The sequence below is a fragment of the Ovis canadensis genome, chromosome 18, assembly GCF_042477335.2.
Source record: "Ovis canadensis isolate MfBH-ARS-UI-01 breed Bighorn chromosome 18, ARS-UI_OviCan_v2, whole genome shotgun sequence".
Lineage (NCBI taxonomy): Eukaryota > Metazoa > Chordata > Mammalia > Artiodactyla > Bovidae > Ovis > Ovis canadensis.
The window spans coordinates 41,531,283-42,036,101 of NC_091262.1; the positions used below are offsets into that span (position 1 = coordinate 41,531,283).

General features: G+C 45.5%; 3 protein-coding genes and 1 pseudogene across 4 annotated transcripts; 1 reads left to right on the forward strand and 3 right to left on the reverse strand.

Moving 5' to 3' along the window:
* The first annotated feature begins 80,764 nt into the window (after positions 1–80,764).
* On the forward strand, positions 80,765–210,569 carry APBA2 (amyloid beta precursor protein binding family A member 2). 2 transcript variants are annotated; one of them, XM_069559296.1, is made up of 13 exons: positions 80,765–81,018; positions 151,236–151,289; positions 167,906–168,892; positions 182,755–182,835; positions 184,263–184,299; positions 190,992–191,137; positions 193,781–193,867; positions 199,066–199,251; positions 203,072–203,251; positions 204,054–204,266; positions 205,531–205,650; positions 206,792–206,932; positions 209,468–210,569. In XM_069559296.1, exons 3-13 carry the CDS (start codon positions 167,933–167,935, stop codon positions 209,537–209,539), a joined length of 2,223 nt encoding a protein of 740 aa, XP_069415397.1. In that variant the 5' UTR covers positions 80,765–81,018; positions 151,236–151,289; positions 167,906–167,932; the 3' UTR covers positions 209,540–210,569. The 2 variants fall into 2 exon arrangements, with proteins under 2 accessions (XP_069415397.1, XP_069415398.1); XM_069559297.1 differs by lacking the exon at positions 80,765–81,018 and adding an exon at positions 110,631–110,734.
* A 3,795-nt stretch (positions 210,570–214,364) lies between these two features.
* Positions 214,365–458,120, reverse strand: ENTREP2 (endosomal transmembrane epsin interactor 2). The gene is made up of 11 exons (XM_069560063.1): positions 457,902–458,120; positions 335,063–335,119; positions 268,632–268,742; positions 246,745–246,879; positions 236,019–236,126; positions 229,181–229,341; positions 228,377–228,512; positions 221,689–221,764; positions 217,332–217,550; positions 215,745–215,819; positions 214,365–214,684 (listed from the first exon to the last, which is right to left on the reverse strand). Exons 1-11 carry the CDS (start codon positions 458,118–458,120, stop codon positions 214,365–214,367), a joined length of 1,617 nt encoding a protein of 538 aa, XP_069416164.1.
* Positions 274,245–276,455, reverse strand: NSMCE3 (NSE3 homolog, SMC5-SMC6 complex component). Its single transcript, XM_069559967.1, has one exon. It carries the CDS (start codon positions 276,127–276,129, stop codon positions 275,272–275,274), a length of 858 nt encoding a protein of 285 aa, XP_069416068.1. The 5' UTR covers positions 276,130–276,455; the 3' UTR covers positions 274,245–275,271.
* Positions 367,525–367,622, reverse strand: LOC138424067 (U6 spliceosomal RNA; annotated as a pseudogene).
* Positions 458,121–504,819: the final 46,699 nt, after the last annotated feature.

Here is a 504,819-nt window from a genome sequence, read left to right on the forward strand (position 1 = left end):
AGATGCTCAGCATCCCTAATGGCTGCAGGAATGCCAATCAAAACGACAATGGGAAATCAGATCCCACCAATCACAATGGCCATTGTCAAAATTTGACAAACTATAAATACGGGAGACAGCATGGACGGAAAAGAATCCCCTAAGCTGTAGGTGGAAATATACACTGACTACAACCAGTATATGGACAGTCTGAATGTTCACAAAAAAGCTATTAAGAGGGCTAAGGTGGCAAAAGTGATGCTATCAAGAAGGGTGTGTGTGTGATGCTTTAGGAGGAAAAAGCAGTGAGACACAAGCCCTTCAGTGGTCGTTAAGGCACATTTCTCTGTTTTTCACAGCACAGGAAGCTGACTTCCCGAAGCCTCTGCTTGCCCCAAGAACCAGAGGAGGGCATCAAAAAGTGCTGCCGCCTTGTGGACATTTCCTGTAACTACAACTGATCGCCCGTGCTTACTGGCACCTCTAATTCACAAGCGCTGGGCTGCTGCTCTTGACGGCTGCCCTCAGGAAATGTCCTGTGGCGGGTACTGTAAGATTAAGACCCAAACACAAAACAACTTTCAGGAAGCCAGCTGCCACAGGTCTATTTTCCTCACACCCTTAAAGGGTAAAAAAAACCCAACAAACCCCATACCTCCACCTAGGACAGGATGCTCAGCATCCCTAATCATTACAGGAGGAAAGCCGATCAAACTGACAAAGGGAAGTCAAATCCCGCCAGTCAGAATGGCCATCCTCAAGTGTACAAACAATAAATGCAGGAGTGAGTGTGGAGTAAGGAGAAAACTACACTGTCAGTGGGAACGTACACTGGCAACAACCACAATAAAGGACAATGTTGGCTGCCTGAATAAAAGCTGTCAAGACACTAAGCCTAGGACCTGACATTATCACAGCTGTGCTTATATAGAAAATTCTACTTTCATATATGAAATATACAACTATTTTCAGCTATGATATATAGAAAATTCTATTTTCATAAATGAAATTTTCACCTATCTTTTCATTTATGAAATATATAAAATTTTGTTTTGCATATGAAATATGCACCTATATTTTCACCTATGATATAGGAAATTCTCTATTCACATATGAAATATGGACCTATATGTCTGTGAAATATAGAAAATTCTTTTCATATATTAAATATACATATATTTTACTATGCAAAATGTGAAAAATGCTTTCATATATGGAAAATGCATCTATATTTTCATCTATGAAATACAAAAAATTCTATTTCTATGTATGACATACACCCATATTTTCATATGAGAAATATGGAAAATTCTATGTTCATATATGAAACATGTACCCATAGTGTCATATATGAAGTATAAAAAATCTTATTTTCATATAAAATATGCACCCAAAGCTTCATATATGAAATATCAAAATTCTATTTTCATATATGAAATATGTACCCATGTTTTCATACATGACATGAAGTTCTATTTCTGTCCTTGAAATATGCACTGATGACTTATACATGAAATACAGAAAATTCTATTTTCATAAATGTTTTCATATATAAAATTTTGAAAATTCCATTTTCACCCATGAAATACGCACCCATATTTTTATACATGAAAAGTCATGCATACTTTGGTATAAGAAATACAGAAAATTCTATTTTCATACATGAAATATGTACATGTTTTTCATATATGAAATATAGAAAATTGAATTTTCATTCATTAAATTTTCACCTATGTGTTCATATAGGATATATTGTTGTTTAGTTGCTTAGTCATGTCTGACCCTTTGCAACCCTATGGACTGGGTTTCCCTGTACTTCCCCATCTCTTGGAGCTTGCTCAAACTCGTGTCCATTAAGTTGGTGATGCCATCCAACCATCTCATTCTCTATATGAATAGTAGATGCCATCCAACCCCTAGTCTCACCCTCAGATATGAAATATTCGCCTGACTTGGGCTTCCATCCCATTCCCAGAGCCTCAGCAGGTTGTCTTCATGGCTGGACTGTGGTGATGTTGAATCGACCAGGCTGGTAGGTTTTCATTAAGGCCCCTCAAAAATCTGTACTTTCTGGTTTGATATGGCAGGGACCACAGCCCCTAGGGCACACAATCGATGGTATCCTGACACTTTGGCCTCAGTGACCTTGGAGAAGTCACCTAGCTTCCACATCTTCTGGTGCTAGGGTCCCCAGGTCAAGCCTTCTTCCTGAGAGTGCAGCCTCCTAGGCATCTCATCAGGGTGCTGTGGTCAGGTTGGGATTAGTCTGCAGGAAAGGGGTGAAGCTTTAGGGGGAAGAAGTATTGAGACTAAGTTTGGATGTTTGTTCAGGCACATTCCACTCTAATTCACAGCCTAGGAAGCCAACTACTTCCAACTACTGCCGCCTTGTGGACATTTTCTGTAGCTACAACTTGACCACCTGCGCTTACCATTACCTCGGATTCACCAGACCTTGGGGGCTGTTAATGACAGCTGCTTTCAGGAAAGGTCCTGGGGTGAGTATTGCAGAAAAATTACAAACCCGACTGACTTTCAAAAAGTCAACTACAAAAATAGAAAAAAACTTACTGCCATGCCGGGGTCCAGCCCCGGTGGATCCAGGGAATTCGAAGGGTGGACGGCATTGGCGTGGAAAGACTTGTTTATTGATTGATATAAGATTAGATTAAGAAACTATAGTGTAGTAGGAAGATTAAGTGGAGGAAGAGGGCTGAATAGCTTGGTTTACGCGGAAGACCAATAAAATTCCAGACAAGGAATTTGCACCATCTACGTTGGGCCACCGGCGCCCACTTGAATATCTAAGGGTGCCTCGCCTTAAGCTCCCTTTTGCGCAGGTCTTAACAGCCAGGGCAAGTAAGTAGACCTGGCGAGCCTCCGCGCCCCAGGTGGAGATTCAGCCTGAAATTAAAGTAAAGAGCAGAGAGAGGGAAAGGGAGAGAAGAAGAGAGAGAGAGAAAGACACGGGGGGAGCCAGATTCCCAAGAAACCAGGCTGAGAGACTAGTTCGAGAAACTGGTCCCATCCTTTATTGTTCAGAAGGCCTTTTATACTTTTGATAAAATATGGAGATCAATGGGTAACACAAAATTACGTAGCGTTCGCAACCCAGATTCTTTCCGTATATCATTTTGTATACAAAAGATCTCAGGTGATTTACATTATCTTCTGGCCAAGAGGCTTGTTAACACTTTTTGGCTCTCTTCCTTAATGAATGTTATTTTTGTTTCCCCTGAAGTGTTTTTCTTTAATCTACGTCTCCTTAAAGCATTAAAGTTACATCTCTATAGAACAAAGGCGCAGTGAGTTATAACAAAGAAGGTACTTAACTCAAAGATCTAATGTTGCTAATACCAGGTCTACTACTTGTTTTTCTATATACCAACTATATCTAAAAATAAAGGATATGAAAATTTAGCAGCGAGCATTGACTCAACAAATGAAACTTTTAATCAGTCCTATTCTAAAGATTTTGACACCTTGGAAGCTCCTACATTCCTAGGATGTTTTAAGCTTCCTGTGCGTCCTGTGGTCAGGAGGCCTCAAACAATCACATGCGCAGCTGTACGAGTCCTGCAGGCAGGCTAGAAAGCCATCAGAGGGGTTTTTGGATTGAAACACTCTTTCAAATGCAGAAGACTAAAGCCCTGAATTGACTTTTTCCAGAAAATGTCAGAAGAGTGGAAAAGCAGAGCACAAAACCCGGCAGATTTTTGTTGGGGTACATGCTTAGGAATTTCCAGAGGGGTCCCTGAAGTCTGAGCACGCCTTGCGTATGTCAGCTTCCTTCCTCATGACCTTGTCACGGGCAGGATTCCTCACACTGGCTCCCGGCACTGCCACAAGACAAGATGCTGAGCATCCCTAATTATTACAGGAAAAATGACAACCAAAATGACAATGAGAAACCAAACCTCACCAGATTGGCCACCCTCACAAGTCTGCAAACAATAAATGTGAGCTAAGGCTACCATCTGACATTCCCACACCTGGGCCTGTGTCCCAAGAAAACCATCTTTCAAGAAGCCATGTGCTCCCCAATGTCCACTTCAGCACTAGTTAAAGCAGCTGAACACAGACCCAGCAAAATGTCCACCTTCAGATTAAAGTTTAAAAAGAATGATGTGGTATATACCGGAAATGAACTATCACTCAGCCATGAAGAACTACTACAGAAATCATGAAATTATGCCACTGGTAGCCACAGGGATAGATCTTGGAGGATCATACACTAAGTGAAGTCAGCCAGACAAAGGAAGACTATGATGTCCCTTCTAGGCAAAATAAAAAGAGATACAAAGGAATTCAACATAAAAAGAGACTCTGAGAATTCAACACAAAGAATTCCAATAAATAAACAAGTAAATAAAACCAAAGGGCCAGGGATGAATTAGGAAGTCAGAATTAACATAAACACAGAAATGTGTATCTGTAGTAGATAACCCACATGGATTATCCCCTTCCACAAAAATCTATATCTTCCTTCCACAGACATCTGTATCTCTACCATATCCACAGAACTCTGTATATGTAACAGATACTCCACAAGGACATGGTATTCAGCACAGGGAACTTGGCTCCACCTTCTGCAATAACTTCTACAGCAGATGAATCCAAAAAGAATGCACATGCTTTACATACATGTCATAGCTCAATCAGGTGGCTGGATACTGACAACAGGCCCAGCACTGCACACAGTGACTATACTCCAGCATACCACAGGCATGAAATTTAAAAAAAGAATAAAAAATAAAAGCCTTGTCTAGTTTATTCCTGCCGACTTCCTGACCCTGGCTGCTATCCCATTGCTGCAGCCTGAGCAGGCTTTGGTCCAAAGGCTGCACTGGGGTGGGGTTGAAACCACCAGACAGGGTGCCCTTAATTGAGCCCCCTCTTACACTTACACCTTCTAGTTTGCTCTGACAGGGACCATAGTCCCTAGTGCACCCAAAGGATGTTGTGACCGTCTGGCCTCAAGGACCTTGGAAATGCCATCTAGATTTCAGTTCTCCTGGTGCTGGGGTTCACAGCTTAAGCCTCCTTCTTGAGACTGCAGCCTCCTAGCACCTCAGCAGGGATGTCCCTGGCTGGGATGAGTCTGGAGAAAAGGGTTGAAGTTTTAGGGGAAACAAGTAGTGAGACACAAGCCCTTGGGAGTTTGCTCAGGCACATTCCACTCCAGTTCACAGCCTAGGAAGCCAACTTTTTCTTAGATTCTAGTTGTCCCAAGAACCAGAGTTGGGAATGAAAATCTGTTGCCACTGTGTGGACATTTTCTGTAACTACAACTTGACCACCTGTGCTTACCCGCCAGGCTACTCTGAACATGGGATTTCCCAGACAAGAATACTGGAGTGGGTTGCCATTCCTTTCTTCAGGGAATCTTCCCAACTCAGGGACTGAACCCAGGTCTTCTACATTGCAGGCAGATTCTTTACCATCTGAGTCACCAGGGAAGCCTGAACTGTGCTTACTGATACCTCCAATTCACAAAACCTTGGGGGCTATCAGTGACAGTTGCCCTCAGGAAAGGTCCTAGGGAGAATATTCCAGAAATAAATTAGAAGCACAACCCATTATCAAAAAGTTAAGTCCAATAGGTATAGTTTCCTCACAATAATAAAGAGGAAAAACAACAAAAAACCATACCTTCACAGGACAAGATGCTCAGCATCCCTAATTATTACAGGTGGAATGCCAATCAAAATGACAATGAGAAATCAAATCCCATCAGTCAGAATGATCACTCTAACAAAAAATGAATATTATGTATTAATATAACTGAACCAAGTTCCTGTACACCTGAAACAAACACATACAAATCACTAGTACAGCTCAGCATAAACAACAATAAAAAAATCTCAATAAAAAATTGCCAAAAGATCTAAATGCACATTTCTCCAGAGAGGTCATAGAGATGGCCATAAAGCACATAAAAAGTTGCTCAGCATCAATAGTTCTTAGAGAAAGACAACTCAAATGTTCAACAAGGTGTCACCCAACACTGATCAGAATGGCCATATTCAAAAACCTACAGCAATAAATTCTGCAGAGGATGTGAAAAGAAGGAAACTCTCATACACTGTTGGTAGGAATATAATATGGTACATCCACTAGGGAATACATTATGGAAGGTCTTAAAAAATTAAACATAGAAGTACCAAGCAATGCAGCAATTTCATATCTAGGATTAGATGCAGAGAAAACCAAAATTTAAAAACACAGTTGCACCCCAAAGACCATGACAGCATTAGGTACAATAGCCAAGACAAGGAAGCAACTTAGGTATACTAGGACAGATGAAAGGATACAGGAAATGGGGCACATATACCCAGAGCAGTACTACTCAGACATATATGAGGATGAAACATGCAGTTACAGGGGAGAAACCAGAGATGATCACACTAAGCGAAGTGAGTGAGACAGGGGAAGAGAGACATCATAGAATATCCCTTCTGGCGGAGTCTAAAAATGGATACAAATGAACTTCATTACAAAAGTGAAACAGATTCACAGACTTAGGAAAGAAAGTTATGGTTGCCAAAGGGAAAGGAGGGGCAGGGAGTAATTAGCTGGTTCAGATCAATATATACACCTTAAAGCAGGTACTGCTGCTGTTGTTTAGTCACTCAGCTGTGTCCACCTCTTTTGTGACCCCATGGTCTGCAGCCCATCAGGCCACTCTGTCCATGGGATTTCCCAGAATACTGGAGTGGGTTGCCGTTTCCTTCCCCAGGGGATCTTCCCGACCCAGGGACTGAACCAACGTCTCTTGCAAGTCTCCTGCGTTGCAGGCGCATTCTTTACCACTGAGCCAGCAGGAAGCCATAAAACAGGTGCTGAAGGGCTCTTAATAGTCACACGTCAGACAGGGCTGTAGATGGAACCTCTCAAGAAATGTCCTGGGGTAAGCTAGGAGAAAAGAATTCCAGACAGGGCCAAGTTTCAAGAAGTCAGTTTCAAGAGGTAAACTGTACTCATAAGGTAGAAAATAATAAAAGCACATGGAAAGATACTCCACATCAGTAATTATTAAGTCAATGCCAATCAAACTACAATGAGGTATCACCTCACACTGGTCACAATGTCCATCATTGAAAAGGTCTACAAAGAATAAATACTGCAGAGGATGTGCAGAAAAGGGAAGCCTCCTACAGTCTCTGTGGGAATGTAAACAGTGAAGCCACTCCGGAAAACAGCCCGGAGGTTCCCTGAAAAACTAAACAGAGAGGTATCATATGATCCTGCAGTCCCTTCCCAGGCTTAGATCTGGAGAAATTCATTTGAAATGACACGTGCACTCCAGTTTTCAAGGTAGCACCATTCACAACAGCCAAGACATAGAATCCACCAAAATGTCCAGTGACAGAAAAATGAAGACTACGTGGTACAGCTATAAACTGGAATACTACTCAGTCAAAAAACAGAAAAAATAAAGATTTTGGCAGCAGCATAGATGTACCAAGAAATTATCATACTAAGTAAGGTAAGTCAGGCAAAAAGACAAATATCCTAAGACATCACGGACAGGTGAGATCTATAAATTCACACCAATGAACTAATGAACAAAGCAGAAACAGACTCATAGACTGAGAAAATTATGATTATCAAAACTAAGAAGGAAGGGATAAATTACGAGTTTGGTGTGAAAATATACACACTAATATATATCAAGTTGATAATGAAAAAGGACCTATAGAATAGAACAGGGAACTCTACTGAAAAAAATGGTAATATCCTATGAGGACAAACTGATAAAAGGATAGATATATGTCTAACATATGCACCTAAGACAAACAAACACTGGAAATCAACTCTGCTCCAATATAAAATAAATTACAAATTGAATTACTTGAACTCTATCTAGGGGACACCAGACAGCGGTGTCTGTGATAAGCTATGTGCTATGCTATGATATCGATATGACACCACCAAAGGTTTTCACTCAGCAGAACACAGAGCAGCAACCCGCCCAAAGATGCCTGACCTCATGTGAATGCCAAGGTTAAAGAGCAGAAAACGGAGCACAGATTAATCAGGGCAACACCCTCAACTCAGACATTGAGAATCTCAGAGGAGACAGGACACACTGCAGGTAAAAAGTGGTTATGTGGTCTCTGTGGACACAGGATCCTGACCCACATGGAAGGGGTGAGACCCACACAATCCCCAGACCCTGCACCTGGGCCCACGACCCTTGGTTAGGACACTGTGTCTCTGCTGGTCGGGTCCCAAAGGTGGAAACCAATGGGCTCCTGTAACTGCTGGGATGGTAGAAATAAGTGTAGGCTTGGTCTCCTCTCCCCACACTTGTCCCAGAGAAGTCCTCCTTTTTTTTTTTTTTTTTACCACCCCCCCCCCCAACCTTTGGTTCTGCTGTGATGTTAACTGTTAAGCCCATTATAGCTGTCATGATAATGTTGAACACACTACCTTGGTTCTGGCAGGCTCAGTCCTTTCTTGTTCCACTGAGGTGCTGAGAAAACACGCCAGACGCAGGGCTGGGAGACGAGGGGCAGGTCTGCTCTCTGAGGAGAGAGTTGACTGGAAGGAGATCACGGCAGCAACCTCACCTGCTGCCCATTGACTTTTTGCCTGATCCCTGTGCCCTGCAATCAATTCATCAGGTGAACCAGCTTCCCTACTCAACCTGAATGTGCTGGAACATTGGAATGATTAGCAGGTGGCCCACCTGAGGGGTCTCCAGGAGCCCCAGGGAGATGAACCTGGCAGGGGACAGACTAGGAGCCTGACCGCAGTACTGACCCCCAGGAGGGCCAGGGAAGCCCACTCAGAGGAGAGCACGGTTCCCAGAGAAGCCCACCACAGCCCCCGAGCCCAGACACCTGAGCGCTGACTCTCAGACACAGGCACGGAGTTTCCCAGACAGAGGCCAGGCCAGGCCTGCACCCAGGTCCCCATGTCCCAATGCAGAGTACAAAGTCAGGGCTAAATGTCCTCACTGCAGAAAGCACACGGTCTCGTCTAAACATAATCAGTGTAGACCCGACTTGGAGAGGTCTAAACCTACCATGTAGACAGAACTTGGTCAGGTTCAGATGAGTTTAGGGCTGGTCTCCCAGGAGGCACAGGTCACACACATGCAGGGTCTCTCATTGTTGGACGGGGGGGGGGGGGGGGGGGGGGGGCGGGGGGGGGGCGGGGCTCACCCTTGTGTGGGAGCCAGGATGTACATTTCTTGAAGAAGAAATCATCACTGGGCTCCACACTTCACCCACACCAGGAAACTGAAAGGATCTGCCTCATTAAACATTTCAACAGTCAAAACAACGTTACCAATTTCTCTGGCCACATGATGGTCAGGATGCAGGGGAGATGAGTGCAGCCCAGTGTCCTGTAAAGATAGACAGGAATAGGCCTGGTTCCTGCATCCCAAGTTTCCAGCAGGAGGTGATCAAACTGGAAACCTTCTGGAAAAGTTTAGTCTTTATCAGAATTAAAATATATTGTTGTAATTGCAAGCATACTAATTATTTGAAAACCTAAAATATTCTTAAAAGTTTGGCACCTCGATTTTGGAGTTTCCATTTGTTTCTTTGGTTCAGAATTTCTAGGTAGAAGCAAGCCATTGTTTCAAATTACTTTCTTCTAATTCTGTTATCTATTGCTAGATGAATGAAAGGTCACACTTGAAAAAAAAAAATTCCTGCAAACAATTAGTGACTCAAAGAGCACATCAGCTACTGGTACTTTTTCTTCTAACAGTTTCATTTTTCTCTATGAAGAAAACAGAAAAAATAGGCCCGTGATCATGAATAAAACAGAAAAAATGGGCCCCATGGTTTTTTGCTTCCCTGTTCAAACTGAACTAGAATGAAATTGATATTTTTCTCACCAAGTGACAGTTTTTGAGGTCTTAAATGTCATACCAGGGAAACAGGACATGGAGAAAAGGGAGGGCTCCTATGCTGCTGGAGGGAAATCACATCTGAAAAGTAAAACTAAAATTCAAATTGGATTTAATTATGACAGTATGTGGTTATATGGAGCATGAACCAAGAGTCTAAAAATAGTAGACAATATGTGAAAACAAATTTCATATCTCAGCCATGAGAGTAGGGTTTCTTGTCAGATCTGCAGCTGCTATGCACAAATTCTTTTAGAATACTGCATGTGTCTTTTCAAATTATTGCTTTGTCTGGATGTATGGCTAGAAGTGGGATTGCTGGATCACGTGCTAACTCTTTTTAGTTTTTTGAGGAACCGCCATACTGTTCTCTACAGTGACTGCACCAATTTACATTCCCAGCAACAGAGTAGGAGGGTTCCCTTTTCTCCACACCCTCTGCAACACTTGTTATTTGGAGATTTTTAAATAATGGCCTTTCTGACCAGTTTGAGGTAGTATCTCATTGAAGTTTTGATATGCATTTCTCTAACAATTAACAATGAGGAGCATTATAGGATGATTATTTTCAGATGTATAAAGTAAATTAGGCTTAACATCTCAACTTCACAATTTTTTCACAGATAAGTGTTACAACCTCACCAGAGCCAGGACAGGCTCAGAGAGGCGCACTAGGCCAACAATAATCCCTGAGTCATGCTTCTGGGGCTTCCGGGGATGGTAACTCTGGCCAATAAGAGAGATGGTAACTCTGGCCAATCAGAGAGATGATGACTGGCCAATCAGTAAATACCAGGAAAGCCCTGCAGCCAATCAACCCTTGCCAACTCCCTGTCTTTGTTCTAAACTTATAAATACTGCTGTAAATCTGGGCTCGGGGCTCTCATCAAGACTCCACTGCGCTGGATGAGACGGGAGCCCTGGCTCGAGCTGGCAATAAAACCCCTTTATGCTTTTGCATTGCTGTGGACGTCTTATTCTCTCAGTTTTGGGGACTCGGACTCTGGGCATAACAATAAGGATTTATTAAATATTTAGTTATTTCCTTTCATCTAACTATAGGGACATAAATATCATGTTACTCAAGGCGATGCGCTCTGTTTTGCATCTTTGAGCAGTTTTAAAGATATGCACTGCTCCCTTCAAAGGGAAGGCTTGTGGTGGGACCAAGGTCCACTACCCAATAAATGCTGTTCCTTGAGCCAATACAGTCATCGCCAAGGGGGCACATGGTGAGACCACCATGTCAATGGATACTTCCCACATCTCAGGCCTCAGTGTGACCATTCCATTTGAAGTTTAACAGTTTGCCCTGGTGATACAGCTCGACCTCTTTCTATATGACTAGGTGAATTGTTAATGACTTTTTATGATTCTACTGGGGCTTCCTAGGTGGCAAAAGTGGTAAAGAACTGCCTGCCAATGCAGGAGACATAAAGGTGCTGGTTCAATCCCTAGGTCAGGAAGATCCCCTGGAGGAGGGCATGATAACCCACTCCAGTATTCTTGCCTGTGAATCCCATGGACAGAGGAGACTGGTGGGCTATGGTCCATAGGGTCGCAAAAAGTCAGACACAACTGAAGTGACTTAGCATCCTCTCATGCATACCCTCAGAAATGGTCCTGCGGTAGATATTGCAGAAATAAATTTCAAACACAATCGACTGTCAGGAAGAAAATTGGAAAAGGTACATTTTCCTCACATCCTTTAAGAAAAAAAAAAAAAAAAGGACAATATGCTCATCATCCCTAATTCTTACAGGAGAAATACCAATCAAAATGACAACAAGAAATCAAATCCTACCTATCAGAATGGCATCCTCCAAGCCTGCAACAGTGGGAGAGAGTCAGGTAGTGATGGAATCTACCCTACACAGTGGGAATGGAAATTACCAGCAGCCCTAGAAGTATAGAGTCCACATGCTAGAAAAAGATCTTAAAAAAAAACACAAAAAACTAAGCGTAAATTCTGACATACCCACACCTGGGCTTATATCTGAAAAACCATCATTCAAAAAACCATCATGCAATATTCACTGAAGCTCTATTTACAATAACAAAACACAGACCCAGGAAATTGCCCACTGACAGATTAAAGCTTAAAGAAGATGCAGTACATGGATACAATGGACTATTACTCAGCCCTGAAAAACTGCCACTGAAATTAGGAAACTATGCCCCTGGTTGCCACAGGGATGGATGATGAAGAAGGTCTAACAATAACCAAGTCAGCCAGTCAAGGGAAGACAATAGTACACTATCTCTCTTCTATGCAAGATGATAAAAGAGACACAAAGCAACTCACAACACAAAAGGAGACTCAGAATTCACACACAGTGTTCCTCCACAAAAAAGTGAAGGGCCAGGGATGAATTAGAAATTCGTGACTAACATATACACAGCTATATTTATCTGTAATAGATAATCCACAGGGAGTATCTCCTGCCTTCATTCCTTTCTTCCATACATACAAAGAAATCTGTATCTCTAACATATACACAGAAATCTGTATCTGTAATAGAAAATCCACAAGGATTACCTCCTTCCTTCCTCATATACACATAAATCAGTATCTTCAATAGATAATCCACAAGGAATATCTTCTTCCTTGCTTCTCCCTCCCACATAAACACAAAATCTGCATCTCTAACATATACAAAGAAATCTATATCTGTTAATAGACAGTTTGCAAGGATTATCTCCTTCCTTCATTCCATCCACATTTACACAGAAATCTGTATATCTAACAGATACTCCACAAATACCTGATGTTCAGCACAGGGAAATTTGCTTGAAATTCTGCAATAACATCTAGGGTAAAACAACCCAAAAAAAGAACAGATATGCTTTATATAATCATACGTCATAACAGAATCAGGTGGTTGTATACTGACGACAAGCAAAAAATGACAAATCAACTATATTCCCATATAGCATTGGCATTAGATTAAAGAAAAGGAAAGAAAGTCAAAGCCTAGTTAATTTCCTCCCATCTGCCGGACTTGGGCTGCTATCCCATCCCTGGAGTCTGAGCCGCCTTCGAACCCATGACTGCCCTGTAGTGGGGTCAAACAGCTGAGCAGGGTGTCCTTAATTGAGTACTGTCTGGTTTGCTCCGGCTGGGACCAGAGTCCCTAGTTCAACCAAAGGATGGCTGCCTGACCATCTGGCCTCAAACCCTGGAAAAGTGACCTAGATTCCAAGTCTCTTGGTGCTGGGGATCCCAATTCAAGCCTCCTTCCTGAGAGTGCAGCCTCCTAGGCACCTCACCAGGTGCCCTGGCCGAGGATTGGATGGGTCTGGAAGGGAGGTGTGCAGCTTTAGGGGGAAGTAGTAGTGAGACACAAGGCCTTGGGGGTTTGCTCAGGCATATTCCACTCTAATTCACAGCACAGGAAGCTGACTTTCCTTAAGGATTAGACTGCCCAAGGAACCAGAATGGGGCATGAAAAAGTGCTGTCGCCTTGTGGACATCTCCTATAACTACAAATTGAGCACTGGTGCTTACTAGCACCTCCAGTTTACAAGGCTTGTGGGGCTGTTAATGACAGCTGTCCACTAGAAAGGTCCTGGGGCGGGGTATTGAAGAAATAAATTCCAAACACAACTGACTTTCAAGAAGCCAACTGTAACAGGTAAATTTTCCTCACACCCTTTAATGAAAAGAAAAAACAAAAACAACAAATGGCCACAGGACAAGAAGCTCTACATCCCTAAATATTACAGAAGGAATGCCAATCAAAATGACAAGAAGAAATCACATCCTACCCGTCAGAACGGCCATCCTCACAAGTCTACAAATGTTACATGTGGGAGAGAGACGGGAGAAGAGGGAACTCCCTTAAATGGTCGGTAGGAATGAACATTGACAACAGCCATAGAAAGGACAGCCTCTGTAGGCCAGAAAATAAAATTTCAAGAGTGCAGCCATGGCATACCCATACCTGGGCCTATATCCTGAGAAAGTGAAGTCGCTCAGTTGTGACCGACTCTTAGTGACCCCATGGACTGCAGCCTACCAGGCTCCTCCGTCCATGGGATTTTCCAGGCAAGAGTACTGAGAAAACCATCATTCAAAATTTCACATGTACCCCAGTGCTCACTGCAGCACTACTTACTATAGTCAAGATACAGAACCAGCAAGACGTCTTTTGAAAGGTTAAAGGTTAGAGAAGATGTGGAACATATATACAATGGGCTCTTATTCAGCCATGAAAAATGGCTGCTGAAATTATTAAATTATGCAGCTATCATAATTTGGATGACTATAGGCTAAGTGAAGTCAACCAGACAGAGAAAGAAAATACCATATAATGCCACTTTTAGGAAAAATAAGAAAAAGAGATACAAAGGAACATATATACAACACAGTAAGTGACTCAGAATTCAAGCACAATCAGAAGGTTCCAAGGAAAAGTGACAGTAAAATAATGAATTAGGAGGCCAGTGCTTCAAAACATATACACAGAAATCTGTATCTGTAATAGCTAATCCAGAAGGATTACCTCTTTCCTTCCTTCCAAATATACACAGAAATTTGTATCTCTAACATATACAGAGGAATCTCTATCTGTAATAGATAATTCAAAATAATTACCTTCTTTCCACATATGCACAGTAACCTTTGTCTCTAACATATCCAGAGAAATCAATATCTGTATTAGGTAATCCACAAGAATTATCTCCTGCCTGCCTTCCATCCTTCCTTCCATGCACATGTACACAAAAAATACTTATCTCTAACATATACATAAAAATCTGTTGCTGAATAGATAATCCACAAGGATTATCTCCTTCATTCCTTGCACATGAACAAAAAAAGCTTTAATTTAATGTTCCACAAGCACCTGATGTTCAGCAGACCTTAATCGACCTTGTTCAATAACCTCTATGGTGAAGGGATTTTTAAAAAATACAGATATCCTGTATATATACATCATAACTGAATCAGTCCATTGTACACTTAGGACAAACACAAAACTGCAAATCGAATATACTTCAGCATAGCATCAGCATGAGTTTAAAGGAAAGAAAAGTAATGCCTGGTTTATCCCTTTGACCACCGTGACTTGGGCTGCTATCCCATCACTGGAATCTGAGTAGGCTTGAGTCCCAGGGCTGGACTGGGGTGGGGTCAAGACAGCCTGGCAGAGTGCCCTTCGTAGAGACTCCTCTTAAACCTATACTGTCTGGTTTGAACTGACTGGGACCAGAATCCCTAGTGCACCCCAAAGATGGTGGCCCAACCCTCTGGCCTTGAGGACCAGGGTAAAGTCACCAAGTACCCAGGGCCCTGGTGCTGGGTCCCCAGCTGAAGCCTCCTTCCTGAGAGAGCAGCCTCCTAGGCACCCACTAGGAAGCCGTTCCCCAGGTACTGATGAGTCTGGAGAGGAGGGGTGAAGCTTTAGCAGGAAGTAGTAGTGAGATCCAGGCCCTTGAGTGTTTGCCCAGGCACATTCCACTCTAATTCACCCAACAGGAAACGTACTTACTTTCCCTAAGGCTCTGGTTGCAGATGGAACGAGTTGGGCATGAAGAAGTACTGCCGCCTTGTGGACATTTTCTATAACTACAACTTGACCGCAGGTGCTTACTGGCATCTCCAATTCACGAGGCGGAACGGGCTGTTAACGATAGCTGCCGTCAGAAAACGTCCTACGGCAGGTATTGCAGACATAAATTCCAAACACAACCGACTTTCAAGAAGCCAATTTCAAGCGTCAATTTTCCTCACACTCTTTAAGGAAAAAAGAAAGAAAAACTACTGAATGATCATGGGACAAGATGTTCAGCATACTATTTATTACAGAAGGAATACCAATCAAAATGACAACAAGAAATCAAATTGCATCTGAGAGAATGGTTATCCTGAATATATGCAAACAGTAAATGAGGGAAAGAGCTGGGAGATGATGGAATCCTCCTACATGCTCCATAGGAATGGACATTGGCAACAGCCCCTAGAAAGGACAGCCTCCACAGGCAACAATGAAAAATTTCAAAAGAACTAAGCCTAGGATTTCAATACCCACACCTGGGCCTGTGTTATGAAAAACCATCATTCAAATGACACTTGCACCCCAACGTTCACTTCAGTGCTACTTCCAACAGGCAAGTCACAGACCAAAGAAACATTCCACTGAAAGACTAAATCTTAAAGAAATATGGTACATATATACAATGGACTATTACTCAGACTTGAAAAACTGCCATGAAATTATGCCAATGGTTCCCACAAGGAGAAACCTTGGAGGATCATAAATTAAGCTAAGTCAGCAACGGAGAAAGAAAATAGCAGATGATGTCCCTTCTAGGCAAAATTTTAAAAAGAGAGATACATAGGAAGTAATTTACAACATAAAAAGAGACTCTGAGATTCAAATACAAAGAATTAAAAAAAAAAAAAACCAAAACGAAAGGTCCAGGGATGAATTAAGAGGTCAGTACTAATGTATACACAGAAATCTGTAGTTGTAACAGATAACCTGGAAAGATTATCTCCTTCCTTCTCCCCTTTCACATCAGTTCAATTGCTCAGTCATGTCTGACTCTTTGCGACTCCATGGACTGCAGCACGCCATGCCTTCCTGTCGATCATCAACTCCTGGAGCTTGCTTAAACTCATGTCCATTGAGTTGGTGATGCCATCCAACCATCTCATCTTCTGTCATCCCCTTCTCCTCCCGCCTTCAATCTTTCCCAGCATCAGGATCTTTAATAGTCAGTTCTTTGCATCAGGTGGTCAAATTATTGGAGCTTCAGCTTCAGCATCAGTCCTTCCAATGAACATTCAGGATTGATTTCCTTTAGGATTGACTGGTTGGATCTCCTTGCAGTCCAAGGGACTCTCAAGAGTCTTCTCCAACACCACAGTTCAAAAGCATCAATTCTTTGGTGCTCAGCTTTCTTTATGGTCCAACTGTCACATCCATATATGACTCCTGGAAAAACCATAGCTTTGACTAGATGGACCTTTGTCAGCAAAGTATTGTCTCTGCTTTTTAATATGCTGCCCAGGTTTGTTATAGTTTTTCTTCCAAGGAGCAACAGTCTTTTAATTTCATGGGTGTAGTCACCATCTGTAGTGATTTTGGGGCCTAAGAAAATAAGTCTGTCACTGTTTCCATTGTTTCCCCACTTATTTGCCATGAAGTGATGGGACTAGATGCCACGATCTTTGTTTTTTTGAATGTTGAGTTTTAGCCAGCTTTTTCACTCTCCTTCCACATAGGCACTAAATTTTGTATCCTTAACATACCCACACAAATGTGTATGTGTATGGGTTTTGTACAAGGTTTATCTCTTGACTTCTTTCCTTCCTACCATACACGTATATGCAGAAACACTTATCTCTAACACATATATCTAAATCTGTATATGTAATAGATAAACCAACAATAGTATCTCCTTCCTTTGTTACTTACAATGTACAAAAAAATCTGTATCTCTAATAGATATTCCAGAGGAAACTGATGTTCAACACAGAGAACTTTACTCAACCTTGTTCAATAACCTCTATGGCAAGAGTAAAAAAAAAAGTGGAAATACACTGTATGTATATGTCATAACTAAATCAGTCCATCATACACTGAGGACAAGCACAAAAGGGCAAATCAGCTATACTTCAAAATAGCATCAGCATGAGAGTAAAGAAAAGAAACAAAAAGTAAAGCCTAGTTGACTCCCTCTAACTTCTCTAATTTGGGACAGTATCTGATCCCAGGAACCTGGGTGGTGTTGAGTCCCATGGCTAGACTGGGCCCTTCATTGAGATGTCTCTTAAAACTGTTTTACCTGGTTTGCCTTGGCTAGAACCAGAATCCTACTGCACCCCAACAATGGTGCCTGACCTTCTGGCCCCAAGGATACAGGGTAAAGTCAGCAAGTATCCAGGGCACCTGGTGCTCAGGTCCCCAGCTGAAGCCTCCTTCCTGAGAGGGCAGCCTTTCAGGTCCCTCAGTAGGGAGCAGTGGGATGAGTCTGGAGGGGAAGGATGGAGTTTGGGGGTAAGGAATAGTGAGACTTAAGCCTTTGGGTGTTTGCTCAGGCACAGTCCACTCTAATTCACCCAAAAGGAAGGCGACTTTCTTCAAGGCTCTGGTTGCATGGAATCACAGTTGAGCCTGAAGAAGTGCTGCCCCCTTGTGGACAATTCCTGTAACTATATGTTGACCAGGCTTGCTTCCTGAAAGTGAAAGTCACTCAGTCCTGTCTGACTCTTTCGAACTCCTTCCGCTATAAAGTTCATGGAATTCTCCAGGGCCAAATACGGGAGTGGGTGTCCTTTCCCTTCTCCAGGGGATCATCCAAACCCAGGGATCGAACCCAGGTCTTCCGCATTGCAGACAGACGCTTGCTTCCTAGCACCTCCAGTTCGTATGACTGTGTGACTCTTAATGACGGATGCCCTTAAGAGGGCATCAAAAGACCTGCGGCCAGTATTGTAGAAAAATTCCAAACACAACCGACTGTCAGGAAACCAATTGGAACAGATAAAATTTTCCTCACACCATTTAAGGAAAAACAAAAAATAAAAGACCCCAAATGTCCCAGGACAAGATACCATCCCTAATGATTACCATAGGAATCCTAATCAAAATCACAAGTAATCAAATACCATCTGACAGAATGGCCACCTTGACTGTATGCAAATAGTAAATGGGGGAGAGAGCTGGGAGATGATGGAAACCCCTACATGCTCCATGGAATGGACATTGGCAACAGCCCCTAGAAAGGACAGCCTCCACAGGCAACCAAGAAAAATTTCAAGAGAGCTAAGTCTAAGATATTAAGACCGACACCTGAGCCTGTATTACAAAAATCCGTCATTCAAAAATCCATCCATCAAATGACACACACCCCCCAACATTCACTGCAGTGCTACTTCTAATAGCCAAGACACAGACCAAAGAAACGTTCCACTGAAAGATTAAATCTTAAAGAAATATGGTATACATATACATTAGGCTTTTACTTAGACATGAAAAACCGCCATGAAATTATGAAATTATGCCATTGGTCCAGACAAGGATGGCTGTTAGAGGATCATATATTTAGTGTAGCCAGCAACATAGAAAAAAACAAAACATAGCAGATGGTGTCCCTTCTCCAAAAAATAATTAAAAAAAGACATAAAGGGGAAGTAATTTACCATACAACAAGAGACACTAAGATTCAACACAAAGCTTTCAGAAAAAAAAAATAGGAAAGGGCCAGGTGTGAATTAGGAGGTCGGTACTAATATATACACAGAAATCAGTATCTGTAATACATAATACACAAGAGTTATCTTCTTCCTTCTTTCCTTCCACATAAGCACTAAAATCTACCTCTAACATACCCACAGAAATCTTCACTAGGTAATTCATAAAGATTATCTCCTGCCTTCCTCCTACCTTTTCTTTTTGCTTTCCTTCCATGCACATATACAAATAAATCTTTATCTCTAACATACAGATAGAAATCTGTAGCTGTAATAGATAATCGAAAAGGACTATCTCCTTTTTTTTGCACATGTGCAAAAAATCTGTATCTCTAATAGATACTCCACAAGGATCTGATGTTCAGCACTGAGAAATTTACTCCACCTTGTTCAATAACCTCTATGACAAAACATTTTTTTAAAAGTACAAATATGCTGTATGCAGTCCATTGGCCGCAAAGAGTCAGACACGACTGAGCAACTGAGCACAGCACGTGCATAACTGAATCAGTCCATTGCACAAAACTGCAAATCAACTATACTTCAACAGGCCATCAGCTAGAGATTAAAGGAAAGAAAAGTAAGACTTAGTATATTCCCTCCAACCTCCCTAACTTGGGATGCTCTCTCATCCCTGGAACCTCAGTAGGCTTGAGTCCCAGGGCTGGACTAGGGTAGGCACCCTGCCGACACAGCCGCACAGGGTGCCCTGCGTTGAGACTCCTTTTAAACCTGTACTGTCGGGTTTTCTTTGGCTGGACCCAGAATCCCTAGTGTGCCTCAACTATGGTGGCCTGACCCTTGGCCTCGAGGACCAGGGTAAAGTCACCAAGTATCCAGGGATCTGGTGCTGGGACCCAGCTGAAGCCTCCTTCCTGAGAGTGCAGCCTCCTAGGCACCTCAGCAGGGAGCAGTGCCCCAGGTAGGCATGAGTCTGGAGGGGAGGGGTAAAGCTTTAGGGGAAAGAAGTAGTAAGACTTAAGCCCTTGGGTGTTTGTTAGGGTATTTTCCACTCGAAGTCACAGCCCAGGAAGCCAACTACTTCTAAGGTTGGTTCCACCAGAGTTGGGTATGAAGAAGTGCTGCTGCCTTGTGGTCATTTCCTATAACTGCAACTTGACCACGGGCACTTACTGGTATCTCCACTCCAATTCACAAGGTCTTCATTTAAGTTCAGTTCAGATCAGTTGCTCAGTCGTGTCCGACTCTGCGACCCCATGAATCGCAGCATGCCAGGCCTCCCTGGCCATCACCATCTCCTGGAGTTCACTCAGACTCACGTCCATCGAGTCCGTGATGCCATCCAGCCATCTCATCCTGTCGTCCCCTTCTCCTCCTGCCCCCAATCCCTCCCAGCATCAGAGTCTTTTCCAGTGAGTCAACTCTTTGCATGAGGTGGCCAAAGTACTGGAGTTTCAGCTTCAACATTAGTCCTTCCAAAGAACACCCAGGGCTGATCTCCTTCAGAATGGACTGGTTGGATCTCCTTGCAGTCCAAGGGACTCTCAAGAGTCTTCTCCAACACCACAGTTCAAAAGCATCAATTCTTCGGCCCTCAGCCTTCTTCACAGTCCAACTCTCACATCCATACATGACTACTGGAAAGACCATAGCCTTGACTAGACGGACCTTAGTCGGCAAAGTAATGCCTCTGCTTTTGAATATGCTATCTAGGTTGGTCATAACTTTTCTTCCAAGGAGCAAGCGTCTTTTAATTTCATGGATGCTGTCACCATCTGCAGTGATTTTGGAGCCCCCCCAAATTAAGTCTGACACTGTTTCCACTGTCTCCCCATCTATTTCCCATGAAGTGATGGAACCGGATGCCATGATCTTAGTTTTCTGAATGTTGAGCTTTAAGCCAACTTTTTCACTCTCCTCTTTCACTTTCATCAAGAGGCTTTTTAGTTCCTCTTCCCTTTCTGCCATAAGGGTGGTGTCATCTGCATATCTGAGGTTATTGATAGGTCTTGGGGCGCCATTAATGACAGCTGCCATCAGGAAAAGGTCCTGTGGCCAGTATTGCACAAATAAATTCCATACTCAACTTTCAAGAAACCAACTGCAACAGGTAAATTTTCCTCACACAATTTAAGCCAAAAGAAAAGAAAAAAAACCCCACAAACAGCCACAGGACAAGATGCTCAGCATTTCTAATTATAACAGGAGGAATTCCAATCAAAATGACAACAAGAAATCAAATCCCATCTGAAAACAATTAATGGGAGAGAGAGCTGGGAGATGACAGAACCCCCCTAAACACTATGTGGGAAGGGACATTGGTAACAGGCCCTAGAAAGGACAGCCTCAACAGGCAGAAACAAAAAATTTCAAGAGAGCTAAATCTAAGATTTTAATACCCACACCTGGGCCTATATTATGAAAAACACCATTCAAAATGACACGTGCATCCCAATGTTCACTGCAGTGCTACTTCCAATACTCAAGATATAGACCCAAGAAGTTCATTGACAAGTGAAATCTTAAAGAAATGTGGTACATATATACAATGGGCTATTACTCAGACATGAAAAGACACCACTAAAATTACAAATTTATACCAATTTTTCCCACAAGGAGGGACCTTGGAGGATCATACACTAAGTGAAGTCAGCAACAGCAAAGAAAATAGCAGATGATGTCCCTCCTAAGCAAAATAAAAGAAAGAGATACAGGGGAAGTAATTTACAACACAAAAAGAGACTCTGAGATTCAAACACAAACGTACACCTGATTTAGATAATTCCCAAGGATTATCTCCTGCCTTCCTTCTTTCTTCCTTCCATGCACATATTCACACATATTTTTCTCCAATATACATAGAAATCTGTAGCTGTAATAGATATTCCACAATGATCTGATATTCAGCACCAAGAACTCTACTCGACCTTGTTCAATAAACTATATCAAAAGATAAAAAAGTAAAAATATGCTGTATATATATTTCATAACATAATCAGTTGGCTGGACACTGAGAAGCACAAAACTGCAAGTTGACTAAACTTCAACAGAACATCGGCATGAGATTAAAGGGAAAGAAAAGCAATGGCTATTTTACTCCCTGACTTGGGCTGCCCTCCTATTCTGGGAGCCTGACCAGGCTGGGGTCCAGGCAGCTGGGTTATGACAAAGAAAATATTAAGAGAGATGGGTGACCCTATGATTTTCGCCCCACTAGGTACAACCACCAAGACAGGAAAGCAAGCTAATTATAGAAGCACATGAATGGAAACAAAGAATGCGGCACATGCACACAATGCAGTGTTTCCAACCATGAATAAGTATAGCTGATTCATGAATAATGCCAAGTCCAGCTTCAGGAAAGAAAGTAGAGAGAATCATCCCAAGTGAAGCAAGGGAGACAAGGACAGACAAGTATCCTATGGTATCATTCTAGGTATAAACTGAAGATGGATACAAATGAGCTTACTCCCTGAGACACGGCCTCACAGACTGAGAAAGGAAACTTTCGGTCACCAAGATATAAAGATGGGGGGCATGGAGAAATGAGCTACTTCAGACTAATATATACACACTACTATTTGGCTCAGACGGTAAAGCGTCTGTCTACAATGTGGGAGACCTGCGTTCGATCCCTGGGTTGGGAAGATCCGCTGGAGAAGGAAATGGCAATCCACTCCAGTGCTATTGCCTGGAAAATCCCATGGACAGAGGAGCCCGATAGGTTACAGTCCATGGGGTCGCAGAGAGTCGGACACAACTGAGCGACTTCACTTTCACTTTCACTATTGATAAAGTAAGTGACTAGGACCCACTGTGTAACACAAGGAAACTTACTGCATGCTCTGTCATAACCTAGAAAGAAAAAAACCACAATAAATCATTTATACATCTACATAAAAGTGAAACAAGCTGTGATCAAAGGAAAGGGAAAAAACAAACCACCCACAAAATTGTAATTAGCTGTATGACAGTGGTTTAGTGGTGATTTAGTCACTAAGTCCCGTCTGACTCTTGTGACCCCATGGACTGTAACCAGACAACCTCCTTTGTCTGTGGGACTTTCCAGGCAAGAATACTGGAGTGGGTTGCCATTTCCTTCTTGAGAGGATCTTCCCAACTGAGGAATCGAACCTGGGTCTCCTGCATTGCAGACAGATTCTTTACCAACTGAGCTATGAGGGTCACACTTAATATATAAAATTCCTGCAAACAATTAGTGACTCAAAGAGTACATGAGCTGCAGGTACTTTTTCTAACAGTGTCATTTTTCTCCATGAAGAAAACAGAAAACATAGGCCCCCTGATAGTTTGCTTTTCTGTTCAAACTAAGCTAAAATGAAACTGATATTCATATCAGCAGGTAAGAGTTTTGGAGGTCTGAAATGTCATACCAGGGAAACAGGACCTGGAGAAAAGGGAGTGCACTCCTACGCTGCTGGAGGGAAACCACATCTGAAAATTAAAGCTAAAATTCAAATTGGGCTTTATGACACTAAGGGGTTACATGGAGTATGAACCAAAAATCTAAATATAGTAGACAATATGTGAAAACAAATTTCATCTCTCAGGTGTGAGAGTAAGGCTTCTTGTCAGATCTGGAGCTGGTATGCACACATTCTTTAGAATACTGCACACATCTTTTTGAACTACAGCTTTGTCTGGATGTATGGCTAGAAGTGAGATTGCTGGATCACGTGCTAACTCTATTTTTAGTGTTTTGAGGAACTGCCGTACTGTTCTCTAGAGTGACTGCACCAATTTACATTCCCACCAACAGTGTCAGAGGGTTCCCTTTTTTCCACACCCTCTGCAACTCTTGTTATTTGAAGATTTTTTTAATGACAGCCATCCTACCAGTGTGAGGTAGTACCTCATTGAAGTTTTGATTTGTAGTTCTCAAATAATTAACAATGAGGAGCATTATAGGATAAATTCTTTACTTTTCAGATGTGTAAAATAAATTAAGTTTAACATGTCAGCTTGACAATTTTTTCACAGAAAAGGATTTATTACATATTTAGTTATTTCCTTTCTTCTTAGTCTAACTATAGGGACATGAGTTACCATGTTACTCAAGGCGATGAGCTCAGTTATGCATCTTTAAGCAGTTTTAAAGATGTACGTTTTGTAATGGTGTTTTACATTGATTTAAACTTCAAATATTTGTATCAGTGATATGTAGACTCTTTTTTCTATTAAAAATGGGTACATTTTTAATTGAAGAATAGTTGTTTCATATTGCTGTGTTAGTTCCAGGCGTATACCAAAGGGATTCAGTTAAAGTATATAGTATATAATATACATTATGTTTATTATATATAAACATATATAATACATGTATATAAAAACATACCCACATACATGCTTTCAGGTTATTAGGTGATTCCAAATATTGAATATAGCTCCCTGTGCTATACAGGCGGGACTTATCTATTTTATATATAGTAGTATCTATCTATCTGTTAATACCAAATTCCTAATTAATCCCCCATCTCTTTCCCCTTTGGAAATGTTGTTTTCTCTGTCTGAAACTGTTTCATCAAGAAATTCATGTGCATCATAGTTTAGAGTCCACACATAAGTGATATCCTATGATATTTGTGTTTCTGTGTTTTCACTTAATGTGTTAATCTCTACATCCAATCATGTTGCTGAAACGGCATTATTTCATTTTTATGACTGAGTAGTATTCCATTATATATTCTATGATATGTGGATTCTTGATTCAGGCCCTACAGATGTTACACACAGACCTGTTATCATGAATATCCTCTCATGGTGAGGGCTAAACCACGATTCCCCAGAAGAAACCTATCTGTGGTCTGGGCCTCCTGGAAGAAATCGTCTGGCATGGAGCCCTCCTTGATCATCTTAACAGAACATCACACTGCCCCTCCCACCTGCCAAGAGGGACCGCTTCAAACTGGTCACTTCCCAGATGCTTCAATATGACAATCTCTTCACTTCGCAGTTCTCAGATTCCTAATAATGCAAGACAGGAGCACCTTGGGTTGAGAATAGAAGGCTTTGGGGCTAACAGCTTCACAAGTGACTTCCTCTCCAATGAGAATTTAACATTGACAAGATGAAGTACAGCATGACTTTTTTTTAAATTGCTCATTTAAAAAGAAAACCCTTGGTAATGTGATCTTAGGACCTATTAGACCACATGATATTGCTACCAAAACAATACTGCTCTGAAATAGCTACAAATAGTGATAAGAAAGGCTAAAGTTAAAACAACCTTTGCCAACTAGAGGCATCTTGGAAACACTTGGTGACACAAACTGTGTGTGGTGCCCTTGGCTTGGTAAGGTTTAATGCTGGTTAGATTAGTTGGTTTGACTTGACTAATGAGTTCTTGGAAAGCAAAAATTACAAGAGTGAAGCTACTTTATGTGATTTTTAAAAATTCTCATCCAAATTAGTTTCTTGATGGAATCTTCTATTTTTAAAAATTTCCCATTTTTATTTTGCTTATTTTTTATTCTTTTTGATTATTTTAGTGTTTGTGTAGATAGCCATCAACAGTTTTTTAAGTTGAAGTATAGTTTATTTACAATACTATGTTAGTTTGGAGTATACAACATAGTGATTCACAGTTTTTATGGATTATGCTCCATTTAAAGGTATTACAAATAAAGACTATATTTCCTTGTGCTGTATAATATATCCTTATAGCATATTGATTTTATACAAAGTAGTTTCTATCTGTTAATCCCCTACCTATCTTGCCCCTCCCACCACCTATCCCCACTGGTAAACACTAATTCTCTATATCTGTGAGTCTGTTTCCATTTCATAGATAAGTTCATTGGTGTTATACTTTAGATTTCACGTATAAGTGATATCATATGGTATTTCTCTTTGTCTTTCTGACTTATATCACTTAGGAAAATCTCTAGGATTACATTGCTGAAAATGCCATTATTTTAATCTTTTTTATGACTGATTAGTGTTCAGCATATATTTCATATATGAAAACCTAGGTATGTATTTCATATATGAAAATATACATATATATTTGCAGAATGCACTCATTTGCTATTCTTTAACCAAAAGAATGACAATTTTACTGTAACTTATAATGATACTAATTTATAGAACTTGGGCTTGGTAAAATGTGAGTTTTGCTGGGACTTTGAGGGCTATAGTTCTAAAACTTCAGTGCTTCAGAATTACCTGGAGGGCTTATTAACTAAAATTATCCGATGGCAGTTCCAGAGCTTCTGATTTAGTAGATTTGCAAATACCAGTCCATGGACCATGATGAAAATCATTGTACCTTTTGAGTAATGCTTTTAGAGACTTAAGATAATCCTTCTAATTAAGTACACAGGCTTACATCTTTATACATACAAAAGTCTTAATTTGAAACTAGAACGATTGCTAAATGACTTCTATTTATAGGGCACTGTAAACTTAAATCAATGTGTAGGCATCAGAAATAATGAAAATAAAATGTTTTGTCAGAGAACATTGACAGAAGCATCTTAAGTAAAAATAAGAAAATTATCCTGTATTTAGATTAACTGCCTTGACTTCACTGATAAGTTCTTTGTAAAGCATAAAAGAATAAAACTACTTAATGTGACTTTTAAAAATCTCAAAATCAGTTTCTTGATGGAATTTATTTTTAAAACTCTCCAATTTTCATTTGCTATTTAGCTCAGTAGTATTCAATATATATTTCATATATGGAACTAGAGGTATATATTTCATATACGGCAATATAAGTATATATGTATTGTGAAAATATCAGTATATATCCCTTATATGACAATATAGGTACGTATCTCATATATAAAGAGGTATATATGTCATATATAAAATACAGGTATATATTTTTAAATCATAAAATTAAAAACTTTCATAAAGTGAAAAACTTTCAAGAATTAAAAACTTTCAAAGCATTAAAGCCTTTGATTGTATGGATCACAACAAACTGTGGAAAATTCTTTGAAAGAGATGGGAATATCAAAGCACCTTACCTGCCTCCTGAGAAACCTGTATGCAGGTCAAGAAGCAACAGTTAGAATCAGACATGCAACAATGGACTGGTTCAAAATTGGGAAATGAGTACGTCAAGGCTGTTTATTGTCACCCTGCTTATTTAACTTTTATGCCGAGTACATTATGCAAAATGCCAGGAGAAATATCAATAACCTCAGATATGAAGATGACACCACCCTATGGCAGAAAGCAAAAAGGAATTAAAGAGCCTCTTGATGAAGGTGAAAGAGGAGAGTGAAAAAAATCAACATTCAAAAAACGAAGATCTTGGTATCTGGTTCCATCACTTCATGGCAAACAGAAGGGGAAACAATGGAAACAGTAACAGATTTTATTTCCTTGGGCACCAAAATCACTGCGGATGGTGACTGCAACCATGAAATTAAAAGTCGCTTGCTCCTTGGAAGAAAAACAATGACAAACCTAGACAGTGTATTAAAAAGTAGACATTACTTTACCTACAAAGGTCTGTATAGTCAAAGCTATGGTTTTTCCAGTAATCATGTATGGATATGAGAACTAGACAATAAAAAAGGCTGAGCACTGAAGAATTGATGCCTTCGACCTGTGGTGCTGGAGAAGACTCTTGAGAGTCCCTTGGACTGCAAGGAGATCCAACCAGTCCATCCTAAAGGAGATCAACCCTGAATACTCATTGGAAGGACTGTTACCGAAGCTCTAATACGTTGGTCACCTGATGCAGAGAGACAACTCATTGGAAAAGACCCTGATGCTGAGAAAGATTGAAGGCAGGAGGAGAAGGGAAGGACAGAGGATGAGATGGTTGGTGGCAAACTCCAGGAGATGGTGAAGGACAGGGAAGTCTGGCATGCTGCAGTCCATGGGATCGCAAAGGGTCAGATACGGCTGAACGACTGAACAACAGCAACAACAAAACAGGAGAATCACAAATATAGACATGAACGGACACCTGTGGGGATTTGTTTGTGGGAACTGCCAGACTGGGGTAGAGGTTGAGAGATAAAAACACTATGAATAACGTAAGTAAACGAATAGGATATAGTATGCAGCAGATGAAAATAAAGCCACGATTTTGTAATATCCTTAAGTGGAGTGTATTCCATTAAAATACTGAATCGCTATGTTCAGTAAACTTAGTAATATTAATCAACTGTACTTCAATTTGAAAAGAAATAATAGCTACAGACACAGAAAACAATCAAGAAGAAACATCAGTAAAATTGAAATGGGAAAGTTTTAAAAATAAAGATCCTGTCTAGAAATTAATCTGGAGATTATTAAAAATGTTCATGGTTCATCCACTAGCAAAAAACAATATGGAGGTTCCTTAAAACTAAAAATAGAATTGTGTTCAGAAACAGCAGTCACATGCCTGGGCATACAGTCAGGGAGAAGCTACATTTTCAAAGACAAGGGTACCCATGCCATCCCGGCCGGACTGGTTTCCATAGCAAAGACACTGCTGCAACCTAAGTGTGGAAGGACACAGAAATTAACAAAGAAAATGGGATACACACACACAATGCTATATTACTCAGCCATAAAAAGCAGTGAAACAATGGGGTCTTCAGGCACAGGGAAGAAGGTGGAGATGATCATAGCAACTGAAGTAAGAGAGACAGTGAGCAACAAATATAATATGATATCACTTCTAGGCAGAATCTAACAATGGAAACATGTGAGCTCCTTGAGCAAAGATATACAGTTCACAGACTTAGAAAAAAAAGAAGTTATTGTTAGCAGAGAAGAAACATATTGGACCCATAGAAAAGAGCTACTTGAACTAACATATGCGCACTACTATTTAGAAAATAAATCACAAGGACCCACAAAAGGAATGATACTCCCCTCTCTGTAATAATCTATCCAGGAAAAGAACACAAAATACAACAAATATACATCTATATACGAGTGAATCAAGTTGCTGTGAATTAAAAAAAAGACACCCACCATGCTGTAATTAACCCATATATCAAGTTTAAATAACTGGATAAACACAAAAAATAGAGAAACATATGCTGACTCTATTCCCCTCATCCCATAGTTACCTTGGCTGGTTTCACATCTCTGGAGACTGGGCAGGCTTGGTGGCCCACGGCTGGATTGTTGTGGGGCTCAGGGTCCTGGGAGGATGTGGCGGGCAATGTGACCCCACAATGTTCCTAGAGTCCCTTTGCCCTCTGCACGAGTCCCCAAATTTAGACACAGGCAAAATGGATTAAGAGATTTGAATTAATGTAGACAAACATATGTATCAAACAGATGATTGAAAATGACCTACTGAATAGTAGAGGAAGTTTACTCAACACACTGTAATCACCTAGATGGGAGCAAGAACTTGAAAGAGAATAGGTAGATGCCTAAACACTAATGAATCAATTTCCTGTACACCTGAAACATATAAATTTAGAAATCATCTCTTTTCTAAAATAACATAACATGGAAATTACATGGAAATAAAATGTGTAGGGCTGAATATAGCTGCCATCTCGAGGCCATTTTCCATACAACTCGAAAAGCTGTGCTGGGCATTGAGTACTCTCAAAGTCAGAGGGTCTGAAGGTAAAAAACAGCTGATCTCCATAAATGTCCTAGGGGTGGTCATCAGAAAAAATTTAAAACAGGTCTAAGTTCGAAGAAGCCAATCTGGAGAGATGAGTTGAACTCTTCCTTGAAAACAAATCACATGAAAAGAGGTCAACATAGCTAAATATTAGCAAAGCAAATTGAAACCCCAGAAAGGTTATCACCTCACAGAAGGCAGAATGGCTATCGTCAGAAACTCGACAGACAATAACTGCTGATGAAGATGTAGGGAAAAGGCAATACGGAGAATTCCGTATTTCATGCACTCCACTCAACTTGCTATTGTACAAAGTCCAAACACACAATAGAGATACCCCATAGATACGAAATACCTGAATTAAGCACCTGTACGCTGACAACAACCACAATATTGTAACTTGGCTATGCTGTGATGTAATATTGGCAAGATGTTAAAGGAAAGGAAAGCAGGGCCTCCTCTATTATAAATGACCTCCCTGACTTGGGATGCTATCCCATCCCTGGAGGCTGAGCAAGCTTGGGTCCCACTTTGGACTGGGGAGGGGTGGATACAGCCTAGCACGGTGACCTTTGTTGAATCATTTTTAAAGAACTACTGTCTGTTATGTTCTGGCTGGGACCAGAGTCCCACATGGCATGAAGGCCTCCGGGAATTAGAAGACAAGATTCAGCTAGCCTTGACCTCTCCTGGTGCTGGGGTTCCCAGCTCAAGCCTCTTTACTGAGAGGGCAGCCTTCTAGGCACCTAAGTGCCCTCAGCACTGTGCTCTGGACCTGGAAAACATTAGTCTGGACATTAGCTTGTGTGAGGCTTTAGGGGGAAAAAGTAGTGACTCTCAAGCCCTTTCCTTCTTGCTCAGGCACATTCCACTCTATTTCACAGCCCAGGAAGCCAAAGGACCCTAAGGATCTGGTTGCCCCAGGAACCAATGCTGGGCAGGCGAAAGTACTGCCGCCTTGTGGACATATTCTGTAACTACAACTTGATCATGGGCACACACAGGCACCTCAATTCACAAGGATTGTGGTTCTCTTAATGATACCTGCCCTCAGGAAATGCCATGGAGCAGGTGTTGGAGAAATATATTCCCAAACCAGCCAACTGTCAGGAAGCCAACTGCCAAAGGTAAATTGTCCTCACACCCTTTAAAGAAAAAACAAACACAAAACAAAATCAAACTTCCACCACAGGACAAGATGCTCAGCATCCCTAATGGCTGCAGGAATGCCAATCAAAACGACAATGAGAAATCAGATCCAACCACTCACAAAGGCCACTGTCAAAATTTGACAAACTAGAACTATGGGAGACAGCATGGAAGGAAAAGAATCCCCTAAGCTGTAGGTGGAAATATACACTGACTACAGCCAGTATGTGGAGAGTCTCTGTTCACAAAAAAGCTATCAAGAGGGCTAAGGTGGAAAAAGTGATGCTATAAGATGGATGTGTGTGTGATGCTTTAAGAGGAAAAAGCAGTGAGACACAAACCCTTCAGTGGTTGCTCAGGCACATTCCACTCTGTTTTACCGGCAGAGAAGCCGACTTTCCCGAAGCCTCTGCTTGCCCCAAGAACCAGAGGTGGGCATCAAAAGTGCTGCCGCCTTGTGGATATTTTCTGTAACTACAACTGACCACCAGCGCGTACTGGCACCTCTAGTTCATAAGGGCTGGGGGACTGTTCTTGATGGCTGCACTCAGGAAATGTCTTGTATTGGGTACTGCAAGATAAATTCCAAACACAAACGACTTTCAGGAAGCCAGCTGCCACAGGTCTATTTTCCTCACACCCATAAAAGGTATAAAAACCCAACAAACCCCATACCTCCACCTAGGACAGGATGATCAGCATCCCTAATCATTACAGGAGGAATGCCAAAGAAAATGACAGAGAAAAATCAAATCCCACCAGTCAGATGGCCATACTCACGTTTACAAACAATAAATTCAGGAGTGAGTTGGGAGTAAAGGGAAACCTCCCACACTGTTGATGGGAAGGTACACTGACAACAACCACAATAAAGGACAATGTCGGCATGCCTGAATAAAAGCTATCAAGACACTAAGCCTAGGATTTGACATTACCACATTTGGGCTTATACTATCCTATACAAAATATAGAAAATTCTACTTTCATGCATGAAATTTGCACCTATCTTTTCATTTATGAAGTACAGAAAAATTCTCTTTCACATTGAAATATGCACTTATATTTATATCTGTGAAATATAGAAAATTCTCTATTCATATATGAAATATGCACTTATATTTTCATCTGTGAAATACAGAAAATATTTTCATATATGAAATATGCATTTATATTTTCATCTATGAAATTAAAAAATTCTATTTCTATGTATGACATGCACCCATATTTTCATATGAGAAATATGGGAAATTCTATGTTCATATATGAAATATGCACCACAGTGTCATATATGAAACATAAAAACTTCTATTTTCATATGAAATATGCACCCATAGCTTCATGTATGAAATATAAAAAATTCTATTTTCATATGAAATATGTACCCATAGCTTCATATATGAACTATCAAAAATATTGTTTTCATCTATGAACTATGCACCCATGTTTACATATATGAAACAATAAAAATTCAATCTTCATCCATGAAATACTCACCGTATTTTCATACATGACATTAAGAAAGTTCTATTTTCATCCTTGAAATATGCACCCATGATTTACATATGAAGTATAGAAAATCCTATTTTCATCTTTGAAATACTCACCCATGTTTTTATATATGAAACATGGAAAATTCCATTTTTACCCATAACTATGCACCCATGTTTTCATAAAAAAAACATAGAAGAGTATAATTTCATTTGTAATATATGTACCCATTTCTTCATATATGAAATATCAAAAATTCTACTTTTTATCCATGAAATGTGCACTCATCTTTTGATACATGAAAATTCATGCATGTATATTTTCATATAATAAAAAATTATATTTTTACATTAAGTATGCACATATATTTTCATATTTGAAATATAGAAACTTGTATTTTCATTCATTAAATTTGCACTCATGTGTTCATATAGGATATACAGAAAATTCTATTTTCATATGTGAAATATTCACCTGACTTGGGCTTCCATCCCATTCCTGGAGCCTCAGCAGGTTGTCTTCATGGCTGGACTGTGGTGGGGTCAAATCGACCAGGCTGGTTGCTCTTCATTAAGGTCCCTCTGAAATCTGTACTTACCGTTTGATGTGGCAGGGACCACAGTCCCTAGGGCACACAATTGATGGTGTCCTGACACTTTGGCCTCAATGACCTTGGAAAAGTCACCTAGCTTTCACGTCTCCTGGTGCTGGGGTCCCCAGGTTAGTCTCTTTCCTGAGAGTGCTGTCTCCTATGCAGCTCCTCAGGGTGCTGTGGTCCAGGCTGGGATTAGTCTGCAGGAAAGGAGTGAAGCTTGAGGGGGAAGAAGTATTGAGACTAAGCCCTTGTTCAGGCACAGTTCAGTTCAGTCGCTCAGTCATCTCCGACTCTTTGCAACCCCATGAACTGCAGCACACCAGCCTCCCTGTCCATCACCAGCTCCCAGAGTTTACCCAAACTCATGTCCATTGAGTCGGTGATGCCATCCAACCATCTCATCCTCTGTTGTCCCCTTCTTCTCCACCCTCAATCTTTCCCACCATCAGGGTCTTTTCAGATGAGTCAACTCTTTGCATCAGGTGACCAAAGTATTGTAGTTTCAGCTTCAACATCAGTCCTTCCAATGAACACCCAGGACTGATCTCCTTTAGGATGGACTGGTTGGATCTCCTTGCAGTCCAAGGGACTCTCAAGAGTCTTCTCCAGTGTCACAGTTCAAAAGCGTTAATTCTTTGGTGCTCAGCTTTCTTTATAGTCCAACTCTCACATCCATACATGACTAGTGGAAAAACCATAGCCTTGACTAGATGGACCTTTGTTGACAAAGTACTGTCTCTGCTTTTGAATATGCTGTCTAGGTTGGTCATAACTTTCCTTCCAAGGAGTAAGTGTCTTTTAATTTCATGGCTGCAATCACCATCTGCGGTGATTTTGGAGCCCCCCAAAATAAAGTCAGCTACTGTATCCCCATCTAGTTGCCATGAAGTGATGGGACCAGATGCCATGATCTTCGTTTTCTGAATGTTGAGCTTTAAGCCAACTTTTTCACTCTTTCACTTTCATCAAGAGGCTCTTTAGTTCTTCTTCACTTTCTGCCATAAGGGTGGTGTCATGTGCATATCTGAGGTTATTGACATTTCTCCCGGCAATCTTGATTCCAGCTTGTGCTTCTTCCAGCCCATCGTTTCTCATGATGTATTCTGCATATAAGTTAAATAAGCAGGATGGCAATATACAGCCTTGACGTACTCCTTTTCCTATTTGGAACCAGTCTGTTGGTCCATGTTCAGGCACATTCCACTCTAATTCACAGCCTAGCAAGCCCAAACTTAGGCTCTGGTTGTCTGAGTTGGGTGTGGGAAAGTGCTGCCGCCTTTTGGACACTTTCTGTAACTGCAATTTGGCCACCTGTGCTTACTGTCCCCATTAACAGACCTCGGGGGCTGTTAATGACAGCTGCCTCAGGAAGTCTTCCTGGTGGCTCAGATGGTAAAGAATCTGCCTGCAATGTAGGAGACCTGGGTTCAATCCCTGGGTCAGGAAGATCCCCTGGAGAAGGGAATGGCAACCCACTCCAGTATTCTTGCCTCGGGAATTCTATGGACAGAGGAGCCTGGCAGGCTACAGTCCATGGGGTCACAAAGCGTCAGACACAACTGAGCAAATGGCACACCACATGCCTTCACGAAAGGTCCTGGGGCAGAAAAAAATTACAAATCCAACTAACTTAAAAAAAAATCAACTACAAGAGGTAAATTTTCTTCACAACCATGAAGGAGAAAAAAAAAAAAAAACTTACTGCCACAGGACAAGATGCTGAGCATCCTTAATTATAGCAGGAGGAATGCCAACCAAAATGACAAGAAACCAAATCTCACCAGATTGGCCATCCTCAAAAGTCTACAAACAATAAATGCGAGCTAAGCCTACCATCTGACATTCCCATACATTTACCTATATCCCAAGAAAACCATCTTTCAAGAAGTCATATGCACCCCAACACTCACTTCAGCACTAGTTAAAATATCCTGAACACAGACCCAGCAAAATGTTCACCTTCAGATTAAAGCTTAAAAAGAATGATGAAAATGAACTATTACTCAACCACGAAAAACTACTACTGAAATCATGAAATTATGCCACTGGTAGCCACAGGGATATATCTTGGAGGATCAAACACTAAGTGAAGTCAGACAGACAGAGGATGACTATAGCAAGTGATATCCCTTCTAGGCAAAAGAAAAAAAGAGATACAAAGGAATTCAATTACAACTTAAAAAACCCAAAGGGCCAAAGATGAATTAGGAAGTCAGGACTAACATATACATAGAAATGTATATCTGTAATAGATAATCCACAAGGATTGTCTCCTTCCCTTTTTTCCTTCCACAGAAATCCATATCTCTACCATATCCACAGAAATCTGTATCTGTAATAGATACTCCACAAGGACCTGATATTCAGCACAGAGAACTTACTCTACCTTCTGCAATAACTTTTACAGCAGATGAATCTGAAAAAGAATACATATGCTTTACATACATTACTCATTCAGGTAGCTGGATACTGACAACAGGCTCAACATTGCACACCAGCTATGCTCTAGCATGCCATAGGCATGAAATTCAGGAAAAGAATGGAAAAAGGAAAACCTTGCCTAGCTTATTCCTGTCAACTTTTCTGGTCCTGGCTGCTATCCCATTGCTGCAGCCTGAGCAGGCTTTGGTCCAAGACTGGACTGGGGTGGGGTTGAAACCACCAGACAGGGTGCCCTTAATTGAACCCCCTCTTAAACTTGTACCTTCTGGTTTGCTCTGACAGGGACCATAGTCCTTAGCGCACCCAAACGATGTGACGACCGTCTGGCCTCAAGGACCTTGGAAATGCCACCTAGCTTTCAGTTTTCCTGGGGCTGGGGTTCACAGCTTAAGCCTCCTTCTTGAGACTGCAGCCTCCTAGCACCTCAGCAGGGTGCTGGGGCCCTGGTTGGGATGACTCTGAGGAAAGGGGTGAAGCTTTAGGGGGAACAAGTAGTGAGACACAGGCCCTTGGGAGTTTGCTCAGGCACATTCCACTCCAGTTCACAGCCTAGGAAGCCAACTCTTCCTTAGGTTCTGGTTGCCCCAAGGACCGGAGTTGGGAATGAAAACTGCTGCCACCATGTGGACATTTTCTGTAACTATAACGTGACCACCTGCGTTTACCCACTAGTCTACTCTGAACGTGGGATTCTCCAGGCAAGAATGGTGGAGTAGGTTGTTATTCCCTTCTCCAGGGGACCTTCCCAGCCCAGGGATTGAACCTGGGTCTCCTGCATTGCAGGCGGATTCTTTACCACCTGAGCCACCAGGGAAGCCAGACCTGTGCTTACTGGCACCTCCAATTCACAAGACCTCAGGAGCTGTTAATGACAGTTACCCTCAGGAAAGGTCCTAGGGAGAATATTCCAGAAATAAATTACAAACATCATCCACTATCAAAATGTCAACTGCAACAGGTATATTTTCCACACAACCATGAAGGAGAAAAAAAAAGTAAAAAAACATACATTCACAAGATGCTCAGCATCCCGAATTATTACAGGAGGAATGCCAATCAAAACAACAACAAGAAATCAAATCCCTCAGACCACCCTCAGAAGTCCACAAATAATAAATGGGGGAAGAGGGCCAGGAGGAGAGGGAACCTCCTTACACCACTGGTGGGAAGGAACATTGGCAATAGTCACTAGAAAGGGACAGTCATCACATGCCAAAAACAGAACACTTTCAAGAGAACTATGCCTAGGATCTGACATTCCCACACCTGGGCCTGGTATCCTGATAAAACCACCATTCAAAATGACACACACACCCCAGTGTTCACTGCAGTGCTACTTAAAACAGCCGAGACACACAACCATCAAAATGTGCACTGACAGATTAAAGCTTAAAGAAGATGTGGTACATATAAGCACATGGAACTTCACTCAACCTTCTGCAGTAAATTCCATGGAAAAAGAGTCCAAAGAAGAACAGACATCCTCTATGTATGTCAATACTGAATCAAGTGCTTTACACTGACAGTAAGCACAAAACTACAAACTGACTATACTCCAACACAGGATCAGCATGAGGAAAAGAAAAAAAGCAATGCCTACTTTATTCCTGCAACCTCCCTCTCTTGGGCTGCTATCCCATCCCTGGAGCCTGAGCAGGCTGTGTCTCAAGTCTGGACTGGGATAGCATTGAGAAAGCTAGGTGGAAACAGCCAAAATTTTAAGAGATGGGTAACCCTGCGATTTTGGCCCCACTCCCTACAACAGCTAAGACAGGGAATCAAGTTAATTGTAGAAGAACAGATGAATGGATACAGATAATGGGGTACATATACATAATACAATATTTCTCAATAATAAAGAAGTAGGAAATAATGCCATGTTCAGCCATGGGAAGGCAGGCAGGGAGAGACGAGTATCCTATGATATTGCTCCTAGGTGGAATCTAAAGATGCATAAAAATTAATTTCTTGCCCGGAGACACTGCCTCATAGACTTAGAAATTTCCAGTCACAAAGATATAAAAATGTGGGGCATGGAGAAATGAGTAACTTCAGACTAATATATGCCCAATACTGTTTATAAAATAAATGACCAGGACCCATTGTATAACACAAGTAAACTTATTCTGCACTCTAATAACCTATATGGGAAAATATATACACATTTATGTATTAATAGAAATGAAACAAGTTGTGGTAGAAGGGAAAAAAACACCCACGCGATAGTAATTCACTTACATACTCCTGTTCAGATGATGGAAAAAACAGAAAAAAAACAAAAAAGAAATGCTGACTCTAATCAGAGACACCGATGTAAAGAACAGACTTTGGGACTTAGTGGGAGAAGGCAAGTGTGGGATGATTGGAGAGAGAATAGCCTTGAAACATGTACATTAGCACATGTAAAACAGACCACCAGCACAAGTTCGATGCATGAAGGCGGGCACCCAAAGTTGGTACTCGGGGACAACTCAGATTCACGTTGATGTACGGCAAAAACCATCACAATATTGTAAAGTACTTATTCTCCAACTAAAATTAATTAATTAAAAAAAATTTTTAAGAAAAAAAAAAAACCTTTAAGTAGGAAAGGGTCAAAAATTTTTTTTAAAAAGTTGGTGTCACATCTCTGGAGCCTGATTGGCTTGGGTCCCAAGGCTGGAGTGTCCTGGTGCTGAGAGAGCTGGGAGCATGTAGCAGGCCGTGTGCCTCCACAATGAATCTGGAGTGACCTGTCATCCTCCAGATGCAGGCGGGATAATTTAATGAATTGGAATTAACATATACACATTAATATACATCAAATAGACGATCATCAAGTACCTACGAAATAGCATAGGGAAGTTTATTGAACACACTCTAGTCACCTATATGAAAAAAGAACCCAAACAAGAATATATTATGTATTAATATAACTGAACCAAGTTCCTGTACATCTGAAACAAATACATACAAATCACAAGTACAGCCCAGCATAAACAACAACAACAAAAAACTCAATTAAAAATGCCCAAAGATCAAAATGCACATTTCTCTAGAGAGGTCATAGAGATGGCCATAAAGCACATAAAAAGATGCTCAGCATCACGAGTTCTTAGAGAAAAACAAGTCAAATGTACAATGAGGTGTCACTTAACACTGATCAGAATGGCCATATCAAAAACCTACAGCAATAAATTCTGCAGAGGGCGTGAAGAGAAGGAAACCCTCCTACCCTGTTGGTAGGAATAGAAAATGGTACACCCACTAGGGAATATATTATGGAGGGTCTTAAAAAACTAAATATAGAAGTACCAAGCGATGCAACAATTTCATACCTAGGCTTAGATATGGAGAAAACCAAAATTTAAAAACACATCTGCACCGCAAAGATCATGGCTGCACTAGGTACAATAGCCAGGACAAGGAAGCAACTTAAGTATACTGGGACAGATGGATGGATACAGGAAATGGGGTACATATACCCAGTGCAGTATTACTCAGACATGTATAAGGATGAAACATGCTGTTTGCATTACAGGGAAGAAACCAGAGATGATCATACTAAGTGAAGTGAGACAGGGAAAAAGAGACATCATAGAATATCCCTTCTGGTGGAGTCTAAAAATGGATACAAATGAACTTCATTACAAAAGGGAAGCAGATTCACAGATTTAGGAAAGAAAGTTATGGTTGCCAAAATGGAAAGGTGGGGGTTGCAGGGAGTAATTAGCTGGTTCGGATCAATATATACACCTTAAAACAGGTGCTGCTGTTGTTGTTTAGTCACTCAGCTGTGTCCAACTCTTTGTGACCCCATGGTCTGTAGCCCATCAGGCTACTCTGTCCACGGGATTTCCCAGGCAAGAATCCTGGGGTGGGTTGCCACTTCCTGCTCCAGGGGGTCTTCCTGACCCAGGGACTGAACCCGTGTCTCCTGCATTGCAGGTGCATATTTTACCACTGAGCCATCTGGGAAGCCATAAGCAGGTGCTGAAGGGCCCTTGATAGTCACACGTCAGACAGGCTGGAAATGACACCTCTCAGGAAATGTCCTGGGGAAAGTTAGAAAAGAATTCCAAACAGGGCCAAGTTTCAAGAGGTAAATTGTACTCGTAAGGCATAAAATAATAAAAGCACATGGAAAGATACTCCACATCAGCAATTATTAAATCAATGCCAATCAAACTACAGTGAGGTATCACCTCACACTGGTCACAATGGCCATCATCGAAAAGGTCTACAAAGAATAAATGCTGCAGAGGCTGTGCAGAGAAGGGAAGCCTCCTACAGTCTTGGTGAGAATGTAAATGGCAAAGCCACTCTGGAAAACAGCATGGAGGTTCCCGGAAACACTAAACAGAGAGGTATATCATATGATCCTGCTGTCCCTTTCCGGGCTTAGATCTGGAGAAGTTCATCATTTGAAATGACATGTGCACCCCAGTTTTCTGGGTAGCACCATTCACAACAGCCAAGACATGGAACCCACCAAAATGTCCAGGGGCAGAAAAATGAAGACTACGTGGTACATCTACAAACGGGAACACTACTCAGTCAAAAAACAGAAAAAGCAATGATATTGGCAGCAGCACAGATGTACCAAGAAATGGTCATCCTAAGTAAGGTAAGTCAGGGAGAAAGGCTACTACCCTAAGATATCACAGACAGGTGGGATCTTTAAATTCATACCAATAAACTAATGAACAAAACAGAAACAGACTCATAGTCTGAGAAAACCAAATTACGATTATCAAAACAAGGTTAGAGGGAGGGATAAATTAAGAGTTTGGAATGAAAGTATACACACCGATATATAACAAGTTGATAATGAAAAAGGACCTATGGAATAGAACAGGCAACTCGACTGAAAAAGACGGTAATATCTTATGAGGGAAAGAACAGTAAAAGGACAGATATGTGTCTATGTATAACTGAACGAAGTTCAGCTAGTCAGTTCAGTCGCTCAGTCGTGTCCGACTCTTTGCGACCCCATGAATCGCAGCGCGCCAGGCCTCCCTGTCCATCACCAACTCCCGGAGTTCACTCAGACTCGCGTCCATCGAGTCAGTGATGCCATCCAGCCATCTCATCCTCGGTCGTCCCCTTCTCCTCCTGCCCCCAATCCCTCCCAGCATCAGAGTCTTTTCCAAAGAGTCAACTCTTCGCAGGAGGAGTTTCAGCTTTAGCATCATTCCTTCTGTACCTAAAACAAACAAAACACTGGAAATCAACTAGGCTGCAATATAAAATAATTAAATTACAAATTAAATTACCTGAGCTTGGTCCAGGGGACACCAGACAATGGTGACCCCTATGATTAGGTACGGGCTATGCTGATATTAATATGACACCACCAAAGGTTTTCACTCAGCAGAACACAGAGCAGCAACCCGCCTGACCTCATGTGAATGCGACAAGATGAAGAGAAGGAAAAGGACCACAGGTTAATCAGGGAAACACCCTCAATTCAGTGTTGGGAATCTCTGAGGGGACAGGACACACTGCAGGTAAAGAGCAGATATGTGGTCTCTGTGTACACAGGATCCTGACCCATGTGGATGGGGTGAGACCCACACAATCCCCAAAGCCTGCACCTGGGGACACACTTCCACAGTCTCCAAGGTGACACCACCTCCCCAGACCCTGCATCTGGGGTCGCACGACCCTTGGTGAGGACACCAGGTCTCTGCTGGGACCCTAAGGTGGAAACGAGTGGGTTCCTGTAAACTCCTAGGATGGTAGAAAGAAGTGTGGGGTCAATCTCCTCTCCCGATGTTTTTCCCAGAGAAGTCCTCATCTCCTCCCTTTGGTTCTGTGTGATATTAACTGTTTTTACAGCTGTCATGATAATGTTGAACACACTACCTTGGTTCTGGCAGGCTCGGTCCTTTCTTGTCCCACTGAGGCATTGAGAAAACACACCAGAGGGCTGGGAGACGAGGGCCAGGTCTGCTCTCTGCTCAGGAGGGACGGTCGACTAGAAGGAAATCATAGCAGCAACCTCACCTGCTGCCCATTGGCTTTTTGCTGATCCATGTGCCCTGCAATCAATTTACCAGGTGAACCTGCCTCCCTACTCAACCTGAATGTGCTGAAAAATTGGAGTAATTACCAGGTGGCCACCTGAGGAAGCCTCAGGAGCCCCACGGAGGGTGAACCTCGCAGGGGTTAAGAGGCAAACAGGCACAGGCCTTTATAAAGTGAATATCATAAAGTATTATTGCCCGCACACAAGTGAAGCTCTCATGTATTCTTCCCTTTTTATTAGCTTTGTGTGTGTGTGGTCTCCCCATACACATGATCCTGACCCATGCAGATGGGGTGAGACTCACATGGTCCCCAGACCCCCCACCTGGGGTCACATGTCCCCTCAGTCAGGACAAGGAAACCATGGCTGTGGTCAGAGGGCCCCCAATATGTAAACAAGCCAGATCTCTGAGACCCCCTAGGATCCTAGAAAGAAGTGTAGTGACTGTCTCCTCTCCCCACAATTTTCCCTGAGCAGTCAGGCCCCTCCTGTTTGTACTTCCATTCTGTGTCATATTTTTAGCTGGTTTGAAAGCTCGTGCTAGAGGTGAACACTCTACTTTGGTTCTGGCAGGCTGTCTTTCTTGTCCCGCTGAGGTGCTGAGAAAACAGGAGGCTGAAAGACGAGGGGCAGCTCTGTTCTCTTCGGAGGAGAGAGTCGACTGGAAGAGATCACAACAGCAACCTCACCTGCTGCCCGTTGACTTTTTGGCCAATCCTTGTGCCCTGGAACCAATTCACCAGGTGAACCTGCCTCCCTACTCAACCTTGAATGTGCTGGAAAATTGGAATGATTATCAGATAGCCCACCTGAGGGGTCTCCAGGAGCCCCGGGGAGGTGAACATGGCCGGGGAGAGACTAGGAGCCCGACCGCAGCACTGACCCCCGGGAGGGCCAAGCCACTCAGAGGAGAGCACGGTTCCCAGAGAAGCCCACCCAGCCCCAGAGCCCAGACACCTGAGCACTGACGCTCAGACGCAGGCATGGAGTTTCCCAGACAGAGGCCAGGCCAGGCCTCCACCCAGGTCCCCAGTGCAGAGAGTACAGTCAGGTCTAAATGTCCTCACTGCAGAAACACATGGTCTTGTCTAAACATAATCAGTGTAGACAGGACTTGAAAAGTGAAATGAAAACGTTATCATGTCTGACACTTGTGACCCCATGGACTGTAGCCTGCCAGGCTCTCCTGTCCATTGGTAGTGGGTAACCATTCACTTCTCCAGGTGATCTTCCCAACTCAGGGGTCGAACCTGGGTCTCCTGCATTGCAGGCAGATTCTTTTCCATCTGAGCCACAGGGAAGCACTAGACAGGAATTGGAGAGGTCTCAGTCTACCACGTAGACAGAACTTGGTCAGGTTTAAACTAGCTTAAAGCTGCTCTCCTAGGAGGCACAGGCCACACATATGCAGGGTCTCTCATCGTTGGACTGAGGGCTCACCTTCATGTGGGAACTAGGATGTACATTTCTTAAAGAAATCATCACTGGGCTCCACACTTCACCCACATCAGGAATTGAAAGAACTTTTGTCCTTAAACGTTTCAACAGGCAAAACAAAACTGTTAACCAATTTCTATGGCCCTGTGATGGTCCGGATCCTGGGGAGAGCCCAGATATTCTTAGAGTGCAGCCCAGTGTGCTGTAAAGACAGACAGGAAGTTGCCTGATTCCAGAAACCCAGGCTTCCAGCAGGAGGCCACGACACTAGAAGCTTTCTGGAAAAGAGTATTTATTAGAGTAAAAATATACTCTTGAAAAAACAATACTAGTTATTATTTGCAAACCTAAAATATTCTTAAAAGTTTGGCACCCTGATCTTTGCAGTTCACATTAATTCCTTTGTGTTCAGATTTTCTGAGTAGAAGCAAGCCATCGTTTCAAATTAGTTTCTTCTGTTATTGGTTATTATATGAATGAAAGATCACACTTGAAAACAAATATAAGAAAATTCCTGCAAGAAATGAGTGACTCAAAGAGCCTGCAAGCTGCATGTACTTTGTCTTCTCACAGATTCCTTTCTCTCCATGAAGAAAATGGAAAAAACTGGCCCCCTCATTTTTTTGCTCTTCTGTTCAAACTGAGCTAAAATGAAATTGATAATCATATCAACAAGTAAGTTTCTGAGTTTTGAGATGTCATACCAGGGTAACAGGGGCTGGAGAAAATGGAACATTCCTATGCTGCTGGTAGGCAAACCATATCCTTAAAATAAAGCTTTGTTTCTAATTGTATTTAATTACCACAGTATATGGTTACATGGATTATGACCCAAGAGTCTAAATATAGCAGACAATATGTGAAGATAAATTTGATATCCCATATGTTAGAGTAGAAGCTACTTGTTTTTCCAGCAGTCATATATGGATGTGAGAGTTGGACCAAAAAGAAGGTTGAGCAGTGAAGAATTGATGCTTTTGAAATGTGGTGCTAGAGAAGACTCTTGAGAGTCCTTTGGACTGCAAGGAGATCAAACCAGTCAATATTAAAGGAAATCAAGAGAGGGTGGGATGATTTGGGAGAATGGGAATTCTAACATGTATACTATCATGTAAGAATTGAATCGCCAGTCCATGTCTGACGTAGGGTGCAGCATGCTTGGGGCTGGTGCATGGGGATGACCCAGAGAGATGTTGTGGGGAGGGAGGAGGGAGGGGGGTCATGTTTGGGAACGCATGTAAGAATTAAAGATTTTAAAATTAAAAAAATAAATAAATAAATAAACATCTAGAAAAAAAAAATAAAGGAAATCAACCCTGTATATTCATTGGAAGGGCTGATGCTGAAAATAAGCGCCAATATTTTGACCACCTGATGCGAAGAGCCTGCTCAGTGGAAAAGACCCTGATGCTGGGAAAGATTGAGGGCAAGAGGAGAAGGGGACAACAAAGGATTAGATGGTTGGATGGCATCACCAACTCAAAGGACATGAGTTTGAGCAAATTCTGGGAGATGGTGAAGGAAAGGGAAGCCTGGCGTGCTGCAGTCCATGAGTTCGCAAAGTTATACATGACTGAACGACTGAAGAAACATTTGTCATAGCTTGTCTTTCAAGGAGCAAGTGTCTTTGAATTCTAATGCTGCAGTCATCATCTGCAGTGATTATGGAGCCCAAGAAAATAAAGTCTGTTACTGTTTCCACTTTTTCCCCGTCTATTTGCCATGAAGTTATGGGACCAGATGCCATGATTTTAGTTTTTTGAATGTTAAGTTTTAAGCCACCTTTTTCACTCTCCTCTTTTACCCTCATCAGGAAGCTCTTTAGTTCTTCTTCACTTTCTGTCATTAGAGTGGTATCAACTGCACATCTGAGGTTGTTGATATTTCTCCTGACAATCTTGATTCCAGCTTGTGAGTCATTCAGTCCAGCATTTTGCATAATGTACTCTGCATATAAGTTAAATAAGCAGGGTGACAATATACAGCCTTGACGTACTCCTTTCCCAATTTGGAACCAGTCCATTGTTCCATGTCCAGTTCTAACTGTTGCTTTTGACTTGCATACAGGCTTCTCAGGAGACAGGTAAGGTTGTCTGTTATTCTCAACTATTTAAGAATTTTTCACAATTTGTTTTGATCCACACAGTCGAAGGCTTCAGTGCTGTCAGTGAAGCAGAGGGAGATGTTCTTCTGGAATTCCCTTGTTTTCTCTATGATCCAACGAATGTTGGCAGTCTCTGGTTCCTCTGCCTTTTCTAAATCCAGCTTGTACATCTGGAAGTTCTTGGTTCATGTACTGTTGAAGCCTAGTTTGATGGATTTTGAGCATTACTTTGCTAGTGTGGGAGATGAGTGCAATTGTGTGGTAGTCTGAACTTTCTTTGGCATTGCCTTTCTTTGGGATTGGAATGAAAACTGACCCTTTCCACTCCTGTGGCCACTGCTGAGTTTTCCAAATTTGATGGTATATTGAGTGCAACTTTAACAGCATCATCTTTTAGGATCTGAAGTAGCTCAGCTAGAATTCTATCCCTTCCACTAGCTTTGTTCATAGTCATCCTTCCTAAGACCCACTTGACTTCACATTCCAAGATGTCTGGCTCTAGGTGAGTGACAAGAACATCGTGGTTATCCAAGTCGTTAAGATCTTTTTTGTATTATAGTTCTTTTGTGTTTCCTTGCCACCTCTTCTTAATATTTTCTGCTTCTGTTAGGTCCTTGACATTTCTTTCCTTATTGTGCCCGTCTTTGCATGAAATGTTCCCTTGGTATCTCCAATTTTCTTAAAGAGATCTCTAGTCTTTCCCATTCTATTGTTTTCCTCTAATTCTTTGCACTGATCACTGAGGAAGGGTTTCTTATCTCTCCTTGCTATTCTCTGGAACTCTGCATTCAGTTAAGTGTATCTTACCCTTTCTCCTTTGCCTTTTGTGTCTCTTCTTTTCTCAGCTATTTGTAAGGCCTCCTCAGACAATCATGTTGACTTGTTGCATTTCTTTTTCCTTGGGAATGGTTTTGATCACTGCCTCTTGTACAGCGTTAGGAACTTCCATGCATAGTTCTTCAGGCACTCTGTCTATCAGCTCCAATTCCTTGCATCTATTTGTCACTTCCACTATATAATCACAAGGGCTTTGATTTAGGTCATACCTGAATGACCTAGTGGTTTTCCCTACTTTCTTCAATTTAAGTCTGAATTTGGCAATAAGGAGCTCATGGTCTTGTTTTTGCTGACTGTATAGAGCTTCTCCATCTTTGGCTGCAAAGAATATAATCAATCTGATTTTGGTATTGACCACCTGATGATGTCCATGTGTAGAGCTGTCTCTTGTGTTGTTGGAAGAAGATGTTTGCTATGACCAGTGTGGTTTCTTAACAAAACTCCGTTAGCCTTTGCCCTGCTTCATTTTGTACTCCAAGGCTAAACTTGCCTGTTACTCCAGATATTTTTTGACTTCTGATTTTTTCATTCCAATGCCCTATGATGAAAAGGACATCTTTTCTCTGGTGTTAGTTCTAGAAAGTCTTGTAGGTCTTCATAGAACCATCCAGCTTCAGCTTTTTTGGCATCAGTGGTTGGAGCATAGACTTGGATTACTGTGATGTTGAATGGTTGGCCTTGAAAATGAAGTGAGATCATTCTGTCATTTTTCACAGAATGTCAAATGTAATTTTTGACCCTTTAAAAAGAATCACATGAAAAGATGTCAACATTGTTAAATATTAGAAATGCAAATCGAAACCACAGCAAGTAATCACCTCACACCAGTCAGAGTGGCCATTCTCAGAAACTCTACAAACAATAACTGCCGGTGAAGGTGTGGAGAAAAGGGAATGTTCCTCCCCTTGGGAATATAAACTGGTAATAGCGGATGTGTGGAGGATGGTGTGGTGGTTATTGAGGCAAAGAAAATGAGGTTAGAATACTCCCTAACACTATACACAAAATAAACTCCAAAGAATATAAAGATCTAAATGTAAGGATGGATACTATTAAGGGTTAAGGAAAACATAGGCGGGATACACATAGACATAAATCACAGTGAGGTCTTTATGGACACATCTCTTAGATGAATGAAAAATAAATCAAAAGTAAGAAAAGGGGAACTAATTAACCATAAAACATTTGTATAGCAAAGGAAACCCTAAATGAAAGACAAATGCAACCTGAAGAAATGTTTGCAAAGGAAGATACTCACAAGGAATTCATCTCTGAAACATACAGACAGCTCATACAGCTCGATATCAGACACAAACAACCCAAGACACAAATGGGCCAAACACAAAAATAGGTGTTTCTTGGAGGAAGTCATACAGACTGGGATTAGGCACCTGAGGACATTCTCAGCATCACTAATTCTTACACAAACACAAAGCAAATCCAACAAGGTATTACCTCACACAGGTCATAATGGCCATCTCAAAATATGTCCAAAAATAAATGCTAGAGATGGTGTGGAGAGAAGCGAATTATCCTGCACTGTGGTTGGAAATGTCCAATGGAGATCCACTAGGGAGAACAGTATGGAGGTTCTTAAAAAACAAAATAGAGAAGTACCTTCAGACCCAGCAATCCCACGCCTGGGTATACATCCAGGGAAAACCAACATTTTAAAAGAGACGGGTACACCTGCCATCTGTAGCCCACTAGACTCCTCTGTTCCTGGCAGGAATACTGGAGTGGGTTGCCATGCCCTCCTCCAGGGGATCTTTCCAACCCAGGTCTCCTGCATTGCAGGTAGATTTTTACTGTCTGAGCCACCAGGGAAGCCCCAATTCCGCTATACGCTACAGTGAAAATTGGAGGATAAAAACAAAAAAAGAAAAGAAAAAACAAAAATTGACTCTGTTCCCCTCATCCCATGGTTACCTTGGCTGGTTTCACATCTCTGGGACTGGGCAGGTGTGGCTCCCAAGGCTGGATTGTGGTGGGGCTCAGGGTCCTGGGAGGATTTGGCAGGCTGGGAGCCCCATGATGTTCCTGGAGTGCCTCTTGCCCTCTGCATGAGCCCCTAATCTCCAGATAAAGGTGGGAAAATTAAGAGTTTTGAATTAAGATATACACATTGATACATATCCAATAGTTTATTAAAAAAATACCTATTGAATACCCCAGGGAAGTTAACTGAACAGACTGTAATAACCTAGATGTGAAAAAGAACCAGAAAGAGAATAGATAAATATCTACATATAACTGGATTAAGTTCCTTTACTCCTGAAACAAACACCACATTGGAAATCACCTCTGTTGCAATATTAAATGATAAGAAAATTACAGGACAGGAAAAAAAAAAAAGTTGGACGTGAAGCAATGCTGCCACCTTTTGACCATTGTCAGTAACAACAACTTGAAAAACTGGGCTGATGGTTAATTAATATTCACCAACCAGATCCTTGTTTTTCAGTCGCTCAGTGGTGTCCCACTGTTTGCAACCCCATGGACTGCAGCATGCCAGGCATCCCTGTCTTTCACTATCTCCTAGAATTTTCCAAAACTCATGTTCATTGAGTAAGTGATGCCATCCAACCATCTCATCCTCTATCACCCCCTTCTCATCCTGCCCTTAATCTTTCTCAACATCAGGGTCTTTTCCAATGATAAGCTCCTTGCACCAGGTGGACAAAGTACTGGAGTTTCAGCTTCCACATCAGTCCTTCCAATGAATATTCAGGCTTAATTTCCTTAAGGACTGACTGGTTTGATCTCCTTGCTGTCGAAGGGACTCTCAAGAGTCTTCTCCAGCACTACAACTGGAAAGCATCAGTTCTTCAGTGCTCAGCATTCTTTATGATCCAACTCTTGCATCCATACATAACAACTGAGAAAACCATAGATCTGTTATTTGGACCTTTGTCGTGAGTAAAAACCGACTAACTTCAAGAAATGTCCTCGTGATGGTCATCAAAAAATAATTCAAAACAGGGCAGGCATACAAGAAGCCCATCACAACAGGTAAGTTTAACTCACACCCTTTAAAATAAATCTCACGAAAAAACATCAACATGGCTAAATCTCAGAGAAATGCAAATCAAAACCACAGCCAGATATCACCTCACAGCAGTCAGAAAGGCCGTTTCTAGAAACTTGACAAACTGTAGCAACTGGTGAAGGTGCGGAGAAAAGGAGCATTCCTCCACTGATGCTGGGAATATAAATTGGTAACAGACCCTGGGAAGGATAGTGTGATGGATACTGACACAAAGAAAATGAGAATGAAGTTAGAAACTCCCTAACATCAAACACAAAAGAAACACAAGATCTAAATGTCAGGATGGATTCTTTGACGGTCTTGAGGAAACACAGGGAGGACACATGGTAACATGAATTGCAGGAAGGTCTTTTTTGGGTATACCTCTGATAGCTCAGCTGGTAAAGAATCTACCTGCAGTGCAACAGACCCTGGCTGGATTAGTGGGTCAGGAAGATCCACTGGAGAAGAGATAGGCTACCCACTCCAGTATTCTTGGGCTTCCCTTGTGGCTCAGCTGGTAAAGAATCCACCTGCAATGCGGGAGACCTGGGTTCAATTCCTGGGTTGGGAAGATCCCCTCGAGAAGGGAACGGCTACCCACTCCAGTATTCTGGCCTGGAGAATTCCATAGACTGTATAGTCCATGGGGTTGCAAAGAGTCAGACACGACTGAGAGACTTTAACTTTCACCTAGATGAATGAAAAATAAACAAAAAATAAAGAAAACAGTGCCTAATTAACACTAAAAGCATTTGCACAACAAAGGAAACCCAAAATGAAAGACAATCGCAACCTGGAATGGGAAGAAATATTTGCAAATGAAGATACACACAAGAAATTCATCTCTAAAACTTACAAAGAGCCCCATACAGCTCAGTATCAAAAACACAACAACCGAAGACACAAATGGGCCAAACACAGAAATCGGTGTTTCTTGGAGGAAGACATACAGATTGTGATTAGGCACATGAGAACATGCTCAGCATCACTCATTCTTACACAAACACAAAGCAAATCCAGCAAGGTATCACCTCACACAGGTCAGGATGGCCATCTCAAAACACCTACAAAAATATACGTCTCCTGCATTGGCGGACAGGGTCTTTACCAGTAGTACCACCTGGGAAGCCCTATTCCAATATAAAATAACAATGAAAGTACAGGAAAAGGTTAAAAAAAGAAGAAAAAAGGAAGTGGGGTGCGAAGAAATACTGTTGCCTTATGGCCATATTAGCAACTAGAACTATAAAAATTGTGTTGACTGGTACTTAATATTCGCAAGGTCCGGGAGGGGGAGGAGGGTGTAAGTAAACAACTGCCTTCCAGGAGTCTCCTAGGGTTGGTCATTGAAAAGAATTCATAACTGGGTAGACCTTCAAGAAGCCGATTTTAACAGGTATGCTTAACTCACATCTTAAAAAATAAATCATATGAAAAGATGTCACCATCGCTAAATATTCAGTTCAGTTCAGTTCAGTCACTCAGTCGTGTCCAACTCTTGGCAACCTCATGAACCGTAGCACGCCAGGCCTCCCTGTCCATTACCAACTCCTGGAGTTCACTCAAACTCATGTCCATCGAGTCAGTGATGCCATCCAGCCATCTCATCCTCTGTCGTCCCCTTCTCCACCTGTCCCCCAATCCCTCCCAGCATCAGAGTCTTTTCCAATGAGTCAATTCTTCACATGAGGTGGCCAAAGTATTGGAGTTTCAGCTTCAGCATCAGTCCTTCCAATGAACACCCAGGACTGATCTCCTTTAGGATGGACTGGTTGGATCTCCTTGCAGTTCAAGGAACTTTCAAGAGTCTTCTCCAATGCCACAGTTCAAAAGCATCAGTTCTTCGGTGCTCAGCCTTCTTCACAGTCCAACTCTCACATCCATACATGACCACTGGAAAAACCATAGCCTTGATTAGATGGACCTTTGTTGACAAAGTAATGTCTCTGCTTTTGAATATGTTATCTAGGTTGGTCACAACTTTCCTTCCAAGGAGTAACCATCTCTTAATTTCATGGCTGCAATCACCATCTGCAGTGATTTTGGAGCCCCCCCCCCAAAAAAGTCTGACACTGATTCCACTGTTTCCCCATCTATTTCCCATGAAGTGATGGGACCAGATGCCATGATCTTAGTTTTCTGAATGTTGAGCTTTAAGCCAACTTTTTCACTCTCCTCTTTCACTTTCATCAAGAGGCTTTTAGTTCCTCTTCACTAGGGAAATGCATTCAATCCTGCAACGAGGTATCACCCCAAATCGGTCAGAATGGACATTATCAAGCACTCTACAAAGGTTAAATCCACTAAATGCTGTGGAGAAAAGGGAACCCTCCTCCTCTGATGCTAAAAATGAAAATAGGTGAGCGCCAATATGGAGGATATCCTGCTGGTTCCTTGAACAATGAAAATGAGATTGAAATTAGAACATTCCTCAAGCCATAAACAGAAATAAACTTCAAATAAGATAAAGATCTAAGTGTAAGGATGGAGACTATGAAATTCTTGAGGAAATTATAGGCAGGGCATGCTGTGACTTCAATTCCACCAAGTGCTTTTGGGATCCACCTCTCAGAATAATGAAAAATAAACCAAAAAGTAAGAAAATGAGGCCAAGTTAATCTTAAAAGCATTTGCACAGCAAAGGAAACCCTAAACAAAAGAGAAAGACAACCCTCAGAATAGGAAAATATATTTGTAATTGAAGATATCCACAAGGAATTAGTGTCCAAAACATAGAAATAGCCCTGTAGCTTAATATCAAAAAGACACACAACCCAACAAATCAATGGGCCAAAGATCAAAATGGTTATTTCTTACAGAAAGGCATACAGATTGCTATTAATTCAGTTCAGTTCAGTCACTCAGTTGTGTCCAACTCTTTGCGATTCCATGAATCGCAGCACGCCAGGCCTTCCTGTCCATCATCAACTCCCGGAGTTCACTCAGACTCATGTCCATCAAGTCCGTGGTGCCATCCAGCCATCTCATCTCGGTCGTCCCCTTCTCCTCCTGCCCCCAATCCCTCCCAGCATCAGAGTCTTTTCCAATGAGTCAACTCTTAGCATGAGGTGGCCAAACTACTGGAGTTTCAGCTTTAGCATCATTCCTCCCAAAGAAATGCCAGGGCTGATCTCCTTCAGAATGGACTGGTTGGATCTCCTTGCAGTCCAAGGGACTCTCAAGAGTCTTCTCCAACACCACAGTTCAAACGCATCAATTCTTTGGTGCTCAGCCTTCTTCACAGGCCAACTCTCACATCCATACATGACCACAGGAAAACCATAGCCTTGAGTAGACGGACCTTAGTCGGCAAAGTAATGCCTCTGCTTTTGAATATACTATATAAGTTCGTCATAATTTTTCTTCCAAGGAGTAAGCGTCTTTTAATTTCATGGCTGCAATCACCATCTCCAGTGATTTTGGAGCCCCCAAAAATTAAGTCTGACACTGTTTCCACTGTCTCCCCATCTATTTCCCATGAAGTGATGGGACCGGATGCCATGATCTTCGTTTTCTGAATGTTGAGCTTTAAGCCAACTTTTTCACTCTCCTCTTTCACTTTCATCAAGAGGCTTTTTAGTTCCTCTTCACTTTCTGCCATAAGGGTGGTGTCATCTGCATACCTGAGGTGACTGATATTTCTCCTGGCAATCTTGATTCCAGCTTGTGTTTCTTCCAGTCCAGCGTTTCTCATGATGTACTTTGCATATAAGTTAAATAGGCAGGGTGACAATATACAGCCTTGATGCACTCCTTTTCCTATTTGGAACCAGTCTGTTGTTCCATGTCCAGTTCTAACTGTTGCTTCCTGACCTGCATACAGATTTCTCAAGAGGCAGGTCAGGTGGTCTGGTATTCCCATCTCTCTCAGAATTTTCCACAGTTTATTGTGATCCACACAGTCAAAGGTTTTGACATAGTCAATAAAGCAGAAGTAGATGTTTTTCTGGAACTCTCTTGCTTTTTCCAAGATCCAGCGGATGTTGGCAATTTGATCTCTGGTTCCTCTGCCTTTTCTAAAACCAGCTTGAACATCAGGGAGTTCACGGTTCACTTACTGCTGAAGCCTGGCTTGGAGAATTTTGAGCACTACTTTACTAGCATGTGAGATGAGTGCATTGTGCGGTAGTTTGAGCATTCTTTGGCATTGTCTTTCTTTGGAATTGGAATGAAAACTGACCTTTTCCAGTCCTGTGGCCACTGCTGAGTTTTCCAAATTTGCCGGTATTTTGAGTGTAGCACTTTCACAGCATCATCTTTCAGGATTTGAAACAGCTCAACTAGAATTCCATCACCTCCACTAGCTTTGTTCATAGTGATGCTTTCTAAGGCCCACTTGACTTCACTCTCCAAGATGTCTGGCTCTAGATGAGTGATCACACCATCATGATTATCTGGGTCGTGAAGATCTTTTTTGTACTGTTCTTCCGTGTATTCTTGCCACCTCTTCTTAATATCTTCTGCTTCTGTTAGGTCCATACCATTTCTGTCCTTTATTGAGCCCATCTTTGCATGAAATGTTCCCTTGGTATCTCTAATTTTCTTGAAGAGATCTCTAGTCTTTCCCATTCTGTTGTTTTCCTCTATTTCTTTGCCTTGATCGCTGAAGAAGGCTTTCTTATCTCTCCTTGCTATGCTCTGGAACTCTGCATTCAGATGCTTATATCTTTCCTTTTCTCCTTTGCTTTTCACTTCTCTTCTTTTCATAGCTATTTGTAAGGCCTCCCCAGACAGCTATTTTGCTTTTTTGCATTTCTTTTCCATGGGGATGGTCTTGATCCCTGTCTCCTGTACAATGTCACGAACCTCATTCCATAGTTCATCAGGCACTCTATCTATCAGATCGAGGCCCTTAAATCTATTTCTCACTTCCACTGTATAATCATAAGGGATTTGATTTAGGTCATACCTGAATGGTCTAGCGGTTTTCTCTACCTTCTTCAATTTAAGTCTGAATTTGGTAATAAGGAGTTCATTATTTTGTCTTGTTTTTGTTGCCTGTATAGAGCTTCTCCATCTTTGGCTGCATAGAATATAATCAATTTGATTTCGGTGTTGACCATCTGGTGATGTCCATGTGTAGAGTCTTCTCTTGTGTTGTTGGAAGAGGGTGTTTGCTATGACCAGTGCATTATCTTGGCAAAACTCTATTAGTCTTTGCCCTGCTTCATTCCGCATTCCAAGGCCAAATTTGCCTGTTACTCCAGGTGATTCTTGACTTCCTACTTTTGCATTCCAGTCCCCTAGAATGAAAAGGATATCTTTTTTGGGTGTTAGTTCTAAAAGGTCTTATAGGTCTTCATAAAACCGTTCAACTTCAGCTTCTTCAGCGTTACTGGTTGGGGCATAGACTTGGATAACTGTGATATTGAATGGTTTGCCTTGGAGACGAACAGAGATCATTCGGTCATTTTTGAGACTGCATCCAAGTACTGCATTTCGGACTCTTTTGTTGACCATGATGGCTACTCCGTTTCTTCTGAGGGATTCCTGCCCACAGTAGTAGATATAATGGTCATCTGAGTTAAATTCACCCATTCCGGTCCATTTTAGTTTGCTGATTCCTAGAATGTCGACGTTCACCCTTGCCATCTCTTGTTTGACCACTTCCAATTTGCCTTGGTTCATGGATCTGACATTCCAGGTTCCTATGCAATATTGCTCTTTACAACATCGGATCTTGCTTCTATCACCAGTCACATCCACAACGGGGTATTGTTTTTGCTTTGGCTCCATCCCTTCATTCTTTCTGGAATTATTTCTCCACTGGTCTCCAGTAGCATATTGGGCATCTAATGACCTGGGGAGTTCCTGCTTGAGTATTCTCAAGTATTCTTGCTTGAGAACCCCATGAACAGATTGCTATTAGGGATATAAAAAGATGCTCAGCATCACTAATTATTACAGACAGGCCTATCAGAAGTCCAGTGAGTAACATCTTACACCAGTGAGATTTGCCATCTCTAAACATCTCCAAAAGTAAGTTTGGAGAAGGTGTGAAGAGAGGGGACCCTTTCTACACTGTTGTTGGGAGTGTGAAATGGTACATGCAATAGGGAAAACACTATGGAGGTTCTTAATAAATATAAACATAAAATCACCTGAGGACATAGCAATCCTATCCCTGGGCATCGATCCAGAGAAAGTCAAAATTTTTAAAGACAGCGGTTTCCTTGTGATCATGGCCACACTAGGTACCATAGCAAAGACATGAAGCAACCTAGGTGTAGAAGGACGGATGAATAGGTAAGGAAGAGAGGGTAGATAGACACAAAGCAACATCATTTAGCCATGAAGAAGCAGAGCGCAATGCTATGTCTAGCCTTAGAGAAGAAAGAGATGACCATATCAAGTGAAGTGAGGGACACAGGGAGACATATTAGTATATGATATTACTTCTAGCTGAAATCTAAAAATGGATATAAATGAACTTCTTTACCAAAGAGAATCAGTCTCACAAACTATGGTCCCCAGAAAAGAAAGGTGTGGGTGAGGGGAAAAGAGCTGTTTCAGTCTAACATAGGGAGGCTAATATTATAAAAAGAAGCCACCAGAAACCACTGTGTAATACAGGAATCCTATTCAACACTCTGTAATATCCTGCACCAGAGGAGAACAAGGGAAAGAACGTATGTACATCTATGTGTAAGTGAATCTAGTTGCTGTAGATCCAAAATGGAAGAAAAAAAAAAAACAACCCCACAACCTTGTCATTCAACTATATACTCCAATTCAAATTAGGGAATAAAAACACAAAAAAGAAAAGAAAGAAAGAATGCTGACTCTTGCCATCAGGCTACAGTAACCTGGCCTGGTGTCACATCCCTGGAGGCTGAGCAAGCTTTGTTCTCAAGACTGGAGGGTCTCGGGGCAGAAAGAGGTGGGAGCATGTGGCAGGAAATGTGCTTCCTACGATGGGCCTGGAGGGCCTCTTGCTATCTGCATGAGCACCCAATCTCCAGATCCAGACGGGCCCACCTGCAGAGAAACCACACATACTTCACCCCCAAAATGGTGGAGCCTCTGGGCTGGAAAAGCTTTGCACGGTCCCCTGGGCACCATATGTCCCGTAGGCTGGATTTCCCAACTCCAGCCTCTGTCCTTAGGGCTGCCCCACTGACAGACGATAGCACCCTCTGAAGAGAGGTGTTTCAAAAATTGGAATATGCCCTGGAGATAAAGGGTAAGGGGGAGGAGAAAGGAGACACAAGCCTTGGGTGTTTGGCACAATCTCCTTAGTTGACGATCCAGGAGCAGAGTTTTCCATAAGACTCATTGGCTGAGCCCCAGAGTTGTGCAGGAAGTAATGCTGTTTCTCAGGACTACTTTCCAGAACAACTTTAAAACAGGTGCTGTCGGGCTCTGAATATTCACAAGGCCCGGAGGTCTGTAAATGTCACCTGCCCTATATCGGAAGACATGGGAAAGGAATTCAAACAGGGCCATCTTTCAAGAAGACAATTTCAAGAGGCAAACTGTACTCACTCACGCTACACAAGGTCAAAAAGTGCCGGGAAAGGGTCTCTGCTCACTAACAACTAAGCCCAGGCAAATCAAAACTACCATGAGAAGTCCCCTCACACAGGTCAGAATGGCCACCATCTAAACATCGACAGAGAATCCGACTGGCAGAGCACGGAGGCAAAAGGGAGCACTCCTGCACTCTTGGTGTGGATGTAAACGGGGGTAGAAACTATCAAAGCCACAAGGAGGTTCCTTATAAACTAGACATCCAGAAACCGTGAGGTCCGACAATCCCACGCCTGGGCTTAGACCCAGAGAAGGTCAGAATTCACAATGACCTGCGCACCCTTCTTTTCAGGGCAGCGCGGTTGACAATGGCCAAGAACTAGAATTGCTGCTGGCCAAAATCTTGGCTTTCTCTGCTGGGTGAAGCCAGATAAAAAATATGGAGACAGAGTTTGGAGGAAATAGAAAGTGGCTTTGTTTCTCAGTTGGCAAAGAGGGGAACACAGTAGGCTCAAGCTTCAAGAACTGTGCCCCCCATGAGGAGTTTAGGGGCTCATGTAAGAAGAGGGCTCGCAGTCAGTGATGAGGAACAAAGGTGACAGGATCTTGATTTCTTCCTCTTGCATTGTTTCAAAGACAGTCATAAACTGGTATCAATTGAGTCTGGCAGTTCGGTGGCCTTCTTTCTGATGTGCAACTACAAGGGGAAGGGTGTTGCAAGAGTAAACACCAGATAGGGGATGTATTTAGCATAGAGTCAAAGGAAAATAGGTGCAGAGTGTGGCTCCTGCAGAGTTCAGTTCAGTTCAGTTCAGTTCTGTCGCTCAGTCGTGTCCGACTCTTTGCGACCCCATGAATTGCAGCACCCCAGGCCTCCCTGTCCATCACCAACTCCCGGAGTTCACTCAGACTCGCGTCCATCGAGTCAGTGATGCCATCCAGCCATCTCATCCTCGGTCGTCCCCTTCTCCTCCTGCCCCCAATCCCTCCCAGCATCAAAGTCTTTTCCAATGAGTCAACTCTTAGCATGAGGTGGCCAAAGTACTGGAGTTTTAGCTTTAGCATCATTCCTTCCAAAGAAATCCCAGGGTTGATCTCCTTCAGAATGGACTTGTTGGATCTCCTTGCAGTCCAAGGGACTCTCAAGAGTCTTCTCCAACACCACAGTTCAAAAGTCAGGGGGCAGAAAAGCAAACTTAGTTACAGACATGCAGAGTTAGGAGCACTAAAGTAAAAAAAACTAGAAACTTTCAGGCCTGCTCACTGTTTCTTCATCTTTGTTCTTAAGAAATAAAAACCTCATTCCTCCTTTTTTCCTTTTCACTGCAACAAATTCAACCAAGATATCCACTGACAGAAAAACGAGGACCGAGTGTTGTACCTCTGCACTGGAACACTACTCAGCCGGGAATCAGAACAGAATAAAGCCATTGACAGCAGCGCGGATGGACAGAGTGATTACCATACTCAGTAAAGAAAGTCAGAGAGAGAGACAAATATCACAGGGTATCACTGACAGTTGTATTCTTGAAATGAATGCAAATGTAGGATATTACGTGATACAAACAGACTCACAAACTTAGAAAACAAATTTATGATTATGAAAAAAATCTTAGAATTGAGGGATAAATTAAGATTTTGCTAATAACGTATGCTCATTAAATATACCAAACAATATATATATCATTAATATAGTTGTTTGATATAATCAACAAATCCATTAAATAGTACAGGGCAGTCTATGGCACACATTTTAATCATTTATATGAGAAAGAGAACCCCCCAAAGAACTGATAAACGTCTGTGTCTAAGTGAATCAAGTGCCCATACAGCTGAAACAAACACAATATCAGAAATCAATTCTACTCCAAAGTAAATAACAATGTCCAGAAAAAGGAAAAGATGAAAGTGGAACATGAAGAAATGCTGCCCCCTTGTGCTGTCTTTTGTAACAGCAACTATAAAAGCGGCACTGATTGGCACTTCATATTCCCAAGGACCTGGGGCTGGAAGTAAACAACTACCCTCCCAAAGTCCCCCAGGGGTGGTCACCAAAAAAGAATTCAAAACTGGGCAGATGTTCAGGGAGCTGATTTCAGCAGGTGCCTTTAACTCACATCCTTTAAGAAAAGTCACATGATGTCACCATCGCTAAATATTAGAGGAATGCAAATCACAACCGCAAGAAGGAATCACCTCACACCAGTCAGAGCGGCCATTGTTAAACCCTCCACAAATGTTAAATGCTGCAGACGCTGTGGAGGAAGGGGAACCCCCCTCCTCTGCTGCTGGAAATACAAATTGGTGACAGCCACTCTGGAGGTCAGTGTGCTGGTCATTTCCGACGTGCCCAGCTCTAAGCAGCAGTGAGCGGTAGCTGGAAGCAGGGTCTTAGCTTCCCAGACCGGGAGTCCTAACCACTGGACCACAGGAGCCAGCAGTCAGGGCTAAGCTCCCTTGTCTTGCCTGCCTGGTCGAGGATGAATTCAGGTGGGGAGGCAGAAGGTAAAGAGTAAAGTAAAAAGTTTATTGAAAAGAAAAGTACACGCGGAAAGGTGCACAGGCGAGCTCAGAGAGTCGTGCCTTTGGAAGTTTATATCCTTTATAAGAGGCCAGTTATTCAGGTCTTTGTCTTCCCTCAGGCCAATCATCTTGCTTTGTAAACCTCCCTCCCCCCGGTTGATTTGTCTCAGGACCCTCCCCTGGGGTGCACACGTAAACCTTAGCCAAGATAGATATTGAAGTGGGAGGCTTCTGGGAGGAGCAAGACTGTTTATGGCCTGGAATCATCCTCTGACTTTTGACTCCAAGGAGCCTTTCTGCGCATGTGTAGTGTTCTCCCTAATCCTTCACTCAGACAGGGTTTTGCCTCTCTTTGTCCTTGCCAAGATTATTCCCTGGAGGTGTTTACAGGAGACAAAGACTGGCTACTTACTCTGCTTCTATTGTTACTTCAATTTCTGAGAGCAAACAGGGGGCTGGTTGTAAATTCCTCAACTGGAACCCACCTAAGTTGCCTCAGGAAATGCAGAGCGGAGGCTGGCTGATTGTGAATTTCCGACCTGGAGCCCATCTATCTCCTACCTCACTGCTTCCTTGAACAGTGAAAATGAGAGTGAAATTAGAATATTCCCGAATGCCATACACAAGAATAAACTCCAAATAAGATAAAGACCCCATCTTAGTATGGCTCAGTGGTAAAGAACCCACCTGTCAATGCCACAGACTTGGGTTTGGATCCCTGGGTTGGGAAGATTCCCTGGAGAACGGAATGGCAACCCACTCCAGTATTCTTGCCTGGGAAATCCCATGGACAGAGGTGCCTGGTGGGCTGCAGTCCATGGGGTCACAAAGGAGTCAGACACGACTTAGCAACAGATTTTCAAGATAAAGATCTGAATGTAAGGTCGGATACTATGAAATTCTTGAGGAAAATATAGGCGGGAGAAGCTTTGCCATTCATCGCAGCAAGTTCTTTTAGGATCCACCTCTTAGAACAGTGAAAAATAAAAATAAGAAATCAGCCCCCAAAGTGTGGCCCCCTCACTCCTTGTCACCAGCCCAGCTATCCTCCTAAGGGGCAGAGAAGATGGTGCCAGGTGCAGCTGCAGGCACTCTTGCTGCCTGGATGGAGTGGTGGTGGTGGTTTGGTTGCTAAATTATGTCCGACTCTTGTGACTCCATGGACTGTAGCCTGCCTGGCTCCTCTATCCATGGGATTTCTCAGGCAAGAATACCGGAGTGGGTTGCCATTCCCTTCTCCAGGGGATCTTCCTGACCCAGGGATCAAACCTGTGTCTCCTGCATTGCAGGTAGATTCATTTACCAATTGAGCCACCAGGGAAGCAAGCCCTGCTGCTTGGAGGGGGGTGTTTATAAAGACCTCAACCCAGGCATTGCTGGGAAGGGATGGCCGGCTTATCCAGGTCAGCCAATCTTCCTTCACCCATCAGTGGCTCATAGTTGCAGAAAATGGGCCTTGTTGTGCCAGCCAGGTGCAAGGAACAGAAGTGTGGTCCTGAGGGTCAGGACGGACATGGGGCTGCAGCTCTGGCTTGATTTCTAATAATTTTTTCTGACCCATGAGTGGGAGAGAATTTCAAGAAGACCTCCTAAGGAGACGAACCCAGGAGTCAGGTGGGTGGAGACAGGGGCCCAGTGCCTGGGTGCAGTGGAAGCCTCTGGGAGACCTAACGGAGGAAGGGTGCGTAGAGTGAAGCCCAGGGTCGCTGACCTGTCCAGGAGTGTGAGTTGTCCAGATCCTGCTCTGAGGTGCTCAGGTCCAACTCTGACAAGGAAGAGGGCTGGGGGTGCACTGCAATGACGGCTCTGTGCATGGTTTCTGTGTGCTGAGTCCTGCCCAGACAGGCCCCCTGCCCTGGGAGGGGTATGTGAATGGGCTACCTCTCTTTGCAACTGGCACAGAGTTGCTTAGGATGCAGATTAAAATCAGCTGAGGGTAGAGGTCGGGAGCAGGGTCGGGGTCCCTTGGGTGTGGACATGCAGAAGTCCAACCTTGCTATGCTCCCCGCATGACATGAGGTGTTGATGCAAGGAATACAGCTGCATTCTGAGGGCCAGCTGACCAAGAAGATGGCCGATTAATGTCTCCAAATAACCATCTTGTCAGGGCCTGGATGCCAGGTTCTTTTATGAATTAGAGATGGAGGAGGTGAGGAAACAAACCAAAAAGGCTGTTAATCTTGCAAATATCTTGTAGAACAAGGGCAAGCCTTAGGCAAGGGATGTGTTAATTTCTTCCTTCATGCTATCCACCGGTGGACAGGGTTCTGCACAAAGGCACTTTAGTTTAACAGTCAGGTAGAGGGGCAGGATTCTCTGAGGCAGACCATTATGTGTGATTTTAGTAACAAAAGTAACAGAGAGCAAGTCTGAGACACAGTTCCAACATGGAGTCAGAAATGGCTTACTCCTGAACATTCTAAGGTGCAGGGTTTATTGAGATCCTCCCATTGCCCTTTCCCTCCCCTAGTACCTGGTGCCACTTACCCACCTCCTGTCTCTGGGTTTGCCTGTTTTGGATGTTTCTTTTAAATGGAATCATATAGTTTGTGGTTTTTCTGGGCTGGATGTTGGTGTCCCTCTAAAATTCCCATGTTGAAACCTAACCCCCAAGGTGATGATGTGAGGAGGGGGGGCCTTGAGGAGGTGATGAGGTCATGAGAGTAAAGACTTCATGAATGGATTAATACTCTTATGAAAGAGACCCCCAAGGAGCCCCCTCAGCCCTTCCTTCTTGTGAGGACACAGTGAAGACCCCGCCCCCCACCAAGAACAGAGCTTCACCAGAACCTGACCATCCTTACACCTTCATCTCAGATGTCTGGCCTCTAGATTTGTAGGAAATGCCTATCTGTTGCTGAAGCCCCCAGCCTTCTGTTTTGCTATGGCAGCCCAAGCATACTAAGACAATGCGCCCTTTTGCATCTGCTTCTCTTGCTGAGCATCATGTGTTTAAGGTGCATCCACACTGTAGCCTGTGTCAGAGCTTCACTCCTTTTCATGGCTGAGTCATATTCCACTGTGTGGATGGACTGCATTGTGTGTATCAGTTCTCTGATCGCTTGTTGATGGTCTCTTGGGTGGTTTCCTCGTTTCTGCTGCTGGAAATTGCACTGCTGTAAACATGTGTGCACAAGTGTTTGGGTTTACACATAAGAGTGGAATTGCTGGGTCATGTGCTAACTCCAAGTTTGACATTTTGAGGATCTGCCAGAATGTTTTCCAAATGGCAGTACCATTTCTCATTCCCACCAGTGCTGTTTGAAGGTTCAAACTTCCCTAATTATTGTCTGACTAATACAGACACAAATCTGTACCTGTAATCAGTAATCCACAGGGATTATCGGCTTCCTTTCTTCTGCATACACACAGAAATCTCTGTCTCTGACCCCTACACAGATATGTGTATCTCTAAGAGATACTCCACAGTTTATTGTGCTCCACACAGTCAAAGGCTTTGGCATAGTCAATAAAGCAGAAGTAGATGTTTTTCTGGAACTCTCTTGCTTTTTCCATGATCCAGCGGATGTTGGCAATTTGATCTCTGGTTCCTCTGCCTTTTCTAAAACCAGCTTGAACATCAGGGAGTTCACGGTTCACGTATTGCTGAAGCCTGGCTTGGAGAATTTTGAGCATTACTTTACTAGAATGTGAAAGTGAAAGTGAAGTCGCTCAGTCATGTCCGACTCTTTGCGACCCCATGGGGTGTAGCCTACCAGGCTCCTCTGTTCGTGGGATTCTCCAGGCAAGAGCACTGGAGTGGATTGCCATTTCCTTCTCCAGGAGATCTTCCCAACCCAGGGATCAAACCCAGGTCTCCTGCATTGTAGGCAGACGCTTTACCATCTGAGCCACTTGTGCAGTAGTTAGAGTATTCTTTGGCATTGCCCTTCTTTGGAATTGGAATGAAAACTGACCTTTTCCAGTCCTGTGGCCAGTGCTGAGTTTTCCAAATTTGTTGGCATATTGAGTGCAGCACTTTCACAGCATCATCTTTCAGGATTTCAAATAGCTCAACTGGAATTCCATCACCTCCACTAGCTTTGTTCGTAGTGATGCTTTCTAAGGCCCACTTGACTTCACATCCAGGATGTCTGGCTCTAGATGAGTGATCACACCATCGTGATTATTCGGGTGGTGAAGATCTTTTTTGTACAGTTCTGTGTATTCTTGCCACCTCTTCTTAATATCTTCTGCTTCTGTTAGGTCCAGACCATTTCTGTCCTTTATCGAGCCCATCTCTGCATGAAATGTTCCCTTGGTATCTCTAATTTTCTTGAAGAGATCTCTAGTCTTTCCCATTCTGTTGTTTTCCTCTATTTCTTTGCATTGATCGCTGAAGAAGGCTTTCTTATCTCTCCTTGCTATGCTCTGGAACTCTGCATTCGATGCTTATATCTTTCCTTTTCTCCTTTGCTTTTCACTTCTCTTCTTTTCACAGCTATTTGTAAGGCCTCCCCAGACAGCCATTTTGCTTTTTTGCATTTCTTTTCCATGGAGATGATCTTGATCCCTGTCTCCTGTACAATGTCACCAACCTCCATCCATAGCTCATCAGGCACCCTATCTATCAGATCTAGGCCCTTAAATCTATTTCTCACTTCCACTGTATAATCATAAGGGATTTGATTTAGGTCACACATGAATGATCTAGCGGTTTTCCCTACTTTCTTCAATTTGAGTCTGCCAAAGACTGTTTTATTGACTATGCCAAAGCCTTTGACTGTGTGGATCACAATAAACTGTGGAAAATTCTGAAAGCGACCCCCTAACCTGCCTCTTGAGAAATCTGTATGCAGGTCAGGAAGCAACAGTTAGAACTGTACATGGAACAATAGACTGGTTCCAAATAGGAAAAGGAATACGTCAAGGCTGTATATTGTCACCCTGCTTATTTAACTTCTATGCAGAGTACATCATGAGAAACGCTGGACTGGAAGAAACACAAGCTGGAATCAAGATTGCCAGGAGAAATATCAATAACCTCAGATATGCAGATGACACCACCCTTATGGCAGAAAGTGAAGAGGAACTAAAAAGCCTCTTGATGAAAGTGAAAGAGGAGAGTGAGAAAGTTGGCTTAAAGCTTAACATTCAGAAAATGAAGATCATGGCATCCGGTCCCATCACTTCATGGCAAATAGATGGGGAAACAGTGGAAACAGTGTCAGACTTTATTTTTTTGGGCTCCAAAATCACTGCAGATGGTGACTGCAGCCATGAAATTAAAAGACGCTTACTCTTTGGAAGAAAAGTTATGATCAACCTAGATAGCATATTCAAAAGCAGAGACATTACTTTGCCGACTAAGGTCCGTCTAGTCAAGGCTATGGTTTATCCTGTGGTCATGTATGGATGTGAGATTTGGACTGTGAAGAAGGCTGAGCGCCAGAGAATTGATGCTTTTGAACTGTGGTGTTGGAGAAGACTCTTGAGAGTCCCCTGGACTGCAAGGAGATCCAACCAGTCCATTCTGAAGGAGATTAGCCCTGGGATTTCTTTGGGAGGAATGATGCTAAAGCTGAAACTCCAGTACTTTGGCCACCTCATGCGAAGAGTTGACTCATTGGAAAAGACTCTGATGCTGGGAAGGATTAGGGGCAGGAGGAGAAGGGGACGACAGAGGATGAGATGGCTGGATGGCATCACTGACTCGATGGACGTGAATCTGAGTGAACTCCGGGAGTTGGTGATGGACAGGGAGGCCTGGCGTGGTGCGATTCATGGGGTCGCAAAGAGTCGGACACGACTGAGCGACTGAACTGAAGAGATACTCCACAAGGATTATCTCTGTCCTTCCTCCTATACACAGAAACTGCATGTGTGATAGATAATCCACAAGGACTTAATGCTCAGCACCTTGCTCGACCTTCTGCAATAAGCTCTGTGGCAAAAGAATCCAAAAAGAGCAAATACACTCTCCATCGGAGAAGGCAATGGCAACCCACTCCAATACTCTTGCCTGGAACATCCCATGGACGGAGGAGCCTGGTAGGCTGCAGTCCATGGGGTTGCGAAGAGTCGGACACGACTGAGTGACTTCACTTTCACTTTTCACTTTCATGCATTGGAAAAGGAAATGGCAACCCACTCCTGTGTTCTTGCCTGGAGATTCCCAGGGACGCGGGAGCCTGGTGGGCTGCTGTCTATGGGGTTGCACAGAGTTGGACACAACTGAAGCGACTTAGCAGCAGCAGCAGCACACTCTCCATACATACGTCCTCCCTGAACCAGGTGGCTGTACACTAACAACAATCACAACATTGTAAATCAATTATACTGCAAGGTAGTATCAACAAGATGGTAAAGAAAAGGAAAGAAAAGCAGTGCTTACTCTGTTATCTCTGACCTCCCTGACTTGGGATGCTATCTCATCCTGGGAGGCTGAGCAGGCTTGGGTCCTACTGCTGGACTGGGGCAGGGTCCACACAGCTTGGCACAGTACCCTTCAGTGTACCATTTTTAAAAGCCTACTGCATGCTGTGTTCTGGCTGAGACCAGAGTGCCAAGTGGGATCAAAGGCTGGAGGACCTTGGGGGCAATAAACACCTAGCCTCGATGTCTCTTGGTGCTAGGGTTCCCAACTCAAGCCTCCTTCCTGAGAGTGCTGCCTCCTAGGCACCTCAGCACCATCAGCAGGCTGTTGTGGCCCGGATGGGACAGTGTGAATGGAGGGCTGTGAAGCTTTAAGGGGGAGAAGTACTGAGCCACCAGCCCTTAGGTGTTTGGTCAGGAACAGTCCACTCCAGTTCACATCCCAGGAAGGCAACTTTCTCTAGGCTCTCGTTACCAGAGGGTCCAGAGGCGGGTGTGAAAAATGGCTGCCCTCTTGCGAACATTTCCTCTAACTTCAACTTGACCATTGGTGCTTACTGGCACCTCCAATTTAGAAAGCCTGGTGGGCTATTCGTTACAGCTGCCCTCAAGAAATGTCCTGGGGCAGATATTGCTAAAATAAATTCCAAACACAACCAACTTTCTAGAAGCCACTTAGGACAGGTAAATTTTCCTTATACAATTTGAGGAAAAAAAGAAAACAACAACAACAACAACAAAACCGTATTTCCACCACAGAAGAAGACAGCATCTATAATTACTTCGGGAATAACAATCAAAATAACAACTCAAATGAGAACTCAAATCCCACCAGTCAGAAGGTAGAAAAATGTCCTCTATGCAGAGTACATCATGTGAAAAAGCCAGCCTGGATGAAGCATAAGATGGAATCAAGATTGCTGTGAGAAATGTTAGCAACCTCAGATACGCAGAAGACAGCACCCTAACGGAAGAAAGCAAGGAGGAATTAAGCCTTTTGATGAAGGTGAAGGAGTGTGAAAAAGCTGGCTTAAAACTCAACATCCAAAAAAACAAGGATCATGGCATCCGGTCCCATCACTTAATGGCAAATAGAGGGAGAAAAATGGAAACAGTGACAGATTCTATTTTGTGGAGGCTCCAAAATCACCGTAGATGGTGGCTATAGCCATGAAATTAAAAGACGTCTGCTGCTTGGAAGAAAAGCTATGGCAAACCTAGACAGCATATTAAAAAGTAGAGACATTACTTGGCCAACAAAGGTCCGTATAGTCAAAGCTATGGTTTTTCCAGTAGCCCTGTACGGATGTAAGAGTTGAACCTGGCTTGTTGTAGTCCATGCGGTCACAAAGAGTCAGACGTGACTGAGGGACTGAACGACCAAGGGAATCCCTCTTGGCTCATTAACTTTAAGTAGTGTAGTAATGTCAAATCTTACTTTAATCACATAAATATCCATTCTATTTATCCCATTTCAAATAACCATCCAAAGATTTTTAAAAATTTATACATTTGAGGCAAATATATTGTTTTATTTTTTTTTAAGAAAACTCACCTCATGGAAATAACAGCTAGATTTTCCTTCTAGATTTTTTTCTGCTGATATTCTTAATTGTTATTAGCATCTGTAAGAGACACTGAGGGGAAGATCACAATGAGGCTTCCCACATCAGTTTTTCTTGTTCTCAGGTTAACTTAACCGGTTTGATAGGTACGGAAAGAAAAAAAAGTTGTTTACAAGGAGAAGGCTCTAGATTTAATAATTTGTTAGTTTCTCTAATTTTAGAAGGATCCATCACTTGGCTGCTAATAAATTACAAAAGGACATCTTATAGGCCTAACTCGAACACACAATAGAACAATTTAGGTAGATCAGATAGAATATTTACATCTCAAAAACACAGAGAAATGTAAATTTCCCCCTTGGAGATCTTTGTTTACAGTTACCAAGCCAGATTTTTTTTTTCTCATCACCATAATTAATTACATTAGTTCAGTTCAGTTGCTCAGTTGTGTCCAACTCTTTGCGACCCCATGGACTGCAGGACGCCAGGCTTCCCTGTCCATCACCAACGCCCAGAGCCTACTCAAACTCATATCCATCACATCGGTAATTAATTGCATAGGCAACAAAATAGAGCTCTCTGGAAAAAAAATATATATATATTTTACATGTGATCATCTTTAACTTCCAATTAAGTAGATACTTGTCATAATTATAGGTTGACCAGTCACCTATTTTCCCTAGGGGACTCTGAGATGGAACTTCAGAGGAAGTACTTCCCATTCTAGCTTGAGCACTTAGTGTCAGAAGTCTGGGTGCACAAACCAAAGTCAACAAACCAAATCAAACCATGCTATTGGGAGTCACCAAAAACAAAGCAAATGGCAACGAGATGCACAGAAATCCAAAAACCAAATGGCAAGACCGCCCCAGAAGTGACTTTCAAGTACCATCAAGCCTGGGATGCTTCTCCAAAGCGGTGCCTTACAAACTGGGCCCACCCCTTCCATAGGGGAGAAACCCCCAAACTGGAGCTGCATCAGTTCCCCAAATGGAAAACTTGAGGCCTCAAAAGGGGGACTTACCAGAATGCAGGCAGGTATCAAGATGATGTACCAGACGCCGTCTTCCTGATCCTTCAGTATTTAGTGTTTCTCAGAGTGGAAGTTCGGAGAAGGCAATGGCAACCCACTCCAGTATTCCTGCCTGGAAAATCCCATGGACAGAGGAGCCTGGTAGCCTGCAGTCCATGGGGTCGCTAAGAGTCGGACATGACTGAAGTGACTTAGCAGTAGCAGTAGCAGTAAAGTGGAAGTTCAGCCTGGTGCGGATAAGAGAGGAAAAAGGTGTCCTCCAGGTGAAAAAGATTTTTGGCAGCTGCATAGGGTAACCTCTGTCTCATTCTCTGTCACAGCCCAGAGTACCAAAGTTGAGTCAGCGGTTGGGTCTGATGCGGCACAGCCTTAGAGAAATCCCCCAACCTTCTGCTCTCCCAAAGGAGGCTGGCATGGGGAGAGATCCTGAGCTTTCCATCAAGCCAAGGGTCCCTGCAGGGCCGGCTGCCCATGATCAGATCCCGGATGAGCCCCCCAAATTGCTACTGGTCAAGATCTTGCCCTTCTCTGCCCACCAAAGCCGAATAAAAAATATGAGGAAATAGAAAGGTGGCTTTTATTCTCAGTCGGCCGAGAGGGGAACACAGAAGGTTCATGTCTCAAGAATTGTGCCCACCCTCCATGAGGAGTGTAGGGGTTTATATAAGGCAAGTGGTGGCAGTCAGGAGTCCATGATGAGGAACAAATGTGATAGGATCTTGATTTCTTCCTCTTGCATTGTTTCAAAGACCATCAGAGACTAGCGTCAGTGACCCAGTGATTGAGTCTGGCCAGTAATTGAATTTGTCTAAGATTTTGTAGCAGAAGGTATGGTTAAAGTGAGTAAAAAATGAGACCACCAAACCCAGTCCTGATCAAAACTTAGTCTCAGGCTACAAATGACAGCTTTTTGTCTTACAGTTTGAAAACACTCAGTTCAGTCTCTCAGTCGTGTCCAACTCTTTGTGACCCCATGGACTGCAGCACGCCTGGCTTCCCTGTCCATCACCAACTCCCGGAGCTTCCTCAAACTCATGTCCATCAAGTTGTTGATGCCATCCAACCATCTCATCCTCTGTTGTCCCCTTCTCCTTCCGCCTTCAATCTTTCCCAGCATCAGGGTCTTTCCCAGCGAGTCAGTTCTTTGCATCAGGTAGCCAAAGTTTTGGAGCTTCAATTTCAGCATCAGTCCTTCCAAAGAATATTCAGGACTGATTTCCTTTAGAAAAGACTGGTTGGATCTCTTTGTAGTCCAAGGGACTCTCAAGAGTCATCTCCAACACCACAGTTCAAAAGCATCAATTCTTCGGTGCTCAGTTTTCTTTATAGTTAGATTTCCATAAATTTGCACTTTATGTGAATGAAATTATACAGGATGTACCATTTTGGATCTGGCTTAATTTGGTCATAAATATGTTTGTGGAGCTCATCTCCCATAAATTGCAGGTGTTATCAGGTGAAGCTATAACTTGTTTAATTTCTTTATCGTATTTTATTGTATAAATATATTAAAATTTATTTATCTGTGCTACTTCTGATGGACATGTAGGTTGCTGTCAGATATCTATTATAAATAGTACTACCATGAACATCCTTACACATGTTTTTGGTTTTGAGTTACATGGTGAATCTTCAGCTTTAGTGGGTATTGCCAAAAGGTTTCCAAAAATCGCTGCACAAGTTTATACTCCTACCCACAGTGTATGAGAGCTCCTTCAGATTCAAATTCTGGCAAATATCTTTTACATTGTAGCTATTCAAGAATAAATATGTTATTGTAGTCCTAGCATATATCTTGTTTACTTTTAGTATAATTGGAAAAATATTCTTTCATATTTTTTAACATTTGCATATCTTTTTAGTGATATGTAGTAATAGGTGGATTAACACATTCATATTTACTGATTATAGTTATGTTAGAACTTTCTTCTGATACCTTTTTTTGTGTTTTCTATTCCACTTTGTCTTTTTCTTTTTAAACTTTCTTTTCCTGCCCATAGCAAAACATTTCATGCTTTGGGGGTGCTATTCAGCATCTTCTTAACACCTTTTCTGAGTGCCTAAGTTTGGAGGAACTTCTCATCTTTTGAGCTCATGTCTCCCCAAGGGAGAAATCAGAAACACACATTTTCGGCCTCTCTTGCATCCAGGGCACATGCATGTGATCAGTCAGACTCCATAAGATTTTTCAAGGGAGGGAGCTCGAAAAGTAAGTGTCCTGGAACCCCTTACGGCTGCAGTACTGGTAGACATCCAGCTTGCACGACAGAGAGCTGGCGGGCCTGTAACTAGTAGAGCTGAGATTCCAGCAAGTGGTCAAGCTGCTGTCTTAACAATAGACTTTTTTTTGTCTGTTGAACCCACTAAGTAGTAAGACTTCAGAGGCCAGGAATCAAACCTGGCTGCAGACAGCAGTGGGGATGGCAGTGTTGGAGCGGTGTCCAGGCCTCATGGGGGCAGGAGAACTCTGTCTCAGGATGGCACCACCTTGAGGGTCTTCTCTCGTACATACTTGCTCAGCTCTCCACTCCCCCTAGCTGGCGTCTGCTGAGGGGCCTGTGATTCCTGGATCGCTGGTTAACCTCTCAGCTCAGTTTCTCCTAGGCCCAGGTCCCCTAGCTGGGTGCACTGTCTGCCTCCCCTAGACCTGCTCCCTCAGGGAGCTTTGTGGAGCCCTTCAGCCTAGGAAGCCCCTCACCTGTCCTTTCACTGCTGCACATCGAGGCCTGGGGACCCCCTCAGCCGGCAGGTCTCAAGCTTCTGTGTGCATCAGAATCACCTGATGGTGATGTGGATGGACATGGAGATCGTCATATTGAGTGAGGTAAGTCAGACAGAGAAGGGTAAAGAGAGAAGGAGAAATATCCAGTGACAGCCTTATACACAGAAAAGATACAAATGAATTATTTACAAAACAGAAAGAGACTCAAAGACTTAGAGAAGGAACTGTGGTTACCGAGGGGGAAGGAAGGAAGGAAGAGGGAGTTTGGGATGGACATGTACATACCACTATGTTTAAAATGGATAACCGACAAGGACCTACTGTACAGCACAGGCAACTCTGCTCAATGTTCTGTTGCAGCCTGGATGGGAGGGGAGTTTGGGGGGGACAATGGATATGTGTTTATGTATGGCTGAACCCCTTTACTGTGCACAACATTGTTAATTGGCTAAATTGCAATATAAAATTAAAAGTTTTTTTAAAAAAGGGATCACCTGTAGAATGTTAAAATATAGGCTTCTTGGCTCTGTCTCTAGAAACCTCTGCAGGTCTGGGTGAGGCCCAGAGAGTTTCCACTTCTAAACAGGTCAGGCTGGTGGGAGACCGCAATTTGAGAGTCATGGCCCCAGACAGAGAACAGGGGCTGTGCTCCCCTTTCTCTCCTGCCCCAGACCTTGCTTTTGAAATATCAAAGCCAGGAATGTGGCTGACTTCTCTGACTTTGCTGGCTTGGGGACAATTCAGCTAGGAGTCACTGCTGGAGAGCTGGGAGAAGGGTGGGGTCACCGGGTGAAGGCAAATTGTCTATTTCGTTGGTATCTTAAAGTGCTGGTCTTTTTCTCTCCAAGGAGCTATGTACATAGACAACTTCAAAAGTCACTCGTTTTTCTCTTTCTTAGGGCTTCCCAGGTGGTGCTAGTGGTAAAGAATCATAGTTGTTCCTTCCTCTCTGTGCCAGGCTCTGAGAACGGATTGAGACCACAGCCACCTGGAGAACATTTAAAAGACACACCCGGGATCAGACGGCCCCCCCAGAAGCAGAAAGTTGAAGCTCTTCCGATGCCCCTCCTCCATTGGCTTGACAGACGGAAGAAAGCCAGTCTCCGGGAGCCCTGTCCACCCTCATTCCCTGCAGCCGCGTCTAGGGAACACGTGTTCAGGCCTGAACACGCGACCCCAGCTGCCTGGTGGCCCACGTGATCCCTCAACACGCCGTAGACGCGCAGAGAAGGAAGTAACATTTCATAGATGGGCTGACAGAGCTCTCTGCATATGAGATTTACTACCGTGGTATTTTAAATATGTGAAATCCAAGATACATGTTATAATGTAAAACTCCAGCAAGGTGTGGGAGGAAGGCACAGCGTAGAGTAAGCGCAAGAAGTTAATGGTCTCTTAGCAACGGTGAAAACCACTTTTGCGCTTTCCGCACAAACCTGGTCTTCCTTCAGTATCGCTGTCCTGGCCAAGGGCAGCATCTTCCTCAAATTGTGGGAGCCTGAGCCTGAAGACAAATCCTGGCACCGCCTCCTACCCCACCCCCTCTCCCAGCGGGCTCCCCAGTGCGCGTGCGTGCGCTTGCGGCCCTTACAAAGGCCCCTTTATTGAGTCTTTTAAACAGCTCTGGACCATCTGCTATGCTCCGTCTGTGCTTCTCGCCTGGGCTCTGGTCTCTGATCTCCATTCTACACTTGGCAGCCAGAGGATGTGTTTGTTCATTTACTTTTATTATTATTATTTTACAACCACACCTGTAATTGTGTCAACAGCCATTGAACACATCAAAAGAGTTGCAAGCACATGCATCAACTCCAGGCCTCAGATCGTCCTGGAAGACAAACACATTTGATAACACTTGGTGACAGCTCCGGGAGAAGCAGGTGCTCTCCTCTGTTGCTGATGGCCGTGAGTTAGGAAGTGTCTGTGTAACCATTGTCATGGTGATTTGACAATGTTTATCAAAGTTGTACATTTGCATATTTTGGGACCAATTTTTAGAGATGTATCCTAGAGGGCCAAGTGTTAGATGATAATTATTTGTTGCACCATTGTCAGCAAGAGCAAAGGATTGGAAATAACCTAAAGGCTTATCAATAGGGGACAAGTCCTTAAATGCAGAGTACATAATGAGAAACGCTGTGCTGAGAGAAGCACAAGTGGGAATCAAGATTGCCGGGAGAAGTATCAATAACCTCAGATATGCAGATGACACCACCCTTTTGGCAGAAAGTGAAGAGGAGCTAAAAAGCCTCTTGATGAAAGTGAAAGAGGAGAGTGAAAAAGTTGGCTTAAAGCTCAACATTCAGAAAACGAAGATCATGACATCTGGTCCCATCACTTCATGGGAAATAGATGGGGAAACAGTGGAAACAGTGTCAGACTTTACTTTTTGGGGCTCCAAAATCACTGCAGATGGTGACTGCAGCCATGAAATTAAAAGACGCTTACTCCTTGGAAGGAAAGTTATGACCAACCTAGATAGCATATTCAAAAACAGAGACGTTACTTTGCCAACAAAGGTCCGTCTAGTCAAGGCTATGGTTTTTCCAGTAGTCATGTATGGTTGTGAGAGTTGGACTGTGAAGAAAGCTGAGCACCGAAGAATTGATGCTTTTGAACTGTGGTGTTGGAGAAGACTCTTGAGAGTCCCTTGGACTGCAAGGAGATCCAACCAGTCCATCCTAAAGGAGATCAGTCCTGGGTGTTCATTGGAAGGACTGATGCTGAAGCTGAAACTCCAATACTTTGGCCACCTCATGAGAAGAGTTGACTCATTGGAAAAGACCCTCATGCTGGGAGGGATTGGGGGGCAGGAGGAGAAGGAGACGACAGAGGATGAGATGGGTAGATGGCATCACGGACTCGATGGACATAAATTTGGGTGAACTCCGGGAGTTGATAATGGACAGGGAGGCCTGGTGTGCTGCGATTCATGGGGTTGCAAAGAGTCAGACACGACTGAGCGAAGATGGATAAGGGTATATTCATATCATGACGTTGTACATAACCATGAAAAACAGGAAATTCTCTCTGTACAGACACAGAATTTTTTTTTTTAATAAGGAAAATGATTACGTGACAAAAACAAGTTGCAGAACAGTGTTGTGGATCTGTGTGCAATTGTTTGTATGAGCCTCATGGTCTCTCTGGAATTGTATCCGTCCCCCAAACTGAACTCTGAGCCCTTGGTGAGGGACTGGGTGTCTGTGAGGAGGGGCTCTCCCCTCTATCCCCTGTTTTGAAACTATAGTTTTAAATCATGTTACAGTGTTACTCACCCAAAAAATAACTGCATAAAAATTTATAAAGTACATTATGTCAGCACCTGCAACACACCTGGCATATAGTAGCTCCTTATTCTTTATTGAGTAAATTAAACATGCCAGCCCCCTAAAATGTACGCTCTGAATTAGTTACCTGTTGCTTGGTCAAGTCACCCCAAAATTTGGTGACTTCAAATAACAAATGTTTATCCCCTCCCCCGAGTTTCTGTGGATCAGAAGTCTGCAGATGGCTTAGCTGTGGGCCCCTGTCGTGGCCTCTTTTGAGGCTGTCACTGAACTCTCAGGGCTGCAGTTCCCCAAAGGCTTGGCTGGGGCTGGGGTGCCTGCTGCGGTCTCATGAATGTGGACTTGGTTCCTCATTGCTCAGGCCACTTCATAGACAGCTGTTGAGGTGAGAGAGAGAACAAGAGAGGACATCTAGGGTGGAAGCCACGGTCTTTGTGCTCCAGTCTTGGAGCTGAAACCCATCATGGCTGCTGAGTTCCATTCATCAGAAGCAAGTCAGCTAGTCCAGTCCACGCTCAGAGGGATACGACCACAGCAGGTGTGAGTCTTAGGAGGTATGTGTGCTCTAGGCTGAGAGGCTACCTGCATGCGCCCTGATGGCTTCACCTTGCTTCATCCTAAATAGAGTTTCCGACAAGGCCTCATAGGGCTGGCCTGAAGCCTGAACACCCCCTCCTGGCCACCACCCTCCAATCTCCTCTGCACAGGCCTTTCTTTTTTAAATACCTTTTTTTAAAAAATGTTCACGTATAGTTGATTTACAATGTTGTATTAGCTTCAAGGGTACAGCAAAGTGATTTAGTTAAATGTGTCTATTCTTTTTCATATTCTTTTCCTATTTAGGTTATTACAGCATATTGAGCGGAGTTCCCTGTGTTATACTGTATGTCCTTGTTGATGATCTATTTTATTTTTAAACATTTCATTTTGGAATAATTGTATTTATTTCTGTATTATTTTAATCCCTCTATTTATTGGGTGTATGAAAATTTTATTTTTTTACTTTATTTAAAATTTTTACTTATTTTCTATTTTAAGGGGGGATCTTTGGTCCCCAACTAGGGGACTCACACTTTCTGCATTGGAACCAAGGAGTCTTAAGCACTGGAACACCAGGTAAGTCCCTGATTATCTATTTTAAATATAGTAGTACCTATATCAATCCCTGACTCCCAATCTATTTCTCCCCCTCACCTTTCCCCTTTGGTAACCATAAGTTTTCTATATCTGTGAGTCTGTTTCTATTTTGTAAGTTCATTTGTGTCATATTTTGGATTTCACATATAAGTGCTACCATATGATATTTGTCTTTCTGTTTCTGATTTACTTCATTTAGTGTGACAATCTCCAGGTCTATCCATGTTGCTGCAAATGGTATTATTTCACCCATTTTTTATGGCTGAGTAATATTCCACTATATACATGTACCACATCTTCTGAAACTGTGATGAAAAGACTCCCAACAAACAAAAGTCCAGGATGAGCTGGCTTCACAGGAGAATTCTATCAAACATTTAGAGAAGAGATAACACCTATCCTTCTGAAACTATTCCCCAAAAATGCAGAGGAATGAACACTTCTAAGCTCATTCTATGAGGTCACCATCACCCTGATACATAAACCAGACAAAGACACCACAAAAAAAGAAAATTCCAGGCCAATATCACTGATGAACATAGATGTAAAAATCCTTAACAAAGTACTAGTAAACTGGCTCGAGCAATACATGGAAAGGATCACCATGATGAAGTGGGATTTATCCCAGGGATGCAAGGATTTTTCAATATCCACAAATCAATCAGTGTGATAGATCACATCACCAACTGAAGATTAAAAACTATATGATCATCTCGATAAATGCAGGTAAAGCTTTTGACAAAATCCAATGTCCATTTATGATAAAGGCTCTGCACAAGCCTTTCTTAAGTTCCCCAAACACACAGGGCTCCTGCCAGTTCCGAAGCCTCCGCACATGCTATACCCACCTGAAACACTGGCTGGAATGTAAGGGAAGCCCATGTAAGGGGAAATCGACAGCCTAGCATGGGTAGGAGGACTGTTAGCACCTCCAGGCTAGTCAAGGGATGACTGCTGGAATCCAGTGAGACCTGCAGCTCTCAGCGGCAGGGAGCTGGGAGGCCGAGGCTGTGGGCTTCATTGGAAGGACATGGCCATTCTTAGCATTGTGTGGGGAAGGGCCCAGAAAGATCCACCAGCACTGCCCTCCTCATCCCTCCAGGCTCCCTCCCGTTGGGCAAATGAACTGGGATCCAGGGAGCCCGCAGACACGGTCCACAGACACCAGCCTCCTGGGCCCAGAGCCCAGTGGGAGAGGCTGGAGGGTGGGTCGAGGGGCGAACGGGGACATGGGGCTCATCCCACACTGCCCACAGTCTCCTCCTCCTATCCTTTGTTGGCCACCAGCTTAGTGCAAGATCATGTCAACTCTGTCACAGTCTCACTTGGAACTGAAAATGTTAACCGGCTTTGCTCCTGTGAGAATTGGGGAAAACTGGGGAGAGAGTGTGTGAATGAGAAGCACAGCAGATGCCAGCAGGGTGTTATTTGCCTCCGTGTGGACGCACATCTGCAGTATTTCTCAACCACATCTGGGGGAGCAGCTGCAACTGGAGTTGCCACCAGATTAAGTTTATGACAATCCGCTGTCACTTCCCAAGATTCAAACGTCACCTGCACAGGCCCAAGAGGCAAGGCAAAAGGAGCTGGCAAAGCTGTGCCCCCCACCTCCCTCCAGGCTGTGACGGGGGCCACGGGCTCCGCAGCTCCCCCTGGATGGAGCATCCCTTCTTGATTACCTCCTGGGAGAGAGGGTCAGTTCCCTTAGCTTTTCCTCTGATGACAGTTCTCGTCCCTCGTGTCAGGGGAGCCCATCTGGGGACTATGCAAGGGGCCCTGCGAGTCCGTGCCACTGGGAGAAACCACAGCGTGGGTCTGCAGGCCTGTTAGACCCACCTCGGTCGGATTCAGCCCCAGACTTCCCTCTCCTGATGACCACGAGCCCCCACTTTGATTCTAGGGCCCAGGGATATTTTGCTTCTTAAGGGTTTTTAAAACATTTCCTAGGAAAGAACGTCACTTCAGAGACAAAGTCCAGCCATCTTCAAAGGTCTCGGGATTTCCTTTTTTCCAGAGCATACGTGACCTTCCATGGCCCCTCTGGGGAGGAGTCAAAGGAAGATTTACAGCATGTATTTCCAGCAATGCTGCAGGACCCATCTTCAGGATACCCGGCCTCCCCTTTTATCAAGGGCCTCTGAGTCTGGAAACTAACTTCAGTCTGTTAATGTGACTGCTGCTCGTTTCCTTCTTTGGGGTCCATTAGCCACCACCAGAGGTCAGGTGGATCAAAGCATTCTGGCTACACCCATCTTCCTGCTCATCACAACACAGGCACCTCCTTGTCTTTGGCAGTGAAACACGCCACTTGGTTTTTGCCACCGCAGAATCCCACCATCACCAAGGACACCAGGGGCATCTCAACAGTGACCTCTCCCAGTGGCAGACCCAGTCCGCAGAGAATGTGCACAGGGTCTTTAAGCAAGAGAGGCTGCTGGTCTTCCGAGACCCAGACCAGCTGGCCGTTCCCATCAGCCAGAAACAGAACCCGTTCCAGACAGACTCAAGGGTCAAGGTTCTTAATGCCCCTGGCCTCTACTCAGATGGTGAATCCCAGACCTCAGGGTCCTGCTCCTTTCCAAAGCATCTCCACATAGGACACTTACAAAGCCTTTGAATTCAAATGACATTGTAATTCTGCCATATTCACAAAGCCCGCATTTGACTTTTGACAAGGTTATCTCTATGGCTACAGCAAATAAAAGATTCTCTGGGGGGTCTGATAAAAATTCTCTGGTTTTCTGTAAGCTCCAAGCTTTAACCTGGAGTATGTAGTTTTTCTTTCTGCCGGGTCTCTGGTGTAGTAAGAACTGGCCACCCACCCTACAATCCTTGACGTCACCCTTACTGACCTTAAGGGCTGAAGTCACCTGCCCCTCCCTCCCCACCTCACCCCCTGCCCTTCCCTGAGTTCTGGCTTTAGTAAGGACTTTGTCCAAAGCAATTGCAGGTGGCAGTTTGACCAGCTGTAATCCCTGGCATGGCCTGAATTGTTGTTGTTGTTCAGTCATTAAGTCATGTTCGACACTTTATGACCCCAAGGACTGTAGTCCTCCAGGCTCCTCTGTCCATGGGATTTCCAAGGCAACAATACTGCTGTAGGTTGCCATGCTCACCTCCAGGGGTGAGCCCTGACCCAGGGATTGAACCCACGTCTCCTGCATTGGCAGGCAAATTCTTCCCTTGCTTAGCCACCGGGCAAGCCCTGTGGCCTGGATTATTGGCAGCTTGTTTCCCATCATTAAGAATTCAGCATGGGACTTCCCTGGTGGTTAGAACTTTGCCTTCCAGCGCAGGAGTTGTGGGTTTGATCCCTGGTTGGGGAGCTAAGATCCCACATGCTTGTGGCCAAAAAATAAAAACATAAAACAGAACCAATATTGTAATGAATTCAATAAAGACTTTAAAAATGGTCCACAACAGAAAAATCTTTAAAAGGCGGGGGGTGGGGGGGGAAGTAAAAAAGAGCTCAGCACTGCTTCCCGGGCCCAGGACATGATCGCACTTACCCCAGAATCTATCTAAGAGGGTCTGTTTCCAGGGACCATGATTGGTACCTGTGCTGTGTGAATCAGGGTCCAGGCGGGGAAACAATCCACACTGGCTGTTTTTGAACAGAGATTTAAACACAGAATAGTTTCAGCAGGATTGGAGGACTCAGTGAGCCAAACTAGCTGACAATTAAATCATATCTGCGGCTGTGGCCAAGCTCTGGGTGAGGGCGCTGGTGTTAGTTAGCATGTCTCACCCGCTCAGTCCAGTCTCATCCCACCCTCCCAGGCTGCTCCCCCAGTGACCCTGACAGTGCAGGCTGCCCCTCTGTCTGCCCCATAGGGGCCTTTATTGCCTATGAACCAGGGGCGGGGCTCCAGCCAGTCTGCTGTTGTGCAGCCCAGGGCCCAGGTCAGCGTCTGCCACTGGAATTTTTTCTTTTTACTTGGAAAAAGAAAAATTGGAATATAGTTGCTTTACAATGTTGCATTATTTTCTGTTGTATAGCAAAGTGGATCAGCCGTATGTATACCTATATCCCCTCTCTCTTGGACATCCCTCCCTTCCCACCCCTCTAGGTCAGCACAGAGCACCCAGCTGAGATCCCTGTGCTATACAGCAGCTTCCCATTAGCTATCTAATTTACACATGGTAATGTATTTATGTCGGAGAAGGCAATGGCACCCCACTCCAGTACTCTTGCCTGGAAAATCCCATGGATGAGGAGCCTGGTGAGCTGCAGTCCATGGGGTCGCTAAGGGTTGGGCACGACTGAGCGACTTCACTTTCACTTTTCACTTTCATGCATTGGAGAAGGAAATGGCAACCCACTCCAGTGTTCTTGCCTGGAGAATCCCAGGGACGGGGGAGCCTGGTGGGCTGCCATCTATGGAGTTGCACAGAGCTGAACACGACTGAAGTGACTTAGCAGCAATGTATTTATGTCAGACCCACTCTCTCATTTTGTCCCACTCTCTCCTTCCCCTGCTGTGTCCACAGGTCCAATCTCTGTGTCTGTGTCTCTATTGCTGTCCTACAGATAGGTTCATCAGTACCGTTTTCCTAGATTCCACATATATGCATTAATATAGGATGTTTGTTTTCTTCTTTTTGACTTTAGGTCCATCACATATACAAATGACCCTATTTTGTTCCTTTGAGTAATATTCCATTGTGTATGTATACCACATCTTTTTATCCATTCCTCTGTTGTTGGCCATTTATGTTGTCTTCCTATCCTGGCTACTGCAAATAGTGCTGCAATGAACACTGGGGTGCATTGAATTACAGTTTTCTCAGTGTCTGGCACAGGGATTTTTTTAAAAAAAGATAAATAATTAATGATGAAATCAGTTCTCACAACCACTTTCTGAAGAAGCAAGGATCTGGTTTGTCAGTTGAGACATCTCAGCCTCACCTGAACCACGTGGATGGAGCTGGGGTTAGGTGGGAGATTTCTAGAGGACGCCAAGCAGACAAAAGCCATCACTGGAGAACATCAACATCGTACAGCACCTGCTGTTGAAACGGTGACCATCATGATCTGGCGCGTTTTACACCCTGGGTTCAGAGGGGTGCATATGCCACTAAGTCTTGTGACTATCCCTGAAGGCAAGTCATGGTATTTCCCCGTTTAACAGTGGAGGAAACTGAGTTATGCAGAGGAGAGACACCAGCTCAGGTCAGAGGCCCCGGCTGAGTGCTGGCTTGGCTGGGATTCTCAGCCAAGATGCACACCGCTCCTCGGAACAGGCGTTTCTAGACGTCTGTTAGACAGAACAATAACCCCCGAGATGCCCACATCCTAACCTCTGGACACTGAATATCCACCTTACAGGAAAAACAGGCTTCGTAGATGTGAGGAAGGGCCTCCAGCTGGGCAGATTTTCCTAGATTCTAAGGGTGGGCAGAATCGAGTCACTTGAGTTCTTTTTAATTTTATTGGAGTCTAGTGTATAGATTTGGGTCCTTCTCCGTTTAGGACGATAAGGAGGGAAAGGGCTGGGGCAAGGCCTTGGGGGAGGGGCGGCCAGTGGTCAGGCCAGGGCAGCACAGGATATTGGGAACGGGGTGATGGGATGGTTCACAGGGGCCTGGCACACAGCCAGTGATCTGTGGCTGGGTGGCGCTGGGGGCCTGCCCTCCAGAGGGGTCTCTCAGAGGCCGCGATCTCCCCGCGACTTCTGCGCAGGGCCGAACAGGGCGCGGTGGGCAGGACCTTCCATCACATGCGCTCGGGAGCCCGCCAGGGGGCAGCGTGGCGCCCGGGGCAGGTGCGGGCGCAGGGGCACCTCGCTGTCACCTGTTCCACCCGCCGGAGGACCAGACCCCGGCGTCTCCTCATCCTGCAGGTGCCGGGAACGCTGGGGAATCTGTGCTCTCCAGGGACCCGAGGCCAGCCCCGCAGGACCTGGGCCCCAGGTGCGCCCGCCGCAAGTCCGCCCAGAGTCGGGGCGAGGGCTCCGGGAGGGGGCTGGGCGCGCACGCATCTTTGTCCTCCTGGTCTTCCCGCCGCGCGCTCTCGCCCGGCGAGGGGCGCTGGCGAGGCCAAGGCGGGGCGGGGCGCGGGCGTCCAGCCGCAGGCCGGTGCGGGGTGCGCCCGCGGGCCCCGCTGCGTGGGCCGGGCAGGAGCGGCCCTGCGTGCCGTACGCCGCGTTCGGGGCGCGCCCGCCGCTATCCAGCTTCCCGGGCTCGGCAGCATCTCGGTGCGCGGCTCACAAAGAGCTGCGGCGGCGGCCCCGCGCTCGGCCTTGGGGACACAGCGGCGGCGGCTGTGCACTCGCACGGCCCTGAGCTCGGGCCAGGTAAACCGGGGTCCGGGCTACCCGACCCTTCCCCAGAGCGGCCGCAGCCTGGGGGCGCCGGGGCGGGCGCGGGGGGCGCGATCGGGCGGCGCTGCGGACGGGGGGCGCCGCGGGGATCAGGGGTACAGCCGGGCGGGCGCGGCGGGGCCGAGCTGGTGGCTCGCGCATCCCGGGCGGGGGCGCGGCGGCGAGGGGCGACTAGGCGCAGACCAGGGACGCAGACCCGCGGCGGCTGCCCCCTCGGGTCCCGCCGGGCTGGCGGGGCCGCTGGAGTGTTCCGCGGCCCCTCTCGGCACTGGTACTGAGTCCCTGTGAGGGGCGGCAACTCTCGAGTTTGGGGTCTTTCCTGGGTTCCCTGTCACCTGGGAAGCCGAGCCCCGGTTTTCTAGCCCTCCACCCTTTTCCTTTATAACGAGGCCCAGCGGGAGAAACTCCTCAGTTAAAAATTCCACAGTCGGGTTCCCCTGGGCTGCCGGCGCTGGGCTGGGGGCACGGCGCGAACCTGCCCGGTCGTCCCAGCCCCTTTCCCCTCGGCCTGGCTGCTACTGATGGTCTATGCGAAGGGCGAGGCCCCCGCCCCCAAGCCGGGCTGTGCCCCGGGCGGGCCGGGCAGCGGGCCTCGGTCTATCAAGGCCGCGGGGCTGGGGACTTGGGGGTCGAAATTGCCCTGGACCCGGTGCCGAGGGAGAGTCATGAGGGGCCCACCCTTCCCGAGACTCGCTAAGCATGGAGGCTGAGATTGTACCTGCTTGTCTCAACTTAGTATTTACTTGCAGAAGGAAGACTTAATTTTTTGACATATGTTTGGATCCAGCCTGATAGGGGCCAACCTCAAATTTGGTGGTTAAGCCAACTCATAAATGGCCGTGGGGACGGTCAACCCCAAAGTGGGGAATCTCCTTTGTGCCCTTCATCCCGTGGGCTGAGCTGTCCCTGACCTCTTCAGCCTCTGTCCCCTTTCTGAAAATACCAACCCCCCCCTCACCCCCCACATGCTCTCCTTCTTTCTCTTTGAGAAAAATAGTGGTTTTGGGAATAATGACCTGCAGGCTTCCAGGGTGGGAACCACACAGCTTTTCCTGGGGTGCACATTTAGTTTGCTCTGCCGGGTACCCACAGCCTGGTGGATGGCTCCTTTTTCAAGCCTCTGGGTCCTTCTGGTGAGGGGAGGTGAGGGGGAGGGTCTTGCCTTCTCTTGGGGGGCTTCCATTCTTCAGGGGACACTGAGGGTCCTCCAGCCAGGATGCCCTTCCCTGTGCCCTCACTGCTGGGGGGCTGTCCATCCTGCCTCCATCTGCACTCAGGAAAGGGGGTTGGTGGCTCCTGAGCAGCAAATGACCCTGGCATGGAGCCTGCTGGCACTCAGGATGCTGTCCAGGGTGTTAGTAAGCACGTTGGAGCTTGCTGACGAGTCAGCTTGCTGAGTGGGCCGCCTCCTGGGTGGGCCCCATGGCACTGGCAGAGAGACCCTGGGATGGGTCTCCAGAGCTGCACTAGGTCTGGGTGGTGGCCCTAGTGACAGGCGCCCTGAGAGTCTGCGGTGGGGCCCGGCTCTCCAGACCTCTGCTCATTGGCTGGGGAGCATGGTTGGGCCCCTCCCCCATTGTCTGCCTTCCCATCTCCAGGGTACTGGGCTTCTCTGCCTGGGAGAAGTGTGGGCCGGACCAGATGGGGTGTGTGTGTGTGTGTGTGTGCGCACGCGTGCGTGTGCCTGCGTGTGTGAGTATGAGAGGTGGGATGGGCACTGGCAGGCGGTCAGTTTCTTAATCTTTGGCCTCTTGTTTGTGTTAGTTGCCCCGGGCTGGACTTGTGGTTTGTTAACTTGGCTCTGCCTTGGTACTTCTAACCCTTAAAAAAAAAAATTAGTTTCACAGGGATAATTGGTGGGGATGGATTGTGAAATGGAGGTGCATAAATAATCCAATTTGCCAACTGAGCTAAGAAATGTGGGATAAAAAAAAGATAATTTTAAAAGACACCAGTCGCCCCCCTGGAGCTAAGAGGGAGTGCCAAAACACCTTAATGTTTCCTAGACACAACTGAGGAACTCAGGGAAAGCTCATGTGATGGGAGGCTTGCCTTGGGCTGGGCTTTGTTTGACTTGGGCAGCCCTGAGGCCTGTGGAGGGACAGGAGCCCCAGGGCACAAGCACAACCCCCCCAGGCCTCAGCTCCACCTGGGCACTCTTCCCCATCCTAAGCCCTGAGCATCTGATCCAGGGACTCAGCAGGTCAGGGCCTCTGGTCACACTGGGGTCTGAAGTCTTGGAGAGACGTTTATGTCGGGGATGTTTGGAGGACTGGGTGCAGATGGCCACAGAGGGAGGCCCTGAGCTGGCATGGAGGGCTTCCTTCCAGAACAAGTGGCAGAAAGCAGCATTCTGCCTCGAGAGAGTGGCAGAGAGCTGGGTTTCCTGAGCCCTGACCTGGCTGGGATGGGGAGTGACGTGGACACTGACGGTTGTGTGGCTCCATCCTGTTGGTCATGTCTGAAATGATTGTTCACCAAGTGGGGCCCAGGTGCCCAGTTGGTGGTTGGTAGTTGGCTGTGTGCCCACATGGGGATTCTCTGGCCCCTTTTGAGGCCCCACTCACCACCTGGGTTGGCTCCAGCTGGTGGCTCAGAGCAGCCTGCAGGCACAGGCTGACTCGGCTGTCATGGGTGCCTCTTCTCTGCCTCTCCTGTAGGCAGTCCTCCACTCTCCCAGTCCTCTCGGATGCACAAGGGAGCCAGGGAGGACAGCGATCTTGTTGTCATGCATCCAGGCTGTCTCGATGGGCCTGAGATTCACGAGTCTTCTTGGGAACCCCCTGACCCCATTTCGGCAGGTGCTGTTGCTGCCTGACTTGTGATTTCTGTGCTAGCTACAGGGTGTCCTGTGCTGGGCTGGGCTGATGTCCCTCACTCAAGCCTGCAGTGGCTCCCCAGCGCCCTCTCCACACCCTCAGCCTGATTTTTATTTCTGCAGGTTCCCTTCCTCGCTCCCAGCCATACCATCAGGCAGGCTCATTGCCCAGGCTTGCTTTGTGTCATCCCCACCCCATCCCTACCTGCCACCTTGGCCCGTGTCCGTCCTTCATCATCCCAGATGAATATGGAGTTTTCCCTTCTTCTCTGCCAGTTGCCAAGTTTGCTGAGCTCCTGCCTGCCTCAGGGCCTTTGCACTTGCTTTCCATCTCCCTGGCATGTGCCTCCTGCATATGTCCACCTGGCTTGCTCTCTCACTCACTTCTCTGTCTGTATTTCAGCTTCCTACATAAATTAGCATCATTTCTGCCTTTCATGTTAACCCTCACTTCTCTGTCTGTATTTCAGCTTCCTACATAAATTAGCATCATTTCTGCCTTTCATGTTAACCCTCACTTCTCTGTCTGTATTTCAGCTTCCTACATAAATTAGCATCATTTCTGCCTTTCATGTTAACCCTGCTTTGTGTTTCTTCTTAGGACCTAACACAATTTATGATTTTTATACTTTTATTCTGTCTCTTACCACTGCAACATACAGGCTGTGTTGACTTCTGTGTCCCTGGAACAAGAATAGTGCTTGGCACCTGGTTGACCCTTAGCCCAACTTGTTAAATGGATGAACGAATGAATGAAACCCCAGGAGCATCGTGCTTCCTTCCAGTACAAGCCTGGTGCCCTGCTGCTCGCTTCCCACACCTACAAGAGACCCCACACCTAAAAACAGCTGCATTCACAGCTGGTCCCTCCCAGACCTCCAGCAGAACCTTGCCTACACTGGATCTGCAGGAGAGAGTGATGGAGATGTGGCGGGGTGGGGGGGGCAGGCCAGATGTCACGTGGCTGGAAGGCCATCCAGCCCCAGTAGTGGGCGTTCTGATCCTTCACGGAAACTCCTTTGGGATTCTTGGTTGTTTGGCTGGTCGGCTCTCAGGCTGTGCCTGCGCTCACCTCGGTGGGTCATGGACATGCTGGGAACAAGACCCCCTGTGGCTTAGGTTCCCTACCTTCTTCATCTGGAAGTTTCTAAACTGGTCTTTCCCCTTATGTCGGACTTCGTGTCTTCAGGCTCCCGGCCTCTCCGCCTGTCCTTGTGTGCCAGCCTGCCCCTCCTGAAGCCTCCCCACCCTGCCTGATTCTCCCTACCTGTGTTTTGGCCCCACTGGAGGGGGCCACTGGTTTTTTAAGGGGGAAAACTGTCACTGATCTCTGGGGCCTTGGGTGAGCCACCAGCCCTGGGCGCCTTTCTCAGCCTCCGTCATAGGTGCCTGATAGAGCTTGCCGGGATGGTTTTGATCCCAGAAGTCCAGCACTGAACTGAGATGAGAGGTTGGTGCTCAGCCAGAGCTTCATGGATGCCGGTGGCTACAGTGCTGTGGCTTCTTTTGTTTTACTGGGAGTTTGAAGGGTCAGCTTTGCTGGCTTTACATGCAGCCTAGTGGGAGACTGTCATGCTTCCTACACTCTCAGGTGCTGTTCTGATGTAAGGGGCTGCATCTGTGGTTTTGTGCATGAAGGATCAAAATTAAAGAGAAAAAATACAGCTTGAGATGTCGGCATCTCCTGACCGCACAGATATTTGCATCTTGTGGGTTTTCTGAAAACGGAAGCATGCTGGCATTCAAAGGTGGTTTCGGATGGAGAAACTGACTGGAATGAAATACACATCACTGGGCACTTTTTATTTTTTTTTTTTAAAGATTGTTTTGTTGTGGAGATATTTTTTAAAGTCTTTATTGAATTTGTTACAATATTGCTTCTGTTGTTTATGCTCTGGTTTTTTGGCTGTGAGGCATGTGGAATCCTAGTTCTCTGACCAGAAATTGAGCCTGCACCCCCTGCTTTGGAAGGTGAAGTCTTAATCAAGGGACCTCCAGGGTAGTCCCTCATCAGGCACTTCTGTGTGTTGCCTTCTCTTTCCTTGTATGTGCTGTTTAAATAGTTCCTTGCCAAGCATGAGAGGCACGTCTTCACTTGGCAACAAGGTGACCTAGGACCAGGCAGTGGTGACTTGCTTGAGGCTGCTACTGTTTCGGGCATTGCTGAGATTGGTTGGTGAGCCTTCAGAGCCCATGATGCCCCTCCCCGACAATCCCCTATCATCTGCATCCTCCCTATCTCCCCCCTCAACATCTCACTGGGGCCCAGTTTGCATCAGATTTGTTTTTAAACTGGGTGGGCATGACTAGCACTTGTGACCACGTATGTGATAGGTGTATACGTGTGCTCAGTCGCTCAGTTATGTCTCACTCTTTGCCACCCCATGGACTGTAACCCACCAGGCTCGTCTTATCCGTGGGATTCTCCAGGCAAGAATACTGGAGTAGGTTGCCATTCCCTTCTCCAGGGAATCTTCCTGAACCAGGGATCGAACTTGTGTCTCCTGACTTGACAGGCGCATTTACTGCTGAGCCACCAGGGAAGCCTACGTGACAGATACAGTTCAGGAGCTCATTTTCAGCCTGTGCTTAGATAATCTGGTGGTGGTGAACCGTGGACCTTGAGCTCTGGCTGGTGGTTGGAGAGTTATGGACACATTACTGGTAACCCAGGGGCCTTCATGGGGACAGCAAGAGGGCCTGGGAGCTTGCCGCCCAGCACAACTGTCGTTGCTGGGTTTGTAAGGTGTTTTCCTCTTTGCATTCAGAGGTACCATGGGTTCTTTGCACTTCCTGCCCCTGGACTAAACTCAGCTAAAAGACACTCAGCTGTGAAATACTTAGGCACTTGTTCTCAACAAATTCTGATTAGTCAACAGTCAGGGAGTAGGAGACGACTAGTGGCATTTAGAATTTTCAGTTGGGAGATAGATATGTATCTATGTGTGAGTTGTTGTCCAGTTGCTCACTTGTGTCTGAGTTTGTTCATAACCCTATATATGATAGTATTTTAAAAAATATGTGTTTATTTATTTCTCCATGATTTGGTTTTACATTCATGGAATTCATTCTCCAGCAAGGCAGCTCTAAACATGAATTTCTCTGAGCTGTCATGTGTATCGCTAATTTTCATTTTTAAAATGTAGTTTAAAATGAGTAACCAACAAGGACCTCCTATATAGCACAAGGAACTCTGCTCGGTGTTATGCAGCAGCCTGGATGGGAAGGGAGTTTGGCGGAGAGTGGATATATATATATGTATGGCTGAGTCCCTTTGCTGTCCACCTGAAAGTATCACAACATAGTTAACTGCTATACCCCAATATAAAATAAGAAGTTTAAAGTTTGAAAAAGAAATGTTGTGTAGTTTTCCCCTGTTGGTCTGTCAAAGTCTTGGAAAAATCCATTGTTTGGAAACTAGGAGACCTGTTTGCTGAGCGGGTGCCTGTGTTTAGTGATGATGGATTTCTCACCCCACCTCCCCAGCCAGGCAGCAGGCGTGTAAGTTGCTCCAGTGAAACTCGGTTTGTTTCTGGGTCTTCCCGTGTGATGACGGGCCGTGTGCTCTGACATCTGTGTGTGTCACCCAGAGCCTATGACAGCTGTCAGGGGTGGGGAATCGGGAGGTCCAGGAAGCCTCCAGCAGCTACTGGCCAGCGACCTCTTCCTGAGAGGGGCACATCAAGGCCTGCTTTTTCCTCCTTGTCAGCTGGCCACTGAGGCAAGGATGGAGCGAGACCAGATGTGTGTGTGTGTGAGCATCTGTTACAGTAGAGTGCCCGCTCAGTGCCAGTCGCCGGGTGTACTCTGTGTGTGTGTGTGTCCCAGCTCACCTGCCAGGCCTAGACACCAGGTGCTACCTTGGGTCTCTAGCTGGACCCCTCTGGTTGCAGTGAGCCCTGGCGGCTGACCACTGGAGAGCGGGTCCTGGTGCTGCCCGCCTGGTCTGACCGCTTGAGTCCCTGAGGCAGGTCTGACCTCAGCCCTGCCTGGACGTGCCTTTCTCTGTGTCCGTGTGCAGCAAAGATTCTGCCCCTGCCCTTTCCCTGCCCTTTGAGGGGCGAACAGGAGGGAGCTGGCGTGTGGCAGGGTGGACATGCCATCAGCTCTCTGCTCTTGGAGGGACGTCCCTGAGCTGAAACTCTTCAGAGCAGGAGCCCCTCCAGACCAAGAACTCTTGATTGTGTGTCTCCTTTGGGCTTTTGCAGGTTTCAGCTTTTCAATTAATTGCATTTCCTCAAGGAATGGTTTTCTTCTTGATCACAGGCTGGTCTGTGCTTAATCAGCAGTGAGAACAGTGCTGCCTCAGTGGCTGTGACACCCACCCCCCCACCCCTCCAGAGGCAGAGACATCTCTTGCTGTGTCCACTTCATGAGGGAGCTGCCCTGGGGGTGGTCCCTGGATATGGCAGCATTCTCTCCACTCTAGCTTTGGGAACACTTCCTTAACTCTGCGTGTGTTGCTCCTTTCATCCATTAGGAGATCACTTGTCTGATAATGAAAAAAGGGGTGCCAGGCACTTAAATGGCAGCCCCTAGCATTGCCCTCCCAGCCCTCTCATCTGTGAGGTCTCTGCAGTGCTAGTGCAGGGACAGGTTCTCTTCTCTTTAGTTACCCTGGAGCCCTTTTGCCAGGGGCTCCATCCAACCATCCATCCACCCATACAACCATCCATTCATCCACCCATCCATCCATCCATCCATCCACCCATCCACCCATCCATCCATCCAACAGGTATTTCTTGAGTGCTTGCTCTGTTCCATTATTTGGATCCCTGTCTCGAGCTGGGTGTAGTCAGGAGAGGAGTGAAGGGGAGCTGCTGGAGGGTGTGGGGGGATCAGATGCCGAGTGTGACTCTGGCCCCAGAGTGCCCCCAGAGTAGCCCAGGCTGGAAGGTGTGAGCACCCAGCATGGGGCGGGGGGGGGACTTGGATTAGGTACCCCATCCTGAAAGAGTGGGTGGATTCGCCCATCTAGAGCTCAGGCCAGAAGGGCCAGTCTGGAGAGGGTACACAGTATGGGGGTGGGGGCTGAGTGTTTGGTGTTGGGATAATGTGGTTTGGGCAGGTCAGAGCAGGAGATGGTGGGTCTTGACTGTCTGGGTCTTGAGTAGCCTTGGACATGTGGGGGCATCTCACTGTAGTTGGGGGCAGAACAGGTGGGGAGACACGTACTCTGCCCCGTGATGTATCTGGGAGGTGTTTCCATCACTCAGCTTCGGGACCCAGTGGACCGCGGGAGGGGTGGTTAAGAATGAGGAGTGGGGGTGTGCTGAGAGCTGGGGCGGGTTGGGGAGGCTTGGGGAGTGGGAAAGGACAGAGCTCCTTGCATGACGTGGGCAGAGGCTGCCGTGTCCACATCCCGGCCTTGCTAGCTCAGATGTTTAATTTTACCCTTTAGAGATTTATAGACTTTCTAGATCAAATTGCCACTGTTCCTCTATAAGGACGACAAAATCCCTGGCAAACCATAAGTCATGTTATTAATTTGCTCACATGGAGTTAAACTCCATGGCCCTGCTAACTTATTTGGAAGGACAGGGATGGATGGCTGGGAGGCCTCTGTCCAGTTGTTGGCAAGTGTGAAAGTCTAGAGGGACCCAGGCTGAGGTAACAGGGCTGTCCTGCCCAGCAGGCGCTGTCCTCATCCCATTGCCAAGGCTCCTGGGGACTTTCTGGCATCTGTAGGGAGGGGGACCGAGTCCTAACCAGCTGTGCAGCAAGGGCAGGAGGAAGGAGGGGGGAGCCAGGCTGCAGGTCAGGAAGCTGGGCTCCAGGGGCCTTTGCAGGCTGGTGAGCTTTTGTAGGGGTGTCCTGAAGGGCTTTTCTCTGGGCCCCCGAAACCCTGGGCACTCACAACTCCTGTCTTCTCTTCCTCTTTTGAGCTCTGATGTGCTGTTCATCCTCTGGGTAATGAAGGGTCAGAAGAAAGTCTCAGGGCTTCCCTGGTGGCTCAGTGGTAAAGAATTCACCTGCCAATGCAGGAGACATGGGTTTGATCCCTGGTCTGGGAAGATCCCACATGCTGTGGAGCGACTAAGTACATGTGCTGCAACTACTGAGCCTGTGCTCCACGACAAGAGAAGCCACCACAATGAGAAGTCTGTGCACCACAGCTGGAGAGCAGCCCCCACTCACCATGACTAGAGAAGAGCCTGCACAGCAATGAAGACCCAGTGCAGCCAAAAGTAAATAAAGAGAACACGTCTTAAAGCTGCTCCCCTTTTTAGTCAGCTTGCTGTTTGCCCTGGCACAGGTAGGGGTAGGTATCATTTCCTCTCCAAGGCTCCTGGCTCTGGGGGGACCCGGCTGAGATGCTGGCGAATACCTCTTGCATGGCTTACTGCCCTGTGCCACCGGTGGAAAGTGCCTGCTAGTTGCAGGGCAGTTGTTGTAGGAATCAAGATTGTTGGGAGAAAGATACATTTGTTGGGGGAGGGGTGCTCTCTGTGTACTGGCCTTTCTGCCTTCAAGGCCCATGTGGCTGCTATAGGTGGTGGTTACTGCTGCAACAGGAGCAGGTCTCGCGCTAGCTCTCCTGGTGGTTTTCATCAAATACCGAGAGTATGTTTATGTTTGTGTTGACTGTTGTCTCAAACCAGCTTTCTTCCTTTACAGTGATTAAGAGAAGTCAGACTTAGGTGTATTTATGTGTGTGTGTGTGTGTGTATTTGTGTGCTCAGTCAGTCAGTCGTGTCTGACTCTTCGTGACCCCCCATGGATTGTAGCCTGCAGGCTCCTCTGTCCATGGGTTGCCATTTCCTCTTCCAGGGGATTTTCCCAGTCCAAGGATTGAACCCACATCTCCTGTGTCTCCTGCATTGGCAGGTGGACTCTTTACTACTGAGTCCCCTGGGAAGTCCCTGGTGTATTTAACATCCAGTATTTCATGGCAGAAAGCCAGAGGTCACGCTGGTGGCATGGCTGCCTCTCCAAGGTTCCCACGTGTGGTACCCATAGCCATCAACGGGCCATCACTGTGCAGACCTGGTCAGCAGCTGCTGCTGATTGATGCAGAAGAATCCATAAACACATGCATTTGTATAAATATAGTGTTTAATGTCCCAGGTAATGAGCACTTCCTTGAAACGACATTAGCTCTTGTTTCAAGGAAGTGAGTGGAGGGATAGGACATTAATCTGGGACTGAATTTTGTCTCGCTCATCCCGGTTACTGACAGTGGTCTTCAGGCTCTTGTGTGTTTTCCTTCTGGAAACTGTCCAGGCTGATAGGGGCCTGGAGGCTGTGGTGGGTGTTCACTGTCCAGAATTCATGGCCGCTCGTCGCTCGCACCCACCTGGACCTCACGTCTCATGGCCTGACACCAAAAACACTTTTCTTCTCCACACACGTATTTAGTGGAAAATGTTCTAACAGATTACTCATTTTAAAAGAATGCACTATCCAAGAAAAAGGAAACAACTGAAGAGAAAAAGGACCCAGAGACATTTCACCCCTTGAAAAGGCCCAATAACCGCATGGAAATGTCCTCAACTCCATTAGTCATCAAGGAGGGAAATGTATATAAATTGTAACTGTGTTTGGATTCTCTGTAGAACCAGAATCAAGTGTGTGTGTGTGTGTGTGTGTGTGCACGTGTGTGTGTATTGTTCGTTGTTGTTCAGTCACTGAGTTGTGTCCGACTCTGCGATCTCCAGGATTCCCTGTCCTTCACTTTCTCTTGGACTTTGTTCAGACTTATGTCCACTGAGTTGGTAATGTCATCCAACCATATCATCCTCTGTCTCCCCCTTCTCATCCTGCCCTCAGTCTTTCCCAACATCAGTCATGAGGTCTCCTGAGTCAGAGTCAACTTTTCAAATCAGATGGCCAAAGGATTGGAGCTTCAGCTTCAGTCCTTCCAATGAATGTTCAGGGTTGATTTCCTTTAGGATTGACTGGTTTGATCTCCTTGTTGTCCAAGGGACTCTCAAGAATCTTCTCCAGCACCAGAGTTTGAAAGCATCAATTCTTTGGTGCTCAGCTTTCTTTATGGTACAAGTCTCACATCTGTACATGACTACTGCAAAAACCATAGCTTGACTGTATGAACCTCGGGGCTTCCCTTGTGACTCAGGAAGTAAAGAATCTGCCTGTAATGTAGAAGACCCAGGTTCAATCCCTGAGTCGGGAAGATCCCCTGGAGAAGGGAATGGCAACCCACTCCAGTGTCCTTGCCTGGAAATTTCCGTGGACAGAGGATCCTGGCAGTTTATAGTCCACGGGGTCATAAAGAGTCAGATATGACTAATAGGCTAACACCTTCACTTCACTTTCAAACTGCCAGTACACATAGTGTGTATTATATATTTGTGTTTTTTTTTTTTGGCTGTGCCACACTCTGCTTGTGGAATCTTAGCTCCCTGACCTGGGATAGAACCCAGGGCCCTGTCAGTGAGAATGCCAAGTCCTAACCACTAGACGGCCAGGGAATTCCCCACAAGGGTCCTTCTAAGAGAGAGGCAGAGGAGAGTGGAAGCAGAGGAGAAGGCAGGGATGATGGAGGCAGAGACTGTCAAGGCTTGTGACCACATGTCAAGGGTTGTCAGCAGAGGTGATCACCCCTGGAGTCTCCAGGAGGTGAGCAGCCCTGCTGATGCCTTGACCTCCGCCACTGAACCTGCTTCTAGACTCCCAGTCTCCTGAACTTGAGTTGCTTAAAGCCCTGTATCTGGGGCCCATTTGTTCCAGGGGCCACAGGAGGCTAACAGAGCCATCAGGATGCGTGCACCAGAGCGTCCAAGGCAGGTAGTTGTCACCCCAAGCTGCAGACAATCCAAGGTCCCCCAGCAGCTGCTCTCCTTGCACTGAGGCTTGTCACACACGAAACCATCCTGCAGATCTGCACATGTGCAGTAGCCTGGAGGAGTCCTGCCACATAACGCTGAGCCAAAACCCCAGACATGAGAGTCCTTAGTTCCTCCAGTGTGGCTCCACTGATAGGAAGGACAGCGGGCTGCTTATCCATGTGGGGTGGGATATCGGGGTGCCCTTTGGGAGATGGTGATTAGAAGGGTACCAAGAGGGCAGAGGGCATCTAGGGGATGCTGACAATGTCCCATTTCTTTTTTTCTTTGTTTTTTTTTTTTTTGAAAATTTTATTGAAGTAGAGTTGATTGATAATGTGTTAATTTCTTCTGTACAGCAGAATGACTCAATTATATAATTCTTTTCCATATTCTTTTCCCATTATGGTTTATTGCAGGATTTTTTTTATTTATGATCATATGAAGAGAACATAGAAATCTTTTTAAAACTTTTTATTTTGTATTGGGGTATAGCCAGTTGACAATGTTGTGATAGTTTCAGGTGGACAGTGAAGGGACTCAGCCATACATAAACATGTATCCATTCTCCCCCAATCTCCCCTCCCATCCAGGCTGCCACATAACATTGAGCAGAGTTCTCTGTGCTGTACAGTAGGTCCTTGTTGGTTATCTAGTTTAAATAAAGCAGTTACCACAGGATATCAAATATATTTCCATGTGCGATACAGTAGGACCTTGTTTATCCATCCTCTGTATACTAGTTTGTATCTGCAAATTCCAGTCTCCCAGTCCTTCCCTCCATCACCCCTCCCTCTTGGCAACCACAAGTGTGTTCTCCATGTCTGTGAGTCTGTTCCTGTTTTGTAGGTAGATTCACCTGTGCCATATTTTAGATTCCACATGTAAGTGATATCTTATGGTATTTGTCTTCCTCTTTCTGACTTCACTTAGTATGATCATCTGTATTGCTGCAAAAACAGTGTCTCATTTCTTGTTCTGCGTGTGGTTTGCATGAGTGGGTTCAAATTTATGATAAGGACCTTTTCAGTACCTATATTAAACTTCAATGAAAAGTGGGAAAAAAAAAGAGCAGTATAGCATTTTGGAATCTTCAAGGATAACTTTCAATTGACTGACTGACTCATGGCTTCTTTTCCTGCTGGAACAATAATATCAAAATCAAGATTATATTTAATTTAATGTGAGATGATTAAATGAGGCCAATCCAACAAGTGCTTATTAATATGCAGATACACACTGTGTTTTCAAAATAAAATCAGAGTCCATAAACCCAAGTAGGATGCTGAGATCTCCGCTCAAGTAATTGATATGGATTCGTTCTCTCCATGAAAGTTTTCCTTATGCACAAAGAAGGAGCTGAGCCCTTAAGGAAAACCAGACACAAACAGCCTGAACATTTGAGGGTCACGTGCTCTGTGGTGAGTGGAAAACCAGAGAGTTTTAGGAAGAGACCAGGGTGTGTGTGTGTGTGTGTGTGTGTGTGTGTGTGTACAACTCCTTTGGGTCAGCAGGGTATGTGTATGTGTGTGTACACCTCCTTTGAGTCAGTGGGGTGTGTGTGTACAACTCCTTTGGGTCAGTGGGGTGTGTGTGTGTGTGTGTGTGTATAGCTCTTTGGGTCAGCAGGGTGTGTGTGTATGTGTGTGTACACCTCCTTTGGGTCAGTGGGGTGTGTGTGTATGTGTGTACACCTCCTTTGAGTCAGTGTGTGTGTGTGTGTATGTGTGTGTACACCTCCTTTGAGTCAGTGGGGTGTGTGTGTATAACTTCTTTGGGTCAATGGTGTGTGTGTGTGTGTGTGTGTGTATACAGCTCTTTGGGTCAGTGGGGTGTGTGTATATGTGTGTGTACACCTCCTTTGGGTCAGTGGGGGGTGTGTGTGTGTGTGTACAGCTCTTTGGGTCAGCAGGGTGTGTGTGTATGTGTGTATACACCTCCTTTGAGTCAGTGGGGTGTGTGTACAACTCCTTTGCGTCAGTGGTGTGTGTGTGTATGTGTGTGTACACCTCCTTTGAGTCAGTGGGGTGTGTGTATACAGCTCTTTGGGTCAGTGGGGTGTGTGTATATGTGTGTGTACACCTCCTTTGAGTCAGTGGGGTGTGTGTGTACAACTCCTTTGGGTCAGTGGTGTGTGTGTGTGTGTGTGTACAGCTCTTTGGGTCAGCAGGGTGTGTGTGTATGTGTGTATACACCTCCTTTGAGTCAGTGGGGTGTGTGTGTACAACTCCTTTGGGTCAGTGGGGTGTGTGTGTATATGTGTGTACACCTCCTTTGGGTCAGTGGGGTGTGTGTGTATGTGTGTGTACACCTCCTTTGAGTCAGCGGGGTGTGTGTGTACAGCTTCTTTGGGTCAGCCCAGAAGTTTTAGTTGGGTGTTCTGTGGCCCTCTGCCTGGCGCTTTCCAGGCCACCCTGCCCAAGATCCTAGAGGTCTTGCTGTCTATGCCCACAACTCTCCCCGGCCCCTCACACCCCTCCAGCTGTGCTGGGAGACTGTCCATCAGCTGCCCATGCAGTGACCACTTGGCTTCATGGGCTATATCCTGCGTGTGGTCATCACATCTGCTCCGTGTGGTCTCTGCTCATGCTCTGTCTGAAATAGATGAGACCCACAGCACAGTGGTCTCTTCCAAGGTGGTCCATGGAGATGCAAAGGGGGCGGGGTGGCACCATGTGGCCTCAGCAGTTCTGCAAGTGCTCCTGGCTCCACCCTGATGGACTCTCATCTCTGACCTGCTGCTGGGATACCATGCTGGCTTCTCCTGTGTGGTCCGAGGATCAGGACCGGGGTCTGAGGGGTGTGTTTGTCCAGGCAGAGGCTGGGGTCCGGACATGGTTGCATCGGTGCTGCCCTCACCCTCTGGGCCCGTTGGGAGCTGTCCTGGCACAGCAGGCTCTGCAGCTGAGGTCAGCCTCTCGCTGGTCTCATGGCAGGTGTTTGTGATACAGACAGCACCTTTAATGTTGGGGCTGGGGGAGGGATTCTTCCATGAGCTTGGCACGTGCCTTCCTCTCGGCTGTTCTTCCACCTGCTGCGATGGGAGTTTGTCCATCAGGCACTGACCAGCCCCTCACTTGGACACTGGGCTTGTTTAGAGTGTTTTCTGCCCTGAAGGATGCTGGGATAAATACCCCGTAGCTCTGCTCTTCTGTCAGATCTCCTGATTCTTTATGATATGTTTCCAGAGATGGAATGGCTGAGTTGAAGGTGAAGACTGCAGACTGACCTCTAGAAAGGCTGGGATGCCCACAGACAGTGTGTGTGGGGGGCCTGCTTTCCTTCCCTCCCCCTTTCCTGTCCTATCCCCGCCACCCCTGCCCTCGCACTGCTCCTTCCCATCCGTGCTCCCTCCTGTGATGCTGCACCATCGAGCAGCATCCAGCAAATACCGTTCCAGCTTCCTGTCTGGGGCCTCCCAGCTCACAGGCTCCCTGGGGACCCTTGTCCAGGGTTTGCTTGTGGGTTTTGAGAGGAAACCAAGAACCAATGGGGGAGCCTGTGGAGAGCCTCAGAGGCTTCCCCAGGACATACAGGCCGATACTGAGGTGTGACGATGTTCTTCCAGAGAGAAATCCCTTCCCTGGGAGCTCCTCACCCCAGGCAGGGGCTGCTGGGGGTGCTGACCCCATAGGCAGGGACCGGAACCCCGGGCTTACAAGCCGTTTGTTGTTGTTCAGTCTCTAAGTCCTGTCTGACTCTTTATGACCGCATGGACTGCAGCATGCCAGGCTTCTCTGTCCTTTACTATCTCCTAGTAGTAGTGTTAGTTGCTCAGTCGTGTCTGACTCTTTGCAACCCCACGGACTGTAGCCCACACAGCTCCTCTGTCCATGGGATTCTTCAGGCAAGAATACTGGAGTGGATTGCCATTGCCTTCTCCAACCCAGGGATTGCACCCAGGTCTCCTGTGTTGCAAGCAGATTCTTTACCATTTGAGCTACAGGGAAGACCTCACTATCTCCTGGAGTTTGCTCAAATGCATTTCCATTGAGCTGATGATGCCATCCAACCATCTCATCCTCTGTCGACCTCTTTTCCTCCTGCCCTCAATCTTTCTCAGCATCAGGGTCTTTTCCAGTGAGTCGACTCTTTGCATCAGGTGGACAAAGGATCGAAGACTCTCAAGAGTCTTCTCCAACACCATGGTTCAAAAGCATTGATTTTTTGGTGTTCAGCCTGCTTTAATGGTCCAACTCTCACATCCGTACATAACTGCTGGAAAAACCATAACTTTGACTATACAGACCTTTGTCGGTAAAGTGATATCTCTACTTTTTAAAGACGCTGTCTAGAATTGTCACAGCTTTCCTTTCAAGGGGCAAGCATCTTAATTTCATGGCTGGAGTCACCGTCCTCTGTGATTTTGGAGCATAAGAAAATAAAATCTGTAACTGTTTCCACTTTTCTCCCTTCTATTTGCCGTGAAGTGATGGGACTGGATGCTGTAATTAGTTTTATAAATGTTAAGTTTTAAGCCAGCTTTTCACTCTCCTCTTTCACCCTCATCAAGAGACTCTTTAGTTCCTCTTCATTTTCTGCCATTTGAGTGGTATCATCTACATATCTGAGGTTGTTGATATCTTTCCCAGAAATTTTGATTCCAGCTTGGGATTCATCCAGCCTGGCATTTCTCATGATATAGTCTGCATATTAAGTTAAATAAGCACAGTGACAATATACAGCTTTGATGTACTCCTTTCCCAATTTTGAACTAGCCTGTTGTTCCATGTCCACAAGTCATTATTTATGTTTAAAATATCTTATTTTGGGGACTTCCCTGATGGTACAGTGGTTAAGACTCCACACTTCCAGTGCAGGAGGTGTGAGTTTGATCCATAGACTGGGAACTAAGCTCCCAAATGCTGCAAGATGTGGCCAAAAATTTAAAAAGGAAAATCTTATTTTTCTGTTGGTTTGGCGAATTGGATTGATGCCATACCCTCTTCCTGAACGACCCGGGACCGCCTCAGTGCATGGGTCAGGGTGGTCACTACTGCGAGATGCTTGGCTGATGTTCTGTCCCCACGGACGCTGTTGGCTGCCCTGAGAATCCAAGGAGAAGCTGCTGCCCAATTCTGAGGCCCCATGGGGATCTTTGTCCTCCTTTCTCAGAGGCAGCAGATTCGTGGATTCGCTCTGTTGAGCTGGAAGGAAGAATTTTAAAATTTCCTCTGGTTGAAGAACCCAAAATGAAACAATCTACATCAGTTCCCCCAAATTGGACTTTTAGGCAAGGGCTTGGAAAATGTACTGTTTCCTGTGCATGAAAGCAAAGTCTGTGGGAATCTCCTGGTAATGAATTTTAAAGTGCTTGTCTACTCAGCCTCATTCTCAAATCCTGAGAGTCTTAAAAGACAGAAAGAAGTTGCCTGATGGAGGTCCAGTCTGAATGGGGGAGGCTGATGAGGCCTTCTGCTCTCTGCTGTGATTCTCTTCCTCCAGGTCTGTGGCACTGTGTGTAAACAAGCGTGAGCATCTCTGTCATCTCTGTCATTATTTTTTAAAAATAATTATTTTCTCCATTATTTATTTGTTTTCATTTATTTTATATATTTGGCTGTGCCGGGTCTTAGTTGCGGAGTGTGGAATCTTTAGTTATGGCATGTTGAATCTAGCTCCCTGACTAGGGATTGAACCTGGGGCCCCCTGCATTGGGAGCTCAGAGGCTTAGCCACTGGACCACCAGAGAAATCCCCACTGCTAAGATTCTGACATTCAGGAATGGTTTTGAACCTTCTTTGGGTAAATGCTGTTTTCTGAGTTGCAGTTTCTGTGTATTATTTCTGTCTATTATTTTATAATTAAAATATAGAGATACAGCATCTCTGGTTTCTTTAGAGCCTGCTGGAGCTGTGAGTATTTGGATTTTTGCTGCCCCATCTTCCAGGAACCTGCTCCCCACTGCGGTCCCTGACACCCCGTTTCTGGCCTTGTTCAGGATCACTTCCTCCGCTCACAGGAGGGTGTGCAGTGGGAGGAATTGGCAGGGCTTTCTGTGGTGTCTTCAGAGCCGTAGGAGGCAGAACCAGGCCAGCCGTGTCATATTTTCGTGGGGGAGCAACTAGCAAGAAGACCCACTATTTCCCTGGGGTATCAGCAGTTCTGGTTGGAGGGATAGCAAGGGGTAGGAACGGGATAGCTGCTGTGGACAGAAAGTGGCCCCTAGTATGTGGTAATGGATGACAAGTCAAGGCCTTGGGTGGGAGATAAGTATGAGTGAGGTCTGACACCAGGGGGCTGGTGGGCTCTGTTATTTGAGAACAGTGTGTTTCCCTAATTAATGGGATAGGAGTTCTGTTTTGTTGGGATCCTTCCAATTTAGGATGGGTTCTGGAATTTGTATTCTAACTGTTATTACTATTATTTTTGGCGGCACCACTCGGCTTACAGGATCTTAGTTCCCTGACCAGGGATCCATCCCATGACCCCTGCGGTGAAAGTGCAGAGCCCTAACCACTGGACCACCAGGGAAGTCCCTGGAACTTGTATTCTGAGTGATGAAAAGGGGCAGGCTGCTTTTCATGATGGCGGGGTTAGCTTTGTCAGATCCCCCCCGCTCCGACCTGGAGAGGTGGGGTTCTTAAAGTGTGGTAACTCAGTCACGCCAGTCAATCTTAAAGGAAATCAACCCTGAATATTCATTGGAAGGACTCATGCTGAAGCTCCAGTATTTTGGTCACCTGATGCCAAGAGCCGACTCATTGGAAAAGTCCCTGATGCTGGGAAAGACTGAGGGCAGATGGAGAGGAGGTGTCAGAGGATGAGATGGCTGGATGGCATCACTGATGCAGTGGACATGAACTTGGGTGAAATCCGGGAGATGGTGAGGGACAGGGAGGCCTGGTGTGCTGCAGCCCATGAGGTTGCAAAGAGTTGGACACGACTGGGCGACTGAACAACAACAACTCAGCTAGTGCAATACTGTTAAGGACTTACTTATATTGTTGTGTGTCACTTGGAAGTTTGAAATCTAAGGTGACTTTAGGATTCTCTGTGTGGGTTGGGGGCAGGTCTTTGTGTGGGTGGGTGTAAAACCTTCTTGTGTGCACTTCATTTCCTGGGAATCAGTGAGGAGCAGCTCTTTGATTTTCAATTTTAAGCCATTATCTTCCAACCATCAGCCTTATCTGGAGCAGAATGGGCTGCAATTACAGTGCTCCTAATGGGATGGGTTTTATTTCCAATGATTGGACTGTGACAGCATTCCACTACATTCATATGGCTGCTCACAATTGCCCACTTTTCTTTCTTAACGGAAAATGTGTCGCTGAAGCCTGCTTCATGGTCCTGGCCCCATGGTGTATCCTGGCTCAGGTCTGAAGCCACCTGCGTGCTCCGAGGGAAAGGCCTACCATGGCCCAGGCAAGGAGGGTGAAGGAGGGGCCTGGGTTGGGCTTGGGACCTGTGCAGCTTCTATTTTGCTGCATTTTGTCCAGAAACATTTTGTGTGCAGGGCCGAGTTGTTTTGATTTGGCCAGGCAGAACGGTATTTCACGGGCTGCTGTGATGGCCAGAGATGCTGGTGGGGATGCGGAGGCAGGCGGCAGCCAAGTGGGATGGAGGCACAGGTCCCAGAGAAGCTGGCAGGGCCTGGCCATTCCCTGTAACCAAACTGTTTGCTTACATTGACATTGGAGCATAGGGATCCCACGGTCAACTGTTGATCCCATGATCAATAGTCACTGTCTCTCCTCATAGCTGGCTAGTGAAATGTTCCAGGGTTAAAGCGTATATGAGCTGCTTAACTCAGGAGAGCCTGGTGGCCCTTTCAGCCATAAAATCTGCCTTTCCTGAGGAGCAGATGCTGGAGACGGTGGGTTTTCTCTTTGAACCAATCCTGATGGAGCCTCAGAAGTGTCAGAAAGATAATCTTGTCTTGACTCATACAGACAGGAACCCTTTCATTTCCAAGTCTGTTAAAAAGTCTTAATGTTGTTTTAAAAAATCCACTTTACTACTGGTAAAAATATCCTCCTGTGCATTCATAAATTATGCCTCTGGGGACTTCCCCGGTGGTCCAGTGGCTAAGATTCTGCACTGCTAATGCTGGGCCCAGGTTTGATCCCTGGTCAGGGAACTAGATCACTCATGCTGTAACTCAAGATCCTTCATGCCACAGCTAAGAGCCAGAGCAATCAAATAAATAAGTAAATACAAATAAATATGAAAAATAAATATATTACACCTCTGGCCTCTCTCAGGTGCCCCGTGAGTGCAGGACTGTGTTCCTGAATGAGGCTGGAGCTGCTGGATTTTCTGGAACCCCCTGCATGGTGCTTCCTAGGGGATTCTTATAGTTCTTCCTGATTTTGACAAGAAATTTGGCTCCTCACCATTCAGAGCTCTGCTTCCCACCTCATCCTCCTGGAATGACTCTGGCTCCTTGTTCATTGACAGTGATGCTTCTTGACTCAGCTTCTCTGTATACCGGTGCTGAATTGAGTCTTGGAGACAGTTTTGGGTGAAGTAGAAAAGGAGAGCTTTATTGCTTTGCCAGGGGACACAGCAGGCTCATGGTGTCAAAACCATGTGTCCCAACTTGGAGAGGAGAGTGAGAAGTTTTATAGTAAGAGGGTGTGATCGGCTCCTGAACATTCTTCTGATGGGCTGGTGGTAAGGTAAGCAGGAATCAGCATCATCGGCCTTCAGGTCCCAACTGTTCTGGAGTCTACATGCTTTTGTGGGCAGTGTACCATCATTAACTGTTAACTTCTCCCACCTGGAGGGATTTCAGTGTCTGCAGAACAGCTCAAAGATATTGTTGTGTGTATCTGTTGATGGGGAACCTGGACCTTGCTCCAAGGCTGCACTACTGTTTCTCTTGACTGTTTGTTTCTTCCTGGTCTTGCATCCCCTTCCTTCCTTGACTAACTGCTGCTTGAATATGCCTCTTGGAAGTCAGTGAAGGTCATGGAGGCTGAATGAAGGCTGTTTCCTATAATCAAGGAAATGGGGGACACAGAAAGGCTTTGTGCCCAGAGGCCCCACAGGGCCCTGCTCAGTATCAATTCCACCAAAGTTATTGTTTAGACAGAGGCTTCTTTTTGGGTTACCCCAAGCCTGGGGCTTCTCCATGGGCAGAAGAAGCATCCTGTGAGAATCAGCTGATGAGATGGCTGATGGGCCCCTTTCTGTCTTCTGACATGAAAGGTATCTATTGTTTTAGTTTTTTTATATTGTGATAAAATATACATAACATAGAAGTTCCACTTCATTTTTATGTGTACAGTTTAGTGACATAAGTACATTCACTTTGTTTTATAGCCATCACCACCATCTACCTTACAAAACTGCTCCCATCTTTCCAAACTAAAACCCCGTCCCCATAAACACCAGCTCCCTATTTCCCCCACCCCCAGCCCTTGGAATCCAAGGTTCTACATCCTGTCTCTGCGAGTTTGACTGCTCTAGAGACCTTTTATAAGCAGAATCCTACAGGGTTTGTTTTTTTTTATTTTAATTCAAGTATAGTTGATTTACAATATTGTGTTAGTTTCAGGTGTACAGCACAGTGATTCACCGTTATACATGTATATAATCCATCATTTTCAGATTTTTCCCCCTTATAGGTTATTACAGAATGTTGAGTCATTGCAGCCTTGGGGACCTTTGTTTCTTCCAGTGGGCTCCTTTGTTGCCGCGCACAGACTCTAGCTGTGGTGTGCAGGCTCAGTAGTTATGGCACACGGGCTTCTCATCGTGGTGGCTTCTCTTGTTGTGGTGCACGGGCTTAGCTGCCCTGCAGCACATGGGATCTTAGTTCCCTGAGCAGGAATTGGACTCACATACCACGCATTGCAAGGTGGATTCTTAACCACTGGACCACCAGTTAAGTCCTCACCCAAAGAATTAAAGTCAGAAATAAGGAAAAAGATTGGGCAGTGGTGTGAGGAAGTTGGGGTCAGGGAATGTGGCCCCTGCAGTAGTGTATTACTCAGTCTGAATGAAAGACTTGTCTCATTTCTTCAGGGCTTGGCAACAGCCAGTGACTGACCGATCTATGTAGTTACTTGATAGGTGGGGTTGGAGGTGTCTGTCCTCACATGAGCAGGGCAGGGGTGGCAGCTGCAGAGGAAGGTGTCCAACAACACCTGGCAGGAAATGAGAAGAGCTCAGGGACTGACGGGTTAACAGTGTCTGGCACAGTAATTCCTGCTGAAACCTTAATGGTAGGCAGTAAATTAAAGTACCGCCTTGGCCTATGTGAGTTGCATCTTAACAGCAGCCGTCAGTGTCTTTTGTGTCAAAAGGAAGGGGGTTGGGGGGTAGTGTTTTTTGTCCAAAGAGCTGCTTGTGAAGGAACTTTCCATCCGGGACACCTGGACTGCATTCCATTCTTCGACAGCACACCACTCACGTTGGTTGGGAAAGAGAGTTACCAGTCTTTTTTCCCCTTCAGGTCTGGCTTTGAGAAATACATATATTATTTTCTTTTTTAGTTGCAGTGTAGTTGGCTGACAGTGTGTTAGTTTCAGGTGTTTAGTACAGCGACTCAGCTATGTGCTTGTGTGCTCAGTCACTTCAGTTGTGTCTGACTCTCTGTGACCCCCATGGACTCTAGCCCGCCAGGCTCCTCTGTCCATGGAATTCTCCAGGCAAGAATACTGGAGATTCTTCTTCCAGTATTCCCTTCTCCAGGAGATCTTCCTAACCCAGGGACTGAACCCAGATCTCCTGCATTGCAGGCGAATTCTTTACCACTGAACCACCAGGGAAGCTCTTGATGTCTTGATGGCTCATTTCTCTTTAGTGCTGAATAATATTCCACTGCCTTGGGTGGACCTCAGTTTCTTTATCCACTCACCTACCGAAGTATCTTGTTTACTTTCACATTTGGCAGTTATGAATAAAACTGCTGTAAACCACCATGAGCAGGTTTCTGTGTGAACATAAATCTTCAACTTTTGGGAAGCAGAATATCAAAGAGTAAGACTGGCTAGATCTGTGGTAAGAGTAGTGAGTTTATCCTTTTAAGAAACTGCCAAATTCTCTTCCCAAGTGGCTGTACCATTTGTGCATCCCCACCAGCAGTGAATGAGAGTTCCTGTCGCTCTGCACCCTCAACAGCACTTGGTGTTGTCAGTGTCTGCATTTGGCCATTCTGTCAGATATGTAGTAGTATCTCGTTGCTGGCTTTTTATTGTTGATGGCAGTGGTAAAAGATATTTATTCATTCAACAACAGCTTTTGTCTCCTTTTAAAATCGTTTTATTTATTCATTTATTTTTGGCCATGCTGGGTCTTTGTTGCTGTGTGGGCTTTCTCTAGTTGTGGCGAGTGGGGGCTCCTCTCTAGTTGTGATGCTTCTCCCTGTGGTGGCTTCTCTTGTGGGGCTTGGGCTCTAGAGCACACGCAGTTCAGTAGCTGTGGCATGTGGGCTCAACAGTTGCGATCCTCTGGTTCTAGCGTGCAAGCTCAGTAGTTGTGGTGCACGGGCTTAGTTGCTGTGTGACACGTGGGATCTTCCCAGACAAGGGGTCAAACCCGTGTCTCCTGCATTGGCACACACATTCTTTTTTTGCTTTTTTTAAAAAAATGTTTATTTATTTGACTGTGTCGGGGTCTTAGCTGCGGCACACAGGATCTTTGTTGTGTCACTCGTGCGTCTCTCCAGTTCTGGTGTGCAGGATCTATAGTTGGGGCGTGCAGGCTTAGTTGCCTTGTGGCATGTGGGTTCTCTGACCACGGATTGAACCCATGTCCCCTGCATTGGAAGGTGGATTCTTAACCAGCGGACCACCAGGGAAGTCCCTCCATTATGGTTTATCAGGATACTGAATATAGTTCCCTGTGCTACACAGTAGGACCTTGTTGTTTATCCATCCTATAGATAAAAGTTTGCATCTGCTAATCCCAAGCTCTCAATTCATTCCTTCTCCACTGCTTCCCCTTGGCACCCACAAGTCTGTTCTCTGTGTCTTCTCACTGCTGTTTTAATTTGCATTGCCCAAATTAAAAGCATCTTTACATATGGTTATCGGCTGTTTCCTTCTTTGGTGAGGTGTCTTCACATTTTTGATTCATTTTATACTTGAGTTGTTTATTTTTTTATTGTTGACTTTTAAGTGTTCTTTGTATATTTTGCATAATAAATCCCTTATCAGAGGTGTCTTTTGCAAATATTTTCCTCTCAGTCCTTGCCTTGTTTTTCATTCTCTTAACAGTGTCTTTCATAGAGCATAAACTTTACCTTTTAATGAAGTCAAGCTTATTAATTCCTTCTTTCATAGATCATGCCTTTGGTATTATATCTGAAACAGTCATTGCTAAACACAGGTTCATCTAGAGTTTTCTACTGCATTGTCTTTCAGGAGTTTTTATAGCTTTGGTTTTTGACTTTTAGATTTGGATCCATTGATTTTTGTGAAGGATCTGAAGTCTGTGTCTGGGTTCATTTTTCTGCACGTGGCTGTCTGTTGAAAAAACTACATCTTTTCTCCATCATATTGCCTTTGTTCCTATGTCAAAGATAAGTAGATTATTATTAAGTGGGGGCAATTTCTGGGCTCCCTGCTGTAGTCTATTGATCTATCTGTCTATTCTTTCACCAGCACCACACTGTTTTGATTATTGTAGCTTCACAGTAACTCTGGAAACCAGGTAGCATGAGTCTTCCAACTTTATTTTTCTGTCTTGTGTTTTCCCACCGTTATCCTCTCATAGACCTTGTCCCAGCACATCACAATGATTTGTTTTCTTTTTTTAAAAAAATTATTTATTTGGCTGTGCCAGGTCTTAGCTGCAGCATGCAGGATCTTTTTAGCGTAGCGTGTGAACTCTTAGTTGCAGTAAGTGGGATCTAGTTCCCTGACCAGGTATCGAACCTGGGTCCCCTGCATTGCAAGTGTGAAGTCTTAACCACTGGACCACCACAGAAGTCACTGATTTATTTACATAAATGTCAAAACCATGGCTGGTTTCCGAAACATTATCTTTGGAGATTCTGCATATAGCAATGAAACAATGTTTTTCTTTTCATTTTTATAGAACTGCATGTATTTGAAATTTTAGTTTCATATTCCTTCTATCTATTATACACTAATAATAGTGTATATGCTTGAAATAGTTTGCATTCTATTGAATGGGTTTGATAGGAAATGATTTCAAATTCAGATATTTAGAGTTTCAAGGATCATACATGTTGATTTTTAGGGACTGTCTCAAGTTTCATATATGAATAACTTGTATTTTCTGGTTTTTCAGTGAGAAACATTGATTTTTTTAAATAGGACTGTAAAAAATGTGATTTTAATTTTGACTTCAAGGACTTCCCTGGAGGTCCACTGGTTAAGACTTTGCCTTCCAATGCAGGGGATATGAGTTTGATCCTTGGTTGGGGAGCTAAGATCCCACATGCCATGTGGTGCGGCCAAAAAAAAAAAATTATGACTTCATATAAAGACCTTTAGATGCAGAAGACCCTCTGTGCCTGGGTTCTGAATCCTGAGCTGGGAGTTCAGTGCACTGAGGCCTGACTGAGCCAGGGAGGAGCCTGTGAGCTGCATAGTTTGGGTTCTGTTGGCTGCATTCCTGCTCTGTCCAGGGAGACCAGACACCAGAGAAGGACAGTACCAATTAGGTCCTGTTGGGAAGAAAGAACACAGCCACCAGTGCTGGACTGCTTTGTCTCCCCTGAACAAAGAAGATAGCGCGTTGCTGACATCTGCAGCTCACGTGGGGCCATGTGGCAGTGGCTTGCCCATCAGCCTGCTTGACAGAGATAAGATGCCCAGACCCACGGCTGCTCTGCAGGATCAGGGAAGGAGTTGAATTCATTAACAGTCTGGGGGCTAGTGATATTCCCTTGTTCCGTATGGAGCCGGGTATGGATTCTTTCTCTTTCTTCAGTTTAATAGAGCTTTAAACATCAGAATACATCCTGCTTAAGCCATTCAGAAATGTTTCCCACTTAAAAAAACAAAAGATGGCTGCCATGATGGTCCCCTTGCCCACTCCACACCGTCACAGCTTGGTGGGCAGTCTGCTTGCAGCCCTGAGCCCATCTGGACATGAGTCTGCTTCTCATTGGAGCTGACTCATTGTGAAAAAACTCTGATACTGGGAAGATTGAAGGCAAGAGGAGAAGGGGATGGCAGAGGGTGAGATGGTTGGGTGGCATCATCAATTCAATGGACATGAATTTGAACAAATTCTGGGAGATAGTGGAGGGCAGGGAAGCCTGGCGTGCTGCAATCCATGGGGTCGCAACTGAGCGACTGAACAACAACTGCTTCTCATGTGAAAGGGAGCTGTCAGCGGTGCGCATGGGAGACTCCTGGCAGTTCCCGTGCTGGAAAGATAGAATCAGCGCTCCCTTGTTGTTGCCATTCCAAGGAAGATAATGAGCATGCATGTTTTCTGCAAGCTGCTGAAGACAGGCCTTGCTAGAGTATTTTGGAGTCGTGGGATGCTGGGATCATACTGTTTTAAAAGAGATTTCAAGAGTGTCGTCTTTGGGAATCCTCTGCAGCTATGCAGTGATTTTCCCCTCAGTCCTACTTATATCGCTCTATCCATTAAAATTTTTCATTGCTTATCTCTTTCCTCTCCTCATGCATTTGCCTGAGCTATCTCTAATTCTGTTAAATGGACTCGACATTAAATTATTTAATATATTTTTTATTGCCATTTGGAAGACCCGGAAGTATTTCCAGTGTTCATATTCAGATCACGGAGACACCACTTTGCATCCTTTTGTCACATGTAAGAGCCAGGCTATTTCCCGGAAGGGCCAGAGAAGAGGCTTGCTATTTCTGAGAATATCCCCAGATTAGGAAGCATGGGTTATGCACGGATCTGTCCTTTGCTCTTTGAAGTCTGAAGGGAGAAGCTGTGGCCTCAGGGACACACGGGTTTGGAAACAGGGAGGGGGCGGGCCAGGCTCCCGGCTTCATTCACAACTCACATCGGACCCTAGACCGCCCAGCATCAGAGGTGAAGCTGCGTAAGAATCCTGAGTTCCAGCTGACGGCTAGTGACCCAGGCGAGTGGGGGTGAGGAGGCTGGGTAGCTGGGTGGGTGGGGTACTCCTGTCTGGCACCCTCTGGAAGCTGTTTCTCTTTACTCTTCCGATTTCTGGGGACTGGGGGGCAGCTTCACTTCATCTGGGCACCCTCATATGGTTACAGGGCAGTGCTCCCAGTTTGCAGGGATGTCAGAGGATGGGCCTTTGGTCCCAGTGTCTCTGGATCTTTATCCATTGTTCTCTGGGCTTTTTGCTCAGAGGTACCTTAAGTGTCTTGTGTGTGCATTTACTTTTAAAATGTATGTTAGGTGTTTTGTAAGATTTCAAAGGCATGTAACATCCATCCACGTATCCATTAACCCATCATTCAGCAAGTGCTTCTGAAACACCTACCACACGCCACGCTCCACAGTGACCGAGCCACCATCTGCCATGTATCACGGAGCTAGTGTTCTGGTACCCAGCACATCAGCACTGTTGGGGGCAGGACTGCTGAGTTTTGTCCCGTATAAATTGGATGCTTCACATTGCAGTTTGCTGTGTTATGGGCCAGGACTGAAGGCAGGACCTTCCAGACATAGAGGTGGGCTCCGCTCACCTGCTCAGAGGCCAAGCTTAAATCCCATGGGTCCACCCCTCCTGGGACAGCATCCCTGCCCTTTGTGGGGAACGCTGAAGGGTGGGCAGGGCAGTAGGATGATGGGCCTGGTGCATGAGGGCTGCAGGTGCTTGGATCTAGAGCAGTAGAGGATGCTGCCTATCTCTGGTCCCTGCATGGCTGCCCTTTGTTTCTGTTCCCAGACTCTGTGCCGTGTGTGTTCTTATCCCTGCTGCCCAGGGGTGACCTTCCTTCCCGAGGAATCTTGAGTGCCTGTGTGCTCCTCCCCCATCCCCCTGGGAAGCCCTGCTTTCTTCCCTCCTTCCTGGCCGCCCTTCCCCAAGGTCGGTTTTCTTGGTGCCAGCACCTCCCAGCTAGATATGAAACTCTCAAACGCACAGACTGTGGGTTTCATCTGAATGCTGCTGGATGAAAAATGCGTCTTGGTAAAAGACCCAATGAGGAAGCATGTGTATAATAGAGTAAAAGCGATGCCCACGTGGCCTTGTCTCTTGTGTGCATGCCAGTGCCCGTAGAGGACGTGCTGGCGAGCATTGGTGGAAGCCCTTTTGGGCTGTTCTGTTTGCCTTTGTGTCTATACCCGGACTTGCAGATGTGTATACATTGTCTAGCTGGCTTGCTGCGTCTGTAACTGGGATCCACACACGCAGACACATGCATACACACACAGAAACACACACACAGCACATACTTTTTAGTTAACTTGTCATTTTCACTCATTTCTAGGCTTTTAAGATTTCTCTGGGTAGGTGCATATTGGCTACCTCTTTAAAAAAAAAAAATCTCAGAGTACTCCAGCTTATGGGCCCTGCTCTAATTTATTTAACCATTCTCCTATTTATGGGCATTTAGGTTGCTTCCAGTTTTTAAAAAGATTGCTGCAGGGAAAATCCCTATACTCACATATTTCATATATATGTGAGTCCTCCTGGAAATGCAGTTGTTGGGTAAAAGGATATGCATATTTAAATTTTGATAGAGAAGGCAGAATTGCTTTTTTGAAAGACTTTACTAGGACTCCTTCTAAAGTAATAATTTTTTTTAAAGTCAGAACCAATGAAGAAATAATTCACCACCAATAACTAAATAAAGAGAGAGTGGTTCTCCCTCAGGCCATGAACTGGGAAAACCACAGTCTGGGAGCAGTCAAAAGTGAAAGAGTTGGTCCTTCAGTCATGTCCGACTCTTTGCAACCTTCTGAGCTGTACCCCACCTGAGTCTTCTGTCCTTGGGATTCTCCAGGCAAGAATACTGGAGTGGGTTGCCATTCCCTTCTCCAGGGGATCTTCTTGACCGAGGGATCGAACCTGGGTCTCCTTCATTGTAGGCATACTCTGCCGTCTGAGTCACTAGGGAAGCCTGGGAGAGGCAAAACCAGGCAAAGGTTGACGTGGTTTCTAAGGTTTCCTGTGCTGTCTCCCCGCCTCCCCCAAAGCAGTCTTGGGGAAAGATGAGATGAACAACCAAAAGCCTGAGAATTTGCTAAAGCTCCCCATTTTGGAGAGAGAGAGAGAGAGAGCCCTTGTGGGTATGGAAGGATGCTCCTGGAGCCCAGTGGCTGTCATCAAAGTCAGGAGAAACATGCCCTGGGATTGCTGCCCATTGTCTATTTGCACTGCAGTCTGGGAAAATCTCTTAGCTCCATCTTCTAGTTTACCCATTGGCTTCTCAGTTATATCCATATTTCCATTCAGCCTTCTGAATATCAACCAGCATATTTTTAAAAATTAGGAGGCATAATTATTTCAGCAATTTTAGCTTTACGGAAAAATTGAGCAGAAAGTTTCCAGATGGCCTGTAATCCCTACCCCCCTCATCTCCCCTGTTATTAACATCTTAACGTTAGTATGGTGCGTTAGTTACCACTGATGAGCTGATATTGATGCACTATTATTATTATTAACTGAATTAGAGTTAGGTTCACTTTCTGCATTGTATATTCTATGGGTCTTGACCAAAGCATAATGACATAGACTACCAACCTTTTATTTTACTGGTTCATTGGTTGTGTCCAAGTCTGGTTAGCTTCTTCCTGTTTTAAGGAGTACCCTTTGGAAGGCTTCCTTGGTGGCTCAGTGGTAAAGAATCCACTTGCAATGCAGGTGACATAGGTTTGATTCTTGGGTTGGAAAGATTCCCTGGAGAAGGAAATGGCAATCCACTCCAGTATTCTTACCTGGGAAATCCCATGGACAGAGAAGCCCGGCGGGCTACAGCCCCTGGGGTTGAAAAGAGTTGGACACAACTGAGCAACTAAACAACAACGACAATAGGGAGCTTTATTGAGTGTGTGATCATGATCGGCACCCACGTTGGAGAACTTCCTTCTGTTTACACCCAAGCAGTCTGTGTGTGTGCTCAGCTGTTTGATGCCCATGTGCTCTTCCATTTCAGTCTCCAGAGGATCCATCATCTCTGCATCTCGTGGGGGGAGCCCACAGAGAGGCCAGGACTGACCTGCGGATGGCCCAGGGTCCGGGGGTGCCTGTAGCTTCTCGGTGAGTAGGACCAGTAGGGTCACCACGCTGCCTGCCAGGTCCCACGTGCCAGTGCCCCTGAGTGTCTGTGCTCAAGTGCCTGTTGAGGGCAGGGGGGACAGCCAGGTGCCTCCTCCCTGCCATCTTTCTGCAGCAAAAGCTCTAGGACAGCGGCACTTGATTCTCACTGTTTTCTGTTTTGATGTATTGATGAGAAAGACGAGTTCTGGGCGTTCCCAGAGAACAAGCCACACAGAGCAGACATGCATGTCCTGTCACCTTTTCTCTCTCCTTTCAGACCCACCCAGTCCTCTTCTGCCGGTGGGGTGTCTGAGTGGCACTATTGCCTCCTTACTGTTAGGGTGGTGATGGGCCAGGTTGTGATATTAGGGGAATGCTGGCCTCAGAGAACGAGTTAAGACACGTTCTTCCTCTTCTGATTTCTGAAATAGATTGTAGAGAATTGTATCATCCCTTCCTTAAACATTTGGTACAGTTCAGCAGAGAAACCATCTGGGCCTGCCGATTTTTTTTAAGAAGGTTATTAATTATTTATTAAATTTAAAAAATGCATATGGCTGTTCTGTTTGTCTGTTTCTCTTCTTGTGAGTTTTGCCAGTACATGTCTTTTAAGGGATCAGTCTATTTTATCCAGATTATCAAATTTTGGGGCACAGAGTTCTTTGTAGTACTCTTTTATGTAATCAAATCATCCATTTAATGTTATATTGTTATCCTTTTCTATGAGATCGGTGTTGATGACTCTTCTTCCTTTTTTGGTACTGGTAGTTTGTATCTTGTATTCCTTAGTTAGCCTGGTCAATACAGTGGCACAGTGGTAAAAACCCCACCTGTCAATGCAGGAGACGTCAGAGATATGGATTCGATCCTTGGGTCAGGGAGATCTCCTGGAGTAGAAAATGACAATCCACTCCAGTATTCTTGCCTAGAAAATTACATGGACAGAGGAGACTGGCAGACTACAGTCTGCAAAGAGGGGCTGCAAAGAATCAGACACGACTGAAAGACTGAGCAACTGGTCAATAAAATAGATTTTCTTTCTTTTCTTCTTGTTTTCAACTTAATTGATTTATGCTCTAATTTTTATGATATTTCCTTTGCTTGTTTTAGGCATCATTTTCCCTTCATTTTGTTTCCTGAGGTAGAAGCCTAGGTTATTGATTTTCTACTTTCTTCTTTTCTGATGTGTACATTTAATGCTATATATTTCTGATAAGCACTGCTTTTGTTACACTATGGAAATTTTGACAAGTGGTATTTTTATTTTCATTTAGTTAAAAAAAACTAAAAAAAAAATTATTCTGGTATTTCCTCATTGACCCATGTGTTGTTTAGAATGATGTTGTTTAATTTCCAGATATTTGGGGATTTCACCCATCTTCCTTTATCGAATTTTAGTTTAATTCCTTTCTGATGGGCAGTGCTGTCCAGGGGAACCATCCTTGTTGATTTTCTGCCTACTTGTTCTATTAGTTACTGATGGAGGATGTGGATGTCTCCAATTATAATAATGGATTTGCCCATCTCTCTCCCCAGTTCTATCAGTTTTGCCTCATATATTTTGATGCTCTGTTAGGTGCATAGCCATTTATGATTTTGATCTCTTGTTGGAGAACTGAATTGAATATGCATCTCATTGTAATGCCTCCTTTTTATCCCTGATGTTTTCCCTTGTTCTGAAGTCTGCTTTGTCTGAAACGAGTATTGATACTCTTAGTTTTCTTTCAACTATAATTAGCATGGTATATCTTTTTCCATCTCTTTACTTTCAACCAATCAGAGTCTTTATATTTAACGTGGGTTTCTTATAGACAGCATCCAGCTGGGTCTTGTGTTTTTATTCACTCTGACAAACTCTTGTTTTCTATTTATTCTAACTATTTATTTATGCTGCGATGGGTCTTTGTTGCTGCGTTCGAGCTTTCTCTAGTTGCAGTGTGCAGGCTTCTCGTTGCAGTGGCTTATCTTGTTGCAGAGCACGGGCTAGAGGGTGCTTGGGCTTCAGTAGTTGCAGTATACAGGCTCAGTGGTTGTGGCGGATGGGCTTAGTTGCTCCATGGGATGTGGAATTTTAGTTTCCAGACCAGGAACTTAGTTCCCATGTCCCCTGCATTGGCATGCAGATTCTTAACCACTGGACCACTAGGGAAGTTCCTAAAACGGGTATTGATGTATTGATTTTCTCTTTGTCTGTGGTTTGCTACAGTTTGAGTATGATATACCTAGGTGTAGTTTTTGTTGTTGTTTTTAAACTTTTTCGTATTAAAGTATAGTTGATTTACAATGTTGTGTTAATTTCTACTGTACAGCAAAGTGAAATCAGTTATATGTGTATCCTTTTTTATATTCTTTTCCATTATGGTTTATCACAGATTATTGAATATAGATCTCTGTGCTACACAGTATGACCTTATTGTTTACCTATCCTATATATAATAGTTTGCATCTGTTAATCACTTGTTGTTTTTCTTTTAAAAGTATTTATTCTGCTTGGTGTTCTTTGAGATTCTCGAATCTGTGGTTTGGTATCTGTTGTTAATTTTAGAGAAATTGTCAGCCATTATTACCTCAAATATGTTTTCTTCCTCATTATCTCATTTATTTCCTTTGGGTCTTCCAGTTACATGTATGTTATATTTTTAATATTGTCCCGTGGTCCTTGGATGCTCTATTCTGTCTCTGCTTTACCCCTGGACTGACCTTTTTTGCAAAATTTCAATTTGGGAAGTTTCTATTGGCCTGTCTTCCAGCTCTCTGATTTTCCCCTCAGCTGTATTAAGTCTGCTGATGAGCCCATCAAAGACATTCTTCCTTTCTATTACCAGTTTTCAAAAAATTTCTAGCATCTCCTTTGGATTCTTTCTTAGACTCTCCATAGCTCTGCTCACATTACCATCTGTTCTTGCATGCTGTCTTCTCCCATCAGAGCCTGTAACATATGAATCATAGTTACTTTAAATTTCTAGTCTATTCATTCCAAAATCTGTATCATATCTGAGTCTGGTTAGGATGCTTGCTTTATCTCTTTAGAGTATGGGTTTAAAAAAAATTTTTTTTGCCTTTGACATGCTTTCTAATTTGTTGTTGAAAGTCAGATATGTTATAATGGAAAGTAGGAACTGAGGTAAAAGGACTTTCTTGTGTGAGTTTGTGTAAATCTCATTAGGAACTGGGGCTTCCCCGATGGCTCAGTGAGTAAAGAATCTGCCTGCAGTGCAGTAGATCCAAGAGACGCAGGTTCAGTCCCTGGGTCGGGAAGATCCCATGGAGTAGGAAATGGTAACCCATTCCAGTATTCTTGATGGGAAATCCCATGGATAGAGGAGCTTGGTGGACTACAGTCCAAAGGATCGCAAAGAGTCGGACACGACTTAGTGACTGAGTATGCAGTAGGAGCTGGGCTGTGTGTCATATCTCCTGAAGTTGTAGGTGACAGAGGCCTAGGCTTGGCCTCCCCTCTGGACACTGAGCTTCTCTCAGCCCTGAGTCTCAGAGAGAGTCTGGTCTTGGAGTTCTTTCAGCTGGAACCCACTGTTATCAGTGGGAGCCTGTTGGTGTGGTGAGAAGGTGTGGGGGAGGGGGAATGTCACCCCAACACTGGGTTCACCTCTCGGTGGGTTTAAGCCGATAGACACCCAAGCCAAAGATCGAGAGAAGGAAGAATTTATTATTACCTGCAGCAAGTGAGGAGAACACCGGAGATCTTTCCCAAAGCAGCATCTCCATAAAACGGGAAGTTTTAAGCTAAGGGTATATGCATATCCATGAAGGGGCTTGAGCAGAGGGGAATTCAGCATAGAATTGGGGCAAAAAATCAACAGAGTCCAAGCTTTAGTTAACTGAAGTCACGAGGGTCCATATCCTCATTTCATCCCCCATCTGGGTGGGGGGCAACTTAATTGCTGCAGAACTCAAAGGTGTAATAGTATGTGTATTCCCTGAGGAACCAGGACCCTGCCCCAAGGCTGTGCTACTGGTTCTTTTTTTTTTTAATATCTGCTTTCTTCTTCTTTTAAAAAATATATTTATTTGGCTGTGTTGGTCTTAGTTGCAGCACAGGGATCTTCAGTCTTTGCTGTGTCATGCGGGATCTTTTAGTCAGGGCATGAAAACTCTTATTGTGGCCTGTGGGATCTTAGTTCCCTGACCAGGGATTGAACCTGGGCCCTCTCCTTTGGGAGCACAGAGTCTTAGCCATTGGGCCACCAGAGAAGTCCCTGCACTATTGTTTCTTGACTGCTTCTCCCTTGTCTCCTCTTCCCCTCCCATCCCTAATTAGCAACTGCTTGAACCTGTCCATTGGAACCCAGGGAAGGTCATGGGGCCTGAATGAAGCTTATTTCCTATAATCAAGAAATAGGGGACAGAGCAAGGCTTCCGTGCCCAGAAGCCCCACAGGATCCAGTTTGGTTTCAGCAGGTTCTGAATGAATAAACCAAAGGTGATCAAGAGGCCAAGCCACCTGGCCACAGTGATGGCTAGTTTGTAGGATTTCTCTCATGTGTTGTGGTCTTGGTGAATTTGAAGCACAGATGAGGGAACCCATGTCCGGGAGGCTCTGAAAGTCCTCAGTGGATGGAGAAAATGGCCCAGCACTGCCATGAGGAACACAAGGTGATAATGGTGCTTGTCAGGGTCTTGGGGTTGCAGCCTTACTGGGCAGCAGGGCAGGCCCAGCCGCACAGTGACAGCTTTCCTGCAGTCACTTCTAAGTCGCTAGCCGTTTTGCCCTCTTACTGTGGATGAACCTTCTTTCTCACCCCTTTCCTTAAGTCCCTAGTACTGTGTTTTGGGGATCACAATAGTGGGCCTTCCACGCAGCAAGAAAAACAGAGTCACCCTGTCCTCCATGTCTTGTCAACAAGGCCCCCCACCCCCAGTATCAAGTCTCATGAACAGATTTTTAAACCATTGCCATCTGTTCTGCTCTTAATTGCAAGTGTAAAAAAATATTATTTTCCTAATTGCATCAGGGGAAGGGAAAAAATATGTATTCCAAAAGACCAGAATTCTTGTTCAAGGCAGCCTGGCTCCACCACCCACTCGCTAAAGATGATGTTGCTTCTTTGCTCAAATGGAAGCATTTATCTCGGTTGATTACTTACAGGTAATATTGGCCCACTTGTATTCTGTAGAACAAGGAATTAGGAGGAGGGGGAAGTGCTACGGTGGTCCCAAAGACCCTGTCCCCCACCTCTCTGAGGGCCCAGCCTCCAGCCCCACCAGCGCAGGTGGAAAAGGGCTCTCAGGGTATGTCTTCAGGACAATGCGGTGCTTTCAGGTGCCCACATCCTTTGTGAGAGAGGGGAGAGGCCCTCTGTGCTCTTTCCAGACATTCCTGGGGTGGGGGCGCGTGTAGGACCACTCTCAGATCATAAACCCCTCTGCGATGGGTTGTCCTCTCACCACCCGCCCGATCCTGGGCACAGAGCCTGGGCTCACATGGGACCCACCCAGAGCCCCAGGGTTTGGAAGGGCTCCTAGTGAATATGACACCCACACCTGCCAGCACCACCTCTGCACCCTGTGGGCAGGGGATGCTCCAGGACCTTGCCGGACCATCCCTCCAGCCCTTCCCCCCACCCTGATGCCAGCAGCTCAGGCTGTGGCATGGTGACCACATGGCCTTGGCTTCCTGGGTCCTGGCAGTGCCAGATTCAGTAAGGAGGGGTGGATTCGGTTCATGCTGCATTCAGAGAGGCTCTACCTGCAGCCCCTTCCAGAGCCAGACTAGGGAGTGGGGAGGGGGCATGGACCAGACATGAAAGCTGCCCTGGACCCCTCTCTACCAGGCTCTGCCCACCCCCAGAGGCCTGTCTCCAGACAACATCTGTGCATTTTAATATGACTTCCCAAAATATTACCCTGCAATTATTTCCAGAGGCTTAAATGGGATCCCCAAATACATACAATTAAGACTAAAATTGTAATTTTAAATTAGTGCTAATTTGAAGAAACACAAAGCTTTCTCATCTCCAAGCCAAACCTCCCAAGTAACTCTTAGGCACCACCAGACCCCAGAAATGACCACTCTGGCCGCTCACAGAGGCCTCAAGGAAGAAAGCAGTGTTTATTCCCCCATGCAGGCTGAGTTGGAAGGAGGAAGACGTAGTTCTCCAACTCCGTATTGCTTTGAACTTTTATGTTGGGTGTATGTGTGTGTGTGTGTGTGTGTGTGTGTGTGTGTGTGTGTGTTAGTCATTCAGTTGTATCTGACTCTGTGACTCCATGGACTGTAACCCACCAGGTTCCTCTGTCCGTGGAATTCTCCAGGCAAGAATACTGGAATGGGTTGCCATTCTCTTCTCCAGGGGATCTTCCCAACCCAGAGATCGAACCTGTGTCTCCTGCATTGCAGGCAGATTCTTTGCTGTCTGAGCCACCAGGGAAACCCTTTATGTTGGTTGATGTTTCCTTACACCAAGGTCTCCTTAAGGAAAGCAGAGCTCTGTGTGGTGGCCTAGACTCCTGGGGCCTCTGTCATCTGACTTGCCTTGTGGCCCTACTGCCCTCCTAGCCTGCCTTCCTTCATCTGTGGACTCTGGCAGGTATGGTGTAGATGGTGCCCAGCCCTGCTGGTTGTAGGCTCTATAATGTCTCGCTTGCACAGTCAGGTTGGGAACCTGCAGCCTGGGGTGCAGGCAGGTAGCTTTGAAATCGTCCCTGAGGGATTCTAGGGCCAGCAAAATGTAGGGCCACCTTGTGACCCTCTCTGGGCATAGGCAGAGGCCTTCCTGGGGGTCATTACCAGAGGGGGCTGAAGGTCAAGGCTGCAGAGTATTGAACGTGGAGCTGGAGTGGAGATGTGGGGGAGTTAGCAGTCCTCACAGCCTCTGTCCACCTCAGGTAGATTCCCATGTGGACAGGCCCCCACAGGAGACCCTGATGGTCTTTGCTGAGGGTGGGAGCCTGCCAGGTATTGCTTGTTCAGGTCCCCCCACTTATCCAAGAGAAGAGAGTCGTTTCTGTTTAGCTTAGTTTGATACCATGTTAGATCATATGCTTTTTAAAAAAATGTAATAGCTTTTAAAATTTTAATTGAAGGATAGTTGATTTACAATGTTGGGTTAGTTACTGCTGTACAGCAAAGTGACTCAATTCTACATATATGTATTCTTTTTTTATTACATTCTTTTCCTTTACGGTTTGTCATAGGATTTTAAAAAATTTTATTTAATATTGGAGTAGAGTTATTGACACTGTTGTGTTAGTTTCAGATGTATAGCACAGTGATTCAGTTCTACATATACATGTATCTATTCTTTTTCAAATGTTTTTCCCATCTAGGCCACCACATAACGTTGAGCAGAGTTCCCTGTGTTGTACAATAGGTCCTGTTGTTCATCCATTTTAAATTAAGCCATGTGTGCATGTCAGTCCCAAACTCTCAATCTATCCCTCCACCCCCACCTTCTGCACGGTGACCATAAGTTCATTCTCTAAGTCTTTGAGTCTGCTTCTGTTTTGTAAGTAAGTTCCCTGTGTAATCTTAAAGCTTCATTAGTTCACGCAGAGCACGGCTCTGTTAACCCCACGTGATGCAGGAGCCTCTGTTCCCAGACCAGGATCTGCTGTGCATGGAATGCATTCAGGTCAATTTGGAAGTCTTGATATTGGCCTGCTGTCTGTTTATCTGATTGCCTATAGGGAAATGAAGGGAAGTGCTTTCCTCCTGGGAGGTGTTTCAGTCTAGTTGGAAATAGAGAACTTGGTTTTGCAGAGATCCCGGCATCTCTGGCAGCCATCCTCGTGGGTCTGCTGGAGCCTCCCCATGTATGACGGGGATGCAGTGTCCTGACCAGGCCCCTCCAGGTTTGCCATGTGGCTGTCTTTCTGCCAAACCCCCCTGCACAATCTTTTCTTGAGGAAGATGCTTCAGGTAGAAGCCATGGTCTTTGGGCACCAGGCAGCTGGTCTTCTGTTACCTTCCACGTCGGCTCTGTGCTGGGGGCTGGGGGCTAGGGTTCCCCTCCCTCGGGACACAAAACCATTGGCAGGAGAAGGATCCCGTGTCTTAGAGAGCAGAGCACCCCAGCTGGTCCTAGGACTGTGTCAACATGGTGGGTGATGGCTCAGCGCACAGGCCACCCCGTCCCTGGGGTCCCAGGCGGCTCCCAGCACAAGGTAATCACACCCACGGGTCAGCACATGCCAGGCACCCAATGCCTTCTGAGTTCCTCTCCACAGCTCAGCGCCCAGGGACGAGAGCCAGGGTATGGAGAGGGGGCGGGAGTGGCCAGTGTTCACAGAGCCCTTGGGCTGGTGGGTGGATGCCGAGGGGAGTGAAAGAGAAGCAGAGAGGGACCTGGGTGGGGGCAGGTTGGGGATCAGGTGATGATGAGTCAGGGCAGGTAGCAGTGAGGGTGGGGAGCTGGTGGCAGAGCTAGGATGGGGGGACCAGAGATGGAGACAGATCCTGACTTGTCAGGCTACTGACTCTGGTGACCCCTGGGAGCTTCCACCTCCCTGAACCTCCGTCTCCCCTCCTTCCTATCTGTAAAATGGGCCTGATGGCAGTGTGCCTCTGACAGGGATGTTTATGCAGAAAGAGGAAGCAGTTGATCAACGGCCAAGTGCTGTTCAGGTCCTCCTGGCTGTGCCTGCAGGAGAGCAGGCTCTGGTGTGCATAGGACACACCTGCGTGTGCCGGGCACTGGACTCAAGGCCATATGAGCCTGTACCCAGTGTTCCCGGCCAAGGAGACAGCTGGGTCCTGCCTGGAGGGGTTTCACAAGGGGTATGGTTGGTGTGGGAGACCTGGCTGGGATCTGTCTGGTATATTCTGTCTCCTTCCCCAACTGCGTGGGCTGGGGTCTAAGGCTGCGTCCAGATGGTCAAGCTCAGGTGCACTGGCCTCTGCAGGATGGCATCCCCTCCAGGCAACTCTGCCATGGCTGGGTTCACATGTCACACAGTGGGTTTGCTGCCTGGCTCTGCCCACTGCTGGCTGGCTGGATGAAGTGTGGGGGCCCCAGGAGGGCTGCTCCCCAGAAGGCATTGCACTAGGTCTGGAGCTACATCGTCCTGGGTCCTGCACATAAATCTCAGTAAAACTGAGCCACTTGTCCTGAAACCACAGAGGATAGCGAGTTATTACTGCTAAGATTTTTAAATTTTATTGATGTATTTTTTGATTTACAGTGTTGTCTTAATTTCTCTGTACAGCAAAGTGACTCAGTTATATTAATACAAATACATTATTTTCATGTTGTTTTCCATTATGGTTTATCACAGGATATTGAATGTAGTTCCCTATGCTGTATAGTAGGACCTTGCTGTTTATCCATCCTATATATGATAGTGTGCATCTGCTAACCCCAAATTCCCACACCATCCCTTCCCTACCTCCTCGTCTGTTTTCTGTTTTGTAGATAAGTTCAGTTCAGTTCAGTTGCTCAGTTGTGTCCAACTCTTTGCGACATCATGAACCGCAGCACGCCAGGACTCACCAGCTCCCGGAATCCACCCAAACCCATGTCCATCGAGTTGATGATGCCATCCAACCATCTCATCCTCTGTCATCCCCTTCTCCTCCTGCCCTCAATCTTTCCCAACATCAGGGTCTTTTCCAATGAGTCAGCTCTTCACATCAGGTGGCCAAAGTATTGGAGTTTCTGCTTCAACATAAGTCCTTCCAATGAACACCCAGGACTGATCTCCTTCAGGATGGAATGGTTGGATCTCCTTGCAGTCCAAGGGACTCTCAAGAGTCTTCTCCAGTTTCACAGTTCAAAAGCATCAGTTCTTTGGTGCTCAGCTTTCTTTATAATCCAACTCTCACATCCACACATGACCACTGGAAAAACCATAGCCTTGACTAGACGGACCTTTGTAGACAAAGTTAATGTCTCTGCTTTTTAATATGCTATCTAGGTTGGTCATAACTTTCCTTCCAAGGAGTAAGTGTCTTTTAATTTCATGGCTGGAGTCACCATCTGCAGTGATTTTGGAGCCCCCAAAAAATAAAGTCTGACACTGTTTCTACTGTTTCCCCATCTATTTGCCATGAAGTGATGGGACCAGATGCCATGATCTTCGTTTTCTGAATGTTGAGCTTTAAGTCAACTTTTTCACTCTCCTCTTTCACTTTCATCAAGAGGCTCTTTAGTTCTTCTTCACTTTCTGCCATAAGGGTGGTGTCATCTGTATGTCTGAGGTTATTGATATTTCTCCTGGCAATCTTGATTCCAGCTTGTGCTTCTTGCAGCTCAGCATTTCTCATGATGTACTCTGCATATAAGGTAAATCAGCAGGGTGACAATATACAGCCTTAACATACTCCTTTTCCCATTTGGAACCAATCTGTTGTTTCATGTCCAGTTCTAACTGTTACTTCCTGACCTGCATATAGGTTTCTCAAGAGGCAGGTCAGGTGGTCTGATATTCCCATTTCTTTCAGAATTTTCCACAGTTTCTTGTGCTCCACACAGTCAAAGGCTTTGGCATAGTCAATAAAGCAGAAATAGATGTTTTTCTGGAACTCTCTTGCTTTTTCGATGATCCAGTGGATGTTGGCAATTTGATCTCGGATTCCTCTGCCTTTTCTAAACCCAGCTTGAACATTTGGAAGTTCATTTGCATTATATTTTAGATTCCATATGCAAGTGATGTCATGTGGCATTTGTCTTTCTCTGTCTAACTCATTTCACGTAGCATGATAATCTCTAGGCCCCTTGTGTTGCCACAAAGGGCATTATTTCATTCTTTTTAATGGCTGAGTAATGTTCCATTGTGCATGTGTACCACATCTTCTTTATCTGTTTCTCTCTCAGTGGACATCTAGGTTGCTTTCATATCCTGGCTGTTGCGAATAGTGCTGCTGTGAACAGTGGGGTGCATGGATCCTTTTGAAGAATGGTTTTCTCTGGACATATGCCCAGGAGTGGGACTGCTAAGTTATACAGCCATGGAGTTAGTTGTGATTAGAAGAAACCAGAACCTCCCTTAGGATCCACCAGTTTAGAGATTTCTAAACTTTCTTAGATCATAGCACCCTTGATGTTGCCTTAATTTCACAGGGTCTAGCTCTGCATATTAAATAGTTAGGGCTGAATGATGTATTTATGTCCTAAAATCTTTGAAGTTGATTGAAAAGTGACACTGAAACAAGTTTAATTCACCGTCACCCACAGTTGCTCACTAGCGAACAAGAGTCTGTTAGAAGTGTTTATGTGCCATCTGGATTTCTTGGTCAGTGTTGACTTTTGTGTGGGACTTGATTATTGAAAAAAATTTTCAATGCTTTTTATTTATTTTTCTCTCTTTCCTTTTTAATTTTTAAATTATGAAAGTATGATAACACATTTACAGGAGACTTGGAAAATACAGAGCAAAGTTACATATAGTTTTACTATATATTACAATTATCTTTTAAGTAGATAAATTAAGATTTTTTAGCTTGGGTTTCAGTATCAAACTCTCAATAATTAGTAGAATGAATATACAGAGAAGTAGAAGGATATAATAGACCTGAAAAGCACTATGAACCTATTCAGCATAATTTTTTTGCACTTTGTCTTATGTCCCTGGATATGTTCCAGTGTCTCCTAGTTTATAGCTTGTGGGAACTTGAATAGAATTTGTATCCTACTGTTGTGAGAAAATTGTATAAATCGGTTCTATTCAGTGCTTTTTAAAAAACTATGGTAAAATAAACACAACATAAAATTGTCCTTTTGCACCATTTTTAAGTGTTCAGTTCTGTGACATTAAGTACATTCACGTTGTTTGCAGCCATCACCATCATACATGTTCAGAACTCTTTTCATCTTGTGAAACTGAGACTCTCTTCCCATTAAACATTAGCTCCTCTAACCAGCTGTGTTGCCCAGAGAGGCCTGGAAATGGCCTCACCAACAGCAGGAAGATACCCAGCCCTCTGATGGTGGTCTTGAAATTCAGTTTTCTACTAAAAGAAACTAGGACTCCTTGGACAAACGCAGATTCTGGGTCAAGAATAGAAACTGTACAAGTTGTACCAGGAACATTTTGTCAGAGCAGAGGAACCTTCAGACCCACTGGGATGGTATTAAAAGGACCTGGGATTTGAAGAGACCAAAGATGGGACAGTTTGAACATCAGTAAGAGGAAAGACTGCAGCGGATTGAAGTGCATTTAAGATGTTTAAATCTGGAGTTCTTTGTTTAAAAAAACCGACGTATCATTGATTACAATGTTGGTTAGTTTCAGGTGTACAGCACAGTGATTCAGTTCTGCATGTACATGTATCTATTCTTTTTCAGATTGTTTTCCATTATAGGTTATTACAGAATATTGAGTACAGTTTCCTGTGCTGTACAGGAAGTCCTTGCTGATTATCCATTTTATATATAGTGGTGTCTAAATAGTAATCCCAAACTCCTAATTTATCCCTCTTCCCTTTCCCCTTTAGTAACCATAAGCTTGTTTTCTATGTCTTTGAGTCTGTTTCTGTTTTGTAAATAAGTTTGAATCATTTGTTAGATTTCACATGTAAGTGATATCAAATGGTATTTTTCTTTCTCTGTCTGATCTCTCTTAGTGTGATCATCTCGAGGTCCACTCATGTTGTTCCAAGTCTCATTTATTCATTCCTTTTATGGCCAAGTAATATTCTATTGTGTATAAGTACCACATCTTCATATTCTAATCCTCTGTTGATGAGCACTTACATTGCTTCCATGTCCCGGTTTTTGTAACTGGCAGTGCAGTAAACACTGAGGTGCATGTATCTTTTCTAATTAGAGTTTTCTGTGATTTCTGAATGATACTAAGAAAAACCAAAACAACCTAATTGCTCACCTTGGGAGAATGATTTTTTTGAACTTTGTTAAATAACAGAAAAGACAATTGTTTGTCTTGCTTTCCTGTATGAGCTACAGCAGGGCAGCCCAGTGGCAGGTGAGGGAGTTTCAGAGGGGTGTGTGTTCAGAAGGGGTCCAGCATGTGGCTGCATGAACGGACACCCTGGGTGGTGGTACTGATGCCAGGTGACATAGCAGAAAGTGGCATTTGGAGCTCCTGCCTCTTGAGGAAGGGCACCACGTTGCCAGGGAAGTCGTTTGCCTCCAAATTCTAACGTGAATCCAATTTCTCACCACCAATCTGCTGGAGTGCAGAGGACAGAGGACGATGTTCTCCTCAGCTGTAGGGACAGTCATCAAAATCTCAGTCAGGGGAAATGCTCTCCAACAAATGATTCAGTGTCTGTAGTGAATAATTTGCAAGGGTACAAAGAAGCTTTCTTGGTGGCTCAGACAATAAAGAATCTACCTGCAATGCTGGAGACCTGGGTTCGATCTCTGGCTTGGGAAGATCCCCTGGAGAAGAGAATGGCATCCCATTCCAGTATTCTTGCCTGGTGAATCCCATGGACAGAGGAGCCTGGTGGGCTACAGTCCATGGAGTCACAAAGAGTTGAACATGATCGAGTGACTAATACACACAAAAGAGCAGTAGAAGCCAATGGATTGAAGGCGACGTACTCAGTGTTGAGGGCTGGGTGCTCAGTGGAAAATGGTTAAGGAGAAGTGAGGCGGTGATGACCACACAGTCGAGGTGTTCAGGGTGCACACAGTGGGTGCTTGGTCTCTGAGCTATGTGGCGGCCTCAGGGGTGGCTGGCACAGTCTGTCTTCTTACCAAGCTGGAGTTACCAGGGTGTTTAATAGTCATGTATTAGGCTAAATTATTTGTCTTATGCTTTGTTGTTTTGTATGAAGGTTATTTTGATAGTGAAAAATTAAAGAAACTGTAGAAGTCATGAGAGTGAGCAGCCAGCCTGGTCCTATGGGTGTAAGCTTCTCCCCTTCCTGCGACAGTAGTGGCTGTCTCTCATATTGTCTTAGAACTTTTATTGTAAATTTATCCATAAATAGACTTGTGTCTTTGGCTCTGTGCTTTCTAAAGGGTGTATTGGAGTTTGGTTTTGTGTGTGTGTGTGTGTGTGTATTCTGTTTTCTTTCTTGGAAGGAACTGGGTTAGGTCAGGTCCTCTGAGAAGCAGACCTAAGGCAGGATTTAATATGTGTGGACCTTGTTGAGGGAGCAGCCTGCAAGGAAGCTGGGAAGGGAGAGTGTCAGACGGGAGGGAAGGGGGTGGGAGGAGGCCTCAGGTGCAGCCTGAGGAAGTCAGAGGGCGAGATGGTTGGATGGCATCACCAACTCAATGGAAATGAGTTTGAGCAAACTCTGGGAGATGGTGAAGGACAGGGAAGCCTGGCGTGCTACAGTCCACGGGGTTGCAAAGAATCTAACCCAGCTGAGTGACTGAACAACAATAACAACAACAAGAAAGGCCGAGCTGCCTGGAGGTGCCCACGCAGGGCCCTTGTCTCCCAGAGAGGGTGGGGTCTACATCAGAGTCCCTGCTGTTCTCAGCCCCCTGGATATGCTGTGGATTCTCAACTTGAGCATGAGTCCCTGAAACACTGGTTTGGGTGGGTGGGTAGACTTTTTCTCATGGTCAGGTTTTCCAGGAACTCCCCCTGGGCCATGGTGTAGGTGGCTGTGTTGGGATCCTGGGTGTGTGGCCCCTGGCACATCGGATGGCTGAGTGGGCCTGGGTTGGCTCAGCCTAGCACAGGGATGCTGAAGGACCCACCCAGAACACTGGTGGTGGGGGGAGGGGGATGGGGCACTCAGACCCATCACACAGAGCTGCTGCTGGAGCATCTGCACCGTTCTCAGCTCTCAAATTTGTAAATATTGTGATTCATACAGAATGATAGTGCAGAGCTAATGGAATCAAAATGTATACATCCTCTGCTCCCTCACACTTCTCCTCAAGTTTGGGGACGTTTCAGTTCCAAAGGAGATGGACCTCGAGAGTGTCAAGTCCTCCTGACAACTGGCCTTCCCATGTGGCCAGGTGGACACTCAGTGGCTGGAACACCTCTCATGCCCTGGCTCCATTCTGGTTCAGGTGCCCCTCAGTCTCCTTTGTGGCTGGTCCCAGTGTCTTACAGGGACCACGTGTCCTGTGAATTCTCCAGATGAGACCTTTGGGGCGGCACCATCAGTCCCGTCTGATGGGTTAGGAGTCTAGGTTCAGAGCGAAGCTTTGGAGGCCACAGCTGGAAGGTGACCATCCAGCACTGCAAACAGCCCACTGCATCCTGACCCAGGAGCATCCATCTGGTGGGGAACTGGGCATACAGGTGAGGCCCCCTCCATCCCAGTCAGGAGCTTTTCCGGGGATCTCATCTGCTGCCCAACCTCCCTCACCTCCTCCTTGGGTGTGGCTGCACCCCTCACTCCATCCACCCATCTCTCTTGCTTCCCACTCCAAACCCGAAGGCCTTGCTTGGCAAGCCCATGGGCTCTTTGTGGATCCGCTGGCCTCCTCTGCCTGCCTCACTCACCCGGTTGGTGGGGGGGGGTGGTGCTGTGGTGAATGATGGGAGCCTGTTTGGGGCACCAGACTTTCTCTTCCCTGCCTCAGTGCACTGGCAGCTTTTGGGAGGTTCTGCCTGCTGCTCTTCAGGAACGATCCACATGGCACTGTTAGCAGGAAACATCTGCTGAAATGCACGGCAGCTCCCCAGGGAGTGATGAGTGGGCACCCAATTTGTGTGTTTGCCCTGCTGGGGATTTGACTGCCCATCCATCCTCAAGGGCATGGCCTGATGTGTGTGCAGAGGCAAAGAGGACTGGGCTGTTCCTGAAGGGCTGTGCTGTTTCCTTAGAGCATCAGGGAGTGGTCATCATGCCCCCTCCTCTCTCTCTCCTGCACCAGACCTAGGTCTCTGGAACTGCCCCCCAGCCTCAAGAGGAGCCAGCTGCTCTGAGCCTGAGCTCTGCAGGCTTCTCTACTTCTTCCAACCAGTTCCACCTCCATGGCCGGGCAGCAAGGTGTCCGATAGCCTGGCCCTACCATCCAGGATGGAAAGACTTGGCCTCACAGGCGACTTGGGACCAGACCTCCTGGCTCCATAGCGTCATAAAATTTGCCTTAAAATCCGAGCTGTTTTTGCCTTAGAAACTTGCCTCCAGAGATTAGAAAGCTTGGTTGTAGATATTGCTGCGAGCTAATGATGGATTTATTATTCAGCACTGGGATTAGGTGCTAGGCCATTTATGGGTTTTTCCTCTGAATTGCCCATGTTTGAATTGGTGGCTTTTGAAGCTAATACTTCTGCTCCAAGGTTTGCTGTTGGGCAACTTGTTTACAAATAGAGCAGCTTTTCAAGGAACATCCTCAGATTTAAAGAATAATTAGTATAATGAGTTGCATAGCCAAATGAGGTGCCTGGGAGTACAGTTCTCTGGATGGGTGCATGGAAATCTGGGTTTCTACACTCTGGGGAGAAGTGATAGCATGGTGATTTCCATATATAGTGTTGTCCTGTGTTCGGAGGTGTTTGAGTATTGAATCTACTTCACAACAGTTCAAACCACAACTGTGGTTTGAACGCAGCAGGAGCCTGAGGCTTGCAGAGGTTCAGAGATTTACCCGGAGACCCTACTCATCACACAGGCCACCCCCATGTGCTGTTATGTCCTTGTTGCATGCATGCTAAGTCACTTCGTTCATGTCTGACTCTTTGCGACTCCGTAGACTGTAACCCGCCAGGCTTCTCTGTCCAAGGGATTCTCCAGGCAAGAATACTGGAGTGGGTTGCCTTGCCCTCCTCCAGGGGATCTTCTTGAACTCAGGGATCAAACTGCGTCTCTTACATCTCCTGCATTGGCAGGTGGGTTCTTTACCACTAGCATCACCTGGGAAGCCCTCTTATGTCCTTAGTTTTTACCTAATGTCCTTTTTCTGTCTCAGGATCCCACGCAGGACACTGCATTGCATTTAGTCATCTTGTCTCCTTAACCTCCTCTGGGCTGGGACAGTTTCTGACTCTCCTTGTTTCTGATGACCTTGATAGTTTTGAGGAGGACTGGCTTGGTATTTTGTAGAATTTCCCCTAATCTGATGTTTTACTTAGGGTTAGACTGGATTTGGGGTTTTGGGGAGAAAGATCACAGAGGTGAAGAGCCATTCTCAACCTATGGCAGAGGTATAGCTGTCACCATGATGGATCGCTGTTGACCTTGGCCTTGATCACTGGCTGATGTAGTCTTTGTCTGGTTTCTCTTCTGTAAGGTTGTCTTTTCCATACTCTGCTCTGGAAAGCCGTCAGATGAACAGTCCACATTAAGAAATGGACAGTCATGTTCAACCTCCTTGACGGGAGAATATCTACATAAATTATGTAGAACTTTTCTGTATCAGAGACTTGTCTATTTTTCCTCACTGATTTATTTATTCAAATTTTATTTGTATCAGTATGAACTCATGAATGTTTATTTTATACTTTGGTTTATAATGCAGTCTACATTATTTATTTTGCTGCCTAAATTGTTGAGCTTTGATCCTTGGAAGCTCTTTCAGTTGGCTCCTGTGTTTCTTTGACATGCCCCCAGCCTTCAGTATTTTGAGTATTTCCTTGCTTTCTGTTACAACAAGATGCTCTAGGCGCAACTTAGATTTTCCCTGCCAAGCCCTGGAATCTACTGTTTCTCCAAGAATTCCTGGTTCCTTTTATTAGAGAATGGTATTTAGAGACCAAGGTCTGTGTGCTGAGAGTGCTTATTGTGATTGAGGTGGCACTGCTTCTAGATAGACCCTCAGGAGATGGACTCAAGAAGCAGAGTGTATATTAACTGTGTACAACTATGTATCTTCCCATTGATTAAAACAATTTTTTTTTAATATGGACCTTTTTTTAAGTCTTTATTGAATTTGTTACAATATTGCTTCTGTTTTATGTTTTGGTGTTTTGGTCACGAGGCTTATGGGATCAAACCTGCAACCCCCTGCATTGGAAGGCAAAGTCTTAGTCACTGGACCCCCAGGGAAATCCCCATCTCCTTAGTTTTTTAATGTGACCCCATCTGATAGCCAAGCCCTGGATCCAGCCCCCTGATCAAAGGAAAAATTGGACCCTTGACTGTGTAGAGCAGGATGCAACAGAAGACTTAAAAGAGTGAAAGAATATTTTCAAGGTATACAGAAAATACATAGAACATCAACAAGAGGAAAATCTGGGTAATTACCGCCCAGTTTAAGAAATAAGATCTACAAATATGATTCAAGCTGCCATAAATGGGCTTCCCAATCATACTGGTAAAACCTGTCAGAGTAAACTTATTGATTAGTATTTGGGGGCATGTGTTAGTATTTTTACTCTGTTTTGCATGGTGTCTAACTATAAAATTATATTTTATGGTATTCCTAAAACTTGAATTTTCATTAGCTGAGAACTTCTGTATCTATTTATAGAAAATACAAAAGTAAAAGTAAAAGCAAAAGTAACTGCTTGTGGTGTTCAGAGAGAGAAACTGAGAACTTGCAGCAATGATATGATTTGTTTTCCAACTTTAAGCAGCTAATAAAAGCGGGATGGACTGGGTCTTCGGGGTTAGCAGACATAAGCTTTTAAGTAGAGAATGGATAATAAAATGGATATTAAATGGATAATAAAACAATAAGCTCCTACTGTACAGCACAGAGAATTGTATTCAATATCCTATGATAAACCTTGGTGGAAAAGTATATTGAAAAAGAATGTATCTGTTAGTCACTCAATCATGTCAAACTCTATGTGACCCCATGGACTGAAGCCCACCAGGCTCCTCTTTCTATGGAACTCTCCAGGCAAGACTACTGGAGTGGGTTGCCATTTCCTTCTCCAGGGGATCTTCCCAACCCAGGGACTGAACCCAGATCTCCTGAATTGAAGGCATAGTCTTTACTATCTGAGCTACTAGGAAAGCCCTATCTGTATAACCAAATCACTTTGCCATGCAGCAGAAATTAACACAACGTTGGAAATCAATTTTTTAAAGTGAGGACTCAATTTTTATTGTCAGAGCCGAAGTTTGTGGTCTTTTTCTAATGCAGATGTTGAGGTTCATTGGGAAAGGGGAGATGAACTAGTCTTCTTGGTCTCTGCATGACCCCATACCCTCCCTTGGCCTGGATGACTTGACCTCTTCATCAGCCTGGAATCCCAGACCTCATTCAGGTTTTGCAGGCTCTGGAATTTCTGAAGAAAGGAGGACTCACGTAGTTCACATTACTTCCCGCCAGCATCACATCACTCCCTGCCAGCATCTGTGCCTGCATCCTTCACACTCCTCCTGAGACTGGAAATAACGTATCCGGCTATGAGCCACCCCCTCCCTGTTTTGGTGCCAGATGCCATCCCTGGAACTCCCCCTGCCCCCCAGCTCTGCTTCCTGCTCTCCACTGGATCCTCTTCTGCACGTGCACACACACTGCTTTATCACCCATTTGAGAAAAGAGGCATATCTCCTGCTCCCACTTCTTCCTGCTTCTGTCCTATTTTCCTGCTTTGTTTTCCTGGAGAATTCTGAGAGTCATCTCCACTGGCTTTTCCCAGTTCCTCCCCTCCCTTTCTCTCTGAAACCTGCCCCAGTCGACGTTCCCAGCTCTGCTGATGCCTCTACAAACTCTGATGAAACTGCCCATCACAGTCACTAAGGACCTCCTAGTCCTCTCCCTTGACTTGTCGCACATTTGTCCTCTCTCTCCCCTGGGAACTGCTTCTTCTCTTGGCTCCCAGAGCACCATCTGCCCAGGATTTTCTTCCCACTTGACTCAGTCCCTCTGCTGACCTCTGAGTGCTGGAGGGTCCTGACATCCACCTGTGGACCTCTCCTCTGCTTGATCCATATTTACACCCTACTGACCTCACCCAGTCTTGTGGTGCTAAACCCATCATATGCTGAAAATTCCAAACTCATGTCTTTCTTCTGACTTTTCTCTTGAACAGTAGGCTTGTCTGTCATCTCCCTGTGAGGTCCAGTGAACCCCGCACAACAGGTGCCAACTTGTTCCCCAATGTCCCACCCAACCTCCATCTCTCATCACAGTAAATGGCAGCTCCATCCTTCCAGGTGCCTGGACCATAACCTTGAAGTCAGCCTTGTCTCCTGTCTTCCTCTCAAATCCTACATCTAATCTGTTCTGGAATCCCCTCCCTGGTCACCGCCCACACTGCCCCGTCATCTCCTCATTGGATTGGCTTCCCACATCCATGCTTCCCCTTCCACCTTGACCTACACCTTTCCACCCAAGTCTATGTCCATATGGTAGCTGGGTTACTGCTATTTAAAAAAAAGTTTGATTGAAGTATAGTTGATATACAATGCTGTATTGGTTTCAAGTGTATAGCAAAGTGATTCAGTTACACATATACACATATTCATTCTTTTTTAAGATTCTTTTCCCATATTTATCACAGAATATCAAGGATAGTTTCCTGTGTTATACAGTAGGTCCTTGTTTGTTATCTATTTTATGCATAGTAGTGTGTATATATTGGTCCCAAACTTCTAATTTATCCCTTGCTGCCACCTTTCCCCTTTGGTAACTCTAAGTTTGTTTTCTATGTCTGTGAGTCTGTTTCTGTTTTGCAAATAAGTTCACTTGCATCATTTTTAAAAAACTAGATTCCACATATGAGTGATATCATATAATATCTGTCTCTCTCTGCCTTACTTCACTTAGTATGATAATCTCTGTCTCCATCCTTTTATTTTTTGAAAAATGTTACTGGAGTATAGTTGATTTACAATGATTGCTTTAAAACTTAATTTAGATCATGTCACTTCATTTCAGAACCCTCCAGTGCCCTGCCCCCCTTGCCTTGGTCTTATTGAGTAAAGCCAGATGCCCCTCCCCACCTGTTTCTTACCTGACGTTACTTCCTAAAACTCTTTCCTGTGGAACATACCTGGCAACATCATCACCTGCTTTACAGGTTGATCCACACATACACTGTCCATAATGCTGTTGCAGATGGCCCGCTTAGAACTGATTTGAGTCCTGCCTCCACCAGGAGCATAATCAGGCAACTTTCTGCCACATCTGCCCACCGTGTCCTCAGGACCCCAGGACCTTGCCAAGTCTAGATCGCTTGACCTCTCTGGGTTTGTACCAGGAAAGGGTCTCATTCTGGCTTCAGGGTGGTATGCTGAGCTTGGTTTTCTCCAGACAGATGGGCCCCAGGCACAGCCACCCACCACCAACCCCTGTCACCAATGGTTGACATGGGTCCTAGACCTTCCCCATGCTGTCCTTCTCTGTGAATGTTTGTTGCATTGACCAGAACATAGACTTGTAGGTCTTCCTCAGACCTTTTAATTTTATTATTTTTTAAAAATATTACAAATGTTTAAAATTTATTTATTTTTGGTTGCTGTGGGTCTTTGTTGCTGTACACAGGCTTTCTCTAGTTGCAGTGAGTGGGGACTACTGCCTAGTTGGAGTGTGTGGGCTTCTCATTGTGGTGACTTCTCTTGTTGCAGAACAGGGGCTCTAGGGCGCTCAGGCTTCAGTAGTGGCGGCTCGCAGGCTCAGTTGGTGCACAGCATGGGGGATCTTAATGGGCCAGGGATCAAATCCATGTCCCCTGCATTGACAGGTGGATTCTAAACCCTTGGACCACCAGGGAAGTCCAGAAATTTGATTTTAAGTCACAGTTAAAAAGACATTTTATATATCTATATATCTATTATAAATCTCAAACAGAAGTTACAGGAAACAATTTTTACTTTCATTTGAGGTGGTGCATTCTGTATAGTATTTTTGTTGTTGTTTTTCAGTCTCTCAGTCGTGTCTGACTCTTTGCAACCCCACGGACTGCAGCACACCAGGCTTCCCTGTCCTTCACTGTCTCTCAGAGTTTACTCATAGTCGTGTCCACTGAATCAGCGATGCCATCCAACCATCTCATCCTCTGTTGCTCCCTTCTCCTCCTGCCCTCAGTCTTTCCAAGCATCAGGGTCTTTTCCAGTGAGTCAGTTCTTCACATCAGGTAGCCAAAGTACTGGAGCTTCAGCTTCAGCATCAGTCCTTCCAGTGAATATTCAGGGTAGATTTGCTTTAGGATTGACTGGGTTGATCTCCTTGCTGTCCAAGGGATTCTTGAGTCTTCTCCAGCACTGCAATTTGAAAGCATCAATTCTTCGGCACTCAGCCTGCTTTATAGTATTCTACTTTGTTTTTAAAATTCTGGTTGTTGCCCAATCAGGGTCTGCCTGTGAGTCCCCAGCAATGGGTAAGCCACAGCTCTCTGCAACATTCATGACATCTTACAGGTGAGAAGCCTGGGCCATAGATGGTTACAGGTCTAGCCAAGGTTGCATCAGTTAACTTGCCAAAGGGCCAAGATAAGCACTCGGTCCTCTGATTCCCATCCTGTGGCTTTTTTTTTAAAGCTCTCATAATTAATTTTAATGATTGTACCATTGCGGCTTATTTAAATTACCCCAGGAGGAACATCACCTCTATTAGAGAAATTTTATTCTGGCTGCCCACCTGCTCTATTCACGGAAATGCATCTTTTGTGGGATTTCTTCTGGGTAATTAAGAAGGGCTGAGAAGCCAGTTTTACAGTCACTGATTTAACTGTAGATAACAATGAAGTTAAATAAAGAAGCTGGTTCTATTTGCAGGGGCCTATGAATGATCTGAATTAGAAGAGGTATTCACCAAAGCACCCCCAGGTACCTGGGGAAGGGTGCTTGTCCTTGAGTGACTCTGGGCCAGCTCCCATGTGGTGCCCCAAGGGTGGGGCCCTGGTGGGCATGGGTCACATTCCTGTTTCTCTTGGCGTTCTTGGGACAGAACTTTGCGAGTGCTGGTTCGGTTTGTTGGTGACTTGCGTGTCGACAAGACCCAGGGCTTCTGTGCACATCAGGATTGGAAATGTAACACAGTCAGTCTCCCAACAGTGCTGGGCAAGTGGGTGATTTCTCCGAGCCTTGGATCATTCTGTGCCCCTGGGCTCCTGGTTTTGGGTCCAAGGCGTTAGGCACGAGATAGGTCTATGTAAATGGAGGAAAATGGAAGTATTGTACCTCAAAACTCTACATAGATTACTTATTATAATGGTAAGTTAACAACAAATAAAGTAAAAGTTTATTAAGCATCTGAGTGTTTATTCAGTGTATTGTTACAACAACATTTTTTGTGAAAGTGTTAGTTTCTCAGTGATGTCTGACTCTTTGCAACTCCATGGACTGTATAGTCCACCAGGCTCCTCTGTCCATGAAATTCTCCAGGTGGGAATACTGAAGTGGGTAGCCATTTCCTTCTCCAGGGGATCTTCCTGACCCAGGGATTGAACCCAAGTCTCCTGCATTGTATGCAGATTCCTTAGCATCTGAGCCACCAGGGAAGTCCACATTTATTTGTGGTGTTTGTGATTTGGTTTATGTGTGTAAAAATTGTAAATAGAAGGGTTTACATTTCATCTGAATTCTGCTGATGTTGTACTTTTAAAAAGGTGGGTTATTTGAGTGTTTATGGCATCTGACTTATAGGAAAAAAAAACCGACAAAAAAATACAACAACAAAAAAAATGCAGCATGGCAGAGTCAAGCCAAACCTGTCACATGGATAGGAGTTGGGGAGTCAGGGCACCTCTAGAGCGAGCCTGGCTGGAGAGGACCAAGATGCAAACACCATTCTTACAAGATAAAGATGTGAGGGGGAGGAGGAGTCACATTGAGAAGTGATTCATTTGCTTATGGCTGGATTCAGCCAGCATTCCTTTAAATACCAAATCCCCATGTACGTTTAAAAATACCCAGCTGGCTCAGAAACATTGTGCTGAGTGAAAGATGCCAGATACAAAAGGACACATATTGTACAGTTCCATTTATATGATTCTTCCAGAAAAGGCCTAATTATAGGGAGAGAGAGCAGATTCGTGGCTGCCCAGGGTTGGGGATGGAAGTGGGGATTGGCTGGGAGGGCAGTGTTGCTTGGGGGTGATGGAGATGTTCTAAGACTGCATTGTGGCACTGGCTGAGCATCTGAATGCATTCACTGAAAATCCTCACTGCTTATAATGGGTGAATTGTGTGGTATGTAAATTATACCTCCATGAAGCTGTAGAAAAACATGCATTTCAGCACCGTGGAAATTTATGGGGGTCTTCTCAGAGGAAGTAGGCTCTGAGCTGGATGTGAAGGATGGAGTGCCTTTGGTTAAGGAAGGACCACCTTGGAGGGACCACCTTGGAGGGGCTTCCACCCTGGAGGGGATTCCAGCTGGAGGGAATTCCAACTGGAGGAGCCCTGTCCTAGGGGAGGGGCGGGTGGGTGGCTGAGATGGAAGGAAGGAGATTGTTGCAGGTGAGAACATAAGGACACTGAAGGAATACTCACTAATTCTCAACCATGGTTGCCTATTCCTGCCTCTTGGAAAAGATTTCTAAAACACAGATGCCTGTGACCCATTCCTGAAGACTTGAATAGAATTAGTCTTGGGTAGATCTCAGACATAAGTTTTTATTTTATTCTTTAATGTATTTTTATTGTGGTAAAAGTCACATAATATAAAACATACTATTTTAACCATATTTAGCTGTACAGCTCAGTGGCACTAAGTACATTCATGTTGCTATGCAACTCTCACCATCGTCCATCTCCTGAATTTTCCACCTTTCTGTACTAAAACTCTATGCTCATTAAACACTAACTCCCCCTTCTCCCCACCACCTGTTCCCCTCTGCCCCTGACATCTATCACTGTATTTTCTGACTCTATGAATTTGACTATTCTAGGTATCTCATATAAGTGGAATCAAACAGTATTCATCTGTACCTACTATATATTGGAATGTCTTTTAAAGGTTGACTTAATAAGTGTCCGGCTACCCAGGTGGCTCAGTGGTAAAGAATCTACCTGCCAAGCCGGAGATGCGGGTAATGCAGGTTTGATCCCTGGGTTGGGAAAATCTCCTGGAGAAGGAAATGGCAACCCACTCCAGTATTCTTGCCTGGAGAATCCCATGGGCAGAGGAGCCTAGTGGGCTACAGTCCATGGGGTCACAAAAGAATCAGACACGACTGAGCTACCAAACAACAACAACAATGTATGTCCTGCAAACAGATGGTACCTTCTTTTTTTCTTCCCCCTGTGCTATACAGCAGGCTCTCATTGGCTATTTTACATAAAGGTCAATCCCAATCTCCCAATTTATTCCACCCTTTTCTATCCAAGTTCACTGCCGAGTGGGACATGACGTTTACCAAAGCATAAGGAAATGCTGGTCACTTGAGAGGATGTGGCCGCCAAGAGACCCAAGAACTGACCTGGGCAACCACCCGGCTCCATACCCCTCCCCACCGTTCCCACCTGGGAGCTGTTTCAAGGACGCAGCCTTGAGATGGTGGTTTCTGTTGAGACCATCTGGTCCATCCCCTGGAGAAGGGATAGGCTACCCACTCCAGTATTCTTGGGCTTCCCTGGTGGCTCAGATGGTAAAGATTCTCCCTGCAATGCGGGAGACCTGGGTTCAATCCCTAGGTTGGAAAGACCCCCTGGAGAAGGGAAAGGCTACCCACTCCAGTATTCTGGCCCAGAGAATTCCATGGATTGTATAGTCCGTGGGCTCACAAAGAGTCAGACACGACTGAGCGACTTTCTTTCCCCTAGATGTTAATTTTTAAAAAGTTTTAAAAAATGAAATGATATTCTGATTGTCATTTCTTTTTTCCACTTATCAACTGGAATCCTTCTGTGGACGCTTTCTGCGTCTCCTGTAGGGTTTCTGAGGGAAACATTTCACAGAGAAAAGGCAGGCAAACACGTCCTTATTTTACTTCACTTACCTCATCAGTTTCAGAGATGAATGTATTTCCCATGATCCTCCAGTATAATTTTAAAAATTTAAACCCTCATTGTGAACTCAGGGGCTTGAACATACTTGATAGATTTCAAACTGTTGTAGTCATAATCCTCGTTGAAGTTCAAATGGTCCTCCCTTTGACCAGTGGGAGTGTCTTCAGCTTGGACCTGGAGACCTCTGTACATACCCACCTTGGGATTCCCACCCCCTCATGCCTCTTTCCTGAGACTCATTTCTTCCATCTCCTGGCTGACATGACAATGATTAGTTCATAACCTTGGGAGCTCCCGAGGTGTAAGAGGAACCAGCCTCCCCTCGTACAGAGGAAGTGCAGGGACAGACCAAGAAAGAGGCAAACACTCCAGGTGTGCAGGAGGCAGGTTTAACAACATGGGAATTGTCACAGGAGGCTTGTCCTAGGCGGCTGAAAATCAGTAGATCTCCACACTTGCCCACCCAAACCTTCAAGTTTGTATGGGGGCCCTCGAGGAGTTCACTCAGGGGTACGGACCAGATGGTCTCAACAGAAACCACCATCTCAAGGCTGCGTCCTTGAAACAGCTCCCAGGTGGAAACAGGGGAGAGGTACGGAGCTGGGCGGTTGCCCCAGGTCAGTTCTTGCGTCTCTTGGCGGCCACATCTTCTCATTGTCCTCCTCTAGCATTTACTTATGCTTTAGTAAACGTTGCGTCCCACAGGGTAGTGAACTTGGATAATTGCCATTTTCACAGTCATCCTCGATATAGACTAAGGTACACGTATGTCTGGAGAGTAAGTTCATCACTGTTCAGGGAAGTTCAGAATCATTCAAGCTGCTCTCATGAACAGGCTCCTTCTGTGGGACTATATATCCCTGCATTTAAATGGTAGATTTGGAGACTTCCCTGCTGGTCTACTGGCTAAGACTCCATGTTCCCAATGCAGGGGGCCCGGGTTCAATCACTGGTCAGGGAACTAGATCCCACATGCCACAACTAAGACCCAGCCTGCCAAATAAATAAATAGTAGATTTAGAAGTAAACAGTGAGGAAAATTCCTACCGGAAGGGTAGCATTAGTGATTGGTTAGGATTCTAGAGGGTGGCTATTAGCATGGATATTTTACCTGAAATGGTGTCAGGGAACTGGCCAGCTTAGCTCCAGAGGCTCATTCCAACAGTTGCTATGGGGCTTGGTCAGTTCTGGAGATTTTTGTCCTGTGACCTTGGTGAAAGTGGAAGTGTTAGTTGCTCAGTTGTGTCTGACTCTTTGCAACCCCATGGACTGTAGCCTGCCAGGCTCCTCTGTCCATGGGGTTCTCTAGGCAGGGGATCTTCCTGACCCAGGGATCAAACCCAGTCTCCTGCACTGCAGGTAGGTTCTTTACCATCTGAGCCACCAGGGAAGCCCTTGATACAGGGCTTCACAGAATGTCCATGAAGCGGAGACCACATGGGGCAGGAGGCATGGAGAGAAATGTGCTGTTTCCAGAGGCCAGGCAGCCACTCTCCACCCCAGACATACCATGGAGACGTGTGAAATATGCCCTCAGCATACCAGACTCTGTAACTTTCTGCGGCCCAAGCACTGTAGCCCATCAGGCTCCTCTGTCCACAGGATTCTCCAGGCAAGAATACTGGAGTGGGTTGCCATTTTCTCCTCCAGGGAATCTTCCCAACCCAGGGATGGAACATGCATCTCTTTCTTCTCCTGCGTTGCAGGCAGATTCTTTACCACTAGTGCCACCTGGGAAGTCCTTGTTCCCAGAATATGTGAAACGGTTATGAAAGTTGACGTGGATTCCTCTACAAAGAGAGCCTCCATAGGTTTCATAACATGGAATGATACAAACAACATTTGTCACCACAATGAGGTGAAACTCACTGTTAACATACGACAGAGAACACAAAGCCCCTTCAGCCTGGGAAATTAGAGCATTAAAGTCTATTCAGTACCTTCCTGGGTGAAAGGAAATACATAAAACCAAATTGCATAATTTCTAGAATGTGATGATAATGAAAATAAATACATCATCTAGGGGATGTTGATACAGCTTGTAGTTATGGCCTTGAAATAAAAAATAAATTAATGAATGAATTCAACATCCAACTCAAAATGTTGGATGAGATAACCCAGTAAACTGGCTGAGAGCAGACTGAAGAAATGAAATCAGAGGCAGAAATGTGTGAATTAGAACAGAGAAAAGTAACAGAACTGATAAATATATGAATCCCGTGACTTCGGTAGCCCAGTGGTTAAGATTTTGCCTTCGAGTGCAGAGGATGTGAGTTCAGTCCCTGGTTAGGGAACTAATATTCTACATGCTTTGGGGCCAAAAAAAAAACCCAAAACATAAAACAAGGCAACATTGTAATAAATTCAATAAAGACTTTAAAAATGGTCCACATTAAAAAACTTATTAAAAAACATATGAATCCCGATTCTTAGGAGAAAAATCAGGTGGGCAAACCACTATCTAACCTAATTAAGAGGGAGAGAGAGAGAGAATCCAAAGACACAAAATGAAACATGACAATGGGGAAATAACCAACAAAACAGAGCCTGTTAGAAAAATCATTAGAAGCCCCTTTTATATTGCTGTGCAAATAAATGTGCACCTGGATTTAAAAAGGGGTACTTTCCTAGGAAAATGTAATTACCCAAACTGACCCCAGTGGATAAATAAAGTGTAAACAAACCAGTTTCCATGGAAACAAATAGAAAAATCTCCAAACCTCTATAGCTTCACAGGAGAATCCCATCAAATCTTTAAAGAATGTGTACTCTCAATGCTACTTAAATTACTGTGGAGCATAGAAAAAGATAGAAACATCAAGATTATTCAATAAAAGAAACCTATGTGCCAATCTCACTGAGGAAGAGTGATGGAAAGTTCCTAAATAAAATGTTAGTAAGGAGAACCTTTTAAAAATGGTCCAGTGGTCGAGACTCCATGTCTCCATTGCAGGGGTTGCAGGTTCAATCCCTGGTCGAGGAACTAAGATCTCCGAAAAGTAAAATGAAACAAAAAGCCATCTTGGGACAGCCGATAGCTGAACTGGTTTCTCGTTTATCTTCACGCTGTTGCCACATCCACAGCACTTCTGATACCAGATGTGGGCAGTGTCGCCACACCGAACCACCCTATGCTACTCTAGCTGGGTATCCTACAATTTAACTCTGTTCTGGCACCATCTACCTGAGGGCGTCAGATCCCACGGGGTGAGGGCTCAGTCCTACAAGACTGCTGCTACTCCACTTTAGACACCAGCTCCAAGTCCAGGTTGTCGCTTGTGCTTCTGACTGATGGGCTATAAATAAATGTGAGGTTCCCATGATCCCCTTCTTGAGTTTAATTAATTTACTAGAACCGCTCACAGAACTCAGGGGAATACTTCCTTATGTTTATCAGTGTGTTAGAGGATATGATGCAGGATGCAGATGAGTAGCCTGAGGAAGGGAGGCATAGGGTGAGGTATGAGGGGTCCTGAGTGCAGGAGCTTCCTTCATTGTAGAGGCAGTACATCACCCTCCTGGTACATGGATGCTCTTTGAACCCCACATGTTTGAGATTTTTATGGAGTCTTCCTCATGGAGTATTTTTCTGAAAAGGTCTTGCTTTTTTAAAATATTAGATTGATTCCTTGGTGTTTATTTTTGGCTACCATCCAGGGGGTGTCTCTTTGAAAATAACCCTTTGTGATAGCTGAGTTTGTGTCTTAATCTCTTGCTGGGTTGTTTGTAGAATCTTTTGGATTTTCTCTGTGGACAGCGTGTCCCCTGCAAATAATGTCAGTTGGACCTTGTTGATTCCAACTATCATCCTTTGATTTCTTTTTGTTTTCTGATTTCTTTGCCGAGGGGTGACAGGACAGCTTCAGTGCAGAAGCGGCCATGCTCTGAGTCCTTGTCCTGTTCCTTCCTGGGGGGTATCCTGTGGTCTCTCAGACAGTAGGATGTTGACTGCACGCTTGCAGTAGATGCCCACTGTCTGTTAAGCATCCCTCTTTGATCCGTTCACAAGTCCCCCTCCCTTTAGTTATGATCCCTGTTGAATTTTATGAAGTGATTCTTCCACATCAACTGAGATGATCTGTTCATGTGCTGACAAACGATTGCATTAATAGCTATTCTATCATGACACCAACTTGACATCCCTGGGATATACCCATACTTCATCGTGATGTGTTTGCTTAGAAACTGCTGGGTACATTTAGTTAATGTGTTATTTAGGGTTTCTGCATCTGTTTAGAGGTGAGTTTGGCTATTGTTTACCATTCTTTCTTTGGCTTTAGTTGTTGTTTAGTCGCTAAGTTGTGTCTAACTGTTTGCAACCCCATGGACTGTAGCCCACCAGGCTCCTCTATCCGTGGGATTTCCCAGGTGAGAATACTGCAGTGGGTTGCCATTTCCTTCTCCAGGGGATTGTCCCAACTGAGGGATCGAACCCATGTCGATCCCTGCATTGGTAGGTGGGTTCTTTACCACTGAGCCACCTGGGAAGCCCAGCATTTCTATTAGCATACCCCACCTCCGGGGCTGGATGAACTGCTGGTGGGTGGGGGGCTGCTGTCCAGCTTCATGCTGCCTCCTGCCCTGGCTCTCTAGGACCTACCATAGCTGACCTTCAGGTGACCATGGCAAGCAATTCTGGGGACACCACGTCCTTTGGGTTCATGTCCCAGGGAGGCTCTGACTGGCTGGGAGACCCTGACTGGTTGAGGTCAGGCATCCTGGTCCCCAGTGGCCAAGTGTGGCTGTCTGGGCTCTGCCCTGCAAGGTGGGGACAGAGCATCACCAAGGGCGGGGCTTCTGCCTCACTTGCACCACCTCTGGTGGTGTTGGAGAGCCCCGATGTTGCACATGGTCCCCCTCACTATTTGCATTTCTCATCCTGTGCTTTTCCTCCTCTTGTCCTCAGGGGCCAGCTAGAGAGCGTGAGTGATGAGAGCAAACACAAATGATCCAAATTCTCAGGGGTCATTTTCCTGACACGTCAGGGTCAAAAGGAGAACGCTAAAAGCATAGCTTAACCTCTTCTGTCACCTCAACCGACAGTTTTCTCGAAAGAGGAAAGCAAGCTCGGGATATATGAGGCATTACTGTTGCTTCCACTGTCGCTTTATGACAGGAAAAGTGGTTGTTTCAATTTAAATGGATTTGGACATAGTTCTTTGAATGAGCAAATTGAGGAAGAGAGCATGTGTGAGATTTTGAATTTAAGCCCTTAGATATTAGGATTAAAATAAATGGTGTTGGGATTTCTGTGGTGGTCCAGTGGTTAAGACTCCGAGTTCCCAATTGAGGGGGCCCCAGGTTCAATCTCTGATCAGGGAACTAGATCCCACACACTGCAGCTAGGACCCGGTGCAACCAAATTAATTGATGAGTTAAATAATAAAAATAAAATAAGCGGTCTCAAGTCGTTCTATGGTGGTCCTTCAGGGACAGAATGGGTCTGCTGGACATGACTGGTCTGGCTGCATAACTGGACTAGTTGACTTTGACCAGCTCAACCATGTCTAAAAAGTGAAGTGTCCTTCTATCTAGCACCTACAGGGGAGAGAGAGTGTGTTGATGACCAGGTCCTGGCAGCCCTGTCCTTATCCAAAAGGCATGGGGAGAGCGGGTGAGGGAGTGGGCCACCCTAGTGCTGCCGACATCCCTGACCTTTCCTTCCCACTGGGGTAATCTCTCAGGCTCAGCCTCATGCTCTCTTAGCTAAAAACATCTCCCTATTTTAATATGTTAATAGAGCACATCCTTAGCCCCTTTCTCCCCTGCCCATGACTTCCTGTGACTCTCCGTCCCTTCTAGGGGGCTTTTGTAATTTCATTATGTCCCCAGAGTGGGCTTCTCTAGTGGCTCAGATGGTAAAGAATCTGCCTACAATGTAGGAGACCCAGGTTCGATCCCTGGGTTGGGAAGATTCCCTGGAGAAGGGAAAGGCTACCCACTCCAGTATTCTGGCCTGGGGAATCCCATGGGCAGAAGAGCCTGGTGGACTACAGTCCATGCGATCACAAAGAGTTGGAGATAAGCAACTAACACTTATGTCGCCAGAAGAGACCCCTTTCCTTAGTCACCTAAAAGGAAGAAGGGTGTGGCTGTTATGGTTTCCTGTCTTTTATGATTCATCATTTGCAGTTATTAACCAGCATTGACTTAATTCAAGTCTTTGGTATTAAATTTTTATTATAAAGCATTCAGCATACAAAAAGAGAATAATGTGATGAACACCTGTATATCCACAACCTACTTAAGATGGAAAACACTGCTGTATCAATTATCTATTTCCATGCCAACATGTAGTGGTATAAAACAATAAACATTTATTATCTTCACTATGTATAAAATAGTTACCTGATGAGAACCTACTGTATAGCTCAGGGAACTCTACTCAGTGCTCTATGGTGACCTAAATGGGAAGGAAATCCAAAAAAGAGGGGATGACCTAGAGGGGTGGGATGAGGGGGTGGGAGGGAAGCTATAGAGGAAGGGGATATATGTATACATGTAGCTGATTCATGTTGTTGTATGGCAGAAACCAACACAACATTGTAGAGCCATTATCCTCCAATTAAAAATAAATTTAAAACAAGCAAAAGAGGGGATATATGTATACATGTAGCTGATTCACTTTGCCATACAGTAGAAGCTACCACAACGTTGTAAAGCAACTATACTCCAATAAAAATTAATTTAAAGAAAGAAGGAACTCAGGTCCTGCACACGCCCTGTTCATTATCAGCAACTCTGCCCTTGAAACATTGCTATAAAACTCCTCACCAGATCCTCCCTTGGTTGGGATACACAGTTTTGAGGGCATGAACCTGCTGTGTCCCCTTTTGCCTGGCAAAGCAGTAAAGTGATTCTTTTCTACATCAACTCCCTTGTCCCCCCACCAATTTACTATCTTTTACATAGAGTTTGTGTGTCAGGGATCTGGGAGCAGTTCAGACCCCAGGCTCAGGTCTCTGGGCCCAGGGTCAAGATCAAGATGTGGGCTGGGGCTGCAGTCCTTGGAGGATCCATGTAGCTGTTGGCAGGAGCCTCAGTTCCTTGCCGTGTGGCCCTGTCTGTGGTGCTGCGTGGATGACCTCATAGCTTAAGATGGAAAGTATTAATGGTGACCAGTTTTCCTCTGAGTGAGTGATGTAAGAATAGTGCATACCTTTCAGGACCTGCTCACTAGAGATGGCCCAGGGGAGGTGAAGTGGGATCCACCTTTTGAGGGGATTGTGCAAGAACTTGTGGAATGTTTGAATCCACCACAGTGAGCTGTGCAACTAGAGCCCCTCCCTGCTGGCACCCTCTTGTCCCCACATAGAGGTAACTGCTGTGAGAGTTAGATGTTTACACTCACTGCGTTTGTCAGCGCAGCCATGCCTGTGAGTTTTCCCATCTTGCAGTATGATGTAACTGATATCAAAGTGTGTGTTTTTTTCTGTAGCTTGCCTTTTCTGCTGCATCTTAGGTGTGTGAGATTCACCCCTGGGAAAACGTGTAGCTGTCGTTTCAGACCTTCTCGATGGTGCATGGGGTTTCATTGTAGGAACGTGATGTAACCTGTCTGTTCTCCATTGGTGGATGTTCAGGTGCTTCCCAGGTTCTTGCTGTTACAGACAAGGCTGTTAGGAATACCCAGTGTGTCTCTACATGACCATGAGCCAGATTTGCCTAGAATATTTAGCGAGGCTGGTAATTGTTGCAGGAGACAGTACACGAGTCTTCCTGTTTTCTGAAAGCAGCAAAATTTGTTTTCTGAAGAGTGTCTCCTGTTGAGCAGTCCGGCCAGTTTTGCGTGTGTGTGTGTGTGCGTGTCCTGCTTGTCCTATTCCTTGATGACACTTACTATTGTCAGATGTTTAAAATTTTTGTCAGTCTGGTAGGGAAAGGGTCTTAGTTTACATTTCTCTGCCTGCCAGTGAGGTTGACCATCTTTTCATATATTTATATGAAATTTTATATATCTATATGTTTAATGTATTTTTATTCTGTGAATTAGATTCATGTCACTTACTCATTTCCTAAATTCTTTTAAAAATATTTGTTTGTGTTGGGTCTTAGTTGCAGTGCACGTGCTCTTCACTGTGGCACTCAGGCCACTCTCTAGTTGTGGCATGTGGGCTCTAGAGCACGTGGGCTCAGTAGTTGAAGCTTACAGGCTTAGCTGCCCTGTGGCATGTGGGATCTTAGTTCCCCGACCAGGGATCAAACCTGGGACTGCTGCATTGGAAGGCAGATTCTTAACCATTGGACCACCAAGCAAGTTGCCATTTTTGAATTCTTACTGATTTCTTAATGATCCTTCTTTGGGCTTATGTATTATAAATGTCTTCTCCTTTTCTTCCTTGCTGACATAATGTGGGAGCTAAGAGTATGGACGTGGGCGCTAAGTGCCGGTGTTAAACCCCAGCCCCAGCACTTCCTGTGTGACTTCAATCATTTTTATGAGCCTCAGTTTCCCCACCTGTAAAATGGGGCTGATGATCATGTTCACTACCTTGCAGTGGTGCTGGGAGGATTAAAAGGTCCCCACCTGTGAAGCATGAGTGCCTGTCCTGGTGAGCACAGGATGGATGGAATAACCCTGCTGCGCCAGGCCCCGTGGACCGTGTGGACATCCCAGCATCTTGCCCGGAGCCCTCGAGAGTGCTGTGTCCTCCTCTGATATGATTGCAGGCAGTGCTTGTCTCTGGCTCCTGGCGCCTGGATGACCCCCCACCCCCACCCACCCAGCATCCTTGAGCTGCCTGAATAGAAAATGAAATCCCAGCATCCCTCCAGGGGACTGCTGTCAGGGGATTGGAAGGCATCAAGTGCCTTGCAGCAAAAACAGAAGCCTCTTGCTTAGGAAGGAATAGTAGTGAGGAGAGCCAGGTTGACACAGGCTGGGAGGGCTCGTTCTAATCCCCTGCTCCCACCCTACGCCAGCCAGGGTCTGTGCAGACCTGGTGGACTGCTTTCTGCCTTGGCACTGAGTTCTGGTCTTTTATATCTTAGTGTCCAATTGTCCTTTTCTTCCCCAAAGCCAGGCAAGGAGTCCATGACATAGGACTGGTTTAATATCAAGCATCACTAGGGAAACGTGTCAGGATTACAAAGTTGTGAACACCCCTATCACGAAGAGCAGGGGGAGTTTTGCTTCAGTCCTCGGTCGCCATCTACTGCTTGAGGTCAACTTTATGGAAGATGAGGGTGCTGTTGGGTCAGGACATGTTGATTCAACCCCAGTGTTAACCGCTTAGCTTGAGACTGTATGAAGAGCTCCCAGGTTTATTTAGTAGAACCCCGAGGGAGGATTTTACATAAAGCAAACATAGAGAAAGAGATACTGAACATCAGAGCCAGGTTGGGTTTGCAGCAGATTTCTGGAGTTTGACACAAATAGAACCACCACACATCTTTGCTGCCAACTCTGCCTTCAGGGTGGTCTCTCAGGCCCCAGGAGGGGAAACAAAGAGCCCCCTTGGGAGAACAGTCCCTTCTCAGTAAACTCATCACATAGAAAGTCTCCGTGTTGGAATCTGGAGCAGGAAGTGAGGAATCTGGGGACAGAATGTTAGCATCCTTGATGCCTGCCACCTCCAGGCTTTGAAAACTAAACTTTCAAGAGTGGAGGGTGTGACTATTTTAATGGTATTGATTTGTGTGTTATCCTTAATTCAGTATTTTAAGAGGGTGTTTAGAAGCCACCTTCTCAAATAAAACAATTGCTTTTCAAACTTGGAGACCATTGAAGTTGGATTTCAAAGCCAGTCTCTTCCCCAGACATTTGTAAAAATGAGAATCTTAAGGTTTGAACTTTGATTCTAAAGACACAACTTCTTACCCAGAAGGAGCAAAATAATACCTGTGGGTGTTTCTATCAATAAATAGAATTATTAGAATTATTATTTGAAGACTTACCCTTGCATCTCTTTAGAGGACAATTTAAGATTTTTACTTGTGAACATCCCATTGGTGCCCATCCATGGAGCATCTCAACTTTACCATCACTCTGTCCCAGCCCTGAGTCCTCTTTGTATAATGACCCGGGCTGTGTCCCCTGCGTCCATCTGGCTTAGAGGACCTGGAGCCCCTCTCTGAGGTCGTCCCCTATTTCCCCACAGTCACTAGTCTGTGGCTGGTTCTTGGGACCCCAGTTCTTTCCCTGCCCTGTTATGAGACTGCTGTCCTCGACTGACACTGCCCCCAGGAAGCAGCAGATCCCCAGGCCCCAACCGAGCCCCACTTCCCAATTCCATCCTGTGGTTCCAGTCACACCCAAGGGGACACAGGCCATCTCACTGCTTACCCCAGGGCAGCTTAGCTGAGTTGCAGAGCCAGGTCCCAGAGGCCACCTTGAGCCATGGCTTACCTGCCAGATGCTAACCTTTGCCAGCTGACTGTCTGCTCTTTGAGGAAGCCGAGTATAAGCAAGTCCCGTGTCCACATGGGCTGGCCTGAGACAGCAATGCAAGTGTGAACCTCCATTCCAGGCTTTCCCTCATGCAAAGGTCCTGCTAGTCTTACAAACACCTGAGTTTAAGGGCTGCTGCAGTCATCAGCCTGGGACCACAGGAGTCACACCTGAGCTGACTGTGGTGTACTGTCTCTGATATACCTGATCGTGGCCATGGTGCTCTGCACACACCCCTCCCAACCCCCCGCCCAGGGTTTCCACTCAGTGTGGCTGGAGTCCTTCGTCAGCAAGTGATTTCTGGAGCCTGGGTTATTACTGCCCATCACATCCCACCTATTCTTCCCCACAGCATCCCAGGTCTCCCTCCACCTGGGTGCCCAGGCCCTAGCCGCTTACAAAGCCCAGTGTTGCCAGTTTAACTCAAGGAAATTCATTCAGCCATAGCTCACGGGTCAGCTGGAGAAAGAAATTTGATTCTGGGCAGTGGGTCGGTGGTTCTGCTGTGCTGATGTTTCCAGGCAGACTTCCCATTTCTGCTGTGGACAGGTGACTTCCGTCTCCTGCTCCTTGTCCCCAAGTGCGTCTCAGGACAGCTCCCAGGTCTGGGAGTCTGTGAAGCTGTGGAATTTGCGTTAACTTTGCGAGAAAAAGCTTATGAAAGTTGGTTCTGACCCTTCTCCCACCAGCACTGCCCTTTCTTGGGTTCCCAGGGCAGCCTCTCCTGCTGTGGTGGGGAGGCTCCTGTGGGCAGGCCTGTCTAGGGCCATGGCCATTTTCCAGATCCCCTTTCCCAACAGCCTGGGCCACCACCAGGCCTCCAGGATCTTTCTGGACCCGGACTCTCCCACTGATTCCCCTGCTGTATTATCAAAAGCAGCTGATCACTTCATCAGCAAATCTGTGAACCATCGAGTCTCAGGAATATTTAGAATTCGTTTATTCCCAAGTGTCTGGAAACGTGACATTTCATATGCCTTGTTTGTGTCCAATTTATTACCAGAAGTGTGCACGTGGAATCACGAGGACCCTCTGAGGGCAGTGAGGTGGCATCTGTGAGAAAATTAATTACTTCTCAAACCAGATACCAATGGCTGCAGCCCCAGTATTCACGGGAGGATCAAATCTCATGGTGTTTGAAGTCAGGCGGCTGAAGGGCTTTGGTTGGCAGTGTTGTCTATGCCTGAATTCTGCTGTGAGCTTAGAGCTGGTGGGTAGAGGGCCTGCCTTTCCTTTTGCACTGGTTCCGAGGGCGGGGGGCCCAGCCCCAGAGGATCCAGTCATCAAGATGTGGACAGGAAGTGTCTCCACAGAGTCTCCTGGTCTCCTGGGACTTCCTGTCTCCAGTCTCACCAGGGAAGCTGGGCTCAGGATGACCTAAAAACCCACCAGCCTGTGCCTTAACTGACCATGTAGACAGTGAGTGGCTGCGTGTTTTAATCTGTGTCCTGAGTTCCCAGCCTGGAGGTTGATGGCATGAGAGGATGAGGGGGTTATTCCAGGATTGGCTGTAAGTTACCAAAAGAGCAGATTCTGGTATTTCTGTCCAATCACACATGACCCAAAGGGACAGAGCAGGTGGCCCACGCTGGCTGCATCTCGAGGGGATGAGTAGAGACCTGGGACATGTGTTTGGTACAAGGAGGAGTGGCCGGCTCATACATACATGGCTGAGGAGAGCCTGAATGTTCCAAACCTCTGGGTTCATTCTGGCTACTGTGCCTGGCCAGGTGATGGGTGAACTAAGAGCAAACCAGGGAGGTGACAGTGGATGCCTGAGGCCTTCCTGGATGCCCCCACCCACGACTTTGCTGGACTTGTCTTTGAGATGAGCCGTCTATCGGGAGACGCAGGTCATGAAAATAACACAGCTCTGTTATAGCCGGCACAAGCCAGGGGCCCCCAGAGGGTGGGAAGAGGGCACTGCCACAGGGGAAAGAAAATTCGTATTTTCTTTAGAGAAGATGAGAAGTGGCACTGGGTCCAGGCTGTAGGTGACCTTGCTGCTAAGTTACAATGCTGCTGGGAAAATGAGAGAAGACAAACACGAAAGGAATGCTAATGAATAGCAGTGGCCAGGAGCCCAGAGCCCTGACACCCCACCATCCACAAGGGGTGCTCGCGTGAGGCCTATAAATAGACAGTTAAAACCGGATGCTAAATTGAGCTAAGATGTGGGCCTGCTTCCTTACGTAAGGAGCCGGGTGCCACTGGCTGTCCTTCCAAAGTGCTTTGACGGTTGGGTGTCTTTGTAGGGAACATTGGGGAGCAGGTGGGGTGCTCAGACTACAGGTGGATGACACTGCTCTTTTGAGGACTCACAGGTGGGAGGCAGGGGTGCAGTGGAGGGAGAGCTGGGCTCTGGGATCCCCCAGGCACTTCTGGGCCTGGAGGGATGGGAGATGCTGGATTTCTGGGTGAGGGGCCCTTCCACAGCCAGTGGTGTCAGGGATGGTGGTGGCTGGAGGAGGGAAGGGAGGGAGGGATGGGTGCAGGGGACTCCAGCCTATGCTGGAGGCTTCTTGACCCTTCTTTGCCCTCCTTGGTCACAACTGCCCAGAGCTGGGGTGGGGGATGCCCAGGGAGGACCGCGACCTTTCTGAGTGACCTGCTTGAGGTCACAGAGCAAACCTGGAACACACCAAGGAATTGAGGCCCCTCTCTTGACTCCCAGGGAGGATTCTTGCTGCTGGCCATAATATATAGTGATTTTTTTTTTCTGGCTGTACCATGCATCACATGGGATCTTAGTTCTCTGGCCAGGGATTGAACACAGGGCCCCTGTGTTGGGAGAGTGTAGTCTTAACCGCTGGACCACCAGGGAAGTCCCTGGACATGACCTTTAGTACGAGCACTAACCACCAAGTCACTTCCTCCTGGAGGGGTTGGATGGTGGGGTTGGCAGAAGGAAGAGCAAGCTGTTGAGGCTGCCGTGGCCCCAGGTGGTGTTCTCCAAGTTTTGTGGGGTTTCACCTTCATCCCTCCTGTAAGGTGGTTCCCACTGCCCCTATTTTACACATGATGGAGCTGAGGCTGACACTATGAAGGAACTTGAGAGGCAGCAGAAGCACTTGCCCTTGGAAAGAAACAGACGAGGGAGGCAAACATCCTTGCTTCCCAGGGGGTGCTAGTGGTAAAGAACCCGCCTGCCAATGCAGAAGATGTAAGGGACACAGGTTCGATCCCTGGGTCAGGTTGATTCCCTGGAGGAGGGCATGGCAACCCACTCCAGTATTCTTGCCTGAAGAGTTCCATGGATGGAGGAGCCTGGCTGGCTACAGTTCATGGGATTGCAAAGAGTCAGACATGACTGAAGCGATTTAGCATGGATGCATGCACAGAGTGGAGGCTAGCAGCTTATGGTCATGTGACTTGATCACCGTGTGGCTTGGTCACATTGTGGATCTTGGTCACAGCTGGAGCATCTGCAACCATCTCAGGGCTGGCCCATCATTTTCTTTTACATCTAGACCAAGGCATCTGCACTGGACCAATTTTGGGTGACCCCCAGAATCCCCAGTTAGCCATTGGCCAGACCTCCTGTTTTCCCCAAAGGACACCATCCCCTGACTGCAGACCTGGGGCCAGGGTGAAGGTAGACTCCCTGACCAGCACAGCTGTTCACGAGATGCTACCAGGAGGTGGGGTGCCGGGGAGGAAGCCGCCATTGCCATGGTTTTGGAAGGAACAAAGAAATTCCTTTATTACTTACTCTGTCTTCAGCCAAATGAGAGGGAGAAAAGGCATTTGGATGTGACATTTCAGACCAGGAAACCCGTCCTCTTGCCCCACCCCCAGCTCCCCATCCACGGTCATCTCCTGCCCCACATGAACGCCCATCCAACCCATGGCCTGGCGGTCCTGACGACTTTGACTCTTTGGCTTTCTTCTCCAGCTCGCACTTGCGAAGTGCCCTCTGTTAAAGGAGACCATGAAGCCTAAAGTCCTCTTTCCTGTTCTTTTCCTGAAACTATGCTGCCTAGGAGGAAGGGTGGGCTGGGAAGCGGGCAGGGGAGAGGAGAGGTGGCCTGCCTTCTCTCTCATTCCTTTAATCTCCTTTCATCCCCCTCCAGCCCCCACTTGCACACCCACCTCTTCTGACAGTGTCCCAGAATACTGCTTCTGCCAACTAGTGGGGTCAAGCTTTGTTGTGGGAAAATACATATTCATGAGGGCTTTGAGGAGCTTCATTGAAATGCTGACAGCCTCTCCAGCCAGAGCGATACATAAGCCATCGCTTTATTTGTCCAACACGATGTTAAGGCAATGATCATGTGATGAATGGCCAAAGAAACATTTTAATTATTTGTTTCAGGGTGATTTCTGATCATCTCATTAGAATTAGAATCAGTTCACTTTCCCAGGTATTCAAAGCCTCTCACTCATTTAAATTTCTATACCCAAAGGAGCTCTCTGTAGGGGCACCCATGTCATTTCTGAAACCAAAGTAATTTCCTCTTTTTTCTTCTGTTTTATTCCAGAAAGATTGCATCACCAGGAGGGTTTTCAGGACCTTACCAAACCGCTTGTTTTTGGTAAGAATTGAGAGGTTACCTTGCATTGTGTGTGTGGGGTTTGGCTTCTGACCTGTGTGAAACCGAATCGTTTTACTGGAGGGTTGCTGCAGGTGGAGCTGTACAGCTGTCCGGTTCTTCACTTCCTGGGTAGCTAGGTCTGTGTGTGAAGTATGAAAGTGTTAGTCCCTCAGCTGTGTCTGACTCTTTGTGACCCCATGGATTGTAGTCCACCAGGCTCCTCTGTCCTTCACCATCTCCCAGAGTTTGCTCAAATTTATGTCCACTGAGTCCATGATGCCATCCAACCATCTCATCCTCTGTCACCCCCTTCTCCTCCTGCCTTCTATCTTTCCCAGCATCAGGGTCTTTTGCAATGAGTTGGCTCTTCAAATCAGGTGGCCGATGTATTGGAGCTTCAGCATCAGTCCTTCCAATGAATATTTAGGACAAATTTCCTGTAGGATTGACTGGTTTGATCTCCTTGCTGTCCAAGGGACTCTCAAGAGTCTTCTCCAGCATCACAGTCCGAAAGCATCAGTTCTTCGATGCTCAGCCTTCTGAGCTCCGAAGAACTGAAGAAAATAAAAGACCTAGTGGAATATTATTGTATCTTGAAATATCATTAGAGTATCAATGATAAGACAATTGACAAGAAGCTGAGCTCCCTTAGTGATTGCATTCCCCCACCTGCAGTGTGCAGGACAGTCATTTAAGTGAATACACTGATTAGTGTTCTTTACAGAAAAGTATCTTTCTTCTTCAAGAGAAAAGTACAACAAGATGGATATTTTTAACTGATAGTTACACCAGAATGAATCTCTGGGAGGAGATCTGCAGAGAGAAGAGACTTGGGTGTATTTACTTTTCAACTGCAAGGGAAACATCCTGTCTGTAACTTTAGAATACAACTTCTCAGAGCATGCCTGCTGTCTTTTCACAGATATCTTTGTGAATGTGCTTCCACTCAAATAGAAGTTGGGGGCTGTGTTCTATTTTTTTTCCCCTGGAGAATTACATTCTGGGCCTCACTATTCCTATGACACTTATACAACAGGCCCTTGCGGTAGGAAAAGGTAAGACAGACGTGTGCACAGGTCCATCAGAAAAGACCATTAATATTAGCAACGTCTTTAAGAGAATTGGCACTAAAGGTTTTTTTAATTTTTCTTTACTTATTTGTTTTATTTTTGGCTGCACCGGGTCTTGGTTGTTGAGGGGACTTTCTCTAGTCGAGGCAAGTAGGGGCTACTTTCGCGTTGTGGTGTGAGGGCTTCTCATTGTGGTGGCTGCTCGTTGCAGAGCATAAGCTCTAGGCTTTTGGGCTTCAGTAGTTGCAGTTCCCAGGCTCTAGAGCACAGGCTCAAGAGTAGTGGTGCACGAGCTTAGTTGCTCTGAGGCATGTGGGATCTTCCCAGGCCAGGGATCAAACCAGTGTCTCCTGCATTGGCAGGCAAATTCTTAACCACTGGCCCACCAGGGAAGTCCTAAGCCACACTGAAGCCTGCCTTGTGCTTTACTGCCTGACCGCTGGTCTCTCTGTGGGCTTGTTCAACACAGAGAGTAACCCTTGGTCTGACCCTTCGCAATGTCCACCCCAATTCCTCGTGGATCATAGATGGTCAAGAAGTCTGTGATTGCATGTAGCTCTGGTTTCTGACACTTTTAGAAGCTCATTGTCCTCATCTGTTCAGTGAGGACTCATAACTCGGGGGCGTAGTCCTGAGAAAGAACCACATGACAAATGGTGAGGGCATAACCCATGAAAGCTCCCCTTGCTGCCACTTCCTTCTCAGAGGAGGCAGAGAGCAGCCGCTACGATTGCTTCCCCGCCTTGGTGTGTGTGTTCTCAAGCACTTGACACGCCTGCTCTGACACCAACTTTTCTTTTTTTTAAGTTGCATGTTAGGAGAGAAAAAAATTCATCAACACCTTTTTCTTTAAAGATGGAAAATGTTTCAAGAAAATAGCACTCTGAGCCGCTACTCAGAGCCCAGCATAATTTATGTGATTAAATGATAGGAAGTTAGCCATTTCTCTATGTAAGTTTTATTAATGATGTTCAGATGTAGCTAATTATATGCACTTCTAATTAATTACATGAGTGTTTGCACTGGCCTTCTTTAACTGTGTTCAGTGGAGTCCCAGGAGATGGTCCCCAAAATAGTGGCCTATGTTCAGATCTGACTGGGGACACACTGTGTGTACCATACCCCCACCCCCACCCCGCCCCTGCCCCGGGTCCCAGAGAGCCATATTAAAAGCCTTGACTAGTCTTGCAAGAAAGCAACTCATTAAATTCTGCCTAATGCATCATTTTCCAAACTTATTTATACCACTTGCACTCCTAGATCCACCAGAAAATGCTATTTAAAGTCAGAACAATTCTAACACCCTAGCTTGGGCTCAGACTGCTTGATAACTTATATATTGTTTGGTTTTTGTTTTAATTTCCTTTTAAGTTTTTTTATTTTATATTTTTAAAATTTTGTTTATGGTGGGTCTTAATTGCAGTAAACAGGCTTTCTCTATTTGCAGGCTTCTGTTTTTGTGGTGTACAGGCTCTGGAGCACACGGGCTCTCTAATTGTGTCACAAGGGCTTAGATGCCCCGTGGCATGTGGGATCTTAGTTCCCTGACCAGGGATCGAACCCTTGTCCCCTGCACAGGAAGGAGGACTCTTAACCACTAGATCACCAGGGAAGTCCCCAGGGTGTGTATGTTTATGGAGCCAAGCCTTCAGTCTCTCCAAACAACACTGCTGGGGTCTTCCCGTGGGGCAGGTTGTCCTCCAAAGAGCTGTGTTTTCATATAGTTGTGGTTGCCACAGACTCACCTGAGACCATCATGTATGGTCCTTCAGTTGTGTACACATGTGCAGGGAAATGTGGGGATGGCATGCCAGCCCTTCAGGGGGGCTGTCAAGATGAAGAGTAGTTCTTGGATGTGCCTCCCCCCTCCTGCCTGGGCCCCTCTGTGGCAGAGACCCTCACTTCCAGGGAAGGCCATGTCATTGACCATGTCCTGGCCTCAGGGTTCAGAGCTGGGACTCAGCTCCCAGGGAGGTCCTCCTGGGAGAGGCAAAGGGAGCCCCTGCACTCTGGTGATCAGCTGCTGGGGGATGTGTCTGGTGCTCTGGTGGCCACGTACCTTTGTGTTAGGGAGGTGAAGAGGGGACCCCGGGGGAGGTGACCAGTCAGTGTAGCTGGTTGTGCAGGAGGAAGTGCCTCTTGGCTGCTCATCTTGAAGGGTGAGAGCACATTCCTGGGACAGAGAGGGAGGGAGGTGGGGCAGAACCTGGCCTGACAAGGACGGAGAAGCAGGAAGGTGAGATAGCAGGGCAGACCGCCCTATTTAGATGGACATGGAACCTGGCAGGGTTTCACCAGGGGCCAACGCTTGGGATGAGTGTGGAAGACAGGAGCCAGGGTGAACTGGCCCTACAGACGCCTCTTGTGGCCCCGGGGGGAGACGATGTGGCCGAAAGAAAGGCTGTGGGGTGGAGGAAGGGCCCGAGGGGAACCTCTTGGGGAGGAGTATGCGGAGGGTTCTGGGGAAAGAGTGGTCAGTGAGGGCAGGAGGTGGGACCTCGAGGGAAAGCAGGTCACCTTGGAGGTGGGAAAGGATTGTTGGATTCCAGCTTCAGGAAGGATGGGGGAGTTTTTGACACGTGGATGGAAGCAGAGAGTCAGGCCACGAGTGGGGGTAGACTCAGTGTGAGCCTGAGGGGACCAGCCAGAAAGTGCAAGGAAACCAGGGGGAAAGAGGGGGCTCGGGACTCTCTGGCTGTGGCTTGGTGATGGCTGCCCAGAGACCGAGAAGGATTATAAAAGACACAGTGAATGTAGGCTTTTTCTTCTGCATGGAAACTGCCCAAGAAGCCCGGGAGAGGAGAGTGTGAACAGTGGGAACAAGATATTCTTCAGTGAGGATGGAAGATTATGTTCAGTGTGGTCCAGGGATGAAGTGGTGGGTGTAAGGACGCAGCGAGGAGGGTGGAGGGATAAGGGACTGGTGAGGAGAGAATCCAGGGGTTTCTAGGTGTGATCTTGTCTCTCTCTGGGAAGTAGAGCCAAGCCCAAGACATCAGAAAGGAATACCTGAGATGCAAATACATCCAGCACCTGCGTTCCTCTTTTGAATGAATGTCTCCAGGCGTGGCCAGGGCACTTTGGGACAGTGCTGTGACTCACCTTGGGTTGCTTGTGAGAGTCGTCCCCAGAGATGACCGCCAGTATTATTTTCAGCCATGAAGATGCCTGCGTATCTGTGCGACCTCCCCAAGTCCTGGCTGAGGAAGAGCGACGCTCTTTGGGAAGTGTGTCTGTTTTTTGTTTGTCGATACCCAGTCTTGCCAGCCCCACTTCGGGTCCTGCAGCCAAGCAGAGGCATCGCGTGGTGGGAGCGCTGCGAAGCTTGCCAGCCTGAGACCTGTCCCTTGCCAAAGAAAATTAACTCTTGCCTGGGAGACCGGGAGGTTGCACTTTAGAAAAATCTATCAGCTATGCAGACTGGTTAGCTTAGGGATAAATCCTGATTTCCTCTCCTTCTCTCAAGCTTCTGTGAGGGTTGAGGGGGTGGTTGTAGATTGGGCTGGAGTTTGCAGCATTCCAGCTGTGCCCATGTTAACTGCAAGGAGTCTGTTGGGCTCTGGAAGCCCCCATGGCCTCTGCTCCTCTGTGAGATCCTATGCGGGCACAGAGCAGCCTGGGAGCAGCCCCCTTGCTTGTGATTCCCCTTCTCTCTGCTGCTTCTTCCAACCCCCTCCCCTCGGCTGGTCCAGAAGCAGCCAGTGCACTCCTCTCCTGGGCATAGCTCTGTGCCAGGCAGACATAGAAGTAGGCTTAATCAGAGTTTCTTCAGTTCTGTAAGTGGAGGTCTTGATTCCTGCTTTCCAGAGAGGAAGATGGCTCATGGACATGAGGTCTTAGACACTCGGGCTGAGCTGGCTCTGCCGGGAATGGCGTCATGAGGGGAGCCAGCAGCAGGCCTCCTGGGTGGGTTCCGAGGCACCCACCACCTGCAGCTATGGTTCCCCAAGATCACAGTTAGTGCTCCTAGGAGGGAGGGGGCCCAGAGAGATCCTGGGGCCCAGCCCTGCTCTGATGGAAAGTTGCTTTGCCCCCTGAAGCATTTTTGTTTTCTCATCCTGTAAAGGACTTGGGACAGGGCAGGGGGGAAGCTTAATGGGTACAGGGTTCATTTGTACAAGATGAAGGGAGCTCGGGGGATGCATGGGGTGGTGGTTGCACAATGGTGTGAATGCACTCGATGGCACTGTGCCCTTGACAGTGGTCTGGATGGTAAGGTTTATGTTGTGTTTATTTAACCACAGTTTAGAAAACAAAAGCGAGAAAGAACACAGCATGTAGCTAGTAAACGCTCACTCACTGAACAGGCCCGGTCGTGGAGACATTGGCGCGTATAGATTCTCCCCACAATTCATGCTCTGAGTTTCCGCCCCCACCTCTCTGGGACTTGGTTTTCAGCCTCTTGCTCATCCCCCGCAATGTCATTGTCACTGTCTCTGTCCTTCTTCCAGTCTGGCCCAGCTGCTGTCTAGGGTAGTTTTACCAGGATGGAGCGTGTGTGTGTGTGTATGTGTATATAGGTGTGTGTGCAACTGTTTTTAGTTCACACCTTTTTTTTTTAAATTTTATTTACTTTTTAATGGAAGGATAATTGCTTTACAGCATTTTGTTGTTTTCTGTCAAATATCAACATGAATCAGCCATAGGTGTACATATGTCCCCTCTCTCTTGAACCTCCCTCCTATCTCCCTCCCCACCCCATCCTTCTAGGTTGAGACAGAGCCACTGTTTGAGTTCTCTGAGTTCACACCTTCTTGATATGTGTGTGGTGTCAGTGTTCAGTTATGTGATTGATTTTTGAATATTAAACATTGCATTCTGGACTAAATGCAACTGAATTGTGACTTATAATTTTTGTATATAAACTGATTTGACAGTTTTTTTATTGTTTCTTTGTAAACTGTTTCAAAGTGACTTGCCTTTCATTTTGTATTCATATAACATCAAGTTCAGATTTGGGGATCAAGGTCATGGTGGCCATTTAAAGTGAGTTGGGAAGTGTATATTCTTTTATGTTCCCTGAAAGATTTTGGGTAATACTGGTATTTTGTTGTTGTTTGTTTTTGTGACTGTTGGAAGAATTCAATTGGGAATCCACTGGGATCTGAAGTTATTTGATAAGAGGAAAGAGGATTTTAAATTGCAGATTCAATTTCTTTAGTAAATACTGGACCATTTGGATTTTTGTTTCTTCTAGTGTCAGATTTGCTAAGTTTTGTTTCAGTAACTTGTTCATTTCCTAAAAATTGTCACAACTATTAGTGTTAAGTTGTTCATAATATCCATTATTATATTTTAACGGTATCCACCTTTCTTTCCTGATACTGTAATTTGTGTACTTTCCCTCTGTCTCACCTTTTCTCTCTTACCTTTAGTAAATACTGGACCATTTGGATTTTTGTTTCTTTTAGTGTCAGATTTGCTAAGTTTTGTTTCAGTAACTTGTTCGTTTCCTAAAAATTGTCGCAACTAATAGTGTTAAGTTTAAGGCCACACCCCGGAGGCCATGATGGGCGGCCCCTCCTCTCCTTCCCGCCGGCGGGGGAGGTCCCTAAAGGAAGGAACCTCCCAGATCCCAGGGAGGAATGACAACAACTTCCCCAGCTAAAGCTGCCCCACCCCAGCCACATAGAAGGATCTGTCAGCCTGCGACGCCTTGGCCTGGCGACCTATTGGAACCCTTCCATCTAGCCTGACCATCCCTCGCAACAAACGTATAAAAACCACCCCCAACACGGTCTGGGCGTGGACTTCCTCTACCTGCCTCCTTTGGGTCCGGGAACCCCGCTCGGGAGTGCTTCCCCATTAAAGCCTGTTAGATACTCTTTTGGAGAATGCAATGGCACTCCAGTACTCTTGCCTGGAAAATCCCATGGATGGAGGAGCCTGGTGGGCTGCAGTTCATGGGGTCGCTAAGAGTCGGGCACGACTGAGCGACTTCACTTTCACTTTTCACTTTCATGCATTGGAGAAGGAAATGGCAACCCACTCCAGTATTCTTGCCTGGAGAATCCCAGGGACGGGGGAGCCTGGTGGGCTGCCGTCTGTGGGGTCGCACAGAGTTGGATACGACTGAGGCGACTTAGCAGCAGCAGCAGCAGCAGCAGCAGCAGCAGACACTCTTTTGGTGTCCTGGTCGTCTTTACCTACATTTGGCGCCCAACGTGGGGCTCGAACCCACGACCCTGGGATTAAGAGTCCCATGCTGTACCGACGCCAAATGTTAGGTAAAGATGACCAGGACACCAAAAGAGTGTCTAACAGGCTTTAATGGCGAAGCACTCCCGGGCGGGGTTCCCGGACCGAACGAGGCAGGTCGAGGACCTCCGCGCCCAGACCGTGTTGGGGGTGGTTTTTATATGTTTGTTGCGAGGGATGGTCAGGCTAGATGGACGGGGGGTTAGGATAGGTCGCCAGGCCAAGGCGTCGCGGGCTGACAGGTCCTTCTATGTGGCTGGGGTGGGGCGGCTTTAGCTGGCGAAGTGTGCTGTCATTGGCCCCCGGGATCTGGGAGGTTACTTCCGTTAAGTACCTCCCCCGCCGGCGGGAGGGAGAGGAGGGGCGGCCCATCATGGCCCCTGGGTCTGGCCTTACATTAAGTTGTTCATAATATCCATTATTATATTTTATAAGTATCTACCTTTTCTTTCCTGATACTGTAATTTGTGTACTTTCCCTCTCTCTCACCTTTTATCAGTCTTGCTAAGGCTTTATATATTTAATCTCCCCACTCAAAAGTCATCATGTGGGCTTGGTTGATTTTTCTCTGTGGCACATTTATTTTCTATTTTATTTTTTACCTGCCCTACATTCATTTTCTTCCTTTACCTTTATTTGAGGTTTAATTTGTTGGTCTTTTCAAAGTGCCTGTGTGCTCAGTTGCTCAGTTGCATCCGACTCTTTGTGGCCCATGAACTATAGCCCACCAGGCTTCCCTGTCCATAGGATTTTCCAGGCAGGAATATTGAAGTGGGTTGCCATTTCGTTCTCCAGGGGAATCTTCCTGACCTGGGGATCGAACTCGTGTCTCTTGCATCTCCTTCACTGGCAGGAAGATTCTTTACCACTGCACCACCTGGGAAGCCTAGTAAATGGATACCCAGATTATTTATTTTTTCAGTGTTTTTTGTTTTCTAATAAAGGAATTTAAGATTATACATTCCCTTATAGGCCTCCTTTAACAGTAATCTATTTTTTTTTAATTGTGGTAAAACACAAAACATTAAAATTTACCATCTTAAAAAAATTTTAAGTGTACAGTTCAATAAGGTAAACTATATTCACATTGTTGGAAAACTTTATCTCCAGGACTTTTTCTTCCTGCAGATCTGAAACACTGTACCTGTTAAAAAATAACTCCCCCTTTTCCCTCTTACTCCCAGTCACTGGCAACCACTGTTCTACTTTGTGTTTCTATGAATATGACTATTTTAGAAACCTCCTATGAGTGGAATCATACAGTAAGTGTCCTTTTGTGATTGATTTATTTCATTTAGCCTGATGTCCTCAAGATTGATCCATATTGTAGCTTGGATCAGAATTTCCTTCCTTTTTAAAGGCTGAATAATATTCCATTGTGAGGATATGCCACATTTTCTTTGTCCATTCATCCATCAATGGACAGGTGTTCTTTCCACCTTTTGAATACTGTGGATAGTCCAGCTATGAATATGAGTGTGTAACTATTTTTTGACATGTGGTATTTTCATTATTAACCAGTACAAAATGTTTTTAAGGTTTGTGTTTATGTTCTTTTTAGTTAGTTGCTCATTCATGCCCGACTCTTTGTAACCCTGTGAACTGTAGCCCACCAGGCTTCTCTGTCCAGAGGATTCTGCAGGCAAGAATACTGGAGTGGGTAGCCATTCCCTGTGTTCTGTCTATTATGTTCTGTTCTGTTTATAGGTTATTTTGAAGTGGTTCATCCCCAAATATCTGCATATTTTCTAGTTATATTTTTATTTATTTCTGGTGTAATTACACTGTAATCAGAAACATATTCTTTGTGATTTCAACATTTTGAAATTTGTTTAGACTCATTTTAGTCTTGTCTACCATGTGATTAATTTTGACATAATTTTCTATGTGCATTTGTATGTATTTCCTCATTATAGTAAGTTTTATTTGTTAATGAGGACATTTTTGGCAACAATGTGGGTGTTCTTTGGAAGGACTGATACTAAAGCTGAAACTCCAATACTTTGGCCACCTCATGCGAAGAGTTGACTCATTGGAAAAGACTCTGATGCTGGGAGGGATTGGGGGCAGGAGGAGAAGGGGACAACAGAGGATGAGATGGCTGGATGGCATCACCAACTCGATGCACATGAGTTTGGGTGAACTCCAGGAGTTGGTGATGGCCAGGGAGGCCTGGCGTGCTGGAGTTCATGGGGTTGCAAAGAGTCAGACATGACTGAGCAACTGAACTGAACTGATGGTGTTCAAATCTAATTCTACTCTGAATTTTGTTTGCTTATTTTAAACCATTTACTGAAAGAAGTATATTAAAAAGTATCCCATAGTGATTTCAGATTTGTCTTTTTGAGTTTGGTTTTTTCCTCCCTTTATAAAATTTGAGAGCATATAACTTAGTATGCATACAGTTAAATTTTAAACTTACAATTTATTCCTAGCAGGTTGCCCTTTTTTATCAAGATTTTTAAGTTTTTTCCTTTAATAATGCCTGTTTTCTTACTGTGAATATTAATGCAACCACACCAACTTTCATTTTTAGGTAAAAATTTTAAATTTAGAATAGTTTTGTATTTACAGAGAAGTAGAAAAGATAGTAGAGAGAGTTCCCATATATCCTATTCTGACTTTTCCCTGTTGTTAACATCTTACATTCACATGGTGCATTTGTAGCAAGTAAAGAAACAGTATCAATACATAATTATTAGCCACAGTTTATAGTTCATTAAGTTTTTCTTAATTTTTATCTACTGTCCTTTTTCTGTTCTATTATTCTATTTAAGATACCAAATTAAATTTAATCTTCATGTCTCTTTAGGTACTTTTTAAAAAACTTTTTATTTTGTACTGGAGTATAGCTAATTAACAATGTTGTGATGGTTTCAGGTGGATAGTGAAGACACTTAGCTATACATGTGCGTGTATCCATTCTCCCCAGATTACCCTCCCATCCAGGCTGCCACATAACATTGAGCAGAGTTCCCTGTGCTCTACAGTATGTCCTTGTTGATTATCTAGTTTTTATTTTATTTTTTTGAACTTTTAATTTTGTATTGGAGTATAGCCAATTAGCAATATTGTGATAGTTTCAGGTGGACAGTGAAGAAACTCAGTCATACATATACATGTATCCACTCTCCCCCAAACTTCCCTCCCATCCAGGCTTCCATATAACACTGAGCAGAGTTCCCTGTGCTATTCAGTAGGTCCTTGTTGGTTATCCATTATAAGTATAGCAGTGTGCTTTTAGATTGTGGTAGCTTCTTAGGCTTTCCTTGTTTATGATGACTTTGACAATTTTTAGAAGTACTCGTCAGGTATTTTAGACTATCCTTCTGCTCAGATTTGTCTGATACTCTCCTTCTGGTTAGTCAGGGCTTATAAACTTTGGGTCAGGAGACTGCATAGGGAGCAGTGCTGTTCTATTAAATCAGGGTACAACTGACCGCTGTTAATATTAACCTTGATCACCTGGGAGTTATGCCTCATCTCCAGGAGGGGGCAGTGTCTGCACAAAATATATGGAGGAATTCTGCCCAGGGGTTTTCAGCTTTTCTCTGGTTTATTGTTTACATTGTGTGAACTCAAGGATATTTATTTTATACTTTGGATTATGCAGTACTGTTTTATTTATTGTTCAGATTGTTTCAACTTTCACCCTTGTCTAATATAAAATGTCAGAGTCTTGTTTCCTTTCTCTCTAGGAATTTGGCACCTCAAGTTCTTTTCCCCTAATGAATTTTTTGGGGGGGTATAGTTGCTTGACAGCATTGCATTAGTTTCTGCTGTACAGCAAAGTGAATCAGCTGTATGGATGCATATATCCCTTCTCTTTTGGATTTCCTTCCCACTCAGGTCACCACAGAGCATGGAGTAGGACTTCTCTGGTGGCTCAGATGGCAGAAAGTTTGCCCGCAGTGTAGAAGACCTGAGTTTGATCCCTGAGTTGGAAAGAGTCCCTGGAGAGGGGAATGGCTACCCACTGAGGTATTCTTGCCTGGAGAATCCCAGTGAACAGAAGAGCCTGGCAGGCTACAGGCCATGGGGTTTCAAAGAGTTGGACATGACTGAGCGACTTTCACTTTCTTTTCTGCTTGGCCTTGTTGCCTGGCAACCACCATTTTCTGCTAGTTTTCAACCATTTATGGGTGCACAGCTGCCTTGGAGAGAAAAGCCACACAGGATGCTGAGATAATTTCAGTGTTTTTTCATGCTTGTCGGGATCTTAGCCCCTCAAGTCCTAGCTGCTTTGGCAGTTCTCTGATGCTTCCATAGAAATTGAAAAAAAAAAAGAAACATTAAAAGTTACTAGTTGTTACTGGTGGGGGGATTAGACTGGTACAAGCTGCTACACCATCATCAGAAGTAGACTTTCTCAGGCACAACATTTTTATTCTCCCCACTGTGTCATGGGTGATGATATCTTGAAATATGCTTTGTAGCCATACATCAGATATCCCAAGTAATGCACATTTTATTTATCTATTTAAATTTTTTCAAGAGGTTTATTTATTTGATGTGGACCACTTTTAAAGTCTTTATTGAATTTGTTACAATATTGCTTCTATTTTTATGTTTTGGGGTTTGTTTTTTTTTTTGGCCATAAGGCATGTGGGATCTTAGCTCCCCTACCAGGGATTGAACCTGTACCCTCTGCATTGGAAGATGAACTATTAACCTCTGGACTGCCAAGGAAGTCCCTGTAATGCATATTTTATATGTCATAAATCATTCTTTGCTTTTCCTTCATTCTTATCCTTGTCACAAGGGCTATAAAAGGATTGTCTTCCACCTCCTCTTCAAGGCAAGGGAAAAAATAATGATCTTGAAAATAGCCTTTATTATAAGCTTGTGATGAAAGGAACAGATGGGAGAACTGTGTGAAATGGGCTTTTCAGTCTTGGGGATAGAGGGCCAGTGCAATTATTGGTGCAAGATTTTGGTTTTTCCTTAAAGAAATGAAACCTCTCTGCCTCGTTAAGAGTGGGCTTGCAGAAGAGCACTGCTTCAGGGCTGAGCTTTGTGATTCATGTGAGCATGTCTGGCTGTGAAAGCACAGCTTTAACTGGATCGAGCAGGATACGTAAGATCTTCCAGGCGTGGTATAGCTAAACCTCGTCTCTGCCACCCTACACTTGATGTCTTCCAGGTTTCTGTCAACTGCAGTTCTGAAGAGCTGCAGTCTTCGTTATTATCATCCCTGGTTGAATCAGATCATTGGAAAATCCCCACAGATGGATGCTTATCCACGAATCGATGACTTCTCAGTCTGATCACTCAGTTGGCCACTAATCCATCTCGTATTGGATATCCGACTCATCAGCATACTTCAGTTTGAGCCACAGGAAAGTTAGGAAAGACTTGTCATGTGTCTTGTTGAAATTCAGGTGTATTCTCTCTCTTTAGGGTCTCCCTTGCCCACCATCGTACATGCCTACTCAGAGAGGAAACATGGTGAGTTTCACAAACTCATTGTCAGCTCATAATGGCCATGTTAAGAAAATTCTTATTGGAGTATAGTTGCTTTACAATGTTGTGTTGGGACAACTTCACTTTCAGAGACCAGCCATCTGTCTTTTTAGACTCTTCATCCCAAAGGGAGCCCTGTGCTACCCAAGACAAAATCTGCCTTCCCATTGGAAGTACCTACAGTCCTGTTCTGTACTCTGTGCTCCATCTCCAGATCCAGAGCCCCGAGGTCAGGGACCCTGGCTTGGCAGCCCGCTCCACCCTGCAGTGGGCCTCGCAAAGAGATTAGACAGCACCCACAGAGAGATGCCTGACCATAACACAGGCAGTGGGCACTCTGCAGCTGCTGTGACGAGGTGGGTGATGAGGAGGTCTGACCTACCAGTTCCTGGAGGGAGCATTTTCCATCTTTATCCAAGCCATCCTGCTCAGATCTGGCCTTGAAATCCACATTGCTCTTTCCTGTTCAGGAAGGAGACTGAACTGAGGGGGCCATCAGGGGGCCTCAAGGCAGCTACGATGAATTGTGTTTAGTCTCTCAGATCTGAAACCTGCAAGCCTGTTTTCCCAAGAAGTTCTGGAACTTTTATTCTTGATTCCAAAGATATGATGGCTGGAGGGTGGGCAGGTGGCTGGCTTCTTGTCCAATGTGGTGGTCCACGTTTGATCTCAGACCAACAGCATCAGCCCAATTCTGACACCTGTTAGAATCACAGATGTGGATAATGGACGAGTGGACACAATGAGGGAAGATGAGGGTGGGGTGAATTGAGAGATTGGGATCGACATATATATATCACCATGTGTAAAATGGATTGCTAGTGGGAAGTTGCTTTATAGCGCAGGGAGCTCAGCTGGGTGCTCTGTGATGGCAGAGTGGTGGGATCGGGGGTGGAGAGAGGTCCAAGAGGGAGGAGATATATGTATACATATAGCTGATTCCCTGGTGGCTCAGACAGGTAAGAATCCACCTGCATTGCAGAAGACCTGGGTTGGGAAGATCCCCATATTCTTGTCTGGGAAATCCCATGGACAGAGGAGCCTTGGGGGCTACAGTCCATGGGTTCACATGGTGTAGGACACAACTGAGCAACTAACACTTTCACAGCTGATTCACATTGTACAACAGAAAAGAATACAACATTGTAAAGCAACTATACTTCAATAGAAAAAGTAAAATCAGATAATTACTCAGAAAAATGAGAAAAAATAAACAACTGGTCAAAAAAAAAAAAAAAAGAGAGAGAAGAAAAGCACACCCTCAGCCCCACCCAAACGTCCTGAATCAGAAGCTCCAAGGGTGTAGCCCAGAGTTCTGAGCTCTAGGCTCTGAAGTGTGGGGACTGACTGGTGAAGGACCTGCCAGATGCCAGTCAGAGATGCCACAAGGGGACAAAAGGGCCAGGGCCTTGGGACTGACTGTGGACAACTGGGCCCTAAGCAGGTCCCTGCCCCAGACCCAAGACAGCTCTGGGATCTCTGTCCTCAGCTGGAGGCCAAGACCAGAGTCTGCTGGTGACAGCACCCTAACCCACCCCAAAATTGGCGCCGGCCACACCCTCTGGGGCAGGTGAGAACCCAGGAGGCTAGAGAAGTGCCCGGGGATCCTTGCCAGAGGCTGCCTTGTCCCTTATCCCTCACTCAGTCTGCACAGGGGGACCCCGCTCCCTACTTCTCCATCAGCTGCCAGCCACACATCAGTGACTGCCAGCTGATAGCCTGGGCATCCTTTTGAATTTTTGTCTTGAGAAGTCAAGGGCAGGGCCCTCATTTGTTAAGTACCTGCAGTGTATCCCCTCCTCAGACTTTTCTAGGGTTAGAGGTTTCTAGGAGATGGGGAGGTGGGGGCGAATGGGAGGGTGTGTGTGTGTGTGTGTGTGTGTGCACGCGCACACACATGTTTGAATGCGTGTGTGCACACAGCCAGGTCTCCTACCAGGAGAATCATCGTGTATGCTGTTATCAACAGTGGGGAGGACACAGCTGAGCCCAGGTGTAGTGGGGAGCTGACCGTCAGCAGGGGCTGGCCCTTCCCCAGCCAAGGACGAGGAAGCCTGTGTGTGGGGAATTCAGGGGTACAGAAACCCAGGTGTGCTCCAGAGGGGGTCTGCCACAGGTGACTCCTGCATCTTCTCTTTTGTAATCCCTCCTCTGCCCCCGCCACCCCATTAAATACCCCAGAGTTCCCTGCTTCCCCCAGAGGAAATGTTTGTAAGGAAGTTACATGTAAGTAGAGTTAAATCATTTAAAATAAGCCAGGAGAGGCTGGCTATTCAAAGAAATCCCCAGAGAGATCTTTTATTCAGAAGATAATCATTTGACAGAGTGATGGAGCATCCTGCCCTTTGTCTCAGGAGTTTCGTCTCAGCTTTTGGAATTTCCTTTTACACACTTCCAGTTGCCATCACTGGAGGATGTGCCCACCACCCCCACCCCCCGACCTGCAGAAAGTCATAGAATGTTCTGGGTTGGGGGCAGGGCTGGCAGACAGCCTGGGGAGAATTGCGGGAAGGATGGTTGATGGTGTGAATGATCACCTGGGTGGTGCCTCCATTGGGTTTGTTGAGACTCTGGGGCGGGGGGCTTTCAAGGTCTTTAGGTGTTCCTGTGTCCCACAACACAGGTAAATGCCACTTTAGTGAAAATGAAAGTTGCTCAATCGCATCTGACTCTTTTCGACCCTGCGTACTATAGCATGCCAGGCTCTCTGTCCATGGGATTTCCCAGGCAAGAATACTGGAGTGGGCTGCCATGCCCTCCTCCAGGGGATCTTCCCGACTCAAGGATTGAACCCATGTCTCCTGCATTGGCAGGTGGGTTATTTACCACTAACGCCACCTGGGAAGCCCCAGAAATATCATACTTAAAAATGAATAAAGGAGGGACGTGAACAACACTGTCTCATCACTCAAATCAAACCTCTGCTGGGATTTAAATGGATTTCTTCAAAGTTTGTTCTGTTTATTGGGTGGTGAATAAATTACAGCAGCATATTTTATGCAATAAACTCTTTGTAAATATTTTAATTGCTGCATAATTGTCTTACAAATGTGCTGTGCTTAGTCGCTCAGTCCTGTCCAACTCTTTGCGACCCCATGGACTATAACCTGCCAGGCTCCTCTATCTGTGGGATTCTCCAGGCAAGAATACTAGAGTGGGTTGCCATTTACTTCTCCAAAAAATGATGTAAATGAATTTGTTTACAAAACAGAAACAGACTCACAGACATGGAAAATTAACTGTGGTTACCAAAGGGGAAAGGGTTGGGAGAGGAATAAATTGGGAGTTTGGAATTAACACATTCACACTACTATATATAATCTAGATAATCAACAAAGACCTACTGAATAGCATGAAGTGAAGTTGCTCAGTCGTGTCCGACTCTTTGCAACCCCATGGACTGTAACCTACCAGGCTCCTCTGTCCATGGGATTTTCCAGGCAAGAATACTGGAGTGGGTTGCCATTTCCTTCTCCAACTGTATAGCACAGGGAACTATATTCAATACCTTGTGATAACCTATGATGGAAAAGGATCTGAAAAATATATATATATGTTTATACATGTATAACTGATTCACTTATCTGTACATGGGAAACTAACACAACATCGTAAATCAACTATACTCCAATTATATAAAACAGAGAAGTCATGAGTGAGTGGCGAGTTGGGGGGAAGCAGCAGGTGTCCTGGGGAGTTGCCAGGGTCCCCTTTTTCTCCTCCGGCCCTGGTGCCCTCATGTCTCTTTGGCAGGGCTTGCAATGGTCCTGACACCGGAGTCAGCTGAGGTGGGCTGTCCTGTCATCTGAGTGGACACGAGTCACATCTCCTGGGCGCGCTCCTCGGGCCAGGTTCTGACTCTCCTGTCGTCCTTCCTCCCTGCAGTGGCTGCCGCCTGGTGACGATGGCCATATGAGCCCCACCATGGCCCACCGGAAGCGTCAGAGTGTGGCGAGCAGCCTGCTGGACCACAGGGCGAGGCCGGGCCCGGAGCCCGAGAGTGAGGATGCAGAGCTGGCCCTGGAGGAGTATGTGCCCACCGACCTGGAGCTGGCGGCCCTGCGGCCCGAGAGCCCAGCGCCTGCTGAGCAGGGTGGCCCCGACCAGAGCCCTGACGGGGACTCCAGCTCTGACTATGTGAACAACACCTCGGAGGAGGAGGACTATGACGAGGGGCTGCCTGAAGAGGAGGAGGGCATCACCTACTACATCCGCTACTGCCCTGAGGATGACAGCTACCTGCAGGGCACGGACTGTGACGGGCAGGGCTACCTGGCTCACGACACGCGCCACCTGGAGACAGATGAGTGCCAGGAGGCGGTGGAGGAGTGGACGGAGCCCACGGGCCCACACGCACATGGCCACAGTGACCCGGGCAGCCCTGGCTACCGGGACAGCCACCTCTCTGTCCCCGAGGATGAGGCCTCAGTCCTGGACTCCGGGGACCAGGAAGAGGACGTCCACTACTGTCCCGGCGAGGAGGCCTACCAGGACTACTACCCTGCTGAGGCCAATGGGAATGCAGGCAGCAAATCGCCCTACGGCCCGAGGCGCAGGGACGGGGACCCAGAGGACCAGGAGGAGGACATCGACCAGATCGTGGCCGAGATCAAGATGAGCCTGAGCATGAGCAGCATCACCAGTGGCGGCGAGGCCAGCCCTGAGCGTGAACCGCGGGGGCCTGAGCCAGGGCCCGGGGACTCCCCCGAGGCCTGCCCACCGGCTGAGGCCAGCCGGGGCCCCAGCAGACACGAGGGCAGGCCCAAGTCGCTGAACCTCCCTCCTGAGGCCAAGCACCCCGCCGACCCTCAGAGGAGCTTCAAGACCAAGACCAGGACCCCGGAGGAGAGGCCCAAGTGGCCCCAAGAGGAGGTAAGACTCTGGCTGGCCCTGGGGAAGCGGAGGGAGGGGCTGAGAGCAAAGGTGTCCATGCTGCCCACAGGTCAGAGTGTGAGCCAGCTCTCTACGTGTTCAGTTATGCGTGGACTTCCCAGCCACTCCTGTTCACCCATCAGATGCCGTAGTAATTGCCAAGGAAATCTTGTTGAGGGTGATTGGCAACCTGGGCTCCCAGCAGACCCCCAGACCCCCAGCAGAGCTTGGGTCCTTCCCCTGCTTGCTCTGGATCTGCTTGTGTGGGTGTGGTCCCTGAGACTGTTGCCCCTCCCTGAGTGGTTTTGGTCAGTCACAGGGATCTGGTACTGCTGGCAAGTGCAGACAGCTGTGGCCAATGGTTGGGACAGCCCAGCGGCAAGGGGCAGCAACCTGAGTGCATTTCACAGGGGCAGTTGAATCTAATGACACTTCTCTGAAAGCCTGGGGACCTTGGTGTAATTGGAAATTTGCTGTAAATAACCATTTTGCAAATAATTATTTGAAGGTTTGACAGAGACGTGGAGAAGAAATGCATGCTAATGAGGCCAGTGGATTTAAGCGTAACTATATTTTCTTTTAATTATAGCAAAGTAAAGTGTAAATTGTAATAAACACTTTTGAAAAGCTGCCTTTCAAAAAAACCTTGTGTATATAAAAAGAAGATGTGATTATTAGATGCATATAAAGGAACATCTATTTGGCTAATTCTGTGGACAAATGAAAATGAATTGCTTTCATATATTTTTTATTGGGATATAGTTGCTGATGCTGGGAAGGATTGAGAGCAGGAGGAGAAAGGGACAACAGAGGAAGAGATGGTTGGATGGCATCACCGACTCAATGGACATGGGTTTGGGTGGACTTTGGGAGTTGGTGATGGACAGGTGGTTCATGGGGTCGCAAAGAGTCAGACACGACTGAGTGACTGAACTGAACTGAACTGATAGTTGCTTTACATTGTTGTGTTAGTTTCAGCTGTACAGCAAAGTGAATCAGCTTATATCAGGGCATATATGCATATATCCCCTCCGTCTTGAGCCTCCTCCTACCCCCATCCCACCCCCTAGGTCATCACAGAGCACTGAGCTGAGCTCCCTGCGCTATACAGCAGCTTCCCACCAGCTATCCATTTTACATATGATAGTGTATATATGTCAGTTCCAGTCTCCCAGTTCATCCCACATTCTCCTTTACGCCGTGTCCACAAGTCTGTTCTCTGTGTCGGCATCTCTACTCCTGCCATGCAAATAGGTTCATCTGTACCATATTTCTCGATTCCGCATATATGTGTATATATACAGTAATTGTTTTTCTCTTTCTGACTTACTTCACTCTGTATGCCTCTCTCTCGGTTCATCCACATCTCTATCTACAAATGACCAAATTTCATTCCTTTTTCAGTTCGGTTCAGTTCAGTCGCTCAGTCGTGTCTGACTCTTTGCGACCCCATAAACCACAGCACACCAGGCCGCCCTGTCCATCACCAACTCCCGGAGTCCATCTCCAACTCCCAGAGTCCACCGCCAACTCCTGGAGTCCACCTAAACCCATGTCCATTGAGTCAGTGATGCCATCCAACCATCTCATCCTCTGTTGTCCCCTTCTCCTCCTGCCCTCAATCTTTCCCAGCATCAGGATCTTTTCCAATGAGTCGGCTCTTGGCATCAGGTGGCCAAAGGATTGGAGTTTCAGCTTCGACATCAGTCCTTCCAATGAACACCCAGGACTGATCTCCTTTAGGATGGACTGGTTGGATCTCCTTGCAGTCCAAGGGACTCTCAAGAGTCTTCTCGAACACCGCAGTTCAAAAGCATCAATTCTTCAGCGCTCAGCTTTCTTTATAGTCCAACTCTCACATCCATACATGACCACTGGAAAAACCATAGCCTTGACTAGACGGACCTTTGCAACCAAAAATGGAGAAGGTCTATACAGTCAGCAAAAACAAGACTGGGAGATGACTGTGGCTCAGATCATAAACTCCTTATTATAGCTAATAAGGAGTTCCTTATTATGACTTTTTATGGCTGAGTAATATTCCGTTTTTTGGCTTTTTTATTCCAGTTTTTCCTTTTTTATGGCTGAATAATACTCCATTGCATATATATGCTTTCATATTTTTAATGCCTTCATCAGTATTTTTTCCCCAGAAGAGTTCATGCATTTGAGGAATATATAAAGTGTGAGCTTGTGTTTGGGTAAAATGTCCTGTTGACTCACTGTTAAGTTTCTAGAACTTCCCTTTGATGCCTTTTGATTTTTTTTTAAAGATTGATAAGCATAAATTGACTTCATTTTTGGAGTGTTCCTGTCATTCAAGGCAGTTGTGTATGCACTGGGGGCTTTGGGCTGTAAAGAAACTGTTGTTGCATTAGTAGATGTGGGGAAGCACCCCCTCATGAGGGAGGTGGCTCTGGAATTTCTGAACTGGCATTCCTTCAGAGCCTACTCTCCCACTAAGGCCACTCCTGATCTCCTGGGCTGGCTGCATCTGCAAATCCTCCCATGTGGAGCAAGAAAATTACCCTTGCCATGTGCTAGGCCCTGGGGTGCAGAGATGAAAGTGACTTGAGCTTGCATGGAGAACCTCATTCTAGAGGGAGAGACTCTCTGTCCATCTGGGTGTGACTGGGAGCCTAGAGGAGTCCCCCCCCTGGCCCATGAGTCCCAGGTAGGCTTCCTGGGGACAGGCTCCCTTGTGGGTGATAAGTGGGGTGGCCCTGGGACTTAGAGGGGGACTTTGGGAAATTAGCTGACCAGGAAGGGCTGAACCTGGAGGTCATGGGTATCCTCAGCATACAGCAGGGTTGGGGATTGTGATGAGGCCAGGAGGACAAGTGGAAGTGAAGGACCTGGCTTGAGGATGGTGATGTGAGAGGGACAGAGCTGGGCTATCAGGGGCCTGGGAACCTCAAGGGGGCTAAGGGGCAGGATGTTGGGAAGGCCCTGAGCATCTCAGGTGGATGGCCAGGGCAGAGGCTCCTGTGTAAGGGACAGAGGGGATGGGTTTGGCAGCATCTATAAGAGCAGGAGCCAAGGAAGAGGGCGCCTGCCATGTGTGGAGCTGGAATTGCACTGCTTTGGCTCGAATGGCATGGATGTGCCAGCAGTGTGTGTCCAGGGCAGATTTCAGCAACAGAGAACTGTGTGGGGGACTGTGGCAGGGTGCTCTCCTCACCCTCCGCCCCGCATCTTCCATCCCTGATCACCATCAGCATCCCCTACAAGTTCCAGGAACTTGAGACACATCCCAGAGGATCCGTTATTCTCATGACATTCCCCAGGAAGTGCAGGGCTCCATAGGAGAATATATTGCAACAGCTTCTGTTCAGGGAGAAAGACCACATTGCCGAGCATGAGATTTGGAGATGGAACAGCATGGCAGAGGCAGTCACAGGGTTTGTACCCCAAAGCACTCAGATCGTGGTCAGTGCTAATCAGTGACTAAAAAAGACACGGCCCTGTGGTGATAGGAAGCTAACCAAGAATAGCTCCCAGCCCTGCATTAGCGCATGCCATGAACAACTCAGGAGAACTCGGCACAGCTCAGAAAGGCTGAGTAAGGGGTGTGGCATAGGAGGGCGCCCCAGGACCGAGAGTGGACTTCTGACCCTGCCAGGACCACCGTCAGCCTTCACAGGAGAAAAGCTGGTCTCTCCACCTGAGAGCAAGCCCAGGCCCAGACTGCTGGAGTGCACGGATGCCTGGATCTGGGCTTGTCGGTTCCCTCTGGTTGGTTCCAGCAGCAAACAGACGGTCCTCTTCAGGAATGGTGACTGAGCTGGCCATGCGCTGTCCTTGGTACTGACACAAGTGTTGGGTCTGCCCCTCTGCTGGCCACTTGCCCTGTGCTGGGTGCAGCCAGGCTGGATAGGTCAGAGAGCCTGAGCTAGAGTTTGGACGAGGGTCTGTGGCTCAGGACAGTGCTGGGGGGCGGGCACCACATCAGCTTGGAGGGAGGTTGCTGATGGGGGCATTGCCTGTTTACCCTCCTTGGTCAGTCCTCTTCTTCATCAGCCCGAACACTTGCAGATGGCCTCAGATTCTGCCTCCGTTGCCCATTTTGACCGCTGGTGCAGCCCTGCCCCACCCCGACCCCTCCCTCTTAGTCTTTGGGTCTCAAGCTTCCCCTCAAAGCAGCCCCGGGTGCCGGCTAGGAGACCCATGTCCTTGACCTTGACTCCTGGAGCCTCTGGATCTCTGACTGTGGATGGTTATGCTCTGCTGAAGACTCACCCATCCCAGGGTCTTCCTTAGATGGGCTCAGACCCAGACTACTACCTGAGCCAGGTCTCTGGGTGCATCTGGGGAACTCTGGCCACTGAGGCTGCTTCTTCCTTCTCTGCGTGTCAGCTCAGTCGTGTCCAACTGTATGACCCCATGGACTGTAACCACCCTTGCCCCCAGGCTCCTCTGTCTGTGGAATTCTCCGGGCAAGAATACTGGAGTGAGTTGCCATTTCCTCCTCCAGGGGATCTTCCCAACCCAGATCTTCTCGAACCTGGATCTCCCACATTGCAGGCAGATTCTTTACCATCTGAGCCACCAGGCAAGCCATTGAAAATAGATGCTCTTCCTTGCTGTGATCTGTTTATTCCCTCTGCATTCATTCATTCGTTTGTTCATTCATGGGGACCCATGAATATAGAACATAGCATGCTGGTCACTTTTAGAAATGTGAATGTTAATTTCAAGAAATGAGGGGGTAATGTAGTCATTCACTGGTCCTCAAAACCTACTCCAGACAGAAGAGTGGTGGTGGGTTAGAGTTTTTCTTGTTACATGGAATTTGCAAATTTGCAACGGGAGATGTCATGAAGTGGACTTGCTACCCGAAGTTTTTCTTGCCCAATATCTTATTTAATCTACAACCCCCTTTCTAAATGCCAGGAAAAAATGAAACAGGGAATTAAGCCAAAGGATTCTAAGTCATCTAAAATATGGGCTGCTTGGCACAAATTCAGAGATCTCAGCTTGGTCATTCTTTTCAGTATTTGTGGGAAGATTGATTTCTCTTCTGAGCCACAGTTACAGTTACCTAAGAAAGACTTTTGCATACAATACAATGAAATATTATTCATCCCTAAAAAGAAAGGAAATACTACAACAGGGATGAACCTTGAGGCCACTGTGCTGATTGAAAATAGCCTCACAAAAAGCCAAATCCTGTATGATTCCACGCAAGTGAAGTACCTAGACTAGTTAAACCCACAGAGGTGGAGGCAGACTGGGGGTTGGTGGGATTTGTGGGGGATGGGGTTAGTGTTTAATGGAGACAGAGCTTCCATTGGAGATGATGAAAAGTTCTGGGGCTGGATGGTGGTGATGATTGTACATCGGTGTGCATGCACCTAATGCCACTTAATTGTCCACCTAAAATTGGTTAAAATGATACATTTTATTTTATGTATATCGAACAAGAAAAGGCTCTAGTCCCATTCACCAGCCCAAGCCAACTTGAATCATCTGAAACCAAGTTGAGCCAATCTGAGCCCCTGTAACGCATATCATACAAACAAAACATTCTTTGTCTATCCGAAGGACTGGTGGAACCACAGGAAAGATAGCTGGCCACACTCATGTGGGCCTGTGGACACTGGGTGGATCTGCACATCTCTGGAAGGTTTCAAGATATTCAGGATTAAGATGAGCCATGAGTAGACAACCGCATCCTGAGTAAGAAGGGGGCACCTTCCCTTCTCTCCTTCTGCGGTCCTGTCCAGTAACAGATGTGATCCCACCTTGGCAGGGGTGGAAGGGCATAGGAGGGGTGGACCCCAGATTATTATTCCTGCTGGGCTTTCACATAGATCATGCAGACCACTGGGTTACATGAAATGATTGAGGTCATACCTTGTTAGTATCGTTAAAAGAAAAATATGTTATCAAATTTACTATGAAAACACTCTCTCCTCATCCTCAACTTTAAGAAAACCAGATGTTCTGTACAGCACATTCGTAACAGTAGATTTAATAGAAGTTTACTAGATCATTGGGATCGCCTGGTTAAACTTGCTTTTCAAATTAGGAATCATAGGATTTAGTATTGGTAGCTGTAGGCAGTTCCACTGAGTTGTTTATTATTTAGGACTAGTAGTATCATTTGGAGAAGGAAATGGCAACTTACTCCAGTATTTCTTATCTGGAAAATTCCGTAGACAGAGGAGCCGGGCGGGCTACAACCATGGGGTTGCAAAGAGTTGGACACGACTGAACACACACATGCCAATAGTATTATTTAGGACTTATTTATTGATTTATTTTTGGCTGTGCTGGGTCTTCACTGCGGCTCAGGCTTTTCTGTAGTCGTGGTGAGTGGGGGGCTACTCTCTAGTTATCATGGGCTTCTCACTGTCGTGGCTTCTCTTGTTGCAGAGCATGGGCTCTAGAGCACAGGCTCAGTAGTGGTGGTGCACGGGCTTAGCTGCCCCATGGCCTGCTCCATGGCATGTGGGATCTTCCTGGACCAGGGATCAAACTCACATCTCCTACACTGGCAGGCCACCAGGGAAGTCCAGGACTAAAAGTACTGATTGGAACAGAGAATTTCTTCCCGTGTCCAGAGAACAGAGAGCTGGTTTGGGCAGTTAGGCTAGGAATGGCAGGCTCTATGGACAAGCTAAATGTGGGAAGTGTCTTGGAGCTGGAATTTGAACATTGACTTAGCATCCTCATCTGGTTTCCTTCTGACCTGGGTGCCTTGGTTTCATCCACTTGTCTGATGCCACATTCACTTCCCCAGAATGTGTGAGGGGCTCTATGCTGAAAGGGGAGTGGTTGGGGGAGCAGGGAGGGTCTCCGGGCTCACGAGAGCCCCCGGCCTGAACCTGCTGTTATACCAAAAGATTGCTCTTCACCCTGGAGGGTCATTAAACTGCTGTCCTTAAGCTGTCATTAAACTGCTCACACAGGGCTCCTTACCTTACAGTTACTGGCAGGGAAGGGTGTGTTTGTAGCAAACTTATGAAACCGGTGGGAGAAGCAGCCTGCTGGCCCCCAGGAGTCATGGGGCTTTTCTCCTTTGAGAACTGAGCTAAATCACACGTGATGCTCCCTGGTCCCGTGACTGCCTGGAGTGTTGGGGTGCCTCCTTCCCCAGGAAGGAATCTGGAATCCACTGTGACATCCAGGGCGGGGGGCAGGTGTCTGGGAAGGAGAAGTGTCTGTGGTCCTGTCACTGTATGTGGGCTGCCTGCCTCCTCCCCTTGGCCCTTGTGTCCCTGGTGAGGGCTAGTCCTGCACCAGCTGGCCCTGACCGCCATGCAGGAATCGAGTGCTGAGCTGAAAGGGGTGTCAAAGGAGGAGGCAGTGTGTTTTTGATCATTTGAGGGCTCTGTTTACTCCTTCTTTCCCTGTTACTTTAAAAGTATTGCTATAGACACATAACATGAAATTTACCAATTTGACCATTTTAGAGAGTACAATTCAGGGACATCGACTGCAGTGTTGTACAACCACCAAGACTCAGTTCTAGACCATTTTCCTCAACCCTAAAGGAGACCACGCTTATTATTTTTTAAATTTTCATTTGTATTTATTGACTGTACTGAGTCTTAGTTGGGGCATTTGGGATCTATTTCCCTGACCAGGGATCAAACCCAGGCCCTCTGCATTGGGAGTGAAGAGTCTTAGCCACTGGACCAAGCAGTCAGTCCCCAATCTCCCCTCCCTGTAGCCCCTGGTAATGACAAATCTGCTCTCTTTCTGTGTTAGCAGACCCCTGAGATACTGTGGTTTGATGCCAGACCACTGCAGTTAAGTGAATATCTCAATAAAGTGAGTCACACATTTTTTGATGTCTTGCTGCATCCAAAAGTTATATTCACACTATACTGTCATCTATTAGGTGTGCAATAGTGTTTAAAAAACAATGTATATACCTTAATTTAAGAGTACTTTAGGATTTAACTGGTGGTCCAGTGGATAAGAATCCTCATGTGAATGCAGGCTTGATCCCTGGTCCAGGAAGGTCCCACATGTCTCACTACTGAGATGGCACTCTAGAGCCCCTGCTCTGAAACAAGAGAAACCATTGCTGTGAGAAGCCCGAATACCTCAACCAGAGAGCAGCCCCCGCTTGCTGCAACTAGAGACAAACCCGCATAGCAACGAAGACCCAGCATAGCCAAAATTAATAAATAGATAAAATTTAAAAATTATTATAAAGGAGTACTTTATTGCTAAAAAATACTAAGCATCATCTGAGCCTTCTGGGGTTGTCATCTTTTTTGCAGGCAGAAGGCCTGGCCTCAGCGTGGATGGCTGGTGACTGGTCGGCCTGGTGGTTGCTGAAGACTGGGGTGGCCGTGGCAATTTCTTAAAATAAGATGACAGTGAAATTTACCTCAATTGGTGGACTGTTCCTTTCACAAACAATTTCCTGTATCGTGCAATGCAGTTTGAGAGCATTTTTACCCACAGTAGAATTTCTTTCAAAATTGGAGTCAATCCAACCCAATTTTGGAACTCTGCCACTGCTTCATCAACTAAGTTTATGTAATATTCTAAATCCTTTGTTGTCATTTCAACAATCTTCACAGCGTCTCCACCAGGATTAGATTCCTTCCCAAGAAACCACTTTCTTTGTTCATCCATAAGAAGCACCATGTATTTAAATTGTATCATGAGATTGCGGTAATTTCAGTAACACCTTCAGGCTCCACGTCTCGTTCTCTTACTGTTGCCACCACATCTGTAGTTACTTCTTCCACTCAGGTCTGAATCCTTCAAAGTCATCCGTGAGGGTCAGAATCAACTTCTAAATTCCTGTCATCGTTGATGTTCTGACCTCTTCCTGTGAATCATGAATGTTCTTGATAGCATCTAGAATGGTGAATCCTTTACAGAATGTTTCAATCTACTTTGCCCAGACCAATCAGAGGAATCACTATGGCAGCCTCACAAAGTGTATTTTTGAAATAGTAATGAGGATGGAGACACAGAGGCCAGTTTAGGAAAACATGGTTCTACTCAGAAAGTCTTGTCCCCAGGGTACCCTCCACCCCTTCCTGAGGGGCCCTGTGAATGGAGAGTGAATGATGGAATGAGGCACCAGAGGGGCCCAGTGTTGGTGGTGGAGGAAGTTTTATCAGACAAGTCACAGAGAGTAAGGCCAGGCCCCCAGTGGCTTCCCCAGTGGATCTTGTCATGATTCTTTTAAGCCAGAGATTTGGCTTCCTTGGTGGCTCAGATGGTAAAGAATCCTTCTGCAGTGTGGGAGACCTGGGTTTGATCCCTGGGTCAGGAAGATCCCCTGGAGGAGAGCATGGCAACCCACTCCAGTATTCTTGCCTGGAGGATCCCATGGACAGAGGAGCCTGGTGGGCTACAGTCCTTGGGGTGGCACAGAGTTGGACACGACTGAAGTGACTAAGCAGTAGCAGTGGTGGCTTTGAGAAAATGTGATCATCCCTGGAAGGATGAGTGAGATAAGAGTGAAACTTTATCCAAGTGCTTCTCCTCCTCCAGGTGAAGATCATGGAGTGGCCTGAATGCTGAGAGGAACAGAACCAGATTGTTATTTTTCTGAGTCACCATTTGTCAGGGGACGGATTGAAGGGCCTCTGAGAGAAGATGAGGAGGGCACTGATGAGACCGTCAGTGATCAGACCATCAGCGGCCCTGTGGGCGATGCCCCCAGCTTGGCTCCACAGGAGCATCTGCAGTGTCACCGTCCCAGCTGCACCCACCCCCGCCCCCTCCACTTCCCTGAGCAGGACGGAGGAGGGCACATCTTGGATGGAATGACTGATGAGTCAGTTGACCGATGCCTTTGAAAACAAGAAAGGATTCCTGGAGAAAGCTCTCCCTTCACTGAGTGCAGCACTGGGGTTTCTCTGACGCTGAGTCCTGTCTGGGGAGAGATGGGACAGTCCAGTGGGAAGCGGTGGCTTCCTTGGCCTTGTGTCGATGCTTTCTGTCCCTGATTGAGCTCCCCTCCGTGTCTCTCATCTCCGTGTCATCCAGGCCACGTTTGGAAACACTTGGCTTTTGTTCCAGATGACTCGAGAGTGTGTGGGCGTGTGCTTGTTTGCCGTTATTCCATCCGAAGCCACGTGGATTATTTCACTGGATTTTCAGTTTAATCCAGCAGGCACAATCAGAATTGACACGTTTAAAAAGCTCTAGCTTTAGTTTCACCAACTGGAGCCAGGATGTCTTTTGTCTGCATGCGTGTGTGCTCAGTCATGTCCGACTCTTTGCAACCCTGTGGACTGGAGCCCACCAGGCTCCTCTGTCCATGGGGTTGTCCAGGCAAGAATACTGGAGTGGGTTGCCATTTCCTTCTCCAGGGGATCTTCCCCACCTAGGGATAGAACTCTCGTCTCCTACGTCTCCTGCACTGGCAGGCGGATTCTTTACCACTGAGCCACCCGGGAAGCCTGGGTATATTTATTCATTTATTTAAATGAGTGGCTTCTTCCTACAGACATGTCATCTCTGCCCTGAACAGCTGGCCATGTGCTGGCGTTTGTGTGCCCAGCCTGTGCCACCAGATAGTGCTCTGCTCTCAGGGTCCATGAAGGACAGGTTTGGGGGTCCCTGCTGCCTTCACATGCTTCCGTTCACCTGCCCCTCCTCACCAGCGATGGCTGGTAGGGGTTCCCGTGGGTGGCAGCAAGAATGCCCACTGGAGTTACTTAATGAGGGATATGGCCCAGCTGTCCATGTTGGCTGTGAAAGTCAGAGATAACCCTGGCTGGCATTTTGTTTTGAGGTACACCTGGCTGCTCTACCATGGGGAGGGCACAAAGGGTGGAATAGCATCTTCCTCTAAGATACCAGGACCCCATGTCCACGTGGGCCTCTGACCATGCTCATTTCGGATGCTGTGTCACCTGCTGCCAAGCCCCCCACCCCTGCCATGAGATGATGACGGGAGCACCAGATGGGTTTTCCCAAGGAGAAGCAGTAGAAGTCACCCCCTGCCTCTCTGGAAACAACTCTGGCTGGTTTTCATGAGATGCGGTTGCCATGGTGATGAGAGGTCCAAGAGATTTAGAGGAAATGTTCCAGAGGGAAAGGTCCAGGCTGCAGAAGCTTTGGGGAAAAGCTGCCCTTTGATGTGGACCTGAGGCCTTGTGTCGCCCGTGGTCACTGCGTGCTGTGGTCTCATGCTTAGGTGCTTGGGTGGGGGTGGGATGGTGTGAGGCACTGACGTCCGGCCAGCCTGGGTCCCTTGGCCAAGCCCAAACTGCGTCCCCCAGAAGGGGGACCTCTTCCATTTCTCAGATGCACCCAACACAAGGCAGGAGGCAGTCCTGGAGGTACTGTTTCCCCACCATGTATCTGGCACCTCGATAAGAGTCTTATCCCACATGATGGTCCTCTTCCTGCCAGAAAAATTAGGTTCTAGACCAAGCTGTAACATTCGTGGAAGGAGTGTTATCTTTTAGTCCTTTCAGGCTGCTCAATCAGAGTATCATAAACCAGGGGACTTAGAAACAACATGCACTTATTACTCTCAGATCTGGAGGCTGAGGCTATAAGTCCAAGATGAAGATGCAGGCACACTATGTGTCTGCTGAAAACCCACTTTCCTAAACAGCTGTCTTCCTTTAAAATAAAAAAAAAGATAGTTATTCATAAATAAATGTAAGTATAATGTATGTGTATGTTCATAGTATAAATTTATTTGTAAATAAAGCTTATTACTGTCTTGTCAGTATTCAGAGAAGGCAATGGCAACCCACTCCAGTATTCTTGCCTAGAGAAGCCCTTGGACAGAGGAGCCTAGTGGGCTGCTGTCCCTGGGGTCGCACAGAGTCAGACACGACTGAAGCGACCTAGCATGCGTGCATGCACTGTCTTGTCATGATATTGCTACCGCTTGATACTTTGTTTATTTTTGGCTGCGCTGGGTCTTTGTTGCTTCAGGCTTTTCTCTAGTTGTGGGGAGCAGAGGCTACTCTCTAACTGCAGTGTGTGGGATTCTCATCGTAGTGACTTTTCTTGTGGAGCGTGGGCCCTGGAGCACAGGCTAAGTAGCTGTGGTGCACGGGCCTTAGTTACTCCACGGCATGTGGGATCTTGCCGGACCAGGAATTGAACTCATGTCCCCTGCATTGGTAGGCAGATTCTTTACTGCCGAGCCACCAGGGAAGTGATGCTTGATAATTTATTTCAGGAAAGTTCTGGAACTTGACTTGTGACGCTGGCTCACCAGAGCATGCTTTGGGGTTTGGACAGCAGTTTCAGTTCTTGGTTCTGGGGAGATTTTCTGGATGCTACAGGGCACTAAGGGCTTCCAAAGGTAGTGCTAGTGGTAAAGAACCCACCTGCCAATGCAGGAGGTGCAGATTCAGTCCCTGGATCGGGAAGATGCCCTGGAGGAGGAAATGGCTGCCCACTCCAATGCTCTTGCCTGGAGAATCCCATGGACAGAGAAGCCTGGTGGGCTACAGTCCATGGGGTCACAAAGAGTCCGACACCACTGAAGCGACTTAGCACACATGTAAACACAGGATGTTAAATAGAGAAAATAGACCTCAACTTTAAATTTTGTTCATTAAACTAAGTGGAGTTTTGGATGGGTGTCTTCTTTAAGAGAAGACTTATGACATGTCTTTGGGGCATTTTTTCCCCTTTAGCAGTAGATTATTTTGCTCTAACTAAAGAATTTGGATTTTAGAATTTGCATTGAACTAAGAATTAAGGTTTTTTAAGAAACATAATTTTAAACTTTGGACACTTGCTAGGAATATAAAATGGTTTAGCTGCTGTGGAAAACAATATGGTAGTTCCTCCAAAGATTAGAAGTAAAATCGCTGTATGATCCTGTAGTCCTACTGCTGGTACCTAATCTGTCACATCTAATGCTCAGGCTCAGTTGTGTCCAACTCTTTGCAGCCCCACGGACTGTAGCCCTCCAGGCTCCTCTGTCCATGGGATTCTCCAGGCAAGAATACTGGAGTGGGTTGCCACTTCCTTCTCCAGGGGGGTCTTCCCAACCCAGGGATTGAACCTGCGTCTCTGCATCTCCTACGTCTCCTACATTGACAGGCAGAGTCTTTCCCACTAGCACCACCTGGGAAGCCCCTCTGGGTGTGTGTATATACATACATATGCATAAAGAACTGAAGGCAGGGGCTCTAACAGCTAACTGTACACCCATGTTTGTAGCCGCATTATTCACAATAAGCCAGAAGATGGGATCTATCCAGGTGTCTGTGGACAGATGAACGCATGAACAAAATGTGGTCTTTATAAAAGGTGGGATATTATTCAGCTTTTAAAAGGAAGGGCATTCTGACACCTGCTTCAGCAGGAATGAACCTTGAGGACATGATGCTCAGTGAAGCAAACCAGTCATGGAAAATACAAATCTTGTATGAGTCCGCTTACATGAGTTCCTTTGGGTACATTCATAGAGATAACTGGTGGGTTCCAGGGGCTGGGGGAGGCAGGAATAGGAAGTTAGTGTTTGATGGGGACAGAGCTTCAGTTTTTTCAGATGATGAGAGTTCTGGAGATGGATGGCGATGTTGCCCATTTAGGTGAAATTACTTAGTTGCTGCTGAACTGGGGCACTTAGAGGTGGTTACAGTCACAAATTTTCTGTCATATGCACTTTGCCACAGTTGGAAAGAATAATAAACAATCAAATTAGAAACTATGAGTCACATAACTTTTGAGATGTCTGAAAGTCTACATGTTATTGACAGAAAAGTTAAATCATATCTGTGTGCACCCACACATACTTATGTACACATATATTTTACAAAATTGTATCATATCTCCAGTTTTGTATCTTGGTTTCTTTTAAAATTTTATTTATTTTAAAGTACTTTAAAAGTCATTTTAAAATTTTTTCTAACGTGTGAAGACCTCATCTGTGTCTTTAACTTCCCGGTTTCCAGGTTTGCAATGGTTTGGAGCAGCCAAGAAAGCAACAGCGCTCTGATCTCAATGGACCAGTTGACAATAACAACATCCCGGAGGTGAGAGTTCTGACCAGGGGCCTTGACATGGGAGCTGCCTGCCCTGTCCCCATGGGCTCACCACCCCATGTGGGTGGGACAGGGCTCTCGTCCCACCCAGTGCCTAGGAGAAGGGGGTCCTGACAAGCAAAGCCAGGTGGCCCTGCAGGAGGAGGCGGCCCCAGGGGAGGAAGGGAAGTCCCTTTTCTATTGACTCAGGCCCCCACCGCCATGCGCTCCTGTGTTGCTTCTGGTACACGGGGCTCATTGGTGCTCCCCAATTTGATAGAGGCTCAGTCCACCCCACTGACCATCACGTTCTAAAGCATGATTACTGAAGGGTAGTAGCACCATGGATATCTGGGGCCAGATCCTTCTTTGTTGTTGGGGGGATGTCCCTGGCACCACAGGGTGTTTAGATGCATCCCCGGCCTCTCCCAGCTAGGTGCTGGTAGTAACCTTCCTCCTCAGGTTGTGAGAACCAGAAATGTCTACAGTAATTCCCATAAGCGCTGTTCTAAACTAACTGTGTGGATTTTAAAAACAATCCTGTGTAAACTCCCACTGCCCTGATGGGGAGGTTGTTAGAATGAGGCCTCAAGCAAGTTGTTTCCCTTATCTGGAAAGCACGGTTTGGATGAGGTTTTATAACTTGGATGAAATGACTGTGGTCACTCATGCAGTGGTGTCTGATCTCCTTCATCTTGCTTTTATTCAAACAAATTTTTATGTATGTATTTATTTATGGCTGCTCCGCCCAGCATGTGGGATCTTAACTCCCCGACCAAGAATCAACCTGCGCCCCCTGCAACGGAAGTTGTTATTGTTCAGTCACTAAGTCATGTCCAACTCTTTGCGACCCTGTGGACTGCAGCACACCAGGCTTCCCTGTCCTTTACTATCCCAGAGTTTGCTCAAACTCATGTCCACTGGGTCACTGATGCCAGTGGGGAGTCCTAACCTGGATCTCCAGGGAAGTCCCTCTTTCATCTTGCTTTTAAAGATGTGCCTGTGGGGACTTCCCTTCAGTGGTAAAGACTCTGACCTTTCACTGCAGAGGGCACAAGTTTGATCCCTGACCAGGGAACTAAGATCCCACATGCTGTATGGTGTGGCCAAAAGATAGACAAAAGTGTCTGGGAATTCTCATGCCTACCAGTTGGAGAACCACTAGGTGTTTTCCTTTTAGCAGTGATGTGCTAGTCTGGGGGTAGCTAGGTCTCAGCTGATGGCCTTTTGTACCCCAGGTTTTCCCATGAGAATTGTTAACAGGCACCCCACTCAAACATCATAGAGCTCGAAAGACACTGCTTTGCTATAAGGAGCTGATTTCTTGGGGAGACTTGTCACTCATGGGATCAAACTTGTTACATTATGGTGTCAGCTTAGATTTTATGGGCCAACTGCTTACAACTGTTGTATGTGTGTGTTTTCATATTTCCTAACAGACAAAGAAGGTGGCATCATTTCCCAGTTTTGTGGCTGGTAAGTGACTGAATTTTCTCTCTGAGGGGGCGGTTGCATTTTTATGTCAATGCGAATGGGACTTGGACTTCTGGTTTTCTCCTACAAAGATTGTGCATAAAGCGCCCCTTCCAGGGGAGCAGTTCTGTAATAAGGCAAGGTGTGAGGGCCCATGTCATCTGTGGGAGTTCCAGTTGGTTAGGAAACAGTAGAACATCTCAGGCTTCCCAGGTGGCGATAGTGGTAGAGAACCCACCTGTCAACGCAGGAGATGTAAGAGACATGGGTTCGATCCCTGGGTTGGGAAGATCCTCTGGCGGAGGGCATGGCAACCTGCTCCAGTGTTCCTGCCTAGAACATCTCCCAGACCGAAGAGTCTGGTGGGCTAGGGTCCATAGGGTCGCAAAGAGTCGAACACGACTGAGCAACTTAGTACTCACACACATAGAACATCCCATTTAATTACACCTTCAGTAATGGCCTCACACATGACACTGATGATTAAATTAATCAATTGAAATGTGTCTTTATAAGCAGCTAATTGTGATCTAACACTTCTGATTAGGGTGGATATAATTGCATCCAAATTCAGGCTGATTTTTTTTTTTTCTTAAAGACTCTGCATTTCCTTCTCCTCTCCTGTCTCTTTTGAGGAGGTTACGATTGCATTTTAATATTCAATGAAAACCCCCAGCTGATCTGTTCTGTGTCAGTTTTGATGTGGGGAACATACCTGCTTGGTTCTTATCTGAAGGGCATCAGGGAACCCCTAGCAACAACCTTTAGGATACCCTCTGACCAACCACATGAAGAACCTCTTAAAAATAGGATCTTTCTCTTTGCCTGGAGGCCTATTCCTGCTCTTGCTAGAGGGTTACAATAAATGGTGTCAAATTTATTAATTCTTTCAATAAACTTAATTTATTTTTATGAATGTTTATGGAAGCAAGGTTAATTGATCGTCAGAAATAAATAACGTAAACCTTTGGTATCCTGGTTTTCTTTTAAGTAAAGAACTAAAAAACCTGGGAAACTGAAGTCCTCAAATTCCTTACCTGAGGGGTCCTCACAGTGGTAATGAAGCCATTTGGGTGTTTTCATACAGTGGGCATTTCAGATCTGAGCCTTGACTTGCTCTTAAAATAAGTAATTGGGGTGAATCTTTCCAGATAAGACTGCTAAGCCGAAGGCAGCTCTCACCTCCTCCCCATTAGCCTGTGACAGGGCAGTGCTCCCGAGCCCAGAGAAGGCCTGGGTGGACACGGGGGCCCCGCTGGTCCAGGGTGCTGTTGGCCCAAGGATGGGAGTCAGGAGGGAGCAGAGCATCCTAGACAGGGCTTAGGAAGATGAAAAGACTTGTCCGTGTTAGAAACAGACAAAACCATGTTAGATCTTGTCTCCAGGACTCTGTTTGGACAGTGTGAATGGGGCTTGGACATGTTTTAAAACTGGGGCATTTATTTACTACTAGAGGTTTGTTAAGCTTTTTCTGAATAGTGCTTGGACCATGCCAAGTGTTATAAGAATGCAAAATTATTTCTACCCCAGAAATCCCTGTGTGCTTTCCCCCTTTCTATCTGTATGGCCCAGACCCCTAATCCCTATCTGTGCTGGAGACCACTGTCAAATTTCTTATGAATCCTGCCAGAAATTTTCTGGGTGTATGTGCTAAGTCGCTTCAAATATGTCTGACTCTTTGCGACCCCATGAACTATAGCCTGCCAGATTCTTCTGTCCATGGGATTCTCCAGGCAAGAATACTGGAGTGGGTTGCTATGCCCTCTTCCAGAGAATCTACTCGACCCAGGGATTGAACCCACATCTCTTATATCTCCTGCGTCGGCAGGCGGGTTCTTTGCTACTAGCATCACTGGGGAAGCCCATGTAAGTCTATGTATAGAACTTTACAAAATATTTTATTGAAGTGTAGTTGATTTTAGACCTTTTCCTTAAATTAGATGTTGCACTGGCCACCTGGATCTGCACTTCCTCCCTCACTTCTTGGTAGATTTCATTTCTTGGCAGAGACAGCAATTGTAGCTCCACCTGCTTGTTCAGGTGGCAACACAGGATGTCAGTGATGTGGCTGTATGATGGGATATTAATCAGCACCCCTGGATTGATGGATTGATGGTTACTTAATTTGGGATTTATGGTCGGCACAGCAATGAGCAGCCTTTTGGGTGTGTCCTGATGATCAAGTGTGTGTTACTTTAGATAGAGGACTTCTGGACAGAGCATGCCTGCAGCTTTACTTGGCACTTCCTCAGCACTTTACATGCACTTCTCCAGGACTCCTGAGTTTCTTTTGGGGGCCTCTGGGCTCCTGCCACTAAATTTCCTCAGCAGCCCCGCTACCCTCTCCCAGGGCTCTCTCCTCAGTGGAGTAATAGCAGCTCCATCCATCCAGCCTTGTCTATAGCCGGCTTTCCAGTCTTCCTCCTCCAGGACCCTTCCAGGTCTTGCTGATTGAACCTCCTGGATGAATCAGTCTGTTGCTGTCCATTTGTCCTATCCCACACCACCATCACCACCACCACCACCACCACCACCACAATCACCATCTTCACTCTACCAGCACCATCACCACTATGATCATCACCATCATTATCATCACTTCCTTGCTAGGACTCCTGCAGTTACCTCCCAGCTCTTCTCCCTCCTTCCGCTCTGCTGTTTGCCTATCTGCTGCCTTAGTTACTCTGCAAAGGTTTCCTGACGGATACCCTGCAGTGACAGTCCTGAGTGTGGCCTCAGAGTTCTCACATCTGGCTGGTACTTGCTTTACAACCTCCACTTGTCCTAGCCATTGGCCCACCCCCTGCTCCAACAATTTGCACATCTCTGTGCCACCTCAGGGCGTTTGCACCTGCTCTTGCCTCAACCTGAGGAGCTCTCTCCTTTCCCTCTGTGGCTTGTTGAGGAGAGGGGCTTAGAAATGCTTTGTGCCTGGATCAGTGACAGTGATCTTGGGCAAAATATTTGACTCCACGTAGACTGTCCTTCTTTGTAAAACTAGAACACTGAAATCTACTTCACAGGTTTGATGGGGGCTTATTGGAGCAAGGGATCTAGTGTGTTGGGCTGGGGGCTACACTTGGCGGCTTTTTGTGCTCACACTCCCTTTCCCATCTGAGGCTGTGCTCTGGCCTCCCCAGCCACCCCCTCCACGACCTCCGGGGGCAGCAGGCACAGCTGAATGAGCCAACTTGGGGCCATTCCCCTGGAAGCCTTGTCCACCCCCCTCCCTTTAGGATAATCCCTCTAAGGTAGCATGGCCGGGGCTCCAAGATATGGCTCTGGGCACCTCCGACCCCTTCCCTGTTCAGAGAAGCCACTGGGGCCTCTGGTTCCCCAGCGGGTGTTTCACACGAAGGCTCCCTCCAGCAGGGAGCACATGGGCACCTGTTCTCATATCCAGGCTGAGCAGCAGCATTCTGATACACGCATGTACGTCTGTGTCATGCAAAGGGAGTTAGCAGGAGAAATTCTTTCTGGGGACGCAGATTCTGTCTGGTGCTGTATTGTTCTGTCTCCCTCTAGTGGGCTCAGCTCAGCTTTGTGTTTGTTCAGTAGTTGAACAAAATAAGGACTATACTCAAAATAAGGACTATACTCAAAATAAGTTTATACTCAAACACGCGGGGCCAGCTGCTTCAGTCTTAGAATGAAGCTGGTTAATCCTTGCTCCTGCGTTTGGTGATTGGAGTTGAGAGCTGTGTCTGTGAAGATGAAATAACCCTCCTCCTACTGGCCACTCCTTGGTGCTTCCTAATGTGTATGGGGCTGGGTGGGTGTCTGAATGGCGGGCTGGTGTGGGAGGTACTGTCGTGTGTAGTGTTTCCTATTTGAAGAAAGAGCAAGGCAGGAGTGACATGACCCCCCCTCCTTGGAAGGGGAGTGTCTGCTGGACTTGTAACAAAGCCCACAGTCCTTCACTGGCCTTTTCCCAGGGAGCAGGTGTCCATGGGTGTGGGTGGTGGACCCCGCAGCCTGGAATCGGGTGCCTTCACATCAGAAGTCTGTGCCCCTGATGGGCCCCAGATCTGATGGGCACCCAGATGGGGCCAGCCTTTAGTAAGGCTACTCTGGGGTGTGGGGTGAGATAGAAAATGTCTGGGAGCTGACCACCCTGGGAACTGGCAAGTGGAGCATTAAAGACAGAGACTTCAGGTCTATCTCCATCCCCAGGGATGGCGGGGCACGGAGTATCATGTGATCCTCCACCCACCCCACACTTGCTGAGGACCAGACCCTGAGCACTGTCTGGGGGTGTTGGGCAAGCACGACCCCAGGGCTCCTGAGACCACCTGGACTTTCCCTGAGAACAGAGTGACGCCATCTACCGGTCAGCAAGGGCTTCCCTGATAGCTCAGTCGGTAAAGAATCTGCCCGCAATGCAGGAGACCTGGGTTCAATCCCTGGGTTGGGAAAATCCCCTGGAGAAGGGAATGGCTACCCACTCCAGTATTCTGGCCTAGAGAATTCCATGGACTGTATAGTCCATGGGGTCACAAAGAGTCGGACACGACTGAGAGACTTTCACTTCACTCACTGATAAGATGGACCCTGGGGACCATGCTCGCTGGGGCACAGGAGGCATGAGGTGGTAAAAACGGAAGTGCCCCTGTCAGGAGCACTGAGGATCGGGGCAGAGGCTACTATTAATGCCTGAGCTGGATGCCCTGTTCCCTCTGTTGGAAGTGACTTCTGCCTCTGCCTGGGTCATGACAAGCCTGATGTGCCTGAGTGTGGACCAGGCACCCCAGTGCCTTCCCCCTCCCATTACTCCTCCCCTGGAGCCCCCAGCCCTGCCTAGCTGGAAGAAGGTTGTTCATCTGCAGAGCAAGGACCATGGTGCCTGATGGATGGACAAGGAGGGGTCCTCTCCCAGTGCCTTTCCCTCCCATCACCCCTCCCTCTCCCATCACCCCTCCCCCATTTCCCTATCCCTCTGCCATCACACCCTTCCACCACCCCTCCCCCTCCCATCACCCCTCCCCTGGAACCCCCAGCCCTGCCCAGCTGGGAGAAGGTTGTTCAACTTCAGAGCAGAGCCCAAGGCACCTGAGATGGAACAAGCAGCCTGATTTGACCCCCGGTTGTGGAGCCGCTCTCAGAGGATCTGGTTGAGGCTTCCACACAGGCAATCAGAGCTTCCTGGAGGAAGCCATGGGGGCCCCTAGGTGCATCCTCTGGGGGCTGTTGAGGGGAGGATGTCAGGGTCAGTGGGAGAAAGAGGGTCCCTGGTGTGTCATGATTCCAGGGCCCCCAGTTCTATGCCATCAGGATGGAAACTACCCTGGGGCATTCCTGAGTCAGGACCTAATAACACTGCATGTGTGCATGCTAAGTTGCTTCAGTCATGTCCAACTCTTTGCGACCCATGGACTGTAGCCCACCAGGCTCTTCTGTCCATGGGATGCTCCAGGCAAGAATATTGGAACGGGTTGCCATGCCCTCCTCTAGGGGATCTTCCCCACCCAGGGATTGAACCCACATGTCTGGCACCTCCTGGATTGGCAAGGAGGTTCTTTACCTCTAGTGCCACCCAGAAAACCCCGTATTAACATTAGGTTCCTCTTAGACTTCAGAACCCTCACCTTGTTCTGAAGTGCATCGTAGAATTAGCCTTATTGCAGGAGCTGCTGCTCTGTTGTGAAGAGACAGTTGTTCCTTTTTCATCCGTGGTTTCCCAGTGTGTGTGTCTGCTGGATGAGCCTAGATATGGGTCTTCAGGCCAGTGGGCACTCACTGTGACCAGTCTGGGAGCTTTGATCTCAAGCCCATGGAGCTGGTTTGTTGGAGTGAGAGTGAAGCTTACAGCTTTCCTCCAGGCATCCCAGACACACATGCAGGCTCTTCTCCTGAGGTTTAAAGAGAGCAACCGTTGCAGAGAGTAAGTGTGGAGACCTGCCCTGAGTCCAATGTCGGCCTGAGGTCGGGTCAGTGAAGTGGCGCCTTCGTCTCAGGTGACAACCTGCTCAGTGCCCCCCAACTCAGTCCACAGATCCCGGGTATCTGGGGTGGAGACACTGGCAGAAGCTGGAACCCCTCTAGGAGTGGCCTGTCCAGGATGCAAGCCATAGCTTCCTGTGGCTGTTGACATGTCAGTTAATTAGGATTGCATATAGATTTTAAAATTCAGTTCTTCTGTCACACTAGCCAACATGTTCAAGTTCTGAAAAGCCAGGTGAGGCCACCGGTTCCCACATTAAACAGCTCAGAGATGGAATATTCCAGATCTTACTGTTGACAGCTCTGGTCTTGAGGCAGCCGGTGGAACAGAGACCATGTCACCCAGCCTGGACTGGGGCACGTGGAGCAGGAGGAGCCAAACTGGCTTGTGAGGGGCTGCAGGCCTGCAGGAGCCCCAGGGCACACAACTGGAGTCTGGTGGGCATTTCCATCACTGAAACCTGGTGGGCTGTCTGGAGTCCCAGGGCTCGGGGCTGATCAGGAGATGTTTGGGAAAGGGCGCCCTGGGGTTGTAGCGCACCACTATCCCCTTGGAGGCCTGAGTGTCTGAGGTACAGCTGCCTGGCCTGGCGTTGTCCTCCTGGGGCGTGCAGGGTTTCCTGGCTGGGGTGCAGTTACTTGCTCTGTGCACTGTGGGGTCATGGGGGCAGGACTCTTACCCCAGCCTGAAGGCCCCTGGCCCTGCTGCCTTGCCCCTGTGTGCTCTCAGAAGTTGACAGCTGTCCCCCCCTCAGTTCCAGGGCCCTGTGAGCCAGAAGACCTCATCGACGGGATCATCTTTGCAGCCAACTACCTGGGCTCCACGCAGCTGCTTTCGGAGCGGAACCCATCCAAAAACATTAGAATGATGCAGGCACAGGAGGCTGTCAGCCGGGTCAAGGTATGGGAGGCCCAGGACAGCTGGGTTCCCTACAGGGAGCACTGGAGGGGGTGGGCGACACGGCCCTCTATCCAGCTGTGACCCGCCCTCCAGCCCTGGGTGCAAGAGTGGGAGCGTCTGAGGTGCCTGGCGGGGCCGAGGGAGATGGGGGTTGGGGGCGCAGAGGCTCCTTAACGAGGACCTGCCACTGGGCCCCCTGGACATGCAATTTGTAAAATGTGACTGTTCTGAAGTGTTCCAGTCACGTGTGTGTGTATAGCCTCTAGTTCCTTTTTGACAGTCTGTGTATCTATAGTGCCAGAGTCCTTGCAGAAAGGAGAACAAACAAACAAAATTATATGTTTTATTTAAATTTATGACCTCAAGAAAAGCTCTGATGTACCTGCAGCTCCGGGTGGATGTCGACTCGATCACCTGGGTTTGAAGTGTGGGTGTGGCCAGGCTCGGGGGCAGGAGGGCAGGACCTCGTCAACAAAGATAACAGGGTCAGGAGAGAGGAGGGGTGCCCCTCTGGGCAGTCGAGGGTCTGTGGACGTCTGTGCCCTTGCAGCCCAGCCTCCATTCTGGTCATGCTCTTCAGCTGAGGGAAAGGGGCTCCAGACATGAGCCCCCTGTGCTGCTCAGGAGGGGACAGAGCAACCCAGCTCACTTTGCGCCCACCTGTTTTTCTTTCTCTTTCATGCTGCTCAGAGGATGCAAAAGGCTGCCAAAATCAAGAAGAAAGCGGTGTGTAGGATGTGGGGTTTGCGTGTGTGTCTATGGCTTGTCCTGTGCACTGGGAGGGGGCAGGGAGGGCCCTAGGAGCAGAAATGATGTAGCAAACCCATTTTCTATTCTCTTGGTAGGTCAGTGCTAGACTTCTGAGTGAAAAACCACCCACTCACAGAAGCGTTTAATTGTTGTCCTTTTTCATTTCCTTTTTTGAGTCTCCGTGAGCTAGAGCACGGTCACTGCCATGTGTGATGTGGCTGGTTTGTGTAGACATTGTAAAGTGTGGCTCTGATGTGACCGTGTGATGCGTTCAGTGCCTAGGCCCCCTGTACAGAGTTAATTAAATCGCCCTGATATTTAAAGACTCATTAAGTTTAATTTACTGAATCGGGATGAAGAGAAGTGCTGTCTGCCCAGGGGACCCTTTCTCTATGGAGAAAATTTCTGGAGCGTGGGCAGGCTTTTAAAAATCTCGGGTCGACCTTCAGTTCTTTGTTCAGCAGTCTGGTCGGTAATGCTGGGTGTGTTCTAACCATCCTCCCACTTCAGGAAGCGTCCCATGCTTGGTGTACAAGGGGCTGGCTGGGCCCTGGCTCTGCTTGGGCATCAGGAGAGTCAGTCCCCTGTGCCCACCTGGACACCACATTCTGGTGGCATGGCCAAAGACCCTGCCAGGGGCTCCCTCCTGCTGCAGTGAGACATTGTCCCTCCGGCCCCATGATGCCTGCTGTCTGCCCAGTGGTCCCTCTTTGGGTTCCTTCAGCTGCAGGAAAGGCAGGACCTCACACACCCGCCTCTGCTCCAGCCGCCTTTGTGCTGGGTACCCCCCAGGCATAGCAGAGAAGGCCTGGCCTTGAAGACCTGCAGTGCGATGTGCTTTCCCCGAGGAGATGCCTGCCCATCCTGGGCAGCTGGAGTAGGATGGTCAGTGTGGACCCCAGCCTTCTCTTTGGGTCCAGAGAACCCAGAGGGGTTGGGCATAGGCACAGCAGAACTCAGCTGCCAGCCAAGGCCAGCGATGACCTCCACAAAGGATTGTTCTTTCTCTCGGCCAGGAAGATGCTCAGGGTCATTGCCAAGGGCCCCTTCACCGGTCTGCCTGCAGCTGGCCAGGCCAACAACAATGGGAAGGTCCCCGTGAGGAAGCAGGGTCCCCAGCAGAGAATCCCCACCCCAGGGGCTTGCCAGTGTAATCGCCATGCACAGGAGTAATTAAGAATCCCCTGTGACTGGCTGTCTTGGTTCGGGCCAGTCCTTGAGCATGCACTAAGCTTCTAGAACATTCCTTTACACATCACTAGTGGCCATACAGTGGGCATACCCAGGAGAGGACGGGCATTTGTGGGGTGGCTTCTCCAGTGTCCTGTGAGGGCAGCACCCATTCTGGTAGAGATCTTGCCCTCTTAGGGTTTTTGGAAGATGGCGGGGGAAGGGCGGGGGAGTTGACACAGTCATTGACATGACTGTGCCTTTAAACCAGAAGAAAATGCAGATATGCATTTCCACCAGTGTGAAAAATCCGTCCCCCTGCCTTTCCTGGCGATACTTGTAATCCCAAATCCAAGAAATGTAGCTCTAGTACCAGACTTGGTGTTTCTGCTGTGTTCCAGAGGTTGGGCAGGCAGGCTCGCTTCTCCTGGAGTGGGGGGCTGCGCTCTGGATGCTGCGGCACAAGCCACCCCCCCCCCCCAGCATCCGGTCCCCTCCTGTTCAGCCTCCTGGAAGCAGTCCCCCTGCCGTCCTGTGCAAACCGCCCCAAGAGCTCACTTAGCGGAGATGGGCTCGGAAGCCCGCGTTTAGACTCCCATGGCTGCTTCTGCCGACGAGCTTCTCCCTCTAGGGGCGCTCAGGGTCCTGCATGAGATTGTCAGGCCTTTGTCTGAGTTAGTTTTTTTTCTAAGGTTTGTAACAGTCTCCACCATCCTTTCTTAGAATTCTGAGGGAGATGCCCAGACACTGACGGAAGTGGATCTCTTCATCTCCACCCAGAGGATCAAGGTGTTAAATGCGGACACACAGGTGAGCCTGGGGAGATGGGGGGGCTTTAATATCGTGCTCAGGAACTCCCAGGAGAGCCAGGTAGAGCTGCAGACCCCCTCTGCGGGGCTGAGACCATGTCCTTGGGACAGTCTCCCGGCCCCTGCCATGGAATATAGAGTGAGCTCTGTGGGGTGGGCAGCAGCCTTGGGCTGGGCGGGTGAGGCTGGTGATCAGGTGTAGCAGCACCGGGCATGAAATAGAGACATGATGAAGGGGAACCGGGGGTAGGGGGAGCAGGAGTCCTGTGCTCACCCTTGGGGTTCCCAACGGCCCTCTCAAGGCCTCTGTGCACCAGGCTGGGAGATGGAGCTGGAGGGTGGAGACCCAGGCCACCCTTGGTCCCCAGCGTGGCGGTCCTCCAGTGGGGAGGGTCCTGAGATCTCTTGCCTGTGAACCATGTGCCCAGCTTGTGTCTGACTCAATTCTGCTAGTCTTCCTGTGCCTGGGTCTTTGCATGAGCCTGCTATTGTGGGAACAGGAAAGCCAGATGGAGGGGGCCGGGAGCTGGGGGAGCTGGGCCACGGGTGGATGAGCTTTGCAGAGCCTAAGGGAGTGAGGGAGGGAGAGTGGCAGCTGTGGACAGACGTGGAGGGCCCGGCTTACTCTGGAGACAAGCGGGAGAGGCCAGATGCCGGGGTGACGGCCCCCTGCTTCTTGCCCTTGGCAAGTGGTCCGGGTGGTGACACCAGGTGTGTGAGCAGCCATTTCCCCAGCTCCCTGTGGCCAATGGTGTCAGATCCAGTGACGACCTTGTTGGACTCGGTTACAATGTCGGAAATGCAAACTAGTGATTTTCTCACTCTGTTCTGAATTTTGTTATCTAATGTGCTCTGTGTATAACAGCTTCCTTTTCCTTTTCCCCTCTTTTCTTTTCTTCCTTCTCACTGTGGACTTCTGAACTTTCCTTAAACTTGTGTTATAACCACCCTCCCCCATGGGCTCCCCTGGTGCCTCTGATGATAAAGAATCTGCCTGCAGTGTGGGAGACCCACCTTCTATCCCTGGGTTGGGAAGATCCCATGGAGAAGGAAATGGCAACTCTCTCCCGTATTCTTGTCTGGATAATCCCATGGACAGAGGAGCCTGGCGGGCTATAGTCCATGGGGTTCGCAAAGTGTCGGACATGACTTAGTGTCTAACACTTTCACCTCACATAACCCTACCGTTGTTGTTCTCTTGGATGCTTGCCTGGGCCATCCTGGATCCCTGCCCTCGGTCTCGGATGGCATTCCTGAGACACTGAGATGTTCTTAGGCCTCCTTGCACTCCCACTTCAGGCCTGGAACCGGATGCTCTCCGAGGAACCTTGGTTCATGTCCCTGGGGAGTGACATACAGAAACGAGACCTGGGTGCTGGCTGTGCCTGTTGATGCTGAGAGGCTATTGATCCTGGGCCCTGAAAATGAACCGAGCTGGACAGTATTCTTTTTAAAAGCCAGGGGTTTATACACGTGCCTTGTATTGGAGCCCAGCTCCATAGGGTCCTGCTCACTGGCCCCTGATTCCACACACAGCCTCAGTCCACAGTGTGGATCACAGCTCCCGACACCCTCAGTGTGCTGCCTCCCTTGCTGTCTCCTAGTGTGGACCATGTCCTTGCTGGGAAGCTGAGAAGGGCATAGGATGGCTCGTACACAGCAGATGAGCTGGTTTAACTTCTCAAGGCCCAGTGGGTGGGACAACCTGGTGGATGTCTGGGGACAGAAACGGCAGCAGCATGTGTGTCTTGGAGCAAGAGTGACACTGTGATGTGGCTCCTGCCACGGCCTTCCCTTGCTGATCGATCGTAGAGGCCCTTCCTCCTCATGGGTCTGTCCCCGGGTGGCCAGAACTAGGCCTTGTCCCTCTGACCTTTGAGTCCAAGTTCCCCCATGGGGCCTTCCACCTGGCGAGAACTCAATTCAAAAGCATCAATTCTTTGACGCTCAGTCTTCTTTAGTGTCCAGCTCTCACGTCTGTACATGACTACTGGAAAAATCATACCTTTGACTAGATGGACCTTTATCAGCAAAGTGATATCTCTGGTTTTTAATACACTGTCTAGGTTTGTCATGGGCTTCCCAGGTGGCCCTAGTAGTAAAGAATCTGCCTGCCAATGCAGAAGACATAAGGGACTCGGGTTCGATTTCTGGGCCAGAAAGATCCCTTGAAGGAGGGCATGGTAACCCACTCCAGTGTTCTTGCCTGGAGAAACCCATGAACTTAGGGGCCTGGCAGGCTACAGTCCACGGGGTCTCAGAGTCAGACAACTGTAGAGACTTAGCAGCAGCTAGATTTGTCATAGCTTTCCTCCCAAGGAGCAAGTGTCTTATTGTGGTGCTGGAGAAGACTCTTGAGAGTCCGTTCTTTGGACTGCAAGGAGATCAAACCAGTCAACACTAAAGGTAATCAACCCTGAATATTCATTGGAAGGACTGAAGCTGAAGCTCCAATCCTTTGGCCACCTGGTAAGAGCCACCTCATTGGAAAAGCTCCTGATGCTGGGAAAGATTGAGGGCAGGAGGAGAAGGGGACAACAGAGGATGAGATGTTTAGATAGCATCACTGACTCGATGGACATGAGTTTGAGCAAACTTTGGGAGATTGTGAAGGACAGAGGAGCCTGGCATGCTGCAGTCCATGGGGTTCCAGAGTCAGACATGACTTAGCAACTAAACAACAACAGGGAGCTACCTGAGCGGGTCAGGTGTAGGACACTTCACCGCTTTGGACTTTGTTTCCTGATGTTTCGTGGGCAAATGTTCTGGGCTAGCTCCTCCTTCTGGCCCCATCCCTCATGCACCCACCTGTCAGGGTCCTCACCACCACCACAGGGTCCATAAGTTGATAAGAGGCCTCCCAGGATTCGGCGTATGGTTGCACTCAAGCCTGAAATTCACTGAGCACCAGGGCACAGAGCAGAGTCAGCAAAGAGGAGGATGCCTGGGGCTGAGCCTGGGGAAACGCTGAGTCCTTCTCAGTGGGGTCACTCAGGATGAGCTGAACATTTTGGCCACAAGCTCTGACCGCACAAGTCAAGTGTGGGTTGTCGGGAAGCTAGAGAGCGTCAGCTCCCAGGGTCCTCTGTGGGGGCTGGTCACATGGCCATCTGTCCTGCCTGCCACCCACCAAAGTCTCAGACTCTGGACAGCAGTGGGGTTCAGGCTGGAGCTCACTGGACCAGATGCCTCAGGCGTGCTGAGCCTCTCTTACCACATTGGGTGGGGTACCCTCCTGAAGTCCAGGTTTCCAGATGAGCTGAGGGCCACCTGTGGGCAGGCCTTTCTGCAGATGGTGTCAGTCCATCTTTGCACCACATCCTCTCGCTGATGCTCCTGCAGGGGACTGCAGCCCCGGGGACTGGGAATTGGGCCCATCCCTGAGAACTTGAGGGCTGGACACGTTTCCAAGCATCTCGGAGCCCCACTGACTCTCAGAGGAGAGCTTGGTGTGGGGCCCTAGGGAGGACAGATGGGGAGGCTCAGAACTCCCTTTCCTCCCTCCTCTCTTCCCTCCTGCTGGGTCTTTGGTGTCTGAACGGGGTTCTGGGACGGGTCATCAGCTCCCGAGAGTGGACTGGTCAGAAGTCGCCATTTCCTTTGCCTGCTTGCTCAAGGTCAGGCCTTCATCCACATGGCTCCCCATCCTGGTGGCCACAGCATCATGGCCCTGCTCTATACAGCCACTGCCAGACCCCCATTGGCCAGGCCCAGCCCCTGGGTAAGGGGCAGGCCCATGCCGTGGTTTTGAGTGTCTGTCTTTGCTGGATGTTTGTCCCACTGTGCTCTTCCCGAGGCCCCATTTTCTCCGTGTCAGTCCTCGAGTTCTCTTCTAGTGTTCTGGCCACATCACAGCCACGGTGGGCCTCCTGGCATCTGCTCCTCCCATGGGCGAGGGGCTCTGTCCAGAGGGCATTGGAGCTTTGTCCCTTCTGTCCTCCAGCTCACCCCACACTGTTCTCTGCCCACACACTCTGCAGAGGGCTGACTGGGACACCTGTGGTCACACTCCTGCCCCAGGGACCGGGCAGGAGCCTCTAGAGGTGGCTGTTGACATGCACTCAGAGTTGTGGGGGGAGCACATTTCTGACACCTGGGGGTTGATTCAGATGTTTCTGAAAGTGGCCAGAAATCGAGATATGGCGAGAACCACCCCCACCTGTCCCGTTGCAGCGTCCCTTCCTGGAAGGGGGCTCCTATGGTTTTAACCTACTCCCTACAGCCTTAACCAGAAATTATAGTGGCGCCAGGGAGGCAGGAATGCCAAGTGCCTTCTATGAGGAAGTCAGAGGCCATGGAGGCTACAGAAGGACCCTGTTTTCTTCTATGGAAAGAGGACAAAGGCATAAAAGACCAGCTGGTTAGATTCTCAGGGCTTCTGTGTGCAGCCTTGCTGGGACATGGAGATTCCTGCCAGGCAGCAAAGGCCATCAAGAGTGATGCACCCTCCAGGGCCCTGAGGAGAGTTGAAGGGCTGCAGAGACCTGTCCAGCAGTGTCAGGCGGGCTGCCTTGGGGTCCCCGCCTGGCCTGGGCTGCTCAGCTCCATGGGAGAGACTGCCCCTGGACAACACTGGCTCCGAAGCCTTCCTCCCCAGCTCAGCAGGAAGTCTAGGCTGGGCACCCACCTCTCAAGGAGGGGACCCTTCAACAGACAGACAGAGACAGCTTCTGGTTAGGTGGGGACAGGCCTCAGCTGCTGCTCTTCCCCCGAACAGGACCCCCACCCACATCTTGCCCCCATGAGCATCATTTTGGAAGCTGTGAGGCTAAGGTGAAGGCAGATCACCTTGACTGTAAAGAATCACCACCCTAAAGTGCTCTGTCCATGGGCTGTCCACTGGTGTCTGGTGGGGGGGGCAGGGTTGTTTCTGATTGCCTTACAGTGCCCAGGACACCCCATAATACAGGATGGTCCAGCCCCAAATGTCAGGGATGCCACTGGTGTCTAGTGGGGTGGGCAGGGATGTTGCTGAAGACCCGACAAGGCCCAGGACACCCCAAAATATAGGATGGTCCAGCCCCAAATGTCAGGAGTGTGGAGGCTGAGAACCCCCAACTTGGGTGTTTCTAGGTCTCGATCCCTGTAACCCGGGCCCTCCTTCCTTCTCTTGGCAGGAGACCATGATGGGACCCCCGACCTCGGGTGTTTCTAGGGCTCATTCCCCATAATGCAAACCCTCTCCCCTTCTCCCGGCAGGAGACCATGATGGACCACGCCCTGCGCACCATCTCCTACATCGCAGACATTGGGAACATCGTGGTGCTGATGGCCAGACGCCGCATGCCGCGCTCTGCCTCCCAGGACTGTATCGAGACCACCCCTGGGGCCCAGGAGGGGAAGAAGCAGTATAAGATGATCTGCCATGTGTTCGAGTCCGAGGACGTGAGTAAACGTGCAGGTGTGATGTTCCCTCCCAGCGGCCTGGGCCCCACAGGCTCCGAAGTGTCCCAGGAAACCTTGTATCTGGTGCGGATCCTGTGCACCATCACGACACTCCCAGCAGAAGCAGTGATTTTTGTAACACTCTTGGAATTTGCAGAGACCATGGACACAGCTCTGTTTTGCTTTGTGAAATGAGTTGCTGAGGAGTTTGTAAGCAGAACCCTAGTTAAATAGGCTGAGGAGCTTTCTGACTAGGTCCTTTAGCAAAATCTTGTTCTTCCCAAATACAGTAGCCCCAACTCACTTTTCTGTTGAGGATCACACTTCTGCATGGGGAGGGTTGCTAATGGGAAGGCATCTCTGCTTTTGCTCACAGCTGTTTCAGGCCATAAGAAGCTGGAAAATCCAGTGGGACCCTTGCACAACATGGGCTTGAACATGAGGTCTCATTTAACCATGGGCCTTTGTAGCTGTAGATGCTGCAGCGTTGTACGAGCTGTTTTGGTTGAACCCTTGGATCCCAAACTGTGGACACAGGGAAATTGTGGGTATAGAGGGCTGATTATAAATTGTTTTTCAGTTGCTCAGTCACGTCTGACTCTTTGTGACCCCGTGGACTGCAGCACACCAGGCTTCCCTGTCCTCCACTATCTTGTGGAGTTTGCTCAAACTCATGTTTACTGAGTCGATAATGCCATCCAACCATTGCATTCTGTCATCCCCTTCTCCTCCTGCCTTCAATCTTTACCAGCATCAGGGTCTTTCCCAATTAGTCAGCTCTTTGCCTCAGGTGGCCAAAGTATTGGAGCTTCAGCTTCAGTCCTTCCAATGAATATTAAAGGTTGATTTCCTGTAGGATTGACTGGTTGGGTACAGAGAGCTGACTAGAAGTTAGACATGGATTTTTTTTTAGACTGTTCAGAGGGTCAGTGCCTGTAACCCTTGTTTTGTTCAGGGGTCAACTCTAATTCTGATGTTTAAAATACTACAGAGTCACTACAGACCATGACCCCGCTGACTCCTGGGCTGGGCGGGATGAGAGTGTCTTTCTGAGCCTACAAGAGAGAGAGAGGGACAGAGAAAGGGAGCAGGAGAGCAGGAGGTGAGAGTGGTCTCTTGGGCGCCCTGGGCAGATCTGACTCAGGACCACCCCAGAGGCAGTGCTGAGCTGTTCTTGTGCCTGTTGCCAGGGTATGATTTTAATAAATTTTGAGAAGGGGAATTCTCAGTCACCAAGGGACTTGAGGGTGTGTCTAGAACCTGGAGCAGTGGAGTAGGGTCCTGGTGTTTTCAGGTTTGAGCAGGGTGGGTTGGGGCAGTGATGTTTCTGCTCAGTAGATGAAGTCAAGTGTGAGTGCTTTGAAGCAATGATGTTGATAGGAGAGGAAGTTTACATACAGATGTACTAGCACACACTTGTGTTCCTTTCACCTTACACAGATGTCTGTGGACTCCTGAATGGGCATGTTTGTGTGGCTCATGGCTTGAGGCATCTCAGAGACTCGGCATGGGGGGTTGTGATGGGTCCTGGAGAAGGGCCATGGTTGATGGGGGGTGAGGCAGGACGCAGGTGAGTGGGGTGAACAGCCTGCCTGTGCTGGGAGCAGGAAGTGTCTGAGCTGCCTGCCATGTCCTGGTGCTGCTGCGGTCTTGGTTTCTCACTGGGAGAGGAGGCTGAGAAGGGCAGGAGGGTGTGGGGCTCCAAGTGGCTCTTGAATGTGTGTGGGAAAGATGGACTGGGAGGGGCATGAGAGGATAGAGCAGCCCCTTGGAGAGTCGGGCCCTGACGATGGCCCCACCAGGTGGGCTGCCAGGGTGAGTGAAGTATCCAAGGGTCCCGTGCAAGCAGAAGGGGGAAATGGAACATGGCTGCTAGGACTCTGGCAGCCCCCTCAGAGTCTCTGTTTCCCTTCTGTTAAGTGGAAACCAGCACAGATGGGCCGCAGAGGTGAGAGTGCTGGGGGCAGGGCAGCTTCCCTCCACCTTCACCCACCTGCCAGAGGCCCCTCTGAGTGCCAGCCTCCATTGCCCCCCGGGGAGGCCCACAACACCTGCCCACCTTCTGGGCTCACGGCCCTGGCTGTGACCTGGGGGACGGGACAAGGGAGGGCCCTTAGGACTCAGGGGGAGGGCTGCCAGGACGAGCGCAGACAGGGGATGGGAGACTGAAGCCAGCAGCTGGTGGGAAGATGCTGAGGTTCTCGGAGTGAGCCCCACGGATCCCGGGCGTGTACCACCTCATTCCCCAGAAGCTCCCCAGGTGGTGGGGGCCGTCCAGGTAAAGCTCAAAGGGCAGGCTCAGGGCAGTGGGCGAGGGGAGCACAAAATGATGCTCAACCCCTTCCTAGTCAGGGGACCCCAGTCAGAGGCCTGGGGGGTGGTCGGTGTCAGCAAACCTGAGACCCCAGCAGATCAGGGCACGTCTGGGTCTCCAGGGCACCCTCCCCCTCCTCCCAGGGACCATCCTCCTCCTGGAGGCCAGGATCCTCTGCTTGGCCTGAGGCTCTGCACGCACCTGGGCCAGTGGCGCCACCTGGTGGCTCCAAGGCTCCACACCTGAGCACACTCTGTCCTCCCTCTGAGCAGAGCGGCCAAACTGCCAGGACGCTGCTCTAAGGGTGAGCGGGGCTGGGTCCTGTTGAGTGGACTTGGGCTTCCCTCCTGCAGACCATTCAGGGCCCAGTTTGGAAAGACCGTGCGGTCTAGCATCAGAGGGCTCCGAGCTCTGGCTCTGTTACCTGGCCCAGCCCGGGTTTTCACAGACTTATTTGTTTACAGCCTGAGAATTGTGCAGCATGTAGAGCAAGAATGGGACTTGGGCCAGACCCTCAATTCCACGTGTTTTGGGTCATGTTGACCTGAGGTTTTGCCGAGGGTCGCACTGCTCTCCCTTGGCTACCCAGCTCTTTGGGTCTTTACTCTCGCCTCTCAAGGCCCTTCATCTGCACACCAGCAGGTGGCGTGTCAGCCCGTGCAGTGCTGCTCAGTGTCCAGACCTCTGCAGGGTGAGGGGTCCCACTCAGTCCGTAGAAATGGTCCCGTCGATGTAGAAAGAAGTGTGGGGACTTCCCTGGTGGCTCAGTGGTTAAGACTCCTCGCTTCCACTGCAAGGGGCATGGGTTTGATCCCTGAGCGGGGAATTAAGATCCTACATGCTGTGTGACATGGCCAAAATATATATATATATATATATATATACACACATATATGTGTGTGTGTGTGTATATATATATATATATATATATATATATATTAGAAAAAGAGAAGTAGAAAGAAGTGAGTTGCTCTGTGCCTTGCCCTGTGCCCTGTCCCCAAGGGCCCAGGCTTCTCATTGGCCTCACTTTGGCACATCCACACCCCCACGAGACTGACTGGCACACACCCTGCCCCCACTCCTGCCCTGATGGACTGGGTCCTGCTGCTGTGGAGAAATAAATACTGGGTGGATGACTGACAGCCTCTGTGATGCTCGCTGACAGGACGCACCTCCAGGCTGCATTTGGAATAAGATGAGTGGAAAGAAAATACAACACAGTCACCAGGGAAAGCAACAGAATTATGGTCATTAGCAAATAATTCATAATCTCCTCAGACTTTTTGGACATAGGCTTTGTCTTAGGATGTCTGAGGTTTAGGGCAGCTTGGGTAGGGGCAGGCAGGGTGCCGGGCAGCACAAGGGCTCCCCCCATGGAGACCCAGGCCACGTTTTTCTACAGCTCCTTGGAGCCCAGCCAGGGTCCCCCTCCCAACCCCATCCAGGCCTGTGTGCCTGCCTGTCTCCAGTGGCCGACCCTCTTCTGTCCCCTCCCCTCTCCTGCAGGCCCAGCTCATCGCCCAGTCCATCGGCCAAGCCTTCAGCGTGGCCTACCAGGAGTTCCTGCGGGCCAACGGCATCAACCCCGAGGACCTGAGCCAGAAGGAGTACAGTGACATCATCAACACCCAGGAGATGTACAACGACGACCTCATCCACTTCTCCAATTCGGAGAACTGCAAGGAGGTGGGTGACCGGGGACAGGAAGGGGCTCTTGGGCAGGGGCCCAGGGCGAGCCTTCCTGGTGTGTGGCCAGTGTCCCTATGGCTCCCGCCTTTGCAGCGAGTACTTGTGTGTGAAGAGTGTGGTGCTGTTAGAGCAGAGGAGCTGCCGATAGTCCGTCTTAATGACTCTGAACTTGTGCCCTTTACTGCTGCTCTTAGCCAGGGGCTCAGCCCCTGGTGTTGTTTCTGGAAGGCATGTGGGAGTGGGCTAGGAAGCCTCCCGTAGTGGGGCTTTGGCAGGCTCCCATGGGCTTGCTCAGGGCTCTCTAGAAAGTTCTCCTGAGACAGAGGAGCGAATCCCGGGGTGGCCTGTACCCTGCCTGCTTGTGAATGGGTGAACAATCCTGGCTTGTTGCTGAGTGAATGAGTGCTTGACAGGCAGCTCTCTGAGAGTGATCCGAGAGGCGGAGAGAAAATGAAGGATTTTCCTAGATGAGTTTGGAGGCCTGGCAGGGTTTGCATCTGGATTCTGAGAATGTGCCCCTAGCCTCTGTGGGTCTGGGAAGGTGAGGAGAGCTTGGACACTGGAGCCAAGCTTGGGGCTGGGGGTGGTCTGTGCTCTGGGTTCACAGGATGGTGGGATAGGCCCTGAGAGGGCTTGGGAGCTGGAGCTGGGAGAGGCCAGGGGGATGGCTGGTGGGCCAGGATTTGTGGCCTTGGTTTGGAGGGCCCGGGTGGGGCTGGTCCTTCTGTGGGTGCTGGGCGGAGGCCTACCCTAGCCCCGTCTCAGGCAGGGCCCTCTTACTCTGCCGATTCCCTTGCAGCTGCAGCTGGAGAAGCACAAGGGTGAAATCCTGGGCGTGGTGGTGGTGGAATCGGGCTGGGGCTCCATCCTGCCCACTGTGATCCTGGCCAACATGATGAATGGAGGCCCGGCCGCCCGCTCGGGGAAGCTGAGCATCGGTGATCAGATCATGTCCATCAACGGCACCAGCCTGGTGGGGCTGCCACTCGCCACCTGCCAGGGCATCATCAAGGTGGGCACGGGGCCCCTCACTTTACCCTTGATGCTTTGTAATCCCCACTGACCCTCAGGGAGGCTGAGCCCAGAGAGACCCACCCAGCGACTTTGAACCCAAAACTGCACCACGTCCCTGACAAATCAAAGAGGGACTTGCCCCCCACCCCCACAGTGGGGATCTTGAGGGAGGTGCTGTCCACTCTCACTTAGTTGGCTCCTGAACCACAGTGATCCCAGGAAAGGCCTGAGGACCTGTAGCTGGACTAGGCTGTCCTGGTTTGCCTGGGACTTTTCACTGACAGTCACACCTCCTGGGCACCTGAGGAGGTGGGTCCCCAGCCTGGATCTGAGCTGGAGTGTTGCTCTCCCCATCTGACAGGAGGACCTGCAGGTGTCTCATCAAATGATACACTGTGGTCTCAGGGCTGGAGGATGGATCCCCACCCCACTGTCACTCACAGATGAAGTTCTGTGAGCTGGCTTCTGGACCTGGGGACCCAGTGGGTATCATGTAGCTAGAGAGAGAGACATATAAGAGGCCTCCAGCAGAGGTGCTGAGGCTGGGCTGGCCAGGAAGCTCCTGGGCAACTTTCTCACCTGGGCTGTGATGCAAGCTTGTGTGTATGTGTGTATACATGTGTGTGCATGCATGTGCATGGGGGAGGAGCTCCCTGCAGCCATGCTCAGGCCAGGCCCTGCCCCCTCCCTCCACTGAGTCCCAGGACTGTGGCTGCAGCTTTCACTGCTCCCTGGGGCCTGACGTGGCCCTTGGCTTGAACTGGCCTGTCTCGGTGCAGACACGAGCCTCCCACTGGCAGATTTCCTTGCCCTGCCCCCAGCACGAGGGTCCTTCTCTGGAGGACACTTTGTTTTCTGGATGGGGCCCTCATTGTCTTTGCAAAAAGGAAATTTCCTGCATGCAGCCTAGTGAGGGCCCGTCTCGTGACCCCTGAGGGTGACCAGGTACCAGCTTCTTGGCTGTGCACAGGGATGCTCAGAGCCTGGCCTCTGGCCCTGGGGGCAGCTTATACTTGCCCAGGTCAAAGGGCACACCAGAGCACAGGGAGCCCCGACACACACTGCCGCCTGGGATGGCTGGCACCCCTGCATTGGGTCAGGGTGAGGCCTGCATCCACACACAAGGGGACCTGGGTGCCCAAAGGGACCTGCCTCTGTCCCTCTGTGCCTAGGGCTCTGCCTTGCAGCCAGCTCACCCCCAGCCCGGGTCCCAGAGCTTGTCTTTGTACCAGCATCTCAGACCCTCGTGTTCCTGCTCACAGGGTCTGAAGAACCAGACGCAGGTGAAGCTCAACATCGTCAGCTGCCCGCCAGTCACCACTGTCCTCATCAAGCGGCCAGACCTCAAATACCAGCTGGGTTTCAGTGTTCAGAACGGCATCGTGAGTCCGCTCGGCCCTCGGCAGCCTCCGCCATGCCCGTGGATGGCTGGTGCAGGGGGCGGGGGCAGCTGTCTGCTTGCCCCCAGACCCTCTGCCCCAGAACAGCTCCTGTCTGATGGAGCAGGTCCCGGCCAGCAGCCAGGCCAGGCAGGGTGGGTGGGCCAGCGTGTGGGTGGAATGGGTCCCTCCAGCCCCCTGGGGCACCCCATCCCGGTGGTGGTGTTCTCTGTAGACCCCTGCTTTGGAGTGGAGGCCAGAGCCCTCCTTCCTCTGCATTTGGGACCTGCACGCAGCCAATGGCAGCGTCAGAGTCAGGTGTGCGAAAGACACCTGCTCATTCCTGTGTTTATTCATTCACTCGCCCATTCAGAGCTTCGCTTGCAGTTCTGGCACTGTGCCAGCCGTGACCCCAGGCACTGGAGGCAGGACAGGCGGGCCTCCAGGAGTAGATGATGCTGGTTGAATGAATGTTGGTCTGGCTGAAACTGCCTGTTCCTCAGCCAGGACTCTTCCCTCCAGAGTCCCACCTTCTCTTTGATCTGTACCAGTTCTGTTTCCTGGGTGGTTCCTTCTGCACAGGTCCCAGTAGTCTGGGACTTCACCACAGAGGACAGAAGAGAGGAGGCTGGTCATTTCCACATTGCTTAGGCCAGCCCAGGAGGAGGTTGTGGGGTGCATGGTGTCATGTGAGGGGGATGTGTATGTCCCTTCCCTCCGGGAACACAACAGGAGAGCGTCCCAGAAACAGTACTGCCAAGGAGACAGTTTCCCCCGTCACTACCTGGTGCAGGAGTGTGGGGAGGTACATTTGTTGGCCGGGGTAGCAGTGACTGTCTTCACTGGAAAGAGCAGAGTGGATGCTGGAGAATCTTCCAGAACGGGCTTTACTTGTGTACCACTGCGATCCAGGAGCAGAGGCCCCAGGATGGAGAGGCAGTTCTCCCACAGCCATTTCCAAGCACATTCTAAATCATTATCTCTCAGTTTGTGAGTCAGCAGAGCATTTGTAGGAGCATCTGTCCTGAGGGCTTCATCCTTCCGGTGGTTAATTCTCCTCACCTTTGGGGGCAGGAGGAGGCTGGCAGGCTGGGCAGGGACACTTAACTGACGGGACACCCCAACCCCACCCCGTGTCACTTAGATCTGCAGCCTCATGCGTGGGGGCATCGCGGAGCGGGGCGGTGTCCGCGTCGGCCACCGCATCATCGAGATCAATGGGCAGAGCGTGGTGGCCACCGCACACGAGAAGATTGTTCAGGCGCTGTCCAACTCGGTGGGAGAGGTGAGAGGTCACTGCCTGAAGCCAGACCTGGGCTCTTGGGACCCAAAGGTCTCTAGGACCTGACATCAAATTCCCAAGGGCATGTAGGTACACTGGGACCTCCGAGAGCCCCTCAGGGGCCAGTCAGCTGAGCTGGGCTGTATCTCCTGGGGGAGCCCATGGCAGGCGGGGTTCAGCGTCCTCTTCTTGCTCTGGTTAACTGTGTGGTAAACAGGATGGGTGGGCACTGGGTGGAAACTTGAAGGCTGGCCCTGCTGCACTGCCCCCTCCTACTCTGCTGGCTCCAGCCCTCCCTGCGTTTTTCTGCTGCTCTCTGGCATAGGCACGAGGCTGGTGTGAGGATGGGCACTGGGTGGGGGGTTCAAGGGGGAGCTCAGGAGGGAGCAGGGTGCCTCGAGGGAGATGTAGGTGCTGGGGGAGTGCCAGCCCAGTGTTGGCACAGAGGCCTCCCCAGTATGGGGCGGGGTATATGGCTGTGTGTAGCAGGCAGTCAGGGTGAAGAGGTGAGGGTCTCCCTGAGAGAAGCCTGGGTGATCACAGTACAGAAGGAGCAGACGAGACAGAGCAGAGAGGTGGGTGGCACGGGGACGGGTCTGAAGGCAGGTGCTGGGCAGGGAGTTTGGGTTTGATTCTGAGGGTGGTGGGGATCCCAGGGGCCATGTGCGGAGGGAGGGCTCTGGGGCAGTGTGGGAGCATGGCTTCCTTTTCACAGCCTGGGGGTAAGTGGGTGGGTGGGGTGCTCTATCCTGGAGGGGTCTTCAGATTGCATCAGTCAGGACACATTTCCTGGGGTCACGGGGACCTACTCAGGTTTTGTGAAAGTCCCAGGGCTGGGGGGAGGGGGCTTCCCTGGTAGCTGGTAAACAATCTAAACAATCAGACCAGGGTCTTCACGTGCCATGCAGGAGACCCCGGTTTGATTCCTGGGTCAGGAAGATCCCCTGGAGAAGGGATAGGCTACCCACTCCAGTATTCTTCAGGCTTCCTTGGTGGCTCAGACAGTAAAGAATCAGCCTGCAGTGCAGAAGACGAGGGTTCAATCTCTGGGTCAGGAAGATCCCCTGGAGGAGAGCATGGCAACCCACTCCAGTATTCTTGCCTGGAGAATCCAATGGACAGAGGAGCCTGATGGGCTACAATCCATGAGGTTGTGAAGAGTCGAACATGACTGAGGGACTAGGCACACAAGGCTTGGGGTGGGGGGTAGTTACCCTTCCCAAGTAGGGGCATATGCTGAATCTTAGGAAGGAGGGGCCAGGTAGGCATTGCTGGCTGCCTTTTACAAATGGCTTCGGAGAAAGTAGAATCCAATTTTCCTAAGTAGATGCTTGGGGGCGGCCATCAGCCTTACGCTTCTCAGGGAATCAGTAGTGTGGGAGAGTGGGGGGTGGGGAGCAGGTGTGGGGGTAGGCAGCTGGAGAAATGCTTCTGCCTCTCCAGACCCAAGGTGATGGTTATCAGGGATGCTGGAACGCAGGCTGGGGTGGGAAGCCCTTCAGCCTGGGTGGACCTCGCGCTGGACTAGCTGGCTCTTGGAGTGACAGCGTCTGTCTGCGTTTCCCATCATTGCTGAACATGTTTGGGAAATGAGCTGCTGATCAGCTAGAGCTGGTGTTCTGCTGGGCCTTGAGGGTGGGTTTCTGATTGAGGAAATACAGAGAATGAACCTTCTGATGGGAAAAATCCTCACAGGCTGACAAAGGAGGGAACAGCTAATTGGATCACACAGATCTTAGTGCTGGGGGTGCCGGTGGGAGTCTGTGGTCAGAAAACCTATCAGCCAGGTTGGCCTGTCAGGGTCACTCAGACGAGGCCTGAGAGCTGCTTGCCAAACCTGGGGGTGGACTGCACCCCTGGCCCCTCTCCTGGAGATTGGCCAGCCCGGCCTCTAGAGCCACAGCCACCCACAGGGGCCTGAGTACAGCCGGGTCCAGGCTGGCTTGGGGAGCAGGATGCTCAGAGGAAGCACAAGCAGAGCCCAGGGCCTTGATGAGAGGTGGGGTATGTATCCCGCACGGTGGGCCTCCCTGGGCAGTCATCTGTGTGTTGCAGGTAGCCCAGCCTCCTTGGTGCCAGCGACTGAGGCCAGGTTCCGCCCCCAGCACACGTGCTGTGTGTGTGAGCCTCTGGTTCTCCTGCTGAGGCAAAACTCACCCCTTGCCATTTCTAAGAAGGTCTGGGCACCCGGGCCTGCCCTTCCCGTGGGCAAAGTCCAGCTTTTCACCCAGCCGGTGTCAGGTGGAGGTGAAGGGAAGACCAGCCCTTGACCTCATGGAAAACCCTCTAAAGGCCCGGATGGGAGCTCAGATCACCATCTGCAGGGGCAGTAAATGCTTTCTGAGTCACCATCCGGGGTGGTGACCTCGGGCAGGTCATTCTTCCTTTCCTTGGATGCTGGCAATTTACACAGGACGTGCTCAGGGTGCTTGGGCACCACTGGCCTTGTGGTGCTTGTTTTTGGGGTGCGTGGAGGGGAGAGAGAGGTGGAGGCAGGGAGGGCCGGGTCAGCCCCTGACCTCTCTCTCTCATTGGCAGATCCACATGAAGACCATGCCTGCTGCCATGTTCAGACTGCTCACAGGCCAGGAGACCCCGCTGTACATCTAGGCTGCCTGCCTGCACCCTGATGAGCAGGAGCCAGACCCAGGACCTGACCCCTGACCCCACAGCGCACCCGAGGACACCAGCTCTGCTGAAGGGCATGCCCTCACCACCCACTTTTATTTTTTGGACTAAAAGGGGTATGTCTGAATTCAAGGAGGATCCCAGGAAGCAGTCTCTATAGAACAGTCCAGTGTTTAGCCACATCCCGAGTTTTCTCACCGCGATGGGCGAGGGCTTGTCTGTACTTCGTGTGGTGCGGAGCCAGTGTGCAGGGCGGACGTGGGGACCTCTGGCCATGGCTGTGCAGGGAGCCCCGGTGGGGAGAGCGAGCTCAGGGTGGGGGGCAGCAGCCATGCCCCCACCCTCTGCAGGGGCTCAGGCTCCTGCAGGGAGGGTGCCCAACAGCCAAGCATGGGCGGCCAGCTCTCAGGATGTGACCGGTCACTGAAGCTGGGTGATCGTGTTTGTGAGAAAGGAGACGTCTCTGAGTTACATGAAGGGTGATGTCCACAACCTCAAGACTCCACACTTAGACAATATCACCGTTTTGACTCTTATCTGACAACAAGCCACTCTTCAGACAGTACCACACCTGCTGTCCATGCTCACCTGTCCACTGGTCCCTGGACGCCCCTGGGCAGCCTCCTGCCACTGTGGGCCAGCTGCCTTGTCACAGTCTCTGCATACACGCATCCACACGTGTGCTCTCGCCTTGGACACCAGACCCACACCGGACACCTGTGGTCCCTGGGGCCCCACGTCTGGTCTCTTCGCTGTTAGCAGCAGCGTTCCTTGCGTGTAGATCAAGTGCAGCGTAGTCTAGCCCCGCCTGCAGAGCTCAGTGATCACCGATGTTGTTCTGTCTGGAAGTCTCTTGGGCCCAGGCCTTGAAGAAAACACTGTGACTTAAGAAGCCTTACCATGCGGTAACTAAGCTCTAGGACCACTGGATGAGGGTGACCTGTGTGTTGCATGCCGCCGACCTTGGGAAGACTCGCTAATACCACTAATAAACCCGAGGTCATGATGGAAAGCTGTCCTGCGGCTGGTTTGTCGACAGGGACGCAGCCGCCTAGCTTCCCTTTGACTCTGCGCCTCTCTGTCCAGCTCTGGGAGGGGCTCTTCTCACTGGGTGTGAGGACTTTGGGCATGAATTGGTCAAGGGAGAGCAGGGATGGGGGGTTTGGGGCTTCTCCTGGCTTAGATTGGAATCGCCTCTGTAGAGGCATGTGCGCGGATAGAAAAGGAAGCTGGCCCACTTGCAGCACTGGCTCCTTGCCTGCGGCCGCTCTGCAACCCATCTAGCATAACAACAGGACTGACCATCACTGACTAACTTCGTGGTCATTGTCCTGTGGCATGGGGAGGTGGGGTGAGCCTGGGCTTTGGTCAGAAGCACTGGTCTGTGTCCAGCATGTTAGCCGGGGACACTGGACAAGCAGGGCCCCTTCTCTGGCTTGGATCCTGGCTCCATGCTGTGAGCTAGTAGCCAGGGCTGGACCACACTATGCAGTGAGAGCTGGAGGGCAAAGGCCTCAGCTCAGGGGTCCCAGAGGGCCGGCTCTGCAGCACCCCGGATGAGGTAGGTGAACAGGCTGCAGCAGGGAAACCCATGGGTAGCAAATGACATGGGGACAGGTGCCCCATCAAACAGTAACACATAAAAACAAAATTAAAGAGGGCTTTAGGCCAGCTGCAATCCCTCCCAGAAGCCAGGGTGTATCCCACAGAGGGAGAGCTAGAGGCCAGCATCTGTGAGACCTACCTGTGTCTAGGCTCCTGTCTTGTCCCTGTCTCCAGAAGCATGTTAGGAAATGCATGTCAGGGGCCAGGGATGGTCACACTCCCTTGCTGGCTGTCCAGCCTGACCCTGGCTCGGGACCTGGTCACCAGTGGTGACACATGGTTCTGAGTCTGTCCTAGTCAGACCTCAGAGACACAGAGGCCAGAAATAGCTTTTATTAAAACACTGATCATTATGAAAACACCTTGAGGTACATTAAATACAGCCTGCCAGTTGTACAAACAGGCTTGAAAACAATTTCCTATAAATTCTGCCTTCATAGCAGCATCTGTGGATTGGTACAGCCAAGGGGAGAAAAACATCCATTTAAAATGAGATTTCTTTTCCATGGTTTGTTACAAGAATTTAATTTGTATGGCCGTTGCCAGCTGAAGGGGCCCATAAGTCCTTGGAAAGGAAAGCTCCCCGATGTTTGACAAAGATTTGGGGTCCAGCATGCCCCCATCTCAGCATCCCTGTGGTCCCTGGGGAAGGAAAAGCTCCTTGCTGTGACAAAGATTTAGGGTCCAGCATGCCCCCATCTCAGCATCCCTGTGGTGCCTGGGGTTTGCGGGGTCTGATGGCAGTGCCCTGACAGGCTCTGGCTCCGAGGTAAGCCGGCCCTCTGAGGAAGGACGGGTAGTCAAGGGAGCAGTGGCACCAGACCCCATGCAGGGGGCATCCTGTGCCTCGGCTTCCACCATAGCCCTTGGCAGCCCGCCTATTGACGGTTAACCAGGGCAGGCAGCACAGGGCTGAGTGGGTGTGGGTGCAACAGTGATGGAGGAACCAGCTTTCCCTGTGGCCAGGCACCCACATGGCCTGGGGCTCAGGGTGCTCGATGCAGGGACCCTGGTTCCTGGATGTCACTGAGCAGAGTGGGGTTGAAGGTGCTGAGGCCCCAGCCCGCTGCCAGGTACTGCTCTCTTCCTGGGACCTTTCCTGGAAGCTGGGAGCCAGGCCCTGTGGGAGCCCACGTGGTCGCCAGGCCCTCAGGAGGTGCTAGTCTAGTGGAGCAGGACTCAATGCAGAGTCCTCATCCACAAACACTGAGTCTGAGAACGTGTCTGAGGACTGAGCATTGAGAACACCTAGATGACGGGCTTTGGGCCAGAGTTCCCACCTGCACCCAGGTCGAGGCACAGGCTGCGTCAGGTGTCCAGAGGCAGGAGATGTGTCCCCGTGCAGGGAGGGGATGCAGAGGACACGGAGCACCAGGCCAGGCCTCCTGGGAGGTCACCTGTCAGGCTGCTCAGTGACAGTTCCGATGCCCACAAGGTCAAGCCTCACTCGAGTGACAGCCACATCTGAGACTGCAGGTTTAGCCTGGGGATCCGCTGTGTGAGCCCGCAAGCCTGATGTGGGCCCTCGTGCCCACCCAGGTGAGCCCCTTGCAGCCTATGAAGCTCTGCCTGCCACCCCGCAGAGGCCCAGATGAAGAGGTGCAGGCTGGAGGCTCAGGGGAGGCCCCTTGGAAAAACCCATCAATTTACTTAACCTACAGAGAGAGTGGCTTTGGGGACTTCAAAAGCCCTTAGCTGAGAAAAATTAAGAGATTTTCATTTTACAGTCTGGATAAAGTGCTCATAAATTCATCTCTGGGATGTCTTGAGTGGAGAAGTTCCGGCTGTCATCAGAGGCCTGAGTAGATATTGGTCCAGTTCTTACCTCTGGGAGGCAGTGATCAATGATAATGTGACTGAAACAAAGTGTTCACAGCTGACCGTCACCTGGGCTTCCTACCTCGGGGTCCAGGGGCTCCTCCGCGTGTCTGGGCTGGAAACACTCCCCCAGCCACCCTCTCCCCACTCCCTGACACACCCCAGCACACTGGCCCCAGGCTGCTGGGCCCCTGGCAGTGGTGGGCGCCCTACCTGGCCCAACCCCCACACTCCCCGTGTTGGGCTCATGGGCTCCTGGTTGAGGACTGTGGGATTCAGTTGTCTTGTCCCACAGGGACCACCAGCCACAGTCCAGGATGACACAGGTGTCCCTGTGGCTGCAGAAAGTTGAGGATGGTGCTGCCTTGGGGCTGTGGTTGGGAAGTAGCTGCTGCTGAGGTCACCAGAGCCAGGGGTCCGGGGGGGTGGCACAAAGATCCAGGGCCCCCAAGGAGGCTTTTGGACACTCAGGGTGGGGTTTATGGAAAGAGATGGACAGCCTGCATCTTCCAAAGCAGACGTGGCCGCTGCTCAGCTGGCGAAGGGGCTGCTCTGGGTCATGAGATCCCCTGAGGCCAGTCGGCCCAAGGCAGATGCGGGAGAACCCCAGGGATATGCACAGGGGCTTGCTGTTCCAGGACAAAGTGCTCTGTGCCGAGCGGGTTAAAAAGACAGCGAAGAAGCTGCCAGAGAGGAAGCAGAGAAGATGCTCTGGTTGGTGGTGGGTGGAGCAGGGAGGGGTTGCCAAGGAGACAAGGTGATGGGGGTCTCTTAGAGCCCCTAGTCATAGCCGTCTGTCCCCCAGGGTGGCCAGGCCACTGGGGCGTCCCTTATTGTGTATGTGTTCACCAGATGTGGTGGCCATGTTGCCCTTCGGGCAGATGGCTGAGCCCAGGATGCCACCTGGGCTAGAACTACTTAATTTCCTTAACAATCAGCATCTGAGACAGGATAGATCGTGGATACAAACCACAAGGGAAAATGGACTCACTGCCTGACGCCCTGCTTGACCCGCTTAAACACTAAATTAAGTAAGGGGTGGGGAGGATCCTGCTCCTCCATGGCCCCAACCTTGAAGATACTTCAGCTCAGCTAGATGCATGACCCTGTCACTGGATTCCTGTTGCTCAGCTCGTTCAAGGCGCCATCTGTCTGACAGCACCAACGATTCACGAGGGACACGGGAGTTGTCTGCTGTGTCACTGGGCTAGGTAGGAAGTGTCACCCCCAGAGAACAGCGGACAGGGTTCTCGTCCAGAGCAGAGCAGCTGTTTCCCGCCTGAGCCACCCTGGATCGCAGCCTCTCCCCACAGACCCAGTGCCCCCGTGGGGACTCAGGCACCAGTTCATCCGCATCTGTGTCCACACCCAGACGGAGGTGCTGTCACAGCTGGCCCAGGACACGAGTGCTGAGGACAGCCTCCTCCATGAGGCACTCCTCAGGGGGCACAGCCGAGCGGGCAGACCCCACCACATGCCTCACCTCCACGGGCAGGGAGCTGCTCGAGTGCTCCAAGAACTTGGCCACCAAGACCCTGGCGTCCTCAAAGGCCTTGCTGTCCACTAGGGAGCGCAGCCGCTCTTTGGAAACTGTCTGTAAGGCCTCTGGCATTGACCGCGGGTCTGCTTTCCAGGCGTCTGGCTCCCTGGGTGAGAGCTGGTGCCGACAGGCGCAGGCGGCCGTGATCGAGTGAGACAGGGTCGCTGAAAATTGGGGGAAAGACACAACCTGAGAACAACGGACACAAAACAGAAGGCAGCCGTCCAGGAATTCCTTGAAAAGCAAACACAGGGATGCTTTGGACAAACTCTCTGCCCAGATTCCCATGTCCCAGCCTGGCCCTCACTTCCTGTGTCCCTCTGTCCCTGGCCCCTCGTACCCCTGAGTTCAGCCTGCGTTAACCTAGAGGGGCTGCAGCCTCCTGGAGCTGAAGGGCTGGGGATGGGAGGGTGGGATTCAAAGCTGGCTGGCCAGACAGGGGCTAGGCAGGGGTCTCAGTTCTCTGCTGGAATTCGCAAGCATTGTGTGTGTTGGGAGGGTGGGGTGTGATGCCCCTTCTCAGCCTTCCCCAGCTCCATGACCTTTGCCCTTGAGAGCTGGACAGCATCTGGACACACATCTGCCTGGAAAGCAGAGCTGGGGGTGGTAGAGGGCAGTGAGAGTCCCTCCCCATGTCAAGGACAGACAGCAGCCATGCCTCTCAAGGCAGCCAGCCCAGGGCCCAGGGCCCCCATGCCAAGGGCGGGGAAATGACACTAGCTCTCAGCAGGGTCACGGCCTCTCTGGATGACCCACAGAAAGAACCCCGTCAAGGAAATCCAGCTCCAGGCAGTCAGCTGTGATGAGTTGCCAAGGACCAACCTAAGGCCTGGCCTGCCCCATGTATGTTGCAGGTCACACAAGAGAACACATTCTGGGTGGTCCAGGGTGTGTTTTGTGGCAGTGAGCAATCCTGGTCATGAAGCATGAAAAACTGTAGAAGATTCACACATAGGGGGTGGGGGCCTCTCCCCTCCAAATAGAAACTCATAAATACAGTAAAACCAGTGATAAATCAGGTATAGCCTCTAATACAGCCCACCAAGAGAGTAGGGAATGGTGGAGGGCAGCCCATCTTCCAAACCCAGAGGGCTGGGGCTTCTACATACCTGGACCACTCTGGGAGGGGCTGGTTGGGTTTAGACACAAGACAGCTGAGGACCACTGGTACTTCTGCCCCCTACACAGAAGTTATCAAAGGGTTTCAAAAAAGGGGTGTCTCACCAGTCCCCAGTGCTGCTCGGGACAGTCCTGCTTCGAGGTCCTGGCTGCAGGATGGGGTATGTGAAGAGGCGTCACCTTAACCAGAAAGAGTTCAGTTAACACACAGCCTAGGGGAAAGAAATTCCCGATAATACTGTAGTGACCCTCCTGTGTCTAAGATGGACATCAGAGGTAAGGCCAGCAGTGGAGACCCCTGAATATAAACCCGGGGCAGGAGGTCCCCTGGCCTGTCACTTCCTCAGCACAGCCTCAGAAAAGGGCAGCCGGCCGGCACCACTGACAAGCCCAGAGCCCTTCATCCCAATCCCCATCCACATCTGGGGGTCCAGGCACCTGGGAGGCACATGCTTTTGATGAACAAAACAGTAACTGTCAGAGGTGACAGCATGGAGAGGCAGTCACAGGGGTGACAGCTTGTAAGCAAGCCACCACTGCTCTTTAGATCCATCCCTAACATGTCAGGGTTTGCAGAGCATGAGCTTCACTGGAGGGGTGGGGAGCGGGGAACCCCAATCGGGTGGTGGTAGCCCTAAGGGGCTTATAAACATCTGAGCCAGGAGCACATGAGCAGCCGGTGCGTCCTCAGGAGAAGGTTCTAGGGGAGGTGGTTGGTGAGCTGGTCAGGGGGTGCAGGAGGGATGGGGAGGGGTGCTGACCAGAAGCAGCAGAGGCACCGCCTGTACTTTCCAGTGGGGCACCTCAGGCAGTGGCCTGGGTGGACACCGGCTCCATGCAGAGATGGGGTTCTCCTGGGGGCAGGATGGGATCTAATCTACCTGGGGTTCAGCTGGACAAGACCATTGACCGGTCCAGGCACCACTGGTCTCCTCTGACTTCTTTCACTGTATGGACAAGTCCCCACAGTGATAGTACTTGTGGTCAAGGGCCCCCAACTTTTAGTGGCACAGACCCAGGAGGAGGTGGGGGTCCTCCAACTTCAGGATGTATGAGACCCCCTAGGGCGTGCTGTTGGGCTGCAAGGTACAGGACCCTAGGGCCAGGTCTCCCATCCTGGGGGCACCTAATGTCACATGGACAGTGCTGACCCAACCCAGGGTGCCCATGACGTGTCTGCCGGGGGCGGCATCGGCTGGCAGACAACTCCCGTCCAGTGGTGTCCCTGAGATGCAGCCCGGTCTTACGTGGCCCCTTGTCCCACCAGACCCCTCAGCACATGTAGGCACTTCCCACAAGTGTGTAACCCAGGCTGGTCCTGGCGGGGAGTCACCCAGGCAGAAAGTCAGATATAGACTGTGGGCTCTGCCTGACCCGAGGCCTCATGCGCCCCAGAGCTGGTGTGAAGCCTGCAGGCTAACGCCAAGGCTGGCAGACCTGCCCAGAAGGCTGTCATCTCCCCAAACCTCCATCTGCCTGCCCTCCTCCCTGACTGAGCAGCAAGCTCAGTGGGGGCACAGCAGAAGTTGCAGGGTGGCCATCCCCCTTCCAGGCTTCAGAAATCAAGTTCACATTGCCCATGTGGCCCAAGGCAGGGCCCAGGGCTGGACTCTACTCCCAGGGGACATGAGGCCTGTGGTGTCCATGCAGAGCCAGGCATGCCCCAGGACACAGAGGTTGGGGCCGCTGTACCTGTCGCCCTGGACGTGCATGAAGTGGGGTCACTGATGGAGCGGGCCATGCGCCTGGGACCTGGCCTCACCCATGTGCCCTTGTGGGGCCCCTCAGGAGATGTGTGGTGGGGATGCGGGGTAGGCAGCGGGGTGCCCGTGGGGTCGTCGGGGGACAGGTGGCTCAGGCCAGGAGCAGCGCTGCCCTCGGAGGCCAGGAGGCTGGAGCTGTCAGCCAGTGCTGCAAAGAAAGGGACCCGAGTTAGTGCTGGTGACCACCGAGCCCCCCACCATGAGGGAGAGCGTTCCCCAGAGTCCTCCCAGGGGGCAGGTGCAACCCACCCTCCAAACTCCAAGCCTGGAAAAAACCCTGTCATTGTGTGAGGCTGATAGTGCTCTGTGTGGAAAGGAGGGGGACAAGAATCATTCCAGAGGGGCACTGGCTCCACAGGAGACTCTAAGTCAGAAACCAGCTGCACCTCCCATCCAGGGCATCCTGGGGCGGGGAGTCTGAAGCACAGGAAGGTGCACAGGAAGGGTCTCTTGCTCCAAGGGCAGGGCCTGTGCAGAGAGAGGTGGGGGCTTGAGGGACCCTAGCACCACCAGCCAGGTCCCAGCGGGTCTGAGAACCTGTCTGCCCTCACACAGGCCCAGAGTGCAGCCGCTCGTCAGGCAGGGGGTTAGCCCAGCCTTGACCACTCTGGAGGTGGCCTGGCACCAGGTATTGAACAAGCTGCCCTGATGCCCCAGGTGTGAGAACTGCTGCTCAGGCCGGGCTCCACCCCTTGCTTCTCCACAGGTGGCCCTGAGGCGGACTGGACCAGGATCCATCTAAACAGGGTCCCCAGCAGACCTGTACGCACACCAGGGCCTGAGGACCACCTCACTGCCCTGCCTCCTGACTGAAATAGATGTTCAAGTTGAGTGATAAGAACCACAGCAGCTCGAACTCCTGCAGGGAGGTGAGGGGGAAGCTTTGGGGTCTGTTCTTACCTCTCCTTCCTGTGGGTGCTGGGGGAGCCTCTCTATTCCCAGAGGTCCCAAGTGCCCCACACCCATGCCCATCCCATGCCCAGGGCTCACCCAGTCACCCCCAGTCCCTGGCCAAGGACACACAGCTGAGAGGGTGGGAAAAAGGTGACAGGCGGCCAAGTGGGAGCTGGCTGAAGTGACCCTGTCCAGCAGCACCTGTGCTCAGCCACCGCCTGCCCCACTGTCCACCGCTGCCGCTCAAGAGGTGGTTTGAGACCATCAGTCCCATCTGTCCATTCAGAAAAACAAAGATGAGCCAGACCTCACAGATCACATGAAAAAAAAAAAGAAAAAATTCTTCAGGATCATTAACACTTTCCTTTTTTAACGTGCTGTAAGAAGAAAATCGGAGAAGGCAATGGCAACCCACTCCAGTACTCTTGCCTGGAAAATCCCATGGACGGAGGAGCCTGGAAGGCTGCAGTCAATAAACCTGCAGCCATGGGGTAGAGAAAGATTTTATAAACATGATATTGATAGAAACCATAAAGGAAAAGCCTGATACCTTTGACAACAGAAGGAATGGCAAACTTGTATATGGTGAAGGCCTCGTTAACAGGCTTTGAGAAACAAAGCCTGAACTGGGGAAGCAAGCCTGTCATAAATAGGAAAACTGTCGCTCTTACACATTTCCTCATTTCTCTATTTAGCAAATATTTTTCTTATTTGTTGTTGTTATTTAGTTGCTAAGTTGTATCTGACTCTGCGACTCCATGAACAGGAACATGGAAAACCATGAACATGAACTCCATGTCAGGCTCCTCTGTCCATAGGATTTCACGGGAAAGAATACTGGAGTGGGGTGCCGATTCCTTCTCCAATTTTTCTTATAAGTCTAAAAAAAAACTGCTAGAGAAAAAAATGGACCCCAAAACAGACCTACAAGTTGATGATAAACATGTAAAAAGGTATAGAAACCCAATCCTGTGTGAGTGTCAAGTTCACCTTTAATAAGGTCCCAAGGAGTGACAATGTCGGGGGGTGGGATGGGGTTTGTAACAAGCACCCTTGGTGGAAACATGATCTTGTAATAAAACCTTTCCAGGACATAGTGTGGTCAATACCCCCAAATCTAAAACACATGTTCCCCTGGACTTGGCAATTTTCCTCGCTGGAATTTATCCCAAGAAAATAATTGGGCAAGGGCCCCAAATCGAGTGTATAAATGTAGGAAAGAAAGAACAATTTTCATTAGAAAAGTTTAGACCTAGACATTGTCATCATAAACACTATACAATTTTTTCAAGATTACCCAGCAGAGTGTTAAAAGTCTTTTGAATAGTATTCATTCCTGTGGACTTTTTCATCCCAACTCCCCCCTTCTCTTTTACTGCTTTATTGGGGTGTAATTTGTATGCAAAAGCCCTGTATCTATTTAATGTATATAATTTGATGAAATGGGACATATGCACACAAAATTGATGCCAAGTTTCTCAATGTCAGTGAAAGTCCAGTGATTGAGTTCCTCAAGGACATGCAGTCACAGAGAGACAAATGTGACTTATCTCTGTATATATGTCGTTAATAGAAACCTGATAAAATTAGAACATTGCAGGAAAAACTCATGGTCCAAGGCTGGTAACTCTCATTTCTGCACACCACCCCCCACTCCTTGACTTGTGTTGTGTGACTGTATTTTTGGGCTTCCCAGGTGGCTCAGAAGGTAAAGAACCTGCCTGCAGTGCAAGAGACATGGGTTTGATCCCTGGGTCAGGAAGATCCCCTGGAGAAGGAAATGGCAACCCACTCCAGTATTCTTGTCTGGAGAATTCCATGGACACAGGAGCCTGGTGGGCTACAGTCCATAGGGTCACAAAGAGTCGGACAGGACTGAAGCGACTTAGCACGCACACATGCAATAAATGCATTCAGCAAGGTTGTCCAATTTGACGTGAGTGCATGAGTGAATCCCCTGACTCACAGTCAGTCACACATACTGACCATGAACATGCAGAAACCAAAGGTGTAAATCCAGTGCCGATGACAGTTGCTCCAGAGAAAATGAAACATGTAACACGCACACCAACAAAAACTGCCCAGGATCTGTAGGTGAAAATGATACTGTGAAACCACAGACTGAAATCCACAGAGACAGGCTGTGTTTGTGCCTTGGAAGACTCAGCTTTAGAAAGATGGTGATTCCCTAAAATACTGAACAAATGAACTTATTCTACACAACAGGAGCAGACTCAGATATAGAGATCAGACTTGTGGTTGCCAAGGGGGAGAGGGAGTCAGAGGTGGGAAGGACTGGGAGTTTGGGATTAGCAGATGCAAACTAGTATGTAGAGACTGGACAAACAAGAACGTTCTAATGTATGACACAGGGACCTATATTCATTATCCTGGATAAACCACAATGGAAAAGAATATAAAAAAAGATTGTGTGTATATGTATAACAGTCACTTTGCTGTACAGCAGAAATTAACACAATATTGTAAAAAAAAAAAAAAAGTGATTCTGTTCAAATAGCCACACAGGTTTAATGTGATTCCTGTCAAGATCCCAACAAGATACAGGTGAACTGATTCAAAATTGGCTATGAAAAGACTCTTGCTCCTTGGAAGAAAAGCTATGACAAACTGACAGTGCACTCAAAAGCAGAGACATCACTTTGCTGACAAAGGTCTGTACAGTCAAAGCCATGGTTTTTCTAGTAGTCATGTATGGATGTGAGAGTTGGACCATAAAGAAGGCTGAGCACTGAAGGATTGATGCTTTTCAACTATGGTGTTGGAGAAGACTCTTGAGAGTCCCTTGGACTCACGGAGATCAAGCCAGTCAATCCTAAAGGAAATCAATCCTGCATATTCATTGGAAGGACTGATGCTGAAGCTGAAGCTCCAATCCCTTGACCACCTGATGTGAAGAGCCGGCCTGTTGGAAAAGACCCTGATGCTGGGAAAGATTGAAGGCAGGAGGAGAAGGGGAATGACAGAGGACAAGATGGTTGGATGGCCTCACTGACTCAATGGATGTGAGTTTGGGCACACTTTGGGAGATAGTGAAGGACAGGGAAGCTTGGTGTGCTGCAGTCCATGGGGTCGCAAAAAGTTGGACACGACTGAGAGACTGAACAACAACAAATGAGGGAAAGGGCACTGGGGTGAGGGGGGCAGACAAAGCCCCCTGGACAAAGTATGAGGTTCCCAGGTCTGACCACTGGGGCAGAGGAGGAGGATGTATGGAGCCTCCCCTGTACCTAGCAGGAGTGGCTCCAGCAGCTCCCATCCCTTCAAGAGAAGGAGACACAGGATGTAACAGGAGAAGAGAAGAAAAAGGGAGGAGGAGACACACCTGGAAGACTACCATCTTAAGTGTTCCAGACTGAAGAGGGTGTACTTACCTTGTGAGCTGAAGCCTGCAGCGACGTCAGGGTCCCTGGGGCCGGGTTCAGTCACTTGCGGGTCCGTGCTTGGGAGCTGCAGTGAGAAACAGGATGTGGGTGGTCTGCTGTCTTAAGGGTGCATCACAGCCACCTCTAGAAAGGCAGGTTGACTCCAGAGCTGCCTCCGGAGCTCCGGACTCCGTATTCCACAGACATGTGAGCAGAGCTCCAATCTTCTCCCCTGAATGTGTGGGGTGGGTGGAGGGAGACGCCATTTCCAAGACTGAAGCTCCTTCCTTGGACCTTCTGCATTCAACCGTGTGCTCACCCTGAGAGCCCACCCTGAGCCCACTTGCCTTCCACTTACAGGCACTGTCTGAGGCTGATGGAGGTCACACACACTCCCTGCCTCAGTAGAGGCAACAGGACAGCCCTTCCCTCATCCCCACCCCCTCCTCTCTCCCTGCTCTCATCCTGGGAAGAGGACCATGGCACCAACACTCACGGCACCGCAGTGCTCTGGGCTAGCAGTATGCACACAGGCAGGCACTGAACATGCTCCCCGCACTCCCCAGGGCTGCATGCACCCGGCCTCCTCCTCTGCCTTCTGCTCACATGTGGGGTCAGGAGGCTGCTCCCAAGGCCAGGGGTCCAGATGCACACGGAGCGTGTGCCAGGTTGACGCAGGCCCCCAAGCCCACTGGAGGGGGTAGCTGTGAAACTCAAATCAGGGTGCACGGTCCTCACACTTTTGCAGCTTTCTTCTTGAATGACTATTAGGCCCAGAGAGGTCTGGGGAGTGTGAGGGGAGAGACCAGCCTCCCCATAGCATGTCTGCTCTTTGCCCACCCTCTTTGGGCTGGGATCTGCCCCAGGCTAGTGCATCTATGCCCTCCCTGCTTCAGGGTACAGCAGCCTCTCCCCTCCCCAGCCATGCACCTGAAGGCGTGAATCCCATGTGCACTGACCTGTGCCCCTCATGAACACCATCCCTGGGTCGTTGTGGTATTTCAGGACTGCTGGCCAGTAATGGGCTGATGGAGGCTAGGAAGGTCAGGCAGGCTCTGTGGCAGGCCTGGTTCCAGCTCAGTAATTACATTTCTGTCTCCCTCCTGCTCAGTCGAAAGTTTATAGTGGGTGCCCACCTTTCCTCTGTCAAGCAGGCTGAGGGCTAGGCTACTGGCCCCCACCCCACTCCACCCCACCAGAGGGGTGAGCTGCACACCCACAGGGATCAGACAGGGAGGTGCCCCAATGGTCCCTTGGATCCCACGTGTATATAATACCATCCAGCACTCAGCACTCCCTCTCTGCCGGGGAAGGGTTGGTTGGGGTGAATTCATAACATCCACACCAGGTAACCTGTGTGGGAAATTTGTGTCAAGAATCTCCAGCCAGGGACATCCCTGGTGGTCCAGTGGCTAAGACTCTGTGCTCCCAGTGCAGGGGGACCCAGGTTCAATCCCTGGTCAGGAACTAGATGCCACATGCAGCAACTAAAAGTTCTCATGCTACAACAAAAAGATTTCATGTGCCACCAAAGAAGATCAAAGATCCCACTTTCGGCAACTAAGACTTTTTTTGTGATTTTTGCAGGAAGCTGTTTTTTTTTTTAAAATATTTATTTATTTGGCAACTAAGACTGGGCACAGCCAAATAAATAAATATTAAAAAAACAACATCAAAACAGCCCCCTTCAAAATCACAAAAAAAGGAACAGTGCCCAGAGGTTCGTTTCCTAACTCTTGCCTGTATCTAACCTTTTTGACTCCCTTTTCTTTTTTGTAGGAGTGGGTGGCAACTTCAGGCCTGAAAATAAAAAGCTTCTGGCAATAAAGAAATATAAATAAAACAAGAGAAGTAAAATACACGGCAAGACAAGGTCAGGAGGAAATTGGATTCATGTCATGTTTTGCAGAAGCGGCACCGGCTTCTCTCTGGCTCACAGTCAAACCTGGTGTCAAGAGGAGACAGCTCCTGGGAGCAGGGCATCCGTCACCCTGGTGAGCAGGGTGTCAGGGTTGAACCTGAACGTGCCCCGCCCCCACCACCCCATGTCGAAGGCCACCTGGCCGCAGCTCAGCTGTGGGGGAATGGCTGCTCACTTCAACCAGCATTGTCGATGAAACACAGAGGCAGTGGAAGAAAGATATTTGCAGCATAGAATTGGAGCTGAAATCTGAGTTTAGCAATGAAGGCTCATAACAGCTCTCACAGGACAGAGGGTGAAAGGGCTGGGAAAGGAGAGGCTGCATGAATGACGTAATGTGGATGCTCTGATGCCTGCATTTGTTTATTCCCAGATGTGTTGTTTTGACCACTTATCGTAACTGAAAAGTCAATTGGCATTTAGGCAAATAAGCCAAGTTCCCCCATCTCCCTTTCTTGTAGGAAGCTGGGGCTAAGATGTCGTGTGTGGAAACTCTGCGCTATGTCTGTAACGAGTTTCCTACTCCTGGCTGAGGTCAGGCAGCTGTATCCTAGGTTCATAGAGTGCTGTCCTTGGGTGGTGGGGGGGTGGTGGTGCAGTTATCAACAACCGAGGAAAAGGGGCACTAAGGTTTTGGGCTCATGTTCCAAAACAATCTTTCAAGATAATTGACTTACAGGTCTTCACATGTAAAAGTCATTTTGTCTGAAAATACAAATAATAACTTTGAGGCCTTGGGGTTGGACACAGCTCTGTCACGTCCCTCGCCTTTCTCACAACTGGCCCCACCCACTGTATTGCCACCAAAATCCCTAAAGCCCTGCTGGGTCACATCCACCCCAGATGCCCCGCTGCTCAAAGGAAGGTCTACAGTGTGGCATCCAGGGTCATCAATCTGCATCCACATCATTCCTGTGAGCTCTCTTTCTAACCCCTAGGACTCCACGAGGAGCTGCTCTGGCTCACAAGCCCCATCCACCCACGACGGCCCAGCTGGCCCTTCCTCCGAGGCCACAGAGAAGTCCATTCGTCCCTGTCCTGTGACCCCGAGGAAGGGGACCCCATTCACCTCTGGATCTTAGAACCTGTGAACCAGTGCACGGTCTTATGGACCCCCTGGAACATGTGCAGGACATCAACCTGGCAAATTTGCCCACTTTCCTATTGTAGAAAGAAACCCCCTGCTTCTAGTTCTGCCACAAGCTCATCGCAGACCAAGTCAGAATGGAACCTGAATGAGGCCGAAACACACGGTCAAAATGAACATGCTGAGTTTGGAGGTGGGTGGGGGTGGGCATGTTTCTTTCCAAGTCAAAAATCTATTGAGATGTGCGGCCTCTGCTCTGCTCAGACCTGCACGGCATCTGCTTGTCTTTCCAGGGGCGGTTGTCTTCCTCTCTTTATTCAAAGGAGCACAAATAGGCAATTTATACACATCTGTCCTAACAAGGGTATAATTAACCTTCTCATCTTCCGGGGAGAAGGGCTTGTGCTGTATGGGAGCTGCTCCTGACTGCTGAGTTAGGGGGAGGGCTGCCTGGGAGAGGGGGCAACTGGCAGGCGCAGTGTTCCTTCCATGGACGGGAAAGGTTCCTGGACTCCCAGCTCCCCTACTTCCCCTGCTCCCCTGGGGTGTCTGTGGAATTGGAAAGTACTGCCAGTCCACAGGGTCAGAGAGAATCAGCCAGCGGCCCCTGGACTGGGAGGAGGAGGGATACGGTGGCCCTTTCATCACAGATGCTGCCAGCCAGGCCCAGGGAAGGGGGGGCCACATCCATTGACAACAATCAATTGTGCAGGCGCTTGTAATCTGGCAGTGTCTGAGCCAACACAAGCTCATGTAAGATGGGTCTTTGCCCTTGAAAATTTCCTCCCCAAAATCCTGTGAAAGAAATCTCCACTTAAGAGAATTCCTCATACTTTTGGAAAATGATGTCATATGAGTCTTAGAACAGGTATTACCATCATCATCCTCGGATATAGTCTACTAGACTATAGAATAGTCTACAGTGACTATCACTATTAAATAGTGATAACCACTCAACATCCTTCTAGGTCCAAGTGTGGGGGTGCCTCAAATGTTACCCTCAAACCCAAAGCTGGATCCCAGCCCACTGTATCCTCAGAGGCCCAGCAGGGCAGGAGCGTGCCTGGGGCTTCTCGCTGGCTCCTGCCCTGCTGCTGTCCACGGGGTGGTGCACACAGACCTGAGAATCACTGCTCGGCTCCTCTTCTCTGGACATGGAGGGAATATGGAGACGCAGGCCAGGGGAGCCCAGAGCTCTGTGTGGCAGAGGGGTTGTGGTGCGAAGGGGGATGTAGAGGGGGAGGTGGCAGGGGTCCCTCCCACCCCAAGTGGCTGAGGAGAATCACACAGCCCTGTGGGCTTCCTGGGGTCTCCAGTTCCCTGGCCACCCTGCCCAGTGCCCCTGCTGGTTACAGGCTGAGCTGCCTGTCTGCTCCAGGGTCAGCCCCTCCTGCCTTCCAGGGCCCTCCCTCACCTGGCCCTGGGGAGCCCCTGGCCCCATGCTCCAGGCCCTGGCACAACCCTTTCGAAACCCCCTCACCCTGTTCCCACACCCCACCTCCACCCCCAACTATTTCCTATCCGGCCTCTTCTTGGAGCATCTTGCCAGAGCCATTGACCCCGGTTCCCAAATGTGTAGCAGCTGCAGTGGGGATTTGGGAGCCAGGCTGATCCTCAGATTCTCAGCAGCCCCCAGAGCACTGGGGGTGAGCCCAGCATCTGCATTTGACTGACAAGCCCTCCACAGAGTCAGGAGGCCCCCTGGAGCCTAGAAAAAGTATCCACACTCCTCGTCTCCCTCCTCGGGTGCCATCCCCCAACTCCCCAATGCCGTCTGGTCCTAACCACTCTCCCACCCCATGGCAGCTGGTCCTGCCAAAGTCACCAGCAGCCCTTGGATGGTGAGCCAGGTGGACAGGGCCCAGTCTTTAACAACCTCCGGGCAACACTTGGCTGATGTCTTCCTCCCTAAGCACTGGTTTCTGGGACCCCCAACCATGCCTTCTCCTTGGCCCTCACCCTCTGGCTCCAGGGCTTCATTGATTACCTCTGCAGTGAACCCCAGCCTCTCTAAGGCCCCAAGTCCAGACCCTATCAGCCACAGACATTCCCTTGGATGTTCTGATGATCCTGGTACCCAGCGAGGACCAGCAAGTAGACTGTTGTCCCCCGATTTCACATTTGCCCCTCCCTCTGAGCCTTTGCAGGAGCTGCCCCCTCCCCTGGGAGCACACCCCTCCTCCCTGACCTGCTGGCCTGCCAATGGCTGAGGCCTCAGCTCCCAGGATCCCTGGACCCACCCAGGGATGAGCATCCCTGCCCAGTGCCCCACAGTACCCGGAGCTCCACTCAGGGCTCTGACCACTCTGACAGGAAGTGGGTTCCCTTGACAATACTGACTGATCAATTTTTATCTTGAAGAGAAAAATAAACCACTTCAGGAAGGCAGAATGCTCTGCTTCGCTTTAAAGGGAAAAGTTCCAGGGAATGTGGTTGTTAATGAGTCTAGAGATGAGAGTCACCCGCGTCACACTGCTGCCTCCTCCCTCTGGGGCCGTTGCCCGGTTTGCCCCTCCCCCACACAGGAAAACAGCCAGGAGACCCAGCTGAGTCCTTCTGCTGGGCCGACAGTCTCAGGACCTCTCGGTGGGAGCAGGCCCTGAGAGAGGCCCCGGGGTGTCAGGAGCCTCTGCCTCGGCTAGGTGGGTGGCAGGCACACCCCAGGAGTCCGAGCAGAGCCCGTGGTAGAGACACCCCCTAGGCGCCGAGCCTCTTCCCTTTTCTTCCTGTCACACAGCCACCGGCCTGTGAGACTTGATCCCCTGAAGACAGGACTGTGTCCAGTCACATCCCTGGAGGCTGAGCCCGGCACAGGGGGTCCCCAGGGCCACTCCTCAGAGGGTGGTGGGAACACACGGGCCCTGGAGCCTGGCCTGCTCACCGCGGGACCCATCTCACAGGGTGACAGCTCGAGGTTGGGCCTGTACCACCTCTGAGGGGGTGGGTGGGTGGCTCCATGGCTGCTGAAGCCCCATAGCCGTGCCCCTGGAAGTCCCGGTCCCGTCTGTGTCTCCTCTGCCTGGTGTACAGGGTGCAGGGGTGGCTGCAGCCTGCTCCCTGGATGGCTGTGTGTCCCCCATCAGACACACACTGTCCAATCCCTGCAGTTCCCCAAGGGGCCACCATCTGGCCCCATCACTACAGCTGTATTTGGGCCAATGCAACCTTTCCCTGTGTTCAACGTGTCTCTGCCCTGGCCAGTGACCCTTGATATTCGGCAATGACAGCACGATGACAAGGATGGTGATAACAATACCAAAGAAGTGCAAGTAGCTTTTGCCAAGTCAGACCCTGACATGTGCCCAGCCCTGTCCATTACAACTGTCCTGGTCCACCTGAAGGGCTTGGTACTATTATGATCCCGCTTCACAGATGAGGAAACCGAGGCCACACATCCTGAGTGTGTGCCTTCTGGGCTCAGGCCTCTCTCTGGCTGTAGCCACCAGGCTTCTGGCAGGAGCAGGGGTTCAAACCAGCTCTGTCGTGTGTCTGGCTGACCATGACAGTGACCTGTAGCTGAAACAGGCCAGAGCCCCCTGCATACTCAGGGCTCCCTGCGCCCCTGCCTCCTGCTCAGACAGGGCTGAGATACCAGTGTCCACAGGTTTGCTGAATGGCTGGGAGAGATTCCAAAGAAGGCAGAAAGGCTGGGAACAGGGAACTGGCCTGTTGGAGGGCCTGGGACTCACCTGGTTGGCAGGGCTCGGGCCTACCACGGCCTCGTAGGGTGGCGGGAGCTCAGCAGGGTACAGCAGGCCTGGGCTGTTGATGGCAACGCCATACAAAGTGCCGAACGGGGAAGAAGCGAAGTCCAGGTGGAGGCCCCTGAACGGCAGAAGGAGGAAGGTCACACTCTGGGGAAGGAGCCGGCTGTTCCCATTGCCCTCAGAGCAACTGGAGCAATTCCCATTCGGAATTCTTGGGTGTGTGAAAAAAAGCCTCATTCACTAGGTGGTTCTAAAGTTTGTTTATTGCTCTCAAAGGACACTGGTGCTTTCACCAACTTTACCGTCTTTTCCGTGACAATGAAAACCATCTTACAGCTGACTTCATCTTTAATTAAATGTGACTGTGACCTGACAGGAAATAGGCAACCCACTCCAGTATTCTTGCCTGGAGAATCCCGTGGACAGAGGAGCTGGGTGGGCTACAGTCCATGGGGTCACAAATAGTCAGACAGGACTGAGCATGCAGGCATGTTCAACCTGAGAGCTGTACTGTCTTTTCTGAGAGTGGAATAGGACTGGTCCTACCTGGGTTTCCTCTCGGATATCCTGCAGTGAGGCCAGAGGAAGCACATAGGTCTCTGAGCATCCCACTCCACCACCACCCTGCCCAGGGCTCTGCTGTCGGGACCAACATTCAGGCCTTCATCTGCCTCCCCTCTGCTCACCTGCATGGATAAGGAGCAACTCATGCCTTCCCCATCCCCAGACGGCTTCCCATTCTTGGGCCCCAGCATCCCTCAGGGAGGTGTCCCCGGAGACACCCACCTGTGGGCCTCAGCAGTGGGTGTGCAGGTGTACTCTGGAGGGTAATAGGGCGGAGGGGGCAGCGGGGGCACGAACTCATCGAAATCCAAGGTCTGGTGGAGCACAGTACCATGGGGGGTCAGGCAGGCTGGGCTGGCAGAAGGTGCCCTTTGTGGAAGGAACTGGAAGACAGAGAGGCTCTGAGTGATCGGTCGGCCGGTGTGACTTGTGTCTCATGAAGCTAATTGTACAGAAGCTTTAATGACACAGCTGGAACTCAGGGACTTCAACCTGTCAAACAGTGTTAGCTGTTCAGTTGTATTCAACTCTTTGTAACCCCATGGACTGTAGCCCTCCAGGCTCCTCTGTCCATGGAATACTCCAGGCAAGAATACTGGAGTGTGTAGCCATCTCCTTATCCAAGGGAAAATATTCCTGACCCAGGGGTCAACCCACACTGCAGGCTGATTATTTACTCAAAGGAACTGGCCAAACACACATGTGAAACAATGGCTCTGTGAGGATCCCCTTCCCTCTGGAGCCTCATCGCGCTCTGTTCCCCTGCTGTGCTTCTGAGGCAAAGCACAGTCTGGGTAGATTTTACTCCTATCTCTGCCACTAACTCAGGCTGCATGTGGCTCCTGCCTTCTCCACACACAGAGCCTGGTCAATGCCCCTCCAGCCAGTGTGAGCCGAGGCTTGTGCGTTTAATCATCTGAGACAGAGGTGCTTCCATGGCCAAGGGCAGTGCGGATGTGTCTACAGGCCTTGACTTTGGAAAGCCATTTGCCCCATGGCCACTGCACGAGGCTGAGCAGCCAGGATGAGGCCAAGGGCCCTGGGGGTCTCAAGGGGTGAAGACTCAGGAATTAGAGAAATCAACAATACCCTCAAGCATGAAACGCAAAAGGCAAAGTGCTTTTCCGTGGAAGGTCCAATTCCACCAGGAAAGAGAGAAGGTGAGGAGGTCCCGGTGATCCTATTAGCAGGTTTAAAGGAGTCAATGTGGTCATGCGAGGGAGGCTTTTTAAAGGTTAAACAGAGGTCTCCATTTCTGCCCTAAAGTCCAGATGGCCTTTCCTGGGGGTGTTGGCCTATCTTCAAGGAAGCATCTCAGACTTAGCAGCAGCCACCCGGCTCCTCGGCCTCCGCGGCGGGAATCCCATGAGTCACCCTGCCATCTCCCCAGTTCAGTTCAGTTCAGTCGCTCAGTCGTGTCTGACTCTGCGATCCCATGAATCACAGCATGCCAGGCCTCCATGTCCATCACCAACTCCCGGAGTTCATTCAAACTCACTGAGTCAGTGATGCCATCCAGCCATCTCATCCTCTGTCGTCCCCTTGTCCTCCTGCCCCCAATCCCTCCCAGCATCAGAGTCTGCCAATGAATCAACTCTTTGCCTGAGGTGGCCAAAGTACTGGAGTTTCAGCTTTAGCATCATTCCTTCCAAAGAACACCCAGGGCTGATCTCCTTTAGAATGGACTGGTTGGATCTCCTTGCAGTCCAGGGGACTCTCAAGACCCCTCAATTCTGTCTGCTAAGGCAGCGTCTATCTGGGAGCCCGGGGTCACTGGCCCTGGACTTTGCTTTGAGACAGGCGGGTGGAAAGCCACACCCTAGGTCTCCCCAGAAGCTGGTGTTGTTAGGTTCTACCCACAGGGGCGTGAGAGGGAATCAGACAAAGATGCAGCCAGGGAGGAGGGGTTCCTCAGACTGCTCCTGCCCCTCCTCCTCTCTGTCCTCTGCCATTCACCCCTGGGAAGTAACGAGATCCCTGTAGGAGCTGTGCTGAAATCCCAAGGGTGAGTCTTCTTCCCTCCCTGGCCCTGGGTTCAGTCTGTGTCTTATCTCTGAGCCTCGCCTGGTACCCCAGGCCCAGCAGATGCTCTGTGAGCATCCACTTCATAGGTGAATAATACCTCCTGGCTGCCACCTCCAGGCAGCCCCCAGGTTATCGTCTCCTTTCGAGAGTGTCTAACTCACCTCTCTGCCTTGGTTTTTTTCCTCTTGTTCTGCTTTAAAAAGTTATGTTTAATCCAGTGAGATGAGGTTACCACCTTTTAAAACTCTTTTACATGCCTCTGCTCCCTGAATCCCACCAGGTTTCCAGCCTCCTTACCCACTTGAATCCTCCAACCACCCAACCCCAAATACCAAACAAGGTCTGTTCTCTCTCCCTGGATCCTGTCTCCTTTCACCCTCAACCTCCCAGTCATCCTCAGGATGTGCAGAAATGCTCACTGTCCACCACTTCCTCTGGGGGCCCAAGCCTGCAGGGTGATGGCCAGGTGTGGAGCTGATCCTGCAGCTGGGTGTGCTGGGGAGGAAATGGGCCCTGAAGAATCACCTCCTTCCCATGTGGTTCTGCTTGCCCTGGGACACCTGTACAAGCCTTAGGTGGTCCGTGTGATGACAAAGGGTTACCTGTGCCTGGTGAGCAGTGTGAGGTTGGTGCCTGTCTGAGGTGTTCACATACCTTGTGTGGGCATCACTGCCCAGCTCTCATCATCCTCAAAAGATGACTTTGCATTTTAGTCTCTGCTGGAGAGAAGCCTGTTCTTATGGGTATGCTCTGGGGGAAGGACCCGTGTTAGGCACATGCTTCCCAGGTGGCGCTAGTGGTAAAGAACCCACCTCCCAATGCAGGAGACAGAAGAGATGTGGGTTTGATCCTTGGCTTGGGAAGATCCCCTGGAGGAGGGCATGGCAACTCACTCCACTATTCTTGCCTGGAGAATCCCATGGAAGAGGAGCCTGGCAGGCTGCAGTCCATGGGGCCACAAAGAGTTGGACAGAAATGAATCGAGTTAGCACGCACGCACATCCTTGGTAGAAAGAGCAGGATTATTGCCATGGAAAAGGCTTCTGAATGGAACTCCTGTCAGTAGGCTGGAGCTCTCTCTCCCTGCACTCTGGACCTAGGAGTGACAGCCCCCTAGGCATCCTGCTGCTCTCTGGTCCTTCTACCCCTCCCTCAGATGAGCAAGGATGCCTCCTCAAACAGGTTCAGACCAGTTGTAGTTACTACCGTTAATTTACAGTGAAATATGAATGCAGACAAGAAAACTTGCTTGTTCTGTGAAAACTGAGTTGGAGGCTTTGGAAAAGACTTCATAGCTAAGCAGAAACTGCTGCCAAGGTGGGTCTTGGCCAAGAGGTTGTCAGGATCATAAAACATCCATGCAGATGGCTTCACACAGCTGAGTCCAGCTGAAAGGAACTAAATCTGGAAATCACAGAGGGTGTGATCTCCACGAATAACCTGATATACCAAAGAGACCTATAGTCAAAATGAAGAGCCTGGCACCATACCAACCAGGGTGACAAATGCTCATTTGCATTTTTAAAGTCAAAATACAATGTTCCATGGTATAAATGCATCATTTTACGTAAGTCTGCTGTAACTGGCTTTTTAGGTCAAGACATCCATCGATCTTCATCTGATAGTTAAGTAACACCTAGGACCTGAAGACCTTTGTGGTGAACCCAGACCTCAAGGAGAGTCACTGGGTCCAAGGAGGGCTGGATGGGTAGAAGAAGCAGGTGAATTTGACTGATCTGGGAGCTCTTAGGGGCACTCTATCCCTCCGATATGGAGGCCAGCACCCCTTCCTAGCTCCGTGAGCAAGCCCACTGTATCACGTCTGTGAAGCCATGGTACTCTACCTGCCGCATCTGAAGCAGCTCCACTTCAACAAGGCACAAGACAAGTGGAGAACAAAAGTGACAGCAACAAAGGACGATGCTAACTAGCTGGTGCCGAAGGGAGATGCCTGTAATAGCAGACGATGTCCCTAAGGCTGGGTGGCAGGCAATAAAATAAGTGGGGAAGAAAACAGCTTACTGCAAAAATGGAAAACTGAGATTACACATAGGAAATAAAACTAAAAACATGCAATTATAGGCCTGTGGAGGTAAATGCTTTCTCATGAAACTATATCAATAAGTGGAATTTTATCATCAGATGGTCTTTTGGAAATAATGGTAGACTATTTTCAAATGTATTACAGGAATTCAATTAGATAAATTCTGACCATAGGCATAACAATTTGCATCTCATGTAGGCATGTTTTCATTATATGAATTCTCCCCAAATTATTAATTATTCCAAAATGTTGATTCACAGAAATAAGAATAAAATTGTGGGCTCCTTCCACGTGGGATAAGGCCTTTGTTTTGAGTCACAGTCTGTGGACAGGAGTGCCCCGTGGCTTTTCCTGCATAAAATACACCTGTAAAACATTTTCTAACTTTCTAGGTCTGTGTTTTTATAGCAGAGCCAGAACTTAAAGTTACTGGGGTAGCAATGTGTGTACAGACAACCCCTAGACTTTTTTTTAGTTTTTATCTCAACCCCCTAGAGTTGTCTGACCTACATTTACATTGATGGCAATATATCTAGTGACACTCTTTTACATAAGTGACAGTAACGAAAGACGAAGTTAACAAGCTGGTGCCGAACGGAGATGCGTGTAACAGCAGACGATGTCCCTGAGGATGGGTGGCTGGCAATAAGGTAAGTGCAGAGGAAAACAGCTTACTGGAAGATCTTTTGAGAATCTTTCAAGAGCACTCTATTTTACTGTAATAGAAATAATTCTCTTTTTGCACTCATATTTTGTTGGTTCACATAGTAGTAGAATATGCACTTACAATCCATATACCCCTGGTATAAACTGGTTTGGGGATACATACAACCATGGCTGACTATTTTTCTGGGCTCCAAAATCACTGCAGATGGTGACTGCAGCCATGAAATTAAAAGACGCTTACTCTTTGGAAGGAAAGTTATGACCAACCTAGACAGCATATTAAAAAGCAGAGACATTACTTTGCTAACAAAGGTCCATCTGGTCAAGGCTATGGTTTTTCTAGTGGTCATGTATGGATGTGAGAGTTGGACTATAAAGAAAGCTGAGCGTGGAAGAATTGATGCTTTTGAACTGTGGTGTTGGAGAAGACTCTTGAGAGTCCCTTGGACTGCAAGGAGATCCAACCAGTCCATCCTAAAGGAGATCAGTTCCGGGTGTTCATTGGAAGGACTGATGTTGAAGCTGAAACTCCAATAGTTTGGGCACCTGATGCAAAAAGATGACTCATTGGAAGAGACCCTGATGCTGGGAAAGATTGAGGGTAGGAAGAGAAGGGGATGCCAGAGGATGAGATGATTGGATGGCATCACCGACTCAATGGACATGGGTTTGGGTGGACTCTGGGAGCTGGTGATGAACAGGGAGGCCTGGTGTGCTGTGGTTCATGGGGTCACAAAGGGTCGGACAAGACTGAGCGACTGAACTGAACTGAACTGTACATTACAACCCAGTGTGCATGCTGTTACAGCTATGACAGACTTTCTTATTTGGTTGGTAATTTCTATTTTAATTCTGAAAACTAGGAAACGCAAACTTTCAATGTTTCCAGCCATGTGGTTCCGTTAGTTTGATCTGATTGGAGTGATAGTTCCAGACTGACAGGAAAATCTGCTGAGGTGAGTGGACCCTCACGGCACTTAACCTTCCTTCACATAACATACCAGAGAGAAATGTCTACACGAGGGCTCAGCGAGCAAGGCCAGGAGTTCATTGCTGCTGAAGAGATGCTTAATTAGGTGTCTTTTGGAAACTGCTGCCTCTCAGAAAGGTCGGCAGGCTGTGACAGCTGTGTGGAGGTACACAGGGAATAGGCCACACGTGATTAGAGCCGATGAATTTTTAACACCTTGATAATGATGCTCTCTGGCCCTGCGTCGTGAACTGATGAATTGCTACAGGGTGGGTGGGGAAGAACAAAACACACAGGCTCCTACAAGAACAACTTGCCTTTTGTTTCATAAGATGCTTGAAACATTGGGGAGGAGGCAGGGCAGGGCCTGGAGGGGCCCAGGGGAGCGGGGAGGGAGGGTTCCTACCCTTAGCATGAAGAACAGCATCTTCTCATCACTTCCTCTTGACTTGCTGACTTTAGTGGTAATGTACCGAGCAGTAGGTCATGTTCCGTTCACACAAATAACGAAGAGCCGTCACTATTACTGATTGTGTATTAATCAGCGTGTGACCTCCACTCTTGGCCTCATTGCTCCCCTGGAGACCAGTACTTCTTCATCTCTAAGACCCTGGCTGGAGGCTCCAATGATAGCCGACCAGTGACCTGCTGCTGGATTGCTAGCTGAGGGTTAGTGAGCAAGTGTGCAAGGCACAGTGGAGCAGTTTTTCAATTTGAGAAGAGCTCATATTCTAACAATCCTGCTTTATTACAAGTGAATTCTGGGGGACTTCCCTGGCAGTCCAGTGCCTGAGACTCTGTACCCTCAATGCAGGGGCCTGGGTTCAATCCCTGGTCAGGAAATGAGATCCCACATGTTGTAACTAAGGATTTGCATACTGCAACTAAAGAGCCCACAAAGAAGATCAAAGATCCCACAAGCTGCAATTAAGATCTGGAACAGCCAAATAAATAAATAGATAATTAAAAAAAAAAAAAAAGAATTCTGAAGCCTGGAGACAGTTGCATGGCTTAGGAGGATGTCTCGGACTATAGGATGGTTACCACAGTTACTCAGCAGCACAAACCTGGGGCTCCCTAGAGGCATGTAATGGCAGCTGGACCCCATCAGCATGGAGCTCCAACTGCACCTAAATAAATACATCGGTGGCATCGAATGTGTGGGTTTCTGTCTTCCAGAGGGCAGCATGGAGGGACCTTCAAGGATCTCCAGGCCCCATGTGCTGTCAGGGCTCATTTTCCTGGTGGGAAGCCAGCGGTGTCATGCTGCATTGCTCTCAAACTGGTTGGGGGAGGGGCCAGACCCCACCATTTTAACCGTGCTGCGGGGAGGGGAAGAGGCGGGGGCTACTTACCATCTGCAGGACGTCGGCGGAGACCATCTGCATGCAGCACATGGCTGTGGCCAGTGCACACACAATGGTGGACAGGACGTTGAGGGCACACACACTGAAGAGGAGTTCCTGCGGGAAAAGATGCAGAGGGCGTCAGCACTGTCTTGGCAATGCAGGCGGCAGGACCCTCAGCACTGCCGTTGAGGTCCAGGACAAGGACGGCCACCTGTTTTGTGGGACTTTATTTTTTTTTTCATCAAAACTGGTCTTTTATAAACACATTTGTGTACTCTCCTACATGGTTGATCAAATTAGATACTAAATGATGCATTTTACAATTTTGATAATTATTAGGTAGTTACCGTCTAAGAAAATCTTCAAAGTGCCAACAATTAAGTAGGTGGACCATCTCTGTCAATTATAAAGTCTAACTGAGAATTTTGATAAGAAAAAAATTTCAAGTCTTTTAAACTTCTTTTCTTGAGAAAATTGTAGATTCACTTGCAGTTGTAAGAAACCACAGAGGGACCCTGGGTACCCCTCCCTTGGTTTTCTCCATGGCAGCATCTTACAAAACTACAGTGTGCTATCACAGCCAGGAAGGACAATGACACAGTCAACACACAGAACACCTCCATGAGCACAGGATCCACCCTCCCCACCCACGTTGCCCTTTACAGACACACTCACCTCTCTCTCCCACTCAACCTCCCTTTCCAGACCCCTGTCAACCACGAGTCTGATCTCTGTTTTTATACTTTTGTCATTTCAAGGCTAGGATACAACTGGAAGCATACAACATGTGACTTTTCAGAACTGAGTTTTTTCACTCAGCTTGATTCCCTCAAGATTCATCCAAGTTGTCCAGGCATCAGTAGTTCATCCCTGTAGGACTTTACTGGAGAGCCAGTAGAGGAAAGGGATGGGAAGGGTGAGGGGGAATAAGGAGGATCACAGGAACCAGGAGCCCTTATTCTTGTTCATGGCAAAACCGTCCATGCCATTGTTGCTGTTGTTTAGTTGCTAAATCCTGTCCAACTCTTTGTGACCCCATGGACTGTAGCCCGCCAGGCTCCTCTGTCCATGGGGTTTTCCAGGCAAGGATATTGGAGTGGGTTGCTATTTCCTTCTCCAGGTGGTGCTACTAGTTAAAAACAAAACAAAACAAAACAAAACCTCACCTGCCAATGCAGGAGACTTAATAGACATGGGTTCAGTCCCTGGGTCTGGAAAGATCCCCTGGAGTAGGAAATCACAACCCTCTGCAGTATTCTTGCCTGGAGAATCCCATGACAGAGGAGCTTGGTGGGCTACAATCCATGGGGTCACAAAGAGTCAGACACGACTGAGGTGACATAGCATAGCATACACAGCACACAACTGACTATGTTCATTAGAAGGACTGATGTCGAAGCTCCAATGCTTTGGCCACATGATGCGAACAGCCAACTCACTGGAAAAGACCCTGATGCTGGAAAAGATTGAGGGCAGGAGGAGAAGGGGACGACAGAGGGTGAGATGGTTGGATGGCATCACTGACTCAATGGGCATGAGTTTTAGCAAACTCAGGGAGATGGTGGAGGACAAGGAAGCCTGGCCTGCTGCAGTTCATGAGGTTGCAAGAAATTGGACACAACTTAGTTACCGAACAACAAATTGTTAGTTTATCAATTTTCTAAGAATTTTTTTTGAAAGGAACTGAACATAAATTAGAGTGAATATAGTTTAATTTTGGTGACTCAGAAGGTATTAATAATCATTTCCTTGCTGGACTTCAGCTTGTTCCGAGTGTGTGCATCCACTGGCCTGTGGCTAAGCCATGGTCCTGGGTAGCATGCCTATGTGTCCATTGCAGATGGTAGTGGGAGCTGGCCAAGAATCTCTGATCCACTGTAATGACCTGCGTGACTTTGGGAAGCTGTCTCATTTCACTGTGCCTCAGTGTCCTCATCTGTAAAATGGAATAACAGGGCTTCCCTCGTGGCTCAGCGGTAAAGAATCCACCTGCTGATGCAGGAGACATGGGTTTGATCCCTAATTCAGGAAGATTCCACATGCCGTGGGGGCAACTAAGCCCTTTGCCACAACTACTAAGCCTGTGCTCTAGGGCCTGGAAGCCGCAACTACTGAAGCCCCCACACCCTTTAGCCTGTCTTCTACAACAGGAGAAGCCACTGTAATGAGAAGTCAGAGCTCCACAACTAAAGAGTAGCCCCTACTCACTGCAACTAGAGAAAAACCCAAGCAGCAGTGAAGACCCAGCACAGGCTAAATAAATAAATAAATGGAATAGCAATACCCACCTATCTCAGGGCTGTGAAGGTGAAATTAGTTCACAAACATGAAGGGCTCAGAGCAAGGCTCCGCACACAGTGAGGTTCAATAAACACCATCTACGATCCCATCACGGATGGCCAATCACCCGGGGACTTTCATCTGTTCACAAACACCGGAGGATGAATGCAGTAAAGGGCTTTAAGGCCTCATCCACAAATGCTTAAGGAAAACAGCCCCAGAAATGACTGGATGCCCACTCCAGAATGCCCTTCTCTGGCCTAAACAAATTCTATATCATTGCTCCTACCGATCAACTGAGGCAAGAGAAAAATTCTGACGTCCATGCCCCTTTTACTGCTCTGTTGTTGCTCTGCCTCTGGAAGGTTCTGTACACTTGTTTGAGTGACAGTAGTTTGATTAAAGCTCAGGAATATAAAGAATGAAGCCAAAAAGAAGGAAGAGGCACTCAGGAAATACACACAGAAGTAATTTAAATGATCTTATTAGCCTTTAGCCACCTAGCGACTTGGGTACTATTTATATTGAGAAGTAACATTTCCAATCTGCATTTAACTTATATTAAAACATTTCCACATGTGCCCAGCCTAGACAGTCTGGATAATGCCTTCTAGGATCTGTTCAAAGATAAATGGAGGCACACAGAAGTTTGCGAGAGTTTTGAATATATAAATATTTGGATTGAGGAGCCACAAGTGGCATCACCAACTCAATGGACATGAGTCTGTGCACACTCTGGGAGATAGTGGAGGACAGGAAAGCCTGGTGTGCTGCAGTCCACAGGGTTGCAAAGAGTTGGACACGACTGAGTGACTGAACAACAACAGCAAGGTGGCTTCCATGAATGAGGCAGGTGAGGAAGAGAGGCAGAGGATATGATGGATAGGGGACTTGGTGATTAACAGGAGGGAGTAAAAGAGAAAAAACAGTCACCCCCATGGCCTGAGCAGGGGCAGCTCTTCCAAGATGGGCAGGCTGCATGGGGTGTGGAACTGTTGGGAACAGTGAGGAAGAACTCATTGGGGTCCATCGAGTCTGAGAGGGCTGTGGTTCTCTGTGTGGAGGGAGCTGAGTGTGTCTGGGCTGGACTCTGAGACATGCAGGGGTGGGGACAACACCAGGGAGGCAGCTGAACTTGCCCAGCAAGGGTGCGCTCGGCTAGGAGAGATGAGAGTCTGAATCAGAACCCAGAAAATGAAGTGAAAGTGTTAGCTGTTCAGTCATGTCAGATTCTTTGTGACCCCATGGACTACAGCCCATCAGGCTCCTCTGTCCATGGGATTCTCCAGGCAAGATACTGGAGTGGGTTGCCATTCCCTTCTCCAGGGATCTTCTCGACTCAGGGATTGAACCCAGGTCTTCTGCATTGCAGGCAGACTCTTAACCATATGAGCCACCAGGAGAAGTCCTGAGAACCCAGAGCTGGATCCTAATTCTGGAGCAGAAAGAGTCTATAAAGAAGATCTAGATGAGGATGAACAGAGAGAAGGGAAACCAGAGCGGTGGGCATATAAATGGGCAAATGCACCAGTGCATGAGGTTTCCACACCCCTGGCCCAACACTCCCAGCAGACAATGAGTGATGACAGGGACGAGCCAAACCCCACACCATGTTTCACAGATGTGTGCCAGAACCTGGACTCACAAGATGTGTGGGGCTTAACAAAACTTGCTTGCAAACTTGGATGCAAAGCAAAGGTCAACAAACTAACACTAAGACACAAGCATATGGGGTTATCCAACCACAGTGCAGTTACGTTTGCTGTGAATGACAGGAAAACAACTGATTAAGCCCTCTCTACCTCCGCAAATTCACAACACATGGTGGAATAACTCAGGGATTAAAAAGTGAATCATAATGAAAATGAGATTCTCCAGGCAAGAATACTGGAATTGCTGTTTCCTTCTCCAGAGGATCTTCCTGATTCAGGGATTGAACTAGAGTCTCCTGCATTGGCAGGTGAATTCTTTACCATTGCACATGGAAGCCTGTGGGTACATATACATAAATATTTACATATTAAATTAAATATATATTAAAGAGTCAAATTTTAGCAAATGCTGCATCTATTAAGTATGCATGCATGTATTTATACATACACATATGTGTATGTATATGTACATATATACAAATATATAAATACATATAAATTTTAGCATACACACATCTCAATAGATGTAGCATTTTTGCTAAAGTTTAAGACTCTTTAATGGCAAATTCTAAGCAAAACAATAATAAAATGGGATTCCCTAAGCCTGGAAAATACTATTTAGTCCCAGAAAATTTCAATAAACATTATTCCTAATTATTGAACACATTTCCTTTAAAGTCAGGAAGGAATAAAACAGATAAACAACAAGGACCTTATGTATAGCACAGGCGACTACACTCACCATCTTGTAATAACCTATAGTGGTTGAAAGAATTTGAGTCACTTTGCTGTACACTTGAAACTACATTGTACACAACATTGTAATTTACATTACACAACATTGTAAATAAACTATACCTCAATAAAAATAAAGTAAAATAAATCAGGAAGAAAATAAGATGTCTGGCTCAAGCCCTATTCAATACCGTGCTGAAGAGTCCCTGCCAGTTCGGGAAGATAGGAAAAATGAAGAAAAATCAATAAGCAACGTAAAGACTGGAAAGGAAGAAGCATACTGCCATTATTTCCAGATAAGGTAACCCACTAAATAGAAAACCCCAAGCAATCTATGGGCAAACTGTCAGAGTAAATGGAGTTATCAGTAACTGGATGCACGACCAATGAACAGAAGTAAATGTGTTTCTCTATACAAACATTTTAAAATCAGAAAATGTTCTTCAAAAAACTCTACTTTTCCCGTAGTGGGACAAAACTATATGACATCTAGGAATGTATCTAACAAGAATTATACCAGTTTTCTTGAAAAACACGACAGAAGGATAAATAAATGGAAAGATACACCAAAAATGACCATTCTCAGAAAACGAACCTAAAAATGCAATGCAGTTACAAATGAATGGCTTCGTGTGTCTAAGACAGAGAGAGAAATGGGGAAGGAGGAGGGGGGCCAGGGGAGAGTCCACAAAGGACAGAGAAGAGCCAAGATCATTTTGAGAAGAAAAAAGGGGGGCTGATCCTACCAAACACACGCTTAATAAAGAAACAGCATTTAACATAATGTGCTATTGACAATGAGTCAAGCCATACACCAACACAGAAGAAAAGAGACCCCAGAAATAAATGTCTTTAGATACAGATACTCAATACATAACCACATGACTAAATGACCACTAACCTGAGCTGTAACAGCTGATGATGATCTATCAGTGAAAAACAAAACTAGGTCATATCTCACGCCACGTGCATAACTGAGACCCAGGTGGATAAATGAGCTAAACATGAAAAGCAAAGTTTTAAAACTTGTGGGAAAAAAGTCCAGGAAGTTTGTCTGACCTCAGGATGGGAAAATATTTCTTAAAAGCAATATAGAAAGGACACTTCCAACAGGAAATGAGTCTGACTGCACTGAAACTGAGAACTTGTCTCTGAAAAATGACATCCAAAATGAAATGAAATGACATCCCAAACAAAACTGAATGACAAGTCTCAGAGTGCATGAAATTTTTATGACTAAGGTCATTGTTTAGAACAGAGAACCCAACAGGAAGACAGACAAAACAGGTGACTCACTGATGAGAAACACAAATGGCCAATACATTGACAATACGAGACAAGTCAAGAAGAATCTATGGCAAGAACTCTTGGCAAGGATGTGACTGAAGCAAAGGTACTTCTTCCCCCAGCCGTGAGAATGTTACCCCTTTGTAGAGAAATGGGATGTTTTGTAAAAGGGAAGATGGACCCTCCTTACATCCTGGCAGGTGTGCCCACTGAAAAGACACAGTATGTGAGCCCAGGCTGATGACTGCTGACTAATTCTAGCACTGTTATAATAGGCTTCCCTGGAGGCTCAGTGGTACGTTGTCTGCCTGCCAATGCAGGAGACGTCGGTTTGATCCCTGGGTTGGGATGATGCCCTGGAGAAGGGAATGGCAATCCACTCCAGTATTCTTGCCTGGAGAAGTCCATGGACAGAGACTCGCACGCGACAGTCTATGGGGTTGCAAAGAGTTGGACATGACTGAGCGACTAACACACACAAGTAAATCAACTATACTTCAACAAAAAAATAAAAACAACAAATAAATAAGTAAATAAAAAGGCCGTGCAAAGCAGGTCACAAAGGCTGGCCCCCAGAAAAGCCACACTGGGGTCAAGTGTAAAAGACCACTGTTAGGTATCACTCCTCCACTGAGTCGTCTTTCTGGCAGGAATTCTGCTCCCTCAGTCAAGATTCTGTCCTGTGGCCCCTCTGATCTTGGGCCTCTCTGCAAGGGCCTGGGGACAGTAAACCCCTGCAGACGGTTATGCTCCACTCAGCCATGGTCATCTCCTCCTTTCCTTGAGCTGCTATAACCAGTGTGTGTTGATTTGTGAATGAAGTCAGATCCCTAAACGCATGTCGGAACGCCTGCACGGGCCTGTCTCCATCTTTCTGGTCTTGCTTTCATGTCTCTCTTCACCCACCACTCATCCGTCACCTAGACACTTTACAGCTTGAGGTACTGACGTATGACAGATGAATGACAGAGTGAGCATACTCTAAACACAGAATCCAATGAGTTTTGACACATGTGCACACCTGCATAGCCACCACCACGATCAAGGGAGAGAATCTACCCATGGCCCCAGGATTACTTCCGGCTCCTTTGTTACAAGTAATTCTCCACCTTCACATTCCCTTCTGCTGGTTTTACACGTTTTTTCCAATGGCCTCATCATTCAATTATTATTGAAACATTTCCCATCCTGCGTACTTTCCTCTTAATGCCCTCTTCCCCCCAGCATATTGGTGCTAATTCAGAGTGCTGAACACAACTAAGTGCTTTAGAGACAACCTCTGGTCTCAGGGAGTGGACTCTGTGCTGTCTCCTCCAGGTTGTGTATGCAAAACCACAACCTGCTCTCTGTCCCCCACTCAAGGCAATGGGGCTCCTCTGAAGCCCCTAGTTTTGTCTGGGGTGTAGAGTGAAGATCAGGTCTATTATTATTCATCTTGGGACCACCTCAGACTAAACAGCCGGCCCTCTTCATGATCCTCCTCTTCTCAGACCCTGACATGGAGCCTCAAAAGATCCCACAGTTGAGGGCAGAGGGCTGGGGACCACCTGCTGTGGGTCCTTATCTGAATGTGCCAAAGGCTGGGGGGTCCTCGTGTGAGGGGCCCACCCATGTGGCCCAGCACTCAAGCCCTGCAGCCTCCACCCCGCCCCCCACCTCCCTAGCTAACAGAAAGACAATTTTCTTCAGCTACATCACAGCACATCCCCTGGCGATGGCTTCAGGGTGTCCACTTGGGGAGGGTCCAGGGCAGCGGTCTGGGAGGAAGAGGGGAGCATCTTGAAGCTGTGTTTGACGAGCATGTTGCCTTAGACCTTAGAAATGTCCACTGTCAGGACATCCCTGGTGGTCTAGGGTTAGGACTCTGTGTTTCCACTGCAGGAGGCTGTCCTAGCCTGAGGACTGGAGAAACACCGAATGATGGAGAGGGGCTCATTCATCCAGGCGAAGGCTTGACCCTCCACCCTTCCCCACCAGGAGGAGAGGTTCTGCCTGTGGGTGAACTGCAGCATCAGCTCTTCCCTGATGTCCAGCCTGCTGCCTACCCTGACCATCCTGGACTTGTTGGCCTTCACACTCCGTCACAAAATATCAATGTTCACTTATTCTCAGAAGCATTTTTATTTCTTCAGCATGGTTAAAAACATACTCAAGATTAAACAATAAGTCTATTTTTCAGGCCCCTAGGTTTTTAGGAAATTGTCTTGCTGGGTTTCCTTTTTTTTTTTTTCCTTTAACTTCCTTAGAGACAAAGAAAAGAATCTTCAAGAGAAGTAAGCTTATAAACTCAACAACTGATTGATTCCTGGAAAGTTGTATTTCCTTATCCATTGATAAGGTTTCTTTGGATAATTTGTTTTACTACAGCTCCATAAATTAAACCAGATACTTGAAGAAAACAAACAAAAAAAGATATTTACCTCTGTTTTCAATTAGAATTACATCATTATAATATAACTGTAATGATAACCGGGGATATAGCAAAGAATAAAGTTGGGATGGATATAATATCAACCCATGATGAGTCATATTCCATCAGTTATGATTCCAATTTTTGCAGTCTTTTAAAACTTCTGTTAATATTGATCAGAAAATATGTCACAATCTTATGTTGCGTTTGACTTGGCGAAGACCACCATTAACCTACCAAAACATATTTTTATCATTTATCTTGTCACTAGACATTATTAGGAAGTGAAAGAAAGTCAGAGTGTTAGTTGTGTCCGACTCTTTGTGACCCCATAGACTGTAGCCCATCAGGCTCCTCTGTCTGTGGAATTCTCCCTGTGATCTGGGGTTTAGACGTGGTGGGAAAGCTTCAAAGAGACCCAGGGAGCAGGGGGGTTTCAGAGCCTCCAAACCCTCAAGAACAATCTGAGGGACCAGAGAAGCAGCATTGCCATCATCTTCCGGGCTCCAGAGATATTCCTTATCAGACTGGAAGAAGAATCGGGGACCACACTCCTTGTGACACAGGGCAGGTGCTGGGGGCCAGGTCCCTTCCACATCGGGCCTCAGGCACCTCCTCCCTCTCTGTGGCCACTGCTCTTTTTGCCAGCCAGTTTCCCAGGGCATGGGAATTCACAGAGAGCTCCCCTGACAGACTGGTCACCATTTCCAGCATCTGAAGTATCTCCTCCAGTGGACCCACCACAGGCCCCTGTTCCAGACAGTGACACTGCCCTCTGTGCCCGCCAGGTGTTAGGTGTTCCTCCAGAGCCTCCAGATCCCCACATATTGCGGCCCACATACACATACTATAGGGTCCCTATTATATAATGTAGTGTTAGTGGTAAAGAACCTGCCTGCCAATGCAGGAGAAGATGCCAAGAGACTCAGGTTCGATTTCTAGGTTGAGAAGATCCCCTGGAAGAGGGCATGGCAACCCACTCCAGTACTCTTGCCTGGAGAATCCCATGGACAGAGGAGCCTGGTGGGCCACAGTCCGTGAGGTCGCAACGAGCCAGACACGACTGAAGTAACTTAGCGGGCATGTGCCATAGTGCCACCCATCAGGGGCTCCTTGCACTGTAGCCATATTTTTTCAGAAAAAGTTTAGCAGTTTAGTTTCAGGGAAAAGAGGAAAAGAATTGGGTTCATTGTTCAGATGCCTGTGTAAGTGGCCAATTTTGATTTTCAGGAGCAGGAAAAACTTGTAGGGAGAAAAAGAAACAAGTGATACAAACAATTTTCCATGCCATTAAAGAAAAATCAGATGCTGTACATAAGAATAGACTGCCATGGGAAACTGTAACATTTCTTGCTCCAAATATCTTTAAAAAGGCAAAATAAGTACCCATCTGTTCTCTGATGGTATAATAGCAAAAATGTTGGCTCAGCCATAAAAAAGAATGAAATAATGCCATTTGCAGCAACATGGATGCAACTAGAGATGATCATCCTAAGTAAGTCAGAAAGAGAAAGACAAATACCAAATGATACCACTTATACACAGAATCTAAAATATGGCACAAATGAACATATCTGTGATCTAGAAACTGACTCACAGACATAGAAAACAGACTTGTGGTTGCCAAAGGGAAGGGGAAGGATTGGGAGTTTGGGATTAGCAGATGCAAACTATTATATATAGGATGGATAAACAACAAGGTGCTATTGTATAGCATGGGGAGCTATACTCAATATCTTGTGATAAACCATAATGGAAAAGAATATGAAAAAGAATGTACCTATAACTAAGTCAATTGGCTGTACATCAGAAATTAAACAAAACACTGTAACTCAAGTAGAGTTCAATAAAATCAAACGCTGGAACAGCAGTGACCCATGTCATATCAATATTTGTGTCAACCTCTTTCAACCATTCACCAGTGCTTCACAGAGGTTGGAGGCAGAAAGTAAAATGGTTAAACTGGAAAATTCAAAAAACAAAACCTTTAAAGTGGAAATTTCTAATTGTTTAAGGGGTTTCCCTGGTGGCTCAGATGGTAAAGAATCTGCCTGCAGAGCAGGAGACTTGGGTTTGATCCCTGGGTCAGGAAGATTCCCTGGAGGAAGAAATAGGAACCCACTCCAGTATTCTTGCCTGAAGAATCCCATGGACAGAGGAGCCTGGTGGGCTACAATCCATGGGGTCGCACAGAGTTGGACATGACTAAGCAACTTTCACTGTTTACAATGCTCTCCAGAAAGATGTCCCCTGTTGCACGTGTCCAGCTGCAGGGACCAAGAACTGAAAGGAACATGGTTAAAAGAACATTCCCAGGAGAAATCTCAGGGATGGGGTGGGAGGCAGGAGCGAGTGAAGCCTGGGTCACCTTCAAGGTCAGTCGCACAGCGTTGCAGTCCTCGCGCAGCGGGTTTAGCTTCAGCGTCTCCCCAAGGTTGCTGCAGCCGGACACTTGGTGCTGGGTCTCACAGCAGACACATACCTCCACACTGTCAAACTTGATCTGGATGGGGGAACACGGACAGAGCTCAAGGTTAGAACCTGGCGTGTGGTTCCTAATGATGAGGAACACGGGACAAGCATCCTATCTCATTTTCTTTATATAATAAAGTCAAGATGATTTTTTTAACAGACAAAACCCACCAGAAATACCACTAGGAATTATTTAAAATTCTTATTTTCAAAAGCAATTAATAAAAAAATAAAATTTAAGAAACCTAAGCTATAAAGTTAGGGTTTCTTCCCCGGTGGCTCAGACAGTAAAGTGTCTGTCTACAATGAGGGAGACCAGGGTTCAATCCCTGGTTTGGGAAGATCCCCTGGAGAAGGAAACGGCAATCCACTCCAGCACTATTGCCTGGAAAATCCCATGGACAGAGGAGCCTGGTAGGCTACAGTCCAAGGGGTCGCAAAGAGTTGGACACGACTGAGTGACTTAACTAACTGTGGTGGTAAAGAACCCACCTGACAATGCAGGAAACGTGTGTTCAGTCCCTGGATTGGGAAGATTCCCCTGGAGGAGGAAATGGCAACCCAGTCCAGTATTCTTGCCCGAGGAATCCTATAGACAGAGGAGCCTGGTGGGCCACAGTCCATAGGGTTGCAAAGAGTCAGACACAACTGAAGTGACTCACCACACATGCACTCACATAGTAGAGATTAAAAGAGTATGGGTTAGCTCTACAGCCATAAATGTGCAAATCTAGAGGACACAGATAACTTCCTAGCAAAATACAAGCTATGATACCTAGTCCATAAGTAAACCTAAAGATCAATAACCATAAAACAGATTAGAAAGTCCAAAATGGTATTTCAGGCTGAGTTTGCTACTGCTATTGCTAAGTCACTTCAGTCGTGTCAGACTCTGTGCGACCCCATAGATGGCAGCCCACCAGGCTCCCCCGTCCCTGGGATTCTTCAGGCAAGAACACTGGAGTGGGTTGCCATTTTCTTCTCCAATGCATGAAAGTGAAAAGTGAAAGTGAAGTCGCTCAGTCGTGTCTGACTCTTCGCAACCCCATGGACTGCAGCCCACCAGGCTCCTCTGTCCATGGAATTTTCCAGGCAAGAGTACTGGAGTGGGGTGCCATTGCCTTCTCTGAGGCTGTTTGCTCTGACCTTTAATGAAAAGATAATTCCTATGTTTTAAAACAATTTCAGAGCAGGAGATAAAGAAGAAAATACCACAGTTACCTTATAAAGCTAGTTTAACCTTACCCACAATTCTGAAAAGGAAAAACAAAAGCTCCCCACTCCTACCACAAACCAAAAGATCAGCTTCTCCTTTCAAACATGAGACTATTCTAAGCAAAACAGTGGCTCCTTGAATCCAAAGCTGTATTAAAGGAATTATATTCCACTGCTGTACTAAAAAGTACTCTTGAATGCAAACTACACAGCCCAAGTCTAAATGCCTTAAACAAGAAAGGGAATTTACAGATTCATAAAACAAAAGAGTCCAGGGTTTGGAATTCAGGCATGGTGGCAAGCAGGTACTGAAATGTTCTCAGAGCTTTCTCAGTCTCCACGTGTCCTTTCCTTAGGGTTGGCTGTATGCTCAGAAGGAATCTCCTAAAAATATGTCCAAAAGCTGGAAGCTTAGCAGCCTTAGTGGTCAGTGTGTATGTTCTAAATGCTACAGCCCCAGGCCTGGCTGGCTGTGCAGCACAAGGGAGAGAGGAAAACTTAGTTCTGTTAAACACCATGTACTTACTTGTTCCCAAAGCCTAGGTTATCTTGAAAAATATCCACGTTTCATTTTAGAAATAGGATTCTGGAACAGCGGTAAATCAATCAAGAAAATCTGTTCCAGGGACAAATCAAAGGAGAAAAATCATACGATCTTATAAATAGATCTCAAAAAACTAGTGCCTCAAATTTAGCAGGCATTCATGGTAAAAACTCTGAGTCACTTTCAAGAATAGGAGAAAATGACTTAAATCTGATAAGGTTTTTACTCGGCAAATATCAAAAGCAAATAACATTTTAAAAATATGCATTTGTTTTGAAGGACTGCACTGGGCCTTTGTTGGTGTGCACAGCCTTCCTTCGGTAGTTGTGATACATAGGCTCTGCTGCCCTACAGCATGTGGAATCTTCCCAGACCAGAGATCGAACCTGTGACACCTGCACTGGTAGGTGGATTAACCCCTGGACCATCAGGGAAATCCACAAAAAGCATTTTAACTGGAGAAATATGAAGGCAATTCCACTAAGATCAGGAATGACACGGAGGAATGACACCCATGGCCACAATTCTGCACTGTTTTAGGAGCGCTTGCTAATTTAAAGATAAGAAATGACTGCAAACTTGTGTAAATACTGGAGAAGATAGAACTGTCTTTCCAAATGTGATCGAATATCTAAAAACAATCTAAGAGACTACACTAAAAATGATGGGAATTAAGAGTATTTGTTCAAAGAAAACCCAGAAGAAATGCCCCATGTAAGTGATTTAAACAACCATGAGGGCACGATTTTCTGAGTCTGCTTATGAGTCTATCCACAACTCTACTCTTTTTCCATCTAACAAACACTTTGCTTGTTTCACTAAAGAGTGTTTGTTGCATTGGTTATAATAAATATGATACTGTGCTGTGTTTAGTCGCTCAGTCCTGTCTGACTCTCTGTGACCTCATGGGCTGTAGCCCACCAGGCTCCTCTGTCCATTGGTATTCTCCAGGCAAGAATACTGGAGTGGGTTGCCATGCCCTCCTCCAGGGGATCTTCCCAACCCAGGGATCAAACCTAGGTCTCCTGCATTGCAGGTGGATTCTTTACCATCTGAGTCACCAGGGAAGACAATGCTGGAGTGGATAGCCTATCCCTTCTCCAGAGGAGGGGATCTTCCCAAACCAGGAATTGAACCAGGGGTTCCCGAATTGCAGGCAGATTCTTTACCAGCTGAGCTACCCAGGAAGCCCAAATATGATACTATTCACAACCAATTAAAAATAAAAGTGGCAAAAATATTCTATTCAAAGTAACAATAACAACAGATAAGAGATTAAACATGGAAATTTAATGACCTATGTGAAGCTATGCATAAAATGCTATTAAATGGCAAAAACTCAGGTACAGGAGATGTGGGTCATTCTATCTGGCACCCATACCACGGAGCCCTCCTCCCAGACTGGAGAGTTTTTTTGGGAATCTTCCACTTTTCCCAGAAAGGCTTCCCTGGCCAGCACGCCAGAGAGAGAGCAGGCAGGTGTCCCAGGCTCCACACGTAGGACATGATGCCTTCACAGGGCACTCTAAGTGGAAGCTTGAGGCGTGCACTGAACCGGCTCCACCCTGGCTCTGTAAGTAGCAGACATGAACCACTTCCAGAAGGGCAGGAGCTGGGCTCTGGGGGCAGCATCCAGAGCCCATGGTCAGCGTGGTCAGACACAAGCCCAGGGCTGATGACAGGGTCACTCCCAACAGCAGCTCCTCAATATGATTTGGAACACTGCTCCCTTCCTGGCTTTGTAGCCCCCAAATCTGATTTCTGGTCATCCTGGAGACTGAACTTTAGGGGGTCCCATAATAAATCCTTCAGATGGATAACAGCTCCAGTTGTTTCTTTGAAACTCAGAACTGGGACTGACACATACGGCCTGAATCCGTGGAGGGCAGGGTTGGCTCCCACGTGGAAATCTGGGACATCTCCAAAATGCTGGCCCTTGCCAGAGATGCACAGATGGTTCAGCAGTAAAGAATCTGCCTGCCAATGCAGGAGATGCAGGTTCAATCCCTGGGTTGGGAAGATCCCCTGGAGAAGGAAATGGCAACCCATTGCAGTATTCTTGCCTCAAGAATCTCAGGGACAGAGGAGCCTGGTGGACTACAGCCCATGGGGTCGCAAAGAGTTGGACACGACTGAGCACTCACCCACTCTGGAATCCAAGCTGAGTCCCATGGGGGTGCATGTGCGAAAGTGTTTTAAAGACTATTTGGAATAATAAACATTCAAGAATTAAGCCCCCAAATTGGGAAAGAATGGTAACCAGAGAAGTAGATGTCTTAACAGACTAAAGGTCAGCTGAGGACATCTAGGTGGCTTGAAATAGCTGCCATCTCTTTCAGATGCTCAACTGGACTGAGGTTCCTGGTCTCCCTCACCCACTGATGACTCTGGTAAAGATTCCAAGACCTGGAGAGAAAAGTCTAGTTGGAACACCTTGGCTGAGAAACGATGATGCACACATTGGGGTGGAGGTAAGCTGCCCCCAAGAACACAGAACAAATGTCCTTCCAAAAGCTGCTCTGGCTTAGAGTCCAATCAACCCATAAAAGTAAGCCATAGGGTCTTCCTTGGTGGTCCAGTGGCTGAGAATCTGCCTGCGAATCAGGGGACACAGGTTCAATCCCTGGTGAGGGAACTAAAATCCCACATCCTTTGGGACAACTAAGCCTGCAAGCCACAACTACTGAAGCCCATGCACACCCTAGAGCTATGCTCCCCAACAAGACAAGCCACTGCAATAAGAAGCCTGCACACCACAGCTAGAGAGTAGCCTGTTTGCTGAAACTAGATAAAGTCTAGGCAGCAACAGAGACCTAGTGCAGCCAAAAATAAATAAATAAATACATTTACAATGAAGCCATGAGGAAGGCACCAAGCGGGTGTCTTCCTCTCTCCTTCCCGTGGAAACATACTGGCCCTGAGCTCCCCCTGAAGCTGGCACCTGCCACACCCCTCAAGCAGGGGTCAATGCCTGGGGCTCCACTGAGTCCTTGAGCTCCTAGCACCGGGACAAAGTCTGGCTCTCCTGAGCGAGCCTGTGTCCCCACATCTCAAAAGCCTTGAGGAATGACTGCATATGACCATGGCCCCACCTTGGCATTGACTCTGAGGCTGCTAACGTAAATGGCTACACAGCTTTCTGGGGAGGGAGAAGAGAGAGACTGGGTTTGGGGGGGTGTGGGAAAAGGATGGTTCAGCACATCGAGTGACCCGTTATCAACCTCAGGGGATGGACGCTGACATTAATCTCGTCCTTCTGTTACTTCACTGAGGCTGTGATTAATTCTGAGACAAATTCTGGAAGCCTTCTGATGAGGTCTGTGACCTCGATGTCTTGGTGTGCGGGGGCTGGCAGATTTATCTCAGGATGTCCCTTCATGCTCGGGTCACTGGGACCCACGTGACAGAGCTTTGCGGTGATTTCGCATGAATCTCTTTGCAGCACTAAAAAGCCAGCCTGGCCCCCAACCCCTCTAATTAATGGCCTGTCAGTCTGACAGGGAGGAGAAAGGGCCCAGTGGAAAGGGAGGGCCAGGGGCCCGTGTGTGCGATGCTCCAGCCACGCCCAGCCTGACACTGAGTGGGGTGGGGGTCCTCAAGGCTGGGTTTGACCAGTTTTACTCCAGCACCTATGGCTTCAAACAGGCCAGGACCCTGAAAGTTCCCACTAGGTTTGTTCTTCCGGAGAAGGCAATGGCACCCCAGTCCAGTACTCTTGCCTGGAAAATCCCATGGGCAGAGGAGCCTGGTGGGCTGCAGTCCATGGGATCGCTGGGAGTTGGACACAACTGAGTGACCTCACTTTCACTTTTCACTTTCATGCACTGGAGAAGGACATGGCAACCCACTCCCATGTTCTTGCCTGGAGAATCCCAGGGACGGGGGAGCCTGGTGGGCTGCCGTCGATGGGGTCGCACAGAGTCGGACACGACTGAAGCGACTTAGCAGCAGCAGCAGCAGGCTTGTTCTCCTGCTGTTGTTGTTCAGTTGCTAAGTCATGTCTGATTCTTTGTGACTCCATTGACTGCAGCACACCAGGCTTCCCTGTCCTTCACTTTCTACAGGAGATTGCTCAAACTGGTGTCCAGCCACCTCATCCTCTGTCATCTCCTTCTCTTCCTGCCCTCAATTTTTTCTAGCGTCAAGGTCTTTTCCAATGACTCGGCTCTTTGCACCAGATGGCCAAAGTACTCAAGCTTCAGCTTCAGCATCAGTCCTTGAGTTCTTCCCAATTCATTAAAATTTAAATTTTCATCTTTAAACTGACAGATTTTTTTTGTCCTCATATTGCTTTCACGATGCTGCTTTCCTCTGTCAAGGAAGCTTGACAGTGATGGTGGACCAATGTTTCTGAATCCCACTTTGCACATAATTAAGTGCACTGGAACACAGGCGTGCTGCTGATGACAGCAAAGCGCTACTCTGTTCTCTGGTTCTCATTGCACTTTAGAACATGCATCACAGGGTCAATGGGGAACATCCACTAACAAAATTTCCTTAAAACCAAGTCTGTTGAGGAGCTAAGGTTTTGTGTGTTTTTAAAAATTGTGTGTGTGTATAAAGCATCTAAGCCAAACAATATATAATTCCAGTAGATAGAAATTTTATTATAAAAATCATATAATTTAGCTTTTAAACCTTCCCTGACCTTTCGGGGAAAACTAGCGCCTGCTTTTTATTCAGATCATCAGACATTTCACCTTTATTTTGGTCTTGCTTTCATCACAGTCTATCTGTGTGCTAATTTAGCTGTTGTCTCTGCAACAGATGCTCAAATTATTTGTGGAATAATAAATCTAACAGAGGGCACAGACTTTACATTTTTCATCACATGAGTGCCACTGCGAGAGAGACAGGCAGAGACAGACAGAAACAGAGAGACAGAGAGAGATAGGGAGTGACAGAGACAGGGTGAGACAGAGAGAAAGATAGAGACAGACAGAGACAGGGAGATATAGAAGGGGGGGTAGAGAGAGAGACAGAAGCAGAGAAAAAGAGACAGAGAGACAGACAGAGAGAGAGAGACAGAGATAGAAGGAGAGAGAGCACTAATCTACAAGTGGAGAATTTGAAGGGGTCATTGTAACCTTCCTGTCAGGGAGCCAGTTGTCCCCATAGGACATGGCAACAATTTCTGCCATCCTAGGAGTCTTTACAAGATCTTTTTGTTCAAATGACACTTTCAAGGGCGGCAGAAGTTGATAAATTATGAATGTTCACAGCAGCCTCCCTGCTGATCAGGGAAACGAGGCTGCTGGTCTTGATATGTTCCCACCACAGGAGAGGCCTGGAGCCAGCTGGACCGAGGGGGCGGGGACTCCATCTCCTCCCTGCCTTTTGTTAACATGCAGAAGTGTGTTTCGGGGGCCAGACTCTGAGAAGTCATTAGTTAGCATTGTAATCAACGCAGAGCCTGACTTGGCCTGCAGAAGCAGAGAGAGGGCGGAACACGGTTAACAGGAACACGAGGCACATTTAGCATTTCTGTCCCTCAGAGACCCAAGTGAGGATGTTTGGAATAACAGAAACATCATAAAGAACTAAAATGAGGTTCTGGGGCCAAATTAACTTGGGAAACAGCGGTTCAGAAAATGAAACAGGGGCTTTGCTGGTGGCTCAGTGCTAAGTTCAATCCCTGGTCTGGGAAGATCCCACGTGCCATGGAGCAACTAAGCCCTGCACCACGACTACCGAGCCCGTGCTCTGCAACAAGGGAACTGCAGCAACGAGAAGCCCGTGCACCGCAACTGGAGAACAGCCTCCATGCGCAGAAACTAGAGAAAGCCCGCGCAGCAACGGAGGCCCAGCACAACCGAAATCAACACACTAAAAACAAAACAAAAATGACATGGCCTCTCTCCTGCATGGCTTCTCAGTCTGTCAGTCTTTTCTTGCTTGTCACCACCACATGGGAGGCGACCAGGGACGCAGGATGCCTGCATTTCTGTTCTCCCTCCCCACACCTTATTTCTAAAATAACATCCACCACATTGTCCACACCAAACGCTCCCAAGAGCCACTGGCAGAAAAGGGGGAGGAGGAGCGGAGGGGCTGCTTTCCCTCCAGGGCCTCAGCTGTGGGGGCAACCACAGGGAGGTGGGGCTCCCCCAGGCTCAGCCCCCCACCCCGGGATCGCTGTGCTTCCAGACACAAATGCCTGTCAGCTTGTGTTGGTTCATTCTTTGAGTGTAACGAACCATCCATCAAGAAGAGCATTTTCATTGTTTTCTGGTCTCTAGTCCAACAGAAGGGTATGTGACCTTCAGTGGTGATCTTCAGAGTTACGAAAAAGTCCTGCTTAGAGCCCCGCTGTGCATCTCTGGGTGAAACTGGAAGCCCCCCTCAGCAGCAGAGCCCCGGTGAGTCCTTAAGGAATGACTTCGGCTCATTGTTTCAGTGGTGTGAACACACCAGAGACAGGGGTAGAGATAAAATATCTGTGGGGGGCAGAGAAGAACCAAGAGGGGAGGACATGAGCAGGGCACCTGGACACTGATGTTTTCAAATTTCCTTTTAATCTTGGGGTGGGGGCAGGGGGAGAGGAGACTCACTTAGTGTGAGGGTGAAATTGGGGAATGGCACATAACAATTTCAGTTTCTGGCTTTGCTTGACGTTTCCCAGGGCTCCCAAGGCTCCCGGGTCCTGGGCTGAAGTGAGCTTGCTCTGGCTTCGTCCTCGGTTGCTGGGGGTGGGGGATGTGCTTTCTCCTTTCTGTGAGGTGAGGGGCCCTCCCCTCTGCTCTCCATCTGCTACAGCCAGACTCCTCACCTGGCACCTTGGGGCCCATGTCCTTGGTCTTGGCGAGCTCTCTGCTTTGACAGTGGGCATCTCATGGGCTCTGGGGGATGCGGTCGCCAGAGTGACCTGTGCTCCTGTCAGGTGAGTCACTAACACCCTCGAGAATCGGTCAGTTTCAAGCACTGTTTTTCCTTCTAGAGAGCACGTTTCTAGCAGATATTGGTGTCATTCTTGTTCTGTGGCTCAGTCGTGTCCCACTCTTTGCGATCCCATTGGCTGCAGCACAGCAGGCTTCCCTGTTCTTCACCATCTCCCAGACTTTGCTCAAACTCATGTCCATTGAGTTAGTGATGCCATCCAACTATCTCATCCTCTGTCACCCCCTTCTCCTCCTGCCCTCACTCTTCCCCAGCCTCAGGGTCTTTCCAATGAGTTGGCTCTTCATATCAGTATTGGATCACATCAGCTCTTCACTCTTCCACAGTATTGGAGTTTCAATTCAGTATCAGTCCTTCCAATGAATATTTCAGGGTTGATTTCCTTTAGGATTGACTGGTTTTATCTCCTTGCTGTCCAAGGGACTCTCAAGAGTCTTCTCCAGCACAACAGTTTGAAAGCATCAATTCTAGCAGATATTAGAGGTCTGCTAACTCCAACACTGGCTGAGCTGGCCTGGCTGCAGCAGGTGCCCCTGGGGCCAGGGTGAGGGGTGGGGGACAGAAGGGTCACCTGGGAGGCCAGCCCTGGAGCACATGGACCTCAGCTCCCTGCCAGGCCAGCCCCCTCCATCCGAGGGCACATGCTCTGGAGATGGTGTGGCTGACACACTGGAGAGGATGCAAGAGGGGTTCATCAGAGCTGATGCCTGCCCCTCCCAGCTTCTTCCCTGCCCTGTTCCCTGACATACATGCAACCCCAGCTCAGAAGACAGAAGGGTCCACACAGGAGAAGAACCTTACATTGTGCTGATACTTAGGGGTCTCCTGAGGAGTGCTGGGTGATGGATCAGGGTCCCCATTGTTAGGACAGACATGGTTAAGCTCCCAAGAAATGCAGCAAGTCTACTGTATTTCCATGAGCGCTCCTGGGAGGCAGGGGAGTGAATCAATCTTGCCTATGGTTTTCACTCAGATCTACGTATAGGAATGAGGCAACATGATCCAGTGGTGGCTGGAGACTGGAGGGATGTGAAAAGGTCCCCAAGTGTCCAAGCCATGAAGTCACATGAACAGAACCATGAGAAGACAGTGCCAGGCAGGTGTCAAGTCCAGCAGGAAGAAATCCCTGGGTCAGAGTTCTTCCAAGTCCACGGAGACCGGGGGCACAGAGCCAGGGCTGAGATGGCCAGCTCCGTGCACTGCACGCCCCTAGGCTTCCTGCTCTCAAATTCCAGTTACCCTTAGATTTGGTCTCTGCTGCTCCCACCCCAGAAGCCCCTGACCCCTGCTCCCCAGCATCACTCAGGCCCCAGCCCACCTGTCACCTGCTCAGAGAAGACTGGGCTACCTCTATACACCAGACTGGTCCTTTTCTTGTAGCCCTTCCTGTTACCTGTCTCTTCTGTTTGCTCCTCTGTCACCCACCTCTCTGCCTATAATGTGAGCCACATAGAGGATACAGAGTCAGGATTCGTTTGACTTGTCACAGCACCTAGGACATTTCAGACATGGGACTCTGCTTCTGTGTTTCTGGTGAAAATATATCATCCAACGAATGTAAGGGGAAATGGACACAGGACAGGTGAGTATTTATATGGAACCACTGCTGGCTGGGCTTCCCTGGTGGCTCAGTGGTAAAGAATCCACCTGCCAGTGCAGGAGATGTGTTCAATCCCTGGGTCAGGAAGATCACCTGGAGAAGGAAGTGGCAATCTACCTAAGTATTCTTGCCTGGGAAATCCCATGGACAGAGGTGCCTGGCGGGCTACAGACCATGGGGTCACAAATGAGTCAGAAATAACTTAGTGACTCAACAACAACTGTTGGCTTACTTTAAACATATCAGTTCTTATTTTGCTGAGAATTTCTTCTTTGCTGGGGAACTTTGGGATTTGGACTTGACTTTCAAATTGCTGTGTTAGCCATGACATCCATTTGCTGATGATAATGACAAATTCACATGCAGATGAACTAAAAGAGAACTGTGTTACTCTAGAGGGGACAATTCTGTGTCATCATGACAAACTGCAAAGAACAGTCCAATACCATATTTCCTGTGAAGCCAAGAGAGGCTGAGACTCTTCTTGACCCATAATTAGTAGAATAAAATCTATAGCTCTCGGCAACAATGGAAACCTGGAAGGAGATTGTGGCTGAGACCCTGAGTGGACCTGTGTACTTTCAGCTAAGTTTTCTGAATTTCATCTTTAAAGCCGGGCATTTCCAACAACCCCAGCCGAAGGCTGCATCCTCTCCTCATTTACTATTCATCATGATGAAGCTGAATCACGGTTGCCCTGGTTACGGTGGAGCTCCTCTGAGGTCTGTGGCTTCGTAATTAGTGTTGGCTTGGTTACTGGGTGCTTTCAATTTTGAGATTAGAGTGCTGGTAATAAATGCGGCTAGAAGCATCATGAAAAAATTCTAACAGGCTCTGGAAAGAATAAAATAATCATAGAATCAAGGCCCTCCTCCAAAATGGACCATTGAGGATCTCAAGCTGTGGTCCTGATAAACCTAGTAATGAGAAATAAAATGGTAGAGGCTTCCCAGGTGGCTCAGTAGTAAAGAACCCACCTGCCAGTGCAGAGACATGGGTTCGATCCCTGGGCTGGGAAGATCCCTTGGAGGAATGGCAACCCACTACAGTATTCTTGACTGGAGAATTCCATGGACAGGGGAGCCTGGCAGGCTGCAGTCCATGGGGTCACAAAAGAGTTGGACACAACTTGAGAGACTGAGCATGCAAAAATAACAGAAAACTTTTTACACACTGCTATATTTAAAATGGATAACCACAAAGACCTATTGTATAGCACATGGAACTCTGCTCAGTGTTATGTGCCAGCCTGGATGGGAGGGGCGGGGGGTTTGAGGGAGAATGGATACATGTATGTGTATGGCTGAGTCCCTTTGCTGTCCACTTGAAACTATCACAACATTGTTAATTGGCTATACCACAATACAAAATGGTTCTGATGTTAAAAAAATTAAAGAAGAAAAAATAAAAAACAATAACTGAATAATGAAACTGTTAATTAGATGACTTCAGCTAAATGAATTGGGCTGTCACACACAGAATGTTAAGTCTGTTATCAAGACCTTGCTTGTCCCAGCATTCAGTAAACGTTCTTTGAGTTTCTGCCATTACCTCATTCTGGACTCCAGGAGGAGGAGTAGTCCTGGGGAGCCTGGAGGACTGCTAGAAGGGAGGATGACAAGGGATGTAGCCTAAGAACAAGGGTTTCCAGAAAATAAGAGAGGGTGGTGCCCTGAGCAGGCAGGAAGCAGACTAGATGCTCAGAACTCAGTCTTGTCCCTGTGCAGAGGCCCAGCAGCCTCACCAGGCTGAGATAAGGATACCTGGCTGCAGGAATCCAAAGTGTCTGTGAGCATCTGGGGACAGCTGTCCTGTGTCCGAAGCCTGGTCTTTAAGTTGCCTGGAGTTGAGGTGGGTCCGCTGCCAGGGGTGAAAGGGATGAAGGGCACATTCGGGGTGAGAGGGTCTGAGATGCTATCCCCATGCCTACACTTGTAAGAGACATGCAGAGTGCGAGGGGCTCTAGGATTCGTTTGTGACCCAAGTGGTCCCTAGAAGAGCTGCTGCTGCTGCTAAGCCACTTCAGTTGTGTCTGACTCTATGCGACCCCATAGACGGCAGCCCACCAGGCTCCTCCGTCCCTGGGATTCTCCAGGCAAGAACACTGGAGTGGGTTGCCATGTCCTTCTCCAATGCATGAAAAGTGAAGAGTGAAAGTGAAGTCGCTCAGTTGTGTCCGACTCTTAGCGACCCCATGGACTGCAGCCTATCAGGCTCCTCCACCCATGGGATTTTCCATGCAAGAATACTGGAGTGGGTTGCCATTGGAGAACCCTAACCAGCTGGATCTGGAGGGGAGGTCCCGGGGAGGATCTCAGACCTTAGCAGGTAGTGTCAGCCCAGGCTCACAGCGGGGTGGGCCAGGGGCCAGCACAGAGCAAGTGCCATCCCACCCACTTCCCACTTCCACTGCTGTGATGCTCAGTCTGGGCCCCCAGGCCCAGATGCCACCAGGGATGGAAAAGTAGAAGATGGAAAGGGGAGAAGTGCTGAACACGTCCTGGAATGAGGTAACATTAACCCTGGAAAGATTGTTCTCAGCTGATAAGAGACCAGTATCACAACGCAATGATAAGGGTCATGTTTATTTTTCCTACATCAGGGGACCCAGGCCAAGTTAAAGGGAGGTATAAAAAATGAAGAATGTGTTTCTGCAGTTCTGAGGCACCCTGTAGAAATGTCAACACACCACATAAAATATAGGTGAAGAGGATTGAGACCAAACATCGTTCATAAGCACAGACATAAATAGGCTAAACTTACCAATTAAAGGAAACAGAGATCTTGAAAACAGTAAGCTATATGAAATCAGCCAGACACAAAAACACACATATTGTATGATTTCACTCCTGTGATGTCCCTAGAGGTATCAAAAATCTCAGAGCCAGAATGTAGATGGTGTTTTCCAGGGGCTGGGGGAGAGCGGAGGGGAGTAGTTAGTGTTTAGTGGGACAGTTTTTGTTTGGGAAGATGAAAAAGCTATGGAAATGGATGGTGGTGACAGCGGCACAACAGTGTGAATGTACTTAATGCAGCTGAATTTCATGGTTACAAATAGTTAAAATGGTACATGTTATGTGTATTTTACCACAATAGAAAAAACAAGGGGGGGAAGACGTCTACCTTTATAAGCTGATTAAAATGCCACTTAATTATGAACTCATATGTGTAATCAAGAAAAAAATCAAGATGAGATGTTCTCCCCATACCTACACTCGTAAGGGACCTGTAGGATGTAACTGGCCCTAGAATGTATTATCATTGTTACCATTGATATAATAGATAAAACTTTTCTTATAGAGAAATATACACTTTTAAAAATATTAGACAATATTTATGGAAGAATACTAAGAACTATTTTAGCCCACCAGGTTCCTAAATCCATGGGATTCTCCAGGAAAGAATACTGGAGTGGGTTGCCATATCCTACTCCAGGGGATATTCCTGACCCAGGGATCGAACCTGTGTCTCCTATGGTTCCTGCACGTAGGCAGATTCTTTACTGTTGAACCACCAAATTTCCTACTTATACTCATGGCTTTAAAATTGATTCAAAGCCCAAAGAGATCACAAACAAGAAAAAATGCAAGATCTGCTAAATAACTAAAATATCAGCAACCCCAAACAATTTGACTGGTGAATCTTTTCAAAGAGTCATGGAACAGATGGTCCCCTTGGCCTTTATATCATTGTATGCATGTTAGTCACTCAGTCATGTCTGACTCTTTGCAACCCCATGGACTGGAGCCCGCCAGGCTTCTGTGTCCATGGGATTCTCCAGGCAAGAATACAGGAGTGGGTTGCCATGCCCCCCTTCAGGGGATCTTACCAACCCAGGGATAGAACCTATGACTCCTGTGTCTCCTGCATTGGCAGGTGAATTTTTTACCAAGAGCCCACCTGGGAAGCCTTGGACTCTGCTGACATTAAAATTATGGTAAGGGACTAATATGAACTCTACACATACAAATTTGACAATTTAAATAAGATGAATCAACTTATTAAAAATCACAAGCTACCACAACTCAGAACAGGAAACAGACAATTTGAATAGCCTTATACTATTAAGGAAGTTATTTTTATAATTTTAAATCTCCCCCAAAAGAAATCTCCAAGCCTAGATGGTCTCACTAGAAAATCCTATCAAATGCTTAAAGAAGAATCAATACCAATTCTAAATAATTTCTTCCAGAAAGAAGAAAAATGTTCGTGTGTTGCTCATTTTCTAGTTGACTTCTTTGTTCAGTGTTGAAATTTCTTCATATACTCTAGATACTAGTCCTTTTTCAGATATGCCACTGCATATTTATTTCTCCAAAGTGTATATACGGATGTCAATGAAACACGTGAAAAGAGATTTAACATCATTTGCATCAGGAAAATGCAAAATGAAACCATATCGCCACACATCTCTGAGAATGACTAATATATATATATATATATATATATATATATATATATATATATATATATATACTGTCAACACCAAATGCTAATGAAGATGTGGAGAAACTGAATCATTCATACATTGCTGATAAAGATGTAAAATGTACGGAAGTGTGGCTGGAAAAGTCTCTTAAAAAACTAAACATGCAGTTATAATATGGAAATTGTGTTCTTGGATATTCATCCCAGAGAAATGAAAACTTATGTTCACACAAAAATACATACATGAATGTTCACACCAGCCTTATACATAACAGAAAAAAACAGAGGTAGTGCAGGTAATTAGTTAAACATGCTGTCATCCTACATACCATGCAGTGCTACCCCACAATGAAAAGGAACGGACCACTGATATACACAACACCACCTTGGATGAACCTCCATGGAATCATGCTGAATAAAAAGAGCCAGTTCCAAATGGTTGCATATGCATGTTTTCATTTACACAATTTTTTGGAAATGAGGTTTTTTTTTTTTCTCTTTTGAGAAATAGTGAACAGATTCGGGGTCTCCAGGAGTTAAGAGTGGGCAAAAGAGAAATGAATGTGGTTATAAAAAGATCAGCATGAGGGATCCGTTGACTGTGGTGGTGGATATGTGAACCTACATGAATGACAAAATCACATAAAACAACAGACATACTCTCACACCCATCCAGACAAATGAATATAAGTAAAGATGGGGAAATCTGATTGCATCAATGTTAATATTGTGGATGTGATATGTTATTATTGGAAGAAATCTGAAAAAATGTACAGCAGATCTCTGGGCTTCCTAGGTGGCTCTGTGGTAAAGAATCTGCCTGCCAATGCAGGAGATCTGAGACACGACAGTTTGATGATCCCTGGGTTAGGAAGATTCCATGAAGAAGGGAATGGCAACCCACTCCAGTATTCTTGCCTGGGAAATCCCATGGACAGAAGAGCCTGGCAGGTTACAGTCGATGAGATCACAAAGAGTTGGATGGGACTAAGAACAACACACAACGACAAGATTTCTATTATTTCTAATAACTTCATGTGAATTCACAAATGTATCAGTAAAAATAAAAAATTTTCAATTGAAAAATTTAAAAAATTTATATGAATCCTAACTCTTCCATTTCTATTCTGGAAATAAAAGCATTTTTTGGGTGACATTTCTATAGGTGTTCATTGTATATTAAATAAAAAACAAGTTTCTGTATCCATTTTAACATGGCTTTGAAAAGATGTATTTTTCAGATTCAACAGGTAGGATGTAAAAGTAAGGACTTGTGGGATTCTGGTTTATATAAACTGTCTGATTGATACAGACTTTCATTCTTCATCCATTTCTAAAATAAGAGGATTAGCTATGGATGATTTTAAATTCCATTATTGCTAAGTCTCTGTGTCCATAGGCTTCAACTTACTCATTCGTTATCCACCATGAAAAGTGTTTTTCTATTTAAAAATTTTTGTATCTATGTGAGATGATGGATATTCACAAAACTTACTATGATTATCATCTCATGATGTAACTCAAATCATGATGCTGTGTGGGGAAAGAAGCTAAAAAAGTCAATATATGTATACGTATAACTGATGCACTTTGCTGTACAGCAGAAATTAACACAACATTGTAAATTAGCTAGACTCCAATAAAAAATTTTTTTAATTGCTATTCTGTATACCTGGATACAGTGTTGTATGTAAATTATATCTCAATAAAACTGGAAAAATAAAAAAAGGTCTACCTAGAAGGGTGGGATAGGGGAGGAGAGGAAGGTTCCAGAGGGAGGTGATACATGTATAATTATGGCTGATTTGTCCTGCTGTACGGCAGAAACAAACACAACATTGTAAGGCAATTTTTCTTCAGTTAAAAAAATAAAAAGCTCTATTGCATCACAAGGTACTAAATACTGATTTAAATCCATATCAATCAATGTAAAAAGTTAAGAAAAAATATGCTCTATAATATTTGTAACAAAGGGAAAGCACCTTTATTTTCCTAGCTTATATGTCTGTCCACCTGGAAACTAAAAGGTAATTTTGGGAAAACTTTTAGAGTCAACAAAAAATTTCAACATATGAAATATACAAAAATCAATTGCATTTTGGCTTCCAAGAAGATGACGGAAATGTGCCTTTCCCTGTTCTTCCGAGAACAACTGAAAACCCTGGACACTGTTTATAAAAATGCCAGCAGCAGTTCAGCACAGCCCCTGACCTCTCAGAAATGACAGCCAGTGCATAAGTAGCTGTGAGGGCATTGTTATTGTTCAGTCATTCAGTCATGTCTGACTCTTTGAGACCCCGTGGACTGACTGCAGCACACCAGGTTAGTTTCACTATCTCCTGGAGTTTGCTCAAACTCACATCCATGGAGTTAGTGATGCCATCCAACCATCTCATCCTCTGCCACCCCCTTGTCCTCCTGCCCTAATACTTTTTCCCAGTATTAGGATCATTTCCAATGAGTCAGCTCTTCACATCAGCTGGCCAAAGTATTGGAGCTTCAGCTTCAGCATCAGTATTTCCAGTGAATATTTGGGGTTGATTTCCTTTAGGATTGACTGGTTGGGACTCTCAAGAGTCTTCTCCAGGACCACAATTCAAAAGCGTTAATTCTTTGGGCTCAGCCTTCTTTATGGTCCAACTCTTACATCCATACATGACTACTGGAAAAACCACAGCTTTGACTACACGGACCTTTGTCAGCAAAGTGGTGTCTCTGCTTCTTAATATGCTGTCTAGGTTTGTCATAGCTTTTCTTCCAAGGAGCAAAAATCTTTTAATTTCATGGCTGCAGTCATAATCTGCAGTGATTTCAGAGCCCAAGAAAATAAGAGGCACGGCTCTAAGTTAAAGAAACAAATGACAATGCCCCATACTCGGGCGCCAGGGTCACATCAGGGGTCACTTGGCACTTGCACTGAATGTCACGGGATACACACTGATCTCCACCCCAGCCACGCACTGCCTACCACATGCACGTTTCAATATAACCAAATGAGAAGCCAAATTGTGATAAAATATAATGGTTTAATTCAACAAATGAAAATTCAGTCCACAGCACACCACCTACAGCACACAATCTATAATTTTCCAGGATTGAAAAGATAATTCTCTTTTTAAATTGGAAAATGAGAACTAAATTGTTTGGACGCACTCATTATCAAGCTTATATGTTATCTCAGCACTTAGAATAGACTTACAAAATTGATTTTCAAAACTTTAGTGCAGAGAAAAATCAATGCAACAAATGTTAGAATATAATCACTACTTCAGTTCAGTTTAGTCACTCAGTCGTGTCCGACTCTTTGCGACCCCATGAACTACAGCACGCCAGGCCTACCTGTCCATCACCAACTCATGTCCATTGAGTCAGTGATGCCATCCAACCAACTCATCCTCTGTCATCCCCTTCTCCTCCTGTCCTCAATATTTCCCAGCATCAGGGTCTTTTCAAATGAGTCAGGTCTTCGCATCAGGTGGCCAAAGTACTGGAGTTTCAGCTTCAGCATCAGTCCTTCCAAAGAACACCTAGAATTGATCTCCTTTAGAATGGACTGGTTGGACCTCCTTGCAGTCCAAGGGACTCTCAAGAGTCTTCTCCAATACCACAGTTCAAAAGCATCAATTCTTCCGTGCTCAGCTTTCTTTATAGTCTAACTCTTATATCCATATATGACTACTGGAAAAACCATAGCCTTGACTACATGGACCTTTGTTGGCAAAGTAATGTCTCTGCTTTTTAACATGCTGTGTAGGTTGGTCATAACTTTCCTTCCAAGGAGTAAGCATCTTTTAACTTCATGGCTGCAGTCACCATCTGCAGTGATTTTGGAGCCCCCCAAAATAACGTCAGCTACTGTTTCCACTGTTTCCCCATCTATCTGCCATGAAGTGATGGGACCGGATGCCATGATCTTCGTTTTCTGAATGTTGAGCTTTAAGCCAACTTTTTCACTCTCCTCTTTCACTTTCATCAAGAGGCTTTTTAGTTCTTCCTCACTTTCTTCCATAAGGGTGTTGTGATCTGCATATCTGAGGTTATTGATATTTCTCCCGGCAATCTTGATTCCAGCTTGTGCTTCATCCAGCCCAGTGTTTCTCATGATATACTCTGCATATAAGTTAAATAAGTAGGGTGACAATATACAGCCTTGACGTACTCCTTTTCCTATTTGGAACCAGTCTGTTGTTCCATGTCCAGTTCTAACTGCTGCTTCCGGACCTGTTTACAGGTTTCTCAAGAGGCAGGTCAGGTGGTCTGGTATTCCCATCTCTTTCAGAATTTTCCACAATTTATTGTGATCCACTGCAGGGAGCCACCACAGGAGATCCCACCCATGACAAGGTCATGTGGAAGAGAACTGTTAAGCAAGGCTTCAGAACTCAACGGGCTCCCTAGGCTTTCTCGAGCATCTACCCCCAAAACCATAATCTGTCTGTTTTACTATTTCATGACTTTCACCAACTCCTCTGACATTAACAGGGGGCTATTCCTGACCACCTTTCTCTGGAAAAAATCAACTTACAGCTATAGCTAATAAGTCTCCTGGACATGAGAAGAATATTTCCAGTCAAAACCCCTATGTTAGCATTTTAGTTTGCTTGGCAGATATATCCAGACTCTTGCAGCTACACATATGATTATTTATATCCTCCCAACTGTGAGAGGCACAGAAAGCCTAAAACATAGAGCCTTTCAAAGAGTTAAAAGTTATTAGAGTAGTGTTAATGTAGGATTTCATTATTTGGCCAATGCTTGTTGCTAAGTTCCCATATCTCTTATTCACTCTGCACCTGGGAGTGCATTAGTTAACATAGTTAGAATGCAAGAAAAACAAGTGTAGCCTTGAATTTAACCACATCAGACTTTTGAGATATTTGGTTCTTTCTTGTAACTTACTGCACCTTTATTCCGTGAGAAATGTAACTTGTTTAATACTTTCTGAGGCTGACATAGATTAGAAATATAAGGAAAAACATTTCAAGGGAAAATAAGTTTTCTGGTTGAGAAGCCTTTATCAGAAGAGGGTCATAAAATGTTCACAGGCCTCCAAGGCCTCCAAGATAATGTACACAATATTGTTTATGGGAAAGGTTTGCAGAAAAAATCCTGGTTTCGATAAAGACAAAACAGATGTAATGTTTGGGCTGACTCTGTATGACTTTGCATCTTTCATTTCCCTCTATGTATAAGACAAGGTATAAAAGTACCTTTAAAAAATAAAGCTATTGGGCCTTGCTTACTGAAGTAGCTTGGTCTCCTCGTGTCAATCATTTTCTCCCTCTCTCTCCCCCTCCCTCTTTTTTCAGGCTGATCTCTTGGAGCATAGAGGCTCCCTGCATTCACTGACTTGCCCGGGTTTCTAAGACCTAAACGGGAAGACGTTCTGCGTCTTCACTCCCTTGAGAGACCGGGAAGGCACCTGTGGCCTCCGTGAACAGGGCAAACTTCTTGTCTCGAAGTTTTATTGGCTTTCTATGTAAACCAAAGAATATCAGCCTCTTTCTCGCCTCTATTTTCTCATCTATAGTATTCTTTCCTTATCTCTCTCTCTAAATCATCCGCCGACGCCGTTTTTCCTTCAGGTTCCCCTGGATCCTGCGGGGGCTATACCCTGGCAATCCACACAGTCAAAGGCTTTGGCATAGTCAATAAAGCAGAAAAAGATGTTTTTCTGGAACTCTCTTGCTTTTTCCATGATCCAGCGGATGTTGGCAATTTGATCTCTGGTTTCTCTGTCTTTTCTAAAATCAGCTTGAACATCTGGAAGTTCACGGTTCATGTATTGCTGAAGCCTGGTTTGGAGAATTTGGAGCATTACCTTACTAGCGTGTGAGATGATTGCAATTGTGCGGTAGTTGGAGCATTCTTTGGCATTGCCTTTTGCTGGGATTGGAATGAAAACTGACCTTTTCCAGTCCTGTGGCCACTGCTGAGTTTTCCAAATTTGTGGCATATTGAGTGTAGCACTTTCACAGCATCATCTTTTAGGATTTGAAATAGCTCAACAGGAATTCCATCACCTCCACTAGCTTTGTTTGTACTGATGCTTCCCAAGGCCCACTTGACTTCACATTCCAGGACGTCTGGCTCTAGGTGAGTGATCACACCATCGCAATTATCTGGGTCGTGAAGATCTTTTTTGTACAGTTCTTCTGTGTATTCTTGCCACCTCTTCTTAATATCTTCTGCTTCTGTTAGGTCCCTACCATTTCTGTCATTTATTGAGCCCATCTTTGCATGAAATGTTCCCTTGGTATCTCTAATTTTCTTGAAGAGATCTCTAGTTTTCCCCATTCTATCGTTTTCCTCTATTTCTCTGCACTGATTGCTGAGAAAGGCTTTCTTATCTCTCCTTCCTATTCTTTGGAACTCTGCATTCAAATGGGTATATCTTTCCTTTTCTCCTTTGCTTTTCATGTCTCTTCTTTTCACAGCTATTTGTAAGGCCTCCTCAGACAGCCATTTTGCTTTTTTGCATTTCTTTTCCATGGGAATGGTCTTGATCCCTGTCTCCTGTACAATGTCATGAACCTCCATCCATGGTTCATCAGGCACTCTATCACATCTAGTCCCTTAAATCTATTTCTCACTTCCACTGTATAATCATAAGGGATTTGATTTAGGTCATACCTGAATGGTCTAGTGGTTTTCCCCACTTTCTTCAATTTAAGTCTGAATTTGGCAATAAGGAGTTCATTATCTGAGCCACAGTCAGCCCCTCGTCCTGTTTTTGCTGACTGTATAGAGCTTCTCCATCTTTGGCTGCAAAGAATATAATCAATCTGATTTTGGTGTTGACCATCTGGTGACAACCATGTGTAGGGTATTCTCTTGTGCTGTTGGAAGAGGGTGTTTGCTATGACAGTCCATTCTCTTGGCAAAACTCTAGACATCTAAAACAGTGCTACAATAATAGTAACTGATTTACTAGTAGAACAATATTGATTTGGGAGAATTTTTAAGAGAGGAATCATCATGAATTCCTTAGACAATGCTAAAACATCAGAATAAACCCAAGGATACAGTAAAATTATTTTTGAAATCCCTTTCATAAAGTCCATGACCTTTATCAGATGGCTTGCGTTTCATTACTCACCAACTGACAGCCTTCCAGGGAGTTGACGAGCTGAGCGTTCTGACAGGAAAGTATTGAACCAGCCAAATTCAGCATCACACACACTGCCGAGAGCAGCATGAAAAAGGTTATCTGGAAACAAACCAGATAAGAAATTTATCATTTACTGGGAGAGACCAGAGGAAAAATTATTTGGCTTTCAAGAAACTTTCAGACCATCAAATAATCACACGAATAACGTTTCTATGTTTCCAAGGAAAGCATTATTTGTTAAAAAATTTTAAATCATATTACCTTAAATCAAATAGAAAAGGTAGTGTCTGAAAAGCCATAGCCAGCAACCATGATTTTATTTGAAATAGATGAATATTTTAGAAGCTAAACTTGAAAATACTATACATTCCATAGTCTCAACATAGTGTTATTGATACATACTCTCAAAAATAACAAGTGATATATAAATTACCAAAGAAAATCAAATGATAGAAGTATATTTATTAGAAAGTCTATGTCTTGTAATTTTTATTATGGAAAATTTCATACACATGTAAAACCAAAGAAAATAGTAAAATGAACCCCACCAACACACCCATCATCCAGCATCAGGGGTGATTAATCCAGTCACCATCAGTTTTATCATTTATACTCTCTCCCCTCCAAATTATTTTGTAGCAAGTATTAGACAGCATATGACTTCATCCTTAAATATTTAAGTGTATATTTCTAAAATAATAAAACTTTTTGAAAACATAAAATGCTGCTATCACGTCTATGATAATAATGCATTAATATATTTACAGTTCACACTTGTTTCAACCTTTCTTCATATTTTGTTTGAATCAGGTTACACAAGATACAAAGGAGTTCCACAGTGAAACTGGTGGCTCTGAAGTTTAGATATTTTTAAATCAATGTGCTTTTCCTTCCACTATGGGCTTTTTCTTCCTTGAAATCTTTTCACTAATCCTATAGTTTTCTATAGGCTACACTTTGTCTCCTATCACTTAATGTTTTTCCATCTTTTGTAAATTTTATAACTTCATTGATAGATCCAGAGGCTGATCAAATTCAGACTAACAGAAGGTAAATAATGTCTCTCTGTGCTCTTAGCAGCCATTTAAAAAACTCTATTTTATTTTTAATTGGAGGGTAATTGCTTTACAATGTTGTGTTGGTTTCTGCTGTACAACAGTGTGAATCAGCCATAAGTATACATATACCCCCTCCCTCTTGAACTCTCTTCTCCCCTAATCCCACCCCTCTAGATCATCACAGAGCACTAGGTTGGGTTCCCTGTGTTATACAGCAATTTCCCATTAGCTATCTATTTCACACATGGTAGTATATATATATCTTCGGGAGTGTAACCCGAAGCAATGGCACCCCATCCCAGTACTCTTGCCTGGAAAATCCCACGGATGGAGGAGCCTGGTAGGCTGCAGCCCATGGGGTCACGAAGAGTTGGACACGACTGAACGACTTCACTTTCACTTTTCACTTTCATGCATTGGAGAAGGAAATGGCAACCCGCTCCAGTGTTCTTGCCTGGAGAATCCCAGGGATGGGGGAGCCTGGTGGGCTGCCATCTATGGGGTCACATAGAGTCGGACACATCTGAAGCGACTTTAGCAGCAGCAGCAGTATATATATCAATGCTGCTCTTTCGATTCATCCCACGTTCTCCTTCACCCATTGTGTCCACAGTCTGTCCTCTACATCTGTGCCACCATTCCTTAGCAGCCATATTTCAGGATTGCTTAGGTCCATTCATTTATTAGGGTTTCCAAATTAGAGCTAAAGCCATCATTTCTACTCTCTTTATTCGTGGAAATCAAGATATAGAAGGAGACTCTTCCTCATTAACTGTTTGCCTTAAAGTATAGGTTCATATAGGGAAAGGCTACAAGCTAGATTCTTTACATTTATCTTCCAGATTCCAAAATAATTAGCTGATATGTTGCCAGACTTGCAAAACAAACTCAAGCCTATGTGGTTAGTTAATACTCTTGCCACACTTAAATCTAAAGAAACAAAACTTGAAAAAATATGATCAAGAAGGGGGAGAGTATCATGAAAACTTGTAAAATACTTTGAAATGGGAGGAAAAAAAATACTGGATCCTGTCTAATGCACCTTTTTGAGTTGCCTGTGTTTGCTGTCTTTATTTTACAACTCAGTAAGATGTAGAATATTCATGCTAATGCAACGATTTTTGACAATAGAAATATAACTGAATTTTGTCTGGTGGAATGCAATGATTATCCCTCCATGGATGCTCACCACTTTTACATCTTTTGTAAATTCATTTCTGCATTCTTGATTGCCTACGTGTGTACATTCTGTGAATTCTCTTTTAGACTGGTAGTGACATCTTACTGGTTCCTGCATTAAAGAATGAGTCAAATACAATCTTTTTCACACAATTAAAAAAAATTAGTTGGATCCCTAGCTTTCTTCAAAAGTATTGTTTGGAGTGTGTGCGTGTATTTGAATCATTATGAAGGATAAACTTAAACACATTGGATATGTTTCAGTCACTGGAGTCATTAGCAAGAGAGACTCAATTCAAGTTAACACAATACTAATTTACTTTGAAAGCTATCATGTTCCAGGGTCATCATACACATTTCTTGCCCTAGTTCTGAAATCAGGCATTTCACCAGTAAGCCCTGATTCTTTTCAAAGAGAATGGTGCTGAAGAATAGATGCTTTCAAACTGCGGTGCGGGCAAAGACTCTTGAGAGTCCCTCGGACTGCAAGGAAATCAAACCAGTCAATCCTAAAGGAAATCAACCCTGAATATTCATTGGAAGGACTGATGCTGAAGCTGAAGCTGAAACTCCAATACTTTGGCCACCTGATAGGAAGAGCCAACTCATTGGAAAAGACTCTGATGCTGGGAAAGATTGAGGGAAGGAGGAGGAGGAGTTGACAGAGGATGAGATGGTTAGATAGCAACACCAACTCAATGGACATGTATTTGAGCCAACTCTGGGAGACAGTGGAGGACAGGGAAGACTGATGTGCTGCAGTCTATGAGGTCACAGAGATGAACATGACTTATCAACTGAACAACATTTAGATAACACAGTTTTCATGCTAAAGGTGCTCTTGCTGCTTGGGTGATCACTGTTTTAAGCATTTTCAGTTGTTAGGTATAACATATCATGTGTTCATACTGCAATCTTGGATTCAAATTCACAACTACAGGGTTTTTATTTAATCACATCAACCTTATATCTCCACTTCCTTTCAACCATGCCCCAAACCTTACTTCTCATTATAATTAACCATCTGATTTAATCTCATAATACCCACAAGTCTCAAAGTAACAATGCTAATATTACCACCAAAAACATGATTATTAAAGGTTTTTCTGTTTCCTTTTATCCTCGGAGAACATTCTACCAGGATATGTAGCCAAATTATGGTGTCCTAGAGTCACCGGGGTTCCTTTATGTGTGGTTATGCTACCAACTGGGAACCTAGCTTATTGTCTCATTTTTTTTATGGTTTTCTAAGTTTATATTGCTTGCAATTATACAAAAGAATCTTAAAGTCAAATCCATGAGTTTTAAATAAATCTAGCTTTTATTCTATCTCATCCCTCATCCATTCTACTTCCTCCCTTCTCCTAAAGGTAGCTTTTTTTTTTCAGACACGCTTCACAGCTTGTGTCTTAGTTTCCCAACTAGGGGTTGAACCCGAGGCCCATTGGCAGTGAAAGCTCGGAGTCCTAACCACTGGACCACCAGGGAATTTCCTGTTTTTCTTTTTTTAAACCTAGGCAAGGTCATGACATTTGGGGTGCTATGTATCTTGATTCCACTCTGGGATTCTATACTTTGCAGTACCTCCTATAGGTATTGGCTCATGAAAACTGAAGACCTAAGGGTTATTTAGGCCTTAAGCAGTTATAAACTCTGAAAGTTCAGGCAAACTTTTCTTTGACAGATCAACTCTCCCCCCAGTTTATCCCTCTCCCTCCCCCAACACTGTAAATCAACTTACCCCAATACAAATTATAAAATAATGGGAGGAAAAAAAGAACTTGATTCAATTTGGTGCCATGTGCCACTAGGTACACCTGTACTTCTTTTCTAGACACACACCTTAGGTTTGCTGTAAGCATATTTACTCCCTTTGTGCTCCTCTCAGTCCTTCTCTCATTGATTTGACTGTGCCCCTCTGACCTTCATGTTTTTGGTGGACAGGCCACACTTCAACTCTTCTTCTTTCATATTGTTCTTTTAAAAATCTTCGTTGGGCATCCAACTCCTACCTAACCTTTATCCTAAACCACTCGAATCCATTCAGATGTTTTAACAATGTGAGTGACAACTATAACACAGATTTGATTTTTGCCTGAGAATGTGATTCAATTAACCTTCTCTCTGTTTTATATACCAATTGGGGGTTCAGATGTAGTTACATATCAACATAGTTCTGTATTGTTCATTCCTGGATACAAACCAGTCAAATATTTTCTGAGTTCATCTCTTTCCTGTTTGTTTTCCTACATGCAGCCACGGCATCCAACACTTCTGCTACCAATGTACTGTTTCTTAACTTCAGAGTCACTGGGTTCATTAGGTGCACGATCTGCTCAAGTCACTACAAAAAGGGCTTTTACCAAATGCTTTTCCATTATATCACACTTCTTTCCAACATCCCCAGTATTAGCTTCCTCAACTTCTGAATCATTCAGGATAGGACAGGTTACAAATAACTCCAGAATCTCGGTGTCCTAACACAGCAGAAATACTTTCTCCTGTTACATGACCAAAGCAGGTCAAATGGGTTTTGCCTCAGGTTCACTTGGGGCTTCCCTGATAGCTCAGTTGGTAAAGAATCCACCTGGAATGCAGGAGATTCCAGTTCGATTCCTGGTTGGGAAGATTCCCCTGGAGAAGGAGTAGGCTACCCACTCCAGTATTCCTGGGCTTCCCTTGTGGCTCAGCTGGTAAAGAATCCGAAAGCAATGCGGGAGACCTGGGTTCAATCCCTGGGTTGGGAAGATCCCCTGGAGAAGGGAAAGGCTTCCCATTCCAGTATTCCTACCTACAGAATTCCAAGGACTGTATAGTCCATGGTGCCGCAAAGAGGCGGACACGACTGAGGGATGTGCACCTTCACTTTCAGGTTCACTCAGGCTGCTGCTGCTAAGTTGATAAGCCCTGTCAGACTCTTTGATACTTCATTGACTGTAGCCCACCAGGCTAGAATTCAGATTTCCCAGGCAAGAATACTAGGGTGGATTGCCAGTCCCTTCTCCAGGGGATTTTCCCAACTCAGGGCCTCCCACATTAGCAGGTGGGTTCTGTACTGTCCTGAGATGTCAGACAACCTCCCAGGCAAGAATACTAGGGTGGACTGCCAGTCCCTTCTCCAGGGGATTTTCCCAACTCAGGGTCTCCCACATTGGCAGGTGGGTTCTGTACTGTCCTGAGATGTCAGACAACCTCAAAACCCCATATCCTGTTCACTACACTGCAGACACCCCCTCCAAGCCCGGTTGGATCTTACTTTCTGCTCTGTTTATGTGGGCTCCATCGTGAGCTATTTTTCCATAAACCACACAGTAGAGTCGGACTAGAAGAACAGTCATGATTTACAAGAGAATGAAAGAAAAAGTTAAAAAGAAGAAACTTTAACAGTCCTAAGCCAAGGAAAAAAAGCCCAATTTAAACAAATTTGTGCCCATAACTTTACATAAACTTCCATACCTAATTATCACACTACCATACACAGTAACAGGCAGCATCAACCCGTTTTATAGGTGAGGAAAGGTCTGTGTACAACTTAATCTCCTTAAATTTGTAAGCGAGGCAGACTCTGAACCCAGGTAGTCTGATTCCCAAATAGGCATGGTTAATCACTAAGACTTTTATCAACTTTTCCATGACCCACAGAAATAATTTTACATCATGACCCAGTATGTCACACATATAAAAGTAAAGCAACTTCAACAAAACACTATTTACCTCAATGATATGTAACAAAAATTGTTTTCTTTTTTCCTTATGATGCTGGTTTTCAGTCATGAAATTTCTCATGAGTTAGGGTTAAAATAAATGCATAATGCTAAATTGCTTCAAAAATACAGTATTTATTATAACTATAGTAGCAAAAAAAATTGAACAAAATGGTCAGCCACACAGCATAGTAATTATCAATGTAAAAAGTTATTTGGAAAAACTACAATACACACATTGCTTAGAATGACTCAAAATGCTTATATGCATAGAAAACAGATTTTTTAAATAGCTGCGTTAAGGTAATAGGGGATATAGGCAATTACACTTTCGTTTTCAATTTACGAAGACTTTTCCTTTACAGAGTGGGGCAGTTCAAAGGCCGGACAAGGGCCAGTTCGCTTATATTTCCTTGGCAGTTCCAGATCCGGGTAGGAAGTTTTCCAATTCGCTTTATAAAGCTAACAAGATCTTTACACCAAAAAACACAGACACTGAAGCAAATCAAAACAAAACAAGTCACCCTCTAAATGAAATTTTAGAATCAAAACGACTTACAACATTACAAGAATTAAAGTTTGCAAACACGTCCTGGAACTACCACGCATTTAAACAATCAAGATGCTTCCTCCCACCTCCAGCCCTTCCCCCGGGGAGGGAGCGGGCCCTGGGGTGTGTCTCAGATTTCAAGAGACAGGAGCAGGGGTTGGGGCAGAGGCAGTGGCCGGACTCGGGCCCGCGGGCTGGGGTCTGGCCCTGGCCTCCTCGTCCGCCAAAGCCTCGCAGTACTGCGCCGGCCAGTCCTTGGGGTCCTGGTTGTGGACTTTAGCCACAAACTTGAGCACCTTCATCTTGCTGGTCTCCAGGTTGGTGCGCGGGCCCCACTGGAGCTCGTAGTCCACGGGGTCCGTGTGCGGGATGCGCCGGTAATCCAGGTATCGCTGCCGCACGAAGTCCTCGGTGATGAGCTTCTTGGGTTCCCCGAAGATGAGGTGCTTCTTGTCGGGGTGTACCCCGAGGCGCCGCAGGAAGTCCCAGACCTCGGTCTCCTTGATGGTATTGCCTTTCATGAAGATGAGCCCCAGCACGATCATGAGCAGCCCAGTGGTGGGCGTTCCCTGGTCGCCGCGCACCTCCGCGTCCTCTTCCACCGGTTCCAGCGTGTTGACCAGAATGTAGGTGTTGCTGCGCGGCTCCAGCTCCACCAGCCGGTACCCGAACACGTACTCCAGGCGCTCGGCCGCCCGCCGCAGCAGCTCTGGGAGCACATCCTTGTAGTCGCCGACCACATGCCGCAGGATGTCGGTGCGGCGGATAGGGATCTTCCTCTGGTCCTTGATCAACAAGAACTGCACCAGCTCCGCCACCTTCAGCTCCAGCTGCTTCTGCGAGCGCGGCCCCGGCGCGGGGGAGGCCTGGGCCCGCCGCTGCGACGCGGCGCCGCCCGGCCCGCGAGACGTGCTCGGGGCCTCCTCGCCGCCGCCACCCGGCTCCCGCTCGCCCTGGGAACTGGGGCGGCCCCGGCTCTTCGGCTTTTGCGACATGTCGCGGCGGCGGGACCCCGACCGCGCGGACTCCCCGTAACCGGCAGCGGTGGCAGGGATTGAAGGTCGGTTAGGCGTTAGTCCGTGGGGCTGTGGGAGGGTCCGGAGGAGAAGCGGTTGTGTCACAGAAGCTGCGCGCTTGCGTCACAGAAGCTGCGCGCTTGCGTCACGGAGGCTGCGCGTTGCGTCATCGAGGCCGCGCCGCGTCTAGAGGTCGCTCCGGTCTGGCCAGCGGCCGCGGACGGCGGCGGTAAGAAGCGGGTGTTCCTTGCAGCCTTTCGGGCTTTATTATGATTAAGTGTCGTCGTTATTACCAAACCCTGCAGATGGCGAACAGGAAGCAGAGCTCCTGAGCGAGTGTGCGGCTTGGCTCAGGATCGTACCCAGGCCAGGGCTGTAGAAACTTGAGAGTCAAAAGCTCTGAAATCAGGGCTGTTTGTAGGTGAAGGAAACTCCCAGGATGAATATGGGAGAAAAATACGGCGAAGAGAGTGGAAAGGAAGTAAGAGCAATTTCTTTCCACACGAAACGACGTAAAGACAATTAAAAGACCCCAAGGACTACTAGTTTGCCTTCGCCAGGCCCTTCTCACCATTTTCCACCAGTTACTTTCTCTAAAGCCCGAGTCTGTTTAGAAACAATGGTAAACAGCTTCGTCTCGCATACAGGGCTCTTTCTCCGTGTCTTTTCACCTTTCAGCCTTGATATTCTGTGTAATCAACTCTTTCCGCCGGACAGCTATGGCACAGTCACCCCAGAAAGCACGATAAGTGGAGGGTTTTTGCTTGATCCGGGGAGTTTTATCTATTGGAAGCACGTGCTCATGGAAAGATGGGCCTTGGGCTCACAACCACAGATCTGGCAGAAATGGCTAAGAGAATGCTACCAACAGAGAAGTCGGTCTCAAGAGACTACCATTTAATTTGGGGCATCTCTGACCAAGAATTGCTAACATGTGAGTCTCTAGCCTTAGAGATCAACGAGAAAGCGAAAACTCCAGGTTATCATCCCTCATAATCTGTGAAATATCTACTTTATATTTTTAATTGTGCTGCTGTAGTAACCAACGTGAGTCATTTCATTAACTCAAACCATCTGTAATCTGCTGCCATTACATCCACAGATCCTAGCAAATGGGTTCCTTTTCTATTTACTGACTTGCAAAGGCGAAACTTAATTTCCCTCTTTGTCTTCTTAAAGCTACCAGAAAGTGGGTAAACTGTTCAAAGAACCAAATCAAGTTGAGTTCCTCTTTAATGCAAATATATTCAAAGGAAAGCAATTCACAACACATTATTTGAATAATAACATCAAAACACAACCTTATTAAAATTTCATTAAATGTTGGTAGCATAAAATTTTGTTGTAATTTACTATGAAAATGCAATCTGATAATGGCACTGGAAAAGCAATACTAAATGTAAAATGATACTCTGTGTTGTGATGCAAGAATGCTAAAATCTGGTAAACTATGAGTAATAACGTTCTCTTCCACACAAGATCTAACAGTATATCCCCAAGCATCAATCTTAATGGCAGAAGCCTGCTAAGAAAAACAAATGTATCATCAAGGCACTCATTTTTTTCTTTCACAATGGGACAATCCATCTGCTTCAGTTTACTTGCAAATTAAAATTTAAACTCAAATGCAAAGAAACCTCCTACAGTTGAGAATCCTGCAAAAGGTCCCTTCAGAAAGATCAATTGTATCTCGAGTTTAAAAAAAATCTACCAAAAGATGACAGAAATGGGAAATAAGAGGAAAGCCATTGTCAATAGCTGGGCTGGGTTATTTTTTAGTGTTCTGTCTTGCTCAGGTAGTCACTTCAGTTCCTAGTAATCCCACAGGTCTAGCAACCCCTGTGACTATGAAAATCAACATCTTTACCCAGATAGCAGATGTCATACTCAAAATGGGTGAAAAAAATACCAGTTTTAAGTCTTAAAACACCTCTCTACACAGCGTCTGGAAAATAGAGATGTAAATTAATAGGATTCGGGTGATGTTTTAAGCACTGCAGGGGGATGTCTCCCAGGCCACATTCCACCTCAGGCTGACATGGGAACTGACACTGACACTGTTGTGATGAGGATGGCAGTAATAACACTAACAGTAATAACAAATATAAACTTGGATCAAACCTTCTGAGTAGTCCAGGTATTACCTCATTTAATCTTCACAACAGCCCTGCGAGGCCTATGCTTTTATGACCTTTTCACACAGATGAAGAAACTGAGGCACAGAGAAGAATGTTAACTGTAGCAAGGAAGCTGAAGCTGTGGATCTGAACTAAGGCAGGCAGCCTACCTCCAGAGACTGCTCTCAACCATATGCTGAGCACACAGAGAACACAGATACCAGGACCTTGAAAAATAAAGGTTTGGGAGTTGGATCTAGACTAGAGGGAAAGCTGCTGATACTCCCTTCTGTTCCCAAATCAACAAAATGAGACTACTAGTCCAGGCTTCAGGGGACTAAGATGAGAGGTTTGCCAAACACCTAGCACAGGGCCTGTGTTTCCTTCAGGGGTTTTACGTTAAACAGTCCTCCCTTGGCTTCTGGCAACTGGTGCTAGAGCCCCTTCAGATATGAAAATACTTAGATGCTCAAGGCTCATACAAAATAGCATCAGTTCAGTTCAGCCGCTCAGTCATGTCCGACTCTGCGACCCCATGAATCACAGCATGCCAGGCCTCCGTGTCCATCAAACCCATGCACGTCAGCAAACACCTCTAGATTATTTTAATATCTATATGATATAAATGCTAGGCAAACAGTTATAATTTAACTGCTGTGTAAATAGTTGCCAGCACTCAGCAAATTTAAGTTTTGATTTTTTGGCACTTTATGGATTTTTCTTTTTTCTCATATTTTTGATCTGCAATTGTTTAAACCCACAAATGCAGAACCTGTGACTATGGAGGACCAATGGTATTTAAGGGCTGTCAAAGCTATATGTAGAAAAGGTTTACTGCAGTGAAGCACATGTACACCAAAATCAGGAAGAGTCTGGAAAAAATTACCAAGGTGCTATTAATTTTCTTTTAAAAAGTGAAATTCAATGTTGATTTTCTTGACTGGGAGATAAATGAAAAATATACTTTCAGTGAATTTTAACTTCATTGTGACATCATGCCTCAGAAGTTGCTGTTGCTGCTAAGTCGCTTCAGTTGTGTCCGACTCTGTGCGACCCCATAGACGGCAGCCCACCAGGCTCCCCCGTCCCTGGGATTCTCCAGGCAAGAACATTGGAGTGGGTTGCCATTTCCTTCTCTAATGCATGAAAGTGGAAAGTGAAAGTGAAGTCGCTCAGTCATGTCTGACTCTTTGCGATCCCATGGACTGCAGCCCACCAGGGATTTTCCAGGCAAGAGTACTGGAGCGGGGTGCCATTGCCTTCTCCACAGAAGTTGCACACATTCAAGTTGTAAGTAAATTCATCAAATTCAAGTGAGTATGATATTTATGACTTTTTGTTCAGCCAGTGGAGGAATAAGAACAAGTGGTTAAAAAAGAAAAACATGTGCAAACACTTTATGTTAATGGCCTTAGTATTTTTATTACTTGACCCCCCCAAAAATTTTTATTTGAGGCAAAAACTGAACTAGCTGAGATTTCAAGTCCATTGAACAAAGAAATGCCTAGTATGTACTGCTCTTTAGATGCTTCTAAGTAATTAATTGGTTTATATCATCTCCTTGGTAGCAAATGCCTGCTAAGAAGCTCTAATCATCTTTATTATCTACTAGATTCTCCTCTTCATTCAGCAGAAGTTCTTACAGAAATAGAAGAAGGTTTTAAATTTATAACTTCAACCTAATACAAAAAGCAGGTAGGTAATATGTATATATTTCAATGCACTGACGTATATACACCACCATGGGTAAAGTAGATACCTGGCGGGAAGCTGCTGTATAGCACAGGGAGCTCAGCTCAGTGCTCTGTGATGACCTACAGGCATGATGGAAGGGTGGGAGGGAGGCTCATGATGGAGGGCAGATATGCATACTTATGACTGGTTCACATTATTGTACAGCAGAAACCAACACAACTTGAAAAGAAAAGCAATGATAAAGCATGCAGTCGCCATGTATGAGCAGTTTCTCTGCTTTTTCCAATGGAAAGAAGTGGATGGAGCACGATACGTCAGTACAGTAGTTGGGGTGGGTGGGTAGGCAGATGCTATGTCCGTGCATAGATGGCAGGAAAAGCAATCCGGATAGTTTCATGCTTTTAATGAAACCCCTTGTATGTGCTCACGTGTAACTAAGATCCATCCTGGTTAAATCATGTGATAGGACTACCTAATAACACTTTGTCCCTCAGGAAAGAATATATTAAGTGGCAACAGAGCCTTCTATGAGTGGTGAAAGGGAGTGGAGAGGTGGGCTCAATGAGGCAGCATCTTTCAAGCGTTGTAGCCATTAGGCCCAGAAGCCTCCTCTTAGACTCTTTTCAAGAGATATGTATCCTACAATCACCCAGGGTCTTTTACTTAGGAAAACCAATAAGGCTTATTAAGTTAAAAGGTTACAAACACATAAGGTCTTATTAGTAGCCAATAAGTTGCTGTTTATTTGCTTGCTTCTGCCCTCTTTTCTGTATCTGTCCTTCCCCATTTCTCGGAGGCCCTCTTTTCCTGCTTGCACGTGGCTCAGTGACCGGTCAGGAGTCCAAGCAGTGTCCTCTCAGGGGTCACACAAGTTCTCTTTCCTCCTAGTGAACAAGCTGATGGGTGATGAATGCCCAGCCAGGTTTGCCTTTGCTAGGGAGTCACCTGTTTCAGGTGCAAGCCAATGCAGAGGAGCCCTTAGAGATGGAGGAGCAGTCCCCATGCTGCTGTCTGAATCCCGAGATCCGGAGTTCAGGGTCAGACTCCTAGGGAGAGCTGGTCACTGAAACAAGTAAAATCCCCTCCTTCTGCTGTACCTTCCTGAGAGTAGATTACCCTCACTCAAAACAGCAAATTCTAAACCCATTCTCTCAGGGAAAACGGAGCTGAAGAATGAGCCTTGTTTCATAAGAACGGAACTCGACAAGGTATCGTTACCTATGTTAACCAAAAATTCCCAGAATGGAGACCTACTGGGAGTAAAGAGGTGTTTGTTGGGGATTTTTTGGCACTGCAGGCCTGGAGACACAGATCCAAGAAAAACTTGAATTGTGTTCCCTCAGATGACAAAATGAAGGAGGCTTTACAAAGGCAGAAAAAGACAAGGTTACATAAGTGGTCAAGAATTAGGATCAGAGGTGGCAGGAAGCAAGGGTGATTGTTAAGTGAGGACTGGTTGGGATTGGAAATGACTACATAGATGGGGGGGCGGGGCTTTAAAAATACAAGGTTGTCACTCGCAGCTCCTTGCACATATTTTGAAAACTATGGCAGGCTACCGACCCAGCCAACTCTAGAGCGGTCCACCTCTGGGTTTATCATTTAAGACAGTAACTACTTTTGCTCTTTCAGCTTTTGTGAATTCGTTTTTATATCACTTGCAGCTAAAAACAGCTCCAGAGCACCTCAACTGACACCTGTAGATGTAGGAGTCCCATGGTACCAGTCCCTTCCACCTGGCTCTGAGATCTGTAGCCATTCGAATGGAGGCTTGAGATGCTGCTGAAGCTCAGGTAGTGGAGCAAGATCACAGCCAAAAATAAATAAATAATAAATGGATATATAAATTAAAAAAAAAAATGATCAGGCAAAGAAAACTCCTAAGATGCACAGTGATTTGAAGGCAGGAGAGAGCTGAATTCTAGAACAGATGGCTACCACGGGGCAGAACTAATGGAGGAAACAAATAGTCCATATAATGGAAACATAATGAGAACACATAAGGAGATATTATTAGAGCACAACAAACTGCTTCTAGAACAGAATAATGCTGGAGTTTTTTCATTTAAAACTTCAAGAGAGGCACCATTAAAGAGAACATTCCCTGCAGAAAACCAAATTACTATTTTAGGAGGCTCAAATGAAAGACATGTCCCATAATAGAGAACAAAAAGTTAACAAAATGAAAATCACAAATGAAATATCAAGTTATGAAGGGTAGAAGCAGGAGGCACAATAAGTAAATAATTTACATTTTAAATTACAAGTTTGGGGAGGAAAAAAATGACAGAAGAAGCAAACAACATCAAAGAAGAAGCAGTTTGGGTTTTCTGCTTGAAAGTGTTCTGAAAAGGCAGACTTTAGATACGTGCTGGCAGATTTTCTGAATTTCAAGAAGAGACAAAAATCATACAAGCATGAAACCACACAGACAAAAACAACGAGTTCTTTCTAGAAATAATCAGCTTATCATCACATTTCTTGCTTTCAGTCTTGGAAACTAGTAGATAATGGAATCACAGTTACTGACTAGAGAAAAGATGGGACTCTTTCCTAAGAATTCTCTACCAGGCAAAGTATCATATCAGCACAAAGGAATTGATTATAGGTTGTGCAGGGTGGGGAGTGTGCCTTCCGAGGGGGCCACTGTGAAAACACTCCAGCCACTCACACCAAAGAACTCAATCAAGCAAGGATCCATGGGAGGGGAAGACAGTGAAGTGAGTAACAGCAAGAGCACATTTTGTAATATTTATTTTAAAACCCTAATGGACAGTGATAATGTAAATTATAACACAGTTGTTCATAAGGATTCTCGAAACAGAAGAAGGGATATTTTGATAAGAGCCTGGGCCCAAACACTTTCAGCTCGCCCCAGGAACAAGAAGAAGAGTAGGGAGACGGATTCTTCTCCAGGTGGGGTGGGGTGCTGAGGACACTGAGAAGTCCAAGGTGGGAGCTGTGATGTCTCAGTTCCAGACCCCTCATGTTGGAGTGGGGTCTTTGGGAGCTCTGTCTCTCTCTTGTTAGAAGGCTTCCTGCTGGGTTTTTCCAGGGAGTGGCCATGGGGGAAGCTTGACCGGGGGTGAGGGGGGGCTATGGTCAGTATGGTCCTAGCAGTACCCCCGCCCTGGCAGTGACCTCCATCAGCCCCCAGTCTCTCCCAGAACCAGCTCACTGTTCTCTCCCGAAGGTGTGAACAATAGCAGGGCACATCCCTGCAAACAGGAAAAGGGTAACAGAATATTACTGCTACGTTTGCCAAGACCTTTGAAAACAGATGGAAGGGGGAAATTCCTAGAAAAGCACAACCAATCAAAACTGATACAAAATCAGAAGAGTTTGACTGCTTCTGGGAGCTGATGAATCTGTTATTCGAAACTTCCCCTCAAAGGAAACCCCAGATCTGGGTGCCTTCACTAGTGAATTCTACTGAACTTTAAAACAGAAATAATATGAACGATAATACTTCCAGAAAAGAAAACAGGGACTATTCCCATTGTGTTTTATGAAGAAAGCATAAACTTAACATAAAAATCTGACATGGACATTTTGAAAAATCAGGATGAAAGCCCATTCTCCCTCATAAATAAATAATCAAAACCCCTGAATTAAAAAGACACAAAATCACAAGATTCAACATGAGAACTCAAATCCAGGTAATTCAGTATACTAACAGAATAAAGGAGATCTCTCATATGGTCATCTCAAAAGACAGCAAGAAATCATAAGAGAAAAGTCAATACATATTCATGATTAAAAAAAAAAAAACCAAACACAAACCTTAGCAGTCTTGAAATAGAAACTTAAACAGTCACTACAAACAGTCTGCATCAGACATCACACTTTATTGTGAAATTTAAAGTGTCTCTTCTGAGGTGAGAAATAAAGAAAACTTCTATCCATAACCATGTCTGTTCATCGTTATATTTGAGGTCACAGCCAGTGCAATAAAAAAAGAAAGAAAAAATTTGAAGATTGGAAAGAAGCAAAATTGTCTTTCCTCTCATCAAATGTTATGATTCTATTGTTGTTGTTCAGTTGCTCGGTTGTGTCCAACTCTTCGACCCCATGGACTGCAGCAAGCCAAGCCTCTCTGTCTTTCGCTATCTTGTGGAGTTTGCTCAAACTCAAGTCCACTGAGTGATGATGCCATCCAAACATCTCATCCTTTTGCCTCTTTCTCCTCATGACCTCAGTCTTTCCCAGCATCAGGGTCTTTTCCAGTGAATCAGCTCTTTGCATCAGGTAGCCAAAGTATTGGAGCTTCAGCTTCAGCATCAGTCCTTCCAATGAATATTCAGGGTTGATTTCCTTTAGGATTGACTGGTTTCACCTCCTTTGTTGGCAAAGTGGTGTCTGCTTTTTAATACACTGTCTAGGTTTATCCTAGGTTTTCTTCCAAGGAACAAGCATCTCTTAATTTCGTGGCTGCACTTAATCCAAGATTTGTGTCCATAACGTTATTATACTTAGCCACAAAAGACAAATGTATATGAAATTTGATCCAGGCTGTACACGGATATCATTTTTCTAAAGGATACCCTGATTCATATTCTCCAATTTCTTCAATTCGACTACCAAGCTGAGAAAGCCATACTTTCTTAATTGTAATTTATATTCAAAACATAAAATTTCTGTCCTCTCTGTCCTCCATGCAGTCAGCCCTGCCCCTACCCACCCCTTTTGCTTTGTATGTTGTTTATGGTGATTCTCAATGGTTTCTGACAATGGTAGCTCATTTACCTCTTTAAAATTATTTCAATGTTATTAATTTTAATTTCTTTTAAAACCTATTTTCATTCAGACATGCTTTCTTAATTTAGGAATGCTCAGAGTTCATCTGAAAAAACTAAGACTCTAAAGTCAAAGACCAGTTTTAGTTGGAACCGTCCCTGAGAAACATGAAGCATTTCCATGCATGAGCCAAAAAACAAATATTAATATGTGTTCAGAACACATAATACAACTCTGAAAAACTGAAATAGCCGCTGCTGCTAAGTCGCTTCAGTCGTGTCCGACTCTGTGCGATCCCATAGACGGCAGCCCACCAGGCTCCCCCGTCCCTGGGATTCTCCAGGCAAGAACACTGGAGTGGGTTGCCATTTCCTTCTCCAGTGCATGAAAGTGAAAAGTGAAAGTGAGGTCGCTCAGTTGTGTCCGACTCTTTGCGACCCCATGGACTGGAGCCCACCAGGCTCCTCTGTTCATGGGATTTTCCAGGCAAGAGTACTGGAGTGGGGTGCCATTGCCTTCTCCGAAATAACTGCACATGAATACAAATTAAAAATGAGGGACAATAATAACATTAAAAATGGACTCTGCCTTCTTTTTAGAGGCTACCCTGGGGGCAGAGAAGGAAAGAGTCAGTGCCAAGGGCTCCTATCCCTGGAGCAGGGGGGTAGAGGAGGCAAGAGGACACATCCCCTGGGGAGGGGACCAGGAGGGTTGAGGAGACTCTTGGAGTGAACCTGAACGGGTGAAGTAGGAGCAAGAGGGCTCTAAACAGAAGCACCCCCACCCCCAACCCCGCCCCTGAGGCTGCTTACACTGTTCTGCTCCTTCCCCAGAGAACCTAGGAACAGGCCCCCTGGGTCATGAGCTCAGCTCCAGAACCACACTGGGGATCCTCAGCAGACAACCCTGTGTACCATAAGGAGCCAGTCCAGTCTTTTATAACTGTGGCATTTGGAAAGGAATGTTGTGCAACTGGCTTAGAGAATGAATGAGATGTGAAGTAAATAAACATACAAACAGGGAACATTCCAAGACAGAATGTTCCAGAACAGAGAAGGCATACAAACTGCTCAGATTCCAAAACCTTCTTTCTTGTGGGAAACACCCCTATTTGCACCAGCTCCCTTTTCCCATTTTCTGTGAAAGGCATTGAAAAGGTTGGCAGGAAAAAAATGGGAAGTAATTATTTTTGGCAGGATAGGGTTATAATACGCCCATTTTGAAGCTATGGTGAGAGATCTTCATTAACTCCTCATCCATTTGAAAATGTAATATGAAGTAGTCTGCCTGTTCATGGACTTAAACGTTATCAACTTCCCATAGAATATATTCCTAATTGTCTTCGGTGTAAATGAAGTGTGTAGGTCTGTTGAAACACTAGGAAAAAAAAAAATAATAAGGGACTTCTCTGGAGGTCCAACAGTTAAGACTCTGCTTCCACTGCAGTGGGTAAGGGTTCAATCCCTGGTTGGGGAACTAAGATCCCACATGCCAAAAATAAAATTAGGACCTGCTGCTCCCTGAGCCAGGATCACTCTACTTAAAAAAGTCTGTGAACGTGGACTTTCCATCTCAAATTCTAAGATGAAATTACAAATGAAATGCTCATCATGAAGAATTTAATCATTCTTTTTTGTGTTGGTGATCAAATGCATTTCTTGGTCATAAAATGGCTTTCTTCAGTTTTCAGAGAAATAGTTGTTTTTGTCTTTCCACTGTTCTTCAATAAGATTGCTAGAAGCCTCTAGCAATCCCTGAATGATACCAGATATCTGCAGTGTGAGAATGAAGACGATATAATGAGCAAACGTCAAAAATGGAAAAACCCAGGCAAACAGGCCCAGGTTTACAGTTTAAACACCACACACAAAGTTAAGCAAAGATTCCAGGGCTTCAAAAGTCCTCCTTCCACAGGGATCCCCATGGTGCTGGAGTTCAACTGACACCTATGCCGCTACTGAGTCCAGGGCAACACCCGGAGCCAAACTCAGACATAAAACTTTAGATACAGTTGATAACACTTTGTGCATTTACTACTAAGAATTTGTCTGTCAATCTGTTACTCTGTCAATTATAGTAAAGTTATAGGAAAGCAGGGAAACAAAGTGCTCTGATTATCTGAGATTTTTGTTGCTGAAAATCTTAGGGACATAAGTAAAGGTTTTTCTGGCTTATCAAATAGAAAATACTGAACAGGATCTAAACTTTATTTGGTGAATCAAGACCTTATAGTGCTCCAAGGAAGTCCCTAAAGAAGAGCACTGCTTTTCTTGAATTTTGCTAAACAAAATTGCCTTTATTTAAAATTTTTATAGCAATTGTTTATTCTTTTAGAGGTAAGTACTGCAAAGAAAAAATCCTCTAAGTAGCCCATAGTCTTGCCACTAAAAAACCCTTCTAAAGTTTTAAAAGAAAAATATGGGTAGCATGGTTAGAGAACTCAGACTTCACAGAAAAATACTAAATGAAAACGCAAGGTCTCCTGTATTATCTGTATTCTAATCCCACTCTCTAAAACTTCCATCATGAGCACTGTCTTTTGACTCCTTCCATAAAACATTGACGATTATGTGTCTACATATATTCATCTATACAGATATGTTTTAAATGGACAGGAGAGGGGTTTGCTCGATTCTGCCCTACACGTTGCTTCTTCTCATAATAATCTTGGTAATTGTTCATACAAAAACATAGAGTTTTAACTCATCTTCCTAATAGCAGCAGGACCTTTAAGCTCAGCTCTTTCATCCAGTGATTCCCCACCAATGTGATGCCACACTTCATATCCACTAATCCATCCTTCCACCCAACAATCCATCCATCCAGTAATCCATCCTTCCACCCATCCATCCAACAATTCACCTTCCATCCATCCAAAAATCCATCCATCCAACAATCCATCAATCCATTCATCCATCCACCCAACCATCCATTCATCCATCCATCCATTCATCCATCCATCCATCCATCCAGATGACAACTGGTTTGGCAATGTGATGATCACTGGGACCCAGGAGAGTGTCAGGACTGCCAGGCAGTATGGCAGGGACTCTGTGAGCTGCTGTCACAATCTGGGCCAGTGATGCTTCAGGGAAGAAATTGGTACCTGGCCTAGGGCAAGTGGTGGGGTACAGGCTGTTGTGGGAGGCCCAGGGTTCAGGGAGCATAAGCATTCAGTGCAATAGGAAACTGGAAGCGGGGTAACCAGGAAAACTTCTAGCAATCCTTGGTGATTGAAGATGGGGACAGAACACACAAGGCTCTCCAAATCTGGGGTCTTAGGGCAGAAGCCTGCTCACTTGAATATGAAAGGAAACAGTGATCCTGTATGGCTGGAAGATGGAAAATACCAAGATAGCTGAAGAAGGAGGTATCTTATTTCACTGGAAAAGCTAAATATAATAAGTGTAGAATACCATGTGACAATGTCTCCTTTCTAATTAACTCTCCAAATTCAGCACATTTCAGAAAAGATAGAATTTTCCTTCTGATCACACAGAGCGAGTTTTGAATGCTTGTCTGATATTTTTTCCCAAGAGCAAGTTATATCAAAGGACCTGAGACTGACAGGAAAAAAATGGCAAATACTATTTTTTATTTTTAAGTCCATTTGCTGAGAACCCAACTGTTTAAAGCAGTAGTTCTCTCTAGCTTTCTGTAACTAAATGAGAACATTAAATGTATCTCATCCCTAAATCACACAGGGCACCCTATCCTTTCTTTTCTACAAAAAATATAGAATGATTACCTGATGAGACAAAATGAAAATTTGAACAGCCACCTTGTAAAAATTAATCCTATGTGGTTTTCAGCTAACATGTAAAATACTGAAGTTGAATAAAATAAAACGAATAAAATACTCAAATATTTAAATAATCTGGACAGGGACTTCCCTGGCGGTCCAGTGGTTAAGATTCCATGCTCCAATGCAGGGGTTGTGAATTTGAACCCTGGTCAGGGAGCTATTGATAAGATCCCACATGCCTCACAGCCAAGAAATCAAAATATAAAATAGGAACAATATTGTAATAAATCCAATAAAGACTTTAAAAATGGAACACATCCAAAAAAACTTAAAAATAAATAAATAATCTCAACATACCAATCATCACTCCCACTACCTTCCATCAGAAATATCACTTGGCAACCTAGAGGGCTGGGAGGTGGGTGGGAGGTTTAAGAGGGAGGGGACATATATTTACCTATGGCTCATTCATATTGATGTATGGCAGAAACCATTACAATACTGTAAAGTAATTATCCGCCAGTTAAAAATAAAGGAAATATCGCTTGGCAATGAAAGATTGATATTAATAAGCTGGGTGGTCTGCAGGTCAGACATTTAGACACAGATTCTTCCCACTGATTTTATAATCCAGAATTGCATGAAATATAAACACAGCAAAAAGACATAAAAGGGAGAGATGATGTTTAGGGAAAAAACAACTTGCTTGTTGCTACAGAATGAATTGTGTCCTGCCCAAATTCTTGTGTTGAAGAACAAGTAAGAACCCTTACTGTGACTGCGCCTAGAGACAGGGCTTTCAGGAGGAAACTGAGTTCAGACAAGTCACAGGGGGAGGCCTTAACCTTGTAGAATTGGTGGCCTACTGCAGATGGTGATTGCATGAAATGAATTTAAAAGAAATGAAATTAAAAGCCATGAAATTAAAAGACGCTTACTCCTTGGAAGGAAAGTTATGACCAACCTAGATAGCATATTGAAAAGCAGAGACATTACTTTGCTAACAAAGGTCCGTCTAGTCAAGGCTATGGTTTTTCCAGTAGTCATGTATGGATGTGAGAGTTGGACTGTGAAGAAAGCTGAGCACTGAAGAACTGATGCTTTTGAACTGTGGTGTTGGAGAAGACTCTTGAGAGTCCCTTGGACTGTAAGAAGATCCAGCCAGTCCATTTTGAAGGAGATCAGCCCTGGGATTTCTTTGGAAGGAATGATGCTAAAGCTGAAACTCCAGTATTTTGGCCACCTCATGCGACGAGTTGACTCATTGGAAAAGACTCTGATGCTGGGAGGGATTGGGGGCAGGTGGAGAAGGGGACGACAGAGGATGAGATGGCTGGATGGCATCACCGACTCGATGGACGTGAGTTTGAGTGAACTCCGGGAGTTGGTGATGGACAGGGAGGCCTGGCGTGCTGCAATTCATGGGGTCGCAAAGAGTCGGACATGACTGAGTGACTGAACTGAACTGACAGGAGGGAAAAGCAAGAGAGCACAGCTCCCTTACATGCACCAAGGACAGGCTGTGTGGCCACTCGGCTGGAAGGCAGCTGTCTGCAAGCCAAGAACCGGGCTCTCACTGGAACGCAAAAGGAACTTTGAGAAAATCCGAGTCTGCTGTAAGCCCCACCCCTGCCCTCTCTGTGGTGTTCTGTTATGGTCGCCCCAGCTGCCGACAACATCTGCTTAGAAGCTTTTATGTTTTCTGTTTTAGAAGAGAAACAATATATTGGGTTAAATGTCAACTAATGAGCAACAAAGTTTTCATGTATTTCTGTCATTTTTTCTGGGAGAGGAACAGTTGTATACTAACAGTTGTATACAGCCTTTCCCCAAGATTCCTGTCTCCAGATCACTTCTTTTATACACTATGACCTCAACAATTACCCCCGAACAGAAATCTGGACCTGTTTAGAGAAGACTCTCAAGAGTCTTGGACTGCAAGAAAATCAAATCAGTCAATCCTAAAGGAAATCAGTCCTGAATATTCATTGGAAGAACTGATGCTGAAGCTGAAACTCCAATACTTTGGCTACCTGATGCAAAGAGCTGATTCACTGGAAAAGACCCTGATGCTGGGAAAGATTGAAGGCAGGAGGAGAAGGGGATGACAGAGGATGAGATGGTTGGATGACATCACTAACTCAATGGACATGAATTTGAGCAAGCTCTGGGAATTGATGATGGACAGGTAAGCCTGGTGTGCTGTAGTCCATGGGGTTGCAGAGTCAGACACAACTGAGCAACTGAACTGAATTGACTGAACTGACATGTTTTGACACCTTTTCTAAGTTCGTTCCTGGTGAAGGCCTGTCACAGGCAAAGCAGAGAAGTCTTCACATCTCAGCCTTAGGAGCTTGGTGACATCACCCTGGGCAAGGCAGTGTCCTCAAACAGCACAACCCAGGGGCCCCCACCAGCTGGCTAACTCAGTGGGTCACCCCTTTTCTCTCTGACCCCCTTTCCTCGTCAGTAACACAGGGTCAGAGCTTTCCTGGGGTCAGTAGGAAGGTGAGCAACACAGACATGAAGCACCTGGGGGGGGGGGTGGGTGCACAGTTCCTGGCACAGAGTAGGAAGCAATTTCTGCAAAGACCCACTGTGTTACAGCAGCAGAAAATGCAATGGGAGAGAAGTCCTGGATTTGAGCTGGTTGTAAGAATGGTCCCCACAGTGATTCTGTAAAGAATGTCTTCAGCTTTTGTGTCCCAGCGCCTGCTCATATGTTGTGGGGCTGTCATTATCACCACCACAGTACTTTGTCCCCATGGCCCAAGGTCCCCTCTCGCCCTTCCTCACAGAGGCAGCGTCAGGCAGAAAGCACAAGCTCTAGACCAGGACTCTCTGGGTTCAAACCTCTGTCCACTCACCAATCCGTGGTGTTTAGTAGGAATGCCTGTCACACAGGATAATGTGAGGAGTTGAAAACAGAGGCCTTCAGCCGTCAGCAAACCTGGCACAATGATGTTCCATGGATGGCCACCTGGCTTCTGCAGGTGACCCAGGTGCCAGGAAAACACCCCTCCCCCAGGTCTGCCCCGTGGGACATAGGCCCACAAGTCCCTCCCTTGGCTCCTCATGAAACCTACAGGGCAGACATCTCAAGAGGTCAAATCAAAAAAGAAAGATGGAGACACAGCATTCTGTCTGAACTGAGAGGGGATTGGGGACAGAGGACAATTAGGAGGTTCTGAAGGCTCCTGACCCCTTCCCTCCCTCACCTTCCATGGTGGCCATGAGACGAAGGCAGGGCGGCAGCATCCTGAGAGTTCTCCCGACACTGTGAGTCACTCGATGGAAAAGACTTCGGAATAGAGACTCATATCCTGCAAACCATGAGCTCCACAGAGACCGAGGGGCCAGGATGGAGGCCTGGCCAGTGCTCACAGGGTGGACCTGCCCAGCTTGGCCAAGGACAGTATATTGGGTTTGGGGAGGCAAACACGACCCCGGGGACTTTGTGAGGGCATCCTGGGCTTGCTGGCATCCCCACCCACTCCTGGGGGTAGAGAGCAGGCTGGTGGAGGACCACGACTGGTCAGCACGCGGGAGCCCAGAACCACATGCCAAAGCATCACCATGGAGTGCTGGCAGGGGCACCTGCAACAGACATGGCCCTGCCATAGCGCAGGTAAACACAGAGGACCAGAAAAACTGCAAGAGAGCCTGACTACCAGCCAGAAAACAAAGACCAGGAAATGGGAGCTCCTGCAGCACCGCATGGAACCCCAGAGCCTAGTCAGAGCATCAGTCCAACCCCAGGACAACTGGAGCTGATCTGGGGGGCACATGATCACAAGAGACAGAGTCAGAGCTGATGAATCAATTCCAGGGTGAGAACAGACCTGCACTGCCATGCAGCTAATAAATAGCTTGGAAAGTGAGGAACGGAGCAGACAGGAGTGAAAATCACAGCGATGGCCTCAGGGGTAAAGTGTGAGATTAGTACAGAAACCGTGTGCAGGGAGAAAGATGGGGGATGAATGATAGCAGGGTCTGGGGGTGTGGGCAGCTTTCCCTCTTCACTCTAGAAACAAGAGTGTCTTCTCAGAAAGAAGCACTGATTTCAAGTTGAGAACTGTGATCTCTCGTCAGTGCTGCTTCTGCTAATTTCACATAAAAATAACTGTTCAAAACATACGCAGTGTCATTTCTCCATAGCTCCTGCCTTTACCAGTATAGGCATCAAGGGATTTCTGAATTTATAGCCACCCAACAGAAAAGAATGACTGTTTCTGGATGGTACAACTCTGCTTACTGCTTTTGCTATTGTCATTTTCTGTGTTGCCAGGTTTATTAGAACTGTTGTTAGTTGTTGTTTAGTAGCTAAATCATATCCGACTCTTTGTGACTCCATGGACTGCAGCTTGCCAGGCTCCTCTATCCATGGAATTCTCCAGATAAGAATACTGGAGTGGATTGCCATTTCTTCCTCCAGGGGATCTTCCTGACCCAGGGATCTAACCCTCGTCTCCTGCGTTGGTAGATGGGTTCTTTACCACTGAGCCACCAGGGAAGCCTAAAGAGGTTAAATCTTCCTTATTTGTAAAGCATGTGATTATATTAATATATGAGTAAAGCCACAAGTCCTTGTGCAAAACAAGCCCCCCCTGCTCCCACAAAACAGGAAGAAACCTTAGTTTAAAAAAAAAAACGCAGGTTGTAAAATAAGTACACAAAGTCAATAATGTTCATCCACACCAAAGACAACAACTGGAATATGTAACTGAAGACCACGTTTACAAAAGCAAGACAGGCAAATAGGCACTGCCACTGGAAACTTGACAAGAAATGTCTAGAGGCTGCACAAACAAAACCGGGAAATGCTCATGAAGAAGAAGCTTGAATAAGAGGGAAGATATGCCATGTTCCCCCACAAGAAGAGTCAACATCACAAAGATGTCAGTTCTCCCAAAGTTAATCCATCTATACATTTAATATCACAGCAGCTTAAAAAATCACATCATTGTTTCCGAGAAGCCAGGCAAATTGATTACACAGTCCATTCGGCAGAACAACTAAGCCAGAATTGCTAATGAAACAATGAGGAAGGCTCACCCTACAGCAGAACGATGAGGAAGGATAACCCTACTGGATACTGTAGTGTTTATAAAGCCTCTATTATCAAAGCTTTGACTAGATGGACCTTTGTTGGCCATAATGTCTCTGCATTTTAAAATGGTGTCTAGATTGGTCATACCTTTTCTTCCAAGGATAAAGTGTCTTTTAATTTCAAGGCTGCAATCACCATCTGCAGTGATTTTGGAGGCCCCCAAAATAAAGTCTGTCACTATTTCCATTGTTTCTCCATCTATTTGCCATGAAGTGATGGGACCGGATGCCATGATCTTAGTTTTCTGAATGTTGAGTTTTAAGCCACCTTTTTCACTCTCCTGTTTCACTTTTATCAAGAGGCTCTTTAGTTCTTCTTCACTTTCTGCCAACTTTGCCAACAATGGTCTTTCTAGTCAAAGCTATGGTTTTTCCAGTAGTCATATATGGATGTGAGAGTTGGACTATAAAGAAACCCAATGCTTTGGCCAACTGATATGAAGAACTGACTCATTGGAAAAGACCCTGATGCTGGGAAAGACTGAAGGCACGAGGAGAAGGGGACGACAGAGGATGAGATGGTTATATGGCATTACCAACTTGATGGGCATGAGTTTGAGCAAGCTCCGGGAGTTGGAGATGGACAGGGAAGCCTGGCGTGCTGCAGTCCATGGGGTTGCAAAGAGTCAGACATGATTGAGAGACTGAACTGAACTGATTATCAAAGCTGTGCAGTGATGCTGGGTGAACTGACTGACCAGGGGAAGGGAATCTAAATATTCAGAGAGAGACCATTTGTCAGCTACCATTTAAAATCACTGCAGGAAACAATCTGCCTGAATGCAGAAGACCAGGGTTCAATCCCTGGGTCGGGAAGATCCCTTGGAGGAGGGCATGGCAACCCACTCCAGTATTCTCGCCTGGAGAATCCCATGGACAGAGAAGCTTGATGGGCTACAGTCCATGGGGTCGCAAAGAGTTGGATGTGACTAAACAGCAGCAACAACAAACTGATATAACTGGATAGCCACATGGAATGGTTAAGATATATATCAGTTTGCACAAATTATAGCAAGATTAATTCCAAATAGTGGAAATATAAGAGAGAGAGAGAGATTCTTCCTCTATGATCTACAGATGGAGAAACAGTCCTGTTATTCATACTGCAGAGCAATAGGGAAAGGCTGATGCATTTAACTACATAACATAAAAATCCCTACATGTCAAAAACACACACCAGAAATAAAAAAGATAAATGATGCATTAGGGAGGAGGGTGTAACTTGTATCACAGACCAGAGAGTACCAGCCTTCTGTGTAAGGAGGACTGTGCAGCTCTGAGAAGGACTGGAAGTGTCTCTGTACAGGGCCTCAGACCAACCCCGGGATGCACCTGAAGTTACAAGCTGAGGGCCAGGACAGTGCAGGTAGCACACATGCACACATGCAATGAGTGCATATGCACATGACTGTGTGCATGCTGAGCTGCTTCAGTCGTGTCTGACTCTGTGCCACCCTATGGACTGTAGCTCGTCAGGCTCCTCCGTCCACGGGATTCTCCAGGCAAGCACGCTGGAGTGGGTTGCCATGCCCTCCTCCAAGGGATCTTCCCAACCCAGGGACTGAACCCGCTTCTCTTATGTCTCCTGCATTGGCAGGTGGGTATTTTACCACTAGTGCCACCAGGAAAGACTGGACAGTACACAAACACCTTTATTATTTTAAAATGAAAACACAGTCAAAACCTAAGAATGGCTGCTCTGGGGGTAGGGGTAAGGGTGGCAGTGTGTGGGTGGGAGGTTGATTCGATACACAGAAATGACAACAGGATGACAATTTGAGACACAGGATGACAACTAGAAAAAATCCTTGTTGTACAGATTTGACTTTGTAATAGCAAATGTTCTATATCATTGTGAAACGAAATTCGACTTATAAATCTCTAAAAAATCAAAACAAAATGGAGCAAACTAATATACTGGGTTTGTGGCTTAAATGCAGAGAGTGGTTTTAAAGCAACTGTGAAATGAGTAATTTCACTTTATCTCTCTAGTGGTAAACACCCTGAGGGGTAATCAAGGGATGTGTGGGCCCTACAGCCCATCTGGTCCAGCAAGAAAAGATAAGAGAGAGACAGAGAGAGATTTAAGTGACATAATAGCCATATACAAAAAGAGAGAGGGACACAGACAGATACACTTAGAGAAATAGGAACGTTATATCGTTGATGATAAAGCGCACCACTGGTCTTTATTAGGTGTGACATTGACATGTGACTATATAATTTTCAGAAAGGAATCATTTTCTTTCAGAACGTACTTCAGTGTTTTGAATGAAACACTATGCTGCTCAGGATTGCTTGAATAATTCAGGGGAGAAATGGTGGGGGGACTTGGGAAAGACGAATGGCCAGGAGGTGCTGAAACTGAGTGATGGGTGTGCAAATGTTCGATGCATTATATTCTTTACTGGTGCATATGTCTGTGCAGAATTATCCACAATTAAAAATTTAAAAAAACATGAAAGATGTAGGTTCAGATCTCAGCTTGGCTACTTAGTCACGTTGCCAGTTTTTTACAATAGCCTATATTTTGGGAACCTCAGTTCCTTCAATTTTAAGAGAAGACCCTTAAAATGAAGTCAGAAGACAAATTAACAATGTAACCAAGGCCAGTCTTGGAGAAGAACTGAAAAAAGGCTAGTTATTTTTTATATTTCTATGAACATAAAACAAATAAATATATAATTCTGCCAAATTACTACAAATATTCTGTTGTTTAGTCACTAAGTTGTGTCTGACTCTTTTGCGACCCCATAAACTGTAGCCCACCAGGTTCCTCTGTCCATGGGATTTCCCAGGAAAGAATACTGGAGTGGGTTGCCATTTCCTCCTTCAGGGGATCTTTCTAACCCAGGGATCAAACTCACATCTCCTGTGTCTCTTGCACTGGCAGGCCGATATTTTCACCACTGTGCCACCAGAGAAGCCCCCAAATATTTTACTAAACACAAAATCAAAATAAGATTGCAAAGGATGCTTTCAAGGGGAAATAAGGAATTAAGCATTTGGTTTGATAATTACAACATATACAGTCCATGGAATTCTCTAGGCCAGAATACTGGAGTGGGTAGCCTTTCCCTCCTCCAGGGGATTGTCCCAACCCAGGGATCGAACCCAGGTCTTGAACCCAGGTCTCCTGCATTGCAGGTGGCTTCTTAACCAGCTGAGCCACAAGGGTGGCTTCCTGGGTCAGGAAGATCCTCTGGAAAAGGGATAGGCTACCCACTCCAGTATTCTTGGGCTTCCTTTGTGGCTCAGCTGGTAAAGAATCCACCTGCAATACGGGAAAACTGGGTTCGATCCCTGGGTTGGGAAGATCCTCTGGAGAAGGGAAAGGCTACCCACTCCAGTATTCTGGCCTGGAGAATTCCATGGACTGTATAGTCCATAGGGTTGCAAAGAGTCAGACACAACTGAAAGACTTTAATTTTTTGATAATTACACAAAACAGCAATGCTAGACTAAGACTAAACTGATACCCAATTGTATCCCTCAATTACTGCCAAACCAAAATACCAGTGTCAATGCAGCAATTCTGAGTAATATCCACAGAGCTATGTATATCTATTACCATAAGTAATAATAAATTTGTGGGACTACAGATGCTACACTAAGTCTGATGTGCCTAAAACTTTGATGACATATTCTACTCTATTGTTCCCTTAAAAAAACAAAAACACAGTAATCAGATTAGGTTAATTATAAAGCTACAGACAAAACATTCTTCCTTTTAAAATACCCAGTTAAATAGAATACATTACAATGAAGAAATATTTTAATGAAAACAGTCAGGGACAGACCTCAAAGCATTAAGGAACTAGATCTGTACACTCCTGGGACTTATGATCTAAGACTCAATCAAATTTAAACTCATCACTTATGCAAAATGAAACACAAACCTCCCATTAAAATTATCATAACTGCTGGCTTGTTAAAATGCTCAAGTGCATTAGACATACTAGAGGAAAATTCATTATTTCGCTCCAATAACGTTTCTCTTGTAACCCAGAAAACATGGAGTTTGACCATAAAGCAATGGTAGAGTATGCGTGTGCTAAGTTGCTTCAGTCATGTCTGATTCTTTTGGGACCCCATCGGCTGTAGCCCACCAGGCTCCTCTGTCCATGGGATTCTCCAGGCAAGAATACTGGAGTGGGTTGCCATTTCCTCCTCCACGGGATCTTCCTGACCCAGGGATCAAATTGTGTCTCTTAAGGTCTCCTGCACTGGCAAGCAGTTTCTTTACTGCTAGTGTCACCCGGGAAGGCCAAGAAAGGCTACATATTCATGCAAAACTTCCTCTCCTGCTTGAGAGGCAACCACTCAGAGAGACAGAGGGTGTCACAAAGCGAAGTCCAGAACAGCCACACCTGTGACTGGCATGGCATGGAGACAAAGAGGATGCCAGCTTGACCCACAGAAAAGACCAGAGGTTGAGGTCTAGTGAGTAAAGGGGACCAGGCCTGGTGTCCTTCCAAGATGCTGTGTTGGGCATGCCTTTCTCACCGTGGGAGGGTAACTTTGAAAGCACAGTGAACTCCCCTCCCAGCTGCCTTCTGTTGAAAATGGGCTCTCTCCAGGTATACCAAACGCCTACCTAAGCCTGGCTTTCCAGTTAGCACACGACTTCTGATTGCAGGGGTAAAGTGTCATCGTTTCCAGACAGCTGTTCATGCGCTGATGACAAGTTCTCCACCACACACAAGGAGTAATGATGTCTGCCCATGGGCTGGCTCAGTGCGACAGTTGAGAATCCACAAAGATCAGGTTGAAACCAATGTCTGTGATGGATGCTCCCTTCTCCACACGCATCTACTGTTCCCTCCACAAAACTGATACCACGAGAGACCAACGTGCTAAGACACACGTGAAATTAAACCCTAAACTATAACCGTGTGTGTGTGTGTGTTTGTGTGGGTGTGTGTCAGTTGCTCAGTCACGTCCGACTCTCTGCGACCCCACAGACTGTAGCCCACCAGACGTATCTGCCCGTGGAATTCTCCAGGCAAGAATACTGGAGTGGATTGCCATTCCCTTCTCCAACTATAACCATACACCACCTAAAAATACTTATTTTATTTGTTTAAAGTGATTGAAAATAATTATTCCTCACTTCTACACCCATGCTTTTCCTCAACCTGAGGGAGAATCTTGCAGGAAGGAGCAGGATGTAAGCAGCTTTTGGCAAGAGCAAGCTTCCCACAAGAGGCTCCTGTGTCTCCTGACCGAATTTCAACCAGTTCCCACTGTGCTCTACTCATCTCAGGCCCAAGCACACCTTTCACATCTTCTTTTAAATTTATTTTAAGTTTTTAAAATTGGCGTATAATTGTTTTACAAGGTTGTATTGGTTTCTGCTGTACAAAAAGTGAATCAGCCATAATTCATATGCCCCCTCCCTCTTGAGCCTCCCACCCACCCCACCCCACTCCTCTAGGTCATCACAGAGCACCACGCTGAGCTCCCGGTGCTACACAGCAGCTTCCTGCTAGCTATCTGCTTTACACGAGTGCCTGTAAATCAATCCTAATTTCCCAATTCGTCCCACCCTCTCCCTCCCTCCACTGTGTCCACAAATCTGTTCTCTACGTCTGTGCCTCTGTTCCCGCCCCTTTCACATCTTTTGATCACACCAAACTTTTTTGCCCAACTCGTTGGTTCTTTCTACAGATCAAAGAGGTAGAAATGAAGATAAGCGATTATCCGATTACCAGATCTCCCCAGCTTCCCCTTCAGTAATCTCGTGAACAAACTGTATGAACAAGGTACAGCTAAAGAAAGATCAGGAGGAGTGGCCAGCCTGCATGCAGTGGGGGATGGCAAGGACTCTGACCCCTCATCTCAGTGAAATGAAACTGCTCAGATTTACATGAAGAAAGGAAGAACACTGAAGGAGATGTAAGGGGAAGTGAAGTCGCCCAGTCGTGTCAGACTCTGCGACCCCATGGACTGTAGCCCGCCAGGCTCCTCCATCCATGGGATTTTCTAGGCAAGAGTACTGGAGTGGGTTGCCATTTCCTTCTCCATATTTTTATTTATTTATCCTGTAAATGTAAGGGGAAGTAATTTTTTTTTTTTTACTTTTTGTATGTTTAATTCATCAAGAGCGTAACTCTCTCTTTAAATAATAGTAACAAAGTGTTGGGTGATTATAGTTTATGGATAAATACAATGATTGACAGCAGTGTCACAAGGGAGGAAAGGAGGACATTGGGAAAGTGTTATAAGGCACCTGCACTAGGTGTGAATCAGAATAGGGTTATTTGAAGGTGAATGTAGATCAGTTTAAAATGTATATTGGAAACTCTAGGGCAACCACTGAAAAACTTGTATGAGAGGTATAATTCTTATGCTAAAACAGAAGATAAAATGGAATCATGTCCAGTTAACCAGAAAAGGCAGGAAAAGATATAGGAAAAAAAGGATAAATAAATAAAAATAGAAAAATGTTACAAACATGGTAGATATGGATCATGTTAGATATGCATCTAACTGTATCAATCCAACTATATCAATGCTGCTGCTAAGTCACTTCAGTCGTGTCTGACTCTGTGTGACCCCATAGACGGCAGCCCACCAGGCTCCCCCATCCCAATCAGTTCAGTTCAGTTCAGTCGCTCAGTCATGTCCGACTCTTTGTGATCCCATGAATCGCAGCACGCCAGGCCTCCCTGTCCATCACCTACTCCCGGAGTTCACTCAAAATCATGTCCATTGAGTCGGTGATGCCATCCAGCCATCTCATCCTCTGTCGTCCCCTTCTCCTCCTGCCCCCAATCCCTCCCACTATTAGAATCTTTTCCAATGAGTCAACTCTTCGCTTGAAGTGGCCAAAGTATTGGGATTTCAGCTTTACCATCATTCCTTCCAAAGAACACCCGGGGCTGATCTCCTGACCTCAGACGTGGGGTAGCTCCTCCCGGCTGCCACCCCTGACCTTGGACGTGGGGTAGCTCCTCTTGGCTGCACCCGTCCCAATAATCACAGTTAAATGAGACTGACCCACACATCCCTATTAAAAGACAGAGACTGTTAGAGTGGATGTAAAAACAGAGTCAACTAGATGTGGTCTACAAAAAAATCCACTCTATTATTTTTTAATTATTTAATTTATTTTAATTGGAGGATAATTACTTTATAATATTGTGATGGTTTTTGCCATACATCGACATGAATCAGCCATGTGCAAAGTGTCCCCTCATCCTGAACCCTCCCCACCACATCCCTCTGGGTAGTCTCAGAGCACTGGCTTTGAGTGCTCTGCTTCATGAGTCAAACTTGCACTGGTGATCTATTTTACATATGGTAATATGCATGTTTCAATGCTATTCTCTCAAATCATCCCACCCTCACCTTCTCCCATATAGTCCAAAGCTCTGTTCTTTACCTCTGTGTCTCTTTTGCTGCCTTGCATATAGGATCGTTGTTACTGTCTTTCTAAATTCCATATATATGTGTTAATATACTGTATTGGTGTTTCACGTTCTGACTTACTTCAACCTATAAAATAGGCTCCAGTTTCATCCACCTCATTAGAACCGACTCAAATGCATTCTTTTTTTTATAGCTGAGTAATATTCCATTGTGTATATGTACCACAACTTCCTTTTCCATTCATCTGCCAATGGACATCTAGGTTGCTTCCATGGCCTAGCTATAGTACACAGTGCTGCAGTGAACACTGGGGTACATGTGTCTCTTTCAGTTCTGGTTTCCTCGGTGTATATGCCCAGCAATGGGATTGCCAAGTATGGCAGCTCTATTTCCAGTTTTTTAAGGAATTTCCACACTGTTCTCCACAGTGGCTATACCAGTTTGCATTCCCACCAATAGTGTAAGAGGGTTCCCTTTTCTTCACACCTTCTCTAGCACTTATCGTTTGTAGACTTTTTGATGGCAGCCATTCTGACCAGTGTGAGATGATACCCCATTGTGGTTTTGATTTGCATTTTTCTAATAATGAGTGATGTTCAGCATCTTTTCATGTGTTTATTAGCCATCTGTATGAAACCCACTTTAAATGTAAAGACTCAGGTAGATTAAAAGAAATGGGATGGAGAAAGTTATGTCATATGGTAATTAAGAGAAAACTGGAGGATCAAGAATAATTTCAGACAAAGGGGACTTCAGGAAAAGGAAAATTATCAGGGAAAAACAGGGGCATTACTTAATGATGTGCAGGTCAATCCTCCAAGAAGACAGCACAGTCTTTATTTGCGTCCAGCAACAGAGGGTCAGAATAAACGAGACAAAACCTGAGAGAATTGAGAGGAAAAATAGACAAACCCGCTATTACAGTTGAAGACTTCAACACCCTCTTTCACTTACGGGCAAATCAGGCCAGCAGAAAATCAGGAAGGATGGAACTGAACTGAATGGCACAAACAATCAATCTGACCTAATTGATCTATAGATGATTTCATCCAAAAGGGCACAACCCAGGTTCTTCTCAAGCTCACATGGAACACCCACCAAGACAGGCCACACTCTGGGGTAAACAGCACATCTGGACAAATTTAAAGGGGCGACAATCATACAGAGTATGATCTTGGATCACAGTGGAATTAAATGAAAAATCAATAGCAGAGAAGCAGCTGGAAGATGCTCACATATTCATATATCTAAAAACACAATTCTAAATGTCATATGGCTTAAATTGAAATTAAAATATATTTTAAACTAAATGAAAATGAAAATACAGCTTGTCAAAATTTGTCAACTGCAGCTAAAGCAGTTTTAACGGATAATTTATAGTGTTAAATGCACTCAGCAGAAAAGAAGAAAGACCTAAAAATCAGTAATCTAAGTGTGCACTTTAGGAAACTGGAGAAAGAGGAGCAATTTTGGCCTAAAGCCAACAGAAGAAAAGAAATAAAAGCTGGGGCAGAAATCAATGAAATTGAAAATAGGAAAACAGTGGAGACTTGAAGATGATATTGTTAAGAGAAGAAAAAAGACAAGCCATAGAATAAAAGAAAATATTTGTCAAACACATATCTCATAAGGGACTTGTATCTGAAATGTGTGAGGAAATTTAAAACCCAACAATAACAAAACAAAAAGACCTGACTTCAAAACTGAGCAAAAATTCCAAACAAACTTATTATAAAAGAAGATAATATGGATGGAAAGTAAGCATATGAAATAATCCTCAACATCACCGGTCATTAGGGAATTGCAAATTAAAACAAGAATAAGATAGCAGAGAATACCTTTTAACAATGGTCAAAATCCAAACCCAACACTGCAAGTTGCTGCAGACCAACAGGAACTTCACATGTTACTGGTGGGGATGCAAAACCATATAGCCACTTGGGAAGAGCGTTTAGAAGTTTCTTACAAAACTAGGTAGTCTTACCATATGATCCAGCAACCATACTTCCAGGAATCTACCCAACTGATTTGAAAATATCTGTGCATGAATGTTTAAAGCAGGTTTATTCATAATTGCTAGAAATTGAAGCAACCAAAAATATCCATCAATAGGTGAACAGATACACAGTCTGGGACACAGCTACACAGTGCAATATTATTTGGCAGGAAAATGAACGATCCAGCCACAAAAGATATGAATGAGTCTTACATGCATATTGCTAAGTGAGAGAAGCCTGAAAAAATGAGTACTATATACTGTGATCTCAATATTTGTCTCCCCCGAATTCATATGTTGAGATCCTAACCCTCAAATGTGAGGATACTAGTGGGTGGAGCCTTTGGGAGGGACTTAAATTATGAAGGTGAAGCCCCCATGAGTAGGGTCAGCCTCATGAAAAGGAGGTCTCTGACCACATTGGGACACAAGAAGTCTGCGTCCTGGGCTGAGACTTCATCCAATCATGCTGGATCCTGGATCTCAGACTTCCAGCCTCCCAAATGTGAGAAATAAATTTCTGTTGTTTATAAGCCACCTGGTGTGCCGTATTTTGTGACAGCAGCCTGAACAGACTAAGACACTGATTCCAATTACACGACATTCCGGAAAAGACAGAACTTCAGCCACAGTGAAAGGATGAGTAATTGCTGGGAGTTTGCAGGGAGCAGGGAGGGTTAAGTGGGTTAATAACCACGAGGAATTTTTTAGAGTAGTGGAACCACTCTCAGGGTGCTACAATGGTGGACACATGACACTACACATTTGTTATACTCAGCTGAGCAGCAGGGCACAAAAAGTGGGCCTTAACATATGCAAAATTTTAAAAGTTTTTAGGAAATAAGAGGATTCCAGAATGCAATGCAGATAGGGGCCAAAACAACCTGTTTTATAAAAATAGGAAACCACCTCACTGAAAGGGGTGGGGGAGAAGGGAGCTATGCTGGAAAGGAGAAACTGCCTGTCATGTTAACTTTAGCTGACAGGGTTGCTTCCAGCAGGTATGGTCCTGAAAGCAACAGGGGTCCTGGCATCAACAATTCAGTAAACGGATGGTGGGTGGTGAGAACCCAGTGACTCACTGCTGGGGTGGGACCTCAGCCCTCTCTCACCTGGCCTTTAAAAAGTGCTTTACTGAAACTCTTTGGGGAGTTTGAGATTAAGGTCCTGCAATAAACCCTTCTCCGCTCCAAACTCCAACACTTCCATTTGGCCTCACTGTGTGACATCGGGCACACTAGCTCGTGTTCAGTAACATTCTGTCAGCTGAGAGGACCAAGAAGCAACGACTCTGACAAATCTCATGCCCTGATTTTGGTTTCTAATACCATTCTCCAATCAGCAGAACCAGGGCTCCTCGGAAAAGTCGCTGATTCTAGGACTGGGGCAAGAACGTATAAGATGAGCCTGGGGGAACTTCCCTGGTGATCTAGTGGTTAAGACTTTGTCTTCCAGTGCAGGGGATAAAGGTTCAATCCTTGGTTGGGAAGCTGTGATATGACATGCCTCAGGGCAGCCAAAAAAACCAAAACACAAAACAGGAGTGATATTGCAACAAAAATTCAATACAGTCTTAGAAAAAAAAAAGTAAGTCTGGAGCACTTTGTAGTGACACAAATATGAAAGTCACACACACAAAAATAACCTTACAGAGATGTGGGTTTGACAAGGAACATAGAGCCAACTGGGACAATTTTAGCCACAGGATCAGATAGTGCTGGTCCTTAACCCAATGTCCGTGAGTTCATACAGATATAAGTGAATGATTGCTCATTCGGGCAAAACTATTAACAATTAAAGCAAAATGTACCTTAATAAAACTTACACCAATATCAGCTAATGTAAGAAGTCAGAGAAAGCCACTGGATTTCGCATCCCATCCTCAAAGACATAACTAAAAACAAGAAATTTCAAAAGGAAGCTGGAACAAAATGATGACATCATGACTCTAATGTAATTCTACAGCCATAATCTTACATGTAAATAAAGAATCTGAAATGGAAAATCTGTGGATACCTCTAGATCAACCAACACTAGGTGATTTATGCTGATAATCACAGGTAGGTTCTAGTGGTAGTCAACACTGTTTTTAAACAGGGGGAAAAGAAAGGAATAAATGTTCATTTGGCTAAACAGCTTTGAGATGGTTTTTCCTGAAGAGAGGAGAATGAGCTGGGTGGTTTCTCAAGCCCTTTCAGCCTGTGGTGCTGTGATAAATACACAAACTCCGTGAGCAGAGGGCTGCCAGGGCCAGACCACACACAGCAACGCTGTGCTTTCTGCCATCTTTAGAAAACCAAGCTGTTACATTTTTCTAAAAACATAGTTTCCAAAATGCTTTCTACTTGGTGTACAGGGGACAAGGCAGGATTCTCTGCTAGAATATGGGGTTGTTGTTATTGTTTTAGTCGCTCAGTCATAACAGATCCCCATGAACTGTAGCCCATCAGGCTCCTCTGTCCTTGGGATTTCCCAGGCAAGAATACTGGAGTGGGTTGCCATTTCCTCCTCCAGGGGATCTTCCTGACCCAGGGATCGAACCCGAGTCTCCTGCATTGGCAGGCAGGTTCTTTACCACTGAGCCAACTGGGAAGTCCAGAAAATGGGGAGAACATCCAAAAATGTACCTGTCAGGAAACTGCCCCAAAGAAGCAGTGAGAGCCTGATGAGACCGGGAAGGGGGTCAGGCAGAGAGGCAGGGTGATGAGATGAAATGCAGGTCAGTGTGGCCCCCCAGAACTGAAGAGCCTGGGACAGTGGTCACAGGACAGTCTGTTTTCAGAACAGAATGAGAATGGACACCAGGAAAGCCACCAGAAACAGGAAGTCAAAGCTCTGAGCTGAGAGCAGTGGGTCCACGCAGGGGCCCACAAGGACCCTTAGAAGAGGTTCCTGCAAACAGAGCCCTGGGCCTCGGTGCAGTGTGGCCAGCAGTGCAGAGGCATCCTGCCCCTGGCCTGAGACAAGGCAGGTGGGGGTGGTCTGCTGACCCCAGGTAGACTTCCGGGTCAGGGGTGTGGGTGGGGCGGGGATTGGGCAGCCTGCAGGCACCAGGATCTCACCTCGCTCCCCTAGCAGACTTGGCTCTGTTTCCTGATTTGTATGACTTTTTAGTGATAACATTTTCCCTACAGCTTTGTCTGTTCCCTCCTCTGTTGCTTTTTAAAAACTTTTATTGGCGCATAGTTGATTTACAGTGTTGTGTTAGTTTCAAGTGTACAGCAAAGTGAATCAGCTAAACATATATCCATTCTTTTCAGATTCTTTTCCCATGTAGGCTATTACAGACTACTGCGCTATACAGTAGGTCCTTATTAGTTATCTATTTTATATGTATTAGTGTGTTTTGTCAAATAAATTGCCCATTTTCTCTTGTTCCCCATGAAAAAATGAGCAAATCTGTTAGTTTTCAGAGGTTATCTTATGCTATGGGTTGAATTGTGTCACCCTATGACTCTCAGGTGGACACCCTAAGCCCCGCACCTCTGAATGTGACCTTGTTTGGAAGTAGGGTCTTTGCAGATGAGGTTGCCTGGGAGGAGGACGGGCCCTATGCTGATATGACCTTAAGGGAAGGGGAAACTTGGACACAGAGATGGACGTGCACACAGAGAGAGGGCCACGAGAAGAGGGAAACACAGACGGGGCGGCGGGGGGGGGGGGGGGTCCACAGGCCCAGGAACGCCAGAGATGCCGGCAAAGCCCCAGAATCTGGGGAGAGGCCTGAACCAGTTTTTTCCCTCAGGACTATTGGAGGGAATCAAGACTCCTGACACCTTGATATTGGACTTCTAGCCTCTAGAACCGTGAGGCTCTAAATTTCTGCTACTTAAGCCCTCCAGTTTCAGGCTTTGTTAGGGGGGCCCCACTTGGCAAGCTGATACAGCCTGCAAGGTTACCTTTAGATTTCCGTGGGACATGACAACCCGAACACAAGTGGAGCAGGCCTTGGAGGCCCTGATCACTGTCACACTTCAAGGTGCCTGTGCAGCACTCACGACCCCCTCCCAGGCCTCCTGCCAGGGCCCACATGGCGGGGCTGACGAGCCCTCAGCTGCAAACGGCCCCCTGCAGACACTGCTTCTCTCTCAAGCTGGAAAGAATTCTACACCAGCTTCCTTTCTCATAGTAATCAACACTGAAAGGCAGGCTTTTGTCATCAGAGGATGCTAAGGGCTGTTAACACGGTCTGTGCTATTATGTTCAGCACCTGAACAAAATATTAAATATTAAAATAGAGCTTTATGTTGAATTTTGATCGAGTTTATTAGGATACTTTCATGTTGACATCTTGTACTAAATTAGGGGCGGTGTTTTCTGAGACTGAGAAGTGGAGGCTCACCCCTCTCCTCCCACACAGGGGCCAGCCTCTGTGACCTGTTGATCAAACCAGGACCTAGTTAACTTAAAAGCTTTTGCACAGCAGAGGAAACGAGAAACAAACAAAAAGACAACCCACGGAACGGGAGAAAATATTTGCAAACTAAGTGACGATTAATCTCCAAAATATACAAACAGCTTCTGCAGCTCAATAAAAAAAAAAAATCAACAACCCAGTCAAAAATGGGCAGAAGATCTAATACACTTTTCTCCAAGGAAGACATACAGATGGCCAAAAGGCACAGGAAATGATGCTCAACATCGCTTATTACTAGAGAAATACAAAACTACAGTGAGATATCAGTTCATACCGGTCAGAATGGCCATCATCAAAAAATCTACCAAGGATAAATGCTAGGAGGTTATGGCGAGAAGGGAACCCTCCTACACTGTTAGTGGAAATACAAACTGGTGCAGTCATTATGGAAATATAGTATGGAAGCTTCTCAAAAGACTAAACCTGCATTGCAGGCGGATTTTTTACTGCTGAGCCACCAGGGAAGCCCTTTGGATGTGTGCCCTGTGCTTTGCCAATAACCAGCACCAATCATTTTCAAGTGAACAACAGAGCCACCACTGATATGTCTTAACATTAAAGGTAAATGATGGAGGGACTTCCCTTGTGGTCCAGGGGTTAAGATTCTGTACTTTCAATGCAGGGAGTGGGCAGGTTCAATACCTGGCTGGGGAACTAAGATCCCACATGCTACAGGGCATGGCCAAAAACATTTAAAAAGTAAATGATGGAATGCTAACAGTAGCCTGAGTCCGCGTGCCCTTGGAGGGACCTTGCTCACAAGCAGGCTGCACGGTCAGCTTGGGCCTCTCACCGAGCCAATGTCGTTTCCGTTTCCATAGAGACATCCAGCAGCTGGTCTCTGGCAGGACGTTACTCAGAGTCAGGTTTGCCAGATGCTAAAGGCTGTGAGAAGAATGTCTGGATGGAGCCAACCTCGTGCCAGCCTAGCTGCACCCCCAGGAGTTCCCATGTACCCCCAACAGACTAGAAACTGAGGCGCAGACAGAGCAGCAATGTCCTTGAGAGTCTTGGTGGTCAGCGGGGGTGGGTGGGGGTGCTGTGACTAGACAGCCCGCAGCTTGTGTGCACACACAGGGCATTGTGACCCTAACAGTTGTGTTGACTGTCAGTAAATCATTCAGCCCCTTTGAATGTCATTCTCCTCATCTGCCAAGTGTGGGTGAGAACAGCCCTTCTCCTGCAGGAACCCCCTGAGCTGTCAGACACCCATGTGGAAAGCATCTTGCGGTGCCTGTGCAGAGGGGTGCTGCTGGACCGGGAATGCTGACACCTACCCCGGTGCCACAGAGATGCCCGCCACTGCAGCAGGGTACAAGGCAACGTGGCACCAAAGCTCCTGGCCCAGGGCGGTTTTCAGAGCCTGGAGAGCCATGCCCAGCCTCTCTGGATATTAGGAGTGCAGAGAAGGCTGGTCTGGGGTGGGATTGGGCTTAGAGTGGGAAACAGACCTGGAAATCTGGCTGACACAGACTGAGCAGGTGGAGTGCACCAGCCCCCAGCTTGGGGCCGAGAGCAAAAACACAGGGCCCAGAGACAGAGGCAGCAAGTGGCTTCTGCAGGAAACTGGTACCCAAGTCATCAGCGATCCCTGAGGCCCAGGTGACTTAGCCTGCACCCCAACTACTCAACTCATGCCCTTTATTTTATTTCACTTTAATTTATTTTATTCAAGTATAGTTGACTTACAAAGTTGTGTTAGCTTCTGATGTACAGCAAAGTGATTTAGTTACACACACATACACACTCTTTCATATTCTTTTCCATTATGGTTTATCCCAGGATACTGAACTTAGTTCCCTGTGCTATACAGTAGGACCTTGTAATTTTATATAATAGTTTGCATCTGCTAATCCTAAACTCCCAGCCCATCCTTCCTCCACTCTCCTCCCTCTTAGCAACCACAAGTCTGTTCTCTGCATCGGTGAGTCTGTTTGTTTCCAGGTAAGTTCATTTGAACTCATGTCCTTTAAATACCTGCTCACTTCCTGTGCAGATCAACAAGAGCACATGGCTTTGCTTTTCATAAAAAACTTGTGCCCACCTCTTTAACTGCAGTATATTTTAAAAATACCATTTCCCAAACAAAACAGTTGTAACAGGCAGAGTCAATGTTTAAAACTGAGATGGTAGAATGAATGACTGGTTCTGGGGGCACAGATTTTCAGCCGATGAGCTGGGCTCCACCTTACACAGCTGGGACCATGGGAGCACCTGGCACAGAGGTCTTTACATCATTGTTTCGAGGCCCTTGAGGTGCTGCAACTTCAGCAGGAATGGGCTGATGCCTAATTCACCGGCTCCATCTCGACTCCATCCCTATGGAAGCCTCAGTAACTGGGGCTGTATCTGATTTATTACAACGACTCATGGGCATCTGGCACTAGGTGAAGCTCCCATGTAGATGGAAGGGGCTGGTGCTGCTGAGATCTGGGAGACAGGCCTTCTGAGAGGGTATCAGTATGAGGTTAGGGGAGAAAAGTACAGGGAAAACTGGGAGCCAAGAATAGGCTCTGATGTCTCGGGGCAGGGGGGATGGGGTGGAAGGAGTAAACGGACTTCACAGGACATGATGGGAGAATTTCTCTGAGAACAGGGCTGCCCAGGGACCAACTGGCGGCTGCAACGTGGGAGTGACCTCAGGGGTGACGGTGCCCTTCTTGTGCCACATGTCCTGATAATATTTCAATCATTAGGTCTGAACTAAATACAGATTTAATTTACCAAAGAATGTTTTAATGACAATGGCAGCAGTGCCCAGCCACATTCCAATTCATGCAAAACTTCAAGATAAATGACATCTTTTGACTTGCAGAGAAAGACGTCTAATTAGGAAGATTTTTCAGATATAAAGAACTGCCACTGTCAGGATGTACTGTCATCAAAATAAAGTTAGGCATTCACACAAGGAAACATTAGCTTTTAAACAATGGGCTGCGCACAATGAGGTCCTGGATCCCCTGAAGATGGAATAAGGCAGCTAAGGTGTCGTGTGTGACGGACTTAGTCCTTCCTGCCCTTATGTCATTGGCCATGGCCACCCGTTTGCCTTTATTTTATTATTATTATTTTGGCCATGCCAAGTGGCACGTGGGATCTTAGTTCTCCAACCAGGAATCAAACCAGGACCCCTGCATTGAGAGTACAGAGTCTTAACCAATGGACCACCAGGGGAGTCCGAATCCCTTTGCCTTTATTTTATTATTATTATTTGTCTGCACGGCATGAGGGATCTTAGTTCCCTGACCAGGGACCAAACCCATGCCCTCTCCCTGCAGTGGAGTGCAGAGTCCTAATCACTGGGTGACCAGGGAAGTCTCCATCCCTTTGCATTTAGATGTAGCTGCAAGATGAATATTTTTTCCATAAAAGGTTATTTTTTATTTCATTTTATTGTGTGCTGGTTTTCCAGCTGGGCACACATCTTAACGACAACTTATATTAGGATAAGATATTTAAGATTCTCTTTTGATGTTTAACAGTTTCTCTTAAGGGTCACAGTAAGGTTTTTAATTGAGAAAGTTATTAAGAAGGAAGCTGTCAGGCAACATAACCATGGTCACCAGAAGAAGATAGTAAAATAGCCATAATTCTGCAACCCTGCCCAGAATGAGGGTAAAATCACCCTATATGCAAAACAATACACATACTAGATTTTGTGGTAGTGTGAAGAAACACCTCATGAAGTCTGCTAGGAGGGTCAGAGAATAGGTCTGTAGGTTCTGTGGGATGAATAGGAGTTATCCAAGAGGACTGACACTACAAAAGCATTACTGGACAAGGTTAACATGGGTCACGCATGGAACCTGGACATGGAACACCACACCGAGGGTGCTGCAGGTTGGTCAGGGGTGTGTTTGCTGATAAACTTGGTGTTTTCCTAAAACAAGGGCGAGGCTCAGGAGGTCATTAAGCAAGGTGGCAAAGGGACAAGATCCATAGTGAGGAAATGGATCGGGTGGTGATGGGCAGACTGTTTGGAAGGATGCTATACTGCTTTCTGGTCAAATGTGTTTGCATCGTCACTGGGAAAGCTCAGTCAGATCACACTCCCCTAAACTAACCTCAAGTTCACAAGTCCCTGGAAAAACATTAAGCAAAACATTAAAGGCAGTCCTTAGAGAGTTCCAGAAACAGTCAGGAGGCCCAACGGGCTGGTGCACAGGGCATTGTTGGATCAAGTCAGCAGCTTGGGCAAAGCATCGCAGGCCAAGGGCAGGAGCTGGACTTCCTGCAACAAAGTGATGAGACACCATCAAAGGTCTCAGAAGATAGGAACTCATTTTTATTCATAAAGAAGCATACTGGTCAGGCATCCAACCTCACAGGAAGGTTTAGCAAGTAGAAAAGGCTTCCCTTTCCTCTAGATCAGGGGTCCCCCACTTCTGGGATCTAATGCTTGATGATCTGAGGTGGAGCTGATGTAATGATAACAGAAATAAAGTGCACAGTAAGTGTAATGCACTTAAATCATCCTGAAACCATCCTCCCTACCAAGTCTGTGGAAAAACTGTCTTCCATGAAATCGGTCCCTGGTGCCCAAAACGTTGGGGGCCCCTGGTCTATATCATGCAGGAAACCCCAGACCTGACCCCTGGCCAGGACCCTCCTGTAGGACACCAGGTTCTTGACTGTGGTGGCTGCGTACACTAGTAGATGGTGGCAGAGGATGCTGGCTGAAGCAGGAGCGCAGATGGGAGGGTGCAGATGACTCTAAAGACTAAATAACAACGTAGGTTAATCCATTCTTTGCCCTAGGAGTCCTAGTTCTGGGGCTGATGCTGCAGATGATGTTCTTTTTTTCTGTGAATTCTGCCCATGTCCATTTTTCTTTTGCATAGGTCTCGTCCTTTTCTTATCAATGTCTATGAAGCATTGTGATCTAAGATAGATCTATTTGTGATCTAAGACAGAAATATTTTTCTCAGTTTGATATTCTGCCTTTCAATGTGCTTGCTTTTTAAAATTATTTATTTAGCTGCACAAAAGCTTTTTCCTTTTATGTTATCACATTAAAAAAAGTTTTTATAGCTTCACAGAATACCATTTGAATTGGTGGAAATGAATGTGGCCCAGATTTAGAAAGATCTCTAAAGGGGCTTTCCTGGTGGCTCAAACAGTAAAGAATCTACCTACAATGCAGGAGACCTGGGTTCGATACCTGGGTGGGGAAGGATAATGCCCTGAAAAAGAGAATGGCTACTCACTCCAGTATTCTTGCCTGGAGAATCCCATGGACAGAGGAGTCTGGAGAACTACAGTCTATGGGGTTGCAAAAGAGTCAGACATGACTGAGCGACTAATACTTTCACACAGTTTTCCAAATGTATTGTTAAGTGGGAAAGGCAAAAGGGTAAATAGCGTGCTACTTTTTGTGTAAGAAAGAAGAGAAAACGGGAATCTGTGTACTTATTTGCTTCTATTTTCATAAAGAAACTGTGATGGTGAATTTTATATGTCAAAGTGGCTAGGCAACAGTGCTCAATTTTTTGGCCAAGCATCAGTCAAGATGATGCTGTGAAGGTATTATTTAGATGTAATTAGCAGTAAAGTCGGTGGACTCTGAATAAAGCAGAAAACCTGCCAAAATGTAGGCAGGCCACATCTAATCTGACACTAAAGCTGAAACTCTAATACTTTGGCCACATGATGCAAAGAGCTGACTCATTGGAAAAGACCCTGATGCTGGGAAAGATTGAGGGCAGGAGGAGAAGGGGATGACAGAGGATGAGATGGGTAGATACCATCACTGACTAAATGGACATGAGTTTGAGCAAATTCCAGGAGATAGTGAAGTTCAGAGGCAGAGGAGACTGGTGTGCTGCAGTCCATGGGGTAGGATACAACCTAGCGACTGGACAACAACACATCTAATCAGGGTTACTTTTACGCTAGTCTACACTGAAACCCATTTTGTTTGTAACTTATGACTTCTGATTAGAATTATACTTGTTTGTCTCTCTGATCCTGCCTAATAGACTATAAGCTGCTTGATGATGAGATCTGACTTAGGTCATCTTTGAACCCAAGCAAGAAATAACATCGACCTTCCAAACGCTGGGAGAGCAACATATATCTGCCAAGAAGTAGCTGCCAATCAGGCTTCCCAGGTAGCTCAGTGGTAAAGAATCCATTTCCCAAGCAGAAGACCTGTATTTGATCCCTGGGTGCAGAAGATCCCTTGAAGAAGGAAGTGGCAACTTGCTCCTGTATTCTTGCCTGGAGAATCCCATGGATGGAGGAGCCTGGCAGGCTATAGTCCAGGGGGGTCACAAAGATTTGCACATGACTTAGCAACTAAACGGCAGCTGTAGCTGCCAATCAGTAGATTAAGGTAGGTTACGGGACATGAACAGAAGTAGAAGAATTTGCATTGGGGGTCAGACTAGTAGAAAATCAGGTATGAAATCCAGAAAATCAGAACGAGATGGTATTAACAGAGGGATCCCAGAGTCAGGGAGCAGAGCCAAGATCTTGGGCCTGGGGAGGAAGAATGTGCTGGGAGTGGGGGTGACACCAAGTCCTAACTGTTTCCTACAACAGCTCAGGGCAGAGAGCAGCTAGAAAACACCAAAGTTCCTGGATGAGCCTCTTTCCAATTCTCTAAAACACATGAGACCGACATCACTTCTGGGCTTCTGTGCCTCTGCCCCTCAGCATGCTTCATGCCTGGGATTATTTGTTAGCTGGTGTCCCTGTTTTCTGTCTGGCCTCCCCAGCTGTCCCTCCCAGTGTGAGCTGACCTCTCTTGTCCATCCCTGCATCTTAACACCTGGGTCTTGCCCAGAGGCATCTCCAGTGAAAACACCGGTTTGCAGAATGAACGAAACATGGTCCATTTCACAAACTCCTGCACGCTTACCCTGACTAACATCTCATCCTATACAAAAACCCGTTTCCTAGTGATATTGAATTTCAGAGTGGAGAATAACTCAATTATATATAAATCTAAAGACAAGGTAGAAAAATGCCTCCTGTAAGTTGAATGGTATAAATAAAAGTGTAATCATCAGGTTTTTTTTCCTTTCCATTTAATTGTCAACTGACAGTTCTGACCAACTACTTCAACATTAGCAAACAGGATCATTCAGCACCTTAGACAGCACCCCTCATGAGCCTGGAGAACAGCCTGGGGCTGAGGTCCCACTGCAGGGTCTGCTTCTCCTGGGCTCACCCTGGTCAGTACAACTCCCTCTGCCCTGCAAAACCTGCCCCTACCAGGAAATGCCAGAAGAGTGCGCACCTTCTCACATGGCACACATAAAAACAAAATCTTACCATACCCCTGTATTAAAGTAAAATAGGAAGATTCGGTTTTATACCCAGACGATTGCAAAGACAGAACATGAATCAGCCTGTGAAATCCAGACTAACATACCTATTGAAATACACAGAGCAGTTTAATCGGGAAAGTTATACACTCTATGGCATGCAAATTGGCACCCATCATGAATACATGAATACTGGCATTTTATATTTCATGCACGGGACTTATTTACACAGCACTCTGGCAAAAGGAACGTAAACTAACAATACAAACGATAACACAACTTGGAAACATCCCAAGCTGCCATATACAGGAAGAAGGCAGTGTTTTAACTTCCCTGAGTATGAAAAACTTACAGTGATAACAATTAACTCACAGCAAGGCAAGAGGGGGAGGAAACGGCACACCAATGCAGATAAATTAATATCAACTGTTTTCTCTTGTCTGCAGACACTGAAGACCATCTTATCTCTGACCAGAGACATTTCTGTTTAAAGTTTCCTCACAAGTGGAAATACAAAAACTACCAACCAAGTTGTAGATTATTTATTATTTCATACAACTCTTCAAATTAAGAGACCAAGTTAACATACTCATTTTACAAAATCAAGTGTGAAGATATATTGTCTCTAGTTGTGGGATTAAGAAACTGAGACTAGAGTATAGTATTTTAGGTTATGTAACCAACCAGCAGAAAGAAAAGATAGCATCTATCAGACAGAAAGTCAAATATTAATGAACAAAGAGGGTAAATCAAGAAGTGATAATATAGACATATATAATGTGACATGGACACACTCACTAGAAAAATTAAAATCAAATTATCAACATTTCAAAGGGCAGTGGCAGTTGAGGCAGAGAAGGAGCAAGAAATGTGACCTCCCTGCTAGCTCTTTGGGACCAGATGCTCCAGCCTTTTTCCTACTGGGGATTCCCTTGTGGCTCTGCTGGCAAAGAATCCATCTGGAACGTGGGCTTCCCTGGTGGCTTAGACAGTAAAGAGTCTGCCTGTGGTGCAGGGAACCAGGGTTTGATCCCTGGGTCAGGAAGATCCCCTGGAGAAGGAAATGGCAACCCACTCCAGTATTCTTGCCTTGGAAATCCCATGGTTGGAGGAGCCTAGCAGGCTACAGTCCATGGGGTCATAAAGAGTTGGACACGACCAAGTGACTTCACTTTCACTTTTTTCACTCTTCCTACTGCACTGTTTGCCTCTTCTCTATTAACCTGTCCTATTTGGAAAATTCTGCCCACTCACTTTTTCCTGACATCCATCTTCATCCCATTAGTGACTCACCTTCTACCTTTATGGTATTTTCCTGAAGCACAGAACTCTTTCGGCTTTAACAGTTTCCTTCATGGTGTATCTTTTCCTTATGCTTTTCATCTTGGTTTACTGTGTAAACTGGTCTTTTACTGACATGGAATTTAATTTCATGTCTTGTGCAAGGCAGAAGAAACCAACTATACTTCAGTTATGATGCATTTTAACATAAATTCCTACAATTTGCTAGTTTTTTTTTTTTTGCCATCTATGCTTATTAGTGAAACCGGTTTATAATTTTTTTTCTCTACATTTCTTGTCTAGTTTAGCTATTACACTAACAGATTAATAAAATCACTTGACTAGTTTCCCCCTCTTCTTCTATTACTGTTTCTTAAAGGTTTGATAACAATCACCTGTATCTAACCCTGACATCTGTCAGGGAACAGGGAGGTACTGAATCTCAATTCAAGTCTTTAATGGCTATTACTTCATTTGGGTTTTATATTTCTATTCTATTTCAACTTACATTGTTTTTGACTCTCTTTTATGAAAATTAGCCATTTCATCTAAGTTCTCAAATATACTGGCATAAGGTCACTAATAATCATATAATGTCTATGTTACTGTTACATTTTTTCCCCTTTGATGCTCATGTTTCTTCTCTTATCTCTTTTATAAAATAACATAGATTTGTGTACTTACAACCCTTTTCAAAGAATTTTTTGGGTTTTCAGCTGACTCTAGTATTTCTTCAATATCAATATCAATACTTTTCTTTTAATCTTAAATTATTCTTTTGTGACCTTATGCATTATATGTTAATGAACAAATACAAACAGAAAATTTAAAACAAAGCCCAAATTTAGTAGAAGGAAGAAATTATACAGATTTGAGAAGCAACAGTTAGAACTGGACATGGAACAACAGACTGGTTCCAAATAGGAAAAGGAGTACGTCAAGGCTGTATATTGTCATCCTGCTTATTTAACTTACATGCAGAGTACATCTTGAGAAATGCTGGGCTGGAAGAAGCACAAGCTGGAATCAAGATTCCTGGGAGAAATATCAATAACCTTGCAGATGACACCACCCTTATGGCAGAAAGTGAAGAGGAACTAAAAAGCCTCTTGATGAAAGTGAAAGGAGAGTGAAAAAATTGGCTTAAAGCTCATCATTCAGAAAACTAAGATCATGGCATCTGGTCCCATCACTTCATGGCAAATAGGTGGGGAAACAGTGTCAAACTTTATTTTTTGGGGCTCCAAAATCTCTGCAGATGGTGATTGCAGCCATGAAATTAAAAGACACTTACTCCGTGGAAGGAAAGTTATGCCCAACCTAGACAGCATATTAAAAAGCAGAGATATTACTTTGCCAACAAAGGTGAATTGCAGCACTCCAGGCTTCCTTGTCCATCACCAACTCCCGGAGTTCACTCAAACTCATATCCATTGAGTCGGGATGCCATCCAGCCTTCTCATCCTCTGTCGTCCCCTTCTCCTCCTGCCCCCAATCCCTCCCAGCATCAGAGTCCTTTCCAGTGAGTCAGCTCTTCGCATGAGGTGGCCAAAGTACTGGAGTCTCAGCTTTAGCATCAGTCTATGGTTTTTCCTGTGGTCATGTATGGATGTGAGAGTTGGACTGTGAAGAAAGCTGAGGGCCGAAGAATTGATGCTGTCGGACTGTGGTACTGGAGAAGACTCTTGAGAGTCCCTTGGACTGCACAGAGATCCAACCAGTCTGTCCTAAAGGAGACCAGTCCCGGGTGTTCACTGGAAGGACTGATGGTGAGGCTGAAACTCCAGTACTTTGGCCACCTCATGTGAAGAGTTGACTCATTGGAAAAGACTCTGATGCTGGGAGGGATTGGGGGCAGGAGGACAAGGGGACAATAGAGGATGAGATGGCTGGATGGCATCACCGACTCGATGGATATGAGTTTAAGTGAACTCCGGGAGTTGGTGATGGACAGGGAGGCCTGGCGTGCTGTGATTCATGGGGCTACAAAGAGTTGGACAAGACTGAGCGACTGAACTGAGTAGAAATAAATGAAATTGAGACTAAAAAGACTACAGAGAAGATCGATGAAACCAAGAGCTGGTTCTTTGAAGAGGTCAACAAAACTGATAAACCTTTAGCTGACTCACCAAGATAAAAGACAGGAATTTAAATCTGTTTCTGGTGTTTGTACAGTTTGAAAACTGAACTATGAAAAGAAAAAACAAACCTAGAATTTCCCCACCCTCCAAAAAGTTTGCAATACTTAGTGACATTCAGTAAGAGATAAAGGAATTCATCCGAATTTAATTTATTTAACCAACATGGGAATCTTTACTGTGACCCACATGCTGACCTGGGCATGGAGGATGTGTCAGGTAAAAGTTTAAAGTGACAGTTACATGACCAACAACATGAACAATAGCAATAAACTGTAGTTTCTTCATTACTTATTATGTTCCAGGTACTGTTGTAAGTGTTTCAGATGAAATTTATTCTTCAAATGGTCCCACAAGGAAGAAAGGAAGGTATTACTATCATAATCCCCATTTTACAGCTGGAATCCCTGCGAATGGAGATGGTAACAGCTAGCACGTGGCAGGTGTATAATGCACACACTTATTAACAGCCATGAGCACATCAAGTAGAGAGTTCTAGTATCTTTCACAGGAGCCGTATTGTGTTTCTAACAGTTGCCAAAGCAGATCAGCTACTGTGATTACTTACATGGCTTTTTTCCCTGCTTTACGATATCACACTTTAAACGTCCTCTGGCTTGCAGAATGCCGACTTCCTCCTTCCTTGTGGTCTTTGCTGGCTGCCTTTTTCTTGTGGTCTGTCCTCTGTCACCCGTCCGATGTGTATTGTCAGCTCATTCATCATCTGACAGATTTACTAAGTCACCCATCAGCTCACCATTTACGAGCCTGTCCTCAGGCGCTCTTCCTCCACATCCCGGCTGCCACTCACCCTGATGTGCCTGCCGCCTGTCTCTGTCTGCCAGCCAAACCGGGACTGTTCCTGAGAGCTGCGAGGATCTCATTTGTCAGATAATTTTCTTTTTTCCTTGTTAATTTGCCTTTGATTATTTCTGAGATTTTCTTCTTCTTGTTCCCCTGGGACAACCATTTTATTCACTTGTTTCTTATCAAATGATACAATCCAGCCCTTGTCATTTGGAAGCTTTCTGGATTTTACTACTAAAAATACATAAGCATTGGAATTCTATCTTTTGATTCTATGAGACTAAACCCAGGCAGGTTTTGCCCCATGCAGAGTGACTCAGAATGTGCACGAAGATGACAATTTAGCACATACTCAATACAGGCTCCCCAGGTGGCTCAGTGGTAAAGAACCGGCCTGCCACTGCAGGAGATTCAGGTCTGATCCCTGCTCTGGGAAGATCCCACATGGCCCAGAGCAACTACTGAGCCTGTGCTCAGAGCCTGCTAACCACAACTATTGAAACCTGTGCACCCTAGAGACTGTGCTCTGAAACAAGAGAAGCCACTACAATGAGAAGCCTGCACACCACCACTAGAGAGTAACCCCCACTCTGTGCAACTAGAAAAAAGTCTGCCTAGCAACATAGGCCCAGTACAGCTGAAAATGAATAAATAAACAAAACTGTTTAGAAAATCAGGCCTAGGAAGTTCTAGAACAAATGGGAAACACTGCTGGACATCAATAATAGTACAAATACTTCGGTAAAACCATTTGATGTTATTCCATGAAAATGAAAATACATCCCCTGACCAGTGCTTCCATGTCCAGGCCCGTACACCAGCAGAACCCTTGCCCACATATATGAGGAGATTGGTATTAAAACATTCACAGCAGCTCCAGTCATAATAGCAAACAATTACGTCAATGCCTACTTGTCCACTAAAGGAGAACAGGCAAATACACTGTGGCATGTTATATATTAACATGATAGAATACTGTATCATTAATTATCAAAATAATTCATCTAGAGCTGCACATGCAAACATAGATGACCTTATAACCGCATGACTGAAACAAAGCAAGTCATAGATGAATACAGATTGTGATTCCACCTATGTAAAGTTCCCAGGTGGTGCTAGTGGTAAAGAACCTGACTGCCAACGCAGGTTAGAGATTTGCATTTGATCCCTGGGTCGGAAAGATCCCCCGTAGGAGGAAATAGTAACCATTCCAGTATTTTTGCCTGGAGAATCCCATGGACAGAGGAGCCTGCCTGGCAGGCTGCAGTCCATAACATCACAGAGTTGGACACGACTAAATGGAAGGAATGATGCTAAAGCTGAAACTCCAGTCCTTTGGCCACCTCATGTGAAGAGTTAACTCACTGGAAAAGATTCTGATGCTGGGAGGGATTGGGGGCAGGAGGAGAAGGGGACGACAGAGGATGAGATGGCTGGATGGCATCGCTGACTCGATGGACATGAGTTTGAGTGAACTCTGGGAGATGGTGATGGACAGGGAGGCCTGGCGTGCTGCGATTCATGGGGTCGCAAAGAGTTGGACACGACTGAGTGACTGAACTGAACTGAACTGAAAGTGACTCAGTGCACATGCAAAGTTCAAAACCAAATAGCAATAATATACTATTTAGGAATATGCACATATAGGGCAGAAGAATGATGAATGTGGGGAGCCCTACTCTGAAGAGAAGCAGGAGATGAAATGCAGGAGGCCCCAGCCTGGGCAACTCAGCTGCTTTATGTTCACTACAGTTACGTTACACAGCTTCCCTCACATTCCATTGCATGTGTCGTAACTTCATGTTAATTACATTTAATACATTTTATTTATTAATAAATCAATGTTAATACTTAATAAATATCTCACCATTTAAATGGAAAAATATTTTAAATGCAACTGCCAGTAGAATTTTTTTTAAAAAAGGTGTCTACCTTTTAAATATTTGCATAAAGTAAACCACAATGAAAGCAGTATTTTTAGAAAAAATACAACATTAAAGTCAGGAGTACCAGCAAACATTTAAAAACAGAAAGATCAAAAGAATAACAATTCACAAATAAATAAGAGATTTCACAACAAATAGTTACCCTCATTTAGGCAGACTGATTTGTAAGAGTCATACCTAAAAAAAAATGACACAGAGAAATTAAAGTAAAAATGAAGGGAAAGATATCAGGTAAATTTGATCAAAAGGAAAATAACTTTGGTGCTTCAATTTTAGATGAAGCAGAATTCAAGAAAATAAAACATTAAACTGGGACAAGACCAGTTTATATTAGCAGATGCTGTGATCCACAAATAACGAACACTAGTACATTTAAGGGTATAAAATCCAAATAGAGTTAGAAGTGATGGAAATAAGAAGCTGACAAGACAGAGCCGTAGTGGAGGGTATTCATGCAGATCATGAAGCAAAAGGCTGTTTGTACACAAAGACGAGGTGAGCCTGACAGTGGCTGGGTGAGGGGTGTGGGGAGGCAGAGCTCGGGGTGTTTTTCAGCCGTGTCCCTGCATTTTTCAGTTTGCTATGCCACAGCGGGGGACAAAAGGCATCACTGAGACCTGTGTTTGGTGATGATGCCACACATATAAGACAGGTAGACAATTTCTTCCTAAAGTCAATCTCCAAGTAATCAATGCAACTGATTTTTTAAAACTTCTGTTAGTCATTAGATAATACTGCCTATACGGTGCTATTTGAAATCAATAGAAATCCATTTTTCTAACCAATTGTTGAACCACATAAAGTGAAGAGCAAAACAATTAAATTTGAAACCTCTAAGTCTTCTTCTCATTCCCAATCAGAATCTCTATATCTTAATACAAATTGAAACCTACAGCAATTTGATTCAACACACATAAAAATCAAGGTAAAATATAGGTGTTCTAATATTACCATCACTTACTGTAACCACATAAAATTATTCAGGTATCAGAGATAAAGTCCATGAGTAATATTCCTCATTAAAAGAGGCTGGACATTTGAAAGAAAATCTGATAACTAATAGCCTATGCATAACAATTTTTTAAAGCTGGGTAAGTGGAGATATTTCCTCAGAATTGCATATTAAATTCACTTTCAATTAATGTGGTTCAGCATTTTCTTCTTATGATTTGTATGCTTGGTAATACTTTTAAAATTAACTGTGCCTCCAACAGACATACCACATACTTCTCAGCCACCGTAATTTTTCTAACACTGTATCTTTATAACAGTAATTGCCTTCTTTCTGAAAGAATATGCGTTTGGAATGTAGTGACACTTCATTTATTACTTTTCTTATATTACAGCTACCTCAGCATATTAGATTTTTTTCCCCCTTAACGACTTTTTTCTATTAGGAGACCATGAAGACCCCCGGGGCAGAATAAGCCCATTAGGGAGGAGGCACTTGAGAGGCAGCAGGAATTTCTAACATGGACATCAGACAGTTCTTGTCAAGAAGACATCTTATCAAGATATCACAGGCTATCTTCCATTTCCTGAGAACTACAGATGCTTTTTTAAAAATAATTTTTAAAATTTACTTATTTAGTTGTTTGTGGCTGTGCTGGCTCTTCACTGCTGTGCACGGCTTTTCTCTAGCTGCAGTGCCCGGGCTTCTCATTGCGGTGGCTTCTCTTGTTGCAGAGTATACGCTCTAGGTAAGCAGGCTTCAGCAGTTGTGGGGCTTAGGTGCCTCGTGGCATGTGGGATCTTTCTAGAGCAGGGATCGAACCCATGTCCCCTGTACTGCAAGGTGGATTCTTAACCACTGGACCACAAGGGAAGGTCCTAGAATCTAAACTCTTTGAAGGCAAGACCATCACCTTGTGCTTCTTTGTGTCTGACTACTTGCACACTCCCCATGGCTTGCATGAGGAATTTTACTGCAACCACAGGCTCTGAGCCTCATCACTGGATGTTTCTGTGACCTCCTATGGGCTGACCACATTTCTTATGTGTCCCAGACAGACACTATAAAGAACCAGCTACAAGTGAGAATCAGCCCAAGGTGACACATATCAAGGTCATCTCCTGAAGGTCACCATAAAAGACATGACCAAGACTCCACAGTGGGACAAACTCTTCTGGAAACATCTTCAAACTGTGCTGGTCCAAAAGCTGGCCTACTAAGTGTCTTACCATAATCAGGACATTGACTGTGGTCTGAGGCTCCAGCTACCTACAACTCCCCTCAAGACATATTAACCACTGGATGTGGGTTACACTTCACTTCACTTCACTTCACTTCAGTCGCTCAATCCTGTCTGACTCTTTGCGACCCCATGAATCGCAGCACACCAGACCTCCCTGTCCATCACCAACTCCCGGAATTCACTCAAACCCATGTCCACCAAGTCGATGATGCCATCCAACCATCTCATTCTCTGTCATCCCCTTCTCCTCCTGCCCTCAATCTTTCCCACCATCAGGGTCTTTTAAAATGAGTCAGCTCTTCACATCAGGTGGCCAAAGCATTGGAGTTTCAGCTTCAACATCAGTCCTTCCAATGAACACCCAGGACTGATCTTTAGGATGGACTGGTTGGATCTCCTTGCAATCCAAGGGACTCTCAAGGGTCTTCTCCAACACAACACTTCAAAAGCATCAATTCTTCGGCACTCAGCTTTCTTTATAGTCTAACTCTCACATCCATACATGACCACTGGAAAAACCATAGCCTTGACTAGATGGACCTTTGTTGACAAAGTAATGTCACTGCTTTTTAATATGCTGTCTAGATTGGTCATAACTTTCCTTCCAAGGAGTAAGTGCCTTTTAATTTCATGGCTGCCATCACCATCTGCAGTGATTTTGGAGCCCAGAAAAATAAAGTTTGACACTGTTTCCCCATCTATTTCCCATGAAGTGATGGGACCAGATGCCATCATCTTAGTTTTCTGAATGTTGAGCTTTAAGCCAACTTTTTCACTCTCCTCTTTCACTTTCATCAAGAAGCTCTTTAGTTCTTCATTTTCTGCCATAAGGGTGGTGTCATCTGCATATCTGAGGTTATTGATACTTCTCCCGACAATCTTGATTCCAGCTTGTGCTTCCTCCAGCCCAGCGTTTCTCTTGATGTACTCTGTATTTAAGTTAAATAAGCAGGGTGACAATATACAGCCTTGATGTACTCCTTTTCCTATTTGGAACCAGCCTGTTGTTCCATGTCCAGTTCTAACTGTTGCTTCCTGACCTGCATATAGGTTTCTCAAGAGGCAGGTCATGTGGTCTGGTGTTCCCATCTCTTTCAGAATTTTCCACAGTTTATTGTGATCCACACAGTCAAAGGCTTTGGGATAGTCAATAAGGCAGAAATAGATGTTTTTCTGGAACTCTCTTGCTTTTTCCATGATCCAGCAGATGTTGGCAATTTGATCTCTGGTTCCTCTGCCTTGCCTAAAACCAGCTTGAACATCTGGAAGTTCACAGTTCACGTATTGCTGAAGCCTTGCTTGGAGAATTTTAAGCATCACTTTACTAGCATGTGAGATGAGTGCAATTGTGCAGTAGTTTGAACATTCTTTGGCATTGCCTTTCTTTGGGATTGGAATGAAAACTGACCTTTTCCAGTCCTCTGGCCAGGAGGAGTGCAGCACTTTCACAGCATCATCTTTCAGGATTTGAAATAGCCCAATCGATATTCCATCATCTCCACTAGCTTTGCTTGTAGTGATGCTTCCTAAGGCCCACTTGACTTCACATTCCAGGATGCTGGCTCTAGGTGAGTGATCACACCATTGTGATTATCCGGGACGTGAGGATCCAGTTACACGTGAAGATGGGTTACAATGGAGAAGGAAATGACAACCTATTACAGTATTCTTGCCTGGAGAATCCCATGGACAGAGGAGCCTGGTGGGCTACAGTCCATGGGATCACAAAGAGTCGAACACATCTGAAGTGACTGAAACTGCATGTAGCTTACAAGGAAACCACCCAAGCCATATGTTTTGTGTGTGCGTGTGTGTGTATGTGTGTGTGTGTTCTTAGTTGCTAGGTCGTGTCTGACTCTTTGTGACCTCGTACGCCAGGCTCTTCTGTCCAAGGGATTTCCCAGGCAAGAATATTGGAGTGGTTTGCCATTTCCTCCTCCAGGGGATCTTCCCAACCCAGGGATCAAACCTGCATCTCCTGCATTGCAGGCAGATTCTTTATCTGCTGAGCCATTGTGGAAGCCCCCAGCCACATATAGAGATACACAGAAAGGGTCTAGGACTTCCCCCAAGGCAGGCATGGGAACCCCTGAAGATGGAACCTACTCCGCACAACGTCCTGAGCTCCCCCAAATGGCCCATGTCCCAAGAGCCCTTCCAACAAACCTGCTGCTATCTGATCTCTGTCCTATTGGGAGAAAGTAACATTCCCAAGACTAGTAAGAGTTCACTCTTTCTGAGAAGATTCTCAACAGTGATTTGGAGGTAACAGACAGGGAAAAGTCTATTATAGTTGTTTCCAGGTGCAGTCTGAAATGATGCATTTAATTCATTATGCGGTCAAGCATTCAAGTACCTTATTGGGTATCTCTGTCTACCTTGTTTCTAATCTTCTTATCCAAGCTGACTGTCTCTTTCAAAAAGTAAGCTTTATTCAGTTCAGTTCAGTTCAGTGGCTTGGTCGTGGCTGACTCTTTGCGACCCCATGAATCGCAGCACGCCAGGCCTCCCTGTCCATCACCAACTCCCAGAGTTCAGGCAAACTCATGTCCATTGAGTCGGTGATGCCATCCAGCCATCTCATCCTCTGTCGTCCCCTTCTCCTCCTGCCCTCAATCCCTCCTAGGATCAGGGTCTTTTCCAATGAGTCAACTCTTCACATGAGGTGGCCAAAGCATTGGAGTTTCAACCTCAGCATCAGTCCTTCCAATGAACACCCAGGACTGATCTCCTTTAGGATGGACTGGTTGGATCTCCTTGCAGTCCAAGGGACTCTCAAGAGTCTTCTCCAATACCACAATTCAAACGCATCAATTCTTCGGCGCTCAGCTTTCTTCACAGTCCAACTCTCACATCCATACATGACCACAGGAAAAACCATAGCCTTGACTAGACGGACCTTTGTTGGCAAAGTAATGTCTCTGCTTTTCAATATGCTATCTAGGTTGGTCATAACTTTCCTTCCAAGGAGTAAGTGGCTTTTAATTTCATGGCTGCAGTCACCATCTGCAGTGATTTTGGAGCCCCCAAAAAATAAAGTCTGACACTGTTTCTACTGTTTCCCCATCTATTTCCCATGAAGTGATGATGGGACCAGATGCCATGATCTTTGTTTTCTGAATGTTGAGCTTTAAGCCAACTTTTTCACTCTCCTCTTTCACTTTCATCAAGAGGCTTTTTAGTTCCTCTTCACTTTCTGCCATAAGGGTGGTGTCATCTGCATATCTGAGGTTATTGATATTTCTCCCAGCAATCTTGATTCCAGCTTGTGTTTGTTCCAGTCCAGCGTTTCTCATGATGTACTCTGCATAGAAGTTAAATAAGCAGGGTGACAATATACAGCCTTGATGCATTCCTTTTCCTATTTGGAACCAGTCTGTTGTTCCATGTCCAGTCCTAACTGTTGCTTCCTGACCTGCATACAGGTTTCTCAAGAGGCAGGTCAGGCGGTCTGGTATTCCCATCTCTTTCAGAATTTTCCACAGTTTATTGTGATCCACACAGTCAAAGGCTTTGGCATAGTCAACAAAGCAAAAATAGATGTTTTTCTGGAACTCTCTTCCTTTTTCCATGATCCAGCAGATGTTGGCAATTTGATCTCTGGTTCCTCTGCCTTTTCTAAATCCAGCTTGAACATCTGGAAGTTCACAGTTCATGTATCGCTGAAGCCTGGCTTGGAGAATTTTCAGCATTACTTTACTAGCATGTGAGATGACTGCAACTGTGCAGTAGTTTGAGCACTCTTTGGCATTGGGGTGGCAAAGCTTTATTACATTTTTAATTAAGAATGTGTCTGATGCATTTCTCCAAGGAAGATGTACAGATGGCCAATAGGTACATAAAAAGATGGTTAACATTGCTAACTATTAGAGAAATGCAAATCAAAACTGCAATGAGGTATAATCAGTCAGAATGGTCATCACTAAAAAGTCTATAAATAACAAACGCTGGAGAGGGTGTGGAGAAAAAGGAACCTTCCTACACTGTTGGTGGGAATGCAAATTGCTGCAGCCACTATGGAGAACAGTATGGAGATTCTTTAAAAAGCTAAAAATAGAACTACCATATGATCCAGCAATCCCATTCCTGGGCAAATATCTAGACAAACTATAATTCAAAAAATACATGCGTCCTAATGTTCACAGCAGCACTATTTACAATAGTCAGCACATGGAAGCAATCTAAGTGCCCATTAACAGATGAATTGATAAAGAAGATGTGGTATATATGTACAATGGAATATTACTCAGCCATTAAAAAGAATGAAATAATGCCATTTGCAGCAACATGGATACAACTAGATTATCATACTAAATGAAGTAAGTCAGACTGAGAAAGATGGTATCACCACACGGTATCACCTATATCTGGAATCTAAAACAGGACACAAATGAAACTTTCTACAAAATAAACAGAGACTCTCCGACATAAAGAGCAGACTTGCGGTTGCTAAGGGGGAGGCCCATGGGGGAGAGAAGGATTGGGAGTTTGGAATTAGCAGATGCAAACTATTATATCTAGAATGGATAACAACAAGGTCCTACTGTATAGTACAGGGAACTAGTCTATTAATATATCCTGCAATAAACCATAATGAAAAAAAGAATGTGTCTGATGGATCAAAATAATTTACACTAGAAAGTGATTTCAGGCAAATATGGGCACAATAAAGGACAGAAATGGTATGGACCTAACAGAAGCAGAAGATATTAAGAGATGGCAAAAATACATGAGATATATACAAAAAAAGATCTTAATGACCCAGATAACCATGATGGTATGATCACTCACCTACAGCCAGACATCCTGGAGTGTGAAGTCAAGTGGGACTTAGGAAGCATCACTACAAACAAAGCTATTGGAGGTGATGGAATTCCAGTTGAGTTATTTAGAATCCTAGAAAATGATGCTGTTTAAGTGCTACACTCAATATGCCAGCTTATTTGGAAAACTCAGAAGTGGCCACAGAACTGGAAAAGGTCAGTTTTCATTCCAATCCCAAAGAAAGGCAACACCCAAGAATTTTCAAACTACCACACAATTGCACTCATCTCACATGCTAGCAAAGTAATGCTCAAAATTCTCCAAGCCAGGCTTCAACAGTACGTGAACCAAGAACTTCTTGATGTTCAAGATGGATTTAGAAAAGGCAGAGGAACCAGAGATCAAATTGCCAATACCCACTGGATCAGAGAAAAAGTAAGAAAATTCCAGAAAAACATCTACTTCTGCTTCATTGACTACGCTAAAGCCTTTGACTGTGTGGATCACAACAGACTGTGGAAAATTCTTCAAGAGATGGGAATACCAGACCACCTTAACTGCCTCCTGAAAAATCTGTATGCAGGCCAAGAAGCAACAGTTAGAACCGGACATGGAACAACGGACTGGTTCAAAACTGAGAAAGTACTGTATATTGAAAAAGAAAGAAAGAAAGAAAGAAAAAAAGACTGTATATTGTCACCCTGCTTAACTTATATTTGCAGAGTACATCATGCAAAATGCCAGGCTGGATGAATCACAAGCTGGAATTAAGATTGCCAGGAGAAATATCAATTACCTCAGATATGCAGATGATACCACCCTTAATGGCAGAAAGCAAAGAGGAACTAAAGAGCCTTGTGATGAAAGTGAAAGAAGAGAGTGAAAAGGCTGGCTTAAAACTCAACATTCAAAAAACGAAGATCATGGCATCCAGTCCCATCTGTTCAGTTCAGTTCAGTAGCTCAGTCGTGTCCGACTCTTTGTGACCCCATGGACTGCAGCAAACCAGGCTTCCCTTCTATCACCAACTCCTGGAGCTTGCTCAAACTCATGTCCACTGAGTTGGTGATGCCATCCAACCATCTCCTCCTCTGTTGTACCCGTCTCCTCATGCCTTCAATCTTTCCCAGCATCAGGGTCTTTTCCAATGAATCAGTTCTTCACATCAGGGGGCCAAAGTATTGAGTATTCAGGACTGATTTCCTTTAGGATTGACTGGTTGGACCTCCTTGCAGTCCAAGGGACTCTCAAGAGTCTTCTCCAACACCACAGACCCATCACTTCATGGCAAATAAATGGGGAAACCATGAAAACAGTGAGAGACTTTACTTTCTTAGGCTTGGAATATTAAAAAGCAGAGACATTACTTTGCTGACAAAGGTCCATCTAGTCAAAGCTATATGGTTATTCCAGTAGTCATGTATGGAATCGAGAGTTAGACCATAAGAAAGCTGACCACTGAAGAATTAATGCTTTTGAACTGTGGTGTTGGAGAAGACTCTTGGTCTCATGATCTCAACTTGAGAGTTCCTTGGACTCTAAGGAAATCAAACCAGTCATCCTAAAGGAAATCAGTCCTGAATATTCACTGGAAGAACTGATGCTAAAGCTGAAACTCCAATACTTTGGCCACCTGATGCAAAGAACTGACTCATTGGAAAAGACCCTGATGCTGGGAAAGACTGAAGGCAGGAGAAGAAGGGTACAACAGTGGGTGAGATGGTTGGATGGCCTCACTGACTTGATGGACATGAGTCTGAGCAAGCTCTGGGAGTTGGTGATGGACAAGGAAGCCTGGTGTGCTGTAGTTCATGGAGTTGCAAAAAGTTGGACACAATTGAGTGAACTGAACTGAAGAAGTGATTTAAACAAATGTCATGCTTTAATAAAAATGATTTTTTGCAATGACCATTTCTAATTTCACTTGGCCTTGAGTGGTTTCATTATGCTATAATTTAATTAGTTCATTTCAGTCTCAGCTTTCCAGTTAGACTTATCTTCCCCTGATTAAATTTAATACCATCAATAAATTTAAAGGCAAGTGTGCTAGTCTATTTTCATAAACAAGATGGGGGCTTTAGATTCTTCAGCTGCTTTATTAGCAGAGTAAGATACTGCCTCATAAATATAGGTATACCCTACTTCCTCTTGTCCTCAGCACCAACGAATGAAGGCTTCATCTTTAATGTGACTGAGCAAAATACATTCTCCTGACTGTATTCAAAAGGTCATGATCTTGACTGTGAGAAAGCCCCAAAGTGGATTTATAGCGAATTTTCTGAATAAATGATGACTCCAAACACATTTATATTAAACACGTTAACCTTTAACTCATCTACATTTTTAAATAGCATATTAAAGTTATATTTGTGCTCAATTCAATGGGCTTGAAAGAAAGCCCTACAGGCTTCCTATAAATTCATATTAAAGGTTAAAGTGATTCATATATTTTTTTTCTCACAAAATATGGCCAAACATACAAATCTGCAGTGAGCCCAGGACTGAATTTCTGATGGGCACAGCAGGAAATACTGTTCCTAGTATAAAAATTGAAAGATACTTTAAAAAAGAAGTTAACATATTTTAAGCTTTCCTTCACTGGAAATGATCACCATAGCAATGAAGAGAGAGAGAGAAACCCTCATGCTGGCTGAAGCTCATTCATCATCCACTTCTAATTCCTTGGTATTTGCATGTTTCGAGACAAGCCATGGGGCCACAGCAGTGTCCGAGGAATCAGGCTCACAGAGCTCCTGGAGGCTCTACCTCTTGGACTGAACACTAACTAGTAATACACATTCCTACTGGGGCTGAAACAATTTAGCAATAAAGCTAAATCATTATCGGAGTAGACTAAAAAGCTAGATTCCTCAACCACTGTAACAAACAGTACTAAACACATCAGTCTAGATATGGCACTCATATTCCTACAGATTAGTTTTCAAAATACGTCTAATTTACTTTTAAGAACTGTACTAAAGTGTAATTTGTTACTTATGAAAACAAATTCTAAAAATGTTTTTAACCCGTGGTTATTAGCTTCTCAATAGTATTAGTTATTACAAGAACTAGTGGTCAGGTTAATACTACCCACTCAAGCTCTTTTTTTATTAAGTATATAGCATTCCCCTCTTATCTGAAAGAAATACATCTCAAGACCTCAGGTAGACACCTAATATGGCAGACAGTACCAAATTCTATATATAACAGTATCCCTGTATGTGTGCTAATTCACTTCAGTCATGTCCAACTCTTTGCGACCCCATGGACCGTAGCCCTCCAGGCTCCTCTGTCCATGGGATTCTCCAGGCAAGACTACTGGAGTGCGTTGCCATGCCCTCCTCCAGGGGATCTTCCTGATCTAGGGATCGAACCTGCCTGTACTGAGCCCCCAGGGCAGCCCATATATCACTATACACTTGTGATAAAGCTTACTTTAAAAGTCAAGCATGGTAAGAGGTTAACAGTAATAACTAATAATAAAATGGAATAATTATATTAATGTACTATAATAAAATTTATGTGAATGTGGTCTCTCTTGAATGCCTTACTGTATAAATTTAATGCTTTTTCCTTCTTAGCTAAGCACTCATCATGCACTGTGTCCGTAACTTTTGCAGTTTGAGGTGTGATAGCAAAAGTAGCATAAATTTCTCTTTCCTTCTTCACAATTTCACAGATAGAATATGATCTGTTCTTACTGTGGATCTTGGCAAATTTGGCAGATGCTTTTTCTTTCCTTAAGAAGTCTAGCACTTTTACCTTTTCACTTAAAAGAAGCTATTTATGGCTTCTCTCTGGAGTATCCAACTGTTGGCATCACTACTCTTGAGCTTTGGGACCATCATTAAGTAAAATGGTCACCAGTCCAGGGTCACTGGAACACAGCACCGATATACCATGACAGTCCATATGATAACCCAGACAGCTGCAGAGTGATGGACGGGTGAGATTGGCTGGACAAACGGACGATTTGCATCCCAAGGGCAAGGCTGGGGATTTCATCACTATAGTCAGAACAGCTTGAAATTGGAAACTTCTGAATTGTTTCTTTCTGGAATCTAATATTTTTGACTGCAGTTGAGGATGGGCAATTGAAACCATGTAAAGTGGGACAGTGGATGGGGGTGAGATGGGGGGCCTCCTATAATTCCCATGATTATACGTGAAACTGTTTTCAGCATTGATATATAAGCAATCACAAGACATATCACTGAATCTCTGAAAAAATGAGCTAATCAGAGCTATATAATCTGAATCGTAATTGGCGTCTAGCACAATGAGAAACCTTTTATGGTTTGATGTAAGGAAGACAATTATCTCAATCATAGGAGACACTCATCACATTGAAAAAAACGAATGTGGAAAAAAGCCATGTGAACACACACACACTACTGGTGAAGTGCCTGTGAGGCTTCAGCATTTGGAAAAGGCTCCTAGAAGATGCAATGGCAGAAAGTCACAGAAGAAATGATGGCAGAAAGTCACAACATCTTCCTCTCCCCACATAACAGGCACCAGCTGGGAAGGGCGGACTCCTTCCCACCTCATCAGCTAGCCCGCCCAGCCTTTTCCCCAACAGAAGCCCCCTACCCGCCGCAGCACATCAGTTACTCCAGTGGCTGGCTGGAGGGCAGAAGAGAGGGTAAGCAGATTATTACCTTTGTGGTAACGGATGGAAACTAGGTTGTTGGTGACTGGCACACTGCAATGTACATGGAAGTACAAATATAAAGCTCACATGAAACTTATATGATGCTATAAACCAATGTCACCTTGATAAAAGTAAATCTTAAAAAAATGAATAATTTAAATCAAGACGTCAGGATTTTTGAGCTGAGACTCTAGGCAAGGCACTTATCTTTCTAAGTCTTCCTTTTTTTCTGGAAGATGGGGATAAAATCAGTATCGTACTCACCGGAACACTGTGTGGACAAGCTCGGGTATCCCTCCCATGCAGGGCTTAGCACGTAGGAAATGCCTGGTACGTGGTCCCTGTTAGCAGTATTTTAAGGATGGGCCCTACATGTTGTGGAGCACCATGCGGGGCTTGGATTCAGACACTTGGAGGAGGGGAACCCCCACATCCTGGGGGGAAGGAGGGCTTCCAGAGGGCAGCAACGAGTGAGGGCAGGGCAGAGGCCAGAGGGGTCTGGGAGGAAGTATTATTTGGGGGCCAACACACAGGAAGCCCAGAGGGTCCAGGTGTCGGGGTGAGGCTGGGCAGGGGGAAGGGTTAAGATCACGTCAGTGCTCATGGTTCAGAGAGTGAGTTTTTTTGCTAATAAATTGAGAGATTTCATCGCCCTGGTCAACAGATATATGAGTGTTCTTATAGCAGAGACAGTCGCTCTCCACCAAGACTCCGCCCTCCCTCCATGACTCAGGTGCCTCTGGGAGGGACCTGTCCAGGGAGGGACCATCTTTTCCAGCTTCCTCCCCAGCCAAATGCCCCCTGGGCTCTATGACAAGCCTCCCCTCCCCCGCCACACCCCCATGGTGTGCCATGCAAGCATGAGTGTCCCTTTTGGGCCAAGGAAGTTAAGAAGCACATGATTCTCCGCCATCCTCTCCCGTTCACTGAAATGCAGGGGACTCCATAGGTCTGGAGAGTGTAGGGCCCCTGGCAGAAGCAAGTAGGGTCTCTGAATCACTGTGTGGGAGGAACAACCTGCTGCTTGGGAGGCCCCTCTGGACAGGAGCAGGAGACAGAAGTGCATGGCATTAAGACACTGAAAGTCCGGGGTCTGTGACAGCAGTTGGTACCACCCTAATCCAATCCCTTATATCCTTGAGTTGGTGAAGCAGTCAAACTAGGGGCGTCTTCCTTCCTCCTCAGCTACCTGGAGAGCAGCTAGACCCACAAGGCTGCGGAGCTGGCATCTGGAAGGTTCAGCTGTGGCTGCTCCCACTAGGGCCGCCCTCCTGGGATGAGGCCCCCAGACCCACCCTATTGCTGCTGACTTGCCCCCAGGACATACCCCAGCCATCTGCACAAGGAGTCCTGACCACTCAGGAGCCCCCAGCACATGCATCCTTCACGGTGAGATGCCCAGTCCTGTGAGAAGCTCTGTCCCCAGGCGGGGCTGGGGCGGGCGTGAGGGTGGTGATGGGGTGGGATGGGCCTTCCTCCCATCCCCCATGCCCACCTGAAGGAGGTCAGCTTTTCTCTGTTCAGAGGCCAGGCGGAGGGTTTACTCTTCATACAATGGGGACTGGTCAGAAGGGCTGGGTAGGCTGTCCCTTTGTCCCTGAAGGGGACCCACAGCACGGCCCTCTGACCCAGTGTCTGCTGCCACCTCCCTTTGCACAAAAGCATTAGCATCTCGATATACAAGCTGAGACTGATTTGAAAATAATCCAGCAACAGGCCTAGAAAAAACAGGACCAGTCAGGGTCAATGCTGTTGAGATGGACTGGGGTACACAGGGTCCCTTATATAGTCTCTCTACTTGGGCACATATCTGAAAATGTCAAAATAAAAATCTAAAGGAAATTTCTCAATATTCTGTAGGAGAGGAGGCCCCTAAAAGGAAAGCACCCCTCCCTCCCAATGACTTTTCAGGATGTGATTAATGGTTCCTCTCAAGGAGGAGGAGGTGTTTACAAAGACAAGATTTGTGGGCTTTTTTTCTATTTCCATTAATATTTAGTACATGTCATTATCTCCAAGTCTAATCACTTAAAGAAGAGATTTTAAATAATTGATTACTACAAAAGAGGAGGACGTCTTTTTCATGATCCATCAAAAGCCGGAAAACCTCTTCGCTTAGTCCTGATGTGGACACATAAATACATTAATGCACATGCTGAGAAGCACACACACACAGATCAATAGACACAAATTTGCTCTGGGTACTTTTCCGAGGGAAAAACCATCATCCTTGTCCCACCTCCGGTGTAGCACGCCCCCTCCCCAGCACAAGGCCCCAGCCCCCTTGAGACAGGGCTCCAGGGGCACCTTTCTTCCTTCTTTCTTTCAAAGAAACACCAATGCAAATAAATATCACCATGCAGAGTTTCACAATCACCAAGACATGCAGAAAGGTAACATTTCTGGAACTCGGATGAGTTACATCTGGCCATGTGATCACACCTATGTGTGCGAGCATGTTTACCCATTTAGAGACAACACCTGTGTCCACACTCTTTAAAATGCCCATGTTGGTGACATGTCCTCCAAGAGGGCACAACTCAGACAAACAAGAAGAGGACAGCCCATGAGTGAGCACCTGCAGAGGCGGGAGGCTGGCTGGAGGGAGGCCGATGCCTTGAAAGCACTCATGGCTCCAGGGCCACACGAGACAAGGTTCCACTTACCACGAGGGACAGGGGCCGCTTCCAGGAGACGACGCCGATGAGGCCTGACAGCAGCACCTGGAAGAGACAGCAGGCCATGAGGAGCTGCCAGGACTTGTCTGGAGCACAGCACGGGCGGAGCGGTCACGGTGGAGGGTTCGTCCCTCCTACAGTCACGCCTGAGGCCACCGCTCAGGGCTTGAGGTGACCGGCTCACAGGGATGGCGAGAGCAGACAGGCTTTCTGATCGAGCCTCCCCAGCCTTCTCCCCAAGTCCTGAGAGACATGTGCCGTGTGATTCAGCATTACACAGAGCACCGGACACACTGCTTTGGGGACGGTGGTGATGTCCCCACTCTCTGGTCACCTGCCACCTGCATGGAAGCCCGCAAGCCCACTCTGCCCTCCCTCACCTGGGCCCCTGCCCCTGCAGGGGTCTCCTCTTCACTCCCGCCCACCAAGGAGACTCCCACACTTCTCCCCCTGGCTCTGAGCTGCCTGCCCCTGGCCCCGCCCATTCTCTGGCCCCCTAACCCACCAAGCATGTGCCCCCAGCACATCCCCCGCAGCCCCCCGTCCACCCAGGCTCCCCTATGTCTGCTGCCTCTCAGGAGAACCATCCTTGGCTCCTGGCCCACCTTTCTCCTGGGCTGCCCCCCCCCAGGCCCCTATTAGACCCGTGCTCCCTGCTGTCCACATTCCCAGTCTCCTTATGTTCAGGAAAGGCCACCAGGTCACGGAGACACAGCTTCTTCTCACCCACTGCAATCTGCCTTCAGGGAGGTCACCAAACGGGACAGATAGGCCGTCCCTCCTTGACTTTCCATGGAGGGCCTGGGCCAGGCTTGAGGGGCCAGGCTGCACTTGCCCCCTAGAATTCCAAAAGGACTGAGCCCCAGGCTTGGAGGAGAACATGCAACTGAATGGACCCACAAGGTCCCATTGTTGACAGAGCCCAGTTCATCCCTGGCACCTTGGCACAGAGCAGAACCAAGTCTCATGTCCAGTAGCCTCCAGCCATCCACCACGAGCCACGCTGGCCTCAGACGTCCAGCAACACCCAGACCAGTGGTCTCACATGAAAAACATTAAACCTTAACCACACACAGATAAGGATGAACTAAAGAGCTTCACGTGCGCTGCTCCCAAGCCTGTCATATCTGCCTCCTCTCCGCAGTGCACACGCCGCTTCCACACACAGCCGATGCTGCAAACATTACCGACAGCTGTGTTCCCACCTCTGAACCTCCTCACTCCATGATGCCCCAGCCCCCTTCATCACAGAACTGCTGGCTGCTGTCCCCTAGGCTCTCCCAGGCCGGGTCTCCAACACGCCTCTCCATGCACATCTGAAGCCGCTCACTTCCCTTCTCACCCCACATTCCACCTCTCAGAACCTGCTCTGGTGCCCAATGCGTCCTCCTCCATGGACACACGACTCCCCCAGGTCATGTTCCGATGGTAAGCTGGCATTCCTCCTAAGGACATGCTGCTGAGACTCACTGTCACTCCGTGCCCAAGAGTGCAGACCCTGACCTCTTGTCTCCACCTCCAACCTTCTTCTGGAGGGTCCATGTTTCTGCCAACCCCGCCATCCTCATCTGAGCCATGGTGCGTTTAGGACCCGCTGTCCTGAGGCTGGGTCTGCTCTTCCTCTCAACACCTCTCCCCTCTGTCTGCGCTGGCTCTCAGGATTCACCTACCTGGATGGGGCCACCCCGCCACTTACCTACCTCTGCCCCCCACTCACTGGAGCCTTGCTGGATGTCTCCACCAGGTCGTCACCTTCCTGGCGGACCAGATAATCCCATATAGTCCAGTCCCTGATTCCCCATAATCACTGCCCAAAGGGACTCTCCTCTCCTGTCCTGTCCATTGTGGGCACCAAAGTCACAGCATTTCTCAAAGGGAAACCCTGTGGGCTATCTCCCCTCCACACTCAGCACTCCCCTCTTGTTGCTGGCCCTCTGCCTCAGCCCCACCCCTTTCTCTTCCCTCTGACGACGTCCAAGCTCTGGGGGCCTGGCTCTGACCCCACCATTCCCCCCAGGATGGGACCTCCAGAGTGCCCTCTGTCTGTCCTTCACGACAACACTGGCTGTGCCCAGACTGAGCCTGGAGGGAGGCTGAACATTCTCCGACCATCTCCCAGAATATGTCCACTTAAGCTCTGCCTTCTCCTTCCCATTCTAATAGATGAAATCTCACCCATCCTCTGAGACAGAGCCCAATATCTCCTCACCCAGGAAGGGCCCAGGAATTCAAGTGAACCTAGGGTCCCCGCTAACCTCTCCAACCACCCAAGACCTCTCAAGACCTCTCTGATATGCGAAGACAGAACTCCTTCATCTCCTAAGGTGAAGCTGCCAAAACTATCAAATCTCTACAGTGACCAGCCCACTTACAACAAGGATGTCACCACCTTCCAAAGAGCAAGGGTTTCTAAACACAAAGGAAATTAATAGCACTTATCTTAGGCCACAGTAAAAATTCTCAGCTTTTCCTATCTTCATCATGAAGTCATTTATTCACTTATTTGGCTGTGCCAGGTCATGGCTGCAGCAAACGGGGTCTTTGTTGCAGCATGCAAACTCTTAGCTGTGGCATGCGGGGTCTAGTTTCCTAATCAGGGATCAAACTTGGGCCCCCTGCATCTGAAGCACTGAGTCTTAGACACTGGACCACCAGAATTCCCTGTCGTGAAGTTATCATTCTCACAAATATACTCAAATAATTTTACTTCCAGCAAACATGGACAATTTGGCTTACTGAGTATAATTTACATTTCTGAATGTTATTAATAACTATAATTAGGAATGGATCCAAGCCCCTATACAAAGGCAAAGAACAAAACAACCACACACAGTGAGGCAGGCGGATGCTGACTTTGTGTAATGCTGTCCCCTTGAGTATAAGTAAGGTATGCTATCCCCTGACCCTCCCCAGGGAGAGCATCCTGACATAATGTTGCCCTGGTAACACCCTGACTGCAGCCTTGTGGGACCCTGGCCAGGTGATCCTGCTAAGCCATGTCCAGACTCCTGACCCTAGAGATCTGTGAGATGATAAATGGGTGTCATGTTAAGCTGTGAAGTTTGCAGTAATTTGCTCTGCAGAAGAAAATGAATTGTTATTGACGGAATGTCTGTGTTTCCCCAAACCCAAACTGTCAAGTCCTAACCCACAAGGTGCTGGTACCTGGCGGTAGGACCTTCAGGAGGTGATCGGGGTTAGACTGGGGCCTCATGATGGCACAGCAGGATTATACGAAGAGAAGGAAAGGATCTCTCTCCACATGTACATACTGTGGAAAGGCCACATGAGGCACGGAGAAGTGAACTGTCTACAAGCCAGGAAGACGGCCTGCCCTCCACAGAACCTGACCACAGCAGTATCTTGATCACTGACTTCCCAACTCCACAACTATGGGAAAATACATTTCTGTTTAGTTGACCCAGTCTATGATATTTTTTATTTAATTTCTGTTTTATGTTGGAGCATAGCTGATTTTGGAGAAGGAAATGGCAATCCACAACAGTATTATTGCCTGGGAAATCCCATGGACTGAGGAGCCTGGTGGGATACAGTCAATGGGGTCACAAACAGTTGGACACAACTGAAGCGACTGAAACAATGAAACATAGTTGATTTACAATATTATGTTAGTTTCAGGTATACAACAAAGTGATTTAATTATACAGATACACATACCTGGGGTTCCCTAGTGGCTCAGAGAGTAAAGAACCTGCCTGCCAATACAGGCTGATGTAAAAGATGTGGGTTCAATCCCTGGGTCAGGGAGATCCCCTAGAGAAGGGAAAGGCAACACACTCCAGTATTCTTGCCTGGAGAATCCCAAGGACAGAGGAACCTGGTGAGCTGCAGTCCATGAGGTCGCAAAGACTCAGACACAACTAAGCGACTAACACACACACACATATCCATTCTTTTTCAGAAATTTTTCCAATATAGATCATTACAGAATATTGAGTAGAGTTTCCTGTGTTTTACCAGTAGGTCCTTGTCGATTACCTGTTTTATATAGAGTAGTGTATACATATTAATCCCAAACTCTTTAATTTATCCCTCCAGCAACACCCCCAGCCCTGACTTTTCCTCTTTGGTAACAAAAAGTTTGGTTTTGCTAACTGTAGCTGTGTTTCTGCTGTGTAAATAAGTTAATTTCCATTATTTTTAATTCTACATATATGTGAGATCATGACATTGATCTTTGTCTGACTTACTTCACTCAGTATGACAATTTCCAGGTCAATCCATATTGCTGCAAAAGGCATTATTTCTATATTTTGTTACTCCAGCCCGAGCTTACTAATATATTAACACATCCAATGAACATGGGTTTTAGCAAACGCTGGGAGATGGTGAAGAACAGCGAAGCCTGGAGTGCTGCAGTCCGTGGGGTTGCAAAAGTGAGACAGGACTGAGCGACGGAACAACAACAACAACAACAAACACATCCAGGGTAGGATGCTGTTTTTTCCCTAAACATCCCCTCTCCTTCTGTGTCTGCTCCCAGGAGGAGCGGATGTCTCTGCTTTCTGATACAGAAACACCCGCACCAGCTCTAACAAGGGCGGGGAGGGGGGACATTGGAGTGGGGAGGAGACTTTCCAAGAGCAGATGCTAGCCTCCCCCTCCCAGAGAATGCCTGTTCCCATCCCCATGGCACCGGGGGAGGGGGGAGGGGGAGGGAAACATATCTCTGCTGGTCTTAGCCTGAACTACTGTTTGCTCAGTCCCAGTAACAGGCAGGATGATGCTCTGCCATCTCAATAGTTTTGTAGGTTTACTTCGTCCCACTCCTGTGAGGAACAGTATCCTGCATCTAGCTGGCCTGAAACCACCACACCTCCTGTAACGCCTGTCCCATTTAAATTGCAGTCTGCAATTATTAGCAGTCTGCAGTTTTCAACGACACTGAAGAGGGTCAGAGAAGAGGAACAGACAGTTGAGTAGCTGAGAAAGCAAAGCTGAGGAGACTAGGAGAGGCACGAAGCTGCTCAGAAAGAAGGGTTAATTCTCCCAGCACCTGCGAGGTGCTGTGAGGACGGACGCCAACTGGCTCTATTCTCCACTTCCTCACCCAGCATAAGAGAGGCGAGAGATAAAATTAGAAAGAACTTTCTGCTGTTGAGAGTAATGAGGAGGGAGATGAGACCATGAGAAGGAAAGGCATCTTCAGAGTAAAGGCCTCCCGTTTGACTGGTGCTGCCCTGGGACACGAAGCCGGGAATAAATGAGGCCTTTATATCTTGTCTGGAAGACTAAAAAGTTCCTTTGCTGCCTAAAATCAGGAACTTCCTCCAGATCTTCCAATAGGGTTCAGAGGCAAATGGTAATGCGACATTTCAGGTAGTGAAGCAAGTCCTTCCAGAATGCAGACCTGAGAGCCAATTAAACTATTTCACAAAACATATGGCTGGCAGCCCAATAGCTACAAGTGATACAGATTTACCACTAAAAAGCCATCATTCATATGTCTAGAGAAAGACCTGTTGTTGCAATAAGGGTACAGATAGTATTCTGAGCTGCCCAAGCATGGGTGCTCAGTTGCTAAGTCGTGTCTGACTCTTTGCGATCCCACACACTGTAGCCCGCCAGGCTCCTCTGTCCATGGGATTCTCCAGGCAAGAGTACTGTAGTGGTTGCCATTTCCACCTCCAGAGGGATCCTGACCCAGGGATCGAACCTGTGTCTCTTACATACCCTGCACTGGCAGTTGGGTTCTTTACCAGTGAGTCACCAAAGAAGCAAAGCTGTCAGTCGATGACAAAGTTACCCCATGTTAAGTAAAAAAGTGTCGCATCATATAAATATTATAAATAACTCACGAGTCAAAAGAAAATCAGAGCTGAGATACACACCACATGTTCTGCCGCAATGTGTGTCTCCTAGATGCAAATCAGCTCCTGTGTGTGTGTGTGTGTGTGTGTGCACGCGCGCGCGTGCATGCACGTGCAGGCGCAGTCCTATCTGACTCTCTGCGACTCCATGGACTGTAGCTCACCAGGCTCCTCTGTCCATGGGATTTCCCAGGCAAAAACACTGGCGTGGATAAGCTGTTCCCTTCTCCAGGGGATCTTCCTGACCAAGGGATGAAACCCTTGTCTCTTGCATCTCCTGCATAAGCAGGCGGGTTCTTTACCACTTGAACCACCTCAGGGTACCAAATTCATGTGTCTCGCCTCCGCCCATAAGATGCAGCCTTCGCTGGTGCTATTTACTCTGAAATTAGGGTAGTTACTGGACCTATTACTAGATTTTCATATGTGATGAGTTAGCAAATGAACACATATATTACTATGACACTTCTTAAAATAATTTAAAAGTATTTTTAAATAATACTTTGTAATCCTATGTATTTTATTTCATGCATTTAAAACCCTCATTCTGAGAAGGACTCCAAAGGCTTTCAGAGACTGCTCTGCCAACAGTTAGGAACCCTAAATTTATAAGTCTATTTAGTGCAGATCTTTTAGTGGCAAATCCTCTTTGTTTATCTGTAGATTTCTTACTTGACCTCATACTTGGAAAATAGTTTTGCCAGATACACAACCCTAGCTGGACAGTTTCTTCTCTGAAGAGTTTGAAGACGTTACTCGATTTTTTGGCTTCTGTTGTTGCCATCAAGGAGTTGGCTGCTGTCACACTGCTGTTCCTTGAGAGGTGCTACTGCTCTCACTGAAGATTTTTAAAGCTGTCTCCCTGCCCTTGGGGGTCCTGAAGTTTTTGCATGTGTGCGGTTTTTGTTTTATAATCCTCTTTGAGATGTACTATGTTCTGAAGGTGCCTCCCAGGTGGCGCTAGTGGCAAAGAACTCGCCTGCCAATGCAGGAGACACAAGAGCCGTGGGTTCTATCCCTGGGTTGGGAAGATCCCCTGGAGGAGGGGATGGCAAACAACTCCAGTATTCTTGCCTGGAGAATTCCAAGGACAGAGGAGCCTGGTGGGTTACAGTCCATGGGGTCACAAAGAATCAGACATGACTGAAGTGACTGAGCATGCATGCACATGCTTCTGAATCTGTACATATATGTTTTTCATTAGTTTGGAGATTTTTAGCCAACATCTCTTCAAATATCATCTCTACGTTCTCTCTGTCAGGGACTCTGACAGCCACACCCTGATCCTTCCTACTTCATCCTCCAATCCCTTAGTTCTTCTTTCACCTCTTCCACACCAATGCTGCTGAGTATTCCATTCTGAATAGTTTTTTCAGGTTATTTTCCAAACGAATAACTTGCCTGCTGCCCAGCTGTTAAACACATGCATCGAAAATGGCACAGACCTAAACCCAACCAGGAGCCTCCAGCTCAAAGTGGGGGCCCCGGTCGACCTGCAAAACCTTAAAAAGAAAAGAAACTAGGTGAATGCCAACCATGAACTTCTGGGTGCTTCTTTATGTAGCATAATCATGGCAAGAGCCAAAGAACATATCTGTGGTTTCAGTTCAGTTCATTTCAGTTCAGTTGCTCAGTCATGTCCAACTCTTTGCGACACCATGGACTGCAGCATGCCAGGCCTCCCTGTCCATCACCAACTCCCAGAGTTTACTCAGACTCATGTTCATTGAGTTGGTGATGTCATCCAACCATCTCATCCTCTGTCATCCCCTTCTCCTCCTGCCTTCAATCTTTCCCAGCATCAGGGTCTTTTCAAATGAGTCAGTTCTTCACATCAGGTAACCAAAGATTTGGAGTTTCAGCTTCAGCATCAGTCCTTCCTGAACTGAATGAACATCCAGGACTGATTTCCTTTAGGATAGACTGGTTGGATCTCCTTGCAGTCCAAGGGACTCTCAAGAGTCTTCTCCAACACCACAGTTCAAAAGCATCAATTCTTCAGCACTCAGCTTTCTTTATAGTCCAATTCTCACATCCATACATGACTACTTGAGAAACCATAGCTTTGATTAGACGGACCTTTGTTGGCAAAGTAAGGCTTCTGCTTTTCAATATGCTGCTTAGATTGGTCATAACTTTTCTTCCAACGAGTACGCATCTTTTAATTCCATGGCTGTAGTCACCATCTGCAGTGACTTTTGGAGCCCCCCAAAATAAAGTCTCTCATTGTTTCCATTGCTTACCCCTCTATTTGCCATGAAGTGATGGGACCGGATGCCATGATCTTAGTTTTCTGAATGTTGAGCTTTAAGCCATCATTTTCACTCTCCTCTTTTACTTTCATCAAGGGGTTCTTTATTTCTTCTTGCTTTCTGCCAAAAGGGTGGTGTCATCTGCATATCTGAGGTTATTGATATTTCTCCCAGAAATCTTGATTCCAGCTCGTCCTTCATCCAGCCCAGCATTTCTCATGATATACTCTGCATAGAAGTTAAATAAGCAGGGTGACAATATACAGCCTTGATGTACTCCTTTCCTGATTTGGAACCAGTCTGTTGTTCCATGTCCAGTTCTAACTGTTGCTTCCTGACCTGCATACAGATTTCTCAGGAGGCAGGTCAGTTGGTCTGGTATTCCCATCTTTTTATGAATTTTCCACAGTTGGTTGTGATCCACACAGTCAAAGGCTTTGGCATAGTCAATAAAGCAGAAGTAGATGTTTTTCTGGAACTCTCTTGCTTTTTCAATGATCCAGCAGATGTTGGCAATTTGATCTCTGGTTCCTTTGCCTTTTCTAAATCCAGCTTGAACATCTGGAAGTTCATGGTTCATGTACTGTTGAAATCTGGCTTGGAGAATTTTGAGCATTACTTTGCTAGTGTGTGAGACGAGTGCAATTGTGCAGTAGTTTGAGCATTCTTTGGCATTGCCTTTCTTTGAGATTGGAATAAAAACTGACCTTTTCCAGTCCTGTGGTCGCTGCTGAGTTTTCCAAATTTGCTGGCATATTGAGTGCAGCACTTTCACAGCATCATCTTCCAGGATTTGAAATAGCTCAACTGGAATTCCATCATCTCCACTAGCTTTGTTCATAGTGATGCTTTCTAAGGCCCACTTGACTTCAAATTCCAGGATGCCTGGCTCTAGGTGAATGATCACACCATCATGATTATCTGGGTTGTGAAGATCTTTTTTGTATAGTTCCTCTGTGTATTCTTGCCACCTCTTCTTAATAGCTTCTGCTTCTGTTAGGTCCATACCATTTCTGTCATTTCTGTGGTTTAAGAAGGATATATAACTGGAGACCAATTACACATGGGAATGATATTTTATAATATGTTCAGTAAACAAAGGGCTTCTCACTTCACAAAGAGATCAGTTATATTAACAAGAAAAAGGAACCACTCAACTGGAAAAGATGGCAAAGGATTCTGAATAGGAAATTCACATTTTTAATGAACAATAAACATATAAACGGATGCTTAAGCCTACCCCGATTTTTTCAGAGCAAGCCAAAAGATAAACATTTTTATCAGTCAGACTGCCAATGATTTTTGGTGAAGTTTGATTGAACCCAGTGGTGCCAAGGACAGAGTGGGGGGTGGGGGAGAGTTCCTCTTGAACATTATGGATGTTGGTATAATTTGATGTAGCCTCCCTCGGGGCAATTTCATAAAACTTTCAAACAGAAAGTGCACATACTCATGCTCAGTGATGGGAATTTAGCCCATGGATGTGCTGCCAGAGACATACCATGTTGTTCATTGCAGAAACCTGTAACCAGTGGGTTAATATAAAGGGCTAGTTCAATAAAGCTTGATATTTACATATAACATGAATACACACATTATGACATTTGAGGTAGCTCCGTGCGTGCTGTTGCGAGATGCTGTCAGAGATAAATAACCGACAAGACACAGCCCGATGGGTAGAGAACAAATCCCATTTGTGTAAACAGAAAGGAGTGGGTGCTGATACATACAGAAACAATTCTATGGAAGGAAAGACAAGAAACCTAATGATGAGAAACTGGATTGGGGAAGAGGAGGAAGGATGCTGGCTTTTAAGTATGTAACTGCTGGTGACAATGATTTTAATCTACACATGAATTATGTCAGGAATATTTTAAGCTATGCATACAGTTGGGCTTCCCTGGTGGCTCATATAGTAAAGAATCTGCCAGCAATGTGGGAGACCCAGGTTCAACCCCTGGGTCAGGAAGATCCCCTGGAGGAGGAAATGGCAACCCACTCCAGTATACTTACCTGGAGAATGCCATGGACAGAGGAGCCTGGCGGGCTCAATTGAGCGACTTTTATTCACTCACTCACTCATCCGTGCAGTTTGAGCCTGTAATTCCTCTTCTAAGAATTCCAGGTACTAACTGAAGTATTATTTTTCATTCTGAAAATGGGAACCAATCTGAGTTTTCGGCAAGAGGGCACTGCTTGTCCTTCAGGTCCTTCCCAAATGTTGCCGTTAAGTCTCGTTATAGAAGAACATTTAGTGCCACTCATTAAAGTTCACAGCACATAAATGAAAAAGAAGAAAAGGAAAAGCAGGCTACACAATGGCTGGGAGGAGGGGATGAGTTTCCCTTCTATTAAGTAAATAAATACACATGCCAACATGCAAAGACAGAGAAGCCAGCACCAAATCCCAAGACACCTCTGATTATCTCCCGAGGGATTCTAACTCCCTCCACGTACCCTCCACGTTATTTCAAAACCATGTTTTATACAGAACACAGAAAACACTTTATTGAAACTCAGGCTAACCATGGCTGCTTCTGCCTTCTTGGGGCAGTGGTGGAGGGCTGGGGTTTATCCATGTAAGTGGGAGATAACCCCTGCCTCGCCCTCTTCCCCCGGTCGGACAAGTGGGTAGGGCCAAAGTCCAGCACTTACACTGTTGGGCCCTCTGATTACAAGATATGTCAAGGTCTCTGTGGTCTTATGGCTGAGTGAAGGGGGCAGGAAATCAGGATCCCAGCACTGTGTGGGAGTCCAACACAGACTCAGAGGTGTGTGTGTAGAGCAGGAAGGCCTGGTCTCCCCAGTGAGGAGCCATCCAGGTGGCCATGGGCAGTTCCCTGTGGGCTGCCCCTCTGTGATGAAGAATGATGAGAATTTAAGACATAAATGCAACTTCCAATGCATGCTGGACCCTCCTGATCCCTTGTTTCTCTCAGCCCAAGTGGAAAGAAAACACCAAGTGGGCAGTTACATAGCCTAGTCTGGCAAAGAGTATTTTATGAATCATCAAACCCTGATGCTGGGAAAGATTGAGGGCAGGAAGAGAAAGAGGTGATAGGGGTGAGATGGTTAGATGGCATCACCAACTCAATGGACATGAGTTTGAGCAAACTCCAGGAGATGGTGAAGGACAGGGAAGCCTGGTGTGCTGCAGCCCACAGGGTTGAAAGAGTCGGACACAACTTAGGGACTGAAGAACAGTAACATGAACCAGTTACAAATCACGTTGATTCTCTTCTTTTAGAACAGATTATCCTCTTTGCACAACAATAAAAACAATGTATTTGTTGATACAGAACATTAATTCCATTAAAATCGCATTACATGTAATGAAAAGCTATCAGAGTATAATTATGCAAGCGAATTCACAGATTCACATCAACTTTTGAATCCACTGGAATTACAATAGGACACGAGCCTGTCTGGCAGATAAATTGCTCCTCTGTTTCCAGATGATTATGAATAAAGGCCACTGTGCTACTGTTATAAACCACACCTGCTATTTGTGCAAACTCCATAACCCAGTACTGTGCCTTCAAGGTGCCTTGGCCTGGGTTCTCCCAGGGCGAGAGGCTGTGCTCCCAAATCCTTCTCAGTCAACCCCACCCCGAGCATGCTCCCTTCTAGGAACTCCTGCCTCTGCAGCCAGTGGACTAGACCCTGCAGGACCTCTGAATTCCTGGACACTCTCAATTGCCCCTCACAGCGCCCTCTGCTGCCCAGACCTGTCCACTGCGGGGCCCGCAGGCTGCCCTCCTTCGGAACTCCCACATCTGGTCAGCAGTGGACTTGGGATCGCCAAGTTCAGGGAATCTCCTTCCACCTCATTGTCCCATCCCTGGCTTTCCAGAACACTCTCTTGCCTAGGCTGCCCCCACTAGACCCCTACAGCCACCCTCTAACAGGAGCTTCCTTATCCCCTCCCCCAAGCTCCCTAGCCCCTCCCCACTCCCCAACACACCATCTTTCCTGCAATAACTCATTCTCACTTTCTCTTTGCATTCAAAACCCTTCTCCTGGCCTCTCTCCCTTGTGGGTCTCCTGGAAAGTGCTGGAAAAAGACATCATTCAAAAAGGCACATGTACCCCCAGTGTTCACTGCACCACTATTTACAATTGCCAGGACATGGAAGCAACCTAGATGTCCATCAATAGAGGAATAGATAGAGAAGATGTGATACATATATACAGCAGAATATTACTCAGCCACAAAAAGAATGAAATTGGGCCATTTAAAGATGCGTGGATAGACCTAGATACAGTCAAACAGAGTGAAGTTAAGTCAGAAAGAGAAAAACAAATGTCATATATTGACACATATATACGGCGCTGAGAGAGAAATGGTACTGATGAACCTATCTGCACAGATGTAAAGACGTAGAGAACTGACATGTGGACAGAGTGGTAAGGTTACAGTGGGATGAGCTGAGAGAGCAGCACTGACATAAATACACTGTCATGTGAAAACAGAGAGCTGGTGGGAAGCTGCTGTATAACCCAGGGAGCTCAGCTCAGCGTTCTGTGATGGACCTACAGAGGTGGGATGGGTTGGGCTGGGGGGTAGGTCAAGAGGGAGGTGATATATATATATATATATATATATATATATATATATACACGCATAGCTGATTCCCATTGTTGTACAGCACAAACTAACATAACATTGTAAAGCAACTATATTCCAATAAAAAAACAAAAAAGCTCTACCAAAGAAACTATTCCACACTGAAATAAGACTGTCAGACTGCTTTAAGTTTCCAGGCCTACATGCAGTTATCTGAGTAAAGAAAAGAAATTTCCATGTGGGCAATATATATATAAGTAGTGTATCAGTTCAATTTAAGTTTCCAGGCCTACATGAAGTTATCTGAGTGAAGAAAAGAAATTTCCATGTGGGCAATATATATATAAGTAGTGTATCAGTTCAATTCAGTTCAGTTCAGTCGCTCAGTCGTGTCTGACTCTTTGTGACCCCATGAATCGCAGCACGCCAGGGCTCCCTGTCCATCACCAACTCCCGGAGTTCACTCAGACTCATGTCCATCGAGTCAGTGATGCCATCCAGCCATCTCATCCTCTGTCGTCCCCTTTTCTTCCTGCCCCCAATCCCTCCCAGCATCAGAGTCTTTTCCAATGAGTTAACTCTTCACATGAAGTGGCCAAAGTACTGGAATTTCAGCTTTAGCGTCATTCCTTCCAAAGAAATCCCAGGGTTGATCTCCTTCAGAATGGACTGGTTGGATCTCCTTGCAGTCCAAGGGACCCTCAAGAGTCTTCTCCAGCACCACAGTTCAAAAGCATCAATTCTTCGGCACTCAGCTTTCCTCACAGTCCAACTCTCACATCCATACGTGACCACTGGAAAAACCATAGCCTTGACTAGATGGACTTTTGTTGGCAAAGTAATGTCTCTGCTTTTCAATATGCCATCTAGGTTGGTCATAACTTTTCTTCCAAGGAGTAAGCGTCTTTTAATTTCATGGCTGCAGTATATATTATCTTACAAATATAACTCATGACTATTTTCCATATAAATCATCTCAAATCAAGATTTGATTTTCTCTAACAGCTCTAGTCTAAAAAGAAGAGTTATGAACAGGAGTAAAAAAGACACATGCATTCACTGTTTCTTTAATTGTATTTTCTGCAAAACTCTGCTGTTCTATTTTTAATATTTGATTACAGCATCAACAGAGCTATATTCCACAAAAGCAATTATGTTTTGCTCAGCAAAAAATCAGAAGAGAATAATATATGGCATACTAACAACAGCAAGAATAGAAGCAATTTAGAACATTTTGGAATAATGATTGGGGTAATTTTTCAGGATTTACAGCAAACACAGTTTAACAACATACTACCCATGGAGTCTACCGCAATGTTTAAGTTATGTGCTATACAAACCAAAAATGCACAGAAAGCCCAGTATTTCATAAAAAAAAAATAACGGCACTGGAAACATCTAAACTTTTATCTCATACTTCCTACTCATCAGCTCTCTCTGTGTAGAAAAAGCAGCATTTAACTTAAACTGCTTTCCTTTTCTTTAAGGTCAAAAGGTCTATCAAGTAGTGAAGTGGAATTGTACAGCTAACACAGGGAAGGCAAACAGGTGGTAACCCCCTGCCCCATAACCGGAGAGACCACACTGATCTAAGATGGCAGTGCTCCCAGCAGACGACGCCACTTCAGGATCCTGGCCGACACAGTCTTCCAGGTGCCATGACTCAGAATTCGCATTGGCAGGTCACATCTCACCTACTTGAAGGTCCTCAACAAACAGGCAGGGGCAGTTGGGGGTGCCCCTAAAGGCAGTCATGCTTGCAGAGGTCTTCCATGCCCAGGCAGCATGGAGAGGTCAGTAGTGCATCAGTGTTCTCATCAAGAACAGCCTGAAGGGCTTCCCTGGTGGTCCAGTGGTAAAGAATCTGCCTGCCAATGCAGGGGGCATGGGTTCCATCCCTCTTCCGGGAACTAAGATCCCACATGCTGCAGAGCAACTAAGCCAGTGTGCCACAAATGCTGAGCCTGCACTCCAGAGCCCATGCTCCACAAGAGAAATGACCACACTTCAGCTAGAGAGCAGCCCCTGCTCACCACAACTAGAGAACACCCATGCACAGCAACCAAGACCCAGCACAGCCAGATAAAGTTTAAAAGAAAAAAACAAAACGTGAAAAGCTAGACAAACTATGGAAATCAACTCCTTGAAGCAGCTTCAAGCAATGAAATTCGGAGACGCCACAGTAAGGAGAGACCCTCCCTGCTGAAGGGATTCCAGCCTCCACAGCTTCTTTAATCCCACAGACACAAGCAGGAGCCCTGGCATGACTGGAAAAGACCTGGGGTCCAAGCAGGGGGTTGGCTTTCCCCTTCGGTCATGTTTCAAATTCCGAGGGCAAAAGACATAAATCTTAACCAAAGAGCTACTGAAAGCACAGTGAAGACAAAGATTTGTAATCTGGAAACCCCAGAGGGCTGTGAAGAACACAGAAGACTCTTGTCTGGAAGCCCTAAAAGGTCGGTGCTCAGAACAAGATGCAGTTTACCTGGGCGGCAGACCAGCTCTGACGCAGCAGAGCCTGGATGGTTGAAGGTGGTAGCCACCAGGTAAGGAAGTCAGCCAACCAACTTCAAAACAGTTACCATGCCCAAGAAAACAGAGAAAAAGATGAGCCTAATAAATGAGAGGAAGACTTTCACCAGGTAATTCCAGTCGTTAAAACTGCAACTAAAAAACAAAACACAAAAAAACAGTATCTAAAATCAGTAATTTAACAGAAGGGTTTGACAGAAAATTAGACACAACAGGAAGATGGGACTAGTCAACTAGAAGACAGGTCGATTAAAAGACACCCAAACTAAAACAGAAAATAGGGAGTCTGGAATGAATATGCACATGCTGCTATATTTTAAATGGATAACCAACAAGGACCTACTGTATAGCACAGGGAACTCTGTTCAATGTCATGTGGCAGCCTGGATGGGAGGGGCGTTTGGGGAAGAATGGATACATGTACATGTACAGCTGAGTCACTTCACGGTCCACCTGAAACCATCACACACTGTTAATCAGCTATACCCCGATATAAAATTATAAGTTAAAAGAACAGTATTATAGAGGAAGTAGAACATAACAAAAGGCCTAACATTTGTGATTCAGGCCCCAGAAAGAGAAAACAAGAATAGGGTGGAAGAAAGAATGGCTGAGAATTTTCCAGAATAAACAAAATATCAAATCAGCCAAGCTGGCTTACTACAGAGACAGACAGACAGATTACATAAAAGAGAAAATCTTAAAAGCAGTAAAGAGTGGATTTTGACACACACACATTATCTTCAAAGAAGTAACAAAAAGACTGAAAGTCAATTTCTAACAGAAATGATGGAAACCACCTTTAAAGTTCAGATAAAAAAATAACTGCCAATGGAAACCACCTTTAAAGTTCAGAAAAAAAAATAACTGCCAACATAGAATTCTATAACCAAGAAAACATCTTTCAAAAGATGAAGATGAAATTAAGACTTCGTCTAACAATCCAACAGAATTTGCCACCAGCAAACCTGCACCAGGAAAAAGAAAAGGAAATTGACCCTGAGGGAAGCCAGATACACAGGAAGGAATAAAGACCAATGAAAGGGGTGAATGAATACTGACTGCAGCCAAATCTTGGAGGCTCTGAAAATGACAGGTGGTACTGACCAGTTAGTCCTAAAGGAAATCAACCCTACATATTCAGTGGAAGGACCAATGCTGAAGTGCCAATTCTCTGGCCACCTGATGCAAAGAGCTGACTAACTGGGAAAAAGACTCTGATGCTGGGAAAGATTGAGGGCAGGAGGAGAAGGGGATGATAGAGGATGAGATGGGTGGATGGCATCACCAACTCAGTGGACAGGCGTTTCAGCAAACTGCAGGAGATGGTGAAGGACTGCAGAGATGGTATGGTGCAGTCCATGGGGTCACAAAGAGTCAGACACAACTGAGTGATTGAACAACAACAACAATATACACATAATATATAGCACAGGAAAGGAAACAGTTCAACTGTGAATAACTGGGCCTTCTCCAAATATGACCTTGGACTCTCTTTTTAATTCAAATCCATATTTAACACTGTGCATAATGGTTTCTGCACTGCACACTCTATGCAGGGAATGCTGGCACAGGAAATTACAGTGGGAACTCAGAAAGAGATAGGATAGAGTGCTTTTTTAAAACTGAAAACCTTTCTCTGACTATATACTCGTGTTGCTGAATTTACATAACATGAAAAATTATACAGAGAAAATAAAATTCACCCATACTACCACATCCAGAGAAACCAACAACAATCTTTAAGTGTATTTACCTTGCTTTTTCCTATTCACAAAGTTCATTTTATTTTATTTTAATAAAGACTTTGCTCAGAGTACACAGTTTTTCATTTAGAAATATACTGTGGACATCTATGGACACGAGCCCTCTAATAATAGAGTGTCTCGTTCTTTTAATTCTACTGTACATTCTATTTCTACCATCAAAACCCACCGGACAAGATCTATCAACTTTTTTATTAAGGCGTATTTGAGTTACAATATTATGTTAATTTCAGGTGTACAACACAGTGATTCACAACTTTTAGAGGTTATGCTTCGTTTACAGTTACTTAAAATACTGGCTATACCCCTGAGCTCTACAGTGTAACCTTTAGCATGTTTATGCCTCTTTTCCCTGGTGACTCAGGCAGTAAAGAATCTGCCTCAATGCAGGAGACTCAGGTTCGATCCTTGGGTCAGGAAGATCCCCTGGAGAAGGGAATGGCAATCCACTTTAGTATTCTTGCATGGAGAATCCCACGGACAGAGGAGCCAGGCAGGCTATAGTCCATGGGGTCACAAAGACTCGGACACGACTGAGTGACTAACAATTTAGCAATTTTGGTCAAGTTTTCTGTTTGTTGTTTCCTTTTCCTACTTATTTGAAAACCACACATCTATTTGCTATTCAAATTTTAAAATACCTATATGAAAACATATACCTAGCAGGTGTATATCAGTGGCACATATACACACAAGCTCTAGGCAAGAGGCAAGATTTTCTACTCTACCAAACCTCCCAGATTTTATTAAACAACCACAACTATTCAGACTTAATTCTGTACTTTAATTGCTTACTGCTGAGTTATTTTTACCAATGCTTCCCTTGACTTATCTTTCACTGATAACTTTTTTTCACTTGGCTTATGCACATCAAGTAATTTCTCCTTTTAGATGTGGCAGAGACTTTGAATCTATTGTATTTCTGACAATAACTATAATTTGCCCATTTATGAAATGAGCTTGGAAATTTTACATATAGAAAGCCTAGAGCCACCTAGCTTAAAAATCTTATTCCCTCTGCATGTGTGCTAATTCACTTCAGTCATGTCTGACTTTGCAGCCCCATGGACCGTAGCCCGCCACGCTCCTCTGTCCACGGGATTCTCCAGGCAAGAATACTGGAGTGAGTTGCCATGTCCTCCTCCATTTATTCCCCCTAAAACATATTAATGTTGTTGCATCACTTCCTAGCACTAGGTTTTTGAGGGTTTTTTCCCTATTATTTATTTATTTATGTTTATTGAATTAAGTTGATTTACAATGTTTTGTTAATTACCACTGTCTTGGTCTTGAAGGTTAGATTCTAGGATCAATGTTTTTTTCTTACCTTATGCTTATCTTTGATTTTTTTTTTTAATTGCTGAGATTCAGGAAAAATCAGAACTGGAACACCTACCCTCTGCCCACCCAGTGTTTGACATCTACTCTCCATGCCCCTCAGGTCTTTCCTCCCAACTCCCCATCTTTAGCCCAAAGGGCCCTCCACAGTCTCACTCTCTCATCCAGGTCTGCTTACAGGAACCATGTCAGGTCCTGTCGACAGATTCTGCATTTTACTCTCTTCTGTGCTCTGTTTCTGCTCTCAGAGCTCAGTGAGGCCAGGAGTCAGAGCTAGTATGAGCTTTCTTTCCATGTCTCTGTTTCTCTGTGTGCCCTAACCCTAAAGGTTAGCACATGACATGACTTTGACACTAATAAGCACTCTGAGATGCCCTGCATCTGAGCACCAAGCAGTCAGTGTGACGCCAGGAGGAGAGGCCACGCCTGGGACATAGCAGCAGAGAAGAGCTTGAGGTCGGGACCAACCCCAGCGCTCCGACTCATGCTGCCTTGAGAGTGAGCCGGGCAGGGAGGCCGAAGAAATCTGTGGACACATGGCCCCCAAAAGGGAGGCAGGATGGACCCTCACATGCAGTGAGGCTTTATTTCTTGTTATTTGACCCTGTGTGATTCATTTGGTTGTTCACTGCAGCACTATTTACAATAGCTAGGACATGAAAGCAACCTAGATGTCCATCAACAAGTGAATGGATAAAGAAGTGGAACACATACACAATGGAATATTACTCAGCCATAAAGAGGAACACATTTGAGTCAGTTCTGATGAGGTGGATGAACCTAGAGCCTTTATACAGAGTGAAGTAAGTCAGAAAGAGAAAAACAAATATATATTAATGCATATATATGGAATCCAGAAAGATTGGTACTGATGAATCTATTTATAGGGCAGCAATGGAGATGTAGGGGCTTCCCAGGTGGTGCTAGTAATAAAGAATCACCCTGCAATGCAGGAGACATAACAGACGTGGGTTCGATCCCTGGGTTGGGAAGATCCTCTGGAGGAGGGCATGGCAATCCACTCCAGTACTCTTGCCTGGAGACTCTCACAGACAGAGGAGCCTGGCAGGCCACAGTCCATGGGGTTGCAAAGAGTAAGACACAACTGAAGTGACTTAGCATGCATGCACCGGAGATGCAGACATAGAGAAGAGACTTGTGGATACACAGCGGGAAGGAAAGAGTGTGAAAAAATTGAGAGAGTAGCCCTGAAACATATACGTTACCGTATGTAAAATACAGAGCCAGGGGGAATTTGCTGTGTGACACAGGGAGTTCAAACAGGTGCTCTGTGACAACCAGAGGGGTGAGATAGGGTGGGAGGTGGGAGGGAGGTTCAAGAGGGAAGGAGGGGACTTATGTATACCTAAGGCTGATTCATGTTGACGTTTGGCAGAAACCAACACAATATTGTAAAGCAATTATCCTCTAATTAAAAATAAATTCAAAAAAGGAAGGAAACCCGACTTTTCTGCTGTATTATTCAAAATGTCTCTATGTCTGTAAACACTCTGCGTATGTTAACTGTGGTTCTTCTAACGTTTCCATTCTTTCCAGGCCTAAATCCTTTTCCCACAGCTACTTTCAAATAAATGTGAGCCAAGAACTAGGCCACCAATACCTTGGCCACTTAATGTGAAAGCGGACTCATTGAAAAAGACCTTGATGCTGGGAAAGACTGAAGAGAAAAGGAGAAGAGAGCAGTAGAGGATACGATGGTTGGACAGCATCATCAGTTCAATGGACATGAACCTGGGCAAACTCGAGAAGACGGTGAGGGACAGGGAGGACTGGCACGTTGCAGTCCATGGAGTCACAAAGAGTAGGACATGGCTAAGTAACTGAACAACAACAAAGGACTTCACCTACACCACAATTCCTGAGAATCCCAGGGTGGGGGGCTGGGGACGGAAAGGTGGACCACCTGAGATCCAGCCTTCAGGTGGTCTAACTGGGGGTTCCTGAGGTGGGCCCCAGTTGATCAGTTTCTCCAGCTGCTGTAACCTGTTACCACCAACTTAGAGGCTGAAAGCCCACAAGCGCATCACTGCACAGTCCTGGAGGCGTAAAGACCAAAATGGGGCAGTGGGGCTGCGTGTGTACCGAAGGTTGGTCCAGCCTCAGAGGTTCCCCTCCCTGATCCCTGCTCCCACCTTCAACCTCCTCCTCTGCCTCTTCTGCCCCCTCTTTTGCCTCTGAGGACCTTGTGATGAGACTGCCCCCACTCCCCAATAATCCAGGAAAATCTCCCCATTTCTAAATCCACAACTTACTCCCATCTGAAGAGCCTCTTTTGCCGAGTCAGGTTAACACATCCGTGGGTTCTAGGCACCGAGGCACAGACATTGCGGGGGCAGGGGCGTCATGCTGCCCACACACCCTGGAATCTGCAGGCTTAACAAGAACCAGCAGAACACATGGTGAGAAGAACCAGACTAGGGTCACTACCTCGTCATGGGAGCCCGTTCTTCAGGACTCTCTGAGCCCTCTTCATGGAAAAAGGGGAAAACCGTGATGAGCAAACTGATCATAATACAAGAATTTGCTCAGTCTTGTTCAATGGTTTGTGAATCCATGGACTATAGCCCACCAGGCTTCTCTGTCCATGGGATTCTCCGGCAAGAATACTGGAGTGTGTTGCCATTTCCTTCTCCAGGGTATCTTTCTGACCCAGGGATCAAACTCAAGTCTCCTGCATTGGCAGGTGGATTCTTTACCGCTGAGCCATTAGGGAAACCCACAAGCAGAATACTCCCTGGCTATTTATTAAGATAAAATACTGCAGTATGCACCTAACTAACTTACTTATAAGAATTCACTTATAAGTGAAATATCAAATGAGAAAAAAGACACGTTTAAGAGTCAGTGGAGTAAAATTATAATCAAACCAAAAACCTGGGCTGTGATATTTCCAGGGTCACTAGAAGTCCTTTCCACAAGGAATCCAAAGGCCTTACACATTCCTTCTCAGAGCTTTCACACTACGCTTTTGAACAGCTGGACTCTCGTACACTCAGAAAATATAATTTCTGAAAGCTTCACTTTTCCATTTTTCTTAAGCTTTCTCACCGAAAGGAAAAAAGTAAAATTTCTGAACTGTTCAAGTATGTTATTAGGAAACAGAATTTTTAAACAGCCAGGGTTCAGTCCATGCCCGTACTCCAAATGTGTCACTATTTATTATAAATAGCACCCAGAATTGACAGATTTTATAACGTGGGAGTTTCCTGGACTGTCATTCATCAGCTGATGTAAAAGTTAGTGTAATGAAAATGTCAAGAAACAGCATCACATTTAGAAACCATGAAACACAAAAATGGAGCTGTCAGTCATCCTGAACACTTGCCAAATAAAAAGTTTTAAATAGAGTCATGGGTCATCAGAACCACGCACCACAACATCCGCTGCACAGAGATGCACCAGGATTGTGGAAAGAACCCAAGACTTGTCAGGTGGCCAGTCACATTGGCTCACATCACACTTGCTCTCCACGGACACACTCAGGTCTCTTTTCACGTTAGCTGCCAAAATCCCAGTTTCCTCTCCTTCGTGCTTGCTCTGTGGAGGTCTGCGTTTTGTATCTGTGCATCCTACGTTAAATCTGGGATTTAATATTTGCGTTTAGTGTTTATTTGCTCAGTCATGTCCAACTCTTTGCAACCCCATGGATTGTTGCCTGCCAGGCTCTTCTGTCCATGGGATTCTCCAGGCAAGAATACTGGAGTGGGTTGCCATTTTTCTTCTCCAGAGGACCTTCCCCATCCAGGGATTGAACCCAGGTCTCCCATACTGCAGGCAGATTTTTTTACCATCTGAGCCACCAGATTCTATTTCCCATTTAACTCCTTAAAAATGTCATCTTCATTGGTTTCAGCCCTTTCTCCCTTCTGTACCAATTCTGACAAGAACTGGTGGGAGGGACATCAAGCAGTTTGTGGTTGACACTGACAGACAGACAGCAATGATCTAAAACTGTACTTCCTGAGAAGTCAGGCAAGGAACTAGCTAAAGGATGCCAACAGGACTCAGTGATATCCACGCCCTACCAGGCTGAGGGCACCTCCATGTTTGGGGCTAAGAGGTGAGGGAAGGAGGCCAGTGAAAAGAGGCATAATGAGGGGTCACCCAAACCAGCTGGGCTGTCTGAATGAGGTCAGAATCCCCACCTTCCCAGACTCTCAATTGACATATATAAACTATTTTTGCTAACATTATTTTGCTAAGCAACAGTAAACTCATCAGTTTGACTATAATCTTATAACCCTTGGCATTGCAGCCTGAGGAAAACCAGTAAATAAATTAAAAAGTAAAATAAATCTTATAAGCCTATTTTCACACACACAAAAAATTATACTGCAATGTTTATAAGGGCAAGGAGTAGGAAGTGGAAGCAAAGATCAATCCATTCTCCTCTCACTCCAGGCCTAAGAATCCTCACTTGCCATTCTTCAAGTTAATGAAATGAACCCAGACCACTCTGATGAGCAGGTCTGGAATAATGGGATCGTGGTGTGTTTGCATTTTCTTTCAGTGTGAACGGGCTAGTCTGATAGTTAGAGAGACCATGACAAATTGCAGGAGATTTCATCCTTTGTTGCTCGGAAATGGCTCCCTGGCTGTAATAAGCCGTATCATCGCCAAGCGCACCTAGCTTCAAGTGAGGAGCAGAGAGGATTGTGTTAAATACGAAATTAGTGACATGTTTTCTCAGTGCCTCAACCCTAATTCTAAATTAAAGACTCCTGTCAACTCGAAATAACTCCTGAACATTCATTCCTATTTATAACTGAAATTGGAATTTTTTTGCCATTAGGATAAAACCCACTTCCAGCCCTGGGCTCTGGCCCTCCCCACCACTCCCCCTGCCCTTGGCTGGCCAGTCCCTGAGTAGGCCATTGGTGCTGGGCTCTCCTATGGGTTCCTGTTCTGTTTCTCAGCTGCTTACCTGTCCTGCCTGGGATGCTCTGCCCCAGGGTCTCCTTGCTTCACCCTCATCTCTTTGCCACCCTGGTCTCCACTTAATCCTCACCTCCTCCAGAAAGTCTTCCCTAAGGGACTGCTCCAGTGTCATCGTCCTTACGTCTGCACTTCCCCATACCTGGGTGAGGAGGTCTCCATCTGATCTCCCGTACAACCGTAAACTCCACTAGAGCCAGGACCCTGAGCCCCTGGCACACACAGTAGGCCTTGGGGCCAGCGGCTGACTGAGGCTGCAGAGGTCACCACAGCATGCCCCCCCTCCATAAATGGGCTGGCAAGGGCACAGCAGCTTCACCTACAGGGGTCTGGGGGGACCTGCTCCACCCCAGCCTCGTGTTCCCTGCTCTCCTGCACCCGCAGCACCAGCCACGGTCCCCCAGACCCTGAGATCCTTGCTGCTGGGAGAAGCACCCCAGCCGGTGGGCCTGGCATCAGTCACTCCACTGCTGGTGCAGCACTGACCTCCTGCCTCCTGCCCTCCACCCACACTATAAACAAGTCTTAGTCGCTTCCCAGCTCCCCAGGCCAGGCCCCCCTGGGTTGTGGCACCTTGTGTGCGGCAACCATTGGGAGCCCGCAGCACTGGTGGCTGTGTCTCCCCCAACAGCATCCAGGTGGAGATCTCCCTATCCCAGTGAACAGGGCATTTGGGTGCATGTCTACTGCAGTGAGTGACCAGAATCTAGCATATTAATTCTTGTCTCAAAAAGATCACAGCTGCCCCTTTCCTTCTGATGTTCATTTGCTTTTGAGCCAATGATCAAATATCTTTGCCTGTAGAGATGCTAAATGCCTGTGACAATGTATCCGTGATTCTCTCTTGTGTGTGTTAGTCACTTAGTCATATCTGATTCTTTGCAGCCCCATGGACTGTAGCCCACCAGGCTCCTCTGTCCTTAGGATTCTTCAGGCAAGAATACTGGAGTGAGTTGCCATTCCCTTCTCCAGGAGATCTTCCCTACCCAGGGGTTGAACCTGGGTCTCCCCCATTGCAGGCAGATTCTTTACCATCTGAGCAAATAGGGAAGTCCATTTCTCTCTGCTCATGTTCACTCACAGATCCACAGAGGCCAGTTTATTTAATGGTATAAATCTTCTTTCCCATCACATAGTTAATAACACATTCTCCCAATTAGGAGAAGATCATTCCCAGAAGGTTCCTTTTCTGACGATGTGGCTCCTGATGAAATCGAGAGAGGGTTTCCCCGTAACAGGCTTAGAAGGCAGCCCCACAGTCCATCCCTAGAAGAAAGAAGCCTCTCTGTTTTCTTCCTCTTCTACTGCTTGTCCTCCAGGGAAGACCCGAGACACACAAGGAAGTCTTCCACAGGAAAATCTGGGGACCCCCCTATGCAGAAGGCCTGGGGGAAGGCATGGCAACCCACTCCAGTATTCTGGCCTGGAAAATCCCAAGGACAGAGGAGACTAGTGGGCTATAGTCCACAGGGTCACAAAGAGTTGGACACAACTGAGCATGCATGCATGCACACACAATCTGGATAAATTTCCAAGGCTCTATGGTGAGCAAATGAATCCAGTCTCAAAAGCGTACATGCTGTTTGAGTCCATTTACTTGACTGTGAAAGACAAAACTATAGGGATGAAGAGCAGATCAGTGGTGGCCAGCATCCAGGGGCTGGGGGAGGTTCGTCTCTGCAGGGCGAGCACGAGGGTGCTTTCTGGGGTGATGGAAGGAGTCTGTATTCCAGCACATGTAAAATGCAAGAGTGTTAACATTCATAGAACTGTAAGCCTGAGAAGTCAATTTTACTGTATACTAATTTAAGAATTAAAACTACTTTAGAAGTCAAAGATATTTCTTCAGGGAAAAATAAAGATCACTGAACACAATCTTTAAAAAACAGAGAGTCTATGGAATCTAAGCCAGGAGGCATAATCCACTAGTGCTGTATTTTCAAGCCAGCAAATCCGTGAGCTCAGAGGCCGGTAGCCCCTCTGCCCCCACCGAAGGTTCCAGGGTGGGAGTGAACTGGCCAACTGCAAGTCCTTGAAGAGAGAGGAATAATGAAAATTTCAAGGGAAGACACCCCAGCACCTCAAAACCCCACAGATGCAGCCAGATCCAGATTTGGGTACATCTTTCTGGCACTCACAGGAACATGCACAGGTGGAACACATCATCCCAAGACAGTGCAGCCTGGATGGTGCTGGGGGCCAGTTTTCAGCGCTGCTTACCCAACTTTTATGCTTGCCAATATCATCTTTTTGTTTTTCTTCTTTTTGGCTGATAAAAATTATCCAAGCCTTCAAAGCATCTTTGTAGGATAATTTTTAGAAATTCTCCGTTGGTTCTGATCAAGCTGCCTTAAGGGAGGAGAGGAAAGGCAGACATAACCTAAAAGAGGATGCTGTTAAAGTGTTGCACTCAACATGCCAGCAAATTTGGACAGCTCAGCAATGGCTCCAGGACTGGAAAAGTTTTCATTCCAATCCTAAAGAAGACAATGCCAAAGAATGTTCAAACTACCATACAATTGCAGTCATTTCACATGCTACTAAGTAAGGTAATGCTCAAAATCCTTCTAACTAGGCTTCAACAGTACATGAACCAAAAAATTCCAGATGTACAAGCTGGATTTAGAAAAGGCAGAGGAACCAGACATCAAAATGTCAGCATCTGCTGGATCACAGAAAAAGCAAGGGAATTCCAAAAAAATCTACTTTTGCTTCATTGACTACGCTAACACCTTTGATTGTGTGGATCACAACAAACTGTGGGAAATTCTTCAAGAGATGGTAATACCAGACCACCTTCTTGCCTCCTGAGAAACTTGTATGCAGGTCAAGAAGGAACAGTTAGAAACAGACATAGAACAAAGGACTGGTTCAAAATTGGGAAAGGAGTATGCCAAGGCTATATGTTGTCACCCTGCTTATTTAACGTCTATGTAGAGTATATCATGTGAAATGCCAGGCTGGATGAGGCAGAAGCTGGAATCAAGACTGCCAGGAGAAATATCAATAACCTCAGATATGCAGATGACACTATCCTTACGGCAGAAAGTGAAGAAGAACAAAACAGCCTCTTGATGAATGTGAAAGAGGAGAGTGAAAAAGTTGGCTTAAAACTCAACATTCAAAAAATGAAGATCATGGCATCCAGTCCCATCACTTCATGGCAAATAGATGGGGAAAAAAATGAAAGGAGTGGCAGATTTTCTTTGGCTTCAAAATCACTGTGGACGGTGACTGTAGCCATGAAATTAAAAGATGCTTGCTCCTTGGAAGAAAACCTATGACAAACCTAGACAATGTATTAAAAACAGACTTCACTCTGCTGACAAAGGTCCATATACTCAAAGCTATGGTTTTTTCAGAAGTCATGTACAGATGTGAGAGTTGAACTATTAAGAAAGCCGAGTGCTGAAGAATTGATGCTTTTGCATTGTGGTGCTGGAGAAGACTTTTGAGAGTTACCTTGGACAGCAAGGAGATCAAGCCTATCAATCCTAAAGGAAATCAACCCTGAATATTCATTGGAAGGCTGATGCTGAAGCTGAAGCTCCAATCCTTTGGCCACCTGATGCAAAGAGCTGATTCACTGGAAAAGACCCTGATCCTGGGGAAGATTGAGGGCAGGAGGAGAAGGGGGCAACAGAGAATGAGATGGTTGGATGGCATCACTGACTCAATGGACATGAGTTTGAGCAAACTCCAAGAGATAGTGAAAGACAGGGAAGCCTGGTGTGCTGCAGTCCATCGGGTCACAAAGGGACAGACACAACTTAGTGACTGAACAACAAAATATTAATTAATTGTCCCAAACTGAAGCCCTGGAAGATGTCCCTGGCTTGTCCTGTAACTTCCTAGCATCTTCAATCCATACAAGAGGCCAGTGGGGAGTCAGCTCACTGAAAGACCTGGGGTCCCTTTCAGTTCATGATGAGTTCTCAGCACCTGACACCTATGGGGGACTATCATGCTTTCTTTCCTGAGCACATAAGTCAAAGGCCCAGATTTAAGAAAGAAACCCTAACTGCAGAGTTTTTGAAGCTCATGGTAAAGTATAAAAATTAAATGTGTTAAAATTACTAAAAGAAACTGATTATCTGGATTCTAAGAGGAGATGAGTAGCCAGTTCTAAACACAAAAAATAGATAACTAAATGTCGAAGGATATCCTACAAAGTCTTTATCAGGTGGCCTGTTTTAAGAGTAGCTGAGCACTTTACATAACGTGCCAGCTCTAATTTCTTTTATTATTCACAATTCTGAAGCTACATTTAGAATGTGGGTAATTAATAAAATCATCCTTTCCACTCGCTCCTGATTATCTCTCATCAGGGTCCCGTTTGCACTCCTCTTGCTGACTGTAATCATTTATTTGAACCAGTGTCTCAGTGGTTCATCAGCTCTTCATTAGTGCCTGTAGGGTAGATAAAATGTGCTTGGATTTCCAAAATAAATGCAAATCACATTGGTATTGGCAGCGAAAACGTGAATTCCCAGAATATTTTTTCAAATAAGACAGCTCCCCACAAGATCTTGGTGGCGCTAGTGGTAAAGAATTCACCTGCCAATGTCAGAGACACAGGAGACAGGGGTTGGATCCCTGGGTCGGCAAGATCCCCTGAAGAAGGGAATGGCAACCCACTCCAGTATTCATGCCTGAAGAATCTCATGGATAGAGGAGCCTGGTGGGCTATAGTCCATGAGGTTGTACAGTCGGACATGACTAAAGTGACTTAACATGCATACACCCCAAGACTTTGGATCTTGAGTGAAAAAAGTGGTGTCCTCCTAAGTGACTAAAAACTCATCTCCATCCAGCCCTGAATATCAATGCTAAAAACCCTCCCTATGGCCAAGGCCACTGGGCATCATTCGAGTCTCTGCCTCGATATTCAGGAACGTGCCGATTACTTAAGCAAGGACAAGGGGTAAAAGACAACAAGAATTCAGTACAAAATTGAAAAGCCAAAGAGTCTTCTAGCCAGCAAGTCAAAAACACGGCTATGGAGGCCCCGCCCTGGAAAGTCAAAGTCAGAAGTTCTACGAGCCAAGCTGGATACCATGGACCTGGACCAAACCCTGATCTGGGCCTAAGCAGCCCTGTAGACCTGCCCAACCCATCCCAAGCTGAACTTGGTGTTTTCATCTTTAATAGGGGATAAAGCCCCCAGAGTGTGGAAGGGGGAGGATGCCGATGTTGCAGTGGAGAAACCAGGCAGGCACTACCTTGACCAGGCGATCAAGGTTAATATCACCAGTGATAAGTCAGGTGTTGATGGCATCATAAGAGGCAACGAGAGGATGCCTCTGAGGTATTTTCCCCTCTGCTCGTAATCCCATCCCAATAATAAGCAAACATCAGACAAACTCACGTGGAGGGAACATCTACAAAACACCTGACTGGTACCCTTGAAAAATATCAAGGTCATGAGAAGCAAGGAAAGACTGAGGAACTGCCCCAGATTATAGGTGTCTAAAGAGAGATGATGATTATATGACTCATGTGTCTGGGACTGGACCCTGAAACAAAGAAGGTCATCAGTGGGAAAACTGGCGGACTCCAAATGAAGTCTGTAGATGAGTTGATAACCATATTAACTTTTACTTTTCAACAACACATCATGGTTATGTGAGATGCTATGTTAGAACTGGGGGCAGCTGGGTGACGTGCACAGGAACTCTGCCCCAACTCATGAACAATTCTCCTTAGAGCAGCAAAGGTACAGTCAACCTTGGAGTTTGGTTCTGCATTGGATAAAAAGCATACATCACTTTCCAAAAAATGAGGCTGGTTAGTTTCCAGACTTTAAAATCTATTTATAGACAAGCCCAAGAGTCTGAAATACTATTCAGAGCAAAGGCCTAGGTGACAGCAGCGGGGAGGTAGAGAGACAGGTGATGGAGGCTGGATTTCCTCCCTCACCCACAAGCTCCGGTGCCGAGACAGCACATCACGTTAGAGAAGTTTAAACACGTGATTTAAAGCCATAGAATAATCACGAGAAGAAATAAAAATGACAGGCAACAGAAACCATGAGGTCAGAGCAGGGGGCCTGTAGGGACAGTGGAAGGCCACACATCCCTGTGGTCACCAGATACAGGAACAGGTAGTGAAAGTCAGAGTGACTAGAAAAACACAAGTCAAGAATCATTTTACACTCATCTCGTTGAGGAACATCTTTGAAGTCTGACAATCCTCACGGCTAGAGAGAGCATGGATTTTGTAAGATCAAGAGGTAGAAGGATGGAGGAGGGAGGCAGGGAGAGAGGCTGCAAAACAGCGATTGCTCTGGGAACCAGCTGAGCATTACCTATAGCATCATCCATCTACACCCCTTATGCCCAGAGTCCAGCTCTTGGGTTTATACTCCAGAAAAAAGTTTGGAACATGTGCACCAGGAAACCAGCGTGAGAATGTTCTCAACTGTTTGTAACAGCAACAACCTGCAAACAGTTCAGATGTCCATCCGTGAGGAGCAGCCGAATAAACCATGTGATGTTTCATGGCACAGTCAAAACACGTAAGGCACAGTCAAAACCTGTAACTACGGTGCTCCACACACCAGGAAGGAACTTTAACAAAATTACTATTCAGTGGAAGCCTAGTGTGCTTCAGTCCATGGGGTTGCAAAGAGTTGGACAGGACTGAGTGACTCAACAACAACAACAATTCAGTGGAAGGGGTTACCCTGGTGGCTCAGTGTTAAAGAAGCTGCCTGCCAATGCAGGTGACGAGTGTTTGATCCCTGGGTCAGGAAGAGCCCCTAGAAGAGGAAATGGCAACTCACTCCAGTATTCTTGCCTGGAAAATCCCATGGACAGAAGAGCATGGCAGGCTATAGTACAGTCCACGGGATCGCAAAAGAATTGGACACGACTTAGGAGAAGGAAATGGCAACCCACTCCAGTATTCTTGCCTGGAGAATCCCATGGACGGAGGAGCTTGGTGGGCTACAGTCCACGGATCACAAAGAGTCGGACATGACTGAGCGACTTCACTTTTCACTTTCACTTTAGCAAGTAAACAACAAGTTTAGTGGGAAAAGGTTAGTCCCAGAAGATGAAAGACAGAGGGGTACTCTCTTTTTAAAAGGTAAAAATGACAAGTAAAAGCAGATTTTTCAGGACATATGGATACAATAAGACTCCATAAACAGGGATGTGAGGGAACGAGATAAGATTAAAGAGGTGGGTTAACTTGAGTGGGAGAAGCAGGGGGCCAGGTTAAACGTAGGCTATTGTGAAGGCCCACTGTGATTGCAGAGGTGGGTTTTATATCTTATGTTTCTAAAAATAATAACTAATTTAATGCTGTTGGTCATGCACAGAATGGTGAGGGAGTGTGTGTGAATAAAAGGATTAGGGTTGCACCTATTTTGTGTGCTTCAAGTCCACTTTATTTTTAAAAGCAATATATCAATAAGAGTAGTGTAAGCATACAATTTATATTCACGCAGGCCAACAAGCAAAAGAACTAAACAATGACCCTGAGAACCAGAAGAAGGTCTGAGGCTGCAAGAACAAGGCCAGAAACTGACTTTTCATGTTATGTTCTTCAGTGTTTAGGAGGTCACCCTGCTGTAAACCTGAGACCATAACGAGGCGCATAGCCAGATGCTAAAGGCAGCAAGCAGAGAAGAGGAGGAGTCTGGGTCCCCAGCGGGACCATGAGATGGGAGAGGGTAGAATCAGCCTTTTCTTTTGGTTCATATTGTTTCACGTCTGTCCTCATTTTCTATGGCTGTTGTGAGAAATTACTGCAAAGTCAGCAGCTGAAAGCTACACGAATGTGTCATCTTAAAGCTACACGAATGTGTCATCTCACAGTTCTGTGGGTCAGAAGCTAGACGTGGGTCTCAGGAGGCTAGACTCAAGGTGCTAGTTGAGCTGCAACCTTTCTCGGGGCTCTGGGAGCTACCCATTTCCTTGCCTTTTCTAGCTTCTTCCCACACTCCTTGGCTCACAGCCCCTTCTTTCATCCACAAAGCCAGATGTGTGATCTCTCTCTGACCCCTCACTGCAGCCACATCTCCTTCCAACTCTCCTCTTCTGCCTCCCTCTTCCACTTAGAAGGACCCTGGGGTCAGCCAGACAATCTGAGACAATCTCTCTTCTCAAGGGCAGCTGATCAGAAACTTTAACTCCATTCACATCCCCTTTGCCTCATAACCTAAAAGATTCGCAGGATAAGACATGGACATTTTTGGTGGGGAGTAGTTACTATTCTGCCAAGCACAAATTCTTATAATAAGCATAAACTCCTTTTGTAATTGCAAACACAAGTCAAAGCATATTTAATTATTTTTTATTCATTTTTTAATTTTTTAGTGAAAACATACAGCATTTGTCTTTCTCTCTGACTTATTTCACTAAGTATAATACTCTGCTGGCCCATCCATGTTGTTACAAATGGCAAAACTCCATTCTTTTTACGGCTGAGTAATATTCCATAGTGCATATATGTCCCACATCTTCTTTATCCATTCCTCTGTCAATAGACACATAGGGTGCTTACATGTCCTGGCTATTGTGAATAGTGCTACAGTGAACATTGGGGTATATGTATCCTTTGAAAAATGGTTTTCTCCAGATATACACCCAGGAGTAAGACTGCAGGATCATATGGTACTTCTATTTTTAGTCTTTTGAGAAACCTCCATGCTGTTCTCCATAATGGCTACACCAATTTACACTCCCACCAACAGTGCACGAGGGGTTCCCATTTCTCCATATTCTCACCAACACTTGTTATTTCTAGTCTTTTTGACAATGGCCATTCTGTCAGGTGTGAGGTGATATCTCATTGCTGGGACCATGATCCAACAATTTAGAAAAATATAACGCAACCTTTGAAGCACACAGAATCAAGTATGCCATCAAAGATTTCCACGTAGGAAAAAAAGCTGTTCTGTGGCTGGACAAGGTGAAACCACGTCTAAGCACCTGTGCTACCCAGCAAACGTGTCTACCCTCACCAAACACACAGCTTCATGGTCTGGCAGGCTGAGGTTCTCTCGCTACCACCTGATTCCCATTCTGTTCAAGATATATCCAGGTTCTTAAAGATCGTTTCAGATTCTTTTAAAAAAAATGAGACTAATGCAACTTCCAATTATTTAGTTTTTCCCTTTCATAAATATAAATGCAAATTCCTTGTCTTTCTTTTGCTGAGTTATAGTTGATCTACAATATTATTATTGTTTCAGGTGTACAAAAATAGGGAATGCTTCACAAATTTCTGTATCATCTTTGCATACGAGCCATGCTAATAATCTCAGTATTCTTTCAATTTTGGTGCGTGCATGCTTGCTCAGTCATGTCTGACTCTTTGTGACCCCATGGACTGCAGCCCAACAGGCTCTTCTGTCCATGAGAGTTGTCAGGCAAGAATACTGGAGTGGGTTGCCACTTCCTCCTCTGGGGAAATCTCCCCGGCCCAGGGATCAAACCCACATCTCCTGCATTGGTAGGCGAGTTCTTTACCATTGCACCACCTGGGAAGCCCAGTTTTGGTGCAGGAGCTACTGAAGTGATCACAACATGCTTTCATTTCTAATTTACGCCACCAGGTGTGCTTCTAGAAGCCCTGGCCCACATGTGGATCATCTTTCTGTCCTGACACAAGCCTTCCATAACACAGCAGTGAGAGGAAACAATATCCTTCATGAACATGGGGGCTTGGAGTGAAGACACACAGTGGACATTCAGGAGCCCTTGTGGCACCTGTCAGTCTTTCAGCCCTGATGCAGGGATGTTACCAACATGGAATTCACTCCTACAGGAACCCCAGGATGGGTACCCAGGCTCTGAGCAGGGCACCTCTGGTGGAAAGTCGGCCCAGGTCATAAAATCCATTCTGTTCTGTACCCTAAATGTCAGGTACTCATTCCTCCAGTGCCCTGGCATTGAGCGTTGACTCTGATCTTACACATGATGCCCACAGGTAGTCAGAGGAACCATCAACAGACAACAATGTTCACCTCAAGAATGAAAAGAACAGAGTTTTACCTTTCCAAGTCTGTAACAAAACAGTTCACCTGCAAGCTCCTGAAAATGCTTTCCCGTGATAAATGGTGTGTTGCCTCTGGAAAACTGAAAATGAGACAGCTTGACCAGGTAGATCTGATTTAATCTCATTTTCTCCGTCTACTACTCAAGGTAGCTCGCCTTGTTTGAAATTAGGTTTGGGAAAACTAATGTGAAAACATCTTTGAAAACAGAAAATACACAAATACAATCTGGGTTTTTCTGAGATGATGACTTAGGGACACTTAACTCCAAGAACACCAACCCCTTGTCCCCCCAGGGCCCCCTAGGGTCCCCACAGACCCCACCTTCCCTGCTGGTCAGTAAAGGGGAGTCTGGCCTTGAGGAGCCTATGGCAGCAGACCCTCTGTGCTGCCCCTGAATGTATGCACCTGGTATTTGACCCTGAGGATTGCCAGATCCAACAAGACCTGCTGGAAATTTGGTGGGACTCTCCTTTATTAAAAACAAACATGGTTCAGGCTTCCCTGGTGGTTCAGTGGATAAGAATCCAACTGCCAATGCAAGGGACAATGGTTTGATCCCTGGTTCGGGAGAATCCCACATGCCTTGGGGCAACTAAGCCCAAGAGTCACAACTACTGAGTCCCCATGCCCTAGAGCCTCTGCAACAAAAGAAGCCATTGCAAAGAGAAGCCCGTGCACCACAACTAGAGAGTAGCTCCCACTTGCCTCAACTAGAGAAAAGCCCACGTGCAGCAATGAAGACCCAGTGCACCAAAAATACAAATAAGTAAGTAAAAAATTTTAAAACAAACAGGCAAACAAAACAAAACAACAACAACAAAAACATGGTTCACTTAGGAAATTGCTCAAAAGAGAAAAGACAGGATGTTGCAGTCACTGAAGGATGAGCTGGATAAGAACAAGAACCAGGTATTAAGGCACCATTAGTGAAAGAGAGGAAAGCCTGGCATGCTGCAGTCCATGGGGTCCCGGAGTCAGACACAACTCAGCAACTGAATAATCACCATCACCCACCCCTGGAAATAACCACTGCTTGTGTTCTGACTGGTTTCCATTCAGGCTCTTTTCCCCCTGCATACCTACATTGTGCAAAACTGGAATTCTACTGTAGCAGGACTCTTGCTATGCTCATTTAACATAACATGAATATTTCCTTACACCACTGAATATTCTTTGAAAATACGCTATTAATGGGCATATAATTTTAAAATGGCTACTATAACCATCCTGCAGCCATGCAAGGAACGGCAGCCATGAAATTAAAAGACGCTTGCTCCTTCAAAGGAAAGCGTTGACAAACCTAGACTGCACAGACATCTAAAAAGCAGAGACACCACTTTGCCAACAAAGATGCACATAGTCAAAGCTATCGTTTTTCCAGTAGTCATGTATGGATGTGAGAGCTGGACCATAAAGAAGGCTGAGCACCAAAGAATTGATGCTTTCGAACTGTGGTGCTAGAGGAGACTCTTGAGAGTTCCCTGGACAGCAAGGAGATCAAACCAGTCAATCCTAAAGGAAACCAACCCTGAATATTCATTGGAAGAACTGATACTGAAGTTGAAGCTCCAATACTTTGGCCACCTGATGTGAAGAGCTAACTCATTGGAAGACCCTGCCTGATGTTGGGAAAGATTGAGGGCAGGAGAAGGGGGATGACAGGATGAGATGGTCACTGACTCAATGGACATGACTTTGAGCAAACTCCAGGGGACAATGAAGAACAGGGAAGCCTGGCATGCTCCAGTCCATGGGGTCACAAAGAGTCAGACAGGAATTAGCGACTGAACAACAACAAAACCATCTGCTACTGCTAGAGATTCAGGTTGCTTCCAATTTCCAACTAAGAAAAATAAAGCCACAGTGAGTAGCCTCACACACACATTTTACTGATATCCTTGATTTTAGTACAAACCCCTCAAAAGAGGATGACTTGACCAAAGGGTATAAATGTTTGTATTCCATAAGATAACAGCCATCAACATTTCCTCCAGTGGGTATGACAGTATTTGTCCTCATATGTGTTTACCCACACTGAGGATAAATATTTGAAAGACCTTTCACCAGTTGGGTGGAAAAGAAGGGGAAAAAGAGAGGGTGGAGGAAGAAGAAGAGAACTGTTTCAATTTGCATTTCTCTGATTACTCATGGGGTTCAGCCCTTTCTGTTTGTTTGCCTTTCCTATTTCTTCAATGACCTGCTGACTAGCATCTGCTGCAGACGTTTTCCATCCGATGGTAATGTTTTCCTATTGATTTACGGCTGCTTTTAGTATAATAAGGATGGATTGGCAGGTAGACAGTGTTATGTCCTGACTTGCCAATTCTGATGATGGTGTTGGACGCACACAGGGTGCTAATGCATTTGTGGTCAGCTGTGTCAACTCCCCTTCCACGGCAAGCAGAGTTCCGTGGCCCTTCAGCCTGGCATCTGACTCTAGCTCCTCCACTTGCCACCTGGGGGACCCTCTCTTTGCCTTAATTTCCTTGATTGAAAACAAAAGATAATGAGAGTACATGTAGTGCATGAGGTCAGTGTGTGGGAAACAATCTGGGTGCTGGCCCTCAATGACCCGACTCCTGGTCCTGCCCAGGGAGCACTGGGAGTCTACCCTCAGCCTCCACGTGAGATTGGAACCCAGTCCCCATAGCAGCACCGTGAAATGATGAAGCCCCAGCTGATACCTTCACTGCAGCCCTGAGAGACCCTGGCCAGAGGACCTGGGCAAGTTGTGCCAAGATTCTGACCCACAGAAACTGGGACATACAAGCATTGGTTGTTTTCAGCTATTAGGTCTAGGGCTGATTTGTTACACAGCAGGAGATAACTAATATATAATACTTGGGAAGTGCTCAGAAGAGTGCCAATAGCAGATTGCAAAACTGGTCTACTGCTTGGCCACTCCTCCCATGAAAAGACGGAGTCCTTGTCCACTCCTGAAGCTGCTTGACTGTGGCTTGCTTTGACCAACGAAGCAGAAGCACAGGTGATGGAGAGACCTGACAGGCACCTGCATACAGGTCCTTGCCCTCTTACTACCCTCACAGGCCCCCACCACCCTGCCAAGGAACCCATCTATGGGCTGAGACCACATGGCCCAGTGACCCCTGATGTGCCCCAGCTTACAACTGGCCACCACTTGACATGCATGAGGCCCTTTTTACTGCAGACCCCTGAGTGGGCCCATTTACAGAACCGCCTGGCCACGCCCATGCCCAGCACATATTCCCAACCCAACTCATGGACTGAACAAAGGAGTCCATGGGACACTTACCAACTAACCAATCCATGGGAAACTTACCGTGGTGTATGATGCTCAGTGAAGACCTGACTTACCCTCAGCAGTGTTCCCTTCTGAAAATGCAGCACCTTGTTTTCACATACTAGAATCTAGAGGGTTGGGAGATACTCGTCACTTCTATTTGTATTTCAGCAAACCTTGAACCAATACTGCATGAGCTCTGTTTTAGTTTGGGCCAGGCACAGTGGAAAAGAACCTGCCTGCAGGAGATGCAGGAGACTCAGGTTTGATCCTTAGACTGGGAAGATCCCCTGGAAGAGAAAATGGCAACTCACTCCAGTATTCTTGCCTGAGAGATCCCATGGACAGAGGAGCCTGGCGGGCTACAGTCTTTGGGGTCACAAAAAGTATACCACTGAGCACACACGCACAATGATATATGCTCTTCTCCTGGGCATATGAGGACAAAGTCTCACTAATCTGACTGTACGGAAAATCAAGGAAGTCACAGCAAAGGTGTAAGAGAAGAACAGTGATACGAACCTAGGACCAGAGGTAGAGACAGTCACCATTACTTGAGGGAGGACCCCAAGGCCACTGTCCTCTGAAATCAACACTAAACCATCCCAGTCCCTCTGTCAGTCATCAAACCCCACAATCTCTCTGTGTACAACCCCAGGCACTGAGGTTTTCCAGCCTCACTAGGTACTTCTCACTGTTACTGTCAGATAGAATCACCTCTTGGGTTTTCATTGGTTCAGTATTTTAATCAAGCTAGAAGTCTTACCTCATCATGTGAGGATTATCACAATGACCAAGTGCCATGGGCGCCGCCCATGGCAACCAAGGACTTACCATCCCTAGAGAATGGCATTCAGACAGGTGATGTGACATGGACAGAGTGGCAAGGCCAGGGGCAGTGCAGCTGGGGTCCTACAGACACCTGGCTTTGTGCAGTGAGTGCCCCACCCCTATGCAGCAAGACATGTGGCCCAGGAAGAGGACAGGGCCATACTCTGTCCTCTGGCCATACCCCCCATACTCTGTGCTGGGGAGCCCAACCTCTGAGCAGTGTCTTCCGTTAATACAATTAGCAATCCAGTCCCTGACTGAAGAAATCAGTTCCCCTTATTGGCACAAATGCCATCAAAGGCACGTTAATATGTGACCGGCCTTCATAAGTTAAAAAATGATCTACTTTCTAATGCTAAGTATAAATACCTAAAGACAGTGGTTTCACACTAGCCATTCAATTCCAAAAACAAGAACGTATCCGTGTGTCAGTTACAATTCTTAAATTGTCACATCTAACTAGAGTCAAGTCATTAACATATTTGAGAAATTTAGCAATTACAAATAGACTGTCAGGCTTCTTGTAAGCTAACAACTCTTAACACTCAGTGGAAAACTACAGGTGCCAGCTGACCACCAGCAGAGGCACGAACATCTAGGTCACCAGCCCCCCCCCTCCCAATTAATAAGCACTTGGTGGTGAACAAAACTGAGAGGTTAGTCTTCTTAGGAGCCCTAAATTGACAAGAAGTAAAGCTAGCCAGCTTTTCAGTTATCTTCTCATCTCTTCCTAGCTTCCATTTAATGGAAAACTTGTCAAGTTACAACTTTATGTGCCTTGCTCTACAGCACTTATTTTCTACAAATGGGATTTTCTCAAGACAATAACTATACTGACAACACTAGGCTGATTGCAAGAAATGTGTTTTTGCCAATTTTCATGAATGTTGGACATGCCTGACACTATCCTATTTTGTAAATTTACTGCCTTGTTTGTGTGATCTTTGAGATAAATGTATTGTCACAGAAGACCCCGACTACCCTTTCTTTCCCTTCATTGTATAAATGCCAACTTTATTTAACTCTGCTGTCACTTAAGTTTCTTAGCCACATGTAATAGTTGAGACTGTTTGTAAGTCAAGGCTTATACCAATACCTCAAAAATCAGAAAACATGAGTTGGTTCTCCAAACATTTTTGATAGTCCAAAAAGTATACCAATATTTTACCCCAAATGGACTAACTATTCAATTGTTAGGGTTTTTCTTTCTAATTGTAGTAAAATACATATAACATAAAATGTACCATCTTAACCATTTTCTTAGGTAACGGTTCAGGGTGTTAAGTCCATTCACACTATAATCTCGAAAATCTTTATTAAAATTAATTAATTCATTTATTTTTGGTTGTGCTGGGTCTTTGTTACTGTGCAGGCTTTTCTCTGTGGTGAGTGGGGGCCACTCCCTAGTAATGGTGCCCGGGCTTCTCATTGTGGTGGTTTCTCTTGCTGTGGAGCACAGGCTCTAGAGCACAGGTTCAGTAGCTGGACACAGGCTTAGTTGCTCTGATGCATGTGGGATTGTCCAGGACCAGGGACAAAACTCATGTCCCTTGCATTAGCAGGTGGATTCTTAACCACTGGACCACCAGGGAAGTCCCTCCAGAGCTGTTTTCATCATGCAAAACTGAAAGTTTGTCCCCATTAAAGACAAAGTTCCCACCCCCCTCCTCCCCTGGCCCCTGACACCTACTATTCTACTTTCTGTCTCTGAATTTGGCTCCTCTAGGTATTTCGTGTAAGTGGAATAGTACAGTATTTGTCCATTTTGATTGGTGTATTTCAGGCAACATAGTGTTCTCAGGGTTCATCCAGGTTGTAAAATGTGTCAGAAGTTCCTTCCTTTTCAAAGGTGAAAATAGTATTCCATGTTTTGTGAGACAAACTTTTGTTTATTCATTCATCTGCTGATGGACACTTGGGTTATGTTCTCCTTTTGTTGTTGTGAATAACACTGCTATGAACATGGTTATGCAAATAAATATCTGAGTCTTCGCTTTCCGTTGTTTTGTGTCTATATTCAGAATGGGAATTGCTGGATCATATGGTAATCATGTAATATTTTAAGGCTCCACCATGCTGTTTTGTCTTCCCAGGTGGCGCTAGTGGTAAAGAATCTGCCTGCAATGCAGAAGACATAAGAGATGAGGGTTTGATCCCCAAGTCGGGAAGATACTGTGGAAAAGGAAATGACAACCCACTCCAGTTTTCTTGCCTGGGAAATCCCATGGACAGAGGAGTCTGGAGGGTTACAGTCCATGAGGTCGCAAAGAGTTGCACACGATTGAGCAGGCATGTCCATGTACCCAGTGGACAATGAATCTGAGAACAAGATAAGATCAGTTATAAAAATGAAGAAATGGTAACTGTGTGTGATACAACAATCCCAGTTCTGGGTATACTCCCAAAGAAGGGAAAGCAGCAACTTGAAAACATACTTGAACACCCACGTCTACAAGAGCATTTTATTCACAACAGCTGAAGGGTGGAAATAACCCAAGTGTCCATCAACAGATGAACGGATAAACAAAGCATGGTCCACACACACACACAACGGAATATTTTTCAGTCTTAAAGAGGAAGGAAATGCTGATGTGTCAAAGCATGGATGAACCACAGGACACCATGCTGTGTGGAACACCCTGACCACACAAGACTTACGGACATGACAGGGCAGGGGGTTAAGAAGGAGAGGGTGGGATGAATGCGGAGAGTGGCATGGAAACATATACACTAACATATGTAAAACATAGCCAGTGGGAATTTGCTATATGACTCAGGGAACTCAAACCGTTGCTATGTGACAACCTAGAGAGGTGGGAGGCGGGAGGGAGGCTGAAGAGGGAAAGGACATATATATGCCTGTGGCTGATCCATGTTGATGTATGGCAGAAACCAACACAATACTGTAATTAACTTTCAATTAAAAAAATAAATAATTTAAAAAATGACCCACAGTGTGTGATCCCACTTTGCTGAGGTCCCAGAGCCATCAAATTCATAAAGTCCAGTGGTGGTTCCCTGGGGCTGGGGGAGGGGAGGATGGGGAGTGAGTGTTTATAGCGGGTGTTGAGTGTCAGTTCTGCAAGATGAGAAAGACTTGCAAAGGTAATGGCTGCACAGCAATGTGAATGTCATTTTTTTTTAAGTTGTATTGAAAAGTGAAAGTGAAAGTCGCTCAGCTGTGTCCAACTCTTTGCAACTTCATGGACTACATAGTCTATGGAATTCTCCAGGCCAGAATACTGGAGTGGGTAGCCCTTCCCTTCTCCAGGGGATCTTCCCAACTCAGGGGTGGAACCCAGGTCTCCTGCATTGCAGGTGGATTCTTTATCAGTTGAGCCACAAGGAAAGCCCAAGAATACTGGAGTGGGTAGCCTATCCCTTCTCCAGTGGATCTTCCTGACCCAGGAATCGAACCTGGGTTCAATCTGCATTGAAGGCGGATTCTTTACCAATTGAGCTATGAGGGTTTTATTGAAGTATAGTTGATTTACAAAGTTGTGTTAATTTCTGCTATACAGCAAAGTGATTCAGTTATACATATATATTCTGTTTCATATTCTTTTCCATTATGGTTTACCACATGGTTCCATGTGCTATACAGTAGGACCATGTTGTTTATCCATCCTATAGATAAAAGTTTGCATCTGCTAATCCTAAACTCCCAAGCCATCCCTCCTCCACCTCCCCACCCCACCTGGCAACAAGTCTGTTCTCTGTGTCTGTTTCTGTTCCATAGATAGGTTGTGTCATATTTTATTTTGTGTGTTTTTTATTTTATTTTTAATTGGAGGAAAATTACTTTACAATATTGTGATGGCTTCTGCCATCCATCAGCATGAATCAGCCATAGGTATGCATAGGTCCTCTCCCTCTTAAACCTCATATTTTAGATTGCACATATAAGTGATATCGTATAGTATCTTTCTCTGACCTACTTCACTTGCATGATCATCTCTACATCCATCAAACAATGTGAATGTACTTAATGCCACTGAGCTGTATACACTTAAAAATGGTTAAGATGGTGAGTTCAGTTTCACGTTATGGCTATTTCACCACAATAGAAAATAATAACAAATGTCCTTTCCCCCCATAAAACTGGAATAAAAGCAGACGAGGAAGAGACCCTTGGGCTCCCTGGGGCTGGGGTGTGCAAGCCCAGGGCAGGAGGGGCAGCTGTTTTCATTATCAGCCTGTCAGTGCTGTCTGACTTGAACTCTGTTGTGCACTAGATGGATTTTTTAATATTAATTTTAGAACATAATGGGGAGCAGCGGAGATGAAAAGAAAAGCAAATTGAGGAAGCCGTGTGCCAATAAGCTGGGTGTCAATCATGGACAGACGAGAGGGGATTATCCAGCAGAAGGCTCAGGCATGCTCAGGAGTAGAGTGTCAGGACAAACCCTTCTTGCTTTCCCTTTTAATAAGGTCATGAGCTGGGGGATCAGAGGAATGCTAAAGAGACAAGGGCCTTTGCTTCAGCAAGATGTTAGTGTGCGGCCAGAGCAGCCCCCACTGCATGGTTGGGGGTCCTGGACCCAAGCCCTGACCTGGAGAGAAGACGGGTTCAGGACAAGAACACAAGGATTATGACATCAGCCTGCGACCTCACTCCAAGGTGAAATCATCTCAACTGTCTGGAATGCTAAATTTTAAAGTAAGCAGATGAACTCATCAGTGTTACAAATGCTCTGCATTTTGATACCAACATTCATAAATGCCATGAGGAGCAGACCACAGACAAAGGAAGGAAGGGGGGTGACTCTGGGTGCCACTGGCCTCTCTGAAAGCAGTGAGCTATGTGGGTGGGAGCCGCCCAGGCCACAGTGGGAATGGTCACTGGCCAACAACCCGCCCTCCAAGTCCAGAAGGGCAAGATCTCCAGAAACCACCAGATGAAAACTGGGCAACAAGGCTCTGAATGTGCAAGTAGAACAAAAGCCACACAAGGAACGGGATGCAGAACTGGGTTCTCCACTTGAAGGACTCTGATGTGAAAAGAGGAATAAGGGATTTCCCCAGCTCTTCATGAAGAGCTGGGAAAGGAGGATCACTGTGCAAAATCAGACTTGGCTCTGGTCTGACAACAGAGATCCCCATAGTTGGCTCTAGGACACCAGGTAACTCCCAAGTCAGAAATACCATGGACAGCACCCTGCATTCTGCAGAGGGGTGATTTAACTGAACTGTAAACACCTAATATCCCACAACAATAAGAACAGAAGGTGCCATGAGAAAGAATGACTGACATTTATTTGGTTTAAACCACAGCCAGGCAATCCTCACTACACTTTCATTGCATGCTCACTCGGTAATTCCTTGTTATCTGAATTTTATGATTCATTATAAATATTATCAACAAACCAAAAAAAAATGAGGATATTTGGTTATCCATCATGAGTTCTTTAGGAGGACAGGGGATGGAAAGGGCGGGATGAACTGAGAGGGTAGCACTGAAACATACACACTACCATGTGTAAAACTGTTGAATATGTGAAGATTTTCTTATATAACGCTAGTTCAGGACTCCAGCAACTGTGAGGCTATGCCCCAAAAGTGTAAATATCAATTTTTTAAAAAATATCTGGGACTTTCCTGGTGGTCCAGTGGCTAGGACTCTGAGCTCCCAGTGCACGGGGTCTGGGTTCAATCCCTGGTTGGGGAGCTGGATCCCATGCCACAACTAAAGAGTTCACATGCCGCAGCTAAGACCCAGTGCAGCCAAATGAATAAACACTTTTTAAAAAATTTCTTTTGGATTAAAGTCATACCTCTCACAGGACCTGCACAAAGGCCATCGCGGCAACCCTGCTTGGCCAAATGCTGAGAAACATCTTCCCCCAAGGATCAAGCCAGGATGAGACACAGAATTCAGGGGGTGTCCATGGTGACCCCCCATCCCATCCTGACAGTCTCCTTCCCCAAAATTCTGACACCTGCTACAACATGGACAAACCTTGAGGACATCATGCTAAGTGAAATAAGCCAGTCACAGAAGGGCAAATACTGTGTGACTCCTCTTCCATGAGGTCCCTGTGTGTGCGTGCTTGCGTGCTTGCGTGCTCAGTAGCTCAATCATGTCCCACTGTAGCCTGCCAGGCTCCTCTGTCCATGGGATTTCCCAGGCAAAAATACTAGAGTGGACTTCCATTTCCTCCTCCAGGGTATCTTCCTGACCCAGGGATCATACCCAGGTCTTCTGCACTGGCAGGTGGACTTCATCACTGAGCCACCTGGGAAGAAGTCAATTTCCTAAAGGCAGAAAGGAATGGTGTCAGGACGTCCTTGGTGGTCCGGCGGTTAGGACTCCATGTTTCCAGTGCAGAGGGTGTGGGTTCAATCCCTAGACAGGGAACTAAGATCCAACATGCCACTCAATGCAACCAAGAATTTTTTAAAAAGAAAAGAAAAACTAGATGGTGGGTGCCAGGGGCTGAGGCAGGGGCGAGTAGGGAGTTAGTATTTCACAGGGACAGAGCTGCAGTTTTGCAAGATGAAAAGAGGGAAAGACAGATGGTAGTGAGGTTTGCAGAGCAATGTGAATGTACTTAATGCCACTGAACCGTACACTGAAAAATGGTTACGAAGGTAGACTTTTCTTATGTGTATTTTGCTGCTGTTGTTCCGTCGCTCAGTCGTGTCCAACTCTTTGCAACCCCATGGGCTGCAGCACGGCAGGTTTCCCTGTCCTTCACTATCTCCCAGAGTTTGTTCAAGTTCATTTCCATTGAATTTGTGATGCCATCTAACCATGTGTATGTGTATTTTAACAAAATTAAAAATTAAAAAAAAATCTTCCAGTCCCAAAGGCTGCCTTCCATTCAAATCTCCCAGAAGGAAACCAGCAGGGTCCCCTCCAGGGACCCCAGCTGCAGGCAGGAGTTCTCCTGGAAAAATTGCTCCCTCTGTATTTCTCTCCACACTTGAATTATCTTTACCACCATGGGAATATCTTACTTTCCTTTTCCAAAATCAGCGCCCTTGAGTACTCAAAAAGAATAGTGAAAAACACTGATTTTCTACAAGCAAGCAGCAGGGGGTTGGTAGCAGGTATGTTCAACACAGATTTGAAAACTGTAGAATGGATTTCTTCACATCACCAAGAGAGGCTAAGACAAGAGCAAACAATTGATGCCGAATTAAATAACTTAACAAACACACCACAGAAAATCACAACATGCTCATAAATAACTGGCAGAGAAGAGCAAAGCTGACTGAGGAGGAAGGGGAGGCTGCAACCACTATGTTGGCTGCGTTTCTGTTACCGAATTTGTCATGAGCACAGTGGTCCTGGGCCAGGAAGTCCTGTTCCCCAGATACACATTTCCTGTGAGCAGGGCAGTCTTGTCCTCAGGGCTCACTCCAAGGCAAACTTTACCTCAACTGACTGCCTCCTACTCTCACACATCCCTGCAGGCTAAGCTGGGGGGTAAATTTTTGTCACTGGGGCCCCCAGCCCAGCCCAGCCCACCCCCAAGGATGGCTGATACTGCCAGGCAATCATGTTAAAGCCCAGATACATCTCCTTCTCAATCCTTCCAGAAACTGCTAGAAGCCAGGATGCACTGATGGGCACCAGAAGACCAAGTAACGGAGTCACCTGTGCAGTCCCAGAAGCTACCAGCCAGCCACGGTGACATAGAAGGGGCTCTGCCTTCCAGGTGTCAGAGATGAGATCATCCCTCAAAGATGCTGAGCAATTCCTTCCTCGGAATTTTACTGTGAACTGTCCCAAGTTTACTATTTATTATAAGAAGATAGCAGAGTAGAAGCACATGTGCTCATCTTCTGTGAGAACTCCAAAACTACAACTTACTGCTGAATAATCATCGACAGGAGAAGGTTGGATCCTGCCAAAAAAGATAATGAACATCCAAGGGGAAAGGAGAAGCCCCAGTAAGATGGTAGGAGGGTCAAAATTTCATTTAGACTCAAACCCCATACCCGCCAGAGATGCTGGGAGGGCTCAAACAAAACCTTGTGTGCACAAGGACACAGAGACCCCACAGAAACTGAGCCAGACCTGTATTTGAGTCTCCTGCAGAGGTATGAGTCAGCAGTGGCCTGCCGCAGGGTCAGGGACTCTGGAGGCAGCTACCTGGCCACACAGGCTGTGGCATAAGCCCTCTTGGAGGTCGCATTTAACCTCACTGTAGAGCTGCTGAGCAGACGACCCACAAACTGCAGAACAATTATACCAAAGAAATTCTCACATTGTTAATAAAGTTCTAGGACCCACAACAGATTTCCAAACCTGGGGATCTGGAAAAGGGACTGAGAACTCCCAGAGAATTTGACTTTGTAGGCCAGTGGGATTGATTACAAAACTTACACAGGACTGGGGAAACAGACTCCTGGAGGACACAAACAAAACCCTATGTGCATCAGAACCCAAAGGAGCAGTGACCCCAAAAGAGATTGACTCAGACTGGCCTGTGAGTGTCCACAAGTCCCTGGTGGAGGCATAGGTCGGCAGTGGTCTACTGCAGGGTCAGGGGCACTGAGTGCCGCAGTGCATGCCTGAAACCTTCTGAAGGAGTTAGCCATTATCTTCGCTACCTCCACCATAGTTTGGTCTCAGGTCAAACAAGGAGAGAACACAGCCCCATCCATCAACAGAAAATTGGATTAAAGATTTACTGAGCATGGCCCCGCCCATCAGAACAAGACCTAGTTTTCCCCACAGTCAGTCTCACCCATCAGGAAGGTTTCATAAGCCTCTTACCCATCAAAGGGCAGACAGAATAAAAACCACAATCACAGAAAACTAATCAAATTGACCACAGCCTTGTCTAACTCAATGAAACTATGAGCCATGCTGTGTAAGGCCATCCAAGACGAAGAGACCATGGTGTAGAGTTTTGACAATACATAATCCACTGAAGAAGAGAATGGGAAACCACTTCAGTATTCTTGCCTTGAGAACCATGATCAGTATGAAAAGGCAAAAAGATATGACACTGAAAGATAAACTTGCCAGGTCAGTAGGTGCCCAATATGCTACTGGAGAAGAGTGGAGATATAGCTCCAGAAAGAATGAAAAGATAGAGTCAAAGTGAAAACTAGGCCCAGTTGTGGATATGACTGGTGATGGAAGTAAAGTCTGATATTATGAAGAGCAATATTGCATAGGAACCTGGAATGTTAGGTCCATGAATCAAGGCAAATTAGAAGTGGTCAAACAGGAGATGGCAAGAGTGAACATCGACATTTTAGTAATCAGTGAACTAAAATGGACTGGAATGGGTGAATTTAACTCAGATGACCATTATATCTACTACTGTGGGCAAGAATCCCTTAGAATAAATGGAGTAGCACTCACAGTTAACAAACAGTCTGAAATGCACTACTTGGGTGCAATCTCAAAAATGACAGAATGATCTCTGTTGTTTCCAAGGCAAACCATTCAATATCATAGTAATCCAAGTCTATGTCTCAGCCAGGAATATTGAAAATGCTGAAACTGAATGGTTCTATGAAGACCTACAAGGCCTTCTAGAACTAACACCCAAAAAAGAAGTCCTTTTCATCATAGGGGACTAGAATGCAAAAGTAGGAAGTCAAGAGATACCTGGAGTAACAGGCAGGTTTGGCCTTGGAATACAAGATGAAGCTGGGCACAGCCTAACAGTTTTGCAAAAAGAACATACTGTTCATAGCAAAACCCTCTTCCAACAACACAAGAGAAGACTCTACAAATGGACGTCACCAGATGGTCAATACTGAAATCAGACTGATAATATTCTTTGAAGCCATAGATGGAGAAGCTCTATATGGTCAGCAAAACCAAGACCAGGAGCTCACTGTGGCTCAGATCATGAACTCCTTATTGCCAAATTCACACTTCAATTGAAGAAAGTAGGGAAAACCACTAGGCCATTCAGGTATGACGAAAATCAAATCCCTTACAATTATACAGAGGAAATGACAAATAGATTCAGAGGATTATGTCTGATAGACATAGTGCCTACAGAACTATGGATGGAGGTTCATGACACTGTACAGGAGACAGTGATAAAAATCATCCCAAAGAAGAAAGAAACGCAAAAAGGCAAAATGGTTGTTTGAGGAGGCCTTAAAAATAGCTGAGAGAAGAAGAGAAGGAAAGGCAAAGGAGAAAAGGAAAGATACACCCATTTGCATGCAGAGTTCCAAAGAATAGCAAGGAGAGATAAGAAAGCCTTCCTCAGTGATCGGTGCAAAGAAATAGAGGAAAACAACAGAATGGGAAAGACTAGAGTTCTCTTCAAGAAAATTAGAGATATCAAGGGAACATTTCATGCAAAGATGGGCTCGATAAAGGACCAAAATGGTATGGACCTAACAGAAGCATAAGATATTAAGAAGAGGTGGCAAGAATACACAAAAGAACTATACAAAAGAGATCTTAATGACCCAGATAACCACCGTAGTGTGATCACTCACCTAGAGCCAGACATCCTGGAATGTGAAGTCAAGTGGGCTTTAGGAAGCATCACTACAAACAAAGCTAGTGAAGGTGATGGAATTCCAGTTGAGCTATTTCAAGTCCTAAAAGATGATGCTGTGAAAGTGCTGCACTCAATATGCCAGAAAATTTGGAAGACTCAGCAGGGGCCACAGGACTGGAAAAGGTCAGTTTTCATTCCAATCCCAAGGAAAGGCAATGCCAAAGAAGGTTCAAACTACTGCATGATTGCACACATCTCACATGCTAGCAAAGTAATGCTCAAAATTCTCCAAGCCAAACAAACACACGAAAAGATGCTCAACATCACTCATTATTAGAGAAATGCAAATCAAAACTAAAATGAGGTACCACTTCACACCAGTCAGAATGTCTGCGATCCAAAAATCTGCAAGCAATAAATGATGGAGAGGGTGTGGAGAAAAGGGAACCCTCTTGCACTGCTGGAGGGAATGCAAACTAGTACAGTCACTATGGAGAACAGTGTGGAGATTCCTTAAAAAATTGCAAATAGAACTGCCTTATGACCCAGCAATCCCACTGCTGGGCATACACACCGAGGAAACCGGAATTGAAAGAGACACGTGTACCCCAATGTTCATTGCAGCACTGTTTATAATAGCCAGGACATGGAAACAACCTAGATGTCCATAAGCAGATGAATGGATAAGAAAGCTGTGGTACATAAACACAATGGAGTATTACTCAGCCATTAAAAAGAATACATTTGCATCAGTTCTGATGAGATGGATGAAACTGGAGCCGATTATACAGAGTGAAGTAAGCCAGAAAGAAAAACACCAATACTGTATACTAACATATATATATGGAATTTAGAAAGATGGCAATGATGACCCTGTATGCAAGACAGCAAAAAAGACACAGATGTGTATAGTGGACTTTTGGACTCAGAGGGAGAGGGAGAGTGTGGGATGATTTGGGAGAATGGCATTGAAACATGCAAGAATTGAACTGCCAGTCTATGTCCGATGCAGGACACAGCATGCTTGGGGCTGGTGCATGGTGATGACCCAGAGAGATGTTATAGGGAGGGAGGTGGGAGGGGGGTTCATGTTTGGGAACGCATGTACACCCATGGTGGATTCATGTCAATGTATGGCAAAACCAATACAGTATTGTAAAGTAAAATAAGTAAAAATAAAAATTTAATTTAAAAAAAAATTCTCCAAGCCAGGCTTCAACAGTACATGAACTGAGAACTTTCAGATGTTTAAGCTAGATTTAGAAAAGACAGAGGAAACAGAGATCAAATTGCCAATATCCACTGGATCATTGAAAAAGCAAGAGAGTTCCAGAAAAAAAACTACTTCTGCTTTATTGATTATACCAAAGGCTTTGACTGTGTAGATCACAACAAACTGTGGGAAATTCTTCAAGAGATGGGAATACCAGACCACCTTACTAGCCTCCTGAGAAATCTGTATGCAGGTCAAGAAGCAACAGTTAGAACCAGACATGGAACAATAAACTGGGAAAAGAGCACGTCAAGGCTATATATTGTAACCCTTCTTATTTAACTTACATGCAGAGTACATAATGGGAAATGCTGGGCTGGAGGAAGCACAAGCTGGAATCAAGATTGCCAGGAGAAATACCAATAACCTCAGATACACAGATGACACCACCCTTATGGCAGAAAGCAAAGAAGAAATAAAGAGTCTCCTGATGAAAGGGAAAGAGGAGAGTGAAAAAGTTGGCTTAAAGCTCAACATTCAGAAAACGAAGATCATGGCATTCAGTCCCATTACTTCATGGGAAATGGATGGAGAAACAATGGAAACAATCACAGACTTTCTTTTCATGGGATCCAAAATCACTGCAGATGGTGACTGCAGCCATGAAATTAAGACACTGGCTCCTTGGAAGAAGAGCTATGACTAACCTAAGTTCAGTTTAGTTCAGTTCAGTTCAGTCGCTCAGTCATGTCCGACTCTTTCTGTCCCCATGAACTGCAGCATGCCAGCCCTCCGGGTCCATCACCAACTCCCGGAGTTCACTCACACTCATGTCCATCGAGTCAGTGATGCCATCCAGCATCTCATCCTCTGTCGTCCCCATCTCCTCGTGCTCCTAATCCCTCCCAGCATGTCTTTTCCAATGAGTCAACACTTCACATGAGGTGGCTGAAGTACTGGAGTTTAAGCTTTAGCATCAGTCCTTCCAAAGAAATCCCAGGGTTGATCTCCTTCACAATGGACTGGTTGGATCTCCTTGCAGTCCAAGGGACTCTCAAGAGTCTTCTCCAACACCTCAGTTCAAAAGCATCAATTCTTCGGCGCTCAGCTTTCTTCACAGTCCAACTCTCACATCTATACGTGACCAATGGAAAAACCACAGCCTTGACTAGACGGACCTTTGTTGGCAAAGTAATGTCTCTGCTTTTCAATATGCTATCTCGATTAGTCATAACGAAAGATGATGCTGTCAAAGTGCTGAACTCAATATGCCAGCAAATTTGGAAAACTCAGCAGTGGACACAGGACTGGAAAAGGTTAGTTTTCATTCCAACCCCAAAGAAAAGCAATGCAAAAGAATGCTCAAACTACCACACAATTGCACTCATCTCACATGCTAGTAAAGTAATGCTCAAATTTCTCCAAACCAGGCTTCAGTAACACGTGAACCGTGAACTTCCTGATGTTGAAGCTGGTTTTAGAAAATGCAGAGGAACCAGAGATCAAATTGTCAACATCTGCTGGATCATGGAAAAAGCAAGAGAGTTCCAGAAAAACATCTATTTTCACCTTATTGACTATGCCAAAGCCTTTGACTGTGTGGATCACAATAAACTGTGGAAAATTCTGAAAGAGATGGGAATACCAGACCGCCTGACCTGCCTCTTGAGAAACCTGTATGCAGGTCAGGAAGCAACAGTTAGAACTGGACATGGAACAACAGACTGGTTCCAAATAGGAAAACTGTATATTGTCACCCTGCTTATTTAACTTCTATGCAGGGTACATCATGAGAAACGCTGGGCTGGAAGAACCACAAGCTGGAATCAAGATTGCTGGGAGAAATATCCATAACCTCAGATATGCAGATGACATCACCCTTATGGCAGAAAGTGAAGAGGAGCTAAAAAGCCTCTTGATGAAAGTGAAAGAGGAGAGTGAAACAGTTGGCTTAAAGCTCAACATTCAGAAAACAAAGATCATGACATCTGGTCCCATCACTTCATGGGAAATAGATGGGGAAACAGTGGAAACAGTGTCAGACTTTATTTTGGGGGGCTCCAAAAATCACTGCAGATGGTGACTATAGCCATGAAATTAAAAGACTCTTACTCCTTGGAAGGAAAGCTATGATCAACCTAGATAGCATACTCAAAAGCAGAGACATTACCTTGCCGACTAAGGTCCGTCTAGTCAAGGCTATGGTTTTTCCAGTAGACAGGCATGGATGTTAGAGTTGGACTGTGAAGAAGGCTGAGTGCTGAAGAATTGATGCTTTTGAACTGAGGTGTTGGAGAAGATTCTTGAGAGTCCCTTGGACTGCAAGGAGATCCAACCAGTCCATTGTGAAGGAGATCAACCCTGGGATTTCTTTGGAAGGAATGATGCTAAAGCTGAAACTCCAGTACTTCAGCCACCTCATGCGAAGAGTTGACTCACTGGAAAAGACTCTGATGCTGGGAGGGATTGGGGGCAAGAGGAGAAGGGGACGCCCGAGGATGAGATGGCTGGATGGTATCACGGACTCGATGGACGTGAGTGTGAGTGAACTCTGGGAGATGGTGATGGACAGGGAGGCCTGGCATGCTGCGATTCATGGGGTCGCAAAGAGTCGGACACGACTGAGGAACTGAACTGAACTGAAAAGCTTTTTCTTTTAAAATCAGGAACAAGATATGAGTATTACGCTCACCACTCCAAATAAAGACAGTAAGGAAGTCTGAGTTAGAGTAATCTGACATGAAAATAGGATATAGAAAGGCATCCAAAAGAGAGAGGAAGAAGTAAAATTTTATTTTCAGAAAATATGATCTTATATATGACTCCCTACCAAACAGCCAAAATATATAAAATATATGGTACTTTCCAAAATATATAAAAACTGGATCAGCTCAATAATTTTTTAAAAAAGCAATCCTGCTTAAAAAAAAAGAAAACTACAGTCCAACATCATTGATGAACATAAATGCAAAAATCCTTAACAAAATTCTAGCAGTCAGAATCCAACAACACATTAAAAAGATCATACATCATGACCAAGAGGTCTTTATCCCAGGGATGCAAGATTTCTTCAATATCTACAAATCAATCAATGTAATACACCACATTAGCAAATTGAAAAATAAAAGCCATATGATTATCTCAATAGATGCAGAAAACGCCTTTGACAAAATTCAACATCCATTTATGATAAAAACTCTCCAGAAAGCAGGAATAGAAGGAACATACCTCAACATAATAAAAACAATATATGACAAACCCACAGTAAACATTATCCTCAATGGTGAAAAATTGAAAGCATTTCCCCTAAAGTCAGGAACAAGACAAGGGTGCCCACTTTCACCGCTACTATTCAACATAGTTCTGGAAGTTTCGGCCACAGCAATCAGAGCAGAAAAAGAAAAGGAATCCAAATTGGAAAAGAAGAAGTAAAACTCTCACTGTTTGCAGATGACATGATCCTATACTTAGAAAACCCCAAAGACTCCACCAGAAAATTACTAGAGCTGATCAATGAATATAGTAAAGTTGCAGGATATAAAATCAACACACAGAAATCCCTTGCATTCCTATACACTAATAATGATAAAGTAGAAAAAGAAATTAAGGAAACAATTCCATTCACCATTGCAACGAAAAGAATAAAATACTTAGGAATCTATCTATCTAAAGAAACTAAAGACCTATATATAGAAAACCACAAAATTCTGGTGAAAGAAATCAAAGAGGGCACTAATAGATGGAGAAATATACCATGTTCATGGATCGGAAGAATCAATATAGTGAATGTTGAGCTTTAAGCCAACTTTTTCACTCTCCACTTTCACTTCATCAAGAGGCTTTTTAGTTCCTCTTCACTTTCTGCCATAAGGGTGGTATCATCTGCATATCTGAGGTTATTGAAATTTCTCCTGGCAATCTTGATTCCAGCTTGTGCTTCTTCCAGTCCAGCGTTTCTCATGATGTACTCTGCATAGAAGTTAAATAAGCAGGGTGACAATATACAGCCTTGACATACTCCTTTTCCTATTTGGAACCTGTCTGTTGTTCCATGTCCAGTTCTAACTGTTTCTTTCTGACTTGCATATAGCTTTCTCAAGAGGCAGGTCAGGTGGTCTGGTATGCCCATCTCTTTCAGAATTTTCCACAGTATATTGTGATCCAAAGGCTTTGGTATTGTCAATAAAGCAGAAACAGATGTTTTTCTGGAACTCTCGCTTTTTCGATGATCCAGCGGATGTTGGCAATTTGATCTCTGGTGCCTCTGCCTTTTCGAAAACCAGCTTCAACATCTGGAAGTTCACAGTTCACGTATTGCTGAAGCCTGGCTTGGAGAATTTTGAGCATTACTTACTAGTGCGTGAGATGAGTGCAATTATGTGGTAGTTTGAGCATTCTTTTGCATTGCCTTTCTTTGAGATTGGAATGAAAACAGACCTTTTCCAGTCCGGTGGCCACTGCTGAGTGTCCCAAATTTGCTGGCATAATGAGTGCAGCACTTTCACAGCATCATCTTTCAGGATTTGAAATAGCTCCACTGGAATCCCATCACCTCCACTAGCTTTGTTTGTAGTGATGCTTCCTAAGGCCCACTTGACTTCACATTCCAAAATGTCTGGCTCTAGGTGAGTGATCACACCATCGTGATTATCTGGGTCGTGAAGATCTTTTTTGTACTGTTCTTCTGTGTATTTTTGCCACCTCTTCTTAATATCTTCTGCTTCTGTTAGGTCCAGACCATTTCTGTCCTTTATCGAGCCCATCTTTGCACGAAATGTTCCCTTGGTATCTCTAATTTTCTTGAAGAGATCTCTAGTCTTTCCCATTCTGTTGTTTGCCTCTATTTCTTTGCACTGATCACTGAGGAAGGCTTTCTTATCTCTCCTTGCTATTCTCTGGAACTCTGCATTCAGATGCTTATATCTTTCCTTTTCTCCTTTGCTTTTCACTTCTCTTCTTTTCACAGCTATTTGCAAGGCCTCCCCAGACAGCCATTTTGCTTTTTTGCATTTCTTTTCCATGGGGATGGTCTTGATTCCTGTCTCCTATACAGTGTCTCGAATCTCAGTCCATAGTTCATCAGGCACTCTATCTATCAGATCTAGGCCCTTAAATCTATTTCTCACTTCCACTGTATAATCATACGGGATTTGATTTAGGTCATACCTGAATGGTCTAGTGGGTTTCCCTACTTTCTTCAACTGAAGTCTGAATTTTGCAATAAGGAGTTAACGATCTGAGCCACAGTCAGCTCCTGGTCTTGTTTTTCTTGACTGTATAGAGCTTCTCCATCTTTGGCTGCAAAGAATATAATCAATCTGATTTTGGTGTTGACCATCTGGTGATGTCCATGTGTAGAGTCTCCTCTTGTGTTGTTGGAAGAGGGTGTTGGCTATGACCAGTGCATTTTCTTGGCAAAACTCTATTAGTCTTTGCCCTGCTTCATTCCATATTCCAAGGCCAAATTTGCCTGTTACTCCAGTTGTTTCTTAACTTCCTACTTTTGCATTCCAGTCCCCTGTAATGAAAAGGACATCTTTTTTGGGTGTTAGTTCTAAAAGGTCTTGTAGGTCTTCATAGAACCATTCAACTTCAGCTTCTTCAGCGTTACTGGATGGGGCATTGACTTGGATTACTGTGATACTGAATGGTTTGCCTTGGAAACGAACAGAGATCATTCTGTCATTTTTGAGACTGCATCCAAGTACATCCAAGTATATTCTGCATTTCAGACTCTTATGTTGACCATGATGGCTACTCCATTTCTTCTAAGGGATTCATGCCCACAGTAGTAGATATAATGGTCATCTGATTTAAATTTACCCATTCCAGTCCATTTTAGTTCGCTGATTCCTAGAATGTCAACGTTCACTCTTGCCCTCTCCTGTTCAACTGCTTCCAATTTGCCTTGATTCATGGACCTGACATTCCAGGTTCCTATTTAATATTGCTCTTTACAGCATCGGACCTTGCTTCTATCACCAGTCACATCCACAACTAGGTATTGTTTTTACTTTGGCTCCATCCCTTCATTCTTTCTGGAGTTATTTCTCCACTGATCTCCAGTAGATAGCATATTAAAAAGCAGAGACATTACTTTGCCGACAAAGGTCTGTCTAGTCAAAGCTGTGTTTTTTTCAGCTGTCATGTATGGATGTGAGAGTTGAACTACAAAGAAAGCTGAGTGCCGAAGAATTGATGCTTTTGAACTATGGTGTTGGAGAAGACTCTTGAGAGTCCCTTGGATGGCAAGGAGATCAAACCTGTCAACCCTAAAGGAAACAGTCCTGAATATTCATTGGAAGGACTGATGCTAAAGCTGAAACTCCAATACTTTGGCTTCCTGATGCAAAGAACTGACTCATTGGAAAAGACCCTGATGCTGGGTAAGATTGAAGGCAGGAAGAGAAGGGGGCAACAGAAGATGAGATGATTGGATGGCATCACCACCTCAACGGACGTGAGTTTGAGCAAGCTCCGGGAGTTGGTGATGGACAGGGAAGCCTAATGTGCTGCAGTCATGGGGTCGCAGAGAGTCGGACATGACTGAGCAACTGAACTGAACTGTCCCAAGTTTTAAGTGCTAGCAAGTAAACACTTGATACTGCAAGAGCCAAGTAAAACACGTCTGGAAGCAGACAGCCACCTGTGGGCCTTGGTTTCCTGACCTCTAAACTGAAAGATATCCTTCAGTGCTCAGGGTGAACATGAAAATGTAAGTGTTGAAAGAAAAAAAGAAGAAGGATGGAGAAGGAAATGGCAATATACTCCAGTATTCTTGTCTAGAAAATCCCACAGACAGAGAAGCCTGGTGGGTTATAGTCCATGGGGTCAAAGAGAGTCAGACAGGACTGAGCAATACCAAAAAATTCCAGTCAATCCAATTTTTTAAATGGGCAGAGTATCTCAATAGGCATTTTTCTAAAGGAAATACAGATGACCAAAAAGATATATGAAAAGATGCTCAAGATCGTTAATCATCAGGGAAATGCAAACCAAAACTACCGTGAGATATCACCTCACACCTGTCAGAAAGGCTGTCATCAAACAGACAAGAGATGACAAGTACTGGCATATACGTGGAGAAAATGAAACTGTTGGTGGGAATATAAATTGGTGCAGACACTCTGGAAATCAGTATGGATTAAAATATTAAAAATAGAATTAACATATGATGCGGCAACTCCACTTTTGGGTATATATCCAAACAAAAACACTAACTTGAAAAGATATATATGCAGCCCCTTGTTCACTGCAGCATTATGTACAATAGCCAAGACTTGGAAACAATCTAAGTGTCTATCCATGGATGAACAGATAAAGAAAACACACACATATATATATAATATATAATACACATACACACAGGAAATGTTACTCAATAGTCAATTCAATTATTCAGTATTATTCATGTTTAAAAATAATGAAATCTTGCCATTTGTTACAACATGGATAGACATTGAAGGTATTATGCTAAGTGAAACAAGTCAGACAGAGAAAGATAACTGCTGTATGATCTTATATGCGGAATTAAAAACATACAAACAAACAACAAGACAAGTTTATATATACAGAGAACAGACTGGTGGCTGACAGAGATGGGTGTTGAGGAAGTTTGGTGAAATGAGTGACGACAGATACAACTTGCAGTTATACAATAAATGTCCTGGGACTGTAATGTACAGCATGGGGACGACAGTTAGAAATACTGTGTTGTGTATTTGAAAGTAGCTAAGAGAGTATATTGTTAAAGTTCTCATCACAAGAAAAAAACAGTGACTATGTATGTTGATGGATGTTAACTAGACTTGGGGTAAACATTGTACTTCCCAACCAATACAAATATCGAATCATTATGTTGTTCCCCCAAAACTAATACAATGTTACATGTCAATTACACCACAATAAAAATAATTAATCTTTAAAAAACAACAGAGAGGTCTTCCCTGGTCACTCAGTGCTAAAGAATCAGACTGCCAATGCAGGAGATGCAAGTTGAATCCCTGGTCTGGGAAGATCCCACATGCTGCGGAACAACGAAGCCCTTAGTAGTGGAAGTGTTAGTCGCACAGTTGTATCCAACTCTTTGTGACACCATGGACTGTAGCCCACCAGGCTCCTCTGTCCATGGAATTCTCCAGGCAAGAATACTGGAGTGGGTTGTCATTCTCTTCTCCAGGGGATTTTCCCAACTCAGGGCTCAGGAGTTGCAGCTCCTGGGCTTTAGGCCATGCTCTAGAGCCTGGAAGCCACAACTAATGAGTCCGTGTGCCCTACAGCCTGAGCTTGGCAACGAGAGAAGCCACTGCAATGAGAAGCCCAAGCACCACAACTAGAAGTAGCCACAGCTTGCCACAACCTGACACAAGCCTGCAAAACAACGAAGACCCAGCACAGCCAAAAATAAATTAAAATTATTTTTTTAAAAAACAGAGAGGCAGGGTGGGGTGGGGTCCACAGGCATGGTCTGGGGGCCTGTGTCACCTGCACAATGTTGACCATGACCCAGCTCTGAGGACCAGATGGGGATGGACGCAGCTCCTGGGCCAGTGCAGGCTCACAGCAGGTGCAGGACCCTGTAAGCTCTGTGTTTGCCACGATCACCACCGAGTTGAGCAGAAAAGCCACACACCAGGCTCTTCCTTCCATACAGGTTGGGCTCTGTGATGACCGTGCTGCTGGAAGACGCCCCCCTTGGCTCCTGTGACAACCTCCTGCAGCCCCAGACAGGGACACTCTCAGCTCTGTGGACAGCAGTCAACTCTGAACCCAGCAAAACACGATCTGGTAGCAAGAGAGACACCATGGGAGCAGAGAGAAGGGACCCCGCATTCCCCAGAAGGGACATGAGGCCATCATAGGACAGGAGTCCTGAGACACAAGATGTCACTATGGATGCCGGTCCTGGTGTCCGCTCCCCTGGTCACCCGTTCAACCTGGACAGGCATGTCTCTCGTCTCCAGGGAAACCAGTCCCAGCGGAAAGACGACTGGTCCATGGCGACAGGCATCTGATTTCACTTCTCAGTGATGCCCTGCCAGGGGGGGCGGGGAGTCGGGGGTGGAATCTGTATCCTGTCCACATTAATATCTATCCATGAGCTAATAGTCTATTAAGGAATACTCACAGACAAGATAATCAAATCTGGGGAATGTGACAGATGAGCAAATGAAAACAAATGTAAACTTACAAAATGTCAAGGGGCAACAGTATGAAATCCAGAGACATAAAGCACACATAGAAGTTTCAGGCAGTTTTACATTGTTGAAGATGCAACTTTAGCTCTGTAATTTTTATAACTGAAACTGGCAATTCTTTTTATCTTCAGAATAATGAAACTGGTGATTTACATAATAGGTGTGATCATTTGAAAAAGAGTATTGTGTACTTTATTATATGCTTGCAAAGTTGTAAAGCTGACCGCCCACCGTAAGACAAAAAGTCAATGCTCACATCTGTTCTGGGGAGGGGAATGGTTAGCTGACCCCTTCTTATTTTCAGAAGGCATTCTGGCTGAAATATCAGCAGAAAAGGTCATGACAGTGGTAAATAGGTCAGACATTAGCCACATTCTCTGAGAGCACATCCAAGCAAGTGGTGGTGTGTGAGAGCTCATTTCTTGACACCTTCACCAGCCGAGTTTTACCATCCTTTAAGTCTTTTTTTTTTTAATTTGAAAGTCAAAATTCATCAATACTAACATAACACTCACAGCCTATATTTATTAACTGCTCATCATGATCCACTCACTGCATTAAAAGAAAATTCTGCATAAATTTTCTCATTTAACCCTCACAACAGTTCAGAATCAGTCAGGAATTATTATGCCTATTGTATGGCTAAGAAAACCAAGGTTTGGAAATTTAAAGCCACATGTGATGCCCCAAATCACATACTGAAGATCGCCAGGGATGACATGAACCTGATATCTAATTTCCAAGTCCAAGCTGCCTGAATAACAGAAGCGTCATCTTGTCATCAATTTCTCTGGTTAAATACTAGTGAGGCTTTTTAAAAATCAGGAATCAAATCACACCTCTTATGTTTACTGGCCATTTGTATTTGTTCTTTTTAAAAACTGCTCACCATTACCTGTTTTTCTTTTCTGATTTTCTCAACTGGAATATTCACTTTTTCTATTGATTTGTTAAACTCAACACTTACTAAATACTTTAAAACATTTCCTACCAAAGGTAATGTTTTCCCCCAAGCTTTCTCTCTCTATTTAGTTTTCTTCAAGTGCCAGTAATACATTTTAATAACTAGCTGCACACATCTCCCCTCATTATTGTTCTTTTGTAAAAAATTTCCTTGAATGCAGTTTTCTGTTTCTTCCTTGAATACTAGTCCATTTGGGGTTCTGCTTAAGAAAATGTGATGGTATCTTTTCATAGGAAAACAGCTATTTCAGTAAGATTTTCAAATACATTAAAGGTGCACAAACACTTCTTAGGTTTAAATGCTTATCTCTGCATCGCCTACCTTCTTGTTCAGTAACATTTTCTCTGCTTTTCTGCTTTGGGGGAAGATTATTCTTATCACATGATTTTTTTTTTATCTTATTGATCTTTTCCAAGAATGGTTAGATTTATTCATCAAATTTTTCATAACCAATTTTATCTTTATTCTCTCCTTCTATTTTTATCTGGATGTGGCTTATTGTTTTTTTTTTCCCCACAAGTTTACTGGAGTGGCATGTTCAATTCATTTAAAAATTTTTCTGGGGACTTTCCTGGTGGTTTGGTGGCTGGGACTCTGCCCTCCTAATGCAGGGGGACCAGGTATGATCCCTGATCAGCAAACTAGATCCCACATGCCACAACTAAAGATCCTGCATGCCATAACTAAGACCCAACACAACCAAAAAAATTAATTAAAAAAATTTTCTTTTTACCTAACAATGATAGCACTGAAGCTATAAATTGTCCTGTGAGCACATACAGTTAATAGAGTACTGCTGTTGTTATTTCCATTTTTATAATTTTCACTCATTATTTGGTGTTTATTATTTCTGTGCATTTTCATACTTATACTGCAAATGAAGGTTTCCTGAAATAATGGTTTTGTTTTGTATACTTTACATAAATGTTATCAAGCTATTAAATTTCTAATTAAAAAAAAGTTTGGATTTTGATCCAAGGGTTATTTGGCCTAGTGGCTGTTTTTATTTATTCATTTTTGTTTGTTTGCCTTTTAAAAAATAAAGTTTACCTATGCCTTTATTCTAGCTTTACAGAATGGTGGTCATAGAACCATAATTTCTACATTAGAATAAGCTGATGTTTTCCTTGAGAATGTAATCAATGTTTTAAATCGTTCATCAGTACTTAAGTGGATATTTCCTGATGTGATAGAATATTGGTATATACTTATTAACATGTCCTTTTATATTATTAAATTATTTCATATCTTTATTCAGTTTGCCTTAACCCTTGGATCAAAATCCAAACTTTTAAAAAATAGCTTGATTACATTTATGTAAAGTATACAAAACAAAACCATCATTTTAGGAAACGTTCATTTGCAGTATAAGTATAAAAATGCACAGAAATAATAAACACCAAATAGTGAGTGAAAAATTATAAAAAGGGAAATAACAATAGCAATGTTCTATTAACTAAAGAAATGAGTAACTTTGAGATGAAAACTGTGACTCTGTCAATTTCTCACAGCTTTTATTTGATGCTTTTTGAGGTTGTATTTTTAGTAAAGGATCAAGACACTTTTATCTTCACTTCAGCATTTTCTTTTGTTTCCATAAAATTACTCATTCTTTTTGATCCCCTCTGCCTTGATTTAATATGGCTTTTCAGCTGGACCTGTCTTTTACATCTCTGTCCTTTATTTTTAGGATCTTGGTACCTTTGTTTTAGGGGCTTCCAAGGTGGCTCAGGGTAAAGAATCTGCCTACCAGTGCAGGAGACACTAGAGACGAGGGTTCGATCCCTGGATTGGGAAGATGCCCTGGAGAAGAAAATGGCAACCCGCTCTAGTATTCTTGCCTGGGAAATCCCATGGACAGAGGAGCCTGGTGGGCTACAGTCCATGGTGTCACAGAGAGTCGGACAAGGCTGAAGTGACTAAGCGCACAAATACGCACTACATATAAAAGTAAACACACAGATCATAGGTGAGCATGTAAAAAAGGTTTACCTTTTAGAAGAAATCATGAGAACTTCTCTATATAGTATCAGGATATGGAAGTGAAAGTCGCTCAGTCACATCCGACTCTGCAACCCCATGGCCTATACAGTCCATGGAATTCTCCAAGCCAGAATACTGGAATGGGTAGCCTTTCCCTTCTCTGGGAAATATCCCCAACCCAGGGATCATACTCAGGTCTCCCGCGTTGCAGGAGTATTCTTTACCTGCTGAGCCACAAGGGAAGCCCAAGAATACTGGAGTTGGTAGCCTATCCCTTCTCCAGGGGATCTTCCTGACCCAGGAATCTAACCAGGGTCTCCTGCATTGCAGGCAGATTCTTTACCAACTGAGCTAAAATGTTTCTTAAATAAGACAAAAATCATATAAGGAAATGTTTATGTATTTAACTACATCAAAATTTAAACCTCTTACAGCAAGTGACAGTCTAGAGTCTAGGAGAAGATATTTATAATACTACTTTAAAAGTATCCAGAACAGGGACTTCCCTGGTGGTCCAGTGGTTAAGACTCTGTGCTTTCACAGCAGGGGCATAGGTTCAATCCCTGGTCAGGGAACTTAGGTCTCACATGCCACACAGTGCAGCCAAAAAATAACAAAAAAGGTTTTTTTAAAAAAGTATCTGGACTACACAGAGATCCTACAAACTGGTAGAAAAAAGCAAACCCCCCAACAGGAAAATTAACAAGAGACACAAATAGGTAATTTAATGAAGAAGAAATCCCACAGCAAATAACATAAAAATAAATGTAAACTCATTAAATTCAGGAAATAGAAGTGAAAACAATGATTAATACCCTGAGGCAGATTTACTAGGAAGCTAATGAAGTGTAAGCATCAAGACCCCCTCATTCATGTGGGCTTTTTACAAGGTACTGGCTTCTCATGGTATTCACACAGTCATACATTTTTGCAAATTTTATAAAATTAAAATGCTCATGGACTTTTTGGAATCTAATAAAGAGGAAGCTGAAATGGTTTGGGGCACATTGATATGATCTGTCATCATGTTGGTTAATTAGGTTCCTGCTACCCTTCCCAGTAGAACTGGTAAACGGTGATCCCTCTGCTGCCCCATGCCAGCACACCCACACAGTGCGATGCAGCCTGGGGACTGGAGGTTCTGTACTGTACAACATGCCACACTGGGACATCCCTGGTGGTCCAGTGGTTAAGAATCCACCTTCCAATGCAGGGGACATGGGTTTGATCCCTCGTTGAGGAATTAAGATCCCATATGCCATGAGGCAACTAAGCCTGAGTGCCACAACTACTGAGCCTAGTGGCACCACTAGAGAGAGCCTACACGCTGCAACTCAGGACTAATGTGGCCATAAAATATAGTTTAAAAGATACATATAAAAAAATGCCACACAGCACCTACTACCAGAAGGGCAAAGAAGCACCTTAAGATTAAACTCTGTACAAGAAAACTTGAAATGCCCTACAATTTTACCATCTATGCATGAAAGAAACTTCATGGATGTTTCTAAACTCTATAGAAATCCTAAATGTGGTGAAATAAACTTTTCTGAAGCTGAAGCTCCAACACTTTGACCACCTGATGTGAAGAGCCAATTCACTGGAAAAGACTCTGATGCTAAGAAAGATTGAGGACAGGAGGAGAAGTGGATGACAGAGGACGAGATGGCTGGATGACATCATCGACTCAATGGACATGAATTTGAGCAAACTCTGGGAGATGGTGAAAGACAGGAAAGCCTGGTGTGCTGAAGTCCATGAGATTGCAAAGAATCGGACATGACTTGGTGACTAAACAGAAACAACAAATTTTTTCTAGATTATTGGGGGGAAAATCTTAAAGGAATGATGTCAGCAAGAAAAAAACTAAGGAGATGCAAAATTCTACCTCTCAATAAAAACAAGGCAAAAATGCAAAAACTGTCATTATCAACTTTTTAGGAACTCTGCAAACTATCAAAGGCTTATAGCAACACGGGAAGTGTTTACTCAAAGAAAAAAATCTAAATCTCAGTAGGAACAGTGAGCTTTGTGTAGTATTTTTACTACAGTCCCATCCCCCACTCCTCAGTGGCAGCCTTGAAAATAACAGCCCACAGTCACAGTATCAGAGGGAGCAGAATGGGCTGCTTTCACAAAGAAATGTCATTATTTCGTTTAATCCATCTGGTGCCTCCCTGGAAGACCAGATCAAAAGGCTTATTTTTATTTTATCTGACTAGGAGTTCTCCCAGTGCTAAAGTTCCTACCCAGGGATATTTGCTGCAAACATTTCCAGGCAAATGTTTTATTCACTATTGCCTGGGGTAATACACAACAGTCTGGGCCAACAATACCCTAATCAGAAAGCTAAGGATGAAAGGCTGAGGAACCAAAGGAGCTCTGAAAAGTTCAGAAGTATTCCTAGAAACCTAAAAGTTCATGCACATGTGGAGCTGCACCCAAGCTCAAGAAAGACTCAAGAAGGCTCTAAGCTGTCACCTCTGGCTGACCCTGAGCTCTACACAAGTCACCTGGATGATTTTGAACAGGCCCTGACAGGCACACTGTCAATCCTAAAGGAAATCAACCCTGAATATTCATTGGAAGGACTAATGTTGAAGCTGAAGGTCCAATACTTTGGCCACCTGATGCAGAGTCAACTCATTGGAAAAGACCTTGATGCTGGGAAAGACTGAAGGCAGGAGGAGAAGGGGGCAACAGACAATGAGAGGGTTGGATGGCATCACCAACACAATGGACATGAGGTCTGAGTAAACTCCAGTAGACAGTGGAGAACAGGGAAGCCTGGTGTGCTGCAGTCCATGGGGTCACAAAGTGTCAGACACAACTTAGTGACTGAACAACAACATGCACACAGAGCCCCCTGGCAAAGACAGGGACATTTTTTGGGCTGCAATCACGTAAGGAAACATCATTAGCACACCATCGAGTTCTCAGAACAGAGAGTGTAGCAACACACACAGCAAAGAATACAAAGTTCACAAAATTAGCTCAGAAAAGTGACCAGCAAAGAACAACTCCAAAGAGCAACAACAAAGCCAGGAGGGAAGGGAGAACATGGTTTCCAGAGTTATGACATAATAATATGCAAAATGCCCACTTTTCAATGAAAAAAAAAAAAAGGCACGCAAAGAAACAGGAAGATACAACCCAATACAGGAAGAAAAAGCAATCAAAAGAAACCATCTCTGAGGAAGCACAAACATTGGACCTACTGGACAAAGACTTTGAATAAGCTTTTAGGTGTTAAAGACTAAAGGAAACCATGACTAAAGAACCACAGGAAAGCAAGAGAATGTCTCACCAAATAGAGAATACAATAAAGAGACAGAAATTAAAGAAGAAAAATAATATAAGCTCTGAAACTAAAAAGTATACTAACTAAAATGAAAAATTCTCTTTAGGGGCTCAAAAGCAGATTTTAGCAGAAAGAGGAAAAAATAAGTCAACCTGAAGGTTTTAAGACTGTCCAGTCTGGGACTTCCCTGGTGGTCCAGTGGTTAGGACTCTAAGCTTCCACTGCAGTGGGTACCAGTTCAATCCCTGGTCAGAGAACTAGGATCCCACATGCCACGTGGCGTGGACAAAAAGTAAAAAAAAAAAAAAAAAAGGATTGCTCAGTCTAAGAAACGATAAGCAAAAAAATGAACAGGGCCTCAGAGACCTGCAAGGTGCCACCACCATGCTCCACATACACATTTGACGGACCTCAGAAGCACAGGCGAGAGAAGAGGCACAGAGAATATTTGACGAAATAATGAATGAATAAGGTGTAGATCATCAGAACTGATCAGTCAATAGCCAAGCACACACATGAGGCTAGTGTCCAAGAGTTTTACTCTGTTTTCTGATAACCCCGAGAGGTAGGGTGGCCTGATCTCCGCATCATGGGAGGGGGAGAGTAGAGGTCAGACGTGCAGAGGACAGTAGGAGGGGGCACTATCCCCACACTATCACCCCTGCCCCACTGCTTCCGGTCCCCATCATCTCCAACCTCAGGGGCACTAACAGACTTCAGCACACATGCGGTAACAAGCCCCTTATTCCGGCACATTTAAGATGCCAACAACTGCAGGATGTCCCAGGAAAAGAAGTAGGATGCTGACAAATGTCGATGTACCATCCACTGGGAAGACCCAGCCAGGGTCAGGAAGCATTGAAATGTGAAAATACGCACATCCTGGGCTCAAAACACCTCATGCACAGTAAATTCTCAACAGTGGCTATTTGAGAGCAATGGAATTAGGGCAGGGTTTTTGTTTTTGTTTTTATTGGCCCATCTGTATTTTCTAAATTTCCTACAGTGAATTACATTACTGCTACGGTCCATGGGGTCGCAAAGAGTCGGACACGACTGAGGGACTTCACTTCACTTCACTTCAAGATTAGAAAACATGACAAACAGGAAAGGAAAAAAATAAATAAGCCAACCAGATTTACCCTGAAACTAATGAAGCTTAAGTTCTGGGCCATCCTATAGTCCCGGGCTCCATCCAAGTCCCACCAGGGTGGCACCAGCTTGTCTGTATCTATGGTTTCATTCTGCACATGCTTGAGGTTCCATAAAGCCGTGATCTGTCTTAGAACCAACAAATACAGAATAACTTAACACGTCTGACTGCTTCGAAAACAGAGAGAGGGCTTCCTTGGTAGCTTAGTGGTAAAGAATCCACTTGCCAATGCAGGTGACACAGGTTCGATCCCTGGACCAAGCAGATCCCACGTGCCCCAGGGCAACTAAGCTTGTGTGCCGTAACTACCAAATCTGTGCTTTAGAGCCCGGGAGCCACAACTACCAGGCCCACGTGCTACAACTACTGAAGGCTGAGCGTCCCAGTGCCCACGTTCTGAAACAAGAGAAGTCATCGCCATGAGAAGCCCACACACTGCAACTACAGAGTAGTCCTCACTGTCTGCAACTAGAGAAAAGTCTGCACAGCAACAAAAGCCTAGCACAGCCAAAAATCTAAATAAACAGATAAAACAAAAAGAGAAAGAGGAAATTTTCAATTCAGGTGAGAACAAAAATAGGTAATCAAACCTGCACTCCCCCTCTGCCCGTTGTAATCATCACCTCTGCTGCTGCAGACTGAACTGTGTCCCTCCCCTTCCATGTTCACAAGCTGAAGCCCTCAGTCCTGATGTGATGTGATGTTTGGAGGTGGAGCCTTGGAAGGTGATTATGAGATGAGGTTGTGAGAGTGGGGGCCCCAGGATGGTCTTATTGCAAGTGCCCTTATCGCCAGAAGAAGAGAGTTCATTCTCCACCACATGAGCCCTGAGAAAGGAGGCAGCTGCCCACAAGCCAGGAAACGAGCCCTCTCAGGAGCTGATTCCATGGGCATCTTGGACATCCAGCCTCCCACACTATGAGAAATAAACATCTTTGATTAAACCACCCAGCCTGTGGTGTTCTGTCCTGACAGCCCCAGCTGTCTCAGATACCCTGTCCTCCTCAGAATGCCCAGACCTGATTATACACACACCCAGAGGTCACCTGTCACTCTTCAAGCCACTGCACACTGCTGGAGTTTTTACACAAATGGAGAGCTGCCAACATTTTATAAATTCTATTCACCCAAGAATTCTCTTTTCTCTGGGGTCTGTCAAGTTCTTTAAAAAGTCAGCCTCTTTTCATCTGCAGTGAGATTTTCTTTTTAAATCCCTCTTAAACACTTCCTTCTGTGTGATGGCTTAGCCTTACGCACTGAACATTAAAGAAAAGCTGGTTTCCATTCATTGGTTTGTTTTAGATATACTCTCCCTGACCTTTGAAAATGGCAAAAGAGGGACTTCTCTGGCGGCCCAGTGGTTAAGACTCCAAGCTTCCACTGCAAGGGGTGCAGGTTTGATCCCTGGTTAGGGAACCGAGGCTCCATATGTGGTGCAGCATGGCCAGAAAAAAAGGAAAGAAAGAAACTGGGCCCACCTGCTTTGAATGTCCAAGCAGTAAAGGGACCAAGTAATAAACCTGGTTAGAATACCTGGCCCCAAGAACCCTACCACCATATGCAACAGAACCTAGCAAGTTCACCAGACAAGTGAACTGCTAGGTTGAACACCAAAATGAAGTGACCCTAGTCCTGGTTTATAGTTTGGGAATTTGAAAATAATTTGTATCCTGCTATTGTGTGAAAACTGTATAAATCTTATTTATGTTGAATTGGTTCATGGTGCTTTTCAAGCAGGTCTACTATATCCTTCTACTTTTCTGTATATTCATTCTATTACTTTTTGAGAAGTTGATATTGAAACTCCAACCAGAAGTCTTAATTTATCTATTTAAAAAATAATTGTAATATATAGTGGAACTACATGTACAAAGTTAAATATTTTTCAAGTCTCCTGCAAATGTGTTACCATACTTTCATAATTTAAACAAGAAACAGGTAATGCCGCTAAAGCTTAAAGCACTCTTTGAAAAGAAGTAGGAAAACCCTAAAATTCCACCTAGTCTGCACACCATGTATCCGATTTTTCCCTCCACAAAAGCCAGGCCTCCTCTACCCCATCCACGGAGGAAGGGGACACGCGCTGGATGTGATGCACATACCCCGAGATACCACTGGGGAGATAGGTGACACAGCTCAAGGCCTGGAGGAGTGAACAGGAGAGTCCCTCTGTAGCAAGACTCTAAAAGTATTCATGCAGAAATGGTGAGTATTTGCTCACAAAAACAAGCTAGGAGCACCTCCTCTGTACCGTGCCTGTCTGTCTGCATCCCACAAGAGCATCCTGACCCAAACGCAACCCTCAGTTTAACAGACAACATCCACCAGCAGGAGCATCTCCAAGTCCACCTCCTGGTCTCTCAAGACTGGAGGCATCTGAGATTTGGGGCACATTTGTGTAATCAACACATACTCGTGAAGTGCCGGATTGGTGGCCAGCACTGTTCCAGACCATCAGTGGACAAAACCACTGGCAATCTCACCTGCGGCGCTGACATGCTGGACGGGAGGCCTGCTGGGGCTGCCAGGGTGCACCATATGCACTGAAATATGAGATGACAGTGAAATACTGCAGGAAGTAGAGGCACAGAGGAGAATGCAAACCTTACTAGCCCTGCCCCACAAACGCAAAGATCTACCTAGGAGAAAACAAACTGCAGGGAGGGGAGACAGCAATACTAAACACCAGACACAGCCTGTAAGTCAAAATGACTCAAACTTCTCAACAACTCTGTGACACAGATACTGTCACTACTTCCATCTGACCAAGGAGGCAAATAAGTCCCCGTGAGGCTTTATTGTCTGCCAACATCAAGCAGCAGAGCTGGGACTTGAACCCAGGCTGTCTGGATGCAAGTGTTAATACCCATGCTACACTGTTCTCTGAAATTCAGTGGGAGTCTATTCATCTCCTCTGGCAACAGGTATTCAAGAGACACCACGCAAATCTGAATTTCTAGCTTAAAAATAGAATGACTCGGTAAACAAGGTTCTATTGTATAGCACTGGGAACCATACTGAATATCCTATAATAAACCACTGTGGAAAAGAATATGAAAAAGAACATGTATATATATATATTTTTATATATACATGTGTATAACTGAGTCACTTTGAAGCAGAAATTAACATAACACTGTAAATCAACTATACTTCAATAAAATAAAATAAAACATTAAACTGATACAGCATTTAAAAATTTAAATATAAAAAGAAAATAAAATTGAAAAGAATGATTCTAATCACTCAAAAAATTTTCATAACCTTTTCTACTGAACTGCAAAGCATATTCATATTCTACTTCCTGATGAAAGAGAGCAAAATGAAATTTATACTTTAATATTTATCCTTAAAGTAAAACGTACCATGTAAAACTCTCTATACACACCCCTTCTACTTATACCCATGAAGAGAGGGCCGCCTGAGCACTGTTCCCCAGGCGTCATCAGTGGGCTTGTTGTTGCAAGTGGCATTTTGTATGTGTGGTTTTTTTCCTTTATTTTCTTCCACCTTTCTGTATGGCTTGAATGTTTGATAATGGGTATTTATCATTTTTCACAACAAAATTATTCTGAATAAAATGCCCACCTAATGATACTTTGAAAAGACCAAGTGAAAAACACCCATCAATGTGCCTCCTGTAGAAACACAAGGAAAAGAAAGAGCATAAGGACCTTAAGAGGAAGAACATTCCTCTAAAAATAATCACAGGGTCAGGAAGGTCTTTCTCAGACAGGCATTATGCATGGGTGCATTACAGGCAGACAGCGCCCTGTGAGCCCAGGGCTCCTGCAAGGAGACAGCAGGCTATGCTCGCAAGGGGCCGGATGAAAGAGCAGGCAGGCCATGGAGACAAAAATGTAAGTTCAAGAGAAAAGTCCACACAGAAGGAGTACAGATCAGAACTTACACCCTGCAAAATCAAACCTGGTTAGAGGGGAAAGCTTCAAAAATTCTCCCAGGACGCAAAAACAAAAAGAACACTGCTTGACAAGGTCTCCTGTAGTGAGACAAAAGAGGAGAGGTCACAGAAATAAGGAACAAAATGTGTCGATAAAAGGTGTTTCATAACGAGCTGCTATTTTCCAAAAAAAAAAAAAAAGAGGACTGTGGTACAAAAGCAGACAATTATTTTATGGAAGAAAGTCTCTCTCCAACCAGCATGTATTAGAGATACTGCCTGAAATGCTCTCTACACTGTACAAAGGGACAAATTTTGTCTCACCATGTCAGGAAAACACATCCGTACATTTACTTGGAGCATCACATTTCTTGAAATCTAAAATAAAAGACACTAGTCTCACACACACACATAAACACAAAAGAGATAAGAAGGTCCCTTTAAGCTAAACAGGAGCTCAAGTATAACCTAAGGATTGTCAATAAACATAATTCCATCACATGAACAAAAATGAGTAGCTTTAAAAGAAATAATGGTGATATTAGCAAGATGGTGGAATGGTTTTCTACCATCACCCCCCAGAGAACACAGAGCGTGACCATCCATGCATGAATGGCAGTACCTTTGTGGGAGTCCAGGAGTCAGGCAGAGGACCAACACAGCACTGAGGCAAAAAAACCAAGAGCAGAGGCACTGAAAAGCGTAAGAGGAACAGTTTCAACCTGCCGTGTTTCAATTTACACAAGGCAGCACTGTGCGGTGCCAATGAAGCCAGCCCAGCCCACCATGTCTTCAGAAGAGAAAGCAGAGGTTGAGGGGACGCCTAGCTTCCCCAGCTGTGCAGGACACTGCCCAAGAAGTCCACTGCTCTCTTGTTCTACCCAGAACATGGAGTTCATCTGCTCTTAGCACCTCCCCTGGCTTTGCAGGACTGAGAGATGGCAGACAATCTTCAGAACTCCCTGCCAAACAGGAACACAAAGTGTGGAGCAGGCACACCTGTACAAAAAGTCTGTAGGAAGCCTCAGATTTTCTAGCTGGACCAACTGATAAAGCTATTTCTCCCCCAAAGCCAGTCAGTAAAGACCAGAGGAACAAGATAAGGGTGCCCACTCTTACCACTTCTATTCAACATAGTTCTCGAAGTCCTAGCCACAGCAACCAGACAAAAAAAAGAAATAAAAGGCATCCAAACCAGAAAGGAAGAAGCAAAACTGTCTCTGTTTACAGATGATATGATCTTACAAATAAAAATTCTATAAAAAATTCTAAAGATTTCACTTAAAAAACTGTTAGAACTAATAAACAAATTCAGTAAAGCTGCAGGATACAAAATCAATATACAAAATTCTGTTTTGTTTCTGTACACTTTACAGTGAGTTACCTAAAAGAGAAATTAAGAAAACAATCTCATTTAAAATAGCATCACAAAATAACATATATAATACTTAGGGGTAAATTTAACCAAGAAGGTGAAAGACCTGTGCTGCTGCTGCTGCTAAGTGGCGTCAGTCGTGTCCAACTCTGTGCGAGCCCATAGGCTCCTCTGTCCCTGGGATTCTCCAGGCAAGAATACCTGTGTGATGAAAACTATAAGACACTGATGAAAGAAACTGAAGAAGGAACATGTAAATTAAAAGATATCTCATAGTTCATGGATTGAAAAAATCAATATTGTTAAAACGACCAAACTACCCAAAGTGATGTACAAATTTAATGCAATCCCTGTCAATTTCCCAATGGCATTTTCCACAAAAATAGAAACAGCAATCCTAAAATTTGTATGGAATCACGAAAGACCCCAAACAGCCAAAGCAATCCTGAGAATGAAGATAAAATGGGGGCATCACACTTTCTAATTCAAACTCTATTAAAAGGACAATAATCAAAATAGTATGGCATTGGCATAAAAAACAGGCACACAAATCGATGGAACAAGATACAGTCCAGAAACAAATACACACATATATGGTCAACTAATCTCAGACAAGGATGCCAAGAACACAAAACAGGAAAGATACAGTCTGTTCCAAAAATGGTGCTGGGAAAACTGGATACCCACATTCAAAAGAATGAATCTCGATCCTTTTCTATACCACTCATGGAAATTAACTTGAAATAAACTGAAGACTTAAATGTAAGACCTGAAACCAAGAAAATCCTAGAAGAAAATGTAAGGAAAAAGCTTTCTGAGATTGGTCTTAGCAATGATTTTTTTTGGGAAATGACAAAAAAGCACTGGAAACAAAAGCAATAATAAACAAGTGAGACTACATCAAACTAAAAAGCTCCTATATAGCAAAATAAACAATTAACAAAATGAAAAAGCAATCTACAAAATGGGAGAAAACATTTGCAAACCATGTACCAGATAAGGGATTAATATCTAAATATACAAAGAACTCAACTCAATAGCAAAACAACAAAATAATCCAAATTATAACTGGGCAAAAGACTGACTAGACATTTTCCCAAAGAAGACATAAAAATGGCCAACAAGTACATGAAAAAGATGCTTAACATCACTCACTGACAACGAAATTCAAAGCCAAACCACAATGAGATGTCACCTTATGCTTGTTAAAACAGTTATCATGAAAAAGAGAAGTTCAGTTCAGCCGCTCAGTCGTGTCCGACTCTGCGACCCCATGAAATGCAGCACGCCAGGCCTCCCTGTCCATCACCAACTCCCGGAGTTCACACAAATTCATGTGCATCGAGTCGGTGATGCCATCCAGACGTCTCATCCTCTGTCGTCCCCTTCTCCTCCTGCCTCCAGTCCCTCCCAGCAAACAGTTATCATGAAAAAGGGAAGAGATAACAAGTATTAGTGAGGATGCAGAGAAAAAGAGAACCCTTGGTGCACTGCTGATGGGAATGTAAACTGGCACAAGCCATCATAGGAAAGACTGTGGAGGCCACTCAAAGAATTAAAAATACAACTTCCATATGATCCAACATTCCCACTTCTGGGTATTTATCTGAAGGAAATGAAATCAGTATCTTGAAGAGATATTCGTATTCTTACATTCATACAGCATTACTCACAACAGCCACAACATGGAAACAACCTATAGTCCATCTATAGAAGAATAAAGAAAATGAGGGAAAAACAAGCTTGAGAAACACTGCTTCCCATGAACCTCTTCCTCAGCACCCTGGACTGTGGCCTCTTGGGGGTTCCCTACTACTCCTGAGAGGCCTCCACCCTCTCAGGTTCATTGCTGAAACTACAAGAGACAAGACTCAATGAGAATGACCTTGCACAAAGTAACTGAGACCTCTCTGGCCAGCCCTGCAGAGACTTCAACACCTATTCACTGGACACACATCTACTAAATTCAGCCTATGTTCTAGGTGCTCTTCTAGCTGAGGAAGACAGATGCCAGGACTCCTGCCCTCAGGCAGCAGACAGCCCTGTGAAGGGGTATCCTTTTTTAGTGTTAAAATCTTTATTTAAAATTTGTTAAGTTTGATTTTCATTTCTATTCAGCTCAAGAAACTTTCTTCTCTTTTTTGCTGCCAGGCATGTGGGATCTTAATTCTCCAACCAAGGATCAAACACATGCCCCAAGCAGTGGAAGCACAGAATCTTAACCACTGGACCACCAGGGAGGTCCCAAGGGTATTCTTGATACTGGGTGATCAGTGGTATTGTTTCACAGCCTCTGAGATTCCACTCCATAAAAATCCCATCAAGATGCACAAAGTATCTCTAAATCCTTCAAAATAATAAGCTACAATCCTGGGACTTCCCTGGTGGTCCAAGAGTTAAGACTCCAAGCTTCCACCACAGGGGGCTTGGGTTCAATCTCTGGTCACGGAGCCAAGATCCCATATGCTGTGTAGTACAGCTCACCAACCCCTCAAAAAAGAAGCTACAGTCTCAATGTTAAGAGTTGACCAAGAAGAAAAAAGAAAGACGAGTTGGCAGAGCAGGCACACTCCCTCCTAAACTCATAAAGGGATGCTCATCCTCCTGGATCCCCACTCCCAGCAGAAACCCAGCCTCCATCACCAAGCGAGAGTCATACATTTCTGCCAGTCACGGCCATCTGGTACAATGGCCTTGTGCCACTGCAAAGACAACGAGCCAGTTTCAAATGGTAAAGGCGCCCAAAAATAAAGATGTAAAACCAGAGCCCCTGAATCGAGCCAAATGATACTTCCCCAGCAAACATCTTCTAATGACAAATCAAGTACAGAGGTCTCATTAACAAAGAACCGTAATTCCAGATAACGGGAGAATTAGTGCCACAATGAAAGCCTACATGCCAAAGCTGTTTCATGACTCACTGAATTATAGGTCTCTACATTGAAAAATTACATTCTTGTGTTTCAAACAGACAAAAAAAGAGAAATTTCTAAACCCATCAATAGGAGAATGGTTACGTAAATGCTGTTTATAAAACAGAGTAATCTGCAGCCATTACAAATAACTGGATAGGGACTTCCCTAGTGGGTCAGTGGTTAAGAATCCTCCTTGGACACCAGTTAGATCCCTAGTCAGGGAACTAAGATCCCAAGTGCTACAGAGCAAGTAAGTTGGTGCACCACAACTAAGGGGTCCATGAGCAACAATGAAAGATTCCACATGCTGCAACTAAAACCCGATGCAGTCAAATAAAATTTAAAAATAACTGGGTACACACTCACTGCTGCTGCTGCTGCTAAGTCACTTCAGTTGTGTCCGACTCTGTGCGATTCCACTGACCGCAGCACACCAGGCTCCCCCGTCCCTGGGATTCTCCAGGCAAGAACACTGGAGTGGGGTGCCATTGCCTTCTCCACACACTCACTACTACATATAAAATAGGTAACAAGGACCTACTGTATAGCACAAGGAACCCCACTCAATGCTCTGTAATGGCCAAATGGGAAAATAAGCTAAAAAAAAGAGGGGATATACGTATATGAATAACTGATTCACTTTGTTGTACAACAGAAAGTAACACAAGATTGTAAATCAACTATATTACAATAAAAAAATTAAAACTGGGTAAAACTATATTACAGCTGACCCTTGAACAACTTGGGGAATAAGAGACACTGACCTTTCATGAAAGTCTTCATACAACTTTACAGTCAGCCCTCATACCTGCAGGTGTGAATCCTCAGATTCAGGCAACCATGCATCCAGTAGTGCTGTATTACTGAAAAGAATCCACACAGCTCTCATCTGCGTCATTCAAGGGTCAGCTGTGTATCACTTAAGGGATGTGTATTGTCTTATCTACCTAAAGCCTTATTCTTCTCAAAAATTCTCCTTCATCCTTTGTGATTCTATCTGGAACCTGCAATCATACCATTACCATGGCTAATCCCAGGATAGAGTCACGACATGGGAAAAAAATCTATTAGAGTCCTCACTAGGATTTTCCCGTCAGGAAAACAAGTCTCTTGCACATCCAGTGATGGGACTATGAGCACACGAGCTTATAAGAGCTTCCAGTGGCAGCAATCCACGTAAAGGTAGGGTGTGTGCGTGTGTGTGTGTGTACACATGCTGTCCAGTATAAACATGGGAAGCTACATGCACACAGTTAATAACAGGGTGAGAAGCAAAGGCAGAGAAAATGCTACCGCTTTCTGAAATTCAAAAGAAATTTTAGGATTACCAGTGATATTTTTCTTTCTCTTTAATATGTTTTGAATGAAAGGAAAGGCACCACAGTGTATCACTGACAAGATCCCAGGCTGTATTCCATAACTCCACTTAGGAGTCAGTTACTTGGAACTGGAAATTATTTTCCCAAAGAAACCCTGCTACAAACAGCTGAGGTTAGGTCCCAAGCGAAACCCATAAATGCTTATTTAAACCACCATTTACTCCGGGGAAACTACATTTTTTTAAAGTCTTTTCTGCGTGCCAGACATTGTCTACCAAAAAAAGTTAACTCATGTATTTCTTAAAACAACCACGAATGGGTTTTACTTCCTAAAATGAGCAGCTGGGAAGCCTGAGATAGAGACCACCAAGAGTTCCAGGTGGGGTTCCACGATGGCTCAGTGGTAAAGAATCTGTCTGCCAATGCACAAGACGCGGATTTGATCCCTGGGTTGGGAAGATCCCCTGGAGAAGGGAAAGGCTACCCACTCCAGTATTTCTGCCTGGAGAATTCCATGGACAGAGGAACCTTGAGGGCGTCCACGGGGTCCCAGAGTCAGACACTACTTAGTGACAACAGAAACAACAGAGCTCCAGATGATACGTCTTCACTTGGCTTTTCCCATCACCATACCTCTCCTATAACCGTGATGCTGCCCTGGGGGAGTCACCAGAGGAGACCAGGCTCCCCACGTGTATCCTAGATCCTGGGTCTCAGCAGATCTCCCCGTTGCCCTCCTCGCTACTGTCTGTACAAATGCACACCATCCCTAAACCTCATCCTGCTTCCCCTTCCAGGCAGCCTCCGCTCCCTCCACCCTGTCTCCCCCTCCAGTCCGCCTCCACTTCCTCTTTCCCTGACTCCCTCTTACCACACCCCCTTCACATCCTAACCCTCCCTCCCACCATCCAGCTTCTGCCCCAGCTGCTCCATGCAGTCAGTACTTTCCTTGCCAAATCCAGAGGATGCCAGGTGGTCTTTACATGTCCTGGCGTCTCTGCCATGTGGGCTCTGCTGTCACACCTCTCCAGGCCCCTGGACACTCCTCTCCTCTTCTTTTCCCACTCCTGGTACCACTCTCCTATCTCCTGTTCTGACTTCTCTCCTAGTTTCCCTTAGGACACCACTGATTCCCAGAGCTCTGTCCTCAGCCATGAGTTCTCATTGAAAGGTTGTTGCTGAGCCGTGAAAGATGCCAGGATTCTTGGCCTCCAGAGGAGAGGAATTCAATCCGGGGTGGCAAGAATACACAGAAGAACTGTACAAAAAAATCTTCACAAGCTAGATAATCACGATGGTGTGATCACTCACCTAGAGCCAGACATCCTGGAATATGAAGTCAAGTGGGCCTTAGAAAGCATCACTACGAACAAAGCTAGTGGAGGTGATAGAATACCAGTGGAGATATTTCAAATCCTGAAAGATGATGCTGTGAAAGTGCTGCACTCATTATGCCAGCAAATTTGGAAAACTCAGCAGGGGCCACAGGACTGGAAAAGGTCAGTTTTCATTCCAATCCCAAAGAAAGGCAATGCCAAAGAATGCTCAAACTACCGCACAATTGCACTCAGCTCACACACTAGTAGAGCAATGCTCAAAATTCTCCAGGCCAGGCTTCAGCAATACGTGAACCATGAACTTCCAGATGTTGAAGCTGGTTTTAGAAAATGCAGAGGAACCAGAGATCAAATTGCCAACATCTGCTGGATCATGGAAAAAGCAAGAGAGTTCCAGAAAAACATCTATTTCTGCTTTATTGACTATGTCAAAGCCTTTGACTGTCTGGATCACAATAAATTGTGGAAAATTCTGAAAGAGATGGGAATACCAGACCACCTGACCTGCCTCTTGAGAAACCTATATGCAGGTCAGGAAGCAACAGTTAGAACTGGACATGGAACAACAGACAGGTTCCAAATAGGAAAAGGAGTACGTCAAGGCTGTATATTGTCACCCTGCTTATTTAATTTATATGCAGAGTACATCATGAGAAACGCTGGGCTGGAAGACGCACAAGCTGGAATCAAGATTGCCGGGAGAAATATCAATAACCTCAGATATGCAGATGACACCACCCGTATGACAGAAAGGGAAGAGGAACTAAAAAGCCTCTTGATGAAAGTGAAAGAGGAGAGCGAAAAAGTTGGCTTAAAGTTCAACATTCAGAAAACGAAGATCATGGCATCTGGTCCCATCACTTCATGGGAAATAGAAGGAGAAACAGTGTCAGAACTTTTTTGGAGGGGGCTCCAAAATCACTGCAGATGGTGATTGCAGCCATGAAATTAAAAGACGCTAACTTCTTGGAAGGAAAGTTATGACCAACCTAGATAGCATATTGAAAAGCAGAGACATTACTTTGCCAAAAAAGGTCCGTCTAGTCAAGGCTATGGTTTTTCCAGTAGTCATGTATGGATGTGAGAGTTGGACTGTGAAGAAAGCTGAGTGCCGAAGAATTGATGCTTTTGAACTGTGGTGTTGGAGAAGACTCTTGAGAGTCCCTTGGAGTGCAGGGAGATCCAACCAGTCCATTCTAAAGGAGATCAGCCCTGGGTGTCCTTTGGAAGGAATGATGCTAAAGCTGAAACTCCAGTACTTTGGCCACCTGATGCGAAGAGCTGACTCATTGGAAAAGACTCTGATGCTGGGAGGGAGTGGAGGCAGGAGGAAAAGGGGACTACAGAGAATGAGATGGCTGGATGGCATCACTGACTCGATGGACGCGAGTTTGAGTGAACTCTGGGAGCTGGTGATGGCCAGGGAGGCCTGGCGTGCTGTGATTCATGGGGTTGCAAAGAGTTGGACACGACTGAGTGACTGAACTGAACTGAACTGAGAAAGCTATCAATCAGATAAGAAAGACACCTCAAGGCTGAGGGAGTTTCACCAGGCCCCTCTCCCACAATTTGCATTTTTGAGATAGGATGGCACAAGGTGTGTTGTGCTCCAGCCATAAAACAATTGTTATGAATACTGGTTTGTTGAGCTATTATCAGCCTAAGGTTTGAGAAAAGAAAAAAGTTTACTCTTAGGTGGGACCATTTTGAACAAAGGCAAATTCCAAAGCAAATACATAGTTTCATTAACATGGCTTAAGAAAAACATTTCCATAAGAAAAACGCATTGGTTTTTCTCAAATGCTCAAGGTTTGAGAAAAGTTAAGTTCAGGTGGAACCAGGTGTCGCCATGGCAACACAGAATTTTAAGAGAAACCTCCTTTTAATTTTGTATAGAGAAGGAAAAAAAATCTGACATTTATAGTTTGTTTCCTCCTGCCACTCAATGGAGAGATAAACAACAAATGTCTGACACTTGCAGCCTATTCCCTCTGTTTGGAGACCCCTGACCTTTCTGCCTGTTACCCTCTCATCATCATGTACGCTTTTCTTGGGTAACTGCATCTACTTCCAGAACTGGAGCCTGCAGCACCTAGACAAAGATCCCCAGACATTTATCTAGGGACCCATCAAGAAACAGTCATCAGGATGAGGAATCAGATACCTCAGCCCTAAGGACACCACACTGAACTCAAGATTTCTTCTCAGGCTTCCCTGATGGCTCAGTGGTAAAGAATCTGCCTGCCAATGCAGGAGACACAGGTTCGATTCCTGGCTGGGTAGGATCCCACATACTGAGGCGAAAATAAGCCTGTGCACCACAACTCCTGAGCCTGTGCTCTAGACACCAGGAGCCATAACTACTGAGCCCATGCGGTGCAACTTCTGAAGCCTGCATGCCCTAGACCCTATGCTCCACAATGAGAGAGAAGTCCTTGCACCATGACAAGAAAGTAGCCCTGCTTTCTGCAACTAGATAAAGCCCACTCACAGCAACAAAGACCCAGCACAGCCTAAATAAATAAATCATTTCTTAAAAGTTCCCTCCTCTACCTGCCTCCTGGCTCTGACGCTGATCCATGTTAGGAAGGCCACATGTCATCAGCATCACTGCCTTCAGCCCTGCAAGTGCTCTCATGCACACTCTCCATGAATACTAGTGGACAGGCAGGACAGGCATGGTGTTTTGATGAGGTACAGGATTTGTTTTGATCCGGAATGGTTAGACCTACAGACACAGAATGCCTCTCATGAGGGAGGAGCTTTTCACTCACAGTTTTCTAGAAACAGGAGGCACAGCAGGCTATGCAGGGCTCCGAGGGGAAGCACCAGGGTCAGTCAGGAGGCAGGGGAAGGGGAAATGAGGCCACTGTTGTGGTTCCCATAGGAAAGAATGGGCATGGAGAGGCAGGGTTAGCAGGATTAGGCTTGGTGGGTTTCAATAATTGGAGAGGGGGTAGAGGCTGTCCCCAGATGTTTGGTACCTGGCCCTGGGGGTGGACAAAGCAGGTGGACAGGCAGAGAGTGTCCAAAGTGTGAAAGCCCTGCAGGGGAGAAGGTGGGGATTTTCAGTGTGGACAGGCTGGTCTGGATTTGCAAGGCTCCCTTGCAGGGGGTCACCTGCTATCTATAGGGACTCCCTAGTCCTGGGAGGGGCAGTCTCTCCAAGGTGGACAAGACCACAAAATGTCAAAGCATCAAATATAGAAAATTAAAAGACATAATTAATATACACTGAAACCTTGGTTACAGAGAATAGTGTAAAGAGAGGGTCATTGATGTGACCAAATTCAAATAGGTTAATAAATTCTACATTAGAGCTTACACAGCATTAGCTCCTTTTATTTTTTTTATTGAAGTCTAATTGATTTTAATTTCTGCTGTACAACAAGGTGACTCAATTATACACATGTATACGAGAAACACTGGACTGGAAGAAACACAAGCTGGAATCAAGATTGCCGGGAGAAATATCAATAACCTCAGATATGCAGATGACACCACTCTTATGGCAGAAAGGGAAGAGGAACTAAAAAGCCTCTTGATGAAAGTGAAAGAGGAGAGTGAAAAAGTTGGCTTAAAGCTCAACATTCAGAAAACGAAGATCATGGCATCCGGTCCCATCACTTCACGGGAAATAGACGGGGAAACAGTGGAAACAGTGTCAGACTTTATTTTGGGGGGCTCCAGAATCACTGCAGATGGTGACTGCAGCCATGACATTAAAAGACGCTTACTCCTTGGAAGAAAAGTTATGACCAACCTAGATAGCATATTGAAAAGCAGAGACATTACTTTGCCGACTAAGGTCCATCTGGTCAAGGCTGTGGTTTTTCCTGTGGTCATGTATGGATGTGAGAGTTGGACTGTGAAGAAGGCTGAGTGCTGAAGAATTGATGCTTTTGAACTGTGGTGTTGGAGAAGACTCTTGAGAGTCCCTTGGACTGCAAGGAGATCCAACCAGTCCATTCTAAAGGAGATCAGCCCTGGGATTTCTTTGGAAGGAATGATGCTGAAGCTGAAGCTCCAGTACTCTGGCTACTTCATGCAAAGAGTTGACTCATTGTTAAAGACTCTGATGCTGGGAGGGATTGGGGGAAGGAAGAGAAGGGGATGACAGAGGATGAGATGGCTGGATGGCATCACTGACTCGATGGACGTGAGTCTCAGTGAATTCCAGGAGTTGGTGATGGACAGGGAGGCCTGGCTTGCTGCAATTCATGGGGTCGCAAAGAGTCGGACACGACTGAGGGACTGAACTGAACTGAACTGATACATTCTTTTTAATATTCTTTTCCATTATGATTTCTCCCAGGAGACTGAATATAGTTCCCTGTGCTATACAGTAGGACCTTGTTGTTCATCCATCCTATAGATAAAAGTTTGTATCTGTTAATCCCAAACTCCCAGTCCATCCCTCCCCACCCCCTGCAACTTCAGCAACCACAAGTCTGTTCTCTATACTGTGAGTCCATTTCTGTTCTGCACATAGGTCATTTGTGTCATATTTTAGAGTCTACATATAAGTGATATGATATTTGTCTTTCTCTGACTTACTTCACTCAGTATGATTATCTCCAGGTCTATCCATGGTGCTATAAATGGCACCATTTTGTTCTTTTTTACAGCTAATATTCCAATGTATATAGGCACCACATCTTCTTTATCCATTCATCTATTGATGGACATTTAAGATGCTTCCATGTCTTGGTTATTGTAAATAGTGATGCACTGAACATTGAAATGCATGTATCTTTTCAAATTAGAGTTTTCTCCAGATATACACCCAGGAGTAAGATTGTAGGATCATATGGTAGCTCTCTTTTTAGTTTTTTAAGGAATCTCCATACTGTTCTCCGTAGTGACTGCACCAGTTTACATTCCCACCAACAGTGTAGGAGGGTCCCCTTCTCCAGCAGCAGGCAGTTTTACCCACCCGTGCAAGAAACATATTTTAAATGCCTCATATCTTTTTTACCAGAACTCCTCACAGACATTCCAGACTTCAAAACTGACCATGAAAATGTAAAGTAATTCAGAGTTTCACATTAAAAGCATTTAAAATTTGGAAAGTGGGCAGGGGTAGGATAACAGCCATCTACCACCATGACGAAAGTTTGGGAGGTCAGGCAGCTTTCTGGCTCAGAGCTTGAGAAACTTGAAAGAGAAAAAGCAGGACTGACTGGGGAAGAACCAAACACGGGAGAAGGAAGGGCCAAGGGACTAAAAGCCTGCCTGAAACCTTCCATTTTTAATGTTTATCCTATATTATGGAGAGCAGCTCTGAATTTATTTTCCTACACTGTGACTTACAGAACATATTTTATTCAGAAAACATCATTGGTAAACAAAAAGCTCAAGATGTGATCTTTGTTTACAAAAACTGGTAAACATATTTTAAATATATTCTTCAAGAATAAAATGCAGTTATACAAGCAGTAAAGAGTGTTTCTAACGTGTGGTATTCACAGCTGAGACGCATGATGAAAAAAATCCACTTGGTTTAGGCATCTCTTTAGAATCATAGGCAGAAAACATGACTATACCTTCCCACTGGAAGACACACAAAGCAGTACCTCCCATACACTTGTAATAGCTCCAATACCTGCTGTTCTAGAAACTTATGTGAGAAGCTGCAATCACAGACAGACTTGGTTGCTAATGTGCCAAAGAGCAACCTCTTCCACCCTAAAGCTAAAGTTTCTCGAGGACCAATGAGCTGAGCAAATTAAGTGAGCTCAACTAGTGCTTAGCCTGAGTTTCCACTTTTACAACTTTCTGTGATGCTACGCGGTCAGTCATCCCTTGGTATCAACAAGGGGTTGGTTCCAGGAACCACATATATATACCAAGTCCCTCATATAAAACAGCACAGTATTTGCACAGAACCCACATCCATACTCCCACACACTTTTGTTTAAACTTGATGAATTGAACTTTTTTTTTAATTGAAGTATGGCTGATTTACAATGTTGCATTAATTTCTGTTCTACAGCAAAGTGATTCACTTATACATATACATATTCTTTCTCACATTCTTCTCCATCACAGTTTATCACAGGATATTGGATATAGTTCCCTGTGCTATACAGTAGGACCTTGTTGTTTATCCATCCTATAAATAATAGTTAGCATCTGCTCATCCTAAACTCCCAGTCCTTGCCTCTCACTGCTCCTCCTCATTGGCAACCACAAGTCTGCTCTCTATGACTGTGAATCTGTTTCTGTTTCACAGATAAGTATCCATCCATGTTGCTGCCAATGCCATTATTTCATTCGTTTTTATGGCTGAGTAATTTTCCATTGAATATAAGCACCACATCTTCTTTATCCATTACTCTGTTGATGGACACTTAGGTTGTTTCCATGTCTTGGCTACTGTGAATAGTGCTGCTATGAACACAGAGGTGCATGTATCTTTTTGAACTATAGTTTTATCTGGATATAGGCCCAGGAATCTCCCATACACTTCAAATCATCTCCATAAAGTGAAATCATCTCCATTAATATCTAATACAATGTAAATATTATGTAAATAGCTGCCAGAGCATGGGAAATTCAAGTTTGCTCTCTGGAACTTTCTGAGGGCTTTTTCCCTGAATATTTTCAATCTGTGGTTGGTTGAACCTGTGAACACAGCACCCACAGACACACAGGGCTGACTGTACTAGTAAATACAGATTTATATTGTTTTAACAAAAAAGGAGAAACTGGAATTTACCCCAACTAGATTTCAAAACCTACAAAATCCAAAATCTTCCCAAGAATTGAAAACAATTCTCAAATTGACATGCTTATCAAATATATAAATTGGTATTTCAAAGAAAATGAAGAAAAGATATTAAACAGAAGGCCAGGGATTACAGCCAAGATCCTGAACTATCCCCTGAAACTGGGTGACATATTCACCACTCAAAGACAGCAGACCCTCCCACACTGCTCTCGGCTCTGTCAGAGCAAGAGATGAGCCTGATTTAGGATGTATTTTATGCACTGTAGGGGCTTCCCTGGTGGCTCAGTGGTAAAGAACTTGCCTGCCATGTAGGAGACACAGGTTCTATACCTGGGTCAGGAAGATCCTCTGAAAGCAGGCATGGCAACCCACTCCAGTATTCTTGCCTGGAGAATCCCACTGATAGAGGAGTCTGGCAGACTACAGTCCATGGGGTCACAAAGAGTCGTACTAACTCGGACTAACACTGTGCACTGTAGACAGACTATTTCAGTGAATTCTCCTTGATCTTGGGTTTCCCACAGGACAGGCTCCTCACTGCCGCTCATCAAGGGCAGAAACTGAGGCTGGAACTCGCCCACAGCTGTCCAGGCAGGAGGTGCTGGACAGGTCCAATGAGGCCTCGATCCTCTTCCTGGGCACCATGTCCATCTGCTCCCAAATCCACAGCACATCCAACTTCAACTCCAGAAGAATTCCAACCAACTTGCATTTTCCTCTAATCATAATAAGTATGCACTTTGTTTATAGTAAGCTTTAAATATATCAGACATGGTGACCCTACAGAAGGACTCTGGGCTTCAGCTTTAGATGAACCTGTGACCAGTAGGGAGGGAGAAGCAAAAGCTAGAGAAGTGACCAGGAGAAAACTGCTAGACCAGACTCAGGGACAAGCGATACTGCCTTCATTATTTCCAAGTGAAATACTTCTTAGGCTATACCTGTTGATCTGGTGAGAAATTCAATTTCTCTATGTAGTATAAGAACCCCAGAGTGGGGACTTCCCCTGGTGGTTCAGTGGTTAAGACGCCGTGCTCCCAACGCAGGGGCACAGATGGATTTGATGCCTGGTCAGGGAACTAAGACTCTGCACACTGCCTGGCACTGTCAAAAAAAACCAAGAATCTCAGGGTGGGTGAGGTTGTGAAGTCCAGAAAAATGTGGAGAAAGGTCCACCATGGCCATTATTAAGCTTCTTATAGTCCATACCTAAATGGTCCATCCCAAAGGCACTGATCAGGGCAAGGGTTCTGTCTTCAGACACTGACCATCCTCACTATGGAATTCTCCCTCCTCCAATAGCCAGTAAGACACCCCAGGTTAAAAAAAAGTTTGGCATTCCTCCCCAAGAGCAAGGGAACTTCTCACTTAAGCAGACCAAGACTCAAGGCTCTCCTTGAGGGGAAAGAGAAGGGAAAGTCTACTCCGGCTTCAGGAATGAGCTGGGAGCAGACATGGTGGGCACCAGCAAAGAGAGCAGGTCTACATTTGGGTCTGTTTCACTGATAAGTTGCTTCAGTTGTGCTCTGTCAGGGCCCAAGGATTCGAGTTCTAGAAAGTATGTGTCAGGCTGAACTGTACACTGCTGCCCATACTGGACTCTCAGTTGTGCCTGACTCTTTGCAACCTCACAGACTGTAGCCCACCAGGTTCCTCTGTCCACGGGATTTCCCAGACAAGAATACTAGAGCAGGTTGCCATCTCCTCCTCCAGGGGATCTTCCCCACCCAGGGACTGAACCCTTATCTACAGTGGTTCCCGCATTGGCAGGTGGGTTCTTCACCCCTGAGCCACCTGGGAAGCCCCGTATTGGACTCTATGTGATCCATAAAAAGGGTGACTTCTTTAGTTCAAAGCTAGTTGAGGTGATGGAATTCCAGTTGAGCTAGTTCAAATCCTAAAAGATGATGCTATGAAAGTGTTGCACTCAATATGCCAGCAAATTTGGAAAACTCAACAGTGGCCACAGGACTGGACAAGGTCACTTTTCATTCCAATTTCAAAGAAAGGCAATGCCAAAAAATGTTCAAACTACCACACAATTATACTCATCTCACACACTAGCAAAGTAATGCTCAAAATTCTCCAAGCCAGGCTTCAACAATACGTGAACTAAGAACTTTCAGATGTTCAAGCTGGATTTAGAAAAGGCAGAGGAAACAGAGATTAAACTGCCAACATCTGTTGAATCATCAAAAAAGCAACAGAGTTCCATAAAAACATCTACTTCTGCTTTAGTAACTATGCCAAAGCCTTTGACTGTGTAGATCACAACAAACTGTGGGAAATTTTTCAAGAGATGGGAATACCAGACCACCTTACCAGCCTCCTGAGAAATCTGTATGCAGGTCAAGAAGCAACAGTTAGAACTGGACATGGAACAATGGACTGGTTCCAAATTGGGAAAGGAGTATGTCAAGGCTGTATATTGTCACCCTGCTTATTTAACTTACATGCAGAGTACATCATGTGAAATGCTGGGCTGGATGAAGCACAAGCTGGAATCAAGACTGCCAGGAGAAATACCAATAACCTCAGATACGCAGATGACACCAACCTTATGGCAGAAAGCAAAGAACTAAAGTGCCTCTTGATGAAAGTGAAAGAAGAGAGTGAAAAAGTTGGCTTAAAACTCAACATTCAAAAAATGAAGGTCATGGCATCCAGCCCCATCACTTCATAGCCAATAGAAAGGGGAACAATGGAAACAGTGACAGACTTTAATTTTGGGGGACTCCAAAATCATTGCAGATGGTGACTGAAGCCATGAAATTAAAAGACGCTTCTCCTTGGAAAAAAAGCTATGACCAACCTAGACAGCATATTAAAAAACAGAGATGTTACCTTGCCAACAAAGGTCCATCTAGTCAAAGCTATGGTTTTTCCAGTAGTCATGTATGGATGTGAGAGTTGGACTATAAAGAAAGCTGAGTGCCACAGAATTGATGCTTTTGAACTATGGTATTGGAGAAGACTCGTGAGAGTCCCTTGGATGGCAAGGAGATCAAACCTATCAATCCTAAAGGAAACAGTCCTGAATATTCATTGGAAGGACTGATGTTGAAGCTGAAACTCCAATACTTTGGCCACCTGATGCGAAGAACTGACTCATTGGAAAAGACCCTGATGCTGGGAAAGGCTAAGAGCAGGAGGAGAAGGGGCCGACAGGGGATGAGATGGTTGGATGGCATCACCAACTTGAGCAAGCTCTGGGAGTTGGTAATGGACAGGAGAGCCTGGTGAGCTGCAGTCCATGGGGTCGCAAAGAGTCAGACATGACTGAGTGACTGAACTGAACTTACATTCAACCCAAAACCACACTACCACAGGAGGCCCTGGGTGGAAACAAAGGGACCATCTCTCTCTCTCTTTTTCAACAAGGAACACATGGGATGTTTGAACCAGCCCAGCTCTGACCTAATCCTCCTCTCACAATTCTGAATATCAAGAACTGACTTTCTCACGTGGGTCTTTGAGATGATGGACAGGCCCATAATTTAAAAGGGTTCTGTGGCAACATCAGGTTAGACTTGATAAATGTGGCTTAAATTCCCTGCTGGTCCAGTAGTTAGGACTCTATGCTTCTACTGCAGAGGCCACTGGTTCCACCCCTGGTGGGGGGGATCAGGATCCCACAAGATGCTGGGTGAGGCAAAAAATAAGTTCTATAAATGTCGCTCTTGACTCTCCAAACACGTAAACGAAACACTGAGCCGCCAGGATATTACGATGATGGTTTTGTACTTAGCTCTTTTATTTATATCCCTTCTTGTTCTGAAAAATATGTCAGGGGTTTATTTCACCATGAAGAAAGGGTTGCTTTAGCAACAGTACAGAAGTACAGGATAAAGAAAAATACTTCTCAAATGTCTATAAATGACCCGGATTAGGATTCTCAGTTTGAAAAATACCTAATCCCTTTCAGCAATGAAGTGCTGAGATCATAAGGAGAAATCCAAAGTTCTTTTAAGGGCTGAGAGCTGATTTATTTTTAGGGAGGAGATGAGTTAAACCTCTGGTCATCTCAGTCCATCAGAGGCGACCCTACAAAGAATGGGGTGAGCATGGGGTGTCACAGAGGGTAAGCTTAAAAGTAGTGGGGTCTGAGTTGTGGTTACTACACTCTGGCTAGAAACAAAGTTGTCACTATTCCAGACAAAAAGAGAAAAATAAGGGCAGTTCTCAGCACAAGAAAAGGCACCAATAACTATCTGTAGGGGGCTTCCCAGGTGACAACAATGGTAAAGAACCTGCCTGCCAATGCAGGAGACATAAGAGACTCGGGTTTGATCGCTGGCTTGGGAAGATCCCCTGGAGGAAGAAAGGGCAGTCCAGTCCAGTACTCTTGCCTAGGAAATCTCATAGACAGAGGAGCCTGGTGGGCTATAGTCCATGGGGTCAGAAAGAGTCGAACACAATTAAGTGAGTGAACAACAGCAACATAAGGCAAGATGTAACACTACAAATTGCACATGTGATCTCCCTAAATAGCGTGATCCAAAAAGTGCTAAAGCTACCTGGGATTCCATGTAGATAATGTTGTTCAGTGGCTCAGCTGTGTCCAAATCTTTGCAACCCCATGGACTGCAGCACACCAGGCTTCCCTGTCCTTCACCATCTCCTGGAGTGTGCTCAGATCCATGTAGATGATATCACTGCACTTTGTAGGCATTTTCTCTAAACACAAGTACAAAGAAACTCTCTCTAAAATAAATGAAAAGTAGATAGCACGTGAGGCCCACAGCTTTGAAAAGTTATGCGGGAATATTCTAGACACTGCTGGGCTGGAAATAGAATCTGTCTGAGGATATGAGGAAAAGGTTCTTAAAAACCCAAAGCCCAGACAGGAATCCAGCTGGCATCTCCAGGACAGAATCAGAGCTGCTCTCCCTCCGTCTGGCTCTTGGCCTGATGATCACAAACCTCCAGGCACTCAGCGACCTGGGCTGACCAGAAAGGGCAGCACCTGCTGTCAAGGACTGACCCACTGACAGGGACCCACTGGGCCCATGGCAGTGGGGCACCCACAGCGATGCAGAGCTGTGTCCATGGGGACTGAGGCTCATTTCCTCTGTTCACAGATTTGTACCATAAACCCCATCTGCCTTGGGACATGTATGGTCCAGGGGTCAAGTCACCTGCCTGGGGCTCTGTCTCAGGAACCTCTACTCCAGTGAGAAAGACAGACAAATGCCTGGTAAAATCGAACATCAGATGATACAAGAGATGAACAGAAGGTGAAGCCAGGAGAGCGGGTCCGGATGTGGGAGAAGAGAGGATGAGAACAGGTAAAGGGTCAGGGAGAGCCCCCTCTGAAAATGACCGAAGGGTGGGGCCTGAAGCATGAGCAGGAGTTAGGAGAACCGAGAGTCCACCTGGAGAGAAGTCCTAGAAAATGAGGGTGGAAGGTATTCTAGACAGGGATCCAGGTACAAGTGTCCTGTAATAGGGGCAGTAGCCGTGTGGAGAGGAGAGGAGAGGCCACGTGATGGGCACACGGAGCTGTCATTAACTCAACCTGTCAGTCTGCAGAGACTGATGAGGTCCAGGGGGCCTCACAGGCCAGGGAAGGAGCAGCCAGTTTCTCCAGGAAGGGCAGGAAATGAGAGCAGGGGGCGTCACTGTGGGGGCCACACCATCAGAACCACCACACCTGCACAAAAGCAAAACCAGGCTTCTGGCAATAGACCACCTTGGCACATTTCCTGAATGAATGAATGGATATTTAAACATAACTTCAAATATTTTCATTTTATATATTTATTTTATTAAAATATTTTTATTTGGAATAATTTCATTCTATAGACTTAAATCTGAACAACTGATCCATGGCCCTTTAATTTTATAAAATACAGTAATACTGCAGAACAAAGAATGGGAACATTCCCCAAGCCAGATAAACAGATATTAGAGTGAGGATGTTGGCACGTCCAGTATCAACTGGCACACAGAACAAAATAATTCATGGTTAGTTTAAATTCAAATTCCTAGAGGCAGAAAGTAGAATAGTGTCTGCCAGGGGCTGGAGGAGGGGGTGGTTAAGGAGTTGTTTAATAGATATGGGGCTCCAGTTCTGCAAGATGAAAAAGGTTCTGGAGGTTGCTTTACAACAATGCAAATGTAATTAACACTACTGAACTGTACACTTAAAGATTAAGATGGTAAATTTTAAATTACCTGTTGTGGTATTGTTGTTTAGTCGCCAAGTTGTGTCTGACTCTTTGCAACTCCATGGACTGCAACACGCCAGCCTTCCCTGTCCTCCACTATCTCCTGGCATCTGCTCAAATTCACGTCCACTGAATTGGTGATACCATCCAACCATCTCATCCTCTGTCACCCCCCTCTCTTCCTGCCTTCAATCTTTCCCAGCATCAGGGTCTTTAATGAGTCAGCTCTTAGCATCAGGTGGACAAAGTATTGGAGATTCAGCTTTGCTACACATCAAGTGTATTTTATTACAATGTAAATTTGAAAAAGTTTTTTCAAATCAAAAAAATCATAGTTTTTGCTAGGCAGGACTGGCTACCAGTCAGCAGAAGAAGACTGCACGTAATTACTCATAACTCTGCAGGCAAGCAGCAGAGACCCTGGCTGGAGTGAGGTCTGCCTTGGGGCAGGAGGGGCACAGCTCTGAATACAGGATTCCCTGTATTCTGGATTCCCTTAGGTCTAACACTTACGTTTTAGTCAGTCCTGATGTTAAGGTGCCTCATCCAATCAACGTTAAATAACTCTGCAACCTGCCAAGCAGATGTGTAGACCAAGAAAGTGTTGCAGCTGGTTCTGCATGCATAAACGTCACCAGGCAGGAAGTGTACTGGTTCCCAGTGACACGGTTCTAAGTCAGTGGCACCATGTGGTTGAACACAAGCTTAAAGTTGAATACCTAACTGGCCCTTCAGATTTCTCCAAAAATACTTCACTGTGATATATAATTAAAACTAAATATTATTGAATGAACAGAAGGTTGCCTTTGATACAGTTAAGCTGCTCAATTGAAATAAGCAACAACTGCCACATCTTTTGGGTAGATTATAAAATGTTTGAAGTTAGGACAGGCTGATGACACTGACTGATGCACTGGGACATTTCTCCATCCAAGGTCCAGCTGACTTACTGAAGCAGCTGTTCAATTTCCACAGACACACAACGCAGTCACAGAAGAAGTGAAATTCAGAGATTAACCAAAGAGGGAATGCAGGCATCCAGCAATTTTCAATATGCCTTGAAATTACACTGTCAATCCTAAAATGGCACAAGAGGTCAAAAACAAGAGCATGGAATCTAAAAAGTATTCTGATAAAGTCTCCTGCCAACACAACCACCAAAGGCCAAAATAAATAACAGAAAAAATTACATGAATGAGAAGAGAGTATAAGACTCAAATTTTGTGATACTTAAGAAGAAAACAGTATGAAGTGTGGGGATAAATGCAGCTACCATTGGATAGATATTTTATGAAAGCTACATTTATAACAGTGTTTCATTTTTCCAAAAAGATGCAACTTAATAGCCAATGGTCTTTATAATAGAAGGTATGTCACTGGTTTTGTTGTTGTTGTTCTTGAATCGCTAAGGCGTGTCTGACTGCAACCCCATGGACTACAGCATGCCAGGCTTCCCTGTCCTTCACTATCTCCTGGAGTTTGCTCCAATTCATGTCCATTGAGTCAGTGATGCTACCTACCTAACCATCTCATCCTCTGCTGCCCTCTTCTCCTTCTGCCTTCAATCTTTCCCAGCAACAGGGTCTTTTCCAATGAGTCAGCTCTTGGCATCAGGTGGCCAAAGGATTAGAGGTTCAAATTCAGCATCAGTCCTTCCAATGAATATTTAGGGGTTGATTTCCTTGAGGATGGACAGGATTGATCCCCCTGCTCTCCAAAGGACTCTCAAGAGTCTTCTCTAGGACCACAATTCGAAAGCACTGGTTTTACACTATGGTAACTTACAAGTCACTTTTGCCACAATGAAGGACAGTTAGTTACTGAAGGCCACCCTGTCCCTCACTTTTTATATATTTATTTTTTAAAATAAATTTGGATTTTATTGACCTTTTTTATTGCCAACATCAGGCAGCATGTGGTATCTTAGTTCCCTGACCAGGAATCGAACCTTAACTACTGGACCACCAGGGAAGTCTCTTACTTTTTATTATTAATGCGATGTAAAGTCTTCTGATGAAGGTACAATACAGATTTTTTAAAAATCATTCAAATATGGGCACTGTAAGTTCAACCTCCAGTACTACTACTAAATAACAAACAAGTGAAAACAGCTTCTAATATTGATCCTAAGCAGATCCTAAGGCGCTGTTTAACATGTTTAAGATTGGTATCACTGAACATACTCACCCAAGGAGAAAAATGTGATGAATCTAGGAAAACACTGACAGTACCTTCTACATCACTTTGTTGTTATTCAGTTGCTAAGTCCTGTCTCACTCTCTGTGACCCCATGGACTGTAGCCCACCAGGTTCCTCTGTCCAGGGAGTTTCCCAGTCAAGAATACTGGAGTGGGTTGCCATTTCCTTCTCCAGGGGATCCTCCCGACCCAGATATTGAACCCAGGTCTCCTGCATTGGCAGGCAGGTTCTTTATCACTGACCCACCAGGGAAGCCCCTGCATAAAAGTTCCTATAAAAAGCACAAGATGCTTTAGAGATAGGACAATTTTTATAGTACTCATCTGAGGAAGACAGAACAAATCAGAAATAACCATCCCTCAGTTCCTCCTAATGTTGACCAAGGAAAAAAATGAAGGAAAGCCAACACATAATTAAAACAAAGTTGACAGTCAATGAAAAAGTCCGAGCCAAAGATGAGAGAGAGGCTGAAAACTTCCTTTGGGCACTTACTTCATGATACTCACTCATCTACTGCAAAAGCAAGTCTCATCAATAATTTAGCTCACTTAGAAAGAATCTTTCCCATTATTTTATCTGGATGTCATGTTACATGATATTTGGAAGTCTGACAGTTACCCAAGCAAATAAAAATACTAATGCTCTAAATGCTAAGATGACCATTAACAATACATGTGGATTGAAGTTTTCTTTCTTTTTAAATTTACTTTTTATTGAAGGATAATTGCTTTACAGAATTTTGTTGTTTTCTGTCAAGTCTCAACATGAATCAGCCATAGTAGTGAGTAGTGAAGTTGCTCAGTTGTGTCCAACTCTTTGCGACCCCATGGACTGTACGCTCCTCTGTCCATGGGATTTTCCAGGCAATAGTCCTGGAGTGGATTGCCATTTCTTTCTCCAGGGGATCTTCCCAACCCAAGGCTTGAACCCAGGTCTCCTGCATTGTAGACAGACGCTTTACCATCTGAGCCACCAGGGAAGTCCAAATCAGCCATAGGTATACATATATCCCCTCCCTTTTGAACCTCCCTCCCATCTCCCTCCCCATCCCATCTCTCTAGGTTGATACAGAGGCCCTGTTTGAGTTTCCTGAGCCATACAGCAAATTCCTGCTGGCTATCTATTTTATATATGGTAATGTAAGTTTCCATGTTACTCTTTCCATACATCTCACCCTCTCCTCCCCTCTCCCCATGTCCATAAGTCTATTCTCTATGTCTGTTTCTCCACTGCTGCCCTGTAAATAAATTCTTCAGAACCATTTTTCCAGATTCTGTGTATGTACATTAGAATATGATATTTATCTCTTTCCGACTCACTTCACTCTGTATAATAGGTTCTAGGTTCATCCACCTCATCAGAACTGACTCAAATGCATTCCTTTTTATGGCTGAGTAATATTCCATTGTGTATATATACCACAACTTCTTTATCCATTCATCTGTCGATGGGCTTCTAGGTTGCTTCCATGTTCTCGCTATTGTAAATAGTGCTGCAATGAACCATGGGATACATGTGTCTTTTTCAACCCTGGTTTCCTCAGGGTATATGCCTAGGAGTGGGACTGCTAGGTCATATGGTGGTTTTATTCCTAATTTTTAAAGGAATCTGCGTATCATCTTCTATAGTGACTATATCAATTTATATTCCCACCAACAGTGCAAGAGTGTTCCCTTTTCTTCACACCCTCTCCAGCATTTATTGTTTGTAGACTTTTTCATGATGGCCATTCTGACTGGTGTGAGGTGATATCTCATTGTGGTTTTGATTTGCATTTCTCTAATGAGCGATGTTGAGCATCTTTTCATCTGTTTGTTAGCCATCTGTATGGCTTTTCTGGAGAAATGTCTGTTTAGGTCTTTTTCTCGCTTTTTGATTGGGTTGTTTGTTTTCCTGGTATTGAGTTGTACGAACTGCTTGTATATTTTGGAAATTAATCCTCTGTCAGTTGTTTCATTTGCTATTATTTTCTCCCATTCCAAGGGTTGCCTTTTCACCTTGCTTATAGTTTCCTTTGCTGCACAAAACCTTTTAAGTTTAATTAGGCCCCACTTGTTTACTTTTATTTTTATTTCCATTACTCTAGGAGGATCTTGCTTTGATTTATGTCATCAAGTGTTCTGCCTATGTTTTCCTCTAAGAGTTTTATAGTTTCTGGTTTTACATTTAGTTCTTTAATCCATTTTGAGTTTATCTTGTGTATGGTGTTAGGAAGTATTCTAATTTCATTCTTTCACATGTAGCTGTCCAGTTTTCCCAGCACCATTTATTGAAGAGGCTGTCTTTGCCCCATTGTATATTCTTGGCTCCTTTGTCAAAAATAAGATACCCATAGGTGCATGGGTTTATTTCTGGTCTTTCTCTCTTGTTCCATTGGTCTGTATTTGTTTTTGTGCCAGTACCATACTGTCTTGATGACTGTAGCTTTGTAGTATAATCTGAAGTCAGCAAGGTTGATTCCTCCAGCTCCATTCTTCTTTCTCAAGATTGCTTTGGCTACTTGGGGTCTTTTGTGTTTCCATATAAACTATGAAATTTTTTGTTCTAATTCTGTGAAAAATGCCATTGGTAATTTGATAGGGATCTCATTGAATCTGTAGATTATGTTTGGAAGTACAGTCATTTTCACAATATTGATTCTTCCTACCCAGGAATGTGGACATCTCTCCATCTGTTCATGTCATCTTTGATTTCTTTAATCAGTGTTTTATAATTTTCTGTGTACAGTTCTTTTGTCTCCTTAGGTAAGTTTTTCCTAGATATTTAATTCTTTTTGTTGCAATGGCGAATGATATTGACTCCTTAATTTCCCTTTCTGATTTTTCATTGTTAGTATATAGAAACACAAGTGATTTCTGGGTATTGATTTTGTATCCTGCAACTTTGCTAAATTCACTGATTAGCTCCAGTAATTTTCTGATACTATCTTTAGAGTTTTCTATGTACAGTATCATGTCATCTGCAAACAGTGAGAGCTTTACTTCTTCTTTTCCAATCTAGGACTTCCTTGGTGGCTCAGACAGTAAAGCATCTGCCTGCAATGCGGGAGACCTGGGTTCAATCCCTGGGTCGGGAAGGTCTCCTGGAGAAGGAAATGGCAACCCACTCCAGTATTCTTGCCTGGAAAATCCCATGGACCGAGGAGCCTGGTAGGCCATAGTCAGTCCATGGGGTCGCAAAGAGCTGGACATGACTGAGCAACTTCACTTTCACTTTTCCAATCTGTATTCCTTTTATTTCTCTTTCTTCTCTGAATGCTGTAGCTAGGATTTCCAGAACTATGTTGAATAATAATGGTGAAGGTGGACACCTTTGTCTTGTTCCTGATCTTAGGGGGAATGCTTTTACCTTCTCACCATTGAGAATAATGTTTTCTGTAGGCTTATCATATATGGCCTTTACTATGTTGAGGTAGGTTCCTTCTATGCCCATTTTTTTAAGAGTTTTAATCATGAATGGGTGCTGAATTTTGTCAAAGGCTTTTTCTGCATCTATTGAGATTATCATACAGTTTTTATCTTTCAATTTGTTAATATGGTATATCACATTGATTTGCATATATTGAAGAATCCTTGCATTCCTGGAATAACCCCAACTTAATCATTGTGTATGAGTTTTTTGATGTGTTGCTGAACTCTGCTAAAATTCTGCTGAGGATTTTTGCATCTATATTCATCAATGATATTGGCCTATAGTTTTCTTTTTGTGTGTTGTCTTTGTCTGGTTTTGGTATCAGGGTGATGGTGGCCTCACAGAATGAGTTTGGAAGCATTCCCTCCTCTGCAATTTTTTGAAAGTTTTAGAAGGATAGGCATTAGCTCTTCTCGAAATGTTTGACAGAATGCTCTTGTAAAGCCATCTGGGCCTGGGCCTTTTTTTGGGGGGGGGGTCTTTTGATCACAGCTTCAATTTCAGTGCTTATAATTGGATTGTTCATAATTTCTGTTTCTTCCTGGTTCAGTATTGGAAGGTTGAGCTTTTCTAAGAACCTGTCCATTTCTTCCAGGTTAGCCATTTTATTGCCATATAGTTGTTCATAATAGTCTCTTATAATCCTTTGTATTTCTGCATTGTCTGTTGAAAACTTTCCTTTTTCATTTCTAATTTTGTTGATTTGATTCTTCTCTCCTTTTTTCTTGATGAGTCTGGCTAAAAGTTTGTCAATTTGTGTATCTTCTCAAAGAACCAGTTTTTAGTTTTATTAATCTTTCCTATCGTTTCTTTTCTTTCTTTTTTATTTATTTCTTCTCAGATCTTTATGATTTCTTTCCTTCTACTAATTTTGGGTTTTTTCTGTTCTTCTTTTTCCAATTCTTTTAGGTGTAAAGTTAGGTTTCCTATTCAATGTTTTACTGTTTCTTGAAGTAAGACTGTATTGCTATAAACTTCCCTCTTAGAACTGCTCTTGCTGCATCCCATAGGTTTTGAGTTGTTTTTTCATTGTCATTTATTTCTAGAAATATTTTTATCTCCCTTTTAATTTCTTCAGTAACCTATTGGTTATTTAGAAACATTTTATTTAATCTCCATGTGTTTGTGTTTCTTATAGTTTTTTTCTTGTAATCAATATCTAGTCTCATAGCATTGTGGTCAGAGAAGATGCTTGATATGATTTCAATTTTCTTAAATTTACTGAGGTTTGATTTGTGACCCAAGATGTGGTCTATCCTGGAGAATGTTCCATGTGCACTTGAGAAGAAGGTGTATTCTTCTGCATTTGGATGGAATGTCCTGAGAATATCAATGAGATCTATCTCATCTAGTGTATCGTTTAAGACTTGAGTTTCCTTATTAATTTTCTGTTTTGATGATCTGTCCATGGGTGTAAGTGGAGTGTTGAAGTCTCCTACTATTACTGTTAATTTCTCCTTTTATGTCTGTTAGTGTTTGTCTTATGTACTGAGGTGCTCCTATATTTAGGTGCATCAGTCAGTTCAGTTCAGTCGCTCAGTTGTGTCCGACTCTTTGCGACCCCATGAATGGCAGCACTCCAGGCCTCCCCGTCCATCACCATCTCCCGGAGTTCACTCAGACTTACGTCCACCGAGTCCGTGATGCCATCCAGTCATCTCATCCTCGGTCATCCCCTTCTCCTCCTGCCCCCAATCCCTCCCAGCATCAGAGCCTTTTCCAATGAGTCAGCTCTTCGCATGAGGTGGCCAAAGTACTGGAGCTTCAGCTTTAGCATCATTCCTTCCAAAGAAATCCAAGGGCTGATCTCCTTCAAAATGGACTGGTTGGATCTCCTTGCAGTCCAAGGGACTCTCAAGAGTCTTCTCCAACACCACAGTTCAAAAGCATCAATTCTTCAGAGCTCAGCCTTCTTCACAGTCCAACTCTCACATCCATACATGACCACAGGAAAAACCATAGCCTTGACTAGACGGACCTTAGTCGGCAAAGTAATGTCTCTGCTTTTGAATATATTATCTAGGTTGGTCATAACTTTTCTTCCAAGGAGTAAGCGTCTTTTAATTTCATTGCGACAGTCACCATCTGCAGTGATTTTGGAGCCCAGAAAAATAAAGTCTGACACTGTTTCTACTGTTTCTCCATCTATTTCCCATGAAGTGATGGGACCAGATGCCATGATCTTCATATTCTGAATGTTGAGCTTTAAGCCAACTGTTTCACTCTCCTCTTTCACTTTCTTTTTTTTTTTTTCAAAATTTTTTTTTAATTTATTTTTTTAATTTTAAAATCTTTAATTCTTACATGCGTTCCCAAACATGACCCCCCCTCCCGCCTCCCTCCCCACAACATCTCTCTGGGTCATCCCCATGCACCAGCCCCAAGCATGCTGCACCCTACGTCAGACATGGACTGGCGATTCAGTTCTTACATGATAGTATACATGTTAGAATTCCCATTCTCCCAAATCATCCCACCCTCTCCCTCTCCCTCTGAGTCCAAAAGTTCGTTATACACATCTGTGTCTTTTTTGCTGTCTTGCATAAAGGGTCATCATTGCCATCTTTCTAAATTCCATATATACGTGTTAGTATACTGTATTGGTGTTTTTCTTTCTGGCTTACTTCACTCTGTATAATCGGCTCCAGTTTCATCCATCTCATCAGAACTGATTCAAATGAATTCTTTTTAATGGCTGAGTAATACTCCATTGTGTATATGTACCACAGCTTTCTTATCCATTCATCTGCTGATGGACATCTAGGTTGTTTCCATGTCCTGGCTATTATAAACAGTGCTGCGATGAACATTGGGGTACATGTGTCTCTTTCAATTCTGGTTTCCTCGGTGTGTATGCCCAGCAGTGGGATTGCTGGGTCATAAGGCAGTTCTATTTGCAATTTTTTAAGGAATCTCCACACTGTTCTCCATAGTGGCTGTACTAGTGTGCATTCCCATCAACAGTGTAGGAGGGTTCCCTTTTCTCCACACCCTCTCCAGCATTTATTGCTTGCAGATTTTTGGATCGCAGCCATTCTGACTGGTGTGAAGTGGTACCTCATTGTGGGAGGCTTTTTAGTTCCTCTTCACTTTCTGCCATAAGGGTAGTGTCATCTGCATATCTGAGGTGACTGATATTTCTCCCGGCAATCTTGATTCCAGCTTGTGCGTCTTCCAGTCCAGCGTTCCTCATGATGTACTCTGCATATAAGTTAAATAAGCAGGGTGACGATATACAGCCTTGACGTACTCTTTTTCCTATTTGGAACCAGTCTGTTGTTCCATGTCCAGTTCTAACTGTTGCTTCCTGACCTGCATACAGATTTCTCAAGAGGCAGGTTAGGTGGGCTGGTATTCCCATCTCTTTCAGAATTTTCCACAATTTATTGTGATCCACACAGTCAAAGGCTTTGGCATAGTCAATAAAGCAGAAATAGATGTTTTTCTGGAACTCTCTTGCTTTTTCCATGATCCAGCAGATGTTGGCAATTTGATCTCTGGTTCCTCTGCCTTTTCTAAAACCAGCTTGAACATCAGGGAGTTCATGGTTCACATATTGCTGAAGCCTGGCTTGGAGAATTTAGAGCATTACTTTACTAGCATGTGAGATGAGTGCAATTGTGTGGTAGTTTGAGCATACTTTGGCATTGCCTTTCTTTGGAATTGGAATGAAAACTGACCTTTTCCAGTCCTGTGGTCTGGAAAGGGAAAAGAACAGTAGGAAAAGCAAAGGAATAAATGTAGAAAAAATAATAATATCTTTAAAAAATTAAAAATAAATAGGAGAGAGAGAAAAAAAAGAAACACAACTTTACAGAACTGCAAAAGCCCAAAAGAGTGGCAGAGGTTTATAACAACAATAAAAAACAGAAAAAAAGAAGGAAAAAAAAAAGCTCCAAACCTTAGTTAGATTTCATAGTGCCAATAAAACTGACAACTACAATGGGGCGGGGGCATGGGGGGAGGGAAAAAATCCAAAATAATCTATAGAACACGTCAAAACATAAAAATAATAAATGTTTTTCCTTGAGTCACTGCTGTCAGAGTCGTTTCCGTCGCTGGGAGTCACAGTCCACTTCACTTCCCTATGATACCCTCTAACACTGTGCTGACCTCTGGATCTGCTGTGAGAGCAGCTCAGATTGTAATCTGATCCTACTCCTCTGTGTTCTTGCCTCCAATGTTCACAGCTGTCAGAACTAGTGCGTTTTCTTTTTTCTGAGCTCTCATGACCTTTTATCTATTCCACAGACACAAGAGTCTGCCTAGTTGATCGTGTGTATTTAGTCTGCAGCTGTACAGCTGGTGGGAGAGTTTTAGGTCTTCTTCCTTAGTCACACTGCCCCTGGGTTTCAACTGTGATTTTATTTCCACCTCTGGATATGGGTTGTCCACTGGGGTTTGCTCCTGAGGCTGCCCTGGAGGACTTGGGTTTGCCCCTGTGAGGGCCAGGTGTGGAGGTGGTGCAGCTACTTGGGTCTCAAGGTTTCTGGCAGCACCAGGTACTCAGGGGAGTTAGTGGCTAGGGCAGCAGGAAATATACTGCTCTAGAAGGGTATGGCAACCAGTATTGTCCCATACACTCCAGTATTCTTGCCTGGAGAATCTACCTCCCTTTCCAGAGTTCACAGGGTCGCAATGAGTCGGACACTACTGAAGCGACCCTGTGCACATAGGCGCAAGACATTTTTTTGCCTGTGCCAGCTCTGCCCCAGTGAGAGTTGAGCATGAAGGTGGTACAGCTGCTTGGCTTGAGGGGACCCTGGTGGCGCCAAGTGTGCAGGGACATGGCCTGCCTCCGGCACAGAAGTTATGGCCCTATCTGTCTTTTCTTGAGCCTCTTGCAGCTGGCGATCAGGAGGCCTCTTTGGCCAATCTTTCTCTGTAACTCCACCCGTTCAAGCACTTACAGGGTTTCCATGCCTGGGGTCCTCCTGTGTAGATCAGCACATCAGGCACTTAAAGGAGCACCCTGGGTGGGGTCCTACTCTGTAGTTCACTGTGTCAGGCATTTGATGGGCCAGCCTCTCTACTGTTCAGCTGCCAACACTGTTTGTGTTGGGAGGAGAGAGCTGGTTCCACACCCTACGTGTGACTCAGCAGTATCGCCTTGCTTCCATGGCTGCCAGGCTTTCCTCCACAGGCATTTCCCTCACATTCCCTTCATCTGTCTCTCCGCAGTCAACAGCAGCCCTCACCCTAGGATTGCTCCACGATCCCCAAACTCCAGCTCCCAGCCGCTGCACCTTCCAGGGGGCCTGCGTCCCTGTCCTAGGTATGTATGACTGCGGCAAGGATTCTCATTCCATTTAGGCTGCTACAGATCAGCTGTTTCCTGCTCAGCCTTAAATGTTTCTCCTCTGACTCAGACAATTGCCCCGGTGTAGGATCTGGACCCCTGCTTCAGTACCCCCACCTGCTGAGGGCAGGTCCAGTCCTACTAACTCCCGTTTCCCCCGCTAGTTCCTTCATCCTACCGAGTTTTGTGTGGGTCTATATATTCTTTTCTGCTGGTCAGGTACTCCTGCCCGCTCTCAGCTGGTGTTCTGCATGCACTTCTGTGTCTGAAGGTGTATTCCTGATGTATCCATGGAGAGAGATGTATTCCCACGTCCACCTACTCCTCCACCATCTTCTGAAATTTTCTCGATAACTTTTGCTTCCTTGTTCTTGCCATAAATTAACTTTAAAAAAAAAATAGCTAAAATCTAAAGAATTTTCAATACTCTACAGCCACTAGAATGTAAGTGAACTAAGTCAAGGACAAATATATGATATCAGGTGTATGTGGAAACTAAAAAAATGATATGAATGAACTTATTTACAAAGCAATTAGACTCATAGACATAGAAAACAAATCTGTGGTTCCCAACGGGGAGAGGGTGGGAGGGAAATACTGGGAGTTTGGAATTAACAGGTACAGACTACTATATATACAATAGATAAAAAACAAGGGCCTACTGTACTGCACAGGAGCTATACTCAATATTTTGCAATAATCTATAATGGAAAAGAATACAAAAAAGAATATATATGCATAGCTGAATCACTTTGTTGTACACCTGAAACCAACACTACTACATTGTAAACCAACTATACTTCAATAAAAATAATAACAGTAATAACAAAAACCCACTAGAATATAAGTGAAAGCGAAAGTGTTAGTCACTCAGTTGAGTGACCCCACAGACTATAGCCTGCCAGGCTCCTCTGTCCATGGGATTTTCCAACCAATAATACTGGAGTGGGTTGCCATTCTCTTCTCCAGGGGATCTTCCCCACCAGGGTTCAAACCTAGGTCTCCCTCATTACAGGCAGATTTTTTCCCTATCTGAGCCACCAGGGAAGCCCAAATCAATTGTACATCAATAAAAATAATAGTAATTTTAAAAATCCACTAGAATGTAAGCACTGCTGCTGCTGCTGCTAAGTCATTTCAGTCGTGTCCAACTCCGTGTGACCCCACAGATGGCAGCCCACTAGGCTCCTCTGTCCCTGGGATTCTCCAGGCAAGAATACTGGAGTGGGTTGCCATTTCCTTCTCCAAATGTAAGCACACTCTAATTTAAAACAACATTCATAACCAAAAGCTAATATCCCAATCATGATGTTCTTTGGCTCATTTATCTTTCTCCAAGGCCAGACCAACAAGAGACTCATTCATTCATTCATTCATTCATGCAGCAAACATGTACTGTCTCATACATTCTGGAAGGGAGATGGAACACCACACTTTCTGAGCCCTTTTTCACAGATGAGGAAATTTGGGTCATAGAGAGTAAGCACAGAGCTAATAAACATGAGAAGTCACAGAAGCAACTGCATGTTCTCAACCCTGCATGACGCCTTGGCCATCCAGGCAGGCCACCTCCCTCATGGCCACACGTGCCTCCAATGCAGTCCTCCCTCTGGCAGAGAACACTACTGCAGGAGGTGCTTTCTCCGGTCTGGGGCCTCCCAGCACTGCTTGATCATCCCTCCTCCATCTGGAGAAAGTACCCAAGGTAGAAGCGAGACCTCATCCAGCCCCTTGCAATAGGGCCTCAGCTCCAGACACAGCTTTCCTATTGGCAGGCACCATGGGGAGGCAGCCATGGCTACTGGGGCTGCTGACACTCGACCCCCAGCAAGGAGGGTGTCTTCTAGGCGGTGGTCACAGAGCTGTCTTCACTTGTCACAACCCAGTGCTGTATTCCTCGCACTGGTCCAGGTTACATGGAGTTTTGTGGAACTGGCTACAACAGACTCTGGTTTTTGCAACTAAGAACCCTGACTGCTGTTCCACCTATGGATCTTTCCAGCAATCATGTATGGATGTGACAGTGGGACCATAAAGGTTGAGCACCAAAGAATCGATGCTTTCGAACCGTGGTGCTGAAGAAGACTCTTGAGAGTCCCTTGCACTACAAGGAGATCAAACCAGTTAATCCTCAAGGAAATCAGTCCTGAATATTCACTGGAAGGACTGATACTGACGCTGAAGCTGTGATACTCTGGCCACCTCATGCAAAGAGTCAACTTATTGGAAAAGATGCTGATGCTGGGAAAGACTGAGGGCAGGAGGAGAAGGGACTGACAGAGGATGAGATGGTTGGATGGCATCATTGACTTAATGGATATGAGTTTGAGCAAGCTCTGGAGACAGTGAAGGACAGGGTAGCCTGGCGTGCAGTAGTCTATGAGTATGCAAAGAGTCCGACACAACCAAGCGACTGAAGAACAACTCAATTACCCGGATGCTCAGCAAATCTGTCTCAGAGCTATATTCAAAGTAAAGGGAGCCTCTACTCAGACCTTCACTATGCACCCCCAGTTCCCATCTATCTACCCACGTCACAAACTTTGAAGTATAAATGCTGCTTTTCTATCAAAAAGACAATGATGGAAAGAAAGAATGGGCTTGTGCCAAAATATTCCTGGAGGAGTGTCTGGGGAACCTGCATTTCTTTGCTTTACCAAACAACTTTTATTTATCCTTTTATAAACAAAATGTCCCATTCATGATTGCAAAAACATTTTCTTTTGATGCAAAAAAGTTTTTTGTTCACACTTGCAATAAATATATATAGGTTAAAAAATGAATAGTGACAGGACTAATATACTTTTAGCAACATCTACTGATTGAACTGTCAAATGCCTCCATACTTTTTTAATATGTGTCCAACTCTGTGCGACCCCAGAGACGGCAGCCCACCAGGCTCCCCCATCCCTGGGATTCTCCAGGCAAGAACACTGGAGTGGGTTGCCGTTTCCTTCTCCAATGCATGAAAGTGAAAAGTGAAAGTGAAGTTGCTCAGCGATGTCCGACCCTCAGCAACCCCATGGACTGCAGCCTTCCAGGCTCCTCCATCCATGGGATGTTCCAGGCAGGAGTACTGAAGTGGGGTGCCATTGCCTTCTCTGAGATGAGTAGCCAGTGGAAAAACTAAAACAAGACTCTAAACCACCCAATTCACCAGGGGAAATATCATAAATATACACACATGTGTTCAGTCATGTCCGACTGCGACCCCATAGACTATAGCCCTCTAGGCTCCTCTGTCCACAGGATTCTCTAAGTAAGAATACTGGAGGGGGTTGCCATTTCCTCCTCCAGGGGATCTTTCTGACCCAAGGTTCTCACCGGCATTTCCTGTGTCTCCTGCATTGGCAGGCAGATTCATTTACCACTGAGTCACCCTGGAAACCCCAATATGAACTCAGATAACAAATTTTTAAAATGAAGGAAAATGCAATTAAAAAAAAAAAATGAGGAACTTCCCTGGTGGGCCAGTGGTTAAGAATCTGGAACCATCAAGACAGGATCAGACACATCTGTGTTTGCTGTGAGGACACATGAGGCCCCTGCTTTGCTGCACATACATGTGCTCAGTTGCTCGGTCGTGTCTGACTCGTTGGTTCTGTCCCCTCCCCTGGAGGTGGGCAGGCCTGTGACCGCAGAGGCAACAACACTGTGTGACCTCTGAGATGAGGCTGGAAAAGGCATCAGCTTCCACCAGTACTCCTGGGATGTCTGCTCTGGAGGAGTCCAACCACACTGAGACCACAGGCCAGAGGGGCCACGAGGAAGCATGTGGCTAAGCTCCCAGCTGCCACCCAGTAGTAACCCCAGCAGTGAGGGAGGCAGTTGGGACGTCCAGCCAGCCAAGCCTTAGGACATCCGTAGCCCCGACCAGCATCTGATACAGTTGAGATGTGGAGACCCACCCAACAGAGTCCCTCCAAATTCCCCAGTGAGAACATAAAATACCTCTTTCCAGCTACTACCTGTGGGTATAATCTGCTATGTAGAAACAGTAAGTGGGACTGCAAGTGAATTCTGTTAGAAAGAGAAAGAGTGTAAAAGAGAACAAGAAAGAAAAAGACACAAAAAGAACCCGGGGGAAGGAGCACCATCAACTTTTAACACAGAAAGAATCAAAGTGCATCCATTAATTCACAATTGAACAAATGGATATTGAGCACATACAGGTTCACACAGGCCAGGGGTTTTGATTCCGCTGAGATAGCCAAACAAACAGATTTAATTTCAGGTAGCTCAGAGTGCTCTGAAGGAAAACAAAAATCAAGATAGGAGAGCGGAATGAGGGTGGTCAGAGCAGGCCTCCAGGAGGAAATAATCAAAGAGGGTTTCCAGCATGAAAGAACGGACACATTGACTGCGTAAGTCCCTTCATGAAATACTGTGAAATATCACACCACCAAGAATAAAGAGTAGAGGGACATCCCTGGTGGCCCAGTGGTTAAGAATCCATCCACCTGCCAATGCAAGGGGCATGGGTTTGATCCCTGGTCTGGGAAGATTCCAGATGCCTTGTAGCAACTAAGCCTGCAGGCCACAACTGAAGAGCCTATGCACCACAATGAAAGATGCAGTGTGCTACAACTAAGACCTGACGCAGCCAAAGAAATAAATAAGAAAACTCAAGAGTTAAAAAAAAAAAAAAAAAGAGGGGTGTGTGCAACGAGCTAGCCCCGGACTCACGGGTAGCGACTTTGCCATCCAGTCTCAGACCGTGTGAGCAGCTCCCCTGACGTTCTCACCTAATCTGGGTGCCAGAGAGGAAAGAGAAGACCATGGAAAGATACAGAAGAAAAAGTTCAGATCAGTGACCGGCTAAGGATCCACATGGGAGATTCTAGATCGGGGTATACGGAAGAGAAGTCTTTGGAGATAAGCCCCCAGACAGGTCCCAAGGGCAAAGGCAAGAAAATAGACCCGATGCAGATGACTGCAGTCTGTCTGCAGAACTACATCCCAGGCACATGCCCTCTCCCCAGAATTACAGCACTGGTTTCTGCTCTCAGGCAGAAACCAAAACATTGCTGTATGCACCAAAGAAATGAGCTTTCCACCTCGTCCACTTTCAAAGTGAGAATTCACAACCCAGAGTATACACTTCAAGCGCATGAGAGGAGAGGCCCAGCCCAATACCCAGAGGCGAAGCTGCCCACCCTCAGCTTCGCCCACACTCAGACAGCCAGGTCAAGCCCTTGCTTGATGGGCAGGATAGGAAAGTCAAGGAAAACATGTCAAGCACCACTATGAATCTAGTCCTAGTCTTCAATGATAAACCCCAAAGGACACCAAGAACCACCAGACCATTAAGGAAAGTCAAAGCCACGAAAGAGGCAGACTTGGAGGAATAAACAGAAAAGCCTGAGAGCAAACAGAGGATTCAAAAGTAAGAACCCTTCTTGACTTAATTAGTACCCTCAGGCAGAAATGGAAAACAATGCAAACAGAAAATAAGATGAATGTTAAGAAAAATTAGCAGGAAAAATAGAAGAGAGCATCATTATCTTAATTATGGTGACTGTATACTAAAAAAGAAGACAAGACCCTAGAAATTTTCAGAGATGTAAAACAGGCTAGGTTTCCAGCAAAAGATGAGCCGCAATGGATCAGACCTCTTACCAGCGACACCTGGCATACTGTGTACTTTGTCGCTCAGGAGTGTTTCCCTCCATGTCAATAAACAAGGATGTCACATTTAGGGCACTCAGGAAGGAGAAAAACACCTGTGATCTGGCACCCACAAGGCTGCAGACACTCCCCCAAGCCCCGAGGAAAATCGCAAGATGTTGGTTGGCCCCAGGTAGCTGAGATGCATATGAAAGGAATGCTTTCAGTGAGTCCAGACTCTTGCATCTTGCCATATGTAGAAAAGCGCTGAATTCCTTAACTTGGGATATCTGGTTATCCTTAATTAACAATCACGTTTTGACATTCAGGCTACCCGCCCTTTGTTGCAAAACTTCTATGTAACCTGGCTCCTCCCCTCACCTCCTCGGAGCAGTTCTCTCAGGGTTACTTGAGATGCTGACCCCTAGGCTTAAGACCTAAAAATTTCCACCAAATAAAACATAGCTCTCAACTTCTAGACTGTGACTATTTTTTAAGTCAACAGTTACGTACGACTCTTTGAGACCCCATGGACTGTAGCTTGCCAGGATCCTCTGTCCACAGAATCTCCCAGGCAAGAATATTGGGTTGTCATTTCCTCCTCCAGGTGATCTTCCTGATCCAGAGATCAAACCCATGTCTCCTGCAGCTCTTGTATTGGCAGGCAGACTCTTTACGAGCTGAGCCACCAGGAAAGCCCATGGCGTACTACACTTGCCATCAAAGAAATAACAACAGAAATGTTTAAAACATTTAATTGTGAGGGATGGGGAACGCAGGAGCTGTGGGATCAGTTGAGCATTTCAATTTGCACCCTTCCATGCTGTTAAAACAATTTTAATTTCCATGATATTAAGTTGACAACACATTTGTCATCATCACCAAAATCATCACCACCATCAAAAACCAGAGAGATGAACTGTGCTGCTTCTACCACAACATACAACATCAGGGCTCTTTCTCTTAAACTCTGACTCCATTCTGCTCACTTGAGAGGCACACCATCTGAACCACAAGTAAGAGCCACAGGTGTAACTCTATTTTTAAATTTTTTATTTTATTTATTTATCTTGGCTGTGCCATGCAGCAAGTGGGATCTTAGTTCCCTAATCAGGGATTAAACCCATGCCCCCTGCAGTGGAAGGGCAGAGTCTTAACAACTGGACCACCAGGGAAGGCCCAACAGGTGTAACTCTTTAGGTCACCGGACAGGAACCTTGCTCCAGGGCTTTTCTGGCTTTTTGTTTCATTTTCTTTCGGTTTTTGTTATTCTTTATATAGCAAAAATAAAATGAAGGGTACTATATAGACGCACATATGTATGTATATTTACACACTCTCTGTTTTTAAGAAGTCAATGTCGAGAAGTTATGTGCCACTAGTTATGACAGACTCCAGCTCAGTTAATCCGCTCACACCTCTTAGGTGTTAATATTTCCTTATCTTGAAAAGGGTCAGCTCCAAGCCTCACACTCTGCCTTGGCACAGAATGGCAATGGGAGGCATGAAAAGAGGACTAGAGTGCACCAGTGTAAATTTGATGAACTGGCAGGTAGAAAGCAGATGCCGTGTTTCTTTGCCTTTTTTTGAGACAAGGTCAAATGTTAGTTTCTACAAAGGCAGTGTCCCTTTGTAGTTGTGAAAAACTCTGGGGTGTAGTTGGGGGAAAAAAAGATATAGTTTCTTTTTTAAAAAATCACAAGATTCTGATAAGCATATACTCTTTGTGGTTAAGCTGCTTATTAATATGTTAAACAGGGACCATTCTCTGAGTGCTTTCAGATTCTGGGTTAGAGGGTCTAAAAACGTACTTCAATATCACTATCTGCGGACTTCCCTTGTGGTCCAGTGGTTAAGACTCTGAGTCTCCACTGCATGAGGCCCAGGTTCAATCACTGGTTGGGAACTATGATTCCATGTGCCACCAGGTGTGACCAAAAAAAGAAAAAAAACAAAAAAAATCACTGTCTGTATCCACTATCAGCCAATAGTGTACAATACTGTAAAGCCAATATGTCCAAGTTCTCATTATAGATGAGAAGACAACACTTCTCTTATCCTTAGATCACTTCAGTATTTTTCAAAAGAAAAATCTGTTTTTGCATGAAGTTTCAAATTCTCTATTTTTTTTTCTTTCTTCTGTAGGATGAGCTGTAATTTTAAGGGTTTATTTTTGAGCCCCTAAGTTACATGTCTCTGTGATAGATAGTTACATCACAGGCTCTGGGAGTAAAGCTGCTGATGCAAAGGAAGTAGTTTGTTTACATTTACCACATACTTGACTGAAGGCTATGAAATGGAATATTTCCTCCCATACTGGTAAACAAGGATGTCACAGTCATCAGGGATTCTAGCCTTCCAAATGTAATTTCTGAGCCCAGGAAGAATAATACTGGCAGCCATCATCCATTTCCCTAGTAAACATAAGTACTGGGGAGCTTGGTGGGGTGGGGTGGGGAGGATGAGAGAAAGCACAAGAGGCATCTAACCCCATATACCCCACTCCCTTACTGTAAAGTAGGAATTAAGGATGGGAATAATGAAGAAGCAGAATTTGGCCCCAGAGAGCTGAGCCTGGACACGTGCATCTTCTCATACCTAGAAAAGCCATAAATTCCTTAGTTCAAGATATCTGATTTTCTTTAATTAACAATATTTTTTTGACATTCAGATTACCTGCCCCTTGCTGCAAAACTTCTATATACCCTGACTCTTCCCCTCCCCGTAGAAGGCAATTCTCTCAGGGTCACTTTAGATGCTGTCTTCCAGGCTTGAAATCCTAACAATTCTCACTGGATAAAACAACTCTTGACTTCCGGGTTGTGACTTTATTTTTTAGTTGCCAAGGTCTTCCCTTCCCCCTGAAATGCTAGTATCCCCAATTCCTGATGGTCTTTAAGGCTCACGTCTACCTAAGCGTACTGAACCCTGAAACTTTCATCACCAGTTGGACACAGGGAAGGTAAGAACAGCCATGATGATCAAATGAGGCTATCAAGTCAGGTCAGTGAAGTGCCTAAATGCAGAAACCGAATGCAAGCAGGCTTGCATTGGGCACACCAGGGACAGGAGCCTAGAAATCTCACCTTGCCTAACTAGATGGGTAAAGTCAAAAGCGAGACATAAATGTTTCCTTTCACACTATCATTCAGCATGAAGGTTCCAATTAATGCAAAAGGAAAGCAATAAGCAGCATATACATTTTTTTGTTGATATGAAAAATATTGAACACGAAGAAGCAAAATGATTTACAGATGATACGAATGTAGAAATGGGAAGCACAAATGAAAGCATGTTAGTTGCTCAGTCATGTCTGACTCTTCACGACCCCATAGACTGTAGCCCATGATGTTCCTCTGTCCATGGGATTCTCCAGGCCAGAATACTGGAGTGCGTGTTACCATTTCCTCCTCCAGGGGATCTTCCCAACCCAAGGATCGAACCCAGGCCTCCTGCATTGCAGGCAGATTCTTTACCTTCTGAGCCACCAGGGAAGTCACAAGACATTTACTTAAAAATAGAATAAATGATTTCAAACTAAGACAGAAACAAAAGTCGACAGTTTCTCTGTATAGGAGCCGTCAGTCCTGGAAAAAGGGAAATTCCAATGATGACACAGAGCTACACCACGGAACTTGAGTACATTTAACAGGAAAGGTACAGCAGCTATAGGACAGAACCTCAGAACACGCTACCTGTTCAAATACTGAATTCATATGAAAAACGTTCAGCACTGAAGCAAAACACAAAGACACAGCATTACATCATATCATATCTCGAATAAACAAGAATATATGAGTTTTACCTTGCCTGGCATCAAGAGTGAGTACTCAGACACCCAGAACAGACTTCTTTGAAGGGGGAGCAGGTAGGGGAGGGATGGATTGGGAGTTTGGGATGAGCAGATGCAAACTATTATCTATAGAATGGATAAACAACAAGGTTCTACTGTACAGCACAGGGATCTATAGTCAATATCCTGTGATAAACCATAATGGAAAAGAATATGACAGAGAATGTATATATGTGTTTAAGTCACTTTGCTATACAGTAGAAATTAACACAACATTGTAAATCAACTCTGCTTCAATTTAAAAAAAAGACTGACACCTGCTTTTTAAAAATTTATTTATTATTTGGCTGCCCCTCATGGGCAGATGTGAGATCTTAGTTTCCTGATCAGGGATAGAACTTCTGCTCCCTGCACTGGAAGTTCAAAGTCTTAACTACTGGACCACCAGGGAAGTCCCAAGGCCTGCTTTCTTTTTATTTGAATTTGCTTGGTATATCTTTTCCAGTCCTTTTATTTTTAGTCTTTCTAAATCTCTCCATTTTCAGTCTATCTCTGGATTTTGCTTTGTTAAGTCAACCTGAAAAACTTTTTTAACCAGGCTAATTAAGTCTATTTGCATAATGTGAATACAGTCTGGATGTCTGGCATCAGCTTTGCAGATTTTTAACCTTATATTTAAAACAATGACGCACAAACTCCGTCCTTCCGTCCGTGGGCTGCCCACTCCCTACTTTCTCTGAGTCTCTGCAGGTTCGTAGGAAGGATACTGGTTCTAGTTGCTGCTTTATATTACCACCTTATATAACCCCCTGAGCACCCTCCTTTTCTAGGCATTATTACTCCCCCTCCTAAGAGCAATAATGCAATTAGCTAGTAATTGCTTCTTCTTTCTCCCCTTGCTCCTCCTAAACCATCCATTTTATTTATTTTAAACAATTTTTTATTGTGGAAAAAGTCACATAATATAAAACATACTATTTTAACCATATTTAACTGTAATAACTCAGTGGCACTAAGTACATTCACAGTTATACAACACTCATCATCCATCTCCTGAATTTTCCACCTTCCTGAACTAAAATTCTGTCCCCATTAAACACTAACTCCCCACCTCCCAATACCCAGCCCCTGGCACCTACCAATGTACTCTCTGACTCTATGAATTTGACTATTTGAGTTATCTTGCATAAGTGGAATCAAACAGTATTTGTCTGCACCTGATGTATATTGAAAAGCATATTATGGGGAGGGAGGTGGGAGGGGGGGTTCACGTTGGGAATGCATGTACACCCGTGGTGGATTCATGTCAATGTATGGCAAAACCAATACAGTATTGTGAAGTTAAATAAAGTAAAAATAAAAATAAAATAAAATAAAAACGAGGAGGCTGGAGACTTGGCCTCTTGGAAAAAAAAAAAAGCTAAATAAGTATTTGCAGTTGCTATTGTGTGTATGTGCATGAATGTGTCTGTATTTCTGAATATATGTTACACAGTATATAAATATACAGTATAAGCAATCACTTGAATAAATAAATACACATAATATAAAAGAAAAAAAACAGAGACATCACTTTGCTAACAAACGTCCATATAGTCAAAGCTATTTTTTTCCAGTAGTCATGTATGATGTGAGAGCTGGATCATAGAAAAGGCTGAGCCCCAAAGAATTAATGCCTCCAAATTGTGGTGCTGGAGAAGACACTTGAGAGTCTCAAGTGTCCCTTGGACAGTAAGAAGATCAAACCAGTCAATCCAACTCTTTGTGACTCCACGGTCTGTAGCCCACCAGGTTCCTCTGTCCATGAGATTTTCCAGGCAAGAATACTGGAGTGGGTAGCCATTCCCTTCTCCAGGGAATTTTGCCAACCCAGGGATCCAACCTGAGTCTCTTGCATTTGCAGGTGGATTCTTTACCACTAGCACCACCTGGGAAGCCCCCATCTTATATATAATAGTTTGCATTTGCTTATCCCAACCTCCCAGTTCTTCCCCGTCCCAACCTCCCCCCAACCTCGGCAACCACAAGTCTGTTCTCTATGTCTGTGAGTCTGTTTTGTAGATAAGTTCATTTGTGTTGTAAAAAGCAGCAACATTCTTGACTGGATTTACACAATTTCCAAAGACTGACTCACAACATAACATTCAAAATGTCCAGGATATAATCCAAAATTACTAGGCCTATAAAGAATCAGGACAATGCCAACTCCCACAGGAAAACACAATCAATGATAGATTTTGGAACAATCAAAGACTTTAAAGATGTGATAACAAAAATGCTCCAGTAAGCAAGGGAATGAATGAAAAACTACAAAAACCAAAAGAAAAAAAACCAGAAATACAGAATCACTGAAGTAAAAAATTCACCAGATGAATTTAATAGCAGAATGGAAATGAAAGGAGAAAAAGTCAACTGACATGGGAGCAACAATTTAAATCACAACGGATTTCTCATCAGAGAACACAGAAGGAATTAAGAGACTATCTCCATTCTGCTTTTCATTTCCAAGAATGCATAACGTGAGTCTGACCATGAGGATAAACCAGATGGACCCAGGTTCAGGGTCATCCTAAAGCATATAGGCTTGTACTCTCAGGACTTTCCTGGTGGTCCAGTGGTTAAGACTCAGGGCTTCTAATGCAGGGAGGGGGTCCAGTTCAATCTCTGGTCAGGGAATTAAGATCCCACATGCTGCACAGCACAGCCAAACAAATTTCTTTTTTCACTCTTTAAAAAGGCTTGTACTCCTTAAAATCATGGAAAACACAAGACATAAAGGACGACTGAAGAGAGTGAGGAGATACAAGACACATATATTGCTGGACAGGATCCTGGGCCAGGAAGGGGAAAGGGACACTCTTTGGACAGTTGGTGGAATTGGAATGGGGTCTATGACTCAGACAACAATGTTCTTCTAATGTTGAGTTCCTAGGCTTGAGAAGTTTATACAAGCTACACAGAAGAGTGTCTTTGAGTAGGGGAGATATACACTGAAATGTTCAGGGGAAATGGGACATCACATCTGCAGCCTGCCCCCAAGAGGTCAAGAAAAATAATCTAATGATACTGGATTTTTTTTTTTTTTTCCCATTCAGGAAGAGAGACAGTGTACACAAGTTTCCACGTACAAGCCATGGAGCAAATACAGTGAAAGTACTTACAATCAGGGAACCTAGAGACAGGATACAGCACAGGAGTTCTTAGTTCTGTTCTACAATCTTTTCTACGGGTTGGAAATTTCAACTTGCCCCCTTCAAACTGACTTTTTAAAATACTGCTTCACCTTTTCTAGCATAGAATTTGTTTGGCTTGAGAACTGCAACATACAACACAAATGACTAAGACTTTCCCCCTTATCTTTAACATTCATTATTTTACAGGGATATGTCTCTGTTGATTATTTTCCATTGATTTTTTTCCCCCATCACATGGTGGACACCTTCAAGTCTTATATTTTTCGGTTAGTTTTCTGCCAGTAATAGTTCTAAACATTTATTTTATTCCACTGCTTTGTTCTTCCTTTCTTCCTTTCCTGGACACTCTAATTACACATAGATCTCCTTTGACTATCTCCTATACTTTCTTTTTAAAAATATTGATTTATTTACTTATTTGGTCATGCTGGGTCTTCATTGTGGCATAGGAGATCTTTGATCTTAGTTGCAGCATCTGGGATCTAGTTCCCTGACCAGGGATTGAACCCTGACCCCCAGCATTGGGAGCTCGGAGGCTTAGCCACTGGACCACCAGGGAAGTCCTTGTCTCCTATACATTCTAACTCAGTCTATTCCTTCATTTGTTTGCTATTGTTTTCATTTTTCTCCTCATCCTGTATTATTATTTTTGGGCTATGGTAACCACTTGGTCTTGTGTCCCTTCTGCATATAATTTAGTCTACCATTCTAAAATTCATTTTTTCCTAATTCTTTGCTGATATCAATCTGTTCTCATTTCATAATTTTCTGTTATCGAGCCATGTTTTTGTAGTTTCTAAATTTACGCTGGATGCTACCCTTTCAAACTGTTTTTTTCTTTAGTTTATCTTGAAATATTAGTTTATGATTTTTTCTGGTGTGCTCTCATTTTCTATAGTACCATTATGTTCATCATTCTTTTCTGAATCAATTTTGCATAAGATTAGATCATATTTCATTTTTTGTTCCCCATGTATGAATGAGGTAGATTTTCCTGATCCGGGAAGAGAAAGCTCCTAAAGAATAAAGGTTGAGCTAGGACAGCTTTGGGCTTCCCCAGTGGCAAAGTGGTACAGAATCCAACTGCAATCCAAGAGCCTCGGGCTCGATCCCTAAGTTGGGAAGATCCCTTGGAGAAGGAAATAGCTATTCACTCCCGGGTGATTGCCTGGAATATCCCAGGAACCAAGCAAAATGGTGGCCTGGGGAGGACTTACAAATAGCTATGAAAAGAAGAGAAGCGAAAAGCAAAGGAGAAAAGGAAGGATATAAGTATCTGAATGCCGAGTTCTAAAGAATAGCAAGAAGAGATAAGAAAGCCTTCCTCAGAGATCAATGCAAAGAAATAGAGGAAAACAACAGAATGGGAAAGACTAGAGATCTCTTCAAGAAAATTAGAGATACCAAGGGAACATTTCATGCAAGGATGGGCTCGATAAAGGACAAAAATGGTAGGGACCTAACAGAAGCAGAAGATATTAAGAAGAAGTGGCAAGAATACACAGAAGAACTGTACAAAAAAGATCTTCACGAACGAGATAATCACAATGGTGTGATCATTCATCTAGAGCCAGACATCCTGGAATGTGAAGTCAAGTGGGCCTTAGGAAGCATCACTACGAACAAAGCTAGTGGAGGTGATGGGATTCCAGTGGAGCTATTTCAAATCCTGAAAGATGATGCTGTGAAAGTGCTGCACTCAATATGCCAGCAAATTTGGAAAACTCAGCAGTGGCCACAGGACTGGAAAAGGTCAGTTTTCATTCCAATCCCAAAGAAAGGCAATGCCAAAGAATGCTCAGACTACCACACAATTGCAATCATCTCACACGCTAGTAAAGAAATGCTCAAAATTCTCCAAGCCAGGCTTCAGCAATACGGGAACTATGAACTCCCTGATGTTCAACCTGGTTTTAGAAAAGGCTGAGGAACCAGAGATCAAATCGCCAACATCCGCTGGATCATGGAAAAAGCAAGAGAGTTCCAGAAAAACATCTATTTCTGCTTTATTGACTATGCCAAAGCCTTTGACTGCATGGATCACAATAAATTGTGGAAAATTCTGAAAGAGATAGGCATACCAGACCACCTGACCTGCCTCTTGAGAAACCTATATGCAGGACAGGAAGCAACAGTTAGAACTGGACATGGAACAACAGACAGGTTCCAAATAGGAAAAGGAGTACGTCAAGGCTGTATATTGTCACCCTGCTTATTTAACTTCTATGCAGAGTGCATCATGAGAAACGCTGGGCTGGAAGAAGCACAAGCTGGAATCAAGATTGCCGGGAGAAATATCAATAACCTCAGATATGCAAATGACACCACCCTTATGGCAGAAATTGAAGAGGAACTAAAAAGCCTCTTGATGAAAGTGAAAGAGGAGAGTGAAACAGTTGACTTAAGGCTCAACATTCAGAATATGAAGATCATGGCATCTGGTCCCATCACTTCATGGGAAATAGATGGGGAAACAGTGGAAACATTGTCAGACTTTATTTTTGGGGGCTCCAAAATCACTACAGATGGTGACTGCAGCCATGACATTAAAAGACGCTTACTCCTTGGAAGGAAAGTTATGACCAACCTAGATAGCATATTGAAAAGCAGAGACATTACTTTGCTAACAAAGGTCTGTCTAGTCAAGGCTATGGTTTTTCCAGTAGTCATGTATGGATGTGAGAGTTGGACTGTGAAGAGGGCTGAGTGCCGAACAATTGATGCTTTTGAACTGAGGTGTTGGAGAAGACTCTTGAGAGTCCCTTGGACTGCAAGGAGATCCAACCAGTCCATTCTGAAGGAGATCAGTTCTGGGTGTTCTTTGGAAGGAATGATGCTACAGCTGAAACTCCAGTACTTTGGCCACCTCATGCAAAGAGTTGACTCATTGTTAAAGACTCTGATGCTGGGAGGGATTGGGGGCAGGAGGAAAAGGGGATGACAGAGGATGAGCTGGCTGGATGGCATCACTGACTCAATGGACATGAGTTTGAGTGAACTCTGGGAGATGGTAATGGACAGGGAGGCCTGGCATGCTGCAATTCATGGGATCGCAAAGAGTCGGACATGACTGAGCAACTGAACTGATCCCGTGAACAGATAAGTTTAGCAGGTTACAGTCTGTGAGGTCGCAGAGAGTCAGATCCACACACACAGGACATCTTCAGCAGCTGGGCTCCACCAATCTTAAAGACTCAAGAATGAGATCTCTACATATCCACTTATTTGCTTCTCAGCATTCAATCCAGAACCTGAGGACACTCATCCCCATCCTGGCCCTTTGCTCCAGCTCCAGACCCTGCAGTCCTTGTTTCCAAGGCCATTCTCTCTGCCCAGGATCTTCTGCTGCTGCTGGAGCAGTTTCTGGGAGTCCCCCGACCTGCAACATCCTAATCTATGCCTCCTTGCTGCTGGTGTTCCTGTCCTGCTCATTTTGGTTTCTGTTTCTGGTCATTCTGCTCAGGGCGAGGCACTGACCTTGTAGGAGGAAGAACTCACAGTGTGTTTCTCAGATGCTCCCAGGTTTGCATCTTCGTCCCTGCAAGGTGGCTGTTCTCTCCCCCAACCAGAAAACCCAGAGCACCTCTCCAGCATTCATCCAGTTTTCGCGGTGAATAACTTGCGGTGATTCAGGGTTCCCATGGCCTGTCAATGCTTTCATTCACTCCCCACCACCCCCTGCTGTCTGTCTGCAGCTCTGGCTGCCAGTGGACTGGCCGCATCTATGTCCTGACTTGTAGGGATCGCCCATCTCTTTCACTGATGTGTCCTCACTTAGGTTTTTCTAGGATGATCATGTGAACTGGTTTAGTTTTCTGTTTTGTTTTGTTTAGGCCACACTGCGCTACATGTGGGATCTTAGTTCCCCAACCAGAGATTAAACCAGTGACCCCAGCATTCGCAGCATGGAGTCTTAGCCACTGGACCACCAGGAAACTCTCATGAACTAGTTTTCAAAAAAAGTTTAGGGGAGACTGAAAATCTGCTCCCATAAGAGATGTTCTGCAAGGTGTAAGACAAAGGACAAAGAAACGAAAATGCAACCGTGTTCCTGAACTGGAAGCTTCCATATGATAAAACTGTCAATACTGCCAAAATTGTTCCATCAATGTAACGCAACTGCAATCCAAACCTTAAACAGGTATTGCTGGAAACTAGACACAGACATTTTAAAGTTAATACAGAAGAACCAAGGCACTTTAGAGAAAGAAGACAGTATGGAGGGAGAAGCCTGACCAGATAGTGAAATTTACCAGTATGTTGCCTTATCCAAAACAATGTGGTGTGTGTGCATGTGCGCATGCTCAGCTGCTGAGTCATGTCTGACTCTATGCAACCTCGCGGACTGTAGCCTACCAGGCTTCTCTGTCCATGGGATTTCTCAGGCAAGAATACTGAAGTGGGTCACCATGCCCTTCTCTAGGGGATCTTCCTGACCCAGGGATGAAACCCTGGTATCCTGCATTGCAGGCAGGTTCTTTATCGCTAATGCCACCTGGGAAGCCCCTTTGTTAACTATATATGGTGGCAAATGTTAAGTACTCTTATTGTGGAGATCATTTTGCAACACATAGAAACATTGGATCATTATGCTGTATGCTTGAGACTAGCATAATATTGTATGTTAATTATATCTCAATGAAAAAAAAATAAAATAGAGTAAAACTGAAGAGAATCCCAAACAGAAGCACAGGTACGAGGAACTTGGTCTGCAAGCAAATAAAGTTAGGCGTTTTCTTTCATACTGTTGTTGTTTAGCCATTCAGTCGTGTCCAACTCTTTGCGACCCCATGGACTCCAGCATGTCAGGCTCCTCTTTCTATGGGATTTTCCAGGCAAGAATACTGGAATGGGTTACCATTTCCTTCTCTATACACAAAACAAATTCTGGATGATTTAAAAATTAAATGTAAAAAATAAGATGAAAACATAAGAAGGAAATGTGAAGGAATGCGTGTATGACCTCTGTAATGACAACCCTCTTTACTAAGAAAAGAGCCCAGACACTGAGGAAAAGAAAGCTAACATATTTGACTACATGAAAAGTTTTAAAATTTTATATATAGCAAAAGACACCAAAAATTAAGCCACATGAGAAATGAAAAACTGCAAGAAAATATTGGACTGGCCAAAAAGTCCATTTGGGTTTTTCCATATGATCTTATGGAAAAATCTGAATGAACTTTTTGGTCAATCCAATACTTGAAAGGTATCAGAGAAATAACCACGGAAAGTCAGATCAAATGAAAACAATGAAATATCTTTTCCATCAGATGAATAAAATGTGAAGGAATGCTAATAGCCTGGGCTGGGAAGATGATGGCAAAGGGGTAGTCTTATGCAATGTTTCTGTGGGCAGGGATGACTACAATCCTTCATAAAATGACTCTGGCAATATCTAATGAAATACCAAATTGAAATCCCCTCCAACTAGCCATTCCACTTTGGAGAATGTATGCTCAGAAAACCAGCACTGGCCTCTAAGGCTACATAAGCAGCATGGTTGTGGAGACACAGAACTGACACAACCAGGCTACTCCCCAAAGGAGAACTGAATAAATTATAAAATGCATCCTATGGATTCTTACGTAGTCGTTAACAATGACAGAAATAGTAAGAATAATCAGTATGGCTGGGCATATTTATTACACACAAAATAAAACATAGTCAGAGTAAGTGGTGTGTGACATAATCTTTTCATTAAAAAAATGTTAAAAGAAAAGAAACGTTCCACACATTACATATAAATCCTAATATTTTTGGGACTGTAAAGCAAAGTGTAGAAATGTCACATGAAACAACACTGCTAATGCAGGTCACCTGTGGGTACAAAGCTGGGACAGAAGAAGGCACTGTCGTCATTTTCTTTACACCCTTCTTTGTTTTCAGTTACTGCAACAAACACCTGTTGCTTTGGAGTATGTTGTTGCTTTTAAAGGAAAAAGAAAATACACACTTATCTGGGCATCAACAGTCAGCTCGTAACGGTTATGTCTTTATCAACACATGTGACTGGCCATGTGGATAATTCACAGGGTACTCGGTTGTCTCTGATGTCTTGGGAGTAAATAACATGTCAAAGAAAAATAATGAGGCTGTTCTGTCAAAGGTTAACTCTAATACTCCATGAGAGACAGCAGAAGTGCTAGAGACTTCCTTCCCCTCCCCTTTAATTCCATTTTTTAATATTTAAATTACATATACAAAACTGTTTAGTCTGTTCTATGATATAAAGTTCACTTAAAATAAGACTGAATTCATTGTGGACTTCCCTGGGTGGTCCAGGGGTTGAGACACAGTGCTTCCACTGCAAGGGGCACAGGTTCAATCACTGGTTGGGGAACTAGGATCCCAAATGCTGCAAAATTTTTAAATAAATGATTAATTTGTTGATCATTAAACACACACACATACAGCCTTTGTACTCTTCTAAACTGTTCCTGTAGATCGTCATCTCTCAAAAGGGGCCAAGCATTTATCCCTGGGGAAGCCAAGTCACCCAAATGGAGGGGACCTGGGACATGACAGCTACTTGAAGGCACGTCTCCGAAACAGCACTGCTCCCCCAACCAGACCTGCTGTCCCCTCCCCTGTTTCCAGCCTTGCCAAGGAGCCCCCAGGCCTCTCCCTGACCCTTAGACTTTCTCAATCTCTGTAATTTCGTGCTTCCCCAAAGTTCTCTTGCATCATCGCCTTTCCACACATATTTTGTGCTTTTCCTAAGAAACAGGTTGTTTCTTCCCTACAGAGGCTTTACCTTTGACCCTTCACAGCCAACTCAAGTCCAGCCCCTTCAGCCACTGCTTGGGGTTGCTGCTGCTGCTAAGTCACTTCAGTCGTGTCTGACTTTGTGTGACCCCATAGACGGCAGCCCACCAGGCTCCCCCGTCCCCAGCTTGGGGTTGGGGGTGGACAATTAAAGTCTTATGGCTAGAGCTGTGGCCTCAAGTCAGAGCAACTAAGCGCAAATCTGACACTGGCCACGTGTGACCTTGGGTAGACATGAAATTTCATTTTATGCGCCCACTTGACTGAGGGATGCCCAGACAGACACGACAACATTCTTTTGGGGTATGTCACAACAAAGGGGATATCTCAATAAGAGATTAGCATTGCATCTGACTGAGACTGAGTAAAGAAGGTCACCTTTATCCATGCAGATGGACCTCATTTAACCCAGCGAGGACCTGAACAAGACAAGAGAGGCAGAACTAGGGCAAATTCATGGTCTCTGAGCTGGGATACCCACCTTCTCCTGCCTTGGACATCAGCACCACTGGTCTTCAGCCTTTGGGGCCAGAATGGAGACCACATCACTAGCCCTCCAGTTTCTGGGCTTCTGGACTTGGACTGAATGACACCAACAACATGCCGGGGTCTCCAGCTTGCTGATATGTGTGTATATTGGCTGTTTCTCTGGAGAGCCCCAACTGATACAGCAAGTTCCTTAATCCAGCTCCCCCTCGGTGCACTCTGCACAAGCTGCCAAGACTTCTCAGGGTGTAGGTCTAGCCCTGACACAGCCTCAGTTCTGTAGCACCCCGCTAGCTAAGGCCAGTCGGAGGTCCAGTCCCAGTGCAGGAACTGCACAAGAGTGGTGGATGAAATGTGCTATCACAGCACGGAAAACACTTAGTGTAAAGGCTGGCACACTGTACATGCTCAATAAACCTAAGCTGTTTTCTTGGTTGTTCTTTTTCCTTAAATAGAGGGATTATTTTTACATTGGTTCTTCACCAGGGACACACCACAGAGAAGGCCTAGAGACCCAGAAAGTGTTGAAGAGCCCATTTTCAGGAAAGGCAGCCACAAGTCATGTAGAGCAGATTTTTGTGAAAAGTCAGTCATCCTGGTCACCATCTTAAGACAAAAATGTCCTTGCAAGGTGGTTTCCACAGTGGGCGGGCAGGCAAGCGGCCAGCGTCACTGCCCACAGCTGCGACAACATGCTGACCTGTCCCAGCATTGCTGGAACCATTCACCTTCTGTGCAAAGGGGTATAGACTGTTTGGAAAAAATTTTAACGCACTATTGACCAGAGATACATTAATATGTATTTTGTTATTCAAATGTTATTGACTGGAGTGTTTCAATACTCACATAACAAATCACTGGCCAAAGGCATTAGTTTCTGCAAAAATCTTCAGGTCAATAAAAAGTTAAAGGTGCTTGTGGCAGATTCAGTTTGAAAAAAGCCCATGAGACAGGAGGTGTAAGGAGGTGGGAAGAGTGGGAGGTAGACCCGGGGCACAATCTACCACCTTTAAAATAAAAGCAGAGGATGTTGCCCACTGTTCTCCCCAGAGCCTACAGGCAGGTCTGCACACACAAGACACATGCAGAATTACTCTGAATTGCAGGATATTAGACTACGAAGTTACAGTTGTGGAAAGGAATAACCCTGGGAATGCAAGCTGAATTAATGGTTTACATATTTATTTAATGGTTTAGACTAAAATGCACTGAATGTACATTTTTCAAATAAACAGCTTTTCTACCATGTCTGATGGCTGTTTCCCCTTCCAAGTTCATTATTAAGAGGCAGCTCTTTCTCTATGCTCCTTGGAAGAACCAAAGCCACAAAGCTAGGAAGACCCGGCCCATGGAGAAGCCAAGAGCAGCTCGTTTACCAAGCTGCTGCCACCTGTGGGCCACACCAGACACAAACTCAGACCACATGAAAAAAATGCACATTAAATCATGCTGAACACTGAGCCACAGATGTGTTTGAAGGCTGTATTTAGGGGCCCCCTTTTGAATCATGACTCCTGGGTCTTGCTTCCAATCCCCTCTCTTTACTTTGAGCACTGGGAGCCTGAAACTCACGCTCTGTTGTTCTAATCAGCTCTCCAAGACTCACTCCTGGTCTGAAATAAGCTCTGGAAATTCACACATCCGTTAGGATGAACCATAACACTTGTATCCATCAGGCTGTCACTGAGTCGGTTCTGCTTCGATCTTATCTTACAAGGCCTGTAGCAGACTTGGAGAACAAAGGCCATTACAAAAGAACATCAAAAGAACAACAAAAGCGGAGATCGACAGAATTTTTAAATTTCAGAAGTCAAGGACAAATAGCAACATTCGTTCCAAAGCCTTGGTTTGGATTTTTGGAGATGGAGTTAAAACACACCGAATTTACTGTTTAAACCTATAAAACATACTCTGGCACCGCAAACCAAATGCAGGTACAGATGTCAAGAGTTTTCAGAACAAGGGCTTCTCTTTATAAAGAATATCTGCTCAGCATAGATCTTTCCTGTTTCCATATACGCACTCTTGTCAGTCACTGGCCTCTCTAATTTGGGGTCAACAGCCTGAAAATCTGTCACCTCCCGGCGAGGAAGCTCACTAAACACGCCCTCCCCCCAACGCGGCCCGCGGGCCGCCTGGCCAGTGGCACTGTCCACTGCGCTCGCGGATTAATCCCCACCACACGCGGGACGCGCCACGTACGGTACGCCGAGCGGGTGGGCTGCCAAGGCGGGTTAGGCCGGTTCCCGCCGTCAGGACTGACCCGCGACCCGACGGCACGCGTCCTGCGCCGAAGACTCCAGCCGCCGAGGCCAGCCGCGCGGAGCCGCGTCTCCGGACCGGGCTCACACGCCGCTCCCGCCCCGCTCGGGGTCGCCCAGAGCCCCACCACCCCCGGCGGTTCCTCGGCCCCTGGGCACAAGGGGCCTCAGGGCCCAGCCGCCGGCCCCGCCGCCCACCCTCATCCGAAGGCCCCTCCAGTGCTTGAGGGCGCCCGGGCTCCTGTCTCTTCGCAAAAAAGTAACTCCGGGACCAGCGCAAGGGGAAAGGGAAAGCGACGCTCCCAGGGCGGCAAGCTGTGAGTCGGGTCCCCGGAGTTCTCCTGCCCGAGTTTTAAGCCGCATCCCGGGCTGTGGCAGCTCGCCTGGCAGCTCGCGCGCCGAACTCGGCGCCCGCAGATGGTGGGCCCGCGTCCCCGGCCCGCAGCCCCCGCGCCCCGCGCCGACACTCACCGAGAAGCCGGCCCAGAAGGGGCAGGAGTGGCGGACGCGGGCCGACGTGGTGAGCGCCAGAGCGGCGAAGCTGACTGCCACGATGAGGCATCCGAGCGCCATCTGCGTGGCCCCGAGCGCCAGCACGATGCGGGAGCGGCCCGGGCACTCGCGCAGGCGGGACAGGCTGCGGGGCAGCGCGGCCGGGCGCGGCGCGCGGGGACCGCCAGCCGGAGGCATCGCGCCTGCACGCCTCACCCGCTCGCGCCCGGCCCCGCGCGCCGCCCCTCCTCACCAAGGGTCCGAGGCAAGTTGCACCGACTAAGGGGTCGGCCTCCCCCCGGGTCGCGGGGGCTGCGGCGGCCGCGCGCGTGGAGCGGGACGGGCGGGGCGGGGAACCGGACGCCCGCAGCCCCCGCCGGTGCCCGCGCCCATGCCGCCGCAGCTCCGCAGGGCCGCCCGCCGGCCGCGCCGCGCTGCGCCCTCTCCCGCCCGCCCCGCGCGCTCCCCGGCCCGGGCGCGGGCTCGAGCCGCCGCCGTCGCCGCTGTCCCCGGGCGCGAGCCCTGCCGCCGCCGCGCGCAGAGCCGCGGCCGAGGCCAGAGCACGAGCCGGGACCGAGCGGCGCGGGAGCGGGCGGGCGCAGGTGCGGTCCCTGCGGTCGGGCCTCGGCGCTCGCGCCCCTCACCGAGGAGGGGAGTGAGAACCGCGGGCGCGTCAAGGGCGAGGGCGGCAGGAGCCCCGGCCGGCGACTGGGAAGAGGCGTGGGAGCTGGGGCGGGCCGGCCGAACCGCTACCGAGCCTGGGGCTGGCCCGGGAGGAGCGCGCGCCGCGGCGGCGGGGGTCGCGGAGGAGGTGACTTCCCAGCGCCTAATCCCAGGCGTGGCGGGCGGGAGCCTCTCTCGAATGCGGAATTCCTGGATCCAGCATTCTGCTGCTCTCCTGCAGTTCCAGGAATTTCTCAAGCCAAGCTGAGAATTCGGTCCTGAAGGACTGGGCATTCAAAACATCCCCAGTTCACAGATGTCTCTTGCCCACCTTCCGTTTGCAGGGCTTTTGATACAAGTGAAAAATTGGGACTGAAAATCAATTGCACAAAACTAATTTTGATGAACAGTGTCATTGAAGGAGAAATCATCTCTCCCTTTTGACAGTATTAGGTTTTAAATACCTGACTGTTGGCTTCCTAGGGTACCGAGAAAGCTTGGAAGTTCAGGTTATCACGAGTCACCTTGCGGCCCCGTTGATGTGACCACTTTAAGACTGCCAGTGTTGGAAAGGGTTGTGTTGACATATGAGAGGCCCAGGAGTGTCAGGCAGTCGGAGGATATCAAGCACAAAAAGGCAGCGTTCATAGTAATCATAGCGGGATATGGTGGGTCAGTTTACACAGCCTCAAGGCGGGACTGAGGGAGTTTCCTGTTGGATTTGGATCAGAAACGCTGCAGTCTCGCCCCCAAATATCTCAGTTGCTGGTGGTGAAAATTACACCTTTAGAGATATAGATTCCTTTGGGGCTGATGAGCCTTTATTAAAATGCAAATTCCCCTGGAACGGCCAGTAGCTCAAACCTTTATCAGCCAACACCTTAGCAGGCATGGGATTTATTTTCTAATTTAACCGGACAGCCCAGGGATGCACAGGGGTGGGGATTCCACAGATGGAGTGGCTGACCTCAGAATGCTGGCCTCTGGCCAGAGCTGCTTCTCCTCCAGCCCTATCTGTAACAGGATGAGCTTCTGGCAGGCATCCTTCTGAGCTCTAGAGTACAAATACAAATTTTTTGGAGACATTCTCTACCTAGAGATGCACAGGGCAGCACTTTTTAAGGGCTTGGAATTATACCATCAAGATCCTGGATTGCTTGGAAGTTAGGTTCTCACTGTAGTCACCTCACTCTTTCATTCATTTATTCATTTCTCCAAAAAAAGTTCACAAAGAACCATCTAAGCACCTGGCCGCTTTAGGCTCTCAGAGAAAATGGGTATTCATGTTGGATATTCCTCTGGCTGATTCATGTTGATGTATGGCAGAAACCAACACAATATTGTAAAGTAATTATCCTCCAATTAAAAATAAACTTAAAAAAGAGAGAGAGAACATGGATGAATGAAACAGCCAACTCCGTGTCTTCCTGGTGAAAGGTGGAAGGCAGACAAGCATAACAAATTGATTGACATGTGGTACTCAAAAAATATGTTAAACACCCACAGTGTGCCACACACTGAGGAAATAAGGATGAGCAGACAAGCTTCCTGTACTCAGGGAACTTTCAGGTTAGTGGGGGAACCAGCAGTATGTGGGTAATTACTCCAAGGCCATGGAGAAGGAAATGGCAACCCACTCCAGTACTCTTGCCTGGAAAATCCAATGGACGGAAGAGCCTGGTAGGCTACAGTCCATGGGGTTGTGAAGAGTCGGACAGGACTGGGTGACTTCACTTTCACTTTTCACTTTCATGCATTGGAGAAGGAAATGGCAACCCACTCCGGTGTTCTTGCCTGGAGAATCCCAGGAACGGGGGAGCCTAGTGGGCTGCCATCTATGGGGTCACACAGAGTTGGGCACAACTGCAGCGACTTAGCAGCAGCAGCAGCATCTCCAAGGCCAACTGCAAATATGTTCAGTGTTACGGAGAATTCTACATGGTGCCAAAAAAACAGATAATAAGTAGCTTTGGAAAGAGCTTTCTGACCACAGTATGGAAAATTGACTGTGAGATGCCCAAGGAAATGTGGAGAAGTGAGATGCTGTTGCTGCCATCTAGGCAAGAGGAGACGGTGTTTTGGATTAGGGTGGAGATGGTGGTGATACTGAGAATTGGATGGATTTCAGAGGTGTATGGGAGGTGTCAGTGATGAATTAAACATGGATTAGAAATATAGGGGCTGCCAGTTGGCACACCGTGGGAAGAATCACCAAATGCTGGAACCTCCAGTGAACTCCCATCTACATATTAGATGTGCTTCCAGAATGTATATAAATCCGTCTGTTTATAAATGACATGGGGAAAGCTCCAGGCAGCTCAGCAGGGAATTTTGCTGTAGGTGGGTCAGGAGAGAGATCTACCTCCTTAGTAAAATTTGATCAGAGGGAGAGACTGTCAAGAAATTAAAATTACTTTTTGTTCTTCTAAAAATTAATTCTAGGATATCCCTGAATGACCAGTGGTTAAGACTCCATGCTGCCAATGCAGGGTGTGTGAGTTCTACCTCTTGTTGGGCAACTATGATCCCACATGCCGTGAGGTGCAGCCAAAAAATAAAAAAAATAAAAAAAAAATCTGTGTTTTAGAAAATCTTAAAATTCTATTGTATTAAACCCAATAAATAATTAAAAGGAGTCAATTTCCTAGAAGTGAATCATAAAGATAGGAGGGGGAGGGAGGTAGGGAGGGTAAGTCTGGCAGCTCATTGACCCTCTTTGCTTGTCACTGTTTTTCTTTTATGAAAGGCTGTAATAATACATGTCCTTGTATTGTGGGAGATTCCTGGAGACCCCTGGAACAACCATATAGCAACTTTTTCTTTTCCCTAAATCAGATGAGACTAATAGACTGAGATCATTTTTCTTTTTTTAAAATTTTATCAAAGTATGCTTGATTTACAATGTTGCATTAATTTCTGCAGCAAAGTAACTCAGTTCATATTCTTTTCGACTATGGTTTATCACAGGATATTGAATATGGTTTCTTGTGCTGTGTGGTAGAACCTTGTTGTTTATCCATTCTATATATAATACTTTGTCTCTGCTAATCCCAAACTCCTCTCCCACCTCCCCACTTGGCAACCATAAGTCTGTTCTCTATGTCTGTGAATATGTTTCTGTTTCATAGATGTGTTGATTTGTATCATATTTTAGGTTCCATATAAAAGTGATATTATATGGTATTTGTCTTTTTCTTTCTGATTTACTTCATTTAGTATGATAATCTCTAGGTTCGTTCATTCTTGTTGCTGAGAATGACATTATTGCATTCTTTTTAATGGCTGAGTAATATTCCATTGTATATATGCACCACATCTTCTTTATCCATTCGTTTGTCAGTAGACATTTAGGTTGCGTCCACGTCTTGGCTATTGTCAGTAGTGTTGCTATGAACATAGGGATGCATCTGTCTCTTTGAATTATAATTTTTTCTGGGTATATGCCCAGGAATAGGGTTGCTAGATCATATGGCAACCCTATTTTTAGTTTTTTGAGGATCCTTCCTACTGTTTTCCATAGTGGCAGCACCAATTTGCATTCCCATCAAGAGTTTAGGAGCATTTCCTCTTCTCCACACTCTCTCCAGCATTTATTATTTGTACACTTTTAACAATGGCCATTCTGACCAGAGTGAGATGGTACTTCATTGTAGTTTTGATTTGTATTTCTCTAATAATTCATGATGTTGAATATCTGTTCATATGCCTGTTGGCCATCTGTATGTCTTTTTTGGAGAAATGTATGTTTAGGTCTTCTGCTCATTTTTCAATTGGGTTGTTTGATGTTTTTTTGAGTTTTATGAGCTGTTTGTATATTTTGGAAATTTAGCCCTTATTGGTTGCATAATTTGCAAATATTTTCCCCCAGCCCATAGGTTGTCTTTTTGTTTATGGTTTCTTTTGCTATGTAAAATCTTTGTTTGATTAGGTCTCATTTGTTTACTTTTGCTTTTATTTTTGTTGCCTTGGAAAACTGACCTAAGAAAACACTGGTATGATTTATGTCAGAGACTGTTTTGCCTGTGTTCTCTTCTAGGAGTTTTCTGGTGTCTTGTCCTATACTTAAGTTTTTAAACCATTTTGAGTTTGTTTTTGTGTATGGCAGGAAGGTGTGATCTGACTTTATCAAGAATGTCTTTTCTCCACTGTATAATCTTCCCTCCTTTGCTGAAGATTAATTGACCATAGGATGACTTCCCTGGAGGTCCAGTGGTCTAGATGCCACAGTCTCAATGCAAGGAGCACGGGTTCAATCCCTGGTTGGAGAACTAATATCCCACATGCAGCACAGCATGACCAAAAAATAAATTACTTAATAATTGACCATAGGTATGTGGCTTTGTTTCTGGACTCTCTATTCTGTTCCATTGATCCACATATCTGTTTTTGTGCCAGTGCCGTGCTGATTTGAGTATTGTGGCTTTATAGTATTGTAAGACCATTGCTCATAAGCAAAGAAGGTGGTTGAGCTTTTCGTGAAATGCAATCATGCCTGCTTGCACTGAGGGTAGATAAGTAACACTAATGCCTCCCTTACAGGCCCCTTGTTGCAGATTCCTGCTCTTTTCAACATATACTTCTGCATAAATGGATAAGGAATGAACTTGTTCCTTTGTATCTCCTATAAGATGTAAGAAAGTTATACTTGGATCTCATAGTCCCTGTCTCTGGAAAAGTAATAATCAGTAGAGACTCCACTTCCAGGAATAGCAGGCTAGCAGATTCTCCTGCCAAAGTCAACTAAGAAGACAAATGATATATTTTTTTAAATATCTTTTTAAAAACATGCAAGAATTAGGGAGATAATGAGAGAATACCAGGCCAAGACCTAGGAGGAATCCAGAGAGTGAATGCAGCACTTGGGCAGCCTCTGCCCTGAGCCCTTGTATTCTGCCTCTGGCAACCATGGAGGGTTAGAACAAGGAGTTTTGAGTCCAGGTCCCTCCAAGAGGGCCAGGGAGAGGGGGGAATCCAGGAATCCAGTACCCTGATTTAGGATGGCCTCTCAAATGGCTGTGCCTGAAAAGTAAGGGAGTAAGCCTACCTTACCTCTGGTTGCAGGTGCCCAGAAATCCCAAACCTGAAGTTTGGACTAAGGTAGTCTTGCATTTCTCAGGCCTCTAGGAGCTGACAAAAGCCATTGAAAATCATCTTTGGAGAAAAATAACACCAATAACTACATCATCCCAGGCCTCAAATTATTTCTAAAAATAGCATGTTAAACACTCACTTTCCTTTAACTTCCTCACTATGATAAAGGACATTTATGAGAAACCCACACATAGCATTATACTCAGTGGTGAAAGATTGGCTACTTTCTCACAAGATCAGGCATGAGATAATGATGTTCATATTCCCTGCTGCTATTCAACATTGTACTAGAAATTCTGGCCAGAGCAATCAGACAAGAAAAATAAAGAAGAGACATACAAACTGGAAAGGACGAATTAACACTTTATCTGTCCACAGGTGATATTATCATATGTTTATAGGAAATCTTCAAAGGATCCAAAGGAAAGCTACTAGAGATGATAAATTCTGCAAAGTTGCAGGATACAAGATCAACACGTGACTGTTAATCGCTTTTTTATTTGCCAGCAAAGAATAACCTGAAAAGAAAATTAATAAAGCAATTCCATTTACAATACAGCTAAAAGACTTAACACACCTAGGAATAAATTTAACCAAAGAAGTGAAAGATTTGTACACCAGAAATTATAGAAAATTGCTGAAAGAAGATAAAGTATACCTTAATAAATGGAAAGGCACCATGTTTGTGGATAGGAAGTCTTAGTATCAAGATACTAGTACCCAAAACACTCTACAAATTTAATGTGATCCCTGTGAAAACTCAGACTTTTTTTGCAAAAATGGGAAAGCCAATCCTCAAATTCTTCTGGAATTGCAGTGGGTCTCAAATAGCCAAGCAGTCTTGAAAAAGAAGAATGGAGTTGGAAGACGCACACTTTCAGATTTCAAAACTTACTAGAAAGCTACAGTAATCAAAGCAGTGTGGTAGATGCATAAGGATAGACAGGCCATTGGAATAGAATTGAGGGTCCAGAGTATATTCATCCACCTAACACCAGTTGAGTTTTGACAGGACCGCCATCCAGTGTATAAATAGTCTCTTCAACAAATGGGGCTGAGACAACTGGATTTTCATATGCAAAAGAAAGATGTTGGACTCCAGTCTCATACCATATATGAAAATTAACACAAAATGGATCAAAGACCTAAATATAAGAGTGAAAGTCATAAAATTCTAAGAAGAAAATGTAAGTATAAATGTTTATGACCTTGGATTCGGGTCTAGATTCTTAGCTAGGACACCAAAACTGTGAGGAACAAAAGAAAAACTAGATTAAATTGTACTTCAAGATTTTTGTTCGTCAAAGGATACTTTCAAGGAATTAAAAAGACAAACTATAGGATGGGAGAAAATATTTGCAAATGATTAATTATAGCCAAGAAGGATTTAATATCCAGGATACATAAAGAACTCCCACAATTCAAAAGCAAAAAGACAACTCAATTTTTAAATGGAGAAATGACCAAACTAAGTATTTCTCCAAAGAAAATGTATAAGTGGCCAATTATCACATGAAAAGATGTTCAACATCACTAATTAGAAAAATGCAAATCAAAACCGCAATGTGGTACCACTTGGCATGTGTTAGGATGGCTATTATCCAAAACAAAACAAAAATAAAATAGCCAAGCATTGGTGAGAATATGGAGAAATTGAAATCCTTGTGCACTGCTGATAGGAATGTAAAATGGTACAGCCACTGCGGAAAACAGTATGGAGATATGACAAAAAATTAATTGTAAAGTTACTGTACCTAGCAATTCCAAGTATACACCAAAAAGAATTGAAGGCAGGGACTTAAAGAGATATCTGTCCAACTGTTTCCTGAACCTTGAGGACATCATGCTGAGTGAAATAAGCCAGTCAACAAAGACACAAATATTCCATGACTCCACTTATATGAGGTGCCTAGAGTAGTCAGATTTACAGAGACAAAAAGTGAAACAGTGGTTGCCAGGAAATGGGGGGAAGAGAAATGAGAAATTAGTGTTTAATGGGGGCAGAATTTCAATTAGGGAAGATGGAAAAATTCTGCAGATAGATGGTGGTGATGGTTGTACAACAATGTGCATATACTTAATGCCACAGAATTACGCACTTAAAAATGGTCAGGGCTTCCCTGGTGGTTCAGTGGTGAAGAGTCCACCTGCCAATGGGGAAGACATAGGTTCAGTTTCTGGTCTGGGAGGATCCCGCATGCCTCAGAGCAGCTGGGTCCATGCGCCACAACTGTCGAGCTCTTATGCTTCAACTATTGAAGCCTGTGCTCTGCAATAAGAGAAACCACCATAATGAGAAGCCCACATACCACAACTAGGGTATAGACCCTGCTTGCCGCAGCTAGAGAAAAGCCCATGCACGGCAACAAAGACCAAAAAGTACTTAATTAATTATAAAACAAACAAACAAAAGTGTTCTATGATAAACCATAATGGAAAAGAATATTAAGAAAGAATATGTGTATAACTGAGTCACTGTACAGTACATATTAACACAACACTGTAAATCAGCTATACATCAGTTTAAAAAATGAAAAAAATTATAGGGACTTTCCTGGTGGTCCAGTGATTAAGACTCTGTGCTTCTACTGCAAGGGGTGAGGGTTCAGTCCCTGGTCAGGGAACTAAGATCCCACATGCTGCAGGGAACAGGAAAAAAAAAGATAAAATAAGTCCAAAATTAAGTTTTTAAGACTTCTGAGTTACTGACTAGGATTTTGTGTGAAGCCCCTGAGAAATAAATGAGGTTGGATTACTCAGGAAGGGCAGTGAGGCTAAGAAGTAGGTTCCATTTAAATTAACTCAACCAGCACCATTAAGTCAGGTTATTAGAAACATATATTGTCATGATTTCATTAGAATAAGCAGTTATTCATATTCACACACTGACTCAAACAAAATTATGCATGAAAGAAATGTTTTGCCTTCAGGGAAAATGTATCAAAATTACGAGTCAAGCCACATGAGATTTGATAATTCTCATCCATCAACTGAACAGAAAATAATGGAGTTGAATTTATCATTTGATTTTGAAGCATGAGAGTCACCTTCAACAAGAACTCCTTGAATAGCTTTTTTATTTTTTAAGTATAAAACAAAAGTAAAACACTTTGCTCATGGATAAATAGGAAGTTTCTGGAAAAATAAACATCACTGATCTTCAGCATCAATTACATGATTGGCCCCACTTTTCACAGCAGAGATGGAATTTAGGGGATCTGTTGGCCTTTTTTGTGTAGGTCAGCTGTGCGCTCAGTGACAGCCTTGGCCATCCTGCAAATCCCACTCTCTCTCTGCTCTCCCCGATGCATTCCAAGCCCTCTGATCCAGAAAAACACCGTTGTTGTTCACTCAGTTGTGTCTGAATCTTTGCAACCCCATGAACCGCAGCACGCCAGGCTCCACTGTCCTTCACTATCTCCCAGAATTTGCTCAAACTCATGTCCACCTAGTCAGTGATACCATCCAACTATCTTATCTGTCGCCCCCTTGTCCTCCTGCCTTCAATCTTTCCCAGCATCAGAGTCTTTTCCAATGAGTCAGCTCTTTCCCAACAACTGTGCTCTTCACATCAAGCGGCCAAAGTTTTGGAGCTTCACCTTCAGCATTAGTCCTTCCAACGAATATTCAGGACTGATTTCCTTTAGGATTGACTGGTTTGATCTCTTTGCTGCCCAAGGGACTGTCAAGAGTCTTCTCCAGTACCACAGTTCAGAAGCATCAATTCTCCAGCACTCAACCTTCTTTATGGTCCAACACTCACATCTGTACATGACTACGGGAAAAACCATAGCTTTGACTAGATGGACTTTTGTCAGCAAAGTGTATGAGACTAGTGCTGTAATAATAACATTGAAAGACCCCAGAGAGCTCCCTTGCCTCTTCTGCCAGATGACAACACAGCAGGAAGATGGTCATCTGTGAGCTAGGTAGCAAACCGTGAGCACACACTGAGTCTGCCTGCACCTTGACCTGACTTCCCAGCCTCCGGTACTTTGAGGAATATATGTCTGTGTTTATAAGCCACTGAGTCTGTGGTCTTCTGACTGTGGCAGCCTGAACAGACTGAGACATGCTCTGACAATGTAGCTATAACGACCATTTTTCAACTGGGATTGAAAGGGAAGAACAAATGCAAAAGCTTTAACTGCGTCCGGTAGTTAATTGGTTGTGATAGGGTTTGCGTTATTATGATAAGACTGCAGATAATACCAGATTAAGCAAATGAGGAATTTGGGGGCATTCTATCATTTTTTTGTGTCCTTGAGAACCTGGGTTTTCAGTGTAGAGACAGGGAGTTAGAGATGCAGTATAGATGTTACATAAAATTCCTGTAGTCCTGAATTTGAATTGGAAATAACAACTTTGTGTAACTGTATTAGTAAGGACAGTCATTTCAGTGCCTTTAAACTTACCAAATATGTTTAAATCCATACAGTCATGATAATGTTTTTATTGTTTTTCATGATAATGTTTTTAAAGAACTCATTGGTTGCTCCCAGTCGATGATAGGGAAATAATTCATAATCTTAAAAACTGGCAAATGACAAGAAAATAATCAGGCATTTATCTTGTCTTTTCTACATAAAGTGTACATTTGGGTAATCAGATAGTAGGTGAGGTGAAGTATAGTTTTATAGTAATATCAATTATTATTATTATAAGAGATAGTTGAAAAGAAATATTGAATTAAGATGTCACCACTTTGCAGCCCACAATGAATTAACACACAGAAATTGAGCACTGACAGCTGCTGACATCAAAAAAAGGGTGAAAACTAGACCCCGACAGGCCTCCTGATGGAACGATGCATCATTTTTTATCTTGTGAAAGGGATTAAGCCTGACTCCAATCCCGTCTCTGGATCCAGCTGCCAAGTGGCAGGACACCCACAGGCAAAGAAACACACTGAACTGAATCACGAGAAGGCACTCAGCAAACGCTAGACTGCTGACAGCCTGCTTCTTCCACAGATAAACTGCAGGGAAAAGAGAGCGATGGAATGAAATCTGCAAAGTCAAACGGACTTGAAAGACATATTTTTTAAAGTTTAATGGGTAAGGCTAGTCTGTAGTGTCTAGAGAGAGATTGTTTGTTCTTTAGTCACTAAGTCATGTCCCACTCTTTGTGACCCCATGGACCATAGCCCACCAGGCTCCTCTGCCCATGGGTTTCCCAGGCAACAGTGCTAGAGTGAGTTGCCATTTCCTTCTCCAGGGGATCTTCCTGACCCAGGGATCAAACCCACATCTCCTGTTTGGCAGGTGGATTCTCTACCACTGAGCCACTGGGGAGGCCCTAGGGAGAGATGCTAGAGTGATCAAATCACAAAGAAGTGAGAGGAAGTGAGGACTACACATCAGAGAGCAGTCACTGATACTTTGGGGGAGGAGTAAGGGTTTGTCATGGTGATGGGGCCGTTAGAGGAAACGCCAGTGTTTCTGGTGGTTAATTTCTTTTTTAAAAAATATTTGTTTTTATTTATTTTATTTGGCTGCTCTCATTTTAGTTTTGGCATATGGGATCTAATTTCCTGGGCAGGGATAGAACCCAGGGCCCCTGTATTGGGAATGTAGAGTCTTTGCCACTGGACCACCAGGGAAGCCCCTCTTGTGGTTAATTTCTTAGCCTGGGGCATGATTACAAGGCCACTGATCTTACAGTAATTCGCCCAGATCTACATTTGATGTGCATGGATTTCAGTGTTGCTCTTCCATTAGCTTCTACCCCAGAGAATGTTTATTTACAGAAGATGGAAAACCTCACACTCTGAACTTGTCAAGTTCATCATGACCTTCCTGTCTCATGACATTTGTGCTTGGATCAGAGAATAAATTTTGAAAACTTCATTTTGTGTCTTTCATCCCCTGCAGTGTTCCTCGGCGTATCCTCTTTCATCCCAGGCAAGGAGTGTCATGCCACCTTCCAGGTGCTGCCTGACAATCAGCTCCCCTCAATCCCCCCACCTCTGCAGCCCTGTGGATACTCGCATATGCTGTCTGCTGCGTTGTGTTCTATGGCTCTTCAGATATCGACTCTTTTTAAAATTATTTTATTGAAGTATAGTTGATTACCCAGATAATCATGATGATGTGATCACTAATCTAGAGCCAGACATCTTGGAAAGTGAAGTCAAGTGGGCCTTAGAAAGCATCACTACGAACAAAGCTAGTGGAGGTGATGGAATTCCACTTGAGCTGTTTCAAATCCTGAAAGATGATGCTGTGAAAGTGCTGCCTTCAATATGCCAGCAAATTTGGAAAACTCAGCAGTGGCCACAGGACTGGAAAAGGTCAGTTTTCATTCCAATTCCAAAGAAAGGCAATGCCAAAGAATGCTCAAACTACTGCACAATTGTACTCATCTCACATGCTAGTAAAGTAATGCTCAAAATTCTCCAAGCCAGGCTTCAGCAATACGGGAACCGTGAACTCCCTGATGTTCAACCTGGTTTTAGAAAAGGCAGAGGAACCAGAGATCAAATTGGCAACATCCACTGGATCATGGAAAAAGCAAGAGAGTTCCAGAAAAACATCTATTTCTGCTTTATTGACTATGTCAAAGCCTTTGTGTGGATCACAATAAATTGTGGAAAATTCTGAAAGAGATGGGCATACCAGACCACCTGACCTGCCTCTTGAGAAACCTGTATGCAGGTCAGGAAGCAACAGTTAGAACTGGACATGGAACAACAGACTGGTTCCAAATAGGAAAAGGAGTATGTCAAGGCTGTATATCGTCACCCTGCTTATTTAACTTATATGCAGAGTACATCATGAGAAACGCTGGACTGGAAGAAACACAAGCTGGAATCAAGATTGCCGGGAGAAATATCAATAACCTCAGATATGCAGATGACACCACCCTTATGGCAGAAATTGAAGAGGAACTAAAAAGCCTCTTGATGAAAGTGAAAGAGGAGAGCGAAACAGTTGGCTTAAAGCTCAACATTCAGAATACGAAGATCATGGCATCCCATGATCTTCATGGGTCCCATCACTTCATGGGAAATAGATGGGGAAACAGTGGAAACAGTGTCAGACTTTATTTTTCTGGGCTCCAAAATCACTGCAGATGGTGACTGCAGCCATGAAATTAAAAGACACTTACTCCTTGGAAGAAAAGTTATGACCAACCTAGATAGTATATTCAAAAGCAGAGACATTACTTTGCCGACTAAGGTCCATCTAGTCAAGGCTATGGTTTTTCCTGTGGTCATGTATGGATGTGAGAGTTGGACTGTGAAGAAGGCTGAGCGCCGAACAATTGATGCTTTTGAACTGTGGTATTGGAGAAGACTCTTGAGGGTCCCTTGGACTGCAAGAAGATCCAGCCAGTCCATTGTGAAGGAGATCAACCCTGGGATTTCTTTGGAAGGGATGATGCTAAAGCTGAAACTTCAGTACTTTGGCCACCTCATGAGAAGAGTTGACTCATTGGAAAAGCCCCTGATGCTGGGAGGGATTGGGGGGGGGGGGGCAGGAGGAGAAGGGGACGACAGAGGATGAGATGACTGGATGGCATCACGGACTCAATGGATATGAGTCAGTGAACTCCGGGAGATGGTGATGGACAGGGAGGCCTGGTGTGCTGCGATTCATGGGGTCACAAAGAGTTGGACACGACTGAGCAACTGAACTGAACTGATAGTTTATTTACAACATTGGATTAATGTCTTCTCTATAGCTAAGTGACTCAGTTATACACACATATATATTATTTTTCATTTTCTTGTCCATTATGATCACATGTATTGAATAGAGTTCCCTGTGCTTTACAGTAGGATCTTTTTGTTTATCCATCCTACATATAATAGTGTGCATTTGCTAATCCCAACCTCCCAATTCATCCCTCCCTAAGCCCTTTAACCCTTGGGAACCACAAGTCTGTTCTCTGCTTTATGTGTGTGTGTGTGTGTGTGTTTTGGCTGCGCAGCGTGTGAGATCTTATTTCCCCAACCAGGGATCAAGCCTGTGCCCCTGCATTGGGAGCACAGCGTCTTAACCACTGGACTGCCGGGGAAGTCCCCACAAGTCTGTTCTCTCTGTCTGTGATCTGGATGTCAACTCCTTATTTCTCCCAGACTTAATCTGCAGCAGATTCATCAAAACAGGTGGCTGTGAAGTGGGAAGAGCAGTAAGCTTGAAATCAAACCCCTGGCTCAGCTGGCTGCCCACCCCGCCCCCCACCAGTTCTATGACCACGGCCACCCCACGGGCTATTCAGCCTCAGTTTCCTCATCTGGAATGTGTGTGGCTCAGGGTCGGGGGAGGGTGGCTGTGGGGCTTCAATGAGGAAATGAACAGAAAAGCCACTTGTAACCTCAGCTATGAGGCTTCCCAAGTGGCTCAGATGATCAAGAATCCGCCTGTGATGCAGGAGACCTGGGTTAGATCCCTGGGTCAGGAAGATCCCCTGGAGGAAGACATGGCAACCCACTCCAGTATTCTTGCCTGGAGAATCCCATGGACGGAGGAGCCTGGCAGGCTACAGTCCTTGGGGTGGCAGAGTCGGACACGACTGAGTGACTGAACAGCAACAATAATAAAGATCTAGGAAAGGTCAGAGGCCCGTCCAGCATCTTTCCCGAGAGACAGGCACAACCTCAGGCAGAATGTAGTTCTTCTGGGTTGCAGGGCAGCGTCCTTCCCACTGGGCCCCCCTCTCCACAGTGCCTCAAGGCACTGTCTTGGCTTCATGAACCAGAAACGGAAATGGCATCTGGGCCACCTGGGCTGGCTGGCTCTGCTCTGCACAAGGACCCCCATCAAGGGGGCTAGGTGAACCAGGTGGGTCTAACTCACCCCCACTCACCAGGCCAGGCATCCTGGCCTGGGTCATATACCGTTCCCATTCTCTGCTTGGCACCCTGATGCTGTGTGTGCTGGTCTCAGCCCTGGCCACTAGAGTGACCAACTCTGTGTGCCATGGCTTCTCTCCTCGAACCCCTTTCAAGGTGTCCTTGTATCCAGCCCGCAACTGATGGATGACGTGCAGACAGGTGAGTTTTTGGTGAAACACATCAATAGAATAGAGAAGCCAGATCATTTTTCCATGTGTCCTTTGAGTACCATCAGTAGGACTAGAAACTCTAATTGCTTGTCTGGGCCACTAGGGTGCCATTCAGGAAATTACTTCCTCAGTAAAATTTGGTAAATTACAGTTATAATTTAGGAAAAGTAGGCTACTCTTTGGTGAATTAGTGTTTCAGGGCGGTGGAAGCATTTACTGCACAGAGTGGTGTCCAAGTGACCTAAAATCCTAATGGTCCTTCCAGATGTGTGCTCAGTCCCTTTTTTGTGACCCCATGGACTCTAGCCCACTAGGCTCCTCTGTTCATGGGAATCTCCAGGCAAGAATACTGGAGTGGGTAGCCATTTCCTGCTCCAGGGGATCTTCCCAACCCAGGGATCTCCTGAATTGGCAGGTGGAATCTTTACCACTGAGCCACCTGGGAAGCCCCAAAGGGGAAAACTTCCATGTTAGGAAAAAAAATGCAGTTTCATTTTAATTCGCAGAGAAGGGAGAAACCAAGGGTGCTTGGAGGTCCAAGGGGCCCTTGTGTTCTTTAAGGAAGATAGCTCAAGGCACATGAACTGCACCTGTAAATGTCTCCAGAATGGACCCAAGGTGCTGACCCATACACAGCCTCACAACTTCCAGGAAAATTAACTTGGAGGGAGGAAAGAAGGAAGGAAAGGAACATTTTTATGACTGATATTATAGAATATTTAAAGACGTGATGCAAAAGGTTTTTAAGAGATCCAGATATTCATAAACACGCTGATAAGGATGACTGTGCTTTATAAACGCTCTAACATAAATCCTAATTAATATGCAAATAATGCCCCAGAGGACCTGCAATGTGATCCTCTCAGAAGTTTAACAAACTGCTGCGTCAATTAGCTATGACTACTTCCTCCATTAATCTTGCACATTAACTAAACCTTCAAATGTTACTGTCATTCTTCTGCCAGTCTCCCCTCAGTCATGATTAAATACAACTTCTCATCTCCTTCTTCTTAAACAACATCCCTTTTTTCTTACATCCTTCGAAAACGGTATAACATAGTAAGAGATTTGAGGAAAATCTGTCTTTGCTAACAGATGTCATGGCAAGTAGATTCCTCTGAAAAGAATTAGTTTTCTCGAAACCAGTGCCTACGTTGTTTTGCAATCTTCTCTTGAAGGAGTCACTTAATTTTGGAAGACTCTTGTAAGGGGAGGTTTTTTCCCTCTTTTGTGCCCCAGAAGGCACCGTATGACACCCACAGTCCATGTCTGTCTACCCCTCCCTGTTCCTCCCCATAAGAGGGGAGTAACTTACCTGATCAACGAGTGGACCACATTACCCATAGGACAACAGTGCCCCTTTCAGCTGCTGTGCATTGAATTATGTCTCCCAAGAGGGTATGCTGGGACTTCTCTGGCAGTCCAGTGGTTAAGATTCTGAGCTCCCAATTCAGGGGACTCAGGTTTGATCCCTGGTTGGGGAATTATGGCCAAAACAAACAAACAAGAACAAAATAACCGAGACGGTATGTTGACGTCCTAAACCTTGGTACCTATGAATGTGACCTTATTTTTTGTTTGTTTACTTTTAATTGAAAGATAATTGCTTTACAATATTGTGTTGGTTTCTGACATACAACATGAATCAGCTGCAGGTATATGTATGTCCCCTCCCTCTTGAACCTCCCTCCCACCTCCCACCCCATCCTACCCCTCCAAGTTGTCACAGAGCACCAGGCTTAGCTCCCTGTGCTACCTAGCAGCTCTTTGTTTTACATATGGTGGTGTCTATGTTTCCACGCCAGTTTCTCAATTCGTCCCATCCTCTCCTTCCCATCCCCCATCCCCATGTCCACAACTCCATTCTCTACATCTGTGTCTCTTCCTGCCCTGCAAATAGGTTCAGCTCAAATTTCACTTCCATCTTTATCACTTTTCGTTCCTCTGTTGCATTCTCATCTTTGTTGGCCAGCTCTTTCTTTTGATCACCCAGTGTCATAAAGTGCCAAATGATTGGATCCATAGACCAGCCTAAAAGTAAAATGCGATTCAAATTTATATCTCACCAAAGTGATCAGATACCATACACCATACAGGCAAAGGAAGGGGTTTCTAGGCAGAGGTAACAGCATTTACACCATGGTTCAGATGGTAAAGAATCTGCCTGCAATGCAGGAGCCAAGGCTTCAATCCCTGGGTCAGGAAGATCCCCTGGAGGAGGGAATGACAACCCACTCCAGCATTCTTGCCCGGAAATCCCATGGACAGAGGAGCCTGGTGGGCTACAGTCCATAGAGTCACGAAAAGTCAGACACGACTGCTATTTCAACAGCATGTGCAAAGGCCCTGAGACAAGGAGTGAGGCATGTCGTAAATACCAAAAACCAAGGTGCAGAGAAACAGGGAGTGCAGAAGGATATGGAGAGTGTTCAAGGATGGTCCAAAGAGCACAGGGAAAGAGTTGTAAGATGTCCATTGGCGGATGAATGGATAAGAAAGTTGTGGTACATATACATAATGGAATATTACTCAGCTATAAAAAGGAATACATAATGAGGTGGATGAAACTAGAGCCTATTATACAGAGTGAAGTAAGTCAGAAATAGAAAGCCAAATACTGTATAGTAAACATATACATGGAATCTAGACAGATGGTACCAACGATCCTATGTACAGGGCAGCAAAAGAGACACAGATGTAAATAACAGACTTTTGGACTCAGTGTGAGAAGGCAAGGGTGGGATGATTTAAGAGAATAGCATTGAAACATATATATTACCATATGTAAAATAGATGACCAGCTCGAGTTTGATACATGAAGCAGGGCACCCAAAGCTGGTGCTCTGTGACAGCCTAGAGGGACAGGGCAGGGAGGGAGGTGGGTGGGGAATTCAGGATGGAAGGGACACACGTATACCTGTGGCCAATTCATACTGATGTTTGGCAAAAACCATCACAATATTGTAAAGTAATTATCCTCCAATTAAAATAAATAAATTTTTAAAAAGGAGATCCAATTTTTAAAAATTTGTTTTTAATTGGAGGATAGTTGCTTTACAATGTCGCTGCTGCTGTATACCCTGATGTGAATCAGCCATAAGAATACAGGCGGCAAGCGGATGGGAGAAGGTAGATGTAGGGGAGGAAGCTGTGGCAGGGCCCGGAACAGGGAGGATGTGGCACAGTCCTGGTGGGAGCAGTGGACCTGGGGACAGCGGACAGATCCCAGAAGCATCAGGATGCAAAACCAGTGCTCTGGAGCAGAGATCTCCCAGTGCGATGCCAGAACACAGCTGGGGCGTGTTAGAGACACAGGTCCCCAGCCCGCCGCCGCCCCCTGCCCCCACAGTCTCTCGAGTGGTTGGAGCTCTCACAGCTCCCAGGAGGTTCTGACTCTCAGCCCCGTATGAGATCCACTGAAACAGGTGACAGAATGCCAAGAAGGAACTCCAGGGCCAACTTCAAATCGAGGGAGATGCTAGCTTGGTGACCAGGTGGGGGCTGTGTTCTCCTGGGGCTGGATTCTAAAAGCAAAAAGGTAAACAACCCTGTCAAATACTAAACAGAAAGACAGCAAAAGCCCTTCTTCAACTTGGATTCACATGAAACTCTGCTTATTTTATGAAGGACAGGATTGACAACCAAAAAATTAAGTATTTATATATGGCAGGATATCTCACCAAAAATTAAGATGAGCAACAGGAAAGGATGCACTTGTAACATTTACAGTCGAGGGGGAAAGGTCACTGTCCTCCTTTTTTCTTCTTTTTGTCTGCACCGGGTCTTAGTTTCAACATGCAGTTTCTTCCCTGACCAGGGATCAAACCCAGATCCCCTGCACTGGCAGTGCAGTTTTAGCCACTGGACCACCAGGGAAGTTCCAACAGGTCACTCTCCTTAACATGTAAAGAGCCCAAAGAGAAAACTTAATAGAAAACTAGATTGAGGATGTGGGCATTTCAGAGAGAAGAAATACTGGCTAATCCCTAATGGAGAGATAGTGATCATGTCAGTAACAAAGGAAATACCATCACAGCAACAGGGTAGGTCTTCCTGCCCGTCTGACAGCAAAAAAAAAAAAAAAAAAAAAGGATTTTTTAGGGCTGATAATATCCAGTATCAGAATTTCAGAAAATTGGGTGTGTGGACACATTCTGCACTATTGGTGGGACTGCAAATTGGTAGTTTTTGGTTCTGGTAGTTTTTGGTAGTATCTCTTAAAACTTAAGCATGCACTTTCTCTGTGAACTAGGGGAGAAAAGGGGGGAATTTCCATGAGACACACACCACAATATTTTTTAAAGAAATCAACGATTAGTTTATGCAGGTAATTTCTATGCAGGTACCTTCTTATTCATAACATATTATGTCAAGTCATTCTCAGCTTACTTTCAGAGTAATTGTGTTATAAATCCCAAGGTCATGATATGTCTTATCCAAGGAATTCTGCCATATAGAAATAACAAAAGAGTATTGAAATGGAGTAACCTGCTCAGAACATTTTAGATATTTTACTTTGAAATTCAGAGTGGAATTTAAACTGAGTATTTTTATTTCTTTTGGCGTCACAGCAGAGAGCTGTTTCCCTAGGGGAAAAAAAAGAAAAGCTGTTGTCCCTGATTAAATCCAGTCCATCCTAAAGAAGCCTATTAGAGGGAAGACAGGAGTGTGGTGAGTGCGGTAGAGGGAGTCCTGGATAGGAGATGAGACAGTCCTCACTAGCAGGTGAGAAGGACAGGTGGTGAGGACTTCCCTGGTGGTCCAGTGGTTAAGACTCTGCCTTCCAATGTAGGGGACTCAGGTCTGATCCCTGGTTAGGGAATTAAGGTCCCACATAACATGGGGTGTGGCCAGAACTTAAAAACATCTAAAAAGAAAGGCAGGCACTGGCTGTGCCCTGTGACTTGGGCTCACTACACAGGGGACACGCACCACAGTGTTTATAGGGGTATTCAAAGGCAGGCAGACCCCAGTCACTCCCAGAAATGTACAGATAGAGAATGTTTAAACTGAAAAGCAGGCTGTCATTAAATAAAGTTTGAATGTCCCTGAAGGGCCACCTCTTGAGCCAGCCATTCTCAATCCGTATGTGTATCCTCAGTGAACAAATTAGAGGCCAAACTGTGAAAGGCAGATGGGAATACTACTTTTTATTTATTTATCAATGGCTGTGCTGGGTCTTCATTGCTGGGCATGGGCTTTCTTAGTTGCGGAGAGTGGGGAGTACTCTTCATTGTGGTGCACGGGCTTCTTACTGCAGTGGCGGCTTTTGTTGTGGAACACAGGCTTAGTTGCTCCAAAGCATGTGGGATCTTTCTGGACCGGGGATAAAAGTTGTGTCCCCTGCATTGACAGGCAGATTCTTAACTACTGGACCACCAGGGCAGTCCCCTGTTCCTCTTAATTATAGCCAACCTCATGGGTATGAGCTGGTATCTCAATGTGATTTTGACTTGTGTTTCCCTGACAACCAGTGATGCTGAGCATCTTTTCATCATTTAAAATTGACAGTTAATTAATTGCTTTTAAAATTTTACTGAAGTATAGTTGATTTGCAATGTTGTGTTAGTTTCTGCTGCTAAGTCGCTTCAGTCGTGTCCGACTCTGTGGGACCCCATAGATGGCAGCCCATCAGGCTCCACCGTCCCTGGGATTCTCCAGGCAAGAACACTGGAGTGGGTTGCCATTTCCTTCTCCAATGCATTAAAGTGAAAAGTGAAAGTGAAGTCGCTCAGTCATGTCCAACTTTTAGCGACCCCATGGACTGTAGCCTTCCAGGCTCCTCCATCTATGAGATTTTCCAGGCAAGAGTACTGGAGCGGGGTGCCATTGCCTTCTCTGTGTGTTAGTTTCTAGTGTACAGCAAAGTGATTCAGTCCTACATATACAATCCTTGTTCATATTCTTTTCCATTAGGATTTATCACAGAATGTGATTCTCCATGCTGTAGAGTAGGAGTTTGTTGTTTATTTGAGTGATAACCGTGGACATTGTGAAAGTGCAGAGTGTACACAGTAGAAGCAGTGTGGCCTTTCATGCCCGCGTCCTGGCCCCTCCAGGCCGTTGTCTGCATGTCCTCCCAGGGACAGGTATGTAACTCACCCAGACACATACTGTATGCGTCACGCTATACACACTCTTCTAGGCCAGGCTTCTTTCCCTTGACCATACACTTTTGCAGATTGACTCATATGTAGATCTAGATCTGACTCATTTTAAAAATTGTTTTAAGTAAAACATACAGAAAACCACACAAATCAAATATAGGGTTTAATGAATTGTTATATGGTGAACACAACCTTGGACAAGGCAGAACTTTGTCCACTGCCCCCATGCCCCTCCGTACACCTCACACTAACCGCATTCTGCTCCCTCCCAGCATCTCTAATATACCATTTTGGCGAAAGTTTTCATTTTCGTCTCAGGTGCAAAGGATTTGTTAACAAAATAAACCACTCATATATACAAATAAATAACACCAATTTGAGAATTATCTACCTTACTTTTAATATACCAACATTAAAAGAAAAGATAAATAGAAACAGCAGAGGATACATCACCAAATTGGGTTTTGACCAACATCCAGATTCCAACAGTGCTGGGAAGTCCCACGTCCCACATCTGGAGTCCCAGTTGGGAAAATGTCCCAGGCATCACATCAGCTCCATGGGTGAGATGTCAAAAATTGCAGTTTGGGGTTCCTACTTATAATCCCAGGATGCAAACTGGTATCATCAGTCTGTGAGCAAATAGCAGCTCCAGTTTCATGTTAATGCTGTTTGTTTTGTCATGTAAAACTTTGAATGTTGCTAAGCCTGGGGCTTGGTTGGCCAGGCCCCCTCCAGGGGCTCAACAATCTCAAGATCCGTCCCCCAACTTGTCTATGGTGCCACGAGTCTTGTGCTCACGGCAGGCAGTCACTCACAGGCAGGGCAGTGTTCAGGCAAGTTAGAAGCAGAGTCAGAAGCCTGCTCTGATGTATCTCTAAAGCCTAAACAAGACTATTTAATTTCCCTAACACACTGGCTGTATGCATGGCCTCTCCTTGGAATTGCATGTGTTTGCTGTTTCTTGTTAGAACATTGGTTTTCCAGAGGTTTTTGGACCCCAGGGATCTTTAGCCTTTCTTTGACCTTGAGGTTCCAGCTGCCTCTCTTGTTTTTAGTTTGTGATGTTTGGTCTTGCTGCAGGAAGAGCCCAGCATTTCCCTTCTGTCTTCTGGCTCAGGTGTCACACTTAGAACAGCAGTGTCTACCCCAAGGTTATATATACACATATTTACTAAAAGGACTTCATTTTGTATTAATACATCTCAGCTTTACCCATCTAATTTCCCTTTCAAATAGCAAAACTGCTATTTCAAATAAAAACAAAGACAAAAAACTTACCTGGACCCTCTCAAGATTTTCCAGCAGAGACAAAAAGCCCCCTTTGTGTGGGTTTTTTTTTTTTTCTTTTGTAGGAGACATCCAGAATAGGTAAACACACCGTGGAGGAAAGAGAATTAGGGGCTGTCAGGGGCTGGGAGTGGGAGAAATGAGGAGAGCCTGCTTTGGATACAGGGTTTTATTTGGGGGGAATGAAATAGTCTGAACTACAGTGGTGATGGTTACACAACATTGGGAATGTACTAAATGCTCCTCAACTGTGCAATTTAAAATGGAAAATGCTTCAGTTCAGTTCAGGTCAGTTCAGTCGCTCAGTCGTGTCTGACTCTTTGCAATCCCATGAATTGCAGCACGCCAGGCCTCCCCGTCCATCACCAACTCCTGGAGTTCACTCAAACTCACGTCCATCGAGTCGGTGATGCCATCCAGCCATCTCATCCTCTGTCATCCCCTTCTCCTCCTGCCCCCAATCCCTCCCAGCATCAGGGGCTTTTCCAATGAGTCAACTCTTTGCATGAGGTGGCCAAAGTACTGGAGTTTCAGCTTTAGCATCATTCCTTCCAAAGAAGACCCAGAACTGATCTCCTTTAGAATGGACTGGTTGGATCTCCCTGCAGTCCAAGGGACCCTCAAGAGTCTTCTCCAACACCACAGTTCAAAAGCATCAATTCTTCGGCGCTCAGCTTTCTTCACAGTCCAACTCTCACATCCATACATGACCACTGGAAAAACCATAGCCTTGAGTAGACGGACCTTAGTCGGCAAAGTAATGTCTCTGCTTTTCAATATGCTATCTAGGTTGGTCATAACTTTCCTTCCAAGGAGTAAGCGTCTTTTAATTTCATGGCTGCAGTCACCATCTGCAGTGATTTTGGAGCCCAAAAAAATAAAGTTTGACACTGTTTCCACTGTTTCCCCATCTATTTCCCATGAAATGATGGGATCAGGTGCCATGATCTTAGTCTTCAGAATGTTGAACTTTAAGCCAACTTTTTCACTCTCCTCTTTCACTTTCATCAAGAGGCTTTTTAGTTCCTCTTCACTTTCTGCCATAAGGGTGGTGTCATCTGCATATCTGAGGTTATTGATATTTCTCCTGGCAGTCTTGATTCCAGCCTGTGCTTCTTCCAGTCCAGCGTTTCTCATGATGTACTCTGCATATAAGTTTTAACATTTTATTATTTTAAACTTAAAACATAAACACATAGAATGTGATTTTTTATGTAAAAAATAAGTAAATAAGTAAAAACAGAAGAAATGACAGAGGAAAGGAAGTAAAGTTCAGGCGTGGGAGTAGGTTGATGATGAGGATCCAGAGCTGATGGGATGCTGGTTGCACAGCCCGACCTGCCCATGGGGCTGGTGCTTCCTGAGACAGCTCTGGGTCTCCGGCAGGGGTGGTAGTTCCTCACTGGGCTCTGGGTCTCCTGCAGGAACGGGTGTTGATGCTCCCTGAGGGGTTTGTGGATCTGATCCTCGCTCTGGGTCTCCTGTAGGAGCAGATGTGGGTTCTCCTGCAGGAACTGTGGGTCCTGACCCGGCTCTGGGTTGTCTGCCGCAGCAGGAGCAGGTGCTGGGGTGCGTTGGCCCTTTGGGCAGTGTGGCGTCCCAGCCCCTCACTCAGGGAGATGGATCAGGTGTCCCCATCAGTCATCTCCTCGCTTATCTCTATGTGGGCTCTGCAACCCTGCCCGGCCCAGAGGCGTCAGAGCCCCACCCAGTTCAATTCAGTTCAGTCGCTCAGTCGTGTCCGACTCTTTGCGACCCCATAAATCGCAGCATGCCAGGCCTCCCTGTCCATCACCATCTCCCGGAGTTCACTCAGACTCACGTCCATAGAGTCTGTGATGCCATCCAGCCATCTCATCCTCTGTCGTCCCCTTTTCCTCCTGCCCCCAATCCCTCCCAGCATCACAGTCTTTTCCAATGAGTCAACTCTTTGCATGAGGTGGCTAAAGTACTGGAGCTTCAGCTTTAGCATCATTCCTTCCAAAGAAATCCCAGGGTTGATCTCCTTCAGAATGGACTGATTGGATCTCCTTGCAGTCCAAGGGACTCTCAAGAGTCTTCTCCAACACCACAGTTCAAAAGCATCAATTCTTCGGCGCTTAGCCTTCTTCATAGTCCAGCTCTCACATCCATACATGACCACAGGAAAAACCATAGCCTTGAGTAGACGGACCTTAGTCGGCAAAGTAATGTCTCTGCTTTTCAATATGCTATCTAGGTTGGTCATAACCTTCCTTCCAAGGAGTAAGCGTCTTTTAATTTCATGGCTGCAGTCACCATCTGCAGTGATTTTGGAGCCCAAAAAAATAAAGTCTGACACTGTTTCTACTGTTTCCCCATCTATTCCCCATGAAGTGATGGGACCAGATGCCATGATCTTCGTTTTCTGAATAATGTTGAGCTTTAAGCCAACTTTTTCGCTCTCCTCTTTCACTTTCATCAGGAGGCTTTTTAGCTCTTGGCCCCGCCCGGCCATGACCATTGTGGCGACCTTCTGCTCCCAGATCAGGCCCAGACCCATGTCTGCTCAGATCTGCCTGGAGGGCTTGGGGTAAGCCGCAGGCAGAAAGGTGCTGCCTGCACTTTCTATCCCGTCCAGCCAGCTCTGACCAGGCGTGTGGACACCAAATGCCCGCCAGGCTTCTAACCCTTCACCAGCCTGCTCTTGCTGGACGCCGATCCACAGAAACCCCCACCCCCACACAGCCAGGGAAGGGACATGAGGCTACCCGGGTGGGATCCGAGTGGTGGCCTGGGCTGGCCTGCACGGGGGCTCCATTTCAGTGTGAATGTCCAAAGTTAAATGGATTCAGCAGTTCAGCTGGCAAGGAGCGCTATGCCAAATGAACTGTGAGGCAGGCAGGTTCTGCACTTCTCACACTGACCACACGGTGGTTCTGAACTCTAACCTCTCTAACCTCTTCCGTGTCCCACGTATACCATGCAGGTTTCACTTCGTGCACGTTCACGTGATTCACGTGACCCGTGTTTTACGTCACGCACGATTTACATCATTCACGTTTGCATCACGCACATTTTACGTCATGCACGTTAACTCCATGCACTTCGACGTCGTACAATTTTTCCATCATGCGTGCATCCGTCACACATTCACGTCATGCCCGTTTACGTCACGGATGTTCGCAGTGCACATGTTTTACGCATGCTTTGAGTCATGCACATTCACGTCATTTGCGTCGCGTCAAGCACGTTTTACTTCACGCACGTTCTACGTGGACTGGGCTCTGAGCGTTGCTGACAAGTCGTCAGCCGGCGCAGGGCTTTGGCCGAACTGTCCCGCTCAGCCTCTCTGCAGTTGGGAGCTCAATCTCCTTACTACTAGCTGGGTTTGGCTTCAGGACAACACAAGGCTGCGTCCATGCTGACAGGAGCTAGGTTTCCTGCCCACCCAGGTGATCCCGGGAGGACAAGGTGAGGAGGAAGTGGGGAGAAGCGTCCTGTGGGCGACTGACAGCTGGAGGTGTCACTCTTCAGAGGATGCAGAAAGGGTGTGGTGTGGAAAGGTGAGTTTTTAGTCAGTTCTCTGTGGGTTTAGAGGGCCTGTGGCACATGGTGTCAGGCCTGCCAGCGCTGTTTGTGGTGGAGCTGCCGTGCTGTCTTCCCCACGGGCTGCACCGTTTCACCCTGTTCCTTTATGACAGAATATTGAGTAGTTTGTGTATCAGCCGGCTTTGTTTACCCGCCTGCAGGCTGTGGACGTTTGCATTGTTACTTTCGGCTGTTGTGAACAGAGTCACTATTAGAACGTGTGTGTGCTGTGTTCAGTTCTTTAGGTTCTTGTCCTGGCAGCCTGAGCGCGGGTTGGAAAAGGATTTCCAGATGCAGAGCACTTCAGAAGGGAGCGAGTGTATTAAGAATGTGGAGCAGAGATGATGTGGATGCTGCAGATTCAGCCGGTGAGGGAGAGACCGCAGGGTGCTATCAGAACCGGGGCAGCTCGAGGGGAAGCCAGAGCTTTTTCTGGCTTAGTAGCCAATTCTTATAGCCTGGGGACAAAATTTCTGCTCAAAGGGTGGCATTTTAGGTGATTGGGTAGGGCGCTGTAGAGTGAGCCCAGGGATGGGCATTTTTGCCTAATTTGGGGGTCAGGGAGCTGGTGAGTAAGGATCGGGGGCGGTTACAGTGGGACTCAGGCGGTTCTGCGATGACCTTAGTTCTGGGCTCGTATCTGTGGTCTTGGTGCAAGGCCTCCCACCTGTGCCCCTGGGACAGGATTCCACAGGTCTCTCTCTAGGAGGGTAGTTGTAGTAAATATCCGGGCTTCCCAGGTGGCTCAGTAGTAAAGAACCCGCCTTCTAATGCAGGAGACACAGGAGAGCGGAATTCATTCCCTGGGTCTGGAAGATTCCCTGGAGAAGGAAATGGCAACCCACTCCAGTATTCTTGCTGGAAGAATCCCATGGACACAGGAGCCAGGTGGGCTAGTCCATGGGGTCACAAAGAGTCAGACATGACTGAGCAACAACAACACAGTAAACATAGGTTGCACCGTTTTCCCACAAGTAATGTTTAAAGGTTCCAGCTTCTGTGCATTGTTGCCAGCACTGGTTACCTTTAATTTTCTTGATTTTGAGTTGAGTGTGGAAGAAGTTATTGAATTGTGTTTTTTTGTTTTATTTTTTTGGTAAAAGATTTATATTTTTTTATTGTGGTAAAAAGTTCATAAAATTTACCTTGTTAAGCGTTTTTCTTCTTCAAATTGGAATATACTTGCTTTACAATATTGTGTTAGTTTCTGTTGTACAATGAAGTGAATCAGCTACATGTATACAAATATCTCCTCCTTCTTGAGCCTTCCTTGCACCCTCTCATCCCACCTCTCCAGTTGCATTGTGGTTTTTAACTTGCATTTCCATCTTGTCTTCATCTGCTTGTTGTCTGCTTACATGTCTTGTGTGAAGGAAGGTCTATTGAAGTCTTGTTGGTTGTTGTTGATGAGTCATAAAAGTTTTAACTATACCCTGGATACATCATTTAAAATTTCTTAAAAATGTTCTATTGGAGTATAGTTGATGTGACAATGTTGTATTAGTTTCAGGTGTACAGTAAAGTGATTCAGTTCTACATAAATATGTATCTATTCTTTTTTGAACATGTTTCCCATTTAGGTTATTACAGAATATTGAGTAGAGTTCTCTACTGTAGTGTAAGTCCTTGTTGGTTATCTATCATTATTTTAAATCTCTCCCTCTCCCACCCATGTCCCCTGGAAATCCTAAGTTCGTTATCCAAGTCTGTAAGTCTGTTTCTGTTTGGAAAATAGGTTCATCTGTACCCTTGGTATGTCTACGTCTGTCCTCACCTGGGTCCCCCCTCACATCACCAATTACAGGAATCAAATGTTTGCTCAGCTGCCCCTCCCACATCTCAGTGGCCAGTGCTCACATGTCGCTGAAACCCAAAAGCAGATCAGTCAGTTCAGTCAAGTCCAACTCTTTTCAACCCCATGGACTGCAGCCCACCAGGCTTCCCTGTCCATCACCAACTCCTGGAGCTTGCTCACACTCACAGTCAGTGATGTCATCCAACCATCTCATCCTCTGTCTTCAGTCTTTCCCAGCATCCTCCTGCCTTCAGTGTTTCCCAGCATCAGGATCTTTTCCAGTGAGTCAGTTCTTTGCATCAGATGGCCAAAGTATTGGAGCTTCAGGTTCAGCATCAATCCTTCCAATGAATATTCAGGACTGATTTCCTTTAGGATTGACTGGTTAGATCTTCTTGTCGTCCAAGGGACTCTCAAGAGTCTTCTTCAACACCACAGTTCAAAAGCATCGATTCTTCAGTGGTCAGCTTCCTTTGTGATCCAGCTCTCATATCCATACATGACTGCTGGAAAAACCATAGCTTTGACTAGACAGACCTTTGTTGGTACAGTAATATCTCTGCTTTTTGATATGCTGTCTAGGTTTGTCATAGCTTTTTTTCCAAGGAGCATGCATCTTTTGATTTCATGGCTATAGTCACCATCTGCAGTGATTTTGGAGCCCAAGAAAATAAAAGTCTGTCACAGTTTCCATTGTTTCCCGATCTGTTTGCCATGAAGTGATGGACTGGATGCCATGATTTTAATTTTTTGAATGTTCAGTTTTAAGCCAGCAAATGCTATATGTTTTGGAGTATTAATTTCTTATTAAAATTTGCATTTCAAGAGCCATCTCATTTAGCACCCTGCTTTCCATTCCTTTAGATCCAATAGTTGTTCAGTTTCAAAAATGTAATAAACATGTATGTTGTGAAATGATGACCACATTCAAGCTAATTAACACATCTGTCATGTCACTTGTTTGCATGGTTTTTTTTTCCCCTCTGGTGAGAACACTTCAAATACACTTTCCTAGCAAAGTGCAACATACTCTATAACTGTTTCACCGGGCTGTACTTAGATCTCTACAATTTCTTCATCCTACAGAACTGAATTTTTGTATCATTTGAACAATATTCCCCGTTTGCCTCACGGCAAGTTCCTGACCAATCACTATTCTGTCCTGTTTTGTGATTTAGACTTTAGTAGTTTCCACATATAATTGAGATAGTACAATGTTTTCCTGTCTGTGTTTATTTTACTTAGCATAGTGCCCTTCGGGTTCATTCATGATGTCCAAATGGAAGGATGTTCTTTTATAAGGCTGAATAGTATTCATTCATATATATCACATGTTTAAATCTGTTTATGCTAGACACCAGGGCAACAATAGTGAGATATCACCTCAGATTTCTAGATGCTTAAATAAAAAGGTATATTTACATAAATGGTGATAAAAGAATTGAAATTACCCTATATTGCTGATGGGAGTATAAAAAATATATCCAGATAGGAAAACTAATGGCTTTTACTTATAAAACTTTACCTACCCATTTAAGGAAAAAAAAGTAAACACAAAACAATGAAAATTCTGAACTGTTAAGATACCCCTTCTCTCTGAATTCCTCCAGCCATCTATGGTTATCTTGTACTTATGCAAATACTGTTTTTAAGTCAAAGATAAGGAAACAGGTGAATCTCAGGGTTATTCTGAGACGCCTACTGCCCATATCCCAGGGTGTTATGAGGATAAACTCCAGGAATATATGAGGGGCTTCCCTGGTGGTGCTAGTGGTAAAGAAATCTGCCTGCCAGTACAGGAAACGCAAGAGGCGAGGGTTTGATCTCAGGGTCGGAAAGATCCCCTAGAGAAGGAAGTAGCAACCCACTCCAGTATTCTTGCCTGGAAAATCCCATGGGCAGAGGAGCCTGGCGGAGTACAGTCTTACGGAGTCGAAAAAGTCGGATAGAACTGAGCTGCTGGGCACACAATATTAAACAGTGCACAGTAACCTATTTTCAAACACAGAGCAGATGCTCAGTAATTGTTGCTGTAGTGACTATATACATATGCTGTCCTATTAGAGACTCATGTTACAGCCTTTATCAGCCTTCTGTAAAATGCCAGCCAAACATGTGATCTTTCAAGGCCACAATAGTGGTCGTTAGTGGAACTCACAGTAGTTGTGCTGAGATAAGGGAGTTGGTGTGAGGGGTTTGGGTGTGTTCTGCCTGCTTGCTTGCATGCAGTGACACTAAAAACGGGTCTGGGGGCTGCATCGGCACAAAGAAAAAACTGGATAAAGATGCCAGATCATGGGTCCCTCTCCAGACCTGCAGAGTCAGTTTCCTCCACAGGTCCTGGAATGCTTTGTCTGCATGTTTAAATTTGAGAGGAAAGATTTACATAAGTGCTTATCACTCTAGGTTTACAATGAAGATGATGTGGTGAGATTTAATAACTATAACCTGTGTCCCCTTTCCCAGATCCTATTGGCCTGGGCGGGAGGCTGTTTTTCTGAAAAGAAGTAGAGTTGACTGTAGGTATTGTATTTGATTCAGGTGTGCAGTGTAGTTTCAGTTGAACATAATTTACACAAATTACAAGTAAATTTGTTTTAATTAGCTGCTCTGGGGAGTTCCAGGGTGAAACCAGGGTTACTCAAGAGGGCTGTCAGATATTTTTGTGGTGAATTGAGTTCAGTCTTTAGTTGAAGAAAAGGTAATAGTCTGTGTGGGCTTCCCAGGTGACTCAGTAGTAGAGAGTCCACCTTTCAGTGCAGGACACGTGGTTGATCCCTGGGTGGGGAAGATCCTCTGGAGAAGGAAATGGCAACCCACTCCAGTATTCTTGCCTGGAGAATCCCATGGACAGTGGAGCCTGGTGGGCTGCAGTCCATTCCATGGGGTCAGCAAGAGTCGGACAAGACTGAGCCGCTGGACAACGACAGTAGTCTGTGTGGGCAGGGCAAGCAAGTCCATGCAGGCAAGTCCATGCAGCCCAAGCTCCCTTCTGATGCTGCAGGGTGAGTGGTCGAGTGTGTGTAAACAGGGCAGGAGAAAGTCGTGTTCTGGTCTCCATGGAGGTACTTGTGTTGCCCTGACTCTGTCAGGTGGCCTTTCCTGCATTTCAAGGTCTTTCTGCCTCTGAGTGTGGGGGAAACATGTGAACAGGCTGTGCTGACGCCATTAGAAATACGCAGGTGTGATTTCTCTATGTAATATCTCTGCAGAAAGAACCTTCGGAATGGAGGAGGAAGAGGAGGAAACGCCAGGGTCTCCCGTAAGTATTGTGACCCAGGCTGGTGGCTCTATCACCTTTTATTGCAGAAATCCCATGTGTTTAGAACTTGTAAACACTTACTTATGTAAATCCAGTGGGCCTGTCCATCAGATTTGTTTTCAGTACTTTTCTTCCTAGTGATAGCCAAGGGTAGATCTTTTCAACATTTCTCTCTTATCCACCACCTTCTCTCCATTCAGGCTCCCTATATGACATGAAGGATTCTTGTCATGAAGTGCAAATGTTAAAACTGTTCCCTTTTTGGTACAGATGAACCTGTTTTCAGGGCAGGAATAGGGACGCAGACGTAGAGAACGACGGGTGGACCTGAGGGAAGGAGAGGATGTGACGAGTTGGGAAATTACCATTGACGTGTGTGTGTGTGTGTGCGCGCGCAGAGTTGTTCAGTTACTAAGTCATGTACGACTTTTTGGGATCCCACGGGCTGCAGCTCTCCAGGCTTCCTTTTCCTTCACTATCTCCAGGAGTTTTCTCAGATGCTCAAATATATACTATTATGTAAAATAGCTAGCTAGTAGAAAGCTGCTATATAGCATAAGGAGCTCAGCTCGGTGCTCTGGGATGACATAGAAGGGTTGGAAGGGAGACTCAAGAGGGAGGGGATATATGTGTGTGTGTTTTATATACATATATATCTATAGCTGATTCACACTTGTACAGCAGAAACTAACAAAACATTGTAAAGCAATTAGACTCCATCCACCCCGGAAAAAAGAGTAATAGATTGTAAAATTTCTTTTAAAAAAAAAGTTCTTTTTTTGTCTTTCAAATCAACTTGGGGAATGTGTTGATATACAAAATTCCCACCGAATGTGTGGTTGGGTCCTGGGATGTCACTGACAAAGGACGGTATGTAGTTTAAGTTCTGTCTGGAGGCAGCATGGATCTGTGTAGACAAGAATTATGAAAATGCACCAATAAAGCAGATGGCTATGCTGTCCAGAACCTAGAGTTCTGAAAAAGAAACAGCTCTCAGTAGCCTCAAGGAAAGATTTCCTATTTAAAATACACAAGGGTACAGGATACAAGAGTTAATATGTGGCTTTAATTGTGCTTAACCCTGATCTCATGACTAAATTAATGGATTTTTTAAATTTTGTTTTTGTTTGCTTGCTTTTTGTAAAACCAATGCAGCAGTGATGAGCCCTGAGTACATGGGGCAGGTGATATCAATTTGTCCCATCATAGCTGATGTTCATTTTGTGTATTTGGCTTAGAAGCCTGTCTGCCAGATTCTTGAAAAGCTAAAAATTTTACAATTATCACTAATAGAGTGCTGGTGGGATTTACTGAGAGATGGGCATGAACCATCGCGTTTAATCTGAAAAGTTCCCCGTCTAGTTCATGTCCCTTTACCAATAGATTGCTCTGGGAAATGACACCTCTAGGTTTTGTTCAGTCTTTTGTTGGTAAACATTCTGTAAATTTCTTATTCCACAGTCATGTCACAGTTTTTCTCCTCTTTATTACTTTTTGTATCTTCAAGAAAAGAAAACAAGAGTCCTATAGTATGTGTTCAGGTATCTTAAAATGCCACAATACAACCAGCACAAAAGAGAAATGAGATCATTTCAAGGAACTAGGGGTTTATGGATGCAAAGAAAATCTTCACAATGTTTCATCTAATCCTTCTCATCTCTTGAGTTGACCTCATCTTTCATTCTAGAGACTCATGAAATACTGTTGCCCATCTCTTAAAGTCAAATATTCATTCCTTAATTTGATAGAGTTCCTTATTTTTGGAAATAGAGTTAAGGATCTATGAATTAGAAATGCTTCCTGCGTATTTTAAAGTATCTGTCAGGAAATGGTATTTGGTGGAGTAATTTTCTGTAACATACAGTGTCCTCTCTTCTGTGAACACAGTTCAGGGTTGGAAATTGTAGAATCCCCAGGGTGATTCCTATTCCTTTTTAAAATAGGGCTTGACATCTGGAAGCTGAACCTGATCACCTTTTTTGAGCAAAGGAGACAGCAGTCATCACCCAGGTAGGTGGGAACGAATGAAGCATGTGGCACAGGTGTGAATTCAAAGAGGAGGAAGGAAGCTTAGTTTTTAAAAGAGGGTTGAGAAGCTCTGCTTCAGTGGAAATTACTTTGAGAATTTATTTATCAAGGTTTACATCTCCTGCGTCACAGAGGTGCATCTTCTGAAAAGGATGAGCAGGGAGTAGGGGTGGAGCCATGGCAGGGCTTGGTTGTTGCTTTAAATATTATCTGACATTAGCTGTTGGCTCTACGAGTCTGATATTGCAAGAGGGACTGTTCTGTGTGGGGCTGCTGGAGCAGTTTAAGCCATGCTGCCAGCGGTTGATGAGTGCCTCTTGCATTTATGTTTCTTGGGTGGTTCTGGTGGCCACTCCCTGATCCAAGCTGCTCTTGGGTCATGCGCTGCACCATTAGAGGAACTGGGTTCAGATCCTAGTGAGTCTCTCCTCTGTTCCCTTTGTGCCTGTGTGAAGTTCTGGGCTGAAGGAAAGGGCAGAAAGGGGAAGGTTGTCAAAACCCCGATGGGTAAGGACAGGGGAAGGAGGGAGAGCTGGTCTGTGCTACGGTTGTGGTGCCAGCTCTCAGCTTGCCTGAACTTGGAACTTAGGTGAATGGACGTCATTACAATGGGATTTGAGCCTGGTGGTCTGGAGCCCCGGGATGGTGGAGGGAGGAGCCAGGGGCTGCTGGTGCTGGCCCTGGGAGGGGCTGGTGTGGGCGGAGTCCTGTGTGCACTGCTCAGTGTGCGGAGGGGTCTCTGATAGGAAAGGCTGGGTGGTGGTCTTACCAGAGTGAAGTCTGCTCAGGTGAGGGTGCAGTTGGCCTGTGTGTTAAGGTCCTGAGTGAGTGGGGGTGGGAAAAGCGGGGAGAGCTGCTCACTGAGGCCTCAGGCCACACTGTACCTGGATGAGGTGTTTAGGGACTAGATAAAGACACTCCTCAAAGTAAAAGATGACTATGTGGTGTTCAAAGGTAAACTTAACACACGTTCAAGTTTCCAAGAGTTAATTCTAGTTCTCACAGCCTCAGATCAAAGGTGGTTTTGGAGCACTTCGCCTGCAGGGGTTGGGGGAGTTTTCTAAAGAAGATACCACATCAAAGCAAGGATGATACTTGACAGTATCTTAACCAGAAAGCTTGGTTTTGGAAAACCCAGTTGGCTGTGTGTTGGTTGATCTTAATTTATAGTCTCAGATTAAAATGTCTTGACTCTGGATTAAGTTTGCTTAAATAGGTTCCCAAAGCATTAGTCGTTCATACGTGCATGCTAAGTCACTTCAGTCGAGTCCAGCTCTTTGCAACTCCATGGACCAGAGCCCACCAGGCTCCTCTGACCATGGGATTCTCCAGGCAAGAATACTGGAGTGGGTTGCCATGCCCTCAATCAGGGAATTTTCCTGACCCAGGGATCAAACTGGAGTCTCTTGTCTCCTGCATTGGCAGGCAGGTTCTTTACCACTAGGGCTACCTGGGAAGCCCAGCCTCAGCCTAATGACCTCCTTGTTTAGTTACTTTAACACTGGAAATGCCGTAGAGGGGATATTATACTTTTCATCCATTTGCGAGGTAAGTCAACAATTGTTCGCTTAATGTAGAAATCCAGTCAGGTGGGAGCAACAGTTTCATGCCCCACACCACCAGGTAATCCACATGGATACAGTTTCATGCCCCACACCACCAGGTAATCCACATGGATACAGACTGAAGATCCGCAGTCTGCGACAGCAGAAGAGCACACGCAGACATGGAAATGCATAACTAGGAAATGTTTCCGTAAAGTAATTTTATTCATAAGTATCATGAAATAGGGTATGCTGATGTCTGCTGGAATGCAAGAGATTCGTTTCTGCAGGTGTGGAAAATACCACCTTCCTATATCATTGGTTACGGATGGCAAGTTGATTGATAGAAAGTTTGATTTAACAATATGTATGTCAATATTGAACCATGTACGTAATATTTTGGGCTTCCCTGGTGGCTCTGCAGTAAAGAATCTACCTGCCGATGCAGGAGATGGGGGTCTAATCCCTGGGTTGGGAAGATCCCCTGAAGGAGGAAATGGCAACCCACTCCAGTATTCTTCCCTGGAAAATCACATGGACAGAGGAGCCTGACAGGCTACAGTCCATAGGGTCGCAAAGAATCAGGCACGGCTTAGCGACTGAACAACAACAACATAATAATTTAGTGTTTGCATATGTGTGCATGTGTAATATACAAGTTCAAATGTAATTTAAATGACACATTTCATAGCAAGGAGGATATACTTGGAACTGAGGATGTTACATCTGGAAATAAAGCTTTAATTGCCTCCAGAGGTTGATAAGTGGGCATTTTGATAAGTGGGCATTTTTACTTGACTTTTATTGTTTAAATATTTAATAATTTTGTCTTTTATAATGTTTATTATTTTATAATTTGATCCTATATGTAGTAGTTTGTTTTTTTTTTAATCACTGCTGTAACATAAGACCACACATTTAGCAGTTTAAAAAAATTTCTACAGTTCATAAGTTAGAAATCCTGTTGTTTTGGCTGAACTTGCTGTCAGGGTTTTTCAGGGTCAAAACTCAGGGTGTCATAAGGCCTAGGTTCTTATCTGCAACTTCCAGGGGACAATCCACTGCCAGGACAGTTCAGGTGCTAAGCAGAGCCCATTACATCCTGGTGGCTTCCATGCGAGCCCTCATGCTCACATCTTACATCCTGTATCCCCAAGAGAGAGAAGAAATATAGTGTGTCATTGTTTCACTCTTTTTTTCCTCAAATCCTTTACTGTGTATTCAGTTGAAGGGATGGTCACAAGGATTTTAGGTGAATAAGGTAATTTGTTATGTAGGTATGAAATTTGCCTTAAGGACTCAAATTAGAAACTGTTCACTATTGGGTTATGATTTGAATGCAAATCATGGAATTAGTGAAGAGGAGAAAAAAATGAGTGCCCCTCACGCCACCTCTGCAACTGCCATCACCTCACCTTTATCCCTCTCCTCCATCATTCTCTGCTCCTCAGTGTGACCTCAATGTCCTCACCTGCGTGACATTTATCTCTAGAACTAATTCTTCCCCACTTAGGCTTCTTTATTGTTATCCCACATCCATCCTGTGCATTTTAGACCTCCATCCCATTGAAACCTCCATCCTCCTGATTCCAGAGCTCTAAGCCCAGCCCTCCTCCATTCCAAACCCTTCATCCTTCATGTCTTCCTTTTCTCTTGCCCTTTATTCTCCCCACACTCCAATGACTTCCACCCATTTCTCGTGTTGTACTGTATGTCCAGTGTTCAATGCTCCAGCCATCAGGTATCAAGGTTTCTTTGTGACCCTGCATCCATTTCCCCGACCCTATCATCAGTTCAGTCACTCAGTCGTGTCCAACTCTTTGTGACCCCATGAACCGCAGCACGCCAGGCCTCCCTGTCCATCACCAACTCCCGGAGTTTACCCAAACTCATGTCCATTGAGTCGGTGATGCCATCCAGCCATCTCATCCTCTGCCGTCCCCTTCTCCTCCTGCCCTCACTCTTTCCCAGCATCAGGGTCTGTTCCGATGAGTCAGCTGGAAATGGCAACCCACTCCAGTGTTCTTGCCTGGAGAATCCCAGGGATGGGGGAGCCTGGTGGGCTGCCATCTCTGGGGTCGCACAGAGTCGGACACGACTGAAGTGACTTAGCAGCAGCAGCAGCAGCAGCAGCTTTTTGCATCAGGTGGCCAAAGTATTGGAGTTTCAGCTTCAACATCAGTCCTTCCAATGAACACCCAGGACTGATCTCCTTTAGGATGGACTGGTTGGATCTCCTTGCAGTCCAAGGGACTCTCAAGAGTCTTCTCCAGCACCACAGTTCAAAAGCATAAATTCTTCAGCACTCAGCTTTCTTTATAGTCCAACTCTCACATCTATACGTGACCACTGAAAAGACCATAGTCTTGACTAGACAGACCTTTGTTGACAAAGTAATGTCTCTGCTTTTGAATATGCTGTCTAGGTTGGTCATAGCTTTCCTTCCAAGGAGTAAGCGTCTTTTTTTAAAATATAAATTTATTTATTTAAATTGGAGCCTAATTACTTTACAATATTGTATTGGTTTTGCCGTACATCAACATGAATCCGCCACGGGTGTACACATGTTCCCCATCCTGAACCCCCCGCCCACCTCCCTCCCCATACCATCCCTCTGGGTCATCCCAGTGCACCAGCCCCGAGCATCCTGTATCATGCATCGAACCTAGACTGGTGATCTGTTTCACATATGATAATATACATGTTTCAATGCCATTCTCCCAAACCATCCCACCCTCGCCCTCTCCCACAGAGTCCATAAGACTGTTCCATACATCTGTGTTTCTTTTGCTGTCTCGCATACAGGGTTATCATTACCATCTTTCTAAATTCCATATATATGTGTTAGTATACTGTATTGGGCTTTTTCTTTCTGGCTTACTTCACTCTGTATAATAGGCTCCAGTTTCATCCACCTCATTAGAACTGATTAAAATGTATTCTTATCAATGGCTGAGTAATACTCCATTGTGTATATGTACCACAGCTTTCTTATCCATTCATCTGCTGATGGACATCTAGGTTGCTTCCATGTCTTGGCTATTATAAACAGTGCTGCGATGAACACTGGGGTACACATATCTCTTTCAGTTCTGGTTTCCTCGGTGTGTATGCCCAGCAGTGGGATTGCTGGGTCATATGGCAGTTCTAGTTCCAGTTTTTTAAGGAATCTCCACACTGTTCTCCATAGTGGCTGTACTAGTTTGCATTCCCACCAACAGTGTAAGAGGGTTCCCTTTCCTCCACACCCTCTCCAGCATTTACTGCTTGTAGACTTTTGGATCGCAGGCATTCTGACTGGCGTGAAATGGTACCTCATTGTGGTTTTGATTTGCATTTCTCTGATAATGAGTGATGTTGAGCATCTTTTCATGAGTTTGTTAGCCATCTGTATGTCTTCTTTGGAGAAATGTCTCTTTAGTTCTTCGACCCATCTTTTGATTGGGTCGTTTATTTTTCTGGAATTGAGCTGCGTCTTTTAATTTCATGGCTGCAATCACCATCTGCAGTGATTTTGGAGCCCCCAAATTAAAGTCAGTCACTCTTTCCACTGTTTCCCCATCTATCTGGCATGAAGTGATGGGACCGGATGCCATGATCTTAGTTTTCTAAATGTTGAGCTTTAAGCCAACTTTTTTACCCTTCTGTTTCACTTTCATCAAGAGGCTCTTTAGTTCTTCTTCACTTTCTGCCATAAGGGTGGTGTCATCTGCATATCTAAGGTTATTGATATTTCTCCCAGCAGTCTTGATTCCAGCTTGTGCTTCCTCCAGCCCAGCGTTTCTCATGATGTACTATTCCTAACTGCAATTTCCTCTGCAAGCCTTTGGAACAATTTGAGAAGATTAGGTGTTAATTATTCTCTAAATGTTTGTTATAATTCATCTGTGAAGCTATCTGCTCCTGAACTTTGATTTGTTGGAAGTTTTTTATTTTTAAATTTTACATTGGTTTATAGTTGATTTACAATGTTGTGTTGGTTTTAGGTGGACATTAAAGTGCTTCAGTTATATATAGATAGATATCTATTCTTCTTCAGATTATTTTTCTATGTAGGTTATTACAGAATTTTGGATAGAGTTCCCTAGGCTATACAGTAAGTCCTTATTGATTATCTATTCTACATATACTAGTATGTGTATGTTAATTCCAAACTCCTAAATTATCCCTTCCCCTAGCCTTTCACCTTTGTTGAAAACAAACGATAAGTTTGTTTTCAATTATCTATAAGTCTATTTATGTTTTTTAAATGTGTTCATTTGTATTACTTTTTAGATTCCACATGTAAGTGATATGATATTTGTCTTTTTCCCTCTGACATATTTCATTTAGTATGACAAACTCTTGACCTGTATGCAGGTCAAGAAGCAACAGTTAGAACTGGACATGAAACAACAGACTGGTTCCAAATTGGGAAAGGAGTACATCAAGGCTGTATATTGTCACCCTGCTTATTTAACTTATATGCAGAGGACATCATGAGAAATGCTGGACTTGGATGAAGTACAAGCTTGAATCAAGACTGCAGGGAGAGACATCAGTAGCCATCATGCAGATGACACCACCATTATGTCAGAAAGCGAAGAAGAGATAACGAGTCTCTTGATGAAAGTGAAAGAGGAGAATGAAAAAGTTGGCTTAAAGCTCAACATTCAGAAAACTAAGATCATAGCATCCAGTCCCATCACTTCATGGCCAATAGATGGGGAAACAATGGAAACAGTAAGAGACTTTATTTTTTTGGGCTCCAAAATCACTGCAGATGGTGACTGCAGCCATGGAATTAAAAGACACTTGCTCCTTGGAAGAAAAGTTATGACCAACCTAGACAGCATATTAAAAAGCAGAGACATTACTTTGCCAACAAATGTCCATCTAGTGAAAGCTATGGTTTTTCCGGTAGTCATGTATGGATCTGAGACTTGGACTGTAAAGAAAGCTGAGTGCTGAAGAATTGATGTTTTTGAACTGTGGTGTTGGAGAATGTTCTTGAGAGTCTCTCGGACTGCAAGGAGATCCAACCAGTCCACTCTAAAGGAAATCAGTCCTGCATATTCATTGGAAGGACTGATGCTGAAACTTAAGCTGCAATACTTTGGCCGCCTGATGCAAAGAACTGACTCATTGGAAAAGACCCTGATGCTGGAAAAGATTAAAGGCGAGAGAAGGGGGCGACAGAGGATGACATAGTTGGATGGCATCATTGACTCAATGGCTGTGAGTCTGAGTAAGCTCCAGGAGTTGGTGACGGACAGGGAAGCCTGGTGTGCTGCAGTCCATGGGGTCACACAGAGTTGGGGATGACTGAGCAACTGAACTGAACTGATGACAAACTCTGAGTTCACTCATGTTGCTGCAAATGGCATGATTTTATTCTTTTTATGGCTAATATTCCATGGTATGTATGTACAACATTTTCTTTATCCATTCATTTGTCAGTGGACACTTAGGTTGCTTCCATGTCCTGACTTGTAAATAGTACTGAAGTAGACATTGGGGATGCATGTGTCTTTTTGAGTTACAGTTTTCTCCAGATACATGCCTAGGAGTGAGTTTGCTGGATCATATGGTAGCTCTATTTTTCATTTTTTAAGGAATGTTCCTACTGTTCTCCATAGTGGCTGCACCAGTTTACTTTCCTATCAGTGGTGTAGGAGAGTTCCCATTACTCCACACCGTCTCTAGTGTTTATTGTTTGTAGACTTTTTGATGATGGCCTTTCTGATTGGTGTGAAGTGATAATTCATTGCAGTTTTGATGCATTTCTCTCATAATTAGTGATGCTAAAGATGCTAAGCATCTTTTCATGTGCCTCTTACCCATCTGTGTGTCTCCCTTGGAGATATGTCTATTTAGGTATTCTACCCATGTTTTGATTGGGTGGTGGTGGTTTTTTTTTGTTTGTTTGTTTTGTTTGTTTTTTTTTTTTTTTGAGCTGCATGAGCTATTTGTATATTTTGGAGATTAATCCCTTATCAGTTGCTTCATTTGTAAATATTTTCTCCCATTCTGGGTTGTCTTTTCATCTTGTTTATGGTCTCCTTTACTTTGCAAAAGCTCAAGTTTAATTAGGCTTCATTTGTTTATTTCTGTCTTTACAATATTTTTCTTACTCTAGGAGGTGTTCATAAAAGATGTTGCTGTGATTTATGTCAGGGTGTTCTTTCTGTATTTTCCTCTTAAGAATTTTATAGAATCTGGCCTTACATTTAGGTCTTTAATCATTTTTTAGTTTATTTCTGTGTATAGTGTTAGAGAATGTTCTAACTTCATTGTTTTACATGTAGCTCTCTAGTTTTCCCCACATACTTATTGAAGAGACTGTCTTTTCTTCATTGTATATTCTTGACTCTTTCATCATAGAGTAGGTGACCATATGTGTGTAGGTTTATTTCCAGGGTTTCTATCCTATTCAATTGATCTATATATTTCTGTTTTTGTATCAGTACCGTAATGTCTTACTTATGGTAGCTTTGTAGTAAGTTTGAAGTCAGGGAATCTGATTCCTCCAACTCCATTTTTCTTTCTCTATATTGCTTTGGCTGTTTGGGGTCTTTTGTGTTTTTATTCAAATAGTAAAATTTTTTGTTCTAATTCTGTGAAAAGTGCCATTGGTAATTTGATAGGGATTGCATTGAATCTTTGGGTAGTATAGTCATTTTCACAGTGTTGATTCTTCCAATCCAAGAACATGGTATATCTCTCCAGTTGTTTGTGTCATCTTTTATTTCTTTCATTCAGTATCTTACAGTTTCCTAAGCACAAGTCTTTTGCCTCATTAGGTAAGTTTATTCCTAGTTATTTTATTCTTTTTGTTGCAGCGGTAAATAGGATTGTTTCCTTTATATCTCTTCCTGATCTTTAGTTGTTAGTTGGTTATGCATTTTAAATATAGCAGTGTGTACATGTGGATTCCAAACTCCTTATTTATCCCTCCCCTCTGCCCTTCTCACATGGTAATCAAAAGTTCTTTCTCTAAATCTGTGAGTCTTTTTCTGTTTTGTATATTAAGTTTACCTGTATCATTCTTTTCAGATCCACATATAAGCAATATCATACAATATTTCTCTTTCTCTGTCTGACTTATTTCACTCAGTATGACAGTCTCTAGGTCAGTCCATGTTGTTGCAAATGGCATTATTATTAACAACTGAGTAATATTCCAAGGTACATATGTACCACATTCTCTTCATCTGTTCCTGTGCTGATGGACATGTAGGTTGCTTCCAAGTCTTGGCTGTTGTAAACACTGCTGCAGTGAACACTGGGGTGCACGTGTCTTTTCAGATCATGTTTTTCTGCAGATATATGCCCAGGAGTGGGTTTTCAGGATAATATGGTAGCTCTATATTTTTTTAGCTTTTTTAGGAATCTCCATATTATTTTCAGTAGTGGCTGTACAATTTACATTCCCACCAGCAGTGTTGGAGGGTTCCCTTCTCTCTACACCTTCTCCAGCACTTATTGTTTGTGAATTTTTAAGAAATTATTTAGTTATTTTTGCCTGTGCTGGGTCTTCATTCCTGCATAGGCTTTGCTCTTGTTGCGGTGAGCTGGGGCTACTCTTTGTTGTGGTGCTCAGCCTTGTTGTGGAGCAAGGGGCTGCAGAGTGCAGACTCAGTAGTTGTGGTACACGAACTTAGTTGCCCCACGGCATGTGGGATCTTCCTGGACCAGGGATTGAATGCATCTCCCTTGCATTAGCAGGTGGGTGCTTAACCGCTGGGCCACCAGAGAAGTCCGTTTGTGGATTTTTTGATAATAGCCATTTTGACTGATGTGAAGTGGTAAATCTTATGATAGTTTTGATTTCCATTTCTCTAGTAGTTAGCAATTTTGAACATCTTTTCATGTGCCTCTTGGCCATGTGCGTGTCTTCTCTAGAAAAATGTCTATTTTGGTCTCTGCCCATTTTTTGATTGGGTTGTTAGTTTTGATGATATTGAGCTTCATGAGCTATTCGTAAATTTTGGAGACTAATCCCTTTTTGGTCACAACATTTGCAAATAGTTTCACCCACTCTGTGGGTTGTCTTTTTGTTTTGTTTATTGTTTCCTTTGCTGTACAAAAGCATTTGAGTTTAATTAGGTCCCATTTGTTTATTTTTGTTTTTATTTCCATTATTCTGGGAGTCAGATCTAATAGGTCTTGCTGCAATTTATGTCAGAGAGTGTTCTGCCTGTGTCTGTCTCTAGGAGTTTTATAGTGTCTAGTCTTACATCGAGTTCTTTGATCTAGTTTGAGCTTATTTTTGTTTATGGTGTTAAAGAATGATCTAATTTCATTTTTTGAATGTAGCTGTCCAGTTTTCCCAGCACATTTATTGAAGAGACTGTCTTCCCACCATTGTGTATTCTTGCCTCCTTTGTCTTAGATTAACTGACTGTAGGTATGTAGGTTTATTCCTGGGCTTTCTGTCCTGTCCCATCAGATCTACATTTCTATTTTTGTGCCAGTACCATACAATTTAATGACTATAGCTTTTTTTGAAAATTATTTTATTTATTTTTGGCTCTTCTGGGTCTTCATTGCTATGTGGGCTTTTCTCTAGTTGTGGCAAAGGCTATTCTCTACTCATGGTGCATGGGCTTCTCATTGCTGTGGCTTCTCTTATTGTGGGGTATGGGCTTTAGGGCTCTCAGGCTTCAGTAGCTGCAGCACGTGGGCTCAGTAGCTGTGACTCCCTGGCTCTAGAGCACAGTCCAGCAGCTAAAGTTCTTGGGTGGTGGTGTTCCACCACATGTGGGATCTTCCTCACCCAGGGATTGAACCCGTTTCTCCTGCATTGGCAGGCACATTCTTTACCACTGAGCCACCAGGGAAGCCCAATGATTGTAGCTTTGTAGTACAGTCTGAAGTCAGGGAGTTTGATTCCTCCAGATCTGTTTTTCTTTCTCAGGATGGCTTTGGCTTTTCAGGGTCTTCTGTCTCCATAGAGATTTTAAAATTTCTGTCCTCACTGTTGTGTGTAGTGCCATTCATAATCTGATAGGGATTGCATTGAATCAGTAGATTGCATTGAGTAGTATAGTGATTTTCACAATATTGATCCTTCCAACAAGAATATTGTATCTTTTCCATTTGTGTCATCTTTGATTTCTTTCATTAGCGTCTTATAGTTTTTGGAGCACGGGTCTTTTGTTTCCTTAAGTAGGTTTATTCGTAGGTATTCTTTTTGTTGCTGTGGTAAATGGGATTGTTTCTTGAACTTTTCTTTCTTATCTTTTATTGTTAGTGTATAGAAATGCAACAGATTTCTCTATAATAATTTTGTAACTTGCCACTTCAGCATATTCATTGATGAGCTCTAGTAGTTTGCTTGTAGCATGTCTAGTATAATATTTTCTATATATAGTGTCATGTCATCTGCAAACAGTGACAGGTTTTCTTCTTTTCCAGTGTAGATTCCTTTTCTTTTCTGATGGCCATAGCTAGGCCTTCCAAAACTATGTTAAATAAAGGTAGTGAGAGTGGACATCCTTATCTTGTTCCTGATCTTAGAGGAAATGCCTTCAGTTTTTCTCCACTGAGTATGATGTTAGCTGAGGTTTCTTGTATATGGCCTTTATTATGTTGAGGTAGGTTCCCATTTTGCTTACTTTCTAGAGAAGTTTTCTTATATATGGATGTTTGAACATGAACACGAACATAGTCACACAGTCATGTCTGACTCTTTGTGATCCCATAGACTGTGGTCTGCCAGGCTCCTCTGTCTGTGGAATTCTCCAGGCAAGAGTACTGGAGTGGGTTGCCATTTCCTTCTCCAGGGGATCTTCCCAACCCAGGGATCGAACCCTGGTCTCCTGCATTGCAGGCAGATTCTTTACCAACTAAACTACTAGGGAAGCCCATGTGGATGTTTACTTTTGTCAAAAGCTTTTTCTGCATCTATTGAAATGATCATTTGGTTTTATTCAGTTTCATTTTATTTTTAATCTGTGTCTTTTAGTTTTGATATTTTTTGGCAGAGATTTCATTTTTGAACTTTTTTCCTCTATAATTACTTCAAATAAGGGAATTTATGTGTGGTGTCTCTGTTTTGGCATGTTATAAAGTGTTTTATTAATTGAAATATAATTGACATAGAAAATTTCAGGAGTGCAACACAATGATTCACCATTTGTATATATTCAAAGCAATCACCATAATTCATGTAGTTTCCATGGGTCACCATATAAACTTACAAAATTAATTTTTTATTGAGAACTTTTCCCATTTAGTTTCTTAGTTACTTCCAAATTGGCAATATGGTAATTTTTACTACAGTCACCTTGCTGTATATTTTATGTCCGTTATTTTATAACTAGAAATTTGTTTCTCTTTTCTCCCTTCACCCATTTGACAACCCCCTACCACCATTCCTCTTTGGCAGCTGTCTATGAGTTTTGTTTTGTGTTTTTGGTTGCATGTATAGTGAAATTATATAGTGTTTGTCTTTCTCTGACTTACCTCATTTAAACTAATAATACCAAGATCCATCCATGTTGTCACAAATTTCATTCTTTTCTATAAATTTTCTAAAACAGAAAATTTCTATTTTCTATGGCTGACCAATATATGTATGTTCATAAGTGTACTTACATATTGACACACACATGTATCTTCTTGTAATATATATGTGTGTACAGATATCTCTATCAGTGCTGCTTACTTTGTATGTGTGTGTGTGTGTGTGTAGATATCACCTATCAGTGCTGCTTACGTTGTTTCCATGTCTTGGGGACAGTAAGTCCCCTACATACAAATGAGTCCAATTTGTTTGTCAGTCCAACAAAGTTAGCATGGGTACCCAACTAACACAATCAGCTGTATGGTACTGTACTGTAAAAGGTTAATAATACTTTTCACACAAATAATACATTTAAAAACATAAAGAATAAAACCATTTTCATCATACAGTACAGTACTTTGAAAATTACAGTAGTGCACAACAACAGCTGGCATCGAGTGAACAGGCAAGAAGAGATACTGACTGGAGGAAGGAGAGGAGGTGGGAGGTGGTAGAGCTGAAGGGTCACTGGCAGTATGAGATGGAGGGCAAGCTGCAATGTCACTCATGCCTGTTGTTGAAGGCTCAGGTTCTGGTTCCTTGCTGGATTCAGTTCTGTCTACATCTTGAAAAAATAATCATGTGATGTCTGGGTAAAAGCTCTTTTTTTCTCATCATGGATGACACAGTAGGGCTGGATTGCATTCTCTCGGCTGATGCAACCCTTGTGTACCATTCTACATTTGGTCCTGGGCCTCAAAAACTAACAGTGCCTCCTCAAAGAAAATCTCCTGGCCATTTCCTGTGTGGTGAATCTCTTTGGTTCTTTAGCTGTTTCTTCTTTTGTCTCTCTTCGTCCTCTGGGCCTCCAGTTCCATCAGGTCTTCATGAGCTACTCATGTTGCACAGCATGGAGGTCAGTGAACTTGTCCTTTTGCAGATCCAGCTCCAGCTTCTCACCGAGGGTCACTGAATTGCTGAAGATCTCTTTGGACTCTTCATCAGCCTTTTCAAATTCACAGTATCACAAACAGTCAGCAGAGGTTCTCCCAAATCCTATTCGTGGTGCCAGCCATAACCTCACTTCAAGCAAAGTCATTGTTTTTTATGGCCTTGTAGTTGTTATAGTGCTTACAAAATTGTCACAGTGTTGTTCTGTTTCATCTCTCACCTTTGCTACCTGATGAAAAATGTGATGTAAATAATATTTCTTGAAAGTCGATATAACTCCCTGGTCTATAGGTTTGATGAGCAATGTAGTGATAGTATTCAGTAGCAGATGCATTACTTTGACGCTGGGATGAAAGTTGTCCTTGAATGGTGGGTAGCCTGGAGCATTGTTGAGTAGTAAAAGAATGTTGAATGGGAAATCCTTCTCCAAGCACTCCTGGGATAAAGTGGTGGAAAAACCAGTCCTGGGAAGTGGCTTGTGTAACCCAGGCTTTGGGATTACTCTTCCACACAACAAGAAGAGAGCCCTTGACTATGTTTTTAAGGGCTCCTGAGCTCTCTGAATGGTAAACTGAGAGAGGCTTCAGCTTCATGTTGCCAGAAGCACTGCCACCAAACAGAAGAGTCATCCTGTCCTTTGCTGCTTTATAGTCTGGCATCAACTTCTCCTCCTTACTGGTGTAACTTCGGTCTGTCATCCTCTTCAAGTACAGTCTGTCTCATTCACATTAAAAATCTCATTCACATTAAAAATCTCTATGGTAAATGCGCCACTTTGTCAGTCATTTCTTGAAGCATTTCAGGAAATTCCCAGGCAGCTGCTGTTTCTGAACTTGCTGCCTCAACACCTACTTTTACGTCATGAAGGTTGATGATGGTTCTAGCCTTGAACCCATGGAATCAGCATGGCTGGTGTTAAAGGATGCACCCTCTGATTCTTTATCATGTTTCCTCTTCAGGTCTTCATACAGGCTTTTAGCTTTCTCTTGGAGCAGCATTAAGATGAGCTCGGCTCGACACTAATGCAGATTGTGCAAGCACACACTGAGGAATTTCTCCATCTCCTCCTTAACTTTTCCATAATTTTTAATATTTCTGACATCATCAGCACAGGAA

Bases quoted from the DNA above. Each gene is read 5' to 3' on its own strand.
- NSMCE3 (XM_069559967.1), bottom strand. From the start codon at position 276,129: ATGTCGCAAAAGCCGAAGAGCCGGGGCCGCCCCAGTTCCCAGGGCGAG.
- APBA2 (XM_069559296.1), top strand. From the start codon at position 167,933: ATGAGCCCCACCATGGCCCACCGGAAGCGTCAGAGTGTGGCGAGCAGC. The intron at 168,893-182,754 runs GTAAGACTCTGG...CCCGGTTTCCAG, and splicing joins CCAAGTGGCCCCAAGAGGAG to GTTTGCAATGGTTTGGAGCA. The intron at 199,252-203,071 runs GTGAGTAAACGT...CCTCTCCTGCAG, and splicing joins ATGTGTTCGAGTCCGAGGAC to GCCCAGCTCATCGCCCAGTC.
- ENTREP2 (XM_069560063.1), bottom strand. From the start codon at position 458,120: ATGCCTCCGGCTGGCGGTCCCCGCGCGCCGCGCCCGGCCGCGCTGCCC. The intron at 236,127-246,744 runs GTGACCCAGGCT...CTTTTCCCGCAG, and splicing joins CTGTGCGACTGACCTTGAAG to GAACTCCTCTTCAGTGTGTG. The intron at 221,765-228,376 runs GTGAGTCCCAGG...TTCTCACTGCAG, and splicing joins GCCCGAGCCCTGCCAACCAG to CTCCCAAGCACGGACCCGCA.